The 487587-nt window shown below is 38.4% G+C and overlaps 1 protein-coding gene and 1 long non-coding RNA gene across 7 annotated transcripts; one reads left to right on the top strand and one right to left on the bottom strand.

Annotated features, from left to right (window-relative positions):
- Positions 1 to 3082: 3082 nt before the first annotated feature.
- Positions 3083 to 359612, top strand: UTRN (utrophin). 6 transcript variants are annotated; one of them, XM_039567915.1, is made up of 76 exons: positions 3083 to 3190; positions 4086 to 4243; positions 60328 to 60389; positions 75461 to 75553; positions 76963 to 77040; positions 78786 to 78878; positions 79739 to 79911; positions 83254 to 83369; positions 84427 to 84590; positions 85179 to 85382; positions 86344 to 86525; positions 87228 to 87378; positions 88812 to 88931; positions 89550 to 89651; positions 92657 to 92764; positions 93215 to 93394; positions 94670 to 94836; positions 97102 to 97225; positions 98979 to 99066; positions 100865 to 101100; positions 101372 to 101552; positions 104166 to 104311; positions 106830 to 107042; positions 113156 to 113269; positions 114102 to 114257; positions 115135 to 115305; positions 117555 to 117734; positions 119325 to 119459; positions 119963 to 120112; positions 121451 to 121612; positions 121945 to 122073; positions 122530 to 122703; positions 123280 to 123435; positions 124794 to 124964; positions 127164 to 127343; positions 128967 to 129095; positions 129238 to 129408; positions 129946 to 130095; positions 131184 to 131321; positions 132139 to 132291; positions 138791 to 138982; positions 140777 to 140949; positions 144816 to 144966; positions 146303 to 146478; positions 147367 to 147502; positions 148525 to 148674; positions 149858 to 149942; positions 151879 to 152084; positions 153255 to 153372; positions 156467 to 156672; positions 158170 to 158324; positions 163668 to 163857; positions 238625 to 238797; positions 244238 to 244394; positions 267865 to 267994; positions 279598 to 279866; positions 281982 to 282128; positions 283505 to 283583; positions 288482 to 288542; positions 298654 to 298715; positions 299700 to 299774; positions 305729 to 305930; positions 312773 to 312858; positions 319672 to 319829; positions 322232 to 322398; positions 324811 to 324922; positions 332544 to 332680; positions 334297 to 334335; positions 334578 to 334643; positions 338008 to 338073; positions 345447 to 345605; positions 345988 to 346231; positions 352488 to 352596; positions 354064 to 354150; positions 356777 to 356799; positions 357456 to 359612. In XM_039567915.1, exons 2-76 carry the CDS (start codon positions 4165 to 4167, stop codon positions 357462 to 357464), a joined length of 10434 nt encoding a protein of 3477 aa, XP_039423849.1. In that variant the 5' UTR covers positions 3083 to 3190; positions 4086 to 4164; the 3' UTR covers positions 357465 to 359612. The 6 variants fall into 6 exon arrangements, with proteins under 6 accessions (XP_039423849.1, XP_020439270.2, XP_020439269.2 ...); XM_020583681.2 differs by lacking the exons at positions 3083 to 3190; positions 4086 to 4243 and adding an exon at positions 36957 to 37056 and having other exon boundaries at positions 101375 to 101552; XM_020583680.2 differs by lacking the exons at positions 3083 to 3190; positions 4086 to 4243 and adding an exon at positions 36957 to 37056.
- Positions 359613 to 414083: 54471 nt separating this feature from the next.
- LOC109144727 lies at positions 414084 to 424202 on the bottom strand. Its single transcript, XR_002045643.3, has 2 exons — positions 421489 to 424202; positions 414084 to 415155 (listed from the first exon to the last, which is right to left on the bottom strand). It is a non-coding gene; the product is annotated as an uncharacterized LOC109144727 (long non-coding RNA).
- Between the last annotated feature and the right edge of the window lie 63385 nt (positions 424203 to 487587).

Below are 487587 nucleotides of genomic sequence, written 5' to 3'. Positions count from 1 at the left end.
TCTTTGTCTTTCTTAACATCACCTAAGGGATTAATGGACTTTTCCTTTATTTTATTATTTTATTTTGCATATACAGAAAAGTAAGCTGTGCCACACAGTCCACATCATATTAATGGTCAGCAGGTATTGTAGATGAATGTAGGTTTTAGAAATACAACTGGGTGGAGACTGTGTTGTTTGACTTTAAAATTGTGCTAGTCATCATTTTCTAATTCTGCCAATCACTGAAATAAAAAAATTAGAGAGACCTAAAGCATGTACATGTACAGAATATTAAAGGTTAGGGTGTTTTCATTTCTTTTTTCCCGGATGGAGATGTGCCTAAAGACCCTATAAAAATTATATGTTATATATATATAATTGTATATATATAAATTATAGCCCTTGCTTGAGAAGCCTATAGTCTAAACAACTAGCTCAGAAAACTCAGGCTTTGATCAACAGTAGAGTGAGTATGGCTCTGGAGAGAGGCGTGTTTGAAACACACCAAGAAGAAATTCATCTGCTCCCTTGAAGTAGTGTGCAGTCTCATTATTCTATTATCTTTCTGTTGGCACTTTGCAGTTCAAAGGAACATAATGATGCTACTTCTGTCTAAAACAGAAAAAAAAAAGAAAAGGAAAAAAGATGAAACACTATCAGGTTAAACTGAAATGTGTCTCTTTTTGAGAAATAATTTGTAGGTGCTTTCAGAGCAAGATTATAAAAATTGGGACCTTGGACTTACACACAGAGATTTGAAATGGGATATACCAGCTCTCCCCTCCTGCTTATCAGCTTGACTGCAGCTTTTAGCAATCAAAGTTATTGCTACCTGATAGCCGTCTTGGGTAACCTCTGTGAAAGGAATAATCCCCCCAGTGCAGCCCACAAAGGAAAGGGCACTTTTTTCCACTTAATGCTAAGTTCATTAGCATTTTTTCACTTAATGCTAATTAGGCAAGGTAATGCAGTGCTTTGGGATCCCTGTCCCTGCACTGCTTGCCAGATACCCAGCAGTGGGAAGGGACAATCTCCATCTGTGCTGACTCTTGAGTGGACACTGGGTTACACAGGGTTTTATGTCTCTTGAACTGTATGAAAAGCAGCTGGGTCTGGATTGTGGGTTTCCAGTATTTGGGTGTTTTTTCATTACTGGGCATTGAAAATCCAGCACACGGGGAATGCACGGGATGGGGCAGAGAAGCAAGAGCAGCAGGGAACAAGTTATGCTCCTCTAACCATAAACATTATGTTTGCAGTACGTGTTTTTCAGTGTAATGTAAATAAATATGCATAAACCCAAACCATACCTTTCCAATAAATCCAGCCTACTGCCCAGCACTGCCTTACAGTTAGACACTGGTAAGTATCGATGTCCATGGTTTTATAGTGTTTGTCTTCTATGAGCTGCACTTCTCAATAGATTCACAACTCCAGTCATCAAAATTTTTTGACATATTATTATTATCCTTTTATAAGTAAGAACCATTAATGACTTCATGCAGTGGTTTGGATTAAGCAGATCAAGGATGAATTAACTAATTTGCACTGAATCACCAAGGAAATCTGGAATGATCCAAACTAGGCATCTTAATTTTTAGGCTTCTTTGAAATGCAAAAATATAGCACACTCTCTGCAAGGCCTTCTTCTGCAATACAAAAACAAAAGACCCAGTCCCTGTTCCACATGTACTGCACCAATCAAAGGCTGAGGAAAAAAATGTTAAATGCTGTTAGAATTATGGTCATAATAATTTATAGCATAGTAGTTTTTTTACTTTGAGGTATCTCGTTTTTTCCTTGGGGGAAATAGTAAAGTAAGGGTAAATATCAAAGTTAGGTTAGGCTAACACGCACGTAGTCTTTGTTTACTCTTGTTATCTGTAGTGCCTAGTAAACCCATGAGCTGTCTACTGGTAAGAAAAAAAGACTTTTGAAGACGAATCTGCCTCATTTCACATTGCTACCAATTTCTGTTCACCTGGAGGTACAGAACAAGTATGTTGCCAAGCTCCCTCCTTTCTGCTAGCTAATAAAATTCTGCACCTCCCCTCCTGCAGACTGCTGGCCTTTGTTGTTTAGGTGGTGAAGTACTCGGTGTTGGGAGTTCATCTAACCTTGGAAACATTTTGGGCTGCATGGCCTGAGGCCTGGTAGGTAACACTGAGGAATTACTCAGTTACAGTTTCTCTCTGATACTGCTGAAACTTCAGACTAATGCTTATCGAGATAAATACAGCCACACGTTCTGCAGCCTCACTGTACAGGTGAGCATGGATTACTTGCCTGTGCAAACATGAGTAAATTCATTCCCGGATTGCAAATGTGGCAATAAATTAATTAGTGTCAGCTAAATGTTTTACTAGCATTAATGTCTGTTCATACATCAAAAATGATTGCGGACACCGAGCATCAGCACATTTTTATTGATCCATAACTGTTCTTGCCCAGCCGAAAACTGGGAGTTGTCACTGTCAAGTGACCCCGTGAGATGAGGCACGGACACCTGGCCAAAGCAGGCGGGTTTCGGGAGAGTTGTTTCCGGCTGTTCGTAAATTTCCTAAGTACTTCTCAAATTTTGTCACACTTCCTGACTTTGGTGTTCATGGCAGGCCGCGGGGCGCTTCACCTCCGAAGTGCTGCGCGACAGCGCTCATTCGGGGAGGGAAAGGAGCAGGAGGAGAGGCGGGAGCGTACAGGTGCGGACGCGAAGGCCCGAGGGGAGGAGCGGAGCGGGACGACACTTCACCACCACCACCACCACCACCACCACCTCGGGCGGGGCCCTGGGAGGAGCAGGGCCGCGCCAGCAGCCGCCCGCGGGCGCGGGGCGGGGGCGCGGCCGCGACCGGGACTCGCTCCGCTCCGCCCCTCTCATCCCGTCCCCTCCCCTCCGCGCCGCCCCGGCCCCTCCCGCCCCTCGCTCGGAGAAGGGGCCGCGGCCGGGGCGGCCCTCCCGCAACCGCGGCGCTGGCCCGGCCAACAAAGGGGGCGCCGGGGCCGAGGGAGGGGCCGCCGCAGGGCCGGGCCGCGAGGGGCGGGGAAGAAGGGGGAGGAGAAGGGGGAGGACGGACGGCAGCGGCTCGCGCAGAAAGTTGTGGGTCCGCCAGCGCAGCGTAGCGGGAGCCGCCGCCGGGGGACGGGGTGCGAGGAGGAGCTGGGCTGCGCCGTGGGGCAGCGCGGCCGCCTTCGCCGCCGTGCCCGAGGGGTGAGTGGCGGCCGAGGAGAGTTGCTGTCGGCGGGTACCCCGGCAGCTCCGGGAGCGGGGTAGCCCTGCGGGGAGGCGGTGGCACCGCGGCACTGGGAGGGCCTCGGCAGGAAAAGTTTGTCCCCAGCTCCGGTAGCGGCGGGGGTTCGGGGGGCAGTGCCCGCGGCGGGCGCACCTGCGGGCGGGACGGGGCGGCCGCGGGGAGCCGGGGCGAGGAGCGGCTCCGCCGTGGGGGTGCCCGAGGACGGCGGCGCCGCTGCTGCGGCCGCGCACCCCGCGGGGAGGAGGTGCCGGCGTGCCCGGCCGGCTGCCGGGTCAAAATCCCCGCCGGGCGAGCGGGGGCGGCGGCCGCTCTGCCGGGGCGGCCGGGCGGGGGCGGGCGTGCCCGGGGCCTGCCCCGCGGAGCTCCGCTTCCCTCACCCGGGAGAGGGGCTGCGTGGCTTCTCCTACACGCGGCTGTCGCGCCCTGGGCCGGCCGGGGGAGCGCCCCTGCCTGTACCCCTTTGCTGCTGGCACACGCTCCAGAGCGGTGGGAGTGGAGCTCCCTCGCTGTGCCTGCCCCTCGAGCGGGGGCGTCCCGCTCGGGGCCAGCTAGGTGACGGGTGGTGGCGGTGGTGTCGAGGCAAGGGCCGTGTCCTGCCCCTCTGGGGGTCACGGCTGGGCACAAGGTGCTCTGCCGCCCAAGGGTGAGTGAAGCTTGGCTTACGCGGCTGTACCTTCAGGGACATCCCACTTGTAAAATGCCACCCCGCGGGAGGGGCACAGCGAGTATCCGGTCGGCTGCCCCGCAACACGCGTGGGCATGGCCAGCAAGCCTCGATCCCTCCCTTCACACGCGGAGTCACACCTGGAGTAGCCCGTGGAATTACCGTGCTTTTCTGCTCCTGTGCTGTAGGTGCTGAGCCGTGGCCCTCCATGGGAGCCTTCTCCCGACGGATTTAGGCTCCGCCCGTGGCATACCGCAGCCCGCGAGCATGGCTCGTGTCTCCGAGCCGGAGGAAGGACCTGGCGGGGGACACAGCGAGTTCAGCGACATCATCAAGTCCAGATCAGGTAAACTGTCGAGGGGAACAGTGTTTTCCCCTTTTCTCCTCTACTCATAGCTTCTGACATAAGCTCACATTTTTAAACAGCGCGTTTGTCCAGCTGTGTTTTTGGGCATATGTTGGTGGTACAGCGGGTGACTAAGGTTGTTCATGCAGCTCCCCTCCTGTTACTGAGTAATAGTAATTGTAGGTCTCTGGGTTTGTTTTGTTTTGGGTTTTTTTTTTTTGTCAGTATTAGTCAAGTCTGTTTATTTGGGATCCACCTCCGGCATCATAATTACCTCTACTTTTATAAATAGCCATGTGCTTAAAGTGCTCTTATGCAACCTAGTGTTGGTAGCTTTTGTGTTTATTCTCAGACACTGAAAATGGCAACTGTGGCTGCAACATTGTACCTCCTAAAAGTGCATCGCAGCAGTACTCACGCAGTAAATTAATGTGCTTCCTCCTTAATGTAAAACAGTTGTCTATGGCTACTCACTCAGGCATTTCCTTCAGCAAAACATTCATGTAACAGATCTGAAGGTTATTGGGAAAACGTGGATTTTGTTTGGTTGCAGTGTGTTGTGGCCTCTTGAGGCTCTGAGGGATGCTGGGGTGGGTAATGAGGTACCGTTGCTTTAGCAGGGGGAGAACAGAGGTTTTGGAGGGACAGCTGTGAGTTGTTTAAACATTGGTAGAAATTTGTGCTCCATTCAGAGACTGGATGCTGGGTTCCTCAGCCTCACAGGCTTCCTTTTCTTTCTGACATGCAAAATGCTTCTGTTATCAAAAGATTTTCCTTTGATACCTAGCAAACCTAGCAGTTTGGTTTTTTTTTTTTAAATTTTCCACACACTAAAAACTGTGGGTCTTCAGTTGGTTGTGATTTGCTATGTCAAGTTACATAGGATGCGGGTTTGATCTGGATCCCATTGGTGTTTGAATAGTTTGTTTCTTAGAGCTTTGCTTTCTGAGTCTTCCTCTTCTGGAAGAGCAGTTTATGGAAGATGCTTGTGGGTTTTTCATCTTGAATTCCATAGTGTTGGTTTGTTTTCTGCTGTTACCCTGGAACCTCTGGACATAACTTTGTTTGATTGTAAGTGTATAGTCAGCGTTTTTAAGGGCTTTGGGTGTGGGGATAGCTTGCAGACAGTTTGTATGCATGTATGTATGCAAGTACTACAGTTTTATAGGATGTGTGAGGAAACATGGATGTACTGGAGGTTTTTCATGAATGAACAAATTGTACAGTAAGTTCTGTTGTTTTGGTAGGGCACATGATTGTAAATTGCCTGTTACCACCACTTTAAATTTCATCTGTGTGAATGAGAAAATGCTGTAAATTCTAATACCAGGGTAAAAGACATGTGCACTAAATTAAAAGTAGTGAGTGATGACTGACCTTAAACAATTTTTTCTAAATATTATGCTGGTTTGGATCTGGATGTGTGATTTCTTCGAGTAAATTACTGTACTACTGTAGCTGAGATCTGAACCATTCACTCTACAAGTAAATCTGTGGGAAGGTTTTCCTAATGAAAGGAAAAATGAAAGCTTCCTGAAGCACAGGTGATAGCAAATTAAAGGCTAGCTGTCAGGAACTTAGGTATTTTGAAAAGAGAATGCCATTTTTGATACTAAGAAAGGAAAACAGAGGTTTTTTTGCTGGGAAGATTTATCCAGCGTGAAATGCTCTTCAGTCTAAATGACTTGAAATACAGTAGAAGTGTTATCTTATTAATAGTTGGGGTAGCTAAGGCCATCTGTATGGCTTTTGAGGCTCAAGAGATCAGAAAAAAAAAATCATTTGCTGTCACTGAAAATAGGCTGTTCTGTTTCTTGCTGCTCTGTAAGTTCTTAGCACCAGTGATGTGGAAAGTCTCTTAACACTTTGGTTAGGGAGCACATGCAAATGTGCATTTAGTATTTTCACTGAATAAATAAAAAACACACAGTAGGTGAAAAAGTCTAAGTGATTTAATATGGGATCAAGTGATTTAATATGTCATAATATTTTTTTAGTGTGTATTATTCCTATGCATTTTTAAATAAGCACACTGAAAACAGTTTACTCTATTCTTGTAAATAAAAGAAGATAGATGTGTAAAGATCACTTTCTCTGTGCTCTCCTAGGCAATTTTCTGTTTGTCTATTTCATTGTTTGTCTTCGTCTCTTCTGAACAGATCACCAAGCTGTCAGGATATTGTGGTTATTTAAATACATTCATATTCTAAAAGTGATGTTTAAGATCTATCACTAAGTCTTTTTTGTTGTTTTTCTTGTAACAACTTGGAAGAAAATTATGATTTGAAATGCCAGAATATTTCTGGGTCAGGCCTTAACAAACAGTGGTACTAGTAAAACTGTTTCTAAATATTTGGATACAAATGTAAACTTCAGTCTTTAGCAGCCTGTCAACTGAATATATTGTCTTTTTTTTTTTTTTTTTTGCAGTCATTGCTGCTTTAGTTATCTTTGTAAAACTGTGAAGTAGCTGGAAAGCCATAAAGGTGGCACTGTCAATACACACAGTGTGTTGGTTATTGAAAACCTGAGCTTTGATCTAAAGTCACTCTTATGAGACTGTATTAAGACACACAGAGTTTTACACCTGCTCAGGGCTGTGTGGGGCCCATCTATGCTTGTTTTTATTAGCAGAACAAGCAGTGTAATTTTTCCTTAGACTTGTAATTGGAAAGCTACCAGTGTAAGGATGTAGAACTGCAGAAAATCATAATTTCTCTATAGAGCAGTCAAAATCAATAACAGGATTTCTATTTGTCGCTTTTACAAAAAACAGAAGTGTGTGTCACAGGATTTCACAAATAGGAAAAAGTAATTTTGCAAGTATCTCATTTGTTCTTTGGAGAGTTCAAACTGAGAGGATAAAGGATAAACCACTTTGAATGGGCGTCTCTGCATGTTATTGATTATATTGGAAACACTTTTTCCTTTAGTGGTCAGCAAAAAAACTTTAAATGAATGTGCTTTAACATCTTATAAGTGATAAGTGCTTGATTTTTCCTGAGCAGAGATTTTCCATGCCCTTAATATCACTTCTGTGACTTTTGATGGGAAAAAAAAAAGACTTTTTTATGTTGTCCAATTGGCATTTATTATTTTCTGCTTTGGATATCGCTCCTCTTTGATTAAGTAGTTTGTTAGCATTGATCTACATGTAGCTACAAGTTATCTTTGAAAATATATCTTCTGCCCTTGGAATAGCATTTGACGATTCCCAAAGCTGCCTATAAAATAACTTTTAGCTATTGTATTTATAAAGGAAGCTGCTTTTTGTTCTCAGAAAGACCAACAATCTGTTTGCCTCCCTTCTTTCTGCACCAGTGGTGGACGTTGATGGCTGAGTGGTGTTTACTGGGTAGGATATTTGTTCCTGGATGGTTATGCTAGGTTTATACATTTATGATTGGTATTATTTAGCATTATCAGCCCGTGCTATTCCTGTGTCTGTATAATGGCTTTCTATGGAAAAGCAGTTTTCCTTTTTTTTTTTTACTTACCTGTAGTATGAAGTAATGTATGTGGAGCTGATTTATATCTTCGAGAGGCATCTTGTGCAGATAGGTGAGGTTTTCTCATTGCAATAGCTTTCGGGAAGGAATGCTGTGGGATGATTGCCTTACAGTGGTGAAAACAGTGCTGTCATCATGGGCTTGTAAAACAGATGAGTCTTTGCTATGATTAATTATGGAAAAAAGACAAACTCACTTAAAATCTGTCATGGTAGCTTGGAATGGTAATACATAATTAAACAGTAAGATGTGGCAGGAAAAACATTTTTAGAAGATTGCACCTCTGGTGCATTTTAAGATATGAGCTCTCTCTCAATTGAGAGGAACTTAGTTCTCCTCAAATATATTTGACTGAAAGACTGGTTTGAGAAATTGTAACTTAGTTTTGGACTTTTGGGGCAAGGCTTATTCTGAGAACTGCTACTGTTGTCTGTCTGTCCCCCTGCCCCCTGAAGCAACACTTACTTGGCTGGCAAACCCCTTGCACCTGGGGAGCTCCTGGGATCTCCCTACCCCATGATGCCACATGTTACCTTTGGAACCAGTTCCTTTTGCTGCGTCTCTCACTGCCAGATAACTACAGGCCAAGTGTGCTGCTTCTCCTTTTCCATTTTGACTCTATTGGTGTGAAACTGTCAGGAGTCATCACAGTTGCAGGTGGACACTTAGGATTCTGTCAAGTGGATGCAGAGTTGGTGTAGCCAGATTTGCACTGTGTGAACTCTTCAGGGATGTTTGTGCAGGGTGTGTGCGGACAGGGTGTTAAAGATGAGTGACAAACTTGCTCTCCTTGTTTCTAGCCACTGAAATGACTTTTTAAAGACTAAGCTTTTGGGTTGCTGTAGCCTGGCTCCTTTCTGTCAACTGTATCACTTCCTTTTCTTGGGCTGTCTGGTGGGGACAGATTGGATGCTGCAATGAAGACAGTTCTAGGGTATTGCCTAGCATTTATGAAATGACAGATATAGAAGTACCAGGCTGGTTTCTTCTAGCATCTTGATTGGTAGGTGAAGAAATAAACATATGCTGCTCCGTGTGTTTGAAGCACGACTCTGCCTTGGAATAGAAATTGAGGCTCCTCAGGGAGGGGGAAAAAAAACAACCCAAAACCCAAACCATAAAAGCAGCCTATTGATTTGCACGTGCTCTGCCAGGAAAGGAGGCCATAACCCTAAGCAAGAGCTGCAATGTGAGGCACTGTGTGTCGTGTGTTAAGTGTTTATAAAGAGGTCTAAAAGCCGGTGTGGGGAGAGGCTGCTGCTCTGGGAGTCCCCCATTGATGAGGATCCTGTGGAGGAGGGGTGCCTAGGCAGACCAGGGGCAATGAGGAGTTTCTTTCTACAGCTTCCCCAGCACCCTTTGAAACTTCGTCCCCCCTTCTTCCCCCACATCTGGGGAAAGAAGGAAGACTCTCATACAGTAGCACGAAAATATCATGTGCAAAGAAATTTTTAAAGCTCACAGCATTGGGCAGCTTAGAAAATAATTAGCTGGGCTGTGTTACCACCTCTCAGTAACTGCTCCTAATTTTGATTTTCCCCTAGACTGTTTTTCTTAGCAGAATCACTTGTCCATGGTGTGTGTTGGGGTTGACTCTTGTGAGCAACGAAGAGTAGGGAAATACTGTTACGAAAATCTTTTGAATACAAGTAAGGAATAGGTACATCAGTGTAGGTGTGGAAGGGGAGGAGCACGTGGGCTTGAGCTGAACTGATGTTGTTTCAGGACAGTGTAGGTATCCTAGCTGCCAAGTAGCAGTGTGGATTGGTGTGCTCAGAGCCTGCATGATCTGCTTTTCAAGTGTTGCACAGTATCCCTCCTTCAAAGGAAATTTCACAATTAGAAAAGCACAGCTGATTCCACCTATCTTGGGAACTGAGGCACTGCTAGCACAAAGTTATGGAGAACTGCATTTATTTGGATGCCTTAATAACAGTCTGAAGAACGAATATCAGGGTTTAAACATTGTGAGGTGGGAGGGAGGAGTTTCATTGTCTGACTCCTTATTGTGTTGATGAAAGAATAAGTTATAGTGCCCTGTACCTTGGCAGAAGTCTGTTTTATGTCTTTCTCCCCTCCCCCAGTGTGTTCTGGGGATGCGGCTGAGCTGTAATTTCGGAAAGTGACAGTATATTCTCAGAAGAAAGCTGGGAGTTTTAAAGGTAGCAACAAAAATGACAGCCTAAGGAAATAGAACAGCCCATTGGAATCTGTGGGTTTTACAGAAGCAATGGTAGGGCTCTGTTGCAAGCTTTAGTTTTGGGACTGTGGCAAAGAACTACTGATTTGTAAATATACCAGCTGCGAAGTCAGTGAAATATCTGCCATTGAGAAAGAGGAGTCAAACTGCCATTTGTTTATTTATTAGGATATGATGTCTCTGAGCCTTTTCTTTGAAAAGACATCTACCTCATACTTTGGAGAGAATAAAAAGAGAAACTTTGATTATTGGGCCTGAGTTGGGCTCAGCCCTGAGTGAAGCCCCCCCCAAAAAAAAAGAAAGAAAAGAAATGAACTGAAATAAAACACTTGCAGTTATATTTTGTTGTCACTTATCTGTGAGACCAGCAGGTAGGAGCTGGTACAGAGTCACTGCTCCTGACTTTAGGTCCATATCCAAGCAGTTGAGAGGACTGACATGGCTGTAGATGGTGCTTGCAGAGGCTGGGCCTGGACTGGGAGCTTGTTGTCAGTGGGGAGGCTGCTGGAAGATGGTCAGCTCTAACAGAGGGTGTGGGCAGTTCCAGTTCCTTCAGCCAAGGGTGGGGTTAAGTTTGGGTGTGTTTTGGGCTGCATCTTTCCTCTGGTGGTCTGACCAGCTCTGGATGAGAGCTGCAGCCGTGCAGAGGAGACTGGTTATCAGTGGGGACATCTACACATCTGCAGCTGTGGCAGTGAACTTGTGAAGGTTTCTTATGCTCAGAAATATGTACACTCTTTAATAAATTGTGTTTTTAGGTATTCTTTAATCTGCTGAGTGCATGGGACAGATGCATTATTAAACATGTTGAGATGCCAGATAGGAATAACTTGAGAGTTATGTATCTTAATCGTAGTTCCTCTTGTAAGGAGGCAGCTCCTGTGCTGGGGAAGCATTCTTTAGCAGCCTAGCATCTTTTCAGGTGTGTGGGACTTCTGCTGGATATGGAAGAAGTGGTGAAGAGCTGTTGAACCTGTATCTGGTAGGAGATGGTGACTGTGTGTTTCAGTAAAAAACCAACTTCTATCTCAAAAACATGGCATGCATGCTGGTGCGAAAGGGTCTGGCTACATGACAGAGATTAGATATGATATGTGTTCCTAAGGTTGTTTTGATGATCAGTATAGAGAATGTACAGCAGTACTTTCCAGCCATAAATTGATAATGAAGATCTTTTCTGGGTTTCAACATCTTTTCTCCTCAGCTTATTATAAAGCAGGAGGACCCACCATCCAAAAACTGAAAGATTTTGTAGCGGAATTAGACAAACATATGAGGACAGTCAGTGGAATTCAGCTGTGGAGAAACATGCAATTAAGCCATGAAAGAACATGCTTTGATGGATCTATGTAATTCATTCCACAAATAACTTTAGTTAGTTCCCATGTACTCTGCTTTTATTTCCTCACATTGTAATATGTTTTTTTGCTCCCCCCTCCTAATTTAGATCATGGCAGAGGACCAAAGATGGAATATGCTCCTAAAATGTTATGTTACAAATTATTGATCAGAGAAAAAGTGGTATGATGGGTAAGTTCTGAAATGTTTTGCTAGCTATTTTTGTTCTTAATTTACCACACTATCCTGTATGAGCAAAGAGCAGCAGTCTGTGCATAAATAACAAATGGGGATTTATTTGAACATTTTATGGGAGCACACTGGGAATAGAGCAAAGCCTTTTGGTTTCTATGTTGTTTTAATTGTTATATTATAAAATATGATTGTATTAACAGAAGAGAATAAATAAAGTAGTATTTAAATGCCAACAGACCAAAGCCTTTCTATTGCTTCTTTCCAGGCTTTTACTTCTGTTATAGCTTTATAATGAACAACAGCTATGGTCAGCATAAATAATTTCCAGAGAGAGTTCATCACCCTTATTTTCCTGCTTTCTACATGTACATCTTGTTCTTGGATGAGACTTCTTGTGGAAATTCACGGGAACATATTCTGTTAGCACCGTGCATCTTTCAGCTTCCACAGTCTTTTGTCAAGAAAGTCTGGTGGTGTTCTTCTGAATATAGTTTTGCACTCTGGAATAGTGATGTGTAATTGCGCTGCTGTGAGTCTTGTCCTCTATGCTCAGGAATTCTTCTCTTCGACTTGGCTGTCGTGCTGAATTTAGAGCTTGTTGGTTTGATTTACTGAGCTTTAAAACAAAATAATTTTCTTATTTAGCACACTTTTCATTAAGAGTAGAGTTTATGAAGTTTAATCAGAGTTATTAAAGGTCACAATGCAGATGTGAAGTATTCACTCTGGTCTTCGTACTCAAAACAATACATTTATACAGTTTATAATCTGTGGAGGAGTACTCACTCTGACAGTGTCACTTGCACAGTGCCAGGTACTTGATGGTGAGGATGCTGTGTTTCACTGGCACACTGAGATTGGGAGCTTTGAGCTAATTCAGGACAAAAGGACATTTTTAAAGAAACACCCACCCCCACCCCTGCCAACCACTTTCTGGTTTCACCAGACATTTAATAATTTATTAAAGTTGTGAAACATACTTTTGGAAGATTACATTGTAATCTTGATCGGACAAGTTAAATGTTGCCAATTGTATTAATGTGGAAGTGATTTTATGCTTATGTGCACAATCAGCATGTTCAAAATGGAAAAGGAGAAAGAGAAGGGAAGAGTTCAAATGGAGCTATTGTCAGGAATCATACCATTGTGTGTTGGGCTTATTTCTATTTTGAAAGCTATTGAAACCCAGTTCAAGTTTGTTATTTGCCCTTTGAATGTTAACTGAGAGTTCCTTGGTTACAGGAGAATCAGAACTGAAAGAAAGGAGATTGTAAAACAGTAAAATTATGAATAGCAGAGTTCTTTCAGAGTCTGTAGATGTCGGGCTCCTAACCTGATGTTCTGCACTGCTGCCTCTGCAGATCCCTGTTGCTCTCTTCTTTCCCCTCCCTGGTGAAAGAAATGTAGAGGTATAGAGGTCAAGCTTTTGTGAGTATACTCTAGTGCTAGCAAGAAGCTTCCAGTGCCCAGATGCATCATACCACTGCTTGGAAAATTTGCTTCCATGTATATACTTATTTAAAAAAAACCCCAAACAACTAGATCAATCAAGACTTAGAGACCTGTTGATATGTGGGGATGGAGTGACTGCTGCATCAGCCAGTGGTGTCTGTTACTTCTCAGTCCTCCTGCAGAGCCTCTCCTTGAATGACACCTCTGCAGAGTTTGGACAAATGCCTTTTTATGCCAAAAGGATTAATGCACTGTCTTCATCTTTCTTACACATCCATGTATGCATGGCAGGAGGAAGCATGAGAACCTGCTGTGAAATCTCAGGACTGAATTCTTAGGGTCTTTATGTAGATACTCCTCTGGACAGAAGTGAGGCATGGACCTGAGAAACCAACTTTTAGATTTTTTTTTTTTTTTAATGTAAAGCAGCTGTTTAGAAAGGTTTTCATTTAGGCTGTAATGAAATAAGTGGTTCCTAAAACTTGGGAGACTTGAAGTTAATGAATTCCATGTAAACTGTGTTTTGTCATTCATATTTGTTTTAGGAGGGGAAATAATTTCCATACTAGATCATGAAGGTTTTCTTTCCAAATCTTTGAGCTAAGAATTTCCTGACTTTGAGACCTACTATACCTGTAATCCGCTGAAGTGGGTTTTCTGTCACTACATGGTAAATAGCTTCCCCTTCTCAGCAGACAGTGTTAAATATTTCATCACTGGTAAAAGATAGTAGTTACTTTGCTTACATAGTGACTAACAGTATTGGGTGTGTTCATCTCCTTGAAGAAAGCACAGAGACAGAATGTACCTTTTCTGACTTTGAAAAACAAACAGACTAAGTCTGATCGAAAACTCACAAACTCTCTGGTTTACAAGATCAGTTATTTTTAAGCAAGGTGCACAACAGGGTTGTAGAGTACCATTTCTAAAGAAAGGAAGTGTGTTCACTCAAGCATTTTTGCTTCCCTTAGGTAAGGGTGTGTGCCCTAGGATGAAAGAACAATACCTGGCCTTGCAAAATGGTTTGCTTTTGGAGGGTGATCAACCCTTGCTAGTTTGAGACTCATTCTCCCTCTTGGAGAAACAGTGAAATTAATGCTGGGAGTGCAGTGGTGAAGGTGGGATCCTATGGTCAGGCATGTCTGAGGCATCAAGTGGGACGGTGTCTTGGTGGTAACGTGCCTTTTTCGTGTGTCACACTGTATAAATTGCAGTCCCCAAAATAAATGGAACAAACTGGAAAAGTGTGTAGTGGACTGAAGCAAACTCTGTGCTCATCTATCTCCTGTTAGCACTAGTGATCCACTATCAGTTGCAAGACTGGGATATTTTACTTCTCAAATTGAGGCTATGTTTTATAAAGATAAAATATAGTAGCCTGCTCTCTGCCAGAGTGTATAAACTTGCCTCAGTGTATGTAGCTGGTTTGGCTGGCAGAATCTAGGCTTGAAAGATGCTTTGGAGCATTTAACTGGATTTAAAATGTGGGATCTTGAGTCTGATGAGATGCCTGTATTAGAAAGGTTCTGTTGCACATACAAGCCAGGGATGCATGTAAAATGTGAACATGGAATGCAACATAGAATGGCCAGCCACGGTAATTTACAGCCGGGGTGACTCCGTGCTTGCTGGAGGCATTCATTTGTTATTTGTCTTGTCTCAGGGGATAACTTGTGACTGGCTGAATAATATTTAAAAATAGATGTCCTGTTCAATTCCAAGTATAAGGATAATCATTTTTGAACATAATATGCAGTTAAAAATAATTATCCAAAATAAACTAAAAAGCCCTAAGCCTTTATTTCTGAAAAACATTCTTGTGTTCTTCCCAGAAGTTGCTCTTTTTTGTGTGTGTGCATGTGCGCATACTCTGTTACTTCCTCTGCCTTGTTCAACTTCATGGGTTTTCTTGCAGTTGAAGGAAGACTGCAGTGATTGATTCAGTGTATGTTGCACAGTGTATTGGGAAAGAGCAAAAGAAAAAGAGCTGGAGATGCCTTTTTTTTATTCCCCCCCCTCCCCCTTGCTCTCATCATGGTATGAGGGAAGGGTAAAGGGATGAATGTGGCAGTGCTGGTTCCCACTGCCCTGAGACATATCCTGATGTGTGGCGGGGCTGTGTGCTGACACCCGAGGCCCCCTGTGCCTCTGTTTTTCAGGCAGCATCTCCTCTGTGCTGTGAACAGAAGGCAATTAGAGACAGTCTGAAAATCTAGTGAAACAGGTGGAAAATGTCATACTTTTTTTTGCTGCTGGACTCTGTTGCCTCCTTGGCTTCACCTTCCTGTCCTGGCAGGTATTTGCAGGGAAAAAAGGAATCCTCAAGGATTTAGCTGCTGCTTTAGATCATCTTCACAGAAGATAACTCCAGTGAAGTCAGGATTGTTTACAGAGGTACATCTGTGAATATTTGTACAGTGAAGACTTGGTGGAAGATGAACTGAAGGCAGTAATTACCAAGGAGACTTGAGGGCCTGGTGTTCCCAGAGCAGCTGGGTGGGGAAAAAGCCCTTTGCTAGGATAGTGGAACCGCAAAGGGCCAAGGTGTTTTAAGGCATCTTCCCCAAAGGTTATTGGAGGAGTTGTTTGTCACCATGGCGGAGCCATGTGCCGGGATGCTGGCACAGACCGACTGCATGGTTCTCAGCACCTGCCTGCTGTGCAAGCACCTGGTTCCTGTCCTGGCTCCTGGCCATTGAGCACTGTGAAAAATGCGCATCAAAAGGGGTCACCTTTTCCAAAAAGTGGCTGGGGGCATACTTGGAGTGGTACCTGTCTTTCCTGCCACTGCTTCCTAATTAGAGCCCCCATGCCAGCTTGTCACTGCTGACAAGTTTCTGTCACTGTTCAAGTTTTCAAAGGGTTCACTGACCATTCCTCTGAGCACCTGACTGCAGTGTAGAATGAGATGGGGCCCATTCCTGGTGTATTGTACAGAGAGAAGATGTACCAGGAAGAGACTGAGGGGCCAGAGAGCATTGAGGGCATTTTGTAATTAATTAGGGAAGTCCCAAAACCTTCTGGGCCAGAAGGTTTTTGTGTTTGTATGTGTTTCTGCGCTGGAGAGGTACTGCTCAATGGTCATGTTCAAAGCTGTAGGCCAAAAAGAGGAATTCAGTGATGGACCTGGCAGTGCTAGTTTAGTGGTTGGACACTATGATCTTAGCGGTCTCTTCCGACATAAATGATTCTATAATTATGGAAAAGCTGATGCTGAAAGATGCTGGTCTAAGTGGAAGAGAGGCTTGCAGTACATCTTGATTCCCACCCTTCTTCCAGGAGAAAGACACTGTAATGACATTAAGAGCTAGAGAAAAGAAGCATTGCTCTCCTTTTTCTTCTCCAAAATAAGACAACCACAACAAACCCCTCCATTGCCTATATTGACAACCATCCAGCCCCCAGCCCTGGTGATGGTTTTGAGAATGTAGTGTTATAATGATAAACAGCTGTTGTGTTGCAAGGGGGGCTGGCCAGCACACAGGGACAGTTCTGATACGTTCCTTTTAACAAAAACCCATTGCAGGAAAAAGAGGGATGTTATTGCTGTAGTTGTTCACCTGAGGTGAGATAATGCTCACGATACTTATGTCAGTGTCAGAGCACAAATAGCTGAGATGCTTAGAAAGGAGGAGAGCTTAGGGCTGTATATAGAAAGGAAATATGTCACCACATAGATAATGATGGACCCTTTGACAAGAGATTGAGTCCATGTTTGCCTGGAGGAAATGTGGGGGATATGTATGGGGAGCTATTTCCTTGGTTTACTTGGTGCAAAAGTGGGTACTGAGCTGTGATGCAGGGTATGCACAATGCAGAGTGTGCTAGCTCGAGCACAGTGGTGCTCTGGCATTGAGGTAACAAGTGTGCTTAGAGGGGCATTATGTAGGGTTATCCTGGTCAAATGTCTCCTAGCTCTATGATCTCTGTATTGCATTCATTCACGTGTGGTCAGTACTGAGGCGAACAATGTCGTATGTTGTGGTTGGCCCAGTTGAGGTCTGGTTCTTGATTACTTCCTGGGAGAGGTTGCTATCCTTGGTGTTCCTGAATTCCCACAGGAATCTCATGCTATGTGCATTATGTCAGTAAGTGCAGCTCTGCCCCAAAGAGGAATTCGAGTGGTACTTCTGCTCCAGGGCACTTTCACACTGCCGGAGCTCTTGCCTTTTGCAGCTACTTTAATGTTGCTCTTACTGGTTCACTTGATGCTACACCTAAATTAGAGGTTACTGGGTTAGGTCAGGGATCACTGTAGCATGTAATGCCCACTTCTGAGGCAGATAAATTTTTCTTCAGCAGGAATTAGGGTAGAAGAGGAGCATATAATACCTGGTGGATCCCATAGCTTGTGGCTTTATGTATAAAGAACATAATTAAATGCTAATTTATTTTCTGTGTTCTGGGCAAAATATCACATGTGATGTGGAGGCTTTTTTGCCTATTAACCTGAGCAGGGTGCCTTTAGTACTGAGAAAACTAGTGTGAAAGCAGTGAGGGATCATAAAAGCCATGACTTTTTGTAGGCATGTCAAATTTAATTTTACTCTCTTTGTGATACAATGTTGAAAAGGTCTTGGGCTGCTGTACTCATCCTTAAAGGATTCAGTGTCCTTAGTGTAGTTGATTAAATGTAATTTCAGGATTGAGTCTGTGATTGACAGAGCCTTCTCTGAAGTAGTCCAGATCTGCTGAATGGCCTTTAGAGGAAATGGGATACACTGCAAAACTTTGGAGCTGGCTAGAAAAAATTAGTTCGTGTTGTCTAATGTACTCAGTGGAGAATTTGGTTCTAAGGTGATTTGGGCAGAAAAGGAAATGAAATCTCTAAATTTGCTGCTGGTTTTTGCTGTGGAAGTCCTGATGCATCCTTTCTTCCACAGTGCTTCCCTGCTGCTGTTGGGCAGAGGAAGCTGGGATGGACCACAAACCATTAGTCAGGTGGTGAAAATGGACTGTGTCTTTATAATGTTTAGATAAAGTGCTAGGAAAAATGAAGACTGCTTAGAAATGTTTTGCTGATTAATTTATATTCCCTGCTAGTTCTCATCTTGTTTTGTTATAGCTTCTTATTTTGGCCCTGCATTTTCTGGCTTTAACTTACATTTGTCCCCATATAGTAAAAATTGCTGAAAATGTAGCATTCATTTGAACTCCGTTTTGCTGTCTATGGAAAGAAGGAGGGGGTTAAAGAACATGACTGCAAATGCTGAAAAATGGTAATGTACTATAGTGATCATCTGAAACAAAAATTTATGTGGCATAGAGAAGTGCAACCTGATTATGAAAGCATTCTGCATAATTTGTGTGGGTATGGGAAGGAGGAGAGAAATTGTGAAATGAATTGGAACTTTAAATTTGTTTCCTTCAGTTGGAAAAGTCTGTTTTCTTATGGATGTGGGTCCTTATGCTCACTAATCTGACAGGTTTTTTTCCCTTCATACCAGAATGCACACGACTGTTTTTCTCCTAGGGATGGAGGGCAGAAGGCAGAAAAAGGGGTTTTGTTCCTCCTAAGGTATTATGTGTGCCTTGTATTCTCATTTGTAGTAAGGTTCCTTTCATATTCTTCCAGCACTCAAAAAGGACCTTAACTTGCTATCCTATTAAAAACCTCTTGTGCTGCCAAAAAAATGTAAAAAGGTAGAAGTTAGAGACTCAACTGTCATTTACAGTACAACGGAAAAAATGAAATGGTACATTCTTGGCACTCCCGAATTTAGCAGAGCCAAGAGGTTATCATCTGACAGAGCAGATGAATGGTAATTAAGATAACTAATGTTACTGGAAGTCTTTAAAAAGCAATTAAATTAATTATGTTTGATCTTGGTGAGAATCTGTGGCTGTGAGTTGGATCTTGATCTGGATCTGTTATCTGGGATGTGGTGTGGTGTAAGTGGGGGAAAAGTAATGTGTGTCAATTGTGTGAGACTCTTTTTTTAAACTGCTTTGTATCTGTATTGTGGTATACTTAATAGGGGCTATATTTTTTACCCTTTCTTTTTATCCCTTTCCCTTTTGGATGAATAAATTGAACTCAGCTACAGTTTGGAATCTGCAAGGTATCAAAAAAGCCTTTTTGGAAAGTCTGACAAATTGTAAAATCTAATTTCAGTGAGAGTTGGTATATGATATAGATCTTGCACCTTCTGTGTAAGGTGGATATAGTTAAAAGAGTTATAAATCCTATTTTGCAGACAATTATTTTTAGACCTAAGTATTGAATTAATGCAGAAAATAGTAACAAAAGAGAATTTCTGATTAAATTACTATTCTTTAACTGAGACATTCTTGAAGTATCTTAATCGAGGAGAACAAGATACAGGTTATACTACATAAAGAATCCCTTCCTTAACAGTCTTTAGACATTTCCCTCACCCTCCTCCAGTCCTGCAGGGCTTGGAATGGTGAGAGTACAGCTGAGGAGTGGGTGAGTCAGTTAGATCATGTCTTCCAGAATCATCCAGCTTGTTATAAACAATAATCTGCTCTTTATTTAAATATCTGTAGTGTAAACAGGTAACCTGTTGCTCTAATATTCAAGTACAAAAATAGTGCCCTGCACTTTTTGCAAACTGGTCTAATTATATCTCAGTAATGAAGGGCAGTGTATTAATACAAGGTGAGAGAATATCTTTGCTAGAACCTTACCAAGAGCTGATTCAATAATTTTAATTTCCTTTTATAATAAGTAGAACTAGTTAAATAAGTTCTCTCACCTTCAAATAATTTGTAAAGTCCTATTTAAAATTTCCTTCAAGTAAGAATAAACATCTAAATTAAATATAAATAACCACATATTTAATTTTGAAGATTATTTTAAATTCCTGTTCAAGTAAGAATATATATGAGAAAGAGACTACTTTTAAAATGACATCCTTAAGGAAAACATACTTATTTAATGTAAAGCTAGGTTAAATAAGGGTCCAAAATATCACCTTGGCCTTGAGTTCTTTGGTCTCTAAAATGACAAAATTAACCTCTTGAAACAGATGAAAAATGTGACCAAAACAGAATCTAATTTTACTTGTTTTTCCCTTCATGCCTACTTCTGCCTTGCAGTCTGTCTCTATTTAGTGTAAAAGAAGCCTGTAGGTTCCCAAACTTACCTTAACTTTGAGCTGATGTGTCCATCTGGTCATCAGCTGCAGAAGACGTGGTTGGATGTCCTTAGGCTTGTTTAGCTTCCCTTCTTAGCTGAGATGTGACATGGTGAGCTCTTGTGATAGTTTTTCAGTGGTTTTGACGGTATTTGAGGGATTCGTGAAGTAGAATGTGGTCACCTTTCTCTCTGTCCCCTTGCAGCTATTTATATAGAAACTCATCCTGACGTGAATTTCTCGGGTCTGTCTTGGATTGTTGGGTAAAAAATGTGGAAGCAGTAGCCAAAGGAAATGTTATGAACTATTTATTTTACAAGGAAAATTTTGGGGTTCCTGCTTTGCTCCAGGCAGCTAAATATCAAAAGATAAAGGTGTCCTGGAGTGACCAAGATGGCTTGCTTCTTTCTTGGGATTTTATTTTTTTTCCTGTCTTAGTGGAACTTTGTTAGCTGGCCTTGCATTTCCACCCTGGGGCAGGACATTACTATAGTGAGCTAAGTAAGCATGGATGTGTCTGTGTAGCTACAGTAGAGTGTGTTCACTTCTGGCAAGTATTCAAGAATATCTTTGAATATTTATATGGTGAATTAACACTGTAGTGTAGAGGAGGTTTGGCAGAAAATCTTTGAGGATCTTGCAAGTTGCTGCATGCAAAGTTAGTGGTTTCTTTGTAAAGCACATATTGAAAAAACCCAAAAGGCACATCTAAAATGTGCTGAGTAAGGGTGCTGAGAGTTGAATCTAGCAATGTGATTTTTGCAAAGGCATCTTGTTTTGGATTGTCATTTATTCAGTGAAACCTTGATTTTAAAAATTGCTTATACAGGGGAAAAACTTTGTGCCTCCTCTAATGGATATCTAAATTTTACTGAAATTCATGTAATTGAATTTTGTAGACCTTATTAAAGGTTTTTCATAAATTGCAAGTTGACCTCAGCTTTGATAAATCTGCTGGTCTGTTCTCAGTTGTTATTGGCATTAATGTGCTGTAGAAGGAAAGGTTCTCATTGTTCACTTGAAGTGAAATTCTTTGTTTCATGGAAGAGTGCTTGCTTCCTTTCCTCAATTTTTCCAAGCTGACTTTTCTCTTAAAATGGCCTTTTTCTTCTGTTGCAACCTGAATAACCTGTGTTGGGGATGAGTAATTATTCTCTTTGAAGAAATTTGACAAATTTAGAAGAGCAGTGGAGATCATAAAAGTCAGAACAACTGGGCTGGTTTAGAAGTTACTCTATTTATAGCAGCCATGGCATTAGCAGGGAGAATTCTTTAACTGGGTTTGGGCAGAGTAATTCCAGTTTAGCACCCACCTCAGCTCCTCCATGCAGGGGTCACACCTGACCTACTGCTCCACTTCACCCACCACAGGATGTGTTGCAGGTAACTCAAGGGCACAACAATGGGTTCCATGAGGTGCCAGTGTGCTACATAAGGTGAGGGAGAAATTATCCATGTGGATTTCTTCATGTGGGAAGATAAGGCTAAACTTAACCATCTGTAGGCAATTAAAATTCATGACAGAAGGTCAGGATATTGTGCTCTCTGCCAGTCACTTCTTCATTAACTAGACCTATGCAAATATAACATGATCTGTTAAAATTTAACCCCAGGAGATGACTTCTTGCAAGAGAGCAGTGTTGATGCATAAAAGTGGGGTGTAGGTGGAAATGCTGAAATGCTTTAGACACCTCTTTCAGCTTAGAATAAAAACACAGTGGCTGAAAAAAAGGCAGTTTCTACACATAACACACACAGTAATTTAGTAAGCAGTTGTCTAGTAGATACTGGGTGATGGAGCTGTCTGATACAAGCTCCCTCCTTGTAGTGTGTTTTTAAATACTTACTAATGAATTTAGATCCCCTTTACTACTTAAGAATACCCTTGATTTCTCTTGTAGCTGAATCTAATCTAAGTACTGTATTTCAGCATGGCTAGGTGTTTTTTGTTTGTGTTTGTTTTTTATTTATTTTTTTTACTTAAGTGGGGTGTTTTTCCATCCCTCTACTACTTTGTCTTTCATTCCCCATAGTTATTTCTTACTGTTACTTCTGTTGAGAGATGGTAAGAGTAAAGAAGCAGCTCTAACTTCCCATGTGCTTAGTTTTCTTGAACTTGGTTCCCCTTTGGTGGTGTTCCTTGGACCAGTGGAGCACTTTAAAAATCTTTGTTTCACTTAGGCGCAATCTGTCCATAGTGCCAGCTGCATGTAAATAGTTCGTCTTCGCTGTTACCAGGTTTAGTGATGTGTTTTGGGTTTGTTCAGTGAATGACTGTATATTTCAAAGGCTTAACATTTTTCTTGCTTTTCAACCTGTATTCAGCCTGCCATCAGAGCTACCTTATCAAACAGATCTTTTATCGTGTTAAGGCAGGGTGTTCCTAAGGATGGATATCCAGATGACATTTGAAGTGGTAAAGACCTCTTTATACTATAGTTTTGGGTCACCATGTTACAACAGTAGCTATCAATTATTAAGGTATCTGCAGATGAAACCTGTTTATACTGCAGAACAGTGGGGTTTTTTTTCCTTTGCTCATAATCAGAAGGAAAAACTGTAAAATTGGCCTCATCTTTGTTACTCTCCAGCACTATTGATTGTCACAGACCTTGGGCTTGACAGGCGAATGTAACATTCGGGGTATCCATAACTCAGAGCTGTGCTTTTTTTCAGGGTAAATAGCAGAAATATCCAGGAAGGTCAGCCTTGATCTTTAGCACTATAGCCTAGTCTTCTTTGAGAAAACAAACAAATTGTAAGAGTAAACAAACAAAAAACTTACCCTGACTTCCTTTTCCTCTCTGTTTTCTTACTGCAGATGTGGACTAATGCCTTCAAAACTGAAAGAAGGTAGAGCTTTCAAAGATTAGTATGTTCCTATACCTTGTTTTTTTGTTATAACTAGTCACTGGACAGGTAGGTGTCACTTGTGACTAATGTTGAGAGAAAGGCTACAAGATTTCTCCTGAGTGGCAGAAATGGCTCAAACAAAATACTGAATATTAAATACATTATTTGGGGCTTAGCACGGTGATGAGATGTACCCACTGAAGTTATTGTAAGGGTCAGGGAATGGAGATGATAGAGTTCCAAGGGGAAGAAACCCCACTGTTTCTCAAAAAAATACGTTTCATGAGTTTCAGCCCTCAGGGAAGGACATCTTTTCAACTGCTCATGTTCCTACCCCTCCCTCTCATAAAAGTGAATGGTAAAGTAAATAGAAATGTAATTATGCACTTTCTGGCATGGATGTTTCTTCCTGATGTAGAAAAGCACAGTCACAAGGTAAGGCAGTGGTTTTGAAGTGATGGAACAAGACGCAATGGGGATGGGTTTTTGTCATCTTTGTTGTGTACACTTAAAGATGAGAGAAGGAGGTATATGTAGATATATATGCAGATATATATGCCTGTGCACACATAGGTATGCATAGACCTCTACCTACTTTCCCCTTCTAGGACTTGCATTTAGAAATGGTGATGTTCCTGAGAAATGCAGCCCTTTCAAGTTGAGAGTAATTATACAGAAGTGTGTGGATCTGAGATTGTTAGAAGTCTGTCTTTAATGAGGTGTTTCCAGTTAGTTGCTTGGGAATATGGTAAATCCTCAGTTCGTACTAAAGCATATGTCTCTACTACTCCTATCACATGCTGGGGTGGGAATTCTTGCAACCCATGCTGAACACCCCTGAGTTGTCTCCAGCTAACAAGGGTGGCTTGGAGGCAGCCAGCAACAAGTGTGTGTGTGCTGGCACATGTGGGAGTACATCACTGATGTGACTGGGCTTAAGGGATGGGTTTATGTCTTTGTCACATCCAGACTGTGTGGGGAGCTCCTGTGCATTGGGGATATAGAAGATAACTGTTGAAAACCTTGAGTGATTACAATTACTAGAAACATGGTGACTTGTAATTTTTTTAAAACTATCTGAAATTTTTTTGTAAGAATTGGTGTTTGTAGTGCTTAAGTCTTTGGATTTTTTTTGAATGGTAGTTCTCTAGGTTGTGACTGGAATAATTTTCTCCAGAATGAGCAAATGCCATGTGGACAATGTTTTCTTGCATATTCACATTTTTTAAAAAAACCAATGCCATAACTGAGCTAAAGGTAAATCATCTGACTCAACCCATAAAAGGTTTTTAAGGGTCAGAGACATTCAGAACAGAAGTGGCAGACAGAGGACATGCTTACTGCTTCATGAGATCAGAGACTTCATGTAGCAGATACAGAAAAAGTGCAAACAACTGAGGCAAACAACTGAGGGAATTCAGTATATGTGTGATAAAATTTGTTTCTACTTCTTTTTTGTTTCCCTCCCATCCCCAACCCACCCCCCTTTCCTAGTCTGCTTCTCATTTGAGGTATCAGAGCTATGTCAAACACTTCTCAAGACTGTTCATGGACGTTGAGCTCAGCTACTCTGCATGTTTGGTAAAGTTGACTCCCAGGGGTTCTCATGGGTATCCTCATTTTCTGACATCCGTCAGTTTCTCCTATATATGTAGTGTCTGGATATTGGCATTTGGACTGAAAACGCAGGTAGATTCACTGCTTCCTTACAACTCTGCTGGAGAAAAGCTGGTAGTTGTGGGTTTTTTTTTCTGATTGGTCCAAGATATGCTAAGGCTCTCCTGCTGGTCAATGTCTGAATTTGGAAGTTTGTAGCTATATTTTTTTCATTCTTTCTATATGCTTGTTTCCTTCTTTGTCGTGTACTTACTTGTGTATGGAACTGTGAAAGTTGTGCTTTAATAGCTCCACTGAATGAAGAGGGATAGTGATGGTTTCAGGAACTTGCTAGAAAGTTTCAGTTTCACTCTCAGCAAGAGGTCCCCACCCAGCTGGGGGAGGCTTCTGCGGTTCTGTGCTGGTGACTGCACTGGGCTTGTTCCTGTGACCTTGGATTTGTGGAAGTAAAAACTTAACTCGGCCTTTAAGTGTCATGTATATAGTTTCCTTGTGGTTTTATACTGTGTTGGGATTTCACCACCATGTGCCCAGCTTTTTACACAAGAGATAGTTGCTTGATGATTTTTTTATTCCATTTCCTGTATGCATTGTTCATAAATCACAGTCAAAGATCTGGTAATAACTTGTTAATGCAAACATGAGATGCATTGTTCTAGTCTGCATAGCTTCCACTTTCATAGTGGATTTTGTATCCAGACACAAGGGGTATATATTGTATGGTTTGATTCTTGGGGTGTCCTGGGCAGGGCCAGGAGTTGGACTCAATGGTCCTGATGTCTCTTCTACCTTAGCAGATTCTATGATATGTGTGGTGATCTATCCTTCCCACACTGGGTATCGTTTGCTACTTTTTGCACTGTTACAGTGCCAGAAAAGGAGGAGGGACTGACTATAGAGGGCTGAGCTCTCTGCAGCACTGAACTGGAACATACTTGGGTGCTACAGTGGTGCCTCTAAAAGACTATTTGAGTAAGTGGATCGTGGCAGTGCCTATTTTTGAACCTGGATTATGTTAAAAGGCATGTGGCTTATTCCAAAATAATTTTGGAGAACTTGTGTTCAGGTTGGCAGTGCTGAACCACTTGTGCATTTCTGTGAAGTTGTTGTAGATGAGAGTGCTGTTTTGTACTTGCAATGTTTACTAAGCCTTTCTAACATTATCCTGATGTGTGGTGGCTTTTTCCTTTTTCTATGCTGATACAGCACTCTTGGGAGTGGAATGTAATATATGTTAAATTTTTTTACAGATAATGAAGGAAATTTGCATTTCATAGGGGTATTAGCCATGAAACTTAATTATAAAATTTGACCATTTTATCTTCAGAGAAAAGTCTGGCTGAAGCTGTGAAATTTCTGATGTCTTCAGGATCCCTGTATAATTTCTGTAAGCAGTGGGCTGGATTGGAATTGCTCACCCTCTCTATTTCTACTTCCCAAGCTGTGCACTGTTTTGGGATTGCTGCTGCTGTTTGACCCTTCCTGCTCCCCAGCAACCGCAGAACCCAAACATGCCTTGCAGCTCCCAGATCATAACAAATCTCTTGGCTCTTCTGTTTTGCTATAGAAGAGAGGGTTTGGGGCAGGGGGGGAACCTACCAAAAGAACTTTGATCTGCTTACTTTGTCTGTAATCTGTTCTTGGGTTTTGAGGGACAGGTGGGGTGTGGAACTGGTTGTGGCCAGATGCAGTGGCTAATAAATGAGACATGAGGAATTCCCTCCTGTCACCACTGCTGCCACGGCATGGCTTCCCAGCAGACTTCCTGGTTTTAGTTGGGGAGTAGGCTGTTGGTGAGACTGGTTTTCTGAAGCAGTGAAATAAATGGCAAACCAGCTACATCACTGGAGTCCTCTTTGTGCTTTTGGCCAGAATGGGCTGTACAGTGTGTAGGGAATGGAATGAATTGTCATGATGGGAACTGAGAGTTGCTCCAGCTGTTCCTGTGGTAGTCATAAAGTTCTTGCTGTCTACTGTTGGATGGGTATCCTTGTACTGTCCTACTTCTCTACAAATTACTGAAATATAGAGGTTGAAATGTGTTGAAGCAATTCCTGCTAATTCTTGGGGGAGGCAGCAAGGGCTGAGGTAGGCCCTGGGAGCTTCTCCAGTCTTGTTTGTCAGATGGAAGCTGGGCTTTGTCAGAAGCCTGGTACTGGGGATCCATGAGTCGTGGTCCAGCTGGTAGCTAAAATGCCATCATAGACACATCTGATGCAAGCCAGATTTCTTGTGAAAATGCTTCTCCCTTCCCCCCCCTCCCTCTTCCCTGATGAAAAGCTGTGTAGATCAGGGGTAGAACAAGGTAAGGAAGATGAAGTTATTAAGAATTATGGTGGGATGGTAGGTACAAAATTGTTAGTGTGACTGCACCTGGTGATTATGTGTGAGTGAGAAGACTGAATGAACTGTCCTGTGATTTGCTTTGAGAGTGTTTTTTCTAAACAGTAGTGGAGTTTTTATCATTTACAGGAAGCATAAATGAGTATTTGGAGGCAAGTCAGATAGCTGGTGGAAAACTGCAGGGCTGGGGGAAGTTATCCTGTGTGTAAAGGTAGATTTCTGAAAACCCCTGGGTAATGCAGCTTCTTGCCTTTTTGTGGTCATTTAGCTGCATGTACACTAGAGCTACTTTTCAGTGACCCAGAGTCTCACATGCACAGTCTTAATAGCACAGGTTTCTGCAAAGGTAGGTTGTAGTAGGTTGTTTTTAAATAGCGTTGCAAGCATCTTAATTGCATTGGTATGAAGTTCTGTTTCTGAAACTTGCCACCTATATCCTAAACTGCCTCGCTTATCTCAGTGTAAGCTGTAAAGATCTTTATTGTGTGAATACCTTCTTTCAAATCATATTGATGAAGATAGTATGTAATAGGGTTATATATTTTTTCTGTTGCTGACCTGAAATACTTTTGTGATTCAAAAGTGGTTTTTTTGGCAAACTGTTATAGGGAGTAGGATGTGTCAGAATGCTGTAATTTAAAATTAAACAAACAAGATCACCTACAGGCAGATTAAAGAAAACAGACGGTATGAATGCTGTGGTTATGCTACAAAGTAAAAAAAATCCAAAACAAAACCCAACCAAAACCAAGCAGTGGAGGTTTATAATGCTTTATTCATGCAGCTGTCTTAAACCAGTCCAGTCAAAGTGAGGAAACTGCACATAAATAGAAGAGTTTATATGACAGTGTTAACTGTGAGAATACAAAAGTTAGATATTAAATGATTGGTAATGAAGGCAGTATAATGTTCGATTGAGTATAGGTATTATAGAGAAGTGCTCAACTCTAGGGCAAGTTGAAGGCAGAGTAACAAAGACAGTCACACACTCATATTTGAGAGAATTACAATTGCCATACAGCTTGTTTGTGTTTGGTTGTCCATCTCCTCCTTTATTTATATTGGAGTTTTACCAACCTATAAAGAATTATTTTTTTTAAGTACACCTGTGAACAAATTTAATACAACTTACTTCAGTATTAACTTTGTGAAGTTGAAGTGGTTTTTGCCTGGATGTGTCGGCAGGCCTGCCGAAAGAAACAAGGCTTGCTTTTCAGTCGCAACTTGTTGCTGCTCAAGCAGGAGAAGTTAAGCTAGCAAGTAAATAACCCTATGATAAAACCCACTCAGTGTTTGGTAGCAGCAACAAAAACAAGTGGGGTAGGAGGAAAGACAAGACAAAGTAAGGAACAAACTGATAAACGTGTGCTATTTGGAGCACTTTGCTTCCTGTGCTAGGGAGACTGGGGAGTTATAAAAGCTCATCTGCTAAATGGAGTGAAGGTCTTGAACACGCAGGATAGTGTGTGGTGTCTCAGAATCTCAATCTATCCACTTTGGTGTAAAAACTTTTGTTCAAAGATATTTATATTACATACTCATATACTCATTGCAAATGTAGCCATGATATACATATTTTTGAAATACATGAAAACAGTGATTGTTATTTAAACACTTAAATTTAAAGGGGGGAAAAAAGCAAATTATTAAAGGCTTCAGCCTTAAAATATTTTTGTAAAAGTAGTGTGAAATTTTATTGAGCCTGTTGTAAGGTTGTTGCAGGAAATATCAGATGGCTTCATAACCAGTAGTACAAAATGGGGGTGTGAAATGAATAGGTAAAAAGCTGCTGTTCAGACCCTGGATGAGACTGTGCCTGCTCACATTTCAAGTGATGCTTCTGTAAGGTGACCAATAATGTTATTACTATAGTGTGTGCATCTGTTTTTAACCCTTAAATTGTTTTAAAATTGGCCAGTAAACATGTATATTGTTGACATTAAATATTTATGTGGGAATGCTGTGCTGCATCTGTTGCATCACAGTAATTGTGAAGGAGCAGTTGTGTTTTGGGACTTCATTTGTATGGCTTAGGAATGTGTATGATTTTCCAGTCAGTTTTGCACAGAAAGACTTTCTATAATATACTGTATCTGTGGCCTCAATCTCAACCTTCACATGATTTAGGCTTTAAATCCAACTAGCACTTGGTTATGGACAAAAAGAATGATGGTGGTGGCAGCAAGTAGCAGAATTGGTCATTGTGCCACAGTACTTTGAGACACGCAGATGGAGTTTTTGAGATGCGTACCACGTGATTGTGGGCTAACTTCTGCACAGTGTTTGCTGGATTTGCTTACAAGGTTTCTGAGAGTTTTATTATCATATCTTAGTGGGTGGTGGCATTTGAAGAATAAAAGAATGCAATCCTTCTGTCCAGTGGAGCTTTGGTAATTACTCCTCTGCACACTTGAGCTTAAATAACTGAGCCCAGTGTTTTCCATTTGACCTGGCAGAAGCCTGCAAAGTGTACACACAGAAAGCTTGCTGAAAATTTCTTGAAAACAAGTGAGAGTGTAAACATGCAATCTTTTGCTGGCTTGCAAAATTGAATCAGTTACTGCCCCTGAGCTGCTTAGCACTGCCTAGTCCTCTTTTTAGCACATCTCTGCTGATCGTGGCTTGTGTGAGCTTTCCTTAGCCAGTGTGGAGCTGAGTGAGGTGCCTGCTAACCCAGCTATTACTTAGCCTCTTTAGCTGATGTGTGAGTTGGGCTGCTCCCCAGTCTCTGCTTGGGAACCTGGGCAGGTGGCTTGAGATAGATAGGTGCATGTTCTGTCCCAAATAAAATGCACTATCATTTTCACTGCTGTTGGATCTCTGCTTATGAGTGTGGCTCCCATTACTGTTAGAGAGACTTAAGGCTTTTTGATGTTTAGTTGTGTGGGTCTAATCTTCCTTTAGGTAATGATTCAGTTGTGCCATGTGCTTTGTCTCTCTTACACACTCATTCCCAAGTCCCTTGCTACACAGAAATGCTGTGCTAAACTGAAGAGCCCTCCCTCTGAGAGCTTTAATTGTCACTTCTGCAGCCCTAGGAAAGCAGGTTGATGCTGTTTGTTGCTCCGCTCTTTGTTCTTATGTTTCCCTTTGCTAGTTGGCAGTGCAGTGTGGTGGTTCTGTGTTGCCATAGCTGCTGCGTGATGGTTCCTCTGTAAACTGACCTCAGCCTCAGAGTAGTTTAGTAATCAGTTATTTTGCAGGTTCCAGTAGTTTCAATATTTAACAAAGCACATGGTTTTACCTCATTCTTTTTCTTCTGTGCTAATTGGTGAGGAAGGAGAGAAAGAAGGCCATTAATTTTAACAACAGTTTTAATGATGCACTTCTAGTACCTGACAACTGATGCAATTTTTTTTTAATACAGCCTTTGTAGAATGTTACACCTACCAAAACATCTGAATGTTGGTTTATCTGTTGAAATATACTCTGTCCTTGTTGAAGTCTTGATAACCTTAACCACACAATGATTTTCAATTTGTAGCTGTTAAAAGGAGATCAGTGGCTAAAGGCTGTGAATGCTGTGTAAGCTTTTAGCAGTGAGTGTAAATTGAACTATTGGGACTAATTAACAAGAGATATATTAAGCCTATATTAAGTTAACTGGAGGGTTTAAAGAGGATTGAACAGGAGTATGTTTTGTGTGGGTTTTTTTCTTCCTCTTGGTAAAGGGGTCTTTCATGAAAGTAAAGGCTTATGCAGTAGCAGAATTGGTCATTGTGCCACAGTACTTTGAGACACACAGATGGAGTTTTTGAGATGGGTACCACGTGTAGCTAATTCTAAGGTGGATTTCTGTAGTTTTGAAAATTTTGTGTTGTTGCTCTGGCATCGTGCAGAAGGAATGCTGTGATGCCTGCCCTTATCAAGCTGCCTGCTCCAGGACTCTGGGCTGGGTGCCTGCACCCGAGCTGAGTGCTGTGTCACTGTGCTGAGTCCTGAACACCCAGTGCAGCCTTCCTGCACTGAGCTGAGTAGATGTGCTTTGGGTTGATTTTTTTTCTGTTTTGACTCTGATACAGCAATGTTGTTTCAGAAAGAGGGGTGTTTGCCTTGGGTCCTTGGCAGGAGACAGGTTTGTCCTCTAAAAAGTGGGGAGTTTAACTGGAGGTATGTTTGTGTTGGACCTGACCAAGGTCTGTAGGGAGCAGGCTTAGTTTTATTTTTCTTGATTTTAGGATGTCTCTAATAGTTTCTTACTAATTTTTAGCTCTCTGAACTGAGGAAAAACAGCCTGTTTAACTTAGGGAGCTCTCTACAGTATGCTTGCTACTCAAGAAAGGAATAGGGAAACTTGGGGCTCCTAATACAGGCTTTCTGCAGATCCCTCTTTTCCAGGTGAGCAAAACTTTCCATCCCTCGCATAGAGACTGGGAAGTCCAAAGAATTTCGTTATTAGTTCCTGCAGAAGGCAGGGCAGCTCTGCACAATGCTGTCCCTCTTTGTCCTCTGTTTTTCTGTTGTGGAAAAGCATGAATAGAGTACGTTGTTGCAAGCAGGAAGGGAAGTAGACTGTCTGGGTAGAAGAAATTGAACGCTAATTTTAACAAGACTGGTAATGCGTATATGTGAGACACTCAGTGTCAGTATGCAAATAAACAGCATGTTCTAAATGGTATGGCTGAAGAGTTAATGTCTTAGAGGGTGCTGTCTGATCACCCATGTGTTGTTATAGGGCATTAAAAAAAGGAAAACCAAACTTCCAGATTTTTGGAGCTTCAGTGTTGGTGGCACCCTGCTGACCATGAATGTGGTCATTGGTCAGGATGTGCAACTCTTGAAATGGGCCTGTGATTATGTTCCCTCCTTCTCCTCACCATGGTAGGAGATGAGAGTTTTAGCTTTTGGGATGAAGGTTGTGGTTGCAGCCCTAGCAGCTAGAGTGAAGGCCTGAAGACTTGGGCAAGTGGAGGGACATGTGCTTGCTCCAGAGCCGCTCTCCAGGCTTCCTGATATGTTTTCCTTTCCCTCTGCCCAGCTTGAGGCAGACACCAATGCACAGCCCTGTGAAGTCTGGATGGGGAAAGCCGGGAGGATTTGAAAAGAATGTATCAGAAAATTCTTTGGAAGACAAACACCCAGTGGTATTTACAAGGAAGCTTTGAGATGTTTGTTGTTGGAGGTACAAACACTCATTTACAAAATGAGTGACAGGAAAGTGTACAAGTAAATTATTCATATGTTGCCTAAACCATTGCTTCCAAAGCTTTGGATTATGTCCTGGCATGTGAAGGACAGAGGAATGAGATGTTTTTTGGAAGCAGTGCCTTTTTCTGCAGCAGTTCCTGGTACTGTGGGGTATGCTAAAGGCAGTTACCTGTCCTGGGTGGAATTGCTTACCAGCAGCTCTTAGAGGTGCTTGGCCACTGGCTTGAACCCAGTCTGTCCTACTGCAGCAGGGAAAGTGAATTTGAAAACTGAACCACCAGCATTGCTGGTTGGAGGAGCTGGGGCAGCTCAAGTGATGGCCCCTCTCCTGTGCTTGGGCTTGCATGCTGTCACTCAGGGCCCAGTGCCTGGGCTTCTGCTGAAATACACATTACACCCCAGAATATGAGCACACAAGTGTTGAGCAGTGCATCTGTCATGGATTCATTGGGATTTGTTTTATAAAGGTGCATATGAATGGGCAGGAACCTTGTTTTGGAAGGTGTGCTCAGCATTTTAAATGAGAAGCAAGATGCAGAAGGCTGCTACTTGTCCTGTGAACCTCCTGTTGCTCCTCTGAGTTGCTGTAAACAGGTGGCCCAGGATGTTTTGTGAAAAGCAGGTACTGTTTGGTTGTGGTTGGGTTTCACAGGTGTGATTATAATGTAAGCAACGCTTTTGGAAGACTCATGTGGTCCCCAGGTATTTACGTTTCTTGGTATTTACATTCAAAATATTCCCTTGTACAAAAGGAAAAGGGAAGCTGTAAGAGGAATGTCAAAAAAGACTAAAATTACGGTGATTCTTGAAAGGCATCACAATTTATCTACAGCTGCTACTATTATTCTTTTGCAGGATGAGTCAGTTATTTGTGGCAGCCACAGACATGCTGTTTTACGAGACCCATGTGTCAAGTCCCTGAAGCGCTGTGTGTGGAAGGGTTTGTGTTGGAGCTGCCTGTGAAAGCAATGAGAATATCTGTGTGTTATCTGTACTGCAGTGCTCCACTAGCTGCCACACATGCTGTTCCTCTTCCACGGTAGTGAGGGCATTTACTGTATTGCTAATTTTCTTTCCAGTAGAAAGCTTTATGCTGACATGAACCTGGCTGTGTGAAAGGAGGTTTCAATAGAAATGCTAAGAACTCACTGTTCTCCGTTTGAAGTTGCTGGTGCTGTGGGTTTCCTGGAAGTAGGGGTTAAACTAATAACCAGTTGCCATCAAAATGCAACAGGCATTTGAAACATGACTTTCTGTTCAAGTTACTGTTGCCGTTTCACCATCCTTCTCCTTAGCATTGCCTAGAAGCTCTCGTTTGCCTGCTCAAACAAGAATTGTGTGGCCTGCTAATTCAAATCATGTTTGGCAGGCCAGCAAAAAAAGTTGTCAGGTTGTTGTGGTGAAATAAAACATCCTGAACAAAATTACGGGATGTTAATGTCCCACAGCGCGAGAAGCTCTTAACTAGATGCTTATTCTAGCAGTATTATAAAGGATAGGACTAGACAGGTAGCACAGGAACCTTGAGAAAGACTGAGCTTCCCTTGTAGGAAGGAGGACACTTGGCTTGCTTGGCTCTCACCTTGGTGAAGGAAGAACTCTGTACCTCCTTGTTCTGCTCCCATAAGAAGTCCCTTAGATTTGTTTTTTCCTCTGCCATAAACCCAAGCCTTTCTCTATGGACTTGTACGGAAGAGTGGAAGTTCAGAGCAGGGCTACCCAAGGCCTACTTGGAATGCAGCTGGAAGGAGGCAGGCTGTGAAAAAGAAGCCAGTTTCCTCTTCTCAGAGTCAAGGCATTCAAGGCTCTTGGAAGGCTCCCAGAAGGCAAAGAAGAAATGGAAACTAATCTCATTATAGATTGTCTTGCATACAGGGGAGTTTTATAATTAAAGGATGTTGCCTTCTGTTCCCATTGTTGTTTGCTTCTGTGAACTTTTAATTTTACTCTGAACCCAGTGCTGACTGTGTATATGCTGGGGCTGTGATAGAGAAGTGATCTTAAGTTTTTATGAGCTCACCTTCAAATGAATGGGTACAGTTATCTGGGGTTCTTCCCCTTTTTTTTCCCCTTTTCCCTGCACCTCTATATGCTTTTTTGCTTTCCCATTCCCTGCTGTATAGGTGGGTAGTGTTTCACATATGAAGTGTGGTATTCAGACCTGCTCTTCAACAAGGGCTGAATTGTCATCTAAGCTCCAGTCCTTCTGAAAACTGTTAAAGCAAGCTTGTCATGTGTTGAGTGTAGCCTTGTTCTTCATGCTTTGTAATACATAGGCAAGCATAAAGAGACATGATTTCTACTTACTAGGCTTCTAGTTAAGCTTCACTCTCCTGTCTTCCCACAGCTGCTCTGTTCGGCTGGTCTTTATCATACATGATAAGAAGCCTAGGCAGCCAGCCAGCTGCTGTGGAACTATAATAGGGCCAGTGGCATGTACAAAATTTGATTACTGCTGTCAACACCAGAGAGAATAGATGAGAGCACGTACTCCAGTCAGAGAGCTGCTAAATAAATGGCCTGTTGAATTCAGTAGTAGTAGAAATAAGACCGTCTTCCTCTTAATGAATGAAGTGGTTTATGGGTAGAGAGTATACTAGTATTTTGAGCTCTGGAGTTTGCTTTAAAAAATTTTAAAGAAGTCTTCCTTTGCCTTTTTCAAAGATTATTTTGACCAGAAATTTCCATTTCACTTCTGCTTATCTGCTCTTGCAGTTAATGTATGGATTTCACACCCAATACTTCAGATATTCACAGAGGCCATGGTTTCACTTGTAAAATTTAACTTAAAAATATTCCTGCCATCCTAAAGTTAACTTCTTTCAGATGGGTTCTGATATGCAGCTATTTCATGCTAGTAATTCTATCTCCATTTAGGCAAGAGTTGTTTATTTTTTAATTTAAATATAGTGCAACAACCCCTCCCAAGTTAAAAAATATTCTCAGTGTATATTCTTATTGAAATGTTGGATTTTTGATGTAAAACCTGCTGTTAGATAAAAGTGGTTTCTCTGATGTACGTGGGACAGCTGCTGATGGCAGGCAGAGCTTGAGAGCTGAGCTTCTCTGGAAGCTCTGGTGCATGAATGATTTTACTCAGCTTCTCTAATAGCTTCACATTGAATGAAGTTCAAGGGACTGATGGTCAGACTGGTGTTTCTCTAACTGCTCTCACCGCCTGCAAACACTTTCTCATTTGAGAAGTGGTAAACCCAGAAATGTTGTCACAAACTAGCTTATTCCTGAAACTTGTGCTTATTCTTCAGTCTTGCCAAGTGTGGGTGGGCCTTATCTTGGAGTGGCAGGGACTAAGGTGAAGTGAGGTATTGGATACACAGGAGAACATTTGTAGGGAATTCAGACCAGTCTCATCAAGGCTTGAAAAAAGGAAGATGTGGTGCTGTTGGTAAGACTTTTGGCAAATATGCAGGTCTGTCTGCTAATTCTCATTGTTTGCTTGGTGGAGTTGGCAGTGTCCTTTCGCTTTGTGCTCGTGAAGTGCTTGGCACAGTAATGCTTGTATTTGTATTTACAAAATACATCCTTGTTTGTTTCTAAAATAGAAATCCTAGCTTTAAAACTCTTATTGCCTTTCCACTTCGCTCTTGCTTGCATGGTTCACAGAAATGTTTGGATACAAATGTCTGATTTAGCCCCCTGAATGTATGGTTGTCTTTATTCATGGAAACAAAACTCCTTCAGCCTTTAACTTCGCGGAATTCTTCAATTTGGGGAAAAAAACCTCCAACCCACAAAATTAAGTAAGACCAACTTCTGGCCCACAAAAATTAAAAGAAAAATCTGATCTTGATTTCTCCCTCTTTCCCTCCCCTGAACAGTGTCTGGGGTGTGAGACAGTAAACTGTCCCAAGTGGGTATCAGTGAAGAGAGGAGAGCTGTATCTAGGACAGTTGTCTTATAGCATAGTGCAGTGAAACAGGCAGACAAATCAAACAGCCCCTTTCCACTTTTGAAACCAATTCTGTGGTTTAGAATTCTCCTCTCTGGTCATGTGTTATACTTAATCTCTTCTTGCATTACTTTGTTGTGACTATTGGGATTCTGTACAGCTCAGTATCCAAAAGTGTGGAATATGGAGCGTCTTTCATAACTACAAAATTTGGAGTCCTCTTAATTTGATTATTAAGTCGGTAGCAGGCTTTTGAAGACAGAGGGATTGGATTTGCTTTCTGTTCTGGTGGTAAGCATAGTTTAAAGGCTCACTTGTAAAATAACTCTGATCCTATCATAGTCTTGCATTATCAACCTTCTGCTTTACTGTTCCTTGCTCTGTCTTATTTGGAATTACTGCACAGTGGAAAGGGCATGCCTAATCAGAGTTTGTTATTTTGACTTGGAGGTTTATTTGTACAACTTCCTTTTTATGCTGTAATCTTGTGTTTAAAATTTCTTGTGCCCTTTTGAAAGGCCATTAAAAGATGTGGATGCTTACCTTGAAAAGTTGTGCTGGTTTTATGTTCTGTTGAATGTGTGAAAAAAGTGTTATAGTGATACTGCAAACTTTTTACAGAATGAATGCTAAAAATATTCAGGATTTTTAAAATGAGTATGGTTTTTGACCATAGAGCTTGATTTGAACAGAAAAGGAAAATTGCCATCAGCTTTCCTATTTTCAGTTTGTAGAATTTAACTTGCCAGTTCTCTGAAAGCTGGAGTTTCCCCTTATTTTCATAAGGAGTAGCAAAGCAGCATATTAATCTGATTTTAAAGAGAAAAGAAATCTCAATTAGCTTGAAGTGTGTTACTTGCTAACATGCAGCCTTTTTAAAGGTTTGTTTCCTGACTGGTTTTGTCAGTCACTGTGTGGCTGAATGTGTCAAACCCTCTGAGGAAAACCAGCGCTTCCCTCCCCCTTGAATCCCAGCATGCAGTTCTTGCGTGGGTACAAGCGTGTACTTCCTCTGCATCTTCACTTTCCTGTTATTCAAAGAGTGAGCTTGATCATGAGCATTCAAACAGCCAAAAAAGTTGAGTGGAAAGAGTACAAGGTTGCTGTGCCTCAGCATACCGACCGGCAGCCCTGTTACCCTCCGCTGGGTGAGTGCTTCTCTGTGTTCTGAAGGCTGTGGTAGATGAAAGGATCCAGCCATGTAGATCTGTTTTTGTCTTCTACACCTGATGAAAACTGCTTTTCTTAACTTTGCAAAAGTTAGTTTACTCTAACAGAGCAGATTGTGGAAGGCATGGCAGGAAACAGAGCAGGCTGTTTTCTGTGGCGCTGGTCCACTGCAAGTGTTGTGTGAGCTCTGGCTGTGTCACACCTGCAGCCGCAAGATCTTCTTAGTAATGCTTGTGTTGTGGGGTTCCCTTTCGCCTATAGCAGTAACTTGTTCATGGTAGAAATTTTATTGTTCTTCTGTCTGATTGAATGTCTTAGTGTCCCCAGTTTTCTTAAACCATGCATTAAATTACGGTCATTTCAGCATTTAGTTGTTTTTGATTCTTTACAGTTCTGCTTACTGTGCCTTCTGGTACTTTTGAATGTATAAACTTATAGCAGCTCCTTGACCCATCACAGGTTTTTATCCTCATTTTCGTGGTATCTCAAGAGAGCAATGTTTCCAGTAGTTTGGAAAGAATGTTTTGTGGAGGGATGCTTTCGAAAAGAAATTTGGGATGTTATTCTTTCCTTTTCCTTTTGCCATCCTTCATACCTATTCTAATTGAAATTTCGTGGATTGTCTCTTCTGTTTTGTGACTAGGGCCAAATAACACAGATTGACAAGGAAAAGACAATTTGAGCATTCCTAGTACCTGTGAATATGCTATGTGGATACAGTAACTGACAGATGGGAACTTTATTTTGTGGTGTCAGAGCTTCATGAAATCAGAACCTGTTGATCAATAAAGAATTTGGTCCACTTGATTTTTGATGTGGGTTTTTTGGTACAAAGCTGGAGTCTGAATATGGGTTTTTGGAAAGAGAAACTAAAATCCTCTTAAGATGTATCAGTGTAATGGCTAACTTTAGAATAAAATGATGGGCTGGGACTCTGATCTCATGTATGTTTGCTTCTAGAACAATGAGGTGGATTTGGATATATGCCAGTTTAGCTGAGAGCAGAAAGTTTTCCTTTGTGGCTCAGTCCAAGCTTTCTTAAGAAACTGACAAAAACGTCAAGAAAACTCAGTAATGTGAGTGGAGTTGCTTTTGACTGACTCTGGAGAGCTCAGTAAATTATAGGTTGGAGAGATCTATAGTGTTCTTCAAAATCTGCACGTATTCAGCCCTCAAATGTGAGACAGCTGCAGCTGATCACTCTTGGAAGGTTAGCAGTAGGAGAAAATCAATCTGGTTGGTTTTTAACCTGGGCTGCTGTTCATGGAAGTTGTTTGTTCTGGCTCTGTGTGTATTGGTGTGGGTTTTTCAGGACTATTTATTGGATTTTTTTTTTTCCCTTCCTTCTTTTTTTGGTTATATTTTTAGAAGAGCATAAACTTGGGACCAGAGTTACAACCAGCCATGTCGTTAACTGATGAACACTGCAGTTGTGAAATCTCTGAAATGTTCATCTATGGTATAATAGGAGGGTCAATCTCTCTGGGGTTTTCTGTCTCAATCCTTCAGGTGTTTTTAACATGTAAGTGCCAGTGTGTGCACACATTTAATATTTGGCGATGTTTGTGTGTCTATGGATGATTTCTCTTGTGCCTGCTCTGGGCAGCTAGGCTAAGGTGTAAATCTCCTAGTTGAGTAGCAGCTACCTGCTTGCTCAGGTGCTTTGTATGATTGAGAAGAGTGTTTAGGGATGGTTTCTTAAAGCCTGTTTAAGTCTGAGTTGAGAGCCCTCCGTTTTTAAAAGCACATAGATCATGGCTGGTATATTGCAATTGTAATTTTTCTTAATCAAGTGGCAGGATTTTTTTCAGGAAATTTGTTGAATTATACTCTTCCTAACTCTTCATAAAGTGTAGGACTGTAGATTTGCTTTCTAGTAGAGTCAGAGTCTCAAATTCACTGTCATCTGCTCACTTTTTTTAAAACTGTATTTGGAGACTGTGAGGGACTTGTGGCTTTGGTTGCTTCTTAGTGTGTTGGAAATGCACACAGGATTGAAAAAAAACCTGAAAAAAGCTAGAAGGTAAGAGTCACAGAAGGGAAAATGAGGAAAAAACCTGAAGGTAAAATAAATGGTGCGGGGAGGGGGAGTGTGCTAAGGTGGAGAGGCCATTCTCTGAGAGGACAGGATTTTTAATGATGCAGTACTAGAAATAGTCGGAAAAAATGGGTGGAGAAGTTGGAAGGGGTGCGTATGTAATTGTTCCTTCGTGTCCTTTGTGTTTCACAGAAGTCTAGAATATAAATAACAGGGACACTTTTCAGTCAGCAGAGGTGTGGCTTTGGCTTTTTTTGGTTGTCTACTTGCTGTGAGAATTGGCAGGGACTGGAGGAAGGGAGGTTGAAGCTCATACCTGATAAAGTATCTGGTTGTAAATGAATTAGTTTGGGTGAAACCAAAGTGGGTAAGACTAACTTGTGTTCTCTGAAGCCTAAGCAGCACAACTAAGTTTTGTCAGAGATTGATTTATGGTCTAAAACATACTAAGTGATTTAGATCATCTGGTGGGACGCCCTTCTTTATAACAGTCTAATCTCTCTTAAGAATCTCTTAAACTCTCAAGTTGGTGGTGGCACTGGTAGGCTAGTGGTGCCTGACTGGAACCAAAACTTACTCTTTATCCGGGAGGGGAAAAAAAGAAAGGATCTTGTACTTTCTTCACCCATTCAAAAAAATGAGCTTTCTTTGTTGCTCTTCTGTGCCATGGGAGATAATTTATATTCTTCTAGTAAAATTCTGAAACTGTTCCAAGAAAATGATTGGGCTATTTTGTGTTTAAATAAACATGTTCTACTGTTGTAGCACTACTTAATGTGATTATTTTCTAAAATATTTTTTTTACCTCAATTGCCTCATTACCCAGATGGATATCACCCTGTCATTGGAGGGGGAGGCTGCTTAACCCATATTATGGAGGCAGAAAAAGATGCCGGTCCTGTGAAACCTTCTGAAAGGGGTTGCTTTGTGGCACATTTTCTGTAAAATGTCAGCTCCTGAAGCCAGTAAAGCACTCTGCAGTTATTGAATAATCTATGTCAGCATCTTAGCATTATGCAACTAGATATTGTTATTTTATTCATACAGTTGTCAACAGAAGCAAGAGATCAATTTATATTTTGCTGCGTGAATTAATTGTGCAGGCATCACCCCAGTGATTGAAACGAGTGTTATTTTTTAATAGCATTAGAAGGCAATGGTAATGACATGACTGAGGCATTATGCAAACAGATAGTTTGAAAACATGTCTTTTGAAACTCTGCATTTAGCTTGTTACCATTTGTCTCTGGAAATCTCAGAAGCACTAGCCTATAAATGATAAGCTTTCTTCCAGGTGGGAAGGAATTTGTGTTCCCACAAGATAGATGCACTGATAGCAGCTTGAAATTATTTGAGACCACACACAAGCTGTTACAATAGTCTAAATAATATTTATGATATTGTTCATATTACTGTAAACTCTGGTCTAGTTAGTTGTTCAGTAGAGCTGTGTTGGACCTCAAATCTGTTTGATTTCAAACAACTCTAGCTTTTAAACACTTGAAAATGGTATATTTCCTTTTTGGCAGCAGGTGATGAAGTATGCGTTCTGAAATACAGCGTTGTTGTAAATAGAAACAGGTTTACGTAGTAATTACGTCATATTGTTGCCTTTTGGGTCCTCAAGTGAACCCATTTTCAAGATCTGAAGGACTTAAAAAAACTCTTCTTATGTATATTAGACTCTTAAATGCACATAGGTATGGAAAAAGTGGAAAATATTTTCTACTGTCGTGTAGTAGAGTCCCTTTTTTAAGCTGTAGGGGGGGAGTGTTTTGCTGCTGAACGCAGTCTGTGCCCTCTGCATTGTATGGGACAGAGCGGTGCCCGTGACTCAGCTCTGCCATGTGGAGAAACCACGTTCCTCCGGCCGGTGAATTATCTGCCGCTGGATCCCTTTTATGTTCTCACTGAAATGTTGCGACCCTTAACTTGAGGGCTCCATCTGCTTCCTGCCCTCGTCCCTGATGAATAGGGCAGGAATTGGCAGCAGTGTGGTCAGCTATGTGACCTCATTTGTGTGGCGTCTGGGTGGAGCGCGCCCTAATCTTCGCTAAGCGAGCAGCTGAGAAAGCGAATTGCAGTAATTCCCTGGTTGATCCTTCCAGCGGGTAAAACCCGGGCTTGTGCTGCAGGGCAAGGAGATGCCTTTACTCTGACACTCGCTACGTGTGGAGATGAATTTCTGTCGAAGTGTTCAGAAAAGAAGGAAATGGTTCGAGGGTTCTCTGCAGAGATCGGGAAATGTGCTGTCCGAGTTCCGTGCGGTGCAGGGTGGCAGTCATCAGCTTTCCCCTTGTGTCTGTCTGCCTGAATCAAAGCTGTCCCACAAGTGTGCACTGGCAGCCCTTGCTCATATTTGACAGTAACAGAGCATTCCGTATGTCTTATGCAGATGGAAGCAGAATGATTGTATCTGACTTGCTGAATTTCACTACAGTGTGGATATTGTACTGTGGTCATGACATATCTCCTCATTATTGAGATAAACTGTCCTGGGTCTGATTAACTTGAAATTAAGGCCTATGATATGATATACCAACTATACCAACCAAGAGCACATAGGTCCTATCCCTGCCCATTCCTCCTTGTGCTAGTGACTGGTTCTAGCCCAGGGCTTTTGCGACGTTGCCCCTGAGCTGTCCCCCAGCATAAAGGCTTTGGGACTGTCTGCCCTGGATTGAAAGAAAGCATCCTGCTTGGCTTTATGAGCTGCTGAAGTGCAGCCTTTAATACTGTTTCTCTTTCTCTCAGCTATACTTTTTACCCTGATAAAATTGTCCAGCTCAATCATTTTAAGCTTCAGATTATTTTAAAAGGTTCTTAGCTGGTTTAATACCTTGTAATGCAAAATATTTTTAAAGCAATTCATAAAACATTCTATGCAGACCATTGAAATTAACTTCTGCTCCCAGCTCAGCTATAATAAAATCAATATTTACTTCGCTTGTGTGACCAGAGTTGCCTTATATACAAGGAAAACATTTCCACTGCTGCTTCTAAGGCAGCAAAGAGATAGAAAGCAGAATAATAGATCCCCTCTAAAGCTACTTTCCCCCCTCCTACAGTCCTTATGCAGAGTCTTTTGCCAAATTTGTCAAGCACACCCCTTTCTAAAAGGTTAGTTGCCATTTCTCCACTTCTAAGGCAGAAAGCAAATGAATATGATCTGTTTAGTTGCTGCAAATAAATGTGAACTTGGAATTGAATATTTGAAAGCTGTTCTGTATTACTAAATAGCATCCATTCTGTTTTCTGTGATTTTTGTATAATGTAGGTTTTGCATTGTATTTTTTACCAGACAATTTGCTACTGATTCTTGTTGTAGTTTTCCTTTCAGTGAGTAAGTTATAAGCTTTAGCTTGCTGATGACAATTTGAGATTGAAGGATAATAGACTGGGATTCTTAGCCTTGTGCAACAAAGACATAAAACTCTGTCACCTGATGTCTTATCATCGTTTCCATATCTGTTGCCCTAAAATCTCACGCAAGCATTCCTTATCTAATCTACAACCAGTAACTGCAGTAGCTTGAAAAAAAGTTCCAAGTGTGGGTTACACAGATAACTTTCCTGTGGGAACATGCCTCATCTGTTTGTTTAGTAGCCTTGAATGCAGGTAGATTCTCCCACAATGTTCAAGCTCATTTCTCATTAATAAAAGTGAGAGAAAATGTAGTTGGTGAACGTATCAAATGATGATGTAGTGGTAGTGTATTTTGCTGTATTAAGCAAGCAGTAAATGTGCTGTACAGTTAAATGGAAACAAGTATTGTATCGTTTCAGTTTTTGATCTGTGAACAGAACTGATTATACAAAAGTTGTTAGTGGAAAGAGTTGTAAATCTGAATACCTAGACAGAATTAAACCAATCACAGTACACGTCTTGTGTTTTTAGCTGATTTTGATGCAGTTTCATTTCTGTCTCCAACACAGTCATGTGGTATACTCTTGAAAATAATCAAACTGTCAGATATTCCCACGTCAGGGCACAGTGCCAGCTTTCTGTTGGAGGTGCTTTTTGGTTTAAGTCATTTCTCTGCCTGTCATTAAGGGTAAAAAAGTGCTTATCTTAATCAAATGATTTTTTAAAGTTTGCATCTGAAAGAGAAACTTAGGTATTGCTGATAATGCAAGATGTTAACCTTCCAAGAGATTTCATTTTACAAGGGACTAATATCAGAAATTTAACTCACCATTAGGATCAAATGATTTGAACTACAGTAAGCAATACTAGAATAGGCTTTATTGTATATAGAGCATTTGCCTTGCTTCTCTGTTTTTATTTTTTTTTTAAGGTATTTGGTGTTTGGTTTTTTTGTGGGTCTTCTATTGTTTTTGTTACAGTAATAAAAATAACTTTAAGAGTTTGCCCTCAGGAGCTGAGCTGGAACTATTTTATGGCCAGGTAAACTGGTTTGCTATCTTATTGGACATTCTTCTCTGAGCTAAGGGGAAAGATTTTTCTGTATAAATTGCTGTGAGTGTGCATTATTGTAGTCTTTGACTCTGCATAACAAGTTTGCTGTTCGGTCCTTGTGGCGGGTTGATTTTGATAGCTGCCAAATGCCCATCCCCACTACTCCCTCCTCTCAACTAGACGGGGAGAAAAATAAGATTGAAAAGCTCATGGGATGAAATAGGGATATCACTTGCCAGTTTTAACTGTGGGCAAAACAGACTTGATCAAGGGGATATTTTTTTTTTTTTAACTTACTGACAATTAGAGTAAGATAGAGTGAAACAAGGAAGAAAAATTAAAACACTTTCTACCTACCTATCCCTATCTTCCCAGACTCAATTTCTCTCTTTAATTCCCAAATCCTTACCACCCTTCCCCCAAAGGAATAAAAAAGCCTGCTTATTTAAAGTGTATCTTCACCTGGAATGTTTTTTATTTGAGAGAAAAGCTGTATTTTCTTAGCATATGCATGCAGTCAACTCTCAGCAAGAGTATGAGCTTAAAAACCTACGGTCCAAAAATTTTCAGATGGTAAAAATGCACTCTTGGTCTGAAACAAATTTAAATATGTGTGAAAATAATTCAAAGTTTGGTTTAGCAAATATGCTAATGCTTGTGGGAGCACGGTTTGGCTGACACTGTGTCCTTGTGCCTTTCTTTATTGTGCATGACTCAAAAACCTACACAAACGAACTCCATGTTTGAGACATGCAGACTTGCATTGAATATTTCCAGCACCTTGGAAATGGTCCTGGTCAGCTGCTAAGTTAAGTGCGGTGTTCTGCTGCTTATGTGTGAACACTGCTCCCACTTCTGATGGCATCAACTGGAGGAGCCTGCAGGAGCAGTCAGGCTGGGTTACAGACACCATCAGCAGGGGTAGTGGATGTTTTCTAGCCCCTTTTGGTGTTCCTTATTCCTGCATACTGCCCTGTCTCCAGTCCCCTCTGCAGCATGCACAAAGCTGCATGGTTAGTAGCTGTCACCCTCCAGAGGGATAGAGGGTGAGTCAGATCTCAGTGACAGAACATGTATATTCTAATAGTCTTGTCCTGCTGAATATCCTTGAATGTTACGTGCAGCAGAGTCATATCAGGTAAATAATTAGCTACTGTTTTGACAGTGTGAATGTGCTCTTTATCTGCAAGATGGGAGACTATTGGACTAGCCAGAAAAATTTACTCTAGCCGTTGAACATAACACCCCACCAAAAACAGCCCTACCAAATCCAAACAGAACCAAACATATTTGTGTATACAAATTATCAGTGGCTGAAGGAACTAGGAAAAATAAATATTCATCAATTCAGTAGTTTAGCATGCAGTTCTGCCAGGGCCATTGCTCCCTGTTCAATTAAAAATTGGATGTGACGCTACGAATAAATCTGTAGCCATCTTATTTTTCATAGTGTAGTCTGGGGGAGCAGAGCAAAGTTGATTCTAGGGTTGGTAGAAGTTCCTGTAAAATGCCTCAAACAGCAACAGGTCTTGGGAAATGCTCTACTGGCTTAGCACTAGCTCTTGAAGACTTTTGAAACAAATAGATAACCTCTGATTGACTTGTTTTATTACTGACTGCTTTGCAGTGGAAAAATGCTCTCTCATGTCTAATAAATCAAGGAAGCTTTTCTCTTGTCTCTCTTTGCATATTCATTCTCCTGTTGTGTTCTCATGCAAGTATAAGTGAATTATTGAGCCTTCATCTTTGCCAGAAACAAACTAAATGTGCAGTTAAGAAAGTTCGAACAAAGTTCCAAAACAGTATCTTATGTTGTCAAAGAAATATTTTTTTGGGGAAGTCTCCCTGGTATAGGTAAGTGCTGTGGTGTGTGTTGTTTAAATTTGCACAATTATGATTTACTGCTGCTGTGGTAGTTTTTTGTGTGACCTTCAACTTTCCTCCTGTCATTATGCTTAAATACCTCTTTGAAGTTATTTGATAAATATCTTCCATTTCTCAGGCCTGTTTCATTTTTCCTGCTGCTCCTATAATATGACACTTCTGCGTTTATGTCTTAAGATTTTGTTTTAACTGATACCCGCTTTCTGTCTGCATCTTCTTCCTCTCCAAATTCTTTTCTGCTGCCCTGTGGTTTGGAGACTGACACGATCCAGATGAAGAACTTCTGTCATAATTGATATGATAAATACAAACACAAATGTTTCATCCTTGTGCTCTCTTAGTCTTTTCTAACTCTTCTGTCTCTCCCAAGAATGAGTATCCCCACATACTGCTTTCTTATATGGCTTCTTCTGATATGCTAAAAGTAGAGAACAAAAGGTAGCAATTCAGGCTTTTCCTGAAGATCTGAATTTTTTTTTTTTCTATAATGTTCATGTTTAGGAGGTGCAGTTATTACAACTGAGTAGCTGCAGTTCTGTGTCATCTTCTAATGCTCCCTTACTGAGCCCAAATTTCATTCTGCATTTGAAGGGTTAGAAGGTTGGTAGTCAGTCCTAATTGCTTTTTGTTTTTGCAGCCGTGTAGACACTTGAGGAATAACAGTGAAGTGTTGTGACATGAATAGAAAGAGTGACAATGTGACAAGACTAAAGTTTCTGAGATTTTATTTGTTTAGTTTTTAGCAAGTTATTTTTATTATACGCTTATCTCTGCAGGGCTGGAGACAAGTATCTGTCACATGTAGAACGTTACAATTAAATGCACCAAAATTGAAACAAGTGTAAAAGGTTGCTAAGTCATCTCTTGATCATGCTAATTCTTTTGAGAGCAAAACTTTTCACATATATTCCTTTTTTTCCTAGCCGCCTTCAAAGTCCACTCACATTATTCCTTTGCTCATTTTTCCTTTCAATCAATTTTCACTTGTCATTTACAAAATCCAAGGCTTCTGTTTCTGAATAAACAGAAATCTGCAAATGTCATTTTGTGAAGCCAGTCATGCCAGTTCATAGTTGGACTGAAAAGATGCTGCAGGATAAAGCACATCTGTATTGCCTTTTAAGCACTCCCAGAGCTGCTCTTAGCTGGACTGTGTAACTTTGAGGGCAGTCATAGCAATATTTAGTGGAATAATTGTATGAAGAAAAAGAAGACTGTGTATCTTCTGGCCACTTGAGTTACTCATCAGTGTGAATTTTCATTTCTGAACCTATTGGATGGTGATAATGTCTCTTGTGCTGTTTGAGCAAGTAGCAGGTAGGTAGGTGATTGACATTTAGGATGCGTTTGGTCCTGCTACACCAACTTGCAGATGTGTGTGCAGTTGTAGGAATTCTTTCCATTCTCCCTTTGTGGTAGACTTCATGAATACTTGGGTTTTGTGAGTAATCATTCTTCTGCCACAGGTTGCTCGCGTGTCAGCGGAGGACAGCCTGAAAAATGAACGCTGTACTGCACTTGCTCCATGATCTTCAGACAGCAGTGTGCATGAGCTCATATGCCCTTCTGTACATCCTTACTACTGTTTCTCACTTCCTTGCTTCTTTGCAGTTTAAAAAGTTTTATTCTTTTTTTGTGCTGCTGCTTTGCTTGTGTGTTCTGGACAAGAAAATATTGTAATTTTAAAAGAGTAGCCTTAATGTAGCAATACTTTGGAAAATTGGAAGTTGTAGTCAACATCAAGTGAAATTAGAGATCTTCAGATATGAAGGTCTAATCTGTGTTATGTGAGTTAAGCTTCTTATGTCATTGTGTTGGGGATGAAAAAAGTGTTTATGGTGTTTCTTAAAAAAATAAGTGGTTTTGTGGTTTAGTTTTTAGGACTGTTGTTCAAAGAAACAAACAGCTGTAGAAAAATCTTGTAATAACTTTAATATTAAAGCTGTTAAGGTTTTCAAATGTATTTATGTTACAATGGTTTAAAATGATATGTTAAAGTGGGACAACTTAAAAGTTGTAGTAAATTTCATCAATCACATTGCTTTTAGTTTTGCGTTGTGTGATGCAAGTAAGACTGTGAGAAATACTGAAGTTATTTGTCATAGTTAGCAGTGCAGAGTGTTGAAGGTAAATCTTTTTTGCTTTTTAATTTGTAGGAATGAATTTTAAAAATTGAGTTAAAAATACTTTCTAAATGCATTCCCCACTTTTCCTCCTCATGTAGTTTATAGTACACAAAGATAAATATTCAAAGGCGAGTCATATGATGATAGCAGCATCCTTAGGAGATGACCTTGTGATTTGTTCTGTTTATTTGACCCTGTTCATACCACTTGTTTGTTCTTTGAAGGTAATGTTATTGTTTCAGAAATAAGAATCTTTCTTTTTTTACCATCATTGAGGTGTTACATTTATCTGCATAACCTGAAGAGTGTGGAATGCATTGCTGGTTTTTTTTCACTGCTGAGCTTTATAGTTTGTGGTAAATTAAATGCATCATTTTATTGAGACTTTGAAATTCTTGTAAATGTGTATGAAGTTAATTTGTTGCAGTAGCTTTCTCACTCAGAAGTGCAAATACATGTTAAATAGAAAACAGGCTTCTCTTAACCCCTTTGGGGAACCACATGAGTTTCTTTTCTTTCATAGAGAGCCAGTCTCTGTATGCTTCTGGGAGTATGTCTTTGCCTTATCCCCATCTCTTTTTTCTTTCCCTCTTTTGACCCTTTACTCTGAGCAATTGTGCATCAATGTAGACCCTTCACAACCTGCCCAAATACGCTGAGCAGTTGGGCTTTGCTTCACCAGAGCTGTCTGGTACTTGGGAGTGTTTGCATGGCTAGGTCTGACAAAACTAATGTGTGCCTGGGATGTTGTACTGACCCCAAACTTTAAGCACAGCTCTTGTTCTAGCTATGCTTATAGCATGCAGTTTGGGAGATTAGGAAGTACTTATTCTGTAAAAGCGTTTGTAGCTAGAGATATTATTTGACACTATTTGCAAATAGCTTTTATTTCTGAGTTGGGGTGAGGGTGGGAGTGTCAAAGCCTTAGAATAATTTCCCCCTTGCCTTATGTGACCCAGCAAAGGTGATCTTGTCCTGGCTTTTTCTGGGGCGGGGGTTAAGTACTGATCTTATTATTTCTTAGTCTACTATGACACTGGAAAGGTATAAGTATTTTTATTGATTAAAAAATATCAGACCAAGTGTTCTGAGTTTCAAGATAAACCATTCAGTTGAGGAAATGATTATTTTGCATTGCATCAAATGCTTTTGTCCGCTGCAGAGGCTGTACTTGGTATTTTGGTTTGCTGTATAGCCTGCCTTTCTTGCTGGCAAAGAGAGTTGATCTGCCATGCAGTTGTCACCATTTCCTCATCATTGCCTGTAGTGGTGTCCACAGGTAGATACCCTGCACTTATACTTCTTCCATAAGGACATCTTTAATGGTGCTTCCTCTAAATTACCTTATTTTCCTATTTTGGTTTGCAGTTCAGGCACCTCTTCAACCATGAAGTATAGCTGTCTTTTTGTGGACTCTTAACTCCATAAACTTGTCTCTTCTTTTTTAGCCAGTTTTTACTAGTACCCTAATTTTTCTAGTTTCACTGGTGATTATCATAATTTTGATCCTCAGGCTAGCAACATTCAAGCTACAAGCTCTATCCTCACTGAGACATAGACACCACCTGTCTGCTGTAGGGACCTTGACCTTTGGTAGAGGGCAAAAAAGTGAATCCTGGGCCTGCTTGTTGCCTGACTCCTTAGCACTGGGAAGGCATGCAAAAGAACCCTCTCTGAAAATGCACCCAGGACAGGATCATACCTGTGTGACTGATCTACTGGAATAGTTGCCAGAGGCAGCAGTATTAATATGACATGTAATTATCTGTTTTTATTAGGTGATCTTTTTGTTGTTTAGCCAGTTTCTACAAAGGTAAAGGTGATGTGTCTATTCCAAGTTGTACACAGACCCACTTGATACGTTAGAGTTGACAGTAAGCAAATGCTACAATTGCACAGGTTCTACCACAATTCTCTTAAAAACTTGTCATTTAGTAATACAAGCATGCGGAATGGGATGTGTACATGTAATCCTTTGCCTAAATGATTGGCAGCTGAAAGCTTATAGCTCAGGTTCTGCCAAATGCTTGGTAGGCTTTGAACTTTGGTTGGTCTCCTTTTGACTGCTCTGTTGCTGTATTTTCATTGAATTATGCAACAGTGTGGGTTGGAAGGGGCCTTAAAGACCATCTAGTTCCAAACCCTCTGTTGTGGGCAGAGGCATCTTCCACTAGACAAGGTTGCTCAAAGCCCCATCTAATCTGGCCTGGTACGCTTTCAGGGATGGGGCATCCACAGCTGCTCTGGGCAACCTGTTCCAGTGCCTCACCACCCTCATAGCAAAGAATCGCTTCCTTGTATGTGATCTAAATATACTCTTTCCCTTTCAAACATTTACTCCTTGTCCTATTAGTGTACTTCCTGACAGTCTCCCTCCCCAGCTTCCTTGTAGCCCCCCTTTAAGTACTACTGGAAGGCTGCTCTTTGCCAAACTGAACAGCCCTGACTCTCTCTGCCTACCTTCATGGCAGAGATGTTCTAGCCCTCAGATCATCTTTGTGTCCTCCTCTGGGATCTGCTCCAACAGGTCCTTGTCCTTCCTGTGCTGGGGGCCCCAGAGCTGGAAGCAGTACTCCAGGTGGAGTCTTATGAGAGTGGGGTATCTTCTCCAGTTTTTTCCACACTGTTTCTATATTGAAGTGGAAAGTATTCAGTGAGCTCACACTGGTGGTCAGTGGCTTAACTGATTGCATAAATACCTGGTTTAATGTGTTCCAGATATTTGTCCTGCTATTCCCAAACAGAATTTATGTGCTTTCAAAGCACTTAATCAGGAGGGGGTTCAGCTTTGGGGACTAATTAATGAGTAAGCCAGGGAAGGAAATGAGAGTTTAATTAGGATATAGGATTAGCAGTGCCTCAACTTACTGCTGTTCTGATCAAATGACAAAAGAAAATTTTATGTTTGCCAGAAGCCATAAGAAGGGACCATTCATAATACTGTACTCCAATTCTCTTTTATTTTTTCTCCATTAAGATGTCTCACTGAAAACACAAAGTGGCTAAGACACCTTTGTGACTGTTACCTCTAGAGGAAGAACAGTAATTTTGTCATGGACAAAATGCTCAAAGGTTTGCTTAGCATTTCAGTTTCTGCACAAAGGTGTTCCCCCTTCCCCAGTGGTGCAATATTCCTTGGCCAGCACAGGCATGTAACTGGGAAAGGAAATAATTTATCTCAAGGGTTGGATCTGCCTTTCACTTAATCTTCCTCACTAGGGTTGGGTGACAGTATAAGACACTTAACATGCTTTGGGTTGGTCATGCGAAGCTAAAAGCAGGCAAACTTATGGTGACCATTTCTGTAATGAACTAGCTGGATTATTTTAGGGATAGAAATGAGAGTATTTGGTGTAATTTGCACTAAAAAATATTTTGGATTTAAATTCTTCAGTTATCCTGTTTATTCTTTTTGCTTTTGGCTGCTTCATCTTTAGAGCACTACTACACCATGTGAATTTTAGGGGCTTCCTTTAAACCTTCTATGTTTCAGGTTTCATCTTAATTGCAAAGGTTAATAGGCTAAGGTAAATAATTTACTGGCATCAGTGACTGATCCTTGACAAAATAATGGAATAGCCAGTGAAGCTCAGACTTGGCCTGTCTGGAAACAAAATAAACAATTTGTGCTTTTTTGAACTTCCTTTGTCTATTTGATTTCTGTAAAGACTGAGCTTAACTTTGTTGTCAAGATGGGTATGCAACAGTTTCTTCCACTTCTGTCTTCCAAGCATTGCCTGCCCAGGAATATATAAGGTACCATCACTGGGTATGAGTCTTAATTGTGAAGAATGAAATGTGTTAGTCAATTGTTGTAAGCTGGACAGAAGTGTGTAGAAGCTTTCTAATATGTAGTCTGTTAAATGAAATTATTTAGCTTTTCACTAAACCATATTGCTAAATGTTCACATGCCTTTTGAATGCTTCCAGGGATGGTGATTCTGGCACCTCCCTGGGCAGCCTGTCCTAATGCTTGACCACCCTTCCAGTGAAGAAGTTTTTCCTAATATCTAGTCTAAACCTCCCCTGGTGCAACTGGAGGCCATTTCCTCTTGCCATGTCACTTGTTACCTGGGAGAAGAAACTGAACTCTACATGGCTACATCCTCCTTTCCGGCAGTTGTAGAGAGTGATAAGGTCTTCCCTGACCCTCCTTTTCTCCAGGGTAAAGAACTCCAGCTCCCTCAGCTGCTCCTTATAAGACTTGAGTTCTGAAACCTTCACTGTTGCCCTTCTCTGGACTCAGTCTTGCACCTCAATGTCCGTCTTGTAGTGCAGGGCCCAAAATGGACACAGGATTTGAGATGTGATGTTATCAGTGCCAGGTACAGGGAGATGATCACTGTATGATCTGCTGGCCAGGCTTTCTGACACAGGCCAGGATGCCCTTGGCCTTCTTGGCTACCTAGGGATACTGCTGGCAAGTTTGTGAAAAAGGAGCTTGCTTCCTTTCTGTCATTCCTTTAGGCATGAGCATGCTGCACATTCTTGGATGTGCTCCCATCTACTCAGTGCTGGTGATGCCACACCTGGAGTATTTGGTCCAGTTCTGGGCTCGCCAGTACAGGAGAGATGTGAACATACTGGAGTGAGGACCACAATGATGATGAAGGGACTGGAACATCTCTCCTGTGGGGAAAGACAGAGCTGGGCCTGTTCAGCCAGAAGAAAAGGATCAAAATCCAAGTGATGCTACTGAAGTTTATAAATATCTGACGAGATAGTGCGAAGAAGGTAGTGAGGCCATTGAAAAGACAAGAGGCAATGGGAGCAAACTGAAACATGGGAATCTCTGTTTTTGTTAAAACCCTGTCTTGGGTTGCTCAGAGAGGTTGTGAAGTCTTTGTCACTGCAGATGTTAGAAATCTGACTGGACACGGCCTTGGGCAACATGCTCTGACTGGGGGCTTGGATTAGACAAATGATCTCCATAGATGCCTTCTGACCTCTACCACGCTGTACTTTCTATAAAAACACTTCAATCCAAAATTTTACTAAACTTTCTAGGAACAGTGCAAAGAGAAGTGGATTCATACAGGTGGAAGCTTGCTTAGTCCTTGAGACAGCCACATAAAATTGCCAGAGAACTTCTTTGATATTACAGTGATTATAAGACTTACAAAAGTGCAATGGGTGTATAAACTATGTGTTCATTGTATTTGGGGTTTTTGGTCTAGAGATAGTGTGTTAAGGCTTTGTAAAGACACTTCTTTACTTTTTTTTCTTAATTTCTGAGTTAATTATCATTGAAATGTTTATTTTTTTATTACCTTCCGTAGATGAAATACAATTGTGAAAACGTGTGATTTTTAATTTTTTTTTTTTTTTGCGCACATATGCTATTTTTTTGGTCTTTAGGCAAGATTTCTAAATACCATTAGAGGTTTGAAGCAATCAAACCCAGAAAGCTGACACCTTGACTTTGCATAACTCAGCTGCTCGAGGTGTTACGTTATGATTGTCTTCTACACTGGACTGCTAGGAAAGACTTAAATTCCATGGGGTTATAAATTCCGTTTGTTTTTAAGTTACTCTACTCTGCACACCGCTGTCACTGAAATGGGTCCTATATGGTCTGTATCCAGAGATGCTCGGTTAACTTCCTTTCAGAAACATCTAAATAGCACTTGTGATTTTGAAAATGTTAACAGCATACAATTCTTTGAAATCTGTTAATTTAATCCATTTTCACAAGGAAAGTAGGATACTCTGATTAAACTAGTCTTTCCATATTTTTTTTTCCCCATCACAACTAGTTCAACTTGTAGTAACTAGTGGAAGTTTAATAAACCTAATTGTGTGTTATAAAGCTAATTAAGCACCTAGAGGATATGTGAACATACCAGCCAAATATACCAGTCAGCATGTGAAGGAACAACCAGGTACATACCCAATTACCTGTACCCTGTACCTGTGTGCTGGGATGGGGTGGGAGTTGCAGTGAGAGGCCAGTGAAGAGGTGGGAGGAGCTGACACTAGTGGGACATCCACTGATGTATAGGAGGCCAAGCATTCTTTGTGTTCTACTTAGGAAATTGGAGCATGTAGTAATATGTAGGAGCCAGGTATTACTATTTGAATCTCAGGAATTTGGGTTCTGTCTGTGATAAGCTGTTGACCTAGAGAGTTTTAGAAAGGAATGATGGTAGACTCTAGGACCTTGGGTAAAAGAGAGGCAGCTCTGAGGGGATGGATCAGGAAAGGTTTTAATATTTGGAGTGAAAAGACAGGGAATGAGGTGGTGTTAGGATTGCAGCCTTTGGGTTGTTGGAAAAGAAAAATAGGAAAACCTCTGACTAAGAGTTGGGATAGAAGAGACTCTGGAATGAGTGGGCAGAAAAACTTAGTGTTGTGAATAACTACTGTCTTTACCTGCCTGTCACAGAGAACAAAATAACATTGTCTCTTGTACTGTGAAGATGTTCAAAGAAGGTTGTTTGTGATGTCTGCCTGATTTGAAACTGCCATAACTAGGAGAGCTACTTGCATAGATACAGTTTATGGCTTGGCTTCCTTCTCTGTCCTAAAAATCTTGTTTACTTGTGCCTGTGCAGGGTCTCTGATATCTGTTGTCTCTGCTTCCTTCTGGTATGCAGATGGGCTTTTTGTGGGGATGGCTCTTCTGTTATGCAGAAGATTATGCTAGTTGATCACAGTGATCCCTCTGACCTTATATCCTGTGAATCACATCCACAAGTGCAAGTGAGCCTAATAATAGTCCTAACTTGGGCAGAGAAAAAGGAGCAGATGGCTAACACCAACTTGTGGAAAGTGATTCTGTTTTCTTTATAACCACTTAGAAATTCAAAGACCTGATCTGTGCTCATAACAAAACCAGCTGTAGTAAATCTAGTTTGTGATTTTATTTGTCTTCATAAATTTACTTTGTCTTTTTTTCTTAAAGTGCTTTCCTGTTTGTGTGCTTAGAAACATCTTCTTTGCCAGATTTTGGGCAGGAGTTACCTGCCTTTTTCTTCTTTCCATGTGCTGGGCAGTTTGTGAAATATGTGCTCAAGTGTACTTGGATTGTATGTGAAAGCTTCACAGGGCTGTCTTGCACTGGGAGCTGACACTGCTTACTTTGACCTGGTGTTAGTGGGTCATTGCAGGCTGTTGGAGTGACGTGGGGTTGCTGGAGCGCCTTGTGTCCTGCCTGCAACTCTGGAGCAGCCTTGGGACACTGCCTGCAGCTCTTGGGTTTGCACTGTCATCCCGTGAAATCAGCAGGGTCACTGGCTGACCAGTGTGGGCTGTCAGGCTCCGTGTTGGGCATTATTTCTGTCTCCTGAGAGCTTGGTTATCTATACCTCCCTTTTAATCATCATTCCAATGTGCTGAGACCACAGCATGGCATGTTAGGTTGCTTTTGTTGGGAGGTATGGAAACAGCTATTTTAATATTCCTTCAGCTGTGAGGATGCCTTCCTCTAGGTTATCAGTTGCTGGGGGATTTTTTTGTTGTGAAGTAAACACAATTTAGCTTAAACTTCCAGTACATTTTGGTACAACTAGGGGGTGATCCTTGTTACTCGTCTATGGTGTCTTGTTTTTGGTGGTGTCTGCTGTTGGGAAACACCAGGTGGTGAGGCGCATGACTTTTCTTTTTGCTTTAGTCTTTTTTTGGTAATGTTTATATTCCATAGTTTGGTTTCTACAGGAAACTTACAATTTGGGCAACTGCATTTTGTGTGCCAGTTGCTGTAGGCAGATTTTTTTTTTGTTAGATGCACTATTAATATAACTCTGGTTTTGCCTAGCTGCTGAAGTTTGGAGAGAGAAGGAAAAGGAATGAGGGAAAGCTTTGTGCATACCACCGATTGCAGAAATTAAAATTGCAGCACAAAGGTGAAAGTTTACAAGTGAATTATGTGTTGCTGGAGCTATTTTTTTCTACCATGGTGTTGCAAGAGAAGAGAGAATCTGCAGAACAATCTCAACTTTTGCTTTTTGTTCCTTTAAAAAGACTAAACTATGATCTTAAAAAGATAAAAACTAAAAAACTTAAAAAGATAAAAAATGTTGGTTTCCATTCTGAAATTTTAGACGCTTATTTTGTGTCTTTTGCTATATGAATTAGTCTGAGCTTGACTAAAAGATAGTTGCTTTCAAAATGCTTTTTCTGTCCAGAAATACAAACCTTTATCCCTTTTTTTGTTACTGTTGTCAGGGTTTCATAGGTGTGCGAGTCTTGGGTAGGGTGGTATCTACAAGAGATACTCCCGACTGCCTAAAGGCTTAGGCAAAGAGATGTTTCTAACTTCGTTACATTCCAAGTGTCTTAATTGAAACCCACAGGCTAATTCCTTCTTTTATTTCTAAATTCCTTTGCTGAGAACCTAAATAATGAGGTGGTGAAGGCAAATTTAAGTCTTAAAATGTGAGATGACCCTTGGTAATGTGCGCTGGAGTGGTTGGGCAATTTCTGTACTTTATTTGCCAATCAAGCCTATGCTTCTCCAGGGCACTTTCATTATAGTGCTGTTCTGCCAGCTGTTTTGGGTGTGATAACTTCTGTCTTTCAAAAGCTAAATAACACAGTTCTGTCATACAAGCATTTAATGTGTTTTGGGGAAATAAGAAGCTTCTCTTTCAGTACGAAACAGAGGTTGAGTAGAGGACGAACCGCAGTCCAGTGAGGCTTTTGTTTTTACCTCTATTTTTAGATAATTTAGATTCCTTTTTGCTCTCCAACATGATATTCACCAGGTAATAGATTGGACTTGAACTGTGTTTTCAAGGTGCCCTAAACGAAATTAAGGGACAGTGTTGTGGGTGGAGGAGGTATGTATGTAAGGCTACAAAAGTGGCTCTTGGGGGCGACTGAGTGCCAGGACACAGCCTGGGCATCTGATCACAGGAGCCGGTTGTTTAGAGCGTACTCCAGTTAGGTGGACATACATCATCTTGTGTAACAAGCAGGCTTCGGCAAACAGGCATCCGGGATAGGAAGCTTTTCTTCTCTCTTTTGTCATCACAAGAGTTTAATATTTTTTTTTGTCTGTGTGTATTTAGGTTTGTTTTTATTTCCTCTTAAAGGAACAAACTGTTCTGACATTCTGTTACTAGTCCATTAAGTGACTGGAGGGCAGGCACAGCCACGTTGGCCAGAGGAAATGGTAGGTAATGAAGCAGAATTTGGCCCTGAGTCAGTCCTTGGCTTTCACTGTCAGGCTGCAGCAGTGTGAAAGGAAACAAATGTTTTAGCTACTTGGTGAATTTGTTTCTCACTGGGCTGTAACTTGTTGACATTTTTAATGTCTTGTGTGAGAAGTTGACTGGCTGGGTTACTGTGTGCTTTGTTGAATGGTGATTTTTTTTTTTTTTTGACTGAATGTGGCTAATTTGTTATCCAGATCATAATGCCAGCCTCTGGGGGTTAGCCTTACAGACTTGTAGGAATCTAAAGAAAATTACTTTGGGGGATAAAAGAACTTGTCACTGTTGCTATCAAAGCACCAACATTTCAGTTTTTTTTGTTGTTGTTGTTGGTTTTTTTGTTTTTTTTTGTTTTTTTTGTTTTTTTTTTTTTTTTTTTTTGCAGGGGTTTGTAGCAGAAAGCTTGACACAGCCATGTCTGTAATGGTCAATTACAAAAATCTGAGTTTCAGAGGCTTTTATAAAGCAAACATAAAAGCAGAGCCTGACTGGCAAGGGTTGTCTATGAATTTTATAACTGACTAGGATGTTTTAGGAAGATGGGAGTTGTGGTGGTTCTCATTCCTTGCTTAAGAAAAAAAGATGCTCTGCTCTTTAGGAGATAGTAGGGGTATATACATTTGTATTCCTTTGTTCACCAAACCTTTTACCAAGACTAAGTAGTTTCTATTGATCAAAGATGTGGGGTTTGGTGGATTTTTTTCCTTCCCCTTCCTAGAAAACCCTCTTTTTGAAAAGAGAGAGAAAAGGCGCTGGATTTTAGTGAGCCGTGCATGCTACTGCAGCACACCTAGCAAGCAGGTGTAGGAGCAAGGCCTGCTGGGGGAGTCCTGGCAGGCTGAAGCTGGTGAATGCTGAGGAGAGCTGTCACCTCCTGCCATTCGTGTGCTTGGGGAAGGGGCTGAACTCTCCAAGAGTGGGGTGTCTAGAGCTTCTACTGCACAGGATTTATAAATCCAAGATCCTTTTCATAATGGTTGCTCTCCTTTTACACAGTCATACAACTGTTTTTGGCCTCTCTGTTCTTTGCCTTTGTCATGCTAAGGAGTAATAATGTTAGAAGAATGTGATACCTCAAATTATGGTGTTACTCTTCATTCTCTCAGATGGTTAAGGAAGGAAAAAGGCAGATGCAGCCTTAGGAAAACATCATCATTCACAGCTGTGTACTTGCGGGTGTTGGCACAAAAGGGGCAGACAGGTTAATAGATGATATTTAAAAAGAGAATCATGTTTAAATCTCACTATGTTCAATACAAATGTTGTTTTCAATTAATGTTAATAGAAAATATTGGTCCAACAGTGGCAGTTGGACCCATCTAGTCCATTCCTGTGTCTTAAAAAGGGAAAAAAGAAAACAGACTTGTAGGGAAAAAATGGATTAAATTTTTTTTTTTTTTTTGAGTTTCATCTTGTCTGCCAGGCTCCTGTGAGATGGATACTTAGGAACTACCAGAGAGTTATTTGGTTCTATATGTCTTTGATGGCAAGGAGCTCTGTGCCACTGAGGGGAAAAGACAGGGTTAACAAGATTTCTTAGGTAATTATACTCCCCTGAAACAGCACCTTGAGTTTCAATGTTCTGAGCATGGCATGCTGTGCAGCTGCCACAGGTATCTTGAATCTTCCTCAGAAAAATCTTTTCATGCATTGGTCTGTCTTTGATGTCTGGTTGAGCTCAAGGTGTGACTCAAGAGTAGAGTCTGTTGGATCAGCTTTAGCTGCCAAAGAGGAGAGGCATAGAAGGGTGAAGCAATGGCTCCTGGCTGACATGCACCCTTTGTGTCCCAAGCAGGTTTTTCAGCTGTAGCCTAGAAGAAGCCCAGAGCTGAGGGTTTATTTTAAATGGATATGAACAATTTCATACAGTTTAAGTTTCATTTAACTTCATTTCTTACCGATGTGACTTCTTGTATCTGGGCTGAGCTGTAGCCACTATTCCTTGCTGTTAGGTAAAGCATACCTGGTCGTTGGTTTCTGTGTGTAACAGCTTTCTGGCTAGATATTAGATGTGAATACATGGATGGTATCAGCTTCAGGTGCATGTCAGGCCAGAAATGAGAAATGTTGAGGTCATCTATATAAGAAATATTCTGGTTGTCTTCTGTGATTTTTAAAAATAAACATCTGAATTTTATTGATAAAACTTCATTGTACAACAGTCTCAGTTGCTGCTGAGGTATATGATCTTGTAAGTGGTGCTTTTTAATCATAACCTGATATTGCTTCAGACTGCATGAATTTTCACGATTGTGTGAAGTAGAAAATTTGAGTTGCAATTGGGCTTTTTTTTCTATGGCTTCATTCCAAGTGCAGGGACTGTTAGTCTGAACACTATCGTGTTGTGCTGTTTTGTGGTATGGAGTCTGGAAAGATTGATGCCAGCTGCCACCAAGAGGTTCTGCAAGAGAGTGTTCCAGACAGCAGCGTGTTGTGGTCGCCTGGAGGGTATCTCTAGACTGATCTGCCAAGAAGCTGGTGGAGTCTTGAAGGGCTCTCAGAGACTCCTGATCTGGGCTGCAGCTGTCAAGCAGTTTGCCTGGTGTAAGGCACTGACTGCCCTGGCTGTGGTCTGTGCAGGGATTTGGAGGTTAAAGCCTTTGACAGGCTGCATGCATGTATGTATGTATTTTGTCTGCAGCAAGCAGACCTGGAAATCCATGCTGGATGAACCCCCTTTGCCTAGTCTGGTTGTCAGCAGTTATTTCACTGTCATTTAGGTACAGGTGATGAAGCATAGGCTCACCTTTAGCAGTGCTCAGTGCAATTTACCCAAGATGTGTCCTGTGATACAGGCAGGAGTGTCCTGTGCTGGAGGTGACTCACCCTGGTTTAGTGGGACCGGCTCTGTAAAATTGCCGGTGACTCCTAAATGGCTTCCTTAAGCATCCTGGGAAGCTGTCTCTCTGCACAGCTGGAGGCCACTGCTCCTCCCTCTTGACCTACAGGCACTTGCCTGCCCTTCCTCCTTGTCCTGCTGGGTCCTCCTGGCTGTCTCCCAGACCCTAGGTGGTGGTACTTTGGTGTCACACCGGCAGGGCACTTGAAGGGAAGGGCTCAGCAGCCCTTCCCATGCTTCAGCTGAACTTGTCTGTGACTGATCGCTAACATGGTTCTGAATCCAGGTGCAAAACCAGGCTGAGGGTGGGTAAGGCTGCAAGTGCTTTCAAGGGTTGTTCCAGCAGCTTTGCTCCCACAGTAGCTGTGCTGTGTACCGAAGGAGGCTATTATCTGCATCAGAAGCTTGAATAAGGGCCTTGGCACCCTTTGGAGTAATGCATTCAGGCAAAAAGGTGTTGACAAAGTCTGTTAATTAAAAGCCCATGGTTTCATAGGTTGTTTTCACCAGATGGGGAGCTTGTGAATTTTATGCATCAGAAACCCGCTTGGGAGGTGCTGTGAGGCGGATTCTACTGCAAAGGAGCTGCTGGGGTTACTAGCAAAGGCAAAACATTTGTGTGACTCTGCAAGTACCAAAGTGTTGTGGATGGTTGAACAGCTTTATTGACAGATTAGGCAAAAAATTCTCCCACTTTTCAGGACAGTGTTTAATGTGACCTGTATTGAACAATCTAGGAGTAAGAAGAATGCATTTTTACTCATTGTTTTCTTGTTCTCTCTCTCCAGATGAACACAATGATGTACAGAAAAAAACCTTTACAAAATGGATAAATGCTCGATTTTCCAAGGTAACGTTGGTTTGGATATACTACTTTATTTTGTTTGATTCACTGTTTAGAACAATTTTGGTTAAACATGCTTTGCTCTTACTCTAGTTGAATACTCCTAGTAAGATGCCAGTATGGAGTGAAAACAGATAAAATACTGTAGTGTTTGCTCCCTCAATTTCCTCATGCACATAAACATTTGATACTATATTTTAAGAAAAAAATGTAAGTCTATTTGTTAATATATTAGAATAGTTTTTTGCATGAGCATGTCTGTTTGGTTTTGTTTAGTTTTGGTTTGGTTTAGTTGGTTTCTACATGCAGTTTTCAGAGTGCATAGCAGCAGATTTTGAACCTTCATTACTGTGTTTATTCTGTTACTGAGTTGGCTTTGCTCACTCTGCAAACCTCTAGTTGAAGCCACCTGGTGTTACTACAAGAGTCTTGACTGAAAATTTATATAATTACTTGCTCATTTTGAATTTTCCTTGGCTCTCATGCTGTACATTTCTCATTTTAATTCTCTTTACTGGCTTGAAACTTACTGTGGATCTTTAATGGTTTGGGATGAGAAAGGAAGCGAAGTTTGCTTTGGAATGCTATTTAAAGCCTGCTTTTTACACTGTTCTTCTGATAGGGAAAAATGACACTTTGCCCAGAAGCATAGTGTCTGTGGAAAGTTTTCCTACTTCATGGTTTGAATTTGTGAAAGAATCTGGGATATTATCAGGGAAATCTCATGTTTTTTCTAGCTAGTGTGGTGCTACAAATGGGGTAACTACTATTTTGTGTGCCCTTATTGAAAAGGGGCATGAATGTGAAATCCTAAAAGCAGATATAAATATAGAAAGAAGGGATGTGTGGTTTGGTTTGGGGTTGGTTTTTTTTTTTTTTTTTTTTGGTTTGGTTTTGGTGTTTTTGTGTTTTTTTTTTTTTTTTTTCCTCCTCAAATAAAGCTGCTAAAGTGCTTTAGTAGTGAATGGCTGCTTCTGGAGCTCTGCCCTTCTGGAGGTCTTGATCAGCAATGTAAGGAATTTTTACCTTCCTTTCCTTCCCGTGCAACAGGACACTGGGCAATGCAAGGCTTGTGGCCTTGGTTGAATCATTTTGGCTTAGGTTTGTTTTGGTTGAAAGCTGATATCCTGCACTCTTCATCCAATACATTCTTGGCTAGTTTGCTCTTTAGAGGAAGAGTGTGTGTGGGTAACTGGTTGCTCTACGCTCAGCTTTTGACTGCTGCCCAGAGGAGTGGTGGTCCTGCAGGAGGAGCATTAGGCAGGGCAGGATCACGTAGGGAAAGAAAATGTGGTGAGAAGGAAAGGACTGTTCATAGTCCTGTAGCTGGCATAAAGATGGCATGAACACTGAAATGACAGTGATACTGAGAATGAATGACAGTCATACTGAGAATGTGCCAGGTGACTTGTTTGTGAGTGCTGTGGACATTGTATTGAGGAAGGTAAAATTGTTTTCAGTCATTCTGCTAGGACACCCATGGGTATATCTTACAAAGCGTCTTTCCTTCTATACTGTGTAATCAGACAGATCCTGCTAAGCTCCTCGATTTCCCTGGCACAGGATATGGTCAGATACTCATAGGATTTGAAGTAACTGCAGCTTCATAACTCTGTAACTTCATGGCCCATTAAACACCTGAAGCTATGAAAACCTTGTTAATGATTAAAGAGACTCTTATGAAAGGACATACTCTCGACTGCTCCATGTTCAATTCAAATTTGAGCATGACTATTTTGGCATGACAAGACACGGATTTATGAAGACTGGCATGTTCAAATTGCAAGGAAATTGATGGTGTTAAGTAGAAATCACCTTGTGTAAGAAAGTCTAGTTTGAACTGTACCTTTATATTTTTAAGGGACTGATTTCAGTCCTGCTGTGTCAAAGTTTTTGTATGTACAAAGTCATTTGGGTTGTTTAAAATTCCTTTTATGTGAACTAGATTGATTTAGCTGCTTAATAGGATAGAGAGCTTTTAGAGGTTAGTTAAAAGTAATCTGACTTACACTGCAGGAAACAAAATTTTTGTGTGGAATTGCAAATTTCACTCAAAAAATTTTACTTGTCCCTCCATGTTAATTATATTGTACTTGCCCTTCATTTAAGCAAATAAAAAGCAATCCGTTGAGCCTTTATAAATTAGCTTAGCGTACAAAAGTCCTAAAATTGCAATTGCATAATGCCAAGTTTGATTTAAGACAATTCAGTAGGGTTTTACAAAGGATCTACAAAGAGAGCAGTGTCTTTCCCTTCTCTCATCAGAGAATAGGTAGGTAAGTAAAACACTTCAAGTATCTCAGTTATGCTGTGAGGTGCCTGCTTCGGTACCCTGATCAGTGAGATCAGAGCTCTTGGTGTAGTTTCCAGTACAGTAATTTGGTTTTGTGCTCTTAGTTTAAACTGTGCTAGAACAATGCATTCTATTTGTGTGTGTTGTTTGAACTCAAGGCACAAACATTCTAAGTGGATTGAATCTTAAGGTCAGTAAATGTACTCAGCCAAGACTCAGTGCTTACTGTAGAAATACCTTAGGAGAGCTGTACGCACTGCAACTCACAAGCCTGTGATGGCTGTGTAGGAAGGATATTTTGTTAAAATTAAAGGCAATAAAAGTTGTTAGATAAATAGTCTGTTACCACGCTTTAACCAATAGGAAAGTTTGCACTGAGTCTTGGCTGAGTACATTTACTGACCTTGAGGTCAGTGACTGATATTGAGGCAGAGCATTTCAGCATATGTTTATAAAGTCATGTAATGTTTTTACTTTCTGTATTTTTTCCATTGCTCTGTCCAGTCTAATTTCAGGAGTCAGATTTAGCTGTTTCCCTGTGGTATAGCCTTACCAATTAAAGCTTCTAGTTGTATGGATAACTAATATATGTTCTTCACACTATGTAGCATTGTTTTCTATCCCTTTATCCCTTTCTATATTAATCTTCATTAATAGTTACCAGTTCATACCTATATATTATTTTCAGAACTCCTTTCTGCAGTGCAAAAGTGCTATCTTGTCACAGTGGTTTTTAGCAACTGCAAATAAAGAAAAGTAAACATCAGACCTGGCTACTAATTTTGAGTGCCCAATCTGAGACTTTAGCTAAATTATCCCAGAGAATTTGACATTTCTTTGACATTTCTTGTTATAAAACAGAACTCTTGAGTCTTATGACAGAATTCAGAGGGTTCATTCTTCTGCAAACTGTCAAACCATCCAAAATATCTGGTTGGTTTTCGGATGGAGCTTGATCAGCATAGAAAAGGGTCTTGAAGATGATTATGCCTGTGTCAGCAAGGACTGGATTTAATCATCTAAGGAAGTCTCTTAATCTGGCACACAGTTAGTAATTGCATGTAAAATTGTGTTTTAAATGATTCTGATGAGTCACAGGGGAAATTCTGGCTAACAGTGGAGTTTGAATTCAAGTCTGCAGGATAATGTAGTGCTCCGGTACCCATATATTGTTTCACATAGGTAGAGAGTGAACAAAGATTTTGAAATCAACCCTAGTTTATCCAAATATCTGAATAGTTTCATTCTTTATCTACTTACATGTTGTATCAGCAGGCCTGGGATTTTTCATTCCATCTTGCAGCATCTCTGATGCTTCTGCTTATAATTACAGAACAAAGTAGTTGGATACTCACACTTGTAACTCTAGAAGGTTTCTAGAAACTTGATAGGCATGTTAAGGAATTCAGGAGTCTTGTGTCCCACTTTAGAACCCTGCAAGTACAATTTTCTTCTGCCCTATTTTCTTTCTTTACTCCTACTCTCTGACCCTGTTTCTGGTTTGGTTTTTGTTTTTTGTTTTTTTTTTTTTCCCTCACTTACTATTACACCTTCTCATGTCAGAAGCCTTGCCTGCCTGGCAAATCCGGAATTTTGATTGCCCTGCCTATTTCATATTCACTTTTGCTTTTGTCACTATACTATATATTCCCATCAAGACTCAGTTTTTCTTTTCAAAGCTCCAGACCTGCTCTGTCTGCCCTTCACTTCCCCTCTACAGCCTTTATGGGATTTGATGCGTGTGTGGTCAGTCCTATTTTTGCATCTCCCTTTGTCTCAGTGGTCGTAACCTTGCCCTCTCTTTACCTTCTTGCAGGATTCAGTCTTTGCTGGATTTAGTTTTCTCATTTTCCAAGGTGGTACTTTTCCAAGTTTGCTTTTAGATTGGTTCCTCTCCTCTTCTGCTATTCCTGATCTTGGCAGGTGGAATACAGAGTCAGCACAAGAAACATGATGCCCTGACTTAATTTAGACCCATGGAGTCAGGTCTGTCACAGCCTGTTGGAACTTAGTGCTGTCACTCACTAGAGGAAGTTCACAGATCCAGCATGGGCAAGCTGAGGCTCTGTCTTTTTACCAAAGACTTGTTTTTTCATTACATTTGGGAAGTTTTCCCACAGGGATGGCAAAAAAAGTGTTACTGCTAGGAAGGTTGTGCTCTGCAAAAAGAGCATAAAAGCCCAGAGATTTGCTGTATTCCGTGAAAATGACATTAGGTTTCCCTGCCCCTCAGTTATAAGTCTTGGATATGTAAGGCTGTTGAATGGAGCCAGCTGGGGCATTGTTCCAAGGTGTCAGGAACTGCATTCAAAGCCCTTGCATGCCTGAGCGCTGGGCCTCCGTTTCCTTTCCATCACGTGTTCCCATCGCTTTCCAATCCAAGCCCTCAATTTCTTTTTTTTAATGTACAGAAGCCTTATACATTCTTACTTGTGCATTTGCAGTGTTCTTGCTGCATGTGTTTGTGATTCTGATTCTCCAGGTCCTGTGCTAGTGCCCTGACATCTGCATTGGCCAACATTGACAGGGCTTGGAGCCAGGCCAGGACCTGCCAGTGTGGATAAAGCCAGACATCGCACACTTTTACAGCATCTTAAGCTCTTTTTTTCCTACTCTGTGGTCTTCCAAAAATATGTTTCACTTTAGGGTTAGAGTAAAGAAGAGGTGGAGGTGTAGCTTGGGAGCAGAATGCATCCTCCAGGGCTGAGCTCTAAGTTAGCCTTTGAGAAGGCAAGTGCTCAGTGTGGGGCTCCTGTGCATTTCCTCTCCTGGGCTCTGATGTGTCCCCTCCCATGGAAGGACACCAAAGAAAGATGAGAGAAGACAGGCCAGTAGGAGAACTGATGAGTTGTACTTGGAGTGCTTTGGAATGTTACGGCTTTATATGCATCTTGAAACACAGTTCATCCTTCATTAGACCAGGCATTAATTCATTTGTTACCTACAAAGTCTTTTAGCTTTTTTGTGTGGTGTGCTGAATAGATGTTTTCCTCCAATTTTGCTCTTTAATTTTCTGCTTTCCTCCAAGGGTTGTTTTGTCATAATAGGAAATGTCAGGTCCTGTACTTCTGAAGACATTTTGCAGCTCTACTGCTGACCCTTAGGAACTACAATAAGTCTTTTTAAAGACAAAATCATACCTATTCACGATAATTAATTTCTCATGACCCAAGATACCTGAGGTCAAAGACATTTCAGAAGTGTTTTTTTGGGGGAAAAGGAGAATTATGGAGTTCAGTGTATTAATCATGAAAGAAAAGAGACCAAAAAGATTGATTAGGCAATTTTGTCTGTCCAAGGTGACATCAGCTAAGGTAGTGTCTAGTCCTTTTTCTAGTTCAGTTTTTGTGGCACAAGCAAGGAAATACTTGATGGCTGGTAAAATACAGTCTAATTGCTTCTGATATTTTTCAATGCTGAATTAAACTGTAAAATGTAACATCACTCAAAGATGGCCAAAGCTTAAAAAGCCACAGCCTTGGTGGAAAAAGAGTAATAATCTGGGTGGAAAAGAAATAGTGTTTGCATGAGCCGGCCTTGAAAAACTCAATTTTTAGTCTACTTAGTCTCTTTTTATGAGGAGACCAAATAGGCCTTTTCTAGGCCTAGGATATATATTAGCCAAGAAACACAAAAATAATTTTTTCTTCGCTAATGAGTTATGGTAAGGATGACTACTTTTTAGCGTAAAAGCAGTAATACATAGCATTTGTGATCTCTCCCAGCTATAGCCACAGCAAAAAATTTGCCATTTTTCTGCCCTCCTCTCAACTGCTGCTGTCTTCTACCCTAAGAACAAGGTGTGGGCAGCATCTCCCTTGCTGGACTTGAAAGCTTGGTATAGCAATATGGACTTAATTATTGCTGACTTTGGTTAATGATCTGGGTTTGGGATAGAGTTATGACTCTGATCCATGAGCTAGGTTACCATATCAGTTGTTGGAGTGTTTGTCTGACCTTCTCAGGCACTAGAGCTGGACCTAGTAGAGGCACCAAAGCCAGTCTGTTCCTTTATCTGTTAGCTAATGAGAATAGTCAGCCTGGTTAGCAGCAATTTTTTTTAAGGATCCAAGTTACAATTTGAAGTTATCTGGCTTGAAAAACTATAAATAAAAGGATAACCTTTCAGTCTTACAAGAGAAATAACTGACAGTGGTAAGCATGGTCCCAGCTGCTCCTGCTGGTAATATAACATAATGAAGCTTAATTGCATGCTGAGGTTAGTTTTGTTACATTAAATGTGTTATTATAATGTAAGCTTATGTAAATGCATTAATAAATACACTGGAGAGAGAAAGATCTGCAGAGTTACTGATGCCTTGCTATGCTATTTGCACTGTTAGATTTTCCTTCCTTTGGTCATGTTGTCAGTCAAATATTTTAGGTGTTCTGTGAATTGAACTATCTTTAGCTTTTCAGCTTTACTGCTCCTTAAACTCATGTCTGTCATCTAGTAGAATCAAAATTTCCAGCATATCTCAGTGATGAGTCTTACTTCCCCCTGCCACCCCCTGTTAGTCTGGGGTTTTAAATAGCTATTTAGTTGCTTGTAACTGTTTTATTTTTGACCACCAGTAGTTATATATAATTTTGTCTATAAGGTGTCTTCCTCTTATGATTGTAACTTTTTATTTATTTGTTTTACTTGGTATTTGAATTCACAGTTTTGGTACTAGTGTCGTGTTGAGATGCCACAACTCCTTGGAAATATTCAGCATGGAGTAGAGCATACTCAAGGAAAATATATCTGTCACAGTATAGCTAGTATTTATGTATGATAAATACATAAATGATAAATCCCGTAACTCCTGAATGTGAGTGGAAGTAGAATGGAAAAAAGTATCACATTTTAACAAAAATACTGCTGTAAACCATGTCTGTGGTCTTAAATTAGAAACTGGCAAGATTATTTGTTGACATGGTTGTTTACTTTATGCAATGACCTTTTTGCTTTCTGATTTGTTTCCCACATTGAGTTCCCATGTACTGGCCTTATGATGTAGCAGCACTTGACATGCTTCTTACTTGATGTTGGTCATGATAAAATGTAGTTCTTGCTCCTGTGTTGAGTTTAAACTAGTTACCATGAGTTTCCTGGGAAGGTACTTGAACACTATGAATGGTTCAAGCTCTCATTTAAGAGCCCAGCCTGTCCAATATTTACCCATTCTCAAAGGAAAGGGGTCTTTGCAGTTCTACTACTACTTTGACTTATTTATTGAGCATCTTATTAGATGTTTAAAATTGTCATATGTTGGTTAAAAATAATTAGCTAAAATAACTCTTAACTTCATAAAAGTGACATTTGAAGATCAGAAGAATCTGATGGAAAGTCAGTATGTACTGCTTCCTATGTCTTTTGAGGTTGCTTTGGTGTTCCTGAGGTGGCAGTTGATGTAAATGGCAACCAGGGCTTTTCGCAGCACTGCTCTGAGCAGCTGGAGCTTGTCTGCTGCATTCCCTTAGTGGCTGGTGAAGGTCATTTGTATGGTTTCATGAAATGTGTTACTGTCCTGGTGACAGCCAGTGTGTATTACCTGTGAAACTGAGAGGACCTTTCATCCTGGTTTTAATGTTGTGACTACGAGGTCTGAATCAGTATCTCCAAGAAGGATGTGAAATAGAGGTGGCTTATCTATTATTTTCCAATCTCTTTGGCATTCATTAATTGGAAAAATTAGATTTAATAATGTACCTTCAATACTTATTGATTTAAAGCACGGTAATTAATATGAGAAAATTTCATGTTTCTAGTTAAACAACTAGATAAACATTTCAACTTCTTTAATGATTGCCTTTGCATATAATTTCATGTTCAAGAATAAAGAACATAAATATTCATGATAATATGATACATAATAGCTGGTGTTTAAAAAAAGGAGGTTTTGTCCTACTGAGAATTTGTGACTCCCTTTTTCTCTCTAACTTGGCTCATTTTGATTCAGTTCTCCATTGGTAATAAAGGGACAATTAAGAATGTTCTACTGTAGAATATACTCAAGAGTGATCACTGTTTTGTAGCTGTGGTGGCTTTAGTAGAACAAACTGTATAAGTGTTGATGGCTGGGCTTTCTACTGTCAGCAGCACTAGATGACTTATAAACAAAATCCAGATCAGATTTTTTTAAGTTATCCACTTCCTGGGAATGCTTTCTGGCAAAGAGAAGGAATGATTTCTGCACAGTCATGTTGGCTGGCCTGGATGACCCTTCTTTGTGAGTAATTCTAGATGCACACAAGGAAGTGTGAGTCACCCTCTTAAACCTGATCCAGGTAGAGGGACTTGAAAGATGGCCAAAGGGGCATATGAAGGCTGCTGCTGTGAGGAGATCACTGTGTGTGGTATCTCAGTCCCAAAGAGTGCCAGTGTCTTGCTGGAACGTGCAAAACTGATGCCTGAGGTGCCTGGTCTTGTGTACATATGGTAGCATGTGGTCTCCAGCTCAGAGATCATTAATAAACTGCTGCTTCCTCATGAGGTAAATCAACAGAAAAAGTGGCTTCTGCTGTGGATAACTAGCACAAGCTCGTTGTCTCTTCCCTCCCTTACTTGTGTTCACACAAAGGCTGGCACCAAAATATTTGTTGGAATAAATGTAACATGATGGATTGGATCTGGTTCTGATCCTTGTGTGTGTACGCCTAGTGGTGCATAACAAATGTCACCATGCAAAGTTCATGAGGACACAAGCAAGCCTAGCCCACAGCTTATGTACAATCCCTAGCTCTTATTTTTTTTACTTTCCTTTCCCTTGCTCTGCCTCCCTTTCCTTTTTCTTCTTCCTCTTTCCCTTACAGCAGCCCTGTTAAGTGAATCAACCCCTTTCTTGCTATCAGTGCTAATTTAAAGCACTGGGGAACCAACACTGCCTCTTTCTAAGTTAAGTCTATTAATTATGTTCTTTTGTCTGTTCTGTCAAACCCCCCTTGTGTCTGTTACAGTAACTGTGTACAGCTCTGCTGGCAAAGCCCTTTTGAACGGGCAGAGGGAAAGAGATTTCTGTCAGGTTTTTTTTTTTGTTTGTTTCTTTGTTTTTACTGCTCTTGTGGCAAACATAAGCAAAGCTGAGAAAAACTACCTTCTGTTAACCGATGAAAGTGTTCGGTGAGGGGGATGTGAATGCTTTACACCCTGAACCGGCACAGCTTCTTTGGTAAGAAGTGTGTCCCTGCCTGTCGTTTATACTATCTCTGTTGTGTAAACTGGACTCTCTTTTGTCTTTGAGAAAGGACCCATTATCTGCCTCGTATTTGTACAGTGCTTAGCACAATGTAAGCTGCTCTTTGAGTGCTTACCAACACAACCGTGACTAGCCACTTGCCCTTGTGAAAGGCTTGGTGTGGTTTGTCACTGTCACCCTTTCTTATTAGACAAATACTTAAATTTCTTGATCCATTTTGCTCAGTGATGGACTGCTTCTCCTTACAGGACTGAACTACTTTGTACTTGTGTAGTCTAAGTATTTAGAAAGTAAAATGTCAGTTCTGAAGAAGAGAAATTTAGATTGCTTTAGCATACTGTATGCCGGAGAAGACTCTAGAGAGATAAATATATGTGCTTTTTGCGTACTGCAGATTGTGTGTATCTGTGGGTACAGGCTTTATTTTTCACAAGGCCAGAATATTTTTGGGGTATTAGGAGTGAGCAGTATGGATGTGGGTAGGGATGGCAATGGAAGCAATCTACAGAGCCCCATGCCTTAGTTTCTGTCCTCCCCCAGAGCCCAGGTTCTTGCAGCAGCACACCAGACTGCCCCAGCACACAGCTGGTCTCAGGGCTGCCTGCTTCACCCCAGTGCAGTCTGCATGGAACAGGTGCCCTCCTGGGAGTCAGGCTGCTGCGTCAGAGCCAGGGTTCAAGTGTGCTCCTGGCCCCTGGACTAGAAGCACAGGCCCAGCCTTAGAGGCCATATATTGCAGTTCCCAGATTGCCCTTGCACTGCCCCAGCAGCCTGCCCCAGAAGGCTCTGTGGTGGGCCCTACCTGTAAGGTGATGAGGCTCTACGTGGGTTTTATCACAAAGAGAGGGTGATGGCAGCAGCCTGGCCTGGCTCTGGGCTGGCTCATGCCTGGCACAGGAGGGCATGCATAGCTGCTTTGTCAGCATTGCCCCAGAGCTTTTCTTTGTCTTCTCTGGGGAGGTAAATGTATGGGACTATCTCTTGGGGCTGCCATTTAAATAAATTATTTTCCTACACCCTTACATGCTTAATAAACTTCATTAGTCATGTGACTGTCAGAAGCTGGGATCTGTAGCTGTTCTCTCTGGATAAGGAAAGTAGAAGACTTCCTGAAGGACAGTGGGTTGCTATTGAACTGCGTCCCAAGAAAGCAGTCCAGTATCCAGCTGCACTGGAGGACAGAGCAGTGATGTTTCTGACTGCAGACCGTATGGTTCACATAGCAGATCCTGCATGGAAATGTGTGTTCAGGTGTGAAGAAAATGCATGAGTGTGAGGAGGCAGTGTGAGCAGAGCAGGATGCAGTGCCTGTGCAGTCTCTGCTCCATTGGGACATCAACTGACTATCAGGGCTGGCTTTGTGCCCTGATGGGATAGCTGAGGCTGTCTGGGTGGCAGCTGTCACCAGATGTCTGCATGTGATTCAGGTGGGCATGGGATGCTGGAGAAGCAGGTTTTCAGCTTTCCTGGTGGGTGTGCTTCTGTGGTGATGGGCTTGGTGGGGTGGGTGCTGCAACCTTTTCTTAGCAAATTTGAGTCACCTTGCATGTGGGGAAATACGGCCTGTGAGCTGACTTCTTTCCCTCAGAGAGCATATACTAGACTTTACTAAGTACAGAGGCTTTGTATGTTGCTTTGTATATACTTTGTATATACTTTTACAAACCAGGAATGAGTAGCTTAGTTGAAGAAATAATTTAATACTCTTCTGCTGACTTTTTAAACAGACAGCAAAACATGGTGCTCTGATGGCCAGTGAAATGGAAAAATCATTCTCCTGAGAAAGCAGATCTGAATTATTTCCACCATCACAACAGGGTGCATTGCGTGGGGCTGGAACATACCATGACATGTTGAAATGAACGACTGAAAGCAGGAAGTCATTCAGCTTATTTTCATGCATGTGAAGTGAGGGGATGGAAGCAAAGAAAGAAGGCTGTATGCTCTCAATACCTTTGTTGCACTGTATAAAATGATGTATCTTTCTGCTTTTTCAGTAGATCCAAATCCTTTTTAACTTCTGGACATAAGGCAACAAATTCATTGAGGATATATGGCTATAACATTCTCAGTTTTGGTGTTATACGTGTGTGTTGTTCTGATTATAATTATACAGTTAATTATAATTATATAAAAAGGCCTTCTTTCTGTAGGGCCTTTGACAGTGTCTCCCACAGCATCATTTGTCACTAAATTGGAGAGATGATAGGGGTTTGATGAATGGACTGTTAGATGAATGAGGAATTGCCTAGGCAGCTGCATCCAAAAATTTGCAGTCAACTGCTCAATGTCCAAATGGAGATCAGAAACAAGTGCTGTCCCTCAGGGGTCCATAATGTCATCTGTAGGGGTCAATATCACCAGTGACATGCAGTGGGTTTGAGTATGCCCTCAGCAAGTTTGCGGATGACGCCATGCTGAGCAAGTGCCATTGATTTGCAAGTGGGAATGGACATCATCCAGAAAGACATCAGGCTAGAGTGGTGGGCCCATGTGAATCTCGGGACGTTCAGCAAGGCCAAGTACATGGTCCTGGCCTCCACCTGCATCATGGCATTCCCCAATCTGTACAGACTGGGAGATTAGTAGATTAAGAGCAGCCTTCTCCACAGGGAGAAGGACTTGGGGATACTGGTGGATGAAAAACTGGACATGAGACAGCAATGTGTGTTTCAACCCAGAAAGGCAACCATATCCTGGGCTTCATAAAAAAAAAAAGTGTGGCTAGCAGGTCAGCGGAGATGATTCTCCCCCTCTCTTCAATGACTAACAAGTTTAGTTGGTTGTTTGGTTGGTTTTTTGTTTTTTGCTTCCAAAATGAGTGTTTGAATATTACTGCATCCAGAGACCTCTGTTAGCTCCTACTGCCTGCTTTTCTGGTCATATGAACAGTTTCCTTGTGCCCTTAGCAACCTGCTTTTACTGTCTTCAATGTGGTGATGCAAACCAAATGTGAACTAAATTTTATTGGCATCTGGGTTAATTGCACTGTGACTCATCTTCTCGTGTATTACACCATAAACTGTAGAAAGACTTCTCTGCCTCTACATTTCTGTTACCCTCTTCTCTGACTCATTAGAATCACAGAATTGTTAAGGTTGGAAGGGACCACTGGAGATCATCTAGTCCAGCCTCCTAGCTCAAGCAGGAAGCCCTAGAGCATGTTACTCAGGATTGCACCCAGATGTTTTTTTTAATATCTCTAGTGAGGGAAACTCCACAACCTCTCTGGATAATCTGTTTCGTTGTGCAGTCATCTGCACAGGAAAGGTGTTCCTTATGTTCAGGTGAAACTTCTGTCAGTTTCTGCCTGTTGCCTCTTGTCCTGTTGCTCCATTGAGAAGAGCTTGGCTCCATCCCCTTGGGATCTTCCCTTCAGATACCTATAGACACTGATCATGTTTCAGTTGTCTCTTCTAGAGGCTGAACACGCCCAGCTCCCTGAGGCTTTCCTTGTAGGAGATGGTCCAGTTCCTTGATCAACTTTGTCACCCTTTGCTGGAGCTACTCCAGGAACTCCACATCTCTCTGGTACTGGGATGCCCAGAACTGGACGCAGCACTCGTGAGTCTCACACACACACCTAATGAGATGTGGCCTCACTAGGGATGAGTAGAGGGACAGGATCACCTCCCTTGATATCCTGGCAGTGCTCTTCCAGGATACCTTTGGCCTCCTTAGCCACAAGGGCACTGCTGGCTTATGGACAGCTTCTTGTCCATAACCCAGACAGACTCCCAGGTCCTTCTCCACAGAGCTGCTTCCCAGCAGATCAGCCCAAGCCATGTACCTGTCCCCAGGTTCAGGACCCTGCACTTATCTTTGTTGAATTTCATGCAGTTCCCCTCTGCCCATCTCTCCAGGCTGAGGTCCCTCTGAAGGGCTGCCCTCTGGGGTATTGGCCACTCCTCCCAGCTTTGTGTTGTCAGTGAACTTGCTGAGGAAGCATTTGTCCCTTCAACCAAGTCATTGATGAAGAAGTTAAACAATACTGGGTCCAATATTGAACCTTCAGGGACTCCACAACTGACAGGCCTCCAACTAGACCCTGTGCAAATGATAATGACCCTCTGGGATTTGCCATTCAGCCAGTTCTCAATCCACCTCACCTTTCACTTGTCTGGTTCACATGCCTAAGTTTGCCTATGTGGATATGATGGGAGATAGTGTCAAAAGATTGGCTGAAGTCCAGGCAGACAATAGCCACTGCTCTCCCCCTCATCTCTCCAGCCAGTTGTCCCCTTGTATGCCCCAGCATAAGTTGCTATGCAGCTGTGAAGCATCTGAATCATCTGTGAAAAGTGCATGCTCTGAGAGGAAGATCATACTTACCACTGTTTAGCTGATTGAAATGGAGTTACATTTAGTTACATTTTTGTACAGGAAAATAAAATATGGCTTGGCAGCTGTTCAACTCTGACTTTTTTGTGTTGTTGGTAGTTTTAGTAGTATCAAATCTAACTAAATTGGACACTTAAGAAAAATCTGTATGGATTTTGTGGAAAACCACACATTTGCCAAAAACAGGGTTCACTGAGCTGTTCAGTTCTCTTTTTCTGATTTGTTAGCCAGTATTTGGCAATTACCAGCAGCTGTAGGGCAGGAAGAGATAAGTGAAGGCAGAAGAGATCTGTGTCAGCTAGTTCATGTCATGTAAGGCAGGTCTTTGACAGCCTTCTTTCTGAAGAGCAATGTTAAAAAGTCAAGGTGATAGAAAAAAGCAATATTGGAGCTTTTTGTGATACTTAGAAAATATTTTTCTTCTCAAATTTGCACTTGAAAGGGACACTGAAAGCAGTAGTTTAATTGATTTCTCGGCAGACATCAGGTGAGTAGTACAAAGAAAATGCACTTACTGGCTGTGTCTTCTCCCCCTGCCCTGTAGAGCTGTCCCACAATAACTTTCTTATGGTCCAAGAAGAGATCAGATAAAAAGGAAACATGGAAAAGGTTAGCATGTTTCTGCTCTTGTCTATCACAATTCTTGTACAGAGTCCCTCCACTCCCAAAGAAAGCAAAAATCAGAAATTTATTATTTAGAGTAGCTCTGAGTTTCACATTATGCTTCTTTTCCATGGAAGAGAAAGTGATTAATTTGTTTAAATAAATATGATACCTTTTGATCTGCTGGTCTGTGTAGAACAGTGGCATCTTCTTACACAGGGCTCAATTCCAAGTAATTTTTTGTCTTTCTTTTAAATGTCAGAGAACTTGTCCCAGTAGCTTCTTTCTGAAAAACCTCAGTTTCGTCTTCCTTTAGACACAGCTAAACCAAAGCATTCCTTCTCAAATGATTCCTCAAACGTGCCAAGTTTTCTTTCTTTGCGTGTTAATGCATCCACCCTAATCTGAGCCAGGATGCACTGATTTGGTTCCTTAGTACAAGACTGCTGATGCACAGAACCACAGCAATGGGGAGGAAAGAAAAAACCACTTAAAAAGGGAAGGGTTCCTCCTTGATCACTGCAGCAGTCCCCTAGCTTTCATTTACTACTTACAGTGCCAAATAAGAATAAATTAAAAGATACAGAGGAAGAAATATCTATTTTCAGGGAAGTTCTGCTTAAACACTGTTTTTATTACTGCTTTTGTTTCTTCTGCAGAGTGGGAAGGCCCCAGTTAAGGACATGTTCACAGATCTGAAAGATGGAAGGAAGCTTTTGGACCTTTTGGAGGGTCTGACGGGGAAACCTCTGGTAAGGGAAACATCTGAGCCATATTTCCATTTATTAGAAAAACCCAAATGAATGAATAAACAAAACACAAACTGAGGCATGTGATTTTTTAAAATTTTAATTTATTTAATACCCTGTTTTGCTTGTAATGTGTACTTGCTCTCTGCGGTTCCAGTGAAATTCCCATGAACTCTACTCATGAGCTACAGGGTCAGGCTGAAGGTTAACTGTGTAACCCTCTCTTGAGAGTTTACACGCTGTCTAGCAAAGCATGTAAAACCAGTGGTGTTATTCATATAGTGTAATAGAGATCTTTTAAAGGTCTGTTTCTGGATGATCAGGTATACCTGTCTTCAGCTGGATCCCTGTGGGCTTCTAGTAAGCCTGTAAAAGATCCCTTAAAGAAAAAAAAGAAAGTAAAAAGACAACAGCTAATAGGTAAAAATCTGCATCTCCATTGAAAAATTTTGTCATCTACAGACAGGAAAATGTTGAAAAATGCTCAAATTGTGTATGGGAAAGTGTGTGTGGCTGAAAAGTCTTCCCCTGCTAACAATGATGGCTCTTCAGAAAGATGCATGAGATATGGTGAAACCTGTGCCATTACTTGGGATTAATTTCTTGATTTCACTTATTATAATAAGTCCCAAATTTCTTTATGGACCTTATGAGGAATCTTCAGTCATATAAAATTTCATGTTACAAGCTTACCTTGTTTTTTAAGCAGATGTATTTTACTCATATATTTAATAATTTGTGGTGTGTTTTGAAGTGTGCTGAAGACAATAGGAGTTTTTTTTGTTTCTAAGTTGCTTACTGTGTTGCAAGTTCAGCTCCATGCTCTTGCAGTATGATCACTTTCTGCCACAGGAATGAAATTATGGTGATTAAAAGCAAATGGAGTGGCAGGTATTGTCAAGAGTTGGAGGGTTTTTTTTTGGTGGTTTTTTTTTTATTATTCCCCCTGATGTTAAAAGGAAGGGAAAGTCAGGAAGTGTAACTTCTTCCCAATATGCAAAGGTTTAGCAGGCTTTTGGTGCCAGAAAAACAAATTGCTGCTTGTTCTCTCTTAGGAGCCAAAAAATTTCAACTACTCTGGCAAATGTTCAAAAGCCTCAGATTTTCCCCAGGAGCTCTTTCTTTGCTTTTGCATTGCCAGTTTATAATTCTGTAGATGCTAGGAATAAAAGTTTTGAACTTGCTGAAGATGAGCTGAAACACATTTTGAATCCAAGCCTGTCCTGTGCCTTGAATTGGGGAATATTGTTCTGACCAGTTTTCATTTTGAAATTGTTGTGGATGATCTTGTTTGGTTTTTCTTACTACTACTAAAAGAAAAAAAAAGTTAAGATCTGGAGAACTTTTCTCTAGTTTTGCTTGGTATGTCCATTAATTCTGTTGTTGAACAGATTGTAATTTTTTATTTTCAGCCTAAAGAACGAGGTTCCACACGAGTACATGCCTTAAATAATGTCAACCGAGTACTACAAGTCTTGCATCAGAACAATGTGAGCATGTTTTTCCACAACTTTTTGAGAGATTTTTTAGTTTACTGTTGTGTGTAAATGAGTTCAGAATGCAGAGAATAAAGATTTTTTGTACCTAAAATGAGACTTCATTGAGACAGGTAAACTGATCATAGTTTCTTACCTGATATAGAATTTCAGTGTCCAGCAATTTTGTGAGATCTTAAAATGCCAACTTAATAATGGTATTAAGTCACTAACTGCAGAACTGTGGTTTGTTGAGATGTGTGCTGCTCCCAAGAAAATGGTGCCTTGAAACTTTGCAATTGCATAGCTGATGAACACAGCAGGATGAAAAAATAATTTCCAGTAATGCTACATAAGTTGTGCAGAAATCTGTAAGGGGATGGCAGGTTTCATGGATCTGTTTTTTGTGTCCTGCTCTCAGTTTTGAGGAGGGTCTTTTCATTGACCTATCAGCTCTGTGTCAAACGTGTAGTGTTTCTGATTTGCAGCTTTGGTAACTGATCAAAAGAACAAACAAGCAAACAAAATAAAATCCTCCTTTAAGAAAAATTAAAATAATAATAATTTGGTTTAATACTTGTTTTACTGCCTGGAAGACAACTATAGTGACTATAGTGCTATAGTAAAGTGATTCTAGTTTTTCTTCCTTTTTTGAAGAGCAATTCCTGATAAGTGTGCTCTCTATACTTAGAATTTCTATTTGTGAATGTCAGGTCACTAAAATAACTTCATAAGAACATTTTGGCAATAAAATACATCAAATACAAGAAGGCATGGGCATATTTATATAAACTGCTGATTGACAGTGATACCAACATGCTGTATTATACTGCAATTTCCCCTCTGTGTTGGTGGACTAGTGTCATATTTCTTGGAAGCAGACAAAGCTAGCAGTGGGTTGTTTGTTTTTGCTCTTTGAGGTACTGTAAATATTGATTAACTTTTTAAAGGATAAATAATGAGTTTTCTTCAGCTTGAAATTGATTTATTGTACTATAACAATAAATGAAACAATACTGAATTGCAATAAATAATTATTTCTTCCTTAAGCTGACAGGATCTGGGTTTCTGGAAGTAAACAGATGGTCTTAGTTAGCTGAGGGTTGTTAAGGTCATGTACTTGATTTATGCCTACTGCTTAGCTTCATTAGAAAGTGTGTTGTGTGTTACGATGGAGGGAAAAGGCAGTTGCATTCTGTTGCTTGAGAGTTTGTGGGCTGTGCAATATTCATAACTTGTGAAATAATTTATAGAAGTGTTTAAATATATATTGCAAGAATCAGACCAACCTAGGGTGTAGGCGATCAAGTGATCCTGTGAACTTTGTCCTTTAAGTGGAAGGAACCACCTTTTAGTGGTTCCCAGTAAGGAATTTCTACTTTTTTGATTTGTCAATCAAATTTAAAAAAAAAAAAAAAAATTGTTGAGCAGACTTGCTTAACTTTTATTGTCCTATCAGATCCTTCCTGCTTGCATTTCTGTTGCTCAGTTTTGACTGCTGGTATGCACCTGTATATTAGAGGAGAGAATAAAACTCTTCCAGTGGAGTATCTTCTTTGGTGCCATCTTTTGTCATGCTGTTTAAGCAGTTGTCATGACAAATTCAGATGAACAGTTCTCTGTCAAGTCTGCTTTTCTCTGTAACTATTTACTTCAGAGCACTTCGTAATACTTGGCTGAACAGCCAGGGATGTGGGGTGGAGTTCTGACTTGAAGCTGTGATAACAGTGTTTAATAGAGAGTTGATCCAACCTTTCCAGGTGGAGTTGGTGAATATTGGAGGAACTGACATTGTTGATGGAAATCACAAGCTGACGCTGGGGCTGCTGTGGAGCATTATCTTGCACTGGCAGGTGAGAGGCTGCTGTGAGATCTCTTCCTTTCCAGGAATCATGTACATTGTTCTGCTGGGATTTTTGCAAACCTTTCCAGGCTTTTGGTGGCAGAAAACACTGCTTCTATTTTGGGCTGGTAAATAAAGGCAGGCCAGTGTTTGGTTTCTGCTCTCAGTCTATTGGCTGCCTCCCATGATCTGTATTCTTGTATATGCCCAGTTGTGCTCAGCCACTCAGTTTAGTTCCTGCTGGTGTGAATTGCAGAGAGGCTTTTCGGGCTGAAGCACTGTATTTTTATTCCTTCCTCAAGGACTTGAGGCAGGTAGTGTTTTACTGTTTAGGTAGCTGTGTTTGGCTTGCATCTTTCATGCTGCTCCATAGGTTTGTTAGTCTCATAGATTGAATTGCTCCTGGTTTATCCAAGTATCTGGGAAGATCATTGAATTCACTTGGAGGGACTTTGGTAGATGTGTACGACTAGTACCCAAACAACAAACTACTTTTGTTGGAGGAGCAGATATATTCTTCTTGCAGAAAGCCTATACAAGCTGTATTTTTAGAGTTTGTTTACTGGTGGAAGCACAGCACAAGGCAGTGAGGAGTATTGTTTCCTATGCTTAGCACAGACAGCACCAAGGAGTGTGGGAGGATCATAATGTAAGAGTAATGTCATTATTACATGAAGCATCACTGGTTCTTGTAATCGGTAGAATGCAAACATGGCCTGAAGACTGCTGCTCCCAAATTTCATGTGAGGAATTGGAGTTTGATTCATAGCTTTTCATGGGGAAGACCCCTTCATGACTTGTGAAGTAATTTGGTTTTGTAAGGAGGAAATGGGCATATGTCTGTAAGGTGTACTTGTTGCTGTCTTGCAGGTAAAGGATGTCATGAAGAACATCATGTCAGATTTGCAGCAGACCAACAGTGAGAAGATACTGCTGAGCTGGGTTCGGCAGTCCACGAGACCTTACAGTCAGGTCAATGTTTTGAACTTCACCACAAGCTGGGCTGATGGACTGGCCTTTAACGCTGTGATTCACAGACACAAGTAAGTAGCAAAGAGCTTATCTTCGACCTAGTGAAGTAAACAGCTTTTTTCCTGTGTCTTTATGCTTGAGCATTTGACAGCTTCTAGCTTATTTTGGTGATTCATTGTCCAGGTTTTTTGTTTGTCTTTTGTTGTGGCAACAATAGCAGTGGTGGGACATTGCCAGAGCCTCGATAAGGCTGGAGTGTAACATTGAGTTCCTGCACATGCACAAACACTTGCTAATTGGAGTGGATTTACATCCCACTTGCTATGCACTTTACAGCGACTATATTGAAAGGGTCTCTGTGGGGGAAGGGGGAGTTGACAGTCTCCTTCACCTGTGCTTCCTTCCTTCTGCCTGCCCTCCTCTGCAAATAGAAACATTTCTTCCATTGGATATTGCCATATAATTTTGATAAGAGGGTAAAGAAGCTTCAAAATGAAGGAATGAGAGACTCTGTAGCTTTTCTAGTGTTTTTTAATATATCTTGCTTGGAAGACAATGTATGCAGCTCTTTCAGGAGAACTGTGGGGTAGAATATCAAAGGATAATAGAACATTTCAGGTACCTGTAGAGTTGGTTCATTATACTTTATAAGAAATAGTGTTAAAGCTTCTTTGCACAAGTCTTTTCTATTCTTTTTGATTTTTGAAGAACTCTTCAGTAGTTTAAATCATCATTACAGATTCTATTAAAGATGCATACCTTTTTTACTTCGTTTTAAAAAATCTCCTCTTTGAGACCTAGTAGGCAATCCATTCTAATCCAGTGTCTCTTACATGAAGTCAGCTCATTGCTTTGCAAGGTCTGACTGTTCTTACCCATAAATAACCATTTAAATGTGGAAAGAGTATAATAATTTCTAGAATTTAACCAGACCTCCTGGCCACTAGGTATTTGATACAACAAATGCTTTACAAACACTCACATTTACACCCAGCAGATGCAAAGTGTTTGCAGAACATACCTTGACTTTGAGCCCACTCTTAAGTGTGTGCCCATTGGGCCTGGTAACTGCAGTAGGCTCTGTCACAGGCTCGCTGGCTTCAGGACAGGTCTGCCCTGACATACCTCTGTGTCTTGTGGACCAGAGCTGGCTTGTGTTCAGCCTACACAGGTGTCTAAGGAGGGCCTGCACCGCACTGAGGGCTTCTGCAAGTTTGGAAAGAATGTTATGCAAAGACAGAGCAATACTAGCAAAGGTCTCACTGTAATTTATCGTAAGTATTACTAAGTCCCTTCCCTGGATGGTGTGAGCAGTAGTGGTGATTTTCCTACCAGCACCACTGCCTGTAGTGGCCTTGCTCTGCTGCTGAATGTGTGAAATTTTTGATGGAGAGTGTGCCAGCTTGAGACAAATGAAACCTAGGTGACCTGAGAGAAGCAGCAAAATTAGTTTTAAGCTGTTTGTTGTCCTTATTTTGTTATGATTATGTGCTTAGGCTTTGCAGGACCTGAAGTCTGTGAGCTCTGCCCTTTCCAGAGCACTGTTAAGTAGCAAAAGCCTCAGCTGAAAGCTTTGACTGAATAACTTTGCTTTCCTGTGGCTTCCTAAAATCTGGGTCTGAGCCTTTTATTCCCTATTCCTTGGAGCCTGACAGCTGCTGGCATGTCAGTATTCAGCTTTGTTGTCCCTGGGCACAAGTTCTTTAGTCAGAGAAGCACCATTTTCCCCACACTTTTGAGAAATCTTGAGCTGGGCTTCTCTTTTCAGCTTTGAAGTAGAGACTTTACAAGCACTTGCAAGGAGCCAAGGAGATTGGGGCAGGTTGCAGGAGTGATAGGACAACAAAGCTATTTAGCTTACCCAGACAGTAGTGCTTTCCTACCTAAGGAGCATTTTTCAGTACTGCTTTTTTATTTTAGTTTAATATGACACTTAAAAGAGGAGAATCTTCATGGATTCCATTAAGAGATTTAATATCTTTCTTTTCTCTTTGTGTCTATCAACAATTGTTAGTTGTACTACCTCTTGGCTATGATATCTCATAACTCTGTAACACCTGCTGCATGTAAGTAACCTATTACCTCATGTAATTTTATTAGCATTTTACTGTACTGGTCTCTCTCATTTTCTAATATTAGCTTAGTTCCTCTTTGAATTAATTCTGCTTTTTGGTTTGATTTTCTCACTCTTAGGTGAGTACCTAGTTGCAATTTATTGAAACTTTTGTTTTCAAACTCAGAGTGTCTACTAAAGATTTACAGGAATCTGTGGTTACTCTTGTTGCTTTTGCGTGGATGTACAATATTCCACAAGTTTCTATGTATATCTTTGTTCCTGCTCTTCCTGCTTTCTTCTGGCTTTTTGCTTCTCAGACTGTTGGCTTATGGCCTTCCTGTTTCACAAATGTAATGACTCGACAGATGATAAAGGATACTCTTAGGTCAATTTACAACTGAATCAAATATTAAAAGAATTAAAGGCAAGCCCATCTCTTCCTCCCCAAGTTCTATAAAGTACAGAATCGATAGCAGTGTTTTGATGAGAAGCCACTATTGCAAGAGGATGGATGGTGTTTTAATGGCTCTGCAGCTGTGCTGCTGCAGCATTTGGCTGGTCATGCCCCATGGGTGTAGGTACCGCTAGGAATGGGCCCTGTTTGCTCCCTCTGCTTCCTGTTGTGTGCTCTGCTCTTTCCCCTTGAGACCCACCAGTGTGTTTTGGGTGCACAGCTGGACTGGAGGTGTCCTTGGGTTAACACTGATTTTAGATGAAAGCTGCTGACACTGCAAATTGATCAGCTTCTTGGCCTGATTTGCATTGTGACTCATGAGTGCTTGTGATGGGGTGTTTTCTTCTAGGCTGGTTTTTGTTATTGGGGGAAAAGACCACGGGGAAGGGTAAGTGAGTGGGGTGGAGACCACTGTTCCTCCTGGCTGTGGTGGTCTGGGGTGGTCACTGAGCCACATCACAAGTTTGGAACGATGTTTTCCAGGAACGGAGTGACTCTTGTGTGCCTGATACAGAACATGTGTAGTAACAGTAATGCTGTGAAAGAAACCGTTGAGGAGGACTGGTCCAGGGATAAATTTTAAACAAAGCTTATATGTTCTTGCTAGTGGTATTTGATCTCCTGTTGCAGTTAATGACTTTGTTTAGGACACAGAATGGAAGGTGGATGTTGCTGTGGGCATGCAGTCAATTAATTTGATTGTCAGATTCTCACTAATAACTACAAATACATTCTTTTTTTTTTACATTTGTGTATATGCACTTATGTTGGTATTTGGTATATATGTGTATGATTATATTACTTGGGTAGCTACCATCATATGAATAACCTGATGTTCTGCAAGGTATGGAATTTTCTTTTGGATAAAATTTGCTTTCTTCCTTGTTTTGCTTTTACTTTTAGACCTGAGCTGTTCAGCTGGGATAAAGTTACAAAGATGTCCCCGGTTGAGAGACTGGAAAATGCTTTCAACATAGCCAAGAACCACTTAGGAATTGAGAAACTGTTGGATCCTGAAGGTGGGATATAGTTATTTTACTTGACAAGAAGTTTGTTTTGAGCTCTCTTGAAAGAAATTTCTTCTAGTGATACTAAGTATGGATAAAAATTCCATCACCTTTGTGCAGTGCTATTTTATTTCAAACCTTTAAATTTGTATTTAAAATAATGCCATTTGTAGGGGAAGAATATGCACATGTGTAGGCTTTGGCATTTTGAATATTAAGGTTTGGGTTGACTTTCCATCCAGAAACTGTCTGAGAGGTGAAGTTGGTGTGCTGGCTTTATTTCCTTTTAGGCAGGAGTTATGCTGCAAGCGTGTGTGCTTTTGAGGTGTAGTAGAGCATTCTGTAGAATGGGATGGTTTAAGAGCTCATAATTGATTATTTTTTACATGCACGCTGAGTAGCAGTAGCTGCCAGTGCTGTGAGTGCATACTGCCTAGGAATGCCTACCAGGAAACCTTTATGGCTCCTTTTAAAAATACTGAGCTGTTATAGCTCTGCTTTGAAGTGAGCCTCCAAAGATTCATTCTGTAAGACAAGATCTCAAACTTCAAGCACCATTTTCTTGTGGAAAAAAAAAGTATTAACTGAATGGGTACTGCTCATAACCCAAGAGAAGTGAACCTGGCTCAGTGAAACTCTTTCCAATGCGGAAAATAAGAAAACTATCTGACTAACAATGGGAAGTGGGATAGACCCTAAGTGGAAATGTTTGTTTATGTAGGATGTTGTCCTTGAACTACATTTCTGCTTGGGAGATGCTTCAGAACGATTTTCCCCAAACAGATTTTATTCCTTAGTAACTTCATGTCTGAGTTCTTGATCAAAAAGATCAAGACTTTTAATGTGAATTCACTTCCAAATGTAGAAAAGTTTTTTTTTTTCCATATTTTTTTCTTCCTTCATGCTACTTTTAAAGTATGTCAGACCTGGTCTCTAAGTTAAAAACTTACGAAAGTTAACAGGAGAATCTGTGATTTGTACAATATGTGAATTGTTACCTGTGTTCTAGGTAATGATTTAAAAAATTGTCTTCATTTATTTTTCCCCATGTTTTATCTTTTTGATGCAGATGTTGCTGTACAGCTTCCAGACAAAAAGTCCATTATTATGTATTTAACCTCTTTGTTTGAGGTCCTTCCTAAGCAAGTCACAATGGAAGACATTCGGGAGGTGGAAACTCTTCCGAGGAGATACAAGCAGGAGTGTGAGGTTGAAAAATTCAGCATGCAGCAGGTGTGTCTGTCATCAAAGTCAGCCTTTCTTTTTTTGATGTGTAATTTTAGCTAATCTTCATGTTTGTCAGTTATCTCTGGAACCTGCCTTCTGTCTTGAGCAACACAGGTGGGAAAATATGAAAAATCATAGCATCTTCTTTGTCATTAACTTCAGTTTTTCTGTCTTCCTTTTTTCTGATACATGTACAAAATCCTGTGTATTGAGGTATAAGTTCCATTTGTGTTATGCTGCTTTTTTTTTTATTATTATTCTTTGTTTCATATGTCTTGATCAGCTGAAGAGGGTGGTCCAGAATCTTTAACTGAATTTGCCATGGAACCTGTGGTGGTCAGTGTTAGTCATGAGGTTTGAGTTGGTTTTGAGATTCACTGTTGAAAGAGGAAGATTAAAGTTGTATTTTCTATCCAGTTTCTTTACTAATGAACTTTCATTTTGACTTTGACCTTCTCATTAAAATGTATCCAATGATTACTTTTAACATTTTATGAAAGATTAGAAGAGATCTTAGTTGTTCTGTTTTTAATCCCATTTGGGAGGGCATCTTCTGTACACTTCTAAGACATCTCTTTCCTCTTGGCTGCCTAGACTGTAGCACTTGAAGAAGACCGGGACAGTTCTAGAGCAGAGACTCCCAGCACAGTGACAGAGGTGGATATGGACTTGGATAGCTACCAAGTTGCTCTGGAAGAAGTCCTTACATGGTTGCTGTCAGCTGAGGATGCATTTCGGGAACAGGAGGAAATATCTGGTGATGTTGAGGAAGTCAAAGAACAATTTTCCACCCATGAAGTAAGCTTCTCTTGAAAATTCTTTTGTTGTGGTTTGGCTTCTTTTGTGTGTGTGTGTGTGTGTGTGTGTAAATAAGCTGCACAACTTCCATTTCCTAGTCTTTATTCAAGGCAAAATCAACCTTTTTAGAAGAACCTAGAGCGGAGCACGCTTTGAAACCTTAATGTATTTTGTTAAAATCTGCCTTTGGTGGCTGGCTTACTGGTGTGCATAATACAAAGGCAGTCTGATCCAGGCTGTCGTACCTCCCTGGTGCCAATTACTAAAAAGCCTGGTCAGCCTTATGCCACTTGCTGCTAAATGAGGGTAATGCTGAAATTGATAATCATGGCAATTTATTCTGCGATGATTAGGATAGTTTGTTTCAAAAATATATGTTGATGTTTCCAAATTTGGGTTTGACTTTGTTCTAAATCTGAACAAATGCCCTAATGTTGCTAGAAGTTTATTGTCATGTTAGATGTTTTAGTTTTCTCCTGTCAGCTTACTGTATAAAATAGAATATAGAATTTGAATGATAGTCAATATGAGGACTTTTTTCCTTGTGCTACAGTTTTAAAGCCATGAAGCAAAGGAAGAAGTGTTCTGGGTTTACAGTAAATATGTGTTTCTAACTCATAGGGTTCTAATTGCTTTCCTACAATACATTTCAGATCTTGTTTTATGTTCTGTCGGCCATAGGTAAGTTTCGTATTCTTGGTTGAGGGAAGAAGGCTGTCTTCTCCCAAACAGATCTTTCATTGAGGCGGTCAGCTTTTTTTTCTGATTTATTGAATCCAGAATTTTTCTAGTGCATGGAAAATCTAGTGTCAAGGAAAGGAACAGGTCTGCCATCTTCATGAATTTGATGGTGCCAGCTCATTCTACAGCACTGTTTCAAACATAATAATTTTTTAGGATATTTACCAAGTTATAAGCTCTGATAGGACCTCACAGTGATATCTGCTTGTACTATTTCCAGGGTTTTATGATGGAACTGACTGCACACCAGAGCAGTGTGGGCAATGTTCTGCAGGCTGGAAACCAACTGGTGGCCCAGGGAAATCTGTCACCCGAAGAAGAGTTTGAGATCCAGGAGCAAATGCTGCTGCTGAACTCCCGCTGGGAGGAACTCAGGGTGGAGAGCATGGACAGGCAGTCCCGGTGAGTTCATGGTACATAACCTCTTCTAGAGGTTCAGGACTGACCTCTGGTGCTTGCTGTGTTTTGGAGAATTTGGTTTGCATCCATTGGTAAGGCTTTTTTTTTTAGAATTAACATTGCAGTTTGTGACACAAAATCCACCTTCATACTTTCTAAGGTGAAACAAAAGGAATGAGTATAACTGATGGCGGGGGCGGGGAGTTTGGTCATTATGTGAAGTAGTTTGTGAATTATGTAGCTGTGCCAGACTAAATACATGGTATTTAAATGCAGTATGCACATAAACTACTGAAACAATATTAGAAACACATTTAAGTTTCTCAATACAGTGGATGTGGATATCTATGGGTATTTACACAACTAAAAATATTTTAGAATAATTTTTTTCTATATGTGGGTTAGCAGGGTAAGAGCTGCACATCAAGGGAGGAAACTGCATTTTTTTGCAACTCTCAGCCTTTAGTACCAGCAAACCCCCATTGGAAGAAACAATCCCTGATGTAAATTGCATAATTCATGAACATTTTTTATTGAGAAAGAAACAAGGATACTTATCTGTGTTCCTTAGCTTAATGGTGAAAATTTTATTTGATGATACATAACTATGTATGTATGGCCTTGCTTCTTGCCTATATGAACTAGAATTTAGTTCCTTTCCTTGGGAAACCTGTATCTGAAGTAACTCTGTGCTTCCCCCTGCAGCCTGCATGACGTGCTGATGGAGCTCCAGAAGCAGCAGTTGCAGCAGCTGGCTGACTGGCTGACAGTCACGGAAGAGCGCATTCAGAAGATGGAGTCTCAGCTCTTAGGGGAAGATTTGGAGTCACTTAAAAAACAGCTAGAAGAACATAAGGTAAACCTTTTGCCTGTTATGTGATATGTATAGGAGAAGTATTTGGAAGATGTGTCCATTGGTGGATTCCTTAACTGAAAAACTTGATTGTGTCAGAAGTCATATATGGCTGCATTTGGTGTTTGGAAAAGGATGGTGATGGTGTAGAAAGGAATTAGAAGCCTTAACTTCATACTTGAGCACTGCTGACTAGCAGGAACTATTATATTTGCTTCATGCAGTAAATGAAACCTTTAGGGAAAATTGTTACCCTTTGTGCAGAGAATAAGGCCTCTCCTGGTAAACTGTTGGTGTGAGGAACAGTATGAAAGGTACTTTGGACAAACTTGCCCTTAATGACTGGCAGGCATTGCTAAAGTCTGCTTGAGACTTGCACATTAAAATAATGTGGGAGTTAAAATGATCAGGGCCTTCCAAGTCACTGATTCCCTGCTTTTACAGGAATTGCATTCTGAGGGGATGCTTAGACACTGCTTTTTGATGTGTTCAATATTTTGAAAGTGGTTTTTGTCTCAATTGACTTTTTGGGTTCAAGTCCAGCCTTTCTATCCTGCACTGTTTTTTGTGAAGGAGAAAGATGTCCTTTTGATATTTGTCATGGTTGCAGCTTTCCTTTTCATGCGCAGTGCTGAGGTTTGACCTTCTCCCCAGCATGGGACATACCTCACAGAACAAGAACACTGGAGTATTTTTTGTCTGTGTAGTTTCCTGTCCCACATTTGCATTCTTTCCTTTGTTTTCAAAGTCTGGGGAGTTTGAGGCATGTGTTTCATAGAGTAGCTTAGGATATGCTGGGATAAAAAGTGACATTTACAGTACTGTAAAGGTGTGTTGATCTTGCAGAGATATTTTATAGTTGGCTTTAGCCATGGAATCTGTTCTTCTAGAAGTTGTATGAATATTTAAATCTACAGATTGTTTTAAACTAGTCAGGACTGCATGTTTTCTGCATTTTTTGACTTCTTAGGAGTATCATGGTCAGTTATTGCACTGTTGATGCTTATGAAATTATATTGTCAGTTCTTAAGAGATGAATGTTCTTAATGATTTCTGTTTGGCATGCCCTATGTTCCTTTCTTATTAACAATAGCAGCTTTGTGTAGCAACACTTAAGCTCTCCTACCTATAATATCAGACATATGGAAAGTCAATGAAGTTGTCATCTCATTCTCCTAGTCAAGTATGGGGCATACAACTTAAAGCACTCCATCTTTTACAGCATTTCATCAGAATGGTTTGGGGTTCATTTCTAGCAGCCTTTTGCTTACATTTATTCGAACTGTGCAGGGATTCCCAGTGGTAAAATCTGTGCTTAACTGTTGAATCTGAAGAACCCAAGTTCCTTTACCACAGCAGCTGTGATAGTCACTGTGGCCAAAATAGCAGATTAGCAAATGCATTCAAAGTTGGTAACCTCTGATTTGTTCTTGTAGAGCCTGCAGAGTGACCTAGAGGCAGAACAGGTGAAGGTCAACTCCCTAACACACATGGTGGTCATTGTTGATGAAAGCAGTGGGGAAAGTGCAACAGCTATTCTGGAGGAACAGTTGCAGGTAAAATCTTAGAGCCCTCTTTTTTTAAAATTGTAGTATTAGGCAATTTGCATGTAATTGTTAATCAAAATTTTTGTGTTTGAAGACAATTTATCTTTGAAAGTAATTTAAAATAACACTTTCTTGAGGAGTAATAATAAGTTAAAGAATTATTAAATCAGCTCAAGCTAAAACCTGCAACATTGCTTTGCAATTCATGTAAGTTATTTTCCTTAGGAAGTTAAAATCTGACAGGAAAAATATTTGAAGACATGAACACAATTTATCTAGGGAATATCATATGAAGTCTTTTCCTGTCACTTAGGACTGTAACCTGGAGTACAGTGAGTATGAGACAGAATTTTTTCAAGCAGAATTCATGCTACTTTGTTCACTCCTTTTTAAGTCAATCAAATAGCTCAAAGACTTGAGCAAAAGCAGAGTTAGGGCCATTGGTAAGTGTTTTTGAAAGTGTTAATCTCCAGCTCTGGCAATGCAGCAATAGCAGTAATGGATGGGGAAGTAGATAACACTGTAGAAAGTTGTTCATGTGAAGTAGAAATGATGCTTTTGAATATCTGGTTTTGGAGTTACTTAGTGAGGTTTGTGATCATTCCTGAGTGTTTTGTGCTTTTGTAGAGGCTTGGTGAGCGGTGGACAGCAGTTTGTCGTTGGACTGAGGATCGGCGGGTCAAGCTGCAAGAAATTCAGCTTTTATGGCAGGAACTGCTGGAAGAACAGGTGAGCAGCTGTTCAGTTTATCAGAGTGACTGGTCGATTTGTGGAGGGCAAAAAACAACAAGTCAAAAAAGCCCAAACAGTCAAACCGCTGACTGGGGTTGAGCAACTCATGGAAAAGAAACCTTGAAGACCTAGATTTTGTTATTGGTTGTGTTTCCAGTGCTTTTTGAGGACTAGAGTAGCTCTGAAGTGGAAGAGAAGTATTTTTTCAAAGTTTAAGAATAAAAGTTTATAACTCCTTATAAAATAATTTCCAAGGTATCTTGTAAAATGCCCAAGAAGTAGGAATATCTGTGATACTTAAAAAATTCATTGTCATTCTCCTATCTGGTAGTTTTGTAACTACAGAAATCTTCCTAATTAAGGTATATGTGCTTCCAGCATGAACACATGTACACAGTTGTGCAATAGTAATCAATAGATAACTATTTTAAAAATCAGTAACATCGAGCATTTGGTCACTCTAGCAAAGCATGCAGCTTGTTTAATTTTGCTGAGTTCAGGTCAACAGTTGAATTATGAAGAAGATGGCCCTGTGATTGTTTTCTAGCTCTGGTATTGTGTATTTTACATATAAAATACTGCTCAAACACAAATTAACTGATGGCATAAAAAAATATGGTAACACAGTTACATGTGCTGTTTTCCTGCCTAGTACTTGAGGTTGTTTCATTTCTCAGCTTAAAATATGTGATGTTTTTGTCTTTAAAGGTTTTACTGAAATTGGGGGTTTTTTTCTTAATGGATGATATTTATCACTGTAAGCTGTTGTTTAAACAAGGCAGTACTCACAGGTTGTTTAGACATTTGAAAGAAGTAGAACAGTGCTGGTATAGCTACTGGTATCAGTTGTTGCCTGGTTTCTTTGACAAAGATGTTTTGTCTGCGTTCTTTGGGGCTGCATGTGTGTTTCTCCCTTACCCCTCCTATATCTGTTTGTAGTATATTGATAAGCTGAATTTGTAGCTCATGTGACCTTGTTGTTAATATGGACCCAAGGTTAAGATTCTGGTTTATCCCATGCCAAGTATTTGTTTATATATGTTTCTTTAAAATAATGCTTTGCCAACTGTGTATGTGTAACCAGAAAATTGTGTGCTCATGTTTTCTGGCAACTCTTGGGCATGGTAACTCGGAGTTGAGAAATAAGGATTCCCCCAAAATCCTTGCTGTGTATGTTTGAGGTATGGACTTCAAGTGCTCTTATTTTTGATGACACTATGTCATCATGTCAACATGTTTGTCCCCTTCTACCCTTACATTTGTTTGGGGACCATTGCAATACTTTTTAAAAGTGCCATAATTGGTTGGAGCTGAACTTTTGAACTCAGCTTTTTAAAATTTGTGTGTAGCTATGTTGCTCTGTAAAAGTGAAGCAATTGGTGTGTTTAATGTAGAATGTCAGATAGCAAATAATGAGGAAATAGGAGTTTGTTTTAGGTGGTTTAGATGAGCCTTTTTGTACTCGTTCACCTGAACAATGCATTTATTACTAACAGGTTTCAATTACAAATCCTCAAGAATGATCAAGTGCCTTATAAAAATTACTGTCTGAAACTACTTAAAAATTGAATACAAACACTTTGGTAACACAAAAGTAACCAAAACACTTAGTTACAAGCATTTTTTATTTTGCCCAACCACATGGAGAGATGAGCAACAGTGATGCATCAGCCTTTTTGTGGCTGCCTAGAAATCTTTTGTACACCACATTGTCAAGTCAACACAATCCTTACCACTCAGGAAACAAATTCCTCAGTCAGTGCCAGAGACTTCTTAGCACTGTGGTAATTATGTTTCAGTTTTCTAGGGAGAGTTATCCTTGACTGCTGATTTAGCAGAAATTAACTGAATGCATGAAGGGTTTTTGAGCTCCTCTTATGCATAAAATATGTTGGCTGGTATGCCAGCATGATTTTTCCAGAGAGTATGTGGTGTTATAATTCTTTTTTTCACAGCCTCGTGGCATTTCCACCACCATCATATTTCCTGTCTGTATATTTTGCATATTGGTTTACATTGGAAATGTAAACTGCCTTAACCCTGTGGCCCAAAGTTGTTCTAGTAAGTTCTGGGACAATGCCAAAAATATACATCTAGAATGGGGAGCCTAGTGGCTGTTGTGAAGTGTGTTGTTCAAAGAACAAAAAGGTCTGTCCTGCTGTATGATTTGTTTTTAAACAGAGAGGAACAGCAGTACACCAATGGCTGGGCAACTGAGCTTGATAGAGAGGTGGGCGTCCTAGTCGATGGAGATTGCTGTCCAGCTGCAGAATTATGTGGGAACGTAATATAGAATACATAAAATCCTTCCTGGTACTTGATGCCAGTTATTGCTGGTGCTACTACAGGAGTGCTGTGTGGCTGAAGAGAAGTGAGACCCAGGGCAGGTTTCCTAGGAAAAAAATGGAAAAAAAAAAAAGATCCCTGAGTTAGAACTATTCAGATCAGGCCACTCCAGCTTCCAGCAGTTAATGAAATAGGATTTGCTGCAGTTGTTTTGCAGTTGAAAGTAGGTACCATAAACAGGCAGGTGACTAATTAGTATCCGAGTCTTTGATCAACTGCCTGGGCCAAAAGAAATATGAATTACTAGTGGTGTAACTTCTGTGGGAAAATGTTTGTGATAGCTGTGTTTGAGTCAGAGGAAGAAGGGTGGAAAACAAAGCATACATGCTATTTTGACATATTCTAATATGATTTATAAATCCTATGTTAGCTTTATGGTGGATATCTGTTTGCTGTATAAATAATTTTGGGGGAGGTGTGCTCTGGTATATTGAGAAATGGTTATGTTGAAACTGTTTTGCTGGAAGTATTACTTACTTCCCATATCTGATATTTTTGTCCTCTTTTATGTGCTATTTTTGTTAAAGTCAACTGAAATTCCAGCATATAAAGACTGCAGAACTGTGCTTTGAATGCAAAGATCTTAAAGAAGCAATTCTCAATAGCTGTTTGACAATCTTAGTATTTTCTTGTGCTCTTTTTCTTATGATCTGCAGTGCTTATTGAAAGCTTGGTTAACTGAGAAAGAAGAGGCTTTGAGTAAGGTCCAGACAAGCAACTTTAAAGATCAAACAGACCTGAGCGTGAATGTTCGAAAACTAGCAGTGAGTACTGATATCCTGCTCTGTCCCATCAAATCTCATAGACTAGATGAGTGGCAAATTACTAGTTTGACCCTAGTAGGAGCTGTGAATGCATGATACATTAGAAGCCAGGCCAACATTCTTTCCTTGCCAGATTCTTGCGCTTGAATTTAAAAAATATGTATTGCTTACTCCATGGCCATTCCATGTTGGTGTGCCAAAATCTGGAACAGCTACCCTAGATTTTTGACAGGGTTTGGATGTTATTGCAGGCTACCAGTCAGCTGTGCTTTCCAAAGTATAGGTTTGGGGTGTGGGCTTTTTTAAATTTCATTGGAGTAGCTTGTACCTGAACTAATAATTTGTAACTGTTACTAAAGAGATACTGCTGGTTGCTCTTAGCCCTGGAATTAAAGCTTAGGGGAAGTGGAATACTTGACATCATATTTTAATCTTTTCTTTTAACTACAGATTTTAAAAGAGGACATGGGTATGAAACGACAAACACTAGACCAGCTGAATGAACTAGGTCAGGATGTGGCCCAAATCCTTGGAAATGGCAGAGCATCCAGTAAAATTGATCAGGATCAAGAAGAACTAACGCAGAGGTGGGACAGTTTGGTTCAGAAGCTAGAGGATTACTCTAACCAGGTATTTACTTTAGGCTTTATTGCTTTTTAGCTTTTTATATGACTGTATGTATGCAGACTTCACTGTGTCAGCAAAATTGTCTAGGCATCAGGCTGGAGAGGTAGTTGAGTGCTTTTTCACATGGGGCTGACAAAGCTGCCTATGTTGTTGGTCTCCAAAAGCCCAAGTTGTTAACCTGGCTAGTACTATTACTCCTTTCTCACACAGATTAAGCTTCATTTTTCTGATGAGTAAAGCAGGCTGGGCATGTATTATCAGTCAATGCAAATGCCTTTAAATATTGTAAGAGTGCTGGGACTGGATTAAATCTGATACTAAAAGCAAACAAAGGCAAAACCCAAACCCCAGAATAGATAAATAAATGGGAGTTATGCAAGTATTTATGCTCTGTGAGTATGATTTCTCATCTGTTGAACATAGAGTAGTTGTTTGTTTGACATGTAACGATGATAGCCAAGCTGGATTGTTCAATGTTTATTTTAGTATTTTGAGTGCTTGGTAATGTTTTTATTTAGAAAGAACTCCTACTAGATTCTGTGAGAGTTTTATTTGACAGCTTTATAACTCATATGTGCTTTTTTTGGTGATATTAATATGTTGTTATGGTGAAAACCATGGCACTAATTCATGATCCATTTAGGGTATAGTGAATGAGTTGTGCAGTCTGAGTAGGGGTTCTTTTCAGCCATGTGGCTTTAATTTGTTCTTGTGTTTGAGTCAAAGCACTAGAGAATGCCAATTCCTGTCTCCAGCCCTTCACTCCCCTTAAATATCAAGCACATACTTAGAATTTACAGGTTGAGTCTCCTGGGACTTGCCTTATAACCTGATAAAGAGCATGGGAGGTTTCTATTGACTTGAGTGAGTTTTAGGGTCAAAATCACTATGTATCAGCTCTTTGAGATCTAGGCTTGGTTTTATGGAGTGAAAATGCAAAATGTAGAATTGCTATCAATAAACTCCAAGTACCTTGGTTCTTTTTGTGAACAAATTATGAAAGCAAATACATACACATTTTGTTAATTGTAGTTCACTTGGACTTGAATGATTCTAGTTGAACTGAGAATTTTGATGCTTGGTTTCCATCTGTAAAATGAGAATAATGATCTTTTTCTCGGAGTGCACCTGTGATAAAGGTGCTTCATGACAGCTCAGTGTGGTCATTTGGGGGAGTGAATGAACAGGCTTTTATGACTGAATAAAAGAAAATAAGAGAAAGCAGTTCAGCTTGAGTAAAAATGTTACATAATCCTTGCCCTAAATTATTTTGTGTAGGTAACTCAAGCTGTAGGAAGCGTAGGAATGTCACAGGTTTCACAGAAGACTGCTGCAGAAACACCATTGAAGGAACAGGTAGTGGTTAAACAGTCCAGACAGGAGTTGCCCCCACCACCACTCCCAAAGAAAAGGCAAATCCCAGGGGACAGTGAAGCAAAGAAAAAGTAAGTATATGTCACTGCCACTTTCCCTTACTCATTAGATGCTACAGAGACTGTCTTGGCTTTTGATTCTTCTTCTATGCAAGTGAGCAATACTTAAGTTGCAGTTGTGAGGCTCGGCCTGGGGGCTTGACTAGATTACCTCCAGTCATCCCTTCCAACCCTGACAATTCTGTGATTCTCTGAATGGGAATGTAATGTTATATACAGCCTTGTTTTCAGAGCAACAGAAAATCTGTGGCTTCCATTAGTTTAAAAGGAAAACAGGGATGTTTTGTTTCTCATAGAAGCAGGTCTTCAGTCCTTTGTACCTCAGCTCCTTTGCTGAAAATATAGAATTATATTTGCTTTCCTTAGGAAAAATGTCTTTTCATCTTTGCTTAAAAGGTGGCATTTTGATTGATCTATTATTTATTTCTAATCTCCATAAAATATATGAGAAAAATGGAAGAAACTGCACAAAAAAAGAGACTCAGAAACATTTTCCATCTCCCTTGTATTTAGTAGTAAGATTAATATTACACTGGTGTCTCCTTTGACAAGTGTTTCTGGAGTGGCTGGCTGGTTTGCCTATATAGACTCATAGAATGATTTGGGCTGGAAGGGACCTTAAAGCTCATCTCATTCCAACCTCCCTGCTGTGGAGAGGGACACCTTGCACTAGACCAGGTTGTTTGGAGTCCCATTCAACTGGGTCTGGAACACTTCCAGGGATGGGGCATCCATAGCTTCTCTGGGCAGTATCTTGTCACTCTCCTACTGAAGAATTTCTTCCTTATATGTTATCTGAATATACTCTCTTTCACTTTAAAATTTACTCCTTGTCCTATCAATACACTTCCAGATCAAGTCCCCCTCCACTTTTCTTGTAGCCCTCCTTTAGGTACTGGAAGGCTGCTATCAAGTTTTCCTGGAGCCTTCTCTCCTCTTAGGCTAAGCAATGTTTAATAATTTGCATTGAATTTTCTTTATTAACTAGCATACCTAAAATTAAAGGAATTGTTTCAAGGTAAATTAAATGCTGTATGCTCAACATTTTTCTTTTTGTGCTTGGCTAAGGAAATTAGCATTTCCATGAACTGTTACTGGATTAAATCATTGTCAGGTCATTTAGAGATATGATAGAGGCTGCATCAAGACTAGGGAGTCGCTGTGCTAGGTGATGTGTATTTGCACAACGAAGAAGAGATGTTTATTCATTTTTTCTGGAGGATGAATGGAGGTTTGAAGGGGTGAGGAACCTGCCCAAACCCTCTTGAGGATACTGGTCAAACTGTCCAAGCTCTGGTGGGGGTGGTGTCTGTGTGTGGGTGTCCCAGGGCAGTAAAGCAGTCAGCAACACATTTAGATTTTGAGAGCAAAAAAAAAGTTTTATCTGTCATCTGTTTTCCTAGAGTTCAAAACTGCATGAAAAACAGTTTTTGTGTGTTTCCATTTACTTATGTTGAAACCAACAAATGACCAATAAGTGGAATTTTCCCACGGAAGGTTTGAGAGATTGACAGTTGCATTTATTGGGGTGCTGTTATTCCATGTTAGGATTGACACTGTTAAATAGTGTAATTGTAATATGACCTGACTTGTGGTCTGTACAGTGTATCTGTCCATCTCTCAAGTTCTGTACAGTACTGGTTAATTTGAGAGTTGATTGGGGTTTTTTTTTTCATGGTGTCAGGTTGTAGCTTAGAGGTTGGAAGAATAAGAAAGTTGTTAGCATAGGTATGTCCATTGTAGACAAAACCAGTAGGCTATAAGCTAATCTTTAGTCAGGGAAGTGTACAGAAATGTTTGTCAGCTGTCACTGCCTGTGTCAGCTTTTCCTTCACAGAAAATAGTGTTGCAGACTTATGAAACTTAGAACTGCAATTCTTCTTTGTCTTGTTCTTGAAGTTTAGTTCATTGCTTTCAAAATACTCAGCATTGAGAGATCTGTTCTGTAACATATTAAAACAAACAGTTATCGTTTGTATGAAGCTATGTGTAAAAGAAGAAAGGAAAGATAAATTGCCTCATGTATTCTCAATTTGGTCCTGAAGGCTAATACTCTGGGTATAATTTTTATTATGGTAGGCTTTTGGAAGTCTGTCTCCACTCTACTTCCTGTGGGTGGTAATATGAGAAGCATGAATTTTGTGTACATTGTTGCTGGTTTGGGATCAAATAATGTGCTGAACTTTAAGACTTTTGATTTTTAAGACAGAGTGACTGAATGGGGAAAAAATGAAACAAAAACCAAAAAACAAACCACTGTCTGACCTTTTAAACTAGGTTTGATGCTGAAAGTGCTGAGCTCTTGAACTGGATTTCGAAATCAAAATCTGCCATTCAGGCCGCAGACATCAAAGAATATAAGAAGATGAGAGAGACTTCAAGCATGAAAGAAAAGTTGAAGGTAAAATGGGGAGATAAAGCATGTTTCAGTGAATAGTATACTTTGTATCTAAGCTGGCTGTCAGCTGGAGGTGTGAGCTGATCCACATGCTTTGAGGGGATTAAGTCTTTTAGTTAAATAGTTTCAGAACTGGGCATACATGGAAATCTCTGACCAGCTGGACACATTTTTTGCTGGTGGTATTGCATAATCCAGAGGAAATTTTAAAAATGTGTACTACTGCTGTCTCCTTTGGAGTTCTGAAAAAATGTCTGTCTTCAGGATTATTATCTTTTACACTAAGTAGCATATTTTGGTTTCATGTTTCACAGTTGGAAATGGCCTTGATTGACACCACTTATATAATTTTGGTAGAGATAGGCCAGTGGGGTGCTCAGAAACTCCTTGAATCATGCTGTGACACTCCTCAAGCGTTGTATCACCCAGGGTCTAAAGTGGTTTGTTGTTTACAATGCTTGGACACATTGTTTGCTCTATTAATTTTGGAGAAAACCTGATTGTTACAGCTTGTGTGCAATATTGCTGACCTGCAAGACACACTACATAATTTTACAGAAGCTTATGGGAGCTGTGAAATAGCCATTTTATTTTCTATTCCTTCTGTGTCAGGAATGTATTCTTGCCTTTTTCTGGTTCTTGAGCATGCTTAGTTAATGAAGGCTTACTGGAGCTTTAGCAGGACCTGAATCTGCTTTTGAAATCAAAAACAATACTTAAAAATATGTATAAAGAGGCTCCTCCTTAGTGCTGTAGTGCAAAATGGTGCCAGTAGGAATGTTTGGAATGAAAGTACTGTTGGAAATAAAAACCAAAACAACCATCCCAATATTTTATTTATAGATCTTTATGACTGTTTATAGCTCCTTAAAAAAGAGGCTCTGAAATGAACACCAGGTTCCCATGAACAGTACTGTTTTTAAATGATTGGACTGTAAGTGGATAGGATAGAGTTTGTTCTTCCCAGCTGTGCAAATAAGTGCATGTTTCTGAATTTACTGTAGCAAGTCTAAATCAGAGTAATGACCTTTGACATGAGGTTCAAAAGATTTTAGTTTGGAGATACTTCGTTGTAATCACAGAGGATATTGAAGTTGTGGTTTTGTGGCCAAGGAGCTCATGTTTCCTCTGTGGATGTATTGTACCTATTGACTCACAAAGGAATATTCACCAATATGTATAACTTGTGGGAGGACCTTGATCCTTTAAAAATCTTGGTAGTCAGAGAATTTCCCTCTCCAAATCTTTGAAGGAGAGTAAAGCACTATAGCTTATGAGAGTGGATTACTAATGTGCTATACTTCTTGCTGTTTGGACTTCTAGGAAACAGCTCTGTTGTTCCCTTCTACTGGAAATCACAGTAGAAACTGTAGAAATGAAGACTATTAAGAAGAAGGTCTTTTCTCCACTGGTTCACATTAGAGAATTACAATTGAATTTTTGATCACAAGTGACTTGTTTTAGCTGTTGTCCCAATATCTTATTTCACATTGTGGGATCATCAAGCTTTTAAACAGTATTTTATTCCTGGTGCTGTTGTACTGATCTCTTGCATGCCTGGTACTTGTGAGAGCTAACTCCTTTTGTATTTGTTTTCTGAAAAGCAGACCTAACATGCACCTCAGAACGTGTTGTATCTAAGAAAACTGGTTGTGTTTTGGGTAGTAGTAGGAAAGAGACATTACTTGGGGGAAAGAGGGAAGTCAAGGAAAATAACCCTTGCTGCCACTGTATTCTTTTGGGATTCACTTTGAAGGTGGTTGAAAAGGAAAGAGCTGAAAAAAGCCAGAAGTTAGGTGAGCTGAAACGAAGTGGACACATTCTTTTGGATCAAATGGGAAAGGGTAAGCAACTTGAAGGTCTTTCTCTTTTGTGATTTAATCAGTTGAGTTGCTGGGAAAGAATATTGAAATATATTACCTCCAGTTAAGCACTGCTGTTTATTCCTTCCCTCTCCCTTAATTTTCATTCCTTCATTAGTCATTGTTACTGTTACTAGTTAGTTATGTGTTTTGTTTTTATTAAAGCTTTTAGAAAAGCAAGATTATTATTGATTAATGTGCCTGTGTTCATTTGCAGTCTTTTAAGGAGTATTTTAAGAAATTATTTCTATTTCAGTAACAATGTCAGTTACACGCTTTCGTGGAAGTAGTTTGATTTTTAAGTAATAGTTTTAAAACATAATTGCTATAGAGAAGTGAAAATTTTGAAGCCAAGTTTAAACTTGATACTTATATGTGTATCTCTTTTTTCATAGTTTTATCTATTGTTGTAAAAACTGTCAGTGTGTTTTTCATGATAGAATCACAATTTATGGCTCAAAGGCAAGAGAAGTCTATATGATTGGGAAAATGATTGTCAGTTAAAACACTTATCCAGGGAAACTTGTAATTGACATCTATGAAAGTCGAATCTTTAGGCCTCGCCAAAATCTTGTTTCATATTGAAAAAAACTCCATCAGTGAAATGATACCTCTATAAAAGGTGTTCATATCATCTAGAGGCAGTCTTTTAGGTCTTCTATGCACTTGACTTGTGGTGAAGTTATCGCTGGTAGCATTCAGACAGGAGAGAGGATGGTGTCACTGTCCTGCATAATGACCTGCATCCCTTTTGGAAACTGCTGATTTCCATTGGATTTCTCAGCAATTCTCATTTTTTGCAGTCTGATGCTTTGCTCATATGCCCCAATTTACTAAGCATGTCCAGTCCTCCCCTCCTTGCCTACTGCAGCTGAAGCTTTTTACAGTGGGTGCCATTGCCCTGAAGCTGATGGCTGAAAGCCGTTGGTTCGACCTGGAGTTGGATTTATAAAGATTTTTAGATGTTCTTTTTTTCAAACCTGAACAGAAATCCTCCCTCCTTCTTTCTTCTACAAACCCCTTTAGCTGTGATAGGTCATGGCTATGAAACCAGCATCTGTTGACCGTAACGAGGAATGCATAGTTGAAAAGCTGCTTTGTATCAGAAAAAAATAAGGTCAAGAATTTGCTTTCTAATTGATTATCATCTTAAAGTCTGGGATCTATAGAAAATAACCAATCTACAGCCCCTAATTTTGTTAGGGTCTGATAATATGTTCTGTCCAGCCCAGGCCCAAGCCTTTTTCCAGACCTAGGCCCAGCGACACCTGCGTAGAATACTGCACAGCACTGGCACGTGTGTGCCTACATCCATTTCCATCCTGGGACGTGTACAGGCTGTGCCATAATGGCAGTGACTGATCCTTGTGTTCTTGCTCCTCCCGTAGGGCTGTGGCTGCTGTGGTGTTGGTGTGCCAAGCCTGTGGCCAGTGTGTGGGCACAGGAGTCTATGGAGCAGGGTCATCAAGTGCTCTTGTAGAAGCTGCCTGGCTGCCCTGACCAGCACTTTGGGCTCTACTTGTGCTAGAGCAATTCAGCAAAAAAAAACTTCCATATGTCTTTCCTCAAAATTGAAGTATCTCACTCTACATTTCCCTCGAAATATAAAGCTGAAATGGTGCTAGTAATAAGTATAGATTTATAGATATTGGACTTGGAATCAAAGCATTTTGTATGTTAATGTGAAAGTGCACCTGTATTTGAAGAGAGGAAAGGTTAAATGCCTGTTAATGAAAATGTGTTGCAGTTAACATAACAATAATTTGTATAATCTTTGTAGAAGGACTTCCTACACTGGATATAAAAACTGTGATGGAGAAAATTTTGTTGGGGTGGAAAGATGTGGTTCAAAGTCTAGAAGAAGTGGCCAGAAAGATAAAATACCAGGAAGATATAAATGCTTATTTAAAGGAAATGAATGAGCTTGAAAAGACTCTAATTGAGAAGGATGACTGGCTTAAAAATGACGCTTCTTCAGCATCCCAGTCCTCAGCAGTCCTGAAAGACTTATGTCAGGTAAGTCTGGCAAAACTTGTTGATTTTGATTGGAAGCTTGAAGTCAGAAGCATAGGATGCCCTAGAGGAGCTTAGCCTAGTCAGTAAGATAACTCAGTTTCTAAGGCATGCAGGGCACCTGATTTGGCTGAAAGATTTTGGTTTCTCTGTCCCAGACATTCTTTAATGTTGTCACCCTAGTAATGTGGATGAGCTGTGCTACAGTAGCCTAATAAAATCTTTGTGTTTACAGGGAAAGTGTGAATTTGGTTTTGGTATTTATCTTTTACAGCAGGAGTTAACTCATCTTGTAAGCCTGAGTCCACAGTTGGAACATCTGAAAGCCACCTGCAAGACACTCACCTCTCAGCCCATGCCTCCAAATTTCATTCAGGAAAACTTGAGTGGTTTTCTTGATCACTTCAAGTTGACTCATCAGAAACTAGAGGAACGTCACCAACAGCTGAAAAAAGGTAAATAAATAAACATAAATATGTATGTTAACATAAAGTCCCCTGCTTACTTGTGTTTTGGCTTTTTTTTTTTTGTTTGTTTGTTTTGAGCTGACTGAAAACTCATTGAATTCTGGTAGAGTGTTTGTATTGATTATGCTAGGCTTTGCGTCAAACTGACAAAATTATTTTATTCACCTGGGAGAATATGGCTTTCTCTGTGCACAATTCAAAAATTTATCATTCCATGGTGTTAAAAACGATTATGCAAGGATGCAACATTCCTGAAACCTCATTTAACTACATAGCAAGACATATTTAAGGCAGATGATGTAGCTCAAAGATCTGTCTCTCTCTGGCACTTACAGAAATAAATAATTCTAGAAATCAAAAACAGACGATTAGGAGAACATTGTAAAATGGAAGTCCATGTGTGAAATTTATTCTTTCTAATAGCTTTGAGCACATCAGTCATACATAATTCCTGTCAGAAATTTCATCTTTGAAGTGATTTGGAATCTAGCTTGCTTTTCAAGCAGTTTCTACTTTGATTGTTGTTGCATTAAAAATTTCATTGTGAACATTCAAACCAGTCATGCTGGTTTCTAAAGGATTTTAAATGTAGTGCATGAAATATGTAGTTCTGGTAGTACTTTACAGCTGAAGAGCAACAGCACAGACCTGTAAGAGATTTTTTGTTCTCAGTTTTTGTTTCAGAGGAATTTGAGGAAGTGTTTTCTTAACAGCTCCAAAATGGAAGAGCATTAACACTGTATTCTGTGTGTAATAAAAATAGGCTCAATTACTAAATTGTTAGGCCATCTATATAATGTGTTGCACCAGGCCTGCATACTTCAATTATATCCATGCAGAAAATGGTATGAATAAAGTATCTGTCAGCCATGTTCATATTACAAGGGTATGTTTTCATTCTTACTGTGAAGAATTATTTTATAGCTGTTTTGAGTTCATGTACTTGTAAGTAATTTTATTGGTATTTTGTATTTTGGTAATTATACCTCATGTGACAAAAATACCTTTTTTTTTTGTGCCATGCATCACTTGAGGTGTTATTGGTATACTTGAACCAGTTACTGCTTGGCAGAAACACCATATATATATTCTAATACATTAAATTTGTGTATTTTTTAAATGAGACAACCTGCAGAGAAATTATATTGCTGAAGAATAGAGGGAAATGTCAGTTCAGGGTTTTAGCTCTTTATTTACAGCATAGTTTGAATTGCTGCCAGGTAAAAACTTCCAGAGCCATGTAACTGGTGGAAACAACTGGTGGTGTGACCTAGGTATTTGTGAACTTGGCAGGCTTTGACTGACAGGAGGCCAGCTCCTCTCATGGCTTTTCTTTGAGCCTCTGAAAATTCCCCCATGGAGTGCTACTCAGTCTCATCTCTATGGGCATTTTTTAAATGGGAATTGACTCAATTTTTTTTTGTCATTCGGAGGCAATTTTAACTATTTTCTTCTCCTTCAGGATTTGCTGTAGTTTAGTGACAATGCACCTATATGCTTTTTATTAAACTTTTTTCCTCTCTTTAAATTGATCCTGGCTTTTTGAGAAACGAAGCTGGATAACTCTGTTTTGCTCTAAAAATGTTGTCTCATTTTTATAAATGAACCAACAGTTCTGTTGGTAAGCTGTTGAAAAGCTACCTGGTGAGTCAGAACAAGGCTTAGATTAATTTTCACTTGTGGCGGGAACAAAATTGGTTGTGAATCCAAGGCCAGAATGTGCATACCACAGTACAGGACTTACAGGCAAAATGCTGTTTGGTGCAGTTATTCAAATTGGCTGTTTTCATTCTGAAATGCCATTGAGGTGCTGCCTCCTGCCTGGGATTCCACACAGGGCTGGATCGAACAAATTTTGAGATGTGGTTGAAGATGGCAAGCAAATACTCCATTCAAATTTTAATTCCCTTTTCACTATTCCTAGATAGTGTCTCTGTTCTGGCAACAGGCTGAAAACTGCTATTTTTTTATATTTGTGTAGGTAAATATATTAAAAATGCAAAAAAGCAACCAAAACACAAGCCCCCACTAATGTGTTTTGTGTGTTTATATATATATGCACACAGATATATTTAGAAATACTAGCTTATATAGGTCCAATATATAGTGTGTATATTTAATTTAGTATGTAATATATGGCTATTATATATGCTATACTGTGTTTCCTATGTATAGTAGATATCTTTGTGTGTGTTTGGAGATATATAGTAGATATGTCTAAAACTTGAAACGGCAAAATACTAAATTTGGGTGGTTTATATATTTTAAATACTATGGATTGTTATTGATGTAATAATATATAATTTAAATACTATCAATTCTACCACTTCACCCACCCAAACAGATTTAGGTGCTTAAGTGCATAAAAAAATTTCTGAAAATAGGATTGAGTTTGTAAATTTTTTGAGAGGTTGCATATTTATTATTATATTCTATGTAATATATTTGTATATTATATATTTAATATTTTTAAAGGAACAACAATGCTATCAGCAGAAGAGTTTTTTAGGTCTTGGAAGTTGATTATGTTCACATCTTCTATGATTTGGGTTCAAGTCCTTACCTTGAGTTTTGTTTCCTTACTCTTTTACATGGTACCAGAGACAGAAAGCCAGCCGAGCCAGGAGTACGTGGAGTCCCTGCAGCAGCTGAAGGACGCGCTGAGCAAGCTGGAGGGCGAGCAGCGCTCTGTTGCCAGCGGGCTCAGCGAGCCCGGCAGGGTTGAGACCGCCCTGCAGCAGGCAAAGGTAACCCTCACCTTTGCACTGAAGTGAGGAAGTTGCTCCGCTGCTGCCGCCCTCTGTTCTCCTGCAGTGTTTTCAGTGGGGGGGCTAACACTGCTCAGAGCAATGTCAGGGGTGTGGAACCCGCTTTTGGAGGTGGCTTGCTGGGTTATCAGGCTGCTGAGGGATGTGTCCAGGCAAGGGCTGGGTATCTCCTACCGAGCCTACAAGACTTCACAGCTTCTCTTGCTGCCTGTGCTAGGAGATGAGACTGAGAACTGGGACTGTTCAGCCAGGGGAAAAGGACCTCAGATGGCCTTGGTGGCTTCCCCAAGCACTCTCTGGTGTATCTCCTGCACTCAGGAGTTCCAAAATGGGTGTTAGGGCCCCAAGAGCATCCCTCTTTTAGAGGCTTGGTTGGATCACCTCATCCAAGGTCTGCTCCTCTGTTGCTGAGTGCAGTTGTGAGGGAAAACCAGGAGCTGGGAGCTTCCCCTTTCTGAGTTGCACCACAGTCATGCCTGTGCCTGGCCTGATTGGGCTTTCTGTCCTTGGGAGGCCATGTCCCTCCTTAGGGCAGGGTGGACTCTCTGACCCTGCCTCTGTTCTCCTTAAGGGACTGTGGTGTGCAGGCTTGCAACCCTCCCCCCCAAGCACTGGGTAAAGCCCACCCAGGTGTGAGGGGTCTGCCTGCTTAAACTGTCTAAGGGTCAGCTGGTTGACAAACCCACCCTGCTTCATCCTGCTTGGGTGTTTGGAGACAGTAACTGTACTTCTCTGGCCTCCAGATTGCCTTTCAAAGGAAAACAGTGCTTGTGGGCCATAAAGGTAATTGATACAAAAATTCTCTCCATTAGAAACAATATTTTTTCCTGTTGTAAGCTTATAAAGTAGACAAAAACTTATGGATGACAGTTGCTTTGCAAATACCAGATACTGAGGCAGGGATGGACCTCTCTCCAGGGGGTGAATTGTGCATCTCCAGTACTTTTTCCCTTGTTTGTTTGTTTGTTTGAAAAAACTCAGTAAACAAATACTTTCCTGCCCTCTCCACCATCCCCCACCTTCAGAAGCATGTATTTTTCCCTGTGTGGTGGTCTAATAAGGCTGCAGGTGATTCTGGAGGAGCTCTTAAGCTCTGGTTGCTGGGTGTTGTTATAGCCTTCTCTATTTAGCAGAGTGATGATTTTTAGAAGTCCAGTAAACAGTGGTGTGTTTTGGATTTCTTTTGAACCGGAAGATTAAAACAAGCTTTGACTCTTTGGTTTTCTCTTTAGTGTTGCTTCTGTATTGTTTAAATTTGGCAGAGATTTTCTGATCCATATGCTGCATGAATTGCAATGGCATTTGGCCTTTAGAGGCTTGTCTTTTCCTGCCTCTGCCCAATTTTCTTCAGAGACTAATTACTCTGGATATACTGTGCTATTGCAGGTGCTTTAATGAGAGTGCCAGAGAGGGGAACAAACTGTAGATGAGGAGCTGCTTGTGGACCTTGGGATTGTCCAGCTCTCTCTGCACACTGTAGCAGGCACTGATAAGTGCTTCATCTGTGGTCCCCTGCACAGAAAGCCCTTGTTTTCTGAAGCATGCATTCCTCTTTCCAGCCTCATTGCTACCTCTCTGCCTGTCTTAGAGGAAATGGTACGCTTTCCAGGAAAAGAAACATGATAAATGTAAAGTAGGTTTGAGAATGTGAACATTTTAAAAAAGATTCTTCTTCAGTAAAAATACAGCAAAGTATGTATGTACACATCCTGTTTGTACACATTAAATGTATATACTAGAAAATTAAATCCATTAAATTAATAATAATTTCATGTGTTTATTGCAAGTTTCTCTTAAGCAAATTTTGAAGCAGGATAATCAAAATGATGAGTTCAATGAAATGGCATTTTTCTTATTTTCACTTATACCTTCAGCTGTTATTTTTCATATTAGTCAATTAGCTCTTTCAAATCAAGTGACGCTTTATATCAGCAATGTCATAGTGAATATATTCAGATTGTATCCTCCCTGTATTCCATCTGGAAAAGCAGTTTTCAAAACTTGAGTATCCAGAGCTTTTTTGCAACTAAGACATTATATTTTACTTCACAAAACTTGGACGAACACACTCAGCTGGTTTTCATGTGCTTTTAAAACAAACAAACTTGTGGGGGGAATGAAAACAATGAGGACCTGGTCTGTCTACACTGCCGTTTCCTCTGTGAGTGCAGTGTAGCACAGCCATTGCTTTGCTGACTTGAGTGGCAGTACTGCCTGACACACAAGAGGGGTGGGGGCCTGCACTTGTTTAACTATGAGGCCAAGCTTTGCTTCCCCTTCTGTAGTCTCTGCTGCTGCACCAGTGGAACAGCTGAATGTTTTGGTGCTTAAAAGGTTGTTTGGACATCTCTGCTGCAATAACTACTGTAGCTGGAGTATCACTCTTCACTGAGTATACTCTCTGCACAATGAAACTTATGATGTACTTGCACTTGTATATAAGTGTGTACATGTTGTATGGCTAATACTGGAAGGAGACTTTTGTTCTTTGTTATAGACAGTTGGTGAGACACTGGAAGCCCAGAAGCCCAGGGTAGATAAACTTGCTGAAGAAACTAAAGCTTTGGAGAAGCATGCATCTTCGGATATGAAAAACACCTACGTGCAAGAGTTCAAGGAAGTTCAGGGACGCTGGGACAAGTTAAAGCTCAAGATTTCCAAAGATGTTAAACTACTGGAGGAAATTATGCGCAAGTTGAGAATATTTGAGGTAAAATAAAAGGATTTTTTTATTTTAGTTGCATAACTCAGTTGCTTTAGAGACCTTTCTTTCTCTGTGTTCCTGCAGGAGCCCAGATGACACTGATTGAAAAGTGGAATGTTGATGATCCACTAGTCTGGCAGAGGCTGAAGGCATATATAGTATATTTGTAGCAGCGTAGAAGTGGATTTCTAATGTGCCCAGGATATTATTTTGTCTTCTAACAGAAATACTTTTTCACTTAAAATTAGTGTCCCTCTCTTTCTGTACCAGAAGCAAAGGTTATGCTAAGGTCAAGGGTGCGTCAGCTGTTCTGTTGATCCCAGTTGGGGCTGATGATCATCTTCTATGTGATTGGTGTCAGATGCCCACTGCCTCGGAAAGTGTAATTCCATGCCTGCTACAGAAAACCTGCTCCTTTCAAGTGGGATTTTGGTCAAAAGTAATGAAGAACTAGTACAAGGAAGTTAGAAAAGGAAGTAAAGAAAATGGTTGGGTATAGTGACTTTTCCAGTGTCAACCATGGCCTCTGAAGTGACAGGAAAGACAGTTAAAAAATTAAGGTTACTCAGCTGTCTTCCCTATTTTATAAATATTTACACATGCATATGAAATCCTGCAAGACAGAAAATCCCACTCTTTTAAAAATGAAGGGATTAAAAGTAAGCGTGTGTAGATGTTTAACCTACTGATAGAGGGGAGAGATGAGTACTTAAGTAACTTAACTGAAGTGGACTCAATATTTATTGGTTAGATTGATTTATTTGTGCTTAAGTCCCTTTTTTAGACTATTTGTATTCTTCTGGGGGGGAGGAAAAATTATGAAGATATATGAAAATATATTGTCATTTAGCTCATGGCAATGTTATTGTGACCAAAAGGTTAAGTAGACACTGCCTGTTCTTTAGTATCAGCTTGGATGTATAAGCTGATCACAGCAGTATAAAAGACCAATTACAGTGACATTGTTTTTCCCCAGAGTATTGTTTAACTAAACTCTCAGTAAGTTTCATATTGTTTTTATTTTCATATTGCATTTTAAAATTGAAAAACCAAGGAGGGACTTTAGAAATTCTCTCATGAGGAAGATACATGTACATTAGCTAAAAAATATGTATTTTCACATGCAATAAACATATTTTAATGTGCGGATTTATTTACGTTCTTTTCCATTTAACGGAGGATGTGTCATACCACGCAATTTATAAACATAAACAGCTGTCTATGTGCTCTGTCTTCAGAACACTGGCATGTACACCACCACTTTTCCAAAGAAGTTTCTTTACATTCTTGCTCTCCCACCCCTCTTAAGCAGAAAATGGATCCTTTATTTGGTAGTGCATTCAGATTTCAATTTGACTGTGGTGTTGGTGTTTTTTTTTTTTTTTTTTTTTTTTTTTTTTTTTTTTTTTTTTTTTTTTTTTCCATTTTAAGCCAGACAGGATCATTAACAACTACTCAGGATAGATACATATGTTTAAATATAAGTCCAGGTAATTGACTTGCATGATGGTGCAGAGAAAGTTGGACAACCCACTACTGATTATAGCTCAGAAGCAGTAAAATCCTCAAGCTTCTCTTCCCCCCCCTTTTAAAACTGCAAACTTGGAAGAAGTGATGGTAGGGGAAACAGATTGTAACTAAAGGACAACTATCAGCAGGCTACCACTTAGGAGCAGAGTACACACCCATGTTCTGGTGAAAGGTTTTACCTGGTGGAAAAATGCCTAAAGGGAAAAACTTGATCCTGCTCATGAAGTGTTATTCACTTATTTTTAATTTTAGGACTTGAGCTGTTCCCAGCAGCATGTGTGTGGGATCTGTGCATATGAATACCATAGGTATGGTAATCCAGTCTAGGGTAGTGAACTTGTAAATAAAAGCCACAGAACAACCTATGAGTAGGAAAAAGAATTGCAGGCTTTCAGAGGAAAAATGTCATTAATTTTTTTTAAGCTGTTCTACCTGAATCATAAAGATAAAAGCTGTCCCCAGCCCCCTCTGCCTTAAATGTATTCAGGAGCATGTGTACTTGTGCTTCTGCTTTTAGTCTGGTTCCTTCAAACCCATCCTACAGTAGCTACTTGCAGCAGCCTGTGGGATGATGTGGAGCTGTGGAGCAGCTGGTGGGGCTGGTCAGCAGGAGCTGACTGCCCAAAGCGAGGTGGTTTGTACAGGAGCCCAGAAGAAATTAACTTCTAAGGCTTAGCCAAAGCCTTGGTGATTACTTTCCAGCAACCACCTCCTCATTAATTTTTCTCCTGACTTTGGCCTAATATACAATATCCCACCATGTCTGATTTGCTTCCCGGCACTCTCTGGTCACACTTATTAATTATTAAGCATGACAGAATAAATATTCTGCATGTAAGCCTGCCTCAGTGTCCTTTGTACAACAACTTTCTGTCAGTCTTGTTCTTCAAATGATTGCAACTTTGTAGTTTCCTTGATTTTCTGTAGATACACTGAGCAAAATCTTGATCGCTCATCAGTTTTAGCAGCACTTTTTCTCCTCTCTTAATTTCTTGTATGTGAAAAATTCTTCTTTCTGCACTTGAATCATGTTCAGTTGAGTGGCCTGTACATGCACCTATTTTACTGAATCACAGCTTTAACTATGTTCAGAATGGCTCTTGAAAGCTGAAATTCTCTCTTATGTTTAGCTGAGAGTAGGATATTGAGAGTAGGGTAGATGTGTGCATATTAACATAGCAGGGTTTTAGTTAGTAACCAGTTATTTAATTTTTTCAAAGGTGGAGTGCCCTCTTCTCCATAGCTGTCCAAAGGGATGTTGGTACCACCAAGTATATGAAGCACTCACTGGTGAAAGATGGATTTTTATGCCCACTTGACTTTTGAGTTGCTATGGAGGGCAGAGCAGTGAAGCAGTGCACTGTTTTGTGTAGATCTGAGAACAGAATTTGGTCTTGAGCAAGATGTTAAAAACTTTCCTGTTATCTTAAAAGGAAGTACAGAAGCCAAAAAGGAAATTGTAGCCGAAGAAACAAGGGAAGCAATTATTATATAGTTGCTTTATTAAAATTAAACTATTAATATTGTTAAATAATTGAAAATGAAAGAAATACCTACTGATGCTATCTGTCAAAATATGGGGCTTACATTGTGTTTTCTTATGAACTATATTTTTAAGTACACAATTCCTGTGTTTTCTAAATGTTTTGTAAAGCTGTCAGTGGAGGGACAGTCATACTATATTCTCTGATTTTTCCTTTGGTAATTGTCTATACAGAGATCTTTGTAGTTTAATACTGTATAAATAAAAGTGACAATCTGGAACAAGCTGAATAAAACAAGCTGAATAACAAGCTGAATAAAAATAAAAAAGTACTGGACACACCTGGATCTAACTTGTCCTGGTGCAGACACCAAACCAGAGATAAAAGATGAGTTTGGAGAATGGCTGGGCAGGATCTCCTTGGCTAAGAGAGGGGTTGAAGCACCTGGCTATTAGCACCTGGCTAAAGGAAAAAAAATTGAAGTGGGGAAGAAAATAAAAAACCAGCGAATGTCAGTGCTTGGAGGACATGTGGTTTATGTGCAACTACATGCAAGTATTAGTTTATTTTTAATGATCCTTTTATTTCCTAAATCACCTTTAAAAACTGACATTTCCCAAAACAACACTCCTCACATTTAGGTTTTTGAAAAAAAACAATGTAAATATTTTCATTTTGACAGTGAGCAGACAGGTGAACAATGACTAAGATGCCCTTGTTAGTCTGATGAGCATGTCAGTGGCAGATCTGCCTGTGTGTCCTGCTGCTTAGGTGGCTCCTCTGTTATTTGTGGTGTGACAGAGGCTCCCCCAAGCTGACAACACATGCATTAGTGACATGAACTGGGAGTAATGTTTTACTGGGAAGACTGTAATACTCATGTGATAGGAAAAGTAGAGAAGGCTCACTTTATCAGTTTTGCACCTTGTATTTTCTAGAAGAAAATTTCTTTATCTTGTATTCTCTGTTATCATACCTCTAGTAATGTATGGCTTGCTGCATCTTTGATTATGTATCATTTTCAGATCTTTTAAATCTGCTGCATGGCTGTACATCATGTGGTTTTTCTAGGAGTAAACAAGATTCAACACATTTGATCTTTGTTCTGGCTTGGAATAAATTTTAAAAACTGATCCTGGAGAAGTGAAGCTCTATAAGGAAGACCTTACAGCAGAATTCCAGTACCTAAAGCGATACTGCAAGAGAGCTGAAGGAGAACTTTTCACATGGGCATGTAGGGATAGGACAAGGGATAACGGGCTCTAAACTGAAAGAGGGTAGGTTTAGATTGGATATTAGGAAGAAATTCCTTGCTGTGAGGGTGGTCAGGCAGTGGAAAATGTTGTCCAGAGAAGCTGTGGATGCTTCATCCATGGAAGTTTCCAAGGCCCATTTGGATGGGGTCTAGTGGAAGATGACGCTGCCCATGGCTGGTGGGTTGGACTGGATGATCTTTAGGGTGCCTTCCAACTCAAACCATTCTATGATGAGGATGTTTGTTTTAAAAATTGTGAGCTCTTGTACATCAACAACCTACACTGGTTATTTGACCACTGATAATTATTTACCTGTGCGATGCAGGAGTATTTACATAATTAAACTTTTGTAGGCTTGGTTTATGATTCAGCAAGTTATTTAAATGTGTGTCTAACTTTGAGTAATCCCACTTAATTCCTTTCAGCTACTGATGTAAATAGCTTATTGTAAGGAAGCTAAATTAGTTATGTGCTGAAGTGCCTTGTCAAATGACACCCTTTATAGATACGTATTTTTTTACATTAAGCCATAGTTTACTGTTAACCATCCTGGGGTCTGTTTTTTGGAAAATGATTTTCAGGCTAATCATCTGCAGGAAATTAATCCAAAATGGAAAAGGAATGAAGAAAATGTCATGACTTTGACCTCAAATGGTAGCATTGATCTAAAAATAAACATGAACTTAGTCTAATGGATTTTCATTAGTGCACACGTTTTTTGAGAAACAGTGTGTAAAACATACTGATCTTGCAAAAACTGTTAGTGTGAGGTTTTTAAGGAAATGGAGTGTATGCTTTCTTTCTCTGTGACATGCAGAGTAGAAGGTGAAGCTGATGAGCTGTTCTGTGATGATTGTGTCAGGATAAATAGATGCCATCTATTAAAAACTCCAACCAAATAGTCCAGCTATATTAGTAAAGAATGTCAACCACAAGTTGATTGAACCAGAGGAAGGAAAATCTGTCTCTGTGCAAATCTCTAAGTTTATGTTGGTTTTGTTTGTAAGGATGATTTGGAACATCCATGATTGCATGGGAAGGAGATGACCATGCTTCTGTCTCCTTCCCTTCCTACCTCATTGCAGGGTATAAGGCAACTGCCAATTGTTAGATCAGATTATTCTGAAATTGGGTGTGTGTTTACTTTTTCCCCTAGGAGTTGCTCTAGTGAGTACAGTAGCTGCTATTGGTCTCAAACAGCTAGGCTGATTTTTTAAAATTTTAGTAGTTAGTCTGATCCTATCTGTTTTTTTCCTTTTATGTGTGTCTCACTTATGCAAATGGCTTTCCCAGCACAGTTTCTACCTGTCAAGGATGTTTAGCATTATTCACTCCTCTTCTCCACATATATGTTGTTCTAGGGCCCTCTCTTTTCCTTGGGAATGCATTTGTCTTTCAAAAAAGTGCAGTGGAAACAGTCATACTTTTTTTTTACCATAGGTTTTAGGCATATTTCCAGCCTTCGGCCAGATCCTTCATGTGAAGAATAACCACATCATTCTTGAAGTGATGCTCTCCTCCTTACCTGATCCTGTGCTTTGGTGGGATAGATAGCCTGGAACAGTGGCGTGTCACTTAAACCATGCTCTTGTGGATGGAAGATTACCACTATTGCGAATTTAACATTCATATAAATTTGAGGAGGGAGAAATTTGGGATACCCCTTTTCCTCCCAAAAACCCCATCAAAACAAACCCAAAAACTAAACCAAAATTGATCTTATTCAAAACCAAGACTACGCCAGCAGCTTGTAAAATACCCTTTGCCAGCTGCTAGAAATTGAAATGCAACAGCCATACATTCTTCATCACAGCAATGTATCAACTGTTCCTTGTTCTATTTGATTTAGACTGACTCAAAAGTTGTTCAGAAGTGGATGGATGGTGTGAAAGACTTCTTAATGACAGAAAAGGCTGTTCAAGGAGATAGTGAAGGACTTCAAAGGCAACTTGATCAGTGCACAGTGAGTTTTGCTCTTAAAAGGAATCTTTTGAAATAACAAGTAGCATCTTTTCTTTATAATTTTGCTTGTATTATTAAGTATTCTCCATAGCATATTTCATAAAGCTCACCAGAAAAATTTTTATCTTTCTTCAGGGCATGTTTGAGTTGGTTTCTTTTGTGTAGCTATAGTATTTTGTGCTTTTCAAAGGTCTTCACTGTATTTACAAGTAATTACCTACAAGTTGGTGTTATTTCCTCTATAAAAAGTTTATATATATATATATTCCCCAATTTTTTTGTGATTATGGAATTGAACTTGTGGGTGAAAAATGCTTTCTGCATTAAACTTACAAGGGCAGTAAAAGTAAGAAGTAAATAACTCTGATTAAAGTCCTAAAGTTTAGAGTTGCATCTGTCTTACAAGGAAGATTCCTGGCTAGTCAGTGGCCCATAATGTTCACAGTTATGTAGAATTCCATCTTATAGTAAGTAATTACAGTGTACCTTCAAATGTTTGTTCCCAGGAGAAGAATAGAAATTGAGGCATACCAGAAACAGCAGAATATTTAGTGCATGTAATCTTCAAACTTGTGTTGTTTTGGCGTTGGCATTTGGCATATGAAAATGTTCATGCTGTGTATGGCAAGCTGTACTTTGTTCTTTAGTTGCATAGTTCTGATGTTTTGAACCACTGAAGGACTATTTTAAGCAGTCTGGTATTGAACACAGTATTGATCTGCTCCAAAAAGTCTTTCTGGAATAATTAAAAGTTGCAAAATTACTGATACTGTTATAAATTAATGTAATATCTTGCTAAAGAACAGCATTAATTTTCTCTGATGTGTGTTCAGATGTTCATCAATGATATGGAGACAATTGAACCATCATTGAAAGAGATGAAAGAAGTAGAGGCTGCTCTAAGAGCTCAGCCCATTGCAAGCATAAATACTTGGACTAAGTCTAGGCTAGTAGACTGCCAGACTCAATGGGAGAAACTGAGCAAACAGGTGAGTTCTCCACATGTTGCTAGTGCTTGCCTGTTACTGCAGCTGTCAGCTTGTGTGGCATTGGGAGGATGGTGAAGAGGGGAAGTGGTGAAACAGTGGGATAAGAATGTTTTAGTTCCACTGTCAGAGTGGCTGAAGTCCAATTTGAATACACATATTTCTTGGTATCTAACTGTAAGGAGCAAAATAAACTCTTTAATTGTTTGTAATTAAAAATTAATTTGTTCACTTTTCTTTATGCTGCTCTTTCTGGGGAGTGTGGGAGGAAAGTCTGACTATTTTTCGTTGTTTCTGAAGTCTGGAATATTATTCTGTCCCTGCATAATTTTTGTCTGCTTCCAAGCAGCTTTGAAAAATAAAAGGCTATAAATAGACTACCACTGCAGTGTATTTAGTAGTTTCTTTTGGGTGGAAGCTTTCTGCTGTCTGTAGAAACATACTTCTTTTGTTGCAATTCCTGATAAAAATCTGTGTTGGAGAGCCTTGCTGTTGATATAGATCCAGATTGTCTGGGTTGTGGAAAGAAGTGAGGCCTGAGAGTGTTTTATTGCTCATTATAAAGATATATCTAACTATGTGATACTTGTAATCAGAAGGGGATTTTACTCTGTCTGACTTTTTCCAGGGATTGTTACCAGTTTACATTCAATGAAGGGGGAAAAAAAAGCCGTATTTCTCCTTCCCTCACTTCTAGATTTTGTTGATCTGCTAAAAAGGGTTCATAAGTCTGTGTATGCATGTAAAAGTGTTTTGTTAATTCAAAAAGCCTGAAAAGGTTTTGGTAGTGAAATGTTTTAAAAAAGGCTTGTGTTTTTTCACATATGCAAGGACATTTAAGTAACAAAGCTGCTATTTCTTTCTCCACCTTGGATTCTAGATCATTAGTCAGAAAAATCGCCTGTCTGAAAGTCAGGAAAAAGCTGTAAATCTGAAGAAGGATTTGGCAGAGATGCAAGAATGGATGACCCAAGCTGAAGAAGAATATTTGGAGAAAGATTTTGAATACAAGTCCCCTGAAGAGCTAGAGAATGCAGTAGAGGAAATGAAGGTCAGCAGTGCCAGCTCATTGTAGAGGATTGATGAAAGAGAAACAAAACTTTACGGCTTTGGGGGTTGACCATTTATGGAATTAAATTTGTGGAAAGAAACTTGGGTCATGACAAGATTAGTGATACTTTTCATCTTTGCTTTGTGGAATTTTTGATTTTTAAAGCATAAACTATAAAAGCAGATGTTCTTTTTGGCTACGAGGGGTAGGGATTTAATAATAAATAACAGCATCCCCAGCTGTTGAGTCAGGCTTATGTATAGCATATTAAACAGTAACAATATAGGAAGTTTTTGCAGAAGACAAAACTTGAGAAAGGTATAGTATCATTTATCTTTTACTTCTATCTAAATTAGTGGTTGTAAAAACATTCTTCTGCTTTTAGCTCTTGGACCTCAGTTTCTTGTCCCATAAATATTGTAACTCCACATTTAGATAATCACTTTAAAACAGGTGTGTTTTAAGGTTATCATGTGTTCATCATCTGTTGCAAACAGTGATTTTTTTTTTTTTTTAATATCATGAGTTGGAAGCCATCTACAAGGATCGGTGAGTGATGTTGGTCCCTGCTTCTCTGGTTTTGGGTCTGGTGGCCAAAGAAATGGAAAGGAAGGAGATACTTTTGTCTCATTAAAATATTGTCAGTTGAAGAGATAATTTTCATGGATATATGTAGAGAGTAAATAATTCTCTGCTTTTTAATCTGAGAGCTCAGTCATATCTTCATAAATGTTTTGACTTATGTGTACACTTTTTAAATGAGTATCCACTATACTGTTACTTGATGGATCATAAAAAAAATTTCTCCCTTACAAGTGCTTTGATAAAGCTATTTGAAATTTTGAATTGTTCTTTTCGAAGGGGTTTTTTGAAGCAGTCCTTAACAACAGTTTTAATGTGTTCATGTCCTTTGAAGCCATTTGAGATCACACAGTCTGACAGCTGGCTGAACACAAGCCAAGGAAACAAAAAAACCTTCCTTTCATTGGCAAATCTGTGAGACTTTGAGTACATTTACCTTTGTCAAATCCAGATTATATTGTGTATGTTATGACAGTTATGTCAGTGAGCTAGAAAGCTTATTGTAACACTTACAATTCCTCTTTCATTTGCAGTAACAATATTATCCTAGGACTACTTCTAGGACTGGGAAAGAGCACTCTCTGGATTTGGCACATTTTTGCACATGGTTTTAAGTTTGCTAGTTCTGCTCTCATTTGAACAGAGAGTGGAACTCCTGCTGACATTTGGAAGAATAGGTTTAAGATAAGGCTAGGTGTTTTTTAATAATCGTGCCATAAAATGTTTCCAAAATTTTCTATTCTTTGTGCTTCTATTAACTGACTTTTTTTAATCGCTTTACATTTAGAAGACATCTTGAAATATATGTACAAAAATTATGCTAGATTCTACAATAAAGTGCAATGCCTTATTTATCAGAGGTATTTCAACTGCATAAAACTATTTTTGAAATCTGAAAAGAAAGTCTCTATTTCTGAAGCGTTTTATTTGTCTCAGCAGGGAGACTCAGACTGGTCTGCCTGATCTGTCTTCCGTCTTCCAGCTTCCTTCTTCCTTATTTCTGGCTAAGGCAAAATTTGACAAGTGATAATACAGTTTCTCTAGATCTGTGTGTTGGGAGTTGTACTGTACTTATCCTGAATGTGTGTTGCCAGGCTCCTCTGAGTGTAGTTAGATTGAAGGAATTCTTCTAGCTGTCCTTTTTGTGTGTTCCTGAAGCACACCCAGCAGCTGTGGGGGAGGTTCCAGGTTTGTAGTTGCACGTGTTCTGAGTAATTACATCATCTTCCCTGGATGACTTTGGGAGATAGTTACTGAGCTCTGAGACTCATAATTTCTGTAAGTTCACCCTACCTTTTTATTCCTGATACGCTTGTTTTTAGCAAACGTCAATTTTCTTTTTCTTCTGGTTAATTTGTTTTTCCTGTTGGCATGATGGCATAGAAATAGCACTGAACTTAATTATTTTTTTGGTTTGAGTCATGATTGTTTTTAATGAACAAACCATAAATGGTAAATACATCTGTATGCTTAATAAAACAGGATCTTTCAACGCTTGCTACCATGATCTGAATTCCATGCAAGTTAGTGCTGTATGTTATGTTCGGGCCCAAGAAATAGATTGGCAACAAGACCTCCAGTGGAAAACTGCTGATCTTTGATTTGAGTGGTGAGTAGCTGAGTGTAGGGCAATTGAAGGCTGATCGTGTAACATGTTTTTTTGACAGAGAGCGAAGGAGGATGTGTTGCAGAAGGAGGTGAGGGTGAAGATTCTCAAAGACAACATCAAGATGTTGGTCACCAAAGTGCCATCCAGTGGTCAGGACCTGGCAACCGAGTTGAACGTTGTGCTGGAGAACTACCAACTACTGTGCAATCGGATCCGGGGGAAATGCCACACTTTGGAGGTAAGAAGGATAGCTCTCTGCTTAGTCATATCTGTTCAATACTTTTACTGATGATCTGGATGGAGGGTATCAAGTCTACCCTTAGTAAATTTGTGGATGACACCAAGTTGGGTGGGAGTATTGGTCTGCTGGAGGGTAGGAAGGCTCTGCGGAGGAATCTGGACAGGCTGATTTGGTGGGCTGAAGCCAAAGGTATGAGGTTCGACAAGACCAAGTGCCAGGTGCTAGACTTGGGTCACAACAGCCCCACGTAGTGCTATAGGCTGGGGGAAGAGTGCCTGGAAGATGTCCAATGGAAAAAGGACCTGGGGGTTCTGATACACACCCATGGAATGTGAGCCAGCAGTGTGCCCTTGTGGCTCAGAATGGCATCTTGACATGTATTAGAAACAGTGTGGCCAGCAGGACTAGGGAAGTGGTTGTCCCTCTGTAGGTGCTTGGCACTGGTGAGGCCACACCTTGAGTGCTTTGTCCACTTCTGGGCCTCTCACTAAAAGGAGGACATTAGGGTGCTGAGAAGGTCAGCAAAGCTGGTGGAAGGCCTGGAGCACAAGTACTATGAGGAGCTGCTGAGGGAGCTGGGGGTGTTTAGCCTGGAGAAAAGGAGGCTCAGGGGTGACCTTATTGCTCTCTACAACTGCCTGAAAGGAGGCTGTAGCCAGGTAGGGGTCAGCCTCTTCTCTGAGGCCAGTGACAGGATGAGAGGAAATGGCTTCAAGCGGCTCCAGAGGAGGTTTAGGTTGGACATTGGGAAGAATTTCTTCTCAGAAAGAATGATTAGACATTGGAATGGGCTGCCCAGGGAGGTGGTGGAGTCACGGTCCCTGGAGGTGTTTAAAGCAAGACTGGATGTGGCACTTAGTGCCATGATGTTGTTGTCAGGGTGGTGTTTGGTCACAGGTTGGACTCGATCTCTGAGATCTTTTCCAACCTGATAGATTCTGTGATTCTGTAAAATAAAACAGGTGGCAAAAAAGGGGAATGGAGAAGGACACTGCAAATGTCTGAATACAGTAGCTTCAGCATAAATGCATTTTACTCCTTTCCAAGATTACTTTCCCTTGGGATGATGTCTTTGGAATTCATAACACACCATCTAACTTTGTTTTTATAATTGTATTGTATTTAATGCTTTGGCAAATAAGTAAACTTGTCTCACAGACCTGTTACTCATCTGTGTGTTTTCCAAAATGGCAAAAAAGGAACTTAGCAGAAATTAAAGGTTGAAATCCAATAATAATCAGAATATGTGATTATGGCCTGGGTTAGGGTGTGTGTGTCCTGTCTTTCAAAGAGGATTTTGTTACATTTGCATTTTGTTACATTCTTACATAGTTATACCAGCCTTTATGTCAGTGATAGTTTTAGCACGAGTTTAGAGACTACTATGCTCATTTCTCTGTATGTTCCAGATTTACCTGGAGGTTTTTCTATCTAGAACATACTGTACCATGGCATATTTTTTATTATTTTCTACTTGTCTCTTTTAGATGAATTTCTCCGACACATATCTTTAAGTTGGTCATAAGGTATATGACCTATGCCTGGCATTCTAGGCTAATTTTTTTTTTTTTTTCCTGTTGCTCCTAGGAAGTGTGGTCCTGTTGGATTGAGCTGCTTCACTATCTTGATTTAGAAACAGCTTGGCTAAACAATCTGGAAGAAAGGGTGCAAATGACAGGAAATCTGCCTGATAAATTGGATGCTGTCAATGATGCTCTTGAGGTATTATAATGATTCTATCAGATGAGTAACTTTTCAGACAGCTATGTTTAAAAAAAATAAAATTCTGCACTTCAGTAGCATACTGAAATGTGCTGAGTATTCTGATTCTTCACATTAAATGAACATATTAGTCTGAATTGGAAATGGATATTTGTAAGATCCTCCACCAAAAGTGGACTTTTACTGTATGTGATAGTGCCATATGTGGTACTGTGATAAAATGCTCTCTCCTAGCCTGTGTAAATGGATTAATTCCTTCCAGGGCTATAGCTGTATGAAATGATATGAGTAGGGAAGAAGGGCTGTGAAGTTTAATTATCTAAAGTAAAATCACCTCTGTGCCATAATGACATGTGCCATTATGAATTAAGCCGTAACTAATTTATGCTTTTAGAGCACTCTCAAGACATTTGATGTGTTAAGCTTGTGTATGCAACCAGATTTCCAGCTCTGGAAATACAATAGTATTCAGTGTCTTGACCTTTAAAACTTTTTCTAATTAGTCCCTGGAATCAGTCTTGCGTCACCCAGCTGATAACCGAACCCAGATTCGGGAACTTGGGCAGACATTGATTGATGGAGGGATTCTCGATGACATCATCAGTGAAAAATTGGAAGCTTTCAATGCCCGCTATGAGGAATTGAGTCACTTGGTAAGAACTTGGGGTTAGGGTTGAAGTAGACTTCACCTCAAGTCTGAGATAACTCTTGTTAGCTGAATTCAAAGATGCCAGACTGCAATAGAGGGAATAAAAAGCGTCAGTATTCTCAGCTGTTTTCAATTTGTAAAAATATCCAAAGAGTAATATGCTTCTCTGTTTTTCTCGCCATGAGTCAAGTTTTGTTTTGCAACCATGCACTGTAGGGATGCCCTGGTATTTTTCAGATAACTTTGACAAAAAGGCAATTCCAAACTCAAGGAACAGCTTAATATTAACAACTTAATATTGCCTTGCTACTGCCATAAATACTGGTCATTTTCTCCCCAACTGTAAAAATGAGGAGCATAAGTGACATTTTCACTCTTAGAAATAGCTAGGAAGAAGTCACACTGAAATAAAGAACAGAAGGAAAACATTCTTCTCATTACTCATCTGTTGGGTTGTCCTTTTGCTCTTCTCCTACTTCAGTCTAGTCTTTTATAGATTTAATAAGCAGAGGAAGACTAGCTGTATTTCAGGTAGCACAGGTTTGTGACTTGTGTTCTGTATCCTAATAATACAAGCCCCTGCTGAATTGTAGAATGGCAGATTTTTCTGTCACTGATGAAATGTAAGAGGAGATTTTGGTCCATCTTCATTACAATGAGCAACATGAATGTGTGCTGGCATTTAAGTTAGCATTGACTACTGTTTTTCCTGTTCAAACTACTTCATTGCCATATAAAAACCTGTTTGCTTTGCAAGCTGCAGCACTGGCACACTGGGCTGTTGACAACTCTCCACATCTCTGTGTGTGTGTCCACATGCACTGGTCTGTGCATGTGCTGATAGTGGGGAATTTGTGTTCCTGTGCAGGTAGTGACACTTCAGATGCTATTGAAGGAAGAGGCAATAAAGAGAAAAACTGTGAATTTGTTTTGACAGTATAACTGAATGAGTTTATTGTTTTGAAGGGAGTGTGAACATTAACATATCAAACAACATTCATCTGTGGTCTACTGCAAAGTTCCTGTTTCCCATTGAATAGCTAGTTTTTGAAACTGGTGTGGTTTTAAAACAGAATACTTTCTTCAAAGGTGATAGGAGAGGTGTGTTTTCACTATCCTGCATGTATCTAGCAGCAGAACTCTCCTTCTGTTCCACTGTTTGTCAGTTATTGGTTCAAAAGCCATAGCAAGCTTCAAAAATTGCTGCTTTCTAGGATTCTTTTTAGCCAGTCCTCCAGGCATAGGATTTTTTTTGGGTCTCTCCCACCTTGTTTTGAGGAAGTCTACTGTAATTTGTATTGAATTACTGCTCCATCTTGTCTTACCTTTCTCTCCTTCTCAGGCGGTGAGCCGACAGATCACCTTGGAGCAGCAGCTTCAGGCCATGCGAGAAACCGACCACATGTTGCAAGTCTTGCAAGAAAGTTTAGGAGATCTGGATAGACAGCTGACATCTTACCTGACTGATAGAATAGATGCCTTTCAGATGCCCCAGGAGGCCCAGGTATTTCTCTATAGTTCTTCACTACAAAACTTTTGGAAATATTTCATGATAGTGCTCAGCCCAGACTTAGTAATTAATTTCAGTCCTGTGTTGGTGCACCAGGTGTTATCTTTTGTAATCTGGAGTGTTTTCTTTTTTTAAGAAGGTTGTATTGAATAACAGCAGCTTTCAATTTAGCAAGCTGTTACCGAAGACAGAATATTTAAAATAAACCTGGTGGTGTTTAAGTTTTAAAGTAGATTTACTTCTGTTGGGTAGTAAGAAAGCTCCCCTTCTTCTCTCTGCAAGCAATTTTGTAATGTATTTTTTTTCCTGTTTCTATGACATGGCAGAAAATTCAAGCTGAGATTGCAGCTCATGAATCCACCTTAGAGGAGCTGAAGAAAAGTGCTCGCTCTTTCCCTCCTGCTTCTCCTGAATGCAGGTCTGCCCGTGGTGGAACTCAGCTGGATGCTTTGCAGGTAAAGACATGAGAGTCGCACTTAGACGCTCCTGTGTCGGCCTGTAAATTGTTTGGTGCAGTCAGCTGAACCTCAGAAGAAAATAGTATGTGCTTTTATGTGCTTTCATAAGGAAACAAGCAGCCCTAGATGAATTGAACAAGGAAGCTTAAATTTTACAAGTGTCATGGGATAAATGCTGAAAGTCAGGAAGTCTCTGTATTTGAGCAGAGTGGGTATTTTCAAAGCGTATGATACAGAATTACATCTCTATTGCACCTCAGGTAGAGGTTAGGAATAGGTGATGGCAATGTTATTTGCCAAGCCAAATATATTCCATATATATATTCCATATATATTGATTTGTGGTAGTATGATGGGTTATAATCTGTGGTGGGAGATGCTTTAAATGTTATTTTTTTTGAACTGCATGTACTAATTTAAAACAATCTTTCAACATAATATTCATTAAAACAGAGAAAGCTCCGTGAGGTATGTACAAAGTATCAGCTTTTCCAGAAACCAGCCAATTTTGAGCAGCGCATGTTAGATTGCAAGCGGGTGTTGGATGGTGTAAAAGCAGAACTTCACGTCTTGGATGTGAAAGATACTGACCCAGATGTAATCCAAGCTCACTTGGAGAAGTGCATGGTATGTATGCAATGTTCATGACTCTTGCTTGGGGTGCTTTTTTTTTTTTGTGTGGTTCTTGTTGCTGAAACTCTCTCCTGAAGGAAATTTTGCTTAGAGTCATCATGGAACTATTGCAACTCACTGAAAAGTGCTAACAGAGCACTTGATAACTAAAAACCTTGTATTCTTATAGGACATAAAAGTAGTGGACTGTTGATCATAGATATGGTGGAACAGCTGAGTTTTTATAAACTCCCTTCCCAGGTTCATCCCTATGCTCTGGAGAAGCATCACAGTATTTGAACAAAACAAATACTATACATAAGATGAAGGACAGATCACATTAGCCTTGGAGTAAACACTGTTAAATTATTGATCTTATTCATTTTTAGAAAATAAAAACTAGAATAAAATATAGAACATCAGGAGTTTGGAATCTTCTTGTCAGATATTGCTATTAATTCATAGCTCAGAGTTGAAGTGCAATTCACTTCAACTTTGATGACCTTAACTTCAGTTACGGTCCTCAAAGGAAGCAGAGTCAGAAAATTTTCACTGCAAATTGATCACCAATATACATATTTGTGCTTCTAGAAACTCTATAAGACCCTCAGTGAGGTGAAATTGGAAGTTGAAACTGTCATCAAGACAGGAAGGCAAATTGTACAGAAACAACAGACAGATAATCCCAAAGGGATGGATGAACAACTGACAGCACTGAAATTTCTTTACAATGACTTGGGCGCACAGGTAAGAAAAATAAATATATGTATGAATATTTGTCTGCATGTAATTTCCCTTCTTTGTAGTTAGTGTTTTAAGTTTGATTCTAAAGCTGATAGTATGTAGTCTAGTTGCTGCATCCAGAAGCAATCAGTTGAGAGATTAAAGATTACACTTGCCTCCCTGGAGGAGAGGTAGCCTTGAAGGAAGGAAGGTTCACAGAGTTTTCATTGCCCTGGCAAAGCTGACCTGCCATTCATTAAAGTCCTTCAAGATAATTTATGGTCAGATTGTCATGTGACAAGTGTGAGTCAATCTGAGTTTTTTTAGGAGGTGTCATGGTTTTGAATTGTAGTCCATCTAAATGGTTGCTCTCAGTGTGAAAGAGAAAATGCAGGCAAACCTGTATTTCCCATGAACTGCATTAAATTTGCATAATTTTCTTATTAGGTGAATAGTTACTTATCCAAGAGAAATGTTTAAAAATGGCTAAACCCTTACAGGGCAGGTAGGACTCTCTATCTAAATTAAGATGGAATCCCAAGTGGATTTATGTCTGGTCAATGCTCTGTGAATGAACTGTGGGTAAAGGGTTAGATTACAGTGTTGGAGTATCTTGGAATGGGTCCTAGGAAATATTTTGCACTTGTAAAGTTGAGAACATTCAGGAAGGTTGGGATTCTAGAAAGCATGTAGACAAGAGATTAGGAAAGGATAGAAAGGCAGAGTTATTTGCAGTATAATGTTATGATTTTTCTTTTTGAGCTGAGATCAGAGCACTATTTTTCGAAATGTCAATTGATTCTGACTACTATGCTTGGAGTTATTCTCAAGTCTGTGTTAAAATTTGACCAGGCTAATTGTGGAACCAGTGTGAAACACAAATGATTATACTGCAGCAAACATCAAATTTCATATTAATTTTACTGATATATTTTCAAGGGCAGACTACATGTTCAGTGAAATTTTTCTTTACAGCTTTCTGCTAGCAGGCCTTTCAAATTACTAGGAGGAATTGAATTTTACCTGTGTGAGTGACTGACTGGATTCTATGTTCCCTTGAGTTTCAGCTAAAGGATCATAATAAAGTGATAAACATCAATTTGGTGATTGCTAGCTATAAGTAAATTGGTCTGCAGGTTTCTTTATCTTCTTTAAGTGTATCTCAGTTTAAAATTATTTGTATATATTCTGTGTTGTATAGTAAGATACAGATGTTTATAAACTTTCCTTTTAGGGTCCTTCCTTAAAGCAAGACAGTTTTAAGATGCAAGGATTTTATATATTTAGGTGGATATTTTAGCTGGCTAGCACTTCTGCGTTTGCTGTCTTTTAAAAATCTAATTTTGTTTTCTTTATTTCCTTTTAATTTTTTTTTTTTGTAGGTGACAGAAGGAAAACAAGACCTCGAAAGGGCAACCCAGCTGGCTCGCAAAATGAGGAAAGAGTCTGCCTCTCTGTCAGAGTGGCTGGCTACCACTGAAGCTGACCTCGTGCAGAAGTCCACTTCAGAGAGCTTGCTTTCTGATCTAGATTCAGAAATTGCCTGGGCCAAAGTAAGCATGCTTACTAAATATTTGTAGAATAAATCTCTGACATTATGGCAATACTATGTAGAAGTGGCTGTGAGTTTAAATCCCTGTAACTTGTTGCTAAATCTCCCACATCCTGAAATTTCAGTAGATTCAGTAGTTCATATTCAGTACCTTACTGAATCTGATCTGTTTCATTTTGGTCATCTTGCATCAACCTTAAATGGCCAGTGAAATATTTAGGATATTACTACATATTTGATCCTAATAGGTATTTAAGACTTCCTGTATCTCTTACACATTTCACAAGTATAATATTCCTAAAATTATCAGGAAATATAATTGTGGACTGGGTCAAATATTTTATTAGTAGAGCAAACTGAAAGTGCATTGAATGAAAAATACATTTAATGAGAAATTTAGTTTGTAACTTTTCATTGAAACAGCTTTCTCTTCAAAACTGTGACTTTGCAAACCAAGAGGCTACTGTAATTCCCTATTTTCTTTCACTTACAAGTTGAAGCTTTTAATTGAAATAGGCAAATGTCTTAGCTACTTTGTTTCAGATTTTCTTTGTATTTTCTCACACTGTAGAAATTTGGATATTATTTAGAGTTAGCAACAAGTGTCAGTTGATACAGTTCAGTAATACTGATCTTCCCAGTTTTTGTTTTCTGTCACTTTTTACTTCTGGAATGGGTCTGTCTGCAATGTTAAAACTTGAAAGCTCACCAAATTGCAAACACGTCTAATATAACTTGTTCTCATGCATTTCAATCAGGATCAGCAATTATTAGCAGTAGAGTTTTGCTGTGGCAGTATCCCCAAGATTCCTCTCCAAACAAGCTTTTAAATCCTTATTGCAAGTATACTTACCATACGTTTGTATGCCATGCAAATAATGACTCTTATGCTGCACCATCAGGAGGACAAGTCCTTTATGTTGCATGCAAAGTTGTCCTTTCTGTTTTAAGGTTTTCTAGAGGCAGTTTTAAAATGTAGTGACTTGAGTATTTGTTTCTGTTCCTAAGACAATAAGTTATGATAAAATAATAAATTATTTACTTCATGGATAATAAGATGTTCAAGGAGCTCCAGGCACTGGTTGCGATTAAGTGCATTCTTTACCACACTGTACACTGACATCAAAGAGCTTTCTAAGTAGGCAGATATCAATAATAATGGGTGATCTTGTATGGCAAGAGGTCTATTTTCCACATGGAAGCAATGTACTGATATTCAAGAGATGACATATTACTTAATTTGCATGTCAGTATACATACTTTCAAAGAAGGTGGAGTTTTTTAGATTAAAAAAACTATTTAAAAGCAGAGATGACTTAGAAAAAAGGGCGGAGCTAAAGATACATACATTTACCTATCTCTATATAGATAATATAACAATAGGGATTCTGTAATATGTAGCCAGTGAATTGAACATCTGCAGTAATGAGTTGTGATGGTTCTCAAAAAAAAATTCAGCCTTGGCCTACCACATTTCTCATTGTTCCCAACTGTAAAAGTACTTTAATAGGAAGAGATACAGAGAAATCCAGAGCGTCTCTTGAAATGTGTTCTGTGCTTTACAGTGCAGAAAAGAGCCTTTTAAAATTGGACTTACAGAGTAGTGTGATTATTGTGGTTTGACACTGGCCTAGCACCAGGCACCCACGAAAGTTGCTCGTTCACCCTCCCCTGCCACAGCTGGGCAGAGGAGAGAAAGGAAAAAAAGTTAACAAAGGCTCCATGAGTTGAGATAAGGACTGGGAGGGAAAAAAAAAAGCACTTCAAGGGCAAAACAGGCTTAACTTAAAGTTACGAGGTGAATTTATTGCTAACAGAATCAGAGGAGGATAATGAGAAGTAAAATAAGACCTTAAAACACCTTTTATCCCCAGCCCCTCCCTCCTTCCCACCGACAGCGCATGGAGACAGGGCATGGGGGTTTGTGGTCAGTTCATCACCGAGATTTCCTGCCACTGCTCTGGGAGAGGAGTGTTCCCCTGTGAGGCCGTGGGGTCCCTCCCACAGGAGACAGTTCTCTGTCAACCTCTCCAACGTGGGTCCACTCTCAGGAGCAGCAGCCCCACCACCCCTGCTGCAGCGTGAGCCCCTCCCATGGGCACACAGTCAATGTATTTGTTTCCTGTGGAGATAAAAATCTGCCTCCCTCATGTCTTGTGTTTGGGAGCAGTGCAATGTTAATGGCTGAACTTGTTTTCAGAATGTGCTGAGAGAGCTGGAGAGGAGGAAAGCTGATCTGAAGAGCATCACAGAAAGTTGCACTGCGCTCCAGTCTCTGGTGGAAGGGAGTGAGACTGTCCTGGAGGAGAAGCTGTGTGTCCTTAATGCTGGCTGGAGTAGAGTTCGAACCTGGACTGAGGACTGGTGTGATACTTTGTTGGTAAGTTGCATGGGTGAGAAATATTCAGTTCTCCCTCTACACCTTTGGAGCAGTTGGAGTTTTCACTTGTCTCACTTTACCGTAAAGTGAAGCTTCTGTGATGCCTTATGGACTTAAAAGAATGTGGAATGGATTTCTGTTTACACTGTAGATGGAGAGGTAAGTCTTGAGGTGGTATACAATGAGGAAGATGGAAAACTAGGCTGCTGCATGTGCTGCTTTTTATTCAGCTTGAATATTCAGCCTCTGTGCCAGCTCCAACATGAACAGAATGAGTTTGTGTTGATAGATTTTTTTGAGACCCAGATGATGGCTATTTAATGGACAAAGGATAACTTTGTAGTGGTGTTCAGCAAAGCACTTATGACTCTGTCAGCATATTGCTCTTTTGGACAGACCGTAACTGCAAGTGTTTGAGTATGGCAACAGCATCTGTTTGTCTGAGTAAATGAAAGACCAAGCATATTATACACCTAAAGCTGCTAGTTATGCTAAATGGACGTGAAGCAGTCTACAACTGTCACTAGTATCAGACTGATGCTTTTATATACATAAGATATTTTGGTGTTGTTTAGCTAGTTATGACAATCAAGCCCTATCAGGGACTTCTGAAGGTGGAAGTTACCGAAATTTTAGTGTATACATGGATGCTGAGCCCTGTGCCCTTCTGTCCAGTGCCTGTTACAGGTGATAGTGTTTGTTTTGTAATCCAATGGTTCCATGTTAGGAGTAACCAGGTAGTTTACCTTTATGTGTAAATGCTGTAAGGATGATCCGTAATTAGATTGTGTTCCAGATTATGTTCATATCTGGTGACAAGTATTGTCTATGCTCTCTATATCAACATCAAGAAGCTTATAGCTCTTTGTAGCAGAAGAACAGTTTAACCTAAAAAAGCACAATCATAGGCCTTCTCGCCTCGCTCTCCTCGCTCTTGTAGGCCTAATTAACATGCCTACAATTTTGTGACTTCTCTTAAGAGGAAGAAATATTTTAATGTAATCAGTAAAATATCAGAACTTGACTGCTATAATTTGTAAATTTGGCAAAACCCGTTTCCAATTAAAAAACCCCAACAACCACACACACTGCATACTGTTGTACCTGCTAGTGCTGACTGAAAAAACTGTGGGCTTTTTTGTTGACTGAGATATTGTAGTCTGGCTGTAATGTTGTAATACATTGTCTATATTTAGTTGTACAAACTATTTCAGCTACTTTACTTCTTTTGCTGTGAATTAGGAACTATATTATCAAAGGGTCTAGAATGATAATTGAATTTTTGTAAATACTATTGACGATGAAAGGTACAATCTAATTTTCAGTGTTTCATTCCAAACTGTGTCCATAACACTATTTTATCGATCTCCTTTCTATTCAAAAGATTTTGGCAGGGTTGATTTATTTGATGTGTTTTTAGGTCTATGGGGGGTTTTTGGTGTGAGGGCTTTTTCGTTTGTTTTGGTTTTTTTGATTTTTTTTTTTTTCTGTTTGGTTGGGGTTTGTTTGTTTGTTTTTGTTTGGTGGGTTCTTTTTTGCTTGTTTGTGGTTTTTTTGTTGGGATTTTTTTTGTGGATATTTAGAAGTTTCTCATATTCATACATTATTTTCATCTTTTTCCAGAATCATCAGGGCCAGCTGGAAATTTTTGATGAAAATGTTGCCCACATAAGTACTTGGTTGTATCAGGCTGAAGCCTTATTGGATGAAATCGAGAAAAAGTCAGCTAGCCAAAAGGAGGAAACTGTGAAGGTAGGAAATGTTGTGTCATCTGGGAAAATATTACCAGTCAATTCATGGATTCTCAGTGATGTCAGATTTGCTTCCTGTTTATTTTTAAATGTCTCTCTTCTTGCCTAGGAGATAACCATTTTCATTTTCCTTCACTTCTTAGCGTTTAACATCTGAATTAGATGATGTCAGTCTCCGAGTGGACAATGTACGTGACCAGGCTGTCATCTTAATGAATGGCCGGGGCGTGTCGTGCCGTGAGCTTGTTGAGCCCAAGCTGGCAGAACTGAACCGTAATTTTGAGAAGGTGTCTCAGCACATCAAAAGTGCCAAGGTGAGGATGAACAAGCGCCAGAACTTGCTTGGGAGGTCTGTGCCAAGAAGATGGCAACTGGCTGTAGTGGATATATCATTATTCATTAGAACAGCACTTTGCTGCTTTTGAGTTCTCTTCTAAGTGTAGGTATTTATATGTGAAAAAAAGAGAGACTGATTTTTAGGCCAACTGCTTTTTTTACCTGAGTAACATGTGATGGCTTGTGTTTCCTTGGAAAATTTACAAACAACTGTTCAGAAAATTGTATATATTGTAATACATATTTGTGAGCTACAAAACAACACCATAAGCTAATGTGACTGGAGATTTTTCACTTATTTTGAGAACAAAATACTCAGATTGAAGTTTGAAGGTAGAAACTTGGTAATAACTACCAAGTGTGTTTGAGCTATCTCTCAGATCAAACAACTCTTAGAATTTTGATTTATGCTGACATCTAATGGTGCTGCAAACTGACATACCTGTTCATGGGGGATTGTGTGTACCAGCTGAGACTAGATTTTCAGCTTGAACAAGGTTTTATTTTGCTTGCAGATGCTTGTTGGACAAGAACGACTTCCTGTCATGTCAGAGCCCCGTGAATCTAGAGTGGCTTTTCTAGACCTGGAAAGATTTGAGACTGACATACAGAATATGTTAAAAGTTGTGGAAAAGCATCTGGAGTTGAGTGGGGAAGATGAAAAGGTTTGTGAGCAATGGAACAATTAAATAATTGACTAACTCCCTTTCTGTCTTGTCCTCCTGTTACATTGCTTCAGACTTTGTGGGGTAATTCTGAGAAACTATCTTCAAGTTAGGGGTAGAAGGTGAAGGGAATTACTAGGTTGTTGGAAACCCTGCACAGTTTTTCAATACTTTCCCCATAGCTGTTGCTTCTTGGCTGGTATGCTGAGAGTAACTAATCATACTTGAGTCTGTATTTTCATCATGGTTTTATATAATACAGGTAGTGAACTCTGAGTTTTGTTTATCTATCTTCTGTCTCCTACTCAAAGTAGTTCTTTATTAAGGAATCCTTCCTGTAAAAGTAATGGGGTTAAAATTCAAACTGGTATGACAAAATGAATCGCAGTGCATAGGTCAGGTCAGAGGATGCTTGGAGGTAAGGTGCAAGTAAGAGTCTTGTAATGTGGCTCTCTGTTGCAAGTCCAAATAACTTTGAACAAAATTTATCTTCTAGATTCTTATCTAGGCTCTGCTATTCACCCATATATAAAACTGTCATAGTTTTGTTAGCATCTTGTGCACTATAGCTTTGTTGCCTACAAAGTCGGGTAAATTCCTGTCAGGCCACTCTATCTGCCTTCCTTTTAAGCAGCTCAAATACTATAAACTGAGTTGATAAGCTGAATATAAATCTATGGAAAATGCCATAGCACAGAAAGCAAATTTAAAAATATTTCTATATAAAGGCCTATTATTATAGAACATAGCCTTCCTTTTATACTGTTTTTGTATTTATTGAATTTTTGTTTTTATGCTGTTCTGCTCTGACCTTGCTTATTATTCTCAAGGAATGTCTAGAAAAGAAATGGAGCTAAAGTCATAACACCCTATTGATGTGACTGCATACTGCTGGCTCATTAAATTTCCTTCAAAAAATCTCTTTATAAAGTTTATGAAATGAGCAAGTTGGATTTTATATTTTGGTAGTTGTGGACGAGAATCTCTGCTTGAATTTGTTTGGCTCCCATTTGGATAATAAAACAAAAGTTTGGTACAATTGCTGTTAATATCTGAGCTGTAGGTAACAGAGATCTGTGTAATTTTAGCTGGATCAAGAAAGAGCTCAGATTGAAGAAGTTTTACAGAGAGGAGGGCAGTTGCTGCAGCAGCCTATGGAGGACCACAAGAGAGAGAAGATCCGCATACAGTTGTTGCTTCTGCAGAAAAAGTACAAGAGTGTTCAGGTACAGTTATGGCAGTTACTACAGCTCATTTATTCAGTTTTCCCTTTGGTATCCCACTTACAACCTGTAATCCATATTTTATAACTTATGACTCTTTCAGCATGCATGATTCTCTAGGGGAGAGTTAAATGTGTGTGCACACAATCTGAGTCTCTGAATCTTTGCAATTCCAAAATATGAATTTTCCCATTTCTAGGTTTTGGGGGAGTGCTTTTGATTTTTAAAGTCCTTTTCACAGTTTCACAGAGAGCCACACTAAGTATTTGCACAGGCACATTGAGTTGGGCATTTGCTTCACCTGTCTTGATGGCCCTTGAACTGAGGTTTATCTCCACCACCAGGCTGTGTGAAGAGTGACTACATATACACATGTACACAAACATACTGACCTCTCAGCTGAAGCCCTTTCTGTGATCGAGCCTGCTCCCAAATTTCTCTTCCTTCCTATAGAGGGTATTAGCAGTAACTGCAGACTGCAGTATGTTGTGGTGCTTGCATACACAGACCATGTTAAAAATGGTCTTGTCTTGAACAAAGATGGTCCATTTAGCTCACCTGTTTGAATCCTGCTAGTGTTGGCAAGCTGAGGTGTAGTTCAAATGTGCAGGGCAAGACCCTCAGGCTGGCTTTGATTACATGTGTATGCAGATAAAGAGAATATAGCTATTACAAAAATAAATTAGTACTATTGCATATTTTGGAATTTGCTCCTTCAAAGGAATCCCTCAAATATTTTTGTTTTTCAAATAAATAAGACATATTCTGTTCACTACTTCCCTCTTTTTACACCGTATTTTCCCAATACGCTGGATTGTAGGAGTGCAGGTCATTTCAAAGGAGGCAGGCGGTGGAACTCTCTCCAGTGTTTTCCCAGTATAAGAAGGAACATGATAATCTAATGAAGTGGCTGAATGAGGCTGAGGACCGTCTGTCAGGGCTGCAAGGTGTGGAGGATGAACAAAAACTACAGGTAAATGAGGCTTCTATTTCTTAGAGCAAACAGTGAATGCTGTGTATGAACTTTGGAGATTCATACACTGAGGTTTAATGGAACTTCTTTGGACACCTCTGTGGAAAGAAGTGTTTCAAAATGACAGCATTCATTTTTTGTTAGGAAATTATCAGCATGTACTGGTTTGGGATTTCTACATAGCCACCATAGGTCCCAAAGATCTCATCCTTCAGGCCCAAATCTTAGAGCGTGATCTGGGCAGTGGGCCTGATTCAGGACAATTTCTGCCAGTCTTGATCCATGAGGATTGTACTAATCCCTTTTAAAAACTTGTACTCAAACAGCCTGATTCAGTATCAGTTTGGTGCAGGTATGATAAAAGACTTCTTTGAGGCTTAAATTCAGTGCCTCTGCATCTTGTGGTCAGGATATTGTAACTACTCCACTGCCTTTTCCTGCCAAAAGTGGTTAGAGAGGGATAACAGCCCTCATGTAATGGATATTACTATACATGGTGAATATTAATCAAACAGATAAAGGCTGAAGTATTTCTGACGTGTGTGGGTCTTGACAAACAATTTTGCAACTGATGTGATGTCAGGGTCTGATAAAGCTTACTGCCCAGAAAGTTTTATGTCTTAATTGTTGAGGATGCAGATACTGTTTCGATTGCTTTTGTTAGGGCTTTGTGGATATTTTTTGTTGGTGTTTTTTAAATCTCTTTTATTTCTCCTTTCCTTCCTCAAAAAAACTTTGATTGTGTGGTAATTACATTAATATTTTAGGCAATGACAGTGAAGAATCTTGTGAAGCAGTAAGTAATTTCTTGAACAAGCTTGAGGGCTAGGTAATCTGTCAAGTACTTCTCAATTTCTGCATATAAAGCTTCGTAATCAACATCTATCAATATTTTTGACTGCTCTGTAACTTTTTAACCCAGAACCAATTAACTTGGTTAATTGGGGCCAGGGGTAAAATGCTCTGGCTCCTTGTGAGACTTGCACCACAAAATTGTGATGTGGTGCTCTTCATTCACAGCTACTGCTGTGTGGCTTCAGCTGCCAGTGATAGATGGTCTGCTGTCCTTGGTCACACGGGCCATTCAGTATCAGCTGCGAAAGGAAACCTTTTAGATCTGCTGCTCTTTAGATTGTTTGACATTATGAGCCTCCCATGCAGAGCTGGGCAGCAAAGAGGGCCCAGGGTCTGTTGAACAGTCTGACATCTGACTGCTCTGTTGGGTGTCCAGCAGTCTCTTCTGGTGACATAAGCTCCTTTGGACCTGACTGATGCCATGGAATTTGTTTGAGGGAAATGGGGATCCATATGTATTTAAAGTAAAACAACACTATTCAGTTTCTGTTTGACCATCAGATCCTTTGAATGAATTAATTACTGGATAGGAATGGAAAAATGGTGCACCTGCATGGCTCTATGCTAATGGGGGCAGCCCAGTTGTGCCACAGACTGGTCTTCCTTGTCAGTGTTGGTCTCACTGCAGCTTGACTGATTTTTTTTTCTAAGGAAGATACTTTGTTTCCTGTAAAGCCCTTTTCTTTAGGGATATACTGCAGCTAATGCCTGGTGCTGCTCGATCCATTCCTGGATAAGTGAATCTGGTTGCTGAATGCAGAATGTCATGTAGATATGGATTACCGTACCAATTACAATAGACTGTTGATGGAGAAACATTATCCTTGCTCAGAATCAGCTAAGTTGTGTAAAAATATCCTTGTTCTCTCAGATGTAGTTTCTGGATTTTCTGGGTCAGCTACACTGTCAGAAAGGGACCACAGCAGTTTTCGTTACTGGTGTGAAACTTGGAAACTCAAACTGCTGCTTTTGTTTCATGTGCCCGGGTCTCTAGATTTCTGATATTTGAGTGCTAAACCAGCTTGTCTCAAGTGGCCTTATTTTACTTTTATGGCTTGTTCTATCACTGGCTCTACTAATCAATCTTGAGCACTGAAAATGGTGTGGTACTGTAACGTTGCTAAAGGGAGAAATAGTCTTCCCAAATATCATCATCATTTTAGATAATCACTGTTGATCCAGAATTTTCTTGGAGCCACCAGACTTGAAAATTGCAGTGCTTGTTGCTCATCTCAGCTTAGGACTGAGAAGCACTAAATGAATTCTTGAACCACTAGTGTGCAGGTGGCTTAAGCCCTCACCTTGATGTAAGGAAGCTGTAGCAAGCAGAGGAAGAGAAACTGGTGTTTGAAGTGAACAAAACAGGGAGGGAAAGGAACATTTCAGATGCCAAGCTGGGGAGTAGATTTCAATTAAACTTTTATGTAATACATTATTTATGCTTTTGTAAGCAAGCGTGGAGGAGAGGACTTATTTATGGTGCTTGACGGTCATATCTATATATTGATTTGCTGGAAGTAGCTGGATCATAAATATTCCTCATCATTTATGCTTCTAGGAATTATGGAGTTAAAATATCTCTGAAATATTGGTAATCCTTCTGCATAGTAGGTACTTTTGAGTAAGCCTTGTTTTGCCACAAATCCATTAGCAAGAAAAGCCTGCATTGGAAGTTTGCTGAACCTTGAGGTCCTTCTTTTCTAATGTTGATTTAGTATTTATTTAAATTTGACTATTCTGGCTTGGTTCAGAATGAGGGAAAGAGAAAAATTAAACCGTGAATTGCAGGGGTAATTAGTTGCCTAAATTCCTGAGAGATTTTTTCCAGGTTTTAGGATGTTGTTTTGAAGTGAAAATAATAATTTTGCAGATGGTAAGTGAATATGCAATTGCAGGCACAGTGCATTTTTTCCTATAAACTGAAGCAGACATCATCTTGAAGGCTCTTGAAGTATTATTTCTGTAATAAAGAAAACATTTGGTTTTGCTAGTATGAATTTTATAGGAAAGGTTCTGGATTACTTAAATAAGAACAATTGTTTGCTGATTGCATTAATTAACAGAAAAACAAACAAAATGGACATGAGGTTTGGGCTTTGGGAAACCCTTTTCTGGAAAACTGGCTCTGAAATATTTTGAGTGTGAGAGAAGGGGCAAGGAATGGTAAAAAAGTTTGTGTCTGTTCAAAAGATTATTTTTTTTTACAGAGACAATCTGCTATTTGTCTGGGTAAATACTTTTGGTTAAAATGCATATATAGTTAAACATCCAAGGAGGTAATCGATTTAATTTTATGTTAATGTCTTGGGCAGTATCTTCCAAAGTTCACTTGGAAGAAAGTCAGAAAATCTCCTTGATTTGAATCATTGGTAGATTTTGTTTCAAAATATATTTAACTACAAAAGGGGAGAGGGGAGAAATATCTGAAACTGAATTCTGAATTGCATGTTAAACTGTATGCTGACTATAGGAGGAAAAAAAAAATTTATTTGACCCCTGAATTAAAAGTATTTTTAGCAGTTCTCATTGAGTGGCCTTATATATAGAATGTTCACTAATAACCAAGTATTCTCTTTATTCCCCCAATCTTTTGTTTTTGCTAGAATTTAAAGAGGGAGCAAATTTATTAAGCATGCTCTATCAACGCTGAAATTAAAGTAGAAAAGTCATCCAGTCAGATTTCCTCTTAAATAACCTTTGATTGACTTTTTTATTTGTGTATACTTAAGAAAAATTGTGGGAACACTGAAGCGCTACTCCTATAAAGACAGACTAAGAGGGGTCTTTTAGCCTGGAGAAGAGAAGGCTCTGGGGAGATTCTTATAGCAGCCTCCCAGTACCTACAGGAAAGCTGGAGGGGACTTCTTACAAAGGCATGGAGGGATAACACAAGGGACAATGGCTTTAATCTGTAAGAGCATAGGTTTAGATTAGGTATTAGGAAGGAATTCTTCACTGTGAGGGTGGTGAGACACTGGAACAGCTTGGCCAGAGAAGCTGTGGATGCCCCATCCCTGGAAGTGTTCTAGTCCAGGTTTGATGAGGTGTTGTGCAACCTGATGTAGTGGAAGGTGTCCCTGCCCATGGCAGGGGGATTGGAACGAGATGGTCCTTAAGGTCCCTTTCCAACCTAAATCATTCTGATTCTGTGAAAACAGTTTGCTTACCTGAGGTTTTTTATTAGTTAATTAAAAAAAACCAAACCAAAACAAAAAACCAACAGGGCCAAGCAAGCAAAACCAGCTTCTGTGCTATTTAGGTATTTGTCAGGTAACTGTGAGAGAGTTACATACAACTCCTCTTCTATTTTTTAGCATAGTATGCTGCATTTTAGAAGCTTCCAGTCTGTGATGCAAGGTAGAGAACAGGTGAACAATTAAAACTCTGCTGTAGTAAAGCACTAATGCATTTATAACACTTACATATGTTCACCTTCAAGAATGAAGGTTGCGGGAGGAGGAAGCATCACCTCAGTGATGGGAGGCAGCTGGAGGAGATTAGCAATGAGGTGTGCTCTGGAGGAGCAGCACCAGGAGGAATTCACTGCTTAGCAGAACAGAGTAATCTGGCCCAGGATGGTGTTACTGGGAAAGCAGAGAGTTTCAGAACATGCCAATGCACAAGTACAAAACAAGTTTGCTGCATGCCAAAACACGCTGTTTTAAACCTTGTGCAAGTTTTTTCTAATGAGAGACAAAGCAGTGTGTGGGAAGCAGAAACATAATAAAGTCCAGTGACCTATTCATCTGGGTGAAGTCGATTCTGGACTGTTGCCTGTGTGAGAATGGGATTTGTGGACTGATTGGGAGTTAGAAAAAACACCTCGTGAAGATGTTGCAGATGGCTGTGCTGTAGAAGGCATCCTGGTGTTTTTTTCTTACCTTGACCTTTTTCATATTGTTAGGGAAAAGATGCTTTGAGTTGCACAGACTGATTTCTTTGGAACAGGGCCCTTTCCTTCCACAGGAAACCATATCACTGTCTAAGCCTTGGGCTTTTGCTCCAAATTTCATTGATGGAAGCTGATAAAATATATTCAGAGCCTCAAGGAAATATGTTTGGGGAGCATCAGGGACCAAGATGCTGGGTTTGTAGCTAAAGTGTATGGAGTAAGCCTTGTTTTTAATTGTGGCACTTGCTTGGTGTACTGAATTGAAAGCAATACTGAGTAGTTTGTGATGCTTTTCTGTAATTCATGTTTTTAGTAGACTTATGCTGGGGTGCCCTCGCATCCAGTTTCTTTGGTATGCAATGAATGACTGAAAGCAAATTGTATTTGGTGGTACAGGTCTCGTGGAAGCAAAGCTGTGTCCTCAGTTTCAGTAGAGAGATGATTGTCTACAAAACAAAAAAACCGCAAAACAAAGAAAATCCTTAGGAACATTTAGTGCGTGCAAAGTCGTGAATGGTGAATATGTGAACGTACCTTTTCTGCTTGCTTAATTTGCACTACATGTGCTGGTAATATTAGGTTCCAGTTAATCTGAGTGACATATTTGAAATTCTCAGAAACATGTGAAGGAGGAAGGTACAGACAGGTGTTTGCAAGCCACTTGGTTAGTGGGGCTTTAATATTTTATCGATTGTCAGCTGTGCTAGAGATTTTCATGTGTGCACCCAGCCCAGACAAATTGAAAAGTAAAATTCACTGGCTGAAATTGCTATGAACATACATTTATTCTTTACTCTCTTAAATGTGTTCTCAACTGGTAGTAAATCACACAGTCCTGTGCCTCTCTTGCTTGACTCAAATTCGCCAAATACAACCTGGTGATTTAAAGTTGCTCGATTTCTTTATTTGAAGGTGGGCTTTCTTTTTATTCGATTATTTTATTAAAGAACTGGGCTGTTTTCAGAGATGGTAACAGAATCCTGTTTGACAAGAAAGGTTTTCTGCTAAAAACTGCTGTCAGCCTGCTTCACCTGCCTTTGCTAATTTTTTGCCAGGCGTGGCTGAGGGATAGCTTCCTGTTGCAGGCTTCCTAATGTTTCAGATCCAGCCCACAATTTGTGAGCCAAGAAAAAGCTGCATTAAATTATTGTTCTTACTCTCTTATCTGCCAACATTGTACTTGGCTAGATAGCCTAGTCTTGCAGCCAGTGTAGAAAACAATTACCAAGCTCTGGAGGAGTTACTGTCTTTTATTACTGCAAAATATTGGAGTACTGGTGGAGCACTAATTTATTTTAAAAAATGGTTAGAAAATGTGGGTGGGGATGCCTACTGAAAAGAATATGGATGGGAAATAAAGTGTGTTTCAGTAAACTGGTATCTTTGTGATGAAGGAAGCAGAGTTGGTTGTAACACTAGATTCAGGCTCAATCAAGAAGTGTTATTTCTGGAAATGGGAAGGATCAAGGTAAGAGAAACAGCAGTACCCTTCCCATTTCTTGGAGTTTTAATCAAGAATAATACAGAGTCATTGTGAAGCATGATATCTACTGTTTTCTAACTTTTAAAATAAATAGAGAAAGTCCTGTGCAGGACTTGCAGCTTTCCGAATTTATGTAACTTTGCTAGAAAGGCTTTTGTTTTGTCTTTTAATGTAGAAAAGTATTTATTCTGAATATAGCTTATTGATTTAGGATTTTTTCATAAAATGGATTGTTGTTTGAAATATAAAATTAATTTTCATGTTTTTAGGCAATCCCTGTCCAGCAGAGGTTAAAAGGCCAATTTGCTACAGGAGTTAGGACCTTGCCTTTCTCGGCTGAGTACTTGGTTGAAATCAACAAAGTTTTGCTGGCCATGGCTGATGTTGAGCTGCTGCTGAATGCACCAGAGCTAAATACTGGCATCTACGAAGATTTTTCAGCTCAGGAAGATGCACTGAAGGTACTGCATGCCTAAGCATTATATTCAGAGCAGAGAAGGGAAACAGCAGAATAAAGGCCACCACTGGCCACTGCAACTGTATTGCTGTATTTATGGTTTTGCTTGGTATATACAGGATCAATATGCACTGAAAACTAAAAAATGACAGTTCTGTTGGCTATTTTTTTTTTCTATGCATAATCTGGATACAAAATATAGCAGCATGAAATCTGGGTGGGAGGTTGAGGGAGCAATGTTTAATTTGTTGTAGACACTTGTATTTTTCATTGTAGTTTAAATAACTCTTAGAGAAATGCTAAAGCCAATCTCCTTACATTCCTGCTTGATAGCCTTAATACAGCTGCTGTTCTTAGGTCATGTGAAAACAATTGCTCACATAGGAAGAGGAGAGGGTGATTCTTGACTTTTTATAAAGCTATATGTGATGCCTCAAGATGATGGTACCTGTTTCAGTTTTAAACTCCCCCTTCTTATTGTCAGCCAGTGGATTTACCTGTGTGATTAATAATAAGGAAATAGTTAAGGACCTGGCCTTTTTCAAAAGGGGATGAAGAAATTGTGTTTGAAAATAATGAATCCTCCTGGGAAATAGGAGTTGAGTATGTAGAAGTCTGAGTCCTGGTTAATTCTTTGCATACAAAAGAGTGTGAAACAGATTTTCCCAGAAAACATCCATTGGAGTTGGGAATTACACATGGCATGGTGCAGTGTACATGTACCTCTCTGGATTGGGAATCATAGCGGGATCCATGTGTCGTGTCTGAGGTGTAGTCAGGCTTTGCCTCTCACCAAGAGCTGGATTAGCTGTTCCTGCAGCTGCTATATAGGTCCTTTAAAAGCTTTTCAGAATTCCAGTCCACTTTTCTGGCATGCTTTTCTTTCTGCTGTGTTCATGACTCCATTTTTCATGTCTTGGTTTTTTATACATTTTACAAAAGCAAATATGGGAATGGTGCCAGCCTTTGACAAAGCAGGCAGCCTTTCATTGATGAAATTCTCTTGTCCCTGCTTACGCTGCTTCTGTGCTGCCTTGAGTGCTGTTAGGAGTGTTTATGTTAAGATGGGTTTACAATACTTCATTTTGGAGCAACTGTCTCGTCTGATTTTGAAGTTTTGGTATATTCTAAGAGTGTTTTCACAAAAAGCAAATAGCAGAGCATAGAATTTTTAGAAGCATTACTGTTTTAAATTCAAAAAGATAAGTAAATTCCACTGTCTGCATGGACTGTTTGTCCTCCGAATACCAAGGCAGTCTTACAACAGTATCTGGTTTAAAGGAATTTTCACATCATAGTTCAATGGTATTTGAAATTGATTACTTTAACTTTGTCATTTAAATCTAAAACCTTTATGGAGCTTTATGCTTTTGCAGTTCTGTGCATATGGGAGGTCACATGAAGCATGATAAAAGTCACATTTTGTGGTCCATTTTTTTACATGGGGAAAGAGTATGAGCAGTGTCTTCATGACATGGGCAGATTTGTTTAATAATGAAGATACTGTTGTTTTGAGAAGTATGGTGTGTCCCTTTACCTTAGGGACAAATTGGATATATATGAAATATTTCATCATTTTAATAAAAACTTGAAAAGGACACATGCTTAAAAGGTGTGATGAACTATTCATTTCAGTTGCTAAAACCTATTTAAACTGTAAACTGCTGGTACTGGTGCTCATGGTCTTACTGTAGATGCTGATTTTTGGAAGAGAATTTTGAAAAGATTATTTTTTGATATTTTTCTTTTATTTCCTGCTGGTGTTGACTAATAGCTTGTGTCATTACTGTGCTTGCAGAACATAAAAGATATTTTGGATAAACTTGGGGATCAAATTGCAGTCATACATGAAAAGCAGCCTGATGTTATATTGGAAGCATCTGGACCGGAGGCAATACAAATAGGAGATGCACTAACACAGTTGAATGCAGAATGGGACAGAATTAATAGAATGTACAATGATCGTAAGTGGTAAGTCAAGCATGATTGGTCTCTCTGGCCATGTGGAAAATACTTTATGTACATGTTTATGTAAGTGTTTTTCAAATGTACCTTAATGATGAAGATGAGTTTGGGAGTTATCAGCTTTAATATGTTGGTATTACAAAATTATTTCCTGAATTATTCAATGTTGAAACCATTAATATGGAAATTGCAGTTTGACTGCTTTTTATGAAGCTGATTGTTTCTACTTTATTAAATAGAAGGTTTTATAAACAAAACATGAAATTTTGGTTTTGTAAAGGTATCTCAAACCAAAGTTCAAGAAGAATAATGTTGAGTAGGACATCTTTTAACATTCAAGGTTGATTTTTGAGGGAAGGATGCAGTTTAAAAGAATGGGATCTTTAAAATACAGCACCTATGATAGTTGTCAATAATATTTGTTGTGAGTAATTGAAGATGAGAGATGACCTGATTAGAAAATGTTGTGCTTAGGAAAACAAGAGACTACTAAAATCTTAAGTAAGTGCTTAAGAAATAGGTATTTCCAATTTCCTTTCTACAAACAGGTGTAATTTCACTTGGGCAAAAAGTTTGATTTCTCCCCACCCCTTACAGAAGATACTCTAAACTTTTTACCTTATCTGAATCAGTTTAAAATGTTTATAAACAAACCCAGCACGACTTAGTCAAACTTGGAAAAGTGTATTAGATGAATATTTTAAGTTGGAATTTGTAGAAGTGTGAAAGTATGTGTTCAGGAAGTTACCACAAAGCTGAAGGTGCTCACACTGCAAGCAGCAGTGGACACTGAAATTGCTGCTATGCAAAGAACCCCTTAATGACTTAAAATTATTCTATGAAATTTGAAATTAAATACAAAGGCTTATACTGTAGTTAATTTGCTTTTACAGTATTTCCTTTTTAATGATGATGTAAGGTAATGAATGATGTAGAAGTTTTGCAGAGCATAAAGTAATGTTTAACCATGTTTACTTGCTTTGTAGCACCAGAAAACTGATATCAAACACATGTGGCAGTGTATTTTGAAGAGATGTTTTTAGGAGGAGTGTGTATTACTTAAGCAGATGTTTGCAACTATTTCTCAGAGCACTGATGTATGTGTAGGGATATAAAAATCAGTTGATGGTATCATCTAAATAGAGACTTCCAGAAATTCTGGATCCCTGGATCAGTGGAGGATGAAGATTCCTAATAACTCAGCAGGCAATGTTGTTTCACTGTGGGTTCTTTAATTAGAAAGCGGTGATGCCAGCTAAGTACAACTTTCTGTGTTCTTGCTGGTTGCTCGTGGTCACCTGCTGTATTTGGAAACAACTGCTCCAGAACCTGGTGTCCATCCATATTTATAAGCCTGCAGCTATTTTATTGTCCTCATAGGTACTGTATGCACTCAGCTTTAGTTATGCCTTTTTCTTCCTACTTGTAATTTACTTGAAAAGCTTTTAACTAATGTGAACATTTTGTAAGTATGAGTACAGTTTCATTTAAGTAGCCAGGGCTGACCAGAAAAGTAGTCTTCTTATTGAAAAAGGTAAGTGTATCAAAGAGTAGGTTCAGTGTTGATGAATAACTGGCAAAACAGAACAGATCACCTCTTCAGTCACTTTGCTGATACACATTAATTTTGAACTTCATAAAGTTTGTAAAGTTCTGCATATTATTGAGAATAATAGTGGGCTTTGTTTTCATACAAAAATGGACTACTGGACTAGCAATTTAGATAAATGGTATGTAGCCTTCTGAATATATAAAATGCTGCAATTTTAATAGAAGCATGCACTTTGGTCAATGAAGACATTATTAATTGCAATATTAAAATGGCGTTAGTATTTTTATACTGTTTCCATTACAAAGAAGAATTCTTAGCCAAGTTTAATCTTGCTTTTCCTAGTTTTGCACTAAGTATAAGCTAGATGACTATCTCCTTAATCATCTTAGGCTTTTTTCTATTTCTGGAGTGGGTGGGGATTTGACAAAATTAGGAGAAGCAGCATTTGAAGCCTCCAGCTAAAGATTGACTTAGTTTTCAGAGGTAGTAAAGATTTTGTGATTGAATGCCAGCTAAGTAGTTAAACCTTTGATAAAAGCTCTGATAAAGCCAAGCACAAGTTGAATTGAACTTTACTTAGCAAAGCTTCTAAGTAGTCAACTAAATCCAGCTGACTACAGTTGGAGTTAAACGTGTAGAGTAAAATGTGTGTATATATGGACTTAAAGCTTTGAGCTGTTTGTAACAGTGCTGGTTTGCTAGTTCTTCTCCTTTTGTTATGGGTTTTCCCCCAGTGCTAAAAGTGTTGATGACTTGGGAATGAGAAGTGGTTTGGAAACAGTGGATTCCTGCACAGGAGGCAAAGGATAGCCAAGTTTTGGTGCAATAGTCACAGGTACTTTTAAAAGTACTTTGGTACTGGAAGCAGTCTGTAGGGAAACAGCAGCACATGCATCTGACTCAAAACTGGAGTGAAACTTTGCTCATTGCTCAAAAAGTCATGTGGTCAAAACTCCCTCAAAAACTTTAATTTTTAAGGAATCAAATTTAATCTATTTTAAGTGCTTAGAATGTATCTTCTCATTAAATGTGGAATGAGTTACTATCATGGGACAGAAACGTACATGAGAAATAAAGGGAGATTGAGGTTTGGGGTCAGTCTACAGGTTGGTCTAGGGTATTGAATCAAGGTATGTGCCAGAAACTGAAATGGTAGAAGTAGGAGATAAGGTTAGAAAAACTTAACTAGGGATTTTTAAGACTTCTTTACTGGAATTGGCCAATAATAATAATAACAAAAAAGCCCTGTATGTATCAAGAAATATGTATGTTTTGTAAAATGAGATTCAATTGTAATGAAAACAATCTTGCTAAGAACTCTGGGATTGTTGATTTCTGTGAAAAAAATAGTTGCAATGGTAGCTCTTTAAAGTTCTTTCTTATGCTGCTAATTTCAGATTGCATCTATATGTATGCATATACCCTGGAGTGTTTACTGGTGCAGTTGTTTGCAATTGTTGCAATAATGAGCTGCAAATGAGATCATTCCTCAGTCAAAATAGGTGTCCTCTGATTAGCAGTAGTCTTGGCCTCATATGTCTTTAAAGATGACTGTTTTTATTAGTTTGGAATAGTTAACAATCAACAAATAGAAAACAAACCTCTCTGTTCCTTTCTGGCGTGTTTTTGTCATGCTCTCACTTCGTTAGCTTGTTAACATAAGAGAGCTCTCATTTTATTAAAAAACAACTGTCTGACTGTGGTAATTTTGCCTGTTCCATGCTAGAGCATGTTGCCCTTCAAGTTAAGCAACACATTAATTTGAGGCTGCAAAGATGATGACAGTGAAATATCTGGTAAATTATTGTGTGATTAAATTGTATAAGACCGACTTATGCATGTTCACTGATAATACTATTTAATCAAATATATAATCTATATAATCAAAATCACCCTCACTTAATTAATTCTGGGCATCAGCACCCCATAGCTTATGAAGGAGAAAAAGGAGCAAGAGTCATTAATCATATTTCATGTTTCACACTGTCTGATAGCTAAATTGTTTCACGATTAAAGGAGGGAAGGGTTCTGCAGACCAGTTTGATGTAGCTAATTAATCTTTATTTTTTAAGTGGTAGAAACAAAAGTTTGCTTAGGACTGCCCTTTCTTCCTTCAGCTGGAAGTTAATGACAGTCTGTGCTGTTGGCTTTCACCACAGCTAGCTACTGTGCCAGGAAGCCTTCAGTTACTAGGACTTGGTTAATCAGGTTGTGTGTTAGTCTTTCTGTTCTGCAAGGCAAATCTACGCAGTGGAGTGGGATTCCTAGCCTTCTAACTGCAATGGTTTGGTTAATTTTTCAATCCTTTGGTTTCCCACAGTTGCTTTGACAGAGCGATTGAGGTGTGGAGGCAGTTCCACTGTGATCTCAATGATCTCTCCCACTGGATAACAGAGGCTGAAGTGTTACTGGCTGATGCCCGTGGACCAGATGGCAGCCTGGAGCTGCAGACAGCTGGGCTGCATCAGCAGGTATGTGTGAATCGGGCAGAAAATGAGCAAGATGGAAAAAGCCTAGATTTTTGTCTAAAATTGTAGTTTTATAGATAGACATATGGATTTGCAGTGGGGCTGTCCAATTACACTTCAAAAAGCAGTAACTCTTAACATTTCTATTTTGGCTGCAGTTTAAAATTTATTCTTGGGGAAGAGCTCAACTCCTGCTTATAGTTTGGGGTTTTATAATTATTGCTCTTACTATGGATAGGTTTGAGATAATTTGATAAATCAAATGTTGGCATAATTTGTCAGTTTATAAGTTTTGTTAAAGCTTCAGAAATATGTTAATCAGATAAAAAAATCCAGTATATTATTTCACTTGCTTTCAACTCACAATTTTAAAAAAAGGACCCCAGTGAAGGTCATTTGTTACTTAGCAAATTATTTATTGAAACAAATTACTTTTGAAGATACTACCTTGTATAAACAATCTAGAAAAAGAGAAGATTCCAAATACAGGGGTTTTATGTTTGATTTTTTTTTTTCTTCTGATTTTGGTTCTGGAATTTAGCTCCCTGATGTCTTTTTAGTTATTTTACTTCCTTTTAAATAAGGAGAAGAAAACATAACTTTAAGGATCAAGGCTTTTTTTTCTTTTGAGAATATTAGATATCCAAGTGTCAGATGTGTGTTGTGAAAGAAAAGTAAGTTCTATCTAAGACACAGCTTGTGTTTTATCCTTGCTGCTGCTTGAAGTTTTCTTCAAGAATTTCACTTCTCTTTTTTGAAACATCTTATTCCTAATCTAGTTGCAAAGATATTTTTGCTAACAGTGTAAGATTTTTGCAGTGGTTAGGGATGTTCGAAAATTTAATCCTGACGTCTTCTGACTTTCTTTAGCTTCATGAATTTTCTGTGGATCTAGGATGATGGCAGCAATGCCATAGTTACCCTAGCTAAAATACTCTGAAGTTAAAGAAGTATCTGGGGTATAGATTATGAAAAGAACAGGTTAAAAGTCATACCATCTGTTAGAACCACTAGGAAGTGCTGTACATTAATAGAAAAGGAATCAAATATGAGTGTAGATTTTAGCATAGATGGCTTAAATGAATTCTTGTGATTCTTTGTAGTATTTGCAGCCTATTCTGTGTCACTATCTTTCTATGACACTTAGAAAATTGAATTAGATTCAATAACAGAACATTAATAATTTGATCAACAGCATCCATTTCTAAGTAAGGTGGTTTTAAGTGCCTGTTTTTAGTAAAATAATATGCACCCAGGATTCATCCTGTGTCTCATGAGCCAGATCAAAGTCACTTTAGGTCAGTAATAAAATTCTGTGTGGCTTTTACATTTCTGACAGGAACTCGAAGAGGGAGTCAACAGCCATCAGACCAGTGTTTCAGCATTGAACAGAACTGGAGAAGGGATCATACAGAAACTGTCTGCTACGGATGGGAGCTTCCTACAGGAGAAACTGGCAGGATTGAATAGACGCTGGAAAGCAATCACAACAGAGGTCATGGATAGACAACAGAGGTAATAAGTTAATCAAAAATTTGGATGTCTGACCAGATGCAATAAGGAGAATTTCATTTAGTAGACTCTGGGAGAAAGAGTGCATTCTATTGCACCCTGTCATTAATCTGAATTTCCCTAATGTTCAGAGCTCTGTTTGGAACTGTTGTCTAGACAAATTTCTCATAAATCCACCTGCACTTGACTGCTTAGTAAGTCTTTGTTTAGTACAACTCACAAAATGACTACCACAAAACTACTTTTCTTACACTTTGTACTTTGTTTTTAAAATAATTTCTTTATAAAGCCAGACTTTTTAGGAAGAATTGCTCAGCTACTTTCTCTGGCTGAAGCTGAACTGTAAGTACATCACATTAATTTTTATTTTATCATTGACATAGATACACTAATTGAAACAACTTGTATTGTTCTTGAACCACAATATTGTAAAGTAAGATATTTATGTAATTATGTGTTTTTAACATCCCCTGATACATTTAGAAATGCAATAGGAACTTGCTTAATTACTTAGTTTGAGAAATTTCGTTAAAGTTTTATGTGATTTAGGGAAAGTATTATATATGTCCCTAAAACTTCCAGGAGAAAAATTCAGTGGCCTTATAATGACTTGCAATGATTAGGCGTGTAGGTGTTGTCATTACTATTGCTTACGTTTAATGTGTTCCGCAGTCTTTTAAAAGTCTGTTTTGTGACTTTGGAACTAAAACACATCTGTTTTGAAGGTAGTAGTATTTATTTGCAAATATCTTGCATTTTAATGATGATGGTAGAGTCTTTTCATGATAAAAATGAATCCTTTAAAATGCTCCCAGCACTGAAAAACACTTGACTGTGGCATCAGAATTAATGTAGGACTGATGTGCTGGACTTTTTGTTTCACTTTTTAAGGCTAAAAGGAGAGAACCAGCAGCTGATAGAGTACAGAAAGAAGCTTGATGAGCTGCGTTGTTGGTTAGAAAATGTAGAAAATGCTCTGGACACAAGATTTACATTCAACCATGAAGAAAACTTGCAAGAATTACAGGCAAGATTGATTAGAGTGTTTGTGTATACATCTGTAAGTCTTGTGTAAAGCATCAGGACATGGCTTTTGGGGAGGGGAATTTTCACATTGCAAATAGGCAAAGATATATTATGGTTGTGTGAGACAATTTTGTGAGATTACTTACACAGGCAGGATGCACCCTGAAATGAAGTTGGGTTGAGTTGGTAACTGTTATGTAGCCAGAAGATGATGTCTGTGTATGAAAGAGTGAGAAACAGATATACTACTGATAAAATTTAGTAAGTAGAATTTCACAGGAGATGATGTTGTGTGTGTGTCAGCTTCGTAATTGCTAAAACCTGTAGAAGAAAGCTGATAACCTTAAATGGTAAGTAATACCATTGTCCCATTTACTGGGCAATTGTAATACTTTTTTATGTGTGAGATTTTATTTAATCTGCTTTTTAAACTGTAAGGGTTTTGGCCATTTCAAGTAAGCTGTGTGCATATGTATGTATTTTTCCTGTTTATTTTGTGTCTGGCTTTGACATCAAAACGTCTTTGGTTTGTAGGATGTGTGAAAGAGAATGTTTCTGAAATACTAAAAGAACGAGAGGAATAGTCAGTCCAACTAACCTGCTTGCTCATTTTTTTAAAAATCAGTAATTTAAAAAAAGGCAACAAAAAACCCAACAAAATCCCAACCAACCTCTTTTAGACCAAATCTAGGTGGGAAGTCTTGAACAAGTGTTTATAAATGATGTAAAGTGGCTGCAGTTGTTTGCCTAAACAAATTGACTCACGTCAGCTGAGTATTTGATGCCTGACTGTCATCAAAGTGTAATTTTTCTTGTCATCTGCCTTAATATAAATGCCAGAAGTGAAACATAATAAATGTTTCAATAATTTCTAGATCAAGCATAGAAACCAAAATAGAAGCTATTCTGTTTATGTTCAGGGAAATGCCTAATATTGGAGTTAAAAGAAAGCTTTCCTCCTCCTTTGCTTAAGCATGTATGCATTTTATTTCATTTCATCTAAAGCTCTTCTGTCCATTTTAGGTCTTAAGTGAAGAGATGGAAGTACTGGGTGGCAAACTGGAATGGCTGAACAGAACTGAACCTGAAGTGCTGTTGGATAAAAACGTTGGTCTTCAGGAAAAAGACAAACTTTCTGATTGCCTGCAGTCCCTCAATGTGAGGTGGAATAAGGTGTGCATTTCTTCAGTATTGGGTACCTGAGGCTGAATATAGTGATATACTTGGAATGGTTGTTCTCCTTTTCATGTATCTATGACATGTGGTGTGTACATAAAATGACTTGGAAGCCATGCAGGAATGATCAGGAAATGTACCCCAAACAATTTTCACACGAAAATACTGATGGACATTTTTCTGTCAGATTGAGTTAATTTAATTAGCTTAGGTTTTTCTGTTGTTTTGGTTTGTTTTTTTTTTTTTCTTTCATGTAGGCTTATTTTTTTGAAAGATGGATCAAAAGTATCAGCTAGATCAAAAATATTTTGCTTATTTGAGTCAAACAGTAATGTATTAACTTGAAATTGAGAGAATAAATCTTTGCTATATAGGAAAGTTGAATGCTTGTAGCAGTTAAGAAGAAAAGAAATGAAGCTGTGATAAAGCTTAGTAAGAAAATCTTATCAAGTGTGTCTGGGTTTCTTCTTAAGCATAACTGCTATAAATTAGAAACTCCTGTGTTCAATCTCATTGGAAAGGCTGGTTGGAGTAAAACAATTTTTTTCAAGCAAAGCCTGGAGATCCAAATGAAAAAAAAAATTAAATTATTTGAGATTATTTTATGGATGACACAGGTAAGAATGTATTGGGGAAAGGGGCATTTGATAGTTCAGAGAAAGAAAAAAGATGTGTTTTTACCAGTTCAGCCATGAAAATGGGGATTCCCCCACTGCTTTGTATACTACATTTCCCTCACTGCATTTAAAAACTTTTAAAAAGCAAATAGGCAAATTTGTTTTCACTACAATGGAGTTGTAACATTTTTTCCTTTTTCAATTAGTTCCCTATTTCTCTACTTTTGTGCGACTGACAAATTATGCTTTGCATCATCTTTTCTTCAAAGTATATTCAAATGAGTTATAGTTTTGGTGCTTAGACAGTAAAAAACATGCAAATGACCAGTCTACAATAGTTTATTTATTTCTTCTCAATATTTAGGTATGACACTGGGATCTTTTGAAAAAAAAACACTTGAGTACCTCTTGAAGTTTTTATTGTTTTTAAAGGATACCTTCAAAAAATATTTGAAACGTATCTGAGGTGTGGTGTAGAATATTTTGTCTTTCAATAAGAGATTACTTTTCTGCCATTAATATAGGTTGTGTTACTGTTTTTATTTCTCTCTTCTGGTCTGTAGGTGTCCAGAGAAGTGCCTGACAAAGTGAGAGAATTGGAGGCATTTGCTGGGCAGTCCCATCTTGTTACCAAGACAAAGCCTTCTGGTGAGTGATTAGTCCTTCTGTTCTGCTTAATTGTCTTGAGTGTAATCCTGTCTGCAGTCAAAAGTAATTGAAAAAGGAAAAAACTCTATGAACTTAGACAAATATAAATAAGAAATGTTGAACCACAGTGCTGTACTTAAGGCTGCCTTCATATTACTATGGGAGAGACAGAATGTTTGGGTAGGGAGGAAGTCACTCTACTGTTCAGGGCTGGGGGAGTCTTTTGGAGTTCCTCTAAGAGTTTTGAAATGGAGAAAGGTTTTAGTAAGGCTTAGGCTTCTTCATCAGGTCTAGGTACAAAGTAGAAACCAAAATAGCTGTGTTTGTGACAGGCTGGTTTCCTGTGGATTTGGGGTCATACCTTTGACTAATTAAGATCCACTAGAAGCTTTCCATACAGCTAATTATTTGTAAAGTATCTCTTGCATGCAGAATTTTTGCAGTCCTATAAATAAAGGCCATTCTGCTTCTTTTGGCTCAGTTAGGGACACAAATGGATCTCCCTTATCTGCTAGATACTTACCAATTACCGCAGGCCTGGTTCCTACGGTATATCACCGTGTCCCGCAGCTATAGGGAGGAGGAGGAGGAGAAGATCCAGCAGGCAGGAATTGTGCAGCAAGATTGATTTATTTAATTATTTTACAAACTCCTCTACAGACCTCCTTCCCCATAGTCTAACTGGACAAAGGATCAGCCACCCCCTGGGGGTGATTGGCCAAAATCCCAAAACATCCATTATCAAAATATTTTCTACTATACCACAAACAAGACTTTCCAAGGTTGCAGGTGGCTTGGTTGTTTACATTCCCTGCTACCTCTTCTGTGAGAGAGAAAAATCTCTCACGGACTTAGAAAAATAACAAGAAGATCCTCACTAACAGCATTTTTGTACCTACACTTACCTTCCTGAATGTCTTAGGGAAGGCTGTCCAAATATATGTTCTTGTATGAGGTATTGACACTGGTCATATTTTCAAGTTGTTGGAGGCAGTTCAGCAGATACAGATTGTAAACAAAATGCCCAGGTCTCCCTTTTGGAAATTTAGGTAAAGACAACAGCCCTTGCCTGAAAAAATTTGCAACTCAAACTTCAGTAAATTAACTCACTAATTTTTTTTTTTTTTAATTCAGCATCAGTAAACAAAATTTGAGGCAAACCAACTTCGGTTTAATCCTGTTAAAAACCTTGAATTCAGCTTGTTCTCCTTTCATACAAGGTGTTTGTTAAACAAAGCTCCTGTGTTTCATTGTTTGAGGGAAGTGTGAAATATTCATGCTCCAGCTTGATGTGACTTAACGTTTCTTGGAACTAGAACACAACTTCTGGAGTGAATCTTACTATTCATTCACCTCATTCCTCACTTCTTTGTTGTGTCAGGTTAAAAAGATAGAAAGGATGTGACTGAACTAGTGGGCATCTGTCCCTGCCTCAGACAGCCGTCAAATGCCAAGTCCATGAAGCATCTATTGCAGAAGCTTGACTTGTGCTTATTCTGAGCCAAGAGTGGAGAATACCTTTTTGCTACATAATAGAAAACTGAGGAAGAAAATTCTAGATGTTTATCTTAAAAAAAGTATTGGGTTTTATGCTTCATAAGGGTCAATTCCCTTTTGTATCAGAGAATGTTTAGCTTCATTTTATTAGATTTAATGTAATTTGGTTTTTGCAAGTTTTCATCTTGTTTATTTTGAATTTAGGCTGAATCATTAGGATGAGTCTTTGGCATGCAGTAAAAAAAATAGCTGCCTTAAACGTGCACAAGAAATTTCTGATTACTTAGCTTCTGGTTGTTAAAATACAGTTTTTGCTGTGCTTTCTCTATAGATGCTGTTCCATATTTATAGGAATTACAAAACATCCCTGTTATTCCAAGAACTGCTCATATGGCCATGATTACTTTTTCTTTAACAGAACCCTCACACTCTGTTTCAGATATCCAAAAGGTGGTGCTAGCATCTTCTTCATTGGAAATTCCTGTTCAGACGCAGCAGGCTTTGGAACTTTCTGCACCTGCTGATCTGGACAAAACTAGAACTGAGCTGGCTGACTGGTTGGTACTGATTGACCAGATGCTCAAGTCAAACATAGTCACTGTGGGAAATACTGAAGAGATCAATCGGACTATTGCACGAATGAAAGTATGTGTTTTTGTGAAGGCTAGTAGAAAATTGTCTCATATTTTTAATAGTTTTTGCATTCAGTAAACAAATGAAAAGTAATTAAGGTGTTTAAAAACAAGGGGAAAAAACCCCTGACTGCAACTAAATGCATAACATGAAAGTTACACTTTAAATGATGTTCTTATTACACTCCTTTCTCCTTCAGAGCCATTTCCGGTTAATTCTTGTATCCCTGTGTGAGCTAAGCACTGTTATATTTTTGTTTAAAACAAAGAAAATGGAGAATATCTCCTGACACCTTTTGGGGTTTGTATAGTTAACTTACCCTGAAGACTTTGGAGAAGCTTCATGTTTGCTTAGTGGGTGACCTTTGATTCACTCTTTACTGGTTTCTAATGGGTTTTGTTTGCTGTAGTTACACTAAATTGATTTCCAGAGGCATGCTAAGAAGATTGAAAATTGTAACAGAAATGCTTATGATGTAAATGTTTTATTTCTGTTGATAGCTCATGCTATGTTGAACTATGATTAAGGGCAGTATTAGTGAGATGTATGCAGCTGTTAAGATTCATTTTATATGACTTAATATCAATTAACTAAGTGTAGAGTAAAAACTGTAGGCTAAACAAGTGCTAAACTGTTTCTGTGAGTATCTCACATAGTCTGGAATTTGAAAGAATAACATGATGTACAGTAGCTTTGGAAATGCTTTGCTTTAACTGTATAATATTTGTAATATGTGCTTCTGGTACACTGCCATAGTAAGAGAACAACAGTTTATAAAACAACATTATATGGTCTGATTGTTCCTTACAGTTGTTTTCCTTCTTCACTTTCCCCCTGTACCCACTGCTGCTTCTGAGATATATAAATGATGACAGCTTGGTTAGGAGAAAAATAAGTTATGGAGGAGTGAAAAATAGCTATTGGAAAACACGGGGCAACAACTGCGGTAACTGTGGCTTGTACAGTTAACTTTCACCTCTGGATTTTCAGTAACTGTAATTTACAATATTTTAGCTTTTTAAAGCAGTGCTATAATAATGTAGCAATTCAAAGGTTAAAGTATTGATGGGACCAGCAGTATCCTTGTGGAGACACATGTGGTTTTTTATCTACAAATAATACAGATGAATTTAACTAATTTCTACTTTTTGGACTTAAAAATCATATCCTAATTCTCAACAGATAACCAATGCAGATATGGACCATCGGCACCCGCAGCTTGATTCTGTTTTTACATTGGCTCAGAATTTGAAAAATAAAACTTCCAGTTCAGACATTAGGACAGAGATCACAGAAAAAAGTAAGTTTCTCCATCCTGTGTTTGTGAATACATTGTTTCCATGGCAGTAAAAATCTTCATATCTTTCTCTTAAATTCTCAAGTGAGCCTAGCTGAAGTTGCCTGCCTTGAAAAGGAAAAGAACACTTGGCAATTAAGTGGCTTTCATTTAAAAAGTCTAATGAAAATTCCTGGAACAAGAATTGCTGCTTGTTTTTTTGACTGGCCATTTTTTCAGGTACAAAGGTCAATAGTATTGCGGGAATTTCAAAACATTTTTTGAAGAATTTGGGTTGCTTCACAGCCACAGGGATGAGGATTTTATTTATTGAGAAAAGGAGCTAATCATGTGTCTTTGTTTTAGTTGAACTTTGAGGCACTGGACAGTTAAAAACATGAATGTACTGACTTTAGGACAATGAGTTTGCATGTGTACTTTGAAAATTGTTGACTGACAGTAGAGATTTTAAGTCACTGACATGTACTTGAAAATTTAATTTCCAATTTAAAGGCCCCCACTCCCTCTGAAAATTTATTTTACTGGTACTTAAGAAATGTCCAATTGTCACAATTTGAAACTAATGGACAATCTGGTTTTGGAAATCTTAAGATTTGCTGGTTGCTAAGATTAGAAAATTCATGCAGCAGGGAATACCATAGTTAGAAGTAAAGATGGAAAGATATATTTTCTTATGTTCCCCTCTGTAATGTAGTTTTCCTTTACTACACCTACATGAATTTCTTTCGTGTCCATAAGACTCGATGTAGATGGTGGGCTCAGATAGAAAGCCCACAGATGGGTGGCTTTTCTGGGAGTCTGATGAGATGGCATCTGCTGTCTGAGGTTCACAGACTATGGATTGGTAGGGGGGAGTAAGACTCAAAGAAGCAACTTAGTTTTGCAGTTACTCAGAACTAGGGGTCAGGTGGAAACTCTGGGGAGGATAATAACCATGTACTCCATGGGAGTCTGTCAACGAGGGGACATTGGGTCAAGCATTCCTGATTCTTCAGAAAAGCTGAACAAGAAGTAAAGGACTGTATGTTGGAAGTTTGAGTTCCCCTATAGTCATGCCCTTCCAGGGTGGGAAAAGAGAAGCTGTATATTGTTCCATGGATTAAGCTTCCAGTAGATACTTTCGATGTGTGTGAAGATTTTCTGCCTGTCATAAAACATGAAAAAAAAAATGAAGGTTTTGTTACTACTGACATTTGTTAAGGACAGTTTGCTCTTTGAAGAAAAGTGAAGCTCAGGTCTGCTTTATGCACCTCGTTGTTTAAACACTGAGTATATATAGACACTAAATATTTATCAGAATATACTGATGTCCTACAACCTTCTGTGAGTCTGCTCTGTGTCATTAGACAAAGTGTAACTATGCAAATGCATAGGAGCAAAGAAAAGCTCCCAATTGCTTCATAGACACTGGGAATTTTAAAAACAGTCTAATCAAGAATCCTTTCCAATCCTTCTGCCTGTGATAGCAGACTGGTGCCCATGACAACTCTTTCTAGGAACTTACCTCTTGAACCCACTGAATCCCGAGGCTACCAGGAATGTCCCTATTTTTCTGTCCTGTTTTGCTGGAGATAGAAAAAAGAGTAAATATGTCAGCAGTGTAGAGAGTAAGGTTCATTAATAAGAAAAAGTATATAAATAAGTATTTGTTCTATAATAGTAATGCTACTATGTAAATGTCAAATATCTATGCTTAAAAATTGATCCACAAGCTGCCTGTGGGTTGAAATGGATGAATCTGTATTGCACAAATTACTAGGTTTGTCCACCAGCATGGTGCAGTGATATTTACTCTGACAGGTGGGCTTTGCTGCCACAGTCTTTGAGAGCTTTGTGGAACTACACAGAATATTGTACAATGTATTAAAGTTAAGAGATTTTTCTCAAGCAGATGAAGCACAATGGCTTTGTATAATTGCAAAAGGTTAAAAAAAAAGTAAAGTTCACTTAAATGGTTTCAGTTTAAGTACAACCTTTGACATTTTTGCTTCATGGAAAATTGAAGTGACTTGAGTGTCAAGCATGTTAATTTTCTAATAAAACTGCATACTTACTGTTAAAATAAATACATTCAATGTCTTACATACTGCCTGCCTCTTACTGCTCAGAGTGGAGAGATGCGCAAGAAATCCAGCTTAGTTTTTTTGGTTTTGATTTTTTTGCATTTACTTTTTTACCACTCTTTTTTATTGCATTCTTTAGTGATATAATTTGTTCCCTATAACTGTCACATCAGGTAGTAGACAAACCTGTTTCCACCTCTATAATCTTTCAAATAATACACTTGCTTTAATGGTCTGTAAGTATCCAGGAAAATGTATGATGCCATGCATTTCTCTCCAAAGACAGATTCACTGCTTTTTGTAATGCACAATTTTTGCTCTAGGCTCTTACATTGTCTTTTTCACTCCTTGTTTATTAAAGGTTAAGTGTGTTTATCCATCACCTAATTTAACTATTTATTGAGAGAGGAATGGAATACTTGAAGGAAGTGGGGTGTACTCAATAACTTCTCTGTTCTGCCATCTACTTAAGTCTTAGAAACCTGTGGTGGAATTAAATTGCCAAAGTAGGTTGTTACTGGAGTGTTTCTACCTTGGCCAAAATTGTAGTACAGGTGCCATGAGACTCTTTAACACACGATGGTCTGGAATGCTTAGTTTGCTTTGTACAAGCTATCTAAACAGTATTTGTTTCCTTATTTATTTGTACTGGTTTAAGTTACAGATGCACAAAGATGACTTGCTGGTCCTATCACCCTAAAATTGTGCTCCTTGGAGCTCTGCTGCTTGTGTGTCTCTGCAGTGCATTTTCCCACATGTGTGTACTTAAAAAGTAAATAATGCCTTTGAAATATTCTAGAAATAATAGTTGTTACTTGTATGCTGACCTGCTTAAACAAGAGGAAGCCAAACACCTGAATTTTTCATTTGCTTCTGTGAATGTCAACTACATGGGGAGCTGAAGTACTGAATATGGAGACTATTGTGTTTGAGAATGAGTTGTATTATTGGCTTTTGTCCTGAAAATTAAGAGGTAGTTATGGCTACTTGTTCATTTGCCTCATATTTTGCATGTTTTGTGTTGTCCTCCCCAGTGGAGAAGCTGAAGAACCAGTGGGACAACACCCAGCACAGCGTGGAGGTGCGGCAGCAGCAGCTGAAGTACATGCTGACAGACAGCCTGCAGTGGCATGAGCAGAGGCAGGAGATGGAGCACCTCATGGAGCAGTGCGAGCTCCGTCTGCGAATGCTCCTGCAGGCCCCAAAAGAGATGCTTGCCAAACAGATTGCAGAGAGCAAAGTAAGGCCACTTATGCCTATTTTTTTTCCATACCAGATTCCTCAGTCCTGATTCCTGTGTAATGCTATTGGATTCAATTGATGAGTGAATATGCAATTTAGTTGCTGTACTATTTTCTGTCTCTTTTTGGGCATGATGTTCTTAGTTGTCTATATTTTTCAATATATCAGATTTCCCAAGAATCACATTCTGGGAGGTAAACAGGTGGCATGCGTGCATGTGTGTCTTTGAAAACTTACCTGAAATGAGTATAATATAGCATCAAAGAAATGATATTATGTAAAGAGCTTGAACCCCAGACCAGTTAAAGTTTAATGCTACTGCCACAGAATTGACTTCATAGAAGTATTTAACAGTAGCTTAGGAATGGGCTAAGGTATTTAAAATTGTCCTGAATTTCACTTCTGATGGGTAGCCAGGCATATCCAATGCTCTTTTTTTTTTTTTTGGATTCCGTGCAATCTTTGATGCTTTTTATATCATGTCAAGCGTGCTGCGATAAATCTGTAAGTCTGGTGCTCTTTGTCCTGGTGGCTATCAGAAAAAGGGCAGGCTGTAGGTGGCACAGTATGAGAACTAAAGACACAAAGCAGTGAGGAGAGGCTCTTATTAGTGCAGTATTTAGAACAGGCATATCATAGAGTTTTAAAAAGTATGTGCATATATGTATACACACATATATATTCATGAAGGGGCAATGTAGGGGGTACAGTTGGGTGTGGAAAGAGGCAGGGAGTATGACTGTGAGAGTTGCTTACCAATCCATAGCTATTTAAGTACACAGTAAAGTTGTGTGCTTTTCACAACTATCTGACTTGTGTCTATCTCTACATGAGCAGGGAAATAGAAACTGATTGTTAGGTCTACTTTGTTTTCTTAAGTGAAAGCAGGCCCATGCCCAAAGAGAAAGCTACAGAGGCCATAATATGCAACTGCATATATATATATGGAAATATTATTTTTCATTTAGAAATAATCTTGAGTTTAGATTCTCTAAAGTCAAGGTACATTACAATTACCCTACAATAAACAAACGCTTCTAATATATTTTCTTAATTTTAAACAAAAAAAACCCAAAAAAACCCAAACCAAAAAAATCCCAAAGAATGAAATCAAATTCTCAGAGTGCTCATTTCATTTATGCTACTTTTAGATGCCGCTTATATTGCTATTTTAATAATTCAAACTTATTCATGCTACTCAAAATACAGAAGTATTTTTATTTCTGGTGCCAGTAGAATATAAAAGAGGATTTCTCTAACCTCTGGTGGTTCAGGCAAATACAACTTTTTCGCACCTATTTCTGTTTTGATTAGTTTGTTATCAGGACACTTAATATCTGTAGATTTTCTCTTTAAGATTTTACTTCTGGCTGAAAAACATGCACATTTTGCTTTTTAGAAAAGAGGAAAAAATGAGTTGTTTATAATATGTGATAAAATGCATAATATGAGAAATAGTCTGATTTTAATCTGTCTCATTTGGAATTGCTTTTAGCTGTTAGTACAGGATTTGCATAGAGGTGACATCACAGTAGCAGCATTCAATGATCTTTCTAATAAACTACTTCGAGAGTATCGTGATGATGACTCAAGGAAGGTGAAGGAAACCACTGACCAAATGAACACTTGCTGGGTTAATCTGAACCAAAGGTAATTACAGGATTTCACTCTACCTGTAGCAGCTGGTGTGTTAAACTTGCATTCTGTGTATATGTGTGTATTGTAGTCTCTTCTCTGCGTGCTTTAGTGCAGCATTTAGGGCTGCTGTGGATAATTAGTTAATTGCAGTCAAGCTCTTTTGGTGATTGAAATTCCCACAGTTCACAATGGAAAGCTTCTGTATGACTTCCCATTCATGTGGTATATTTTTAAGCAGAAAAAGAAGGGACTCGTCATGTTTTGTTTCAGGTTTTCTTGTGGCTATTACTCTAAGTGTCTTTGAAAGTTCCTCTCTTGTTCTTTATTGCTGGTATGATTTATGTATTTGTAGTTTGTTATTGTCATTTCTTTTCATAAGGCTGTAAGTGTTCAGCTTCACCTTTCCATGTATTAATTCATTATGGCCTTCCATCTAATGGAAACTTCCCCTGAATGGGGCTGTGCTTTGGGTTCTCAAGTGCAATCCTTCTAGTACTCCCGCCTGGAAAATACTTGACCTGTAGGAACTGAGACTTAATTGAAACATCTTTCTATTCATCCTCTATTTAAGATGTATCTGCAGATATGTCTCAATAAAAGGATTGTATTTTCCTATGCATAATTTTTTTCCTTCAGGGTAATCTAATTTCTGCAGAAATGTTTTTTAGTATATGGTATTGATAGACAATTAACATTTAGAATAGTGTCTGACTCTGAGATCTAAAACGCTATATGCATTGTGGTTAGAAGGAGAGAAGACAAAATTGATCCTCTGTATGTGGGAGTGGGGAAGATGACAACTAAATTCTATATGTGTATATGTGCCTGTGAAAGAAGCAGCTGCTTTTGGAATGGGATGTCAGTTACAGGAATGAAAAGCCTATTTAGTAAAGCTTATGGAGCTGATGTTCTCTTGAAGAGTGAGAGAAGGAGAACATTATAGAAACTGTGGAATTACAGAATGGTTTGAATTGGAAGGGGCCTTAAAGATCATCCAGTTCCAAGCCCCCTGTCATGAGCAGACCATGGTCCACTAGACCAGGCTGCTCAAAGCCCCATTCAGTCTGACCTTGGACACTTCCAGGGATGGGGTATTCACAGCTTCTCCTGTTCCAGTACTTCACCACCCTCAGAGTGAAGAATTTTTTCCTGGTTATCTAATCGAAATATGCCCTCTTTCAGTTTAGAGCCATTACTCTTGTCTTATCCTTACATGCCCTTGCAAAAAGTCCTTCTCCATCTTTCACATAGGCCCCCTTCAGGCTCTGCAAGGTTGCTTAAGGTCCCCTGGGAGCCTTTGTTTCTCCAGGCTGAAGAACTCCTTTCAGCCTTTCCTGATAGGAGAGGTGCTCCAGTCCTCAGCATATCTTAGTGGTTCTCCTCTGGACCCGCTTCAACAGGTCCACATCCTTCTTATGTTGGGGCCTCAGTGCTGGCTGCAGCACTGGAGGTGGGGTCTCACCAGAGCAGAGCAGAGGGGCAGAATCCCCTCCCTCACCCTGCTGGCCATGCTGCTTTGGAGACAGCCCAGGACACAACTGGCTCTCTGGGCTGCAAGCACACATTACTGGGTGATGTCCAGCCTCTCACTCACCAGCACCCCCAAGTCTTTCTCAGCAGGACTATTCTCAGTAAGCAGGTAATGAAGGAAGCAGAGTAGAACATCATCTTATCCTTCCTCGGAGGAAAATGGTTCTTCTGTCATTTTGTGCTTTGCATGTGGCAGCTTGTTTCCTAGTTAATTAGAGGATGAAGGGAAACAGCTCCTTGTTGGATTAGCACTGACAGTAGACTAAAACTCTGTAATAGTCTCATTCACATTCAGACTTTGCAGTGTTTATGGCTAGAACTGGCATAAGACTGCCCACTACTCAGAGAAGGTGACCAGAAGGAAGAGCTCCTGCCTGGAAGCCTCTAATTATTTTTGAATCTGCTTAAAGTTTAAAATAATAAGCTACTGCATTTTGTTGTGTATAACTGAAGCTCCTCAATTATCACTGGGGCTACTCTTTGAAGTCTGCAGCCTAAGGAAGGTGAATATCTGCTTTGTTTATTAACTAGTGGCAGAATGTAAAGGACAACTCTAAGAGCCAGTTGGTAGCCAGTGTAACCCCATCTGAGCAACACGGTAGAATTAAAAGGGGAGAATGTGCAAAGAAAGCACCTTTTCAACAGGATGAAGGTTTTTATTTGCTTTAAATGCAAGAAATAGAAATAGCAGTGACAAGGCTTACTTTTTGTGGCAGATCTTGGGACATGCGGGGCTTGTACATAGAGTGGACATGTAGCCCTATGGCTTTTGTAAGGACAAATCTGTATTTATAGCATAATGCTTTAAAATACCAGTTTGTTCCCCTACTTGGAGGTTGTGGAAAGGGTCCTTAGTAACATCACCTGGAAGGATTGTGGTCCTGAACAGCACAAGAACAGGAAGATTGTAGCCATGGCATGTAAAGTCAAGGAGCTTATTTTAAAACTGTTGGCATTAAGAGATTGAAGCTCCCCAGCTTGACATTGTGTAAATCGGATACTTTGCCCAGTGGCTATTTGTGTTCCATTTTTATACTTTGGGGTGAAACTATAGTCATTCTAAATGTTTGTGCTGCCTTGGTAATGGATTATAGTTGCTTTCTGTACTGTCTCAGATGTTAGTTTCTGAATTTCTTTTGGTCACACACTTACATGCATTGCAAATTTTTAGTTTAAATCTGAAAAAATAATTGTATAGAACAGAAACCTGAAACAGAGCCATGAAAACTTAAGTAATAGAATAACTTTTTTTTTTCTTGGGTGTGTCTTTGCCAATAGAATCTGCATGGACTTTCTCCACTCTCACTGTATTAAGTTAGCTGCATTTGAAAATAATTCTCTAGCTTCTCCTCAAATTTAGTTCTTGCATCCTGGAAGATGTACAGATCCTATGTCTGTTGAGGCTGCTCTAATGGTATCAGAATTATTTGAAAGTCTGAGTTACATTTTTATAGCATGGGCTAGTTGTTAATCTGCAGTACAGAATTCTCCATTTTCTATTTTATGTTTGAGGCCTTTACTAGAAGGGGATGAAAGTATTTCCATCTGCTCTGTAAAAGTGTTGCTCGCTACTGCTATGGATGTCCTCTTTAAAAACACTCTTAGAACATTAGTTCTAAATTTGTGCGTATTTAGTGAAAGGATTGTTTTTCAGCTTTAATTCAAATGTATGGCAGCAGTGGGACGGTAATAGGATTTAATTCTTTCCTTAAAGTTCAACCAAGCAGAAAGCTTGAGAAATTAAAACTAGGATGAACACAATATTCTTCAGTGAAGGTTGTTAACTACAAAGTTTGGGTTGTCTCGATTCCTATCTAGTACATCAGTACATAGACTTAGAGATCTGGGTCACTTAGTGTTTCATCCTTTGGAGCTGTTCTTTTTCTTTGAAGGTCACCTTTATTACCAGTCTGTTCTTCCTGTTGTCACTCCTGTTCTTCCACCTTTGGCCTTAACCCCCTGCTAGGGAAGAAAATCCCTGCAGAGGGAGAGGGTTTTGAAGTTAGAGCTCATAACTGCTTTTACTTTACATTTTTCTCACAGTTCCTTGGTGTGCTGTAATTTTTTAGCTGGTGCTTATTATCTTTTCTGGACAATATCTATCCAACTACTTGTTATCCCTAGCATGGCTACTTATTATTTTTTCTCAAGACTGGGTGAAGCATACCAGCTGCAAGCGAGAAGCAAGAATGAAGGCTTCTTGCTCTTCTAGTCATTTGCTAATAGCCAAAACTTGGGCAAGCATAAAGTCAGGAATGATTCTTAGATTCTTATTTTGGATAAAGCAATTAATAACAAGTGACATATGTCCTGAGCTCCTAAAGTAGGGGTTGCAAATCCTTGTGCAAATTGTCTCTTAAAAATTAGTTAGGCTAAAACTTAGGAATGTGAGCCTGGCAGAATTGGGGTTGCATGAGGTTTCCTCACAGTCCTTGAAAGAAAACAGCTTTTACTTGTATCTGCCTCATCTGATGTGCTAGTTAACCAGGCTACTTGCTTTGAAATGTCAGTCTGAATGGTACTGAACACCCACTGCTTCTTTTCTAAAAGGAATATTTTAACTAGTACTGAAATTCGCAATTCCTTCATACTGCTGAGCAGTGCTTCTGCCACAGCATGAGGAGGAAAGAAAGCTGAAGTAGATGGGAGGATGCAGAAGACACAAGTTTGGGCCTGTCTGGAGAAATGTGGAAATACCAAATATTGAGTGTTTTGGTCTTGTCTGTCTTGAAATTAAATATCCCTTTGCCCCTAAAATCTTACTATACAGTTAGTGCTTGATGTGAAAATAAAATTGAACTTTCTACTTACGCAGCAGCAGCACTCTAGCTGTTAGCTTTGCTAGAAGTTTCTCTACAGTGTGCTGGCGTGGGACAGCTTGTTTCTTTTGTCCTGATTTTGAGAGAAGGAATGCTGCATAATAACAGCCTCAAATAGATGAAATTTAGTTTTTCATGCTTTATTAATGTTGCTAATCAGAGCTTTTAAAGTTGCTGACTATAATAGTTTCTCATCTGGGTTTCATTTCAATCACAAGGAGACAGTACTGTTACGCAAAAGTGTAAGGTGATTTATTTCCTAGGAAATTGTTTGAAGTTGCTGATAAGTTAAAATATTTGGATTATGTTGCTATTACATGAAAAAATCCCCTTATGGACACAAATTTTAGTATTTTTATCAGTCAGAAATCTTTTATATGACTGAAAATTTGGACTATATTCTGCCAGTCTTTTTTTAGATTTAAGTTTGTTGAGCATGGCTTGACTGTTATGATGGCAGTGTATTATTCTGTTTGTTTGAGTGATAGTGTTAAAAGTCTTGTCTTCTAGCAGAGAAGAACCAGGTATTTGACTTTTCATCCCTTAGCACTTTAACTCTTAAGAATTTATGGCAGTGTTTCTGCTCACTGTAAAAGAGAAACCAAAAATACCCCAAGCACTCAGTGCTTCTACTCTGTGTGGGTTTTGTTGATAGGGAAAAGCCCATTTTTCACACATGGAAATACCATTTCTACCATTTGAGTTAGCATAAGTTGATGATGGTAATACTCTAAAAGGAAAATCTAGGTTTTTAATTAATAACTTAGTTTCTTCTGCATGCCTTTTTAAAAAGGTCAATGACATGTATAACCAGTTCAGGACATCTGTGGGTAGCTATAGATATACTAACCAGAGAAACAGTGATATAAATAATGATAAAACAAGCTGTACAGATGTGTAGTTTCTTAGTAGAGATACCTTTCAGATTTCCTTTTAGTAGTTTCATTATGATGTATATAATGCTGTATGTTGTGGGGGAATATTCTGACACTTGTCTTGTTTTTAGAGCTGTCGATAGGCAGAATTTCTTGGAGACAGAGATGAAGACAGTTCAGGCCTCACACAAGGATCTGGAGAGCTTCCTCAAGTGGCTTCAAGAGGCAGAGACAACAGTTAATGTTTTGGCAGATGCATCCGAGCGTGAGAACACTGCTCAGGACAGTGTCTGCGTAAGGGAACTCAGAAAGCAAATGCAGGTGAGAAACTAAATAATACTGCTGTTATTCAGGCTTTCTTTCAATGGCAAATGTTAGAAAGAAGAGTTATCTACTTGCTTGGGGAAAGCTGCAGCCTATTGAAAGGTGTTTCCTGAAAGTGTTTTAGGAGTCAGGTGTATGAAGGAAGCAGATTTGTCTTCCTAAAATTTGAAGTACATACTTTTGTGTATGTCCGTGGCACTGAGGGCTCTTAAATGTCCTTGGAGGGCACATTCAGGAAGTGTACGCTTGATTAAACCAAGTCACGTTGTGTGATTGTCCAACCGAACAATTTAATCTACTTCCCTCCAAGTAAAGCCCTCCTGGGCTGCATTGTCTCCTATTTCTGCTTGCCACCTTCCTCCTGCTTTCCCAGTAATCCAAGATGTTGTTGTGCTTGGATTACCTCTTCTCCCTCTCCTACTGCCCAGCAGCCCCCCAGCTGACCTTCCTTTCTTGTACAGGCCACAGACTGGAAATCTGAGAAACGACTGAGGAATTTAATTGACACCACTTACTAAATCCTGCACTTTGGGTTTGGATTAATGTCATCTGTGATCTAAGTGGGTTTGAGCAGCTTATAATGAAAAGATGTTGCTTTTAGTAGTGCATGTAATAGTAATCTGAACATATCTAAGCTGAATTGAAATGAAACAAGACTGTTAGAAGTATCTGATAACAAACTATTCTCGTTAATTGTAATAAAGAGCACAGTATTTTGTGGCAGTTTGTATCTGTTGAAGATGACATGTCATCAATGTTCAAATGATTCTAGTCAGTCAGGTAACTTATCTATAGAGATGTGGCTTTTTGTGATATGCTGAGACTAGTCTGTAGTGGTGACACTTAGAACTTAGTATTACGCTTTCTATTGGCAGCGCTCCCAACTACTGTAATGTAGTGGAGGTGGAAGAGCTAAAACAGGGCACAGGCAGCTAACAACAGAAGGCAGTGCTGTGTGTAAATAGAGTTATTTCTGCATTACCTTGCACTCTATGTAGTCAATCACACCAAGGTACAACTGTTATTTCACAATTTGTTTGTTGGCTCATGTGAAGCACCATGAGTATGGAAGGTTGTTTGCCATTCTTTGTTGTGCTGCAATCTGATTAAAATTGCATGAGTTGGGCTCTGTGAGGGGACAACTGTTGGGCAAGACTGCCTGCTGTGTGGAGGAGAAGGTCTATAACCAACTCATGACCATGCACATTGTCCTGGCTTGTAACAACTGAAAAGGCAGTTGGAGGTGCTGGGGCATGACCTCCCTTGGTTCAGCATCCTGTAACTGGATATAGTCCATCTTTTTCTGAGACTGCTTCTATACACTGTGCACATGAAGTATCATCACTTACCTCACCCATGACCTTATAGAATATTGTAAGCCTTTTCTGGGTACCCTAGGAAGTGAAGTAGAGCATGTCAAAGACTGTCATAATGACTTCCAGAATGAACTTTGTCTCCTACCACCATACAGTCTTACTTTAAACGAAGACATTCATATAATGTCACTGACAAACCCTCCCAAATCACTGTTTATGTTTTCAAATATTTGTTGAACTTCTGAAAACAAAATGAAGCGCTAACACCTTGCTGCACCTCAAAATATCAAGCCCATTCCCTTGCAAGTTCTTGTTGTAATGCTAGATTTAGTTTAACAAGCTGCAGCTTTCCCTGGGAGCTCAGGGGAGCTGCTTAGGGCAGTGTGACCATTTCGCCCTCCCGTAGTCCATTTTGGACTGCTCTGCAGTTTTGCTCCAGCAGCTATCAGCGTTACAACCAGAGATGGCGAAGGAGGCGAGAACGGTCTCTCCATAAGGGATTAAGAGAATCTTTTAATAGTTACATCTTGTCCCAGCAATCCCCAGAGGCAGAGAGACCTCGTGATCCGGGCGCAGGCGGGTTTTGTCGGTGGAGTTGGGGTACTGGAACCAATAGCGAGAGCCTGAGGGAGTGGCCAGGGGCAAGGAACGGGAGGGGGCTGGGGGGGGAACAATGTGGGATAGGAAAAGCAATGGGTAAACAGATCACCACAAGTTCTTAAGCCGAATATCTGATTAAACAAAGATAATTTCCTGTTCTTCCTCTGTTATGTGATGTAAAATAACAGTGTTGTTCTCTTAGTGCTTTGTTGAATATATGAAGAAATATTGGTTTTAAGGGTAGTGGTTAAATGGTTTTAAGAAGAATGCAGGGATTATAACCTTCTCTGCTCTGTATGAAGATGTCTCTGCTCCTCAAGGCCTGTGCATTAAGTAAAATTTTACTATAAGTTTAAGGTGTGATAAATTCTAGATGAAATGAGCTGAACCAAGACAAAACATGATGGATTTGTTGTTGTTGCCATTGTTACACGTCATGCATTTTCAAAATAGGATCATCTGTTAAACTGGCATCTGGTAATCTGGGAGGACTATCCTCCATTACATTTTGGGCCTAACTTTTTTGGCTGCAGCTCAAGTCACTCTGCTGTGGAATCAGTGATCTGAGCACTTGAGGCTTGTTTTGCCTTTCATTGTGATACCTGAGGCCAGCAACAGTACTGTGCAAATAATGCTGACTTTGAGTGTGGTAGCAATGTCTTTTCGAAAAGGAAAAATCCACGCTTGTGTCATCAGTCAGTTAAATTCATTCTCTCAGTATCTAAATGTTGTAGAAGTCTTTCCTTTCAGGTTAGTGCCAAAACACTACAGTCTGTGTTGGAAAATGTTTAGCAGTGACCTGAAAGAGATTAAAACCTAATTTAAAACAGGGATGCAGAAAATAAGGTAGGAAATAGCAAGAAGTAGTGCAATATATGTAAAGTCCTGTGCCTACAGATATGACGGCATTCAAAATAATTCAAAGATTTTTTGTATTGTAAAAAAAAAAGTCAGCATAAGTAGTGGCAGTTTGTCTCACTGCTTGATTCAAACTTGTAGATTGAAACACCTGAGAAGATAAAAAGCAGAACTGAAGGAAGGAAGGTGTGGACTGTGGGCTCTGTCTTACACAGAAGAGGTTTCAGCTTTTGCACAGTCATTTCTGAATGCTTCCATGGTTTCAGAGTTGTGCTGCATCATAGGTTTTCTTAAAAGATATTTGGTAAGAGCATGTCAGCTAATAATGGTAGGCTCAATCTAGAAGGTTATAGAAGCACACTTCTGGTGGGAATGGATGTAAGCCAGGAGCAATGGCATCCAGAGGAACAGTTCAAATAAGTGGTGGAGATGAGAAAAGACAATGTGCCTGGCAAGGTGAATATGGATGGTAAGATTTCTATATACAGAGTAGAATGTGTATATCTGTTTACTCAAAATGATGTTGTTAGTGTTGCAGACAGATCAAGAAGAAACCAGAGTACAGGTAAACAGGGTTTATCTAAGGAGTGGTAGAAACATTGATTCAGTCCTAAAAATAAAGGTGAGAAGGTTGTCTTCACATAACTGGTTGGGAAGAGATTTTAAACGTCCTGTATGAACAACCTGAACCTTGCATTCATCTCCTTGGTAGGAAAGTGCCTTAAAAGAGGCAAAGCAGTGTATAATGTGCTGACATCTAAGCTGTGCATTATTCTGGATCATACGAACTTGTCAGGATAGCTGTTGCCTGCATATTGTGTTGATTGATGTGCTTGAAATGTGTAGGTACCTTTTCATGTGGAAATATGCACATTAAATCATATGATTACTTGTAGTGGTGTGCTCCACCTACTGTGTTCAGGCCTCCCTGAACCTTTGCTACAGCAGCCCCTCTGAAACAGGTTTAAGTAGATTCATCACAGTGCCTTTGGAAGCAATGAGTAGCTGGCTCTGGTTATGCTGCAGTTTTGCCACACCTAGGGGTATGTTGGCTGTATTGCATTGCAAGTCCTTGCTGGTAGCAAAACACTTCCATGCTCTTGAATGTCCTGCTGTCATCCTTTGCTGGCTTAAATAATTCTGCTTTGTCATGGGAAATACATCAAAATTATGTTAGCTCTTTGGATTCAAGGATGACTTAGAGAAGGGGCTGATGATGCAACTGTATGCTTTTACTTTATCAAAACCCTATTTTTTCTTGTCTAAAGTCATTCTGGAAAATATGTAATTGGAAGTGACTTGTGAAAAACATTCCTACTTTCTGATGCAAGTGAGAATCCTTTGAGATCCCTTTGACTAAATTAGCTTTAAGAGAGTTTTTATAGGAAGAGGTTTACCCCCTGCAGTTTTCCCTTTTGTGTTGGGTAATCTAGTTTTGAGAAACGCCTGTGATTTATTAGCCTTTAACGTAGGGCTGATATAATTAGGGCAGGTATCCCTGTGCTCCTCTCTCAAGATTTATAACACAATCTGTTATTCACTCACTCTACAGCTCTGCCAGAGCTGCGTTCAGTCTGAGAATGAGAGCATCCTTTCCCAGAGTGAGGGAGCAAACACTCAGTCTGCTGATAGAAAGCAGCTACTAGGGAAGAGCAACTGTTGTGATACATTGGAGCCGTCTTCCTGAAGGAATTCTTTTTTTGTTCCTGCAGCTTTCAGGCTTAAATTAATAACCTTTTTCTGGCTATTTAGTGCACTCCTGAACGGTGGCAGACGACCGGCTGCTCAACTTCATTTGCCCTCTGCAAAAACAGAGCTGAGCAGTACCGATTAGAAGAATCTGTGAAGGCTGTTATTTTTTTGCATTTGTTTTGTGGGGGTATTTTAGGAGAAAAACTTATGCTATATCAATCTTCTTTGCCTTTGAAACGTATAAAGCCTGTAGCTTGCAAAAGCAGTCCTGGAAGAGAGCATGCTCAGAAAGCTGGCAAATCATTGTCCAGTGACCGGGAGGAAATGATAGTTGCTCTTCATTTATAATGCAAATTCTGAGGTATCTTCAGAAGTGTGGCAAACTTAAAATGATGGCTGTGGTGAGATCCTCTCTTCAGAAAGTTGTGGTGTTGTTGCATCGTTTACAGAGGATGGCAGTTTCTTCTCCCCGTTACCAGAAGCTTTGTAAGGTAAGAAACGTAAGCCTTAAATGTCGTGTGTGTTTTGCTAACTCTGTTGTCTTTCTGAGATAAAAAGAAAAGATAGTGAGCATGGGGTGAGTGTCAAAATCATCTAGGCTGTCTAGTGTTTTTAAAGCTGTAATGCTGTCCATGTGTGTTTTGTTGAAGAATGCAATACAAAAAAAACCAAAACAGAACAACCCTAGGCTTGTCTGACTGATACATTTTTTTTAGAAAAGTGCTCTCTTGCCCACCATTCAAGTCTCTGGAAGAAAACTGTTATGTTCAGTGATTTCATTTGTTTTTTATAAAATAGTACCACTTCTTTTCCATGGGAATTAATTAGCTCTTGGTAAATGTGATTCTTTAACTCCTGTGTACCCATTATGTAGAATAACTGCATTTTTCCATGCCCAGTGTTATTTTTCTTTTGAGAAACTTTTAATTAGCAATGAGTTCAGCACACTAATACGCAGCCATTAAATTCTGACTTCACTGATTGAGTTCTTTCATGGTTAAAAAATCAGGAAAGTTGGAGGAAAAGCATGTTGACATAGGCTACCACTTACTGGTATTTTTGATGGTACCTATTTTGGTGGCTGATTGTTTCTACTCCCAAAGACAGTGTTTACCTTTTGTTTTTTTCATAGTCTCTGTAGTTCTGAACCTTAAGACTATGGTGATAGTCTAGGATACCTAGTAAAATTCACTTTTAAAAGTAGTTTGATCACTCACCAGATTAAAATAAGTGAATAAAATTAATAAATTTAAAACTGATTTGTAAAGTCCGTGAGTTAATACTGCTGCAGTGTGATGCCCTGGTGAGGTGGTGAGGTATTACTAAACTTTTAATACAATGATTCTGTCTTGAAATGTTGCAAAATTATAAAATTATAAAAAAAAGACCTTGTGTAGGTCTTCAGCTGTATATATACTGACATAACCTTACATAAATTCTATTTGGCTGCCTTTGAAATTGTTTTTCTCTTCTTGCTGCTTATGATGCTTTAAAACTGTCTGCTTTTTGATGAAAATATGTCTGTGTTTTTCATACAAGGTGTGTGAGAACCAAAGTCTTGTTCTGATGATAAAGCAAAGCCACCTTAACTTGTCCTACTTGTTTCAATCTGAAATGTGCTTTCTGTTATGAGGAATATAAAAAGTCACATCAAGTGAGAGAGATCCCATCCTTAGAGTAGGGTTTGAAAGTAAGGGAAAAGTATCATTCAGGATGTGAAGCTTGTAGATGAAGTTCTGGCATATGGGGAAAAGCATTGCCGTCAAATGGCTGTTCAGTGTGCTTCAGTTTACCAAGCTGTACTAATAGATGCATCTTCATTATGAAGAATGAGAGACAGTAGTTTGTGTACATACTAGCTATTTTAACAAACATTCCTCAGTTGTTCTTGTCTATCAGTTGTCATTAAAAAGTCTGTTTGCTTTTGTGAATAAAGCAGATTTTTTTTTTCATTAATCTAAAGATATGGGCTATAATTGCCTTGTTTAGTCACTTTTTTTGAATAAACTTGTTTGTAAAATGTTTGTCAAGCTGCTATTTAGTGACTCTTACAGTAATAATTATTTACTAATTAGCCTGAGAGCCCAGTAAATGGTTGCGTACTTAATTTGCTGAGTTTAAATCTACCCAAGGGGTAGTGAAAAAATCTTCTAAAAAGCCGTTCTTAAAATACATTTTCTGATTGAGAACCCATGCACTGATAGCCTTGGGAATTACACATTGCTTAAAATTACACATTGTATGATTTTTGCTTGTTAAAAAGTCATGTGGCTTATTTTTTCAGATGTCTGTGCTTAGTTTACTGAAAGTAGGATTGTTGGTCTTCTTGTACAGTTAAATCAGACACTAATTGAGGGGGGAAAAAACGAAATGGTTTACGATTCCAGTCACTTCCAGCAGGTGTCAATGTAAGGCAATGATAGATGGAAGTCTGGTGATGGAAATGTTAATGCTTAGATGAGAAAATGTATGGAAATTACTAAAAGCAACCATGACAGCATGTCAGGAAAGATTTCTTGTAGTGCCCTGTGTACTCCTGTCTTTGGAATGTCAGATGTTTGTATGTCTTGTGCACTCTGTGGATACACTGATATAGTTCAGATCTGCAGAAGAGAAGCTGTTTACTATGAAGTGTATGAATTATTGCATTGTATCCAGGGTCCATACTTCATGAACTAGATCTAAATGTTTCATGTGAAGTGTCCCCTGAAGTGTAACAGAGGGCCAATGAAATATGTAAGATAAATTCTTGAAGTTTAGTGTTTGTTTTAAACTGCACTGTTTATGAAAGAAGTAAGGCTTTATTATTGAACAGTACTGGGGAAATGCATAATTGTTCCTTCTAACAGCCTCATATAATAGTAGCACTCAGAATTAATAGTCCACATTTTGCAAATTTCTTTAAAGAAGAAAGAAAAATAAACACTTTGCTGACATACTGCAGTGCGGCTGAAAAAACATGAAATCCAAAGTTTAGGATATTTCTTCTGTTGCTGTTTTTTCTTTCACTAATTCCTTCATACCAAGGTGAGTTTTGCCATATAGACCTTTCCACTTGTTGCTGTTTGATTTTTATCCTGAAATTAGTGGCATACCAGGGCAAAATGTCTGCACTTGGCATTGTGTTGTCAGTATGTAAGACGTTTTGCTTTATTGTTCTTAGCAGCTTTGTTTCAAAACTCTTGTGTAAGACTTTGATGCTGATTAATGAACAATCAGAAAACTGTTGTAGGGGCTGTCATCTGCTGTGTTCTTGCTAATATGATCCTTAAAGAAAGACTTTTATTAGTTATATTCAACTAGCTCAGACTAGAATGAATTTATAACAGAAAAAATAATTTTAAGGTACAAATTGATCGATCTTTTCTGAGAGACCAGAGCTACAACATTACTTACAAAAATAAACTACAAAATTGTGAAACTTTCTTTAAGTTCCCTAACAGAAGGTAAAGAATAGTGCATCTCTGGCAGACAGATAAATGATTACCTTGAAATATGTATCCTGCATATGGAATTTGACTGTGGTATTTTTGAAACACATTGCTAGCTAGTTCACATTGCTAGTTCAGAGACTGGAGAATTCATCCACTGGAAAACAGGCTGAGAAACATACCTAGTTGCTGAGAGGGTATTTCCTCATTTTTGCCTCTCACTTTTTTGAGAAATTCTTGAGAAGAACCTGATTTAAAAATAAAGAAATACTCAACTCTTCATATAAAATACTCAAGTCTCAAACCTGATCCAACATGAGTCTTTGTGTGGTAACTTAGGTGAGCTCCTGACTTCCTCACCTATGCAACATCAGAAACACATTGCGTGGTTCTTTTTTTTCTTAAGAATACATAACTTAAAATGTAATCCTCTCATTTTATGCTGTTTTTTTTAATAGCTAGTGTTAAATTTATAAAACTGCAGGAATTTAAAAGCACAGCGAATGCTACGGTCAGCCAAAATCCTTTTTTTGCTGTGATACTGGTGATGCATTCCAAAAGACATTTACATTCTGTTGAATTTTGAGAGTAGCAGCAAAGGCTCTGTTCCTGTGAAATTTTGAAAAAAATGTGAAGGTCATGGGGACAGGGCAAAAACAAGCCTGGAAGGCTGTGTTGAGAAATGTGTAGGTTAATCCTGGTTCAAATGAATTCAACAAAGATAAGTTTTTTAATGCTTACATGACTTTGAATTGATTTAGAAAATAAATCATTGGCACTTGACATAGTCAGGTATATAATGCAGATAACCAAGTGTGGATGAGAAGGAGCAGCAATGTAGTACATTCATTGGACAGCAGAAGTGAGAACAAAAGTTAATTTTGGAAACATGTTCTGAAGTAGGATATTGTATTAAGAAGGTTGTTGATTGAAAAATGAAGCAGTGTCGTCAAAAGCATTGCTAAATTATGCAGACAGTTTCTTTTTTTAGATGAGAAAGTTACGTCCAGACTGCTTGATACGGTTCTAGTTGTATAAAGGACATTCTAATTAGATTTAGTTTTACAAAAAAGCCTTATAGAAGGGAGGAGGCCAGAATTAAGGGAGCCTTGGATAATGATGACTATTATCTACTAAAGTACAATGAGGCTAGAAGTGAACTGGTGAAAACAAAATCACTATTTTGAAAAAGGAGATTTAGTAAATAATATCTGGTGATCAGCCTCTCAGGAGTTTAGGATTTACCATTTTAGAAAACAACTTGACTGGTAACCAGCCCACCTCCAAATACCCCACAGCTTGGCTGTGTTGGGAATGATTGTAGAAGAAGTGATTTTTGGTGTGATTTCTTGAAGAGTGTATGCACAGGGCTCGGATGAAATGTGACTTGGGTGTTTTGTAAACAGAACAGGGCTAACGTACAGCTAATCAAGGGCAACGTGGTACCTTGATGGTGTTTAGTGACAGAGAAGATAAGCCTTATTTGAAGGAGCATGAATAGGCTGGGAGTGCATGTCAGTCAATGGTCATTTAAAATGAGAGAGATGGACATAATTTCTTTGTGGGTTTGGATTAAAAATTGTAAAGCTGAAAACTTGTGGAGAATACTTAAAATGATAGGCATCTGGTAGTCTTGGGAGGTGACAGTTGATTTGCTTCTGGCCTTTATTATAGAATGATCACAGCAGCTAGAGAAGCAATGGAAGGCTGAAGGGAGAAAATTTTTAATAGCTTTAAAAAAATGAGGTAGATGAAGGCTGGAAATTACTATCCAGTGAGTCAAAAGATATGAAAACTAGAAATATGGACAAGAAATTAAATTCCATTTGGAACTGTAATGACTAATGGAATTCAGTTCTCCATTGGTATCAAATTGCACCTTTATATACACTCTATCAGTGATGGACAACCACCATTAGGGGCTTTGTTTGGGGTGTAGGCAAGATGTTGTTAACTGTTAGCATGTTATTTACTGATTGATTTCCTTTGGTCTTTTGGAGGGATCTAATAAAAAATATCAGTGGGATATTGGAGGGATATTTTTATGTTTTGATAGGTCAGAGAGATATGAGATCCTGAGAATTCCTGTGGTCTTCCTACGATAGTGTAAGTTGATTCATGAAGACAGGTGTGGATTCTGGTTGTCATTGGAGTGTAAAAGAATGAGCAGAATTTCAAAGAGAAGCTTGTAGGTAAAGTTACTGGGAAGACCTTTTGATAGTGAGATTTAGGAGCTTGCTAAGTGTCTTTCCCCAAGGACTCCTGTGTCCTCAGTCCTTAAAGAAAACACTGTAATAGGGCCCCCAAGCATAAAAGACAAGATGGCAATTGTGAAGAGCCATCATGGATTTTGAGAAAGGTGCCCAAGCTGTTTGCTTTCTGTGAGAAAGTTGTTGCTGTGTCTCTGGATCAAGGCAAAGCAGTACTGTTCCCTGATCATGGTTTTAGAAAGACTTTGTATGCGGTCTGTCACAGCCAAATCAGGGATACGTGGACAAGATAGATGAGCCAAAAGGTGGGAAGACAACTGTCTGGACCATTTATGTTCCTCAAGGGATGGAACAGAGACTAATACTGTTTAGCATTGTTATGAATCCAGAGTGGGATGGAGTGCACCCTCAGCAGGTTTGTAAATGATACAATGTTCTGTTCCCATTCCTTGGGGCCCCAAGTGGGAGGGATGGACTGACAGGAACCCCATGAATTTTTAAAAAAAGCCCCACAAAAACCCAGTGCCAATTCTCGCACCTGAAGGAGTAATCCAATGCATTGGTACAAGTGTGAGAAGGAGCGTAGCCAGACAGGATGAAGTGTTTATGTTTTTCTATTTAACACTCGTGAGGTCATGTCTGGAATACCACAGTTGGTTTCAGGCGCCCAGTTTGACAAACAGTGAGAGACTGGGGAGAGTGCAGTGCTTGGAGGTGCATTGCTCCTACATGATGTAGGAGTAGAGCAGCAGGGGAGCCGACTTCACTTAATTTGGAGAGCAGGCTCCAGGGATTCCCATCTGCTGTCACTGCATACCTGGTGAGTTGTCACTATAAAAGATGGAGCCAGGCTCTTCTTGGAGGGGCCCTGTGGAAGGAAAAGAGGCAGTGGGAATAAGCTGCAGCAAGGGAGTTGGTTGTAAGGGCAACAGTTCTGCACAGGACGTGTACCTGAGCACTGGAGTGGGTTGCCCAAGGAAAGAGGCTGTTACATTTCCATCTCTGGCAGTAACAGTTGTAGTGGATAAGGACCTTAGCAGCAGACCCAGCTTTGAAATTGGTTCCTGGAATTGGCAGGAGGTTTGACCTCCAGAGGTCTTCCGACTTGTGATTTTCTATGATTCTCTGTGCTAGTGCCCTATTAGCTTATAAGTGAAGACTAAAATAGTCAAAATGATAGTGCAGCAGTTTTCAGCCGTGGGTTGCTCACTTCCTATGAAAAGGAGCTTCACAGTTTTACCCCATGTGAAAAATTCTTACTACTCTGCTGAATTTTGATCTAAATCTGGGCCTGCTATGAGTGTGCTGTACAGCCACAGCATGTATTCATTTGCAAACCCCTTAGCTCTAGTCTAATCTCAATGGTGGTAATGCAGTACAGTCAGGCATTTGGTGCATATCTGAATTACGTGCCTAGGAGTAGAAGGCATTTTAATATAGCACAAAACTGTCATCTAATCTGCCCCCCACTTTTGCATTTTCAGATAATGTTTTCAGAACTAAAGCAGAAGACAGACAGGTTTTGCACATCTTGAGTGATGGGGCTGATCTAAATGTGACCACTTTGTTTTGCCATTTGTCTAATTAGGATCAGTGCCAAATAAAACGGTATAATAAATGGGTATATTATTGTAAACCCGTGTGGTCTCTAGGCCTCTATGTATCAGGCGGCTTCTCTAGAAATAGAATTGTTTCTTTAAGGTGAAAGAACAAGGAAAAACAAAATGGGAGAGGACAAAAAGCTTCAGAATTTCAGTATTCTTAAGTGCTGCATAAGTCATTCCTATTTGCAAGCAAAATGCAGCTTAACAGAAGTTAAGATAGGTTCTAGGATATAGCTGGTTTTTTTTTTTTAAATAGCAGTTCAGTAGTAATGTGGAAAGGAGGAAAGGAGAGAGGAGATGAGAGAAATACTTCAGGACATGCTTTTAGAATCCTCTTACATTTATTTAAAGGCAAGTTTGATTTTTAAGCTGAAACTATTTTGCTCTTGCAGCAAAAATGAATCTAAAATATGAGGTAGTTCTATTAAAGCATGAATGTAGCATTAATGGGAAACTTGACTTCCATGAACTTCACATGTTCACGGGAGCTGAATCAATATTTGATATGAGAGCCTCTTGCCACAGTGTTTTGCCACAGTGCTTTTTGATTGCTGCTATTTTTCAGGAAGCAATTTTTCCCCCTTCTTTCCCTTAGAGCTTAATTACCCTGCCCAAATTCATGAAGTCATGAAACAGTAGTTGGCTAGAACAGCATAGTGCTTCACCAGCTTGTGTCTAGAGAACTGGCAGTTTTTTCTTGTCTTCTTCAGACAGATCATTTGAGCTTATTTTTAAAAAATCCTGCACTCACTAGGTAGCTGGGAAAATAATGCTGTTTGAATATGTCCTGTCACTGTTAGTCATCAGGAACTCTGGAACAGTTCTGTCCTCCTTTTTCCCTTCCCCTCTGTTTTTAATCAGGACAAACTGTAAGAGATATGTTCCAAAGTTGCCCTGAGAGTTTTCTATTTCATGTCCACTGCTTGCAGACTTGTGTTGTGTTCTGGCTGCCCTGTGATATTTTCATGCTGTGGCCACTCTTGATATGCTTTGGTGCAAAGGATTTTACTACAAAGCAAAAGTAACTTGCTCAGCCTTGCATAGTTGCATAATTGAATGTGGGTATAAGATGTCAGGAGTGTTTTTTGATACTTGAAATCCTGTGTTGTGCTACAGAAAGAAATTCTTCATAGTCGTAATTATATTTACTGATGGTTTATGGTATATGGTAAACATGGTAGGTGCTGCAAGTGAAGTAACAAATTGAAATGCTGCTCAACTCAAGTTGTACTAGGGGAGGTTTAGACTGGATATTAGGAAAAAATTCTTTACTGAAAGGGTTGTCAGGCATTGGAACAAGCTGCCCGGAAAAGTGGTGGAATTAGAGTTCCTGGAAGTGTTGAAAAAAATGTGTAGATTGGTTGTGTAGGGCATGGTTTAGTGCTGGACTTGGCAGTGCTGGGTGAATGATTGGAATTGAAGATCTTAGAGGTCTTTTCCCATGTTAATGATTCTATGAATCTGTAGATGCTCCTCAGTTGCTGATGAGCCCTGTATTTATGGGCACAGTGTTGTGCTAATAGGAAAAGTGGTGGGTTTTCTGCACTGGTGTTCCAAATTTCTGACCTGGAGAAAGCATCCTTTCTGGGGAGAGGTGGAGACTTTGGTTTTCAATGCTTGCTCAATTCTTGGCATTTCTGCTGAGACTGCTGATCAATTAGTGCTAATTGTGTTGGGTTTTGGGATATGGTCCTAGAACAGTCATCTGAGGTCGCTGCTTTCTGTCACCTGCCATATTTGGACTCAGTTTGTGAACTATGCTTTTTGCTTTCCTACTTTCTCTTTCTTTTAAGAGGGGATGCATTATTAATCCTGAAATAATCACTCACCCTTCATGTTCAATTTTGGATGTTCCATATCACATACTGGAAGTCTCTTGGTTATTATTCTCTCATTTTCTTTGCTACAAAGAGAAGTATTCTTTTGCTACGAGTTCCAACACAGCAAGCTAGTTGAAACAAATGTCTTTCTCCTCTTTCTGTTACTGAAATTAAACTTTAAATTTCAGAGTTTAAATTAAAGTTACTCAATATTGGGGATTCTTGGGCACCTCTGAGAAGGATGGAAGCATAATAAAAGTTACAGATTGCACAAAATCTCCTTTTCCCACTTTTTTCTTTACTAGTAAACATGACAGTTTCCTCTTTTGGAAGAGGGGGGAAATGGATCCAGAAAGAAAAGAGAGAAGCCTGTCAATGAAATTTCACTTCTTTGCCATGTGTTTGCATCAGGAGCAAAAAGCAGTCCCTCAGCTATTTCAGTGAAATAGCTATGTATCACTTTATAGGCCATTATCTTTCACTTCATGTAGCCCAGCAGTGTAATGATAAATTAACTCAATTTCTTCCCATAGCTCTCAGTAAGAAGAATAGTCTTAAACGATTCAGCTGTTATCTGTAAGCAGATAATTTAGCCCAATTGTGGAAGACTTTCATCCCTTATAACATTGTTTCCTCTATATTAAGGGTGCTTCTAAATGAAAATAAGGGAGATAATTAAGGAGGTTTAGTTGAAGAATTTGGAACTGGACATGACCTTCCACGGGCATTGTCTCTTTGCGAGCTGATGTGATAAGGCACTTACATAGGCTTAGTTACAATTACTTAGATTTAGAAAACATTTGGATTCTAGAATTTTTGTACTAGGCTAGAGTTTTGTTTAATATTTATTTTGTCTAAACTTTCTTTTTACCAGATGTCTGAGTTTGTCTTACTATTACCTGAAATCTTGAAATTTATCATTGCATCTCAGACTCCATGGGATGAAGAGAGCACAGCAGTTTCATTTCAGATGAAAGCAAGTGTATTTCCTCTCCTTTTTTTCAGTTGCAGAGGTGTGGTAATGATCTGCTTCATAGGGAGAAACTATCACTCTGCCAGCAGAACCTGAATACACATTTTGCAAGTGTTTGGTTGTGACTGAAATGGGGGATTGAAGGTGAGGGATGTTCTTTCAAAAAGCATTGGAAATAAGGTTGCCTTTTAATTATGGTGTCAACTATTGTTTTAATTGGAAAAGAGTGCAGAACAACCCCAAAGTAGCCCATGGATTTTGTGATTGTGGAGAAATCTTTGAAAGTTGTGATTCGATTCTAAGGACTATGGCAGGCTTTATCCACTGGAAAAACCTCCTATTTAGACTACCACTCAATGACAGTCTAAAATATAGCCTAGCTTTCTGTACTTCAGGAGTGCTTTTCTTTGTCTAAGTCAGCCTCATAAATTGACGGTACCAGATAAAAGTTTTCAGCTATGGATTAAGGTCAATTCAGTGAAGGAAAAGTGTCAGTGGGAATAGCATTGCTAGATCTTGCAACATGGTTTTATTTTGACATTGCTGGTAAGTGACTGCAATAGGAGAGTAGCTCCTATTGCCTGCTTGTGTAAAATGACAACCAGTTGAGGTTGTCTAAAGCTACTCACTTGTTCCTGTGGCATAGAAGATGATACTCGTTTGGGAGCACAAATAGTCATTGGTACACCAATCTGCAGACAGTAATGGTGAGTTTCAGTGGAATGATCCTGTGTGGCTGAAGAGCAGTGCATTTTTTCCATGCATTTATAATGAACCTTTGAATTTAGGTTAACAGGTAATCTTTGTAAGAAGAAACATGAAAGAACAATTGTGTGGAGTAACAAGTAAAGAAGAGAAAATATGAAAACCAAAGGAAAGATAGCTAATGTGTAGATATCACAGAATCACAGAATGGCCTGGATTGGAAGGGACCTTAAAGATCATCTAGTTCCACCCCCACTTGCTATGGGCAGGGACACCTTCCACTAGACCAGGCTGCTCAAAGCACCATCCAGCCTGGCCGTCACCATTTTCAGGGATGGGGCATCTGCAACATCTCTGGGTAGCCTGTTCCAGTGCCTCACCACCCTCATAATGAAGAATTTTTTTCTTAAAAACCAATCTATCTCCTCTTTCACTTTAAAACCATTTTCCCTTGTTCTATCACTATCTGCCCATGTAAAATGTCACTTTCCCTCTTTTTTGTAAGCCTCCTTTAATTATTGGAAGGCTGCAATGAGCTTTCCCTGGAGTATTCTCCAGGCTGAACAACCCCAGTTTCTTAGTCTGTCTTCAAAGGAGAGGTGCTCCAGCCCCCTGATTGTCTTTGTGTTCCTCCTCTGGACCTACTCTAACAGGTTTGTGTGCTGAGGACTCCAGACCGGAATTCAGAACTCCAGGTGGAGTTTCATGAGGGCAGAGAAGAGAGGGAGGATCCTCCCTTGACCCACTGGCCACACCTCTTTCGATGCAGCCCAGGATGTCATTGGCCTTCGGGGGGGCTGTAAGCTCACACTGCCAGGTCATGTCCAGCTTTTCACCTGCCAGGGCCCCCAGGCTCCACAGGGCTGGTCTCAATCAGTTCTTCTCTCAGTCTGTATTCATGTCTTGGATTGCCCTGACCCAGGTGCAGCACCTTACACTTGGACTTTTTGATCTTTATAAGGTTCTTTGTGGTCCCACATTTCCAGTTTGTCCAAATCCTGCTGGATATTGAACTTAGAAATAAGCCAAGGTTATGCTTTTGTCCAAGACTGTATGATACGCTGGGCTAAGTATGTTAATCTTTAAAACTCAATGTTCCAAATCAAAATTTGAGGAGACAATGAAGATTTTGTTAATGAGCAAATAGAGGCTTTAATATTGCTGAGGTCCTGTACATTGTCGAGAAGGTGTATGGTCCCTGGAGGTTCAGGTTGGTTGTGTTGAAATGTAATGAACATGATTTTAGAAAAAGAGAGGCATTACAGGCTGAGCAAAATATTAACAGCTGCAAGGGAGAAGAATTTAAGCCATCTAGTGGTGTTACTTTTGCATATTTTGTTAACTTGGCTGTCAGCATGCTTACTGGAAGTTTCTTGTGCCAGGTGAGTGCTGCTAGAAGTCGTGTCAGTCTATGTATAAACAACCTATAGAATTCTTGAATCAAGGACAAAGAAACCATATATGCATAGGATATATCTATTTTTTTCTTGCAGGAAATCAAGGGAAATGAAACTTAACTGGTGGTTGTTTTGATACTCTCTGAATGGCAGATGTAGAACAGCATGCAATAAATTTTAAAATAGAAATGAGAAGGTGTAGGAAGGCTCTACACTATTTCTTTTTTAGGCTTTAGTCCAATTGCATAGGACATGTTGAATGGGAACTGTGATTTAGATCATCTTAGAAAGCCAGGGCATAAAGCTAAGTATAATAATTTGTCTTGTTTAGCATTGTTAAATTTGATTATAAAATATGTTTAGATTTTATGACTGTTTTGGTATTATCCCAGCATCTTTGCAAGAGATAAGTCTTTAGCAGTGGCATTTGTGTAGTGACTTAGGGAAAAATAAAATGAGATTAAAGACACTTTAGAAAGAGAAACAGCTGGCTTACAGTTTATAATGATGGTATGAATTTTGTGGTCTTGTTGTTTCACCTAATGGTGATTTACTGGGGTGGTTTTTGAAGTCAGTGTCAACACACTGAAACGGAGAGCTGGCAGTCAGTCCTTACTGTACTTGGAGTATTGTGGCTTCAGTTTGTAAGGGAGCCTGGAACTTTTACAGGCAAGGTGGCCAGAGTAAATGAACCTGTTGGAAAGAGAAAAAGGCATAAAATAGCACAACTGGGCACTGAGCTACAGAAAACACCCATCTCCCCAGTTGTTGGAGCACTGTCTGGTTTGTTCTTTTGATGCAACGTCTTAGTAGATACTCTGAAGTGAAAATAGAATAAATTCCTGTTGCTGCAGGGCAAGAGTGAGAGACTGGGTGACATGAAGTAACTGCTCTGGAGAATTTCTCAGTACAGGAAGCAAATGAGCTATGATCCCTAGTCAAATGCTGACACTTGCGTTGATTTTTTTTAACCTTTCTCCCCTTCCCAGACCCCTAAAAGTTTCACCAACAGAAAATGAATGCTTCTTGCTTCTGATACAGCCCCTTCTCAGACTTTGCAATATTTCTGTGATTTGACTCCTTCAAGCAGCAAGACTGTCAGGTTTTGCACAAAGTACTAAGAGATAAAAGAAAGTACACCTTCTTTTTGTTCGCTCTTGTGCTGTAAATCTATGCAGATGCAAAGGCCATCACTGCCTGTGGCTTTCTTTTTGTAAAATTTTTCTTAGTGGAAGAAAGGAAGAACAAAGGAAAGTAAATAAAGTGCTCTTTTTTTTGATATTTTGTGGCTAATTTTATTCTTTATAATTTGATCACAGCCATAGGAATTCTGTTTGCTGATTTCCCCTGCTACTGTAGCTGGTTGTGGCAACTTCCTTTGCATGATCATTTGACATTAGTTTTCAGACATGCTCCAGAGGAAAATGATTACTCCCTCTTCCCCACCTTTTCATTTTTGTGAAGGTCTGCAAAATGGTCACCTGTCAGTTAAAAGTCAGTGCATTGAAACACCGCCTACTGATTACTCTGCGGGAGGCAGCACAAATGCTTGGTGTTCACTTCTTGAGGGAGGAGGAAGCCCTCTTTCCTCTTCTCTATGAGCCTTTTCCCAGTTGATGCAATGTAGGTGGAGATGTAATTGTAAACATAAAGTAGAATGAAACATTTTGTTGCTGTGTGTTTTGGAGAAACCTATTTCTGATTTTTTTAATGAAGAAAGGCTATGGCTTCAAAGTAGTGTTATCCTACATTTTGTCCACTTGTTGTATCTGCTACTGCCATCTGGTTTCACTTGTAATTGTTCTGAGATTTGGAAAAGTGAATATTGCAAAAGGTTTTCCTGTGGCACCAATGATATGTGAGTTCTTTTAGGGTGAGACTGTAGAGAAAGTATTAAATTGCACTGTGCCTGTGTGATCGCAGTGAAGCTGTGCACAGAAAGGAAAGCTGCTCCCTTATCCTGTCTTGTCTGTCATGGTATTTTTATAGATTCATTCAGCCTGAGTGATAAAACTGATTTGATTTAAAATGAGAGACACACTGCTGTGGAGGTATATGATATGACTACACCCGAAAGAGCCTTTGAAATTGCAAATAGAGTTTAGCAAGGAACCTTCCTAAGAACATCTGTTCCTGATGATAGGCAAATATGTGCTAAATTTGCTTCTGGAGATTAGAGAGAGGTATAAATTGGGTGCTTGTGGTTCTGCCCCAGCATTTCCTTTTGAATTGTTAATGTGTCAAAAATATTTTTTGTTGAGGTAGAGCCCCCAAATTTTCCGTCTTTCACGTGGAAAGACGAGCTATGTGTGTATACAAGGGTTGTGTGATGCTGTAGATAGCACCGGAGATGGACAGATTGTAGGTTTCAAATAAGTGAATGATTCTGGGAGATACTTCTTGTGTATTTGAAGATACTTCCCTTGTATTTGGGGAATTCAGAGATGTACATAAGAATTCAGTACAGAAGGATCAAGTAGGCATTTGAGGTGACATTATATTCATGTTTCTAGTACATAAAGAAATAATGTGAATGGTAAGAAATAGTGCAGATAAAGGCACAGAGACTTGCTTGTCACCTAGTCTTAGCTCAGTGCTGAGATCATCTCTTCCTATGTTACTCAAGAATATTTGGTCTGTTTAAGAAAGTTTTTTACTGCTCTTTTTAAGACAAATTGAGTCACCTTTTTCAAGCTATTAAATCATTTTGTTGGTATTTGATATGTAAATTAAATTTTATTCCTTATAATTGAAAGAAGTATATTATAAGGTCCTTCAACTCACAACAAAACTGAATTTTCAAGAATGTATTCCCATGGTAGTTTGCACATATTTCAATATATATCAAAAGACTATTGTGCTTTCTTCTTTCTCATTTTTTCTTAGATAAACTATCATTTACTCTTTGGATAATTTGCAGTTCCTTTAACTTTTTCATGAAGCTCTATGCCCAAAACTTGGTGCAATTTGTCTGCTCAGACCTTGCTAGAGCTGAGCAGAATGGAAGGTGATATTGGTCTCCCACACCTTTCTGATTTGCCTTGTTGGAGGACTCCAGGGATTGAGTACCCAGACCTGTCTTTGCAATGCAATCCTCTCAGTCATCCCTTTTCACATGCCATTTGCAATTTGATTTGTTACTCAATTACCCCACAGGATATTTGTCTTAGAGGTATGCCACCTTTTTTTTTTTTTTTTTTTTTTTTTTTTTCCCCCTAGAACAGTTCTCAAAATTGCCAAGCTCTGTTTCTAATTCTTACCTTTTTTCCCCCCCGGCATCTTTGTAGCTGCTCCTGTCTTAGTTTTCTTTGTGAAAATCAGAAAGATTACTTTTTTCTGCTATCCTGTTGTTAATGAAAGTATTGCAAAGTACTGGCCACAGGACAAGTCCTCGTGCAATTTCTCTTCATAAGTACCTTGATAGTGATATGTTGACTACTAAATACAGTTTTTCAGCTAGGTATGCTTGCACCTGGGACTGTCCTGTCAGGTTTTTGACAACTAGTGAAGTCAAGGTAAATGACACTTACTACCACTCCCATATTACCAAGGTTTGTTATCCTGTCACTGAAGGATATTAAGTTAGCCTGACATGATGTATGATGTGCATGCTATTTTTTTTCATGGGAGTTGAAGTAAAGCTTATGTCGAGTAAATTCCTTAGCTCCTTCTTTAATCCCTAATTTAAAAAGAGTTATATCTGCATTTTTCTGCCATCTTCTGTTGGTGCTCAGAGATAAATGCTAATAGCTCTTAGACACTAACAGCCTATTATTTAAGTATTATTTGGCAGATTTAATAAGTTATGCATAATTTGAGAAAGCCACACTTACTACTTTTTGGCCTTTTTTCACCAGTTGAAGCTCAGATTTTTGCTGCTTCATCTGTGTGCATTGTGTATCTGAAACACAATATTCCTCATTAGTGAGATTGGAAGCAGAGGAAAGTATTGAACATTCCTTCCTTCTCAGCATAATTACTTAATAGCTTCCCTTTGTGGTCCTGTTACTGGGTTGAATAAAAATCTGCTATAAATACAGGAATTAAGATATCATTTATTGAATTTGTCTCTCTTTAAAGCAAATTAACTATTTCCTTAGTAGGATGTTTAATTTAAAAATAATATAGTAATTTAGTTGTTGTTGTTGATAAAAATAACAGCTTGTCTTTGCATTGTTAAGAAGGTGGATCTGCAGGCAGTGAAGCAAACTTTTACAGGACAGTATAGAAGTGAGTCTAGAAATAACTATGCAAACAATCTGATCTGAACCTTAAACCTCAGCATGTGTGTTATTACATGAATGCTTGAATTAGTGTGTATATGACACTTTTGCCAGTTTTTGAAGTATCCAGTTTAAAAATAACTGATTTTATCATACTGGAAAGCAGAGACATATTTTGAGCAAAGACCACGTATATCTTAGGTCAAGGATTTGACAGTGTCTTTGTACCTAAAGGTAAATGTGGAAACGAATTATATCTAGTAGTAAGGAGATCGACCTAACACTCTTCCAAGAAAGGTTGGTTACCTAAGGGTGTCTGTGTAGATCTTGCTGAAATGATAATGTGTCCAGTTGGCACTGAAGAGTAGGCAGGGATTTTGCCTCAATTACATTCACAATGGGAAAGATGGCATTTTTGGAACACTTTTTTGCTAGTTGGAAACTGAGCATGTCGTGGAACATGTGTTGACTCAGAATGGTATGTGGAAAACAGGCATAAAGAAGCATAAACTCACAACAAAACCTCTCTTCTGATCACTTTATGCATGGAAAGTTTAAGTGGAGGGAATTACAAAGGATTATGAAATTGTGCATTTTTACCTTTAAAGACTCTGAAAGGCTTAGTAGTAAGTAGCAAATTCTTTAAGCAGATGATAAATGTTTGAGGGCACTGTATCATTGTTTAGGTCTGCTTGGAGAAACTCTGAAAAGCTCCATGGTTGCTCATAACCTGGTTTTTCTGGAATACACAGTACAAATTTGATATGCGCAGCTGTTTAAGAAATTATTATATGAAAAACCAAGGCAAATGACACTTCAATAAAGAAACCTAGTAATAATGAAGAAAATTGAAGACTAGTTTAAAGAGCTTTTAGATCAGAAAATACTTGCATATGCACAGAATACTTGCTTCTTCTGGGGTTGGCAATATATCTTTGGTTTGTAACTTGTTAACTGTAATGGAAACTGGCTCTTTCTCGGTTTTGGAGACAAAACTTCAGGAGGAAAGGGCCTCCCCTTTTCCTCCACCAATAAGACAAGTGGGTCACAGCAAGTGAAAGTGGAAAAAAACCAAACTGTTAATTAACACACAAACAAAACAGGGTAGAACAGGGGGGAAAAAAACCCCCTCAAAATACAACAAATTCCCGGAGAGGGAACAGACACGTGGGCTTGGACCAGCCGGGGCCACCCTGCAGACTCCCTGGACCGGCAAGGAGGGTGGAAGGGAGGCAGTGAGGCAAGGGGAAGGAAAGGGAAAAAAGAACAAGAAAAAACCCCAACAGAACCTTTTCCCAGCTAGCTGGAACCCAAAGGAGACCAAAAAGCAGCACAGCGCTCCCGGCGCGCTCCCTCCCGAGCCCTGCCCGGAGCCTGAAGCCCTTGGGCTGAACCGTTCAACCGCCCCCTCGGGCCCTGGCTCCGGCCCCGCCCCCGGGTCCATCCTAAAGGCACAGCGTCCTTGGGCAATGAGCGGGTGGGTAAGGAATAAAGCAGCTTCATTATGTCACCCCAGGACAGGCTCTAAATTAGGTCCAGCAGTGAAAACAAGGGAAAATAAATAGATAATATATTTATCAACAATAAACAGCAAAAAGATCAAAAAGATTTAAGTAATTAACCTGACTGCACAAATACACTCTACAAATGCGTTGCTGTTCTTATACCTTTCTGTTAGGTGTTTTCTGTTGTCATACGTTTTCTGCTTCACAAGCTGGAAGACAATTTTTGGTGCATCTCAGAGGAGGGTGGTCTTTGGTTTTATTTTCAACCTGTATTAACTTTATAAAAAGATTAAAATGCCTAAAAAAAGCTTATTCTGCTAAAATAAGCTTGCTGCTAGTTACTGCTGCCTCTGATGCTGACTTGTATTGACGGTCTCTCTTTAGTCTTCCAGTTGCCTGTGGTTCACTTTCAGCTTCGGCTACAGACTGCCTTCAATCTCTCTGCTCGCTGCAGCCTGTGCTTGTGCAGTGTTCTGCTTGTTGATATTCTTGGCTCAGAGTTCCTGGGCGTCAGGATAACACAAGTGATTAATCATAGAGCGCTGATCATGCTTTGCTAAAGTCTTAGGCTTAAACCATGAGGTGGTACCAATGGGAAAAACTGTCAAAGCCTTTCAGTCAGTATTCCTGACTCGTGTCTCTGTGGATGTATGCTTAGTGTCTGAGCAGGTTTAAGGCAGTGGTGTTGTGGTTTTGTTTTCTGTGCATTTCCTCCCATATATTCATGTATCCTTTTATAGAATGCTCATTTGTGTTTTCTGTATTCTCAGCAGATGATGACATTTTGCAGACTTGAAACAAATGCTGTCTTTTTCCGACTTAGGGTGGTCATCATTTTCTGCCTATCTTATTAATTGGCCTTGCTGAATTTTTGATCTCTCTTGACATTGTTTTAAAACTTTGGTCTGTGAATGCATAATCAAAAAGCTCTGCATGCAGCAGTAACATTTTACTGTGGAAAGCTAAAGAACTATTTAGCCCTCCTCTCACTTCAAGCTCCTCAGTTTATGTACTAAGAATTAATTATTAATTACTGTTTTTCTGTTTTGAAATAACAGTATTTATAGCGTAATTATGTCTGAATTTATTGAAAATAAAAATAATTAAAACAAGGCTTAAGCATGTCTATCTTAAAGAAGCTCTACAATGAATGCATGGGGTGTTTGCCATCTAAAAAGATGTAGGTTACTTCTGTTTGAGGTGTCACTGGAGGTCACTGTTTAGCATCTGATATATAAAATTTACCTTTTTTTATAATCATTCTGGCTCCCTTGGGGATAGGGATTTATATTTTTACAGCTTCTGTAAAGAATAATAAATTACTTAAGTGTTTCAGAATTTAGGGTGGAGGTGTTCCATAAATGAAAAGCTTTTCCAAACAAATAAGCAAGCCACTTAACAGCATTAATCTAAACTAACTTTTGTCTCCATTTTGCCACTTCTATAAATTTTAACTGTAATAAAGCAAAGCTTTTTATGAAGATGGACTGGCCTAGTGGTTGCCAAATGTCTGTGATGGTTAGGTTTTTCCTCCCTACTGTGCCATGAAAGATGGTAATTAAATGCACAGAGCTGTGACACTGCTGTGGAATAAATTGTTTGTCCAAAAAAAAAAAAAAATCACAAAAGCAAAACCACCCCCCCAAAAAGGTATTGATAGTGTTTAAATATTGGAAACTTTTCACATGTTAAGTATAAAAATGACTGTTTCTCATTTAGAACTATAGCTTTTTAATTCCTGTCAATGTGTGACATAAATACTCACACATGGTTTTCAAGGATATGAATTGCTGATACATGCACTTCCAGATTCTCAATTTTCCATGCTTTTTAAAATGACTCCTGGTTTATGTAAGCAGATTTCTCCTTTTTAAAGATCATTCTTGTAGACATTCAGCATCTTCAGACTTACCAAATGGGGGTAACTCACCCCTTGGTCTATTGTGTGGGTTTGATGTGTGATAGGTCATCTGCAAAAAGCAGGAGTTAGGTAGCAGTCATTCCATAGCGGGTGACCTACCAGCCCACTTGGAGCTGATGATCAGTCAGACTTGAAGTCCTAGATTTTCTGGCAATTTGTTCCCAGTCATAAAATAGTAATAGTGACACTTATCTTGGATGAAAGGAGATGCTAAGGTGAAGGACTACTGATAGATGTTTTTCCCTAAAATTTCCATAAATGTCCATAATTAAAGTTTAAGCCAATTTAATATTTTTAAAAAATAAATATCTAGGCATGCAGCATGTGTCTTAATATAAAAAACTTAGTTTAGTGAGGTAAAACGGTAAGGAACCAAAGAAAGATGATCTAATGTCTGACTTTCTTACAGGCCTTCTATTCTGTATTGTTCAAGGTATAACTTTACACAATGATTAAACAATTCTGGAGATTCACTGAACTCTGGCTTTAGTATTTAAGTACTCTCAATTTTTCCTGCACTTATGAGGTTTGAAAGCAACAGTCTCTGCAATATTAAATAAAAAATAAGATAAAATAAAAAATTCTATAAATAACAGTTTGTCTTGATTAATGTTGCCTTCCATCTTGTGGTCTGCTTGATTCTTCACGACATTTGAATTCAGGAAAATCTGTGGGTGGGAGACCTAAATGAGAAATATCAGATGTGAAATTGTATTGCTCAGGAAGGCTGGGTGTGGGTAGAAGCAAGATAGCAGAAAACAAGATTGACACTTACTAATGATGACCAGGTTAATGCCTGGAAGCTGACCTGATTGAGGATGTCCTTAGATCATCTGAGGATCAGAACAGTCCAAGGGCTCCTGAAGCAAGGATTCCCTTGCTTGTCATGGGCATTAATATGCAACGATTTTATCCTACAGTTTAATTTAGATTCAGATTGTGTTATACATTGAAAAGAGGGAATTTTTATTCTTCTGTCTGCTTGTTCTTTATATTCTAATAGCAAATAATTTTTAATATATTGCTGTAGACCCGAGATTGTGTTTATTCCACTACATGATGCAGAGTTGTAGTTTAACCTCAGCTGGCAACTAAGCATCATGCAGCCACTCGCTCCCTCCCACTCCTGGTGGGAAGGGGAGGAGAATCAGGAAAAAAACCCAAACATTTCAGTAAAGATAAGGACAGTTTAATAATTGAAACAAACTCAAATATAATAATGGTAATGATAATAAAATATACTACTACTACTATTACTACTAACTATAAAAATAATAGCAATGGGGAAAAAAGCTCACAAGTAAAAAAGAAGCACAAGTGATGGACAGTACAGTTGTTCACCACCTGTTGACCAATGCGCAGTCCATCTCTGAGCACTGATTGGCGGCTCCCAGCCAACTCCCCCAGTTTCTATACTGAGCCTGATGCTCTGTGGCATGGAATATCCATTTGGCCAGTTTAGGTGAGCTGTCCTGGCCATTTTCCCTCCCAGCTTCTTCTCTACCTCCTTGCTGGCAGAGCATGGGAAAATGAAAAACATGCTAATTCTGTTGGAGGAAAGAGTTAATTTGTGAAACACAGACTCCTCTAAAGTAGATGAAGATGCTTGTAAGATTTTAAAAACATGCTTTATAGTTCACATATGTATTCGTTTAGTAAATTCTTGGAGTAAATTAAAAATTCGTTTTGCAAAAGGGTGCAGGCAGCTTAGTGTAAGATACCAGTTTCTGCCTAGAGGTCTTTATTAAGTGAATACCCTTGGAAATAAAAATAATAGATTTTCTTTTTTTCTTCGCTGACCCTGTGTTGAAAATCAAATTAATAAACCAGTCCAATAATCATTTGAATCACAACACTTACATTTAGGAAGAGAATGGGGGAAATGTGCTCCATCTCAGTATGGATTAATAAAATGTTGATGAGAATCTGCCACCTTCCAATGGAAACTTTATTGCTCCCTGCTTTTATCATAAGTTTAATTACTAACTAAACAGTAAACTAAAGATTTGATTTCTTTGCCTGTTACTTAGGTTCAGCAGCATATGACTTTATTGACTTTAAAGTTTAAAATCTTGAAGTTAGAATCTTCTAGAATTGCGTCAGGAAACAATACTTACATTTTTAATGCAGAGATGTTATTCAGGAAATATTTTTGTCACTGTGACTCAAGTCAAACAGTAGTTCATCCGACTGGTGGTCACTGTGTCTTCCTTGACAGAAATGCCAGGTCTTGATGATTACACTCACTTGGGATTGAAAGTTTGTAGCCTGCTGTCAGATAAGCAAGTTTGATCTTTGACGCTTTTTTGCATAGTGTTGTTGAAAGTTGAAAACACCATGCAAAATTAAATGCTGTCCATTCTAAGATAGGAAAGCACAGAGAGAGTCATTAAGGGCAAGAGCTGCATCTAACATGTATTGTGATGGCACCCAAAATGTGCAGCATTAGATTCAGTGCTTTCCCTCTGTGAGGCAGAGTAGATTGTGGTGTTGGCAAGGAGGTTACATCAGTTTACATGTCCTGGTCTGTTCCAAGGAAGTAAGAATAACTTGTCATCTTTTCACGTTTAGACTTTGTCTATTACATGTCAGTGTTTTAAAAAAAAAAAAAAAAAAGCCCCTCTCAGCCAATGAGTTTGTTTTTGTTTAAAGTTTTATAAAGCTTTAGTGTATTTCCTCTTCCTAGAAATTTTGAGTACCAGAGATGTCTTCAAAATGATGGTCACTTTGAATGTGGTGGTATTACATTTTTGAAAGGGAAGAGTTGCCAAATCTGTTTTTCCTGTTCCCTACTGCCCAGATTTTTAATTGCAACCGTGATTCTGGATTTGGATAGTAACTATTTTAACTGTGAAATTGCTGCTCCTAAGAGTTGCTGGATGTGAGGAGTTGTTAGCATTCAGGTGGATTTTTTACCTCTTTTATTCGTGCGTTAGAAAAGGCTACTCCTGAATTGAGTCTTCTTGCTACCTAGTGTTAGCACCTCAATTTACTGAGTCCCTTTGTCATTGTTTTTCTTGATTCTTTACTGTCACTTCAGCTTGCTTTGGAGGATGAGACTGGTGTAAGAATCCTGTCTGTCTTTCACAACATCCCAGTGACCTGGATTGTGAAGTGGTTGTAGATACCCTCTTTCTTGCGATTTTCCCTTTCAGTACAGGCTGAGTGAGTTTCTTGCTGTGTCATTACAGACCAGCTGACAAAAAGGTCACTGACAAACCACAATATTAGAGTTTCTGCAGTAAATTCAAGTTCAACAGACATGCATAGGATGTTCTCCAGAGAGTCCTGATCTCTCTTGGGCAGCAGATATATGGAAGAAATCATGGCACCCTTCAAGAAAATGTGATTTCGCTTACAAAAATAAAATGGCTGTTTTAAATTACTGTGTTTACCTAAAGGCAAAGCAGCTTTTGATTAGATCTGTTTGTGGGCATATATTTATCTTAAATGTGGGGGAAATTGACTTTGCATGCCAGGCCCTCGCTCTAACCTGCTTTAGCCCGGTGCTTTGATACAGTCTCTCTCACTTTTATGACGTACCTTCTCAAGAGTTTGCTGTGCCATAGCCTCAGGCAGATGTTTGTTCTGATATGTGTTCCTGACCAGGAGGCAGGAAGGCTCAAGCAATCTTCAATGAGCAGTGAGCTGCCTGGCAGTGAGTGAGTGCTATGGATTCTTGCATCAAGTTTTGCTGTTCCTGGGGGGAGGGGGACTCATTTTGTGCCTCCCCAGCCAGGTGTCTGTGGTATGACCTTATTCAAGAGGTCGGCTGTGCTGAGATTTCAGTGGTTGGGAGATGTGATAAAGGTGAGCTCTTGAATGGCTATAAGCAGTGTAATTTTTTCATCACTCTTAAATATTACTGCAGAGTGCAATGAGCTTATTTTACTGGGGAATCTCTTCTTTCAGGCCTTGGTGACAAGTTCGAGTAAATACAAAATTTGATTACAGTTCTGTATGTGCCTGTCTCTGTAAGACAAGGTTGTAAACCTAGGATTTGTGTTGGAAAAAAGACAAACAACATCAAGGTGTCTCAAGCACACCTGAGAACTACAAAATTGAGTACTCAAGCTGTCCAGCTGGTTATTAAAATCCTTTTCTGCCTAATTAGTCTTTGATAGTTTGTCACTTAATAGCCTGGAAGTGTTATTTACAAAAAGTGATGGAGTTTAAAAGAAAACTGGAGAGGACTGGAGACTGCCTTGAAGTTGGATGTAAGAGGTGTAATAAGCTGGCGGCAGCAACGTCTACTTGTGGATTCTACTGCTGATTTACTTTTTCTTGAGATTTAGCAGAGGCACATTGGTGTGCTTTGGTGCCTTCCATGCTGACACCAGTGTGGGCTGAGACTTGGTCAGTTTTTTGAGCTTGAACATGACCTGATTCAAAATCAGCTTAGAGGTTTGGTGTTTTGTTGTTTCATCAGTTGTTGTAATGATGCTTTTGAAAGAGGCACTTGCAAAAATATTCCTCTGCTCGAGAATGTTAATGACATTGTAGATGCAGACACTTGTGAATAATATGCACATGGGGATGTAAAAATGCTGAGTAGCTGTACCAAAAGGTCCTTGTATATTTTGGTTTATTCTGCCATATGTCTGTGGAAAGTGACACAGTTCAGTATTGCTGGAGATGTAGTGCTTAATTTACTGAAAAAGCTAATTTATCATAAAATTGTGTTCTTGTAAATGTTGATTCTCTACAGGAAAAAAACGAAGTATTACTATGGGAGCTAATCTGTGGGATAAGGAGAAAACAAAACAAACCAACCTAGAAAGACAGCAGCCACCCTGGATATTATGTTCCACCAAATCAGACTGATGTTTAGAACAAATTAATCTACTTTAATCCAGTTGCATTTTTCTGTTGGCAGAAGATTAATGGTTTGAATCATTATGTAGCATTTATAGTGCATGATAAGAGCAGCACTTTACAGAAATAGAAATTAAAACCTGAAAAACTTGCAGTCTTAATCGAAGCAAGTGATAAATATTGTAAAACATGATCAGAAAGCAGGTGTTCTAAACAAGCAGTGTCTGTTTCTTCACTTGGTTACAAGTGCATTGTTGGCAGACTCCTTTAATTATTTTCTTAGCAAGAGAACCAAAATAGGTGATGCTAACAGTAGAAAGTAACAAGTTGTAAGTAGGAAAGCTTAGCATGCTGGAAGGGGAATCTTTCCCAGGTAGCCATGTAGGAAATAGATGTAATACATAGAATGGGGATTGAAGGGAGTCTCCAAACAGCATGTGAAATTGCTTTGGAAAGAAAATTGAGACATTTAATGGTTGTGTTAGTTGGAGCACTGGAAGAAACTGTTTTGTGCCAGATATATTGATTAGATTGAATTTAAATGGGACAGTCGGAAAGGAAGAGGTGCTGCAGCTGACAGGAAAGAAGGATAGTGTAGGATTTTTTCCTAGCAGCTGATGAGAAATATATATACTTCATAAGTATTCTAGAGGGATGGAACAATATTGATTTAAAAAAAGTCATGGTATAGTCACAGATAACTGAGAGGATAATGAGATTGTTGTTTATGGAGCTGCTGGATGGAAATAAGGTAGTTTGTCTGTGCAGTGTTACTGAAACAGCCTTTAGCCACAACCTCTGGTAACTCAAAAATTCAAAAGTAGTAACTGCTTGAACTATATCACTTATTAAGAGTATCAGCACAAGTCTTGACAAATACTGTTTGTTACGGAATATGGTTCTCAAGCCATTTGTGCTTGAGAAAAAAAATTCAACTGAGTGGTACCCTGCTTCCTTAGTCCGATTGCAGGTATTTTATACCTTGCAGCCTCATGTGGTACTGCTACTTATAAATTATAGGCTATTATCTCTTACCCAAATAATTCCAAGTGCTGTATGTCCAAAGGAACTGTACTGTGCTGTGAATGAATGCATTTTATTTATCTCCCTCGAAGTGTGTACAAGTAAAATCTTTGCCTTTAAAATATGTCCAAAAAATTAATGTCTCCATTTTGTTGCACTGGAGTAGGATGAGATTTTTGTTTTAGCTACTGCCAGTTTCTGCAAGTAAACCCAGAGCTCTTTCAACATTCTCTGTTTTTGTTTCCCTTTTTTTGTAGTAAAGTGTCATCTGTTCAGCTGGCAAAAAAACCAGAGGATTGCATGTTGACATCCATGAACAAATTTGGGATGTAGGCAGATATAAAGATAGCAAGAACTATTATTACTGCAGTTTTATTCATTATTAACTCAATACATTTTCCTCTATATAAAAATGACTCTGGCATTCAAATGGCTAATTTTACAAGTACTGCAAATTCCACATGGAAATTAATCAGTCGTATACAAGTACTGCATTTGCAAAGAATGAGTGTTCAGCTGCATGTGGAGTTTTTTCTTCTGATTGTACAACATTTTAATTTAGCAACAGAAGTTTAATGAGTTTCATATTCTGTGCAAAAGACTTCATACTTTACCTGCTTTATCAGCAGAGCAGCAGAATCGGAAAAATTTCTAAAGGGAAACTTTAGAAAGAAGGGAATGATTTTGAAAACTCTAGGAAGTTGGAGTGAGACAGAGTGCTGGAGCTGGTAGCTGCTGTTCAGTGCCAATGGGATGTGGCTGTCTCTATCAGCAGTTCCATTCAAATCAGAAATGATCTCTTGAGGGAAATGTCTTGTAGCAGGCTTGTCCCTCCTATTTGGTTCATATCATCAAGTGAATGGAATGCAGAAACTCTTCTGGATGAAACTGCACTAGAAGATAAGTCCCAAGGCACACCAAAGCATGGTCCAAAGGCACTGGTAGCCATGCAGTCTGTAGGGTCAGTTGAGAATGAGCCTGAAGCCCTGAGCACTGAAAGAGGGCATAGCAAATGTTTGCATTCCCCAGGTCTGATCCTGTTGCATTTCTGTGCTTCCTGATATAGATGTGGCCTGTATCACAGTCTGTCTGCTGCATTAATGTGCATGAGCAATTTTGTAGTTGGACAGGAGAAGCATTGCCATTACAGTGCTCTTAATCAGGACAGCCTTCCAGAATCCTCCTTCAGTCTTACTGAAGCAGGTGCTGTGCAAACAGATTAAAAATATTTTCCCTGCTTTGATTAATCCAAAGTGCAAAGTAGGAGATGTGTGGATAGACTTAGGTATGTATTCAGATTGGTAGGGGACAGGGCAATCACCCTCCTTGTCTAAGTAGTTGAGTATGATAAATATAATTTAATATGTTGTACAATAGGATGTCACTTTTCTCAGTACTGCAGTGGTACAGATCTGTTCCTCAGATTTGAGTATGAAATGTGCTTCTTGATCACTTGGGGGAACTCAGGAATCAGCTGAGAACATGTGTCTGTGTATTCTTTGTAGAAATACTGGTGCTCCCTGACCTGCCATCTCTCCATGTTGTGTGCCCCTTTGTTCAAGCTTTGTGTTAATGAAGCAGAATAAGTCTAACAGGTTTAAGTCTGAGCATCAGCTTCACTTCTTTTGGCTTTGTGTTTGAAAGGTGAGCCAGAGGACTGTAGAGGCCAGAGGGTAGACTCATTTTTTCTTTCTGATTATGAATTTCTATTGCACACAAAATATTAGGAAAACTTTATTATTGTCATGTTAAATAATAAAGTTAGGAGATGTTACAGTTAAGGTCAATTATGTAAACTTAATTTGCCTCCGTTTTATGCATGGATTGTGGTTTGGTCCTTAATTACATGTTTTTGCTATCTTTCCACTCTCCTCTTGCTTTGTTTAGTGTGCAAAAGCCAGTACTTGCTCACTGAACACCTGCACAGGTTTTTTTTTTTTCCCCTCTTCCTTGTAGTTTAATATGGGGCCCAATTCCTTTTTAGATCATGCTGTTTAGATTCTTTTGTAGGTATAGGTAAGGAATCTTATTATTTAGTGTCTAGTCCAGTTGTTTTAGAGTAACCTTCCTTTCTTTTGCTGACAAGAAGGTGACTGAAGGATAGGTTCCCATACTGGTCTTTTGCTGCAGGCTTTGCACAACATTTCTTGTTTGTTCGCTTCTGCAAATGTTGATCCTTCCAGTTGTAACCCTCTCTGTCCCATTTTCTTCCTACTCTGTCTTCTCTCCATGCTGGCTTGTTCCCATCCTGGTTGTCTTCCTCAGCAGGTCCAAGTGTCAGTGCTGTGGACGTCTGACTTATTCTGCTTGTCTTCCACTCCTGCTTTCCTCCTCTCTCTGTTTCTCTTTATCCTATGGTTTTTGGTCCCAGGTTCTCTCCCCATTCCTTATCCAGTTTCCACTCTCCCCACCTGCTCTTTCTGGTTTTTCTATTGCAGATGTTTCCACAGTGGGGTCCAGCCTTTCTTCTGTATGTTGCACCACCCCAACAGTTTGTTATTCCCTTCTTTGCCAGCTGTGTTTGTTTTGGCATTCTCCACTCCACATGGGAAGCTTGTACCCAGGTTTGGAACACATAGAGAGTGGGCATAAATGTGGGGCATTTCGGCTCCTAAAGCTTTATTTTCTCCTGTCTGTGGACATGCTGGCTTTTACTTATTCATTTATATATACATGTATTATTTCTTTAAATTTATTATTGTTCATTTAAATCCTCAGAGAAATAGCCAAGTTTTGGTGTATTTTGATGTTGATTTCTATTTTGATGTGATGATAGAGGAGACAACACCTTCTTCCGAAGTATGCTGCTATAGCTATTTGAAATACTGCTTTTTTCTTTCTTTATTAGGACAAAGGGAAAAACAACCATAAAAATGGATAATTCTATCTTGAATATTGAAATTTTGCTGAAATGATGAGCAAAAGTAAAGGGTTTATAGTTAATGCAGGTAACATTAAGGACTGTGCTGGCTTTGTGGCCACCTCTGTTACATTAAAATATTGTTACATAACTGGACGTAAATCTGCAATCAGCTATTCTGTACCAGGCTTCTAGAGCTGAAGGCTTTATTCCAAAATCTATATGAGATAAAAATATGCTATCTTAAGGGGAGAGATAGTATGATTATTTTACTAATAATTTTTTTTGTACAATATTTATTTTTATTATTGATATGTAGTTTATTATTTAGTCCTTATGGTTTGTACAAGAGGCAGATACAGACTGAGACCCTGGGGTAAAAATGTTTGAAGGAAATTTGATTCTGCCCATTTGCATTTTTGCTCTAATAGCAGATTTGGGAAATATTTTTTTTTAATAAGTATTCCAGAAGTTAATTAGGCAAAAGTTAGACCTTCAAAGAAAAACAAAACAAACCCAAAAAGCCAATCTATTTTAGGGTTTGACTTTTATTTTGGAGCAAGTAAATTGTATGTGTAGAGAATGAGAGGTGTGCATGACCGGGTGTAGGTTATGTCTTTCTTTCTGAGCAAGCCTGAGGATCTCTCTCAAACAGAACTCCAGTAGAAGCAGTTCTAGTAAGCTGGTGCTATGCATTAAAATGAGTAATAAACAGACTACTATACTGAGATATTTTCATGCAAATCTTGTTGGGCATTGCTGAACTGATGTTTCTGGTGCACAACATTTGTCCTTCACTGGTCTGCATATACATTTGTGTAATGGTGGCAAATGTTATGGTAGCTTTAAAAAAAAAGAAAAAAAATACTCCAGTCCTGGAAATCACAGACCAGCAAATCTGTTTTTTGTACCAATAGTACAGCTAAAATTCATAGAAATAGAATTGGTAGCTATTAAATAACTGTTACATATTGAGAAACAGTTACTAGCTTTTGAGATGCCACACTACAAAAAATATTTCAGAATTCTTTAAATTTAGAGTAAAAAGGCCACCGTAGAGTCATTCAGTCAGCATAGTATATTTATATTACCAAAACTTATTTATGGATCCCTATATATATATTGGGGAGGGGAAGCTACTGTGGTTGATGTTTTTGTTGTTAAAAAAACCAAATCCCTTCATGCTGTCATGATGTAAGAAGGAGTCCTCTTTCGGATTAGGTTTCTTGGTGAACTTTTATGGTTCAATAGATTAGTGAATGATTTGTGAAAAAAGGAGGAATAATGGGATGCTGAAGTGTACTGTCCAGACATATGTATTAAAGGCAGCGAAACTAAAATGTACTGTGAAGAGTTGCAATGCTTTCTAAGGTGATTAAAATGGCATATGAAGGACTGTGCCAGAAGAAACAGTCCTAATTACACATGAACAGTAATTGGTTCTTAATTGGATACACTTCAAAAAAGTATCTTCAGGGTAATTCTGAGTTTGAATTTAGTGTTGTTTTAGACACAGAATTTTTTGAACAAAAGCAAAGACAGTTTCGGGAATTGAAAGTAATTAATAGTTTCTAATAAAAGAGGAGAGAACAAAATGAAGGCATTATTTATACTACTGCATGCCCTTGGTAAATGATGTTACTGAATACTATGATTTTTGGATTTGCCTTATCCTCTGAAGTCCAGTGTAGTGTAGTTCAACTACAAAAGATACTGAGGAAGATAAGCAGAGCAATCTGATGTCCTGGAAGGCTTAGAATCGGATTAAATATATATTAATAATTATATATAAATTATGATTCTTGATATGGAAAGCCATGGGCCTGTACTCATCTCATTGAAGTCTATAAACTCTTTGAATAGCAGGGAGACTATGAAGAGGGAATGATTTGTTCCTTATGTCTTCTAACATGAGAATGAGGAGGTATCTAATGAGGCAGTAAGTTATTAAGTAAAAGGAAATGCCTTGTCATATGACGGATAATTGAATTGTAGGACTCATTTCTGAGAGATGATGCAGTGTCCAGATGTAAAAATGAACTTAGAGTGTTTGGACAAAATTGTGGCAAAAAAGGTAGTGCATCAGGGTTATTAAACATGATGTTTAGATTGTGTCTGATTCATTGAGTCCCCTGGCTTAGTAATAGTTGAAGATGAGAGTGTGTCAAAGGAGGGATTCCTGCTATTGTATGCTCTGTTGTGCTCTTTAGTCTGAGCTCTTACGGCTGCTTTCACATTACGTTCATGGCTGTGTATCCTGTTCTTTGTTTAAACCAGAAGGCAATCCATTCACCTGTTCTGCCTTTATTTAGAAGCAGAAGTAAAGTGTAGATTCCTTCCTAGCAAAGAGGCTGAAGACCCTTTCAGGTTTCACATTGTTTGTATGAAGTACTTTATTTAATAGTATAGCACTATTGTTGGAAGGTCCTCTTTTGATCCTCTCAAATGCAAGCTATGGTTTTGGTACAAAACCACCTTCTGTCTTGAAATAGTAATTGGACAAGTTGAAGTCTTTAATGTTTGGGATTTTTTTTGCTGTGCTTTAGGCTAGAGAGTGATTTTTGTCCTCTGCAGATAAAAGGTGTGTTGATTGACATCAGTGAGCCAACCACTGAGAAATAGTTTTTGACAGAAGGAGAGGAGAAAAAGGATTTGCAAAGATCTAGACATGCATTTGCAGGATAGGTGTATAAAATGCTTGCACAGGCTCACATATATGAGTGAATTGTTTGCTTGCTAGAGCTGGCCCATTTGTTGTTCCTTACACAGTGACTTATGCTCTTAAACAGAAGAGCTAACAAAAATTGTTCAAACGTGCTCAGTTGTTTGCTTTAGTTTGGATGATTTTTATTTCTATCTCTTTCTATCTCCTCTGCACCATATCAAACAAATAAATTTCTAAGCCCTCAATTGCTGGGTGAAGTCAGCCTGGTGTTTGTACATCTCAGAGGACTACTTGGCACAGAAAGGAGGGAGAAAGTGTAGATACATGCATGTACAGATATTTTTGTTAATCTCTTCCTAATTGGGTTACAGCTGAGTTCAGCACTGCCAGCATCATTGCAAGTTTTGGAACATTTCCCCTTTTCCTCTGGGAGCTTGTTATTAGGTGGTAATCTCACTTATTTTTTGTATTTAAAAAGTGTTACAAAAAACCCTCCCAAAACTATAAAGGGAACAAAGTGCATCCTAAAAGCCCTTGAAACAGAAGACTTTTAAGCTTTTATGTTTGACTCATGGGTTTTGAATCTTTAGCAGTACTTGACATTTGCAATCTCACAGAATGACCTCTTCCATTGAATTCCTGGAAATCAAAACTGAAATTATGGCTAGTAGAAAGGATGTTTAAGACTCAGTTCTGGAAATGCCGGTGCTCTCTTAGGTATAGCTCAGCCTTACAAAGATTGCATTCCCCATCTTCCATGTTTTCAGTAAGATATCTACTGACTTCTTTGAGAAAGGCAAGACAATGATTACCAGTGTGGGAATTTCCTAGCTATTGTTCCTGGTTCAGACCCAGGACTCACTTTTAATGAAAAAAATTTTTCTGATAATCCTCCCATTACAATTCAATGAATGGAGAATGTAGATTTTCAAATGCCTCATTTTTCTAAATGACATCAGTTTAGTATTTGGCTAAGATACTGCTTAGGAAAGGAATAATGCAAATTAAGTAGATAATCTAAACAGAAATTTTCCCCTGGCAAGTGTTTGCATGTAAATGAAAACAAAGTCAGTTTTGTTTTGGCTTTATGATGAAACACAGTGACAGTTTTAATGTGTCCTCAGCTGTAGACTGAAGTCAGAGTTTGCATCACAAAAGTTTGCCAAATTCTGAAACTTGCTTTAAATATTAATATTTCATGAGTTTTGTTCCTATTTTGTTGAGATTTGAGCTACTAAGAAAATAAGAAGTATACTGACATATCCTGTATAGTAGAGGATTTCTTTTTGCTTGCTCGAATAGCTTCTTGGTGAAATAGTACCACTTTTTTTTTTAACAGTTTGCTTGGTTGTTTGTTCCTACCACTCCCATCAGAAAATTGTGCTAGAATCTCATTATTCTGATGTGTAGAATCCCTCATTTCTCCTATATAGTTAATGGAAAGGAGCAAACTCCAGGAGAGGATAATTTATATTCAGTCCTTAGGAAGAGAACTTAATTGTTCTGGGTTGCCTTTGGAAAGATCCATTTTTGTGTTTCCATTGACAAAATAAATGGTGACTGGTTCAGGTTTTCAATGTAAATCCTCTTGTTCTAGCCCAAGCATATTTATAGCCATTCTGTAGAACTATGGAAAGCAGAGCGTGCTTTCATCAGACAAGATATTTTTTTTTTTTTTTTAAGAAGGTAGTGGTAGTTTTTCATCCACATAGACTTAAATACAGCTATGAAAATATAAAAATACTGGTATGACTTTGTTATATAGATAATTTTCATCTTTTGTGTTAAGGAAAAATAATCATAGTAGTAATAATGTAGAGAACTGTTACTGAGAGAATGAAAAGAGAAATTGCCTTATAACCTCCCTGTTTGTGTGGAATGTTGTAAACAGGAACAAGTTGACATAAAAATATTAGGGATATTAGTGAGGGCAAGTTATTGAGAGGCCTTGGGTTTTTTTTTTTTTGGTTTTTTGTTTTTTTTTTTTGTTTATCTTTCAAGCAATCAAACAAAAAACCCAAGCAAAAATTGAATATAATTAATGAATAGAGATGATCAATCTGCCTCAAGAGATTGAAATCCAAGACTCTAACTGAAGGAATGCATGTGAAGTTCTAATGGATGTTTCAGGTGAAGGGTGTGCTCTTATTTCACCTGTTGAAGATCAAGTTCTGACTTTGAATGTGAGCATGGACTCCTAGTTAGACTCATGCTTATGTTTACTTAGTTACTTATAGCAGAATCACATCCTTTTATTTCTACCAGCTTTCTCAGAAGCAGTGGTGGGAGAAATGTTGTGAAAAAGGGTGTCAAAGTGTTGAGATTGCATACCAATAAGATTTGTATTAATTTGCAAATATTCTGAAAATTATTTTTAGACCAAATAAGTGATTCAACATGGTTGAAATGTCACTTTAGACAGCCTCCTCTAAGATGGTAGTTCTGTGCTGATATGAAACCAATTATGAAACCATGAAATTCTGTTGCATTAACCTCAGAGAAACCAAAGTACATCTCATCTTCTGCTGCAGTATGAATGTGTGAAATGCATCAAAGGATAATATGAAATACTCTAATGTTAGTGTAGTGGCCACATTTTGTCAATAAATATATAATCAACATAAAGGTTGTGAAGTTGAATTAAACATGGGAATTTAATAAAAGCTTGATTTCATATTTACTTTGAAACGTAAGTATGCAGATCTTAATTATACACATTATATACATTATTCTCTTTTCGTCCCTAAAGAGACATGGATTTTACAAACTAAGTATAGCTCTATTAAAAATTTGCCAGAAATGTTGTAAGTAGTGTTTTACTGGAGTACTTGCTACCCTAGTCTAAATTTATTAGCATTTATTTTTTCTCTAATTTCATTGCTGACTGTACACAGGACCAATGAGGAAAGTGCTGCCTTCTTAGTTTTGCACATTGGCTTGAATACTTTGCAAATATTGTACATCTGGAGGGGATGTGTATAATTTTCTTTCTTTCAATTGTTATTTTGAAAGGTATTTTTAAAATGTTGCTTTCAAATCCTGACACATGGAAACTGAGTGTTCACAAAAAATTGGTTCACAACATGTCTTTTCATGTTGTAATGGTTTCATGTGATTCCAGGAAAGTCATCCTATGTTGGGATTGGATTATGTATCTTTAAAATGTGGACTTTTACAGAAAGCTTCTCCTAATGTAAGGCTATTTGAACCCATCAAAGATTGGTGTGTATATATACAAGTGTGCTCTGGTTCACTGACTGGATTTAAAAATAAAGCCTTGCAAGATCATGAATTTCTCTTCCTGTTACCTTCTCTGCTGCCTTGTATGTAATGGAGTCCACTCTTGTTGCCCTATTTATGGAAGAAGTATTCAATGGAAATACTTTGACTATTGTCTTCTGCTTTACTTCCTTAGTATTGAACAAGTTCATCCATGTTTAGATAGATTTTTGAAGTAGTTGATAAATGGAATGAAATTTTACTTATTTCTAATGATTTTGAAGACTCTTGGCTGGAGTAATTGATCATCTTTTTTTCTAGTGTGAAACTGTAAACTGTAGAAAATCAGTTATTGACTGCAAAGGAGAAAGAGATGCATACCTTTGTGCTAACTTACTGACACAGCAACATGATAGTGAAAAACTAATGTGCAGTTGCTCTTTGAACAAGAAGTGTAATTTCTACCAGCAAGGTTTTTGTTATAACTATAGTTTATCTCTGGCAAAACTATGGTTGAGCTTCCCAAGATCATGAAAAGTTGACTTTGAATCAAAGGCTACGTAAGAAGTGACTAAATACAGTTGCAGGTAATGCAGGTGAAGTTCTCTTAACTCCAGTTATTTGCTGCAGTAGTTCCTGTCTCATCTGTCTTCTGAGGAGAACAGTGTTTGCATTTGTTTAAAGCCACAACAGTTTTTCTGGGTGTATTTTCAGCAAGGAATTTCATTGAGAATGAGCCTTCTCATCAAGGAGTAATTGGTCTCACTAGAAATGACTGCCAGGGCATAGAGTCCCTTTATGCCCCTCACAGGCCAGATTATTCTGTTGTCACATGTGTGAGCTTTGCTGCGGGGTTGGGGACTGTGTGAGCCCTCCGTCGGTCACTGCCGCTCCGCATCCAGCAGGACGGAGAGGAAAGCAGCAGGCTTGGCACGTTTGCCTGTGCAAACACACAGTGCTGTTCCTTCTGTGCTGAGGATTTTCTTCTGACAGCTGTGCCACTTTCTCAGGGTCCCATTCTATGCTGGAGTGAGAGGATTAGGAGCACAAGCCTGTGGCAGCTGGTGCTAACCTGATCAAGGCTTGATGGCCTAGAAGTACTCAAGTGGTCTCTTGATTGAATAAGACCTTTTAACTACCTTGTAATACCCCAATTATTTTATTTTTTTTTAAATAGAAGTTTTTTTATTTAATTTCCCAATGAAAGCAAAGAAAGCATTATCTGCCTGTGAGTAGGTGCTGGTAAAAGCAGAATTTTAAAGAGGTACCAAATCCTGTGTTACTTTCAATGCATCTGAACTAATACTGAGTAGAAAGTGCCAAGGATTTTAAATCATCAGTTGTAGATTGGGATCTTTCCCAATTGAATTTACTTTTATATGATGGTAAAGGCCAAATGTATCACCTAGGGTAGCGCTGTGCATTGTGGTTTCAGTATAGAAACTCATGTAAATGTCTCAGTCTGTGGACAGTTATTAATGCTGCTCTAATCTAGAGGTCTGCAGCATGTAATGAAACAGATGCTAATGGATGGTGTATTAATCAAAACTCTCCAAGGGCTAGTTTGGATCTTAGTCTTGTTTGTTTTAATTTTCATTAGGAAGATGGTTGTATGCATGTGTGTCAGCATTGTGAAACAATGTTGTAAATCTCATGTGGGGAAAGCAGCAAGTGTATGTTTCTAGAAAAGTAACATGCAATGACAGGAATTTTCCATGTCCTAGAGTATTTTACATCTTCCATTGCCTGATTTTTGGGGGCAATGTTAATCAGTGTAATTAAAGGAAATAAAACTCCTTACGTGACAGGAATGCATTCATGTCTGTAAACCTCCTTTTTAACTAACTAATTCTGGTATTTGATTTAGATTTTTTTCTTTAATGTCTGAAGGAAATGAGAGGGATATTAAGATGTCTTCTGGTATAGCAAACAATATATCTGTTAATTCATTAAAGCAGTCCTATGTGACTTATTTTATTGGAAATACTCACTGCCCATATATTTTTTTTAATAAAAATGTCTTCACTTCTTTATCTGAAATACAAAATTAATAATTGGCAAAGACCTTGAAGTTAATTAATTTTTCCCTCTGAAGTGTAGAACCCTTCTATATGAACATAAAGAAAATAAGCAATTGGATGGAATCTCTTCTACTCATTTAAGTTGCTATTTTAATTAATATTTGTAATATTGTAATTTTTGTAATACTCTTGCAGTTGCTGGAGTTTGCAATGAATGTAAACTACTGCTGGTCTGCATGAGGTTCAGGTAGAAAGGTGGTGAGTAGATGAAGGGAGCTGCCTTCCCTTTTCCTTCTTTCCTATCAGTGAACAGGCTCTGGCCTTAACTTGAATAATGATGGTCTCCTTCATTACTATTTCAAAAGGGGGGAATGGATTTTTATTTTTGAGAAGAAACTTTAAGCAGAGGTCTTGTCTTCCACATAGCAGTGTTTTTTTGAGAGAATCGAGAACTTTCATAGCAGTGAAATACACCAGAAATCTCCTGTTGAGGGAAGGGAACTTGTAAGAAGCATAGCACGTTGCTTGCCTCCTTCATGTTGTCCTCAGTTGACTCCTTCTTGTCTTGTGTGTATTTTTTATCTTACAATTAATTCAGGAGCTCATTTCTGGTACTATATTTATGACATGCATGTAAATATATATACATTTATTTGTATATATTTTATAAATCTGTTTCTACCTCAGAAAGCTTCAGTATGCTGAAGGCTCTCATTCTAAAGCTTTCCGTTCTTAGCATGATATAGAGCCAGATCACAGTTGTATTTTCTTGTAGAGTAGATTAGATAATTTCATAAGAATAAACTTCTCTTAAAAATTTATATTTCTTTAGGCACATTTCCTGGGGAGAGAAAGTTAAGCTTTTTTACATGGGTATTCGGCTGTTTTCCCTTGATTCTGTTTCCAAAGAGCCAATAAAGCTTTAATTTATAATGTTTTTTAATCAGTGTAAGTCTTTCAGCTATATTCACCATATAGATGTGTTACTTGCAGCTAGCTTTGGTTTCTACCTTCATTGTCTTATCAGCTAGTTCGTAAAGGAACATCATGTAAAATAATTCCTCTTCAGGTTTATTCAAAGTGGTTTTTAAGTGCCCAAATCCTATGTGTACATATTGCTTTGTTCTCTTCTGCAGAAGTGAGATTTTCCATTTAATTTAGAGTTAGTGCATTATTTTCTCCAAAATTAAAGTCTCATTACGTTTTTGCATAGCAAACTGGTTCTTAATTCATCAGTAATGCTAGATTGTTGCAAATACAAGTTGTTTTCAAAATGAATGGCAGACATGGCAAGGCAACTAATTTACAGTTAAATAAGCTGTTACACTGTATTTTTGCAAAGATAATTTTATATAGCTTGAAATATTGCACATTGATATGCAACATACTCATTTCACAAAATGAACAATTTCTTGTCTATGTCATCAAAAGAATGGCATTCTTAGTGCAGATTTGCCAAGATTTTGGCAATGTTCCTTTTAATTACCTTATAGGATACTGCTGTGCAAAAGATCTTATCTTTCAAGTGGCATTTTCCATAGCATTTCATTTGTTACTGCTTCCAAGTGCATACTCATAAACTTTAAAGTAGTAAGTATTTCTACAGTAGTTCATGTGAATGTATTGCAGGGAGGAGAAAGATGACAAGAAATGAAAACTGCTGCCTTAATTTTTTTACCTAGGTTTTTTTTCAATGTGTGGTATATTAAATGTGCATTGATAAAAGTGCATAACATGCAGAATATAAAATGATGTGGAAAAACACCTCATGTTTTGAATCATTATAAATTGTAAATGAGAAGTAGGGCATAGACAGGAGACACTGGACTGCACAATGGTTTCAGCAGTATAACCCCAGCTTTGCAATCAGCCTCGTGTTGAGCTGCTGGGCTGCAGAGCTCCTTGGCCCTAAGTGGTTGTGCCATCCTATGCAAGTGGAATTTTTGTTTCTCCCAAACACTGCAAGTGCTGTCCCTATTGTAATTCTACAAATGAAACTGCTTGATAAAACTCTATCCAACTGATTAGTAATTGAATGTTCATGGTCGCTCATTAACTTAATTATTCAGGGAAGTCTTACGAATTTTGCGCATGGGTTTTGCTTTAGTAGTGTGCTGTCTTGGCAAAGAGGAGACCTGGTCTTATTAGTGTAACTTCCATGCAATTTGATGTTATACTTCCTAGCATGCAAATGATGAAAACTGAACACAACAGGTGGAATGGGGTACATTAATACAAAAAGCAACTTGTTTGGGGAAGATTTTCCTCAAAATAAAATACAGCAGAAAATTACTTGCACAATAATTTTTAATCTGTGCTCACTACTGCTATTTTTACCATTAACATCCTTCTTGTAGAAAGTGAGTGTTATTTCCAAATGTTTGTCCACATATTTTCAAGAATACTTTCAGAGATATTTCTAAAAATTGAAGGGAGGACAATTAAAAATCACTGTGATGGTTCACCACCAGTGATATTAAATATTGCAGTTATAAAATTGCCATGATGGGTTTTTCTTTCCCCAGCTGCTTTCCCTCTCTCTCCCTCAGTGTACATGATATTGTCACCATCTCTTTGGATGTATGTTGGCAACCCTAGCAAAAAAAGTTTTTAAACTTTGTTGTAGAGAGAAGGGTGAGCTTCAGAATGGAGAGAACTGTGAATACTGCTATTACTTTTAAAATAATGACTTGGACTAGATGACATTTTAACCTTTTATTTCTAGTCAAGAAGCTAAATGAAATATGAGAATAGCTGTCTCTTGCTGCCCATTAATAGGAAAATTCACAAGGCTGGATTCTTCTGAAATGTTTTTGATAACTGGAGGGAAAGTATAGCTATTTATGATGTGAAGGTGATTTTTCAGCCATAATCCTCTCTTGCTTATCATGTGAGTGCCCATCTGAACTTAGGTTTTATGCAATAAAAATAGTTGCAATAAAAATAAAGCTGGTCTTGCTTAAATTCTGGGGTATGTCTCTTACCCAGTAGTTAACTGCTTGCCGCAAAGTAGACTTCAGTGGTGCGCTAGTTTGACTTTACTCCCAACACCTGAAAACTTGTTTTCATAGTTTCCTGCTAGGAGACTGATTTGTGTTTGTATTTTGATGTTGCTCATTTGCAAACAGTGCATGCAGTCTAATTAGATATATTTTAAATAAATAAATAATCCTTCAGACAACTGTTGAAGTCTCTTAATCAGTCATCATCAGTTTATAGTCTTCTGATCAAATGTCAGCCTAAAGGTGTTCAAGATAGTAGTCAAAGAAAACATCAGCAAGAATAATAGGAGTGCACAAATAGATGTTTGCTGATAAATAGATATGTTTTTATTTTTATTTATTTATTTATATATATATATATTTATATATGTGACCAGACTTGAGGCTCTGGCTTACTGTCCATGGATGTAAATTTTAAACTGTCTATCCCCAGAAGTGGTGTTCCCAGATTTATGAAAATTTAGTGGTTTTTTCCCCACAAAGTTAAAAGATGTTTTTTGTTTCTTCTAAGTCTGAAAAGGTAAGAAATAGCCATAGATCTATTCAAGTACTCTTGCAATTACAGCTTAAAGATGAGTCAAAAACTGAAATCTGGTTGTGCTGAGGAAGCATGTGGTTACACATTATCTTGTTGATGAAAGAAATTTAAGAATGCTGAAGTTAATAACTTTCTGTACCTCCACATTCTTTGAGTGTACACAGTGTGATATATATATACACACACACGTGTGTGTGTGTGTGTATGAAAACAAATGTGTGACTCCCCAAACACAATCCCATGCTGTTGTAGCTGCTAGGCTTGGTATCAGTCAGATTCCAAGTACTTTATGGTACTTCAAAGTCAGAACTCATGAAGGCTGTGCCGAGATAGTTGTGGATCTTGGCTAAGAGCAATCAACTGCACATGCAAATAACATAAGAACACTGAACAATGTTAACTTTTATGAAGACAACTTACGTGAAAATATGTTTTGTCTATGCTTTCATACCTGAGCCTGACGTGGAAGGCTTTTTATGTGTTGGTTTTTTTTTTTTTTGTTTGTTTGTTTGTTTGGTTTTTTTTTTGTTTGTTTTTTATTCTTTGGTATTAAATCCATTCTGTGACATCTCAGGGTATTAAATTTTGTGGTTTATAATTGAAATGAAATTTTAAGTGGAATGACCAACTCTATTATCTTTTTAAAGAACCTCATTTAAATTGCCACAGAAATGGTGAGGTATACTAGCTGCAGATGTGTCTTTCATCTCTTAAACAGGGCTGGATTTGTTTTTACAACAGGAGAGAATCCTCTCTCTCAAAGGGCCAGGCTGGTGTGCTGGGCCCAGTCCCCCTCCTGTCACAGCGCTGTGGTGGTTGTAGTGTGGGGGAAGGTGAGCCCAGAAAGTGCTCTGAAAGCTGTAGCTCCTGTGCGAGTGCTGCCAATAGCAAAAGCCCTGCTGTAGAGTGCAAAGCTGGCTGGCTTGCTTGATGTAACCACGGACCTTACCACTGAGACTTGGGGTTGTTTCGCAGCCAAGGTGAAGGATAAATTGCGTTTATTCATACAGGAATGGTCAGTTTTGGAGCCTTTGCAGTTCCACCCACCATGCCTCACTACCTCATCTTTGGGTACTCATTGTGTGGGGCTGTTGTCTGAGTTTCACATTTCACACTGATTGTTAGATGCTAGTTCAGAGAGAGAATGAGGACTGGAAGCCCAAGCTTATGATACTATTTTGACCTATTAGCTCTGTAGCACAGACTGCTCTAGATGTCTGCCTTGTCTCCTCTCTCCTTTAAAATATGATTTACTGAAGTACTGGTTGAAAAGATGTTTGTATACAGATGCTAAGAGCAGTGAAAGGTTGGATCTGTTAATGAAAGTTATTTTGAAATCCAGTCTCCCCTGTAGAATTTTTCTGTCCAGCAGAGCAGCAGTTTTCTAGTGGGATGATCAATGCTGCCACACAAGGCACAACAGTAGCAGTGTGAATTTTATGTCCTTGTGAAGGAGACAAAGGTATGTGGCTGAAATACTAATTGACTCCTCTTTAAGACTGCTGCTTGTGGGTGAACCAGTAACCCATCATACTTGGAAAAAAATGTATGATCTATAGAGTGTGCTTCTTTTTTTTTTTTGTTTTTGTGTAATATATAATACAGCAAATCTCACTTCAGATGAGTGGAATAAGTCTCTGTAGTAATGGAAACAGATTCAGGACCATCCCATGGGTGAAAAGAACCCTTTCTTTAGGTGACAACCAACTATTAGAAGATATTGAATGCTCACAGAGAAAGCTTGAACAAAAATAAGAGCAAATATGTAGCTTATCCTGAAGTTTCTGCACCTTCCTTTTTGATATTCACTATAGTGAAATTATTTTCTGGAGAAAAGAATAAGACAGAGCTTATTACACAGGTGTGTTTAATAGCTCAGAAAAAAGTGTGTTCAGATGCATGTAAGGTGTTCTTTCATTTGCATGATATGCATAAATTCTTTTTAAATTTTACGAAGCGTAGAGAAGATTAAAATATTGTAGTTTTTGAAACTGTAGCTTCTGGTTGAGGTCATGACACATCTCTGATGTAATGGATGCATTTTTTCAGTCTCTTCCCTGCTCGTGGGGGGTGTGTTAAACTAACATTTTTAAAGCATACAAAATGCCACAGACGGCTGTCTGGCGCTGAGGGCACTAATGGAAAAGGCAGAATGCCTGAGCCTGTAGTGTTGATCAAACAGGCCTAGAAGATGGAAAGACTTTTCATCTAAGCTGGGGCTTCAGGACTCTGCTGGATTGCTGAATTTTACAATAGGGTGAATATATTAAGGAGTTTATTGTGGAAAACAAACTGACAGAGAGCGAATCAGAACTAAATATTGAGAAGAAGTAAGAAACCAAGTGAACAGAGAATGATACGGTGCTAAATAGCATTAAATACTCTTCCATGAAGTCAATAACTACTGAATAACTAGTGCATTGATCAGGAAACATCAGATACACGATGATGGATATACACTGAGGACACCATTTCAAATTTGCAAGCCTCATATTGGCATTTTGGGAATTCCGTGGATTCAGAGGATTTCATAATCAAAATGCTAATAATATGCTAATGTCAACCCCTCATTGGTATATATGTAATGATCTAAAATAAGAGAGAATTTTTTTTAATAGAAAGTTGTAGAAGCAGCAAAAATATGAAACTTTATATTTAATACATAGAGCATGTATTCCATAAATGGACAAAAAAAAATGAACAGTTTAAATATTCTGTTAATTTAGCTGCATGCTCATATCTGGAAGGTGAGTTTTGGGGATGGTACATGGTAAGTAGCTTATTAGCTTCAGAAGATATGATCATGTTTCAAACAATGCTTATTTTGTGGAATAATCTAAAGCAGAGAAATTTTTTTTGTATTGCTGATGGTGAAGACTGTATTTTGTGTTCTAAAATAGGTCTTTTCTTTTTAATAATATTCATAAGCTCACGCACGGCATTTCCTCAGTGACAAGGAACAATTGTTTCTATTCACTTCTTGCAGATTTATTTTAAATGCATTAAGAGCATTCAAAAGATTCTTTTTTAACTTATCATTTGCAATGCCAACTTTATTTTACAAGTGCTGTCTTTTGCTCTGGCTCTTGACTTTGCTTGATCTCTGGTATGACTGGGCTGCCTTTGTAGATGCCTGTTCCTCCCCTCTACATCTCTCATTAGCAGTAATGTTTTTCTCTCCTGGTTGACAAACTACTTGTAACTCCAAATGGCATTCCTCAGTGATATATGGGAATGCAAAATATTAGGTTTTAACAATTCAGTTATGCTTTGATTATTGGCAGCCTTTTCACTATAGAAATCACTCAATAGGGTCATTCAACTCCTTGCAAAAATTAGCTTTCGTGCTCTCCTCCAGCCTTTACTGAGGCAGCAGAAGGGAAGAAAAGGTTGTCTGGAGTGGGGTGGCTGTGTTCCTGGGCTGGCAGTGCCCCTGTCATGAAAGTATCCAAGTGTTGGTGCCAAGGAAGGGGCCAAAACAGAGTTCAGCTCTGGGCACATTAGGTTTGATCATGTTCAAAATAAAGAGGGAGGCTATTTTTTTTTAAGCTGCTGTAATTACCATTGCTCCTCCCAACACAAAACCCACAGCTGTTTTTGTGTGATGGTGCTTTGTGCAGTTTTGACTTTTGTTGAAAGTGCTTATTTCAGCAAGCAGCTAAGGTGTGCAGAGTATAGAAGTTACTTGATACATGAGCTTGTCTTTCTGCAGTGAATCACCTTTGTAGATCTGTTGGAAATTCATCCATTTCTTAAAAATGCTGATATATGATCAGTGGATTTGACAGTAGGCTTATGGCATAGGTAAATTCACTGCTTCTTGCCATGCTATGTAGCAAAATTTTTCAGTAATAAGTGCAGTAAAAAGCCATACTGGAGCAGGAATATATTTTTTTCTTTGTGTCTTCAATCATTTCTATAATTCATTTTTATAACCTCCTTCAGCAGAATGACTTGGTTCATAATGCTTTGCAGTGCAGCATTTTGTAAAGGCTTGCATTTTTTTAAATTTTAACCAAGTAGAAAAGAATAAAAAAACCCCTCCTTCACTACTTCTTGCCTTTTCTTTCTGTCTTCCTTCTTTGCCCTTTGTCTTTAATCCACAAATAAGTATGCTAGCTGTTTCTACTGCTTCATTGTTTCTAGCATCTTTCTTTAGTATTATTTCAGTTTTGCTCCCTTCTGTCTCTTAATTGTTAGTGTGCTACTGGTACTTCAGGAAATAGCTTGTTGATAATGTGAAAAGGATGGTTTCCTCTCTACCTGTGACACACAGGTCCTTGAGAGGTCAGTGCCCCATGTAGTCCAGTTTTCATGCCAGTAGTGTTCTTGTAGCACGTAGCAGTGAGAAAGAGATTCCTATGTCTAAGTCTGCTGTGTTATCTCAAATCTGCAGCAATCAAAAGAGCAGCCAAATACCTTTGTCATTTTGTGATTGGAGGAGTAACCTGCCTGTCTGAAACTCCTTTGATAAATTGGTTACTTTGTTACATGAGTAATTCCTGCTCCTTGTTTCAGTCCTGCAGGATTTCTTTCTGTAGTTTCCAACTGGAGCTGTTGGCTAAGGCCTTGGCTCCTGCCATCTGGTAATTTTCCTTTCCCATTGTAGCTACTCCTTAAATATCAGATCACACTGCTTTTTCTGGATATAAGTGGAACAAGATTCTCCAGAAATAGTTTTTCTTTTAGTGATCCCAGGCCCTTTGCATGAACTCAGCTGCATCTTCTTTTTAATTGATTTTGCTTCATCTCCATTGCCTTGCTCCCAGCAGCTCTGAAGTGGTGAAGCTTTCAGCTGCTTTCTTAGCCCACACTTCCCAGATGGCATTGCAAGGGATCACCGTAGGTGTGTCTAGTGCAGTCTTCCCAGTTTCAATCCAATCATACCTTACATCATTAGTTTTTAAAGAGCCATTTGTATTCCAGTCTGAGGCCAATAACGTTCCCCAAATTCTGCAGGGTCTGTCTTACAGGGTCATCCATCACTGTGACTAAGCAAGGACAAGGACAGCCAAGAAAACTCTGCTTGGTGGACATTGCACATAACAGTTATGTGGGGCAGTTGAGACTTTGAAAAAGCTTAAGCAGAAGCTGGTAAAAGAGGCAGATGTTTCTCATTTCATTAGTAATTCAGAGCTTAAGTGCACTAATTTGTATATGCCATTCAGTCATCTCTGTGTCCTTCTGTCAATATCAATTCTGTTGTCAGAAGAGCACACTTCCTGAACTTTCTCTCACTTGCTTCGTCCTCAAATTAAGCTCAGATTTGATGTGCTGCATGGCCTACAGTATCCTCACTATGCTAAAAAGACCAAGAACTTGCCCATTGCTGGAAGAGTTTAGAAAAGATTTTGCAGTCCGTATAAATATTTTCTTAATTTTTCAATTGTAATATGCTTTAGAGATGAATATTTTCCAATATTCACTTCCAAAAACTAAGACTGATGAATGAAAGACTGCAGGGAAAACTACAGTACCTTAAAAAAGTCCCATAAAACAAAACCACTTCCAGTAAGTACATTTGCAATAACAATACTCTTTGAATACTAGAGTGGATCTCAAATAGAACTTTTTCCTTAAAATAGGTATAAAATTTCTTCTCCCTAAAATAAACATGTTTGTGTTGTTTCAGAGCTTTGAAAGCCCATGTGTTCAGTTAGTACTCCAAGTTGAGAAATAAATATTTGAAAAGCAAGTCAAATACAGCATCTGGCATGCCTTTTTAAAAATTTTATTCCAAATAATTTTGATAGACTAATACAGTTACTTAACTATTGTCATGTTTACTGTATTTAAAATAATTTTTTAAAATTAGGTTTAATGTTTTGTATACTATTACAGTCCTTTTTCACTCTAGAGAATTTCTACAGAGATTTCCAGTAAAAACTTCCTTCTTCCAGTGTGTCTGGCAGCTTCTGTTTCCTTGGAGGGGAATGTTTACTGCTCTAAGTGATCACTGTAAAAAGAGCATTTTTTCCTTCTCTACTGGGATTCACCCATCATCTGTGCTTTCTGATAGCACAAGTCAGCCTTTGTCCTTCCTTCTCTGTTAGAAATGATGGGAATTGGTGGATACTTCAGACAAGACATTTCTATAATTTAAGTGCGTGGAATTGGATTGGGTATGTTTTGTCAATTAAAGTGTTGAAAGGAAAATTTTGCATATCTCATAGAAAATTTAAACTGCGTTATAAGATATAGTTAAAACTTGATCCAAAACAGGTTGATTTGATCCAAGTGCACAGATAAGGGCACCTGAAATAAGTGTGGTGACACTGTTGGGGGAAAAAAGGAGATTAATAAAAATAATATACTTTAATTTGGGTTGGCTTTAGCATCCCTAATGTATACTTTAAATTTTATGGATTTTCAAGTAGATTTTTTTCTCAATAAGATCAAATGGGGAGCTTCTGTTAAAAAGTTGCAGTCTTCTAGTATTCAGCATGTTACTGGCATGAGCCAAATAGCTGAAGGTACCCCATGTGATTTATTAAGTCTGTGAGTTACTGAAAAGTCTCCTTAACTGGTGCTATGGGGAGAGAGAACATTGTGAAGCCTGCTGCAAGTCATTTAGAAGGCACAATTTGTATTCTTTCATTTCTTTCTTTCATTTATCATGAAACCTTAGTATATGCAGATGCAAGTGCTACATTTGCCAAAAATCGAAAGCAGTCTTTAAAAAAAGAGGCTGTGGAGAAGGGAAGACTCCTTTCCCAGTTTAAATATATGAAAAAAAAAAAAATCAACCAACAGCCCTTACTCATTTGAAGTGTGAGTTCAACAGCAGTTCTGGAGGTTCCTGCTTCTGTACTGGTATAAGACCATAACACAAATCAGTAAGAATTGTAAACAAGTACAAAATGATGAAAATGGTATCAAGGTTAAAAAAAAAAAAACCCACCTGTTTGACATGTTGAACTTCAACACAGTTTTAAAGTTTTGGATTTCACAGTTGTGTAACCTTTTTAGATTAGGAGTGTCCTCTAAATTTGAGGTTAATGAAGTAAAGTATCAAGCAACTTACAGCAATAAAGAATTGTGTATTCAAAATGCATCTTTGCTGCAAGTATAATTAGTTACATTTCAATAAAACTAATAAAGATCTATTGTAACTATGCTAAAATGCGTCCAAATATAGTAATAATTAATTGTATTTTTAAATAAAAGCTAATAATCTGGAGATTTTCAGAGAGGGATTCATACATTGTCAAGTATGCATTTCAGTGACCACTTGTATCAGTCACTAATGCTGCTCCATGTCAGTACATGCCACTTTTCTTTGATTGGTGGTGTGCCTTAAAGGCTATCTTACTTCTCATTAGAGTAGTAGAATGGAGTTATGGTACTGCTGATCACAGACAGTTCCTGCATCATATATTTGATTATTTTTTTCCAAAATGAGCATAAGTACTTCTTAGGGACACAGTCATTTTAAAAGTTAAAAGTTCAATTCTTACCTCTTGCAGCAAAATGATATTACAATTTTTTTCATTATCTGTCTGGAAAACTGCACTGTTTTCATTTGTAATTTTTAAGTAAGTTTAATTGAACAATGTATAATAATTTAAAATACTTTAAAATAGTTAAGCTAAGCTTAATTTGGTTCGGCTGTTAATTATCAGAGGAATTAGCTTCAGCTAAGGTAAGGTACCTTTAAGCAGAGACATGAATAATGAAAACAGTACTGACAGTCTCAGGGGTGATTGAAAGGATTTTGCAAAAACAGGATGGTAATTTAACCTCAAATAAGTTTTTGAGATGTAGTGTTTAAAATACATGAAGGACTTTGTAAGAGCTATCCCCTTAATCCTCTTCAGAATCTATGCTGTTACAATAGATTGAAAGTGTTTTTCTTATTTAAAAATAGCAATAATGACTTGATATTTTGCATATTCAAGTATATTGCATATAAATGAATCCTCACAACTTGTGCTAGTCACAAGTCAAATAGTATTGTCATTGGTTTCTGCCTTCGATTCACTGCAGATATTTGCTGGGTTGATCTTGTCAACAAGAATTAGCTTTTCAATTTGAAATACTGAAAGTCAGTCAAGTTAGCCTGCAGACAATGCCCAGCAGAGGTTGTTTGGTCATGTTGTGGAGATAGATGCTCTCAACACAATGATTTTGTTCATAGGCTGAAGGTCTGCCAGCTGAGTTTTGGTGCTTTATTGTCTAACTGATGGTGGATCTGATCTGCATTTCCAGTCCTTGTGTTCTGTACTCATCTTTGATACCTTAAAACCACAAATCTGCATTTTTTGGGGGGTTCAATGTACCTTTCTTTTAGTCATCAATTTACAGTATCTCAGTTCCTGTAATGCAGTGGTAAATGAGAATTTTCTTCTTGCATTTGTTTCAACAGCTTTTTCCACAGAGAACCTACATTTCTATTAAAGCTGCCATACTGCAGACTTTATTTTAGGTAAATCTGTTAAAGATGATGAATAGTGTAGGCTAATTTTTGGTGTTTCTAAGCGTTTTTTGATGTTTCTAAGCATGTTCATACCTTGGTCTGCATGGGCTTTCATTTAGAAAGCAGTACCGATTTTGCAAATTTTTTTGTGCATTTTTGAAGGATTTTCTTTTGGTGTTGCTGTTATTGTTCCCATGGAGTTTTCTGAAAGTGGATATTTTGAGAGCCATTAAAAATAAAAATTAGAAGCATAAATCTTAGTGGTGTTTTAAACAAGGCCAGGTGCTTATCTAGGCATTCAGAATATCAGCAGATGGTAACATGAGAAACACTGACTGAGGTTTATGCAGCATGGGTGTGATGTTTGGATGCTTTATTTTCATTGTTGCAGAACAGCTGCATATCAGCATAACTATCTTTTCTGTCCTGGAAAAAGAGAAAGCAACAGTCAAAAGGGACATGTGCCTTCAGTGGGTATTGACTTTGCACTGACTGTTAATTTGCTAAATGTCATGCAGTACTTGCAAAAGTATCAAGCTAAAAACTCCTTAAATTTTCTATTTTCTAGGTGTCAGGGTACTAAGTTTTTGTTTCATGTTTTTTTTCAGAATGTCATTGTTGAAATATATACAATTTAATTTTGTTGGCTTTTGTCAGGTTTTACTGGTCTCTTCCTTTGTTCTTGATATTACTAAAATCTTTTGGACTAATTTTGCTTTCTTTTGTGTTCTACTATATCATCAGCCTCTTCAGACATACCGAAAACATTGCAAATAAACCTAAATTGGGTACCTGAGCCTTCATGAACATCTTATTCCCTGATCTCCTTACTTAATAAAAGTAGCAATTAATAGTAATTCTTTCATTCACAGATGCCATTGTACATGTTTTTCAGGCATTATTGCTTTCTAACATAAAGGCTGGTATGTTTTTCTTTTCCTGACAACTTGAGGTACTTTTTTTTTTATCGTTACTACTTGAGCTCTTCTGAGATCAGTACAGCTTTTCTCCACTTTTTTTGTTCTTTTGAGAGATATTGAGGCAACAGCTAAAATGGACATAAAATTCTCTGAAGTCACCTAGCATTCCTAAATGTGCTTAATGTGCTTCATGAAATAATGATGGTCCTTTTTTTTTTCTGGTTCTCCCTTCATTCCCTTCAGAAGTTTCACTAATACTGTTATATTAATTAAGAACAAATCCAAACTGATTTGAGATGTATGTGTCTTGCCATTTTCTTCACTAGCAAAATGATATACTTAAAGAGGAAAGAAAAAGTTTTAAACTTTCATCGACATTCATCACCAAAGCAGTTACTTGAAAAAAAAGAAATAAAGTGAGGGGTGTAATGATTTTTATTTAGTAAATGTAGCCCCTTTATGATGCAATGACCTGTGCAGGTTTGCTAAGAATCCCCATGCTTAGACTCATAGGAAATGCAAGTGTCAATTTCCAACTGTTTTTGCAGCAACTGTTTTAAGTAAGTTTAAATACTAGTTTATCATTGTACAAAACTTGAGGTACCAGATTTTGTTGTAAAGGTGATTCCAAGTCTGTAGGTGCCTGAAATAACAAAGGTAATCATTATACCCCCTTTATTTGGGGTATGCCTTCCTGATTCTTGTTTGCATGAAATAGGAAGGTAACACCCGCACTTTGTGCAAGGCCACTCTGTCAACTTTTCCAAAGCTGGAAGAATTTCATAGCAGCTTCTGAAGCCAAAATCATTTCCATGTGGTGATAGTGAGAGTCTCTGTCCAGAGATGTATTTACTTTCTACACCACCCAGGCATGGATGTTAGCCCAAATTGACTAGTGAGTACTTTTGGTCTAGGGGGATGCCTGTGTCATATCACTTGGGAGAAAGGTGTTTGCCGCCTTAGATGTAACAACTGTCTCGATAAAGAAGGGTCCTGTTGGGACACTGTAATCTAATTGGAGTACTGGCTGAAATGGAGATGACTGCTGGATAAAGTCCTGTGCATACAGGTCAAGAGGTGAAAGAAAATCAGTGTCGAAAATCAGGTGAAAGAAATGTTGTGTCAAGGCTGCAAGAACATGAGCTGAGCTTCCATTAAGACTAAGGGAAGCAATGTGGAAGTTTAACTGGAGAAAAATTTATTGGGAGCCATGCATCACTGCATCCACTGCTCACAGATCACCTTCAAATGAGTTTGTCTGCAGGTTAAATGAAACTTCATAAATTCCTTTTTTTAGCAGAATTAAGAGCCCACTGACCCTGTCAGAGCATGGAATTTCCAACCTACTGTTTAGACCACTTTCTACACTTTCACTGAAAGGTGATTGTGTTGTTGCAGGTGACATTGTAGAATAGAGCTTAATGAAGGAGAAGAACTGTCCGAGCTCAGCTTTCCTTTCTCCTTTTCCTTCTGCTCAAGGTGGTTTTAAATGCCTTTTTGAGTACTCTGTGTAATGGATAAAGCAGCAATTATTCCTTGCCAAATTTATGGTTACTTGATTATTTACATCAGCTGAAACAGGCCAAAATCAATGGGAGCTCTTTTGTGCTTACAGTGAAACTTCATTTTATCCCTGTCAAAGACCTATTTTGCCTCAGCAACTGCTATTGTTGAAGTAGGGCAGAGACTCTTTCCCTGAAGACCTTAAGCCAAATTGCTAATGCTGCTTTCTTCTCTGCTGTTCTAGACAGGCAGTAAACCATCAGAAAGAAAACTAACTTTAAAAATTCTCTACTTGTGAATGTCTTTTGTTATTTCCAGGTCCTCTGTAAGGTAGCTCCATCTCTCCACAAGTGTTAAGCATTTTAAATTCATTGTCCCTCCTGAGTCCCCCTTCTGAGAAATGCCTGGCTTTTTATTTCCACCACTGATCTTTTCTGCTACTCTGTAGAAGTCTCATGTACATTTTAAACATTATAGGCAAAAGGGCTGTCTTAAAAGTGTTCTGCTGTTACTGAGGAAGCTGTTATATATTTAGTTTCATGAATGTTGTACACGAAAACTGCAGTTCACCAGCTGTCAGCATATAATGTAGCTCTGAAAGAAAGTATTTGTGATCATGTCTGACAGCGTGGCCTAGTACTACTTCAAGTTATATTTAAAGTTGGCTGACTGTGGTGCTAGTTACTTTTTCTATGTAGCAGGGTTTGAACTACCCCATGTTGTCATGTTTTCAGTAGGACCCCAATATGAGCTCAGAACTACTTCATTCAGTTTCAAATTCATGCGTTCCTTAATGTGGGGTAGCCAAAGACACCACAATGCTCGCTTCTCAAGGGAGATGTGAGATCAGAAAATATGGCTTTTATCAAGTACTGGAGGAAAATGCACAAGGTTGTTACAGGTGAGGGATTCCTTTAGCAGGTGTTCAGTTTCAGTAATAACAGTTGAGGATTCTTTGTTTTTGAAAGTGTCTGACACAATAAAAAGAAGCTTTTGTCATTTACAGTGACTTTTTGGAGCTATAGAATATTATTCTTTGATGGGCTTCATTTCCTTGCAGGCAAGCTTTCACTCATGTTTGCTTTAGCTTTAGGTGCATAAACACTGGCTTTGCTGAGAAGCATATTGCTTTTAAGGTTCCACAGTCTCAAGGGTTGCTGCAAGTAGTTGGCATCTTTGACAGATGATCCAATGTTGTTTTTTAACAAATCTGCTCTGTTACAAATCTGCTTACTCCTTGTATCCCCTCTTATAATGTATGGAAGAAAAGCAGAGAGGTAAGAGAAACCATGTATGCACAAACATGTGGGTATTTTTTATTCCTTGGTAGTTATTAAGAAGTCTCAGGGTAGTTTAGAGTTGATCTGCGATGACAGTACTGATGGGAAATGCCAGTGACCTGAACGACCCATTCCAGGCTGGTATCTCAGAATATCCCTTGTTTGCTCTTCAAGGAAACAGTGGCTAAGAGTGAAAGGGCATAAGTTTCATCTTGCAGTAGTATACAGTCAAGTTGAAGGTTTTTTTGCTGCTGTTCTTCTTAAAGTGCCTCTAGAATAGTAATATAGTTCAATATGTTGAACAAGTCACATTTAACAGAGTGGTTTTGCAAGACAAGCAACATGCAAGGAAGAAGAGTTTTAGAGAGAGCTACAGCTTGCACATTTGATTGTGCCTTTCTGCCCTGAAATTTTTATAGCTTCATTTTACTAAATATACCAAAGACATGAGACTTTTCAGCTGGATAGGCTTTGGGTATGCTTTAAAATTTTATTTTACTTTAACTTTTAACTCTATTTTTTATTCTTTTCTCCTCTCTTTCTTCATTTTGCATATTTTACAGTGAGTTATCTTTTGCCATGTTGAACCTTTTTCACATTATCACTAAATGGCTGACTAGGCACAAACTTCTAAAATGGAAAATGTAGCAGCAGAAGGGACCTGTTCTGGGAATACATATTGCTCTGGACTATTCAGTTCTTAGCCTTCATCCAGCTGTGTTCCACAGGTGGGGGGAAATGCAAGGGGCAAGTGCCTCTGCTCTTCACAGCTGTTTGAATTATTCTGTTCAAAATGGGTGTGCTCACCTGCCATGCCTTACTAGGCATGCCTACTGCCTTACTCTTCTGCTGGTCCTCTGTAGAAACTCCATTTTAGTAATTATTATTCCACACAGACATGAATATGCCTTGGGTTCTCCCACCCTCACAACTAATGAGGTATTTTTGTTCTGTTATGTTTTATTATATGTGCTCCCTCTCCTCCTTCTCCCCTTGTTGGGACTTTAAGCATGCAGAAAGGCCAACAGAATTTGATCCTACGTGGACCCAACATGGATGAAGTGCTAGCACACATATAATGAACTGTTATATTTCTTCAGCAGTATGACTGCCAGGTGTACTTTTTGTCTCTCATGCCTAGAGTTAAACAGTTTTTATCTGAATCCTCAGAATTGCTAATCTTTCTCTAAATTTTCAGTGTAAAATTTTTTTAAAAATGCTCAATATGAATGAATGTACAGCAGTGGATATTTTAAAAATTGATTTCCTCAAATTTTCCTGTATGCTGACCAGACTTTTTCAGTGCTAGCCAATTTTTTTGTGAAGCAAAGAAAACCCCCAAACAACCCCAAAACCTCCTTTCAAGAAGTTACTACCTAATGAAAAGCCAAGAATGGTTTAGTTGCAAGTGCTGTAAGGTGATCCCGTGCTTTTGTGTCCTTGTGAAGTTGACTCGAACCTTCTGTTCTAGGCTTTTGTGTGCAAATTTTCAACTTCCTTCCTCCAGCACAAACTTGGGTGCTTCTCAAAAGTAGGTGGAGTTCTTGACTTTAAATGAGAGTTGAATGAGAATAAAAGCATTAAATAATTCAGTGGAAGTGGAGCTTCTGACTAACATTAAACAATGAAAGTTCTGTCTGAATAAATTTGGAAAACCTATTTGTTTTCTGTATAGTAGCCTGTAATAAAATGGGGCTTGAGGAGCCTTAGGCACGTTGTATTTAAATAAGCTTCTTGTTCAAACCAGAGCAAAAGCTGCAGTTATGGATAATGCAGCTTACATTTTATTTCAAGAATAAATATTATCATAATTTCAATTGTAAATGCTGTTTATTTTTGTCAACAGGCCAGTAATAAGATCTCTGTGAGAGCCTTCAGTTAGCAAAATGACGCAGAATGCAAAAAGATAATAAATCTGTGTGGAGATTCAGTTTAGTGCTTCACAACTTAAATCAGATGGGGTATTTCGAAAGAAAAGTACGGTTACAGCAGTAGCACTGGGAAATCCAGCAGCAAGCTGTGAGTCTCTGCATGAGTGTGGGGACAGCCTCCTGTCTGCACAGTGTCTGTTCCCCTAAGCACCCTGTTTTCTGGGCTTTGCTTACCTTGTGCTAAGGGGCGACATAAGTACATAAGTAAACAAGAAGGGATATATTTTTTTTTTCTGCTAGTTTGACACTTGAATAAGCAAACACAAATTTGCTACTAGCAATCATGTATAACTACCTTAAATGAAACAGGATAGGAACTGTATGGTGTGGTTTTGGAAGGTACATCTAAGTGTGTACTTCTTACTGAGACTTTACGTTAATTTCTTACTCTGGTAAATGCTAGGAATAATTTCACAGACTGAATTTAGGGGAAAAAAAGGTGAGAGGTAAGAGACCAAACCAATCTGTGTGAATCAAAGACTGTAGGCAAATTATTCAGGCACTGCAGTGGAGAACATTTCTTGCTGTGGGAGATGCCAGAAAGATCAGCAGCATTACATGAAAAACTGCTCTCAAACATCCTGTTACTTAAGAGCACATGGTATTCCCTTGGAAGTCCTTAGATAATGGTTGTTGGAAGATTTAATGTTAATGAATTTAATGTTAATTAAATTAATAAAATTCAGCTAGAAAACATACAGTGATTGGCTTCCTTGATGCCTCCTGATAAGTCTTTTATTTACTGTTTTTAAATTCTAAAGGCCTTCAGAGGAGGCTTGTCCTTTCTTTCTGTAGTGCTTTCTAACTGCCTTGGAAACTCTTTTTCAGACAGAAGTGAAGGTGTTTTTAAAATAATCTCTTCCATTTGTACTCTGCCTTTATTCTTTAACTTGCAGTGCTGCATCACAATTTTTCTATTTTGCCTCACTAATAAAAGTAATTAATATTAATTCCTGATTACATGTGCATATAAAAATATCTGAATAGCAGAACTGTCACTCCAGCACAGATATCTCTCATGGGTTCCTTCGATGTGCTTGAGTTCCAGTCAATGAATGTAAACATGATTCTTCCCAATTGTGTTGGCTATGAAATAGAATCATTTCATCTGTTAACAGCACTGTTAAGGTTTTGTCGTCCTTGATCAGAACTTAGACTTCTAGGGCTTTTTATTTTACCTGTAACACTTACTGATTTAATAAGTACTAACTTGTTCAGTTAAAAAAAAAAAAATTAAAACCCTATTCTCTTCATATGTTCAGTGGAGATACAGGAATATAATTTATTCATTTAATTTATCTAACTGCAGAGTTGGAGGATCATTACACAGTTAATGAGAAGAATGAATACTCCTTCTGCATTACAACACTTAGACCCTAATCTTAAAACCAGTTTTTAAGGTTTAATTCTGTGGTTTGAAAATTAATTTAGATGAACACGAGGTTGTCCTCTGGTATCAGTCATAAGGCCTTTAAAAAAAGCCCCCCATCAGATACTCTTCTTTCTCCACTCACAGCAAAAGCTCAGTTTGGTGAAGCATTGTGGGTTGCTGCTTTGATGCAGTTTCCACAGCATGAAAAGATTTATTTTAAATGTTAGTGAAAGATCCCTATAGTCCAGTGTCATTGATCTTTTTTAGTGAACTTTGAAAACAAACAAAACCTTCACCTTTCTGGTAAGTTGCAGTGGTACACTTCAGTATTTCTTGCTTGATTAGGAAATAGACCACCTGTGGTTTGATAGAACCTCTTAGTAGATGGCCATTTGCTATACTACCAAGAGTAATTTTCTTACTGCTCTTCTCTTGTGCAACGTTAAAGTTGATATAGAGGCTTATTCCTTGGTAAATGTTTTAAGAATGCTCACTTCATAGACAAAAAGTTACTTGAAATTGCACCAATTACATTGCTTTTAACTCTTTTAAAATGCCTAGCCAATATTCAAATAACAGAAACAGTGGCTTTTGGAAAGCTTACACTCAAGCGTATTTTTATGGCTGAGAATAGAGTTTTCATTGGATAGGGAGAGTCCCATTCTCAGGGGCTTTCAAAAAGACCATAAAACCCAAAAATCAACTAGATCCAGGTAATACTTCTCCTTCCTGCAAGATAAGGCCACTTAGTTAACTGAGAATATAAGACAAGCTAGGGCATAATATATGGGCAGACTGAGTCAGAAGGTACTTAACCTTGGAGTGTGGCAAAATGATAAATTACATAGGATAACTGAAATGGCACTGAAACCATGTTAGGCACTTGAGTCTAATGCTATTGATAAGAAGTGAAATAAGAGGAAACTGCAATACATTATTTGAATGAGATTTTAATCCACAGATACTGAATTAGTGCTGTAGAATTTAAGATGTCTATCAATTATTTAATACAAGCTCTGAAATTAAAATGTATTTTTTGTGGTCTTTCCACTACTTGGATTGAGTACTTGTCTAAAAAATACTAAATTAATCATCTTTTCATTGATCAGTTTTAGTATCTCGAGAGATGGGTATCCTTTACTAAGTAATAAATATATGAATAAGCCTCTTTTCAAGATGTATAATATGCATGGACTTAATGAGGTTTTTATTGCACTAAGCTGTCAGAAAGCTATAAAACGTTTTGTTACAGTCAAGAAAATTTTTAAGGAAAACGTTTTTCAGGTTGGGCCAAAATAGTGGAAGTCCAATTTCTCAAACTTGGGAAACTGGATATTTACTCTGGGTGTGGGTTAATGCTGCTTGTAGAATCTTTTTTTGGATGTTGCTTTGGCAGTCTGTCATGTTATATCACCACTAGATAGTCACCTTCTTTTCAGTTTTACCCTTTTAAATAAAAATGTTCATATCTAAGATAATGTGTTTATTTCATTTCCGTGGAAAGAGAACAGTGTTAAAAATGCTATTTAAGACAGACCACGAGGTGCCCCGACACTTTCTGATTTCCAGTCTGATTATTGCAAGTAAACACCAGTGTCTTATACCTTAAGAAGGGAAACGAGGAGGAAAGGCAACTAACAGTTTTAGCAGGAGGCTTCCCCAGTGAAGTCTTTATGGACTGCTGGTAAGTAGGAACATTTTATTTAGTCACCAGTACTTACCAGAAAGTAGCACCTGATGAGGAAATTCCTGCCTGGCATAAAAGCCAGATTTCTTCCATACTCTCTGCTGCCTCCTTCATTCTGTCATTTAGGGTTATGATTCAAATCTTCATGTTCTGGTCAGTCCCTTAAGTGGAATTTAAATCTTGGTCTGTTGTTCAGTAAATTTTGTAATGCCCTATGCATGAAGTAGATGCCATGGTGGTACTTTTCCTACATACTTCCCTCTGACATCTAATTTCTTTTAGTTATACTCCAAGTATGAGATATTTTCTTCTTTTGTTGTGTTTTGAGTATATTTGAAACATTCTGCTTTTAGGGCTGGGTTCTTCTGGGAAGTGCAAAGAACACAAGAGTTTATATTTAAGACTAAATCATTATAAAATCATGGTCGATTCATAAAGCTGAAAGCCATGTGCTGTCCAAACAAGTTAAAAATAAGAGGGCAAAAAAGCCCACCACCAAACCACCCAGTCCTGTACTAATCTTTCATGGCAATACAGCACTGCCTGTCATCAACACTACATCTAGAATTCTACTGAATTTTGTTCTTGAGATTTAAAGTCTTGTCTCATTTGTTTGAGGAAGGCCTGAATGTGTCTGGTTGATCCCTGTAAAAATACCTTCCAAGGCAAACCAATGCCTTTAGTCATAGAGGGGGGAAAAAAAAAAAAAGACAAATCCAATGGTTGCAGTGCCTTGCTCTAAGCTCTAGGAATGTTCATGTAATTCATGATCTGCATTGCAATTTCCACTGTAATAGATACCGAACTGGTAATTTTGGTAATCATATTTATGTCACTTTTGTCTTATCCTGCCACTTGTAGCTCTCTATTGTAAGAATTTTATTTGTCCATTTGTCCTGATGAATTGCTAGTCCTTGAGGTACTATGATGCTTAAGTGATTTGACTTCTGGCAGAGGTTATCAGTGAGCCTCTGCTTAATTGAAACCTTTATGTTGGGTTCAATTGATAATAAGCCTCAGTGTAGGACTGACCTTGCTGGAGCAGTGTGTTAACTCTGTATTGTAAATGCTGACCTGCTGTAGGAAGGGAGAGGGCATTTCCCCCTCCTGGTCTGATCAGATTGACACCAGATATTTTTCAAGGCAGGTGAAAATAGTGCAGTGCTTTTGAACTGCTGGATTTTTTGTGTTCCTGCCTGAAGCTGCATGTCTTGAGAGAAAACAGGATGTATTGACTTGCTGTAACCGCCAGTTGACCTCTGTGCCCTTTACATCTGAGTCACATAGGGCAACACTCTTCTTTTTATCTTTTTGTTGTCATTACTTGCTGTTGTGAGTCACATAAGATGTATGTATGTTCCTAGTATAAACAACCTCATTAATTTACTCTTAAGGTTCTTGCTGTTCTTTATTTTTCCATTTTTCTTCTAGAAAAAGAAAAAAACCTTCCCCTTTCTTTAGTTTGCATTCCAAAATCAAGTTGTGTTTAGCATGACAGTTTTCTTGCGTATTTTGCACATCATCTCAAGTGTGAAGCAAATTCTTTATTGTATACGTATCTAATGTTGTTTCACACAGTAAAGTCTCAAAGACTTTTATCTTTTCTGAAATGGAACTTTAGAGGTGTGTGTAAGATCATCTCCAAGTTGATCAGGTATTTTTATTTCAAGTAGAAATGGAATAACTTTTTTCCTCCTTATCTAGGCTTGGTTTCATTGATTTTGCTAGTTCATTTGCAGTATCTTAACATTCAGTTGCTTCTGAATTTATACTTGATAAAAGTAGGGGGGTTTTAGTTAATTCTTTGCAGTAATAAGGTTTTAGTTGTAAAATTCTGCTATTAGTTCTATAATCTCTGCATTATGCCTTGCTAAATGATGAGGCTCTTAAGCCTGGATTTGTGGGGTGTGCACTTCAGAACCCACACCTAAAAGCAATTTCCAGCAGATGTGATCGTAGTTGTGTGTTACAGGCTGCTGTGCTGACCATCCTTTTCCTGCCATTGATAGAAGTGCTTTTCTTTTGACAGCCCTTGCATTTTGCAGGCTGCCATTAGTAACATTACCAATGGCTATAAAATGCTGTTAGCTGGTTGTTTTATTTTTATCCAGTTTTATGTTCTTATTTAAGACACATGAGAAAATGCACCAAACCACTCTAATACCAAAAGTAACAAAAAGCTTCACTGCACATAACCTTCTGCAGCAGTATGTTGTTTCCAGCGTCTTAAATTCCCAGTTGTGGGTCTTAGCATCTACAAGAGCACTTTGGAAGGATGCTTTGTTACAGCTGGTGTTGTGCTTGTTTTCAGCTGTGGATCATGAGAGCTTACACTCTAAAATGTGAATTTGTTTGGACTCTACAATTCAAATATTTCATCTGTGTAATAACAGTAGTTTTCAGTATAAAATTTGCATTTTTGTTGCCAACAGTGTATGCAGAGCTATTTTTAAGGGAAATTGCGATGAAACTGATCAAGAAAACTTTAAAAACTTTAGTAGCAATAAGTAATGTAAAGTGGTCTTAAAATGTATGTTGTATTTTTGGAGCTTACGATCTGACATTGTCATATCTACAGAACTGCTGGCTGTGCAGAAGCTATATTAAACCCATGTCAGCGTAGAACTTATTTCAGTTACTTTATTGTCTTCTACAAATTCACAATTTCTCAAATACTGCAGTGTGCTTTCATGTGAGAGAGCGACTGAAGAAGTCGTTATTCAGTACAATTTTCAAAGCTCTTTTGCTGGCAGCATTGGTCCAACATCTTGTGTATACATAAATATTTGATAACCTTTTATAGAATTATGTAGAATGGTACGTGTGCCCCTTAGAGGGCATTTCATTTGCATCTAATAGTGCTGAAAGATCTAGAATGTATGATTTCTTTGATTAAAAATGAAAATTGGAAAACAAGTTATCTAAGTATGAAACCTGAGACCAAACGTAAAATTAATGTTGTATATTTGGATTCAGTCCTGGAGTTATGAAGCTTCATTATAATCCAGCCTGACACCCATTTTTATTTATATGCACTAACATCTCTGAAGTGGATCTAAAGGCTGTTCATTTCTGATTTGCACAGGGGTTTTTTTCCAAGAGCAGCAGAAGGCCTTAGTGTGCAGGGGAATAGGATCCAAACTTTGTCTTGAAGGAGAAGGAAGGAGATTCTCAAATAGTGATTCTCGTTATAGCTCTTTCAGAATGGTTTTACTTTTTCACTCTAATTTGTTGTTTTTCCTTCTGTAAATAGTTAATTTGGAAAATAATAGTATGTGAACATGATAAATAGGCTTTTTGCTTGCAGAAGCAGTGGAATAAATTCAGACTGTTTGAGCTGATCTGTTATATGGGCAGTAAAGCTGTTTTAGTTCTGTCACCTTTGGAAAATTTTCCTGAGTTTATTTTGCAAGCACTTCTGCAGTTTGTGTAATATGCCCACATAAAACATACAGACAGGAGGCAAAGTACAAATAAACCAAGTAAAAATCCTGCTAATGTCAATATTTTTTCCCCCCCTTCAGAGTTATTTGTAAAATCCCGACCCATACTAGATATATAAGTATAATCCACTAGCTCAGAATAATTTTAGGGATAGTTTTGCTACTGGTCAGTTCATTGGTACTTCATATGATGGTTGGGTGAAATAAATAAAAGTAAAAGCAACATGCGCTACCCAATGTGTTCATAGGAGAATTAGTTGTAACGGGTTTTGCAAGTGATGGGTTGCTGGTTTGGTTTTAATTACACATTTGCTGACTTGCTGGCAGCTATTACTGAATCTGGTTTTGGTGGTTGAGTAATGTGTGTTTGTGCGGAAGGCATTAATAGCAGCTTAAATAGGCCTTCACATGCACACAGGGTTTCCAGTGGGAATGGTTTGAAATGGAGTGATTTCCTCACAGCCACCCATGGGGTGTCAGGTTTCCCGCGGCCGAGCAAAGGCTCATATGGAAAACAATCTGGCTGCGCCGAGCCTGCCCTCCTGAGCAGCCCCAGCTCGCGGTGGCTTTGTGCGGCACTGGTTGCTTTTACAGCTCCAAAGCTTGCTCAGTGACTGAACAGCCACCTTTCCATTTGAGGGGAAGGAAAAGGGGGTGAGCAAGGGGTTTTGGTCTGGGGTTTCTGCAGCCTCAGGGGTGGTGGTGGTTTTCCAACGGGGAGGCCTCCAGGAAAGGGGAGTGTGCTTGGCTTTGGAGCAGCACCAGGGCTGCTGGAAGGGAGGATGCTGATTACAATAATAAACAAATGCCGGGGATAGATTACCACACGGCTGTCAGAGCAGACGGCACCAAAGGAGGAGATCCCCAGTGAAGGCTTTGGAGGTTGCAAGCAGGATCCTTTGCTGAACATTTTTCTTTTTTGCATAGACAAAGAAAGCTACTTTTTAGACGACTTCTAATGGGCCTTGGCTTTTCTGTGGCACAGCATCTCCTGGGTGAAATGAAGAGGGCTGGAGGTACCTGGTTACTGCTGTAGCAGCACCAGCCCATGGTGCTGGCTCTGAGGAAGGCAGAGGAGAGATGGCCTTCTGTCTGGTCACACTGTGTTTCCTAGGATGAAGTGTGCTTCATCCCACTTCAACTTGTCTGAGAAGCTGGTTTTTGATGCTTTCCATAGACAGAAATTTCTCTTGGTTTTTTGTTTGTTTGTTCTTTTTTTCCCCTTGAATGGAGCAACATGGAAGGACTTGTTCCTCCTCTCCACCCATCATATACCAGCAGGTTATAGTTTCTCTCACTTGGGGTCACTGAGACCAAACACTAACCTTGAGGCCTGCAAGAAGCACTTGGATCCTGCAGGCCGTTGCTGAGGTGAGCTGGAGGCAGTCCTGGAGAGGTGTGGAGACAAGGAGATCCCCACAGTGCCATGAGGTCAGGACTACCCTGCAAGGAGCAGCACCCAGTGTCGGTGGCTCACCCCTGGGTGCCCAGCCCATGGGAAGGAGCCGGGACAGGGAGACTGTGACAATGGCACTGTGTGAACTGTTCCCAGGGAAACGCAGCCCAGGAGAGAGACGCGCACTGGAGCGCTTGGAGTATTTTGGGACTGTATAGGCGGAAAAAGAGAGAAACTTTCTGAAGGCTATAGACTCGGCTTGGAGGACGTACCAGGAAAATGTAGGCTTCAGGAGACGCTTAATGATGATTGGCCTGAACTTCAGCTTACGTGAGTTGCTGACAAAATTTGAAAAGGTATGGTAGGCACTTGCACACATGCCTTTGAAAAAGGCTATGTATGCTTTTGAAAACTACACTGTAAATAAAAAGGGCAGGTTGATGTTTAACCTAGGTTTTCTGTGTTGCTGTTTATGTCCTCATGTGTACCGTGTTTATGGAAATCTAATGTTGCTTATCTTCCCCATTTCAGGTCCTACAAGATTACTTGTAGAGCATGTCCTCTGATTGTGGGCATTTTTATTTACTTATTTATTTATTTTAAATTCCAAAGGACATGAAGAACAGTTTGGGCTTTGCTAAGCCAAGGGCGTAAGGGGACATTGCAGGCTGCCTGTGACCTTGTTCCACTATTGACATAAAGCTAGTGCTCTGGAGTTTGCTGTTAAATTTAGATGAGTGATATTTTAGTCAAATTGGACAGATCTCATGATGGCTTTTATAAGTAGAATTATTTCTAGTAAATATGCAACTTTCCCACTGTTTCATCTGTTCTTTTATTCCAACTAGTTACTCTTTCTCTTACCAGGTTGTTTGGTAACAGTAATGCTGAGAGGCAGGAGGTTTGGCTTTGCAGTGATTGTGCTGATGAGCAAGAGACATGAGAATGTTAGAGAACAGATTGTTTTCATCTGTTTGTCAGCACTTCCAGTGAAACTTCATTTGCATGCTTGTAACCACTGTTAGATTTGCTTTGTCTTTTTTTTCGCTGTATGAACTTCCTATGTTCTGCAAGACTGCAGTCCGTAACAAAATACAAAGTAGTTTATTTACGGATTAAGATAAAACACCTTAAAAATGTGGTCACACGGTAGGAGAGCAGTTTGTAATGCCTGATTCTGTGTTTTTCTAAACTTCAGTTTGTTCTTTTTTTTGTAAATGTAAACCAGCATTCTCCTCCTCAGTAGTTACCAGTTTACCAGTTTTGTTTATCAGGGAGAGGTATACTTGAGACAGGCACTATTCAGGGTCCCACCAGCATGACTCTTCCAAAAGTAGCTAAGAGTAACAGCAATAGCATTTGTGACACGATTTCTTCATTGTGTAGGTCACTGGCTGCTCTCTTGCTCCTAGTCTGTCATCTGGGCTTCACTCTTCTCTTGTAGAGGCTGCTGTGGTAGCCTGTAAAGATTAGGACATGTGCCGGACTCTGAGATGCTTCATGACTTCATTAAGAGAGAAGTTTTTAACCAGTGTTTCTAGTATTTTGTGAATCCTACAAGCCCGGTATGGATGCCCTATATGTAAACTCCAGGCTCTCCCCTGTGACTTCGAATATTCCAGTGTTTATTTTATCTCAAAGGAATTGATCATAGCAATTCTCAACGAAACCGAAACTTAGAGGTCTCACAGCTCTGGTGTATTTTTTAGCTTGAAGCTTGCTGTGAAATTTTGTTGTCTACTGTGCTGAAATTTGTCATGCAACATAGAAGGATATTTTGGTGCTGGAGAAGAAGGTTAGCATTTTATTTGGTGGACTTTGATCACAAATTCTAAAATTTTAATCTGTGCTTATTTAGCAAGTTTTCCTTTTTTTTTTTTTTTTTTTTTTTTTTTTTTTTTTTTTTTTAATTTTTTAACCAGCTCCCCTCCTCCCCTGCTTCATCTCTCCCTCTTATGATTCCCCACACGCCCATCCTGTCCTTCCTGAGGTGTTTGCTGCCAGGAGAAACAGCGTTATGACAGCGATCCTGGCTTGTAAGCTCCTTTCAGCTCTCTGGATTCATTAATATACGTTCTACAGAGAGAATTATGAGTGCTGTTACTGTGGCCATAATGCAGAAGCCAGATGGCATTTGCAGAAGCTTGTACGGCACTCCCTTCCTATGCGAAAGCAGAGTCACATTACACTGCAGTAGGCAGGGCTGCTTTGGTTTTGTTCAGTCATAATTAGGTGACTGCTGGAATCAGTATTAACACATTTATGGTGCCTCTCAGATGTTGAGTCTATGCCATGCAATGGAGCCACAGAGGTTGTTGAAGGCAGTCTGGCATTCTCAGCCTTCCTGTAAGTGCATCATCATTCTTGTGATAAAATGAATCTTTAACTACACCATATGTCTGTCACCTCTTATGGTACCATCCAAGAGGCTTAAGTGCAAGTCAAGACAACATTTTAGAAACTTGATGTGTTGGTGCAAGGCATTTGGTAGTACAAGTCTTTAAAAATTAGAAGTGAAAAATGTCCAAAAGTTTTTTTCCCCCCAAAAAAGTTCTTTTTTCTTCATGAAATATCTGAGAGTTTAAGTAGTAATTATATTTCTGTCATATCTACAGCCAATTGATTTGTAAATTGCTTTGATCTTACACTATAGTTGCAGTGGCTGTAGTGATATCCAGTATGGTCTGTGTATGACACTTGAGAGAGGTTTAATGTCCATCTTTATACACATTTCTGGCATTGGTGGGTTTAAGATAAGGGCAGTTCTGCTTTAAGGTGTTCAATGCGTACTGCTCTTCTGAATGTGAGTTCATTATGGACTGATTGCTTAACAGAAACTGCTGCTGCAGTCAGGCCTCTGAGACAGCAGATGGGATGAGCCTTTCTAAAGGCATGACTGTCCTCTGACATCAGAGACTTCCTGGATGAGATGAGATTTTTTAGCCATCTTTTTACAAGAACATTTTTTTTTTCCTAGCTACCCCTAGCATTTTTAAGGCTGAAACAAATAAAAGTCCAATTTCCCTTTCACAATGGCCACTTTCGTACACCTCTATGATGCTCTAATTCTTACTCCTTTCTTAAGAGTCATCAGAAAGTGAAAAGCTCCAAGTAAAGCAGAGGCTAAAAGGAGTAATATCTGACACAGCAGTGTTCCAGAGGCAGTTGGCAGGAGCAGGTAAAATGTATCTGGTTCAAGATAAACTAAACAATCTGTTATTAACAAAGAAAAAAAATCCATTCCTTTGCTACCTGCTGTGAGACCTCAAAGAATGATGTTCTGACTGTTGTCTGTGGCATGCAGTTATGTCCTTTGGTTGGCATTGACATTTTTCTTCCAGCTGTTCGAGCTGGAAGATTTTTCTGCAGATACTTTGATGAGCAGTCATCACATTTATTCCTGACCTGTGAAAGAGACAAGTGCAGCGTTTCTGTAACTGTGTCTTTGCTGACTTGAAGGTTGCCAGTGAAGGCAAATGGGCAGTCATTTTCATGGGACTTGCAGTTCTGTGCACCTGGCACAGAACTCTCTGGCATGATTTGCATTGGGTGCAAGACGTACAAAACTGTTCTGGCAAAATAGCCTGGGAGTAACTTTTGCTAGGGAAAATGCAGTTTTTCAAGCTGATTTTGGTTTGTAAAGAGTCAACTTCAACCCCACTAATTCCTTTTAAGATAAACATGTGGTTTGAAAGCCACAACAGAATGCCTGTCTCTGGCTTGTACTTGGGGATTAAAAGGATGTAGTACTCAGTGTGCCAACACAAAATGCTGCCAGGCTTGTTGCACAGCATCAGCATTGTACCTGTATGTCCATTTCTTGCAAGCCATGTGTGGTTTGTGTGGCATAACTTGTTATCCCTGATCTGTGGTCAGATGTTTATGAAAATTCAGTGGAATTCTGTTTCCTAATAAACATAAAAATAATTGGAGTGTAATGCAGAATTTTGCTGTATATAGTGGGTTTAAAAAACATTGTAGTAAAACATTGATGAGTCCTAGCTTAAAACCCTCTGTGAAGTTATAGTTTGGTACAGAATGCTATTGACTTTTTTCTTGAGAGACTAAGTTGAGTTTTGTGGCCTACATGTAAGAAAAATTTAATTAAGGGTTCTTGATAATAATCTCTTTAATGCTATGGGAACATGTTTATTTCCCTTACGGAATAAAATAACTTGCTTGTTTTAGATCCTTGTATAATTACCCCAGCATTTTTAATAGTGCAAATTCAATAGAGTAACATTTTGTATATTTTAAAATGCGTCATTTCTTCCACTCTAATTTGGCCATGGAGTTTTCTTCCACTAGTGTGTTTTTATCTTCAGCAAAAGTGTTTGGGCCCCATAAAAAGGGAAATAACTTTGCCTGTATTACCGTCTTTACTGGTATGTTGCCAATACAGACAAAAAAAATCTGAAAAAAACATGAGTAGAAGTGAATCTGTTAATAGCTTAGGGGGTTGGAGAGTGAGTTAGAGGCCCTCTGGACTCATGATTTAGAAAAAGACACTAGAATGCCCATCATCATGGGAATGCTGTTGGTTTGGCTTGGAGGTTTTTTTGCCTTTATAAAGCATTGATAGTTTCCAAAGGACAATTATGCCTAATGTTGTAACTGCTTTTAACATATCCTTGCAGTCTGTAAGAAGGAAAGACAAAAGTTTAGTAGCTGGTTGATCTTGGAGCTGGGCTCATAAGTTTGGTTCTGTTCCAGTTATCGTCATATACCTTCTTTTACTCTGGGCATGTCACTCCAGTCTGCCTTTGGGCTGTTCTAGTAGCAACTTCAAAGGGAGTCAGCTGTGTCTTTGGGTCCTTTTCAGTATTGCCATCTGTAGCCTTACTGAGTGGCACATATTTATGAATTCTTTAAAAACATGCTCTTCGGTTTTCATCACATGGCAATTTAGTATTTTATTTGGTAGAAGTTAAAGCAAGAAGTAGGTTTCTTATGGAGACAAGGTTTAAAATCAAATCCAAACATAAAATGAAAGCTTGAGTCCTGCAGGAAGAAAGGTAAAGAGGGAGAGAAGCAAAGAAGTCAGAGAAGCTTCAGAATGGAAACAGAATTTTGAAATCACCAGACCAAAGTAGAAAAAGGCAGCAGCTTGATCTTAATACTTCAAAGGAATTTAAGGGAAGTGGCAATCTTCTAATATCTGGCTACGGTTAAGAACATATCTAAATGCCAATCTAGTTATTTCTTCTCCTTTCAATCTTTCAAACTTTGGAGCCTTCACCTTGATTTATATATGAATTCTTTCCTCAAAAAGCTTTCTTCTAATTCAGGGCATTAATCCTGCAAGCAGTTGGCATGTGAACAAATACATTGACCTCATACAAGAAATTATCAATCCAGTTTAACAGATAGGTGCTCATAAATGTTTGCAAAATTAGCAAAATATGGCGTCTCTGTAGGAGTGCCTCAGAAAAAGTTGATAAAGCAAGACATTTTCTGTTTATAGTGTATTTCTTTAGTTTTTGGGGTTTTTTTCTGTTGTGTTCTTGTTTTGTTTTTCTTTTCTCTGTCCTTTGATTTGTTTCACATGCACTGGGAGACCACTCTGGCCCAGATCCCTTTAGCATTGGGCTAAGGGCAGTGATGGAGTTTCACAGCTGTATCCCCTCTATACATGGCAAAAGCAACAGAATTTTTCCCTCTTCTCCTGCATACTCCAGTGTGTTGCCCCTGTGACTCTGAATACGGGAACTTCCATGTGATGATAGGGGAGTCTTCAGAGTTTCTTCTAAAGTATTGCAAAATTGAAAGTGGATTAACTCTTGCTAGAATTAATCATCACTGGGGCCTGAGCAGGCATAATCAACTTTTTTCATCCCATTTTTTGCCTCATAGAGGACAAAAGAGAATCAAAGACCAAGAAAAAGGCAGGAGAAAGAGAAATAATAGATTAGGAGGAACATAAATTGCGGGGTTTACAGAATGATAGAGTTCTTTCCACTTTGAATAAAGAAATTTGGGGGGAGGGCAACCACGTTTACAAATGAGAATTGAAGGACTTTGATAACACAGTGAATAAAGGAGAGAATTACCAATTGCTACCAATTACAGCAGTCTTAAGATAAGATGGGAGCCCATCATCCAGAGGACAATACGTGAATAAAAATCCAGATGTTTTATATCATTATTGGAGAATACCTAACTTATTGTGTCCATTTCTTGCCATTAACCATTTTTCACATCCCACCTTCCTGCTCTACTTCTTCCACATGCACACTGATGTGGCATATGTTAGTTGAATTTCTCTCCATCTTTTCTTTGAGCACTGTGACAAACTCAGTCATTAACTTTATCAGTCCTGTTGGGTTATTCATCAGCTGGCAGTGGCTTGTGTTGGTTTATTTTTTTTTTAACCTGGAAGATGGAAATCAGAAATGACAGAGAAGTTAATTGTGAAACTTTATTCTTTGAACTGAGTTGTCTCAACATGATTATCACAGATGGGACTCGAGAATGTGAACAGCAGATTTATTGTACCTTAATCAGTGTAACATGATGACTGGAAAGTGCAAGAATCAAGCCCCATTTTGAAGGAAACATTTTTGAGCATGCATGCTGAAGTGGCCTCTCAAGTAAAATCCAAGAATGCTTTATGAAGGTTCTAGAATGAATGGGTTTACAATTAATATTGTGATTGTAGAATGGAAAATTAGAGATCAGTTTGTTTCTAATGGAGTTGTCATTTGTGACTTTGAAGAGGAAAAGAAAAATATTTGACATGATGTGGCTTTTATAGCACAGATTCGTTGCAATTAGAATTGTAACTGCTGTATGAGGTTGTATCTCCTGCTGTGTGGGATTGAGCTGGGTCTCAATGCACGCTGGAGTTGTAAGGACAGGAGTTGCAAATGTTTTCACATAAGCATCTAATTCAGATGATGACTGTGCACTCTTATTTGGATTGGCTGATCATCAGACACTTCCACTCTGTTTTCTTCCTTTTAAATGTCCTTTTTTTTCTGTGTTTAGAACGGTGATTTTAATCAGGTTGTTTTAAGGACTGCAAAACTGTCCTTTTACCTGCTTTGAAGGAGTTAATCTCAGGGCAAAGAATAGGTAGTTGTCCAAAGTCACATAGTAGCTCTTCTGGTGAGACAGAGCTTCACCAGTGCCTCCCACCCTCTCTTGCCTCCTTCCCCACTGCCCCATATCTCCTCCCCCATCTTCTTCACCTGTATCCTGACTTGTTTGTTTTCTTCCCTAACTCAAGAAAGCTTTCATGCTATCTCAAATTCATGGCTACTTTTCCACTCTAATTTGTAGATGTGGAAGCAGGAATACGTCTTTAGGATGGGGAGGTGCAAGAGCCCCCTCCTTTTCTGCTTCTGGGAACAGATGGTGATTACTGAGGACTTGATTGGAAGAATAAAAACCTTTAAGGAATTTCAGTTATTTGATTTCCTCCTTTGCAAAAGAATTTTATTTACGTCTGCATCAAGTTCCTGTCATAATCTTCGTTGATTAATCCTATTGAGACAGCCAGTGCACCTCCTGGCTTTCCACACATTTACATTGCTTTATTGGAGTATACATAGATGTATGGATGCTAGAAACCATTGGCAGTGGTGCAGGAAGTTTTGTTTGCTCTTATAATGTCTTTTAAAAATAATACTGTGCTCAATTAGATGAAGACAACATCTGTAATGTTTTTCTTGAGGCAGATGGTAGATGAGAGAATAAAATGTGTTTAATTTCTAAGGGGAGGAGAAATGAGTCAGCTGAATGGAAATCACAGGCTTTTCTTTTTCTTTGCAGTCTTTACTATGAAATTCGGATTATAATACATCCTGCTATTTTATGTCTACCTCTCCATATATTCAGGGCATAGTGTAATGTAGTTTAATTGTAAAAATGGACCTTCGGTTGCTGTAGCCATTTAGCTGCAGTTTAAGGGGACAGATTTTAGTTAAATGCTTTCATTATGTGTGACCTAAAATACTAGATAGAGGCTGCATTTCACTAGACTGTATAAAGTTTCTGGAACGTTTTGTTTTGAAGAAGAAAAAGATGACATAGCTACGGCTGAATCTGTGTATTTTCTGGAAAGGAAATGAGTTCTAGTGCATTTGCAAATGCCACACTGTGTGAAATGCGTGGGTGAACAGTAGATAGTTACCTTCAGTGCTACAAAACACAACATCATAGAACTTGGTGTTTATAATTCTATTTCCTTTTTCACAGCCTAGGACAACTTGCAGACTCCTTTTCTCACACTTAAGAAAGCTAGACCTTTTGTAGTGATGTTAATAGGATTGCAGGTTTTCTCCTCTGCATCTTTTATCAGAGCCAACCGAGAAAGTTGGAATACATGCTCTGTCCTAGTGTTTAGGAGTACTAGAGTCAGCTCTTCCCTCCTTTGCTTACAGAACTATGTTTGAACTTTTCTTGCTGGTATTTCAGGACATCCAAGCTGAGATTGATGCCCACAATGACATCTTTAAAAGCATTGATGGAAACAGACAGAAAATGGTGAAAGCCTTGGGAAACTCTGAGGAAGCTGCTCTGCTCCAGCACCGGCTTGATGACATGAACCAGCGCTGGAATGACCTGAAGGCGAAGTCAGCTAACATCAGGTGAGTAGTAAAAATATCAAGGTGTGAATGGGGCACAGTTCCTGTCTTCTAAGAGGCTTGACAAATATGACCACAGCATTGAAGTGAAATATCTATTTTCTTTCATGAGGGACCCCCGAGTGCAAATGTAAAAGCTTGGTGAACTTGTTCACCAGGTAGGCTTAACTACTTGTTTTCTCTCCAGAACTGCAGTCGTAACTTGCTGACCTAGTACCAGAATTTCCAGAAAGTATGTTGAGTCTTTCCTTATTGTGAATCAATGGCAGTGTCAGTGAAATAATTCTGTGAATCTGCAGTTGTTTGGAGGAGAAATCAGGAGTTTGTTGATGGTTTTGTTTTTACAAAATTTTGTTTTTGAAATTATAGGTTGATAGGATTTGCATCTTAAGTGTCTTGAGCCATTTAATTGGTGTTGAATTTTAATTGCTGCTATTCAATTGAGAAATTTTTTAAAGTACCTATTAATCAAGGAATGCATTTTACATTTTTTTGACCCTGTCAGTGCCAAGCTCAAGTGTAGTAATTGCTAAATCTTTGTAATAATTTTTAAAATAGATACTGCCACATTCATTGATATGAATCAAATCCTACATGAAAGTGAATTACATAGAAAATAATTTCTAGAGCCTTTAATTGCAACCACTTGGTTGTTGGCTTAAGAAAACTGTTCTTTTAATAGAACAGAATAATGTTAAGCATTCATATGAATTTTATAAAGGCCAGGAAAATGAGCTGAGCTTGAAATCCAGGCACAAGAGTTTGAATGAGTGAGATACATGGGAAAATGTGATATTTACTTTTCATTTCTACTTATCACATCACCAGCCTGCTAAACAGTTAAATGAAACAGGTGCATCAGCTCTGTGAAAGCCCACAGGCAGAACTTGGACCCAAAGAACTAAACAGTTTGGTGTGGGGGCTTGCAGAGACTGGCTGCACCACATAGGCAGTTTAATGCAAGAGCTGTTAAACTTGGGTCGTTATGAGGTCTGTGTAAGAGAAAGACAAAAGCATGCTCTTAAAATAATAGCTTATCAACTGTGGAGTCCCAGCAAGAACCATTGAGTTGCTTGGCCATTCTAGGGTTGGTCATAAGTTGGGAGAAATGGATGGCCATGAAAAAGGGCCTTCAAGCCATTTACCCTGTACAGCAATGAGTTCCAAAGCTGTAGTACAGAAAGACCGATTGTGCAGTCAGTGCTCAGAAAAGTAGGAATATGTGTTCTGAGTACAGACACAGTTATTCTGTTCTGCATAGATATGGTATGTGTATCCCTCTGGGCAGCATTGATGTTTATGTTGCTCTGCTGATACCTGGAGTGCTGCAGAGCCACATGTCACTTGAGATCAAAGTGGAAGATAGGCAAGGAAGAGAATACTGGTGCAAATCTAAGTCAAGTAAATTAACTGTTCAAATCTCAGTCACTACTGAAAAGAGCATAGTATTTCTGAGTTTATATATTTTTCTCCGTCCTTTGATTGCAGTTCACTTTTCTAACTTGTGCAAGAGTCCTGAAAGCCTTCCTATGAAAGTAACAAAGCACAGAACTGATATGAAGTCTGTCTGCCTTGAAGTTTTGCTTTCTTGGTGTATCTTTTTACAAGGATGAATTGGAAAGCAAAACTGTATAGATGAGTCAAGTGAGAACAGCATGTAACTGTTAGATGCTAGGACTGAAGAATGAACAAGCTGATTGTTTCGTTATGGCTTTTAGCTTGGGATAGTGCTTCTAAATTAAAAATTCCATAAGCTTTTTAGAATATTTTCAGGTATGTGTACATTCTGATTATACTGATTTTTAATTGCTGAAAGTACTGCTCTCCCAAGTAGAGATAGTATGAGTTTTTCTCATCACTTCAGTCCTCAGAGCTGGTGTTGCTAGTCACTGTGTTGCCTCTACTTCCTTGCTACTATAACTAAAGGGAGTTCCAAACTGGAAAAGCAGTGCTGTTCTGATATATTTTTAAATGCATGGAAGCTGCTTAAACCTATACTTGTAGTGTCTATGATGCCATCTGAGAGGACTGTCTCTCTCCTTGAAATTACTTGTAGACTTACTCTTGTTTTTCTCTCTTTATCTCATTCCTAGGAAGAAAACAAAGCTGCAGACTTGTGGGGATCTGCTTTTAAAAGCTAAATGTTTAGGGGACATTCTTTTCTCCTGGGGCAGGAGGTGTGAGGATGTTAGTGTTTGGGGGAGGGTAGAGGTAAAAGTATGGGAGAAATGGAAAAGGAGTTTCTCTCTGTTTCTCTAGATTTGGACCACCCACCAATCTTATTTTTTTCCATGTGTTCCCTTGTGGCTCTGTGGGAAAAGTGCTACCTCCATAGCAGAATCAAAAGCTGAGGAGGTCTCCAGCTGTGAAGAGAGCCTGTCAGGGTCAACAGAAGGGGAGTTGTGTCAGAGCTGCTGTTTTCTGGATGATTTTATTCAGCATGGGGGGTGGGGGGGAGAGAGGGTTCCTCTCAGTCTGGTCAGTTAGATGGGAGCATCTGTGTTCTTCAGGTTCATCCAGGATTCCCTTAGGAGTGCTGTTGCATACCAGGTGGTTGATGGTGGTGAATATTTGTGCTCCAACTTGTGCTCAAAAACAATCATATGTAACTGACCTCTATTTTGATCAGAGCAGATTCTTAAGCCGCCACTTGACCTGGTAAATCTCTGAGTTTGCCAATTCATTTGTCACGTGAACACAAACACCTGAAGCTTTGTTTGCAGGTTGTTTATCAGTAGAAGTACCAATTCCAAAAGAAAGGCCAGAAATCCCAACTCAGAGAACAGAGAAGCCCAAGAAACATTTCAGAACTTCTGCATAGTTTTTCTTCTGTCTCTGATAATGTCTGTATGACAAATGTAAACGTGATACTAAAACTTTACACTGAAATGCAATTTGAAGCATATCTCAACTCCCTTGCTCCTGTGCAGCATTTGCTTTGAATGGGATTTGCTGAGTGTGTGTTTCTTTGTTCCCCAGGAGAACTGAATATTTGGGTATGGTCTTCAGATTCTTCATCTTGCTTTCATTTTCAGTATTGCTTTTGATAACATTAAAAGGCTAATATTCTGGAAAACTCCAGGCTGATGTAATGAGTTTTTCCCTGCGTATTTTTTCCTTTTAATATCTTTCTTTGGGAGGCTAGCTCACTTTGTGCTCAGTGAAAAATTTTCAAGTCCCTGCTAGTATAGTCCATTTCCTCCTCACCCCTTACTGTTCTACCCTGCAGGGTTAACTTGTGCTGATCTTTGAAACCGTGTGCTAGAGTTATTTTGGTATTGACATTAACATGGCATGCACGCAAGTAGTAAGTGGTAAATTACAATGCATTTAATTCAGTATCATATGCTATAACATTCACATTAATATCAGATTAATTTTTTTCGCTATTAATATTATTGCACTGTATATTAAACAGTGGTGGATCACCCTTAAATTGTCCTTCATCTAGTTGCAGAAGTTTTCCCCCTCCTTAAAAAGCTCCAATTTATTTTGCATTCAAGAATTCCACTAAATAATTAGAGCAGAATCTTGAAGCCTCAGAGAGTGCCAGTTTTCAGAGATGAGAGCTGCTTATATGTGCTAGAAACAATAAGAAGTCTTGATGAATAGAGATTGCACTATCAAATGTACAGAAAGCTATAAATCTGAACGTTTTAGTTGTAGTTGCTTCTAGAAATTCTCAAAGGTATATATTTTTTTTAACTATCAGAGTCTAATGGCAAAACTGTAAATTTAAATGTGGGCTGCCTTGGCTTAGATGAGAGAGCAGTGTCTCTCCTCTGCCTGATTAATAAGAAGTATAACTCTGTTTTCACTTCGAGAAAGAAGGGCCACTTCTGAGTACCTGAAAATATATCGGGAGAGTGGAGACAATACATTCCACTCAGAAGCTGCTGGCCTGCACACCAAGGCCTACAGCAACAGCTTGCTTGTAATTCAGTGCAGGGTGTGATGCTGACTCTGCTGTGTAGGCCTGAGCTACAAGCAGCTGGTAGCAATTCAGTGTAGAGATAAAGGTATCAGTGAGAGCAGTAAGCGACAATAGAAACCATAACACACGAAACTGTAGGCAGTAAAATGTTGCTTCTAGCAAGTACTTAAATTTTATATTTTTCCCAAGTAGTTACCCAAGTGCTTTCCTTCACGGGATTGAAGGAGAATAGATTCCTCTTCCTAAAGGTGCTTAGCTTATCCTTTTCAGAAATGTGGAATTTTTTTTTTTTTGCTTTGTATTTCCCTTCCTATATACTCTTACTTGACTGCTATATTGATTCACGTATCCTAGCATTGCCGGGAGATCTCAGTGTGGCCAAACATAACCTTGTGTTGAAGTTGACCTTGCAGCACATCATCCCTTCAATTCAAATGTTGTTGTGTCATCCCCAAACATTCACTTTAATGCCATTTGAAATGATAATACAAGACAGGCCAGGTGGCAGTTTCTAGGTGTGACTAACAGTGAATCAGAAGCAAAAAGATAACTCTCAGTGTGCAAAATAGGAAGGAGTTAGAGTTTAGTTCATCCATCAGAAGCAGGGGAGGAACTTGCAAAACTGGTCTCAGACTAATCATTCAGCTCTACTCTTCTGTGTGAAGAAAGAAACATATGCTTTTTGCTGACATAAATTAGGTGTGTGCTGGTCTTGATTGATACCATAACATAGAATGACTGCAGTTAAAGAGGGGTAAACCAGAGAATTAATACAGTGAATCCATTCCTCACTTGAATTGACAAAACAAGTCAAACTCCACAATATATTTTTCTACAATTTTCAGAAATACCTTGACTTCATGTGTTCTCACTGCAGTGCCTAAAAGATGCATAGAAATCTTCAACAGGTACTTGTTTTGTCAATTGAAGTGAGGAATGGATTCACTGTATTAATTCTCTAGTAGCTCAGCATCGGTGGAAGAGGATGTATTAAATAACCTGTGTCACTGATTGATACGTTCAGCAGCGCAGACAATTTGCTTTTGATCACCGCTGGTAGAACATGCTGGGTTTTGCTTCTGGAGAGTCAAGGTCCTGGCATGAAAGAGTTCAGTTTTGCAGTGCTTTAGCTCACAAAATGTGCTTGTGCTTGTTGCACAACAGTGGTGGAGTCACACCAAAACACAGGATTTTGTTATGTTGCTTATGCATGCAGTGTTCAAGGTTTTAGGTGAGTTATAACATCAGGTACGTATTTGTCTGTGTTCCCCCGTTTCTTTTGATTTGCTGTGCAAAGTATTCTGAAATAGAGGGGTTTTTTTTTGGTTTTTTTTTTTTTTTTGTTTTGTTTTGTTTTGTTTTTGGTTTTTTTTTTTTTTCCCCACAAAGTTGCTTTGCAGTTAAATGCTTGAAACATTCTCATCTTACTGATAGAGTCATTTTGTTTATTGATTTCCCACGCTGGTTTTCCCATTCAGGGCTTTGAAGATGCTCTTTGCTGTTTCACAGGGCTCACTTGGAGGCCAGTGCAGAGAAGTGGAACAGATTGCTGACATCCCTGGAAGAATTAATCAAATGGCTGAACGCAAAAGATGAAGAACTGAAAAAACAAATGCCTGTTGGAGGGGATGTTCCAACCTTACAGCAGCAGTATGACCACTGCAAAGTAAGTTGCTTAAGTTTTATGGGTATGCTACTGTGGATTATAGAATGAAGCAAATTTTTGTCCAGGAGAAATGATGAATGCTTCCTAGTGACTAATTTCTAGAAAAAAGCTCTAGGTCTCCACCCATTTTGCTTGCCTGCCTTGCCCAGTAAAGCACAACTAAGATACGCTATAAAATTTCATCTAAAGGGTTTCTGAGACATATGTTCAGTCTAACCACTTTTTTTTTTACAGTTTCCTGATATTTTTGGAATCCTGATGGGTGAAACTGCTATTTTACTCTAAAAGTTAAGGGAGGCATACAAAAGTAAGAATTGACCAAGCAAAGTTGAGTGTAAATTCAGTAAAATCATGAACAGTGGCTTTCTACATGTTACTAAACTCACCAGTGATAGCAGCCCCCTACCCATGTACATTTACACTGCAAAGATGACTCAAAACTGTTTTACAGAACTAAAATTTTTCTGTGCCTTGTACTGTTGTAACTATAGCATGCTGTTCTAGTTTTGTGGTTTTGCTTGTCCTGTTCTGGTTTGTACATGGTAGGCTATTAATTCCTAAGTACTTCTCGACAGTAAAAAACTCAGTTGCATCTACATTTCTTCATTCACGTAGAATGTAGAGTCTATCTTGCCAACTCTGATCAGTAATCAAGTGAAGATGGTTTTGCCGTTGGAAAAATTTATTCTAATAAAGCTGGTTCCATCTCATTTGTTGATCTGTATGGTGTAAACAGGGAAAGAGAACAAATGCAGCTTTATATATCTAATTGCATGATAAATATGTTCTCCTCTGCCAGCTACACTGGTGTCTTTTCTGCTGTGGTGTTTAGTGAGGGCAAAATTTGAGTTTGGAAAAACTTTCTAATACAGAAATACTTGGAATACTGTGGGGTAGTACTGAAAATGTAGTCTGACATGAGCAGCACTTTTGCAACTTCACTCCAAAATAGAAGTGTTTAAAGAAATCTGCATATGTTTCTCCTTAATTTAGTCTTTAAAGTAAATTTATTAACACAAACTCAGGAACTTTGTTTCTTGAGAGTTCATCTCTTCCTAATCCACTTAAAGCATTGTGCTCTGTTTGTAGGCACATCTGCTGTGAATTTTTTTATAATGATCAAATGGTGGATTACTAGTGCCAAAGAGCAATAAAAGGCTGAAACACAGCTAAATATGGACAGTGGTAGACCTCTACAGGTTATTTTCTAGAGGCTTATTTGTGTCTTGTGTAGATTACAGTATGTGCATGATAGTAGCAAAATAATACTAGTAGTGCCTCTCAGCTGAAGAACTCAAATTGATTAATAAAACTGGGGTTTTATTCTGAGGTAGAAAAATTTAGTAGTAATGATGCTGGATGGCTCATTTGGACCACTAGTAAACTGCAGCAGTATGAAGGAGAGAGCACCTCTGGGTTGTTTAATCCTTGCTGTTATGTTTAAAGATATTTTGTTATGTGTCAAGGTTAAGACTCTAATGAGTTCATTTGGGAGCTTTTGGAGATTATTCTTTCATTTTTCAAATGAAAAGATATGTTCTTGCAATGTCACAGTGAGTATTGGATATAGTTGCCTGAGTCAAGTATTTAATAGGAACTGCATTAATGGTCTGCAACAGCACAAAGTTAAAGAACCTTAAAGAAAAGCAACCCTGAGTATCACTTTATTTTTTATGTACCTATGCCAGCAAAAGCACTGTATACACTTGCAGATATTTCTTAGATGATGCTGGATGACTGTTTCCTAGCAGTTATTTTGTTAGGGGGAGCCAAGAGATTCCCATATATCATGTACTGATACTGTGCTATACCAAATACGAATTATTAGCAGGTGGCATTTCACATTCTGTTGCTTGTTAGCTATTGCCAGAGGAGGGGAGCTGAACCACAGCTGTCTATTGGTTTGATTGTCATAGCAGTGCTTCAGTGCTGTTTCTTAGTAGCATCTGTTCGTTCCTTGCTGAAGCTGCAGTTTGCTAATAGACTTGATCAAACTGAAAAGTTGTGGTTTTTTGGATAGAAAGTGAAAACTGAAGGGAAAAAAAAAAAAAAAGCAACAAAAAGCCAACAAAACAAAACTCCAAACTTGTCCTTCTTCCTCCTCAGCAAGGTTAAGTGATTGGTTGATGTGGTTAGGATGTTGGGTAAAGATGTCTTAAGTTGAGGAGCACAAGTTTTATTCCTGTGATTTTTATTTTTATTTTCAAAACATTATGTCAAAACTGCCCTTTCAGTGGATTTTTTTGTAAACAGTATGTGATTCTATGTTGTCAGTTACTCCGTTTGCTTTGCCTTTAAGGTGCTCCGTTTAGAATACGTATCCTGCCTTAAGCTGGGAGTTTTCAGTGGGAATATTGAGGTGTAACTATATCAGATGAATATTGCAGAGATATGACTTGATTTCTCTTGCTCCAAAGGATACTCCCTTTATTTCACCCCTCATCACCAGCTGTCCTGGTACTTTTTAAAATGTTTCTTCATCCATGCTTCTTCAAGCGTTAAACCTCCTGAACATTTCATTTGTAAGATTTACTTTTGATCAAAGGGGGTTTTTGTGATCCCTTGTTGAGTTTCTGCAGCACCACATCAGATGACCTTGTACAGGTTCTCCCAGGTCTGTCTGTGTGCCTCTGCTCCCCTCCTTCTTTTAGTTTCATACCTGAGTGTAGCTTTGAAGTTGCCTTCATGCAAACTGAGCAGTTCAGTACCTCATTTTGTCTCCACTACTCTGCGATCTGTTTCCTCTTATTTCCAACTTGCTTTCCTGATCTTGTCCTTGCTGGCACTTCAAAATGTAAGTGGTAAAATAGTGGCTCAGCTGTGTAAGATGTGCCCTCATGGTAGTCTCATCTCCTTCCCTTTGTTTTTCTGAATTCTCTTGTATATTAGCATTATTTTTTGCCTCTAGTTACTCAATAATTCTATTAACCTACTTCCCCCCCCCCCCCCCCCCTCAGGTACAGGAGATGACTTGTTTGCTTCAGCTTAATGGCACTAATTCTATTGGCCTTTCCCTCTGTTAGTATCTCCCTCACTCAGTACTTGGCTTCAGTAGTGCTAGATAGGTAAGTGCAGTATTATGTGACAGTTTGGGTTGGCTCACATTGTTTGGGTGCTAGTGAGGTCTGCTTGGACAGGAGGAAATAAATGGTTTCTTTTTTGATTTTTAAACTTGTTTTTGTTTTAAATATCTCTCATTCTTCTATGCTTTAAAAGCAAACATTACCCACAGCAATGTTAATAAGTTAAATTTGGGCTACATATTTAGCCTATATTTCCCAGATTAACAGAAATCTTTCAGGATGTGCCAAATATTTATATTTTTTTGACTCTTTTTTGTGTTGTTCAGCCAAACTTCTGTCATCTGTAGTAGTTCATTACCACATACTAAATGCTAAGTGCAGTCTAGCAATAAGCACATCCAGCCTGGGTGTTGTGTTGCTCTCTGTGTTGCAGGGGACAGATCAAGAGAAAGCTTAAACAGTGGTACATGAATTTCCTATTTTGATTATTCTCAAAATGTCTTTGAGAGAGGGGTTGTGGAGCAACAAGTCCCAAGAATGCTGGAAAATTTGGGACACTGAGAGGAAGTTTAAAAGTACCTGAGCTGAGAAGTTGTTCGTATGGAGTGTACCTATAGCTGAGTCTACATTCACACTCCAGAAGTGTGGGACACAGAATGGTTTATAGGGAAAAGAAACTGAAGGCACCTACCTTTTCAGAGTTTATTTCCAGTTTTTTTTCCATAATTGCAATTTCTCACTGTAGCTAGTTCTTAGCAGCTCATGTTTCCTTTTCATTCTGTTCTTTACCAGTCTTCCTTATAAATACTTACTTAGGATTTTAATATGTGTGATGCAAATTTTTATCAGCTACATAGACCAGGGAAAAAACCCCACACCAACTCACAAAAACGAAAAAACCAAAAATACCACCCCAAGCCTGTTTGCCCCAGCCTCTACCCCTGAAAAATCCACCCCATGTGTATATTTTAATATGCTGGAGAAGAAAAGCTGCAAAAGTGCCATGAAAAATCAGTGGGCTGGTTTTGTGTGTATGGAAATACTTAGAGTCACATGTGTGTGCAAGAGAAGGCAGCACAGATGGTGACACCTTGTTCTTTGGAGTTGCACTGAGAGCTTTATATATCTCACTTTTCCACTAGAAGAGTTCCTGACTGTAGCTTTTTAAAAGTGTGCTTTTGCTAAGGTACAAAGACTACCTAAAAGCTATAAATCACTATGGTTTATATTTCAGACAGAGAACCAGGACATTTCAAATTAAGCAGAAATGGGTATCCTCTTGCATAAATCCTGTTGGCATGTGTCTGCATAAATGAACAAATGTCTAGCTAATGCTAAATAATGCATGCATCTTGGATCAAAGAGATGCTTAACATAGCTTCATTTGAGCTCAGAATGAATTGGCAAAGGACCTGTGAATGTTTGATTGATAATTTTATATTTATGGATAAGTCATTAATATTTTAGATACTCTTCAAACTTTTTGGGGTTGCTGTCTATGTATTTCATGTTCGAGACTTGTTTTGTTAATCAAATAATGAAAGTTGTAGTCTTTCTGTTTTACTTAGCTCTTTTCACTTAATCAAAAGTGTTACTACAGCCAACCGGAAACTACTTTCTATGTGGTGTTATCCCTTCAGGCTGCCTGTAGTTCTGTTATTCTCTTTGACAGTGGGAGAAGTCTGTAAGGAAAAAATAATTTTCCAGCCTTAAACTTACCTTCACACTTTCAGTTTGCCTGTCTGACTTTGGGGAATGGGCTTATTCTTAAATAAATTTCTACTTAATTATTCTAGATTTGTTTTTCTGGGATATTTTCTGTTTTAAAATCTGCTTCTATGTTAGGAATTACTAAATCTAAGAGTGAAAAGAGAAGCATTATGGTATTGCTGCTGCTTTAGGCTATGCTCCTAATTATAAAGAGCTTTAATTTGTTGCTCATCACATAAGACAAAGCACACAAAATCTGTGCTGCTTAGAGGTGGTCAGCTAAACTGGTTGGTCAGTTAATTGGTGGTTGCTGAAATACTAATTTTGACTAAGATGTGAGCTATGAGGGAGTAAGAAAGGAGTATTAAGTGGTCCATGGTTGGAACTGGAAAATCAATACAGCCTCTTGCTTAGAGGAAGAGCTGCAATTTGGTCTGACGGACAAGGATGTGATGGAAGCAGGAGCTTGAGCAATATGTACCACGCTACTGTGAAGTGGCTCTTTGAAGTGAGGATGTGGTTTCAAAAACTATGTGCTCTATCAAGAGGGGGAATAGCCTTTGCAACAGTCAGTCAGCATTACTGAGCAGCGTGAGAGCTCCTTAAGTAAACTTGTAAGGGATAAGAGTTTTGTAAGAACTCGTGAAATTTTGCGTATTTGAGAGTCCTGAATGTTGATTATTGGTGAAAAAATCCTCTATTGTACTATACTAAAAATTTGTACTGTTCAAGGGGAGTACAACTCATTAATCTTGAACTGAGAGTTTTCTTTGTGGTGTGTTTAGGCGGAAGAGGTGGAAATCATGGGTGGGAATATTTTGTTACAGGAGAGGAAGAGTGGAGTTAATGCCTGGTTAAATGAGGGTTCTCAAGTGGACAGACTTAAATCCATTGCTCACTAAGGGTTTACTCAAGCTGATTTGTGTGTTACATGAATGATTCAGGTGTGTGTCACTGCTCTCCTGGGCTTTTTCTCCAGAAGAATGATGTGTAAACAAAAGCATGGCACAAAGAATGAAGTGTTAAATTAGGATGCCAGTGCAGTGTATTTTTAACTTTGACAGAAAAATTGCTTCTTCTGGCTGTATTTCATCTTGTTCCCAGAAGTGTGGTTGTCTTGCGATAAGTCAGGAAAGTTGCAACGGATCAGTACTTAAAATAATAAATAGCGTGGATAATGAAAGAACAAATTATTCTGTTACTAATGCAGAGTAAAGCCGGTTGTCTTACTGTGGAAAAAACAATTCATAAACACTTTTCCAGTACAATAAATGAAACATTTCTGTGGGCTTGCCTTTTTAATGATATCATTTTGATGTATACAGCTCATGCTGCTCTTTCCTGAGGAACCACTGTCCCATTTGTTTTAATCAAAGACTCCCATATAAATTTTTAGGACCTCACTGGGTCTTTTTCAAACCACTGAATAAAGGAAGATTTGTAGATATCCTCAAATATATAAGAGGTCATTCTGACATTGCTGTGGAGGAGAATGTTTATGTCATAAATTAGGCTTACATTGCAGAAACAGCACAAGCAGTCAGCCTTTCTCTTTGTCCTTAAAAGGCTGCAATGAGTTGAGTGCCTGTTTCTGTGGTATCTTTTTATTTCACCTCACAAAAGACCTCTCTGCTTCCATCATTGTTAGTAGTAGCCCATCTAGAACTAATGAAATCTTGTAACATCTTGATGCACTGGAATGTCCCAGACATCTGTTTCACTCCTGTGTCTTGAGCTGCGATACCATGACTGGCTGTGGCCCGACCTTCAAGGGTGAGCCATGAACACAGCCAGGGAAGGTGATGGAACACAAGTGTATTAGTGACTGATTTTTAATCTCTACCCATAAGACAGCTACTCTGTTCCCTTAGCTATCTGTGTTGTTCATCTTGCCGAGTTCTTCTGACTCCACTATATCCTTAGGGAGCTGAAGTGACTGCTATTGCACGTGATACTTAGGATGAAGTTGCATCAATGCAATGTTTTATACTGTAGTAAAACAGTGGCTTTTTGTTATGTCCTTTCTGAGGATGCTCAATATTTTATTGGCTATTTTTTGGTTGCAGTGGCCTACTAAGCAAATTATTTCAGACACCTGACAATGAAACTCCCAAGACCTTTTTTTTTGTAAGCTGTAAATGCCCAGAAAAATGTGCATGGATTTCAATTTGTGTACGTTTTTTTTTAAGATCAGTTAGTGTTTCAATTGGATTTTAGAAAGCTGGGTACCACCTGAAACCTAAGGACAATATGTCAACAGATGAGCTCCCTCACTGGATCCCAGAGATGGACTGGTATAAGGAAATGAGACAGGACGTTTCTCTGAATGCAAATATTGGTTTTTGCTGAGGTCTGTTTTTCCAAAGGCAGAGAGCCAGGAAAAAAACACTGGCACAGTCACAGTGAATCTGTTTTTTCAACTGGAGAGTGCTGCTAGAGAGCCACAATAATACAGTATCCACTGCCATATTTTTTTCAGGAGCTTTCATAGCCTGTATTAGACAGAGCTGAAAACTGTTTTTCCTCCTCACACCTTTCTCATTTAACAGTTTGAGATTCTTTTAGTATAGTCACACAACCAGCTCAGGTCTCCTTGATTTCTCTGTGATCTGTTTTGATAAACTGGACCACTAAGAAGAAACATACTTTATTTAAGAAGGCTTTTCACTTGTCATTCAAGGTATGGAATGAAGCTTCTAGGGATTAATGCAAATCTTAAGAACCTTTTTATATAACCGACACTTTTCCATATGAATTTTGTGCAAACACCAGAGTCCCCTATGCATCACTGTTTTGGAGAAATTGAACGGAAGCGTTAGTTTATGATTCACTTCTTAAATATGCAGCAAGAGAGGCTGTTACCACTGAAGCTGACTGCATTTGCAACAGGGACTGGTGAAGAATCTGTTTTATTTTCTGTTAAGAACATCTTAATCTAGATCCTGCTTCCTGCTGCTGCAGGAACACTCTTTAGGGAAGAAACACATTTATTCCAGTTAGCTCCTGAACTATTGGATCCTCAATCCCTTGTTATTGCAGTCAGTAATCCGCCCTAGGAACATCAGCAATAAATTGGAAAACTTTTGTTTCCATGGCAGCCACCCACTCCTGTTTTCATGCAGATTCTAGAGATTAAAGGCTAGATTTCAAAATGTATGTACAAAATAGGGGAGAGGATGGGATTCTGCTTTTTCTTACACTTTTTTGTTAGCTTTCCCATTTTTGTTTTGTTGCATTTTTAGAATGCAAATGTAGGTACTAGTTTAATGGGCAAGGTAATCTCACAGGAGGTATTTTCTTCTGTTTTCTTTCCAAGAGCTCTTAACCGTGGCTAATAGTTGTTCCTAGACAATTGCCCCACATCTGTATCTTCTGACCTGGGTTTTAGTGAATTTCTCTCCCACAGGGTGGTTAGTCTGTGGGGCTGAGAAATTGCTAGGAATGTTGCTAGAAGCAGTTTTCTTCTCTGAAGTTTTGGTCTTTCAACTTTGGATGACAAAGGGTGCTAAATGTAAAATGGTGCTTAAAGATTTGAATCCTTCTTTTTAGGGAAGGTGCTGGATGTTATGTTTTTGCTAACATGTGGTTCCTGCAAAGTGAATTCAGTGTTGGCTTCAGAAAGGCATTATATTGGATCAAGGGTTTCCACTCTTACACTGAGCTGCTAGAGGTCCTTACCACTTACAGATTCATCCAGGGTTAGTTGTTTTGGGGAAGAGATGTTTTTTGTTTTTTTTTCTTTTAATCAGATCTGGAACCTGAATGCTCATCTTGTGAGGCCAATAACATGATTCCTTTCCTCATGTCATTTAAAGTTTCATCAGTAGTCATCCACACTGGAAGACTGAGGGTACCCTGAGATTCAGTATTAAGGTACAAGTACAGTTCCTCTATATAGTGCTGTGCCTGATAGGTCTGCAGTGTCTGCAGTCATTCCTCAGAGTTACTGAGATTACTTTTTTTTAATCAGTAGGTTACTGAATTCTATGAGCATGATGTAATTAAGATAGAAAATATTTGCTCGACAAAGTGGCTGTTGGTTGTGGCGGTTGGGTTTCTTTTGGTTTGTGTCTTGGTTTTGGGATGGTTCTTTAGGCACCTCTTTCTGTAAGGAGTGTAATGTTGTCCTCACCCATTTACTACTAATGAGTTCTTTTACATGCCTGGTTGGTCATCTTACAATTTATTCCCCTGTAATGTGTGAGGACACTTTAAAAGCATCCTGTACAAAACCTAAGTTTTCTTGAGGGTCCTTTCTATCTTGTTGCTTAATGATAATGCAGCATTATGTCAGGGCGAGTAGTGAAGCTACTGTGTCCTAAAGAGGTTTCAAGCACTGTATATTAATGGAATGTGAAACTTGGTAGCCCGCTCTGCCAAATAGACAATACAAATGCAGTAACTTCTGTGACATGAGCAGCCTCTTCTGGTTCTGCAGTGAACAAAGATCAGCCTTAACTCTTGTTTTTGATAGTTGAACTACTGACACATGACTGTTTTAATGTTAGGTGGCTGCTGTTGGTTATCCCTGTATCCTGTTTCTCTGTAGGACAGATTTTGAAGGGATATGGAAAGCTGCATAGTTTTTCTGAACTTCTAGACCCTGGGGGCTGTCCTTAAATGAGCAGGTGTAGCTTGTGGTGAGAGAGAACATTCCAAAGATGTTCTCAAAGAACAGCTTTTCAATAGCTGCTTCTAATGGTAAGTCATGTATTTTATGATAGCATTTTAATCTTTTAGACCTGTTAAGAGAATGTGTAAATGGAGAGAAAAAAAATCTTTGCCAATGTTTGATGGTATAACACAATATGCCAATGATATTTCCTTGTCAGTTTTATAATATTGTTGTAAGCAATTTTGTGTTTGCAAGCAATATTTATAAGTTTAAGAGAGAGTAAACCAAAGCCATAAACCATTAAAATGTTCTAAGAAATTTATTTTCCCTTTTGTTTGAAGCTGGACTGAATTTTATGCATTCTGTCTATGTTACTAAGGAATTTTTAGTCTAAAAATCCTAATATAGGTAATAGAATAGATTTTTAAAAAAACCCACAGACTTCCTCTCCCTTGAAATAGCTTGTTTGCAACTTACATGCTTGACGACTTTTTAAAATATAAAGTAAAACATCATGATTAATGGAAGGACTATGCTTATCATTAAAAATGCATACTTTATAACTATGTGATTTACTTGGATCTAAATTAAAATTTTCAGTATCAACAGAGCCTTGAATGATTGAATTCAATCATTACTTTTATTAGTATATTTTTCATTAAGTCGGTGTAACAGGTCAGCAAGAATTTAATATTAGCAGTAATGGAAGAGAGAATAGTAAAAGAGATAGTTTTAAAGAAATTACTGGAACAAATACATCATTTTACAGTTATATATTACTGCAGGTCATCTAAAATTTCTTTTCCTATACAGTCTATATTTATTTACCTTGGAATCAACCTGATATGAAATCTTTCTTGTTTCTTTTTATTTTTTAAATAACAGTGATTAGTACATTTTCTCTTTTGTGGTTCCATCTTGTTTTTGAGTGATGGATCTGCCTCAGAAGAGAGGTGCTAGAAGTTTATGTAAACATTCACTCCCTTGAAGGGATAAGGTTCAAGCCAAGGAAGAAACCCTCCAAGAGAATAAAGTGCTAAAACAGTAACATTTTGATGCCCTGAAAGGAGAGGGAAGATTAATTGTGAAAATATTTTCATCATCAAATAAATGCAAAGGAGGGGGAGGCTGTAATTTTTAGATAATTTTCAGTCGTATCTGATAATTTTATCCTGTGCATATGATTTTTCTATCTCAGGTTTTGAAGCAGAGAGGTACTGAGCAATACTTGATGCTGACATCAGCGCTGTGGTGAGCGCCTCCCATCATGCTGGGTAGGGACACTTTCAGGAGCCTCAGTCCTTGACACAGAAACAAGTCCCCAGGCTTTGACTAAAACACAGACCACTGCAAAGCAGTCATGCTTGGTTGAAATTACTCATTTTCAATAGGTCAGCCTCATTTGGGATGATTTTCTGATGATCTTGTATTCTTCTGTAAGTTCATGCAGATAATACCTTCTGACATTTCTGGCTGCTACAAGATTCTTAGTCCAGTGAGAATGGTTGCTTGGCTGCAGTTTCTCAAACCCTTTTTTCACCTGTATCTTCCTACTTATGCTTTTCATGGTGCTTGTGCAGCAACACTGGAAGAGAGGAAGAAGTTATCTTAATGCGAGATCCATGAAGGAGTGGCTAGTGGTAAACAGCACAGTATGTAAAACAAACAAAACCCCGTGATGTTGTAAAAACAAAGGTACTTTTCTTGCTGGAGAGAAAGCTGAAGAACAGACACAGGTCAGATGTGAATCACATTGTTAATGCAGTTCTGGAAAAACAGCTTGGGTACTAGATGATGTGTGTGGCCTAAAAATCTCTACATATTGCAAGTAAGCATGCTTACTGCATTCTGGTTATGCTTGTAGAAAAATGTGAAGAGATTTCTAAGAAAGCAATGACTTCAGAGTTAAAAGCACTGAAGCTAGGGTACCCTATTGTTAAATACAGTATAAATGAACTAAATACAAGAAATAAGTGAAATTCCTTTACTTTTTAAAAAATCTGTATTTAGGGTGTACAGTTTTCACTAGCGTTTCTTGGGAAAGAGAGCAGTATATAGGTGTCTTGCTGCATTTGCATGTTTTCACCTTTCTGTTAAATGGCGTTAAGTTGACAATTTACATTTCTGGGAAATTGGTGCAGATGTGTTGAAATACTCATTGGTATCCAGTCACTAAAACCAATTCTGGTTTTTGGTTTTGAGATATTCCCTGTGTTCTCAGTGTTATTGTTTATACCTTCAGAATTTTACTTCTTTTACTTTATTTCATACATTTATTAAGTAGCTTTGCCGTGGCATAGAACTTGTTTCTAAGTATTGAGGACATAGAATCAATGCTTTTTTTGTTTTTTGTTTTTTTTTTTTTTTTTTCTTAATGAGAAATTGTTTGGAGTTTCAAATTCTATTTCTAAAAAAAAAGAAATCCTGTTTAGTACATGCTGATTCTACTATATGTAAAAATACTACAATTCTTTGCCTGAAGAGCTACAAATGAAAAAGCTTGTCATACAGAGAAACAAAGCAGAGGCAGGAAATGGAGTGAAGATGAGTAATAAGTCTGTCTTGTGATCTTTCTAATGTGTCCACCCTATATTGGAAAGTATTTGTTCAGCTGAGTTAAATAGCCCTTTTTCACAGAAATATGCTATTAAGTGCTAGTATCTTTCTCTAACTGACCCCTAATCACTGTCAGTTATATTAAATTACTTTTTTCTCATAATCAGAAAGCTGCTTTGTAGTCATCCCAAAAAAATGGTCTATGACAACTTTTGCAATGAGAGTCAGTAGGACCTTTTTTCTTTTTTCCAGGTTAACAATCATTCTTATAGAATTATTTTTAATCAAGGAATATGGTTTATGTGAACGGCTATTAAAAGAATTTACAATGGGTAAAAATAAGACAAAGTTTTGTCTTTATTATCCATGGATATTTTGCAGAACTTTGCCTGGATTATTTGAATTTCAATCTTTTACTACTGAATAAAACCCTAAGCAGATTGTTAAAATAAAATAGTGGATTCAGTTGGAAAGGAGGAGGGCACAATCCTGTGGCTGGATGATGGAACACTATTTGGAAAAGACTGACAGTTTTCAAGTAGGTTTACTCAGTGTTTTGTACTAGTATATGTATACTGAATACCCAGAAGTATTTTAATTCTAGTTTCTTATTGGTAGGATTGTCTGACAGCAGCCATATTCTTTTTTTTTTTTTTTTTGCTTATCTCATTAATTGAATTTACAGGTCCAGCTGGATTTTCTGTTGTTTTTATGAGACATTGTTAGATCATCTATTCGAAAATGCAAAGACTTAACAAGGCTGTTGTGTTGGGCAAGTTTAGTTTGCAGAGGCATAAATGGACCTAATAAAGCAACACAGTCTATTGCATGTTGTGACAAGTTTGGGTGTCCCGTGTTTGATAAGGCGCTTAAACTCCCAGCAGAAATCTATTTTTTATTTATGTTCTGTGTGGTTCATGATGAGGGAAAATTCTCTTCTACTTAAAACAAACTCACATCCCCCTTCCCCCCCAAAAAATCCAACCCCACCATAGCTATGTTATGATACGTGCTGCATTGCTGCTGTGCTGGAGAATATGTGAAATATTGCACTTGGGGCTTGCCTTTTTTGTCCTTTTTTTCTTTCTTCTTCTTAAGTCTGATTGGCTTTTACAGATATGGCATAGGTGCCAAGGTCTGTGTTTTCATGTTCCTCTAACTTCTGATGACAACTAGAATGAGCTGAAGGAGGTGACTTAAGCAGAAGGGAAAGTCATGTTGCCCTTAGGGTATTCCTTCCTCACGTCTCTCTCATAAATGCCTAGAAAATTGTCTGAAGTAGAGTATTTCCTCTTTCAAACACTACTTATTTTTTTAAGTAATGGTTTTACAGTAATCTTTCCCTGCTGAGCAGATGTTAGATATAGTGGCACACAATCCAGAGACAGGAAATTTTGGAGAAGTGACCCAAAGCAGAGATCCAGTATAATCTGTCACGTGACAGTAACAAATTGTGTGGTATCAGCTTTAAAAAGACGCTGTCATTTTAGATAGTTTTGAAAGTGGGAAGCCATAGTGGAAGAGTTGAGAGCAAAAAAGCTACGAGGGAGATTGAAGTACACTGTGGTGAGGAAGACAGTTTGTTGACTGGTGATTATTCAGTTGTCTGTCTGGACCATTTGCTTCCAAAGAGAAACCAAAGTGACTGTTTCTAAGAAAGAAGAGTAATTAATGTTGACAGGGTTTCTGCTTCTGAAATGATTTCCAGTAGCAGTCCTCTCTCATGTACGCATGCATGCATACAGAACAGGGACACTAGAGCTAGCCTCAAACTGCAACTGGTCCCTAGCATTTTTTCTGCTTCAATATTCAGCTGGGCTCTGTTGCCTGTGCTTTCTCCTGCAGAGGGGAATATTCCTCCCCTTACACAATTGTCATACAGGAGATGCTCCCCTGAGACTTTTTGCAGTGAGCTGATTATTTATAATTTATAGGTGATGTCATATAGTACATTCACTATTTTTTTTGGTGATCACAATTCGTTGGCAAGGATGCTGATGTGCCCTTGCACTAAGGAGGCTGACATAGAGGAAACCTCTCATGAGATGTAGGCATGCTCACAAATGCATCCTATCTTTATATATTGAATGAATATTCATAGTGCTGCATAACTCAAAGTTGCTGTTGAGCATATTGAGTTTGAACTGTAATTACTAAAAGTCTTTCTCAAGACCTCTGTATTAACACAGTAGGTACCATTTAACAGTGAAGTAAGTGGCTTATGATACCAAACATATTTGACTTGCCCCACTCATGGTTTTTTGAAGAAATGCAGAGGAGATTTTAATCACACAAAATGAGCAACAGGTGACCTGAATTTAACTGCTCTTAACAACAAGGCAGAACCCAACTTGTGAATAGTGGCATCATCTCCATTTGAAGCAAGAAACTAATGGCATTTCATCAGTGCTCAGCAGTCGCACAGCCTAAGCAAACCCAAGCCAGTCTGTTGCCAGCAAGCAAAGAAAGAACAATGTCTCTCTTCTGTTGAAGAGATAGATGCTTTCTGTTGAGGGTGCAGGGAAATAGGCAGTGCTAACAGGATATTTGAGGGCTCTTGCTCAATTAAGTTATAAGCCATTCAATATGCAGCAGATGTTTTGTGTGTCTTGTGTCAGGCTGGAGGCAGTACATGCTTTGGATGCATAAGCAGAATAATGCTTTTTTTTATGTGTTCTTTATCCCTCCCCCTTTTTCTGTGAGTATTTCCTGGCATAAAAAGCAGAAGTTATACCAGTTGCTACCCATAAAGAAAAGATGGAGTTTGATGCTCTGACAGTGTTTCCATCATAAACTCATTTGGTGGGTTTTATGTAACTGAGTAGTAACTCTTACCCAAAGCTACCCAGCTGTACATTGTGCAGTGCACAGTTACACAGTTTGAACCTAATTAGAGTTAGCATGGAGGACACAAATTTCCTTTGCTTCTTCAAAGGAGGTACAACACTGAAGAGTGTATAAGAAATGTAACTTCTGTTCTGCAGACAGCTCTACAAAGCAGTTTCATTTGAAATGGAAGGATCCTTATTTTGATGATATATTGCCTTGTCTTGAAGGTTGCTTTTTAGATGATATAATCTTTTTAAATGCCTTTGAAATAGACTCAGTGCAGTGCTTTATTTGACATTGTACAGTGATCTTTTCCTATGGGGTTTTTCAGTGTTCTTTTGGCAGACAATTTAAAATGTTATTTTATCTTTGCTGATTTCTTGTTGTCAGTCCCCTGTGTCTGGACACTGGTTCTCATAGACTTTAGAAAAAAGGTTCTGGTTTGTCCCTAATTTTCATATAAGTAGTTGTCCTGTTTCTGACAGGAGCCCGGAGCAGAGTTTGGGGAGACAGGCAAAAGAAAAATGGAGCAAGTAGAGAGGGTTAGTTTTCTTCCTGCCTTCTGTTGATCAGAGATACGTGAAAATGCCTGTGATGACACTGTTGGTTTACAGAATCCTCAGAGACTGTCTTCAAGAGTTTGGATGAATCCTTCATGAAAATCTGTGTTGTGTTTTTCCCAGTGTTGCACAGATGGTGGAGTTTGTTGTAATCGTGTTTACTTTAGAAAATCGAGAATTGCCCTAATAATCACTGACAATTCATTTTGTCAGAAGTGGGTAGAAATTTGACCAGTGAGTCAAAGCAGGTGAACCTTCCCCTCTTCAGATTTCTTGTAGGCCCTTTTTAGGTACTGGAGTGCTGTCAATACTGTACAATATGGTCTCCCTGGAGCCTTCTTTTCTCCAGGCTGAGCAACCCCAAATCTCTCAACCTTCATAAGAGTAGTCCTGTCCAGGAAAAATACAATACAGAAGTTGTAGGCTCATTTTGCTTTCAGCCCTGGAAACCTAGTCATGACTTTCCTCAGAGTCATAAGGAAATACTATAAAATAAATTTTAAAAGAAATAAAAAGAGGTCAAGTCTTCCAAGGTTGTTGATATCAGATAGCTGTCATGTTTCCATAGTAGAGTTTGTGGGATTAGTTTTCCTTCACCAAAAGCACACTGTAGTCCTTTTGATGTAAAACTGAATGTGTTTTTACTGGCAGTTTGGCATTAGAAAATTGGTTCTACTGCTAGTAGGGTGATTACTGCTGTTGTGTAAAAGTAAATACTTTTTTTCTACCACAGAAAGAGTGGAAAGCTGCAACAGCTTCCCTCTCTCTTCCTCTTTTAGACTCCACACTGATTCAGGCATTTTTGCTGTCTCTGGGGTACAATCTGTATGAATTCTTATATTAAATCCTGATTAGGTACGTTAAACAGATTTTTTTCTAAAAGCTCCATTACAAAGATTTTTTCATGTAGCAATGTAAACCAAGCCTATTTTAATTTACTGCTTTTGTGTCATTTATGCAAGCCATCAAATTTAATGATTCTCACGCCCTTTTTTAGCTGTCTTATCACAATGGATTTAAACCAAAATATGCTCACTTACATCAGAAGCTTGCTGGATGAGCAAAATAAACATATTCTAGCAGATTTTGTTCTGTTGTTTATATGATACTTTTGTAGTACTCATGGTACAGTGAAATGCAAAGTAAGGATTCAATATAAAAAATTACTTTCTTGAAGAAGGGAAAAATATCCAAAGAAGCAAGTTCAGTGGATATGGACTGTGTAGCAAACCCATCACAGAAGGATTCCACTGGCCAGAATGGTTATTTCAGTAGTTAGTTCAGTAGAGAATTCACATTAGCACACTGAAGCCTGTCTTTTCACTTTTTTGTTAAGAAAATAATATGAAAATAATGATATATTTTTAAAAAAACCTTTTTGACGATAATGTCTCTGGCATTAGCTCAAGGATGCATGGTGTGGGGCTTTTTCCCCCCAGCATAGTTCCAGATCACATTTAAACCACACCCCACCCCCAGTATAAATAAATAAATTTTAAGAAGAAGAAAAGAAAAGCCTTCAGGCATTCCATGTTTTCCAGTTCCTAAAGACTATGCTCTGTTGAGCTTCCAAACTTCTCTGGGCAACCAAGTCTTGGTTATCATTGACCTAGAAACACAAAGTCTCATTTCAGTGGACTAGGAAATATGAAATCAAGTTACATAAGATTATTGGTGCTGGAAGACATATTAATGAACATCATTATGCCTCCTTTTTTGTAACCTTTGCTCAATTAAGCAGTCTCTCCCTTCATCTCTACTTGGATTTAGATCCTGTAGCATCTCTAGGGAATGCAGGACTTGTAGTTCTTGCTTCAGAAAAGACTAAAGCTCTTCCTTGGAAAATCACTGTGTAAAAAAAGAATTAGTTCAATTTTTAAGAAAAAGCATAGCCATGTGCTCTTTCATTTAAGAATAGCTTTTTAATGTCTTTTTTTGATGCAATCTGTGTGACAATTAAGCTTACTTCTACCTTTGTGCTGTACTGGATTCCTTTCTAGTGCACAAAGGAGGCCTTTCGAAGTCTCTGTGAGGTTATTTTAAGTGTGGCTTTTCCAAACAGGCTTCCAAACATCTTTGTCTGATTTCAAAATGCTGTTAGATGAAAATGGAGGAAGGAGCCTTACTGGTTTTGTATAGCCTTACTGGTTTTGAACTGTAACAAATTCAGAAGAAAGTCAGTTACCCTTCCTTGTATTAAAGTATCTCGCAGGAATATACAGATGCAGTTTGAGATTGTCAGTTTATTGGTTATTGGTTTTTAGAATGTCAGAAACAGCTTTGTGTTTCTTGTCTCTGTCTGATACAGCATACTTCCCTTCCTCTATCTCTTTGGCTGTACTACTGCAATGCACTTCATTGAGAGATGTTTTAGATGCTTATTTTATGTAATGCATGTCTATTAATGTGTATTTGGAGGTGGGGGATATTTTCAGTGAGTAGCCATGAGCACATGCACTCCTCCAGGGACCAGAGTGGAAAAGGAAATTATTGAGGGACAAGAAAGTCTCGGTGAAAAAGTATCCTTCTTTCTGGCCTGAAGCATCTATTTTGATAAATCAAAGGGAAAGTCTTAAGTAAGCTAACATTTATTTGCCTCTGGTAAAAGATCACCAACATGCATAGTCTAATTCTCTTTTGCCCACATCTATGCTTTTATATTTCTGTCAGTTTAGTTTCCTTGTGCCTGCAGGCAAAAAAGAGGAATTTGCCATAGATGCGACTTCCAGGTCTACACTCACATTAAACCCTTGTAGTTGACACCCTATTTGCACACTTTGTATCGACACTACAGCAAAAGAGACAGCAAGTGGCAAATGGTAAACTGAGAGACAATATAGAAAAATGCAGCCTTTGACACTTTTCTTTGGTCCTTTTTGAGATGTCTATTTAGATTCTATTAAAAAAGTAAATCTAAAATACTCAATATATATTTATTATGGAGGTAAACAGCTTCCTCTTTTTTTTTCTTTCCCCTCCCCCACTCTGATATTTACTTTTCTTTCCCTGTTCTGGTGTTGGTCACTGTTTGTCACTGATTTATCAGGATTCAATCTCATCTTTAAAGTCCCATGCGCTGCATTTGTCTTTGTCCCCCCAGGTACTGATGGGTGTGTATTCGGAACCATTTTTCTCCTGTTATTTCTCTTGCCACATAGATTTAGTATGAAATAGTAAAAGGTAAATGCACCATCTCAAATTAAATATTGTTCTTTATTTGAATATTTTCTATATCAACTGGGTTAGATATATTATAAAACTTTTACGGAGAGATGTGTACAGAGACCAAAACATTTTTGAAATTTTATGTGTACATTAAATAGTATCTGACAGGAAGGAACAGCTTTTTTAAACATGCTATGCTATTTTCTTTCTAGCTCATTCTTCAGTGATGGAGACAGCTGGCAGAGACTCAGTTTACCTTGATCTCTGTGTGGTCTTTAGAAACAATTCCTCATCTCACTCTTGAGTTTGCTCAATCATCTTGATTATTCTTCCCATCCTATTATATGCCACAGATTTTTTTTTTCCATTTCATTTTAGTGTATCAAAGTAACAGGAGTTTTTCAAGCACTGGGTGCAGAATAAAGATGAATAAGTAATTAAATGCTACAGGAGCTGCTGATTGGCACACGAGGCTACAGTGTGCTAAACTGATACGAGCTACAATAATATGCATCTTTACTTCCTTGAAAGAGTGCATAATGAGACCTGATTTAAATATGTTCTGTTTTTAAGAAACATCCCATGTGTTTTCTTTGAAATTAACTTTGCCTTCATCTGTTGGAGCTATTAAGCATATCTGCTCCTTGAATTATTCTGTACAAGTCTGTACAATTCAAAAGAGAAAAAGAGACTGTAAATTAACAGTGAGTAATTTTGGAAATCTACTTACTGTGCTCAAAAAATAATTTTAAGGTGCAGCTGAAGGAAATAGGTGCTTTCAGGATACACTAAACAGTGTCAAAAATCACAATAGCAAAAGTTTTGTAGCTTTCAATTTTTCAAGAGTGGAAATACTTCAGCTGCAAAGCATTCTCAACAGGAATTTTGTAATGCCCTGGTTTAGGCAAATTCCTTTAAAAATCTTAGATTACAAGAAGAGTTGGGTTTTATATTAGAAATCAGATGCATCTCTAATGAGGAGAGGGCAAAAGGGTTCAATTATCTTGGTGTAACTGAGCAAATGGTCTATAATTTCCAGAGTTATAAAGGGAGTAACATATGTTTCACAGTCACTGAAAAAGGAACAAATCAAAATGGAGAGTAAATCACTGGGTTGTCCTTGAAAATCATGGAGGTAACACTTCTTCTTCTCTTCCCTGAGAGGAGGATTGTGTTACTTGGGTCCTGGGTAACTGCCATAGTTGGCTAACTTGGGACCTCATACCTGCAAAATGAATGCTGCAGTGCTGATTGTAGTTATTGCTTTGTTTCATGCTGCATAAAATATTTCTAGAGTGTAGTTTTGTAGGCCCATATCCATCTACCAGTGGAAAACCTTTTTTAAAGGAGGTTTTTTAAAATTATTTTTCTCTAGTATTGTTTAAGGTCAGCTACGAAAACAAATTGTGTTGACACTGCATACACCGGATTTTAGGTTTTCAGAGCTTTTTCCCCTTCCTTCATAACAATCAAGAATGCCTAAAATTAGTGTTGGTTTTTACAGGACTCTTGCATGTCCTGGTTTATGTAGGAAGTAAGAATGGATTTGCAAATGAAACAGAAGCATGTAAAGCATAGACCAATGGACTAAATCCATTTAATAGTCTGTAACCTGTCAGATTACTGAGGGAAGTGAAGCTTTCGTTTTAAATCATTACCTGAAGTATACAGTAATTTTGCAATTTTTAATTGTTGTATGAAATACAGTGGTATGAATTACTGCCCAAGTTGTGTACAGCCCCTTTTTGTATGGCAAATATAGCTTTAAAATATTATTGTACTTTTAAAAATGTGAAAGAGCATAGTGTGGGCAAAATAAATGTGTTATCTCTGTGCTCAGCTTTTGCTTTTCCATTTTGTGTTCATATCTGCATGCTCAATAGGACTCAAAAATCATTTGCATCTATGTTTTTGGCCTATTAGTGGACAGTTTTCCATGACACATTTTGAGATGCTTCTCAAGTTTTTTTACCATGCCTTAATCTTATTTAATCTGTATCAGTTTCTCCTAATTTTCTTCCTGAAAGGCATAGCGAGCAACAGGAGGGGAATTCTCCCTCTGCTAAAACCTGTGCTCCACTCAAAGCTTACAGATGCTTTAACTATTTTAGTTCTTAATGACAAAGGGAGAATGAAGTAATATCCTCGGCAACTGAAGGAGACACCTCCATTCTGAGTAGCCATTGAAGAGATATCTTTTGCAAAACTAAATAAACCACCAAAATATATGATTGTACTTCTCACTATATAAAAATCTTTACAATAATCAGATTCAGTATTGCAGGTTTTATGTTCCTTGCTGGGCTTTTTATGACTTACTTTTACTCTGTAGTGTTCCTCTAGATGTGATTTTTCCAATGAAATCTTTATTTTGTCCATTCAAGAGAGATGATATCTGAGCTCAAGATCAGATTTATAAGTGGGTTACTTTTTTTTGTTCTATTGCAGAGAGGTTTGCTGGGACGAGAGTATTGGCATGCTTGGTTATCTTTGCATTGTGTATTCTCATTGCTCTTCTTGTTTACTGGCAAAGAGGGACAGAGAAATATATTGAGTATTACTAAGAAAAAGTTAAGCAAATCTGAGTGGCTCTGCCAAAAATTATTCTTGCACCTGTGGCATAAAAAACAAACAAACAAAAAGAACCCCAAACATAATCTAGGTAGGAAGTCTATGGTGTGCTCAAGGTACTTGACTGCTAAATTACTTTAGTAGTATTATTTCAGTGTATGGTGTATTTCAGGCTAAGAATATTGATGTCAAAAATCATTTTCATGTCAAAAATATTGATAAGGATTGCCGTGGATGATTTATAGTTGATGAGCTGTATGGGCCAAATTCTTAAAATCTTTCTGTTGTCAACCTCAATTTGAACAACTTCAGTGGCAGGGATGGTGGAGAATTAAATCCAAGGTCTGTTAGGTCAAACTTGATTGAAGTTTTATTTAGGGAGAAGTTGCTGAAACACGGTATGTGAGGGTACACAGGAGAGACAGAGTAAAAGAGATCCATCTCTAGATTGTTTCTAACTGCTGAAATTTCATATTGTACTCAAAATGTGACATAGCCTCCCTTTTCTTGCATGCTTTGGAAATATTTTGGAAGTTATTTGGAGGAGAAAAAAGTAATTCTAGAAATATTTCCTACTTCAAAGTGTAGTAATCACCCCTCTGTTTCTGACAAAGTCTTTGAAATTAAAATAAATTATATTTTGCTGATGCATCCACATAAGTTCTATTAACAAAAAGTCTTTTTTAAATGGGGAATTTTTTCAGCCATAATACTGCCTGCCTTCTTTCTTGAAAAAAATTCCTGTGTAGAGAATGCTTTAATGATTTTTAAACTATGGATGGCACTTCAAAGTGTCTTATTCTAGTGTGGGTAATGTGAAATTAAAATATTGATACGTACTGTGATGAACTGAAGAGATTCTTCAGGAATGTTGCTTTTACAATGTAAAATGTTCCCATTTCTGTTTGTTTGTTTGTTTTGAATAAGTAGGGCTTGGTTTTTAAATGGCAATTATTACATGCAGTATGTACTGAATCCTACAAAGAATATTATTGCTGTTCAAAAGCATACAGAGATAGCACTGTTCTGAGGAGTAATGTATAAATACAACAGTTAATGGTTACTGAAATTGGACTGTATAATGCAGGTTCCTAAATGTGATGGAGGTTAGTGTGTTTTCAGTGATTAGGTTTTGTTGGGGGTTTGTTGTTGTTGTTGTGTATTTTTGTTTGTTTTGTTTTTTATTTTAGTTGAAGCAGAAGAATGGAAATATTTGAAAAGATGAAGTGGGGGAGGAGGGAGGAAAAATAGCTTGCCTCCTGCTAAGCTGAAGTCGAGATGAGGGTGTTTTTTGTGATTGTGTCATCAAGAGACTTAATAATGACAAGGCTAAGATGGCATTTGTGATGCTTTTATGGTATCTGTTTTTCACACTTTTCAGTAGAGCACTCATTTTATTATATAATGTTGACACTAGTAACTGCTTTTTTCAATCTGGAATGGGACCTTAGTGAATTGTGACAGTAAAATAAGCCTCGATTTTTTTTAATTAGAACTAAAAATACATTATAAAAAATAAACATAGCATTCTAATAATGTTTAAAGTATCTTCTTTTGTGTTTCTGTGTGTAGGAAATAATACAAATAGAACAGGAAGCACATTTTCCTTCTAGGTGGGACAGATTTATGCTTTATGCTGGAAGAAAATGCTTCATAAGAAACATAACAGTTGGCTACTTACAACCTTTTTTTTAAAAAAGCTTGGTTACACTTAACCCTTTAATAATGTCATAAATGCTGGAGAGCAAAATACCCTGAAATTAATTTCCATCACCACGAAAAAATCTTATATAAAAATGGATTTTTTTCTTTCTGTATGTAAGTTTCAATTGGTTTTTGCATCATAAAGAAAATATTTTTGAGTAATTTAAAAGATGGCCTTTTCAGAATGTGTTATCATAATAAAATTTCTGATACATATTTTCTAAATTTTAAAAATATTAGTAAATAGTGGACAGAAACAAGATGTTTCATTTTCTAAGGAACGTTAACTATTTTTGCAGTTCTTTTTATCATTTGTTAAATAATTTTCTGAAGTCTCAGTAGATGCAGTTTGCTGTTATTCCAGCTATCAAAAAAGTAAACAGTCTATTGTAGCAATGTACTATATATTAGCAATCCTGTTAAAAGCAATAAACCCATTAAATATACTTTTTATTAGAATTTTAATGTAGTAGTTTCAGTTTATTAGGCTTTTTTTAAACATACCATCATCACCTTTCTTGTATTCCTTTCTTCAAGTCAATTTCCTAAATATTACCCTTCCAGCCTTAATTTCTAGCAGCTTCTGTTTTGTAAAATTTGCATTTTATCTTGCAGTCTGAATAATGTTGGCTATTACTCACTCAATAGGCAGGTCTGGTTGGAGAGATGAAAACAGAGAACATGGTATAGTTCACAAGGTCAAATGACAAATGCATTCTTCTTTCCCTTCCCAAAAGGCTCTGAGGCGTGAACTGAAGGATAAAGAGCAAACCATTCTCAATGCTGTGGACCAGGCACGAGTTTTCCTTGCTGACCAACCAATTGAGGGGCCTGAGGAACCAAGAAGGAGCTTGCATTCAAAAGCAGGTCAGAAAACACTCCCTTGTGGGAAAGGTCAAAATAAAGAGAGAAAGGACTTGCATGTCTCTAGTATGTGTTTTATATCCCAGTTACTTGCTCAGACCTCAGAATTTTCCGAATTGCATCCTGATGGCTTTTATTTCGGTGTTTTAGATTCAAGCGTTACTTCTCTGATATGTAAGTACTTGCATTTTAATGGAAGAAGTAGAAACATCTCTACTGCCTTTTCCAGTTTTTGATTTAAAACACTAATGGTAGCTCGGTTCTTTCTTCTTAACACTATAATATACATACCTTAAATGTAGTCAGAATAATACTTCAAGGAATCACATTCGAACATCCATATGTCTATTGCAAAGTTTTACTCCACAAATAGAAATAAGCATATTTGGTGGTGTATCTCATTAGAAGTAAAATAAATCAGCTTTAGGAAGGCTGTCATTACAGAATCTTAAAGATTTGAATATTAAATGAATCATTGCTAAGGAATGGAACTACAGCTATCCTAGAAACTGTTTTTGCATAGTATTTGTTGAGATATTGATCTAAATATCAGAGACCAACAAGAAGGTAATAAATTTTCTCCACTCCCCCCCAACCACAAAATAGAAAATTTTCTCAGTCCTACAGTTATGTCTCTGATACAAGCTACACCATTATGAGGTCTTGCTTTTGCTTACACAAGAACTGTTCTTGGAAAATGTAATAATCTGCTTTTGCAGAACTGCCGGTTGCTGTAAGATGTGAATAATTTACTGTTCTGTATAATTCACAAAATTACAGTACATCTGCTTTTATCGGGAGCTAGTTTTTTCTTTCCATACATCATCTTATATGTCTCCATTGCAAACTTCTTACGTTTGTTCAGTGGAAATAACTAGTCTTTCCTGCATCCATACTTCATGTTATTTCTGTACAAATTTTCAAGTGGTTTCATATTCCCTAGTTCAACTTTGTGATAAAGTTTGAATAGCTGGTGATTAAAGCTAATGAACCATTTGTCTCATTGTTTAGTGCTGGTACCTTAGCTTAACTTTTTTTGAACTCCTGACTCCTGAAAATATTCAGTTTCTCTTTACTCTCAAACCCATTTGCTATATGGCATTTCCAGTGTTTTAGTTGGTCTAAATCACAAGCAAGCTTGCAGTTGAAAAAAGGATGCTCTCTATATATTTGTTCATTCTTTCATACAAAAATTTCATACAGAAGTCTGAAATTGCAGTTTCTCTCCTCAAAAACATAGAACCTCTCAGCACAAATGATGCCAGTACGTAGAATATTACCAATGTAAAATGTTTATTTTCTAACAGAGTTGATATCAATGATCTAGTCCGTGTTGATTGACTAGATGCAAACTTCAAGACCAAACTTCAGATGATAAACTGCATCATAAATTCTTGTTATCCAGTCTATTATGAAGATAATGATTATTATTTTGCGCTATACCAGTGGCAATGAGAATAGACTGACAGGGAATTTGATGACCATGGTAAACTGCATAGCAATAACACCCATGGTCTGCAAGTGATGTGTGCGTGTCTCTGGTCTAGTCATCGTATTTGAAAATCAATCATATGTTTGGACTGGGAAGCTTCATAGATGTGCACAGAACTTCTTTTCCTCTTTCTTCTTCACACTCAGTAGTTCCATGGACTTTTTTTCTGAGCATGTGATGGGTTAGTCTTGAGTACCAGCCAAACTCCCACTCATTCACTTACGTCTTCCACCACAGTGGAATGGAGGCAGGAGATGGGAAGAACATGAGTGAGAAAGCTCATGGGGGAGGATGAGGATCAGATGGGTCTCAGATGCAGATCCCTTACAAACTACTGCTGTGGGCCAAACAGGTTTAGCTTGGGGAAAACAAACTATTTATTGCCATTTAAATAAATAATTAAATACTAAATTGGTTTACAGTGAGGAAAAAACCTCACAAATGTTAAAACCATTTCCTCCCCACTTTCACAGACTCAATTTGACTCCCTCATTCCTGTCTCCTTGTCCCCTTGTTATGATGCTGGTCATGCTCAGAGAGGCAACAAGTGGCATGAGAGGGTGGGAAGGTGGTGACTCCATGGTTATAGCCTAACAGTTTCTTTCTCCATCTTTCCTCTCACGCCTTTCCTCTGTGTGCTATCTCCATGTGGAATATCTGCCCTACCATGGGGTTGCTCCTCCTCCTCCGATCTTGGTGTTCCCACTGCTGTTTCTCTTGTTGTTTCCCTCTGGTGTTTTCTGTTTCTTAAATACACTTGCCTGAGGTGCCACCAGTGTGGCTGAGGGCCTCAGGTGTGCCCTGTGGTGAGTTGTCTGGAGTCTGATGTCCCTGGCACAGGGCAGCCCCAGCCTCTTCTCCCAGAGACCCCTGTGAAGCTCCTGCTGCCAGCAGTGGGCACTCACACCCTGTGCAAAAATGGACATTCACTTTCTGTAGATTAATAGACTTTCAGGCCAAAAGTTGTCTTTGAATCATTTTTTCTGATCTCATATATATGTAATAAGCTGTTAATTTTCACCCAGGAGTGAGTCTAGTAATTTTTTTCTGACAACTGATGCCACCAATCTCCAGAAAACTTCATCTCTGAGCTAGAAGACAGCCAGACACACAGCATTTTTCTTCTGATTAAGCACTTTCAGTGAAGGGTGTGGGCTTTAGTTTGCTTTTAAGATGTTAATTTCTTTTATTTTCTATCAGTGTCTTGATCACTGGTGTTCTCTGTAGTTGATTAAAGTTAACTTGTTAATTCCAATGAAGTCCACTTCATATTGATAAAGGTGAAGGAGTGTGGTTATGGATTCTAAGCTGACAGTCTGTTTTCTAAAAATATTGACAAACAGTCAACGCTACAGTCTTGATTTGAACATTGCTTTAGCTGGTTCTATAGGACAAATAGCAAAACTATTTTACTAACTCAAACTTGCATTAATTGGAAAATCACAGTTTCTTGAGGTTATTTCCTACCTTCTATAGGGAAGGGGTCTTTATGGGGGAATGGTTAGCTAATCTGAAGATGATAAAGGTTGTAAAATTGTTTTCCATTTTCTTCAACCTCTCAATCTAATTTTTTTTTAAGTCAATATTTATTATTATTTTTTCCTTCACCATAGGTCTTTTCATGCTTGGGAGGGCGTTGTTGCAAGGGCAAGGAATGAGACGGATTTAGGAGACAACTGATAAGAATCCGTTTTGAACTTATCTGTCTGAGACCTGTTTTGAGGGCCTGTGCATATATACATATATTGTTCCATCCAAAGAGAACGTTTTTTGTAGGATGCCTTATGATAACCCATTATTGTCTATAACGGTCTTGTTAATTTCAAGTATATGACAAGAATATAGAATCAGGTTATGAGTAAGCCTTGGTTTCTTCTTTCCCATCTTCACCTTATGCTTCCTGTGTTGGCCTTCTGCTACACCAGAGAGTAACTGTCACATTCAGACAGAGTTCTTCATCTTCCAGGAAACTACCTTCCTAGTTAATTGTATCTCCTATCTATCTTTTCTTCTGTTTTTGTTTTGCCATGTTTCTGTAGAGAGGCCCCATCACAAAAAAGCAAGCTTCACTGTCTTCCTGTATTTGAGCTGCCTCAGCATCTGGGTGGAACTGATTGATAAGCCAGCTGCTGCATTTCATGGATGGACAGGTTAAAGAAATCGAAAATGCTCATGTTTTTAGCATTTTTTATCACTTGTCCATGGTATAGGAAAAAACTTTGATCTAAAAATGTTAATTATAATTCTCTATGGCATAGTTACAGCTGGCTTCTTAAATCCATGTACTGTTAATAAGGTTACAGGCCATTGGAGAGACAAAGGAAAGCAGAAATCATATTTTATGTCCCCTGGGTTCTGTGAACTGATGATACAGCTTTGATGAAGTTCTGTCCTTAAAATTCTGCTGAAGCAGTGGAACATCCTAGCAGGTTATCACAGGCCACTACACTGATTCTCATTGTAATAGCGAATGGTTCTGGGAGTCTCCAGTGTTACCCAACTACTTCAGTAACCCTTAGTTTTCTTAGGACAATTAGATTCCTATCTTTGAAAGCTGCTATTTCGTAGCAAAGGTTGTTGTGATAGACACAGCATTTAAAAATAAGTATTTACCATCTGTACCTCCTATTAATTGAATAGAAAGCCCCATCAATCACATCTGTATTGTAAAAGAAATATATTAATAAGGATCAGTGAATGGCATGTAGATACTTTATTTACACTTGTAGAGGCACAGTATCTTCACCTGTTTCAGACATAAATAAAAGCTGAACTTTTTTGCTTACCACCACTGACCACATTTAGGTAAATTTCTCTGCCATAACTTTTCCTTTTGCAAGGAAGATCTCACTGAAAATAGGCAATTTGCTCTTTACTAATGTAAAGGCAGCATTTCTATTCTCAATCTCTTTTGTTTGTTCTCTAGCTATCACACACCACTGGAATATTTTTTTTCTCTGCTGTGTAGTTGGACTGAGTATGAAGTCTAGAGTCTGAAATTAGAAGTGCTTAGGAGAAGGAAGAGGATATGGCCCACTGGCAGTCAGTGGAATCATTCCGGAAAGTACTTACACTATTTTGAACATTGCTGCTTTTGTTTTAGTTGGAGCTCATTCACTTGGGACTTTTAAGAGTTTCTTCCTAAGGTAAGAGAAATGTGCAGTTACCCGTGAGAGAATTTCAAAGTAATTATCTTTCTCCTTTTCAAGGTAGATCTCTTAGTCACCCTACAAGTTTAGTCCAGTTGGGTAAAGCCTTGAAATTCTTCCTGTAGAGTGTACATGGTTGTCTGCTTGGATACATATTAGTAAAGTTCAAGGAAATTGTTTCCACTTGCTGAGTGGTGTGGAGTGAGTGCAAACTTAGAGGATTTTAAAGCCTGATTTTTTAATGGAAGGAGGTGGGCCTAAGTTCAAAGTGGTTAATTTTATTACTGGTGGGTTGTTTTCGGGTTTTTTTATTCATGAGGACCTTGGCATACAAACATAGTCATATTCATTCTTGTCCTTTATCCTCTGTTGTGTCCCAGTTTTACCTGAAATATGGGATGTTTTCCGGGTGGAAGCATGTTATTAAAGTTTAACTGTTGCCTTGTTTAAAAGGCCCTAGAAACCAGTGAAGCTTTGTTGCAAGAAAATTTTCAGTTATGTCACGAGCAGTGCAGATGACTGATGGCTGTCAAAGGTTAGGACCTTTGTGTGAAAGAAAATGCCTTTCTTATTCTCTAGAGCAAACACAGCTCAAAAACATTGTAAATGAGCTTCAAGAAAGCAAATTGGAAATTGCAGAATAATAAAAACTGTAATGTCTCTGAAGGAGAAAACAGGCTGAGAAGAGTTGCTTAGAAGCTCAGAAAAGTTCAGAACATGGATGTTTTTAAGTCCTGTGTGGTCACTAAAGGGTGCTGTCAAATCAGGGAGCCATATCTTTTGTGCTGCCTAACTTGTGTATTTTCTGGTTTTGTACTGTTTTGGAATAAAATAGGTGCCTTTGGTTTGTTTTGAAATGCTGTTAGGGGATGTATGTCTCCTGCAGTCATGCTGAGGAGCTACCTGCCATATGTGCAGTGCCAAAAAAAAAATCTTTATTGATTTTCAGAGTAAGTAAAAGGCTTCTTAAAATCTGCAGTCACAGTGCTTTGAAAAGAAACAGGATTAATTTGTTGCTTGCCTTGAGTAACTGAGATACAGTGGTAATGACCCTCTCTCTGTTGATACTTTCCCTTTATCAGCAATTGGGAGAAGACACAGCTTGGTGATACTTTAACAGGGGATTGTGGCAGGACCATAATAAAACTGAACTCCTACCTCGTTTATGTTCCTGGAGCAACATAAAGTTTGGTTTTCCACTATGCAGAAGTATTGTGAACTTGCTTTGGATCACACCATTTATTGCAAAATGTTGGCATGTTTATAATGAGAAGTATTGTGTGTGGTTTATGTTGACAAATGACACTGGTTATGCTGGATAAATGTCTGGTTCCCAGGATTGCTGTAATCTCCATTGGTTTTCTGGAGAGAGATGCTATGGGACGACTTAATTATCTCTTTTACCTATAAGCTATTTTCTTTGTTTCATCCTTCTTTGTCTTCACCACCAGGACCCACTGGGAAATATCAACAATCATTATTAAAAGACGTGTATTTGCTGGTATTGTTCTCAGTTGTCTTTATCTGGAGTCCATACACCAGGCCTTTACCAGAGCTATTTATCATACATGACGTTAACAGTTTCATTTGCTCTACTTTTGCAATTTTGTCCTCTGTAGACCAGAGATAATTTGTCTTTTATCCTGAAGAGACTTTTCTCATTCACTCTTTATTTAATTACATTTCTCTAGTTTAAAGAACTTTCAGTTTTGGTATAAGAAAACCTAAGTGGGCATAAAGGAAAATGGCTGTGCTCTTTGCTCTTGTTTTAACTAAATATGCAATAGTTATTTGAATAGGAGAAGAAGGTGAAATACTGGGTTATGCTTGGATGGTTGGGCACTCGGAGTCTGACTAATTGCTGCGTTTAACCAATTGCTGCTTATTCTTTAAACTTCCTGTTCCCATCCCATCAGAACTAAGTTTTCTGTCAAGATTGTTAGAAGCTCAGACGATGCTTTGTCTGCAGCAATGATAAAGATTTCATGATGCAATGATAGCACTCATTTTGGATCTTCTGCGTGGGAGTGCCATTGTGCCTACTCAAATGGTCTGAAAGTTTTCATAATGAATACAGTGCTGTGTCATCCATTGTTTTTTGCTGCAAAGATTGATTGAACCAAGGAAGAGACAATGTTTGACATCATGTGAGAAGAAGGGAACATGAAATTATCTCCAGTTCCAGTATATTTGGTTAAGAATATAGCAAAAGTGAATGGAAATTAATGTAATTTTGGCAAGATGGAAAGAGATCACTAGTTCAAGGCCACATAATAAGGATCAATCACAGTTGCTTAGAATGAAAACTGCAACAGCCAAATACTTCAAGAGATGTAAAATAAATTCTTAAGTAAAAACTATTTTCTTCACTGGTATTATCCATATATGTAAGCATTCAAGGAAACTATATGCTGTAAAATTCAGGCCTGAAGGTTTTCCTTTTGTGGCACTCAGTCTTTGCTAGAGACACAGAGAAGCTGTTGGAGCTTTCAGTACTTTGTTTGTCACAAAAATTTATATTAAAATCAAGATTGTTTCTTTTTCGCTACGGAAGAGGACTTTTTTTCCCTGACTGCAAGGTCAGTTACTATCTGTCCTCTCTGGCAAACATATGGTCCCGTGAATATAGGCTGTTCTTGCTCCCTGAGCAGCTGCTGAAGTGAAGATAATGTAATAAATACCATTAAAAAAAAGGGGTGGGAAGACACTGATCAAAGTCATGATTGAGAATACTTTATATTAAGTAGAAACAAAAGAGCAATGACTACTGTGTAAAATTTTTTCACAGCAAAAAGAAATTCTGTGTGCTGGTTTGTTTGATGACAGGCTGATTAAATGAATTCCAAACTAATATGAGAAAACTCTTACTGTTAAGACACTTTCTTTGAGATTTACAGTTCTATGCTGTGCAACCAGTATCTTGAAGAATGTAATCTCTGCTTGAAAAGAAGTAACGTGTTGCTCTTTAATAAGTTGGGCTTTCATGATGGAAAACATTAAGTTATACAAGATGTATTTCTCTTAAATGAATGTATGCTGAATGGTTTTATAGCTCATAAAAGCACATGTTTTGCTCTATTTCCCTAGTAAATGTCTTCTTAGTGCAAGTTTGCAAGCACTTCAAAGGCTTTTGTGAAATAAAACAGGCTTGCAATGAATGATTATTTTTCAAATACAATATGTGGTAGATATCCTTGCACAATAACACTTATTTGACAAATGGTCTTAAAAGATGTTTTGGGTTTCAGTTCTGTTGGGATATTTGTATCAGTCCAGTCATTCTGGAATCTTTTTCCCATCCCCAAATAAGTGACTAGTTCTTTTGTGAGTAAAGCTGCCTTGTTTTAGCTGGCCAGACAAATAAAGTCAGGCTGTTCTTCCCCTCTTCTAATACCAGAATCATCAAGCTTGGAAGAGACTTTCAAGATCATCTAGTCCACCTGTTAACCCGGCACCACCATAACCACCCCTGAACCTATCCCCAAGTGCTACATCCAATCCATTTATTGCTACAGCCCCTTTTCTTCTTATTGCCTCTGTTAGAGTAAGAAGCCCTCATTGGATCTGCTGGGTGGGTACCTTTAAGCCAAAGAGTTTTGCAAGATTTTCAGCTCTTACTAAAAAGCTTTCTATGTGTTCTTTGTCAAGCGGTTGATCTTTTTAACTGGCTAATAATCTAGCTTAGAACTGCCCAGGCCTTGCAGCATTCTGCTCTTCCTTGCAGAATTGGTAGGTTTTGGCTCTGGCAGCAGATAAAGGATGATGCGACTGCATTATGTTGGATCAAAATGGTAGACTGCAGCTTTGCATATCTGTAACTTCCACTTAGTCTAGTTTCTGGGTATAGTGTCCCCTGTATTCACATGTTCAAGATACCAGAGAGGAGGCTTCCTCCAATAGGTCTGCGACTTTCTGTCCCCTTTCAATGAAGCTCAGTATTGCCTTATGTAAAGTATTCCACGTCTAGGTGCTCCCTTTAGTCCTCATTTATAGTCTTGCAACTTTTACTCCTGAGGTCTGGTTGTCCACACCCGATAGCTGTATCATAGGATACCTCAACCTGTGAGAGAACCTGTGATGCTAAACTTTGCTCCTTAGGTGCAGCTTGACTTCTAGATTGTTCACAGCCCCTTTGTCACTGGACTGCAGTGAATTCCCATTCATTCCTCAATAATATTATTCTCAAAGGTGAATAACTCCAAAATTACTTATGGTAACAACTTCTTTGATGTCTATACATAAGTAATTTGTAGCTCTTCTTTTCTGTGTAAAAGAATTTTCTCTTCTGAAGGAGTTTTGCTGAGAGCTTAAGCTTTATTTCTTTTCAAAAGAAATAAAGAAGTATTTTCTTTGCAAAACTTGGGGTAAAGATCATTCCAAAATTGTGGTTTACTATGATGCAGTTTATTCTACTGTGAAATGCTGTAAATCGAGAGACAAGGTGCAATTTATCACAGCACAGCTTTGGTCTTCATCTTTATTCTGGTGTGTCAGTATTGCAAATTGTAGGTTACTGCCACATCTCTGTATCTCAGAGCTACATATATAGTTCATATCTCTTTGCATCTGATTAAGCATTGCAGGTTTTTTTCACGGCCGTTTCATTCCAAGTTTCTCTTCTGCAGTACCTTCTTGCCACTGTGGTGTCCCTTAGCTTGGGTATAACCTCTGCTTTTGCAGGCAGAGTACACACAGGCAGTGCTCTCACGTGATAGCTTTTGACACCCAGCAAGTCACTGGAATATTTTGGTAAGCTCACAATGTCTTTTGTACCATTCAGCTGCACTCTTTCTTCAAATGGCTCTCTTTTGAGGTCAAAACATGCACCACAACCCACAGGCTGGATGTGTGCCTCCCTTCCCTTGATGCTGTTGGCTCTTACTGATTGCTCTTGCCTTCCACTGTGCTCTGGTTACTGCTCCTCATTCCTCGTCTTCTGTTTCTCCTACATAACCACTTCCCAGCAAGGTTCTTGTGCTTTTGGGCAGCACTCTGTCCTCCCTACATCAACAATTATAATGCAAATTATAATTTCATTGTGGGTTGGTTTTTGGTTGGTTGGTTGGTTGGTTTTGGTTTTTTCCCAGATGGCATCTGGATTGTGCTGTTGAATACTCTTCGGGTATTCGTAGTCAAGCATATACCAAGAGTAATATGGGCTAACAAGATTTGAAAAAAACTTTAAAAGAAAAATCAGGACAAATAAGTGGAATTGGTGGGCAGAAACTCTGGTTGTGATCCAAGCAACTCCATGTTACTTTTTTATCTGGAAAAAAGTGGATTCTCAACAACAAACTGGAATACATTTTAATGTTTTATTTTGTATTAATTACTTGCAATAGGCTTTTCCTTGTTGGGTGCTGTGGGACAACAGTTGCATACAAGAGGCATAGTAGGGTAACTTGCAACCGTAACTGTGCATTTACTTTGACATTCATCTGGCCTTTGTAAAGCAAAAGCTTTCCTCCCACACCATTTTTGGTGTGTTACCCTCTCACCCTCCTTCACCACATCAGCAACTCCAAGCTTAGACAGTTAAAAGGATTTTAAAGACAGTTTATCAGTAAGTGGAAGATTGTATGTCTCCTCTGACTTCTGAAAAAAATGGTACTTTCATCTTTGCACGATTGTGTATAATTTATTCATAGGCAACACTTGAATTTTAATCACAAGAGTACTGTGATAAACCTTTTCCAGGGCTTTTATATAGAACTGAATAGAAGGCCAATTGGCTTAGTTTCAGTGCGTGTCACGTCTCTGCTCCTTCTTTTGTTCTCTGGTCTTTGCATTATATAGTTTCCTCTGCTTGCTTTTATGTAGAAGGGGAATCCTCTGAGACTGGCTGTGTTTGTTTGTCATTACTGAAGCGACTCTTCCCTGATGAAGGAAGCTCCTCATGAGTTTTTTTTCAGCAAGGACCCTCTGGGCAGTAGACAGCAAGACCTGCTGGGGATGTTTTAGCGTTTTCTTTTTAGCTTTCTGGCTGTCTGGGTCTTTCTCGGTCTCAAACTGAAGGTGCAGAGAAAGCATCATGTTTTCTTACAGATAAAATTACATGACTGGTATGCAGGAATCATGTATTGTGGAGGTGAGAGAAGCCAGCAACTGACTGGTTGTCAGTTCTTGTTGTCAAAGAGGGCTGGTGTTGAATTATGCCTGATGTCGTGCAGACTCAGCAGGGACCGGGGATTTCAATATAAGCAATTTACTGAAATAATGTGTGACCACATTCTGAGGTTGTGTGTGTCCCTACCTTAGCTTTTCTTATTGCAAAGACCATTGGCAGCTTGTCTTTGCTGACTTGAATGGGATTTCCATGTTTGCTGGGTTGTGTGGGATGTAGACACATAAGCCTGAAATTTGTGAGAAATAGTGCACTGTAAGCTTGATTCTTTTTCAGTCAATAGTTTCACAGAACATTTGTAGGTTTGGAAAATCTATTTAAACCGGCCTTTTAGGACTTTGGTGTTAACACAGAAAAACCAATATAGTGCTGCAGAACCACACCCCGCGTGGAACTCAGTATGACTTGGGTTTTGCTACTGAATATGAAGAGACATCCTGGTGCCAGGGTGAAAGGTGGTGGTAAGAGATCCAGAAACAAAGTAATGTCCTTGCTCTTTCTATGTGAAATGGTCCAAAGATTACCTGTTGAAGTTTCCAGGAAGGAAGGAAGATCATACATTTCCTTTCCCTGTGCCTCCAAAAGTAACAAATGGGCAGTAAGCTGCTTTTACTTTGTGGGTGTCATAATATATGGAAGTCAGGAATAGTTGTCAGCAGGAGTGCTTGAGGTTTATTTCAGTTATGGCAAGGTGGACTTTCTTCTACCTTGTACCTGCTGAAATAAGTTATCAGTTGACACTGGACTTGCTGACTGTCTTGAGTGTGTATTTCAGGAGCACTGTCTGTTTAACTAGGCAAAAATAAGAAATAAACAGCGTAACTGTTCTTTCCCTCTGCAGAATTGACCGCTGAGGAGAAAGCCATGAAGATTGCCAAAGCTATGCGTAAGCAGTCATCAGAGGTGAAAGAGAAATGGGAGAACCTAAATGCCAGTGCCAGTATCTGGCAGAAGCAAGTGGACAAAGCATTAGAAAAACTGAAAGACCTTCAGTGTGCCATGGATGACCTTGATGCTGATTTGAAGGAGGCTGAAAATGTGAGGAATGGCTGGAAACCTGTAGGAGACTTGCTCATAGATTCATTACCAGATCACATGGAGAAAACTACAGTAAGTGTGGAACTCCTGGAGAATGTTTAGCCTCTGTGTGTGTGTCAGACCTCTCCATTCTAGTCCCTCTAGTCATATTAGATATTTATATACTCTTATGCTGAAATTCTCATGTGCGGTGTAAAGTCTTTAAAGATGGTATCTGAGGTCTCAAGTCCCGTGCTGGGACGTATTCACGGTGTTGGCTGGGATTGCATACACACATAGATCTGTTTGGCCATCACGTATATAACCTTGTCAGGAAAACATTTATAGCATTTTCAATCATACAGAAATACATACATAGTTTTAATTTCTCTTCCTTAACTTCTACAAACTGAACATATCTACTATCTATTTTTGTTTGTATGAGTGAATATTTGCATTTGCTTTTACTTTAGCTGGGCTTCTCATCAGGATTTCAAACTGAAGAACACATTCTACTCTATAATGTTTTTGTGGGCAAACTAGTTCTTGCTGCCTGGGTTCCAGGCCACCCATGCAGGGCTCAGCATCCCAATGCATGGCTGCTCATGATGAGTAATAGTTGTCCCCTGCTTAACTTCATGGATTGGGTAGAGACCTAGTAATGCAGAGCTCCACAAGAAGGAATATCCTCTGATAATTAGCATTGGCCAGAAGAGGTGACTGGAAACAGTACAGTGCAGTGAATATCATGGATTCCAGGAGAATGTGTGGGTATGCACATGTGGTTAGAGGAGACTGCCATATTCATTCTTAAGTTTAAAAACTGAAAAGCTGTATTTGTGAAGCAGAAGCTTAGTAGTAAGTGCTGAATTTACCCGAAACAGCAAAGCATTAGAAGGGGGGTCGTCTACCTAACTGTCCATGTCTTCAGCATAGGATGCTGGTGTTAGAAGAATGAAAGTCCATGGGCTGCAACCAGGTTTCTGTAGATATTCTCTCTATGTATGCCGAGTCTGTGAATTCACAGGGCTACTTTATTTCACATATCGCAGTGTAAGCATTCTCATTCTCCAAATTATGTTGTTACTTTCAAGGTTAATGGAACTGAAATCTTTAAAACAAAGGCAGTCAAAGCCGAGTTAATATCCAGACTGCTGTTGATTTGAGAAGAGTAATGAATCTCGTCCTGCCTCTCTTATATTTTAATATAGATACTAAAGCAAGAAATAAGATGCTAATGTTGAATAGCTCCTTGTTCTCATGCAAAGAAGTGATTTGTCATATCTTAATGGCTTTTTCTGTAAAGTAGACCAAAGCAGTCTTTCAGATTTTCATTGCTGTGGAAAAACTGTAACATCTGCTGAAGTAATAGAGGCCTACTGGCTGTCCAGAATCTGTGTTTCTTTCTTGACAGTATATTCCTTCTGTTCCTTGGCCTGATGAGAGTGATTTTTGAAGGGAGGTAAATAATTGAATTGTCCAAAGAAGATACATTTTACAGTTGTTTTGGGCTTTTTCCATGATGTTTAATCAAGCTGTTTATGGGATTGAACACTTAACTGCTCACAGTGAGAACGACATTTGATGCATCTTTTTAACTGTAACTAAAACTTACATCGTTTTTGTCTTAATACTGTATTTAGTTTGATTTGATTCAATAAACCTTTACTTCTTTTTAGTCACTGTAATAGCTTTACTCTCTGGTTCTAATCAGGTAAAACATTGTACTCCTTTTCCTTAGAAGATACATTCCTTCATGCTTTGCTAGTTCAATAATAGTTTTTAAATTGAATTTTTGTCAGCTGCTTAATACTTGGAAACTATAGCTACTGAACACATTTTTCTTTAGAACACTTGGCAGGCTGTATGCTGCTAAAGCTCCTAATACAGCATTGTGTATTTCTTCTTGCAAAGAAAAGCTTTAAAGCCATACGGCACCACAAAAAATAATAAATTTAATTGATTTAGGGGTGCACTTTGCTTATGGGCATTTCAGTAAGTTTCATACTGTTTTTCCCTGAAGGTGGATATAAGTGATACAATAGAATATTGAAGTGAGTGAAGTTTTCTTTGCCTGGGACTGACTTGTGTGCAGTTACTCAGCACAAGCTGCCACACTGGGCAGGTCAGCACCATGTGGAGCTTACAGTGGCTTCTGTGCTGCTCAGATGTAGATTGAACATCAGTGTATGTTTCTTACCCTTTTAGGCTTTTAGAGAAGAAATTGCTCCCATCAACTTAAAAGTTAAAACAGTGAATGATTTGTCCAGCCAGCTGTCTCCGCTTGACCTTTATCCATCTTTAAAGATGTCTCGTCAGCTGGATGATCTTAACATGCGGTGGAAACTTTTACAGGTATTCTTCTGCATATGTGCAGTAGGTGTGTGGGGAGGGATATTTCTCACTCTCCTCTGTTTTCTTAAAAGATGCATTGTTACCATTTGTTCATTACTTCTGTCACTAAGGTGTTATCTGTTGGTACCAATGCAACAAAAGGAGCTGTCTTTTCTTCTGTAGCTTGGCCAAAAGCTTTTCCTTTCAATCTATTTCAGCAGTGTATTCACACAGGAAACTGCGTTAAACTCTGGGGAATAGTGGGCACTAATGCTGCATGGTTTTTTGTATGTCTTGTAGCAGTAGGTTTTACTGCATAAATCTGTGTCACCAAAAACTGGTGTAAATATTTCTGTTGTGTTTCCAGCTTGTGTGAAAGCTGTTTTATTTTGTCTTTCAATGTTCAGTTTCTGTAGGAAATGTCACTTAAGGTGACTTAAGTATTAGTAGAGCTATAACAAGATAAAAGCCATGGCAATGTAGCATAAAAAACAGAAGAGGATATGCTGATAGAGATTCATATTGCTTAGTTACGATTATTGTGCTTAAATAGTCTAAGAAAGGTAAATCAATGTGCCTGATTACAGCTGAAACTCATACATAGTTTCACAATGGATGATTTAGTGAAGTTTCTTACATCAGTTAAAAGTTCATTTATCAAATTCTGAATTTTCTCTCTTTTTTGTGTTTGTAGGAAATACTTATCACATCTCTAGTGAGGGCGGTGGGAATGAATTTTCAAAACCTGGGCACCAGTTTCTGGGCCAGTAGTCTTGAATGAGTCACTCCTGAGAGGCAAAGCTGTTATTGTGTCATATCAGACATTTTCTTCCCTAATATTGTTTGGTAGTGGGATTTTTCCTCTTGTTTTGTTTGTGGATTTTTTTGAGGGGTGAGGTGTTGTATTCGTCCTCTCAAATTTGGTTACCCAAGCAACCAAAGTACTGCTGGGTGTGCTACAGCAGTTTAAATTAAACTGAGGGGCATCATGTCAGCCAGTGAAGCAGTATCTTCCAAAATGGTTCTGTGCTGAAAAGGCAGCTGTGAGATCAATGCAATCAGGCTGAGACCTGCTGACTATGGGAATTTGGACAACAGAAGGGTTGGGAGGAGGTCAGGAACTTCAGCAGTTGGCTATAGTCACCATGAAACTACTGTTGTTCGTTATTGATCTACAGTTCTCACACAAGAACACTGCAAGATACGAACATGATTCTCATTAAGCAGATACAAGAAAAAAATGTAGCCTTAAATAGGTGGATGCCAAATAATTGCTGTGACACACAAACAAATTGATTTCACTAAAAGGACTGTAAACAAGTGATTTTCTTCTCATGACCCTAGTGTTGCAAAGTACACGCAATGTAGATTTTGAGTATGTGTGTGTTTATGTGTAGGTGTCTGTAGAGGATCGCCTTAAACAGTTACAGGAGGCACACCGAGATTTTGGACCTGCATCACAGCATTTTCTTTCCAGTAAGTTCCTTGAATTAATAGATACATGTAACATATGATGGCTTTCTCAAACACTGACTGATCTTTACTCCAGGTTTCCCAATGGTTGAGGAAGTTCCTCTTCCATGATATTATCTACCTCCTTGTTTTTGTAGGGGTGTTTCATCATAACGTCACTGACATTGTGACTACTGTGCTTCCCACTCTATCTTTCTGAGATGGTTGTGCCCTCATTGCTTTATTCTTTGTCCTCTGCTGCAATGCCTGACCAGTGACTGTTCCAGAATCTTTGGATGTTCATGACCACATCTTTTCATCCTTTGCCAGCTCTTTCTTCCATTTCCTTTGCTTCCACACTTGCTAGGATGGCACAAAGGAAGAGCTGCCTGGATTTTTTTTTTTTTTTTTTAAATGAAAGACTTCATGTCATACATTGCTGGAACTTCAAGTAAAGGGCTGGGAAAAGCCAGCATACATCACTTCCTCAGGACCTATCCTTGCATGTTTTAAATAAACATTTAAAAGTATAAGCCTCTAATCTCACATATACTAAGAGAGCAGTTTTGATATAGTTGTTATACATAGATAGGTTGTGCTATCAAGGTCCATGTTGGCTTCCTGATGTTCCAACCTACCTGCCATCATCAGAGCTAATGAGACAGAATTTTAACTCAGTCACCTCTCCAGTTTTTAACTAAGAGCTTCTATAATAAAGATAACATTATTGCAGAAGTTGAGAAGTCAGCATAAAAATGAGCAGCTCTTTCCCAGAGATTCTGAAGTAGTGTATGTCACTGTATGGCTAAACTGTTAATATAATTTAAGCCACTAAATAAATCTTGATTTTGTTCTTGACTTATGTGACAATGATGTTCTTATTTTAAATTGACAGTTAGTTTTTCAGTAAACCAGATGCAGTGTATATAAAATATTACAGCTGTTATGCAAACCAGCAATTCCTGGAGCCATTTTGTCCTGTTTTTAAATTGACAGATATAGCAAACAACTTTAAAAGTATATGATTTATTTCTTTTTTAAAGCTATATTAGAAATATTGCATACTGTTGCCACAGTGGTTTTGTAGCTCTTGTGGTCTCAAACTTGTAACATGGACAGTACACCTATGTAATAATTTATTAAAAAGACTATAGATAGAGTGCTACCTTTGGCACTGCTGAAGAATGCCAGATGAACTGTTCAAGAGACTAGTCAGTCTAGTCTGTAAATAAAACAGGTTAGGAAACAATGTAGAAGAAGTTTCTCAGACTCTAGCTCTCTTATTCTAGTTGAGAATAAGAGAATCGGTGGAAGAGTCCACATGTAAAGCTTGCCAGGAAAGGTTGGCTGGTTTTGTTTATCTTGGCCCGGATCATTTCCTTGAATTGGTTTACAGCATGCCACAATAAAACACTGCATCCACAAGTCTGAGTGGTGAACTGGTTTTGTTGCTGGTTAAAACATTTATAGAATTATGTCCACAGAGACTATTGCAGTGCCTTATCAGCATTCCTCAGCCGTGTTTAGGGAATATTCTTCAGGCTTAAAGAGACATTCGGTTTATGTTACATACCAAAGTAAAAAAGGGAAAGTTTCCAGGGTGCATGTTGGTAGATACCACAAAGAATTACAGCTAAGTAACACAATTTTGGAAAAACAAATAATATGTAGTCATCCATTTAAACCCTTTGTTAAAAACAACCTCTTTCCCCACACCAAGTACAACTAAAGCTTCTTTAAAAAAAACCCAACAGAATAAAACAAACAAAAAAACCCCAACCCAAACCTTTTTTAGAGCTTTAGACAGAGTTAAAGAACTTATACCTACAGCTTTATGTAATGTCTGTAAAATGTAAGTCAGGAACAGTAACTTCAAAAGTAAAATAATAATAAAAAAATGATTAAATCTGGAAAGTTGAGGACTTTATCCTGAAAGGTTGAAAGACTGTGTATTCTAAATCAAAATTTTCAAACCTTTTTAGCAGCAATAAGTGACTTCTAACTGTGAGGAACAAGGAGAGTAGTAGTCTGAATGAAACAATCTCAAACTCCTAAAACTGAGATTGATTATATATGCATGTCTTGTGCAAATCTCCATTACCAAAGATGCACTTCTGTCTTAGAGGGCAGGTTTTTTTCTGTGCTTATCTGAGAGCAGCTATTTTCAATTTACCTCACCTACATGTTACTCTTCCTCCAAATACTAACAAGGAACCATAACTTGCCATCACACTGTTTTCAACTGACTAGATCCCAGTTGTCATTTAATCAGGAATTTTTGCTAGCAAGACACCTATTTCTGCCTGTTCATCAGATTCATAGAATGATAGAATAGCCCTCTTTGAAAGGGACTGACCTCAAAAGATCATGTAGTCCAACCTTTCATGGGAAAGGGAGCATAGATGAGATTATCCAGCACCCTGGTTCCAGTCCTGTTAGTCCAGTGATTTCATCTCTGCAGTGGCTAGAAATGTTTCATTACTAAAAAGACACAGTGCAGCATTTGATACTACTGCTTGACTTCTTGGAACACCAATTGCATGGATTCATGCAGACCATCACAATTAAAGAGCTTCAAAATATTTTTGAAGACCACCAAACAATGTATTAGCCCTTCATACAATGTTCTGCATTATGAGTCTGAGGTAAAGCTGTATTAGTAGGCCACTGCAATCTATGATCGCTCTTTTTGCTGAGCTATTTTTCCCCTCCCTTCATTGGGAGGCAGAATTTGGTTGATTTGCTTTTCAGTGCTTTTGAGATGGAAGGTAAGCACTTTTCAAGTTAATTACTGAGCAGTAAATTTTACACATCCCTAAAACAGATAAAGGTCCATTTATTTTTGCAAAAGGGTTGCTTTTGCTGTCTCCTGCCTTTAGAAATAGTAACTTCTTTTTTCTATAATTAATTTCTTTTCCAAGACTGATGATCCACTACTCTCTGTTATGTTTCTTGTATGCTTTCTAAGATGAATCCATGAACATCCACAGAGCACTGACTCCACATGTTCCCTAACAAACAGCTTATGTCTCCAGTGGCCTGCTCAAAGCCATACCAATATCTGCAGGCCTGCTAGTGAATGCCATATTGATAACTACTATGTTCAGTTTTTATCAGTGATTTTTTAAAAAAAAAGGTAATTTCATTTTCCAGACTTCCATACAGCAGAGAGCTGGCAATGTTTTACAAAAGTTGTTCCCAAATAAATAGAACATTACTTGTTCCATAATCATTAGTAATTTAATTGATTGCATTGTTTAGTTCATTTTTATGTCAGTGCAGAATATCTATATCTGTCATAGCAAATAAATTGTATTTAAGCAAATTCTTACTTAGCTGATATAATTAATGTACTAGAACAGGAGCCACCATAGATATCAAATTGCAACACTAGAGAATGAAACTTCAAAGCTGATGGCCACCTTCACCGATTTGGTTGATTTTGCCTTTTTCAGATTTATGAAGGCTTAAGGATTATTTTTTAGGTAGCTATGTCTATTTGAGCATTTAGCCTTTACTATGTTTTTTCTTTACCTACCTCTTTATTGCAATTGCTATCTTCTTCTTCAAATAGAGATGGAATTTTCTCTATTTTTTTCCAGTAAAGAATGTGGTTTACTTTATTCCTGTAATTTCCCAAATATTCTTCCCAGTTAATCTGTCTTTCAGTACATGAATATTTCTTAAATTATAAACCATGAAATTTTGTGTGCTTTAGGAAGTGGTCACAGCCATGAAACCCCTAGGGGAACAGCCAGCTGATAGCAGAGCAAGACCCACCTCTGTCTGTAGCTGCAACAGCCTATGGGGCTTACACAGCCTGTAAGCCTTCACTGCAGTTTTGAGAGGTCTTAAGGGAAGAGGAGAGTGGATTTTTTTTTTGAGTGGATTTTTTTTTTTCCCAGAGGGATGGATCCCAAAGTAGGCCATGCTTGCAGAAAATTACATTAATCGAGAGTTTAATTACTTGAGATCCAGTGTGGATCAAAGCAGTGTCTCATTTTTCTAAGGTTTCAAACAGAGGCATCAGGACCCAAGAGCACGCACTCTGTGTTGGAAGCACTGACAAATGTGTGCAATGTGAATTCATCTTATTGTGATGATTGCTTAGTCCTACCTGTTCTTTCAATCTTGCTTCTGCAGAGAATCTAGTGCAAAGGGTTTTTTCAATGCTAAAACCCTAATTACCCAGGCACTAGTCTGATATTTTCTGATATGTGTACCTATGGTTTTTCAGTAAATAGCTATTTTTAAATTGAACACCAGCAGTCCTGTTGGCCTGAACACTTTTTACCTTTTGTCCCCTGGGATGTTTAGATCAGCAGAGTTGTAGTGTCATGCATGACTTCATGCCTTTTTTGACTCAGTGTAGAGAAGGCTTCCTGATATTGTGGATGATACCTGATTTGCATAAATTCTGCAAAGATTACAGATTAATTCATTTTTTCTTGGCCATACAGTGCTAATATTAATTTGAGTTGCAAATAGGAAGTAAGGGTTGTAACTAATAAAAATAAGGTTGATGTTTCTTCTTCTTGTTCTGTAGTAGAACATTATTTATAGTAGTGGAATCATTTATTTTAAAAGCATAAACTGATAATAATCCTACAGAGGTAGGAAAACAAGTGTCTGCAGTTTCTGTAAATGGGTAGCTTGCTTGCTCAGAATTTATCATCCTCCTTTGAAGTAGAATAATCACATTTGTTTTATTTCCAGCATGGCATCAAATAGATGTCTGTAATCATCCTGATAGATTGCCATAATTTTCTTCTGCTGCTTTTCTAATTACTGCAAATAGCCTGGGAAATTTTAATTGTTTCCATTTAATTTATTATAACCATATTAATTGTAAAATAAATAAAGGAGAGATTTCTTAATATGGCAGGTGCTTTCTAATAACAACCTTCTCTTTATTTCCTCAGCCTCAGTACAGTTTCCATGGCAGAGATCTGTTTCACATAACAAAGTGCCCTATTATATCAAGTAAGTTTGCCTTGATTCTTTTTTCTTAAGCATAACAGAGGGTCCTATCAGCGTAACTTAGCAGAAAAACATAGGTACTAAGTAGTTGCTAGAAATGATATCAAGAGTTTCTCTACGTAGAGTTACACTGCCTATACTATAAAGTCATGTTTATTGCTTTGCATGCTGTTAACTTAGAAATATGTAAAAAGAAGTAAATGACAAACCCTGATTAAAAACCTCGCTCAGACAAGAAACAGCAGAGCCACTCCAGTGTAATACATTGTCAGTGTTCAAACTGAACTTGTTCTTATGTGTGTGGCTCAGAGTATAAACTGTAGAGGGAAAAAAACCTGAATAAATAATGTATTTAAAATTACGAAGTTTATAACCTAGAGCAGAACAATGGTGACTAATATCTATTGAGCCCATTCATCATTTTGTGCAAAATTCTTTTGGCAATAGACATGCCTTGTCTGTCCTTTTGTCATCTTCTTTACTTGATGGAAGTTTTTATAGTGCTTGATATTAAGGTAAATTTTACAAATACCTTGATTACCAAAAGGAATGATTAAGATATTTATTTCTGAAATAATGGGGAATACCTAAGTTACAGAGCTGTAGAGATCTCAAGGTGTTCTACTCAGAGCAATCCCTAACTTAGCTTTTCATACTCTACCAATGTTTATTTTGTTTGCCAGTACTTTTAAGGTCAAAGATTGCAGCTTTGAGAGGAAGATAGGTCTTTGCCAGAGAGGTAAATGGAATTTTAAGAAGGTACTGTGTATGAGTGAGACCCAGAGTACTTCATTTTAGGCTGAAGGAAATCTGTGTTAAAATGTTACCAGTTTGGTTTAAGAAAAGAGTAGGGTTTTTAAGTCTGTAGGATGACTATGAATTGGACCTGAAGATAGTTCATTTTAAAAGAATGTGAGGGTTTTTTTACTATTGCGTATTGCTTGTAACTCTGTGAGCCACATTTTGTGCTTCAAACAATTTACAAGTACTTGAGAGCTTTGAAAAGCAGGTAGCAATAAATCTATGTCGATCAAAGCTGTTAGCATTCTTGAGATGTGACAGTTGTTTTTAAACTGTCATATGAAGATTAATTTCTTTAAAGGGTCTGAGTAGGTAACCAGAAAAAGCAAAAACCTACTTTGAACATCCTTGAATTCTCTATAAAAGCATTTGTGCTTCTGCTCAAAAGTTTTGCAAGGGGCAGTGAGAACTGTGACACGCTGGAGAAGAGGTTCCTGCCTCCCTCCCAAGTGGAAGAGGAGAGGGCAGAAGTTGGATGTGGAGGTGTACTCACTGCTCAGACTCAGGCAGAAGTGCTGTTAAAATGATCATACCTGCAGCAGTAATTCAAGGAAAATGCCTAAGTGGCAAACTTCAGAAAGCAAGAGGAAAACTACCCTAAACCTGTCATTTTTTCTTGTGGTTATGTCCTTAGTGGGTGTTGAAAGATTCATGTTCCTGTTCTACCTTATCAGAGTCGATAGCTGGATCTGGGGACATGAGTGGGCCTCAGAGTGTTCTGTGGAGCTCACCAGTACATTCAGGGTTAGGGACAGATGGAACAAGCTAAGATAAACCTTCTGATCTGTGCTGAGCAAGGCAAAGATTTTAAACTTGAATATTTCATATGCATATCTTTGTTTTTCTTATCTAATACATTCTTCTAAGTTTCTGAGGATCTCTCTTACCCTACTTCAGCCAAAGTTCAGTTTTTGAGAAATCTTTTTTTTTTTTTTCATTTTTTTTATTGCTGGTTCAGAAGAAAGTCTTTCCAGTATGTGCACTAGGTGCAATCTTTCACCAGTTGGTGGCAAAGCATCCCCTGGTACAGTGGCCTTGCTCTCATAGTAGTGTGTTGGCAGCCCTAGAGCTAGACTGTGGAATGAAGCCAGCTGGGGCTCAGAAACAAACCCCAACATCTCTTAGAAATTGTTTTTAGTGGTCTTGCACAGAAAGTTTAATAAGGGGGCAGAAGTGTAGGGCAAGTTCTTTGAGGGTTGAGGCCTTTATAGTATCAGAGACCACTGTTTTATATTCAGGATGGCTTTAATGAAGTCAACAGAATTAACTACTGCATCTCAAGACTTTTCCAGTAATCTTACCCTACTTTCAACATGATATACGCTGCTGAAGCAATGTCTTGATTCTTGTGTCTTGAAAAAAATGATGGTACATGTAACTGGTAGGATTTATTTATTTTGAAAAGCTTGAGGATTTCAGAAGCTTCACAGTCTGGAAAGCAGACTGACCTTGGCAGTTTCCTACATTTTTTATTTCTTACTGATCTAAACTTCATTGTTTTCAGCAGCATCTAGATAAATCAGAGAATTGTGGAAGATAAAGCAGGAAATAGCTAGTTCTGAACTTCATTTGCTTTGTTATGATCAGGCTGGAGAGTACTCTTGGCTTTAAATACCCTTTTAAATCTTTGTCTGTTACTTAATTCCAGACACAGTTTAAAGAAGAGAGAAAAACAATACTGACAAGAAAAACTTGCTTGTTTGGAATGATTACATGAGTAAGACAATTCAAGAGAACAGTCAATAGGATTTAATGGTGGTTTTTATATAGAAAGAAAAGCTAGGAAAGAGGGAGAAACTGACTTAATTTTCTCTTTTTTTTAAAATTATACTAAAGTCTTTCAATGAGTTGCCTTTGATATAAAAAACAGCATGATTAGAAGGAACAGTTGCAGTAAGTCTCAAAACTTTTATCATTTGAGAGCAACTGACAGTATTTGCAGGAAGACTTCTATGTTCAGAGGGAAGATTTAAGATACCAGTTGTTCATTTTATGGTATAGCAGAACACGAATAATAAAAGTATTATCCAATGATTGGTGGCTGAAAAATGAGAAGTTTTAAAATTAATTCTGAAACATAAATGCTAATCGAAATCAGGTTACTTAAATTCTGAATAAGAACACTTTTTTTTAGATAACCATGAATTCATACCTTTACTTCATTTTGATAGCTTTTTGTAAGTGTCCTTGAATGTAAAATATTCAGAAAGTGACATAGCTGCAGATAATGATGATGTGCCTCTGTTAAGATGAGTATTTGGGAAAAATAAGAGAAAGAACCAACTGCACTCTGCAACTTTATTGCACACAGAATGTAGTTTAAAAAAAACTAGGGAACCGCACCTAAGAAGGCAGGAGGAATTACTTTAGGTAGCACTTAATCTGTAAGGAGAATGTCAAAATGATGCAAGATGTCTGTATTTTCAGATAAGAAGCACTTTGGTTCCTGACACCAGAGGTAGCTTGTGTTTACATGAGTAGAGAGAAGTGGCTCAGTGGAAGGTCTTTGGTGTGGTGGCTTTGGAGTCCAGTTGGTTCTTTCCACCCCTTTTGCTAACAGTTGGCACATCTGCCCTTTCTGGGATTGTATTTAATCAGGTAATGAAGCATAGGAAAGATCAAAAAGCCAGGGTACAACCTCCTCTGCCCTATAAGTTCAGGCAGAGGCAGTCTGGCTTAGAGCATTTTGGAAAGGATCAACTATCCTGCTTAGCTGGAAGAAGGATTTTGGCCCAGGTTTATCAAGGTGTGTGTCTCCTGGGCTGTGGTAGATATTTGATAGAACTGAACTTATACACATAATTTACCCTGTCACTTTTCTTCTCTTGAATTATCTTACTGTCTAAGTCAGATTTGTGAAATGTTGCTGCCTCTGTTGATGTGATTTTATTTAATCCTTTTTGCGTCCTGTTTGATTTTTTTTCTTAATGCCAATTATAGAATATTTTATATTTTTGTAGTCTGTGTCTTCTCTGTCGCAGTAAAATTCAATGAAAACCTTAATCTGTAAAATCCTGGGACTGCTAAAAAAAAAAAACATAGTCTTTCATACTTTTTACATTGAACTAATGAGCATATGGAGGGGAATAAAACACAGAAGGTACAGTATTTATCAGTGCACTTTAGGTGATAAGAGTGTGAGGTTTGGACAAAAGGTTTGGCAAACTTGCTATTGAATACGTTTTTCATAGGTTGGTTTGTAAAGGTTTGAGATTCAATAGGGAAAAATTTCTGTTGTTGTTTGTTTATAACTATATAAGACATCCTTGGCCTCCGTAACAGTAAATGAAAGAAATAAAGCCTTTATTACGTAGCATTTAAATAAAAATATTCTAAAGAGAAACAGAATAATAAATGAAACACTATGATCATTAAGTATCCATGAGGGAAACATGATGAATGTGCAGAAAGCATAATTTCCCTAGTATTTCTCACTTTTTCTTTTAAGTATAATTTAAGTGTACTTCAGCCATGTACCTTTCAATGGTATAAATTATTAGATATTTGTGTTGTGCAGAAGAAACAAAAGGGTAATACAGAAGAGGTCACAGTGAGTTTAATCTCATGCAGGACATTACATAGGGAGAGCAATTTCTTGTTGCAACCATTAAATTGATCGATATCAAACGCCATAGTTGCCCTGGTTACTTTTCTGTAGTCCTGCAAAGTGGCTGGTATCACCAGCGTCTTAGAAATCCTATTTTATCACCTCCTATATCGTGTTCAGCTTTGTGGGAGACTGGAATAAAATATTTTCTGCATCTCCATGTTTTAAGACTCCTCAGAAAGTCTTTCCTGATGTTTGGTTTATGCCTGTGTGGGGAAGAGGGAGAGAACTAATGGAACAGAGGAAAAAAAATTTTTTTCTTATTCTAATTATATCCGTAATCTCATTCTTGTAAGTATTAGGTGTTTCCCTTAGAAGGGAAAACAAAATCTAATTTACAGAGGAGGTAATACAGGTTTGAGTGTTTGAGAGTTTCTTCAATTACCAGTTCCTGTGCTAGTCTTTGTTTTCAATTAAAGAAATGCAGTAGCACATTTCTCTGAAGTGATTTCAAAATATCTGCATATAAATTGTTCTAGCAATCTCTAAGGTGCAATTCCCTTGTGATGCATTATGCCAACTCTTTTCACCACAAAGCAGTATTTTCTAATGGGCTTAAAAAAAAAAAAAAAAGAAGAAGAAAATATGCAGTATCTAGACAAAACACCATGACATAAAGTGGGGATGTTATGCCATTCGAAATTTGGCAAGGGTAGCAAAGTCAGAGTTCTGAGTGCTGTCAATTCATTAGTGATCAGTAAAGATTCTGATTTCGGGTAATATTTTGTGCAGATGACTACAGGAATAGAAAGGTACTTAATATCATGCCAGAGTGCTGTTTTTTGTGGTGTTCACCTGTGATTATCAACAGAGGCCTTGTCCACGATAAGAAATGATAAAAAAGACCCACAAATCTGTCTCTAGTTTTCTTTCTTGTACAAAAAAGCTGAAATAGAACAAATGGATTTTTTTTCACAACTCCATGGGCATCTTGAAACACCTGGAGATGTAGAACTCAATCCATTCATTTCAACAGGACTGTTCTTTCATTTCTAAAGAGAATAAATTAAATTACATGTTAACTGTTTCTTAGCTTTTTATTTACAATTGGGAAGTGTTTTTAAAATGGATTATCTTTGCCAATTATAATTAGAAAGATGCCAGCAAACATAATGGCTAAGAAACAGATTTTAAGGGCAAATGTTTGTCTATGCTTTAGAGCACTTCATTAACATGTGGGGGGTTTGTAGTTTGGAGTATTTGATGGTTATTATGTTTTTTAGTTAGTGGAATTTACACAAATGCATTTAGACTTTTTGAATTACACTGCTTTGTCAGGTAATATGTTCATGGATGCATGTTTTGCTGTGTGGCTCATATTGGGTCCATAAGTTTGGCAGAAGAGATTTAGAAGACTCTTGCTCTGAATAACTCATTCTTTTGGCAGTAACAAAAAAAACCCTGCTTCTCAGTGAAATGCTTTTAATTCTTCCCTGACTAAACCACGAGGAAAGATGTAATATGTTCTTGCCACTTGGGTTACTGCCCTGTAGAGGAGCTCACTTCTGTAATAGCAGAAATCCCTCCTTATGCCACCCACTGAACAGAATGAAATCTAGTAACTGGGGCTCCAGTACACCTTGAATTTTTTTTTTTTTTTTGTGCCATCTACAAGTGAAATGAATAATGAGTCCAATTGTTGTTCACCTTCAATCAAAGTTAATAATCACCTCACTCTATGAGTAGTTCTTGACATTAGCAGGGTACTTGCAAGAGAAGGTGCTCCTTGGCACAGTCATCACTGTGACCTGGGACAGAAGTGCCATGGTAGTTGTAACAGAGAGGGAAGACTCTGCAGGTTTCTCTGCTCTTGGTTAAGTGCTTGTTTTGAATTTTTTTGGTTCAGTGAGATGACTTTTTTACAGTTCTTATTAAAATTACATTCCTGGGGTTTTTTTCCATGGCTCTGTCCAGAGTAGTCTGGCTTTGGTGCCTAAATGAAACCTACCCATGGAATATATTTAATGGTGGTAGCAGCACTGCCCATGACAATGAAGCTGCTGCCTCCCGTGACCTGAACAGACTGTTGAGCTGGTGATTCATTCACTCTGAGCCCATTCCTCTTCTCTGTGGGATCCTCGTACAGAATTGCTTGGCTGTTACCAATGGTTTCTTGCTAGGTGTTTTGGGATTAGGCTGGCACAGTCATGTTCACCCTCTGTAGTCACTTAGCAGCTGTCAGGTAGAACTGACTTCTAGGTAATTATGGAAGGGATTCTCTCTCACCTTTTTTCAGTTTCACCAGATGATGTTCACTTGGCCTCCTTTGTCATGTTCTCAAATTCTGTGTGCAATAGAAAGAAACTGAGTGATAAGTTTTAAAAACCCATTGGTCTTTATGCAATCTGGCACAAATGTATTAATTTTGCAAATAAAAGAGAAACATAAAAATATTTTATGGTCGTTATTTTATTAGGCATAAATTTCATGTTTTGTGTTTTTCTGTAAAGAGAAAACTGCACTAAATGGAGAAACAAGATTACAGTGCAGGATACAGAGCTTTTTGATATCTCATTCACTTTTTCTGCTTCCTGTAAAGTAAACACAAAATTTTTAAAAAGTGGGGTTTTTTTGGTATGGCATGTTGTCACTATTAAAGTGATTTTAGATACAACTGTAGTGAAACTCTGTATTTAAAGTATGCAATTTCAATAATGAAACCGTTGTTTGTTCTTAATTCTTGGAAACTTGATTAAAGGGATAAAGTTTGATTAGTAAAATCAGTTCTTATGCATTGCATATGGGTTTATAAATTATTTAGAAGCTGGAATCTAAATTGCAATTAACTATACCCACATCCTAATCAAGGACTTAGCTATTTTTTCTTCTATTTTTAAAAAATAATTTAAAAAAAAAAGGAAAGGTCTCTGGACCTAGCTAAATAACCTTTGCACTCCTGCTGCACCTCTCAGGAATATCCTTACAGCCCCCCACTAGTCAGAAATATATTTGTTCATGAAACCATATTTCTAATGCCAGAAAATAGGGAAATAAAAACTGTGATTCAACGAAGTCCCTATAATCACGGCTAGTTTTGACATCATAGTTTGTAAGGCAGTTAGCAGGACTTAGCTAAATTGCATGTAGTTTACATGCAGTGTTTGCATTAATATTTCAACATTTAAAATAGAGGGAAATGTATTTCTATGTATACCTGTATGTACAGCTTCTCTCACAGTACTGCCACCTACCTTTATTTTTAACACAGAAGTTTGACGGTGTTTTCATTAAGGCTTTATTTTTCTCAGAATATCCTAAGAAATCCTTTTCACCTATGATCCTGATGGTAAAATCACTTGTTTTGGGGTTTGTTATTTTGTTTTGGGGCATGACTTTTGGAGGTGGCTTCTTAGGGAAGTTGAGTTAAAGCAGTGTCCTTAAAACAAGCTTTATTAAACTGATCACATGTTGTATCCATTTCTGTGGGCAGTTGTGATAGGTTTAGTCAACAATTCTAAATGAACAGCATGATATTTGTGGCATCCTCTTAACATGATAGTGCAGACATTTGGCAACTTCAGGAGTAGCTTTGAGATTATTAAATAAGCTGAGCAGTATGAACCATTATATTGTATTTTCTCTTCCTATTTACTTCAGTATTTACTGAGGCTGTACATACTCTTTTTTCCAATATACTGTAGTCTTTTGACACCAGGGTGAAAATGCTGGACAGTCACCTGCCTTTACCATGGCAAAGCATAAAATCTATATATATTCTTTCTTCTTGATGGCTCCATGATGATTTATTGGTGTGCCTTTTCCAGGAAAAGCTACTTGTTTTTGAAATCACTTTTCTGGATAAGAATAGTGATGTTTTAGAAGTCTTTCTAAAAAGTACAAACCCACTGATTTACTGGTGTGCATTAACTTTGGTGCTCAGCATTACCAGAGCCTCGACCACCTTATTGGAAATTTGAAATGTGAATGCAATTCATATGACAATGATATCAAAATGAAATCAAATTAAAGCTTCTATTCAGCAAAATATGTTTTGATGTAAACATGTATTTTAGTGTTTTCTTCTGAATTGAGGAGAGTTTACTGTAGTATTTTGGATTCAACCAAGGTCTGATGGAATTGTTTTGATTATTGTATATAGCTCTCTTATTTAAATATAGTCATGTGCAGGGCTTCTTCTTCCTTTGAGTCAGCTACTAGGGAGTAATCACAAAGAGGGAAAAGATGATTTGTACCTACTCTATTAATAGGAAGTACATATTTTGCCTATGAACTTCCATGAAAAACACCCTACAAAGTTGTGATGGTGCCAGATAGACAAATGAGATCCATGGCAGAGTATGAAGCATGATGATGGGGAGAAGCTCTCTCTGAATACCTAGACTAGACTCAAAGCTGGAAGGGTTATCCTGGTGTATGGACTGTAAAATGAGGATCATGTCCCATGTACAGAGATCATGCACTTTCCAGTGGTGTATGTTTGAGGCTGATGCGTACACAAAAGGGTCCTCAGCACTTACTTTGTTAGGAGCTTGCCTTCCCTTATGGTATGTGTCCTCTCTCTGCAGTTTGTCGGAGCAAGGACTTTCTATCCAATTTTTTGTAACACCTAGCATAAAAGGGTTTATTCTTGGTTGGTTTCTCAATTAAAAAATAAACAATGATGATAAATTACTGTGCACCTACTGAGGTACAGCCATTTATGTATAGCAAATGATGATACAGTTCACTACGTTTAATGCCAAAATGGCATTTAAAGTCATTATTTATAACCAAGTATTCATCTATGTTGGAAAAAAAAATAGGTACACTTACAGTTTTTAAGTTGAAACAAAGGTGAAATACTTAGTGTTCTCTGATCGTTACTGTTAAATTTGCTAACATAGCATAACTTCATTTTCATTAACTTTTAAGGGGAATCCTATGATCCTTTTAACAAGACTTCTCTGAGTAATTACCTTGCAAATCTAATTCAAATGTAAATACTTTGTGAGATAATGTGCAATCATTACAGCAGTTAATATTGATAAATACAAGTAAAGCGTGGCTTGTAGAAGGGAATTGGAGATTTCAGTGGACCTGACATGTTTTGACCTCTATGGCTGCCTGCTTGAAACCCTGATAAACTGAAACAGCAACACTAAACAGTAGGTTAAGGGATGAAGCCTATTGAATCTCTGTTCTGTGAACAGTGGTGTAGAGCACACCCCCTAAATCAACATATTTATTGATTGGTTGTGTGAACGGTGATCAGGGTTCCCACTGGACTCCATGTTCTTGAAGATCCTTTCCAACCTAAAAGATCATGTTACATGTTAAATTAATGTTACAGGTAAAGCTTAAAGTCATTCTTTGTGTTCTGATACGTGTGCTCAGATATGCAAGGAAGATTGAAATAAAATCTCAATACTTTTAAAATTGTTTTTGCAACAGTATTTATTGTTTTACAGCACAGGAAATTTTTTTATTTTACCTTATTAGTGTACCTCTTAGCTGCAGGGTCAGAGTCCAGCTGTTACCATAACACTTAGAATCAAAAGTAAATGTTGTTAAATAGGGATCAGCTATTGTCTGACTAATGTTGTGATTATAAAATCAAGGATCTGGGTGGTACAGATCATGTATTTTAATTAGAGCTGCGGGATTTCTTGCACTTAAATGCAGAAAATCAGAATATCTTTAAGATTTTATTCGTTGGAAGTGCATATGTGTATTTCCTGAAACTTTGATTACTTTGTTCCTTTGTAGTCATGAGACACAGACAACTTGTTGGGATCATCCAAAAATGACTGATCTCTTCCAGTCCTTAGGTGAGTGCATTCATTAAAACATTGTGATTTTTATTCCATGAGTAAAAGCTGCATTTGGATACTGACCATGCTTGAGTTCCCATGAACTGAGTATAACAGCATTTCACACTTTGTGATGAGACACACCTTGCCCAAAACCTACTTCCTTGGTCATGCCATGTATTGTCTTTTGGTAATATTAATTCTGAACCATATGCTCTGACTGTATGCTTTAATGCAGTACCTTTTTTTTTCTTTTAACTTCACAAGGAATTGTCCAGTGATACAGGCTCTCTGCATGTTTAAACCAGGGTGCTGGTCTGCAAGGAACTAATTTTGGTAATAATTAGAGCAGCTACCTTCTCAGTAAAAGATAAACTGTATTATGAACTGTTCAACTAGTTCAACATGCCCTGATAGCATCAACGTTTACTGTGAAATCCCCTGTTCTAAGGAGAGGAAGGGTAAAAATGCTGTTAAGTGAGGAAAAAATGTTATTGTACCAATCCGTTTCTATAACAGAGTTTACAGCTATGTGACTGTAAAGCCCGGTTTACAAAGTCATTTAAGTCAATTATAGCTTAAACCATTTTTTTCTGTTAATGTGACATTTGCTGGCCTGTGTTTCCTGTTATCTGATGGAGTTATAAATTATTTGCGAAACTTACTGTATTTGAGTAATTGTCTGGAAACTACATACCAGTGCATTATATGTATGTGAAACTCTCCTGTATGTATACGTATTACATGTGTCAAATAGTGCCAGCATTTCTGCAGGGCCACTCTCTTTAAGGTCCTGGACTGTCAGAATCAGGAGGCTTTCCCTAAAGGTGGATTGGGTTGAGGTCCCAACTTGTCAGGTCTTTTAATTTGTTCTGATACATTCTATTAATTCATTGCAGAGAAGGGATATCAGACTTTTTCCAAAATATGAAGATTTATACATAAAGGAAAGTTATGGGCTCTATTTTTAGGGCTGCTCATGTTTCTGTTCTGCTGTTTCAGCCGACTTGAACAACGTGCGCTTCTCTGCCTACCGCACGGCCATCAAAATCCGGAGACTGCAGAAAGCACTGTGCTGTGAGTTGGGCCTTTGAGGCAAATTGTTTCTCTACAGTATTTGGGGAAGGGAGGGTCAGCTTCAGTCTAACAACATTAACAGTGGACCAGAGTCATCCTTGACACACTGTCAACCAGCAAAATGGCAAGAAGAATTGCTAACAGTAGGTGTCATTATTGCAAATAAATAAAATAAATTAATAAAAAAAAGAGATGCAGCAGGTAAGTTGAAATGGTATGCCCACTAAGAATTGTTTGTATCTCCAATTTTCTGTTCTGCAGGTATTATTTATATTGGTAGGTATTTATAAAGCACTTCCTATTATATCACAATTATGACTTAGTTCAGCAGCAAGTTGCAGGATTACCATGTTCATTCAAAATTTAGCAGCCTCAGAAGTGATAGATCACAAGATCTTGTCCTGGCCTCTGGACTTGGGACTTCAAGTCACACAGCAAGTACCACACTGCAGTTCTGTCCTGTGCAAAGCAAGCTGAATTTTAAAAACTATTAGGACTATGAATGGAAAATGAAATACATAAGAACATACATCTAACAGAAAGAAAATAGAGTGAAGTAGAAAAAGCAGAAGGAAACTGGACAATTTTGGAAGGAGATGTGGGATGTGAATGAGTGTGAAGGTCACAGATTTTAGACCTTTTGAAAGGTCTTGGCAACAGAGGGTATAAAGATGTATGATATTACCAAATTTTCTTGTTATAAATTAGGAGTCCTCGACATGGAAGGGCTTTTCAGCCCTGAGGAGTGCACAGTACTGCAGGCTGAGTAGGAACACAAGAAGTGCAAAGCCCTCCTAGGGGTGCAAGCGTGAAAGGAGCTGCACAAAGAGGGATCCCTTCCCACCCTCCAGGTGGTTAGTTTTCTTTACAGCCTAGAAGACAGCAGTCTGAACTTAGCTGGACTTCAGATATGCATCAAACTAAATGAAGCTTTGCCTGAGATGGTAGCTAGCTACTCCAGAAGCTGGACTGTATCTGTGCAGTACAGGCTCTTAGGAGTACCTTTCGCCACTTTTTCTTATGATGTGGTCCCACCAAGGACTACACCTTCATCTCCCAGCAGATGAAGACTAAAGCCTGTTACGAGCTTTTTCCTTGTCAGTGTTCTGGGTATAAAGTATTCATCAACATGTACCTAAAAACAAAAAACAAAGCAAGAGATCAGAAAGCAAAGTAAAATTCCCCTTGTGTGAGCTGCTCCACAGGGAGGAGTGGGAAAAAACAGACTGCATATGGCAGATGCTGGTCATGCTGCCTATCTCTGACAGACATACAGCTTTTCTAGTGAACTGTGTACATCAAGCTTCACTTTTGTTACTTCTAATAAGCTTTGAAGAGGTACGTACTTTCAGCTTTTGCTTTTACTGCAAAATATATCAATTTCTCTAATAACTGCTATGGTTAGCTCTCCTCATTCACAGATTTCAGAAATGCCATCCTGTTGTCTCCAGTTTCAGGGGAGGGAGGTGGAAGTGAGGACAGAAGGAAATAGTAAGAAGTAAAGAGAATACTTCAGTTTGAAAGAGCTAGGAGTAAAACATCTCTACAAGTCCAATCTGCCTCGTTATCAGTGAAGCTGTTTGTTTATTCCATCTTTGGGCGTCATGGGAGGGGGCAACAGCCAAAAAAATCTTTGTCTATATTATACGTGTGCTTGATAAAGAATCAAGGCAGGGAAGGAGTCGTCTTCTGTGCTACTGCCATTCATTCTTTGGTCTGAGTTACTTTAGTCTTCCATTGTACTTCCTGTAATTGTAACTGCAGATGCATTTTAAAGGTGTTTGGTTGCCGAATGCTTCAGAAAGGCTTATGTGCTAAGGCAAAGAAAACATCAAAACAAATCATCAAAAATGAAGGTCACTGTAAAATGTGACAAAGTGCTGTCACAGCCATGGTGTGTATATAATGTCAAAGGCATGTTTGGTGGGAACTGCCAAGAGCACAGCTGGAGCTGGATGCACAGTTCCACTTGCACCTGGTAGATTTTGGCTTTGCAGTGGGGACTGATAATGCAGTGTGAGTGCTTTACAAGCAGATTCAGGACCAATTTCACTTTAGAAAGTTCATTTGAGAGCTGTACTTTAGAAGACTTTGCTGATGCCTTATCTCTTCTTGGTAAGCGTCAAAAATCCTTGGCTTTGAGGAAGTTAATCACATTTTCCTCATTCTCCTTTTAAAATGAGAAGGTAGAGTTGTGTTTCTTCTTGTTTTGTTTTTTGACTTGTAGATTCCTTCAGAGACATACATTTTCATATACATGTATGTATTTTGCAGGAATATAAGAAAGATTGCAAGTTGGAAATAACAAATTCTTAGCCTCTGTCTCGGATTATGTGGGGCAGATGTAGTGAAAGCGCTTTCCACTGTAGCAGAAGAATGGGGCCAGAGAGAGTGTTCTGTGTTGCAGATTGTACTGGGCAACTGTGCAGCACCAGGTCCTGACTATGTTTTATTCTTGTGCAGCATACTTTAGCTCATTTTCAAGAAATTATAATGCCCCAGATACTGAAGTGTAGTACTGAAAGGCAAGAAGGGAACAGAATCACCATGTATACTCAGAATTCTGTTGCTGAGTTCCTCTAGGTGATTTAAAATTTAAGAATCTTAATAGGAATATCAACCATACAAGGGGAAAAAAATGGAACATTCAGACACCTGGGACTAAAAGTGAGAGCTGTGAGCACTTCCCTCAGTGCAGTCTCTTTGCAGGAACTGCTATCATTTGCAAGGTCTTTTTAATACAAAAACTCTACAGTAATGCCTGACTATTTTCCATGGGGTTACAGCAGCTTCAAATTTGCCATTAGCAGCTGCATGTAGTTACTTGCTTCTGAGTCACACACTCACATCTGCTTTAGCAGTGCTGAATGATATGGTTTCTATTTATAGTTTTTCTTTGGGAAAGTCTCCTTGCTGCAGGAAGGGAAGAAATGGCCCTTATGCCCATTGGTTGGTTAAAAGCAGGATTGGTCATTCAGCATATTTAAGCAGATGCAGAATGGTACTGCAAAAATGCACTGAAAGCTGTGTAGGCATCGTACCAGGAATGGCATAACAGGATAACTGCCTGTCTTATTCAGCCAGGTGAGTGCTGAAGTAAGCAGGAATGGAAGTAATTTCCTCTGGTTGTTCTCCATGGATAGTGCCATCTGAAAGTGTAAGTTTAGCTTAATTTGTATTAGTATAGCATCAGAGTTGTTGTGGTTTTTAGTACAAAAATACTGGAAGTACCTCTCCCAGGTCCTTCTGGAATGCTTAGGCAGAAATGTGAATGAGAAATCTTAATGCCATAAGATCAAGACATGAAGTTAGCATGCTTAGTGTCTGTTGAATTGCTGTTTTCAGTGCAAGGATGGTTATGTTAAGCCAAACCCAAAGGCTACAACTTTCTGGAATTCCAAAGCTTTCTGAATTTTCACAGGCTTTAGAAGGGGCAGGTTTTGTGTGCTGTCAGTCTGTTTTATGAAGCTAATTACCTGCTTTTAGTCAGCCATTAAATACCTTGCAGAAACAGGTTGCAAAATAACCAGAAAACACAAAAACCCCCGAATGAACAAAGAAGCAAAAAACTCCACAACCTAAACCAAAAGCTAACTCCAAAACAAAACCAGAAAACTGGTTGCATTAATTTTTATGGTGTTTTCTTTGTCATAAAGGTTTTTGAAATCATTAATAGAAAGTGTGAAAAGTGGCCATCTGAGTTCAGTATTTATGTGATCAGATAGCAGGTTGGCCTCACTTGGCTTCACCCCACGCCCTCCGCAGCTCAAAAAAGTAGTCAGGGTTACACTGTGAACTGTTTGTGGGTTCATGTTGTTTCTAAATATCCCTGTGAGCTTTTTCCAGTGTATCACATCCTTTCCAGCTGCTGTTGAAGATTATGCTGCAGTGAGTGTATTGCCAAACATTTCGGCTACCTCAAGTCAAACTAGTGGCAAGGTGTTTTGCTGCAATTACCAGTCTGCCCCTTAGAAAAATAGATGGCTGGCATTTGTTTGCAAGCCCAAGAGAAGGACTTAAAATATCCCCAAACAAACAAAAAAGAAAATGAAAAACAAACAAATGTAAACCTCTGCAAATTTAATGCTGTGAAGTTGGAGCAGAATGTACCAATTTTAGTGCAGGAGACGAAAGGCAAGGGCTGTGAGGTACTGTTTCTCTCTTTAAAAACATGTGAAGAAGGGTAGATGAGGGAAAAGGGTTTGGGAATGTAACCTTCTTTTGGTAGATGATCATTGAGTTCTTGACAGAATCACTCATCGCGGTTAATGTTATCTCGCTCCTGCTTCTTTTTCTGCTGTACTTGTTTTCCAGCCCAGATAGAATTACACAATTTTCACAGGCTGCAAATCTGAAGTCCTTATTTAACATTTTTATTCTCCTCCTCTGCTCTTGTGAGACCCCACTTGGATACTGCATGCAGATCTGGGCCCTCAGCACAGGAAAGATGAGGACCTGTTGGAGCAGGTCAACAGGCAAGCAATGAAGATGACTGGGGGCTGGAGCACCTCTCCCATGAGGAAAGGCTGAGAGGGCTGAGGTTGTTCATCCTGGAGAAGAGAAGGCTACAGGGAGACCTTATAGCAACCTTTCAGTACCTAAAGGAGGCTTATAAAAAATAGGGAGAGGAACTTTTTTAAAAAGACAGATTGTGATAGGACAAGGCGATACACTTCTAAACTAAAAGAGGAGACATTTAGATTAGATATTAGAAAGAAATACTTTACTGTGAGGGTGGTGAAACACTGGCACAGGTTGCCCAAAGAAGTTGTGGATGCTCTCTCCCTGTCACTGTTCAAAGCCAGGCTGGATGGGACTTCAAGCAACCCGATCTAGTGGGAGGTGTCCCTGACCATGGCAACAGGGTTGGAACTAGATGATCTTTAAGGTCCCTTCCAACAAAAATCATTTTCTGATTCTATGATTCATTCTGATGATTGATGAAGAGCAGTTCACAGCACGTCAGGGATTAACATGTTAATTTTATTTTTTTGTTTGAGAGATGACATTTATAGTGCGAGTGTGTTACTGACTCTTCACAAACAGCTCACTGTGAGCTTGTAATATACTTCAACTGCATGTTATGTATATTGTAGCAAGCATACTAATACATTGCAACTATTTTTTTTACTTAGTCCTTGCTTCTGTAAAAAAAAGTCACTGAGGGCTATACCATGTATTCCTCTTTTCTGCTTCCTTTTGCAAAAGGAATTAGAAGAGCTCATTGATGGCCTTTTATTTTCACCATGCAAACCCCAGATTTTCAGAGTCATATTTGAATGGTTTTGAGAGCAAAACCCTTCTCCTGGGTAAGATATTCATTGCATCACCAACTGCTTATATAAAGAATTCTGTAATAAAGGAGATAAAAATATTTTTAAATAAATAAATAGCATTTAGTGTTATGGAAAACTACAGTGAATACTGTTCCTGTGTCCCTCTCCCTGCTTTCTTTTAAGCCCTAATTTAGCAACTGTTCAGTTAATCAGGCCTCATTACATTATTACGACCTTTAAGAAAGAGTTCTTACCTAAGAATTTGCTCAAAAGTGATCGTCATTTTATAGGATTTTGCTTTATGGTAAATGCGAAGAATCCTGTAAACCTAGTGAATTGTCTGTGTGTGCATCCAAAGTTAGGATCCTCTAATTATACAGACTACTTCAGCAGCTATTTTAATGCTGTTCTGAGCAGGGTCATTATGATGTTCTTATTCTAGGGTTTTTTTTAATATATAGTATCAAAATGCTGTTGACTTGTCACAGAGAATGTTTTGTCACTATAATGTTACTAAAGGAAAGCCACTGGGCCAGTTGTTTGCAGTGTTTGCCACAATTTGCACATGAGCAATTATTGTCAATGCTATGCTCAGGCATCTACATTCACACCTTTTTTTAAAAAAATTTCTTTCTATTTTTTTTTTAACTTACTATTTTTTTTTAAACCTATTATTAGTGGACCTGTTGGACCTGAACACAACAAGTGAAGTTTTCAAACAGCACAAGTTGAGTCAAAATGATCAGCTGATTGGTGTCCAGGATGTGATCAGCTGTCTCACTACCATCTACAGTGGACTTGAAGAGAAACACAAAGATATGGTGAATGTTCCTCTCTGTGTAGACATGTGTCTTAACTGGCTACTCAACGTGTATGATAGGTAAGAAAAATGGGGTTTTTTTGTCACTGCACGTACCCCCAGGAATTATAAATTATAACGCCTTAAAAGCTTCTTTATTAAAAGGTTATCTTTTGATGGTTTTGAGTCCATAACGAAAGTGCAGTTGCATGCAATGAGATGTGTCTTATGCTGTCCTGCTCAGCACTGAACTAAGGTTACACTGCTTTTACACTACTAACAAAGAAACACTGAAAGGATTTCAAGAAACGTGTATGTGAGTAGAGAGCTAGAACACTGCTTTAGCTGTGTTCCTATGGTGAATGTTCCAAGTTTTCCAGACTGATTGCCATTCATATCAGATTCTATTTCTGTCATAGGTGGCGACAGTTGTTTCATGTATTTTACACTTAGTTACTTGCACACATAATCCTGGATGAGCTCCCTGCACCGAGTCCTCTATCGGATGGAGGTTGTTCTGATCTCAGCACTAAAGCCCGTCTGATTCTGGAGGGTCAGCAGTGTCCTAGTTCTGGCTCAATTCCAGCCTGTACAGCTCCTGCCATGGATCAGTTCTGAGGGCTGGTGTTATGTGGTCCACCTGCCCCTGTTCTGGTAGCAAGGCTGTGTTTCCCAAGGGCATTGAGTTTGCCTCAAGAATGTTTTGGAATGCTTACAGTAAGAACTTGTGGGTTTATATAAATACACATTTGCGGTTTCCAGAGAGAACTAAGTCCCAAAAAACATGAGAATGTCCACTCCAGCAGCCCCTTGTGGTTTTGGCCAGTTCTTTCTGAGCCCCTTGCCCCTTCTTTCTCCTACTGGAAATTGAACTCTGCCCTCTCTGCCCTGCCCTATGTCAGCCTGCATGACCTGCAACCAATCTGCTTTAATTAAGTTGTGCTTTATAGTCATGAGTTCGTTGCTTATTTTTCTTAGCGGCATTTGCTATTCTTATCTCCATTGTGTAGTGAAAACTGGAGAAAGACTTGGTTTCTATCAGCTCCTCCGTGCCCTATAATGTGTCTCCTTACATTGCTTCAGCAAAGGCATTTCAGGACTCTTCTGGAGCTGACTAAAGTCTCAGCAGTGCAGTACAGGTTGTGGTCACTTCAGTGTCTCTGATTGAATATGTGCTATACTTCAGAGCTATAAACAGAATTACAAATCAGAATTTCTGAGCTCCATGAGGGTGGTTACAAAATTTATTTCTTTCTCTCCATTTGAAGTTGAAAAGAGCAAAAGTATTTCTTGAATAGTGATAAAAATTCTTATACCTGGCTTTGCAAAAGGGAGCTTTTACTTGTAGATGTATGCATTATCTTCAATATGTTCACTCAGTCCCAAATTCTAAGAGTTCATAGCTTTTTGCTTTTTCCCCTCAGAGGATTACATACCAGTTCTCCTATACTTCATGGATATATTACTTTATTTTGGTTTTAGGGGAGAGGGAAGGAGGGAACAGAGTACATAGAACCATTTATCATTTATGTGCTGGCTACTGGCATTCAAACATTGCTGTTAAATATTGTGGCATTCTTGTTAGTCGGACTTCTCCTCATTACTGATGAAAAATTAGAGGGTCCATCAAATATTAACTAGGACTTCTTCCTGCAATTATTTTTATTTTGTAAAGTTCTGTATTGTGAGTGAATAAACACATCACTTGCAAACATTGCAGTAGATTAGGTGAGTTGCTTGACTTAAATGTTATTGGCAGTTTAGAATAAGACACATAATAATGTCAGAGAATTTTTTGTAGATACTGGTTGGGTTTTGTTTTCTTTCAGACTGAACACAAATCTATTGTATTTTTTCAGCTTACCTTTGCTTCCTAACTTCAGTTAGAAGTCAGTTGTTTAATCTGTTCATATTTAAAATGCACTTAGTAAGCAGCAACCCTTTTTTTCAATAATGTTTCCAGTGTCTCCCATTTCCCCTTGAGTATTATGTTAAAACATAGTGTAGATAATTCTTCAAGCCCCTTAAATACTTGAGTCTTTATTCAAACTTTGAAAAATCAAGGATGAAGGTTTACTGAGAGAAAATTACTTTTTACAGTTGTTTCCTTGTTCCCCTTTCAAATTCACTCCAGGAAGAAAAAGAAATGCTAAAAAGACCAGGCACCAATTTTAAGCTGGAATTTTTGGTTTTGTTTTCTAAATTGGGCATTGCAAAAGAGCTAATTTGTGTCTTGGCATTTCCGTTGCATATATTGCATTGGTGTTACACATATACAATGTGTCAAGTTGTTAAACTGCCTACAAAAACATCTGTTAGTCACATGCTGCACCTGAGATTTAATTACAGATTCACAGATTAATGGCAAACTGAATGGCTCTCCAGACAACCTGCAGATGTCTTTGGCCCTTAAAAAGAATCAATTTATTTTTAGAAAAGGTCTGTTATGTTCTGGTATTTTCTGGCACATCAGGAATGATTCATTCTGAGCAGAGGAGAGAAACACTGAAATTACTCAGTGACTTTTACTATGTCAAGGACTCAAAGGTTCTTCCAGACAGCAACATCTGCCCTTGTAAACATTTTCCAAACTTAAAGTTCTTTGTTTTGGCTAGTCCAGAGTTGTTGTGTTGTGTTTGGTTTTTTTTTTTTTAAATGAAATTAAAGATAAATATCTTAATACTTAATATGAGAACTGTGAAGGAAATTTTTTGCTCTGTAAAATCATTTGGCTAGGCCAGTGTTTAAAGCATCCAAAAGCAACAGCTGGTGGTTTTTCTTTTGAACTATATACTGTCAAATTTGCTGAAATCTCCAGACATCATTTATATAAAAAGGACTGATAGCTTTCAGTACTGATGGAATAGCTTAACACCCCTTGAAATGAGTTGTTTCTATATGTACTGATTCAGGGTGATGACTCATTTCAATTAGAATTACCCATAAAGAAACTTTTATGTGCACTGTTTAAACATTTTGCAATGTTTATCTGACTTCCTGTATTTCAACTTTTAAATTTTCTTAAGGTTTTTTTTCTAATGTTATGATGCTTTTGATAATGCCTTCTTTTAAATTGAATTTCTTTGGTACATTAGTCTGAGCAGGGTATCTGTGGTATTTATGCTGACATTTTCTGTGTGATCAAAACTGTCTTTCATGATCATTCTCTGTGGCCCAGTCTTCCCCCGAAAAATCACAACTTTGTTATTTATCATTGCGCTCATACACCTGGCAGCTTCTAACACCAGGCTGAGTTAATAGCCCTGGCCTCACCAGCGTGTTCATTTCAGTAAAATCTGAACTTCTGAGGAATGAGGATGAGACACCTGCTCAGTCAGCCTTAACTTTATGCGCTGGTTTTGACAGTAGCTGATGGAAGTTTTCTGCATGCACTCCAGTTGTATCCCCTGTGTTTATGATGGCTGCTTGGATTCATCGAGCACTCAGTGGGAGCAGCTTAGCAGGCTATGATAGCAGTAAGAAGGCTGTGGCCCTGTTTAAGGCAGGAGAATGAGCTCCTTTGTCTGACTTGTCTGTGGGTGATTAAGGGGAGGTGTCTGTGCTGACCTTCATTGATCTACCAGGCTGCCTCGTGTAACTGGTAGCTGCAGTCCTGGTAGTCCTTAGCTGCAGTGTCAGTGTTCTCTAGGCTTGAGAGCTCTGTGACAAGAGAAGGCTGAACTGTGCTGGGCTCATCTTCATCCTCTAGTTTTCCTTGTTGGTACCTGATGTTTTTATGCTATTGTCCCTCTTCCCCCAGGGACATAGGTTCCTCTAGACTTCATATCATAATTTTGTTTTCTAAGATTCTTTATTGTGTATTCCTGTTTGCAGTCTCCTGTATTTAATCTTGTTGCCTGTTTGACAACTTTTTTTTTAATCTGGCTAACTCCTGTATGCAGCTGTGCCCATCACTGGTTGTCTCTTTGGCATTCACATACTTAGATAAAATGCTTATATTTATTAGGTCTGTCTGTGCCATCACAATGCTACAGAATATTTGCATACCATTGCTGGTAAACAGTAATTTTTTACACTTACATTCAGCAATTACATATTAATTATATCCTTAGTATGTTTCTAATTTACAAGTTCACACGCCTCTGTTTTGGCTATGATATAGACTGTGTTTGCCTATCAAAGAAGTTTTGGATCCTAATTCTGTGTTAGGAAATTACTTAGAGAAAGGAATAGATTCAGTCTCCCCTTCATCAGGATCAGAGCAAAAAATGTCTGAGCTGCTTAAAGTGGCTAAAAACCAGTATCAGTTGATTTTGTAATGACAAGGATGCTTGTATTGCTATGAGTCTGAATAGTGGGCTGACTTTTGTGGCATATATGACCCATAAATTTTTAAGAATTCAGGCATTAAAAAGTTTCTTGAACCTTGCTACTGTAAGGCCTTGATTCTTAGATGTTCATACACATAGGGCAGTTAGGTGGTTGTGCTGCCATTCAGAGGCACCTTGCAAGACAGGCATGTGGCAAAGCAGCCTTATAGTCTCCCAGCAGGTCGAGGGAGGTGATCCTGCACTTCTGCTCAGCATTCATGAGACACATCTGGAGTGCTGTTTCCAGTTATGGGCTCCCCAGGATAAAAGAGACATGGACAAACTGGCATGAGTCCTGTGAAGTACCGTGAAGACAGTTTAAGGACTTGGGTGTATCCGTAGAGGCTGAGCTTTTCAACCTGAAGAAGTTTCAGGGGGATCTTATCAATGTGCATAAATACCCAATGGGAACAGAAGAGAAGATGGAGCCAGGCTCTCCTCAGTGCTGTGCAGTGACAGGACAAGAAACAGCAGGCACAGCCTGAAACACAGGAAATTTTGACATATGAGAAAAAGATTATTTTAATGTAAGAGTGATCAAACAGTGCCACAGGTTACTCAGAGAAGCTGTTCAGTCTCAATCCTTGAAGATACTGAAGTGATGGGATGTGATCCAGGAAAACCTGCTCTACCTAACTGAGCAGGGGCATTGGTCTCTGGAAGCCTCTCCTAATCTAGGTGGTTTTGTGACTCACTAAGCTGGGAAATCTTAAACCATTGACTTGGAAATGTCAGGACTACAAAGTCTATAGGTTTGGGGGGGAGAGAGGGAGTGTGTGTGGCATTTGGTTTTGGTGTGTTGGGTTTTTTTACTGTATATATGTCATTACAGTGCTAATATTTATCTGTCTCCAAGAAAGAGACTAGGGATAAATATGTTGCTCTTTCAAAAAATGTAATATTGCAGGCTTTGTAATTATTTATGTAATCTATTGAGAAAATGCTTTTTGTGTGAAGGAAGTTTTTCACAGACCCTACAGAAATCTCCTGAAATCAGGAGAAGCTTGAAGCCTTGAGAGAAGTGCCCATATCTTGTAGCTGCAAAGTCTCACTTTGTCTTTAATAAACAAATGATGTGGTCAGTCCTGAGTTAAATCAAACCCAAATGAATGTTCACTTTTTTTTCTGATGACTGTAAATTTAAAACACAAACAACCCTACACAGGAAAGGATAGGGAAATAACTTTATCAGGGTGTAAAATGAGCCATTTAGATGGCAAGGTATGCCAGAATGATGTAGTGTCTGTGATTGAAAGAGGTAATTTGAAGCTAAGCTTGAATATATAAAAAGGTGGCACTTTTATAACATTCTGGAAAATTGTGTCCTGATTTTCCAGCTGGGCAGTAAAAGTAATAGATGTTTTTGATTAATTTGGCAATAATTTCTCTGCACCTCTATTCCATCTTATGGAATGAAGATACTGCTGTCTAGTGTCACTAGATGAGATGATGTTGTAAAGAAAAATGCATTAATATTTGTAAGTTGCTTAGCTAATTTATCAAGAACCCAGGAGTAAATTAATAATTTTGTATTCAGCACAACATTTGTGAAGTAAATCAGACAGCAGACCATATGCTGAATGGATAGGATAGAGAGAGAGATGTAATAATCACTCCAGAAGTAATTAAAGTATATATAATTTCTGTGTGCAGAAAAGACGAAAGTAAGGTTTGAAGGGGTATCAAATTTAGTGTTATCTTACTTGTTGTTGAAAGACCCAGCTAACCTTATGTGTGTAGTACATACAGTTTAACTATTCTGATGATTTTTTTTATGCCACATCTCATTTAAAGACAAATTGTGTCATGTTTTTTCATTTTTGAAAGAAGAAAGAATTTTTCAGGATATGTTTCTGCATTGATCTTTTGAACTTTAAAATTTTTCTTTTCCATGTAAGCTGGGTTTATTGTTTTAGTATCTTTTTGAACAGCATTTCTCTTTCAGGCTTAACATTACTTGCTTTGGTACCACTTACCTCTTCTCAAGTTGTTCTTTAGGTTTGGACGTACTTTTTGTCATGCTAGACAAGATGTGCCTGAAGTCACATTGCTTAAAAAGAGTAACAGCTCCACATCATTGAATTAGTGCATGGGATTGCCTGTTTATGTCCTGATATTACGTGTATGTCAGAACATTTTAAACATAAAACAAAAAACTAAAAAACCAGAACAAAACAAATGAGAAAAAAGAAAGGGAAAAAAACCCATCATAATTAATTACTGTGATATGAAAACTTGGTTTTATTTTGCAGTCCTTGTGTTTCACACTGAGTAATAGGCCTTCCTGCTGTGTGCTCATGTATTTTTTTCTGTCTATATCACATTAAGAAATGACTTTGGGAACTTTACAGAGCTAAATGTCTGTTCTTTTGTAGTAATACAAGCTGTTTTGACATGTAAACCACTTGGAAGGGAAGCTGAGCTTTTGTAAGGGAAGAATTCACAGTGTAATTTGTAGCGTTAATTTTTTTTTTTGAGATCTGAAGTATATTTGAAATACAACTCTCCAATGTCTTTGTATTTTTTAATAGACTTGAGTTGAAATGAAATAAAATGAAACTGTACTGAATTGTCTTATCTTTATAATTTCAGTGGCCGAACTGGAAAAATTCGAGTGCAGTCCCTGAAAATTGGCTTGATGTCTCTTTCTAAGGGCCTTCTGGAAGAGAAGTACAGATGTAAGGAAGAATTTCTTTTACAAAATACTCTATATAATTAAGTCATGTACAATGACAAAGCACCTAGCAAAATTTGTAGTAAAACATTTCTCATGCCTGTTGCAAAGCAGTTTTGTTTTGAGTAAGTAAAATAGAAATACTTTTATTATCGCCAGTGACAATGGTTAAAGGAGAATTTATATCTCGACTGGAAAGTATTGCTGTCAGTTCTGAATCATCAGAAGTCACAGTACTGCAGTCTCCAAAAGAAAAGGAGAATATAGCTGTGTGGAAGATAGAGAAGTATTATATTTGATTCTGTTCTCTCTTGTATGTGTGTGTGTTTTGTTTAGGGAAAAATCAAGCAAGTTAGTGCTGGTTGCATTGATTGATATGGTTGATAAAGCAAGGAAATATATCAAAATTCTGCAATTGTATTTAGTGGTTTACGAGAAAGTCTATCTAAACTCTGAAAATGGTTTTCCAGTATATGTGCTTTCTGCCAGAATTGCACAGTGAAATTTTAAATTATGTTGATTTTAGTAATCTCAGAAGCTTGAGAAATACTGAGTAGTATAAAGGTATTTCACAAAAATAAATGCAGGAGCAGAAGAGGATTGAATAACTTTGTGGCAAAAACCCCCTGACAAATACAGAAAAAAAGATGAAGCACTGTATTAGAGCATTCTAGATGATGAACGTTTACATATTATGCACATAATCTTAAATTTGCTGTTCTTTACAGTAGTTCCTTGACTTATTTTGGAAACACATAAAAAAAAGTATAGAGAGACTGAATTTGCTTCATGTAATTTTGGAGCTCTGCAAAAATTTCTGCTTTCCTTAGGAGCATTTTTAGGCAATCTTGTAAACTCAGTTATTAACATTGAACAAAAGTAGAGGTGTTTTATGCATACATATTTTGACATCTGAATGACACCCTGAGACTTTGGGTTTTTTAGTTTCCTTCTGTCGTTTGATATATGTGTGAAGTATTCCATAACTAAAAAAGAGCTTGACAGACATACCTTTGTTCCATAATGACAATTCAGAAGGTAATCTGCTGTTCTGTGTGAAATAAAAAACTTTAATAAAGTGTAGGAGTTAGGCTGTGAATGATAAGCTGATAACCCTAGGAAAAGATGGTTTTTAAAAAAAAACTCCAAAACCTGAGAATACTCACATTAAATTGCTATTGGTAATATATTAGTATACAGTTGCCAAATACAGGCACTGAAGCAGAATAAGGAAATTACTTGGTCAACTTCATATTTATGTTGTTGCTTTGTGTTTAGTAGTAAAATTAAAATGGCAGCTGATGGTGGCTACAGATTTTACATAGTTTATATCAACAAGATGGACTTTTACTCTGAAGGATGCTGTGAGAAGTCCTAAAAAAATTAGTAGAGACTAAGTCTCAGAAAACTTTTGTGCCAAGTGATCATAACTTCAACCTGAAATACATCTGAAATTAAAGTAGTTGCTTGTGTTCTCAAAGCAAAGAATTAATAGTCAGATAATGCATCCTTTTTGTTGTTGTAACTCCTGTTCTGATCAGTGTACCAGGCTTTGATATCTGTTAGCTTTATTGTCCTTATGAACCTTAAAATTGTCACAAAAATCTCTTCGAAAGAAATTTTGCTAAAGAAGGGAGTGTATGTCAGGTACTGTTCTTGGCTCGTGGTGGCTTTGAAGTCAGCATTTTGGGGTCCTCTGGGATGAGCTGTCACAGACTCATCTTTGATATGAGCTCTTTTACTTGTTTTGATTTTGTCATACCCTACTAATCACCTCTTGTTGAGAGAAATGTTGTCATATCTACTGAGTTTTCAGTCCTTGAGTGAAAATTGTAATTCCTAAATATTTTCAAGAAAGTCACTTGGAAGAAAAAGCAGGACCCCCAAACATGGGTGCTTAATACTAATTACCTGCCTTCTGATTTTTCCCTTTCTCGGACCAGCTCCTGGCATTTGCTTCTCCTTTTGGCTGTTTCTTCTAAGCACTTCTGAGGCGTTGGCAATCACAGGCTCCTCTAAGAGTGACAGTCATTGGATGGTTGTGGTTAGAGCCCTTAGCGGAGCACAGACTGTGCCTTAAATGCTGTAGCTTTGGAGAGGCATACTCTTCTTAGGGTAGCTGGTGGTAAAACAAGCAAGTTTCTTGTTTAAAAAACTTTTGGATGAGCCTTTCATTCTCTTGTAAAACTCTTGAATGGATCTTTTGCTGCTCAAGTGTTCAGCCTTCCTAGAGACTATATGTTCATTTCCAGTATAGGTAGGATCTTTCCACTTGACACATTTTTGACAAATGTTTTGGAGAAATTAACAAATGTTAATTAACAAATGTGAATTTAACAAATGTTTTAGGGAAATTTCTGTGGGTTTTGGTTTTTTTTTTTTAATTTACTTAAGCTTCTTTTTAAGATTCTAGACTTCAGGGTTGATGTGAAAATGGATATTTAATTAAAAGTCCCAATTGCTTTAGAGGAAACATTGAAGCCTCAATTAAAGAATGCCTATTCTTGAAAATGTTTAAGACATGCTTAACTTCAAGCACATGCCTGGGTGCTCCTGAGAATAAAAATGGATCTGCAAAAGTAATTCAGTAACTGCGAGCTGCTTACATCTATGCTTTAGGACGAGGAGTCTCGGGCTTCTTTTCTGTTGTTGAGGCCAATATCCGAGTCTGGCTGTAACCATGTTATTCTCTGCTGTCTCTTCTGACCAGGAGGGTCACTTGTGAAATACATAAGAATGCATTTGTGTGCCCTTCACTCTTACCTGCGCTCATTTCTAACACCCAAAGCCAAATCTGGCAGTAGAAACAGAAAAAGACCCATATGGAGTTTTTTACAGTGTGTAGCTTTTGGGTCATGTCCTTTAATGTATAAAATCTGTATGATTTGAGATGAAAAAGAAGGGCTACTTGATAAGTCTCATCTCCAAATCAGTTCAGTTTTCAAGTGATGTACAATGTCCTTGGAATGTGGTGGGGTTTTTTTTACTGTTATGTTTGTTGCACATTTTCAAACCATTTGGAAGTAACTAAAAAATAAAAAGAAGAAATTAGAATGTGCATTCTGTTTGTGACAATGCAACATAAAATGTGTGTTGTGGACACCGTTTTACTAATTATCTTATTATCATTTTGATAGGAATTTAATAAACTTTTCAATATTTTCAAGTATCCCTTTCTTTATCAATCATTAAGTACATTTTTTTCAGGTTGTCCAGCTAAGTTGCAGTTTGAGTTCCACTGGTTGTAATCCTCAAAATACTAGTGTGAGGCTGAATTTATTTGACTGATTTCTCTTTTCCTGGTTTCTGTTTTTTTCATATGACTCAAGTCTGAATAATATTTTCTGTGCTTCCTCAGTCATTCTTCTTTGGTAGAGTCCATTATACAATTTAACTTTTATATCAACGCATTTTATGTTGAAACTCCTTTAGTGTGTATATACATGTTAACAGACTCCATTTGAAAGAGTTTGGGCTTTTGAGCTTGCTGGTGGGTGATGTAGAGAGTCCCCTTTCCCACTGTGGTGAATAGGGTGTCCGGGTGCTCCCTGTCAGAGCTAAACCAGGCTCTCCTCCATCTGCCGCTTGAGAGTGGCTCTTGCCGTGCCTCCCTTGCCAGGGAGTAGCTCATGGGTTATTGGAAGCAGGTAGGCCAGATAGCAAGAGTATTCTCACTTTCCATGCCTTCAGTTTAGGAGCTCTCCTGCTGTGTGTCGCACTGAAGGCATTGAGGTGTTTGGAAAAGAGGATACCATCCGTGGACTCCCTTACACCTGGACAGTCTTTGGTTGTGGCACAGCTGCCAGTGTTAAGAAACAAATAAATTGGACAAGTTTGAGCTCTTCAAAGGTGTTTGCTACTTTCCTCCTAGCTACTGGGCCTATTCCCTCTTCAGCCACATCGGTTTCCTCTGTTTACCAGCTCCACAACCAACTGAAGTTTTAAGGTTTAGGAAGTTACTTCATCTGCCTCCCAGCTCCAGCAGTTAGTGAATTGTTCTTCTCTTATGGCCTGTTTCTGCTCCAGACTGATGCAAACAGAAAGAATAAGACTAGGTTTTCTTTTTTCCTTTTTTTTTTTTAAACTAGCCTTTTTTTTTAACTGACTCTTAGAAACTGAAAAACTGTCCCATCCTCAGCTGAAGAAGATAGCCAGGATCTGGGATTGCCAAAAGGAGCCTGAAGCTCTGCAGTATAAATTCTATCACTGCTATTGTCTGTGCATTTTTTTTCCTCAACACTAAGTGGCCAAGATGCTGTAGCTGCTGTTTGGCTAGACAAGAAAGGGGTGAGAAAAATACAATAAAATCTAAGAATTAGTTAAATCATCTTGATTTTTATCTTTTGAAGATCCTTTCCTCTACTTCCACCTCCTTTGAGAAGAAAAAAAAGTGTGCCCAGACTGTCTGAAGCACACTGACAAAGCTCGACAGTTGCTCCAAATAAAGGGCAAAACAATTTACACCATGCAGTAAGAGCTACTCTTGAGTGTTTCTGAGCAAAGGTTGTGTTTTTCTCAATCAGAAGTGTAGTCAGACTGAATTTTCAAATTTCATTTATTTCTAATTTATTAATGGTTCTTCTGACAGGAAACATGGAAAAGTAGGGTCATAATTTAAATGAATTCTTTTTCTTTGAAGATTATTTGGAGCTTTAATCCAAGCCAGCCATTGAGTGCAAAAACAGATTGTAGAAACCAGCTGGAATGAACAGAAGAATTTGATTCCATTTCTTCTGTAACCTATCACAGAATTTTAAAATATTTCTTGGATAAACTCAGCATTTAAGATGTTTTCAGGAAAGATTAATCTTTCAATTAAATGATAATGTACACAGCTACAGAGTTCATCAATCAAAATTATTGGCAGAAACATTAAAATTTTTAGCTGAGCATTTTAACAATTAAAATTGTCCAATCAAAGAAACATGTTAAGAAAGCACTTGAGAAATAGTAACTCTACTGCTGACAGGCCTCTTAACTCAGTGCCTTACTGTGAGTGTAGGTACAAGCAGCATCTTCCTTCCCAGTGCCTGTATCTGGAAAAATTTTCTTGATCCCTTTCAGCAACAATTTTTTCTGTTGTTACAGTCATCCTGGTTCATCCATTTATACTTCAGGGCTTGACACCTACCTTAGGAAAATGGAATCAGTGAAGGAAAAGTACATGGAAGCAGACATGGTTATCCAGGAAGAAAATGTGATTATTGTTAAGGTCAAATTGTCCTTCTGGCTGCTGCTCTCGTTTTAAGCTATCTCACATGGCCAGTTGTGACTTGTGGTAACTTCCAGTCTCAGTTCAGAGTAATTGTGCTTCTGTCCCCAACCACCTGAAGCATGACATAGTTTTTTAGCATAAGATGTGGATTTCTGAAATACTATTTCATTCTTCATGCAATTGTAGAATAGTTTGGTTTGGAAGGGGCTTTAAAAGATCATCTAGACCAACCCCCCCTTGCAATGAGCAGGGTCATTATCAGCTGGATCAGGTTGCTCAGGGCCCTGTCCAATCTGGCCTTGAATGTTTCCAGGGATAGAACATCTACCACCTCTCTGGGAAACTTGTTCTAGTGTCTTGCTACCCTAATTGTAAAAAATTTCTTTCTTAATACCTAGTCTAAACTAGCCTTCTTTTATTTTAAAACCATTACTACACGTCCCCTTGAGTACTGAAAAGCCACAGTAAGGTCTCTCTGTAGACTTCAGGCTGAACAACCCCAACTCTCTTAGCCTTTCTTCAGAGGAATGGAACATCTCTCCTATGATGAGTTTTTTGGCCTTCCTCTGAGTCTGCTCTAACAGCTCCTTGTCTTTTCTGTGCTGGGGACCCCAGAGCTGGACTCAATACTCCAGGTGGAGTCTCACAAGAGCAGAGTGTGCAGAATCACCTCCCTCAATCTGCTGGCCATGCTGCTTCTAATGCTGCCCAGGGTACAGTTGACTTTCTGGGCTGCAAGTGCACCTCGTCAGCACATGTCCAGCTTTTCATCTACCAGCACCCCCAAGTCCTTCTCCACAGGGCTGCTCTCAGTCCCTTCATCCCCCAGCCTGAATTGATATGGAGGTTACCCTAACCCAGGTGCAGCACCTTGCACTTGAACTTGTTGAACCCCACAAGGTTCCCAGGGGCCCACTTCTCGAGCTTGTCCAGGTGTGGGTGGTATCCTGTCCTCCAGGTGTGTCAGCTGCAGCACTCGGCTTACTGTCACTTGCAGACCTGCTGAGGGGGCACTTGATCCCTTCTTCTGTGTAATTAATGAAGATATTAAATAACACTGGTCCCAATATGGACCCTTGGGGGACATCACTTGTCACTGATGTCCATTGGGACTCTGAGCTGTTGACTACTACCCTCTGGATGTGGCCATCCAACTCATCTAACAGTCCACCCATCGAATATGTTTCTCTTGAATTTAGAGAGGAGGGTACTGTGGGGTACTGTGTCCAAAGCCTTACAGAAGTCCAGAGAGATGACGTCCATAGCCACTGCCTTGTCCACTAATGTAGTCACTCTGTCATAAAAGGGTCACTAGGTTTGTCAGGCATGACTTTTTGCTGGTGATGCTGTGCTGCCTCAAATCACCTTCCTGTCCACCATGTGCCATAAAAAGCCATAAAGTTTCATTTATTTGGCCTTATTTTCCTCATTTGTATGGTTATGAATCAAGATTAGATGAAGGTAAACCCTTGTAAATGGGACAGTGGCCATTTGTAACCATAACAATAATACAGAAAGTAAAAGCTTGAGCTGCAGCATTACTGAAGGAAAGGAGGTGTACATGGAAATGGAATGAGATGGTGTCTTTTGTTGGTGTTGCAGATCTCTTCAAGGAGGTGGCAGGCCCTACAGAAATGTGTGACCAGAGGCAGCTGGGCCTTCTGCTTCACGATGCTATCCAGATCCCACGGCAGCTTGGGGAAGTGGCAGCCTTCGGTGGCAGCAACATTGAACCCAGTGTGCGCAGCTGCTTCCAACAGGTAAGATAAAGACCTTCATGTGAAGAACAAAACAAAACCAAACCCTCTCTGAAGTCTACAGGTTCACTTCTACTTGATGATGTAAATAGAAGAGAGGAATATAAAAACATCCACTGAGTTTTGAACGGAAATCAATATGCTCCTGCAACTAAGTATGGGAAATTAATGTGAAAATGCTGATGTAAAAGATGGTTTACAGTTTAGGATAGGATAAAACAAATTATGTTTAGCCAAAAGAATTTATAAATCTTCATGATTCTGACAGTGTTTGCTGCTCTAAAAGCTTTTTGTAGCAGCCAATTATCCTGCTTTGCATTGTTCAAAGCATTTTTGTTAAAAAATTTTGTAGCAGCCAATTATCCTGCTTTGCATTGTTCAAAGCAACCTGATACTGTGAGAACAACGTGCTTTTCCATGCTGGAACAAGACATGATCTCAGCAGAACAAGCAAATTATGTTGGTAGTAATTTTTGACCTTGTGCACCAGGAAATTATTTAGCATTACGTTACTGACAAAAGACCTTGCAGTTGTGTGAAACTTCAAGCGTAGTCATTTTTATATTGCGACAGATCAGAACATGGAATAAAACTCTTGCAGCCTGCTGTGCAGCTCCACACTACATGCAGGGGGTTAATGAGGCTGCAAGGAGTGGCTGTCTGTTTAAAGAAGATGAGAATTAAAACCAGGATGTTGTAATGGAACACAATTAGCTCTGACTTTTTCAAGGATGCCTAAGGCTCCAACTGTTAGCTAGTGATAGCTATACTGCTTCAGTGCATTATTTTTGTGAAAGCAGCTGATTTGAGCATTGTCAGAAGTTGTATTTGGATTAAAAATACACCATGGCTTATACAAAATTACTAACTTGAATATTTCTGATTTCATTGAGTTGAACTTTAAAGATTTTAGTGAACTTTGAGAGTATTTTCTTTTGCCATTCTTTCATAGAGATTTCTACATTTTCGTCCAGTGCTTTGAAACATTAGATTCATTTCTGGATTCAGGCAGTTAGAATTGGAAGAGTGTTTGTCCAGGTCATGAATAGTTTGGTAGATACTTATGGAAGCTGGTTTGACTGATTAACCATGTAAAGCTTCCCCCGATGTTTTGACATTGCTGCTTCAGACAATAAGGGATGGTGCTTGACATACCTGTCACTGGCCTTGAGTGGTTTGAGTCATACTGAAATAAATCATTCATTTGTTAGTCGCAGACTTTCTGTGTGACAGAGGAATGATCTTTATGGCCCTCAAGGATCTGCCCCATCTCCCATGCTGTTCAATTATGGGTGGGGGGTACCAGCAAGGTAGTGTTTAAATACTTGATGTGTTATTACAATTATATTTATAATGAGGCTGCATCCCTCATCTCACATGAATAGTTCAAGTTCAGTCCTTGGTCATTAGGAGAGCACAGAGAAAATGTGCAGCTGCATGTCAGTTATCTTAGCCCAGTGAAAACAAATATTTTGTTAGTGAGGGAGAAACACTCTTCTTTTTTTTTTCATGCTTCTCCCTCTTACTGCCAGAAATGAACTTGGACCATGAATAGGTTGACACCTAGCATTGCTTTCCATCATGTGTTACCATTTAAGAATAACTTTCATTTTAAGCTTTATTTTATTGCCTCTACTGAGGTCAGAAATGTGACCTCTGTTGTTATTGCTGACAAAGTTGATGAATATAATACCTTTACAGCTAGGCTCCTGTGGTGGTTACAGCTTAAAGAGGATATGGAAGTGTGTTTGTTTGCTTCTTAAAACAATCATGTTAATATATTAGCTCTGCTATGTTCTTGAAGTGATTGCCTATAAATGGCAGATTCCTTTCTTGTTCTTTATTTGCCTGTTTATTTGTTTGTTGTGTGTGTGTGTTATATTTAATGTGCTAACTAGAAAAAGCACTGTGGGCTTAGAACACAATAAAAAAATGACAAGTCTTGGGGCAATCAGTACACACCTGCAAGCAATACTGACTTTTAGCATTTTGTCATCAATCTTAACTCAGAAGACAGCCATGTCTTCAGTATGTCCGAACTGCAGAATGTGCTTCCCTTTCATGCTCATACTTATTTTTCAAGTCCTTTCAGTTGAAAGATGGCTATACTATGCACTCTGTTACTTCTTTACTATGTCCTCCATCTTTGTTACTATCTGTCTTCTCTATCACAGCTGTTTAGCCTTCTGAAGTGTTACTGACTTGTTTTCTTTATTTCCATTTTAAATGAGGTTAGTTCTTGTATCCTGTAAGTGGTTTTGGATTAACCTGTCAGGGAAAGAATTCATGCAGGCTGTTGGGATTTTTTTTTCCATAGAATTCTAAGGAAAATCTACTTGTGGGTGTCTGTTGTTTTGTTGTTTTGTTTTTTTTTTAATTTTGATGTGGGTTTTTTCTCTCCACAGAACCACAATAAGCCAGAAATAACTGTAAAGCAATTTATAGACTGGATGCGCTTAGAACCACAGTCTATGGTGTGGCTACCAGTTCTACATCGTGTGGCAGCTGCAGAAACAGCAAAACATCAGGCCAAGTGCAACATCTGTAAAGAGTGTCCAATTGTTGGATTTAGGTAAGAGGAGAGGTGTTAGGTGCAATGTTTCTCTGAAAATATCCACATTTTTAAGTCTTCTAACAAGTGAAGTTCCTGCTGTCTGTTTTTCCACTGTTTTCCTTCTTTAACATGGGATCTGTGTGGTGAGGCCACAGTGTGGCCTGAGCCAGTGCAATTCTGGCTCATGCAGTGCTGCTGTTAGACACCCAGTGGTCCTGTGGGTGATAGAGGTATAGGGTAGGCTGTCATCAGGTGGTTTTGGATTGGTGGATCCAAGAGACAGCAGATGAAGTAGAAATGCAGCCCATGTGTTCTGTAAGCATAAGATCAAAAGGAGGTGATCAGTAAGAAGAAATGTGGACTGTCTGTCTGCTCTCCTGCATAAGGCTTGGGAAACTAACTTATGCCAGGCGGTATAAAACACCCTTCAACATCAGTCTTCCCCTGCTTAAACCAAACACTGATATGTTGCTGTGATGAGACTTACAAAGTCCCTGTCTATGTCCCTGAACATAATCTAACTTTTGTCTTTTCAAAGAAAGATGTGAATTCTAAAAGCAAAGATTACATGGGGAATATTCTCCATGTTAATCTCCTAAACTGTAGTTGGTACCCTTCAGTAAGTAGTTATGACTAACATGCATTTGTGCATTGATTGCTCCTGTGTATAAAGCAACCCCCACCCCCAAAATCTACAGTAGAGGCTAGAGCTAGAGTTAAGCATAACTGGCTTTTTCCTCTACTGTGGCCATGGAGTCTGATGTATTATCTAGGAAAAATATAAAGCAGTCTATCATGTAAGTGCTTCTAAGATTTTTCTTTAGATATCTAGGCAGAGGAGTAATTTTTGTTCACTGTGCTCTCTGTTCTCCATCTTTCTATTATTTTAGAGGATAATAATATGAATCCTGAGGTCAGATTCATCTTGCCTAGTTGTAGGAATGCTGGCTTTAGTCAATCTTACAGGATTGAGCTAGCAACCCTCTTTTTATTTTTTTTTATTATAAATATAGGTATTTCAGTATTTGCAAAAGTAATAAATCTGATCAAACTTTGTTGCCTGTCTTAAGAGGAGATGAAATTCTCTTAAGTGTTCTTCTCTTTATTATTGTTTGAGGAAGCATAGGGTAACAAAGCTCTAGCTCAGCTATGTTATAGTTGTCTAAGTTGTACTATGTGTAGGAGGGCAGAGAGATAGAAAAAAAGACAAAGACCTATTTAGAATGGGTCATTCTAAATAACTTCTACTATGAAGTTAGAGATCTGCAACAACAAAACATCTTGCATCCCAGCAGAAGGTAAATGTGGCCATTTAATACACAGGCTCTGAGAAAAGATTATAAAGAAGTTGGATCAGCATCTTTTAAAGTGAACCTTTACATTTATAGACACATATTCTCTTGCAAAACAAAACATAAAACTCAACAGGGGAAAAGTGTAGATGGGTACTGAAAACTGCTCTCAGGAAGCAATTTAATTTAAACTTGTAACTATTCAGTAGCTATTCAATTTGGTTCAGTTAGCTCAGTTTAGTTGCATACAAATGATATTACCTCATCCAGTCAGAACAGCCATAGCATAGAAACAGTGGGTGGAATCTGGAATTGAATTGTTGCTTTAGTCTAAATAAATCACGCTGCTGGTGATTACATTTAGTACAAGGGATACTGTAGAAGTTTGTTACCCTATTTATACATACACTCTCTTAAAAAAAAGACCAAAATTAAACAAATCATTGTGTATTTTTAACTGAGTTTTAAATTATTCTTACAATTCACAAATTCTCGAGAATTTAATTTTCTGAGATGTGTGTAGGATTTCTGAGCATCAAAATGATTTACAAACATTAAATATAACTGTTCAGTATAAAAACAAAAATAAACCAGTCTGGTTTATGAAAGGTTTTTTGAGATATCATCTGAATAGTAAATAGAGGAAAAGAAAAACTAAAGCAATATAGCTTAAAGTCAATAAAAACTTAAAAATTATAAATTCTTCCCAGTTCATCTATGAAGTTGATGCCTGTAGGATTTTCTGCATCAAAGCGACTTGGGCAGCAGGGGATTGACAATGGCTCTATATTGATATGGAGACATAAACTTTTAAATACTCAGTGAGGTATGTAGTGTAGGAAGGTTCTGGGAAGTGGGCTAAGAGGGCTGCAAGTTTCCTGTGTCCCCTGAAGCTGCTGCAGTGGTGCTGGTGTCCCTGGGCCTGCAGCTGTGATGAGCGTTGGCTGTGCCACATCCTGGTTGTGCACACCCACACACTTCAAAATTCTCTCTGAGCTAATCCCAACAAACTCACTGTGTCCTTGTGTTGCTGCTGCTGAAAAGCAGGTGACACCATTTCAGAGAGTAATTTTCTTTGTGAGGCTTAATTAGAAGTAAACTTAGGAAACTCTAATGACTTGGTTTAATGTCCCCACAGGTACCGGAGCTTAAAACATTTCAACTACGATGTCTGTCAGAGCTGTTTCTTTTCTGGCCGTACAGCAAAGGGGCATAAATTGCATTATCCAATGGTGGAGTACTGTATACCTGTGAGTACCAATTTACTCAGTGTTTCTAATGGATAACAACCCATATTTTAGGTCTAAATTTTTTTTCATAGCCTTTGTTACCTAGCCAGGATTTCTTTTTCATTTGTTTAATATGGCTTGTCAGGAACTTTGCAGGGTTTGCTGATTTTTTGTGGGTACCATTTGGATTCTGTAGAAATGGGTAGCAGTACCCACCTCTGAGAGAACTTAAACTTCACTTCTGATTGGTAAAATAAAGCTTGAATATTAAATGTATCCGCTGTTCTTGTATACTTACATATATACACACACTGTAAGGGTAAGAACATATCAGAGAAAAAGGACTCACTTTACTATTGCTATACCATGGTAAAGAATATTTAATATTCTAGTAATGCACATTCATATTTTTAGGGGGGTGCGATCTTTGGTTTTGGGTCCAGCATTTTGGTTGCTTCTTTAAAGTGTGATTAGAAATAAGTTGTGTTTCATTCTGCTGTGTAATTACTGTTTACTGGGATATATAAAAGTTGGTGTGTTGCTGGAAAAAAATAAATAGAATTGATAGTTTCTAACCAGAAATGGTGTGAGATGTTTACCAGCAGTAGCTAACAAAAAATAATTTTTTAACACAGTATTTTCCTAATGATATTTCAAACACAATTTTCTAAGGAGATTCCTAGGAGTCTGTCTTAAGTGAAGGAGTGGCTGGGTTGCTACATGCAAATACCACTCTCACTTTTTTTTATCAGGTAGTTGTTTACATTCAAGAATTTTAACTCAGAAATAAATTAATAGGATAATTGGTATGTACTCTATACAACAGTTGTGAGACGTCTGTATGCTCAGAAAAATTCAGACCAGAATGTAACTAGAGCTGATTGAATAGAGTTATTTCAATTTTCAATAGTGTTACAAGATTCTATGCGTTCTTATGGTAGCAAAAATTCATTGAGTTATTTGACTCTTTTGCTGTAGTTGTTGGACTTACTACCTGTTTTTTTCCTCTCTCTTTCATCTGGTGTGTCTCCTGTAGCGGAATTCAAATTCTATTAAGTAGTGTTTTTACTTCATTGTTGTCAGAAAAAAACATGAATTATGTTAATGTATTTTCATTAGTTCTGTAACCAAATGTTAGGATTTTATTGATAATTTGACATGTCAGGGTATACTCTGAAGAATATTTTTTAAATAGACTTGGTTTTTTAGCTGGTTTTAATGTTTATTATATTTTTTCATGAGTGTTCTAACCTCAGGATCTGGAGGTCTATGATTAGACATCATTAAAAATTCACTTTTTTTCTCCTTATAAACCTCATCTTCAGCGGAACAGAAATGTTCTTTGGTACTGCCTGTAATATGCAGAAAATTCAGAAATTGAGGTGTAAGGAGTGTTGAAATACATAATGCTGGTCTGCAGGATAAGATATCCTTCCTGTTGAGTTAGTCAAATACAGATTGCATTTGGTATGGGGTATTGTACCTTCCCTAGAAGAGGATGGTATATTTCTGATGAATTCCAGGTTTTGTCTGAAGCAGCAGATTTGATATCTAAGAGGAATTTTCACTTCTTGTTAAACAAGTCCACGTTATGTAACTGTGAGCCATCTCATTTCCCAGTGAAGGCTGACAAACTGAAAAATATATTCTGGAAATGGCTGGAATCCTCTCTGTCCCTGGGAATAGGGATGGCTCATATTATAATGAAGATTTCTGTTACTGCTGCAGAAAGTATGTCGTTTTAAAGCAATATTAGGTGTAAAATAAGGTAACATAGGGCAAAAGTCCCTTCTTTCCATGACATATAGGAGGAATGAGATGAATCTACTTTGGCATAATAAGGGGAGTAAAATTACATTCTTGATTAGAGTGAATGAAGGAAGGCCAGTGTGTAAGGGGGAAAAGAAGGAACTCGGGGAAGTTTTAAGGAAAGCAGAATTAAAGAAATGGTGTATAATTTAGGTGATGCATAAAATTAGAGGTCCAGCATTGACCCCTGTTAATTTGGAAGCTGAGTATGAGAGCTGAAATTTTACTTGGGTCCTGATGTGAGTACACTCTGCTACCTCCTCTTCTGTAAAAAGAAATGACCCATTATATGAACAGACCTACATGCCTGTTAGACTTCCATAATCACTACCCACATACAATCTGTTTTAACAAGTCTTACCTGGTCTAGGTCTGGAATAAAGAATTGATTTCACAAAAAGAATCCTGTATTATTTATTCTTTCTATTTGTAATAATACACTATGGTTGGTATACTAACTTGTTGCTAAACCTCTCTGCATATTGAACTCATTAAATGCAATACAGTAGTCAAGAATTGCAAAATTTTTTGCAGTTAGTAGAATAACTTATATATTTAAATGGAATAATGCCTGCAAAATAGCATAGACCTGAGTCTGTGAAATAAAATAAAAGTACCAAAGGCCACTGAATTGTTCCTTAGAATCCATTATATTACGGTACAAATAGCCTGAGCAGGAAGAGTGCATTTACTCTACGTTTTCAACTAAATTCAAAGGCTGTTGATGTTAAAATGTTGCTTTTTTGGCCAGTGTTGAAAAGCAGAGTACAAATGCATGTACTCATCAAACTGCATGAATAAAATCCAGCTTCACTTTTTTACTGCTAACGCATATTAATACATTTTTATCAAGAATACTAGCAATAAATAGGTAAAAAAAATGCTTCCATTACTTTAGCTGACATTTAGAACTGGAGCTTAGTCACAGATGGAGGAAGACCATTTAATTGTCTTCAGGTGAGCAGTTCAGTGTAGGGTATAAAGGGATTTCTCAGAAGCATAGTAAGTTCTTCTTACATTTAAAATAATTTGGAGAATGGGTTAAGGAATATGTTCTCCATTTTAATGAGTTTTGTGATATTTGCATTAGGTAAGAATTGCTTCATAATTACAGATTAGGACCATTTACTCCACATAGCTCTATGTATTTACTGCATTCTAATCTGTAATGCCATTTTGCATTTGTCCCAGCTCTTGCAATTTAGTTTTCTTGATGCTGAAAATGAAAAAGAAAAAAACAAAAACCCAAAAAAAAACCCAACCAAAAAAACCCAAACAAACAAGATTATAATGACTTCAGTTATGTCTTTTCTTTCATCCAGAATTTAAAGATGTGTTTGAGAAGCATCTGAAAACATAATTCTCTCTCAAGTAGTAGAAATGCAGTTATTCTAATTTATTTTTCACCTTTACACAGTCTTTCTCTGAAAAGATGAAGAAGTAAGATTTTTAATGTAGAATTTTACACAGATGTGTAAAAATATTGTTAGATTTTCCTAGTATCTAATTTGGGAATAGTCCTACGTAACTACCTACATGGTTTATTTTTAGATTTTTTTTCAATGGAAATCCTCTCAATAGTGGCACTTGTGTTACATTAATGTGGGTTTCTGTACCAATGGATCCTTTGAATTTCACACGGAAATATTTACTGCATCTATTTTCTTCCTCCGAACTGTTTCCACTTTGCAAATCGTATATTCCACAGCAAGGAATATAAAAAGAAGCTTTTCTGGAGTAATGCACAAATATCAAATCACAGTTCTGAAAATTTTCCCATTGCAAGTAGTCTTATTTTCTTGCCTTAATGAAAATTTTTGTAGTTCTGTGCAACTCACCTGGCACAGCTCCGTATTTTAGGGAAGTAATTTTTGGTAGCCTTTCTATACAAAACAATGCTAACTAAGGATAGCCCCTTCCTCTTCCAGATGACCAGAATTTTATTTCCCTACAGGAGCTCAGAACATGATAGTCAAGACATCAGAAATTATTGGCTGAATGATAGTTCATCCTAGAGTGAATTTTTTTTCCAGGCACAGTAAAGCTTATCTGAAATAGCGCCTGTTAAGACTTCTCCTGTGAGTAAGTCATCTGAAAACTTAATTCCTACCGACATTCAGAGAAGACAGATACATTCCTGAACATTAAGCAGCCTCGGTCTTTTATAAGCAACAAACTGACACAACTAAGTCAGCAGTTTCATCCTGACATGCTTAGCAGTGTACCAGGCATGATGCTTCACTGTTAACAAAATGGGATTGTTCTGTGGGGAAGATGAAAGAAAGTAGCAAGAATGGTTGAATCTGGCTATTTCACATGCAGAACATCACTTGCAGCTGTGGAATTCAGAGATTACCATTCACCTTGAGAAGAATAGCTAATTTGTTAGTTACTCTTGAAATTACAGCTTGACGTCATTGGAGTAAACTGAAAACCACAAAATTTATAGTTGATCTCTCCTCTTGGTGAGAAATTGCTAAGAAATTGCCCATATTAGAAAGTGGTCACAGAAGGGTAATCTTCTCAAAGCTACCCAGTGCAGACATCACTGATGTGAGAGTGACAGTGTAATACAGTTAGTATACCTTCAAGAACCTAATTAAAGAATAAACTGAAAGTCTTTTAAACAACGTAGATGTTATTTTATACTATAAATTTTGCATTTCTGAGCAGAGATTATTATACAAATAATGTGTCATTTTATACAAAACATATTTTCTTGGAATTTCCTTGATAATATTGAGTGTCTGTGTACATTTGTTACCAGCTTCCTCATAACCCATGAATGTCTGGCTGGGCTTAATGAAAGCATACATTAGTGAGGTTCACATCTCTTCTGGGAATCAGTTTCTCTGTGTATATTAAAACAGCTAATTGGTTTTGTGTTAGATATAATAAATGTAATTAAGAGAATGATGACTTAGGTGCAGACTAGTCCTTTTACATGGGTAGGTGCAGTGAAAGGAATAAGAATGTGGGCTTCTATTATTACTCCTTCTTTGAAAAAAAGAATAGTGAGAAATAAAATAAAAAATATATATGTATTATAAGTATTCTATATGATTTATTCATGTTTTATATCTTTATTGTAATTTTTATATAGCATGTTATTTAATGTAGAGCTCTACAGTTAGTTTATTTCAATCTTGGTATTACTTTTTACCAATGAAGACTTGTTCTATTTCCAGTATTCTGAAAGCATACACCAATTATTTTGTATATGTGTGAAAAACGTATTTCACCATACTTGGGGGTGTTTTTCACTATTTTCCAGGAAATCCTGATTTCTTAAATTTTTATTGGATTACAAGTAATTGTATGTTAGTTTGTTGCTTATAATTCTCTGTATGCCTGTCTGGTGTATTGAAGAGTGCTGATGCCAGTTTGTCGATTGTTACGGATTGTAGCTACTGACAGCTTGAGACTTTGCGCTACCAATGTTTTTTTAGTTATTTGTGTGTGCAGCCATGGATATTAAGTGTTTCTTCCTGAACTTTGTCTTGCTCTAAGAACTGAGATTTTAAATTGAGTTTGAAAGCATGGTCTTTAGACTGAATTTTCAGTGAAGGAAAGTATTTTTTCTTTGCTTTTGAAGTAGTTCTGTAACAATGGTGCTATTTGTACTATTGATTTGTGTGGAAATAGTCAAGATGTCATGACGTAGGGAAGTGTACAAGGTACCTGCTAGTTTTAATTTAGAAGATAGATTCTACACAACAGTCCCTGGCTATTCTTTTTTTTAAAGGAAAACATTGTAGTACATCCCCTTGGCATGATTTTGGATTGTATTTTGTGGTTATATGCCCAAAAGAAAAAAAAAAAATAGAAGACATTTTTCGGAGTTGCATCTTAATTGCATGTAAATTAAAATTGTTTTTTCAAATCTGCTCAAATTTCATTGGTTAGTATTTGCAGTGCTCAGTCAGTACAGTCATATTAGTCTTCTTTCCAAGAATCAGGCTGTCATACCGAATAAAGAACACACCAGAGGAGAAGTTTGGCAGCTCAGTAGACATTTATTTCTACAATGTATGGGTATTAACATTTTCATTTCTTGGCCTTGAGGCAGAGTTCCATTTGCTGGAGTTACTCTTCATGAGAGTAAGCAGCCTTTTGCATTGCCTCATGTTCCTTCTTTGGATGGTGCAGCGGGTGGAGAGATGCTTTTTGAGAATGATTTTGTGAAGCCTTCCTGGATTCACTTATATTAAAATTCAGGGGTTCAAATACCTCTTGGTCACAAACTTGCTCTGTTTGTTGTCTACTTTTTAAAGCCACATACGAGAAACTCTTACCAACACCAGTTTGATTATTTACTGTTTTTATTGCTTGCCTGATGTGCATTACAAAGTTTGTAACTGCATATATTATATATGCATTAAAATATGGAGATGGATATGGAAGTATTTTTATGTTTTGACAGCAGAGAATAGTTTGCCTGACCTGCTCCTATACCTCTTTGTAGTACATCAGGAAAGAGATTACAAAACTCAAGTCTTCCTCTCTATTTCCACACGGTTGTCCATCCGCTTTGGCATCCTTTGACGCCAACAGGTTTCTCCCAAAGCAGAGGGTACAGGAATGCAATTTCTAGTTTGTTACAGAGGCTGGATTGGAAGTCTGTAAAAGCTGTTGCAAATCTTCAGGTAATTCTGGAGGTGAATGGCCACATTTTCTTCACTGCAGCTGAAAGAAAAAAAGCTCAATAGTACCGTCTGGAAGGAGATGCTCTGTTGAAGTAGTCAGCACAGTCTGAGCACATACACTTTAAAGGCAGACTGTATATTATTGTTTCTTCCTGCAGATCTCTTTATTGCCATTTTTGCCTTGTGTTTTATGCCTGTATGTATCCCTGCTTTTGTAGCTGAAGTTCGCTGAATAGTACTACCAAAGCAGTGCTGCCGTTGTTGCTGTGATTATCACCAGTTAAAATTATTTTTACAAGCAGTTGAATAAATTTTAATTTTGTTCTCAGGATAGGGTCGTGGGCAGGGAGGGAGCAGAGAGCAATTTTGGAAGAGGCTGCATCAGTCAGGACCAGTAAAAACGCTGCTGGGAGGGTTGGAAGATGTTGATTGTAACTTGTAAATTTAGATTTGTAGAATCTTGTGGCTTATCTATGTCCTAATCTTACTCTTTGGTAGTAAGGAGACCACTGAATCAGTCTCAGTTTGTTACTTCTGGCACTAATTGTTCTTATCAGGTCTGCCTGTGCTTTTGAACAGTGGCTGTACGCATCATCTGTGTGTTTGTTTGACTCTGGAGTATTACAGGTAGTGGCAGAATCCCATAGGGAGATATTTGGTAACTAGAGAAAATGCTTGTGAAAATCTCAGCCATTGCAGCAGAGAATGGTTTAGCACATACCAATTCCATCTTGTGATTTCTGTTGTAGGTCTAAAAAGGGAGGCAGTGAGTATTTTGTCAAACTTTGTGAATATAGAAGGCTGTATCTTACCAACTGATTTGCCTTTTTTAGTTCTTCTGAAAAATTAATTTTTTGTGGTTTTTAAGGCTGGTTATAAATGTTTCACTTAAGACTTGAACCTGTGTCAATTTTTCTCTAATTTATAAGGTAATTGATAAATGCATTTATTGCTGGGAATTTGAAGCCTTGTTATTATTTTTCAGTAGAAGAGAATTTTTAGGTCCATTAGCATTATTATTGTACTGTATCTCAGAAGACTAAAAAGGCAATTTTAGCATCATTGAAATTTTAAAGTTCTTCCTCGTATTCTTTTTCAGGATGGTACCAGCAGTATAAGTCAATAATATTGATATTAAATCAGTACTATTTAGTAATGTTGAATTTTATTTCTTTTTTCTATTTAAGACAACATCTGGGGAAGATGTACGGGACTTCACAAAGGTGCTGAAGAATAAATTCCGGTCAAAGAAGTATTTTGCAAAGCATCCCCGACTTGGCTACTTACCTGTGCAAACAGTATTGGAGGGTGACAACCTGGAGACGTAAGCTTGATTTATAGAGCAATTGCTCCTGGAGTCACTGGCCTATTCTATCAGAAACAAAAAGCTGAAACTCAAAAGATAGCCAACAGCAGTTGCAGACACTTGTGCTATATTATTTTGTATTGTTTCACATTATTTGCAGATCTTCTCTATTATTTTTAAAGTAACATATTTTATGCTTAGATTTTCATCAGCATTTCATTATAAAGCCATGGACTTTACAACGTCCATGGTAATGGACAAAGCAGGTAATGTTGGCAGGGTTTTAGAGAGAATGCTTTTGAGGAGACTGGGTTTTTGGAACTGCACTGCATATTTGATTATGTCAAAATTCCTGGAATTAGAAATCTCTGAGTTAATTAGGGTCCTACAGGCTTCAGAAATAATCATGGCCTAATCAGAGAGAGCACTCTCAGTGTCTCCACGGTATTATTTATGGCGCTGACAGAAATGCTCCACTTTATTTACTCACTTGGCCGTTGTCAGCAAAAGACACTCTTACAAGAGCAAAATTAAGACGTGTTGACAGGGTGCTAGAATTAGTTTCATGGACTGACTGTCCCTCACATCCTGGAGTCTGTGGCACTACTGCACTGTCTGAACACAGTGCCACTTAGCAGCAGCCCATGCGAGGCTTCAGCAAAGATGCTCTGCATTCACACAGCAGCTCAGTGCCAGTGCCCATGGTCTGAGGGCTTTCATGACTGGAGGGCTGTGGCTTTCATTTGCAATAAGTAAACAGAACATCCTCATTAGCAGTTTTAAGATACAGGAGGAAGTAATCTGAAAACTGCCTGATTGATAGCCTGGCTTCTAAGGAAGCAGTGCACATTCAAATGTTAAAATGTTACCCACCAGGCAGTCTTCAGCTGCCACCAACACAGGAAAGCAAAGCTGCTTTAATGTGACGAAAGTTTGCCAATGCTGCCAGAAACTGGAATGTCAAAACTGTAATCACAGGTCAGGATAAAATTCTGTCGGTCCAGTCGTGTGAAAAATATGCAGATAAATTGTCAGTACCATGCTGAGAAAACTCTTGATATTGGCTCTCCGCCCTGCAGGTGGCAAACTCAGTAATACATTCCTTTTAAAAAAAAATTAAAGAGAATAAAAAATCCTTTATAGTTATTCAAGTGTGAGAATGTAATACAATATGTATTTACCTCATTATTTTTATGTGTAAGGAAAATAAGCATTGATAACTGTGACTTTTGGTGGGGTTTTTTTATTGGTGGGGTTTTTGCACCCCACTTTTTTTCTAATACATTTTATTAGTTACTTTAAAATGAAAGTTCCAGTGCTTGAGCAGAATTTTAATGGCATTGATTATGGTTTATAAACTGCAGTTCAGTCAATAACACTGACTTGAGTTTTTCTTTAAATTGATTTTTATTTAACAAAATTAAGTATGTAAGCCAATCTTCTGTCTCTCCATGACATGTGGCAGTGTTGCTGTCTCTTTTCTACATCAGTTGTTACTGGTTCAGGGTGGATTGCTGTTTAAAACATTTTGTGTTTCTCCAGCTTTCTCTTGCTTTAATGGTACTAAATTTTTTGTTTCATAGTTTCATTCTTTCTCTCTCTCTCTTTTTTCTTTTTTTTTGGCTTCCTTACAGTCCTATCACTCTCATCAGTATGTGGCCAGAGCAATATGAGTGAGTATGCAGAACCCCTTTATCTGGAAAGCCTCATTTGCCAGTTGTTTTCTTTTAGCTCAGTTGCAGCTAATCTGATGTCCCTGAACTATAGGGCATGACTGACCCAAAGCAATAACTCCCTCAGGAATATTGTGCATGTATTTATTTGTCATCAGTCTAACTTGATTTAAAAATAATGTTGTCTGTATAATGAATTGCTTTGGACACCACTAATTTTTTTATTATTATTTTTAAACTAGTCCTTCCCAGTCTCCACAGCTGTTTCATGATGACACACACTCCAGGATAGAACAGTATGCTACTAGGTAAGAGAAACACAGTTTCTCACTAGTCCATTGCATTTTGTGGTTGATTCCTGCAGGTTTTAATACACACAGCTGATTGGAAATTATTTATTAAAAATATGTAATTCTCTGTACTTAAAAGTAAGTTGAATGTTTTCAAATCATTAACTTCTGATTACGGTCATATTAAATGTAAAATACATGTGTTAAATCTATCATCTCTCATACAGAATGGAAACTGCTGCAAAATTGCATTATTTCTAAAATGTGCCATTATTGCTTTGTTTCTTCATTTTTAACCTTTGAAATAAGCTGAACTTGTTGCATATCCAGGTTTTCCCAGTAGGATGTTAGATCCACGGTTTTGTTTTCTTCTGTGATAGGCTGACACTCTGCATTACTATTGGCTTTTAGCAGGCCAGATTGTAACGATGGATGTTTTATGTTCTGGATTCTGTGGGATCACCCTAGTCGTGTCGTGATAAAATGTCTGTTATGCCAAGTCCATCTCAATGTTCCTGTGTTTTGTTGAACTCTCTTCTGTGCATTCAGAGCTGGTAATCACAGCATCATTAAAGTTGGAAAAGACCTCTAAAATCATGAAGCCCAACAGTTAACTCAGCATGTCTGTGTTCACCACTAAACTATGTCCATATGCCACTCCCACATGCCTTTTGAACACTTCCAGGTGGTTCCAACTCTTCTTTGGACAATCTATTCCAATACCAGACCACCTTTTCACAGAAGAAACTTTTTGTAATATCTAACCTAAACCTCCCCTGATGCAACTTAAGGCCATTTCCTCTCATTCTGAGTTAAGGGCATGATGATGGTGAAACGTTAACCAGAGATACCCTCTCAAAAATAAGTACCATGGGAGCTGACTAGGTTTTTCTTCAGGTGTTTTTATTGTTGTATCTGATCTCCACAACTGAAAATCATTGTTAACTTTTTCAGTCTTTTGAATAAAAATTCAGACTGGATGTTTAAGTTAACTGCAGTCTTATTTATGGGCACCTTAAAAATCTTCTGAGCAGTTTTTTAAATGCCTAGGATATGCTGCACGTGCTCTTTGCAGCAAGAGAAAATAGGGCAGGAAATAATGCTGAAGGGCTAGCTGCAGTCAGCCAAATTTTTTGTCCCCAGCAGCAAATATTTTCATCCTTCATTAGTAGTATAGCACAATGACATACAAAGTCATTATAGAGCTTTTCAGTTATTTGAAACATGTCATTTGCATAAATCAACCAACATTTCTTTGAATCTATAACTTAGGCCATGCTGTAATCAATTAAAACCCCTGAACCAGATACATTAAATTTCTCTAGGTGATGGAAGAATTTTCTGTCTACCTATGTCCTTTTTTTAGCCCGTGTTGCCACAATACTGTAGCTTTTTGTGTCCAGATGAAGCTCAGACTCTCGACTCTCATTAAGGATCAGTGGATGTCCTAGGTGTAAGAGCTGTTTTCCCTCTCCTCCCCCTCAGCTCTTATCAGTTCTGCTTGGGATTGGATTAGCTGAAGGTGGACTGTGTACCACTTGGTGATCATTCAGGATACAAACCTAAATCTGTACCTGCTATGTGCAGACATTGCTTAGCAAAATTGAAAACTTAATACTAATTGCTTCATAGGTAATCTAAAACTACTCAGGATTGTTTTTCTTCTAGGAATAAAATCTGAGAACAGAAGACATAATTCTGTGTCTTTCATATAATAAATCTTTTTTATTGTTCTGATCTTTTCAGCTAAGCATCTTTAAAGAAATATTATCAGGGCTTCCTTAATAAGACAGTGCCCAGCAGAAACAGTATATTAGGGCTTAAAGCCTTCACTGTCACTGATTGAAGAACATTCAACTCTCACTTTTCTGTTAACAAAATCCCCTGCCTGGAATTAGGTACCATCTCCTTGTTCTGTTGTGCTGTGTCACCTCTGAGATGCTTCTAATTTCCTTCCTCAGTTTTCAGTTTTTATCCTACTTTGAAGGCTCTTTGCAGCTCTAGGGTCCCTTCCCTCTCACTTTGTGCTCTCTGATTAGGGCCATCTGCTGGTTCCACATATTATCCCAAGCAAATCCTCATTAATGATGGAGATCCTAAATGTGATGATAATGGTGGAATGTGCATTTGTGAGTTGGAATATCTGTTACTCACTAAGGGATTCAGGGCAGACCCTTCTCTCTGAAAAGTAATGGTGGTTGTACTACTTCCCTGTGTGACAAAGGGACTGTGAAGATTAATTTCTAAAACTATGTTTCATCAAAAGATTTAAAGATGCTCAGCTAAATAGCTTTATGAAGGTGACTTGTAAGCATGTTCCTCACTGTGAACTAGATTTGTTTGAGATGCCCCAGAGCAGAGATGATCTGAGTGTCTCTAGTCACTTTGGAGATTCTCTTCCTTTCAGGGGAGGTATTGGAGCACAATGTCCCACCCCAGACATGGTGGGATGAGACAATCAAGAAGACACCCAGTGTGTGCCTTCATTTATTCTTCTACAACCCTCAGGAATAGTAACCAATATACAGAAGGGCAAACTTGCTCCATTCTAAAAGAATTCACCAGGGTTCCCAGATCTTTAGGGCCTTACACACTCCCTTCAAAAGGAAGTTTGAAGATGTCTATAGTAATGCATAATGCACTTGCAAAAATATATGTGAAATTAAGGTATCTTTATAGTAAAGGAAATAGCTGTATTCGGTGCAGTTGAATATATGTGTAGAGCATTGAGTGTTCCTAATTTTTTATGTATGTCTCTCATGTACATAAGGTGTATCTTTCCTGGAAACTTGAATAGATAGAAAATTTCTGCTTTGATTTTAAAGAACTGCATGACCTTGTATATACAGTCTAATAATCTAGACTTTTTAAATTAATTCCTTCCAAAATGAGGAACCGTAGGCAATGACTCGCTGTAATTATACTGCTTTTTGTGCTGTTTTCCAGGACTTGTCTGTCCACAGCGTGGTATTACTTGCCAAGCATAATTTCAGATGTTGCATGTGCTATATTTAAAAAAGATTCATCCTCTTTTGTTAGTCCAGCTTTAGAAAATTCAAAAAGAAAACCATCTGTGAAAACATCTCTTTAACTAATTTTGCCATGAGAGTTGTGGCGATGCTAATGATAATTATACTAGAGTTAGAAAATACACTTTTTTGTTGTTGTTTGGCAAGTAGAATTAATTAATCATAGCACAAGTTTCTCATAAAAGTCCTCTGGATTACAGGGTTTTGTCACAAAATCTAGGAGTTTATTCCTAATCATGTATACAAAGATTGCCATACCAGAGCTGTTTCTAAGTAGAATAAATTTTCACACTGCCTGTGTTTAAGCTGTGCAGCATGTTGTTTGAAAGTCGTGGTCTTTCCCTGCCTTTCAGGCTTGCGCAGATGGAAAGGACCAATGGCTCCTTCCTCATGGACAGCAGCTCCACCACAGGAAGCGTGTAAGTAACTCATTAAGGCTGTTAGGAACTTTGGTTATAGATTCATGGTATAATCTTCATCAGTTCCAACACAGGACTTAGTCCCAGTGAAAGCAGCTAATAAGTGTGAGCTCTAGGATGCCTGCATAAGTTTAATTATTCCGAGCACCAATTGTAGAAACTGGTGATGTTCGCTTGACAACGTGTGGGAGCTCTACATTTGTCAGCCATTCTGCTTCAAAAGTCAGGATATTTCATGTGACTGGTAAAAGGCCACAGATCTGTAGGTTCTACTTTTTATTTCTTTCCTGCTTTTATTGTAGTATAAAAGAAAATAAATCATTTTCTGGGCTTTTGCTAGACCCTAGACAACTTTCTTATTAAAATAAAATATCATCGGTACTTTGAAGATTCTTCAGAGCCAGAACAATGTTGCTACTTCTTGTTTATACTTCAGTTTTCTGGCTGCTGATCCATCTGTTTGTACCTGGAATTGTACTATGTAATAAACATAGTCCTACATTAATTCTACCAGTGCCAGGTTTTTTTTGTTTTTTTTTTTTAAATTATGTGTCACTTTTATTGTAAAAACCTTAATTAAAATGCATTGGTAAACTTGGAAAGCATAGAACCCCTTGAATTGCTGATGAATAAAATACAGTTTTTTTGAATGTAAAAACAAATGTTTTAACCTCACTTTATCATCCCTTCAGTTAATTAAATCAGTGATATAGGATTCTGCCTCTTCCAAATTATTAACAAAAACCATCAGCATTTTTAAAGAGAAAAACCAAAATTGTTCTTGTTCAGCTTTAGTTAGAAAATGCTGTTGGTATCAGTAATACTTTCATTTACTGTTTTGAAATCTAATAATACAATTATTCTATCCATGAGTGTACTTAACATTTTGAGATTTAAAATACATTGCTTGAAAAAAGCATGTGACCCTCTTTAAATGTTGCCTCTTTCCTGATTAATTAACTCTATTTACATACCAAATAAAACTTTTATTCATGTGAACTGTTTTAATGTGTTTCTGTCATTGGCACACTCACCAGTGAGAGAAATGCAGCCAAAATATTCCCTTTTGATTCCCTTCCACAAAAAAAAAAAAAAAAAGAGCAAACACACTGTCATTTGGCAGTAAAGCTGGAAACTTGAAGGCAACTAAATGCTCATACACTTGAGTTGTGTGTTTTGAAATTAATGAGCCTACTCATATCCAAAGACCAAACAACCACCCATCCCAATGATAAAAGGTGGGTGTATGCTTAACTTTTTACTGGCAAATCACCTGTTGATTTTAAAGCAATTTCCCTGCATTCCTTTTCCTTAGAAAAAGAATTAACATGGAAAGCTTGTGTACCAACATGTGATATGTACCTCTGAATTTGGGTCTCAGTCAGGGGACTGTTACACAAATGAAATATGGACAAGAAAGTAACCTTGTACACAATGGCACCTTCTGTTTTATTTGCAGATTACAATGCATGCTTTCATTAAGGTGTAAGTACTGAAGTACTCAAAATTCTGAAGGCCTGTGGTTTGAAGTTTAAAATATTGTAATAGAATCATTTAGGTTGGAAAAGACCTTTAAGATCATGAATCCAACCATAAAGCATACATTTGCCAGGTCGACCACTAAACAATGTTCCCAAGTGCCATATCTACCTCCCTCAAATATGTCCAGTGATGTTGACTCAACCACTGCCCTGGGCTACCTGTTCCAATGCTTGACAGCCCTTTTAGATGAAGAGGTTTTTCCAGAGAACTATCCAGTTTGTATCCCAGTTTGGATCAGAAGTTGCTGAAACATTGGGAATTTAGGATTATAGTTCAAATCTATTTTTATTTTTTAAATGCCATTTAACATAGAAATGGGGATAGTGTAGTCATTCTTATATGGATGGAATTCAAAGGAGCAATTTGAAATGTGAATGCATGTTTTTTCAGCTCAGATATAAACCTCTGAGCCAAACTTCTTTTTCTTTTTATAGTGTTATTGGAAACATTCAGGAAACAATTACTAGTTTGGAAATCAAATTCTTTGCTTCTCATAATTGGATTTATCTTTCATGATCTCATTTTTATTGGTCCTGAAGAGTCCTTCAGTTTACTGTGAATATAGAACAGAGGCAATATTGCACTTGATTTTGAAAGTTACTGCTTTGGTCTTGTCAGGTTCACCAGCTCAGCAACGATACTTTTAACATGCTTCATGTTTCAGAGATTATATGTAAGAAGTCATCTACATTTGAAGAAGAGAACTTCTGCTCTTAGTTAAAAATAATTAGTTTATTTTCAGGAATGCTTTGCAATATGCCATTTGATTAAGAAAGCACTCATCAAAGATAATTCTTGGGTTTTAACTAACCTGTTTTCTTGAATGTCGTTGTGAATTCTGTCTCTCTGACTAAGCTTTTCTAACTCCCTCCCCTTTCCTAAAGATATGTGAATTCCATTAAAAAAATACATTTTCCTTAATCAAAAAAATAGTTGTAGATAGCAAAAATAGGCACAGTCTCTACTGAAGTATGTCCAGCTTCTTTAAAACATTCTAATGCTCTCATGCATGAATTTTGTGGTACAAATACATTGAATAGAAATGTTTTCCCTTCATGTCATCTTCTCTTTAGATTAGAAAGTTCTAAATGTGTAGGCTAGAATGTTGTGATGGATTTTATTTGGCTTTAATTCATGCAAAAACATCTCTCTCTTTAAAACAGACTTACCTAATCACAAATGAAGATGAGCATAAGGAAAAAATTAGGTCTTTACAGCAAAGAATGATAAATAGTGTTCCTGACAGCAGGCTATACCTCACAATTTGATAGTGTAGTAGAATGAAAATAAAAATTGTTAGGGAAATAGGACAAGAGCGTAACTGTCCTATTCCTGTAGTGTAGGAGCTGTCCTATCCAGCCCATACTGAAGTTAATTGCACTGGGCATAACAGACATACTTTCAGAATAAATGCATATGCTTAGTAGCTGTTTTCTGGTTAGTGCCTTTACTACCAGTTATCTTCATGTCTGCAGCATTGTTGATGCTATTTCACACTCATCTTAAGGCAGAGTTGGAACATATCTGAAATTTTATTTGTTAGGGAACTCTGCACTCAGGTCCAGAAGTAGGAACAGGTTCAGAAGTGAAGGCCATTGATACTTTTACCTGCTACTTAATGTGATGTAAGTAAAACTGGAGCCCCAGTGTGTAGTAACTGAATACTGTGACATGATGTAAGTGGTGAAAAGGTATCTTGTCACAGTGAGAAATTTGTTTCATGTGATGGTAAGATTAGGAGAAGAACAAGTAAATTAGACGAAGTATTTTTGAGTACCTTTTTCATCCTTGTTCTAGTATGTCTCGTAGCATCATCTGGTCAAGGTACACTTTATTTGGATTAGAACTCATGATGCTTAATATGAGAGCTACAGCAAAAAATTAATATTGTCAATGAAGTAAGTTCACAAGTAGCCACATCTTCCTTACATCCAATTTAGCAATCAGTTTTCTTAATCAGATAAAATAAAGCACTGGTGAAAAGTGATGGTTAGGAAATCGGAATTTTTTTTTCTACAGCATAGTCCAATAAAAGGGAGGTTATATGCAGCTTTATTTGCCTCTTGCTTCCTCGATGCACAATGCATGTTTTGGAATAGACATGTTGAAAATATATGTCCAGAAAGTGAATAGGATACTTCAAAGGCTGTTTTCCCTGGGCTTCTTTGTTGGGGTGTTCTTTTCCTCTGAGATGTACTTCTTTCAAGTCTGACCTTCTGGGATATCTTGTTTGCTGCTTTTTACTATGGTGAAATGCAGAATAGGAGCTACAGCCTCTGCTGTTGAAGGACTTTGTGTACTTCTAGTTGTTTTGTCAAAGCACACAGGGTATTCAATAAAATAACCACCACGAAAGAGTGAGCAATTAATTTTTACGTGATGCTTTTATTTTGATTGCTGATTGCTATCTCCCACCACTTCTACAGAACAATGTCCTAGGTTCTCAAAACAAAAGTATTTGCCCGGCATAGAACAATGACCTTATGTTGTAGGTCATTTGAAGATCTGTCCTGAGACTCCTGTGCTACTAATGAATCTGTCCTAATTACAGTCATGAGGTTTGTTGGTGCAGGTTCAAGGCTGTGTTTTTTCCAACTAGTAATTTTGCAAGACAGACCAAAGGTAGAACACATGGTAAAAATACACTTTTGCTTCAGAAGACTTCCTTTATCAAGTGCCTGTGAAAAAGCGTGCTGTCAGTTGCAACGTGTGATGCCTGAGAAAAGAGCAATCAATATTTGCAGCCTCTCCAGCAGGCTTTCTGAGACTCTGAACCAGTGGGAGAGGACGGAAATGAAGTTTTTTCTAGACTGAATAACCGTGAGACCAAAATATAAAATTACCTGTATTGTAACTGTGTTGATCTCATCTACTGGATCACAATACAGTCAAAAGTATATAAGCATTCACCATGTAAACTCTTTTTAAAAAAAAAGTATTTATAAGTTTCATTAAAAAATTAGGTTACACCCAATGCAAAATCTTGACAGAATCTCAGATTTAACGAAGTCAAATAAATATAATATATCCATCTTTACAGAGCCCTGTTTTTACAAAGATCCATTTTAGATGACCTAAATTTTGTTTATAAACTAATTCACAATTTTAAATCGTAGACAGCAGCTTTTTGATGCCTAATTAAAATAACCAGACTAAACTAGATCAAGTAAATGTTTCCTGACATCATCATCACCCTTGCACAAAAGAAGGCTGTATGTGTAGTCACACACTATCACTTAAATTCACACGTAAATGGTGTTTTGAAGCCCGGATGATAAAGCTGTGTTCTCTCACCTGCCTGCTTTAACATTGTTTTTGTGTTGGCCGAAGGTGTGACATTGAATTGCCAGCACTCTTGGCTTGCTGTGGCCATTTCAGTCACAGGATACTCTGCACGTTTTGCAGGGCTGTGCCCCGCAGTTTGAAGCCCCCGGAGGGGTTACCTCACTTTGGCAAAAATTTCGCTATAAGGAGTGGGGTATTTTTGTCAGGATGACTAAAGGGTAGAGAAGTACAGTGAGGTTTTAATTATCGCACTGGGACCTGGTCCAAACTCCATTAACTGCACAAGCCTTTGTTTTAGTTTTAAGTAGACATGAAGTATTAATGAAAAATAACAGTGATTATGAATTTCCCTGAGATCACTCAAGTAGTGAAGAAGATAAAGCAGTTAAAGGCTTTTTCTTGTTCTGTAGATAAGAGTGGTGGGGGAAGGGAGCACTGTTCTGTTTCTTTCTGTTTCTTTTTCAGCTAACACTGTTGGATATCACTATTTTTTTAAGGACTTAAATGCACATGCAACCCCAATTATATTTAAACTCTATGTATATGTATTTAATGAAAAATTCATTAAATTTTTATTCATTTGGACAGAACTGTCACAGGCTTTTTTTGTTTGTTTGTTTGGATTTTTTTGGCAGGCATAGTGTTACTTGATGTACATTTCTTTGATTGTAAGAGTCTAAATTTTCAAGTCTCGATGACAGGTTGGAAAATTGAGGGCCACATGATAGCTTTGGGTAGATAGTGAATAGTTATCCTTGGGAAGAAATAATTTGGTGTTGTTCTAGCATAAGATTAGTCTTCAGTACAAATTTTGTCTTAAGCAGTACTACAAAGAACAAAAGCATTTTGCTAAATGATAGAAGTACTTTTCCAAGAGACAGACACCAGGAATCAGGATTTATTAAATCTTCGGCTGTTTTGTCTTGCTTCTAATATTGATGATGCTTTTAAATTGATATTGATATAGTGAGCTAACAAAAAAATCTTGGTTCAACAGGATAAAATAAGGTTTTTCATTACACAAACAGTATTTATGCAATTCTCATCTATTCCTATCACATGCATTTTCTCCTTTTGTCCCAAGAGTTTTAACTTATTTCTGAGGACCCCCCTGATCCATATGCATGGCCTGTAAGACACCTAAGATGTTTTATTTGTACATGCATTTATTTATAGACTATTTTTCAGCACAGAAATAACTGCTGTTTCTTCCAGGGTATACTTTTCTAAATAACTGGTTTTACTATTCATTCAAGTGAGACTGTATTTGGAAATTCTGTGGTGAAAGATGTTAAATTGACTGACAAGAAATTTTAAAAAGCCTCTTGAAAAGCTCCATTACACTTTTATTTGGAAAAGAAATACTTTGCATAAAATGAACTTCTGATTCTTTGCATGTGCTTTCAAAGGCAGTCCGTAAGGATACTTTTCTTTCCATAACTGGTTGATAGCAGCATTCACAGCTGCTACTTTCCAACAATAGGAGGAAAAAAGTTAGCACATGAAATAGTTTTAATGTGGAAAAGTGTCTTTTCTAAATGATACTTGAGTATGTGCATGCATATTGCCTATGTGTTTGTCACTCTGATCTGACCATGCTTTAACTGTAGGAGATCTTTAGGGTAAAGTTTGTGGGGGCAATACTTCATGGTATCGTAAGGTATGCAGTCTCTGGTTTGTAGTCAAGTAAAGGAGATAATTTAAAGAGGATTTTCTTCAACATTTATACTGCTGCAGCAATTTCTCTCTTAAAAAAATGAATAGTATATGTTTGTCTGTTGATTCATCTTTCTTGAGTAAGCAAGCAAGCAAACTGGTTTTAGGATGTGGTATCTTTCACTTTCTATCCATCTGACTTTATTTATGGAGAAAAGTCAGCAACTTGGAAAGTAAGGCACATCTATACAAAACCAAATTCACTTTGGTATTAAAGCATAATTGAAAGTGTCAGGACTTCTCTATCTCCTTACCAGAAGGCAATTTCATGTGAGTCAGGAGGAGGACAGTGTTATAGTTTATTTCTATCCCTGAACCTCTAAGAAGGAAATCTGCTACCAATGCAGAATTTCAAAGTATTGTTTGTTTGTATCAAAATAGGGGGCGAAAAATGGAACGTTTTCCTCTAATTTTAATGGGTAAATTGAGCAAACCAAAATTAGCTCCTAAAGATTTTAAAAATGTCACATATTGTTAAAAAAGTGGATCTAGCAGATGCTTGTTTGTTTATTTCTTTTTAAGGCATTTCAAATCAGTCATCTTTGGTTTATATTATCTCCGATTCTTGTTTTCACTGTTTCTTTTCAAGCCACTAGCAGCATTGGTTCTTTCTGCATAGATTAAACTGATCCCTTACTACAGATAAATCTTTCTTTTCCTATGTGTTGTATGTTCATATGGTTTCCTTCCAGTATGTTTTTTAGGCTTAATTCCTTCTCGCTTGGTCCTTTTCCATAAACAAACAAAATCCCCCAGCTTGATAGAGATGTTTGCTCACATAATAAATGTTTTACTGCTCTGTCTTTATCTGTGTTGTTTTATTGTTTCAGAGAGGATGAGCATGCCCTTATCCAGCAGTATTGTCAGACGCTGGGAGGAGAGTCGCCTGTGAGTCAGCCACAGAGCCCTGCTCAGATACTCAAGTCAGTGGAGAAGGAAGAGCGGGGAGAGTTGGAGCGTATTATTGCTGACCTTGAGGAAGAGCAAAGGTCTCATAATCATCCTACTGGTGTCCGAATTGTCATTTCGGTGTTGTTGTTTGAGCCATGCATGTACAATGTTGAAGATGAGAAAGACCTAGAAATCGTGATTTTAGCAAAAGGAAAACCCCAACAATCCACAATCAAGGCATATGTTGTGCATAGCCTGGCTGTTAGATAGAAGAGGGAGTGTCTGTGAAGAAATAAACTAGTTTCACTTCTACTTCACTGCCTGTTTGTTAATCCCCCATAAAACAAGTCAAGGCCTTGTCTTTGTATGAGCTTTGTATGTCTTGTTAGTTGGAGGTGCTAACATCTTTTGATCTAAGAAGTCTTTTATTTTCATTTACTTGATGAAGTCATCATTCTCCTCCACTTTTCAATATCCCAGGAGTCTGCAGATAGAGTATGAGCAACTAAAGGAGCAACATCTTCGGAGAGGAATAAACCCTCTTGCATCACCTCCTGACTCCATTGTGTCACCTCAGCATGCTTCTGAAGATGCCGAGCTCATTGCTGAAGCTAAACTCCTAAGGCAACATAAAGGTCGTCTGGAAGCAAGGATGCAAATATTGGAAGATCACAATAAACAATTGGAGTCTCAGCTTCACCGGCTACGGCAGCTACTCGAACAGGTACCTGTACACTTGTTTCTGCATGATGGATTTCTTGGTGGAGCAAAGGCATTGACATTTTACTGCAGATATTTTCACCATACTCTCTTGGTCTGTTGCAATCAATAATTTCTAACAAGATATTATTTCTTACCCTCCAGTATAGGCCATGGTTAAAGTCAAATGAGCAGAAAATGATTACAAGTGCTGGAGTGATCATGGGAACTTACGAAGCATTGGGAATAACACAAACAAGAGCAATAGGTTTTCATTAATTAAAAAACACCAGAAGAAAATAGATACCCTACTCCAAGTAATGATGCCAGCCACATCCCATGTTTGACTTCAGTTTTCCCAGACACTTTCCTTAAATAATGTTTATTTGTTGTCACAGTTAGTCACTCAAACTTCTCTTAGCATGCCAGAGACAGATGGCCAAAGATATGTCTGAAATACAAAGGAGCAATTAATTACATTAAAAATCCAGTTCCTCTTGAGTAGCATATTTAGACCAATAAGCTACAGCAGTGGTCCTGCACACAAGGAATGCTGGAGGTAAGAGCCTTTTATCAAGTGCTGGTAGCTGGAGATCGTAGGGTTTCCTTGTTGGTGGAAGGAACACTGATTGCTTTGGAAGTCAGCACGTGCACACCTGGGTTATAGAAATAACAGCAGCAACATATACCAGGTGTTGTTGGAGATGGTAGTTTGTACTATATCATGTGTGGAAGCTTGAGTAATGAAGATAAATTTGTGTGAATGTTTTCTTCTAACTAATCATTACATTTGGGACAGAGTATAATAAGGCAAGTATTTCCTGCCTTCCATCAGTCAGATAACTGGCTGTATGTAGTAGAGGATTTAACTAAGCCAAGAAACAGACTACATAAACCAGGTATCAAAATGGCCTAAGTTCCTGCTGTAGATGACACACTCATTACAGGGATTAAGGTGTTTGCTGTTTGTTTCACTGGCTGACTTTGTTATTTTTACTAGGTAATTTTGGCTGAATAGGATTAAGATGCATCTGTTCCAATGACTTCCCTACCCCTCTAGCAGAGTAAATTTTTTTGTTGCTACTGTTATTCTAGCATCTTTAATCAGTATTTGAGTAGATGAAATATTTCACAGGGAAGATAGCAACTGGTTCACTGTTAAAAATAATTTATAAAGTAAGGATCTTGGGATATGTGGCCAATACTTGGTCTTTCAGAAAAGGGTTTAAAATATGCAAAGAAACATGTTGAATAGAAACACAGAAGTTCTGCCAAATCCATGGTCACTTCCAGCTTAGTGCTTGGAGCAGAAACTTGTTCACTCCTTAAAACTTTTTTTTTTTCCCCTAATGTAGCTGAGGATGATCTTACAATTTTGTAATCTTTTTGGAATCCTTATACCATTCTTAGTAACACCTTTAGGGTATACATTTTTGTTGTGATAAAGTGGGTGGGAGAAGGGACAGTAATTCTTCCCTATCATTTCTGCCTTTGGAATTTTCTAGGCATTGTGCAGCTTTTGGGTTCAGATAGGGTAAAGTAGAATAGAGGTGACCTTTTTCAATATTTCTGACTGTTTACCTCATTTACTGTGTACTATTGCTCTTCTGCTTTCTGTCTGAATTGTCCTGTCTCTGTGGGAGTCATGCCATGCTTCTGATTGTTCCAAGTATTATTTCCTAAGGTCTTTGTTTCTCCTCTGTCATTTAATAAAGTGGCTGGTACAAAGTCAAGTATATGAGAAGGTCTGCATTATTTCTTTTATAACATACCTGTGGCTTTTCACTATTGCTTTCTATACATATCATTACTTAATTTACCAGATGTTTGGCAAGCTATTTCCAGAATGTTGCAGCTACTCCCCTGATGGGGATTCAGAAATTATAAATAATTTAAATTTTTTGTAATGTTCTTTGAAATTTATTTTGACATTAATAGAATCATGAAGCAGCACTGCTTTCTGTTACTGCCCCCTTTCTGAAAAAATGACCACTCTTCAGCATGTTTGTTGTTCTGTCAGCTTGGCCACTACCTTTTATGAAAGCCTTTATCTCTCTCACTGCTTGAGGAAGGACTTTACTGGAAGCCTATTTATATTTATTTGTTTCTTTTGCTTTTACTGGCTGTCCCAGTTATTTTTAGTGGATAAAAGGAATACCTTTTCTTATTAATGCTCATAAATCCCAATCTCAAAATATATAACAACAGTGTAATTACTAGCATTAAAGGGTACAACTGTCTTACAGCAATATCTTTGCCACAGATGGCGTTTTATGCCATCATCAACAGCAAGTCTCCCCATTCCTCTTCTCCACTAGCCTCCTGACTGTTGTTTTATACTACTGAGTATAAAATACTGGATTTTTTTTCTCCAAAAGATTGGAGTGAGTCTGTCTATACACAGATGTTGGGGAAGAGAGTTAATGAAAGAAAGTTTCATGTAGTAACTGTTTGATCTAGATGAGAGCATTTTAGGACATTATTCAGAGAGAACCTTTAGCAGAAATATGCATGCATCCTCACTGCACATTTGTCTACTTCAGGTCACAGCTCTGAGGTTACCATACTATTTTATTTTAGCAAGCCCAAAGGATTGGTAGCTGTCACAGTATGTTGTCATTTTTGTCTGCCTGATTGAGTAGGGTGCCAAAGAGGAAGGTGAAATAGAACTGGCATGTGACAGCTTTGATACTAATATGTTAATCAGACAGAGAAAAAACAAATAATTCATTTTCATTTTTCTTTTTTCAGCCTTTATAGATACTGAATTTGCAAAGTTGAAGTGAGGTCTATTATGAAGGGCATTTAAAGTCTGTTTGTATTTTTCTGGTTTTTTCTGAGTTACTCAATAGAGGTTTCATATAGAATTTGATATTGAAGTACGTGGGAGCTAAATCATCTGTCAACAGCTGTATGATCAGACTGAGAGAGTAAATAGGGGCTGCAACTCCCTCTCCAGCTGAAAGCAGAGGAGCTTTATCAGAAGAGCAAGGAGAGTTTGTTTCTTTTGTAGCTGGGAGAAAAAGTCTGGAGCAAGAAGAAACTTCTGTAATGAATGTGGTAATAAAATTAGCATTGTTGAGGTTTCCTGTGATTTTAGATTGGGGACACTGAGGTATAGTTCAGTTTTTACAAAAAGTAGAAGAAGTCAAAGAAAGAGCAGGTATGTCTTAGCTATCTGTTAAGCCACAGAGCACTTCAGGCTCTTCTTTGAGAAAGACATCACCAGGAGGCACAGCGAAATAAGGCACTGTAGATTAAAACTGGTTGAAATAAATATCTCCTTTGAAATGCTTTAAAAACTGCCATAATACAGAAAAAACCCTCCAGTTTCAGAGTTTCCTGGAGAAGAACCTATCTGTCCCTTCATATCTTTGTTTGGTTTTGCCTAAAAAGAAGTTTGAAAACTCTCTGAGGCTGGAGTTGGAAACCTCTCCCTCATCCCTATAGAGGCATGCTCAGTATCCCTGCTTTTATTTCTTTCAAGAAGAAGCAGCAAGTATATAATAACATCTAGAGCTGATTTCTTTTGGTTTCTGGCTTAAGGGTTGTCCGCTGTGTTGTTTTGAATAAGAATACATGAACTTCATGATGGCTGAAGTGGAAGTGAAGATGGCTGATGGAAGTGCTCATATTTTGTAGGTGTTATGCTATTGAAGTCAAAGAGAATATGATTGTCTATTGTTATTTTTCTCAAGTTCTCTAACAGTAAAATATTAAACCATATAAATACATGCAGATATATCTATATCCTCAACTGGTTTGCATTTAACATTTTCCAGTGTCTGATTATTATATTAGGGCAATTATACCACTACCACAAACCTTCACTTTCTGCTCCAAACACCACTCTTCAGCTGTTTAACAATATTGTCTTTCATTTGGAAGAAGAATTTGGTTTGTTTTGGCTTTTCTTTTTATTGCAGTCACTGGTACTATGTAGTGTAATGTTTATCAGTATACTTAAATGAAATTAAGTAATCAGACATTGCCCTCTGATTAGAAGGTTTTGTGGTTTTTGACTTGTTTTTAAATCCAGCTGCAATATTTCATTCATACACCAATATAAGGTATTCCAAGTATGTTTTGTTTTCTCTCAGTTTATCCACTGGTAGTCCTTGTGCTCTGCCGTGCTCTTTTATCACTTACAACAGAACTATTAAGTGGTACCTTGACTAACTCATCACCTGAGTTTGCAGGCTTTTAGTTTCTATCTATCAACATGAACTGTTGACTTTGCAATGTCTCACTACCCTTGACTGAGCCTGTGCTGTACTGTAGTTTTGTATGTCCAGCATAGATCTTCTCATTCACCCTCAGTCATCTCTGCACAATTCATTCATAGTTGCTCCTTGAACAGGGACAGAGATTTAGTCCAGGTGCAAGTTTGCATTTTGGATTATTCACATTCTCTCTGTTCATCTGTTTGTCGGGTGGGCAAGCAGTCACTCTGCTGCTGGAGTTAATTTTGTTGTTCTGTATTGAAGGGACTCTTAGCTGTTGGAGAATTTGCTTCCTCTCTTTACCATTACAGCTCTAACATCTCAAACGGTGGTTGCTGGCATTACAGAATTGCCTGGGTTATGTTATCCTGGTCTTTGCTGATTTAAAATCATCACACTCATTCTGCTTAGACTCTGTAGCTGGATTGAAGCCTGGTACTGAGTGGCAAATTGCTTAACTACATGATAGTAATTCACTGTTCATAGAAGTGTCTTGACAGTAAAATCCTTCTCTGGCTTGAAAACATTTCCATTTTTCTTTGTCTTCTATGCAGACTATTTCTTGGTTTATTCTTTTAGTCAAAGCTGGCCCTTAGTATTGTTATGCTGAAAGAGATGAGATTTAGAGGAGAAAAAAAAGAGATTTGTTGAGTGCTCAACATGTTCTGAGTGCAGAACGTTTTCTTCTGTTTCTCACTACTGTATATGGAAGAAAAAGTATCTTTCATTGTTCAACAGTCTTCAGTTTTACTGAGCATTGTTTCTGTTAAATTGCAAGCCATCTCAAGAAGTTGAATATTGCTGTTGAGGCTGTGAGGAGCAAACTTGTGCACAAATTAACAGCCATTCTGAATTCTAACTCTGCATCAAGTCTCATAGCTGTTTTAGGTACTTGCTCAGTTTCAAAGACCTTAAAAGCAATGATCTTTTGTATTACTTCAGTATCTGCTTTTAATAGATTTACTTAAATAACCAGCTCCTTAAGCTGTTCAGAAGTAATTTGATGATTTGCAATCAAAAAGCTAATAGCAGCAACAATTTCAGCTACATCTACCTCATATGTAAATATTATTTCACTTATTTCTGGGTTTTTTTCAGAACAATCACTTCTGGAGCTCAAATACTGTATTACTAGTCTCTTCCTCAAAAGAATTTTTAAAAGAAGGAAGGAAAAGAAGGGAAAAATGCCTGAACAAGGTCCCTTCCAATATTTCTGAGCTGCTATGTTCTTTTCTTATTTTCTGTCCCTATATGTAGATTTAAGTGTCATCTCAAACACATATATGGTTACAGCTAAATGTAATATCAATGTCAGTGATTCTTCAAGTGAATTTAAGGGTCCAGAAAAGCTTCTTTCTCAAAGTTATTTCTCATAATTTTCAGGAGTTTATGTAGTACAAATTTTCACGTAGTACAGATTCCTGCAAATTTGGTGTCTTCCACATGGTTGAGAAGCAGCATCAGCAGGAGTGATGGCTGGCTACCACTTTTTAGATTTAATGAAGTTGTTTTGAATCTGTCTTGAGTCTTCACTTGATTCTGGAGTTCTGTAAAACTGTTCCTGATTGAACAGTTGTTTCTAAGCATGATTAGTCATCCTTGTAAAGGTTTTTAGGGGCCCCTAGCTGAATGTCCTCTCTCTATGTGTGTATGTATGTATATGTCCCTGCAGATAAATACAACCCCAGCAATCCCATTGTGTAGTCTTTCTGCAGAGCTGGACTAGGAACCTTGACATACTGTGTGTGTTGTACATGACGTTGTGTTTTTGTGATGCAACAGAACACTATTTTTAACAAGACCATCAACTGGAGTCTTGTAAAGAACTGTTCTTAAGTGTAAATTTTCTTCTAAAAATTTCTTGGTTTGGGTATTTTTGTTGGGTTTTTTTTTACCCCTCAGCAGTTGCATAGACCTAAGCCAACTTTCAGTAGTTTGAAGGACAAACAAGAAAGAGCACATAAAAAAGGAAAGGAGCAAGATGGCTGCCTACAAGCCCACATTTAAATTATGTGGATACAAATAACATAAATTTGTGTCTTATTGTCCCTACTGTAGCCCGAGTCAGACTCCCGGCTCAATGGCACCTCTCCCTGTGCTTCGCCCCAGCACTCTGCCCTTGGCTTCCCGCTCGAGCAGGACACAAGCTCACAGTTCCATCAGACAGGTGAGTGTTCTGACCAGATAATGTGTTCATGAGGCCATAGGTGACTACTGGATAGGTTTGTTGGCATCTTCTGGAAAGATTTTTAAATCAAAAGGAATGGATCTTTGTGATGCTTCTGCTCAGTGCAGCTGGAGGTGTTGCTTCCTCACACTTGCAACGAGCTGCGGTATCCTACGAATCCATGTGACTCTGAATTACAGACTTCTGTCGATAGACTCCTTGGTTCCATCTATTCTGACCAAGTGAATTTACTGGGCAAATCCATCCTCACTGAAAGGGTAACCAGACTTCATTGGACTGAAGTGGCCAGGAGCTGTTTGTCCTACATATACACATGGACCCAAGTGACCTGTCAGATACAGGCCCAAATGTCCAAATCATGTAATGTACACTTCCTGTCTGCTTTAAAAATTCTTGTGTAACCTCTGCTTATCCTGGTATTTTGATGTTCCCACTCCCAAAAGGTTCACAGCTTTAGGAACAATTCAGTATTTATAGGTACAGGCTCTGCACATAAAGGGATTTCTCTCTTGAAAGATTATTTTAAATTCTCCAGTATCAAAACTCATTAATTCCACTGGAGTTAGCAGAAATAACTACAGATCATCGCATGGTCAAAAGTAGGGGGCAAGGGAAAATATTTTTCTCAAATTATCTTAGGTGCAAGTTCCTCCTGTTTTTCTTTTTAAGCCTTGTGTTACAGATTAAATATTATTTTGTTTCTATGGAAAACAGGAAAAATATTCTCTTGCATACTGAACAGTTTTCATTCAGCACTAACATATGTTTTTACTTTATCTGGAAAATCATGGAACTTCTTTGAGTCTGATTTCATGCAGTGGTAGATTTGTGAAAGATGCTGTCTAATAGTACTGCCAACAACAGAGCCAGTTACGTTCCCTAACCATTCTCTTGGCTAATTTTAAGCATCATTTTTCAAATAAATGGCAAGGAGGATTTTAGCACTACTGAAATGGCTGGTACATATTGAATAAAGACCATCTAAAAGATAAATGTTGGGATTTTTTCAGAAAAAGAAAGGTGTATTCACTCAAACTTACATGACAAATCATATGCAGTTGGAACAGAATTTTAGTTGAGTAGCTACTCAGTTTAATTCCCTCATCTTGTCAACATTTTATTTATTTTAACTGTAAATTTTTATATACTGTTCCTTGCTGGCAACTTGTTCTAGATAAATCTTGGATGCAATGGTTAAGCTTTAATAAAAGAGAAATGAGTTTGACTGCAAATCTATAATGTAACTTCCACTTCCTCTCCCAAGGCTGGCAATTATCAGTGATAGTTCTTGCACATTACAGAGGCTTGAGGTAGTGTTTTCCCTTGAAATAAAAAGGAGTATTTAACTGGAAGGTTGGATAAGAATGCCTTTTAGAATAATGTTGTCCTTTTTTTTTTCTCTTCTTCTTACAAAATTCTTTTTTTTTGTTGTTGTCATATCTGCAGATGACTTGTTAGTTCCACCTCATGATACCAACACAGATCTAACAGATGTTATGGAGCAAATCAACAACACATTTCCAGCTTGCTGCTGTAAGTTTAACAAAATAAGTCTCTGAGGATAGTATTGAATTTGAGGTGGTCTTTTGAAGAAAAAAAGCTCAATCTTGTGGTATTGACTAGGAAAAGAAGTATCTTTGAGGAGATTTCTTGTCAAGATATGCAAGCTATATAATTCTGTTCTTTAAAATTCCTCCACAGACACTATTTGTGAAGGTAAATAAATGTTCTTGTTTTAAGTGGAAGTGATTCACTGTAAAGAAAGCCTGTATCTCAATGTCGAATTTTCAGCAGTGCCCACATAAGGGTAAAGACGTCTAGAATCTCACTAGCTGCTAATAAAAACCTTTTGTAGAACTTAAGTGAATGCAGATTCAGAATTTCTGAATGCCGTTTTTATAATAAAGCTTGAAAAAAAAGTTTTTAGACCATTAGTCCTTAGACTAATTACTGAACTAGTTATTAAATAGACCAGAGGAAATCTGTGAATGCAGCACATAACACCTTTTCCTGCTTAAATACAGTGGAAGCTGATATTTTTTTCAGTGTCTGTTAAAGAAAGATCAAAAGGAAAACCAGCTCATTCCTTATGCTTGTCTTGTATCAGCTGACATACTTAACCTCCTTCTTCCAGTGTCACTGCACTTGCAAAAGTGAGGAGCTATCTCATGTATTTTGGTGGGTCTTGTAAAATACATTTATACATATACATGTCTCTCTATATAGATATTTCAGCTGTTTTGCCTTAGAAAAACAGTAGTGAAAGCTTTGATATATTCTCAAAACTGTTGAAAGTTTCAAATGAAATGTAATAATAATGGTCAGTTTTAAAAGGCAGGAGTGAGAGAGTGGCTGTTTATGCGCAGTTCTTTTGGAAGCATCAAGACTGAACTCTGTGCTATTTTCATAAACTCTGTGAACCCTGTTAAAATACCCCTTTTATCTCTTGTACATACATTGCTTGGCTGTGAGTAACTGATCACAGAAGATGCACTTTGCATATTTTGGAAAAGCAGATTAGGTTCTAGCAAAAAAGGTCTTGTTTCAGCTGTCCTTTTTGGTTGTTGATGAGTTCAATAGTTCAGAGCCCATTGTTCTGCAAATTAAGGATTTGATTCTAAGGAGCATCTTGTCTTGAAGTCAACAGCTGGTGGAGCTCCTCAGCACACCTCCAGGATGTGTGTGTGTACAGATCTGTATAAATGCAACTCAAGCATTTGTTCTTGGTTTTGCAAATTACTCTCTTGCTATGTGACTATACAACTACAGGGTCATTTGGCCCAAATGAATTTAAAGCTAATTTAAAGCTTGGTAATGACAGCTGTTCTCCAGGACTGGGAAACAGAAAATATTCTGATTCTATGAACCAACACCTTGAATGAGGCAGGAGGATACTGCGAATGAAAACCATGGCCGCTTCATATTGTGAAGTGTATCTGAGCATTTTAAGATTAAAAGAAGGCACAGTTCCAAATTTCATGTGGCTTTTTCCCCGTTGTCAGGCTAAACCACACTCTCCCAGTTAGGTACTACTTATGTTTGTTCTCATTCAGTCATTCTGTAACATCTTTTACTTGGGAGTAAATTTTTTTGACTGTGTCAGATTCATATCTGAAATGTTTTAGAAGCCTGGAATGAGGATTATTAGTCTGGCCTTCCCAAAAAAGTGCATTAGACTCTGAGTTTTGCTAAGGAAGACCATGACAGACCATCTAAGTCCATCATTTTTTCCTGTGGCTGTTCAAGAGGGTTCTGTCTTCCTGGCCGGACAATTGTCCAACCTGTTCTGTAAGACTTTAAATTATGTAGATTCCATGGACTTCTCCTAACATTAAAGAGCAACATCCTTACCCTTTTTAATTATAACCAAGCTAAATTTTATCTAAACACATGCAACATCTCATGTCCAATTATTAAAAAAAAAGTAAAATACTTTTTTCGCACCCTCGTCTTTACTTGTCTCTTCTGCCATGGCCTTAACCTCCATTAGGAGATACTGGAGTTACTAGCACCTGAGCCTTATGCAAATAATTTTTATCCCATTTTCATCGTTTAACAGAGACAGTTGTCTTACTTGCTTTGTTTGTTTTCATGGGTTTCAGGTTATAATTCATCTTGAAATCAGTCTATTTATGCTAAATATCCTTCATGAAGCAATTATTCATAGAGTAAGGCCAGCAAGGCTTTTAATGGTGGATTTTGCTGTTTTGTGGTTTGTTGGTTTTATTTTTTTCTGTTCTTCAGATCCACTGATCATAGATATAATGCCTCCTTTTCCTTCCTTATTTATGTCACTTGTCCTCAGAAGTAGGCAGGTGTACAACACTGTGCAGAAGTCTTGTCTGTGCATCTGAGTGACATCCAGAACAGAGCATTTTTAACAGATGATACTGTAATACATCACTCAGGGGTTTATATGGTTACAAGTGGTGAAAATGAAATAATTCATAATACCTACATATTTGTAATGCTATAAATTTGATAAAAGTAAGTTTGTGAAGAATTACAGCATTACAACACATTTCTAGTTAAATGTTTAGTCTTTTAAAGATAAGTCTTTTTGTTCTTCTGTAGTATGGGATTTTCCCAATAAGAGCTTTGTTCTTAAACTGTCAAGATGCAGAATCGTAAATTTCTAACCTTTTCTTTCTATTTGCAGCAAGTTTCACTGGCAGACCACAGGTATGAGACACGTTTATATACTTGCATAAGCATTGGAAACAAAGTAAAGCAAGTGGAAAAGTTCCATTCGAGCAAAGGGGCTGGGGTGGTTTTGTCTCCATTTTTCCATAGAGGTCTATTTGGAAGTTAGACTGAGACAACAGAAAGGCCAGATTCCAGCATATCACAGGTAGTAGAAAATTTCTACTAGTTCAGACACTGCCAAAGGTGTTATGGTTCTGCAGTTAGGCATTGCTGACCAGATGGAACCAATTTGCATTTATTGGGGCCAATTAGTTTCAAGCCAGCATCAGCTTGCAAGATCAAAGCTGGTTCTTGCAAAGACATTCCATATATCCTTGTGCCCTGGTTCCCGCAGCTCCACTTTCAGGACCTGTGGGCACCACTGCACAAGGATCAGGAGCCACACAGCACCTTAGGCATTAGATTAAGCTGCCTGCTCTAAATAGGCAAGCACTTCAACAAGAACTTTAAACACTGCAATATTGTAAACTTAGATTTCTTTTAACCTGAGTCTCAGGCCAATGCATGTAAATTGTTAACATACAGGGATTTTGTAAGATGACATCCCAGTCCTGAGCTGAATGAGCCCAGAGCAGTTAGAAGTTTCTGTGTGTGTTAACACATGGTACTGATGTTGTTTCTCATCACGACAGGCCATGTGAAGTGTTCACGTAAAGTGAGCCAGTGCTCCCTGGCGTGCAGCACAGCCCTGTTCTACAACCTGCCGGCCGCACGTTCCACCTCATCAGAAGCCTGCACGGGACCCCGGGACACGCGGTGCGCTCTGACCGCGTGTTCTACTTGAAACAGTACAACACTGAATACCCAAAGACGAGGATGTTGTTTTTATAGTATCTTTTTTTTTTTCCTTCTTCCATTTCTATGCAACTGTAAATTAACGAGCAGTGGAATATTTGTCACTGATTTGTATAAATATACAGCCAGGGGAAAAGGGGCAGGGGCTTTATATACATTCTTTTTGATAATTGTAAAGAGAACTGCTTAAGGAGTTTGGAGCAAAACATTACAGTTATACATTCCTTTCAGCTCTTTGCTTTTGCATTGTAAAGTATTCTTAGTTTTATTTTCTCACACCTGTAATATTCTGTACTGATTATTTATATGGTAACCATCTGACCACACAGATTTCAGAATATCCTTGCATTATTTTCAGCATTGGCATATGAAGTTCCCATAATCTGTATTATTGTTACTGGTTAACAATAACTGTCATTAGGTGCAAGATACAGTATTTTAATTCAGTTAAACAAGGTAAAGTCTCATTTCAAGTCATAATCAGCATCCTCATGTACCTAAGTGGTATTTTTAACTTTCTTTTCGTTATTTCCAGCCAACACACTCCATTTGGAGGATTATTTTTTTAAGTCTTATGTTACTTTGAATCAGGAGATAGCTAAAAAGAGGACTTAGATGATGGCTTAAGTTGGTTTTAGTAAGAACTAAGTTAGTGTAATCTTTCCCAACTTTGTTCAAAGACAAAGCTTTGCTGTTCCCTGCTGTGCCAAACTTGCTTCAAGTTTTGGAATTTGCAGTCTATGAAGTAAAGCTCATTTCTGTGAGATCCCCTTCTTTTGTCTTCCTCTTGGAAATGAAGAGACAATTAGAAAGCCCTTTCCAATACTATTCGCCACAGAACTTTCTCCAGAACTGCAATGCACTTAGATGTTATCATTTGGCATTGTAATCTTGCAGATCATCCTTATCTTTGAAATGATTTATTTATGTACTTTTGATAAGGATCATTATGGGAAACTTATGTCAGTGATCAGATGACCTCTAGTTTAAAGATTATCGTAAGAGATTTTAATGCCTTCACAGAGTTTACAGTGCTGCATGGACATTTGCTTTAATTCTAGGACATACCTTTAATTGGTAAAACTGCATGCAATATCTTTCATGTATAGTAGAGAGAAACAAAACTGTGTTGTTCTTAATTATTACTGAAGGAAAAAAAACCTTATCTCAAAATGCTATTGAAAGAGGTGTAAAATTCTCTACTGCTACTAAAAAGATGCTAGGGAACATTAAAAGAGCAGGTAAGGAATTTCTAGTGGTTTTGTGAAGTTTTGCCAACTAGATTGTCCTGCACCCACAATATTTACTCCTGAACTGCTGTTGCTCAAGGAGTGATTCAGGCACAGTGTTGACCACCTTCTACTGTTGGCACCAGTGCCAGTTCTTTCTGAACCCTTTGAAAATTATTTAACCACTCTGCCTCTGCTTTCCCATCTGTAAAATGGGGGTGATAGTATTTACCGCTCAAAGGTGATGTAGGACTTAGTTAGCATCTGAAAAGCTCTGTAGAATTGCTAAGTGTTAGTCTTGAGCAAGTGGAGCAAAGTTGTCAAGGTGAAAAGAGAAGATGCTGGCTCCTATAAATGCTTCATCTATTAAAATGTTATGTAGTTATTCCGAGAAGAAGAAATCCCACATTTTACAGAAGAGGAAAGCCATGACCACCTTTCTACCTCAGACCTATCTTCATAAGTAGTATTGGAAATAGCTTTATATTCTGTTCTCTGCAAAGTACTTGGCTTTTATTAAGCTACATAATTCTCTAGGCAAAAAATCCTTAAAAATACTCCCAACATAAGTATAAAAAGAACTCAGTAGTGAATTTGGTGGGTTTTATTTTTGTTCTGAATATGAGGCTATGTATAAAGTTGTTTTTCTGCCTGTGTTTGTATGCATCCTTTGTCCTCTGCTGCCAAGTAAATGCTGCTTCAAACACTACATTGTAACATTCTTCTTCTGAGACAATAATAAATAAAAGGAATATATTGCAGTAACATGAGAAAAAATATGGAGTTCTTCCAAGTTTTGTGGGTTTTAAGGATGGCACATCTCATTGCTAAATGCTGAAAATTTCATTCTGAAGATTAACATGAGCATGCTGTAATAGTCAATTTGTATAGCCTAGCTTTTTCTCAGTGTGGTTTGAATTTATATAAATAAGCAGTGGTTTTTTTCCTCATAAGTCTTGCATATATTCTCCAGTTTTCCATCTTTAGTGATTTTAGTCTGGAATCCTTCTCAGTTTCATGACAGATAGTAAATCTGATCATTGAGAACCAGACTGCTTTTTTTTTTTTAATGTTCTATGCATGTATTACAGAGCAGCAATAATGCATGAAGCTCTGTCAAATAGGAGAACTGTAAATGAGTCTTCAGGTTTTTGGTAGCCTTCAGTCAACATGCTCAGCTGAACCACAGCATTAGGTATTCAGTCAGAAAGTATATTTCCTACCCTGTGCTGGTTTGAGGTATTTGCATTAATGCAAATTGTGTTAATGACTGTGTTAGAATTGCTACACTTAAAGGAAAAAAGAAGTCCAAAGCCCTAACACTTTTGTTTCCTTATCATAACAGTTGGTACTGGTTTCATGTTTAATTGTTGGGTTTTGTTTGGTTTTTTTTAACTCTAACAAATGTCAAACATAAGTGTCAAAGTAATGACCTTTTCCCTCAGTTTGTAAAAGGATGGTTATCAAATAAGTTGTAGGGAAAGAGAAGGTTTTTCACATTATTCAAGTGATTCAGCAGTTAGCAAGGAATTTGACTACAGAACTAGCAAATATTAAATTCAAAAAGTCGAAGTTCTGTATTTAGAACAGTAAGTGTATCTAAGAGGAAGAGAGTGCTGGATTAAAGCATGTATTAAACCACACAATCTGTCATTTTTAAAAAAGTGAACATTTAAATTATATGTTTGTAGAGTTGAAGGCAGCAGAAAAGAGAGGTATGGATCAGTACCAGGGCCTGACTTTGGGAATACTTTATGGAAGTGCTCCGGTCTACCATCTGCACCCTCTGTGCCCTGACTGCTAAGGTAGCAGGTGCCAGAGCTCTGTAATGCTGCCACTTAAAAATAGTGCTTCAGTGCTGTGCCACAAAGGTCCTGGTCCTTGGCAGGGGGAACAGAATGACATCCACTTCTCACCAGCCACAGAGCTTTTCTCAAGGGTGTTGGGGACAGGGCTTGGCCACTTCTGGTCCTCCATGCACAGTGCAATGGTGAGCATTCCCTCACTTCGCCGCCCAACCTTTACCTTTAAGCACCCACCAGCCTCTTATGCTGTTATTTTGTCAGGCCCAATAAAGCCAACCTGATACTTTTCATGGGAAGGATTATGTCTGTGTCCAAAACACATCTATGCAAAACATCAGGAGGGACACCCTCCTGCACAGCCCAGAATGGATGGCATTGGTTGATAGCATATCTGTTTAAATTCTCATTAGAAAGCACCCTTAAGCTGTAGTATTAACATGTCAGTTCAATTTTTCAGAGAAGATGCAAGGTTGATGCATCTAATTACAATCAGAGGGTAGAAGTCCTTCTGCTATTGGGGCTTCATCTTCAGGGGAACTTCCACAGTGAAACAATCATCTTCATGTGGGTGGTATTATTTCTTCTTGGACCAAGAGAAGGCTCTTCAGATGTTCAAAATCAAGACAGATTATGAGACACCAGCCCTGCTAGGTCAGAGATACTGGACAAAGACCATTAGTATGCACATGACAATTTGTGGCACCTCACTGTCCTGGGTCAGGGGTTCTGTCCTCTCTTCTGTTATTTCTACAGCTGAAAAAGAACCAACAACAACAACAAAAAACAAAACCCAAAACCTCACCAAATGATAAAATTAAAAACACAAACAAACAAACCTAAGTTCAGCCAAATTAAAAAAGTATTACTGGAATGGGCAAGTTTTGGATTTATGCAAAAGACCAAAATATTTTTCTAAGCATTTACAGTACAAATTACCCCTTGGGAAAGAATTTGTTAATTATATGTATTTTTTGTTCTCTACTTTAATATGGAGTTTCTTCAAGACAAACCTTCATGAAAGTACCTTTTTGCAGCACTGCAAAACTGAGTAATGGATCCTGTCTTCTGTCATGCAAAAATGAAGATGTCATGCCATATGGCTGAGAATTCTGTTCCCACAACAACAGCAATAAAATCAGTCTTAAAATCCTGGCAAGGTGTAAATTAATAACAGTGGGGTATGAAAAAAAAACCCAAACAACTTCTAGGGGAGGGAAATTTTTTGAGCAGGAAGAGATCTCTTGCATCTTAAAAGCAAAAAAGCTCTCAGTAGTCATCAGCTGTTGTGTTCCTCAAACAATGTTTTTGAGGCTGGAAAAGGTGAAATCATTCTTGGCTCACATAGCTTTGGGAACGTATCTTCTGTCTTTAGTGCCACTTCCATGGTGTGCCAGCAAGAATTACAGGCCTAACAATTTAAATTTATAAATAAGAAAGAAAAGCTGCATGCAAGTGCAGCAGCCACCTTCAGAAGGGATAGGTAGTGTTTTCATCAGCTGCTTTTCTAAACACCTCTGAGACACCAGGAGTGGGCTGGTTCAGCTCATTTTCCCAGGCATCTCAGCACTGCAGCAAACTGGTGCAGCCAACACAAAGGTATCATTGAAATTGAAACCTGTTCTATGTTAGTATGCTTATTAAAAGTGAGAATCCAGGAGATCTGCATAGAATCCAGAGAGCTGCTGTGCTAGTCTTGAGTACACTGGAAAGGAAAAAAAAATTAAAAAACCTCATACACCACCTTAGTGTCTATGCTTTGCTGTCTGTCCTCTCTCACTGTTATCTCTGAATCTGTATTTACAGATTAACTATTCATGCTCTTGTTAGTCACTGTCTTTTTGCAGTCAGATAAACACTGAAAATGTTTGGTTTTCTGACTGAGGTGGGTTAACCCTGACTGGATGCCAGGTGCCCACCAAAGCCTCTCTATCACTCGCTTCCTCAACTGGACAGGGGAGAGAAAATATAATGAAAGCTCATGAGTTGAGATAAGGACAGGAGAGATCACTCACCTAACCCACAAATGACATATACATGAATAAAAAATAGAACAGACAGAAGATAAAATAGTAACTGCCACTGACAATCCACATGATTTAAATGTAAATGGAAGTAAGGAATGGAAATACCTAGATCCTCATTCTTGATGATCAAAGTGACCTTTACCTTCTTCCAGTCCTCAGGGTCTTCCTCTGTTTCCCATGATCTTACAAAGGTAATTAAGAGTGGTCTTGCAATGATACCAACCACTTCTCACAGCACTCATGGGTATGTCCCAACACATCCCATGGCCAGTTTGTTCAGTACATCCAGTTTGCCTAAGTGTTCCCTAGCCTGATTTGTCTCCACCAGTGAGGAGGACATCTCCCTTGCTCCAGACTTCTGGCCAGTCTTACTAATAAAGACCAAGATAAAGATGGGATTCAGTACCTCAGACATTCCTGTGTCCCTTGCCACCAGGTGCTCTTCATGTTTTCCCCAGCCTGCTTTTTTCTGCTGATGTCCTCATCAAAGTCATTTTTATCACCTTTTGTATCCTGTACCAGGCCTTGGCTTTCCTAACCCTGCAGGATTGGGCAGTATATCTGTATTCTTCTTGATCCCCAAACAGGCTGAAGTCTGCTCTCCTGAGGCCCAGGGGTGTGATTCTGCTTTTTGCCTTAATCCATTTGGAATCCTGAGCACTACCATCTCATGGTCACAGTAGCTACAGCAGCCCTTAACTTTCACATCCCTTACCCGTTCTTCCTTTGTGAGTGGGAGGTCCAGCAAGGTCTCTCCTCTCCTCAGATTCTCAGTCATTTATATGAAGAAATTGTCACCAGTACACTCTAAGAATTTTTCCCTCAACAGTTAGTATAATTCTTGCACGATGTCCTGAAAAAATCTTTTGCCAGAGAATTGTAACACATGACTAGAGGACCTTTTAAACACAGATGATTTGGTTGATTTTGTTCAGTATCTCTGAAAGTATTTTGGTGAACAGTTGTGAGAAGTTTAATGAATGGCAGCAACACCCAGACAAGTAAAAACATCCAGCTGTATCTCTGTCTCTCCAGTGCCAGCAGCCCCTCTGGAATGGAAAGTGTAGCTCTGACCTACTTGCTTTCAGCAGACTGTAATTACAGCACTAATCAATTTTCTATAAAAATACAGATGTGAACAAATAGAAAACCCAAGTGGCTGAAACATGAGCAGAATAACAATGTTATTTCATCCCCTAAATCCCAGTTTCTGCAAAGTAAAACCAGTGAAATGGCAGTAAACTATCAAAATAACAGTTGAGTTTATTATGAAATACAAGCCAAGCTTGATACACAAACAAGATATACCATAGGATTTGTCAGTCTGCTGCCTACTTCCTCCTCAAAATGTCTGCTTGCTTGCTGTGAAAGGAAAATTAGTGATGGCTTTAGTAGAAGAGAATTATTTTGGCATTCAAACTCATCTGATTTCTCAAAATGCAGGTTGTTCTACCCATTTGGTAGGTGTCCAAAGCTGGACCCAGCAACGCAGCCCCAGTGTCCCCAGATAAAAGGGAATAGTCACTCCCTTTGATCTGCAGATTAGAGTTTTGTTAGGACACCCTCCCTTTGCTGCCAGAAATTCTTCTGGTAACTATTCACATTCTTGTTACTGCAGACAGTTTGATTCTCTTTCCCTGCAAATCACAGTATTTATAATATTATTTAGAAGAATGGGATTAGGAGGCAAATATTTCCTAATATGTCCCTTTCATTTAGCTGCTCTTCTTGTAGAAGAATCTCTTGTTTGCCCAGGCATTGACTCATATCTGGGTTGGATTGACTTCTTTCATTCACATGTCCAGAGATAGTCAACCTTTGAATGTAAAAAAGCTGAAAAACCAAACCGCACCTAGTGTTTTAATTAAAAATTATGTAATCTTGTCCATGTTGTTGCTCACTTTATTATTTATGGCATCTCCTGTAGTTTAGAAATTACTACCAAGTGGACAAAACTGGTACACTTTCCATTTCTCTGCCCAAAGCAGGGCTCCCACTGAAAGCTTCTTGGAAAGTTTGACTAAAATAACAACTTGATGAATAGGACAAGGTCATTACATGCCACTAAGTTATTCCTTAAAGGGTGACCACAAGCATCCTCAAACATGATCTCTTCTTGACACTGCTGATTTTAGGGCTTTTAAGGTTAATAGAAACCAATACAGGAAAAAAAAAAAAATCCATCATACCTTTCAAGGATCTTTGAAAAAAACATCCCTGTACATTCAGAAGCTTAAGCCTGTCAGCCTTGTCTCCAGTCACTGCGTTTATTTATTAGCTTTTAACCCAGTTGCAAAGGAAAGAGAAGTTTATAGCACATCTGTTTCCACAGAGATTGGATAAAATATGTTAATGAGAGTACTTTTTCTTAATCTATTTTTGCTTGGATAGCTGATATAAATAGATGCTTAAGAAAAAGAGGTGGTTTTTTTCCTAGTTTCTAATAGTAGTATTATGCCCCTCTCAGACAAAATGTACATAGCAAAAAGTTGGATTACATGATGTGATTAAAACCTAGATATTCCAAACCCATCTACCCTCCTTCCTAGACTGGCAGAAGTGACAAGGCAAAAATCAAAAATATTACTGCTGTAATGAAGCAGATGTAAAAAATCAGTCCTGAGGACTACCCTTCCAATAAGAAATGCCCCAAGTAGCAACACAGAAGATAACATGGCATTATTTCAGTTATGTATATATACACACATATAGCATATTATACTTTTATATACATACACACACTGGAGACAACTGTGTGTAAAAGGACAGGATTATACCAGTGAAAGTTTAATAAACATTTATGAAAAAGAAAATAAAATGGAAAAAAGAGAAATCACAGCTGGCTCCCACACCATTTGCCTTAGCAGCTCCCTGGAGCTCCCCCATCCCCATCAAGGGCAGTCTCCTCTCTGGAGAGGCACGAATGGCCCCTGGAGGCTCCCACTCCATCAGGCACTCCAAGGCCTTGTCCTCCCCACCAAGGAGCAAGGCAAGAAGGGGGATATCCCAGTTCAGTCCCATCCCCAACATGGGACCACTTAATATTCTAGTTCAGCAACACTGAAAAGGAAAGCTGTGTTTATCTAGTGGGTATTAGCAACATAAAGGCGGTAATTAAGTAATAATCACCTTAAAATGTGCGCTTATCTTAGAGCTGGAGAAAGAACAGAGACTGAAGGCTGGGGCAATTATCTCCTGCTTTAGCTCCAGGGAAGCAAGCACCGAATAAGCATTCACATCAAAGTCAGTAAATAATTTGGCCAATTACCTATTCCCACAACACCATTGAAATTTCTTGATTGAAGATTGCAAACATTTATGTTTAGCCTTCAGCTTAGTATTTAGAATGCCATGTAGGAACTGACTCTGCATTAAAAACGTATCCCTGAGTTGCTGCTTAAAGTCAATACAATCAGTATTCATTTCTCCGTGAGCGGGCACATGCAAGAAGTACTATTTTTCTGTCATCACAAACCATCTTTTATACATATAAGCACAAGGTCTGTCATGGAATTAACTGCACTTTCAGTTCCCCAAATACCTTGATCTACCAGGGTTGAGGCAATTTTGATATAAAAGTTAGTATAACTGATAAACTACTCATTTTAGAATTACAGCAAGGAGTTTCAACATGCACTGAAATAGTGGGTTTTGCTAGAAGTTTCCTTACTGCTATCCTCCCACAAGAAGCCCTAGAAAATGTTTTGGGAATAGATGGGCATCTCTTTCCACTTCACGTCTCCTGCAGTTCACAGAGGACAGAACACACTCACTCTGTGCCAGTCTGTGTGGCTTGGAATGACTCCCCCTCCTTCCCTCTGGTATTCCACCAGTGCTGTATTGTACCTTTAGTAAGAGCCAAGGAATTGATTTGCCAACCCACTGTCTCCCTATGACATTTTCAGTAGGCTTAAGCAGATTTAAAACTAATGTAGCTGCAAAGGTGTCAGCAAAAGCCAAACTTCAAGAAATTAGGTTGCCAGTGAGTAGTTAAGTACATTTTAGGCCAGAAGTTTGCCTTTGTTGTCAGCACACAAGAAAAAATAGGGTCTCTAAGAAAAAAAAATTAAGTTGAATTTAAGGTAAATCAATGGCATTGCTATGGCATTAGAGGGAAAGACTTTTCAGAGATGCTCTTTCTGCAAGAACTAAAAGCAGACCTACAGTCTAGCTGTGAGTCCTGGCTACTTAGGCATTAAGAACTTGCCATCTGTGGCTGCAGGTTTCCTGTAAGAGCACTGGACTTCTCAATGGTAAATCAATATCTTAGGTATTGACATCTCAACGTCAAACATTTGCATGGAAATAATAATTTTAAAAAAACACAAAAAACAAGCAAACAAACAAACAAAAACCCCCAAAAACAAACAACCAGCCCACACCAAGAACTATACTGACAAGAATAAGTAATCAGCAATGTAGGGCCCAGACTCTGAAACCGTAGTTCTCAAACACTCTACCTTTGCCAGAAGGCAGCCAGCATCTGAAAATTAAGATTCATATCACAGTGTAGACATGTTTATATAAGGGAAAAAAAAAGGGTGAACCAAGAAAAGCCTAAAGAATGCAGCACTAATCCTGCTTGTGGTGTGCTTTAGCCCTCAGCTTTTTACACACCTTACCCTATCTTCTGTAAAAGCCCTGAAAAGGTGTCTGTGAGTCTTTATACCTGTTAATGAACCCCTTCTCATTGGTAGTGCGTGCCTACTCTTGGTGTTTACTCCAAAACCTGTGGTGCTTAAAAGATTTTCTTAAGGAATTCATCTCAGAAGCTTTATATTTCCAGGGTTTTTTTTCTTGTGCTGGAAATACAGATGGATGTTTGACAGCAATTATGACTTTTATCTTTCTGAAAGATATTTTTATTCTTATCACAATGACATACTGCTGTCCAAGGTTAGCAATCTATGTCAAAGCATTTACAGGATATTTCATAGGTAAGAACTTAATCACACTGCGAGCAACTAGGGAAAGGCTTAACCAAGTAAGTTAAAGAAATGAATGATGATCATTTAAGACGATGCTAAATTTAGCAAAAATTTCTACTAGCTATTTTCCTATAGCCCATTTTCATGAGCTCCCTTATGCCATTAAAATATATAAATATAAACTACATTTAATGACAAAACCTCACTGTAAATATCAACAGCCATCAGGCATTCTTTCTTAATAGAAACCACTTCTGGGAAAAATTCCTTCACTTCATTCAAAAAACAAAACCTAAACAAAAAATCCATGTATCAAATGCATGGATTGAAGAGTTCAGACATTCCATAGGAAAAAATTAATCCTACTTCAGCCAAGAGTCTACTACTATCCACTAAATAATCACTTCTTGTCTGCATTTGTCTTTACTTGTCTTTTTTTAAAGTCAATTGCTCCCCAGTTTGTATGTCTCACACACAGAAACTGACTCATGCTCAGGGTGCCATCCATGGTGGCTTTTCTGACTGTGCACTACCAAGGAACAACAAGATAATTGAAGGACTGGAGCATCTCTCCAACAAGGAAACGTTGAGAGAGTGGGCATTGTTCATCCTTGAGAAGAGGGGGACCAATTATATAAATACCTGATGGGAGAGTCCAAAAAGACAAAGCCCGGTTGTTTTCACTGATGCTCAGTGACAACACAAGGATCAATGGGCACAAGCTGAAACACAGGAGATTCCCTCAGAACATCAGGAAATATTTCCTGATTATGAGAGTCTCCAAGTGATGGCACAGGCTGCCCAAAAAGGTTGTGATGTCTCCATCCCTGGAGATATTTAAAAGCTGTACAAGTGACTGGTTCTGGGTGGCACTGCTTGAGTGGGGAAGGGATGTTGAACAAGATGACCTCCAGAAGTCCAACCTCAACCACTCCATCAGTCTGTGAAAGTGTCTTAAGATTAAAAACTTTTCTATTTAGACTATTGGAAGGCTTTATGCTACAAACAACCCTTTGCACACAGTTAAAAAATAGTGAAGTATGAAATCACACTGGTCAATGAAGTGCTTCCTAGAAACAGAGGCAGCCCTTTCTCAGCTGTTTGAACACTGCACCAGCTTTCTAATTCATCTCCTTCACCTTACCTGACTTCATAAAGCGGGAAACAACAGCTTTTCAGCCCTTGTCTTTCTTGCTCTTTACTCATGGAAAGTCTTGGCCTTCCTTTTCACTAGAGCAGATCCAGAACATCAGTGTATGTTGGGAAGGAGGCAGTACCAAGAGTGCCAGTTGCCAAAGTTACAAAATTGCCCATATACCCATTTGTATTTGGCATGGAGAGCTTAACTCAGATTTGTTTTTCCCCTTCGTACTCAAGAGCTGCACAGCCACCCAGCTGGTGGCTTTCTATGTCACATACACATATTATTTCACCACTAGTGACAGTGAGGCACACTATTCCAGCTTTCTCTCTCTCAGCTGCTCCAGGTGCAGTCAGAGCTCCTGGACCCAGTCACTCCTCTGGAAGTGATTCAGGACTATATAAGAGGGATGGCAACATAAAAAAGCTAAGATGCTTTCAGATTTTGAGAAAGTCTTTATAAGCAGGAAAATGAAAGTATAAATACTGAGTAAAAGCTGCCTCAATTCCTACTCCAACATCATCTACATTGTCAGCTTTGTGTCTCAGTATCAAATTGATAGACATACGCTGTGCTAATGTAGAATTAAACTAAGATTACTTTTCAGTCAAGCACCTGCCTCAAGCAATTTCCTTTCAGGAAGTCAGATCACTGCCATATGGATGCTCCCAGGAGGGAGGGAGGCATCTCAAGACAGTATCAGACCAAAGCCAGGAGAAGTCAGTGGCCTTGTGCAATGCCCAGCTAGGCAAAGCTAAGTACTTTGAGGGTCTCCTATTCACCTGGGCCCCACAGCATCAGACAACTCTTCAGCTGAAAGTCTTCCTCTGCAAAGGCCCAGCTGGACCTGTCTTAGGACCCTTCCTGCAGCTTATGACCAAGATGCAGCTCACAATGCATTCTATTGAAATGGCAGGGGGGAAATCACAGCACCATGCACACAGAGCTGCTGCTTTCCAAAGGACATATAAATTAAATTATTCCCTTTTAAGTAACAAGCACCCCTTCAGTTCCTCCTACTCCTCCCTGGTTGCCCAAAACCAAGTCAAGCCCTGGAAAGCCACTCAGTAAAAAACTGATGAGAAAAGGTTCTTCTGTTTGCACTTCTGCTGTACTCTTGGGAAAATTAATATCAGGTTAAGCCTTGGGCATTACCAGACTTACCAGTTGTGAGCTGCAGCTGTCTTTTAAATTAAGATAACGGAACTCCAAGAGAGTCCATGGAAAAGGCTACTCCCCATCCACTTCAGTGCAAGCTGAGAACAATCACTGAGGTATCTGCACTGCAAATATCCACATTTAAAATGGAAAGGAGCTAAAACCCCAGCACTCTTTGACTGTCATGGGAGTTTTAAGAGGATTCAGACCTGATACCTTATATTAGAATCAGAGACCGTCTCTTGGCTTTTACACCATTAAAAGTTCACAGCTATGAGTACTCCCACATAGTTTCACCTTCAAGAATGTCAGACTCAGAGAAGGGGAATAGTTCTTACCACATCTTTATTTCAAGCCAGAGGGGTTTTGATTTGGGTTTGTTTGGATGTTTTTGAGAAAAATACAATATTCCTAAAACACTTGGTTTGTTATCAAATCCCAACTCCTGCCTATAAATCCAACATGGTTTGATCTTAGTACGGGATATTTATTCTGTCTCTATTACTGGTAAAGCCTGAAAGGAATCAGTTTTTGCCCTGCAGCAAAATCTCTGGATCAGTTTTTGCCCTGCAGCACCAGAAAATCTCTGGATCGCCCAGCTGTTTATCATCTACTTTTGTAACTTCATCCTGTGAGACACCAGGCAGCTACCAAAAACAGAGCCCTTTTGCACATTATTCGACCTTACAAATCATTAGTGCTGGCATCTAAAACTACAGAAGTACCAACAGCCATAGTGACAAACAACATGGATTTACTGCAGTCAGAGAAGATTGTTTTCAGCTTTGACTTGAGTGTTTTAAATAAGGGATGTACCAGCAGACAGTCCTTACCCTCTCTCTCTTGAAGATAAAGGGGAGAATCATTGCCACAGGGACACTCTTTCAGCCACAGTAGCCAGGAGGGAACCTGATTGTGGGGGGGTGGCTGGGACCCAGATTTTTTTGGTACCACCTCATTAATTGCCATTGCAGGAGAAAGGGACTCACTGTAGCTTCCAGGCTGAAGGGTGTTCCTTCTGTTATTAATATAGTTACTGTTCATTTTCTTATCTCATTCCTGTTCCCAGTACATTGTTCTTATCTCAACCCATGACCTTTACCTTTTGTGCTTCCAACTGGAGCGAGCAGTGGGACTGGTTTTAGTGGGAGTATTAAATTGGAGAATATAATTCCTAAACCATGACACCTGTGTGTTCCTGGCACAAATTCATTGTTTTCTGAGGGAAGGGAGAGCTGGTGGCTGAGCTGCAGAGTAAAGCTGAATCCCTGCAGTGACTAAGGATGAGGAGAGATGTATAATGCAGCCCTGTTTTGATGTCTGGGAAAGCACATCTTGGTTCAAAACTCCCATTAGAGCACACCTCAGAGAGGGCAAACCTTGTGCCTTTCTCAGCAAATGTCAGGTGATTTTTCCACCATGCTGGCACTACAGTGCCCCTGAGCTGTGTGCCAAGGGTTCCTGATGAGCAGTGCTAACCATAACACTGCTTCAGCTGCTCAAAGCTGACCCTTAATTTTGAGAAGCTTGGTGCTGGCTTTGATTATCTTTTATTTGATCTCTGAACTTTATTCTCCTGAGGGTTCCTTAAACATACTTCTGAGGAGGAGGGTAAAAGACAGCACTGAAGATAAAGACCCTCATGGATTACTATTTTAATTTAGCAAGTCTAAATTCCACTGATCAAGATTCATTGAATCAAGTGAAACTTGTTACCTTGGAGGTATGAATGGTACATGTATAACATAAAGATACCATTTCATTTTTCACTTGAGGTCTATAAATTTAAATCACAACTTTCTGTTTGTGAAGAGATGAACAAAAATTACAGAGTTAATCTGAAACAAATTCCAAGAAAATGCATCACCCCTGTCATCATTAAACTGTATCTGACATACATTGCAGAAAAATATTTGCATTATATTATTTTCACATCCATGGGGATATGAAACATCCCAGTGCCTTTTTAATGTTTCTTCACTCTTCCTTGGGTGACATCATGTCAGCAAAGACTCAGATGTGTCAAAAATGCTACAGAAATGTTCTGAACAGGGAAAGGTTGATCTGATGAGCTATTCTTAAGCTGGAATAAAGTACTGGTTTAGTATTTTAAAAGCTCCAGCATGAGTTTGTTTGCTGTGATCTGTTTCATGATGTGTTTCATGCTCAGGAGCCAGAAGGAACAGATGAGGCCCAGCAGACCTCACTGGTCTGAGAACCTGAAGATGCTATTCTGGTCACTCTGGAGCTGGAAGTACGAACTAGAGCTTGGGAAAAAACCAACCCCGTCTTTTCCAGGGCAGTAGATCCCCATACTAGGTATAACCAGCTGTTCCATGCTGTTCCAGCTGGCTGGCCTGCAGGATTAATGGATGGTAATGTACTTTATGTATGTTTTTTTCAAAAGCAATAAAGTTTAGAAAGGAGAACCACTCCATGCTCCACTGTGTAATTAAAGACTTCTCATTGTCTATGAATTATTTTCTCTTTAGCTTAAAAAAACCTCCCCAGTTCAAAACTTAGGGCTGGGATTATTGTTCTGCATTAATGAGATCCTCTTGTTGGACATAGATAATGTTATGTCAGCCTCTTAATTTATAAACCCTGTTATTCAAGGATTTCTCACATAGGTATAATAGACACATCTAGATATTGTATTAGATATGTGCTGAAATTTGGGTAGGATAAATTTTTCGATTAGTTGAAAGAGAACAAAGAAAAAAAATGGCTGAGCTGTCAGGTTTTATTTGGTGAACATTCATTACCTTCTTCTCCCTTGGTTACTCACTGTGTATAAACAATGTGTTCTTACCTGTGCTTCATCCTAGACCCTTAAAACTGGAAGTCTGCAGATGCCTAAAATGTTCTAGCCTAGAAATACCACATTTTGCAAGAAGGTTGGTCAAAGAATTACACGTAAGTATTGTAGTTAAAATGAGAAATTCCTGAGTGGTGACTGTGGATGAGTACTCTACACAATAGAAGCCAGCAAGGAGTCCAGCTGTGCGCTTGAAAGGAGTTTACTTCTTCCTTGCTCAGAGCAAGGCAGGCTTGGTGCTTTAGCCACCATGGCTCTGGGGATTCGCGATGATGGTCATGCCACAAGGTCTGTATCCCCAGGCCTGTACCCAGCAGGGCAAAGCAGGGCTGGTCTGCAGAAAGCAGAGAGCCAGAATTCCAACACATTAGCCTGGCAGGTACTGACATCGTAGGAGTCAAACCCCAAACAGCCAAAGTGCAGTAGAGGCTGTGCAAGGGAGGTTCTCAAACAGAGACTTGCTGCAGCCAGATCTGCAGTGCCAATATTACCAATGACAGCAGTACCCACCTTCAGCAGAGCAGCTTGTCAGTCACATTCTGGTTAGATGATCCCAGCACTGCTGCCCCTTGCTTTCACAGTGCCTGCCCTACACAGACAGATGTACTACTTCTCTGCAAGCTCAGAGAGGGAAGTGGGAAGGTCACCGCTTGTATTCCCTTGACTCAGCAGTACAAAAATGCCAGAGAGTGGCAATTAGTCACACTGCCAGCAGAAGTCATCTGTGTTTCAATACATAATGCATTGCATTTTTAGTTTTAATTTAGAGGGCTTTTTTACCATTATAAGTGCAGACAAGAGTCCCATGCGGTTTTTAAAAATGATTCTGAAGTCTGTAAGTCTCGTGCACCCCCTTCAGCACAGCTTTGCCCTGCTAGTGAGTGTCAGAAAATGTGTCAAAACCAAATTAAAGTACCAGGCAAAGCAACAGCTCCGTGTTACCTGGAGTCCTCAGGTGCTCCTGTTGTATTGTTCACAGTGCCCTCACCAGGAAGCCAGATGTGATACTCTCTGGTACAACCCAAACTTTAGCTAGGCATCTCAGGATTTTCATTTGGTTTTATCACACACATACCTAATCTTCACAGATACCAAGTGAAGAAACAGTCTGGAGCAAAGTTCTTGGTTTTACTGTCTGGTTAGTGCTGGCTTTACTTAGTAATAGAAGTCCTAGGACTACTGGTAATGTTTATGATAGGAGTCCTGCTTGATCAGTGAGCATCAGAGTTAAGCCATATCCTTCTTGGGGAAACTGGGTTCATTTGGTCCCTGCTGACAAGATGTGTAACACATGCTGTGCTCCTTTGAGATGTTTGATGATCCCTGTCAATAATATTTTGTAAATAGGATAAGAGTATCACTCCTTCCGCATTCAAAGAACTAACACAGGAGTAGCTTTTGGAACCACTATTTGTATGCAAGGACTACAGAGAGAGGACTCTAATTTCTCCTGGTTTTTAATTTAAGGGTGTTGAGGTCGGATAGGCAAGAGTTTTCAGGTCTGCTTTGGACAGCATTTTGCCATTTCCTAGGAACTCTCTGCTGTGAAACTGTACCAATACTTATGAATTAGTAGTGACAGCTGTGCTGATGCTGACAGGATTGTTAGAGAGCTGCTGTGCATATCAGTCTCTTCCCTCTCCTATGTATTTTCACAGTGATGGGAGAACAAAATGTAATACAATAATGATGTCTCTCTTTGGCTGGCCCAGCTAGTGACACTGCCTGTACAGAATGAGTTGTGAGAAAATACCTTTAAAATCTGATATAGCTGAAGGTTGTATTGATTGCCAGTTATTTAATTTAAGGATCTGCAGGAGTCACTACTGTGTGTACGGGCAATAACCATGGGGAGGGAGGTGAATTAACAGAACATGAGCTATAAAAATTAGTAGGCTGTTCAAACCACAGTTGTTGCTGTGTCTTGTGAACTGAAGTGTTAAAGAGTCTGATGACCCACAGGGTTAATGCAAATTACCACTTGCATATGATAAGGCTCTACCTTCCAAGTTTCCTAAAGGCAAGGCTGCAAATTAGATTTACAGGTTAATATAACTATAAATGTTTTTTCTTTAAACAGTGTTCGTGTACAGATTATTTTGACTGAAATGATAGCTACAGAAGAGTTGTATAATTACCATAAAAAGTTAAAAAAAGGGTAATTGTTCTTAAAGCAAGTCAAACTTGTGAAGAATATCCATAGTAATCTTAATTTCAGGCAATTTCGTTCCAATTACTGGTATGTATTTAGAAAATATCTCCTCGAATTAGAATTGCTTTAGTCTCTCAATTCAACTCCAAAACATTTTCCATGATAGCTTCTCTTTATATTTTAATTGGTTGGCAAATTAATGCAAGCTGTAACTGAGATAGTATTGCAAAGTGATGAAATCAGGGGAATTGAAAATTTGGAGCAAAGATGCTAGGTTTACTGAATTTTGAAGCTTGACTTGTTTTTCTAATTCTCGTGTAATTTCTTCTATCATTGACATTCGTATGGACTGGTACAGTTTTGTATTAATTCTTGTTACAATACCTCACATTGCTAAATATTTCTGTAACTTAGAGACAATTGCACTTCCTGCCACAGTATGATCTTCCTTCAGCCAGTAGATACATTGGACATGAAACTTCTAACAGTTGCTTTTAATTTTTATTTACTTTCCTTTACATGTGTCAGAGGTGTCTAGGAAACAGCTCCCAACATTTGCTCCATATGAGAACATGGTTACAGTCGTCGCACAGTGGAAGAAATCCAAGCTCAGAGTCTTGTCCTGGCTTTACAAACTTAGTAAAACTAGTCCTAGTTGAAAACCCAGCTCCCCCCTTTGTAAATGGGATGTAGGCAACAGTGAGATTTAAGCTGTATTACCCCTTCACAGGCAGAGTAAATGAAGGAGGTTCTTTTCTCCAAAGGTGATCAGTCATTGATGTGGGTTTGGATGCTCTGGCTTTTGTGGCACCATTGAGCAGATGGTGGTGATTAAACACTAAATATCAGTGCAGCAAGTTATGTTCCTTATAATCAAGTTACAGCTGTGCATCAAAACTATCTCACCTGTAAAGCTGGTCTGTAACCTACAGCAGCACAAGAGGTGTCCCTGTATGTCTTGGTGTCAGCAGAAGTGCTCTGATGGCTTTTGTTTACTACAAACAAGCCATCAGAGTTAAGTCTGGAGAGAGATTTAAGATTGGATTATGTTTCCAGGGAAAAGTTACTAATTTTTTTACCAGCAAAAGATGCTCCAAGCCTCACACCCAAATCCTGTTTTTACTTCCTGTATTTTCTCCTGAAAGAAGGATAAACAAAGGCCTGCCCGCTTCTTGGTTTGACAGGACTTTGACAACCTTGCACATAACAGATTATGTCTGCGTCTCAAGGTATAATTCACCTACCCAATTTCAGAAAGCCAGTTATGGAGTAGGGTAAAAAATACAACCAGAAGGATCCAGAGGAGAAAAACCCCAAAAATTTATTAAGTCAGTGAGGAATTGCTTATTGCAACATGCAAAGAAGTGGCTCCTTAGTCAGCCAGCCAGCTGTCTTTGTGTGAGGGAAGAGGAGGGGATGGAGTTCTGGGTCAGTGGAAACTGGTAGTCTCTATCAAAAAGGCCACTGGAGGAGGACTTCAGAGCCAGGTCTGCTGCTGGTGAACATGCTTAGTAAATCCCAGTGCTGCTCCTCAGTAGTTGTACGTCAAGAATGCTGAGGAGTGCAGGGGCACTTGTCCAGCACACTCAGTGCCCAGTGACTTACAGGTGTTTGTGAGCAAAGGATTCATTTCTACTCTAAGGACCTTTTCAAAATAAAATCATAAAATCCTTTTGCTTTCCAATGGCACATTTGGTGCAATGGGGGAGGGAAATTCCTTGTGTGTACTCAGGGTGTTAATGCTGGCAGTCATTCAAGAGAAACAATCGTCTTTAATGCCAACAGTGAGAAGTGCCAATCTTCAGTGAGACGGGAACGTACAGTTCTGTCAATCCTGTTTTGCAACGCAGCCAGATCCTTCCCACACCACCATCTCACTGCACTGCCAGCGCACAGGACATCTGAAACATCACATACAAATCTCACAACCCTAAAAGTATCATTAATAATGCAAAATATTCCTGCAAGAGACCTAATCCACTGCAATGATGTGAAGGTGTAAGATGTGGGAATGCAGATCTAAGGCAATTAAATATCTTTGAATTGTTACAACAAGGATACTGTGATGAGAGGGGAAATGAAAACTTGTTTTAATCTAAATAGGCAGTGCAAGTATTTACAGTGAATCATTCATAATCACGTCACTGCATGGTTTTGCAACAGATTTTCAGGTAGGAATCTTCTCCCATTGCTCTGTTAATGGACCAGATTTCCAGAAGGCTGCAGTTTTGAATTGCTCAGAATTATCTGAAATGATAGGTCTTTCCTTAGCTTATGAATTAATTCTGATCACCAACTCAATTTATAACCTCTAACTTCTGAAACACCTTCTTCTGCAATTCATTCCCCACAGTGATCATCTGTAAGCCTACTTTATAAGTATATGTATAAGCAATATATGTAATTTAGGGATGAATTTGTGTCTCTTAGCAGCCATCATAAAATAGTAAGTTTTTTCTCTATTATGTGGAGTGTGATTCTCTGTTTGTATAACAGGTCTTTAATAAGTCACTAAAAAAGTATTCCTGAATCCAGTAATGTTACAACAGTTGATTTCTGTATTTACTGTAATTACCTAGAAAAACAAAGGTTTTGGTCACCACCCACTGGCCTGGCTACTGTTAGTGACTCTGCCACATGCAAAGTCTCACATTTGTCTTGATGTTTTTCAAATTGACCTGAATTTTCATATCCATAAATTACTGCAAGCACATGTATTAACATGAAGGAGTCAGAGGGCATTTTATTCAGTTCATGTCTTTAATTTCTAGGCTTACAACAAAGACTTTTATTGAGGAGAATACATATATGAGTTGTATAGAATATGTTAAATTAAGAGTTGTTTGTTCAAGAAATTTAGTGCAAAATTTTCACACTGCCTTAAAAATCCCTCAAACCTTAGACCTGATTTCATTTCTCTGCTTACTGTTAAGATCTTTCTGAACACTGGCAGCACTTGCCATAGATTTAAAGCTTGCAGTTAAATTATTTTGTAGCTATCCAGTTTGCTTTATCCACTCCATCTGTTAAGCAAGAGCTTTATTTTTCTCTCAAAATGTCCTATAACTCTTGGAATTTTAAGGATTTCATTATTTTTAGTGTATTACTCTGTATAACAATCTCTTAACAATGCTGGACCATATCAAAATGGTTTCACAAATGCGTATCACAAAGCATGTACAGTGTGACACAACTTTCTTGAAGTGGCTCTTTGTGACCTGTGTTGAGTCTAGGATGCACTGCTATGTTTACCAGAAGATGTGATTAATCACTGAAATAAACTACAGCAGCAGATTCTCTGTTTTCTGAATTCCTCACATGGAAACTGCTGATATACATGGAACTGGATTAGGTGGTGCTTCCTAATATTAAACTGAGTGGCAGCCCCTCTGAGGTGGCCCTGTTCTGTTAATTCATTGGATTATCCCAAAAGAAAGGTGCTGTTCAGTCTCCCAGCTGACTTTTGTTTTGCTGAGGGGATTAAGCAGCCGGTAAACACTGACTTACATGCTGAGAAAACAACCAAAAAATCCAAATGCAGACGCACAAATTCTGTGTAATGCCTGTCTTCAAATTAAACACACAGACATGCTTTGGAAGCATAAGATTAATTAAGGCTCACAGTACAAGTGGAGAAATTTCAGGTGAGTTAAAAAAGTCATTTGAACTAATGCTGTTAGTAACTGATCTAAATTACCTCTAATGATTTACTGTTAATTTATTCTGGACAAAACCAATGTTTGCTGCCAAAGGTTATGGAAGGAGCAAGCTTTTTTTTCCCTGTTTCTAGACCTCTATTCTCTGTCGTTTCCAGTTCATTCCTCAACATATTGAAGAATTCTGGATTTTGCTTTTTGCTAATGGGGCCTCTAGTGAGCCTGATATGATAGCAATATGAAGCTTCTGACTGTTAATTGAGAAATAATTAACAGAGGGTTTCATGGAATCTCGACTATTTAACAGACCCCCTGTTGATTCTGGGCACATACTGCCTCTTGGTTTCCTTTTGGGAAGACTGTAGGAAAATTCCTACGCAGTTATAACTGAACTTTCATTTTGCTCTGGTGTCTGGGGTGTTAATATTCGATCATGGATGTGCTACCAATAATTGCAAAGGAAAACTGTTGATGAAAAAGCTGACAGCTGTTTACAGCAAATCCTAATGGTGTGTCCTAGATTAGCAGAAAGGCTTGACACATTGATGTTTAAGACTTTTTTCATGAATGTTTCATCACTAGCAGTAATAAGTCTTTGTACGTCAATAATTTTCTACTTGATCCCTCTGATTTTCTTCCAAATTAAGTCATATTCTCACTTGCACTATCACCTAAATGCCAGATGCTCAAAGCCATTTAGGCATATCTGTGCCAACTGTCACACCACAGCGGCTTTTAAGGCACGTGGGTTTTGCAGCAGAACTCATGAATATGCCCTGAGTGGATTGGCTCCTGCGGACACAGGTAGGCGCTCAGGGAAGGAATACATGGCATGCAGAGAAGGAGTACATGGCAGCTGGTGTGGGGAGCATAATGGGTGCCCAAGATACCCTACAGAGCAGATGTAGTAGAGACACATGTGGCTGAAGCCTTGCTGGGCTGCTTGGCTCACGGACGAATACCAGTGTGAGCCTGGCACCAGAGCTCTGATCTCCTTCATCCTAGAAGCCAACATCCCCTACTTACTTGTGGTCAACCACCTCACGCTTTTTCTGGTACTGCTGAGCTGTGTGTCAGGGTGCAAGGAGGTCTGGCTGCTCCCAAAAGGCAGGTGAGATGGGAACTTAAGTTCCTAGTACTTGTAACTGGTCCAAGCGGTGCAGAGAATAACAAAGCCCATGTCCTAACACTCACCTGGAGGCGTGAACACTCACAGTTCATAGTGGAGGATAGAGCACAGATGGCAGACTGAGCCTTTGCTCTGGTGAACTCCTGGTTGTTCACCATGCTCCAGCAAGTCACTGACAAAACACATGGTGGGTTTGTTGGGAGACTGCAGCTCTACTTGCCTTAAAAGCATTTACAGGTTTTTTTGCTACCTTTAAAATAGTGCTCATTTTCCCCCTGTAGCAGGGGAGAAGAGCTTTTCTCCATGAAGTTACTGTGCTCTTTCCCATGGCAGTGCATGCAGCTCAAGGTATCAGACCCAGTGGACAGAAGAACTGCAGTTAGGTCTCTAACCATAATGCCACCTAGACTGAGATTTTTTCTGGTGATTTTACTTCAAATTTTTCCATTTAGCCCTTAAATCTTCAGATTAGGTGAGTATCACAGCTTCCATTTGCTAGGAAGACATCTTTCCAATCTCAAAACTCAGGATAAAAAGCCTGAGACTTCAAATACCAAAGTGCACTTCTTTCTTCCTTTGTCATAAAAATACTTATTAAATTATTTTTAGACACATCTTATGACCTTGTACAGGATTGTAGGTGCAGAAAACGGCTTCTGAATACCCACAGTACCGTTAATTACTTGCATGTCACGTACTTGTGGATGTGGAAGTCCAACTAGTAAAACAAGAGACAATAAATGAGGAAGTGTTTAGCCTGAAGACTGAAACTCATTATGGAACTTACTATGCGAACCAAAGCTGCAGCAAATAGGTCAGCATACTTTCAACACAGTTGGGCTTTGTTAGTCAAGTTTAAAAGAAATTTTTCAACCAAGTGGGTATTTATAGCACATAGAATTTTAATTGTAAGCTCCTGTTGCCCCAAGTGTCTTAATAATTATTTTTTTCTGTATCATATTTTCTTCATCTCACCCCCAGTTTCGCATAAGGAACCTTATTTTTCAGATAGCTTTCAGGTAAATAAGCTGTCCTGTAGCTACAGTTCACCTTGTGGATTTATTAGAGATGAATCAATTAATTGTATCTTTAGGGAGAAAACTGGCATAGAAATGAGGCAAGAAAATAGACAGGTGCAGTGGTTAATATCCATGAGAAAATTTTGTTTTCTCTTGTCCTTCACAGAGCTCCCATGTAAGCCAGCAAAGTACATGTCAAACTGCCCACAGATACCTGCATCCCTTAAGCTGATATGTAAGTGAAAAATATGATGAAAAAAGTTTCAGTAACTTCCATCTACGACAAAGACGGTAAATGTAGAGTATAAATTAGCCCCCTCCATGCAGCCCTGCTCACTTTGCCTCAAGTGGTGCCTGGCTGACCACAGCCATTTGTTTGTTGCAACTCTTTGTGTAGAACAAGCACCCTTGGCACCCCACCCTGACCTGTCAGGCTATAGCCCATCTCTGTGAAGTAAGGAACGCACTTCAGCTCAGGTTTTCAACAGGTCAGCACAAGTTTTCTTGCTGTCCTCTGCCTCCTGGCTGTTACAGCTGCAGGTAAGAAAATACCCTTTAATGCCTGCAGGGCATCCAGTAGCCAGCCCAGTCCATAGGGTCGGGAGGAAGAAACTGCTGTTCAGAGTAGTTTAAAAACAGAGGGAAAACCAGGAAGATTCTGGGGAGTCTGAAAGGAATGCATGGCAGGTTCTTGCCATAAGAACAGTAGGTAGTGTGGGAATGAGGACAAGGAACACAGGGAAGTGGGAAGAAGCATGGTGACCCACTTAGGGATCGCCACTGCTACTCGCACTCCACAACCTTACATAAAAAGCAGTGTATGATCACGTTTTCTTTGGCTGATTATACAAAGGCCACTCTACAGCTCTGTTGAGGATACTTATCAGTTCATGAGGGTCTGATCATCGTAACAGAGCTGCAAGATTCCATGAAAATTGAACTCATTATTTATTGTAATATACATGAACACAGGTATGCGCTTTTTCTCACCAGTCGCCCTTGGCCCAGTAATGGCTCTGTCCAGCTGTGTTACAGATTGTTTCCTTAATGTGACATCATAATGGTACATCTGGGATGAGAGGGATCTTGTGTAATTGCAGACTCAAGTAAGAGGTGTACACTTGTGATTTCACCTTCCCTTCTGGGTCCTACTGATACATGAACTGTTCCCAGAGACCCTTTTAAGTAAAAATGACCTATCTGTATCTGTAGACAGCTCTGCCTAAAATGACTCAGATAAAATGAGAATGGATTCCATTACCGACCTAAAACAATTTTTAAGTGAAATTTGTTGAACTCTAAAAAAAGAAAATTTTAATATGATTCTGTGCTTTTGGGCTTCTTTTAGAAAGTAATTCAATGTTGAAAAGATTATCTTTCAGTAGTATTCCAGATCCAAATTGAATGAAGATGCATAAGCATTTTTATCATAAGTCTGTTCATCTAATTTTACCAAATAAAAATCATCAGGGATAAGCTTTGGAGATATTATCTCCAAAGAAATAAAAAAATTAATCTATAATCATTTTGAATTAAAAAGTGGAAATGTTTAATTTCTGCAAGATTAATTCCATGGGTTGTGCCATTCCATACTTTTTATACTTAAGTAGTGGAAAATATTTTGTTAGTACTTGTTAGCATTTTCTGGTTAATAATTTTTTGTGGGTGAAACAATAGCCTTCATTTTTAAAAAAGAAGTTAATTTTTGCTTTCCATTTCATTTTTTGGGTGACAAATATGTGTGATACCCCAGGCTACTGTTGTTTGTATGACAGGATGCCTGTGTCACTTTGACTGAGATGCACCTGATTTCACTTTGGTATTTCACAGAGCCCAGCAGCAATATTGTTCACAAAAAAAAGTAGCAAATGGAGAGGAGCACTTAGGATAGATTGTGTGTGCTAATCTATGGGTGGGAAAGCTTACACAACCTAGTCCTGGTGTCACTTGGACATGTTTTACACTGGAACAATTTCTTCCTTCTAGGGGTGTTTTTAAAATTTGTCTTAGCTCATGTAAAACCAGAGTGAGCCTTGCAAATGGTGAGGACCTGAAGTTACCCAGTAATTTAGATTTCTTACAGTGCAGAGGAATTGCCTCAAAATGGCTTCCCTGGGATTGGAACTGGGAAAAAAAATACAATCATATTAAATGTCAAAAGAGAGTATAGAGTCAGTTGCCTTGGTAAACAAACATTGCTCCAACAGAAGCTGGATGGCTCAGGAGTGGTCTCCATTTCATCAAGTGAGACTTTGCCATTTCCTTTAAGGTCAGGGCTCTGCCAATGCATGCAGTCTGTGCTGGGTCTGTGGGAGCCAGATGGGGGTCTTTCCATTGTCTGTAGTAGGAATGGTTTAAGGCTTTAGATCTCAAACCATTTTTGTCTAAACATGTGAATCTACTCTCACATATAAAATACTATCCATATAAAATACTCTCCCACCACAGAAGCCTTGATTCTGCATGCTGTTTTGGTCTTACAAAACTTTGTGGTGCTGCAGAACCAACATTTACCAGTAAGTGAAAAAAAGCAGTTCTACAGGTTTTTGTCTCTTCTAAGCTGAAAACTCAATAATATTTACTACTGAAGAGGTGTAACTGAAATTATGAGGAACTCACTTGTATGGTGCCACAATTCTCAGCTAGTTAATTTAAAATTTGTAATTAGATTTTCTCCAGCAATTTAATTACTGAAACCAAGGGAGCATCCATATTCCAAGAGAAAGATGAAGTAAAAGTCGTTTTGTTGCACAACTTACCCTCAGATTCTAAAAATCAAAGGAAAAGCTCCTCCTCCAGTTTAGCTGATTCTGCTCAATATTCAGTATTCAGTCCTCCACTGCATGGCTGGTATGGTAACAATTCTCTGCACTCATTGAAAATTAAAACTACCTCAAGGAATTCAGAGCAAGCACTAGACTGACCTACCCAGATGATTAAAGAGTGGTCCTGTGAGCTTATTTACAAATAAAAATTCCTTTGTTACTGTTAAATAGTTTTCTTTTGCAATAAATGGAGTTTCTTTATCAGTGAAACCCTGGATGGTTTGAAATATTCTTTTTCTACTCCAGTTCCCAGCACTTAATTCTCAGTCTACCACCTGACTGTTTTTCATGGAAAGCAGGAGTCCTTTGACATTAGAACTATATTCAAAATGGGGGTAATGACTCCTCCATCTGATCCAATCAGAGGCATTAAATTACAATGGTTTATTTTGTAAAAACAACAGTAAATGTGAACACCTGCTGTATAGCTCCCAGGGCAATCTTCTTGAAATAAACTTCCCTAATAGTTGAGATGAGTTCAGAGAAGTCATTCAGATCTTTCCAAAATGACACTTTAAAGATCACAAAGGCTTTTGCTCAGCTTTCTCTTCTCTCCCTCCCTTGCAAACCTGTTGGAATCTTAGCAGAGCTCTGCCAGAGAGGCAGCTGTAGCTGCTGTGCCCTTCCACAGCAGCCCAGGTGCAAATACAGATCCCCCATGGCTGAGCAGCTGTGTACTGGTGGGCTTGTTGGATCATCTCACATGCTGTGCTACTGACACATTGGTCCATGTCTGGGTTCTAGCCTTGTGATAGGGAGGTGCTTCCTCATCACAGGAAACCTAGGTGAGGACCAGCACATAAGGCATGCTGGGGTCCAGAACATGAATACAATATAGATTCGACTTTTGCCAGGTCTGACTGTGCCCTGCTGCTCCCAGTCCTTCAAAGGTCTCCCATGTCCCACACAATGCCCTAGCAGTCAGTCACTGTGCCTCAGCCTTGGCCTCACACCACAGAAAGCTGGCCTGTTGGGCTTAGACAAGTGCTGTCTCTAGCAGGATGCTGTAAGGAGATGCAATGTGTGTACAGAGAGTTAATGGCTCTGATGAGGCCAGTGCCTTCTCCATGGACTGTAACATCATATTTTCCTCTGTTCCATCTGAACAAAGTCCAAGAAGGATCAACTGTACAAGGGCAGCCATCTGGCATGACTAAGAAATCCAATTTTAGAAAACGTCTTGAGACGGGTACCTGTGCTGATCACAGTATAGACAGAGGGAATAAAGGACACGTAGACTGCACCAAGGGCTCCTAAGCTGGCTACTACAGCAAGCAGTCTTGAAGTAGCTGGGAAACACGGCATCCAAATGTGGAGAGAGATTACAAAACACTGCATGGCTTAATTGACTGTCAGGAATGGACAATTATGGGCCCTGCACAGACCACAGTCCCTTTTCTAGCTGCTTTGTGGAAAAGCACTGGCCAAGAGCTGTTTTTGCAGAGCCGTAAGTTGAAGCCCAGCTTGGTTTGCTGAGAGACTGTGGAGAGGAGCTGCTCTCCACCGGGTAACACGCTCTCCCCTCTCAACATCCTGAACATGCCATCAGGACATTCTTCCCCAGCTGGCTGCTGTCTTACAGACACCCAGCAGAGAAGCAGGGTCAGCCTGGAGCTGGAAGAGAAGGCTGGGGGCTTCCTCTCACCTTCCTCTGCTTTCCTGCGTTTGTTGGATCCCCACCTCCAGCCATGCTGCTGCCAGCCCTTGGCACAAAGCCAGCAGGTTCTGTGCCACCCAACACATCCTGGGAGGGGTGAGCAAAGCCTGAGCAGGGCTTCCTATGATCAGGGGCAGGCAGCCACCATGCTGAAGCCTGACAAGTGGGAACACAGGAATCTGATCAGTATCTTCCTGAACTCACTGAGGCAGAATGCCTGCAAAAGGGAGCTGATGATGACCGTCCCCGAGGGAGCCATTTCAGAAGCAGCAACTTCCAAGTCAATCCTGTACTCCCAGTGCTATTTTCTTGGCTGCACTCACCCTATCCCTGTGTTGTGCTGATCAACATCGAGAGGTAAGGGTGTCATAGAATTTTATCAAGGGAATCTCAAGCCCCGTCCTGCTCACCAGACACAGCAAAATGTAACCTACAAACGCAGTCCATATCTATGTCTAAGATGCTGCAAATCACCACCTCTGAGTGACAGGTAAGAGTGAACTGACACCCCTTCTGTGTCCCTTTGTCTCATAAAGCTCCTGGGAGGCCTAAGATCTTCAGAGCTGCCCATTGTTCCACAGCCTGTGCTGGTAATTTTTTTAATGTCTAACTACTCCCAGTGTGAACTGTGGTTTCTGGAGATGTGTATCATGAGTAAAGTGCTCTGATACTTATGTCAACTATTGTGCATTGCAGTAATAGATCTTGCAGCTTTTTGCAAAGAGATGCAGTTACTGTACTTACTTTAAGTGTTAGAAGGGAAGTGATTTTCTCATTGTCACCCAGAAGAGTAAGTAGTGAATAGGATGCTTTTCTCTTGATCTTAAAACTAGTGTGTGTAATTTTAAAAACATGCTGCCCCTCAGTGTGGCAGAGTTTTTTATCATTTTTCCACAGACACCTGTATACCCACGGGCAGAACCTCACTGCTGTATTTTAAGCATATTTGTTACTCTGTGTATGGGAAGGTTGTGTAGAGCTAGTCAGGATTTTTATAAAGTAAATTTCAGGAAGAGCCAAATTCTTGTTGCAAAAAATCTGTCAAAATCTGTTTTGACAAATCTTTCAATGGCAAGAGACTTTGGAATTTGGAATTTGATCCAGATGGGATTCTAGAGGTCTAAATCGTGTATTTCAAAGAGAGTTCTGCACCTCAGAGTGAAACATAAAAACTACTTGGTTTTGCTCTTGTGCTTTTTCTGGTTTAACGAAAGCACAGTAAAAAGTGTTTGTTTCATTTATATGCCAGACTTCAAAAAAATTCTGACATTGCCTTAATAGTCAGAACATAATGGCCTTAATATCTCATTCATTTGAAAAACCTTCATTTGCACAGTCCTCACTGTTACTGTGATGGAATTACATGATCTCATTAACATTTTGGGACAGATCAGAGGTGCTGTGCATTGTGTTGCTTCTGAGGAAGTGCAATGCTGGCTTGTAGGTCTCAGGAGAGACACCACTTAGGGATATGTATTATATTGAGATATTTTTGTAGAGATTTGAGTCCTGAGTCAATACTGCAACATTTTAATATTTGTTGTTTTATGAATGTTCTGATGTGCTTGCCATTCTAGGAAGGTAATTATGAGGTGCCTTGAGCTAGAGGAAAGGCTTAACCCTATGATTGAAGAGCTCCAATAATGTCATTAAAATTAAAGAAATTTAGTCATGGGTTTTGAGGCAAAAAAAAGCTAATTATCATATCATACCTTGAGGAAAAAAGAAAAAAGAAAAGAATTAAACTAGGAGGGAAGTGTAGGTGTTTCAATTTTAAGGTGTCAGGAAACTTATTGATACATTACATGCTTTGCAGCCCTCTGGGTGGGAAGCAATTCAGCTAGGGACATATTTTTGATCCTGCATGTTTTTGATCCAGTGTGCATATGTCTACAGTGATACACTCTTTCTCTAGACTTGTTTTCATTTTTCTAGGAAAGATGTGACTAGTCTGCAACAGAAATATATGATAAAATTGAAGTGTCCTTCTTGAGCTCCTGAGAAGCTCCCAAAAACATTGTGGGAGAGGCAGCCATTTTTAGGGGTGCAGGGATGTGGGGAACGTGCATCCAGCTCTGTGAACATCATGTTCTTTTGGGTATATATGGAATATTAAACCCATGGTGAAATCCTAGCTCTTTGGAGCCCAACGGTAGAACTTCACTGATGAGATCTGGGCTGGGTTGTTACTCTTCTCAGCTTGCACTGGCTTGGATCTGACTTGCCCCCTGAAGGAAGCCTGACCCTGTTTGAAGACCAGGTCTGAGGAAAGACAGGTACCAGGGCATGGCAAGGGCCAGCTGCTGGTGGAGGGCAGGCCAGTTGAGGTGACCCCAGCACAGGCCACCCTCCCCTCACTCCTGGAAATAGGGGCAGAGCACATGGAGACCCCCGAGGAAGCTGGATTGGGCCCATGGGGGCTGGAAGCACCCTCAGGACTCTGACAAGCAGAGTGAAGTCAATTTATGGATAGGAAAAGCCAGGAAAAATAATTTAAGTCATGCATCCTGATGGCCTCTCACACAGTACTATGCAGGATTAAGCCTCCCTAATAGTATTTTAAATCCCAAATGATTTGTCTTTTGCATATGAAATGATATCTTGTCCAGCTCTGGCTCCTTCTCCTTCCTTCTTCTTCACCTGGGAATAATTATTTTTCTGTTGTTATGTAAACTCAGAGGAGATGTTAGTCTGTGATGATGTTCCTTCCTGAATGGTTTATTTAGTTATTTAAATCTACCTTCTTTACTCTTGTGTTTTGCCTGTTGTGAAATTATTTCTTGACCTTTCCATTCTATGTAAGTTTTCATATATTTCTTAAATTATCAAGCTTAAAATTGCCTGCAGAAGTCACAATTGTGGCTAAGGATAAAGAACCTCCTACTGCTCAGGATGGTTTTGAAATTTCTCTATTATCTAGGATTTGAAAAATCAAGAAAGAAATCCTGAGAGACTTTTTACCACTGTATTTACAGCAGTTCTCCTATTTCCCTGTGGAAGTGCTATGAGGACACCCTCATTTGTTCTGGCTGTATCAATTTCATTACATTGCCAAATGCTTCTTTTCCCAGAATTATGTATTGCTCAGGTGTTGGACTATGATTTGCTCAGATGCTGGCCTCATTGGAGTTACGATATTACTTCCAATCTTTGAAACAAACACTAACTTTCACATAGATTGATTTATTATTATTCATTCCACAGTTTATTCCTATATTTACATTTATGCACTAGAAGTGTTGGATTCTGCAACAGTATCAGTGCTGGAGATATGAGTCTAATATTGTATGACTGTCTCTCTATAAAAATAGTTCTGTTTGTAAGTGAAAATACACTCCCCTGTGTTAATGGAGGAGAGACATGAGCAGAAAAGTAAACACAGAGATCATCCCTAAACCTCGTAAAGACAAAAATGCAGTGGAAGTTACTTTTATGCAGTGTATAAAATATAGTCTGCCATTATTACAGTGTACTGGAAAACTTGAAAAAGAAAACCTCTTGAGGCTTTGGTATTTTTTCCTACTTTATCAGATTTCATAAATGCTCAGAAAATCTGTGGCAGGTTACCTGGCAGGTTGAAGAGCAGGCTGCTGTTGAAGTATAGATGTTACCTACTCAAAAGATTTTTGCACAGGGCATTTGCTTGCAACTCATTCTGAAGCATGGCTTCCTTTATTTCTGGGAGAAAAAAGGCGTATATAGGTGATACAAGTTTAAAACTAATTACAGGGACTTAATTTTTAAACCTACAAAGTTAATAAATATGAAACTCTCTGTTTAAGCTGGTTTTGTATTGCAAAGCTGTATGAATTTTACAGGCCAAAGCAAATGACAGTAAATATTAATTTATATTTTTGATCTATTAAGGTGACCTGTCTGGAGGGTATATTCTAAGTAAGCAAAAGATCAATTTTAAGATCTTTTACTAACTTTATCAGGACTTTAATATAACATTTTTAAGAGGCCTCTGTACTACCAAACAAGTATTCAATGTGTCTTTTTACTTAAAAGAATATCTTAAGAATACCTAGCTGTCCTGGGTTGCAGTGTATTCTATCACCATCCTCAGGAGCCGTTGAAATCAGGTGGGGCAGTGTTTTCTTGCCTCCTCCCCCCAGACTATCTTTCTGTTAATGGCCCATCATTGTCCTGCCGCATGACTCAGAGATAACTCCCTCTGGACTATCTTCTGTTAATGAGCCTAATCAACACCTGGCCTCATGACTCGTTACCCCATTGTGAGATGCTCCACCCAGAGGGAGGAACCAAGCATCCCATCGTGGATATAAGCTGAGGCTGAACACCAGAGACAGCCCTTCTACTGGATTTCTAGGGGATAGGAGCTACACAGCCACCACTGGACCTGAGGAAGAGCAGACCCCTTTACTACAGGATCACTGCTTCAGAGGACTGCAGCCACCATTCTACCAGACTGCTACCAGTGCCCTGACTAACAGGGTGTCAGGTCGTATCTTGATTCTGTCAATTTGACCCAGTGTTTTCTTTTAGTTTTTCCCTTTTTTTAATTTCCCCATTAAATTGTTATTCTGACTTGGTGCCTCCCACTGGTTTGTTTTCAAACTAGTACACTAGCAAAAATGAACTAAATTATTTAGCTCTTTTTTTTTTTTTTGAAAGATAGGACATATTAATATACAAAAAAATTAGAGAAAGCATCTGCCAAATATTTAGTATAATTACAGTTCATAGAAGTTTATTAGTTCCAACTATAATGTTGTTATTTTATTTAATAAATGGAAAAGTATCCAATAAGAAAATGTGCAGACATATAGGAATGTTAAATTATCCATTGGATAATTTAATTATAGGAAAGATCTTATATTGTTCCCTCATGCAGTAAGAATTGTGAGAACAATACCGATCTGTGAATGAGAAGGCCTTAGAACTGGGGTTATTATCTTTTTATATCTGTGGTGACTTATTAAAAATTTTGAATGGGAATTTATATGATTCATATTCTTTGTGTGTGGTAGAAAAATAAGCCATATAACAATTGATTTAGAAGGCAGAAGATTTTTATTTCATATTAAAAATATAAATTGGAGAGGCATACAGAATTCTAAACAAGGTCAGCATTTAAAATTACAGCAGCTACCTTGTGTTTCCATTCTTAGAAATGGAAAAACTGTCTACCTTTTTCTCTGAAGCAAACTCTTCATGACTTTATACTAAAAAATAAAAGAAATAACTATCCCATCAACTTTTCACTTCATTATCTGCATCACATGCTTTCTGTACTGCACATTTAAAAATATAAAATAGTAGACGCAGATGAATCTTTGATTTTGAACCTGATTATGGTCATTTGGCTTTTGAATATAGTTTTGTCTGCTTTATCCACAAGTGATTATTAGTATTCTGAGCTCCTACTCACATGGAAATCTTCCTTTTCACCAAGCATTACTTCTCTTTAGCCTTTCCTGTGAATATCGTTATCAGTAGGGTCTCACTGTAAATAATTTGGATCTGAAGCTGTCAAAAAAAACCGGACTGTTGTCTTTTGTATTGGATACCATGATCAATATGACTGTGCAAAGACCTCTTGGGACATCAATATCTGATGGTGGTGGTTAGTTCTTAGTACTTGCTTGTCATTCATCTTAGCCTTGGGTAGACCATGGACTTTAGTTGGCTTAAACCTGAGCTCTAAGGCTCAAAGAGAAAATCAGTGCTCTTACAACCAGTGTCCTTCATACTAATGTTCTTGGGCAACTTAATTGCTCTTTCTTAAAGTCACTGAGAAGGAAGTTTTACCTGTGAGACTGACAGCAATTTCTTATCAATCAACCCATGAGAAACTCCTCTCAGCTTGCTCTGGTGGCAGACCTTAGGATAGTCCTGTAGCTCAGCAGGAACATGTCATTGGACAATTCTCTTGACAGTTGCTTTTGTACTTTACACTTGTACACACCTCCAGACAAACAGGAGGAAATGCATTTGAAAACACAAAGTATTTAATTGTCAAAATATCTTCTATGATATTGTGACTGGGGAAAATGCATTTAAGTTACTGCTCATTCTGCTTGAACTGACTTTCTGATTGTTGAAAGGCCCAACTTTGATTCTTCCTTCTTTTCTGTGTGACTTTCTAATCACCTACTCATTAGCAAGGCTAATACCCAATATGGTCTTTTCCTTCAGAAAGGCATCCTTTAAAGAAACCGTTCAAGGTATGCTTGCAGCAGAGACATACTTCATATCTACTTGAAATACTCCTTCTCTACCTGACTAGTTTCTGTACCTACAGTGTGGTCCACTATTGGGTATTTCTGGTTACATTCAATTCAAGGACCTTTCTTTTTTTGATTTTTTTTTTCTTCCTCTAAAAAATACATCCCAAGCAGTTTAAAAGTATTGTTGTATATACATACATACACATTAAATCATTATGATAATGCTTTATACATCTTCTGACTAAAGGATGCCTTAGTTCTTAAAGCAATAGGAATGTTTTCTTGTCAAATTATTTTACTGAATGTTGAAGAAATAAACAATCTGTTTTATTCACTTTATCTGCTGTATTTTTTCAAACTTTTTGCATTATAAAATACACGTATTTTAAATTAGATTAGTTTACTAGATATCCAGGTTAATACGGTATGTCACAACTAGAAGCAACAAATCATTGTAGGATAATTTACTTCGTAGACTTTCCAATTTTTTACTTTCTCAGTCAGGTACAGAATTCTCTTGTCCTCATAACCTGGGTGATTATTGCAAGAATTTTTTAATCTGATCATACTAAAGAAATTGAAAAACTTGATTTCTGATTTTCAATGAATGAAACAGAAGAGGTGATACAGAAGGATTTTCCATTTCTACAGTAATTTCAGCTCCTTGCTTCTTCAAATCCAATTTTGCAAACTAATGATTAATTCACTTGTCACTGATTGTCCTGTGACCTTGATAGCATGTATATTTTCGGACATCTTTGTCCTTCTTGGCCTAGAGATAAGGAAAATAAGATAGTGAGGTGAATGGGACCTCTGGTGAGCAGGAGTTCTGTGTATTATCAGCTTAAACGATAATTGGCAAGGTATCATCTTGGAGCATACTCAGATATTTCATTGCAGTCTTCACGGTGTGGCTGGGTTTTCTTTCCACTGTCTCACTTGGCACTACTTTTGTGTTTGTTATGCCTTTTCTTTTCCCTTTCAGACAAGCAAAAATGACTCCCAAGAGCCTTTCGTTCTCCTTTGCCTACATTTGTCCCTTCAATCACTTTCAGCCCTCTGATTACTCCTCTACTGGACATGTCAGACGATTCCCAGAGGCCTTCAGGAAGGCTTTGCCTTCTATACAAAGGCAGTTTTATGTGATTCTACAATAAAAGCAATTAGAGGAATGGCTTATGGGTTGTTTTTCCAGACTTTCAGGTAAAAAAAAAAAATATTTTAGAAAATTCCTTAATTTTAAAATATTTTGGGGTGTGTATTTAGGACTTGTTGAAAGCTGGAGTCTGGCAGCTCTGAAAAGAGAAGTAATTGCTAGAGAAAGCATAATGTATTCCAAAGACTGCTTACCAAACCCACAAACAGAACAACAGAAAAATTACTTAATGAACCATGATTTTGGAGAACCTACTGCTCACAGCCTAGGCTAGTGAAGTCTGTGACATTTCTCTTGAGAAGAAAAATCTATCTCTCAGCTACTGTGGGAGATTTTTGTTTATGTTGAGCAAACATAAAAAATTTTATGTGAATGACTACTTTCCAGAGAATACAAAGCATATGGGTAGGTACCTAATGTCAACATATATGAATATTGTAACCATAACCTTTGTCTGGGGTGGAAAAAAAGTGACTGTCCCAGCCTACTGAGACATTATCTTTTTCATTCAAGCAAAATTAATAAGTCACATTTGAGTTTCTTCATCTACAGTCTGGGACTTAAAATACAGGAAACACAAAGGCATGCAGTGATGGGACAAGGGGCAATGGCTTTAAATTGAAAGAGGGCAGGTTTAGATTAGATATTAGGAAGAAATTCTTTATTGTAAGGGTGGTGGGGCTCTGAATCAGGTTGCCCAGAGAACTTGTGGATGCCCCATCCCTAGAAGTGTTCCAGCCCAGGTTGGATGGGGCTTTGAGCAACCTGGTTAGAGGAAGGTGTCCCTGCCCATGGCAGAGGGGTTGCAACTAGATGGTAAGATCCCTTCCAACACAAACCATTCCATGATTCTATGATTCTGTGGAATACTGCATTTCTAAATCGGTTGGTGATTGCTAAATTGGATGATAGTTGCGAGTATGACCCTAGTTAAATCCTGCTTAGACATGAAAATTAATTCAATTAATACAATACATTATGAAAACAATTTATCTGTAGTCAAAGTGCAGACATTTTGCTGCTCTTGATGTTTGACTAAGGTCCACTAATACAGGCTTATTATCTCACTTGTAGTAATATTGAATAAGTTCCCTCAGTGAAATTCCTCTGATGTAAAATCAACTAAAAACATGTCAGACCAAGACACGTTTTGTGTTAGTTCATTTGGAAATGATAATTGCCAAGTGAACAGTGCAAGAAATTTCCAAAACTTGGTTTGCTAAATTGAAGTTAAAAACATTTCCCAGCCATTTGGTTTTTTGTTCTTACTCTAGATTCCACAGTAAAAGGACAGCATTGTAAAAGGCACTTAGAAAACTAGGAGACATGCAATACTCATTAAAGTTCACAACATATTTACCTATAGTGTGATCTGTTGAAAACTGTGAACATATTGCTCTGCTCTCTTAATTTCATGCTTGTCAGCTGTCTGATAGATCATGATTAGAGCAGGTTTAATTTACACCTGTTATTTTTATTAGGCTCAAAACTGAGCAGGTATAGTAAGGTTATTCCAAGAAATCACATACTTATTTAAGAAGAAATGAAGAGCCACCGTTAATGGTCTTAGTTAATTCAAACAAGAAAACAAAAAAGAAAATTTTCCCAGCAATTTTTTATCCTTTTTATGTTTGTACTTTATTTTTTTTGGCATAAGATGGCCAACAGATGTAAAATGTACTGTTATTTTGGAGATAGTGCTGGAGAATTTGGCCTTAGTTACGCTTATAGAACCCAATTATCAGGTGAACAAATTTATCCACAAATATTTCACATGACATTTGGAATACTTAACTACTAGTTAAACTCAAATTCTTTAATAATTAACTTGACTCTCATAACAACCTTAGGGCATAACAACCATGCATGTCTCCTGTCTGAAATCAATTTGTCACTGATACAAATCACTGCATTGAAGTCAAGAAATCATGATAACCTACATGGCACAGTTGCTTTGCTCTGAAAATTCCTTTTTGAAGGATTGAAACAGGGATTCTTATTGCAGATGTATTTATGAGAGGATATGCCTTCTCAGGCACATACCCACTTAGTTTAAAAATTCTTCCGATAAGCTGCTGAATCTACTGGGATGTGTTTGATTTTGGTTGTTTTGGGGTTCTGTCCCCCCTCCCACCCCCCAGGTTTTTCTTTGGTATTTTTTTCTTTTTCTCTTTCTATTCTTTTGATATTCACTTTATTAATTATTTTATGCCATATAAAAATAAACAGATAAAAAAGCAGCATGCACGTGGCTGAGCACACCTTTTGCAGTGTATCTTGAGATACTTCTCAGTTCAAACTTCAGACCTACTATACAAGGTAATGATTTGAACTTGTGCAGCTGATGAGAAAAAAACCTCCCTACTCTTTTGAGGACTACTGACATTGCTGTTACCACACAGTGATGAAAATATTTCTGTTCTGAATTATGAATCAATATTATAACACACCCCCAGCAACCAACTGATGTAAAGCAGTGTTTCCATAAGTTTCGTATACTTGCTGCAGTGACACCTAGCAATGAAGATGAACTTTGTATTTTAAACATCAGTCACTCCTTCAATGACAGTAGCTATAGATCTTCCAGGAAATTTACTGCTGATGCACAGAAGCATAAATGGGTTCTTGTGAAGATCAAAGAAGGGAAAGTCTTTCAAGTTATCCCTGGGTTGATAAGCTCCAACTCTTATCTCCTCTCTGAGCGAAATATTAATTTTAAACAGTAGCAGAGGGGCTCTGATGGTTCCCTGGCCTGTCCTATTTTAGGGATCTAGGGATTTTTTCTTCATTTTGGAACTTTTCCAGTTATTTTCCAGTGAAAAAGAGGAGTTTTGAGAGCGGTGAGGGGCATGATCCAATCTAAAGGAAGGTGAGTAGTGCACGAATGTTGCCACTGCATATGTCACTCACAGTAGTGTGCTACAACCTTGCAAACATATATGTTTTCTGTGGTTCAACTCACTGGAGTGTCATTACCTATAAACTCTATCTACAAAATGGGAGAATCCAACACATTCTCCCTTGTACTTTTGCAAACAAATGACTTAAGTTTTGGGAGAAGTTAGTGTCTGATCTCCCCTGTGCACTTTTCTTTTCATCTTTTTCATCTTGTGTTAGTTCTCTTACCCATAAGTCTTTCAAAACATGTGATCTAAACCCAAAACCAAAAAGTAAGAGTTTTTAAGTGTTCCTATAATAAGCATTTATACCTAATTAGAATCTGCTAATGAATGGCAGATTAATTCGGGTTAACCAAGTAGAAAGACACAATCTGTAAAAATACAGAATATCCTATTCCAGCTTTTCCAAAGATTGCAGTATTCTAATTTTTAGCAACTCCACTGAGGGGTCAGTGTCAGAGTCATCCAGAAAAAAAAAAATCCCATTTTTATGTGATATTCAACTCTGTATCTTTTGAGACTAATTATAATTTTGAATTACATATAAAGTATTTCTTTGGTAAACGTTCCCTCCTATGTTAGGTGTAAATAGAAGGAAGTAAAATAAAGTTCTGGCCTCCTTTAATGCTTCCTTCAGAAGAATATTCACTTCTTTGCATGAATTCATGTAAGTGTTTGTTTTGGATAAAATTGATAACATTAAGAGTGAAACAAAAGGGAAACTTTAATACAATGACTGATCAGTTCAAAGACGATATTTTTTGATATCTTCATTTTTCTGTAAGAGGATGAGCTTGAGAAAGATATGTCCCTTTTGCAAGCCTATTTCAGAGAACATATTGCTGTCACCTCAGTGCCAGGAATGCAGATCCCAGTAGCTTGTTCAGAATCAGCTTCTCCTCCCTGGAAGAGCACCTGGGAAGTGAAACTATAAAAACAATCTGTCAGCAAACAAAAGCCAGTAACGATATGTAAGAATGATAGGAAACGCTTTACTGAATGATTGGAAGATTAAAGCAAACTTCTGCTGGTAAGTTACTACTTAAAATCCTGAAAACCAACTCAAGACTTTATTCAAGGCTTGGGATCTTACTAGAGCATTGGTTTTAACCCTTATGCAATCAGAGTCTTCTGGAGATTTGGATGATCTTATCCAGACCTGTAAGAAGTGAATCTCTTTGAAGTTGATTCTGGAGCCAGGTCAGGACCTTAAAGAGAGCAAAGACTGTTTTCTCTCTGGGGCTATGTTTTGGATCAATGGTTACGAGAAAACATTTTGCCCATCAGAGCCTTCCAGATGTGTAACTCCTTGAATATGTATGCCTGAGAAACAGCATCAAAGGGATATCCGATACAAAACTATTGATGCACAACTGCAACTGGCAGAACCTCCTGGACAGCCATGAAACTCATTCTGGCATTTACATTTTTTTAAACCCTCTGCTTAATTTTCCACATTGTCAGTGTAGCCTACAAAAATTTCTTGATTCTCAGTCTAGACTACAAAACAAACCAGGCTGGTCAGAGCATTCCCAGTGTCTATAAGTTGTTAGGAATATACAATTTACAGATGTATATTTTTAAAACAGATGAGGAATAAATGAAAATTATCTTTTGAAATGACCGCAGAATGTGGTCCAAGCTTTATAAAAAGAATAGTATGTTCCACTGCTCAGAGAATAAGCTTGACCAGAGTAAACCCTGAAGTATTTGAAAACATTACTGAAAGGTGAAAACCTGTGTTAACTTTGGCTGCTACTAATATTCGTGTTGAAATGGAAACACAGCCACTTACTGGAGCATATGCTAATGTGAACTCCCGCTCGCAGAGTTAAAACACTGATTGTGTTCCGTAGAAAAGATAATAAAAGGCAGACTAAGCAGCTTATTTAATTAATGTCTAATGAGCTTATATAATCTCATATAGAGTCTGTTGTGAGTTTCTGAGTTGCCTTTAACCCAAAGAATCAGTAAAGAAGAGCCAGTGGAAATGAAAGTTTCTAACATTATTCTCGCAAAAGGACTTTATGCAATGCATTGAGGGAGCTAGAAGTATAGGTTAAGTAGATGAAGTACTCAGTGAAAAATACTCTGATAATGTGGACCTTTGATCTGCAGCACTGCCAATGGTGGCAGTTCCAACCAGAGCAGGTTCCAGAGGGAGGTTAGGAATTCCTGTGTGAGAGCTTAGAAACCGCTATCTCAGTTATTTTTTATCAATGGATTGAAACATCTCTTTAAATATACCTCGAATTACTCTAGTGGTTTGAAGTCCTAAGTTCTGAAGAACGAATTAAAGCTGGAGACACACAGAATCACCAAACAAAAAGCCAAGCAGGCAAGGGACACCAGCATGTTTTACATAGGGAATGATGGGCAAGGTGTGCAAACAAACCTGTTCCCAAACTGTGTTGGACTGATCACATTTTTGCTTACAACTGACATCAGGAATGGCTGAGTGCTCTGTGAGGTTACCTACAGTGAAAAAAATTTAGACAATTACATTTTGCAACTTTGGCTGAAATTACTGAACAACATCTCATTGATTAGAGTGATTTTTTTTAACTCTTAGGAGATACTCTACAAAGGTCTGTTTGAAACCCACTCAAGAACAACTTTTTAATGAATTGCAATCCAATGGTGTGTTTTCTTTATGGTGATTTTGCTCATTCCTTCTACAACATAAATTTTGGACTTGTGTGTGATAGCAAGTGCAAATAAACTGGTGCAATTCTCAAAGCTAAGATTTACTTTCCCAGTGTCTGCCTTTCTTTGCTCACTCCCTCACTTTTTCACTGTCTCACCCCTTCCTCCTTCATGGCTGCCTTGTTGATGTGGCCCTTTTTTACTAAGTAAACATGAAGACAAAATGAGAAATGGCATCAAAAGGATTGCTAAGGTCATGCATGTTAATAATGGTGAGCTTTTTCAGGCTCTTCAGAAACAGCAGTTTGTTAAGTCTTGGTTGTTAATGGCTTAAAGGCAAATATATAAGCTTACTGGGGAAAAACAAAACCCCAAACCTACAGAAACATTCATTTTGTTTCACAAAGCATACTTGTATTTTTTTGTTATTTCTCTTGCCGAAGGCAGTAAGTCTGAACATCAACAGACAGGTATGTCAAACACAGAAACTGTATTCCAGTGTGAGTAATCTAATATCTCAATATTTCCCAACAGAATATTGAATTCCTTTTATCTTATGATTCTTGACTTATGTTCTGGTGTTCAGTGTGTTTTGCATAGTCATTTTCATTTCTGTAAAGTGCAGGGATGGATAACAGCAGTAGCAGAATCCAAAAGATTGACAGGGCACTGCCACAGCCCCTTTCTTCCCTCTCCTCCATGAGCTACATCAGGCACAAAGGTAGGCAAATCACTGCCAGATGATAATCCTGCATTCATTCCCTCATGGTATTTTTAGTAGTTTCCAGCCAGACTGCACAGACATAAATGGCTATTGAAGTGCAGAGCAGCACTGAGTTGAACAGTAGCTGTTTGGCAGAAGAGGACCACAGCAGAAACCACCCAAGGATGACTGCCCAGGGGAGCAGGTGTTGTCTATCACGACAGCATTTCCACTCTAGTGTGAAAAATGACCGTGGAAAACAGATAACAGAAACTGGAAAAACATTTCTTAATAGAATTGTGGGCTTTCTGTCTTCTCACATCCTCTTTTTTTAAAAATTTCTTTGACAGTGCTCTGAATTCACCTAAGTTCAAGGAAACACACATCTGGCCTTAATTGCAATTAGAAGTTTTAGGTGTACAACAAAGTTAATGTAGTTAGAACTACTTCTACAGCACAACAGATGATCTATGCCTCAAGCAGTTATTCTTTTCCTGACTTTTATTTCTTGTTCTCTAACCATTTTATGCTGAGAGTCTTTGATATTGCTTTGCAATTTCCAATAATTGTATTATGCTGCAGAGAAACAGAAAAATCAATTAGTCACTCAACAATAAGGAACATATTTTTGCTGGAAAATAATAATTCCTTTGGTATATTTCTCATATTCTTAGCATGCAGTTATTTGTGCAGAGATAGATAAAACAGAGTTCCTGAATGCAAAGGTCATTTCCTCCTTTCAATCCATAGAACTTTGATTATCTGATTATGTTTATACCAAACTCATGAGTGAATCTGAGGTGTATTTTCTCATCATGCAGTACAATCAAGAACAAAGTGCTGTAAGTCAAATTTGTGTTCACAGAGTCTTGATTTAATCTTTGGTCAGCTGGAGGAACTCTGGGGTTGATTTTTGTTGCAGCTGGCTCCAGAATCTTGCATCACTTACCCACTGTGAATGGGCCATACAGTGAATTCCACTTTCCTCACTGGCACAGCTGCCTCTGCATCCACTGTTGGGACTGTGGATGAGATAGTGAAGAACTGGTGCAGACTCAATCCACCAGTTACAGCACATTCTTCATCATTACTGTAAATTATTGCTGGTAGTTTCTGTTAGCGACTGGCATAACAAAGTCATTTGAAAACTGCTTCACACATCTAGTAATAGCAACTTTCTTCAGATCATACTTTCTTTTAAACTGAACTTTACTTCTGTGGGCGAGACAGAAAAATAGGAACTGGCACTAGACTCAATAACTTACAAAGAATTTGGGAGAGCTCAAAATCTATCATTTATTTACAAATGTAACTCCAAATTGGAGTGATGGCTACTCCCTATAGATTTATTGTTAAGGTGGCACTGTCAAGCAACATCATCCATTGCCTTGGAACGATCTCTTACTGATGCCTCATAAGGCAGCTATGTTTCTCCACTTTTTTTTTCTTTTAAGTCAATTATTTAATGTGGAAGAGTTTCAAACCAACAGGAAAAAGTTTATATGAACTTGCTAAAAAGACACGATTCATGCTCTTTTATTGTTATCATTGACTGAAGTCCTTGGCAATCCCTAAGTGTTTGCTCTTCTCCCTTCTTTCAAGCTACCTAGTGGGAACAAGAGGAGTACCCCAGTAGAGCTGTTTAAAAAAACCTCCCTGCGTTAGATTTCTGTCATGTGCTTTGAGAAGCTGTATGTTACATTTTGCCTTGGATGAAGAAGAAGTCTTGCATGGCATCACTCTTGACTGCCTGCTGCCTACTCCAGATGTGAAGGGCAGTGTCTGCAATGGGATGGTTCCCAGGATCTGGGCATTGTTTTGGGTTTGTTAGCTGTCAAGAGAGGGCATTGGCCGTGTGCAGTCTGCACAGCACATACTGGGCTCCATTTAAATGGAAACTTAAATGTGGGGCTTTTTGTTGCAGATTTCTCCTTTCTGCTACAAAACCTCCAAATTCTGGCACATAGTTAAAGGGGCAACACTTGTGCATGGAGCAAGGAAAGACAAATGCATTTAAGGAGCCTCAGCTTGTAGAACTGGACATGGAGTGCTATCTATGCAAGTACAAGTGATCACAAGTGATCTCACAAGAGGAAAACCTGTCAAGTAAGTGTTTCTAAATGATAGTATCAACATTCTATGGATTTTTTTGCCTCCTGGCAATAAGCTATGGCAATACCATCCAAATATTTCCTCTAGAAGGTCTCCTTAATGTTATGCTTGCTTTCCCCACCTGGGGTGTTTCTGAGTTGGCAGGGACCATAAATGCAGTCTCCTGGGGTTTGGATTTGAACAAAATCTGGGATGTCACTCAAAAATGGCTGACCAATACAGTGTTTGATTGGTTTTTTAAATTTCTTATTCAGGACTTGAAATCAGTAAAAATATTGGCATTCAGTGGGAGAGATTTCGTGTATCACCTTTCATTGCTGATGGGTTTTGGGCTAATAGTGCTTATTTTCAGCTGGATTTAAAATTAATTTTTTCATAGTAGTGTTCAGTGGCAGATTTGTTCTTTAACTGTCCATTTCTTGCTTTCTTCTCATTTTTTATGGTCACTGACAAATGTATTGTGAAAATGATATTTGTTTTAGAAAGGAGATATTCATCTAAGATCATTATCTTGAAACAGGAAATTCTAGGGGTCTTAATGGAAATTTCACTTTAAAATTTTTGTATTCATTTTTGTCACCCTTTTTAACCTAAGTCCATAAAGCTTGACTGATCTTGCAGAAACTGAATGAAACAATCTGATGGCAAAACTATAAAGACATTGTATTGAGAGAAATTTTTTCTTGAAGTAAAGATGGAAACTTCTTTCTTAACAGTAATATATTCATTCTACATAGCCAACTGAAAATGCCAACTGAAAATGCCAACTGAAAATGCAAGTAAGATCAGCTGATGAAGATAAAACCTCAAGAAATATGTCCTTCACATGAGAGATATTTCTGACAGAAAATCTGAAAGAAAAGTTTTTAAAAAAGAGATTCCTTTTTCTGTGCTTGCTGAGATGGGATGAAAGAAGTTGCTTTATTACAATTGCATATCAGAAGGAGAATTATGAAGCTGTGGTATTTCATGGCCTTGGAGATATGTGCGATTCTCATTCTCCACTGTCTTTCATTTTTGTAAAAACATCCACACTTGTAAATTTACCAGTTCAGGAGGGCTGCATCTTACATTGCTTACCCACAGCAGCAAGCACCTTCCCAAAATTCTGTGGGTGAAGATTTTACCAACTCCATGTTATTAGTATCTTATTATAGAAAATGGATGTGAGTAAAAATTAATAATTCCTTGATATCTCCTGGTCTAAACGGAATAGTCAAGCAGAAGAGTTTTCTGTTTCAAACAGAACAAAAATATTGTGGTGTTTTTAAACTGGATCTGACTCCCAATTTCAGATCAACTTCTTGCATACTAAATTTTAAACTATTGTATGGGTTCAAGACATTGATTGCATAATCTTGGTTAGTATTAAGTGAATAAGTGAATATTAAGAATTCCCCTTAATAAGGCTGAAGTCCTTTTTAATCCATACGATACCTCCATACTAACAGGAGTGGTATGACGGCTGGAAGATACAATGGGTGTGATATGTTAACTGCATTGCGCAAGGGGAGGCTGTGACTTGGTTGTTTGTCGACACTAAAGATCAAGCATAAAGCTAAAGGATGAGACTCATGCAAGCACAGTGCCTTGCCTCTGAGACCTTCTGATTCTGACTGTAGCAAATAAAAGTTAAAGTGGTGATGCACCAGTAGGCCAAGTCAGTGGAAGTGGGGGTTTTCTGTGTGACTGAACCAGCTCTTCTTAAACTGTGACTGGTTACATTAAGGTGTCATAACTCTTCAGATGATGGGTCAAGAATTATTCCAAGAAAAATAAAGAGCTACATTGTACACAATCCCTTATTTCCCCTACTTGCGACTGTACTAACAAAAGGGGGAGGTATATGTAAAAATATTAAACATATATAAAAATTTCATCAAACTGTTCTTAAGGCAGTTCCTTATAGGATGGCCTTTGGTATTTTCTGAAAAGTTTTAGATGTTCCTGGATCCTTTAGAGAAATGGAAGGGAGCCAGGAATTGAAAAGGCTGAGCAGGGCAGACTTCAAAAGTGATTTATGCTTTGATAGAAAAAGTAACTCCTCTTGCAGTTCTCTGCTAGAGAGAAAGAGGTTATAGAGTGAATTACCACCTAGTTTTTGTTGTTCGTTCTAATTTATTCTGCTGTTGTCGTTGTTGCCCATTGACATTTCTTGATCTAGTTGTGGGGTAAAAATATTTCTGCATGTTGGAATCCAGAATCCAGTTTACTTTCTTAGTCACAGGATTTCTTCAGGTAAGCAGCACCCTTTTGTGACAGAGCCCAGGAAACAACTCTTAGTAATATGGCTTACAAAGACCTTTATTCCTTCATACATCTTGTTTAGTCACTTAAAGGTAGCGTGATGTGGCATTTCAGTATTTATAGCTTTCCTCTTTCCCTTTGTGTCACTGTGTATTAATTAAAGGTACATTAACTCAAAGAGATTTTTTTTCATATTGCTGTAGCAACCCTACTTCCTTGAACCAGCTCCAACTAGTAAAAAATAAGAACTTCAAAACCTTTTCTGAGGTCTAAAATTTCTGGTTTTAATTGTCTATGGTGCTAAAGCTGAGCAGAAAAACCACCAATCATCCAATCACATCAGGAGAATGACACACTACAGAAGGAGAAGCAAGTCTCTGTTAGGGCAGTTTATCCTCTTCATCTGCTTTCTGAGTGATAAAACCCTTGTTCAACTTCACAAATTATTCTCTCAGTTTCCATAAGAGATACTTCCCACTACTTCTCCCTGCAAGCCTCACCTGTTTTATATGTCCGAAGAGCACTGTTACAAGTACAAAATTCCAAGGCTGATTTGGCATTATTAGATAAAATAATAATTTACTTTTACTTGAGATATTCTGGACGAGAAAGGACAGATATTTTGCAGCAGGTTTGCAGGTTATTACAAACACTTTTATATTATAGCTCCTTTCTGTTTTCAATTGACAAATTACCTTCTCAGAAACAGCTTCTTCCTTTCCTTTGCCTCTATTTCTTTTGAAAGACTTTTTGTGCAGTTCTTATGTAATAGGTGGGATATACTCTATGATGGAAAGCCAGCTTCAGGATTCACTGTAATCAAACCAAAGACTTTTAAGTGCTATGTCATTGAGTAAAGGAAGGAATTTGTTGGAAAAGAGATATCCTCTGGTTAAATACTAAGCATTATGAACAAATCCTTTTTAAGGTCTTGTAGTGACTCCAGAAGCACAGAGGAGGTAATTGTGGACAGATTTTTTTTTTTTTTAATTAGAAAATAAATCTCTCCTGAGAAAAAGTACCTACAAGTATTTGGTTTTTTGTAGAAGCCCAAAAGGAAAATGACACATTGGTGAATTACAAGAATAGTATTGATGGTCAGATTGTGCCAAATTATTTAAATTCTAAAAAACAGCACAATGATAGAGATGAGAATTTTCATGTACTCCATATTTGAAAATACATACTCTATGATCCTATGATAAGTCACTCCATTTCTATAAATAGGAGTATCTTAAATGAAGTGTGCTTCATCAATGCCAAATTAAATGGTATTATCTTCTAACATCTGGGGCTGGCAGAATTCCCTTTTTTCTGTTTGCAAATAGTTCATGTAGCATTTTGCATTCTGCATGTTTTTATTTTTAGGCATCCATTGGGTAGCATGAGTAAGTCATTCATCAACTGTTTATTTTAACAGTTAATAAACATTATATATGATGCTTTTTCTCTTCCATAATTTGACTGAAACCATAAAATAAAATAAAATAACATAAAATAAAATAAATAAATTAAAAATATTACTAAGACAACATGTTGATTAACCACAGCCCTTATCTGAACTGTAAAAAATGCGGTAACTGTAGTCTTTTGTTTTTAAGGACACATAGCAGAACCTGAAGGAAAAAATAACAAACGCAAACCATTCAAAGTACATGCCATTAAATTCCTTGGGACTTGCCACTCTTCATGTGTGGAAATACAGAGAAACGTTTAGATGTATAATGTGAATTATACTAATTCCAGGCCTGTCCCTTAATGCGTTCATTTCCACTGGTGGATTTCCAAAGTTAAGCTTTACTTTCCCATTAAGTTGGTTTGTACAAGAGGAACTTTGCTCAAATGATAACTCTGCTATATTTTTTCCTTTCCCTGAATATGTGATTCAGAAGGAGCAGAACTCAAGATTTTTGAAATGTAGATGATATGAAAGTAATTTCATCTGGAGAGAAGTACAAAGAATGAAAATGGTGAAGAAGGAAAGAAGGGTTTATAGGAAGAAGCTAAACACTTGCTAGCAATCTTGTGTTTTCCTAGAGTAGGGAAGAGACCAGATGACCGGCTGGCTTAGAGCACTGCTATCCCATGACTATCCTGTGTACTAGACATGCTTGTTGTACCATCATCTTTCTAATGGTGCTCCATCTGTTAAATCCTTGTCTGTGTGCTCCTGGAATGTTTAGCATAACATTAAATAGGACTGAGCAGCTGCTTAACAGTTCCAAACCATCCTAAATTGCAATTTGAAGTGGATTGAGATGGACGGGATTGGTGACTGTAAGACTAGAAGAGTCATTGATACAGCATCATCCTAAAAACTTAATTCCCTATTATTCAAACAAAAAAAAAAAAAAAAAAAAGCCAGGAAGGGTGAGAAATCCACAAAGAAAACCCCTGCAATGTACTTGAAGCCTTGATATTTCATCTGAATAGTGTAAGAGACATGAACTATTACTGAGACTGCAGGTCAGGTAGATCTTCACCATAGAGAGCTGCAGTAGCAGGCACTGGATAAGGGTACTTAGGGTACTGGAGCCTCTGCCAACAGACATCATGGAAAAGAGGCCCCCACAATCTGTCCCCTAGGTATTTGTGTTATCATTTATTGCTGGAGATAAGATTTTTTTTGCAGCTGTCTTGTTAATGCCATGGTTGAAGAGAGCCCTCTGAGAGCCAGAATTACTGCCTGAGGTATGTTTAGTCTCAGCTGCTCTGTGACCTTCACATTGTGAGCTTCATCCTCACGGATGCCAACCTTTTTCAGAGAGTTTACAATGTTTCTATTTGTCATCGTTTGAACATTTCCAGTCAGTTAAGAGGAAGAGGTCAAAGAGCAGAATGAGTGAGGCTGTTGCTTGGACACAAATGGCTGTTGTCTGGACACTGACAAGTCTTCTAAAGACAGATTTTCTTACTGCAGAAGAGTAAATCTAGGATTCTCACAATTTTTTATTTATTAGCAAAAAAAAAAAAAAAGGAAAAAAAAAAAGCCAACACATACTTCAGTTAAAGCTAGAGGAAAAGAGGAAACCAAATTTGAGGAAAGTGTGACCACACCACCAGTACTGTGCTTCAGGAACCTTGGACTTATGTGAGTTAAGGATTTTTCCACTCACAGCTTGGGATGGGAATCCGTTTGTGACTATGACATCTTAAAAAGGTCTTTGTTCTTTGGGGGTCTACATGCAAGGCAGCTATCTATGCTCCCACTATAGTCAGTGGGAATCTTGCATTCAAGACAGTTGCCCTGACAGAGGTGCTGTGTGTTTTTGAGTTATCCTGGAGTTCCCAAGACATTCACATAGTCAGATATAATGTGGAAACTATGAAAGACCAGAGTGCCTCTGCATAGCTGACTGAAGGTTTGGAGGCATGACCTGGGTCTTTTGGAATGGCACTTTGTGTCTTTATTTAAACAACTAACCTCAGTCTTAGGTATCAGCTTTAGGGAAACATGAACTGCTTGCTAAACTCCATTAACTCTATTCATACATGCAACTCTTGAGTGGGTATTTTGGATATCATAGTGTAACTCAAAGAGTATTAGAGGTCCACATTTAGGCATCTGAACTGAGCCCTAGATCTTTATGAAGTGTAATGGGAGCTTGAATGTGAGCATGAATTTCAATGTACTATTCTTGAAAAAAATGCCATCCAAAGTGCCCAGCCTTTTCCATTTGCTGAGCTTTAATCATTAGGAACCAGATGTTTTTCTATAAAAGAAGGAAAAAGCAGAAAAGCCCTGATTCCGCAATCTCAATCTTCCATGAAAAATATCAAGCAAATAAAATGCTAAACCAAAGGACATAGCTTGGCACCATCTGTAGACTAATTTGGTCAAATTCAAAAGTGATATTGCTGGACTGGTCAAGGCCTCTGGTTAGAAAGTTCTAGTACTAAGAAAATAACCTCCATATATATATCCTGTATACACACCATAATTGTACTCTACAGACTTTACTGAGATCCCATCCCACAATTATATTAGGAAAGGGAATTTCTATAAGTGGTTTGTCAGCAGCTGCTTTGCTTGTATGTCAAATTGTTTGGCAGTACCTCACAAAACAAATATGGAATTTTAAGTTTATGATTCACCCTTTTCCTTCAGCCACTGTCAATGCTTTTCAGGCTAGTTAATCAATCTCTCATATTTTTCTACATCTCTTCTTTGAGACTTTGTCTTTCTCCACAATTTTTCTTCACTGATAAATGGCTGAACTGTATGATGGGAAACTTGAAGTGGAAAATTTTTAAGAAATAAGCAAGACTGAGTCTCTTCTCATTGCCAGGTTGCCCTGACATTATTTTATGTTCTGGTGATTATGGGAATCCATTACTTAGACATCTGATTTTATCTCCATCTTGAACTTGAAACAGAAAAAAATAGGTGGTTCCTTTGTTCCCATCCACAGGATGTTTGTTTAATTCTAACTTCAACACAGAGCAAGTAAAATGTTTGTGGTGCTTGAGTTTTCAAAGGCCCTCAAGTGATATGGTGGTACTTCTTGCTGTCTTTGCACGAAGGTTAGCAGTTTTGCCTGCTGAAGGGCCTTTTGGGGAGATACAATATTTCATAATGTGGCCACATACGCAACTGCATGTCAAAGAGATGTATGAGTCTAAAAAGGAAAAGCTAAACATAAATTTTTGGCCCTATTGATTATTTTACTCTTCAGTGTATTACTTCATTACCTCTTAATGTTTCAAAAGATCTAGCAACTTTGTCTGTGACCTTCACTGGAATTTGATTTTTCATCTTAGACATTCTTAGCCAACAGCTCATCAGTGTTAGCAGCTTGAAGGATTGGGCTTGGTGGAAAGGATGCTTTTGAATTTTTTTGGAAAGCAGTAAGATCCAAGTTATCTTTTTAATTTTGCTCTAGTGCTGAAGTAATCCACTGAAAGTTATATGTACAAAATGTCCTGAGATAATGGGTGCCTTGCTAGATCAGGTGACATTTTTATGGCAGTCTGCTCCAGTACCAACAAAGGAAGTGCTCCCATATTAACAAAAGAAATGTGTCAGTACTGTTTTGACTGTTCCACTGCTTGAACAGAAAGGGTCAATATGCTGTTCCCCAAGGCTGTAGAACATCTGTAATATTTTGTTTTTTACTGTTCCAGTATGCAGCTGGAAGAGAGAGAGGTGACAGGGTTCCAAGTTTGCTCCTTCTTATTCACAGCTGGCATAAATATTATGACAAAAAATTCTGCATACATGACTGGCAGAAGTCTAAAAAACATTTTGCTCAAGAGACTCGGTTGTACAAGTGAAATAGCTGTTTCAGAAACCTCTTAATTTTTGTACTTCATGTTTTAGGATAATGGAGTAAATAAGGTAGCCATCTGTAACATAGTCTAAATAATATAGGAGGGTATAAAGCAATGTAGTTCTTGTTAGCCTAGGATGCTAAGATACTTTATGATAGGAAATAGAAAGAAACATGTAAGAGCAACTCAGGTGACTTACACAAGGCTGTAACAGTTCACTGTCATCAAGTAGTACTGCCTGTGTTACTTTACATAAATAAACATATATTACCCTGGTTACTTCTGTAGATAGGCAACTTTAGCAACAGCCATTCTCTTAGGATTTGAATAATTTTTGAGGATTAAAAGAAAATATTTATGAGGACGCATAATTCCACACTCTCTTCAGTTTGTCTTAATCTTCACTATGCAGTGACGATCTGAGAGTGCTGTATTCCAAGAAACCAACTGTATGTTTAAACAGAAGCTTTCCTTCATGTTAACATTTAATTTTCTTCCCCTCCATCATGCCTCAGGCAAGGCACTCTTTCATTCTTTTTTGCCACAGTAGTGTACACCATAACGAAGTATAGCTATTCATGTGACACAATATAGTAATCAGAAGTAAATTACACCCTTTGAAATTACCATCCTTAATCACAATTCCTAAAACAATGTGATAATTGCTGTCACGGGAACATGGGAAAAAATAGACTAGTCATTAAAAAAATACTATAATCATTAATATCAAGTGGCATGTGAAATAACAATTTTCTACTAATCACTAACCTAGAGCTATAGTGCAAACTGAAGATTCTCTTTCATAAAGTAAACTGGATGCCTACAGCTAGAAAAGGCATAAACTTGCAAAAATATTTTGCCCATTAACAGGTTTTGTACTGTGTTTTGTACAACTGTACATTTCCCAATATATAAATGGGTTTCTATATGCAGCAGTTATACACCTGCACTTGAATTTCTCCTTCGCCCTTCCAACCTCAAGTAAGCTTAACAAACTCAAATTTTGAGGAAAAAACATACATCCAGCTGTTGGTCACTTGCATTATCAAACCTTCCAATCTGAAAAAAGAAAACAATATCATATTTGAAAGAAAGGTGCTAGGGCCACCTTTTTCATATTGCTCTCACATTTTTTATTCTGAGAGGGGGAGAGCATTGGACAGAGAAGAAAAGAAAAAAACAGATATACCAGTCAATTTGGCATGAGCTTAGAAGGGCTTTCTTTGATGGATAAGGCCAAGCTATAAAGAAACCTGGGAGCCTAAGTGCTTGTTTTTGATGTGTTAGAGATGCTCAGCTGTAACGTCAGGAAGCTGAATATTTGAATTCTTGTTATCAGTGCAGATAGGGAGAGAATGAGGCAGAGTTGAGCAGCTGTGTGCATCTTCTAGCTGTCAGCAGATGTTGTTTAGAGTCTTAAATCTCACAATTGCCACAAAATGATCCTTCCTTCCATAGGTAGTGAGGAAATTTGTCCTGTCAGTCTAGCTGGCTACATTTTCTGATGTAAGGGAATCTGGTTCTTCATTCATACTAGAGCACAAGCTTACACAGCATTCATGAGGACCACTGCTGTGATTTAAATTCTGTGACTTCTAATTCTACCTAGACTGAGTCTAAGAATCACATTGTGCCTCTAAAAAAAAAGAAAATAGCCTTCAGATCTTTCCTTTGTGTTTGTTTTCTCATTGAGAAACAAGGTTTACACCAGAAAAGTAGTCAGCAAAAGTCTGATTTATAAATTTCCTATGTATTCTTTGAAGGAAGGTAATAGAGCCTCTGAAGTGCAATTAAAGTGGAAAATGAGTATTTTTATTTTTGGGAGACTACCATTGGTGTTTTTAAAGGCCAGAAGTTGGAGCCTTCTCACCACAAACTGTTCAAAGGCAATGAGCTCGTGTAAGACTGTGGGAAAAAGGGTTAGAGGGTCAGAAGTTTTGTCATTCAGCTCACTATTTGCAGCTTGGTTACTATCTTCAAACGTGTAAAGGAACAAAATGGACTATCTGCAATTTTATTTCCATCCAAGGGTAGGCAAGAAAGCGGGGAAGAATTTTGACCCCTTATTTGTCTCTCTACATCTCTTTGTATTTTCCTGACAAGACTTGCTTCCTTGGAAAACAATCCAGTTGCAAACCAAGCAGACATTTTCCTCCTTGCAGCTTCTCCAACATATATGGGCTGGCAAGGTGTGTCTCCCACAGCTGCCTGCCCAGTCCAAGCTGTAGAGTCGGGCTGTGGCAGGCTGAGATATTTCTGCCCAGCAGGACTGGTGCGTCCTGCAGATTCCTGACATGCTCTTACCCATGCCTTGACTGAGAGAAAGATGAAGGAGGAAGTGATGGCCTTTTTTGTGCATTTCTCAAGTTTTTTCAAGCAGGTGATGCTCACTAGTCAATACTATCCTAAGGAGGGCTGAGTCAATTCATTTCTCCCAAATAATTTGGAGATGGGTACCATTAGCTTCTTGGGAAATTACCCAGGTGGGCAGGCATGGGCAGGGAATGACCAAGGGAAGGTTTATGACTCGTGTGAATATTTCTGTTATTTTCACAAGTTAGTTATGACCCTGTGTGGAATGAAGCAGTGATGGAGGATCACTTCTGAAGTGAAAATGCTTTCCTCCCGTTCTTCCTCATCAATTGACCTCACCAGGACAAATAGATTTTTGTTCAACTGCACCAAAAAGTAACTCCTGGATTTTTCCCATTTTTCTCTATCAAAAACAAACAAAGGAAAAAACCCTCAAAGGACAAGTTAAAAAAAAACCCCTACAAAATACTTATTAACGTGTTATGCAAATGACACATTAACTTATGTGTGTCCAACTAATCTTTCATAAACTATAAACAAGTTCTCATTTGCTTCCAGTTATTTCTATTTCTCCTTTTTAGTGGTGATTTCCCAAGTTATAACAAGCCGGATAGCTACCTCTAATCTTTATAGCAATGGCTCTTAAAATATTAAAAACGAGTAATTTATTTTTAATGATCTTTAGCTCTGAAACAGTTTAGGCAATGTGCTTTACACTCTGCAGAAAAATTCTCCTTGGTCCCCAAGGAAAACCTGCATCTTTTCAGGCTAATCCAATTTTGAAAACGAATATGTTTATTAGGAAGAGTGAGCTACAGAGAAGCAGACTTCAGACTACAGAGCAGGGCAACTAGTGTTAAAAGCAGTGACTGAAAAGGTCCCTGGGGACATTTTAAAACAGAATACATTGAGGCTGATTTTTAATTGATTTGAAATGTCTCTGATAACTTTTACCTAGGAAAGCTTGGTATGAAACATTCTGAAACAAAAATTTCCTTCATCATTTACACAAATGGGAACTTAGCACACTGTGTTCATATATAGGAGAAGTACTCAAAATGAAAGCTGTTTGAGAACTAACAGAAACTATTGTCAGGTGCATCTGCCTTGCAGAAACTCCTGTTATAAAAGCAGTTGCATCCCATGATGACTTTGAGAAAGATTTCGCAAAAACAATTTTTGAAGGCTCAATAAGATGTAACTAACATCACACAGGAAAGGCATTCATTGATCATTGAGCCCCTAAATAGATCTTGCATCCAAAAAATGTGTCAATCCTTCCTTCAGTTTTACAGTTTATGTTGCTTATATAACGTCTATCTTATCCACTGAGACAAATCTCTGGACTTTATCCTTGTGTGCCGGTTTGGACAAATTTGGAGGAAAATATCCTCTGATAGAAGGCTGGTTACAACCACCCCTCCCCCACCAGGTTCAGGAAAAAAAAATTTCCTTGGAGGAAAGTGAAAGAGATAAAAAACCTATTTACTTAACATGGGAAAAGGAGAATAATGCTAAATAATAAAACCTCTCACTGTGGAGAGAAACCTGGGAAGATTTCAGAGCCCTTCTGTAGGTGTGGTCTCTCTCCTCCTCCTCGGAGCTGGGTCGGTGTGAGCCCACCTCCGGGGCCTCGGTGGAAAATTCTCCCAGTGTGTTCTGATGTTGAAACAGTCCAGAAGAGAAGAAGGGAAAAACTGAAGTCCCAGGAAAACAAAGTTCAACTCTCCGTCTCCCTCCGGAGAAAAGGAGCCGAAAGCTGGCTGAAAAGCAAGAAGGGTGCTTCCTCTGCTCCTGCTACCACAGCAGAAGAAGGCAGAGGAGTGTGTATCTGTGTCCTTGAACAACTGTTTTGAAAAGTTCCCTCAGTTTTTTTTTTCTCTTCCCCCTCTCAGGCTCAGTTTAAAGGCACAGAAAGGCACAGGATTGATTTTTGAGCATAGAGCAGCGATAGGGGATACCCATCATAAAGTCACCCCAAGACACCTTGATAGCTCTGCTTAGTTTCAGTGAAGTACACACACTGCCATATATGCTTATGCTTTGCAAGTCAGATCAATCTGTTTCCTTTCAATGTATTATTAATTATTATTATTATTATTATTATTAATTTCAATATCTTTCACAGTGTTTCAGTGCTTGAACACCATTCTGCTCTCAGCTGCATGATTGTAGCCCTTTGGCCTCATCATGGTTTTGGGAGCAGAGGCATTCTCTGGCTGGGGTCTGGTACACAGAACTGCTCTATTCCCGTCTTTGCAGAAGGAATGTATTTACTGATGCTAAAAATGTCTTTCTCTGCAGCCTAAGACTTTTTCAATATTATCATCATTAATTAGATAATCAGAGTTTATTTTGAGATGAGAGGTCACATTTAATTTGATGTACTTAATTTGGTATATTACTGATTCTATACCATTTTTCCTGCTGCTACAACTTGATATTATGGCATCAAGTTTGGTACTGCTTGTCATTTATTGAAACCTCAGAAGGTGTTGCTAAATTCTCTGTCCTTCTGTAGCAGATGAATTTAATTCCATGCAGTTATTTGTGGCAAGCTTCCCTTCTTTCTTTACTCCGGAAGATACTTTCAAAACAAAGAACTTGCAATTCCTCTCCTTTTGGAATATAAGCACCGTTTCTGCAGTCAGGCTGAGAAACGCCTTACTGATTGTGGCACAGTAAAACTGGACTCAGGGAAGCTGTGTCCCCTATTTTCCTTCACAGTAGACTTCTGTGCCGGAAAAAAGGGCCAAGATCACCAAGCTTAGGCACAGGGCTGACAAAATAGGATTACAGAGGCAGCTCGCTGACCATTCCAAACAATTCAGACTGGCGGTGCAAGAGTTCTGCAGGATGTATGCAGAATTCTTCAAAATATAAAACTCTGGGAACCATCTCAGAATCAAGACAGATATATATATAAGCATATATCTACATAAAAAAAATTTTTTTTCTTTTTTTTTCGCATTCTATTCTGCTCCTACATTGATTTCACTGTCTCTAGCAGTTTTGGTACATACATCCTGTACACTATGAATAGAAATGCTGTGTTGTGACATTCTATTCTCTTGAAGTTAAAAGAAGTAAATCATACTAATTTCTTATATAGAAAATAAAACAAGGCTTGGGATATTTAGATAAATTCAAAGCCAAGAAGTGACAGTATCTCACCACCTGTCTGCTTTTTCAAAATCTTTTCATTTCAAGATTCACAAAGATAGCAATGGATACCATTCATCATCTGAATAAAGAATTAAACACCAGCAGTGCAAAACATATTTACATAAGCATTATAAAAAATAAGCTTTTTATTCTTATTTTCCTGTTGAGATGACAGTAATAATAGATGTGAAAAACAAGTGGGAAGTGACTCAGAAAATCTCCATGTAAATTTTATTTGTGAAGATGTTAGTATTTTCACTAAATAGATGGAAATAAATTACAGCAAGAATCCCAAACATAATTAAAACGCTCAACAATTTCAAGACAAAGTACTTTCCTTTAGGAGAAAAGAAACTTTCTGTGAAAGTCTTGAGTCAGAAGACTGGTAGTCTAAAATTTTAAATTCCAAAAAAGATCTTCTCGAATTTTTTTTGTTTGTTTGTTTTTATGTTGAAAAGAGGTTTTTGCTTTCAGAAGAATTTTATACATACTAAAAAATCATTTGAATTACTTCCTGTTTTCTATAGTTTATGGTTCTTTTTTTTCTGACTAAAACAAATGTGTGATTGCATTCCACTAACTACTCTCCAATGTGTCTAAACTATCATTTTGAATGTCATTGTTTATAGATGCATAAATTTCCCATCCTAAAATAAAAGTTTGCATTTAGGCTGCTCTCTGAGGGCAACTGCAAAATGCTGTAGAACACCAAAAGTTCCTAAATTAGCTAGTTAGAGCATTTTAAGCTCAGAAAGAATTGGTTTTGCCTTGGCTGAAGAATGCAGAAAATTTTTGAATTATTAGAATGAAAAAGATGCAGCTGTGGTCTCTTGGGTGCAAGAGAATGTATTTATTTTCTCAAAGAGGGAAAATGAATTTATCATCTGGATTTGTGTCATTTACACCTAGAGGGAATAGGGAGAATATGAATAGCCCATCAGAACTGTCAAAATGTGAATGACATTAGTTGCAATCAAGAACCAGAAGCAGATGAATTTTACCAACAGTGAGACATAGAATGGGATATGTAAAAATAACATAATTATACACTGAGAGAGAGCTGGCATGAATGGGCAGACATCCCTCTCCACAGTACGAGACACGCTGAGTCGTTCCTCTTCACAGCGTGTGTTCCTCTGTCCACTGCTGGCCCTCTTGGCTTTGCCTGCTGTCATTTTGCTCATCTGCATCATCAACTTTACTGGTCTGTAATTTGTGGACTTCTCCTGAGCCCCCTCTTTAAAGATCGTCAAATGTGGCACATTCCATCCTTTCAGCACCAAGGCTAGCTGAAATGATACAACATGTGCAACAATTAGTTTAGCAATCATATATTTTAATTTCTTCAGTCTTTGGATAAAAACCCCCAGATGTTAGCACAGCTGCAAGCCATTTTCCCTCTATTGCTGTCACTTTACCTTACCTTTTCTAAAAACTGGTCATCTATCACCCCATCATCATTTTGGTAGACCACTGGCAATTGCCTTTAGTTTTCCTTTTTCCAGTTTCAAAACATATCTGCCAGCCAAACTGTGGCTTACTTTCAGCTTTCCCTGTTCAGATGTTGCTTTTTCTTTTGTAAGTTTCACTGATTCTTCTGTTTAAACACACTGATGTTGAAGAACAGGGGAATGGAATCCCTTCCACAGTGGTCTTTTTTGATAGTTGTAATACATATATTGTAAAAGACAACATAAAACTAAATGTCTTGGGAGCATTTTACCCATTTAACTACTGCATCTTAATATTCTTCTAACCAGCTTCCTCAGCCTTATCTAGTTCTAGTTTATGAAGTTAAGTGCTCCCATGATGGATATTTTTGTAGTACCTGTTCTTTTCAGGACACTAGCCGTGGATAGCTTCAGCTCTGTGTCACTGCAAGCAGGTTTTGGAAAGGTTTGATCTCCCACATGATGTCAGTACATTTGCACAAAAATATGATGTTGCCAAGGGCAGGGGACCAACAGCAGTATGATCTGTGTGATGAAGGGACAGTCAGAGCCTAGAGCTAAGTAAATATACTTTCAGATTGCTTTAGATGTGCAGAAAATACATACTGCATGACAGTAGCATAATGGGACACTTGCTGATCATATGTTGGTGTCCCATAGTTGTATATGAAAAATGTGCTTTTTTGCAGAGTTATCTGTTGCAACACACAGATGCTGTATGTAAACATAACCTGCAGTTCCATTTTACATCAGGATGTTAATGTTCTACCAAACATAATAAAAGACTACATAATTTTATCATAATTAATCACTGAATAATTATACAAATTCAAAAGCTTATCATACCAAAACAGGCATTGTCTGAAATGGGATATTTGCTCTAAGAAATTTAGCACTTATTATTTACACAGCCAAAGAGGATTTAAGTGGTATAAAACCTTTTTATCAGTGAATAAAAACATCACAGAAATTATTTTAACATGAGCGTGAGGTACTTCAGTATCTTCCATGGCAGACACCTAAGACTGTGTGGCATGAGGACATGCTACAAGCAAGCTGACCCAGCTGGCATCGAGCTGTGGTCCTGAGCAGCTGTGAGCAATTGTGTGCATGAGAGTGACAGTAAGCTAATGATAAAGAAATTTCATGGGTTTAGTCTTCAACAGTGCTTACAGGTGAAAATATGTATAGTTCTCTAATTCCCTCTCTGGGGCTAATTCTGAGAACATTCTAATGCTACACATGATAGCAGCTGTATATGAGTTTTTAAGTTGTGTTAGAACTAATATGGAAATTCTATTAATTTCGACATTTACATGGATGGGTTTCCTTTGACTGAGAAAAATCATAGAAAATAGTAAGTCTTCATGGCAGCTTTTATTTCATAAAAGTGACTTCAGATTGCATTTTCCTAGGAGACAGCATAATCCTCACCTTAAAAACGTAAGTGATCCCTCTTGAGAAAAATATAGTGAGGATACAATTCACTCTGTAAGGGAAGGCTTTGAGGACCCAGGCTAGACCTCCACAGGGGACAAAAATCCAGACTTTTGATCATATATTTTGTCATTCCTATTTTTTTATATTTCCCCAATAAGACATAAGAAAGCAAAAATATAAGTGCAGTTCATCTATGTTATGTTGTCTCTGTAGAAAGCTGTACCATATTCCTGCTTCAGTTCTTTGTCACATGTCCATCTGAGTTGAAGAACTGGGCCCCTCTGTTCAACAGCAAAAACTTACTAAACTAAGAGTGAACTGCCTCTTGTTTACTTACCTCTGTAAGCAAGAACATGCTCTTATTGCCATCCACCTGGTCTGACTGAATACCAAGCAAGTGCTCTAAGGCATTTGGAAAATGTGATCAATTTTTGTTCTTTCTAGTTATTTTCTTCCTGCAGAATTCTCTAGAACTGCTGAGGACGTGGGACAAAAGAGAGTGAACATAAAGAGGGTAGCTATTTCCATTTTAGAAGGAAGGATAAAACTATTAGAAAAAAATCTTTTCATCTGAGTCTTCTAGGCCAGTTTTTCAGACCTAGAAGATTTAGAAAACTTGTGCCCTAAATAAAATTTTTCATTTAGACTTCCCAAGGTTTTAGAGAGAGAATATTTCAGATATTTTGTAGTTAATTAAGAGTGATATTAATGCTCATGGTGATGAAATGTGATTAAATAATTTTGAAGTCAGGTACTCAGTTAAAATATGCAGAATACGAAGAATGATAAATGCTATTTGCTAGGCAGGATTAAAGACATAACTAGGTTTGTGACAATGACCCCCAGGGGCTTGAGATGTGTCTAACCTATTTATAACCTTTTCTTCTCCTCTTAAGAAGCAAATCTTTACTGGAAAAATAATGTAATGGAATTCATCCTGATGTGGAGAGGTTAGTTTCAGGGACTCTTGTCCCTGCTGGCAAGTGACTCAGATGATAAATTGCCAGTACAAATCATCAGACTGATGCCTGCCAAGAACTGAAGCTAACCTTGTTCAGTACTTTTTAATTAAAAAAAAAAAAAAATTATTCCTCATGAAGAGTGTTGCAGAAAAAATCAGGCAGAGGGCCTGAGGAAAGGAAGAAAATGGTCTGAAAGACTCCTTTGCATCTCAGCCAAAACTTAAGTCCTAATGGTAATGATGCTGCAAATGGGAGGGAAGAGAAAAAATGACCCTGACCATCGTAATATAAGCTTCCAGGTAGCTTGTAGATAGAATTCCCCAGATTTTTGTGCAGTTGTAACACTGACAGGGATCAACTCCACTGGCTCCTGTTACACCAGGGTGAGGGGCACAGTCCAAAACTTGAAAAATGAATATTTTTAGTTTAAAGATCGGAATTTAATTCAGACTACTAAGTGCATGAACTTCTTGGGCAAGAGCCAAGGGTTTCCATCCAGCAAAATGGCGTCCATATCAAAGGAAACTGGAAGCTCTCCAGAGCTACAGGGAAATCCTACAGTCTGTTGAAACAGAAATGTTTTGTAAATATCTCAGCTTTGAGTAACTCTGGTGGTGACACAGCCAAAGACCTCTGCCAGATTTTCCAGAGGTCTGCTCTGCTGAGTGACCCTCCAAGGTCTACAGCCGCAGGTCTTCCTGCACAGAAGCACAAGCTTGAAGATACTAGGGATTCCAGAAGTGAGAAGGAAAAAAAAAATTTTTGTTCTCTGAAGTTATGGAAAATTTCACAGTCAGGTTGTACTTTTGGGTATATCTTTTGCTTGTAAGTGGAGTAAAATGTCTGAGTCCCCAAATCAGTATTCACATATACAAGAAGTCTTGTCCTAGTCAATAAAAACCTAGTTGAAGAGCTATAGCTGGGCAAAATAATTGCAAAGAGGGTCCTGACTCTTGTTGCTAATAAATAAAGAATGTCCTAAACAGTTACCATAAGGACAGTGGTCTTACTGGGGTTCTGTGGAAGTGAAAAAAAAATTAAACGTCTGATGTAATAAGTCATTCAGGCAGATCTCTTGAGACAGCAAAACAGCAAATATTCAGTAAGGTTAAACTTTCAGTGAAGTTCATATTCCATTCCAGTGCTTCCCTGTTTATGCAGGCTGTCTAAACTTCTGGAGTACATAACCTGTTACATACCAGGACAAACCATTAATGTGTGAAGCTGCAAGAGCCTGTCTGTCTCCCTTCAAATAAAATTAAAAATAAAAATAAAAATAAAAATGCAATCCTTTGGTAGTGTTTCAGCCAGTTTCTTCAGGCACTGGGTGATTAAAAAACAGTGCTGGGTGGGATGGGTGCTTATTTTTGCTGCTGTGTTTTTCTTTTTTTCTATTGCTGCTGTTGTGTGCAGAGATGAACAGAAAGAGCTATGGTGAATGTTGACTGATTAAGGGAATGAGTTGAGTATCCTTTTGCTTTCTCTAATCAGTCTGAGTCAACTCATTTTTTCATCACTTCATTATTAGAAAGTGTGATTAGATTCAAATCTAGTTAGAATAATTAATTTCATATTTATTAAATTATTTCAATGAATTATTCTATTTTATTGTATTATTTAGGCTTAAATAGAGGGAGATAATATTTCTCTCTAACTTTGTTAAGTATGTTACTTGATTTTTTTCCTGAAAGATCTCAAAGTACTATTAATGTTAAATTTCTATCTTTTTCTTTTCTTCTGTCCATTTTCCAATATGTCCTTTCACTCAGTGCTTAAAAGGAGTAAGAATTTTGCCTCAAATATGTGAATTTAGAAAGCCTTTCATCTCAATATGATTTATTTAAAATATATAATTAATTCTCAAAGAGGACTTTAAACCTTTCTTTGTCACTGTTCTTTTTAAAATATTGTGAAGATCAATCTTGCATCCTTTCAAAGTCAGAACTTAAAAGTCATAGCAAAGATATTACTATGTTTTTAAAGTAAACTATCATATCCACACCAAATAGTATTTCATCCTATAATGAACTTAAGCTTTTGTGAAAACCACAATGTGAGATATTTATAAATGGGAAAGATATACCTAGACTATATGCTGGCAGTGGGGGTGGAGGGTAGACTGAAAGAAGAAATATCAACTTATTCAGGACAGCTTGCTACTGCTAGCGAGGAGCCTATATCTGAAAACAGAAGCCAGCAGCCATCAGAGAGACCTCTGGGAGATGTCAGGAGCCAGAGTGCTCTCACCAGGCCTGAGAAGACTGACTTGACCATGAAGGTTGTAACACCATGCTTAGAGATTCACAGCATCCCATGATCTTCAAAGCTACAAAGTGTTGCCTTTTAGAGACCCTCTGTGGTAACTAATGTACAGCACTGGCTGGCAACTTCTGTCAGCTTTCACTATTTAATAATATCCAAGTGAGAATCAGCGACAGAGGCCAGAGATTAAAGAACATGAAGAAATAAGTTTAAAATGATTAGATAAAAATTCCCAGTACCAGAGATCTATAAACCCCCAATGAGTGTATTGAAGAATCAAATTATGTCTCTGTACGTATAACTATGCAAATGTGCCATTTACACTTCTTCCTCTCAAAGGTTTCAGGAGTTTCATGCAGTCTGCATTGACTGTTGGAGGAAATTCTTCAGGATTGAGCCAGTACAGTCTCCTCTTCATAGTTCTTCCTACCTGTGCTTCCAGTAGCCCTGTTTTTTCATGGTAAATCCAGTTTGGGCCACTTTTGTTCATTTCTACAATCCCACTCGGGTTTCACTAGGATAAAAGGCAGCGTCTTGATGGAGCCTAACGTCAGGTACCCTGACATCTCTGTGAGGAGATTGGAGTCTTTGGGTCCTCTATAACTTCCATAACCTCCTAAATAAAGGGCTAATGCTGTTCCCGCCTAGTCTGAGAGGGAGAAGGCAGGATCCTTTTGTCCCGGCAGGGGACCTGACTAGAATATACTGTGGCACAATTTTGTCTTTTCAAAGGAAGAGACAGTAGAAAGTAGACAGTGGATGCTGATACAGGGGCGCCCCTCCTGCAGCTTGTGTCCAGTGAAATTAATGTTCAGAAGGGCAGAAGTGTTCCCAGACCAAAAACTTCAAATTATTCTTAAAGCATCTGGGAGAGATTCCTATTGTCACTGACTGGTGCAGAGGTGGAACAAATGTCTATGACTGAGGCACATCTTTGTAGAAAATAAGATACTGCCTCATGACCAAAGATGCCAAATGTCACACCATAGAACTGGTCTCTTTCATGTCGTTGGCCATGGATTTTGTGTGAGACATCTATGGCATTCGTGGTTTCTGGCAAGGTATCCCACAATTTTTCAAGTGCCATAAAGGACATTTCTGAGAGTAGACCAAGTGGACATGCTGACAGCTGACTTCAGTGTGAGTATCATTCACACCAAGAAACAATGGGGAAAAAAAAAGAAGAAGTTAAGTGCTTTGGAAAACTAAGGCTGGGTTTGCAAACTTAAAGGGCACTTTCGATAATTTGGGGAGTTTAAAATCCATGTCACTGCATTTCATTTACTTGGCTACATAATGGGGTGATTCACACTGCCTAATTTCACAAGAGAAACTCATCCATATTTATAAACCACTTCAGACAGTTTCATGCGGAAAGCCCTGATGATGAAGTTTGCCAGCGTCCTCTAATGTATGTCCGTGCAGAGAAAGATAACTTGCTGCTCACATAAGATACTCTGTTACGTGCAGAGTCACAGGTCAGTGAAGGAGATCCAACGTGTCCTACCTTGCTGATGGCATACACTGGTGTCAGTACGATGCAATGTGATAACAGTTCTGGGTTTTTTTCACAGTTTTTAATCTGGAAAATTGTGTACAAGAAATATATCGTTAATGGATTTTTAATATTCCAAAAAGAAATATTTGTGAGCTATGTAGAACTAGAATTAAATTTTCTGTACAAGTAGGTAAAATAATTTGAAGCTGTAATTTGAATGGATTAAAATTAAATAAGCCTAGTGTTGATTTCTTTATGTCTCCTTTACCTACCTGTAAAATGGATATGATGCCTACTCTCACAAACATCATATTTATTGATGATTGTGATACATTTTAAACAGCCTGTTTAACCTGCAAAAGGCATCCATACAGAAATTAATCATTTCTCTAGTCAGTCTGGACTTAAGTGATGTGTGGAGAATAAGACCAGAGGGTAAACCATGAATAGCAGTGATATGTACAGACTGAGTAACTCCTTGTTCATTGAATGAGACAGGTAATTAAATATGGTAATTTAATTAAAGCTACATCACAGTGCAAATGCACAAGGGATGAAGAGTCCTGCATAGCCTAGCTTAACTTCTAAAACTTCGTCCTTCTGTTTTTGCAAGCTGAATACTCTTCTAACGTTTATGGGGACCTTCATTGCGCTTTTTTGTTGTTGTTGTTCATGTCATTACTACTTATTGAACCTCAGTTCATATTTTGTGCTTGTCTGATGGTCTTCTACAGCAATCCCTGTGGCTTGTAGTTCCATTTATTTCCCATCTAAAGTGGTGAATCCAGAGAAAGAAGAGGTATGACACTGCCCACAGCATCCCAGCTCTTCCTGGGCCCAAGAAGTATGGTAAACACTCCTGTAGACAATTCAACACAGGGAAATACAAGATAGTTAATGCAGCTGTACTCAACACACTGTAGCAACAGAACTGGGGCACTCCCAATTGTGTGAATACATCTTACCTGACAGTAGGTTTCTTTTTTAAATAAACTATCAACAAAAGCCAGTGATTGTGCTCTCCAGTGCCATTTAGCCTAGACTACACTGGTGAATTGATAGGCATGATTACTCACTGTAAAAAAAGCAAGCAAAGAAGAAAACCCAAAACCAAACTCCAAAAGCAAGAGCTAGATCACAACCATAGTTGATGGTAAAAAGGAATCCAGAAATAGCCTCCATGTCTTTTCATCAGATCACAAATTTATCCAAACCATGGAAATGAAAACAATCAGGCCTTATTGGAATTAGTGTTTTCACTAAAGTTTACATTTATAAATACAAACTCCTTGAGGCTAGAATTAGTCTTTCTTGCCTTGAATAAATTCAGCTTGTCTATGCCTTAAACATATCCAGTGGCTTAACAGGAACATGAAATACAGCCCGGTTTATCTGCAGAAAGGTACGTAGAACAGTGTGGAAGAACTTAAACCCTAGAAACTGGAAATAATGCAGCAAGGTAACAGTGGTCAGGGAAAAAGGGAAAGAGCAGTAAAGAGACCAAGCCATCTCCTCTCCATGTTCCTTAGAGATTGCTCTGAGATATTGGCTTCAGAAATGGCAGACAAGGTAGGCATACAAATGAGCAGACTATACAGCAGAGGTTTTCCTCCATTTTGTAAACAAGTTACCAAAAAACTCTGTCAGAGGCTCCCAGCTGTTACAGTGATCCACTGTGGTGGTAGGCTGGCAGAAACAAGCTGAGCTGTTCTCTTCACTGCTGACATGACCACTGTGTGAGTGTGAGGAGTGATGTCAGTCTGCGGGCATGTCATCGTGCTGATGGCAGAACAACACCCGCTGGACCTTCCTGTCAAAAAGGTACAGCCCTCCTTGACTGCCTTTTCATTACCTCTTGCTGCACTTCTGGAGCATCCCTTGGCATTAGCTTTGGTTCACAACAGTAGTACCTTCGTAGACCAGGGATCTAAGGTTGAAGATCTAAGGTTTGCTGGGAAGCTTCATCTCTGCAATTTTATGTAACATATTTATTTGTGTTAAAAGGCTATTTCTGTAAGAGGTAGCATTTATTGTCATTAAGATATTTGACAAATTATAGGTCGCACTGGACTCTATATGTCTCCTTGGCATCTGATTTAAATGAAAAACCAGATTTTTTTAGACCTTAAGATGAAGAATTCCTGTTTGTTTGCAGAGTCCATGGTATATTACTATGGTCACTGGTTAATCACCTGTCACTTTACATGCTTGTGAAAATACAAAAAACCAAACAAACTGTGACTGAATGGGATTTATCCATAGTAACTAATTATTTTTAACCCCTACATGTGTGAAAGATTAAGTTACCTTTGAAACAAAAATTGACACTTTTAAAATCCTGATAGATCTTGTAAAAACCTGATAAGAATTGAGGTAAGATTACCAGTACTAATTCTGTAGGACATTGATGTTCTCAAATACCATAAGGGGACGGAGAAAAAGGAAAATTCCAGAGTATTTGAATATCTCTCAGAAAGCAAGGCTCCCTGTGAGTAGCTCACAGCTCTCTGCCTTGGCAACCCGCCAGAGACAGAATCCAATTGCAAGTTTTGCTCCTACCCCTCAGTGGGACATAACTCTAGCAACCCAGGGAATCAGGCTAGAGCAGAGGAAAAGAAATGTGGTTTAGCATGACTGCCACAGCCTCCCCTAAGCTTCTAGCTACGTCAGGGACTCAGGCTCAGCTGAAAAGGAATGGTTCTTGTCAGGAAACCTGGTCATTTTAGCAGTTGTATCTAACTCATGACATACTGATTCCACATTGTGTTTTCTGGTGAGACCACCCAGAGGTGTCTATTTGTTTCTTGTCAGATGTTTGCAGGGAGCTGAGGGACTGTTGCAGCAGCAAAGGATGTCTCTTTTGGCCAGGTCTTGGTAATTGAAAACTGCCTCATCCCAACATGTCAGCTTTTTGTCTTCATTTTGGTTTTACTTGAAGTCTAATCCCTGTTCATATTCAGACTGTGGTTCATCACATCAAAGCCAAGTGAGAGTGAACAGCTGTTTGAATAATTTTTTACAGTAATCATTCATAGGCACAAAACTGCTGTTAAATTCCCCAAGCATAGCAATTCTGACAGTAGTCCTATCAGACTTACACTGGTTCCTAGGTCTGATAAGCAACTGATTATGTTATTTCTAACTTCTCTCTGTTTAGGCATCCTACTGTAAGCAGACTGAAATCCTGTTGGCAGGAATTGTGTCTGTCTTGAACTCATTTCTCACTTTGTCGTGCTGTTTATCTGTATCAACATCCTGTAAAATTGAAGACAGCTGGGATGTTATTTCAATATTTAATCTTTAGATTTTGGAAAACTCCAGCCCACCTCTAGCCAAAATTAATCCTCACAGGCCCTTCAAACATCCCAGTATGCTTTTGATTGATATGAAGTGAGGGAAAAAAATCTACTAATGAAGAACATTGGCAAACTGTGAATTTTCCAGAATGTCTTCTTCCTTATGTGTACTCTGCAGTCTGCAGACAGATCCAAGCTTCATCTGGTGTTGAAAGGAATGTCTGCAAATGGGTTCCCTCATACTGAAAGATTTTTTTTTTCTGGAAATATTACTGTTCTTCAGATTGATGGAGGTTTTGTCTGTTTGTGTTTGGTTGGGGTTTTTTTTAATGTATCATGAAGGGGAAGAAGTAACCATGGGAAATCTCCTTTAAGGCCACTTTCAAAACAACTTAAGAAATGGTAATTTTTAAAAACCTGTGTTACTTTTAGGTTCATCTTGCAAAAATCTGAAATGAAATCCAAGGTCCATTTAAATCAATACCTTAATGTAGCAATTCACTGCTTACTGCCAAATCCCTTAGAATTCATCCCTTTTATCCATTCCCATTTGCAACCCTTTGTACCCTTGACTACACGTCAGGATGTTACTGCCCAAAGGGAGCTGTGGAGCTCTGTTGGGGGGGCTGCAGTGCCTGCAGCTGAAGTGGGTACAACAAGTCTTTGTCGAGGCACAAACTCAAGTTGCTCTGTGCTGGGTAAGGCTCTAGAAAAAACCTTTGCAATGGAGCAGAGAGAAGTGAGAAGTGTTGCACTTTTGTCTCTCTCAGGCTCTGTCCCTGGCTTTTAAGAAAACTTCTGTGATGCTTTTCCTTTTTTTTTAAGATTTGTATATATTGGCCCAACAGTCTTTGGCACTTGCAAGGAGGGCAAATGCCCCTAGCTCCAAGTGGATAAAGCACATACCTTAGGGAAGGGAGAACTTCCAGTAGCAAAAGTTTCAATAGCAACTAAAAACATGTCTGTGATTCTGGTAACAATGGAATTACTGCAAGCATGAAAAATGGCAGGCAGAGTCTTCTGAAATCATAGGTTGCTAACAAGTAAATACAGAATTATTACACTACTGAACAAAGTGTTAAGGAAATAATACCTAAACTGATACTTAGAATTAGAGTAGTGTACACATGTGGGACACGGGGGTTCAATTCTGAATTCAGGCCCTGAATTTCGGGCTTTAACTGTGTAACTGAGAAACAAACTCTTCAGCTACGACGTCCCTCCCCTAGCATCAGCTAGCACTTTATTCCATGTAATGCCAGTAACTGACTGAAAGGCTTGGATATGGATTACTAACCCTACCCAAGCCTGTGGAAGGATAGAAATTTGTGTGTTACCTGCATAATAGCATATATATATATATATATATATATATATTTGTCTCTGAAATAATTCTTCTTCTCACAAAACTTCCTGTGTGTCCCAGTTTCTTCAGGATGACTTTTGGCAGAGTTTTATTCACATCTGTCTCTGTCAGTGGTACTATCCAGCTCCATGCACATGAAGGTCACCCTTTCAACCTTGTTTAAGCACACAAGTTATTAGAAGTTATTAGAAGAAGTTATTTCTTATCATATAAAGTAAGTCACCTGAAAAGAGCACTTAGTTTCACAAGTGCTGCTTAAAAAGTCCAATGCTTTCATAGTATATATTGTAATGTTCAGTGCAACACAGTCTCCCATGGACCTTCCCTTTTCACTAGCTTTTACCTATTGCTTTCCATTCTCATTTGCCCTTCTGGCAACATTTTGCTTCAGGTTGAGTCATAACGTATAAACTGTCCTAATGGGAAAACTTCCATGGATTTTGACCTCCTGTGCTGAAAACACTAGAAAGCAAAAGCAGAGGGCATAAGCAGTCATTGAGAAAAAATTCAGACACCTAGTAGTTCTGTAGAAGTCATCTTTGTGAAAGGTGAATAATTACTCCCTCTAGCTGATGCTTTGTTATTTTTAAGTTAATACCTTTTCATTCTCTTTCCCCATTTTGTAATATGCAAAGTTTCTTTTCTTACCATATAAATTGTGATTACAGGCTAATTGTCAAATTTTGGATACATTTTAGATAACTGATAACGTTCATATTCCATTTCAGAGCTTTCTAATTGACATCACATTTTCATTTTCATCTGTGCGACCATAACTTCTTTCTTTACAGATGTGCTGTTAATCTCCCAGTAGTTCAATGTGGCTTTGATAAAGGCTGTAATATTTGTTTTTATATGAGCAGAGTTGTGTTGTGTCAAAAATCCTTAGAATCATAGAATCACAGAATATCCTGAACTAGAAGGGACCCATCAGGATCATTGAAGTCCAACTCCTGGACCTGTAGAGGCTAGCCCCAAGAACAAGTGCCTGGAAGCATTGTCCAAATGCTTCTTGAACTCTGTCAGGTTTGGTGCTGTGACCACTTCCCTGGGGAGCCTGTTCCAGTGCCCAACCGCCCTCTGGGTGAAAAACCTTTTCCTGATAAACCTTCCCTGACACAACTTCAGGCCATTCCCTCGGGTCCTGTCACTGGTCACCAAAAGGAAGAGATCAGTACCTGCCCCTCTTTCCCTCACAAGGAAATTGCAGACTATGATGAGGTTTCCCCTCAGTCTCCTCTTCTCCAGGCTGAGCAGACCAAGTGACCTCAGCTGCTCCTCACATGACTTCAATCCTTCATCATTTTTTGACCTCCTTTGGAAAATCTCTAACAGCTTTATATCCTTCTTACATTGTGGTGCCCAAAACTGCCCCCAGGACTCAAGGTAAGGCCACACCAGTGCAGAGCAGAGTGGGACAATCACCTCCCTTGACTGGCTTAAAAAATTCAAAGTGTTTATGTATGTATCTATCTATGAAATTGAAAAATGTGTTATTCATGAAGTGCGGAAATGACATTTGATCTGATTGTATTTTGATACAATGATTTTCCTAAAAAGAAATCTATAGCCTGAGATGCTTGTATATATCACAGTAGGTTTGGATTATGTGTATAAAACCCAAAATGTATGTAAAATGTTTGCAGAATTATCCAACTAATCCAAGCCAAAGATATTCAAATATAAAACTTCCATTGAAAGGCATTGTTGGTCTAACATTCTTATTTTCAGAGCATTCCTAATGCCTAGTGCCAATTAGAAGAGTGGACTTCAGTACTCCCAGTAATTAATCATTAGTTGAAAATCCTTCTCTTGGAAGTTAATTGCATGTCTTGCCTCATCTCCCAAATGAGCAGAGTCGTGTGAGGATGTGGTAATGTCTATCCCAGGCGGCAAACTGCTGAGCATGCCAGGAGGCAGCGGATGTTATTGATGTATCTGCAGTCTGGGAGACTGGCAGGGTTGGTTCACATAAAATCAGGCTTTTTTTGCATGTTGTTTGGAACGGCATGGCTATACTGAAAGTGTTACAGGAATTTGCTGTCATATAATGGTGGTTCATGAAGACAGCAAGCCCTACTCTGCATAGATAAATTCCTGCTCTTAGGGCTGGTCATTATTTGCTCCATTTAGTATATAACTGTCTTTCACAATTACAATTACAATTATTTCTTAATTTTAAATTAATGCTATGATCCATGAGAAAACAACTGAACCCAATTTATTTTTGCTCTGTCTCCTGTCATTGTATAAGAAGGAGCAATGTGAAGCTATTTTTACAGAATACTGTGAAGCTTTTGGAAGTCTTTTCACCAAACAGGACATTCATCTGCCCCTCTATTCCAAAGCCAATGAGCCACAAAATGTTAATCCCTGAAAAGTTTGACTTTGACAGTGTGTTACTATGAGAGACTTCAGTATGCCTCTTAGAGGTTTCATCATTGGTTTTGAGGCTCTGTGGAATTTGCTTCCATGTGGATGGGATGTTGGAGCTTCTTGGGGGGAAAAAAAACCAAGGAAAATTTGCAGAGAGGCACTAGATAATAAACTGTTTAGAATTCAGATAAGAAAGGTCTCATTTCTTTTTTTCCTGCTTATTATCAATTTGCCTAAAGAAAAGATACTTTCTCTCTACAAATCCTGTTTCATTACTTTAATAGGAAGAAGTGTGAAATCCTCACATAGTTGTACCAGTGCTTCTCATCTGCTTTTTGTCTTAAATCCCATACTGATAAAATTTCTTTGCAGCCCTGGCAGTATTTTCCTTTTGCTCAGACATTCCTGGTCCTTTGATTGGACTTTTCCTATCCAGGCTTCATTTGTGGGTTTTGTCAAAATATGGTCGCAGGTAGCACCGACATCAACTTTTCAGGTAAGTTATGCATAACACTTGATTGCCTCTTTGAACTTTATTGTAAGACTAACAAAATCACTAAAAACCCCCATAAAAATGCTACTTTCAGTAACTTACACCAGATTATTTTACATAATCTTTAGGCACAGGTTTGCCTTTTAAAAATCTTCCATGTATAGAAATTAAGACCACCAAAAAAGCTTTTAATCAGAGAATGTCTACTTAGAAGGAATCCTATAGACCTGAATAATAATTAGTAAGATAGATTATTAAGAATTATCAGTTGTTATAGAGTAGCGTGGGGAAGAAACCAAAACCAAACCCAACAAAAAGCCAAACCATAAACTCCAGAAGTCTGTAAGTCCCTTGATTTAAAGGTATTTTAACATTAATTAAAAGAGGAACAGTTGTCATTGGTTATGGAATGACACCACTCTTTTTGATTCCTTTCACTTGCTGTGGAAGTGGAGCACAAAGCAGTCACTTTGGTTTCTTCATCAGCAGGTTTGAATGCCTGGAATAACTGAAGAGATATGAGACACTGTCCTTTATCTCCACCCTAGCTGTTGTGGTGGTGCTGTGCAGGTCTCTAAGCCTTCTTAGTTTCTTTCCAAGTCTGTCTACAAAAATTGTACTCTGCACTTCTAACTACGCAGCATGTACAGTTTCAAGGATGGTATGTATATTTGCTGTGAAAATATTATCTGCAGATTGCTTTCCACATGCAGTAGGGAAAAGTCATAATTCAAGCACATGAGCAACAGTTTTCAAAAAGGAGAGAAGCAAGAAAATGTGAGGGGAAAGAAATATTTTTCATATTCATGTGTGATGCAATGATGTCTCCACCAAAGAAACCTAGCTTTCTATGACATTTGGTTTTCAATTTCTGCCTTCATTATAACATGAAAATTATTAAAATCAAGATGAAATATTTCAAAAAATATATATCCAGGCAAGAAATTATTCCCTGCATCAAATGTATTAAACAATATCTGTGAGAGTGGGACTAATCTTTATACATTATGTATATATGCACATGTATGAAATCATGTTATATGAGAAATATGAACATACATTTATCTTTATAGGAAATGTGCTCATGTTTTCTAAGCAATTTAGGATGCCATTGCTGGAGGGAACTGTATCTTGGAAGACAGTTAACCTTAAAAACCATTTAAACATTATAATGTGAAAGCTATTCCACCTGAGTCCTTGTCCAGTACTCTGGAAAAGGTGAATGAGAACCATGGCGATGGAAAGAGAAGAATAATGAATATGAGAATAATGAATACCAGTTGGCAGGTGGTTTTGCTTTGGCAAGTGCCATTAGCAGGAGTGATACTCTTAGACGACCTTTACCTCCTGAGCCCATACTTGAAGAGTGATTTTATAATATCTGAGATGAGAAATTTGAAAAAAAAAAAAAAAGAAAAAAGGCTGATGAGCTGAACAGAGTGCTTTATCTCACTGTTGCACAAGCACATGAAGCTGGCATAAACCAGAGCACTGTCTGAAAACGGCAAGCCTGCCCTTTGCAGATCTGTACTCTCTGCATTGTTTCCTCCCTTGATTCTTTTCTTTCTTTTGGACCAGCACATTTTAGACTGATTCACTACCCAGTTGCATAAATATCATACAGGCAGAAAAGAGAAGGCAGCTGAGGGACAGAAGGTGACCAGGAGAATTGGTCTGGTTGCTTGTGCTGGCTTTGCAGTCTTGCACAGGGTGTGTGGAGGGCTAAGGCAGGAGAGGGAAAGGACTGGACCATGTGAATTTGCTTAGCTTATCAATAAAGATGATGTAATTTGATTAAGAGGACACTGAGTATCAAAAGGTTCTTTAGCATCTACAAAGAAACAGCATAGCTAAGAGATACTCCTTGGCTCCTGGTCAGAAATTAAGGGAGGAAAAAATAATTTAATGGTAAGGATGCTTAAGAATTTAAAAAAACAAAATGCTGCTGGATGTTCTCTTTTATGTTTTAAAATCAACAGTAATTGCCTTTCCCAAATACATAAAATACACACTTAAACACACAAAGTGACAGGTTCAGTGGAGGAAGAAATGGATGAAATGTAGTGGCCTGTATGAAGCAATACTTGTAGATATAAGACCCCTTCTGGCCTTAAGCTCAGTGAAACAAGGTTGTGGCAAGCTATGAAAATACATTGAAAATTATATGCAGAGTTGCAAAAATCTTTTACTTTCTTACTTTACCAAGGGTTGAGCATTGGTGAAAAAAAAATTAATTTACTCTTATTTAAAATTGGTTTTGAGATTTTTCTGACCAAAACCAAAATGAAAAAAGTATGAGTAGAGGTATAAAAATATTAAAAAGATGGTGGATACTGGAGAGTGATGGGAAGGCTTTTCTGTGGGTACCACAGTTTTATTTGTTAGTGCGCAATACCCTAGTGATGATACCCTCGTCTGCTCTTCCTTGAATTCATCCATATTTTTAACATTTATTTTGTTCTATCTTAGGCAGAAGACTACACCAGCCCAGCCCCGAATTAGAAGGCATTTATTTGTGGAAAAGAAGCAAATGACTTTTCACAAATGTATCCACTGCCTTAATTTTCATTAAGCTGTGTCAATATTGATTGTTTTGTGGCAAAAATACAAAGTGACTTGTGTAGCATTGTTCCCCACAGCACAGCAAACTGGGTTGTACTCAGTGTTCAATGTTAGGATCAATGAGCCCACGGCCAGAAGGTGATCACAATCATTTGAGGCTTTAAACTACTGCTTTTGAAGTGCTGTCTAATGCGATGGGGTTTAATTTACAGCTGTCAATATATTTCCATTAGATTTATGGAATGATGTGCAGAAACCATATGGTTCTTGTAAAAGAAGGTCATGAAGCCCCCAGGGGTCCCTCGAGTGTAGATTGAAATCCACCAGTCTATGTGATGATGCAGCCAAGTGCAGGTCAATAAAATTAACTTTGTTACAGTTTTCCTCTCTTCAGTATGGGGTTCCTAAGCATTTTATTATTTGTCATGTAAGAAGTCTTACTAATAAAAAGATTCTCTTAAAATCATTCACAGTTCTATCTTCTCTTTAATAAAAACAAAGCACTAAAAACTTGCCAATGGCAGTGATAGAGGTTCTAATGTGTAGTGCAGCAGTAGAAAAATAACAGCACCAGATTTAAATGTGAGTCCATTATCATGGGCTTTATAGCCATTTTACAAAATAAACTGAACAATTTTGAAAGGGCAAATTTTAGAATCCGCTTTAAAAGTCCCTCTGTACTTTTAGTAAGTGCCTGGTCTCTGAGCCTTCAGTAAATGGTGGAGCAGTTGGGAGGAGTGCATCAATTCTACCACTGACATCCATGAGGAAAAATGTCTGTGTCTGCATCTGCCTTTTGTTCATAAGCCAAAGGTGAAGGTCTTGCTCCTAGACATTATATCCTTCTGTTTTCTTGAGTGGATAGAAAGTTTTGCAACAGGGAGATGGAAACACACACTTTGCAAAATAAGCAAATGTCTTTTCTGTAAGTAAACATTTATTCCTCACACTGAAAATGTTACCATTTTTGTCACTCGGGTTCAGCAGATTTTTGCCACTCATTCATGTGGAATCAACATGTCAACATAAATTGGAGTATTTACCCACATGTATGATGTGGATGTTAATTTAGCGTAACTTAAAGGTCTAAGCTGTCTTAGTGTACTTGAGAGGTCTCATCAGTGAACAGAGAAACAGCTCCAGGGGTCCATTTATCCTTTACACACACAAAAGATACACAAGTCAGCTCCTGAAGATGCCTTTTTTCCATCTCTCCTGCCTATTAAGATAGCCTGGCAACATCACCTAAATTTTACATGTATGGCAGAGTAGACTCAGAGTAGTGCAGAGGATCCCAGCAGGTCTTTGTACGCTGCTCAGTACAAATTGTAGCATCACAATAACAGCTTGGGTTTTGAACTGGTTTTTGAAATTCTGGCCCACAGAAAAGAAGGTGAATGCAAGTGCCCACTAAGACTACAACGATGTGACAATGCTCATTCATTCATATGCAATCTCTACCAGTTACAGGCTTGTAATGCTCTCTAGGGTTGCACTTCCTTTTCCAACAGGAAGAGATACTTTTGCTATCTAGACTCTTACCCCAATATTAGGCAGTTGATAATGAAAACATTTCTATTAATGGGAAATAAGATTAATTTAAATAAAAATTGATTTTAACTGGTAATGTATGATACAATTTCACAGCTATTTTTTATTTTTTAGCTATCAATTCTTCCAATTTCTCTATTTTACAATCTTTGTCCCTAACTCAAATGTTGCTTCAGTGAGTTTATTTTGAATTCATACTACCAAAACTGGATAAGAATAAAGCTCATATTCGAAGTGAAATGAAGCTCTGGAAAATAGTGGAAATTAACAACTCAAAGCAGAGTCAACGCAGAGTGGATGCCTACACTTGGAGAAATTTGGTAAAATCATTGATCAGTGCCCAAATTTTTGGCCTTATTCAAAAGAAATTACAGACATTTTTTAAACTGACTATCTAAATAATTTACAAGTCTTGATATTACATGGTCTTCTGAATTTTGAGTGGTTTTGAGTCACAAGTCTCAGAACTGGCATAGGGAGTACGTGGGACATGTGCTTGACATTTACAGCATGCTGTATTTTCAGGCATTATCACTCCCATTGGATCATGACCATTCCAGTGTATCAAAAAAGACGAAGCCAGGTGGTGGCTGTGCATCAGCCACCTGCACATCCCAGCTGTGAGTAGATATGAGAAAATTCTACTGGTAGCTGGGAGCTGCTGTTAGAGCACTGGGAAAGAAGGTCATATGATGAATGGACCCACCTCTGAGGAGCAGCCTGGAGCTGCTCAAATCTTGGAGTACTGGTGAAGCATCTATATAGCACTGACCTAACCCACAGGAGTTGTGTAACTGCATGCTGTCACAGGAGCAAGGGGGCTAAATGCAGCAATGGGTTAGAGAGATGCTTGTCTGGGACATCTGGGATGCACATTTTATGTTGGTGAAGTCTAAAGTTAATACAAAGTGTGTGGTTGCCATCTGATTTCCTGCTTCAGTAGCTTGATTTGTTGTAATAAGGAGTGCTAGTATTCACGAAATCAGAAGCCGATAGAGAAGGGAGATGAGTCACTTGGGGGACTTGTATCTGAGGACCATGGGTTCAACACATCAGAGGATTTGCTTGCGCATAGAGAATTACCCTTGGGCAAGTAAAGCTCTATTGAGCCTTGTAGCAGTGGTACAAAGTAGCAACATCTTGGTCCAAAATAATAGCAGCTTCTAACTGCTTTGTGGGTGTTCAGCTACTTGTGCTCGCTGCTGTGGGCAATCAAGGCAAAAGGCGGTCTTTCTAATTTTTCTTTTCCTCAGTTTTCAACTCAGGAAAAATCCCTCTATTTCTCTTTTTCTGTGCCAGATGAGCATCTGGCAAAAAAAAATCCTGGAGTTTAGCATATGTAGTTAATGCCAAGGAGGACAGGAAGGACAGCAGCAGAGAGCCTCTGGTACCTGTTCATTCAGGGAAGCCTGACTGTGGCCATACTTTGCTGCTATAGCGAGTGAAGGAAACCAAGAAGGACTGCCTAACAATACGTTGCCAGTGAAAAATGTGCCCTTCAATTAACATTAGAAACAGTTTAAATCAAAATGTTTTAGTTCCCCCTTCATTGATTTTGTAATCTCTCTGTGAAAGCATTGGTTCCTCTAATTGGCTGATGAAATAATTAGTTGACTCTGACATTCACTTGGACTTCTTCTAATTAGATACTCTGTTCCACCAGATGTCATGTAAAACAGGTTTCCATCTAAGAATTTACAGCAGTCATTTTTTCCTGTGTAATTTTTTGAGCGTTGTCATTCTCTATTCAGAAAGGATCATCTAACTTTTTAAAGTTTTTTACCAGCAATTAACTGCTGAAGATTTGAGTTTAGTTGAATACAGTTCAACATTTTTTTTATTTGTGCCTAAAATACTGTAAATCAACACTTAAAATATTAATCTTGTCCCAAAATAGGCAAACCAGCATTTTAAATTAACTTCTAGATAGTTTTCAAAGAACTAAGATTGATCTGTTTTAAAACTATAATTCCTTTATTAAAAATATCCTTTAAACTTTTTTTAAAATCTCATCCTATTAATTATAATTTAAACATTGCTTTGTCAATGCAAATGCCACTAGCAACCTTCAGAAATATTCCTTGATTAAAAAAAAGACCTTTTGGTGCTAAGTTCTTTGAAAATCATCACCATTAGTGTCTGGAAAATCTGTAATATGTCTAGTAATACTTTTGCACATGAACACAAAATGTAATCCACCAACCCCAATTTACTGATGTAAATGAGCTGCATTCATTTTAGTCCTGCATAAATGTATATCCTCCTGCCTGTGGTACAGTAGAAAAATGTCACCAAAAAAGGTTATTTTTAGGTAGTTTATGTGAATAAAGTTGCATGTACATGAGTGGAAAGTATAACATCTCTGAAATAATTCTGATGTGAGCAATCTGCTTCCCAGCTGGAGCCCAGGGAGAGATACAATGCATTTTACTGTTTTACTGCTCATGGGATGTTGTTTCTCAGAAGGACTCTGAAGGCAATACTGGTTGCTCACGAACCATGGAGAGTGATAAATTAAATGTATTACTAAAAATATAGGAGTCTAGGCTCTTCAGAGCTTTGCAAAATTCTCATCTGGCTGAAGTTATGCTCCTAAACTAATTTTATCACTCAATATAACACTCTTTGCTTTTAATAATGCAGCAGTGAAAGAAAATTACTTCAGGTAGCCTACCTAATGCATTTGGTTAATGGTCATAACCAAGCAGTAAAAGATGACTATCTGTATATTTAAGCATATTTTGCCAAGATGTGTGGAGTAAGGTAAGTATACCTTGAACTACTAGTATGAACAATACTAGAAAAATATACAGGAACTATATACACTTATTATATCATTTTCTATATTTTACTACTTGACGCTGCTAAGAAATAAAAAATGTGATAATATAGGATGATCCTATCGGGGGACACAGTCTTCTAAACAGCTACTCTTGTGATAGCATTTGTTTTCTAACACATTTCACGCATGGGAAAATCCCTCATGGAGATTGTTTTTGTCCCCTAAGAAACAGAACTCTATGACAGTGGGATGGAAATGAAAATCCTATCGCTTTAATGGCCTTTTGCTCCTCCTACCTGATGCACGAAGGATAGGGAGAAAGAAATACCACTTGAAATGAAGCTACTGTGAAAAGTCTAAAACACACTTTATGATACTATTTTGCCTGTTTTTCTATGCTCTGTTTCTAGCTCTTTTGCATTCAGCTCCTGCACCTCTCCCTGATCTCTCTTCTATATTCCAGCTTTTTCAGACATTGTTTATATCTTTATTTTGGGCTTGTGACCCACAAGTGGTGTGAAATACTGCCTGGTTTATTTGCTTATATTTTGGCTTTGTCTGTCCATCAAAGAGCCAAATCTCACTGCTGTGGTGGAGGTTTGCTCTGCAGAGCAATGGATTTTCTGCTCTCTCTGAAGCTCTGGAATGAACCACTCTGAGCTAGGGAGTTCTATTCTATGCAAAGTCTGAATCTGTAGCTGAGCTATTGTTAGCTTTTAGCTCTGGCTATTTTCATGCCTGGTGCCCACAGCTGTTGAGTTGGGGTTTTGGGTGGGGGAAGTGGTTGGTTTGTTTGTTGTAGCGTTACTCTAGTCTGTCAGTGTGCCCAAGGAAGTTTTACAAAAAGTAATATTTTACAAAAAGTAATATCCCCAGCCTTCCAGTAGGTAACTGAATAGGTTTGGACTGGAGACCTTGCATATGCTGGAAAAAAGCTCAAATTGTTTTGTGTGATTAAAAGCTTGTGTAGATGGAGCACTGCTGCCTCTTTTTTCCTCTCGGGATACACATAACATGATTTCTTCTTTCGTGTTTGTGTACTTACCATTATTATCATCACTTATTATAATTTTTTCCCCTCTGGCTCAATCATGCACTTGTCTGATGTTTAAGACTGATACTTAGATTCCTCCTACATTTTGTGTCCTTACTTCAGGTACCTGCAACCATGATATGATTTTTTTCATTAGAGGGTGCTGTGTGTGCATACCTCTGTCTCACTTGAGCAGGTAAGGTAAGCACACTTGATATTTTTTCTTTAATTTGTCTGCCTCAAGGATGACTTTGAAGCAGTTGATCTTCCTTTATTCCTGTCTCTCTTCTCAGTGTTGAAAACATGAAAACCTTAATTTACTGGACTGCACATTTTTTAAAATTTAGCTTGGGTACAGGTGTCATTTCCTGGACACACCTGCATTGAACCAGAACACTAGAAATGTGACAATTTCAAGCTGTCCAACTTGAACTCCTGGAAGCTGCACCGTACAAGGTTCTGCAACCTGATATGTGAAGGTGCCTCTTAATGAGGCCTGGATTGGTTTGGATATGCTGACAAAAATGCTGTAATGATTCCAGAAATACCCTCTGTGTCACTCAGCTCTCCTTTCTGTAAGGACAGAAACTGGGAGTAGACATAAAGGGAAGGAAGTTGTTCCAGCTGTTTCTGTTCAATTCATGTGTGCTAGTGTGGTGTCAGTTTGATTTTGAACATAGCTTATTAAAAATTATTTTTTAACACTGATCATGCCATTTTCTATACTACTACTATTTATTTGACCATGATACAGCTGAGTGAACAGTAGTTCTCATAATAAATTTCCAGAAGAAATGTATTATGGACAAGGTCTTATGGGGACAATACCATATTTTGCTTTTATGGGCTTACTTAGAAGTGTTTTTATACAATTATTTATTTTTCTAAGTTGGAAAGAATGGAGTGTGCTAGTAGCACTAATAACATTTGCATTGATTGCATTCTTTTAGAAGTGGATGAGACAAGCATAGGTTAATTAAGTCTGACTAGAAAATCAACCATATAACAGCTGTGTATAAATCCCTTTAATGCAACAGTCACCTCTTTGCACAGAAGTGCTATGTCTATAAAATCTGCTATAGAACTTGAATTGGTAATGTAAGATGTCTACAGTAGTCTCTGATGAAAAACCCAATAGTTACACAAGAAGCCCTGGTAGAAGAGCAGCAATTAACACCAACAATTTTCAGGGACCTGAAGCATTTTTTTGTCAGGATCACAGCCTGACTAATTATGGCATCTATTTCTGAGCTATCACTGAGAATGGTAACTTAGACAGTACAGTGGCAGGTATGGTTATTGGGAGTCATAAATTAACTGTACCTACAAAACCTTCTTCTGGTTTTAGGGTTCACTCTAACACTTGCAGACCACCACAGTGATCTTAAAGCCTTCCCCCTTTCAAACTAAAGATTTGTGCTGTTAATGGATTTACATAGTTTAAAAGGTGCAAATTGCAACCTACATCCTGTGGATTTGATATTTCATTCTCTGAGTTTCCAGGTGTGTTCTTCCACAGTAATGTAAATGTTAATTATTGACCTTCTAAGTGACAGTCACATGTAACACTGTAACATAACTCTGTCTGACAGTAGATTAAAAAAAAAAATAACTAAGAGAATATTACATAAACCCCAAACTATAAGTGATGAAGGCATGACATGTAGCTAAATTAGTTTAAATAAAACTTCTCTTTATGATCTGCTGCAAGATAGTGTATAACGTGGTGGGTAAACCAGTAGAATTCCCTTGTCTTTCATATTGGTCCGTAGGAGATTGGTCATAATTATTTGTTTATTCATTATGTATTGCTCAAATATTTGCAAGCTTTCCATAATTCTCTGGAAAATCAGGGGTGTTTCAGTCTTGTTGGAGAGAACTGAATGAAAACTCTTAGTAGCTGCTTTGTAGGTAATTGCATGAGGAATCACTCAAGCAAAGCCCTGCTGCCATGTTTCCCAAGCACTCAGCCTGCTCCATCAGCAAGCTGCTTTATGAGCTGGGGTGCTCCACTGTATCCCCAAAGCAATTTTGAGACTCCTGGGAGGTCTCCAGCTAAATCTTCCATCTTGCTTTAAGTGTCTCTCAAAGGACACAACAAATTCAATGCAATCAATACACTGTAGTTGGCAGGGGGTTTCTGAAAGCACCTGCCCTGGCTGAGGAGGCAGGAAGGTCCCCTCTTCCCCGTCTAGAGAGCTGGGGCCAGGAGGAGGAATAAAAAATATATGTAGGGATGAGTAGAGAAGGAAGCATCATTTCACAGCTGGTTAGTCTCCGTGCATGTCCAGACAAACATACCTGCAGAGGACCCAGGACAATTTCCCCAGAGAGAGTATATTTTGGGAGGGCTGGATTAAAGGAACATCCAGGCCTTAAAATAATTTCTTGCTTCACTGTAGAAGGATTTAAGTTTCCTCTGCATTTTGCTTGTGATTCATGGTCTTACCTAAGAGGGTGTAGTGTAGTGTAGTGTAGTCAGGATAGTGTAGAGAGATATTATTTCCTTTCTTTCCCTGCAGTCTTTAGGTTCAGGAGCAGAGCAATTCCCACAGGTATGCTAATATCCAACAAAAACAAAAGCATTTAAAATGAAAATGAGACTCATGTGTTAACCCCATGGTACAGGCTTTGATATAAGAAAACATGTGCTATCTTTCACAGAAGGGCTTGCTGGAATTTCTCCCACACTGGAAAGATGTAATAATTCAGATTTTCACAGGGATAAATATTTGTAAGCAATTTCAAATTTCAAGCAGGAATAGTAGGATTCTTACCGAGAGCTAAGCCCAGAATATTTTCTTGCCTGTTAATTTATAAATACAATCATAAGAGTTTCCATTTCAAAATGTTTTGACCACTTTACCATACCTTGCTGGCTTACTCCCTTGTTGCTCATTAGAAGTCATATTTCAGAATGAAACAGAAAAATATCTGGAAAAGAGGGTCTGGGATGTGTGTTGGTGTGATTTTAAGTGTTTAACTACTTCTGGATGAACAAAAGTAGCTTTCCCATTTCATCACTTTGGATGGGCAAACCTAAAGTCTCCCCTTGTTTCCAGGTATAAAAACACACTGAAATTACTACTGAATTATTTGTTTGACTTACAAAGGATTTTCTTAAACTGTGAAGGTAGTCTCCTTTTTATTTCTTTGGTGGTATTATAGGTGCCAGAAAAATAAATGCAGCTTTTGGGATGGAAAAAAAAGGAAAATATTCCTGTTAGAATTCCAAGTTTTCCCATATCTAATAATTTCAAATGTACTTCTGAAATTTTTTATGGTGTGATTTTACGGTATAGTGGTGCAACTGCAGTCTGAAAGCACTTGGTGGCAATTTATGAACATTTGCTATAGAATTATAATGAAAACTCTCTTTTTTTGTCTTTTTTTGCAGCATTAGTCGTATTCTGATTACATGCAAGTGAAAAATATTGGAGTCCTGGTGCTAGGAGTGCAGCAGCAGAATTTTTGTACTAATGGTTCTCTCTGAATTAGAAGAAGAAGTCACTATTTCACTACTCTTCTTGTTAGTCATTGTTACTTAGATAACATGTTTTTCCCACATGCCCCCCTCTCATCATCTTTTTGGGAGGAAAGGGAGCTAATTATGGTGTCAAAGATGCAATGAAGAGGAATTCTCATTTTCATTACCCTTGTTCTCTCAAAAGGATTTTTCTCCACTATCTTTAAAATAGTTAGTAGATATACAATAGATATCTACATGAGACAAATGGCTTTTTTGGGGGGTAATTACTCATCATTTTCCACATATTCTAATAATTAGCTATTGGATTACACAATTTTTATGTATTTAAATTGAGGATTAAAGTCATTACAGTCTGCAAAACAAACAACATAATTGAAATGGACTAATAAAATCACTGCTATAAAAATCGCTGGTTTTATATGTGTTTGTAATAAATGGTAATAGGCTGAGAGGGAAACAATGCATTGGAAAATCAGATTAGGGTGACTGCCAAAAAGTAATGGTTTAAAATCACCAAGCATTATACAAGAAATTGCTCTTGCAACTTATAATTCTTTGCATGGAGATGCTTTTATAAATTAAAATTGAATATTTTTCTTCTTAGCCCAGTAAGACTTTTCGTTCATGTTAAAATAAATCTTTTTTTTCCACCTGTTTGTAATTCAGTCATTTACTTTATATTTCTTAAAAACAGACATTCTTTCACTCCTCCATTCCACATCAGTTTTTATTCTGTGTAGAAAATGAAAAGTCTTAAGGATCTATGGCTATGCAGTTAAGCAGATTTTGACTGATACATTTTTTCTAAATATATTTTTCCAGATAATGTATAATACAAAAAAAAAAAAACCAAACAAAACCCAGATATGTCATAAGTAGCACAGAACTGATGGCTGTGTTTTTGATTAGAGTTTTCTTTTTCAGCCTCAATAATCCGGTTTCCTTGGCTACTAACTTCTGACCCAGAAGTGCACACACACACACACACAATGACTCCAAGAAGGGTTGTTTTCTGAAGCTGATTTTTTTACTTATACTGATTGGATTGGGATGTGAGTTTCTAGGCATTGGGGTGTTTGGCAGTTTGTTGTTTGTGGTTTTTTAATTAATTGTGTCTGTATTTCAAAGTTACATAGGTTGCTTTATTTATTTTCACTATAAGTATTCAGTAAGTAAAATGCCCAGAGAATTCCTCCCAGCTAGATTTGAGATGACATGGAGAATATTTGTTTCACAACGTGTCTCTTTTTCTCCTATCAAATCTGTTCCTTTTTTATTTCTGGGATTAAAGTGAGTCTATTTCTGTGCAACTACTTCTAGTTGTTTTGCTTCTGGAGAAGACATAGTTCCTGAGTTTTTGCACTTGAGGTGTTCATCAGAGGGTGCTCCAAGATGACGAATGTAATTCTATAATTTGGACCTCAGCAGCAGAACTATGACCATCAATCATGGGGTCAAATATGATATCAACTTATAATTTACTGTCACAAACACTCATGTCCCCAGTAAAAAATGGATGGGTAAAATTCCGCCATGATTTATCACATTTTTGGTATGAGTTGGCCTCACCCATGTCTTGGTGTTTCATTTGCTGGCAGTATTCTATCAACTGAACTCACTGAACAGCAGGTGTATGGATCTTAGAAAACTGCAGGCTATCTACAGGGAGTAAGAGCCCACACCAATTTGATTAAGGATTTGAAATAACCTACTGTGTTCAATATATATAGCTCATATTTCAGTCATTAAATATTCAGAGTGCTGTCGGCCTTAAATTTGCAAAACTCAGGACCTCAAAGTACATGTAATCTAAGACAAGTGAGACACTGAGTTACTAATAAATTATCCAAATGTTCAGCATTTTTTGCTTCTGGGAGGATCAGAGAGGCTATAGCCAGTCTCCTGTTTAGGCACTGACACGAAATGTTAGGCAACCTAATAACGTGGCACCTGTCCCTGTGTGATGATCTAGAGCATCCAGGTCAGGCACTAAGATTTCCACACAGGAGTGTTGGGTGCTTCTTTACAGGGACAGAGCTGGTGGCACATTGAGCTGCTCACCAGTAAGAAAGGATACTTGTCGAAGTGTGTTTGAACTCTTTCCCTTCCTGGCAGTTAGGGACCTGAAAGAAGATGAAATTCTGGTGCTCTGCACCTAGTCATCATTGAAAATATCTTAATACTTCCAGAGGGGGAAGTAGGTGTCAATGAATGACCATCTGTTGTCCCAGCTGGGTGTGCTGGCAGAGGGTGGGCACCAGTTAGTCTTCCTGCTGAAGTCTGAGCCATTCTGCATGGTGATCTTCAGGTATCCTAAACTAAAAGGGAAGCTTCCCTTGGTCATTGCAATGAACTGAGACACTGAGATATGCAGGCCAATGAGATATGTAAAAAACATAAAAATGATAAAGGAAGACCAGAACAATGGCAGTTAGATGTTCAGGTTTTGGAAATTGATATGGGTCTCTGAGCCCAATGAGAAATGTATTATTGTACATGCTGAAGTTATGACCCATAAAGAAGAAAAAGGTTCTTTCATGTGGGAGGCAACATCAGAATGTCACTTTGTGTCAGTGTGCTACCATAGCATGGGTGTTAGAGTAACACGTACATTAAATGACACTGACATAACTCTCCAGACAGTATGGACCTACTTGTCTTTATCCCTGTGTCTTTCACAGCCTTCCAGGAATGCCAATGTGTATGTTTGTGTATAAGAATAAGTCACTGATTCAATTAGAGTGATAAGTGGTGCGTCTGAACTAGGGCAGAGAAAGCATGTAGCACCATTTCAAGTAAAGTGCCCTTGAAGATTTTCATCACTCATAACCTGCTGTTCCCACTGCCCTGGAGAAGGAGCTGCCTTTCCATATGTCATTATTTGTGCAGGAAGGTCATGCTTTTGTTGGTATGCTACTCAGGGCTTTCTGCAAGCAGCAAAACATTTTGGTAACACAAAAGCTATTGGATTTTTTTTTCTTTTAGCTATATCACAGTGAACAAGGACACCTTTCTCTGCCCCTGGGTTTATAAGAGAGACAGTCAGATGAGCAACAGCTGCTGGTTGCAAAGTTAGCTTTAGGGATGAGCAATCAGGGCCTGATGGGCATCCCTGGGATTGTTATGTAGTTGTGGAAGTGGATAGAAAAAGGGAAGGCTTTTTGGTTTAACCCATGGATGGGCTCCAAAAAGCCAACGCCAGCTCTCACTGACAGTGAAGATTAGGGAAGTGCTTAACATCCCTTGGCAGTGATTTCTAAATTATGAGCAGACAGTCACAGGTAGCCCCAAACAATAACCTAGACTCTGTCTGCAAGACACAGAGCTGTAACTGGCTTGTCTGAATTTAACCTTATTCTACTAGAGGTTTAATGTTCCTCAGACAGTTATACATCTGATACCCATTACCCCCATATTTCTGTGAATATCTCAGTGGGATGGCAATTCAGGATTAGGAACCTTCTGTTGGATATTTGCTGTCAGTAGGGTCATCTCCACTTGTACAGAAAAGGAGCTTTAAATATCATCTTGCTTCAAACAGTTCTGTGAGATCCATTTTGCATGGCTGTAAGGAGCAACAAAAGATGAATTTCAAAGGACGAGCAGTATGACACTGCTCCCGGGCTGTGTAAGCTCTCAACCAGAGATTAGCAGCAAAATAAAGAAAAAGCTAATGTAAATGCAGGGAATGTGCTAGGCAGTACTTGATCATCATCTGTAACAGTAGAGAAATTATGCAGTTTCCCAGGGCTGAGCCCCACCTTTTATGGTGATTATACTAAAAATCTGAGCTCAAACATAAGCAGATAAACTCAGTAATTGGAAAGGACAGACCTACAACAGCTTCTCCTCCCATCACACTTGCATATAAAAACAAAGTATGTACTCAGATCCACCTAGTAAACCTGCTGTGTTCATGAAGGCAACACAGCTGTGATTTTGCCATTAAAACAGATCTTCCATATCAGTCTTGCTCCAAAATTCACAAACCCTGCTGTTCTTGGATTGTTCATGATATAAAGGCTTTAGATAAAAGCAGATTGATTTTTTTTCAACAGTCCTTCAGTTTGATCATATTAGCAAAATCAGGAATGGTGAGATAATCCCATTATGATAAGATAAACTGAAAACCTTATTCTTCTTATGATCTAGCCTCTGAGTACTTACCATCAGTGTGAGGAGTTGCTCTCTCTGTAGTTTACTGTTGGTTTTATAGTTGGCTAAGTTCTAGGTAGTAGCCCAAGTAGCTGGCAACGGTAGCATGTGTAGAACTGCACTCAAAAAGGTGCTTTTGTTGCTTGCTTCAGGGAGTACAAAGACTTGTTTTTACTACTAATTTTATGTAACTTTCCCCTTTATGTCTACACCTTTAGTGTTTATATTCAGCCCTCTACTGACATCAGTGCAGTATAACCTCTCTTCTGAAGGCCTGGAGACTCTGACAGTCTCTGGCCTGATGCTGAGATTTACATAGTTCATAAAAAAAAATCAAATAAATGAGCAATTTCCTCAGCTGCTCAACTGTGCAGCAAACAGAATGATGTAGCCATAATCTTTCCTTGACCCAGTTGAAATAAACCGCCTATAAGGCTGGGTTTCATACTTATTTTAGATTCCTACACTGTACACAGAAAGTGTAAATCCACAATCCTGCCAATTATTTGTTTTGATAAATTCTAGGATGGGGCAGTTTTTCACCAGACAATTCTCTTGCTGCTCACAATGATCAATCAAACTCTGGGAACCGACAGCCAAAATCAACAGAAGCAACAACTCAGGGCCCTAGGCAATAACAGGTGACAGAACAGCAGCAGTACCATTGGTAATAGTAAAGCCAAGCCAAGCAAATTTATATTTTAAATATATATTAAACTACACTTATAAACTATTTAATGTTTATTTATATAGTTATATAGCTATATTTTAAACTGTAATTCTAAAATTTTTTTTGCATTCACAATCTATTATGTTCTCATTAGCATTAGTTTTTCCTCCCTTTCTCTATTCCTTTTTATCTGTTTCCTATGACAGGTGAGTTTTGGTGAATCCTTTGTAGCATTCTCTGGTGAAGTTTTCTCAGCAATTGTGCTTTAAGAAGGCTCTTAGTGTGGTTGAATTTTGACTCTGGCAATAAGGAGCTAATTCTTTGCAACCACCCCGGTTATTCGGCTTAGCAAAAACCCCCTTTGAGGCTCTCTTTTCATTCTTGACTCTTTCAGGCTGCCACTAATCACCACTCGATGGCACTGGGTTTCTCCAGCATAATTGTGTTTAGTTGAGTATGAGGAAATATCATGAGGTGCTTTGGACAGTGCCAGACTCATTACTTTAAATCTGTAGTGAATCAACAGACTAAAGCAGTGCAGTAAGGCAATTTGAGAGCAATGGGAGCTATCTATGGTACAAAGAAGCACCTTCCAGCAGCTGGGAATTTAATGTAATGGGGATGAATGGTTGCTGCTTGGAGATCTTGATTCTTATCAGACAAATTTCACTGTATTTATGTTGTTTTTAACCAAGGGGAAAAGGACATTTCATGAAAGTTCTAATTCTCACTGATTAGTGCAATGCTGAAAAACTGGTCTCAAACTCTCTTCCAGTACAAGTAACTTTGTTAAGGAAATTACTTTGTTGACCTTCATCTTGTCTCATTGGCAATACATGGCCTGCTTTTTAAACTATTTAAATTTGTGAGGTTAGCTCATTCTACCCTTTGGGACACCTCAGGGCAATGGGAATCCCATTCCAGTAGTAGTAGCTATCTATCTGGAAAAATAACAAATACAGATATATGTTTTGCATGTCTTTCATCAATGTACAGCATCCAAACCCAGAAAGAGCTAATACCAGGTGAAGAATAATTCCTTCCTTTTCCTCTACGAAAGCATTTTGTGAAACTATTTTTGTAAACAAAACTAGTACAGGAATATCACCACCTATATAGGCCACCCCTATAGACCATCCCTGCTGAACAGTTCATGCTGTAGTGCCCTAAACAGCCCCTCTCCTTCTCTTGGTACGCTTTTATTATTGCATTTGTTATTCAGTTTCATTTGATTAATCTTTCTTCCTGATTTCTTTATATTTTTAAAATTATGACCTATGTTTTCACCTTATTTGCTTTATGTCCTCTTATGTTTCTAATTGGCTGCTTCTCTTTTTTACGGGCCTTCATAAAGTGGTATGATCTATTTTACAATTCCTTCTGAGCTAGACTTTTAATATTTCCTGTTACCGAGTTATTTTTTAGCCTTCCTTCAAGTCTCTGTAATACTCTTGTTTTGATATTTCTCTTGTTTAAATCATAGGATCAAATATGCACGTCTTTGGCAAACCCTCCAAATTTACTGTAGTAGTGCTATTTTGCTGATGTTTCTATTCCACCACTTACACTTTATTAGAAACAAGAGTGTTTCTGCTACTTCCAAATGGCATAATTTAAAGAGAATGTGCTAATTTTTCTCACAAATAAAACCAATTTTATTAAATATTTCAGAATATTTTTTTTGCTTTGCTTTTGTTATTATTTTATCAGCTCTATGTGCAACAATAAATTTTCCTTCTAACCAGGCTATTCATGATTTCATAAACACTATTCAAAACTAAAATATCAGCCCAACCTTTAAAACATTTTTTTTCAGTGTGGGCTTCTTTACACTCATTCCTACCATGAGGGAGGAGAAAGCAAAGTAAACCCCTAGAAATGAAACCTGTGCCCTTTTTCATCAATAGGAGTTTTGCTGTGACCTCTATAAAGTCAGGTTCTGGTGTCAGTGTGTGGTATCAATAAGGCCCACTGTTCAGAGGACTCTGAGCCTATATTCTCTATTATTCTATATAACTGTCTATGCCTGTGTGTAAAGTGGAACAGAGGCAAAATAATGAATCTTCACGGTTTTGTCCTCTGGATATGAGTAAGCAGAAAATCAGACGTGTTGTGTCTTTATCTTTGCTTTTACAGGGTCCAGTTCTGAATCAGCATAGAGAATAATTCTGGATACGACAAATACAACTAAAATAAAAGTTAAATGATGGTGGTTGTGACCACCATTTATGATCTCAATGTTCTTTCCTCTGGGGAAGCTTACGAGAGTCACAGAATTGAAATATGCGTATAGCAAAGCTCCATGGGGCATGAAATGCTTTGGTGCCTTTGGTCTTTAGCACCTCTCCAGTAAGTCTTGCATTGCCTTCTCACTGATGAACCATTTTTTTGACATTTTAGAATTATGTATATTGCATACTGACATGCCCATAACAAATAACACAGAATGACGCTGTCCACATATCCCTGTCAGTGAACAATTTGCAACTTACAGATGATCCTGTATCATTAATACATTAAGTATTAAACAGCCAGACACATACTGTAATCCAGACACATACTATAAGTCCATAGCTTTCAAGTTATCTTACAGAATGCTGCAGCCCCAAACAAACAGTCTTATATTATTGTCTTCCCAGTTTGTTTGGATTATATCTTTTCTTCCAAAAGTCATGCAGGTTTTTCTAAATGTGAGCTATGTTTGTTGAATTGTTACCCTTTTGTATACACTTTTATAGCACCCAAAGAGTCTCTCTCACAGTAATAATGAAAACATAGCAGGACTTCATTTCTATTACTGCATCTTCAGCTGCTGAGTGGATTGATTATTTAATACATTTAGCAGTATTCTTAGACTTGTGGCAACAACTTGTAAATAAATGTAAATACTTAGTCGATGTATTCGCTTGTATCTGCTCAATCACTTATCAGTGACTCAGCATGGGGTATGACATTGACAGCAAAAGCACTAAGTGGCCAAATTCTATAGCAGCTAATTTGATACTGCTTACAGCATCCTTCCATAAGGACTGTTAATGTGAAGATGTAGTGGTTTTCCACGGAGAGCATTTATGACACAGTTTAGAGGACACAGGAAGAGGTGTCCTGAAAAAAAGTTACAGATTATGCATTTTCATAGCAATTTTCACCAAAGATTTACACACACTTGCTTCTCTGCATTTACTATTTTAAAATCAGATACGTTATCGATTATGCAAGCACACACTTTTGCTTGAAACATCTATAAATTCATGGTTTCAATTTAATGTGGGAACAGAGAGAAATCAACAAGAAGCACAATCATATAAACACATAGCTGTAAGGTCTTTTGCCTCAAGTGACCTGTCTGAGCTAAATTTTAGAATATATTTAGGTATCTAAGAAATGACACGGACAGTCATGAAAGAATTTCAAAGCACTTCTGTACCTAAATTACACCATAATGAACAGAGATTAGACACTGAGGCATCTTCGAATACCCCTGTGAGATATCTCCCTGAATGTCTAGCCACCATTTCTCCCCTAACATCCTGACTGTATTTTGGAGAACTTGTTCCACACACTCACCCAACACAACCTGTGAGACTCTTTCTACTCCTAGCAGAAACATTCTGGCCAAAGAGGATAGAGAGATTGACTGACCTTATCACATATTCCTGCTCTGAAACCCTACCTGTGGTTTGGAAAGCAGCAGAGAGCCAGTGCCCTAGTGTAAAGAGCAAGAATCACCAGGAACATTTCCCAAAGACAGAAGATCTGGCTTTGTTTCCTTCCTATCCTAGCAAGAGGAGCAGCCACACTGGAGTTCTTCTACAGGTTTGCCTGCCAGACTTTCCCTAACCCTGTTTTGACATAGTGTCTTACATTTGAGCAGGATGTCTATTCGCTAAGTTTAGACTTAAAAAAAAGTTTTGCTTTGGTGGGGTTTTGGGGGGGGGGGGGGTGTATGTTTTTTTGTTGGCTTTTTATTTTTTTTCAAGTAGTCAGCTTCAGATGAAGTCTCTAAGAACGGGATTAAAATTATCTGAGTGCAGAAAATACTTTCTGCACAGATTTCACTAAGTAACAGTCTTTGTACTTTTTGTACACCTTTGACACTGAATGTTTTATCTCACCTTTTTACATGCTCCAGCCTGCTAGTTGTGAGCTTGTTTCAGAGGGCAGTGCCTACCATGGTGAACTGTGGACAGGGACAGAAATGTGGGTGCAGCTGTTCCTGATCCATTGATGCTTTATCATTAGTGCCCAACTGGCAATACAAAAGGTCTACAAACGTTGACCCCCTTGAGGAGAGAGATGGGGGATGAGTGTCCTTGCAAGATGAAAAGCCAGAAATTCTTCAACAGTCATCTGCAGTCACAGTGAATTACAGGAAGGGCAAAGGAGGTATTAATAGCCGTCTAACAGGTTTCAACTACAATCCCTGGAGCTCAGTTATCAGAAACCTTTGCAATTTGCCATTAATCACAGTGTGATGCTTCCTGACCTTCCTGACAAAGATTAATAATCCTGTATGAGCATACAGGATGCGAAGGCTATAGGAATAGGCAGACATTTCAGACCCATCTCTCCACCACCTCACAAGTAATCATTTATAGTGGTAATGCATTACCAAATTAGCAGTCAGTAAATGTTTAATCAAGGAGCAATGCAAGGACCCAGCTTTTCTCTGAAGAGAATTGATGGGCAATGCTTATAAAAGACAGATATACAAAATTGCCCTAAGCTTTTGAAATTCTTCTTCAGCCTGCTTGTGCAAGTGAAATTGAGGCAAGACCCAGAAAAGGCAGAACCCAGGTAACAAAATGCTGCTTCTTTAGTCAGGAACTTGAAAGAGCTTGTTGTGAATCAAAAAGCTTATTTTATGTTTACTTACTCATCCTGGCAGCTGAAATGAACAATGTCCATCTTCTTGGGTTAGTCACTCCCCCCTCCCCACTTTGCAGTGACATGTTTTAGATTATCCACTCTGATTACAGAGGTCCTGCTTTGCTCCACTGAACACCCTATTTCCTGGCTTCATCTGTTGACAGTAAGCAGTACAACTTATGATTCATCCTCAGTGCTAAACATTGACATACTCTCTTAGCAAGTGTAGCCTGGTCCTGTCTATTTTTCTTTTCAGCCTGGGGTATTTTCTTCTACTGTATTTAATCTCTGGCACTGAATGGCATCCTGGGTAACAGCTTAGCTTCTTTACCCTTTGGTTGCCCTAGGTAGGATATCTGAAGTACCAGAGAACTATTTTAATCTCTATTATAAGGAGATAAAATCTGTATCATGCTACATAGCATCTACATAACATGCCTCCACCCCCAAACTTACAAATCCATTAGCCAGCTGTACTCAAATTTGTACGGCAGTTGTCTCAAAAATAAACCCTTTTTACAAATTTCATGCAACAAGAGAGAATGAAAGACCATGGGATACCATTATGTTTTCACTGTTAGAAGGTACCAGCGAATGCAAAGCAGGGATGAAGCTGTAGGAAACCAGGCTTCATTGCTTCAGTTGCCCAGGGGATAATGTTTTAAATGTATCAGTGGGCCTTAAAGCAGTAAACAATGAAATATTTACTGTGGTACTATAAGCAAGATGGGAATTTGGCTATAAATATGTTACATTTCCCTGACACTTTTCAGTACTATGCAAGGTCTATGCCAGTCTTTTGCAAATGGAATTAAAGGACTCATAAAGGGCTGCGATGCCTGTGACCAGCACCAACACAAGCACTGCAAAGCTGGAATAACACAGAACCTCAGTCAGGAAGGAGGGGAGAGAGCCTGGATGCCTGCAGCCAGCTCCTGAGAATGCAGCTCAGGGTGTCCCATGAATGGTGACTCAGATGAAGAGTAAGGCTTTCAGAGTCTCTTTAAAGATTTGTCCCGGTATTTCTTGTACAAAATGACAGTAAAAAAAACATGAGTAGGAAGATTTAATTTAACTGAAAATGAGTGTGCAGGAAACGTGTAAAGAAAAGGACAGACCACTGAGAATGGATCATTTAACAAGGCTGTTTAGAGATGGAAAGCCCATGGAGAGCTTTGTTCTGGGTAATAATTGTTCTTGATTGTTTTTTTTTTCTTGAACCAAATGGGAAATTAAAGATTGCTGTAAAACTGCTGATGTTTGGTCGTCTGAAAAGCTTTGTTATGCAGACTTTGATTTCCTTCCTGTTGAACAAAGAATGGATTAGGGCTTCTCTTTGAACTGGCCTGGCTGGTTGCTCTCAGACTCCTTGGAGGGGAGGTTTTAAAGCTGTGGCTAGTCTGAAACTGCTGTTGTAGTAGGAGGAGAAGAAATTGCCTCCTAAACATTAAGCGACTGAACCAAAGCTGATGTTTGATGCAAGATCTCTGCTAGAGATGGTACGAGCTCAAAGAGAGACACAAATCTTTCTCCCTTCTGCTTAAGGCAAGGCTGAACAGGTAAGTGTGACTTGCAATGAAATGTACAGATGAGGTAAAGAGAATACAAGAACATCTTCATGAGGTTATTCTAACACCTTGACTGCCGGTGTGCAGAACTAAGAAATTTCAGGTTATGGATAATAATTCCTAGGCACTCCCACCTAAAACAATCAGCTCATTGTTTTGTTTTGGGGTTTGTTTCTGTTTGGGCTTTTTCATGTGTAAGGCCAAAGACTAACTGTGATATCAGTATTGACTTACTCTTCAGATAATTCCTGCAAATCAAGGCCTGGCATGCTCCTAACACTCTCATGCAAGGAGTGAGTGAAACATTTCCCACCTATAGTATACAGATAAACAGACACACTTTAAAAATATAATAACCAAGGTCCAGATCTCATTTTACATGGAAGCTTGTCTGTGGGTAAACTCCACTCTGCACTGGAGTTTGTGGACAGTGTACACCCATTACTGCAGCATCCTCCCTGTAATACTTCTTGATAGTCATAGCTATGACTTCTGTCACTGCCCAGTCTCAGCTTCCACCTTCTTCATGTTGTCTGTTATCTAAAGTGCAAAGGACATCAGAAGCCATCACTGAAGATCCTTTCTGTTTCCTTAGACTCACATCACAAAGCAGCAGTTTTCTTCTGAAACTACAGTATTAGAATTTCTTGCAGGGTCCTGGATACTGTTGTGTCCTCTGTGATTCAAAGAATGTTGGTTTTCAATATCTGCTGTCTTACGAAAATTATGTTATCAGTCTCCAAAATAAACTGTCTGTTGAGGGTGGGGAGCACAAATGAGCTAAAGTTTCTTAGCACTGATATAGAAAATAATGTGTTCTGTCATTTTCTTTCCCCTATTCTTTTCGCTCATTCACAATTGGGTTTTGGTCAAATCATACCTGAAGGGTACAATGAAGGAAGTCATGGTACAAATTTTTTATTGCAAGGCTTTTCCAGATGGATTAGTATAGCTGAAGGTTTAGACATAATAAGCAAAGGAGAGCTAGAACTCTGTGAAATTGGGCTAGTTTGTAAATGAAAGTCTCAGTTTATTTTTCAGGCAACAGAGGTTGTAGTACACAGCATGAAATGCGAGTACCTTCACTGTTAATGAAGAAGGAAGATTTAAAGCTTCCTGTGCTTTGGTACCCTACTCTGAATTGAAGAAAACTGTATCTTATCTGGATGTCTAATTCATTACTGTTGGTAAAGGCCTGCAGCTTAGTTCACAGCAAAGAATATCAGAAGATTCACTAAGTTTACCGTGACAGTCTTATTTCCTTACTAGGCATTCAAATGGCTTCCACTCTACAGCAATTTCTCATGGCCACGCATTGATGAATTTCATATCTTTACATTCTGCATCCTGCTTAACATAAACTCTGATTGCAGACTTCCTGTGACAGCACAGCAGCAGTGTGCTGTAGGGGGTGTCCTATGAGTTTGTCCTATAAATGACTGATTTATTTTCTAGACTTCTCAAATTCTGTATGCCCAAGCTCCCAATGGCAACATACATACAGCATGCATGTATTCAGTACTTATGCTTAGCAAACAGATAGGTTTATCAACCTATTTTAAAGAGAAATGGGGGCATGTATTGGCATGAATTTCATGCTTTGATGTCTGAGCCTCGTTCATCTTGTGTGTGTTATTTGTCTATGAATTTAGGGTGTCTGTGAGAGTCAAGGATAAAATAGCTACTGTCCCTTTGCTCTTTTTGACTAGCTGTTGGGGTTTTGGGAGTTCTTCTGTTTTCTTTTTTCTCTTGAGGAATTTTTCCCATATATGTTGCTGGGGTGACAAATCGCTGGGTGCTTGGGAGAAATGAAGACCTGGCCACAGAGGGAGGGGTCCAACGGGCTACTCTCTTTCACCTGGGCTTGTGGGCTGTTGTTCTCAGTGTTAGGATGGAGAGAGAGGCTGCCATCCTGGTGAAAGGAACTCGTCAGCACTGCAGGCTTCTGCTTTTTCAGCTGCCTTCCTTCTACCCTGAGTGGAGCTTGCTCACTGGAGTGGCTGTTGCACCGGGACCCTAACACCCCACCTTACTAAAAGAGGGACCTTTTCACCACCTGCGTGGGTGCGTCAGGGAGAAACCCCGGGATTCCCAAGCCTGCCTCTTCCTGCCCAGCTGGGAGCTGGGCTGTGGTCGCCCTGCCCCTGTTGCTGCTTTGAGCCTTCGTTACTCTGTAGCCCCGCACACCCTGACTGCTGAGACCTCCCAGGGATCCTGCTGCAGCTCCGGAGTTTGGATACATCTCATCTGCCACCTGGGATTTGTGCTCGTCCCTGCTGTTCCAGCCTGCTGTTCCGAGGGTCCGGCCGGACACCGGGATCAGCTGCCCAGGGGTTTGTGAAGCCTTTGTCCCATCCCTTCCCGGGATCCCAGGGCACCGGTGCCGCATGCTCCCCGAGCTCGCTCCGGAGCGCCCCCTGCAGCCGCGGGGGAACCATCGCACCTGCCCTGCTCACCGGGAGCCGCCAGCGCCCCTGCCGGCTGCGAGCGGAACTGCACCCGAGGGGAAAGGGCCCGACAGCCGAGAAGGCTGGCACTGGGTTTGTGATTGTTTGCTGTTACTGCCATAGTTATTGCTGTTTGTTTGACTGGTTATACACATATAGATATATAATAGTAAAGAACTGTTATTCCTATTTCCCACATCTTTGCCTAAAAGCCCTTGATTTCAAAACTATAATAACTCGGAGGGAAGGGGGTTACATCTTTCATTTCAAGGGAGGCTCCTGCCTTCCTTGGCAGACACCTGTCTTTCAAACCAAGACACTGGCATAAATAACTGACTCCACATATAATGCTACCTATATTTCTCAGAGGAAAAGATTATAGCTAGGTTTTTTTGCTGTTATCTTCTGCCTCTACCGAAAAGGTTTCCCATAGAACGCTGGGGTGTCAGAAATGAACAAAATAATCAGAGATTAATATTTAAAGTTCTACTTTGTCCTGAGATGCATAAAGTCCTCTGTTCATAGGGACCAAATACTAGGAATGCCATCACACATGGAGATTTGGAAATAGGGCTTCAATTTTATATTTGAATGAAGCACAGACACCCCACCTTTTAGAAAGCCTATGGGAAGGACTAATGAGTACAGCACCTTTCTCTGACAAAAGTCGCCTTGTGATCTTTTGATCCGTGACACTCAGACTAATCCAGGTGTTCATGTGTGCCAAAGTCTCCACATATATTGCTAGTGCATGCCACAAGTTAGCTTGCACACAGCATTTCAGATCTCCAGGCAAGCTTGTCCTAAGGACTTGTACTTCTTTTGCTACAGATCTTCTAGCTTTCTGAATTGCATTTGGTTTATTTGCTGTCATAAAAATTTAAGGAACTACTGTGACCTGGGAAAGAAAAGCAACTTCATCAGGTATTATGTCAAAAGATGTGCATATAGAGATGTTTGATGAAGCAATCTACTATTCAGACAGAAAAAATAGAGATTGAAATAAAAATTGCTGAATTGGGGTGAAGGAGAAGGTTTTCTACTGTAAAGAGATGGGTTTGTTCAGTCTCTAAGGAACACCAGGTTATGGTTTGTAACCAAATATATGTTTTTGGATATTTATCTCAGATAATCTGCTGATAATAATCTTCCTTGGGCTTCCAATTAATATTACAATTAATCTGTTGATTTAGCTATCTAATCTAGCCAATGTATCTATTTATTGTTATTTTACTCATCACTTCATGCTGAAAGAATTATGAAGTGCTCAGGAACATAACTATCGATAGATCATTAAAAAAAAGGGGAAAGAGTTTTTAAGAAATTATTAATGCCCCACTTAGTCATGTAGGGAAACAAGGAAGGAACAAAAAGATTTCTAATTAGTTCTTATTTGGTGCATACATTTTTCTGTGAAATCATAGCAGCACAGAACAAAATAGCACACTTGTCTAGTTTTGCTAAGTATCACACATACATCTGTCATGCCTCAAATCAGTAATTTCAATCAGTTTGAGAGCTACCCTAACAAAGTATCTCTGAAAGACCCATAAAGATACAAATTGAATTTTGTAATGCTCTCAGAAATAACAATACATTTATTATATTAATGGAGAATACTGTTGAAAAAAAATGTAAGTTCAGTGTGTTTTATTTGTGTCATTTAGATTATGACATTAGCTAAAACTGCTAACACATTGAAAATAGATGTTAGATAGCTATTAGAACAAGAAAAAGGAAAAACCACTTGCAATGAATTAAAGCCTTAATAAATTGTAATATTGTATTATATTAGCACAGCTCACTATAGATTGTGTTTACAGCATTCACAACAATTTTATGCTTTTTCTCCTCCTCAGGAACATATAGCTTTTCTTAGCCACAGCTGAGAACTAGGGTATCCCAGGCAGATGGAGTGAAAGGCTCCCTCTCTCTTTTTGTATCATCTGAGCCAGTTTGTCACTTCATGTCATGCCTTTCTTTTAAGTGAGAAAAGTAAATAATAATGGCATTTTATACAAAGACTTAAGTGATCAATTCTTTAAAATGTCTGACAAAATAATAATAAAAGTTTTCTATCAATGTCTTGCTTTTGGGAAGATGGTACAATATCTGATGATTTATCAGAGGGATGTGTCTATTGCAGAGACCCACAAACTTACCCCAGTTTTGGGGTTTGAACTTTGGATCTGAATTTTCATAGAGATATGGATCACATTGGAGAGTCCTGTAGGAGAATCAGAATCATAGAACTGGAAGTTAATGAAATTATTATGGTGCTTAGTCCTGAATATATCTGTAGGATTAGTTTGTTTCATTCTTTGTTTTTACATTCTGATACTCAGCAACAGCTTTACCATAATTAGTTTTGAATTTTTTGTCGAATTGAATGCATTAGTAAAATATTCATTAAAGGAATTTAAAAAACATCAAATAAAAATATGGCAGTTTTCCACCTTAGTATTCAGTGATCATTATTTCTCTCTTTAGAATAATCTTTCTGAATACATCTAGGAAGTTAACTCTTGTTACCAGCATGAATTTCATTATTAGATATCAATATACATTGCTAGATACTATGGGAAATCAATATGCTGTTACACCAAAGTACTTTATTTTTTACAGTTCTGTAGTTGACTTCCCACTGATGCCAGCAGAAAATTTTTATGTTAAAGTACTGGAGATCCCCAATGTAAAAATTTGCAGTTCCTTTTTTATTTTTGTCCTTGTAGGTGAATTCTAACTCACTGGGAAACTTTAAAAAAAGTTAAAATATTATTATAGCTTACAGTGTAAAACTTGCAATGACTAGAATGTCTTCACTGATAAATAAAACAAGTCAGTAGGAAGACTTGAATTTCTAGTTTATGTCCTGAATAAAGCACTAGAAAAACAAGGATATGTTCTTATTAGCATAATTCAGTACTATGGAGGGACATGGCAATTGCATTTGAATCAACTGATTTGCAAGACATTAAACAAAACTAGATCTACACAAAAGTGTGTAAGACAAGAGGGCCATTACTGCACCAGAGCAGCCGAGATGCACTCTGTAAGGTGTTTGTAGGGGACTGAGAGCCACTCTTAATTATATTAATGCCATACATCCATGGCACTGATTAATATTTTTGGTTTCAAGATATTAATGTCTAATATTTTGGTGATCTATAGGGCCAGATGGCTCTTTAGTTAGTGCTTCCAGCTACATCTAAGCTCTTGATTGCAAAGAAGTATCTGGAAGCCCACACATGACTGCTAGGAATACTTCTAGTTTGTTTCTGCCTTATTTACAGAAAGGAGGAAGAACAGAAGCAGTGGTCTAGCAGAAACCAGCCTAAAGGGAATGCTATGGAGAAAAGGATAATGAACAAAATCTCTACAATATCATGCCTTTAAGCACAAGAAGACAAGAAGAAGCAACACTGATGAAGGAATTGTTCAGGGAAACAGAGCAAGAAAGGCATGAGTTGGAAGACTGTAGGACAGAGCAAAAGCAAACTGACCGGTAGAGAAAATAGAAAAGAGCACAGCTATTTTTGCAAAAGTAAACAGTTTTAAAGACAGCTGCAGAAGAAACTCTTCTTATTTCCAGCTGTTGTTTATTTTTATTGAAGAAAAAGCTCTATGACAATCCTAGGTGAATATGTGCAATTTGAACCTTTTATGCGCAGGATTCTGATGTCCAGATGGGAGATGTTGGGCTTAATGCCTTTATTTAACAGCTAACACATCTTATGAATATGGTGTGATTTCAGTTTCCTGCTGTTTGCTCACAGTACTTCCTCTACAGACTTGGCTTGAACTCATTGTGCTATCACATCATTTTGTGTTGCAACATCAGCACAGGCTTTGAATAGTTCTGCACTTGGCATTTTCAGAAGTTATCTCTTAATACATTTTATCGCGTACCTCTCCATCAAAATCAGATGCAATTAGTTATTGTCACCCTTAGCTTGGGTACAAAAATAAATCTGCCATTTTAAGCTATTGGTTGAATATATAATCTCCATATAGAGTGCTCACTCTGAGAAAAACATGCAGTGGAAGGTCCCTGCACATATGGTCCAGGCTATGATTTAGGGCAAGTGACTTGTCCTTAGTGGAACCTACCTGAAGCAGACTATAAACAAAGGCAAAGTATCCTGTTATCTCAGCAAATCTGTTTCTAACATTTAAAACTGGTCCCTGAAGCAAGGTCAGGAACACAGTGCTAGCAAATGAGGAAGTAGGCAGGTAGGCCTTCTCTTCTATCATAATACTTTCTCTAGGTCTTTCCACTGGTAATGTCTAGTTTCAAGCAAATTAAGAAATCTGTAAATGTTGAACTGGAAAGATGGGAAGCTCTGTGAGGAACTTAGAGATGATGAAGTAAACAGTTTATTTTAATGTATTACTTACTCATATGAGGACAAAAATGTTGAGCTAATAAAAGGAATTTGAAGACTGTCTGCTAGAGGAAGGAACTTTTAAATAAAATTCTTATTCTCTCTGCAAGAATGTCTCTAAGAAAAGCTTTCTTCAGTATTTTAAATCTCTAGCATTCAAAGCCTTACAGTACGTACCCATTCAAAATTTTTAAAAAATGAATTTTCAGAATTTGCTTGGAATTTGTGGTTTTTTTGGGGACATGGCTAAATGTTCAAAAGTTATTTACATTATTTATTGTGTGAAAAAAATAGGAATAGAGCATTGAACAGTAGCTCCCAAATTCATATTTCACCTCTATTATAAACTCCCCTCTTACACTGCAGGATTCTCTTGCCTTTCGCCAGGCTCAGGTCTCCTATAAACAGAAAGATGGGGGATGCTGCACCTCAAATTATAATCCCTTTTATACATCCTGCATAAGTGTTGTGACATGCAGTCATGATTTTTTTTAACCAGATGCTTACTTTCTACATACCAGGTGTTGCTAAATAAGATGTCACCAAATGAAACAGTAATTGGTATTTCTGAAGGAAAACCTTCTCAGTTTGTGCAATAAATGAAAGCAAAGTAATTATCTTGTATTCAACAAACCATTTGTATGATTTTTTAAACAGGAAAGTTTTCCTATTTTTTCTTTGGAAATAATGACCTTATTTCATGTAGTACATTTGTAGAATTAATTTTTAATTTATTCAAATATTAAAGGCCAAATTTCTGCATAGTTTAGGGCTAATATTAATTTGCATAGTCTAATTAATAATGACCTCTCTTACTTTACTGTGATGTCGGTGTTTTTATTTAGCTCAATTTGTGTTAGCTTTCATTGATAAGGAAACGTGCATGCATTAATATGTGCGGATCATATCTCTTGCAGTATAGCAATACATGCCAGGACGTGCCTGTCAAAGAGAGTCAAAAGCTGCTCTTGGATACAAACCAGTATTTAAATATACAGTGTATTAATAGTTACATCTTACAACAATTCTCTTGGAATTAGTGTCATTGTCAGCTGGGTGAGAACAAAATACAAGTGAAGAAAGTGGTCTGCGTCATCCAAACTGCAGCCTGATAATGAGAGAGTTATCACCAAGGTCAAACTTCACCAAATTTTTGGGAAGAGGCCTTCCTTTGGACCTCAGGATTTTACTTCATGCACCTTCACGGTTGGAGCTCAAGTTGTGCTTGTTAAAATGCAGCAGCAGCCCTGGAAGACTGCTGATAGCATCTAATGATTAAAGGCTAAGCTTTGCTGAGAGATGTCCACGCTTTACAAATGTGTTAGACTTCACAGATGATCTGTCTACCTGGAATGACTTCAATCCCAAAGTGAGAGAGGAATGAATTGGAGCAGGCACAATACTTTAGGTTCTCTATTTTAAGCACGGGGTGCTGGGCCTCAATGTCACCTGCAAAATTGTGAGACATGCTCAGATATGCTGCACCTGGGAAAAGTCATTAGTCCCATTGTGTGAGGGTTTCATTTCAAAATAAAGCAGCTCTACACATGCTCCACCCACTGAGTGACTGAAATCCAGGTGGTTTTGAGGTGTGTTCAGATTCTATGTTCTCATCCTGTGCCCAGGGATATTTAGTCACCTGTAAATGCATCTCTACATGCTTAAATTGTTTTCCAAGCTGAAATTAAATTGAAAGACTATATTTGTGATTTCCTAGATTGCTGGAACATTTACATAGAGTTTAATGAAGAAAATCCTTCTCTGAGGTCTACATCTTCTGCTCCTTTGTCAGGGCGTTATTGAGGTAAACACTATTATTATTAAAGGTTTATAGAACAACAAGCTGTTTTATTTCCTAATCTCAAATCTGATAGGAATTTGTTATGAATGTTTGCACTAATGACATAGTATGAATGGTTAGATGCCTGAAGATGAGATCCATGAGACAGTGGAGTACTTTCCCAAAGGTAATGGCACACGACGGCACAGCTTGGGACAAAAAAACTGATTAAAAACCTTGGAGAAAATAAGACTACAAAGGGGGTGTTCTGTAAGACAGACTTGAGGAGTGCTTCTCTGACCAGGTAGATGTAACAAGTTATGAGGGATCACCTGATTCCTATGCTTGGCAGTTTGTTGAGGGAAGAGTTCCCCCAACAACTCATTTGCTGAACCCTTCCCCTCACCACAAAAGGATTGTTTTGTGAGTCAGTGGACCTCCTGTCTGGATTTTGTTCTTTTATAAGAATATTTGAGGTCCAAATCATGTTTCACTTTTGCTCTCTTTTCTAATATGTTAAGTGGGAGATACTTCTGTTTAATCACAAGAGCAGGACATGCATCTATGGTCCACCATGGCAAATCTTTCAGAAAATGGTCTTACAAACAAGCCTCTTGTTTCTTCTGTGTGCAGTTACACTGCCTCCATCCCATGCTGACAGAATAGTTGCTGTCCTTAAACTATCTTGTACTGACTTTCATTTCAAGTACTGAAGTATTATCCACAAGACCATACTTTGAGCATGATGTGTTCTTAAAAAAATTGTCAGCAGCTTGTTTTGTTATAAGAACATGAGTTCTTCCACTGACTTTTCCAAGGTGACTTTTCTTCTATTAATATACTTACTCCATCAGACCTATGGACTCTTGCCTCTCCTATTTCTGAAAGTAATATGTAGCTTGCTGAGTCAGGGACCGGAAAGAGGAGCTTTGCCTCCCTAGGATATTGGCAGCAAATCATGGAACACTGGGCCCTTGTGTTGTCAACCAGCCACGGCAAACACTTCTTGGCATTTGCCATTCCTTTTATTTTAAAGCTATGAGTAGTTTTAAAGCAGATCTTTTGCCTGTGTGTACCTATGGCCCTGGGTTCCTTGTGCATGTGCAGAATATATAGCTGTGCATATAGCTATGGAGCCACAGATCAAGTGATAGATATATACCAGATACACGTGTTTCCTCATAAATATGCAAAAGAAACTTTGAAAAAGGCGTTTCTGTTCTGCTCACTAGATGTCAAGACAGTGATGTAGAGAGCCAAACAGGTTCAGAAACACAGGAACTAACTTAAATCACATACGCAGCCCCCTTATTTTGCAGACAGATAATACTGACTTCTTTTCATTTTCCATTTTCAGATTCCTATTATCAGCCAGACTGAAAAAAAATCATGTCAAAAAATTGCATGGAAAGGGTTGTTCTTATGGTTTTCTGATCAGGAAGGCACTAGGCAATATCCAAAATCTAAAAATAAAGCTTATATTAATTACATGGCCAGCCATTATGTCAAAGATAAAAATGTTTGGGTAAATTTCAAATAGACTTTTGTGGGTTTCAATTTTGTTTGAGCTATTATGTCTACCAAGGTTCATGGACTGCTTTATAATGAGTTTTATATTGTTGTGGCTCTGCGTAGTCTTGTCAGGTATGAGACATAATTGGTCAGTGCAGTTTGTAACAGGAAAGCCATTAGCTTCTAAACTGGAATTAATGTTATGATACTTCCCATGCATTCTAGAGTTCATCTTCATCTTTTATTTTCCTTTCTTCTGTATTACTTGCAAAATAATATAGAGGGAAAAAAAAAAAAGAGAAGAATGCAGGCACCCAACTACTTAAGCTATGTAGAGTTGCAAACTTGAGATAAAAGGAGGTCATCTTACATGTATCGTTTTAAACATTAAATTTTGTCCTGCAAGTGCTTACTCTTGTAACAGGTCCACCTTAGTTTTCAAAGTAAACTGTGAATCTTGAAAACTTCTGACTAGTACTGTGTCTCCAGTCCAATTTTAAATGTCTGGATACCATTTAGAAATTACTTCAAAGGTTTCCAGCTCTCACAATCCATATTTTCTATTACTAGCAAACATTCATGCAGCTACAGCTTGGCTCTGAAACTCTGGTTTCGTTTGCACTGTCTGTTTTCCGTCTTCTGCTATTTCATGCAGCTAAGTGCTGTGATAGCTCCATGGCATGGCAAGGGGTTGTGAGTCTGTGTCTACATCCTTGTGTAGTCTCACATCAAAGTGCTGTTCACTTGTGCATTTGTACTTTCACAGCTTTTTGGAAAGTTAGTTTCCTAGCAGCTTTCTCCTAAGTTCTAAAGAAAGACAAGACCCTTCTGGGTAATGTGTTACTGTTTGGAGTCAAGTGAAAGATCTATTATTTATATGCTTGGGGTATTTTTATAAAAACTTTAGAGATGTGCTCATGATAATTACTTGAAAATACAGTCCAGACTAGAACCAACAACCATCCCTCAAAATATGACTAATTAAATAGATGACACTGTGCAGATGAAGAATCTGCCAAACACACTGAACAGCCCCTTTCAAGCTGTGGGTCTAACATAAAAAGCTTCCTGAAATATGTATACATATTTTTATATATATATATATACATGAAAAGACAATAATGAAGATGGTGCCATTAGCATTTAACCCCATGCAATTAAAAGAGCTCATCTGTTTCTGCTGCATTTCATAGCCTTGATTGGTTTTTGCTGTCTGGGACCCTTTGTCAACCTGATGCCTTGTTAAACAGTCCTTTATAGAGATCCTAAATTGATGTAAGATGTTTCTAGTTTAGAGCAGTGACATTTTTCTTTCATGGAAAGAAGTACATGAGGACAAGAGCAAGGGCAAATCGCCCAAAGGCTGGGCAGCATTCAAGAATAAAAACTGCTCAGAAGCATTCCAGCATTATTTCTGCCTCTTTCCTCCTTCAGCAACTATCATGGAAACAGCTAAATGATATTTAGAAAGAGAGTTTAAAAGAAATATTTTATTTCTCCTGGAATTACTGAAGAAATATTAAATTACATTTCAAAGGAGTTTAACATTTTAGGTTGCCTTACATTTTAAAATATACAGGGCTCTTTCTACTTAGAATATAGCATCTCTTTCAAGCTAACAAGTTGTTCAATTTCCTGGATGTGATGCTGCAAAAAATATGCTGCCTCGCTTTCTAACTTTCTGCGGACATTTATTTCAGTAATATGAGCTGGGGTTTTTATATATTTCACCCTGTCAAGAAACCTCTCCTTTTCCTCTATTAGAGTATTCATTTTTAAGGTGATTATTTTCCATTTGAATGCTCTTGAAGCTCATCTTTTTGGGAAAGGCCAGCATGGAACTGTAGGGGTCCCTTAAACTCATTTTGAGAAAGTAAATGATATGTTGACTTTGCACTGGCCTTTGGCAGATGGGCGAATTCTACCTTCTCCTTCAACTCTTGATTTAGAAAATATTTTTCAAATGTTGTAAGGCACTCAGGCCTAATAGTGGATGTCTTATATTTTCTTTAAAACCAGGTAGATCACCGAAGAATTGCTAAATAATTCCCCAGTGGTTTGTATTTTTTTTTTACAAGACAGTGAATGGTCATATTTCTGCAATCAGGTGTGGCTGAAGCCATCCCTACCCATGTGCACACACTTGGCACTGGGGCATTTGTTGGAAGGAAGCCTTTTCACATCCCTTCCTTCTTCCTTCTGTCACTGTGCTCCAGAGGAGGGAGGACAGCTTTGCTCCACCAGGGATTCAGGTGGGGATCTAGATCAACTCCTTTTCTCATGCTGCTTCCACCTTGTTCTAGATTTTCTTTTTTTAAATTGCTAATTGATAGTCACGGATCCTTCTGTTTTTCTTTATTGAATCAACAGAGCTCCAGAAAAACTCTTGGACTTCTTGCAACCTACAAACTGCAGCTGAGAAGGACCTTGTTATCATCCAGCTCCCTCTAGCTATGAAGATGGTGTCATCTTGAATACTGGGGAGGAAGAAAAGCAATAAAAATAAAAAAGTTTGAAAAAGAAAAATTCAGCCTGTTTTAATCCTCTCAGAGCTCGATCTGTAATGCAGTGTATGGGGACTTCTGTTCGCAAATCCTGTTAGCAAACAACAGGATTTACGTATGTAGTTCCCATGATACCACTTTCAAAATTGTTCTTGTGATTTCACTCTAGCAACATCAGTTCACAGTTCATAAGAATTATTCATGGAAAAAAGTCTCTTGGGAATACCAATAGTGCTTTGCCGCTTTATGGTCATTTTAAAATAGCTGTCTCAGAAGAGAATTATCTAATTTCTAACACTCTCCGTCACCCTTTTTCTGAGTGTTTTCCATTTAATTTCTCTGTGTTTATGTGCTGATTACTGAAACTAGCTGGTCCCCCTCCATTCACTTGAATAAAACAGTTTTTTTTCTGTTTAAACAAATATTTTTTTCAAATTCTAAACCCAGTTTTCTTATGTATTCATGAGAACTGGTCAAAAACAAGTTGTACCAAAAATATAATTCAGTAAGGTTGATGGGAATGTTATGGAAAATAATGTTTATCTTTGCTGATTAATTTTATATTTAATTGCCATTTGGAGTTTCTACTCTCTTCAGTTAGAACCACTCCCTTTAAAATTTAAAATAATATGAAAATTTGAAAAATTTTTGTTTCTTTGACATTTGTTTATAGAATGCTTTGCAGTAATTCTCTAAATCAGTGTTTTCCTGCCAACTAAGAACATGCAAGTAACTTTTTCTGGCAAAGCCTGTTTTTCATTTTATTTATTCATCTTTTGTACAGTTATCACTGCTTAACCCATTCAATTTCTTCTTGTTCTGAACAGAGAGCATATGGATGACAAGAAATTACACATCATGAGTTGGCACTGAGCCAAACAGACAGGATCTCTGAAGCTATAAATAGCACAGGAATAGTGGAACTGTTCCCCATATCATACTGATATGGTCCACACGAGTCAACATTCACCAACAGTTACTAATTGCCAGGCAGTACTGAAGTGGTGAAAGACAGGAAGGACTGCTGTGTTAGCAGGCAGGAGATCTTAGTCTCAGGTCAGCTACTGATTTATCACCTTTACTTCTGATTTATAAGCAGTCTTGGTAACACACCTTTGCTGACATCAGAGGTGGCAAAAAGCCAGGAAAAAATGATCAGTGTCATCTGGAACATTCTGCCCCTGAGCCACCACACAGGGGACCATGTGGTTACTTTAGTATTGAGTGTCCAGGGCTGAAAGTGCCGGAGCCAACTTCCTCTTTCTTTCAAGGGCATGTTGGAATCCTGACTAGAAATCCAGGTACTGAGTGAGAAAACCAGGCAGTTCTGGTTATGATGGAGACTTAGGGCAGATTTTGATGAATGGGGATTGTATCCATATGGGTTTTCTAGCTGCCTCAGGATTTATCTAAGCCATGACAATGACCCGAGTTTTGCTGTGGGGCACTCGCTTTTGTACTTGAATACTCACAGAGTAAGGGGCACCTTAAATAAATTAATATTATAAGCATTATAGTGTATTTTAGCTGAAACAAACCCAAGGCATTTCTAGGAAAACAAGCTGGAACAGTAAATTGTAGACAATCTCATAAATGTAAATGCAATGCCCAGGGCTTAACATCTACTTATTCTATCTCCTCTTTCTTTTTTCTTTCTTGTATTTTTCACTTCTCCAAGCAACACTTCATGCGAAGCTTTATAGCATATAATAAATTTTCTTTGAGCCAATAATTAACTTACATCTGGCTAATACATCTTGCAGAACGATAGCATGGAGCTGCTAACATTACCTTAGGAGGACATGGTAATGGCCTGTTGCTTGAGGTTGGGATGGAGTTTATAAATTTGACTATCCCTTCAAATTAAACATATTAAGTCTTGCTTGTAGGGGAACAGATATGAATATTTAAACAACTTAATGCATTGCTGAATCTATTTAGAGGTCTATTATGAAGCCCAGTACATATATAAGGTGTTCAACCACTGATGGCAGTCTCTTAGCTCACAGCTACCTGCATTTGATTGATCATGAGCCCCTACAAAAATTTTAACGCAGATGCAGAATACTTTTTATTATTGAAAGCCCATAAAATATTTAACAGTTGTTGTTGGCTAGATTTACAGAGGTTTTTGTGGGGTAAGAAAGGCATGGAAGGTGGCAGAACTCTGCAATCAGACATTATTTGATTCTTATTGGAGCTGATGCTCTTGAATGATAAAAGGAGTTATTTTAAGATGTAGAACCCTTCTACTGTTCATTATTTCCATGCAACAATAAAACCCTAACTCATCCATGACCAGCAGTTTGTAACAGAAGGTGTAAACAATACAGCTGAAAAGGAAAACCTTTGGAATTACCATTTCCATTTTAAGCACTGGAACAGCATTAAAAAAGTCTTCACCTTGTTTTCATGGCTTCTTATACAGCTGATTCCTTCCCTAGCTTCTTCAGAAGACCCTGTTCCTTGAAAGATCAGAAGTGGAGAGAACATCTGATATGCCAAAATAAATGCTTTAGAAATTCAGAAATTTTAGAAGTCTCCTTGAAACATTGATAGCTGAGAGATGCTGAGCGAGAAATAACTTAGCGCTCATTCAGAGCAAGATTAGTTAAACTTCAGTTTAATTGATGTTTTATATTTCATTGTCAGTCTTATGTTTTCCTCCATAAGACACTAAAAGTCTCTTTGTGAACAGTTTGTGTGTGTCTGGGTTTTGTTTTCTGTATTGTCAGTGCCAGGCCTCAGGAGGGGTCAGTTGGAAATTTATGGTTGCTGCTCTGTGAAGGACACCAATCATGGGACACTTTACTAACCAGGTTTTTTTCCAAAATTTGCAATAGTCTTGATTTTGTTTTCTTTCATTGTACTATATGACTACTATTGTATCTTTTCTTGTAACATTGTGAATCAGGAGCCAAAAAGCGGGCAGTTTTTGTTTGGTTGTTTTTTTATTCAATGCACCATAGACCCACTACAGCAGATCTGATCCACCCACACAGTTTTGTAGTAGGAGAACGTTTCTCCTCAGTAAGATGAGTCATCCTGCTTTTTGCTTTTCTCTGGGTTTGCTTGGTTTTTTTTATTTTTTTGGGGGTGAGGTGTTCTTATTTAAGCTGTGTTCAAACCTAAAGGAAAGGCTTACCCTTCACTCCCAATTATCATCTTGGAAAGACAGTAGAAATTATAAATTTCTGGTATGGAAGAAACTCAGAGGATTAACTGATAAAATAACATTAAAATTGGAAATTTAAAAAAAAAAAAAGATTATTTTCTCTAGGTAAATATGGTGAGAAAAACTTACAATGTAAAACAATGGAAATCTAGACCTGCACCTGTATGCTAACTTCTAAAATCTCAGTTGATCACAGAACTTACATTCCTATCAAAATGTCAGTACTATGGAAATAAAGGTACACAAAAAGAGATTATTGTCATATCCTAGACTCATTAGATTTTTTTATAGGCTTTTGGGAGGTGGAGTGTTCTAAATATAATATATTCAGGATCTGCTGTTTCATATGTGGAGATAATAAAACTAGGAATTTCAGGTTGCAGTTTTTAAAAATAATGACTAGAAATAAGAATATTAATCATCATTATCATCACCAGTGGCTAACTGTTAATAACTAGCAGCATTACTGAAAAACATTGTGTTTGTTTCCGGTATGAAGGAACTGCACAATACTGAGAGACCCTACAGATGAGAGCCTTGAGGGTGGAGGAACAGTAAACAGCAATGTTCAATCTAGAAAACTAAATAATGGACCTAACTGATACTTTTTCCTCACTTTACAAACAACTCAAAAGGGCTGTATAATTTTTGTGATAAGAAAAAAATGGTCCATTAATTAGGTCAGCAAGAGTTTTAAAATTAATGTACCGTGTTTCTGCAAGGGTGAAAAAATAGCCATTTTAAGCCTAATGGCAAGAAGAATTCCTCCACGTAGGTACTTGTTTTCATCAGAGCTTTTTGATCTTAGATTTATTTCATTATTTTATAGAATTGAGAAATGTAGAGAATACTTTACTGGTTTCCAAACTTTAATAGTTTTAATTATTCTTTCTCTCTGTTTAAGGTTGGGTCTAATTTCTTTGCAAATATTTCTCTTCCTATCTCTTTCTCTGTCTTTTGTTTTGAAATTGCAGTTTATTATTTTCTTTCTGAGAATGCAAGAAGTATCATATACAGCAGAAGCTTTACTGTATGTATACAAGATGATGTATAGAAATATAAAATGTGAGAAATGGACAGAACAATTGCAAAGTGCCCTGTAAATCTGTATAGAATATCTGCCACAGACCTGGGAAACAGCCAAAGCTGTAAGACATATATCTTTACTTGTAACTCGATTAAAACACTGATGGCAAAAATCTGCTCTCAGAGATGAAGAATGTTTTTCTTTATATTGCTATTGGGTGTTCATTGCAGAACCAACCTTTCCACTGGCATCAGTGCAAGACCCTCACTTTGAGGGGCACTTTGAAGGTTCTGATGGCTTGGTTTGTGAGGATGAAGATGACATGTTCATCTGTACAATAATGATTACTCCTTTGGAAGCACATATGTACACAAACCTAAGCTTCCTCTCTTCCTGAAATGAAGTACTTTGTGAACTTCTGTTTCCTCTGGTTCTGGGAGTTTTATTTCAATGCACTGGATATGCCAAAAGTATGTCTAATGAGCAGGGTGTGCTGCATCCAATTCCTGCTCATACATGATGGACTGGGAGTTCAGAGACATGCTCTGGCATCCATGGTACTGTAACAGAGTTGGTCCCCTATGGTTTAACACTGAAAACCTTGTTTATATCTCTGTGCCTTCCTTTCCCTTTCTGCAGCACGAGTGTAATAATACAGGCCATTTTTCATTAATTGTTTTGGAAGAGCTCCTCTATTTCCAGGTTAATAATCCCTTGCTGTAAAGGATAAATATCCTAAGTGCTTTAACATCCCCTGACTCTGACTGCCTTGAAGCTGGCTGTGCCATTCAGTTAGTACGATTCTGTTTTCTTTTTAATTATTAACTTAAAAACACTGGGAAATACTTGCTGACCCTGGGGAATAGTTTCCTTCTTTTACAGCCTAATCCTTCAATCTTTAGCATGAAAGAAGTCCTTTCCCAAACTTGCCTATGTGAGTGAGAGCCTGAGGATCTGGTTTCCAGCCCTTTGAAACAATTAGTCTGACTTGGCATTCAGCTATTTTACCTTTGTCTCAGCTGAGAGCGTAACTGCAAGCAAAGCTTTTCGGGGACCATCCTACTTCCTCAAGTGAGGAGAGCAGTCAAATCTGTCTTACTGAAAGCAAAATGATATCCTTTAGAATTACAAACAGTATCATCTTTCTGATGTTTAGCTCTTCTCTTTTTCATGTGGGAAAGTGGCAACAACATTCAAGAGACAGGAAAGGATTTTTCATAAGGGATTGTAGAGGTTTTTTGCTGTTCACATCTCTTGTGTTTGCATATTAATCTCCGTAACAAACTGTGCTTGATTCTGCTCCTGTTGATATCATTGACAAAACTCCCACAGATTTTTGCTGGAACAGCATCAAACCCTATTTTGCTGATGGTTTCAAAGAAAAATTGTATTTTCTCCTAAGTTACATATACAATTTCTTGTCCCCTTTCTTTCACTGCCTCTTGTCTAGAGGCATGGAGACCTTGTAGGAGCTTATTTTATAATATCCCTGTTACTGTCACGGCAGCAAATTACAATGCCAAAGTCCCAAGGACTTTATTGTCACAACTCACAAACATCTCCCAGAAAAGAATTCTACTAAATTTCACTGAGGCATAGGACAGATTATGAGGAATGGTGTGAAGACAGAACAGTCTGAGTCTCTGCACGTTTTCTTCTCCTCCCTTGTCTGTTTGAGCAACCTTTGGTCTTCAGAAACCGTTAAATCATTTTTCTGTGCCCAATATTTCCTGTTGGAAAATATGCCAGAATATGGCACCACTCAAATCTCCCTCTTACCTAAATGTCAAATTGATGGTCCTACTGTCATAATTTAATAATTTTTTTGTCATTTATCATGGCTCCTGCAGGGAATCTAGCCTCAACCATTAGCACCACAAGCAACAGCTGTAAATAGTCCATCATAGGAAAAGCCACTAGCCTGCAATACACACCTGCAAGGCAGGGAGTGTGTATAAACATCCCTGTACATGTTGCTGTGCTGACTGTACTTCAAAAACTCTTATGTTGCCTAAAAGAAGAACATAAATGCATATATACATGATATGTGGGAGGTACAGTAGCTTCATGTTTCCTCTGCAGAAAGAGTTCCATGGGAACGTCATACCTTTAATTTTTAAACCAGACTCCCAAGCAAAATCCTTATTATATTATGAGCCCTATTGGCTGAACAAGGTGTGATTTCTCTGTTCAATTTTTTTCTATATAGAAAAATTCTTGTAAGACAGTTAGTATAAGGAGAATAAGTTTTCCTCACTAGTATGAGTTATGTTAATGAGAAAAAAATAGTTGCTTTTTAAAAAAGTATGAGTTCTCTCACTAATATAACATGTGCCTTTATTTTACAGAACAGCAGTAGGTGAACAGTGATGACAGTCATTCTCTGAGCAGTGTTTGAAGAAGAATGATTTCTAAATCCATGTTACAATGTTTTTAAGCTAGAAGTACCTTTTTAAAAATCAGGTTGATCTAGTATAATTCATATAATATAATCCATATTATTGTAACCTAATTTAATTTTAAAATAGATTAAATATATAGACAATCTTTAGAAAGGTGTTCATGCAGAAATTCAATGAGAAACCCCTGCCCCAGAAAACATTTACTGTGCAGATAAGCCATTTGATACAAACAAGTGACGGTGGAATAACTGAGTGGGTGCAGCAAGCTACCTCTGCAGTCACAGACCTGCACACATTGTTATACTGAGCCTGCTGCAAGATGTAAAGTGTTTTCTCAGCTCATGGAAAAGGTAGTGTAAGGTCATGCATTTAAGCTGCAGTCAGGGAAGAAGGGAGACTTTGAGACGCACATACGGTCTGGCAATGTGATTTGACTGAAGATGAGCCCAGCCCTAGTAACAATTGCTAGAGATTGCGTGGCCATCACCCTGAAATCTGCAGTGCTGTTACATTTTGTACATTTGCCTTCATTTCTCCTCTGAAATGAACAGAACTGTAAAGGGCCAACAGCTCAGAAGATGACCTCTGAAATAAAGTAAATGGAATTTAAACTGGGTTATTCTGGACTTTCCAGTGAAGAAGTACTTGCTGGGGAATTCTGTAGCTACTCCTTTTTGCCAATTACCTAAATAAGACTTGGAGTTTACTCGGCTGGTGCCTTGCATGCTTGCAGCCATATGGGGAGAAATTTCCTAATGCTGATTTTACTGATGTGAGGACATAAGTTAAAACATTTATGAGATGTTTTCTCCATGCTCCAAAAAAAAAAAAAAAAAAAGAAAGCTCCAGTTTTTTGTCTTTTGTTAGGCTTTTTTTCCCCCCAAGATTAACTTTTGCACAACAGATCAAAAGAAATTCTTTCAGCCTGAGTCTGAGAACTGTAGAAGCTAGGCTGAAAGGCTTATCAAAACAAAGAAAAGCACAACAGTCTGCAATTTAGCAAGAGATTTCAAATTATAGGGACTATTGCCAACAGCTAATCTTTTATTTAGTTAGAGCTGGCTTCTACCCCAGCTGGTTACAAAACCATGTCCAAGGGTTCTGAATGATATGCCAAGGAGATTTGAGGTCTGTCAACACTAGTCTTGTTTCAGGGTTGACCATGCAGGACTTAGAACAGAATTCTGTGAAGAAAGGTATTAATGTAAAATACAAGCAGTCAAGGCAAAAGGAGATGCATTGCCTTACTGAGCGGTACTGTCAAAGTCTAAATTTTAGTCTAATTACACCAGTTTCCTAAGGGGCCCAGCACATTCAGTGCACAGAAATTGGCTACAAATGTAGGTGATTTGGAGCAGTTAAAGTATTCTTTGATATCTGTCCTCCTGAAGCATCTCCACCTACTCATTCCATACTGCCTCATTATGGCTTCCTTATTCTGTGCCTAGGGAATGACCTGTGACGTTTCTCAAGCCATGATGGTCTGCTTTGTGCAAAAAGTGAGCACAGCCCAGACCATGTGATGAAGGGAAGTGGAGAAGGTGGAGACATATTAAGGGAAGCCATAAAGTCATTTTTCTGCAGTGAAGGAGAAGTTGTGAGGGAAGGAAAAGGCGTTTCTCTGTTCACACATCTCATTTAATAAGGCAGGAGAATTGTGAAAGTCACGTAGGTTCTGTTTGTGCTTTGTAGTCCAGTGATGCTGAAAGACATCCAAGTTAATCATGGAGCTAAAAGCAGGAGTAAAAGCAGAGTTGTGCTGTGCCCAGAATAAATTGAACTGTTAAGAAATAATGAGCCCTGGTGGAACTTTATGCTAATGTAGCTATGGTACCCCCAGGCCAGAGCTAGTATTTCACTGAACATACTCTTATTAATCTCTAGGAGATCCTTAAATGTGGAGTTTGCTCAATGAACTGGAATAATTAGGAGAATAGATAACAAGAATATTAATTTCTTTTGCTATACAAAACAGAATGTATGTCTGGCTGATGCTGCAGTTAAGTCCACCTTAGTACATTTCATATGTGCCCAACTCTAGCCAGCCACCCAGCAGATCCTGTTTTCAGAGTGCTGTCTGATACCTCCATACTGGTCCTCCTTCTGATGTGGTTCCCAAATTCATATTTCTTTTCTGTAATCTGATTAAATCCTTTAGGATAACTGTTATGGGTGGGCATCCAATATCATTTAGGTGAGGTAAGCTGGAGAGTGTGAGATGGAGAAGCTCAAATGGAATAAATTGCAGGTAGGGAAAGGGTGCTTAAAACCAGCCTGGTGCTAAAGTTGCAAAACAGTTGTGTGAATAGTAGGATGGGCAAATACAAGCCTTGAAATAAGGATATTAGGAGACTATGGAATATTGAATCATTCTGTTCAGATTTTATCTTGGTTTAAATTTCACTGGTATCATTATAGGCAAGATCAGGCTTTTGCATCAGGATGTTGAGTTTAACTCAATGGTACTGATGGGTCCTTTCCAACTCAGCAGATTCTATGCTTCTATGAAAATGGGTAATCGTGCAATGAAAATTTACCTTAGAATTTGGGACAGACTCTGTGTAAATTCAGAGTTAGAATTTATATTAGGATTTATCTATCTCTGCAGAATGTGTCACCCTTGCAATTATTCATTCCTTCGAAGCCCCATTAAATTAACAGTTTTTATGATTTATCACCCTGTGTAATAAACAGTGCTGGAAATCTGAAGGAAATTAATTTGCAAACATGGACAAGCTGAAAGCTCACCAAATTATCCAAAAAGATGTTTTATAATTAGAAGTAAATTGCTACTTGATAAGAAGAATTCCTCCTACACCTGTCACCAACATAAGAAACACACAGATTAATTCTATTGCTGAAAGATTTGGAGAGTTAGTAACACTGCTTCTCCCCCTAAAGGGAAGGGTTAGAGGGCTGCTTGACTTACCAGAGAGGAAGCAAAGGGCTTTTAAAAACTTCTTGATGTGCAAAACTCCTTCCTCTCTTACAAGCAGATCAAGTCAGAGTCTACTATATGGCTATGTGACAATATTTGTGAAATGTGTTCTAGCATCAGAGGACTCTCCTGTCCACACATCTGAGGAATGTGTGATGTACTATGATACTAGCTGTCTGTGAGGACACAGTAGAAATGCAGCATTTAAGGCTCAATGAACTGACACTTCTGTAAAACTCGTTGTCAGGAAAAATGCAGCACTTGGCAAAAGAAATCGTTGAGGCACACTGGTCACCCCCAACATGACTGTGGGAGAATTCCATTTTGTGCATCTGCCAGCTGTGCATCTCAGCTGTGATATTCTGCCCACAGGAAAGGCTGAGCCATTCTGGTGGAATTAAGTGATTCCTCAATATCTAAAACACCGTGAGAACTCAGGAGTCAATTGTAATGAAGCTGATGTAATGAAGGATTGCTGCATTACTGTGCCTGGACCTCATGTTCCCCAAGGGTCTTGTTCCCCAAGCGAGCTTGGTTTTTATGATACCAATGGGAAGATGTTAATTTTTTTTTAAAAATAGGTGGCAGTTCTGTGTAAACTCTGAATTTTATTTGGAATTTATGGTATGGCTCACCTCTAAAATCACCTCTGGAGAGTATAACTGGAGTTCCTTCTGCTGAAGCATTTGGCTTAGCTATATTTTCTCCTGCTGTTCAGCTTAGTGATGTATTTCACTGTGAAAGTCTTGTAGTCACTTATTCGCTTCTCAGGTGACCATCTTTACTGGGAAAGCAACCTGTACAGCACATAGGAACACTCAGAACTGATGTGAAGCCTTCACTGGAGACTGTACACATCAAGTTAACATTGAAAGGACATACATATTTTATGAGACAGGCTTTTGCATAAGCAGAATGAATGAGATTTTTCAGAAGCAATTAACATCTGGTGCAAGATGAAAATGCTGTGGTTTTAAATTTTGTTAAACTCTGATGTCTGAACAAAATATACAGTAGTTATCAAAAAATGATCTGGAACCTGTTTAACCATAAAGTGGGATGGGATCCCAGTTTTTCATTCTAGATATTTAGTCATTAGAATTTTTCAGCAATCTTTGTTTGTTACATTCCATTTTTCTCTAGGACAATGTGCAACTTCTTTTTCTTCTCCCCATGTAATATCTATAACATCTTGGCTTTTATCAGGCCTATATAATAACTATGCAGCAGACACCTCAACAGCAACAGATCAGCTGTACTTTAATTCAAGATCATCTGAAATGGGGAATAAAGAAGAATTAAATTGGCATAAAAGAGAAAAGGAGATATAAAATAAAGTGACATTCTTAGACATTATTTCTAGTTCATTTCTAGAAAAAGAGAAATAAAATTGGGATGTGTTTTTCATACTCCTAATAAGCCTTGGAACACATCCCTAGAGTGCTACCAAAGGGTAGGGAAACACTGAAATTTTCCATTCTAATTTTCCTTCAATTACAAGGAACTAGTGGAAATGGAAGTATTTTAATTAGAAATTATTAAATGACCATTTCTTCCATATCCCTCTCTGACTACAGCAACTCTCCATATGGATAAGACTATTAAAAAGGAATTGGGATTTCAGTTTATGGGGTTATCTGTTTGACTGCTGATCAGAATATGAAACACAAGAATAGGAAGGAGGAATGATTTGAAGCAAGATTTGAGGTGATACCTCAAATGTAGCGCTGGTGTGTGCCAGTTGTATGTTATTAGTGGTGAACTAAACAGTTTCATCAGCTGGAAGGACAGCTTGAAGATATGACCAGAATCTTCATGTCCAGCTGGAACTAGCTTGGAAACAGTAAGGAACAGTTTTTACCTCTGCCTTTCTATGATAGGGAACTGGGAATAAACATAAATACAAAATATTCAATAGAGTCAAGTATGCTTTGGCTGTCAATAATATCATGTGTGATACCAGTAGGAGAAAGACAGATGAAAAACATGTTCTCCTGCTTCCCATGTCAATAGCTTGGATATAGGACTGTAGGTTCTCCAGGACGTTTTATATTCATTGGAAGAAATCAAAGTCATCAAAACTGAAGATAGAGGAATTGAAAAGTGATATGATAAGAGATATTTTCTGAAATAAGATGCCTCTCAATGAGATTCATTGCTAAATAAATTCTTTGCTAAATGAAGTTCATGGCTAAATTCTCTCTGAACAAAATGCTCTTCTGATTAGATAGAAAGAAGCTGTTGGTCAGCACTTCATATTAATTCAATTTTTAAAATTTTGATTATTACTATTAATATTATTATTGTTATATTTTTTTTTAAACAATAAAGATTAATTCTTCAAACTCTTAACCTTTGACAACATTATTCAAAATTCCAAAATGTGCAGTCAAAGTATTTAGCTTTTTTACAACAACTGTACATATTATCCCTAGGTTTTCAGGAAAGATCAATCTACATAATTTTAATTACTTCTGTTCTCTGTTTTATTCCCTCAACATTAGAAGTTTTAACTGTGCTTCTGCTCATATTGCTTCATGATAATCCCCTCTTCAGTTTGGCACATATGGTATTTCACTTCTCTGATCGGCTTTGTTTACACTCCTGTGTTTTCTGCACTTCTTGCATTAAACCCCCCAATTCTTTCAACTAGATTTAAGCAAAACTTCTCCTCACTTCAGCAGAGGGGCAGCTCCTTTCTCAGATGTACATTAGGAACCATGTGTGATGTGGATTTCCACTGCCTGCAGCTTAATTCTCTATCTTCTTCAGTGTAATAGCAGTAGATTATTTTTTTATCAATGGTATTTTAGTCAAATTTTAAGTTCTCTTTACTGTTACAAAGTCTTTGAGAAGGATTTTCATGTAGGTTTATAACTGAAATGCAAGGAGATCAACCTCAAATCTTGATGTGAATCTGATGCCTTACCCCTCTGCATCAAAAATCCATTATTCACTAGAGTTATTTAAAAATTCTCTTTTTTTCAGAAGCAATTATGAGTTTTAGGGCATGTGTCTCACTGACCTTCAAGGTGCCACAAGCAAGACTAGTTGTCACTGTTTCTGCACTCTGGGCAAAGAATTTCCATATTCCCACAGTAAATTGGGAGCTACAATGGTCAGTTTATATTCCGTGTCTAATTCACTTTAGAGATGTTGTCTTTCTGGTTCTGCCAGCTATCTGCAGTTTATTTAGATAATTCAGCCTCAGTCTTCTAAAACTCACAGCTTTTTTTAAAAGAAGTAAAAATTCTTCAGTAATATTATTTATTTGAGCACTAGACAGTTTTTAATATGGCACTAGAAGAAGGTGGCTAAAATATGCAGATCTTTTCCAGACAATACATTGGAACTCAGTGAGAAACTAGATGCTTGAGACAGAAAGTTTTGCTAGAAATTCTGTCGTCTGTATAGAGTGGGATGTCAGACTGGTTGTTTACTAAAAACTTTTGGGAGTTTTTATTGTATGAACTATGCAATATTCAGTGACCCAAATTTCAGCAGCAAGAGTGATCTCATTATACATAGAAAACAAAAGGCTGTGTTATTTTGTCATAGTTGTTAATTCTACATGAGCCTTATTCAAATGAATTAAAATATTTTATTATGATAATTCTATTTTTGATCAATTTTTCAGGCAACTTTATGTTCTGTGTAAACATCAGCTAAACTCACCAATGCAAGAGAGGGCAAAAAATTGCACAGGAACAGTGTTGACTCTGCCATAAGAATTTTAATCCTAAAATGATATGAAGAACCTCTTCACTTCATTCTTCCATCTTGCACTAGTAATGTCATGCATCATAAATCAGACTTACTGGTCTATGAATTAGCAGAGCTGCCAGCATATCCTGACAGGAGAATTAAATAGTCCAGAGAAAATTGTTTTCAGTGCTACACCAGCAGAGAAAGAGAAGAACACAAAGAATTCTGTGAAGAACCCCTGGTTGACTCAAAGCACCTTCTATCGGTACCTAATATCTCTGTACCTAATAATATATACCTCTGCATCCAGAGATGTAGACTATCACATCTCACTTTTAGAAACATTAATCTTGTTTGACATGCCATGTATATGTGAAATTAGCCACATGGTAGGCTCAGAACCACGACACAGGACTGCCGTATCTGACGTGAGACAGCTCTCATGTCAAGTTTTAGCTTAGTTATGTATGCCATACTTGTACTTTCCAGATTTCCTGTGGTTACCAATAAGTATAGCCACTGATGTTGGCAGTACCCTCTACCCTCAATTTCCCTTTCCACTAAGCATCTCTTTCCAGGATTTTTCTTTTGCCATTACTGCCCACATTTTGAATAGTATTATGGTGACAAAAGCAATCAAAGATGTGGAGAGAGCCAAGAAAGTTATTTAAATCATGTTTGACTTAATGGATTTCAACAAAGATCCTGCTGAAACTGGGCTGTGAATAACTACAGTAGTAGGAAATGTGGCTTTAAAATGTGATCTTACATTATATAAAGCAAACTGGTTACTGACTCTCCCTCATAACTGTGTCACCCAAATACGGATGGGGCCCTAACCATGCATGACAGTCCCATGTTGAAAAATGCCAAAAAAGAGAGCATGAGTAAAGAGCAAATATTAAAAGTCAGCAGCATAAAGTGATAGAAAGGGCAAAATGGGAGCCGTACCACTGCCTTACTGTTGACAGCTGCACTGACTAAGCATTCGTGGAATCATACAATGGTTTAGGTAAGAAGAGACCTTGAAGATCATCAGGTTCCAACCCCCTTGCCATGGACAGGGACACCTTCCCCATGACCAGGTTGCTCAAAGACCCATCCAGCTTGGCTTTGGACAATTCCAGGGATTGGGCATCCACAACTTCTCTGGGCAAGCTGTTCCTGTGCCTTACCACCATCACAGTAAATTATTTCTTCCTAATATCTAATATAAACCTAATCTCTTTCAGTTTGAAGCCACTACCCCTTGCCCTATCACTGCATGACCTTGTAAAATGTCACTCTCCAGCCCTCTTGTAACCTCCCTTTAGGTGCTGGAAGGAGCTGCAGTTGCTTGCATGTGGATACCTCAGTTGACATCTCCAGATATCTCTAGTCTTCTTTATTGACATCAGCCACAGTGGAAACCCTGTGGCTATTTATCTATGGACAAAATTTAAGTCAGATGCAAATGATCATAAAGTGAACATTTTTCAAAATGTCCAGTGTCCCTATTTTTCAAAATCTCTAGGTAGCTACTCCCACTAAAATCAAAGATATTCTGATTAATAGTTTAACTTAATTGTTTAACCATTTCACTGGTTAAAATGACCTTCTATCCATTTTGATGCTTCTATTCAAAGCAAAGCTCCCGTGTAATTAAATCCTCACCAAAGCACATTAATTTATGTACCTATGCTTCCCTTATGCTCTTTGCTGCCCTGCTGCCTCTGCTCTGGCTTCCAGCCAATTGCCCCTCTCTGGCTCAGGGCATACACTCTCGACTTGTCCCAGAGGCTCCCTGGCAAGAACATGAGCTCCTTTGCCACTAAGTGCCACAAAGAGCTGAGGGGAAAGGTCTTTTTGGGACAGTCTGCCTTTTTGCCCATCCTCCCCATCCCACCAGAGTTCTGCCTGCTAAACTGCTGAAAATGGTCACCCACCAGCCGAGTGATCCTAAAAAATTCTTGTCCAGTTGCAATTACAAAAAAGGACATTTAAGGCCACTATCTGTTGTATTTTATGAGAGGGAAAGGAATATCTATGTCCCCAGCAAACTTCAGCTCTGACTGGAAAAGGCATTGAAAAAATATTATAGATCTGCAATGTCACTTCATAAGTCAGACAAAAATGTGGTGTAATAAATACCTGCTCTCATCCTTCTTCACTGAAGCTGTTTTTCATTTTGATTGGTGATTTTAAAAAGCTCATTTCTTAGTTTTCTATTTTACCTCTAGGAAGGTTTTCCATTATACAGTTACTATAAATATATGAAAACAGAGATCACAATAAACCAATATATTTACTGAGACTAGAACATTCTTTCTTCTCAAATGAAATGATGCTGGTGCTATAAACAGCTGAAAATATTTTATTGAGGTATCAACAGCCTCAGGATCTGTATTAACAACAGGCTTGTTAGAGTGTGAAATGTCTCCTGGCTTTTCTCCAGTGTGTTTAAACTAATACACTGCTAAGAATAAGGGAATAATTTTACTTTTACTCTCACTTTGAGAGTTTCAAATTTTCATTGACTTTACAGATATCTGTGCTGCTTTGCAGTCATGTAAGTGAGAGAAGCATCAAACCAGAGTCCACATATAGGAGCAGGTCTGAAAGATGACTGGAAGTAGTGTTATTGAAGGGTGGATTAGCCAACCTATAACACAGTGACAAAAACTTCATCCTAACTATAAGTCTTTTCCCTTCTTTTTTTTTGGCACACATGTAAATTTAGTTCCTTCAATCTGACATTTAGCAGTTCTGAATAAATTAAAATAAGCAAAAAGCAAGCCAGAAGAAAACCAGCAAGTCACAAAATTTATACAGAACTTTCTTTGTGTTCTGAGCTTGGTAGCAACAACTGATGTATTGCTCCAAAAGCAGATTGATTGTGTGAATTGTTTTAATTCAGGGAGGGGAAATTGCCCAATTATCTTTTTTATATCACATACAAATGAAAGAGTATAAAATAATCAAACATCTTTGAAAAGGATTGTGTGGTTCAAAAGATTAAAACAAGTAAAAGGGAATAATTTGCTTAAGCCATGAAATATTAAAAAATCAGTCCATCAAAAATTCAGATAGAGTGTCTAAAGGAGTCCCCAAAAATTCTAATCCAGAATCTTTATTGGAAGCCTTAACTACTTGTTTTGGTATATGCATGATTGTGCCTCTGAAGTGACCAGAGGCTGTTGTACAGCCAAATGAAAGCAGGGCTGCTGGGCATGCAATGCCTTTGGGAACTGAAGTTATCTAGCTGCCAAAACAGAGGAACATAAAATAAATAGCAATGAAAATAAGTTGGTCATCTAGATTAACCTCTTGCTCAGACTGGGGGGAAGTTCCAATCGGGACTCAGTTTTTTTTCACTTTTTCAAACAAATTGGCTCAGCATTTTGTGACTGACTTTGCAATGTATTTGTTGTTTACCATTTCTGTCCAGTCACTCTGTAAAACAATTAGTCCATTTGTGAAAAGAATGCTAGCTGTATCTGTGAGAGTAAGGCATTGACCTGGAAGCAATCTTGAAAGTAGAACTTACTGGTGTCCATGCCTGCAGAAGGAAGCTGTTTACAGATGTTTATTGACAGATAACACATGTGAAAGATTGCAGAAGGATCCTGCATTTTGTGAAATTCAAGACTGAGTGGGGAATCAGCATCCTGCCCTGTAACATCCCAGCCAAGATAATACTCTCAGGACTAACAGTGCCCTCAGAAGCAGGGCACTGCAAGCGCTGCCCCGCTCTGTGAGCCAAAACCAATATCATAGAAAAAGAAGGAGTCCTAACTGCTCTTCCCTACAAGAACTGAGAATGCACTGGAAGACTAAAAAGGATGAAGGAGGGGTGGTATCACTGAACACTTGAAAAGACATGACAATAGTGGGAAAACTCTGGAAATTTATACTACCAGTATATCAAACACTTTAAGCTTTCAGCTTCACATGGCATTTTCAATGACATTTCCTCAGCAAGAAGGTGAACTGTATTGTAAACGCTTTGGAGTCACAGATCATTTGAGCAGCTTCAGTCTGGGTAATGTTTGTTTGTGAGTAGTTTTACAAGAGTGTATGGAATAATTTAAAATTGAGTACATGAAGCATACTTTAGATAATCACATGTTCTCTCTAGTCATGCTTGAACTTATATTCCCAATTATCTTTATCAACAAACATTTCCAGATTGCTTCTGACTTGTCTATTAAAATCTACTTGGTGCTAATCAAAGCTGTGCATAACCTACTAATCATGCTGTCAGTTGCTACTAGCTCCATGGAGATGGCAAGATTATGGAAAAAAATTAAATTTAAATTATATGGTTGTTTAACTTGGTATTTGTTGATGGGCATATCACCCTGGAAGAGTTCAAAAGGCATGTAGATGTGGCACCTGGGGACATGGTTTAGTGGTGAACATGGTGGTGCAGAGTTAATGGCTGGCCTCAATGATCTTTTCCAACCTTTAGAATTCTATGACTCTATTTTATGTTTCCATTTTTGTTCTAAAGGGCAAGGAAAAAGAATACACTTAGGAGGCTTGGACAGATGTTACCAGATGCTCCAAAACTGTGGTCAGGTTTCTAAATACTTGCACATGGTAAAGGGCAGGCAAACGCCCTTGCAAGACATGTTCCAGTGTGCTTCTTGTAAGCAGGACTTAATTAATTTCAATTTGCACTCAGTAAACAATTGCATGTCTATCTGAAAGCAGCAAATGCAGAACTGTTTTGCAGTGTAATAAGCCACAAAAATCACAATTTTTTTTCACTTGTAGGCATTTCCTACCATTCATTCTGAACTTGCTATTTTGTCTTACTGAATTATTTAATTGTTATTGACTTCCATGCTGGTAGCACCCAGATGCTTGGAGACATCTCAAGCAGGGATTGAATACATGATCATGCACACTCTCCAAAACATAATCTTACCTGAAATGTTCTGGTGTCAGTTAAAAAGGCAAGAAATACCTTTATTATTTTTATTCCTCAGAATAGAAATTAAGATCTGGAAAGATCAGGGCTGTTACAAGTCCTGCCATTGACAATGAACAAGCAGGCAGAAATCTCCTGTTTTCAGAGGGACTTATGTGAACATAGCACAGGCCTGCACAGAGCAGGGCTGCAAGGCCAGGTTCCAGTTAATCACTTAATGGCACTCTGAGACTCAGCTATGTGCACACAGGGTAAGTCCAGAAATACGAGTTGATTAAAGGGACTGACAAAGACATGAAAGACGTTCACAACAGAATCATAGAATCATAAAATAAGCTGAGTTGGAAGGGACTCTCAAGTATAATCGAGTCCAGCTCCTGACTCTGTGTACAAGACCCCAAGAGTCACATCACCTGCTGAGAGCATCATCCAAACACTTCTTGGACTCTGTCAGGTTTGGTGCTGTGACCACTGCCCTGGGGAGCCTGTTCCAGTGCCCAGCCACCCTCTGGGTGAAGAATCTTTTTCTAATATCAATGCTAAACCTCCCCTGACAACTTCAGGCCATTCCCTCACGTCCTGTCACTGGTCACCAGAGTGAAGAGGTCAATGCCTGCCCCACCTCTTTCCCTCACAAGGAAGTTAAAGACTGTGATGAGGTCTCTCTTCAGTCTTCTCTTCTCCAGGCTGAGCAGACCAAGTGGTCTCAACCACTCCTCATATGGCTTCCCCTCAAGGTGATTTACCATCCTCGTGGCCCTCCTTTGCATGTTTCCCAATATCTTAATATCTTGTCTATATTGTGGTACCCAAACCTGCACACAGGACTCAATTTTTCAGTATTCTATTTGGTTTGCTTTGTTTGTTGTTTGTTTTTTTTCATTTAGCCATGCATGCCTCACTAGTTAAAATACTAAACTTCTGCAATAATTGCATAGGGCTTGTTGAAGACATGATACATTGGGAGAGTGATAGCTTTCAAAAAGTATTCATCAATCAGTAGCGAAACAGCAGGGTGAAGAAGTGTAATAGAGTTTCTCCAAAAATCCTCATGCCTAGGTACAGCTTGTATTGGAATCAAAGATCAAATAAATTTTTCTATAATAATCACCAACTGCAGTGGAAGCACAGAACAGAGGAATTTGTTCCTTAGATCCATATTTCTAAAGGCTCCTAGGCCATTTCACAATTGCTGCTGATCATTGGTGCACTCACACTCTGGTTTGCTGCCGTTCAGAGAGAGAATGGGAAACATGTTGAGGTAAGAACCTCCTTCAGACCAATTTACTGCCTCATTAAAGGATGAGAAGGAAGGATTGAACTAAGGCATAAAAATCCTAACCCTCAGATATCAGCTATAGCCATATAAGAAATTATTCTTATGGCTATAGTCACATAAAAAGTTAATCTATCAATTCTTTCCCCACAGTGAATGGAGAAGGAGAACTTTAGAATAACAGGTACCTCCCTGAAAAGGATCTCACTTCTCCACACATGCAGGCAAACATCTCCATAGCTCTTGTGGATACCTCCCTATGTGTTAAGAAAGCAGTGTTAGAAATACCAGATTTCTAGTTAGATCTGCTTGTTTGCATCTATTTTGTTCAAGACACTAAAGGTTTGTAGAAGTGAGGCTACAACATTGACTTATCTGCATCAAACAATTAAGTATAAAGTTCAATGCAGTGTGTACAGCTATTTCTAGGAAACAGATACATCAGAGATTTTTTTTTCTCATAGAAAGCACTGAAAATTCATGTCTTATTCCATAACAAAAAATAGTGGAAGACACTAAAAAAAAAAAATCAGAAGAGAGATATAATCTTGGTGTGGATGGTGATGAATAAGGGTAGAAAATATACATATCCAGTTTCCAGAAGTGCAGTGCCATGCCCACAGCTGGTCATGGTAAGACAGTTGCACTAAAAATGTTCCATTAGGTGCATGTTGAACGTACACTAATAATATTGGTAGAAGGTCTGAAAAGTCCATACAATTCTGAAGCTTACTAGAAGTGTGATACTTTAAAACCAATGAAAGTCATGTTCTGTCTCCAATGTATGGATATGAATCTCAGCAGGATGATTCTGTCAGGCTTACATTAAACCTAATCATAGCACATGCAAATTGGGAAGAGGTACTGGCGGAAGGGTAGCAATGCTGCTAAATTATTAAAAAAGATATAGGTACGCACATATTGAGGATTAACTTTGCTTCTGCCATCCTTCATATATTAAATGCAAATAAGTGCAAACACAGAGGTACCAATGATATTTGCCATTCTACAAAGCTATTCTACAGATGACCTTAATACAGAGTTTGAATTATATGAAAAGAGCAGAATAAATGATGTGTGCAGTGGCTTAGGATGAGCTTAAGAAAGCTAAGAAGTCTCCAAGTCATTGTGAAGGTATCTTATAGTACAGGAAAAAAAAGGCTAAGAATGGCAAATTAAGAGATTTGTTTAAAAGCAGGGGAAAGAAGGCCAGTGGTATCCTGGCTCGTATCAAGAATAATGTGGCCAGCAGGACCAGCAAAGAGATTGTCTCCCTGTACTCTGCACTGGTGAGGCCACACCTTGAGTCCTGTGTTCACTTCTGGGCCCCTTCACTGCAAGAAAGACATTGAGGTGCTGGAGCATGTCCACAGAAGAGCAATGGAGCTGGTGAAGGGTCTGGAGCACAAGTCTTGTGAGGAGTGGCTGTGGGAACTAATGGTGTTTAGCCTGGAGAAAAAGGAAGCTCAGGTGTGAACTTACACTCTCTACATCTACCCAAAAGGAGGCTGCAGCCAGGTGGGGGTAATTTTCTTCTCACAGGCAACCAGTGACAGGACAAGAGGACATTCCTGCTTTCTGGAAGGCCCCTTTATCCAGAAGACCTCCTGTCATCACAGAAGTTTTCAATACCAACCTCCTCCAGTCATACTCAGTGAGGGCTCTGCTGTCCATTAATAGACTGGACTTAGCCCATTTTCTTACCTGTTTTTTTACCTACTTCCTTGGGAACTTTCTCTGCTCCTGGCAGAAGGGCCTTCTTGCTGCCTCAAGGATTTCCTCTGCTCTGAGCCATTCCTCTACTGCTTCATAATTTCTGCTGCTTTGTCCCTAGCTATTCTGCCTTTTAACCTTCCTATTACTGGTCTGTTTGTTCCCAGTTTTGCCTGGTACTCAGGCACTCAAACCTTTCACTCACATTCACGTTTCTGTCTTTGAGCCTCATTCCTTTGCAACCTATCTTCTCCTGCCACAATTCCAGCTGCCTTTGGAAAAAAATTAGTCCCTAACAGGGGTGACTGATTGCTATTGTACAGATAGTTTCATCATATAAGTTGCAAAACACTGGGAGGGGACAGTGGTTTTACCAATACTAGTAGGCAATCCCAGAGACTGCACAAAGTCCCAAAATTCTTTAAGAACCCTTGGGAAGAATTTCTAAAAAATCCGGTACCTCAGTTTCATTGGTGTGTTCTCTATGTAAGGTCCTCTTTCTGTGCTTACATTCTAATACTGTCCTACTGATTGGAAAAAGAAGTGTGGTTTTCTTGATAAGGAAGGGAAGATGGGAGAGCAGCTAGACGGCTGTTTGGATCTTATTGAGGCATGATGTACTCATGTGACTCTGTGTAAATAATGGTGTTTCTTTGTGCTTCCATTCAGTATGAAATGAGTGAGGTGGTTTTCTTTCCTCACCGAATTGTTGTAAGGATGAATATATCAAAGGTTTTAAAGGGCTCTCTCACTACATCAGTGTGGCACTGGGCACCTAAGAAACAAACACAATTTATTACTCTTATCCCCAAAGCCTAACAGTTTTCTGCTAGCATTAAGCAAAAATGTTTTCAATAGCTTTGTTTAGCATATATTCCCTTTCCTTTCACACAGTTGTTGTATTTACATATTCCTCATGCATAAGTACAGAAATATGCTACAATATCTGATGGGATGGAGAAGATCCAGGTTCCTGCTGCTCATGAAAGGTCATTAGAGTGATTTAGATTTCCTTTGACATTAAATAGGGCTGTTTATTCTGTCAGTAAGAAGAACATTTTGTAAACATCATTCATATCCTGAATGAGTGTACATATCACAAGTTTGAGTCTCCTGATTTTCTTTCCTCTCAAAAAAAAACCATGAAGGGTGTGAAATCCAGAAAAAATAACATGGGCACCACTCATACTTTATATGAATACTAATTTTTGCAATTCCTGTTGGGATTTCATATAAAGGGGCTTCAGAATATTCATGGAGGTCGCATTTTGGTGACAACTTCTTGTAAATGTTACTAAGAGGCTACTGGCCTTAGTCCAATATCTTAAGAGACTTCTCATTTGGCTTCACACTTTTATGAGAGATAAACGAGTCTCATAGAAGCAAACCAATTTAAGAACAGTCTGGTTTCTCCTTGTCTCACTTCTGAAGGCTTAAAACCCAACACATAATGTTTAAATCCTTGCTCTAACCTGCAGTACAATGTATGTTTCCCCTAAAGGAAGAAATGGAGGTATTGCAGCTTTTTTCTAAATTAAGTTAATAAAAACTTCTACCATAATTGAATTCACTGTGGGAGATTGCTATAAATTGCTACAGATGTGATTGCTCAAGGTGCCAGGCATCTGATGCACAGATGCTGTTAGATACTGCGAGTGGTCAGAAGCACTAACCATTTGCATATGATATCTGACAAAAAAACCCAGTGTGAACAAAGGACCCTAATGCATCCACTTCTCTCAGTGTACGGATGTTGATAAGTGAAGTTGGATTATTTTTTAAAACTAAGAAAAATGAAAGAGGACAGGGTCAGTACTTTCCCAGAACTTTATGGTAGATTGTGTTTATGCCATTTTTCTCTAATGAACATGTGAAAGTCTGGTAATAAACTAACATTTTTTCATAAAACAGTTCCCTTTTCATCACACGAACAAACATTGCTTGTTTTTCAGATGGACGGATGGAATAAAAGAGAATTTATTGTTCTTGATAAAAATCAATCAGTTTAGCATGTTACAAGGACTTTGAAGTGCATTCCACACAGAAAATACGTCATACTTTGAATCTGCCAACCTTGAGAATATGTCCTTAATTTTTAGCCAGGCATTTTAGCACAAT

This window comes from Corvus cornix, chromosome 3 (genome assembly GCF_000738735.6).
Source record: "Corvus cornix cornix isolate S_Up_H32 chromosome 3, ASM73873v5, whole genome shotgun sequence".
NCBI lineage: Eukaryota > Metazoa > Chordata > Aves > Passeriformes > Corvidae > Corvus > Corvus cornix.
Note: the sequence above shows the minus strand (reverse complement) of the source record. Positions and strands in the feature narration are given on the sequence as shown.

Excerpts from the sequence above, each read along its gene's own strand:
- UTRN (XM_020583680.2), top strand. The coding sequence starts at position 36,963 with ATGAGCATTCAAACAGCCAAAAAAGTTGAGTGGAAAGAGTACAAGGTT. Across the intron at positions 87,379-88,811 it reads AACAGCTAGAAGAACATAAG|AGCCTGCAGAGTGACCTAGA; the intron begins GTAAACCTTTTG and ends TTGTTCTTGTAG. Across the intron at positions 122,704-123,279 it reads CTCACTTGGAGAAGTGCATG|AAACTCTATAAGACCCTCAG; the intron begins GTATGTATGCAA and ends TTGTGCTTCTAG.